Source organism: Monodelphis domestica, chromosome 1, assembly GCF_027887165.1.
Source record: "Monodelphis domestica isolate mMonDom1 chromosome 1, mMonDom1.pri, whole genome shotgun sequence".
NCBI lineage: Eukaryota > Metazoa > Chordata > Mammalia > Didelphimorphia > Didelphidae > Monodelphis > Monodelphis domestica.
Genome location: NC_077227.1, coordinates 647,396,782 through 647,973,497, shown reverse-complemented (window position 1 = coordinate 647,973,497; position 576,716 = coordinate 647,396,782). Strand labels below are relative to the sequence as shown.

Genomic DNA, 576,716 nt, shown 5'->3' with positions numbered 1-576,716 from the left:
AAGCTAACATGAGATGAACCAGCACTCTCCATCATATCTCGATTCTCAGATTACTAGAGACTTATGGGAATTTCCCTTTGCTGAAATCTGGGACTCTTTCTCTTGGTTGAGGCTAATAGGAGAGCTCCTTAACTTGTATTGTCTGGTACATGTTCTTCTATATAAATATTCTCTGATTTCTCTTTCATTATTGTCTTGGATAAATTGATTTCATGGAGACTTGCTATATATATGTTTATTATGGAATTTCTATTTAGTGTCAAGGGAGTTGAGTCTTGAATATAAAGCTTGATCCTCCTTCCCAAATTAATGAACAATGATCAGGAGTTTACATTACCTGAAAACCATATGTCCTTTATTAACAATAATTAAGTGAACATACAGATATAATTCTAGTTTCGTACACCTTCTCTCTGAGGAGAGCAGTGGTCAAGTTTCTGGTCCAGGAAGTAAAATCTTCCTTGGAGATGGGTTGAGAGAGAAGAGGTTAGAGAGGTCTATTTTGCTTTCCTTCAAGCTACAGTGATACCTCCTTATGGTACATATGGGGGACAATGGCATTATAATTAAATCATTCAAGTGAGGTATGCTCATCTAAGTGGTAGTCTAGGTGCCTGGTAAATGGAACTTCTCTTGTGAATGTAGAATGCTGGCTCCAAGCCTCGTTTCTCCTAGTAGAGAATTTGGAAGATGGACAGAATTTGTAAAAATTATAACATACTTATGTATTTATATGTGTGCATATATATTTGTAAAACTGAAATTTCAGAGATAGCTATCTCAAATATGATTCTTGCTTCTATTCATATAACCCCTTGGAAAAAATAAATTTTGACAAAAATAGGAGAAGCAAAGAGATAAATGTGATTTGGATCTTGTCTACAAGCCCATCTATGACCCATGTTGCAGATAAGAAAGGTTTCATGAAGCAATCTAAAATGAAGAAAAAATAAATTATTCAGCTCTGACTTTCACTCATTTTCTATCTTTTTCACTGTTTTTCTCCCCCTCTCTGTCTCTCCAATTTTTTCCAATATCTCCCTGTCTCTGTCTTTCTCTTAGACTATTAATACTCAGAGTGAATTGATTCTGAGGTATTTAAGGTCACAGACTTGGGCTTAGAAGGCTGGGATGCTAGAATGGACTGCAGAAATGATCTAGTTCAACACTGAGAAATGAAGTGACAATATCATACACAAGTAGTAACCATCTGAGTCAGGATTTAAACCAAAGTCTTCTGATTCCCAATCCAGTGTGCTTTCCACTAAGACATATCATCAAGAATTAAAGGCAATTAGGTGTTTAGAAATAAAACAATAGCAATAACCACGATCCTGGCAATGGGATAAAAGAGAATGTATGCAGGGTATTCTCTGGGATAGATTCCCCTTAGCTCCTCAACTCTATTGCTTTCCATTGACTTCATCACACTCTTTTTGGGTTCCTATGGGAATAAGTTTGTGAGATCTTGTACCCTGTTCCTGCAGGGGCATGACAGACTTTGTGTAACATGAAAAAAAACATTCAGCATAATTACTGTTTCAGTTATATTAGTCTATAACTACCCATCCAAGCTGTATCCCCAACAAGGGTGTCAAAGTCCAGAAAAGTGGGAAGGATGTGAAATAGTCACTACTTATAATATCATCCTGCTTTGCTGAATGCACAACCAGCTTCTATTCTTGCGATGAGACCTAGGGAAAGGTTATTTACCTGAATTTATTGCTTAGCAACCAAGACCCTACCTCCAGAGAATGCTATTCCATGGATTACCAAGTAACTGAGTGTGACAATTACCAAACAGCTGGCCTACTAATCTACATACCCTTTAACCCTCCTCTGCTGAAAGATGGGCTGCTGACAGCTAACAAACAATAGAAACACACCCTAATATTTTATTTAAGAGCTGAGGGAAGCCACAGCTGTATGGATCCTACAGCCAGTTGGATTTAACTGTTTCAACTTGGTTGCTCTGCTCTCAAGAAACTGTTATTTAGAGCAGCTACTTGAATGGATGCCAAATCACAGGAGACATTGGTATCTATTTCTATTGGAAGCCTGTCCCACGAAGTTTTGGGATAGTTTTTCTATGTCACTGAACCCAATGAAGAAAGTGTGATTCTTTACTTTCTCTTGATATCCTTTAGCAAACAGTACACTTTGGTAAATTTGATCCTCTTTAACTGAAATATATGTTTACTTTTGCCTGATATAAATCATTAGAGGTCTCGTAGTGTAATGGGTTGATAATGAATCTCAGAGCCAGGAAGACCTGGTTCAAGTTCCATTTCTGACATATACTGGCCATATGATCCATAGATGTTGTTTAAATTATTTAATATTCTAGTCGACTCTCTAAAACCAAAGAATTGTACCAAAGGTGCCTCACCTGCATTAGTAGAGAGAGTTTCCACATTCAATAATTCTTTACATGAATGAAATAACAAATCACATCTTTGTCCTTATCTGTGTAGTATGCAAAATATATGAAACATATAATTATATGATTTGTCTAGTATCCATCCAGTTCATGGTATATCTTCTCATCTTAGATTCCATCCAAACACACATATGTATGTGTGTGTATATATATATACATACATATTCTAAAATGTCCTCACTATGCTACAGGTTCACTTATGGAGTGATCCCACAGCATGGCTACTCAGAATAAATTCCAGTAAAATTTTGTAGGTGCATATTGATCACACGATCTGAATATGAGAAGTTTTGTAGCATAGTAGATACAGGGCCAGAATTAGAAGCAGGAAAGCCTAAGCTCAAGTCCTTTCCTGATCCCCTACACCTAAATCTGCTAGTGTCTTCCCTCTAAATCATCTTGTACCTATTTTTACTCTATCCTGTGTACACACATATGCACGTTATTTTTTCCAGCTAGTAAAAGAAAAGCTTCTCCTTGAGGGCAAGGATTGGTTTCATTTTCGTCTTCAGTGAAGGAACTGTTTTCACTTTTGTTTTTGTGTCTCGAGCACCTGATCAGTGGCTACAGTACAATGCAAATGTCTGTGATTAATTGACAGAAGAGATTCATGGAGAAAAGGTGGCCAGAGTTTAGTGGAAGGATAAGTCAATTCTGACTGTCAGAAGATAGGAGAGTCTTAGAGACTCATCAAATGTTAGAGCCCAGAGCCCAACCCCACAAGTCCAAATCAATTCCTTAGAAATTATCTCCTTCTATTTCTTTACTTTATAAATGAGAAAATTGAAGTCCAAAGAAGAGGAATGGCAATTCTAAAGTCTCATATAACCAGGACTCAAACTCAGGTTTCATGACTATCAAATCGTTGTTTTGGCCATTGTAACTAAGTGCTTCAAAGAGGAAATACTATTAGAACCAGATGTTAATGGATGAATAGTCAGTCCTTCAACAGGTGAAGATGAAATAGAGGTCATTTTAGGTAGAGAAAATTTAAAGAAAAATCAGGCAGAAAAATATAGTCTGTATAGAGGAAATAGTACTCTAGTCTGGCTGAATTATAGAGCAAGTAAAAGGGAATAAGATGAAATGGGTACAAAAATTGGCTGAAACTAGATTTTGGAGGGCTCTGAATGACAGTAAAAAGAATCTGGACTTTATTTGCTAGATAATGAGTAGCCACTAGAGGTTTTTGAACAAAGGAGTGGCATGATCATTACTGGGCTTTAGTTAATTAATCTGGCAGATGGATGTAGGGTAGGTTACAATAATGAGAGATTGGAGCCAGGGAGAATTATTGAGTTACTATACAAGCAAGAAGGAATGAGGTCCTGAACTAAAGGTGGTAGGTAGTAGTGGGAATCAAAAAGAGAACAGATTTGAGAAATACAGAGGTAGAAAAAATCAGCTGTTCTTAGTTACTAGTTATAAGAAGATAAGGAAAGATAATTTGCCCTATCCTTAAAGATGATTTAAAGATTCAGAACATAGTTATCTGAAAAAATAGCAGCGCCATTAATGGAATTGGAAAGACAGAAGTAAGCTTCAATGGAAAAGTGACACATTTGTCTTTTGATATTTTGGCCAAATTTTTAGGTAACTACTTACATATCAAGCACATGTCTACAAAGAAATTTTTATTAAACAATGAAGCAGCTTTTTAGCAAATAATCTTTTAATTACAAACCTGTCCATAACATTAAAAGCTCTTCTCACACCAACATTGTGAGGAAAATAGTACAAGTAATTTTATTCCTATTTTATAGCCTTTAGAAACTGTGGTGTAAAAAATTGTGTTTTCAGATTACACAGCTGTTAAAAGGTGGAACTAGGATTTGAGTCTATATCTTTGGATTACATCAGCACTACTCTTTATGCCCAAGTAACTGTTGTAATTCAAGTGTTTAAACTAAGAGGAAATTCCAGTGATATCTCAGATGAAGACTTTTAGAACTATTCATTTAGATTTGCTTATAGTCAATGTCTGAGCTATATATGAAAATGAGTTTCCTTACTTTACAGTCATACCTTGTTTTTGATGACATTAGACATAATGTATTAGTTACTACGATCCCTTCCTATTCTCATTCGAAAACTTGTATTTGAATCACCAATCTTTGAAAATTCCCTTTTTTTTGGTCTTGGTGTCTTCAAGTGTAAAATAAAGGTGTTTGATTAGATCTCATGAGTTATCATTCTAATATTTTATCATATGAAGAACTGTCACTGTTGAATATATTCAAAAGTATAAAATGGGGTTTAGCAGACATGTAAAAAGGACTACTTCCAAAATGTTTTCAGCCATGGAAATATTATTGAAATAGTTTGATTTCCTCCTAAGGTGATAATTTGAAGGGCCACAAATTTAATTTTGATGAATATGCTTTGGTATATTTACTTAAAAAACTGTCAAATCTTTATTTACATACAGAATCTATCTTTCTTGATCCTTACTCTACAATTTTTCTCTATTTCCATCCAATTATTAGTGCATTCCCCTCCCCTCAAATTAACTTTTTTGGGGCTATATGTACATTTTACATCCACCTGTTACATACATTTTTAATCCCCCAAAAGAATGCAAGCTATGCCAAATCAGAAACTGTTTTGTTTGCTTACATATATAAGTGCTTAACAAATGCTTAGTGAATTGAATTACATATTTCCTATTAATGAAAATGTTGGTATTCATTACAAATTTTAATATTAGATTATCCATTCTGAGTTGGCAGGTATTCTCTGAGCTTTTCAGTACATGGTAGTGTGTGGTATCACAGTATATGGCTTTTTGTTGATGATTGAATTATAATAGAAAATATATATAATAATAATTGTTCATAATTATAGAGTGCAAAGCAATTTCCTCATATTTATCCCATGTGATAATGCAGATATTGTTACCATTTCTTGGAAGGGAAACTGAGACTCAAAGATTAATTGTCATATCTATGACCACATGGTAGGTTATAAGGGGTGTATGGGGTGCTCAGGGAGGGGAAGTATCTCTGGTATGGAGGGCTTGTCATGCCCTCCTAGGGCAGCTCTCCAGCCTCTGACCCCCACCTGACACCCAGCTCTCACTTGTGGCTCCCAGTAGCTGCTAGCATGTGGCAGCGGCCACACCCCGGGCAACAGCTTCGACAGGCTGGCTAAACCTCGTGAGGGTAGCCATTGGGTCATCGACCCCTGGTGAACCAGGGCTTTGCTCGCCCAGCATGTGAAGACTGCTTTGGCGGAACAGGCGGAAGAAACCAATAGGAAGGTTCAATGGCTGAGAGGGCGATGCAGCAAAGCACTGTGGAGTGCTTAGGGCATGTTGGAGCACAAAAGACAACACGGCCATCCAATGCAGCTGAGGAAGTCTCCAGATGTAATGACTTTTTGTGCCACTAGACCCAGGCTTCCAACGCCGAGAGAGTGGGACTGTCTCTGTGCATTGACTTTTCCATTTAAATCTCTTTCACGCACAAGTGTCTTTGTGCACACTCATCTATCCTAACCCTGCCTACCTTCTTCAAGACCTGCGGTGATGGGGGAGTGGCGACGCAACAGGTGGAGGTGACCACTGGCAGTTGTAGTCACGATCCTGCACATAGGTGGCCCACGGACCAGTGGTCGCTCGGCCCTGTGGGCAGCAGGGACGTTCGGCAGCATCCTGGGCGACTGAGCAGCCTCTCTAGGACAGCACTGCTCACCCTAATCAAGGGAGGGGACTAGAAAAGGTGTCCCAATCATTGCCTGCCCTACAAACACCTGGTCAGCACACCATGGCTGGCGGGTCATCCCTTTAAGTGGTCGAAACCAAAGAAAACCTAATACAAAGAAACTCCTACTAGGAGCATGGAACATCAGGACATTACTTGATAGAGAGAATATACCAAGACCTGAGAGAAGAACAGCTCTAATTGGTAAAGAACTGGCGTGATATAACATCGACATCGCAGCCTTAAGTGAAACACGCTTACCAGAAGAGGGATCACTCAGCGAACGCACCACAGGATACACCTTCTTCTGGAAAGGTAGAGACACAAATGATGACAGAATCCACGGTGTTGGGCTGGCCATCAAGACCAGTTTGCTCAAACAGCTGCCAGACTGTGGGCATTAGCGAGAGGCTCATGGAGATCCATTTACCTCTCAGGAAAGACCGGTATGCCACAGTCCTCAGCGCATATGCCCCAACACTGACCAGCACAGAGGAGACCATCGAGCAGTTCTACTCTGACCTGAGTGCCGTCCTGCACTCAGTGCCCACAAATGACAAGCTGATACTACTGGGAGACTTCAACGCCCGTGTTGGCCAGGACCATGAAAGATGGAAAGGAGTGCTCTGCAAACACAGCATGGGCAAAATGAACAACAACGGCCTACTGCTACTCAGCAAATGCTTAGAGTTTGAACTCACCATCACAAACACTGTGTTCAGAATGGTGAACACATATAAAACAACATTGATGTACCCATGATCAAAACAGTGGCATCTCATTGACTACATCATTGTATGCCAGCGAGACATCCAGGATGTAAAGATCACCAGAGCCATGAGAGGAGTTGAATGCTGGACAGACCACAGATTGGTTAGAGAGACTCTTCAAATGCGCATTGCGCTTCACCATCCAAAACAAGCCCAGACAGTTCACGCATTTTACAACATGAGTTGTCTTAGAGATCCATCTTATTTGCAAACATTCCAGTCCTGCCTGGATGACAAACTGTCTGCCAAGGGACCACTCACTGGAAGCTCAACCAAGAAATGGAACCAGTTCAGAGACGCAGTGAAGGAAACATCAAAGGCAGTCCTAGGCCCCAAACAACACAACCACCAGGACTGGTTCGACAAGAACAACACTGCTATTGAAGACCTATTGAGCAAAAAGAACAAAGCCTTTATGGAGTGGCAAAATAACTCAAACTTTGCTCCTAAAAAGGACAATTCAAGTCTCTCCAAGCCACGGCGCAGCATGAGATCAGGAAGATGCAAGACCGATGGTGGGGAAAAAAAGGCAGAAGAAATCCAGCATTTTGCTGATACGAAAAACTACAAACAATTTTTTAGTGCCCTCAAGACTGTCTATGGGCCATTCAAACCCACCACCACTCCCTTGCTATCCTTTGACGATGACACTCTCATAAAAGATAAAAAAGGCATCAGAAACAGGTGGAAAGAACACTTCAGTCAGCTTCTCAAAAGACCCTCTTCAGTCGACCAAAGCGCCCTTGACCAGATCCCCCAAAACTGCACCATTGAACAACTTGATGTCCCTCCTTCAATAGAGGAAGTCCCAAAAGCCATTAAACAAATGAGTGCAGACAAGGCACCCGGTAAAGACGGGATCCCAACCGAGGTATACAAGGCCTTAAATGGAAAGGCGCTCCAGGCATTCCACATAGTGCTGACCAGCATATGGGAAGAGGAAGACATGCCCCCAGAACTTAGAGATGCCTCCATCGTAGCCCTATACAAGAACAAAGGCTCACGAGCAGCCTGTGACAACTACAGAGGCATCTCACTACTCTCCACTGCTGTTAAGATCCTCGCCCGTGTTATACTCAACAGACTCCTGTCATCTGTTTCTGAGCAGAACTTGCCTGAATCACAATGCAGCTTCCGACCAGATTGCAGCACCATCGACATGGTCTTCACGGTGAGGCAAATGCAGGAAAAATGCCTTGAGCAGAACCTGAGTCTCTACATTGTCTTCATAGACCTGACAAAGGTGTTCGACACAGTGAACAGGGATGCATTGTGGGTCATCCTCAGCAAGCTCGGTTGCCCAGCAATATTCGTTAAACTGATCCAGCTCTTTCATGTTGACATGACAGGGGAAGTCCTATCTGTTGGAGAGACTTCTGATCTCTTCAACATCTCCAATGGCGTGAAACAAAGCTGTGTTCTCACTCTGGTACTCTTCAACCTATTTTTCACCCAAGTATTATGACATGCTGTGATAGATCTAGACTTGGGCGTCTACATCAAATACCGACTGGATGGCTCACTATTCGACCTTCGCTGCCTGACTGCAAAAACAAAGACAACAGAGAGACTCATCCTGGAAGCTCTCTTCACAGATGACTGTGCTCTCATGGCCCTCCAAGAAAATCATCTTCAAACCATTGTGGATAGGTTCTCCACCGCAACAAAACTGTTTGGCCTGACTATCAGTCTCAGCAAAACAGAGGTGCTGTTCCAACCTGCACCAGGGAGGCCAACGAACCAGCCGTGCATTACAATCGATGGCACGCAGCTTTCTAATGTCAACACTTTCAAGGACCTGGGCAGCACCATCGCCAACAATGGGTCCCTAGACCATGAGATTAATGCCAGGATCCAAAAGGCCAGCGAGGCACTTGGGCGGCTGCACTGCAAAGTCCTCCAACACAGCGGTGTAAGCACTGCGACGAAGCTCAAAGTGTATAATGCAGTGGTCCTCAGCTCGCTCCTGTACGGTTGTGAGACATGGACACTGTACCAGAAGCACATGAAGCAGTTGGAGCAATTCCACCAACGCTCCCTCCGGTCAATCATGAGGATCCGATGGCAGGACCGAATCACCAAATAGGAAGTCCTCGACAGAGCCAACTCCACCAGCATGGAAGTCATGGTCCTCAAAACCCAGCTACGATGGTCTGGACACATCATCCGCATGGACCCACAGCGAATACCAAGACAGGTATTCTATGGTGAACTGTCAGCTGGATTCAGGAAACAAGGCCGACCAAAGAAAAGATTCAAGGATCAGCTAAAGTCCAACTTGAAGTGGGCTGGCATCACACCAAGGCAACTAGAACTCGCTGCCTCTGACAGAATCAGCTGGCGAACCCACATTAACCATGCCGCCACCACCTTTGAAGATGAACGATATCGACGTCTTGCCTCTGCACATGAACGCCGACACCAGGCCACAACTGCATGTCCTGTAACAACTGGTCTCCCATGCCCCATGTGCCACAAACTCTGCATCTCAGCCTGTGGACTCCAAAGCCACATGAGGGTACACCGTAGATGAAACTGCACAAAGACAATAGTCATTCTCGGTCACCGAGAGACTACCACTAACTAACTAGGTTATAAGGGGAGGAGTTCTTTTCACTCTAGGACACTTTGTGATCTACTCTTACTTGATATAATGATAATAATAATGAATGATAGCATTTATTAAACAATTGAAGATTTACAAAGTGCTCTATAAATATTGCCTCATTTTTATCTTCTTGGAAACCCTGGTTTCAATCAGATAGGAAGGAAACACCTGAATAACAACAAAATCAATGTGAATACTTTAGCAAAACAAACCTCCACATTTGTCATGCCCCAAAGACATCTCATTGTGCATCCAAAGTCCCTTACCTTTGTAAAGATTAAAATTTAGGGGATACTGATAGAGGTATAAATTAGTTTCTCTCTGCAAGGAGTATTATATTTTGTGAGGTTTATTGAAGATTAAAATATAAAGAAAACACAAGTAAGAAAAGCATATGTCTAGGCCCAGAGAGCCTATTCACGACCACGCACATCTTGCCTGCTAGGTGGAGAGCTGCGTGTGCTCCTAAGAGGAAGTAAAAAAGAGCGCAGAGCCTATTCACAACCAGGTTAAATACTCCATCTCGCTCTCGGCCCAGGTAAGGTTTCAGTGAGATTAGAGGGCATTCTGGCGAAGTGGAGGACTTCTGGGATTGAAGTCCTGGATTCAAGTCCATTTTTACACCTTCCTGTCATAAGGTCCATAGCAGACTTCATGACTAGTTCTCTAGAATTGTGATTAATTATTTTATTGATCAGAGTTCTTGAGCTATTTAAAGTTATTTGTCCTTACAATACTATTGTGTAATTAATTTTCCTCACTCCGTTGCATCAGTTCATACAAGTGATCGTCCTTTATGTGAGAAAAATTTCTCCATTCTACTTCTCCATTTCCTCTTTTCCCAGTGCATCCCTTTTTTCAACTCTATTCTTTTTTTTGGAGATCATCCCAGCATGATCAACTCATATCTCTGCCTTCTATCTATGCATATTCCTTCTAACTGCTCTTATAATAATAAAGTTCTTAGGAGTTGCATGTATCATCTTACCACATCGGAATATAACAATTTAATTTCATCATGCACCTTATAATTAATCTTCCATATTTACCTTTTTATGTTTCTCATCAGTCTTCTGTTTGAATGCCAAATTTCTATTTAGCTCTGGTCTTTTCATCAGGAATGCATGGAAGTCCTCTATTTCACTAAATAATCATTTCCCCCCATGAAAGAATATACTCAATTTAGCTGGCTGGTTATTCTTGATTATAATCCTATCTCCTTGGTCCTCCAGAATGTAATATTCCAAGTCTAATCTTTTAATGGGAAAGTTGACGAATCTCATGTGATTCTGACAGTGGCACCATGATATTTGCATTGTTTCTCTCTGGTTGCTTATTATCATTAACCTGGGAGCTCTGAAATTTGGCTATATTATTCCTGGGAGTTCGTTTTGGCATCTCTTTCAGGAGATGATTTGTAGATTTTTTGCAACTTTCATTTTACTTTCTAGATTTCAGATATTTGGATAGTTTTCCTTGATAATTCCTTGAAATATGATGTGTTTGGAGTAAATTATTTAGGGGATTTAGCTCTCATGCACCCTACTGGTGGGACAAAAGAATCAGTCATGTGGCAGTCTGATGTCTGGACATTTTTGCTGCCTGTCAGCATGCGTTTCCTGAGTGCATCAATGTGCCAAAGTCAGTGTAATGTTACCATAAAGGGAGGAGTTAGTGGTGTTTAAAAAGTGCACAAGGGAAGGAGAATGGTCTTTTTTGCTTCTTCCTTTGAACAAATAGTCTCTGTAGCTGCTCCCTCTGTCCTTTATCTTATCTGGCTATCTCTGGCAAGCCATGGCCCGAGTCAGCTAAATGGAGAACCAGATCTATCTCTAAAGTTAGAAAGGCTGAGACCTATATTGCTTTCCCTCTCACTTTATTAATAAATGCTCATAAATCTGATAATAAGTCTCCAGATTAACTGTTATTGTCTAGGTTTTTATTTCAATCATGACTTTTAGGTAATTCAACAAGTCTTGAATTAGCTCTCGTTGATCTATTTTTCCAGGTCAGTTATTTTTCCAGTGGGTTATTTAATACTTTCTTCATTTTTTTTCATTCTTTTGACTTTGTTTTGTTGTTTTTTGAAGTCCCATGAAATCATTGGCTTCCATTAACCAAATTTTCATTTTTAGAATATAATTTTCTTCAGTGAGCTTTTGTGCCTCTTTTTTCATTTAATCAATTTTGCTTTTTTTGGAAGTTCTTTTCTTGAGTGAAATTTTGTGCTTCTTTTAAATTTGGTCAATTCTGCCTTTTAAACTGATATTTTCTTCAGCATTTTTTCCATGCCTATTTTACAATAATTTCCTCCACTACTCCCATTTCTTTTCCCAGTTTTTCCTTTACCATTTTATCTCTTTATTAAACTCTTCTGATAATTCTTGCTGGCTTTGAACCCAATTAAATTTTTTTCTTGAAGTTTAGCTTTTAACTGTTTTCTTATTGTTTTCTTCTAAGTTAATGTCTTGGTCTTCTTTGGCACCATATTATCTTTTTACGGTCAAATTATTTTGTTGTTCTTTTTCCCAGCCAATTTCTTCACTTTGAACCTTATATTAAAGTTGGACCCTGCTCTTGGGCTGGGGAATCACTATGCCAACCATCAGTCTTTTTCATGCTGCTGTTTTCAAAGCTAGTTCTGTGAGTCTGTGAATTTTTGATGATTCCAAGTTGATATTATCTTTAGAAGACTTGTGGTTATTGCCCAGGAAGGGTCCCTTTTTTTCTGTAGCCACAAATACTAGTCCCCCTCTTGACTCTGGAACTGGGAATAATGACATATCACAAGTGCTACTCTCTGTCATGGATCTGTAACCCAGAACTTCTTATGGCCAATAGATTAACAAGTCAATACCAGCTGCACCCAGGTCCAGCAAAGGATCCCTTATCATTTCTTTTTGATCAGTTGTCCTACCCTTTTTCCATTTCTAAGCTGAGAGCTCTTGAAGATGCTGCAGCTGTTGAGGCCACCTTCAAGCCTCATTGCCATTGTTGTGATGCACCAGGCCTGCACACACCCTAGCATTCTAGACCTTTTTTGTGGACCTCCTAAATTGTCTTAGTCTAGAAAAATGTCTCCCTGTGAACATCTTTTGGCTCTCCCATTACAAAATTTGATTTTAGGCATATTTTAAAGTTGTTTGGAAGGAAATGTTTGGAGTGTTCTACAGGGTCTGGCCTCTACTCCACAAACTTGTGTCTACCAAATAACCATATTTTAGAAAATGAAATTGAACAAGCTATCAATGAGCTCCCTAAGTAAAAATCTCCACAACCAAATGGATTTACAAGTGAATTATGCCATACATTTAAGGTATAATTAATACCAATACTGTGCCAAAAAGGGCATGCAGAGCCCTCTATGTGGGCACCCTTAGTGTGTCCCCCAATAAGGTTCATAGTCCAGAGGGACTCAGGGTAGAGCTGTTCCCCTCCCTCTCTCCATACACCAAAGAAATTCCTCACATCATCTGCCCCTCTGCCCAGCAGCCTACTGGGAACACTTCCTTTATCCCCTGTCTGGATAAGGTGCTGAGGTGTGGTGCAGATGGAAGATGGCATCCTGTTGAGTCTGTGGTAAAGATGATCCCCATGGTGGAGTTGGAAAAGAGCTAGATTTGAGGGGAGTATAGCTCACAGAGTCATGTAGCTGGAGGGAAGCAGAGCTGGAGGGGACCAGAGCACTTGGGCCACCCTCTTCTCCACGTTTGCCTCTCATCACCCCCTCCCCACCCCCACTCCCCCACCCAGCACCCTAATAGGAGTGCTTCCTCCCTTCCCTGTCTGGGGTAAGGGGGTAGTGGTGAGGGGAGGTGTGGGGCATGGCACTCAGACTCTGGGAGTGTGTGGCATGGCACTTGGTCTCTGGGACATGGCACAGCACTCAGTTTGGCAGGTGGAGTAAGACTTGACACTGTCTCCAAAAGGTTCACCATTACTATTCTAGGCATATCCAGCATAATAGGCAATATTTACCTATTTACCTGCCTCTTTTATCTTGAAAAGGCTCTTTTGTTTTTCATGATTCAATTTGTACTTAGTTTCATTCAGAACTGATTACTGTCGGAAAAGAACTCAAGAGAAAATCTGGTTTAAACTCTTGCTTTGAAAGTATTTTATAACTATTTATAGGGTCAGCACCCTGGACAGGGTAAAGGGGAAAGCTGACAACTGTGGACTATTATTCTGGCCTAATGGATTCCTTCTGTAAATTTCTTTTTAAAATATAAATTCTCACTGTATCCACCTTAGTCTCTTCCAACAACCTCGCAACACATTTCCCCCTCCTCTTTCTTTGGAATTGCTTCTCTTTCTGGCTTCTTCAGAATTTCATTCCTGAGAGTTTCCTGATATTTTGGAAAGAACCCTAGATTTGGTGTCATAAACCTGGGTTCACATCAGTTCTAATACTAATTATATGTATGACTTTGGGTGAGTCATCTCTCCCTACTGGGCTTTGGATTCTCATCTTTAAAATGAAGATGTTGGACTACATGACCTGTGATATTCCTAAGAGCTTTTATTCTATGATATAATTTCTGTCTTTGTGGCCAATTTCTTTTGTAGATTAGCACATGAGATAGTCTATATCCTTATGATTTCTTTGAAATTCCTCTCCCAAAATCAATGGTTCATATTAAATAACTTTCTTCTCTTTCTTTATCAGAAACTGTTCAGGGAAAAAGTCACTTCCCTGGAAGTTTCTCATTTTTCTACCCTAGCAACAACTTAATATAGTCATACATACTCACACATATATAAAATAAACAATATATGTTTATATATGTCAGATATATTTAAACTCTTAACTTCAGTCTTAGAAGTATTGGCTCTAAGGCAGAAGAGTAGTAAGGTTTAGGCAATCAGGATTATGTGACTTGCTCAGGGTCACATTTCAAGGAAGTATCTGAGGCTAGATTTGAATTTAGGAGCTCCCATCTCTAGGCTTGACTTTCTATCCACTTAGTCACCTATCTGACCATCAACCAGTTATTACTGATATGAATCATAATTAGAATTGAATTTTCTCTTGTTTATTTCTCTAAATTTAAAAATATAAAAGTATCATTAACACAAGTCCAGAAATTATGAATTGTTTTTGTTCTTTGATTTCATTTTCAATTCTCATGTCTCAATTAATTTCCTTAGATCTCCTAGTCCAGGAATGTACTTTCTATTCATTTCTATCTATTGAAATCCTTCTCTTCTTTCAAAGTTCAGCTCAGAGGCCACCTCTCTTGTGAAGCCTTCCCTAAAATTCCAACTTCCATCTCCAGCTGACAATCTCCCTCATCTCAAATTTTTATAGAGTACATTGTTAGAAGCTCTCCTTTGCTCCTATAATAATTGGACACATAGGCAAAAATAATCTTTTATATATATATATATATATATGTATGCATGTATGTATTTGTTGAGCTAGCCCTCAGAATTCAAATTCCTAAAAGAATTTACTTTCAATATTATTTTGTATATATACAGATATGTATATCCTCAGTGCTTAGTTAAGGGTCTCTAGCACACATTTGGTTCTAAATCTTTGTCTTATCAGTGCTAATAATAACAATAGATAGTGCTTTTATAATGCTTTCAGGCTTATGGAGTGCTTCATATTTCATTTTCTTTGTTTTTTTCCATCTACCTTATGAGGCACTATTATTACACTTATTTTATAGATGAGAAAACTGAGCCTGAGAAAGGATAAGTATATCACCTTGGGTCATAGAGCTAGTTACTATCTGAAGCAGTTGAACTTAGACCTTCCTGATTTCAAGTTCAGTCCTCTTTCCACTGAACCACCTTATTTCCTACAAAGGAAGTCCCACAGTTGAAATTCTTTTCTCCAATCCAAAGCATAAACTTAAAGTATAATCTACAGTTTTTGAAAGTTGCCTGGGGTGCAAGAGTTTGAATGACTTGTTGGAGTGATAGAACTAGTTTGTTTCAAAGGTTACACTTGAACTCAGGTCTTCCCTGTGTGCAAAGACAGCTGTCTGTCCACTATACTATGCTACCTCTAATTTTTGTGCACAGGGTTTAACCAATGTTTTTGAATTCAGCGGAATTTATTTCAGATTTGGTACTTTTTTCTTTTCTTTTTTTTTGGTGGGTCTGGAGGCAGGGGAGTGACTCCTGGTCTTGACATATACTCCTTATTAAATGGACTTGTACTTGTGGAAGACTTTTTTTCATCCTTTACTTTCTATCTTAGTTATTAATCTTGTAATAGAATTGTTACAAGAGCTAGGCAATCAGGGTTAAGTGACTTTCCCAGAGTCACATAGCTAGGAAGTGTCAGAGGACACATTTTAACCCATTTTGTCCCAACTCCAGGCCTGGCACTTTATCCCCTGTGCCACCTAACTGCTACAGGCAGCACACTCTTAATGGGACAGTAAATTGAGTCATTCTTTCTGGGGAAGAGATTGCCTAAAATGACAACTAATAGCCAGCATTTATATAGTGCTTTAAGGTTGACAAAATGCTTGACAACAATTTTTATACTACAGACTTAGGAGATAGGTTCTATTAATAACCCCGTTTTACAAATGAGAAAACTGAGTCTAAAAGAGGTTAAATGATTTGTCCAGGTGAAGTAGCACTGGAATTCTGATTTTGCCATCTCCAAGTCTGGCACTAGCCACTGTGCCAGTGATGGTGAACCATTTAGAAAGGAAGTGTCCAAACTGTAACCCTCACACTGCATGGGAGCCCCCTGCCTTACCAGAGATAGGAGAAGTAGAAAGCTCCCCCATTGAGCTGTGGGACAGAGGGGTGGGTGATGAGAGAAATGTCCTCAGGAGGGGTCAGGAGGTGTAGGGGAGCAGTCTCTTCTGGCACACATGCCATAGATTCGTCAACACAGCACCATACTATTTAGACTCCATCATCTGAAGTACTGAACTTTAAAAGAAATTTAAATTTGTTTGTTACATTGAAATTCCTAGGTATCTCCTTCCTTCCCTTTCCTGCAGTAGAGAAGGCATGCTTTGATTATATATATATATATATATATATATATATATATGTGTGTGTGTGTGTGTATACATACATATATATTGTATCTTACTTGTTTTTATTTATTAATCCTTTCTCTGGAGGTGGATATACACAAGTTAATATTCAAACCATATTTATGATGCTCTATACAATGTTCTCTTGGTTCTGCTCATTTCACTTCAGAATTTCATGGAAGTCTTTCCATGTTTTACAAAAATTAACCAGCTTGTCATTTCTTACAGCCCAGTAGGATTCCATCAAAATCATACATGCAATTTATCCCACTGTGCCTGTTACACCTGCAATACACACATTGATTATACACTGTCTTAGTTTTCTATAAGACACTTTGATCATTTTACCCCAGAACCCTAATTTTTGTAGTATATTATAGAAGTACCAAAGTGGGGTAATGCCTAGAGTTCCAGTCCTCAAATCAGGAAGATATTAGTTCAAATCTTACCTCAGATAAAGGTATGACTGTGAACAATTAATTTAAATCTCTCTGCTTCTGTTTTCTCACATGTAAAATGAGCTCCTACTTTTCTGGGTTATTGTAAAAATAGAATTAGATAATATTTATAAAGTGCTTTGCAAACATGAAAGTGATAGATGCTAGATATTACTAATATTTAAAAGCTATTTTCTTATTCCTTTCCTTCCAGTGAACAAGTGATCACTTTTGTTTTTCTAGGGCAGGAATTAATTTTATCCTCTTAGAGACCCAATGAAATAAATGATCAGTGGCTTGTCCTGAGATTCACTAAATGAGAAGTAACCCAGGTAGACACAAGCAAACAGTGAAGAAAAGGTTCTCTTTCTGTTTCCTTCAACAAATGTCATGGCTTCACCATGCCTGCAGAGAGCCAGTTTTTTTTTTTTGTTTGTTTGTTTTTGATGCTGACTGCTTTTGAAAACCCATGCTGAGGAGCTGTTTGCCCAGAGTTTAGCTTTCCCACAGACCCTGACATTTGTATGTTGTTGCATTTTCCTTGATCCTCCCACGTTTCCCTCTTGTGACACTTATTTTCTTGAATGAAGAGGAATATTGTATATTTTAAGTGGGTTGTGTGTGCATGTATACATAGAACTATACAGAGATTGTGTCTGAGTTGAACATTAGTCTCCTACATCTATAAAAGCATCTGGCACCAATATGGTAGCATTTGTATGGTGAACTGTTTTATTGGGGTTATATGGATAGAATATAAAAGCCAGAGAAGTGTTTTTAAGTTCTTTTTGCATTTTTTCCTTAATAGGAAGTCTATTAAATAGATCAGGTCTTAAATAAAGAAGGGGCATTACAATGGATATAAAGTAAGGCCATGGATGCTGTGAGATAGTGGAATATTGAATTAAGCTAAAAAGTCATCATAAGCAACCTCCCAGAGGCAGAACTTTTTAGATGTTATCCATAGTATTGTTAACCCACTGAGAAAAAAGGAAAAATCCAAGCATCCAGGTCACAAGAAATAACTGGAGAAGAAAAAATAAATGTTAAAAAAGACAAATCATTTAATGGTAAAATAAGGTATGTATATGTATATATATATACACACATATATCTATATCTATGTCCATATATATGACAGTGAACTTAAGACAGTGCCCTGTAAATTCTATGAAAATTAACCAAATAAAACACATCATTATCACTCTTTTTTAATCACCCCAAAATTTTAAAATACTTTCTGTTATGAAGTGTTAATCAAGATGTTTGGGATAAAATGACAAAAATGAAAGTTCCTGCCCTCAAGGATCTTACATTCTATTAAGGTAAACAATATATACATATTTAAGCAAATTTAAAATATATCTAATATAAATATAGAGTTATTCAGAGGAGTATTTTGTTCAGACCACAGAGATCCCATTGCTGGACATATACCTTCAGGAAGTTAGTAACAGAAAGAAATTTCTCATATGTCCAAAAATATTTTCAGTGGCACTTTTCATCATGTGTAGTAGATATGAAAAGCAGGTAGGAGGTACAACCAGCCTGAATAAGAAAAACATGAGAAGTACCTACTAGGTGGGAATGATGACAGATGCTTTAATTATTATAAAATGCCAGTTGTTATTGTTGTTCTTGATAATTATAATTATCCTAAAGGCAAAGGGAAACTATTGGAGCTTTTTGAATAAGGGACCAGTATGGGCCAAACCTATGCTTTAGGAATATCAGCTGCATGGAGGATAATTATGTTTGGCCACAATTTACCAGAGCTATTGAAGACCATTCAGTAAGAAATAAGATAGGGAATTTCTATTTCCTGGTAGGATTGAATACAAGCACATTTTCTTATCACAATTGAGATGTGACATCCCACCTCCCCTAAGGAGATGCTTTTAACCTGAAAAAAAAAATCCCTTCATTATTTTCTTTTCATTGTGCATGCCTTCCAGAGCTCTCCCATTCAAAACCATATACCATATCACTATGAACAGATTAGCCATCCTAGGAACATTTGGCAAAGCAAAGTTGGACTTTCCCCAAATTAGCCTCTATGTGTACCAACAAATATTTCTTGAGTGTCTATTGTGCCTGTGTGTTAGAGAATATAGAAGAAACAGTGTTAAATTCCATGAACACCAAATCAAGAGAGACAAACTCAGGAGTTACGATATTTAGCTTCAATCGTTCTCTGTTGGAATTTGGCACTGCACAACCTTGACCTTCTCTCTTTACAGTCCCCCTTTTGAATCCTCTCCTCCTCATCCTACTTTACAAAAGAATAATATTCTTGGAAAAGTCAATCTCCATTAGGAAATGATTTTGTGGTTTCTTACAATAGTTTCATTTTTAAGGGACTCATTTAGACAATCAGAATTGGTTTCATGGCTGTGCCTTACATTGTTTTGAATACTTTGATTTTTTCCCCTATTATCATGACTTAGAAAGAATACTCGATTTGGAGTCTGAAGACTTCAGTTTGAGTTCGGGCTAGAGAAGATAGCTGCAGATTCAATATTGCTGGAGAGTGGAGGAGAGGACTAGTATGGAGGGCTAATAAATATGAGTGTGAGAGAAATAGAATCCAAGATTAAGGGAAGTTTTTTCATATGGAATAGGAATTCCAGAGGAAATAGAAATGGTAGAAAGGGTTGGAATGGGACATGTGCAGAATAGGGTTAAGAACAACAGAAATCATATAAAAGGAGATTGGGTTTAGGGATAGTGTCCTAAATGAATTATGATTGATTAAAAAGGGCAAATCTCTGAGCTTGTTTCCTCATCAGGAAAATGAGGAAAAGAACATTTATGGTATCTATATTGATGGTAACATGGTAGTGGACAGAAGACCAACTTTAAGGACTTTGGTTCAAGTCTTGCTATTGACATATATTCACTAAGTTACCTAGAAGAGGTAAGTTACTCAACCTCCCAATGTCCCAGACAACTCTCTCAGTGTGGCATAGTGAAAAGCATGCTAGAGTGGGAGATCTGTATTCAAACCCTGACACATGTTACCAAGGTCACTGTGTGGCCTTGGGTAAATCCCACTTCACTTTTTTTGGTTCACAGTTTCCTGTATGTGGGACAAGATGACCTCTCCAGTTGTTCTATTTATAACTCTAGAAATTATTATATGTTTTAAGTGAGCTGTGACATTTATTTGTAGAAGTTCCCACATCAAAAACTCCACACAGATGAAATAATTGGTCTAGAAAAAAGGGGGGTAGTTTATTGAAAGACAAAATTTAAAAAATGAATTCAAATCACTGTCAAATCCTAAAAGCAATAAATGAATATCAGTTTTTAAAAAAAAACCACCCATTTCCTTAATGATCTCCTTTATGTCACTTTTTGAGCCAACTCATCAGTAGACATGTATTGCTGTCTGCTTGTGTCCATCATTCATTTCTTCATTGCCCTATGGGTAATTCACAAATTAGATTTCTGCAAAGTATGATTTGTAGAAAATGTTCAAAAGATGGGCTTTGGTGCAGAGAATATCTTGGGGATTTCTAAGAGCTCAACACTTTCTTAAATGTCATCCAATTTATTCCCTCATTCCTTTTTAATTCTTGGCTTAATTCAATGTCCAACTTCAGTACTTGACCTAGATATCAGTATGTGTATATCAGTTTAATGGATTGATTCTCAACCAGAATGTTAACATATCATAATTTGGACTATTGACATTTTTCTTTTTTAATTAAATATTTATTTTTTATTGTTATGAACTTGTCAAACGTAGTAGGTATTCTCATTAATTTAGCTTTTAATGTATGAATTATTGAATTGATCCCTCTTGAAAAATTATGCATTTGATTGAGCAAGTCTGGTAATATTCTGGGCATGAATACAGTTGATACAATATAATTCTCAAAACAAGCTTTTGGAAGACCTCATAATCTAGAGGGAATCTTTCAATTTGGAATCAGCAGTGGACCTCTTTCCATATCATCATCAAACACTTTTGTTGAGTATACATTTAGGGCAGAGTTTCCTAATCTTTTGGGGTCAAGATGGTATGGACTATGGTCCCTTTCTCTGAATAGTTTTTAAATAAATAAAATAATCTATAGGATTACAAGTAAAACTGATATTATTGGAATGTATCCAAAATATTTTTTAGAAACCAAGTTCAAGACCTCAGATTAAAAACTAGATTAACTTTTTAATGTAAATAATAAGAAGGAATTTGATCAAATTATCTCTGGAACTGCATTTATGAAGTGGTTTTAAAAGATTTTAGTATAAGTCATGACTATTTTTTTTCTCTAGCTAGTATGGTGCTTTTAAAAAAAACAATGAGTTCTTGTATTATCAATACCTTTCAATCAATTGAATATTTTTTGCAAAAATCTGCCTTAAAGAAGGTATTCTCATGCTGAGAATACTCAAAAATACACATGGGTCATTCTAATAAGGATTTTATGAAGATGAGAGAGTAATTAATAACATAATAGCTAACAGTTCTTTAAAGTTTGTGGAATGCTTTACATACATTAGCCCATTTGGTTCGATAGTTATACATATTCTCTCAGCCACCATTTTGGGATATTAATGTCTTTTCACATCCTTTAACTTCCCCTAGCCTGATATATATTTTTTGTATTATAATACCTAAATTCTTTCAAGGTTTTGTTGTTTCAAGAATAATTTTTTGGTATGTAATTGGTCTGTCCTGGAAAGTCTTCCCAACATTGTTTTCCTAAATGCTATTTCTAATTCTTTATTATATAGGGAAATTTATTGTTGGGACCTAAAAATGGGACTTATATATTGCTACTGATGAAAATAGATCATTATAGAAATACTGGCAAATTTTTCCAATCTTACCTCTATTTATAGTTCTCTTGCCCCTTTCCTCCATTAATGTCCTGAGGATGATGTGATTCATTTGTATCTCATACTAAACTTTCTGTTGACTTGATTTTACTTCAATTTTCTCTTTTCAAAGGTGATGTTATTCAAAATCTTACTACATCTTCTTCATAGTGCTTTGCCAATGAGTTAGTAATGCATACTATCCTTATTTTTAGCTGCCAACTTTCTGCTTAGGATGACATCAGGTATTTGCTGGTGCCAGTGGTTTTGTGCTCTTTGGACCTTCCCTTTATAGAAAATGTTTTACCGTAGTTAATTTTGACAGGAAATAGTGATATTTAAGATCAATATCTTTGCCTTTTTTCCATTTTCCAATTTTCATAATCAATGGCTCATTTGAATAGGTCAGATTGAAAAAAAGTTGTATGGTTTTTTTCCCTTATTAGCTAGATTTTCTTTTTCACTTTGATGTTGATTTTTAATCATTAGTATGCACAAATGCACATTATTCTAATATAAATCCCATATCAAATAGAAAGTTTTTCCTACATGATATAATATAGTCAATTTTAATTTGGAGACTGTTGCTTGGTGCTCATCACCTTTAGTGCCTTCTGAACATCTTCTTGAATAAAGTAATCATGATGATGTGTGTGTATGTTTATACACACATATATGTATGTAGGCATGCATATATATACCTGTATACATGTATCTATTAGTATGAAGTTTTTTAGTACTATACAAATTTCTTGTCTCTTTTCTCAAAATTAACCTGCATTTTCCATTTTTTGTAACTCATTCTTATTCCAGTTTCTTGTGGAAAGTCAAAGTATGTATAGACTTAGTTTGGAGGATTTTTAAAAGTCCTTCTTAGCCTTTTCATGCTTCTTATCTTCCATAATAAATGGTGGCATGTAAGCTGAATTATCTTCAAGGCATTCCTTCCCATTTTGGATATTCACTGCAAAACAAGATGACAAAATGTTAAACAAAGTGAAAGTTTTTGTGACCTCTGGGTGCACAATAAAACCAATAACATCAGTCCTCATACTTGCCTTTTCAGGGATGACTTGGGAATCATTCATTCATTATATTGTAACAATAACAATAATGGAAGACATTTAAATAGACATTTAAAGTTAACAAATCACTTGCCATACAATATTTCATTTAATCTCCAGGAAGTGTGAAGTTATGTGTTCTAGGCATTTTATCCTTATTTAATACATGAGAAAACTGAATCTCAGAGAGAGCAAGCAATTTTTTTTTGGTAGTAACATAATTAGTAAATGTCTGATGCTCATTGAGAGCAGGGACTTGTGAAGATTTGGTTTTTCTCTTTTCCATCTTTGTATTTCCAGAATTGATACACAATGGTCTGCATATTGCATCTGCTTAAAATTTTTTTTGGGATCTGAATGGACTCATATGAGCTCAGATAGTGGGTAAGGTTGTTATGTATGAGGCTACCATTTTTTCCTTCCTGTGTAATTTATCTCGCAAATTCTTTCTTATAGCTTTATTGGAATGATTTTGATGACTTTAAGATTTGAAGAAGGCTCTACTAATTCTCATCCATGTTTCATATCAGTGATTTGAAGGAAATAGTGCTTTTTTATAGGATGATTTGTCTTAATTTGGATAATTACATTGCTGACACTCATGTTAGATGAATGAATACAATGAATTCATTAAGCATCTACTTTGTGCTAAGTCTTGGGGACACAAAAACATGCCTTCACTTAAAGAACTTACATTCTAATAGGGGAAGACAACACATAGAGTAGTATTGGCTAACAAGAAAGGTTTTGGAGAGGAAAGTGTAAAGAAGAGTGATTGGAATCATAGATTAACTGATTGAAATATCTTTATCAGGAATGGGGCTTTTGTTTTGATTATTGCTATAAACTAGAATTGAATGGTTCTGAGATTGAAGGTAGAGAATGGCACAGAGATTTCTGGGCAATAATGAGTTAGGTAAGGTGAATGTTCACCATTCAGAGACAAAGTTTGTAGGGGTGAACCTTTCAGTTCCATTGGCATAGAAAGAACTCGACCTGAAGTCAGAAAGGCCGGAGGTTAAATTTAACTTCAGACATTTGTGTACAAGTTACCTAACCATTCTGCCTCATTTTCTTAATTTGTAAATTAGGGATAATAACAGTACTTACCTCACAGGGTCATTGTGAAGACATAATGATAATTATGCAAGTGTTAAAGCGATATATAATTGCTATCTATTGCTGTTGCTGTTTTTGTTGCTACAAAGTTGACAACAATTAATCAGGGCTTTGTTAGCCCTCCAAGACTAAAGAAAAGACTTTGTGTGTGCGTGCGTGCGTGTGTGTGTGTGTGTGTGTGTGTGTGTGTATGTGTGTGTATTGATTGTATAGCCATTCTCACACTTATTGAGAATGATATTTTCTGATCTAGAGTATTGCAAAAGACATCTTCAATGTAGGCTTTTGGAATAAGATGAAAATAGGGTGAAAGAATACTGTGAGAGAATCCAACAAAGATAGATATGAAACTTAATGAATCCCTTGATTTCCTTTCTAATTTAACGAGGAAACATTTTTTACCCCGTTATGATTTATTGTTCCATTGGATGACAAATGAGAAAGCTACATATTCACAAAAGGCAATATTTCTATAATGCATGGCTAGAAGTTAATCAATATTTCATTTTTATTTTATAGGTACTGAATGAGTTCTATGGTGGTTCTTTAGTGTTCTGTTACATTAATTAAATAGAATATAGTGATGGAAAATTTTTACTCTAAGAACCATGATTACTAGCAAGATATGTGTATCCCAATAGTTCTAGCTACTGGAAGATGACATTGCTAATGAATTACATTGGGTTTCATTACACTATAAAGCTACTGTGAAATTGACATTTATGCAAAATAGATTGGTCTTAGTATCTACAATGGAAACACAATAAAAACATTAAATTGATGTTGCCTAGATTATAACATTTTGTTAAATGGGAAGGTCATTGAGTTATATAGGACAGATGTAGCAATGCTATAATAAGCTTTGCCAAGAATTGAAAAAGAAGAGCTCATATTGGATAGCGTTTGGGAAGATGCAGAATTTTGCATAAATAGCCCTCTATCTCCTGTCTCTGTGCCTTTGCACTGGCTACTTCTCATTACTTGAATGGTATTACCATCTCACTTTATGTTGGGATCACATATTTTCCTTCAGTACTCAGATAATCTCTTTGTTTTCCCAGTGGTGCTATACATTTCTGAATCGTGGAATGCCACAATCTCCAAAAGATTATAAATAATTTGAAGTATAAGGGAAAGATGCAACGTTTGTAAACAGGCTACTACATTTCTTCAATGATAAACTATGCATAGAAAGGGGGGAAAAATATTTTAAAATGAGTGACTAGAAAAATAAATTGGCCAATCATGTAGACACAGGCCACAGATAGGCATTGTGAAAGCTCTGTTGCTAACCCACAAATATTCAAAATAAAAGTGGAACATTTCCACCATATTGGGTGAATCTTATTTGATGATTATACGAAAGGAAATAGGTACGGTTCTAACAGGATGAGAAGGTTTAGAGAGGTTTCAGCTTTCACCCATGCAATGAGTATCCACACCAATGAGATCACAGATATTGTTCTTTTACTCTAGTTCTATCTGTCATTTACAGTGACAATAGTAACCTAAAAACACAAGGTATCAGTCCATGATATTTATTTGAATGTAGCTTTTTCACATTATTCTACTGTCTATGATTGGGATCTATTTTAACAGTGTTTACTAATTCCCCAACAGGTGGACTATAGAACTGAGGAGATCATCAGTTATTAAGGGGGTTCTATGAACCCATACAATCACCAAGGACTCTAAATTCGTTATGTATTTTTTTTTTGTTTGTATCCCCATTGATGGGTCCTGGGACTGGCAGACTGGTGAGTCAGAGGGAAGGTACCAATGAAGATTGGTGGTATTGCCACAGGAACATGGTTTGGTTTTCTTTGAAGGTTGGTATATTACACACGTTCTTGAGGTTACCTCTGGCTATATGACTTGGGATGTCTGAACAGGAAGTCAAAGATTCAGGAATCCTGGCAAAAAAACAAAACAAAACTAGGCACAACTTCCATCTGCTCCAATGCAACTTCCATTTCCCTCTGCAGTGAGACTTCCACCTCTTGCAGTGTCCATCTGCCCTCCAGGCTCGAGTGAACAGTGACCTCCTATCTAACCTAGCATCTTCCAGCTCCCTGAGGGAGGGCAGCAAACCCCCTATGGGAAGGCAGCAAAAGCAGAGCATAACATATGTACCAACTTCTATCTCTCTTTGTAAGGGGGATTTCCATCTTCTGCTTTGTATGTATAATCTCTAGGTTCAAGTGAGAAGAGGAGTGACCTTCAAAGTAACCATCTGCCTTCTGCCACTCTTTCCTCCTTCCCCTCATCTCAGTCAAAGAGATGGCTCTACTCTTTACCAAAGTAAACCCTGTTACCTGCATAAGCCATCCCATTCCATCCTGTTTCCTTTAAAAGATTGTCCCCTCTCTCATCATTTTAGATTTCTCTCTGTTTACTGATTCCTCTACTGCCTCCAAACATGCCTGTCTCTCACAACCTCAAAAAAACTCTCCTTTGATCCTTCTATCCTTGTTAACTATAATTTTCTGTCCTTTGTAGTTAAACTCCTGAAAAGGCCATCTACAATAGGTAGCACTACTTCCTCTCCTTTTATTAACCCCTTACAATATATCTTCTGACCTCTTCATTCCATGAAAATGCTAGCAATAATTTTTTAATTGCCAAATCAAATGATTTTCCCTCAATCCTCATTCTTCTTAATGTTTCTGTAGCCTTTGACACTATTGATCATCCTCTTCTTGATACGTTCTTCTTTCTAAATTTTTGGGACTTCACTTTCTCCTGGATCCTTTATTACCTTTTTGATTACTTCTTTTCTTTGCTAAATCCTCATCTAGGTCAAGCCCTCTAATTGTAAGTGTCTCACAGGGATTTGTTCTGGGCCCTTTTTTTTTTTCTTCTATACTGATGATTTGCCAATCTCCCTATCTTCAGTTCTACTAACCTCTCTGCTGCCTTCCAATCTCACATCTCCAACTGCTTTCAGACATCTCAAAATAGATATCTGGTTTGAATTAAATATATCTAAAACTCAATATATCTAAAATAAACTCATTATCTTTCTTCTTAAACCCTCCCACCTTCCAAACATTTCATTATTGTTGAGAGTACAGCTATACTGTTGCTCCTCCAGGTTCACAGTGTAGATATCACCTTTAATGACTCATTATCTCTCTCTTTGATCCAGTGACATTGACCTCTTTGTTGTTCCATGAACAAGAGACTCTGTCTCTTAGACCTGGGCATTTTCTCTGACTGTTCTCCATGACCTGAAATGCTATCCCTCCTCATCTCTGCCTCCTGAATTCCCTCAAATTCCAGTTAAGATCCCATTTTCCATAATCTCAAGCCCTCTTAATTTTACTGCCTTCCTTCTGACACTAGATTTATTTTAATTATAATTATTATTCTATTTATCTTGTATAGGGCTTCCTTTGTACATCTTTGCTTTTGTGTTGTCTCTCTATCAGATTGTAAATTTCTAGGGGGTGGGGACTGCATTTGGCTTCTTTTTGTATCCCCTTTGCTTAGCAGAATGCCTAGCAGATAGATGTGTTTTCCCCTTTAAAATTCATGAATCCTTCTTAATGAATCTAGGTTCTGAAGTCTCTGGGTTAAGAACCCTTTATCTAGAGAATCTTTTTCTTGCAAAACCTTTGGCTGTCTACTAAGCTAAGTTTAATTCTTGGGACTAATGTCTTTTATCTGTCATGACCCCTTGCTAAGAATCCTATCCATTACTGCTAAGATATTTTGGTCTATGATCCTGATCTGTTTTTATTCTTACAATTTGCTTATCTGACCATTTCTTATCATATTACCTGACCTCCTATCGACCTCATTCTTGTTTCTTATCTTCCTTGACTCCTTTTCTTTACACATCCATAACACTCGAGTACTTGAGTATGATCTGGCATTAAGGATCTTAAATTAAAAAAAAAAATCTCTGTCTCTGTCTCTGTTTCTGTCTCTGTCTCTGTCTCTGTCTCTCTGTCTCTCTGTCTCTGTCTCTGTCTCTCTCTCTGTCTCTGTCTCTCTCTCTCCCTCTGTCTCTCTCTCTCTCTCTCCCTCTGTCTCTCTCTCTCTCTCTCTCTCTGTCTCTCTCTCTCTCTCTCTCTCTCTCTCTCTCTCTCTCTCTCTCTATCTATCTCTCTTTCTCTGTCTCTCTCATTTATCTCTTAATATCCTTTCTTACTAGAAAGAGTACTATGCAACCTCTACTGAAATATCTCAAGTGACAGAAAACTCATTCCCTTACAAGACAGCACATTTCATTGCTGGATAGTACTAGCTGAAAAAGTGTTGGGTTTTTTTTCTTAATTTAGATTTGATATTTGCCTTCTATAACCTCCATCCATTTCTCCTGGTTCCATTATAGTGAGTTTTGCAAAATGGTATGATCTTTCTCCTACATGACTGCTCTTCAAATACATAGAAATAGCTATTATGTCTTTGTTGTCTTCTCCAAGCTGAAATAGCCCTTGTTTCTTCAATCAATTCTCAAATATCATGGTTTCTAGATCCATTCCTAGCTTTTATTTAATCCAGCTTTTCTATATTCAACTTAAAATGGGGAAACTAGAATTAAGTATAACACTCCATGTGACTGAACACCTGACGGCTCATAGTTTTGTTGTTCTCTGTGATGTGGACACTGATTTCAAAATGTTAAAGCTCCATGATTTTGTCATTATTAGCCCTTTTTCTACCCAGGAAGAGTGTAACTTATCTACATCTTAGTAGTCAGGCTTCGTGAATTATTGTGGCTAAAAAATTCATCATCACATAGCCTCTCTGGCGATGAGCCTCTTCAAATGAACTCAGGTTTCTCTTTGGATACAAATATACCGGATCCATAGTTTATGTTTTCTAGATTGGTAGGAACTGCCAAGAGTTGTGTTCTGTAGGCATAGCCTTGGGTCAGGCTATCCTATCATAATGAAATATTAGTCAGGCAACAAATGTTTATTAGAATTTTATTCTATGACAGGGAATATGGTAAGTATATAAATCTCTCTATATATTTATATACATATGTAGAGAGAGATATAAAGAAAGCCAAAAATATAATCCCTTCAAGAAGTCCATATTCTAAAGAAAGAAATAATATGCAAATGAGTCTGTGCTTTCAGACTTATAGAACACAGAGTTGTGTTCTGCAGGCATAGCCTTGGGTCAGGTTATCTTATAATAATGAAATATTAGTCAGGCAACAAATGTTTACTAAAACTTTATTCTATGCCAGGGAATATGGTAAGTAGATATAGATATAAAAAAAGCAAAAATATAATTCCTGCCTTCAAGAAGTTCACATTCTAAAGAAAGAAATAATATGCAAATAAGTCTGTGCTTACATGATATGTACAGTATATGTGGAAGGTAGAAAGGGAAAGCACTCACAAAGAGGGAAAGCATTTAGGGTTGAAAAAGGTCTCCTGCAGAGGGCAAGATTTGAAATGCCTCGAAACTTCTGTGGATTTTACTATAAATATGATTTAATAAATGTATTGGCACACTGACTTATAATAGTTATATATGGATGTAAGATTCCATGAGAAAATTATATTTTCTCCTAAGATAAATATTAAATATTTGGTTATATATATGTAGCTAAGGTTGCAATGTTCCCTCCCTTTGTGCAATAGTAGGAGATGTTTATACTTTCTCCTTACCTACCAGTTCATTCTCTTGTCCTGGGTATTACAAGAAGTAGTCTCTGATGATTTTAATTATAAATGTTTATAATTCAATTTAATAATAATTTAATAAATTTTCGGGTCCAGGTGACTCAAAGAGTCAGCTAGAGAGAAACCATGGTGTTTTATCAAGCTTTTATTTGGTGGTTAAGTACATAAGAAATATGTTTGAAACACCACCTAAGAGCTAGGAGGAAGAGAATGTTACCCTTGAAATTTAATGTAGATCTAGTTCAGGGTCTATGATGGAGACCTGGATCAAGGTGAAAGGGATGTTGTCTGATTTTGAATGCTTGACAAAGTCTTATGTGAAGGCAGAAGTGTGTGGGAAGCACGAAGTCTGTAGAATGGAGGCACTCCAGTCTGCCCTCCACATTTGAACTGAGATACTGTCACAAAAGAGAAAATCCATCCTTCTCCAACTCCCTGGAGCTTGTGACAGAAGAAAGTTTTTTTTTTCCTTCTGGAAAAGAAACTAGCAATGCCCACTGCTGGGGACTGTAAAGAATCACAGGAGGATTTACTGTCATTGACAATGGCTGGAAGCTATGGGGAGTAGTCAAGGAAGAGAATAACATGTGGCAGTTGGTGAGAGGGATGGAAGACTTCAGGGAGGTAGGTGACCAGCAGTGCCAGAGGGGAGCTGAAGAGGAACAATGAGAACAGGCTACCTGCTGAAAGTTGCGAGGATTAGCAATCTGCCCTGGCCGGGGGGAGCTCTAAGAGGCTGGCAAGTCTAATTGGGAGCCCTATCTAGTGCCTGACTCTTAAGTAATTGGGGCTGTAAGGTTTTTCTTGGAAGTATTGCTCATTGTCAGGTGCTGATATTTTCCATGGGCTCTGATAAGAGTTGTTTGTTTTCTTTATCCTGTAAATAAACCTTTCTTCTTTTTGCTTTATGAACCATGCGCTTTGAAGGGAAGTTGATGGCAGTGCACTAAAGGGTGCCATATAATGTAAAAGTCCCAGATTTTTAAAAAAAGGGAATAAACCAGAAATCCCTGGACCTTTCACCTCATGTGAGAGCTTCCAACCCAAGGGTGATGTAGGCAGTAAAACCACTTATCACTTGAAATAATTTGGTGGCATGAAAATAGCCTTTGCTTTTTCTATTTTAGTCAAAATTTTTTCTTTTTATCCTGAGTATTCCATGCACTTAGACTCCCCAAACCAGTGCTTATGTGGTACCCATATTTCAAACTTAAAAGTATTTCATGGCCAAATAAATTTGGGAAATCCATTCTAGATACTACTGATTTCCTAGCTCCAAGTGCTCTCTTTCCATTTTTATTATGATAACCCCAGAGGTTCCTCTACTCCTAGGAAGGTCTAGAATCAGATGGCTTAAGAATATGGAGGATGTCCTATACTTTCAATAAAACATTTTTAAAAGTTTTTGACTTTAATTGTGTTCTAAATTATACTGAAAAGTCTTATAAAAGACTGCATATGTTTATCCCCACTGATGAATATATTTTCTTTTAGTTGTTTAGAAAAGATTTTATTTCAGCTCAAACTTAGATACTATTTTCCAAAATACTCTCAGTATTCAAATAGCTCCTGATTTACTTTCAAAATGATTTTAATAAGTACATTCAATTACAGTCATGGGATGATCCTATAAAAACTTATCTATATAAACAACTTTTTTTATATAGATATATCTGAGCAGGGAATGAGATCGACTTGTCATATATAGACTTAGAATGCTTGATTCATTGAGCATCACTTTTTCCCCCATTAAGAAAAGAAGCTAGAAATTGCTGACAATTTAAAGGTCCAATTGTCAGATTCTGTGAATCTTTTCCATATTTGAAGTAACATCACTTCTATCAATGGCTCTCTTGATTTAGCAAGTGATAAGCACCAAGCTTTGAAGGGCTGACAAGAAATGTGCTAAGAAATAAATGCAGTGTTAAGTCTTCTTTAGGAGAACACAACACATTTAGGAAAGGTTATCAGGCTCAATTTTCTACCTTTTCTAATGTATCAATTCAAACCAATAACAAGTGAATTAGTAAGAAAATCATGCTGCTGTAGGCAGCCCCACTATTAGCAAATGTCCAAATACTTATGATTTCATAGGTGTGGGAACACTGGACATAGAGCCAGGAAGATCAGCTCTAAATAAAATCAGAAATTTTGAACTTCTTAATAGGGAAAAAAGTGATCCTGTCTAAATCAAGCTATATATCACCATATATTTTTACTCATGACAGTCCTGCTTTAAAAACTACTCAAATGTCCTAGGTGTCTGACCCTTTGAAACTCATTTAACCTCTCCTGTGTCTCATTTTCCTCATCTGTAAAAGGAGAAAGTTGGCCTCAGCCTCAAGGTCCCTTCCAGCTCTAACACTATGGTCCTATGTACTGTCTATTAATTTGTTTCTTACACAATTGTCTGACATTTAGACAAAAATGGCAAAGGCAAGAATTTTTCCTAATTCTAGCTTGAAAACTATCCCTGGTGTGTCCCATGATCCACTGACACTGGCTTCCTTGTTGTTCCTTGAAAAGAACAATTTGGCTTACGACTTTGGACATATTTACTGACTATCCTAGAACTTTTCCTCCTCATCTTCTTTTCCTTTGGGCTTATTTGACATGATGTCTTAGTTAAAATCCCATTCTCTACAAGAAACATTTCCTGATTCCCACCTCCCACCCCTTAATTCTAATGCTTTCCTTCTCTTATTTCCTGTTTATTCTTGAATATAGTTGTTTTCATGACAGTAGAGACTTTTTACCTTTCTTTATATTTCTAGTATTTAGCACAGTGCCTGGCACTTAGTAGGCATTGAATAAATGCTTATTAACTGACTAACTCTGCTCATCCATTTTGCTACTCATAGTATCCTCAGAGTTGCTAGCCATATAACACTATGCTATTTACAAATACTTTATAAATATACATATATCTTATTTGATCTCATTAAGACTGGTTAATTTCCAAAACTCACATTTTATACTTCCTCCTGAGTGTTCTCTCTGAGACAGAGCACATGAAAATACTTTTAGATGTTTTTGTGCTCTCTTCTATTATTATAAATGATAAAGGGCTTTTATAGCAAACATGATAGAATGGGGCTTGCAAATTCAAGAAACTTACCATAGCTTAATATGGAAAAAAATGTTGCTGGGGTAGCAGATACTGGTTGCTTTATTGATCTCGGGCTTTTAGAACAAGTGAGAAGCAAGCCAATTATTCAGGTAAATTTGAATGATAACTATTGCAGAAATTTCTGCATTTCAAATTTCAAAGAAATTTCAAATTATCATGGTAACTATTCATAGTATGAGTTTATCAGAAATCTTATTATAAATTCTTATTTTTTTGGAAAAAATATGTGATGGTACAAAATTGATATACTTCAATGAATCTTGCTTCCAGGAGTTAGCTCATATATGCATCTCCTCATTTTTCACCCAATTGTATTCCTCTGGGACTTCACTCACTTCTCCACCATACCCCAAGAAGCTCATTATTGGGAAAATCTCATCATCCTGCAATAACTCATCAGCCTTGGTATTCCACTTCATCACTACTCACCACCCTCTGTCTCTATGAATGGAGAGTGTAGCCCTGAATTCTAAAGACTCCATTCAAGGAGAGAGATAAGCACAGAATATCTTCTCATTTTCCCATCTGGCTCTATAATCCTGGGACTTCTATGGTTTTTGTATCATATTCCATGAAAGTAAAGTCATGAAATTTAGAACTTCTGTGTAAGAGGGTGCTTAGCTTATTCCTCATTTCTCTGGCTATGCTATTTTGGGACTTCTCTGACTTCACCATGCCCCATGAATCTGGTATCTTCTCACATACCTGCCTCCTTTTTTTTCCTTGAGGAGGGAAGTCAGAATGGTGACACAAGACCATGCCACACAAAGAATAGATAGATGGAGAGACAGATAGATAAAATAGAGATGATAGATGCTAGAGATAGATGATAGAAAGAGATGATAGAATGATAGATGATTGGTAACTAGGTAGATAGATACATGATAGAACATTTATTAACACTTGGTATGAATAAGCATTGTGCTAAGTCTCACATATACAAATATAAGCAAAAAGAAAAACAGTCCCTGCCTCAAGGAGCTTGCATTTAGATGGGAAAGTAAACATATATATGAAAACTGAAAGGACAGAGAAAGAAGGGAAAGAAGGTACTGCTGTGGGGACATGATGAAGTCCAGAGAAATGCAATCTGGTGAGAAATGGGAAGGCTGACCTACGTGTTCTCTGTAAATGGAGATTCTGAGAGAAACCATGCAATCAGAAGGAGGGACTAAGGGATGGAGGGATTTTTGAGGTTTTAATTCTTGGGCTGGGTTTAATTCTTGGATCTTCATAATTGAAGAGATTTTGGGACATTTTAGATATGCATGGGGTGCAATCTATTTAATGCATTGATTGACAGTCAAGATTAAAAAATATTTCAATATTGGGAGAAATGTAATCAAATGAAATTGAATGGGAATAAATGTAAAACAAATCCAGGTTCAAAAATATCAATGTTATAAGTACAAGACAGAGGAAAGCAATTTATCTGAAAAGTCCTAAGACTAAAAACTCAATTGCCCAAAGCTACAATTACTCTTTCTTTTTATGTCACATTTCCCATTGGAATGCAGGAATTAATTTTTGTATTTGAATACCTAGCACTTAGCCCAGTGTCTAGTATATAGTAAATCTCCTCCCTCCCTTCTTCTCTCTTCTCTCTCTTCATTTCCTTCCTTCCTTCCACTTCCTTCCTTCCACTTCCTTCCTTCCTTCCTTCCTTCCTTTTTTCTTTCTCTCCCTGCCTTTCATATGAATATATAGTGTGATATGAAAACCAGAAACCTAATGCAAACTGTTTACTTTTAGGAATGTGATTATCTCCCCTGTTACATTGGTTTGGTCTGTTATGGAGTGTTGTATAAAATTCTATGAGGCACATTTTGGGAAGGAATTTTTTGATAAGCTGAATTATATTCAAAGAATGGTAACCAGGAATGTTAATAGCCTTAGTTCTTGATATTTTAGGACTGGTTGAAGGAATTAGGGGCATTTATCTTGTAGAATAAAAGGCAGGATACAGGACAAGAGAGGAAATAATAGTTGTTTTTATATAGCAAGAGAAAGGGGCCCATCTGTGGCAAGAGGCTGCCCTTATGTGACTTGAAGAGAGGCAGAATAACATCTCTAGTCTCTTTTCCCTCCACATTTTTCCAAGGGGAACTTTTGTTACTGTGGAGAAAGGAAGCAGAAGATTGGAGTCAGAGGTCTCTCTGCTTACCTCAAAGAGAGAGAGGAACAAGATAGAATTATATCTATCTGCCTCCTTAAGTATTGTTCATCTATGGAATACAATCAGATTCCATATAATTTTTGATAACTTTGTCATTTTAGGGGAAAAGGAGACTTTAAGCTCTCTACCCAAGGCTTGAATCCTTTCCAATCTAATACATGGTTCCACAATGAACACATTTAGAGAATAGCAAAGAAGCCTGTTGAGAAAAATCATAGCAAAACTGAAATCAGAGAAGATATGCATAGGACAATATATATATATATATATATATATATATATATATATATATATATATATATATATATATATCAGACAAACAGAGTGAAGCTCCTTTTGGAAGTATAACCAAGAGATAGTATCCTAGATCTCATTGAAAGGGGAATCCCCCAAGTCTCTAGAGTAGCAACCTGGGAATACGGACACGTTAGAGCTATCTTCCCAGTGTCTTTGCTTTCAGCAATCTGAAGTGGAGTTTTCCATCTTGCTTGAAGCCGGAGGCTGACTAGGCTCAAGGGAAGAAGGAGGCTGACTATGCTCAAGGGAAGAAGGCTTTCACTTGGAGTGTCTTGAAGAGGGACTACTACTTGAAGAGTCCTCCAGGAGAACTGACTGAGAACCAAACCTCTTACCTCTCACCAACTCCTTCCAGTCCTTTACACACAATAGGGTCCTCATCTCCATCAATAAGGAGAGAGATGCAGAACAATAGACTTTGGACAGGTTGACATTTATACATATATGAAGGGTTGCCCCTTGAAAAGAGGCTTAGACTTACTCTGTTTAACCCAGAGGACACAACTAGAAACCATAGGTAGAAGTTGCAAAGGGATTATAAATATAAAGAAAAACTTCCTGATATTAAATGCTTGTTGATTGATGAACAATGAGAACAATTGGACTGGGGCTATCTTGAAAGCAATTAAATCCTCCTCACTGGAGGCTTTCAAGCAGAAGTGGGGTGGTAGAGATTTTCACTTAGATATGGATTGGACTAGGTGTACTAGATGTTGGTCTCTTCCAACCCTCAATTTCTATGATTCTGTGAATAAATCTCTAATGGTAAAATTCAGTCACTGTGCCACCTGGGAAACTAGATATGTTTTGAGGCTAGAATAGTTTCATTTCCCCCTTAACTCATAGATTCTCCCCTACTACTTCCAATATACAATGTAGATAATGGGCACAGGTGGCCTATAGGAACTCAAAGAATATTGATTGGTTGATTGCCTGATTAATTGATAAGGTAGAAATAGAACCAAGTTTCCCAATCCACAACCTCTCTCCTGGGTTAGGACTTGAGCCCCAAAGTATTTTTAAAAAAATAACAATCCTTACCCTCCATCTTGGAGTCAATGCTGTGTATTGGCTCCAAGGCAGAAGAGTGGTAAGGGCTAGGCAATGGGAGTTAAGTGACTTGCCCAGGGTCACACAGCTGGGAAGTGTCTGAGGCCCTATTTGAAGCTAGAATCACCTGTCTCTAGGCCTGGCTCTCAATTCACTGAGCTACTCAGCTGCCCCCAAAAGCATTTGTATAAAGGTACAATTTACCTGATGGCATGTTGGGCTTAGAGACTGAAAACCTTTATTTAAAACTCAGATCTGAATCTTGCTATCTCTATGACTTAACTACATTTCTTCCTCCTTAAAAGACCATAATAATATATCAAATACCTGCCTCACTGAACTGTTGTAAAGAACGTACTGTATTTACTTTGAAGAACTATGATATGAGGTTTTTTTAGATGGCCCAGGTATAATTTGTGTGAATCATACAGGGAAGCATAGATATTCTCAAGGAACATATGGTCCAAAAACTTTATTAGCACCAATAATGCCAACCATTTTCTCCATTAAATCTTTCTGCCAGAGATACTAATAAGAAAATAAATTGGACTAATTAGTGTTTTATCTTCTTTTATTTACTTCTCCCAGACAATAAGCAGCTAGCATTAAGAGAAATGGCCAAAATGCAGAGAGAAAGCTAAGCAGCAAAGAACTAGGAATAGGCTGAGTTTATGATGTAAGAATAATGGTACTTTCTCTAAAGTTAAAAAAAAAACTGGGCAAACTGGGTTAAAAAAAGCTGGCTATTAGGAAAGCTATCCTTCATAATTATCCTAGTTCCCAATCTATCATTTTCCTTTCTCCCACAAAGTCTTCAGTTATTATTTCTATGAATGACAATGAAACACTCATCCATTGAAGTGTACACCACTGAGTCAGAACAATAAAGGAACAAGTCCCCTTTCGAAAAATGGAAGTGAATCTTTTTTTAAATTTTATTTTAACTCTTTAAATCCAGCTGCTCCACTGAGAACAGAGGTAGTCCTTCCTGATGGCTTTACATCAGCAGCTCAAAGTGTAACACCAGATGCTTGAATAAGGGTTGAAGAAATAAAGTGGGCTCAGCAATCCTCACACTTTTCTAGCTCTCCCACTACATTTGTCCACCTTTCCCCAGAGCCCTCTGCAAGACTAACCCCCACAAATACAGCTCGACCAGTGTGTTAGCAAGTAAAGTGCAGAGCAGGTCACAGTATTTCTAATTCAGATTAATGACCCCATTCAGCCCTGTCTTCTTAGCAGGAAATTAGAAAGTGCTAGGAAGGAGAAAATAGTGATTCATAATGGGTGATTCGGAGTATTGGCAGTTGTGCTCGTTAAAAGCTAAGCTATTGTTTTGATATAAAATAATTGAGCCTGACTTATTTATAGGATGAAGTGTTCTCCATAGATGGTGGTCCCTTAAAAACCCGATGCTTATTCCCCTGGATTCCTGAGGAAAAGAGGAATCTACCCTTGTCCATTTTATGGGCCATGACTGTACCACAAAACAGTGATTCAAACAGAATGATTTTTTGAGAGACTGTATTTTCTTGGTTCCGTACTGGTTGCTCTTTTTTTCTCTCCTTCACCAAGTCCTTTCATTCAGTGCCTCTCAGAGGTTTACTCTTTGGTCCTGCTCTATGCCTTCAGGATACTAATTTCCTTTTAAGCTTAAACTATTACCTCTATGCCAATGACTTACCATTTAAGACCTTTGGCCCTGACCTTTCACCCATCCCACCTCCTGATGCCTACAGGAAATCTTTGCCTCCCCATGAACTTAACATGGTTAAAGCTGAACTTATGCCTTCATACTACCCTCATATTTCAAATTAGATCCTTTATTAAGCATCTCCACTTGTTTCCATGGTACCATGATTTCAAGCTTCTTCACCTCTTTTCCTATATCCAATTGTCCACCAAGTGCTCTCAGTTTTCCTCAGTGTTTCTTGATTTTGAACTCTTCTGTATTTTTGCTACCATGACTTTACTTCAGACATATGTGTGTTGAAAAAGCATATACTTTTGGAAAAGCAATTATAAAAGTCGGTGTTTTTATTTCTTTGTCTTCTTTTGGATTCTAATTATAGCCTAGGTCATATTCTGTAAAAGAGAACAAGGAATGTCTATTCCACATCTCCTATTCTGAAGATCATCAACCATGGATTTATTGAAATTCTAGAACAAGTCATCTAATTCCTCTGAGCTTCACCTTCCTCATTAGGAAAATAATTCAGTTGGACTAGATGCCTTTTAAGTTTCCTTGAATCTCTAGACTGATAGTCTTATGATCTTTTCCTGATCTCTGTGGTACTCTGGAATAGTGAGTTTCTTAAATTTATCATTCACTTTGCAAAACACAAGAAACCCAACAGCAACTCATATTTTAATGACCCTGAATTGACCTATTAAAAATTCTCTTTAGTTCTAGCCTGAGAATAAGTGAACAAGTCTGTGTCTACCATATTCATTACTTTCTTTTCTAAACTCTAGAGACCTGATCTTTGAGTCTGTCTTCATATTACAATCCTCTCATTTTAGAATTATGGAAACACTAACAAAGCTACATAAGGATGGGGCATGTCTGGCATTCCACTGCCATAAAACTATAGCAACAGCAACAACAAAAACCCAAAGCATTTTCTTTGGTAGAGAATCATAGGAATATGGGAGCATAGAATTAGAGCTTGATGAGACAGAAGAGATCACCAAGTCCAACCTTTTTATTTTGCAAACGAGAAAAATGAGGCATGGAGAGGTTATGGGGTTTTCCCAGAGCCTCACAGTGAGTAAAAGTGTCCACTCCAGATTTTAATTTAGTCTTCCTAACACCAAGACCAGACTCTATCCACAGTACCATATGCACTTTTTCATAGAAGAGATTTCTTGAGGCAAGTCTGTTTGTCAGTCAGAGTGCATAAGAGTGTTGAGGGAGGACTAGCACCTCTGATATGAGGGCTCACTTATCAGGCAGGATTGCTTTTCTCCTTTTATGTCCACTTGTCACTCAGCTCTCGCTTGTGGTTCTAAGAAGCTTGTAGCATACACAGTGGCCATAATCACATAAAACTGTAGGACTTACCCAGGCTGAAGGTAATAGATAGGCCTTAAACCCACCATTGGATTAGGAAGATATCTACTCTAAACATGTGAAGACATTCCTTCAAAGAAGGGCCAAATAAAAATAATTTGTTCCAACAGCCATGAATTCTTGGTCTGACATTGAAGACACCAAGGTCATTCATGTCACCCCAGGCCATTGTCTGAAGAGACAGTGAAACTGACACAACAGTGATGCCATTTTGATCCTCTCCAAGTACAAGGACAACAACCAACCATTTGCCAATCAGTTAACTAGGAACTGATTAAACATTTACTAGGTGCCAACTAGTGAGTTTAGGATACAGATAGGAAGAAAGATAATCCCTGCTCTCAAGAAGCTTACATTCTAATTGAGGAAGTCAATACATAAAAGGAAACTGAAGAGGGGAGGAGTACCTGACCCAAAGGAAGGATGGAGTTTAGCCTGGAAAAAAAATGAGCTATGAATGGTTTGAATGCCCTCCTTAAATTTAGGTTGTGAGAGGAGCAGTCTACCAGAGCGAAAGAGGTCTCTCTGGGTTCCAATTTGTGAATTCCAGGGCTAGAGTGAGGTTAGGGCATGGTGAATCTTTAGTGTGGGAGAGGAAGTCCCAGGAGCAGTCTGGAGAGGAAGCCAATTTGAAATCTCTTGACCCATTTATCCTAACTGCTCTGATTTTCTTGTCTTGGGACCCTGTATATGATCAACTTTTCCCATTTCTTGTCTAGCCCCAGGACACAAAATACCCAGGGACTCTGGTATCTTCTTTACTCTCTGTGGAAGAGGCATGAAGGAAGAGAGAACTTCATGCATGCAAGACAGAAATCTGGGCACCTCATCTGTCAATCAAGGTGAAGATTCCAAATAGAATGTTCCCAGGAAAGTCAGTTGGAGTCAAGCCAGGCTGAAGAGGGAAGAAGCAGGGACAGATCCATGTTAGCTTCTGTCCTAAGCTGAAGGACCCTTGGGGGCTGGGATTCTGGAATTAGGCTGAGAAGAAATTAACTTTTGTTGGTGGATTTGTGTGATTGGAAGAAGAAAGAAGATTAAATGGTTGTCCTCCATTTCCTTGACAGACTTGTGTCACAGCTGTGACAGGACTGACATTTCCCAAAATCCTTCTAACCCTCATTATAGATTAGGGAAACCCTCATACCTCTCACCTCATCTTACCTCAGTTCTCCATCCTAATAGTATCTCTCCATCTCTCAGAAGTATTTCTATCTCCATTATAACTAGGCACCCTCAGGTTCCCTTAGTATCTCTCTGGTCCCAAGCCAGAGTATATCATTCACTGCAACTAGAAAGTTCCACAGATTATCTCTTTATTGCATCTCTCAGAAAATACCTTAGTCCATGCATTGCTTTCTTAGGAGGATTCCTTCAAGAATCATTCATTAATCTGGCGCACTTACAAAAAGTCAGCTTCACCTTGTCCTTAGGGGTTGGAGATGTGATACTGGCCCCCTAGATAATTTTGTATATCCTTCTTTGGATATTATAATCAAGACTGCCTTTTTTAATTTCATTGGGTAAATGAAGGAAAAAATGAAAAAAAAAAACCATTTATTAAGGATTTATTATTTGCCAAGTGCTAGGGCAGCTAGGTGGTATAGTAGATAGAGTACAAGACCAAGAGTTAGGAAGATCTCAATTCAAATCTGGCCTCAGACACTTACTAGCTGTGTGATCCTGGGCAAGTCACTTAACCCTGTTTGCCCAAGTTTCTTCATCTGCAGAATGAACTGGAAAAGGAAATGGCAAACCATTCCTGTATCTTTGCCAAGAAAATTCCTATATGGGGTCATGAAGAATCAGTCAAAACTAAAGAGACTCAACAAGAACAACAAGCAGCACCTGCTGGGGATACAAATAGAAAAAAGCAAGACAGTCTCTGCTTTAAAGGATTGTATATTTTAACTGAATGGAGGTAACACATTAAGGAAAGTTGCAGGTAGATCAAAAGGCCTAGAAATCTTAAGGCTCAGTAGCAGGCATGATGACAAGGGCCACACTGGGTCCTTATGATCAGCTTATCATAGATTTAGAGCTTGAAGGTAACAGAAGCTATCTAGAGTCCATCCTCCTTACTTACAGATTAGGAAACTGAGGTCCAGAGAAGTTAAGTGACTTCCTCCAAGGTCTTGGATCCAAGATGGAATTTGAAGGTATCACGCTTCTAGACTGATTTGGGAGTAGAAACAGATTCACAAAAAGATTATCTCTGGGAAATGCATGGTTCTCCTAGGAATTGCAGGGTCATAGATTTAGAGCTGGAAGGGATCTCAGAGGTCTTTGAGTTTAACCATCTCATTTAGAAATGATATTTTTGACCTGAAAGAGGCCTTTGAATTCATTTATTCCAGCCTCCACATTTTACCTATGAGGAAACTAAAGCCAAGAAAGGTTACATACTATTAATTTCCCACTAGGATATACTATTTCAAAGCAGAATGAAGTCTAGAACACAGATCTCTTGACTCCTAAATGGTGTTCATCACTCTAATTTTTTTATACCAGGTCAAACTATATTGACCTCTAGTAATTAGATTTGAAAAAAATTTTTTTTATTTACTGTATTACCAGCCAGACTAAAGCTACATGTCTCTAGTCAATAGTGTTAGAGAATACTTAAGGTTCTAAATTGGAGGAAAGTCACCTTCCAAAAGAGGGTGACTTTATATGATTTTTTAATATCTATATCTAGACAGATATAGATATATACACATAAATATATACATATACTTGTGTGTTTATTTGCATGTTTAATATTTATTTCTTCAAAGATAATCTTACTAGTACATGCACATAGAATTCCTACTACAATATTTTTTCTAGGGGCAGCTGGGTAGCTCAGTGGATTGAGAGCCAAGCCTAGAGATGGCAGGTCCTAGGTTCAAATCTGGCCTCAGACACTTTCCAGCTGTGTGACCCTGGGCAAGTCACTTAACACCCATTGCCTAGCCCTTACCACTCTTCTGCCTTGGAACCAATACATAGTATTGATTCAAAGACAGAAGGGATGGATTTTATTTTTAAAAATGAATAAAAATATTTTTCTAAATCCACTAGTTCTCACTATATTGTGTAATTACTTCCATAACTTCTAGAATTGTCTTTATACTTAGCTGAAATAAGGTGCTAGATTTAGAGTTGTCTAAAGAAAGAGATGGGGCAAGCCTTCACTGAGGGGAGATCACCAGTTTGTCTCCCTTAAGTAATTCAGGGAGAAAAGATAATTCAACTCTACTCAGTTCATACCTCTATAGCCTTGGAGGTGAGCTGTTACTGATTTTGTTCTAGTTTAGTAAGGTCATGGTGTACTCTGCAGACAATTGTCCTATAACCTGATGGTCCTAGGTTAGATGCATTTTTTATTGTACCATATAGCCTCCATTTGTCGGAACTCAGACTTTGCAGTGAGAAGACCTGGGGTTAGGTGCCAATCCTGATACTTTTTAGTTGTTTGATCATAGAGCAATCATTTAATCTTTATAATGCCCAGTTTTATCATCTACAAAATCCATAGTAATACTTGCATTAATAATAATAATGAAGGTAACATTTATATAAATTTATTTTAAAATAAATGATAACTTTATATAAAGCTAACTATGAGCCTGTTATTATGCTAAGTACTTTACAGTTATTTTTCATTAGTTCCTCACAACAAATCTGGAAGGTAAGTACAATTATTATCCCTATTTTGCAGATGGGGAAAGTGAGGCAAACAGAGGTCAAGTGACTTGCCCAAGTTTGCAAAGCTAGTAAGTTCCAGGAACAAATTTTAACTTAGATCTTCCTGATGCCATGTCTAAAGCTCTATCCATTGAGCCAACTAATTGCCCCAGGGAAGTACTTTGCAAAATCACTATGTAAATATGAATTATTACTGTTATTTCATTCTCAGAAAGTGGAGATTTGTTGAATGATTTTAGCATCAGTATTCTTTTTTTACTTGATCTATGATTCATTTGTTGCAGGGAGCTCTGAATGAAGTTTTGTCATGGATGCAAGCTGCCATCTTGTCTTTAATTTCACCTCTTAGAAAGGTGCCTGGGGCCCTGAGAGTTTCAATGGCTTGCTGAGGGCTACACAGCCAGACTCAGAGGCAGAATTGGAATTCAGGTCTTTCTGATTGTGAGGCCTATTTCAGCATGTTGCCTTGTCTCCTGTGGCGGTCAATACATTTTAAAATACCATCCCAAACCCCTTGGTACGGTTTTTGTTTTGGATGAGAATGTGGACTGAATTGGGGTGGTGAGCATCACCAGGAAAAACATTGATCTTTGGGTCTGAGAAACTGAAATTCAGAAAATATACCCCATAGACATTAGTTTTAAACCTCCCTCTATGGTCTCATTTTTTTGACAATTCTGTGAAAAATGAGCTCTTCTGAACAGGCTGCTCCCTTCCTATTTTTTTTTTCCTGTCCTGCAGCAATTAAACAGCTGGGCAAGAAAGGAGATGAGAAGTTCTGTTAACCCCTCCAAGCCCAAGGGCTCAGGGGCATTTCTCCTGATGGAGGAGGCTTTCTCCAGGCTCCCTCCCTCTCCCAACCCACCACAAAGAAAAAGGCACCTCCTAAAGAGGTATGTTCTTGAACGGCACTGGTGTCCGCATGATTGAAGCAGTCAGGTCAGAGGCCAGCACGGGGGAAAGGTCATTGTAAACTAAATGCAGCTGCTGAATCTCCTTGTGCTTCTCCTTGGTGTCATGAAGACAAATGGCATTAAAAAAAATTCTCCCAATGAGCCAGTGCTCATTTTCTCCTTTCTCATCATCCTCCAAGCGTTTCATAATGAACTACAGCTCCATCATGTGTAGACCTAATGGCTTTAAACCTGTACTGATCCCAATGAGAAGAAATTGGAATTTAGAGGATGAAGTCAACCTTCTGAAGGAAATCATTCGTATGTTACTAAATCTTGGGTGATCACCAACTATACACTGTTTTTTAGTAGCCCCCCCCCCAAATAATAAAATAAAAAAGAATGCCTTAGTAATCTCTGCTTCCAGGTCTTCTCTCCTAGCCAAGATTTAAGAGGGCGACTTTCTAAGCTACAAAACCAATGCTAATACACAGGAACATTTTCTAACGTTGTCAGTATCCCTGATATCTGTTTTATATGGATTATAATCATGATTGTCCATGTGATTTCCCTCAATTTAAAATTTCTTTAATAAGACGCTGCTTTCTTAGTGAATGTGAGTTGAATTTAATATTAATCTAAGCAAAACACAAATAAGATGGTGCATTTGCTCACATAAAAAACCTTTGAAAAGCAGCTTATTAGAAATATAGTATATGATTTGCTGCTCTGAGACAGAAGCACTTTGTTCCATTTCTTAAAATACACCCAACTCAAAACCAAAGAAACTATTAGCTCATTACAGGTCAAGCAAATTATATCCAGCCTTCTGGTTTCTAAGAAGGTGAGAGCTGTAATAAATTTGGAGAAAGGAATCAATCCTCAAGAAATAAAATTAATTTGTCTTTAATGACTGAGAACACAATGTAGTCAAAATCCAAGGCAACTCGAGATTGGAGCAATAAAAAGCATAAGGCCTTCAGCTGCACAAAACAAAAGGAGTTGTTTTAGGGAAAGAACATTATTCTAGAGTCAGCAGTCTTGCACCCTGAGTAGATTTTCCTGGGAGATTGTAGAAAGGGAAGTAGGCCCTTTCCTTTTCACTCAGCTAATTCTAAGGCTTACAAACTAGTTATTCCCCTTACTCCATATCGATTGCATTTTTGTTCTGATCTTTGCTAAATCAGGTTTAACTCCACTCTGATCTATAGAGATATAACTAGCAAGATACCAATGGAGTTTTGCTCTAGGTCATCACTGTAGGGTTATTGAAGTGGTTCCACATATCCTGCCTGTAGCTATCACTCTTTGGCACCTCATCCTATGGTCCTTTAGAGCCTTTCAGTTCAATTGTCCCTGTGGGACTTCTTTGGTGCCTATTTACTAGTGTGTTACCTTTCCATATCCTCTTAACTAAATTCACTTTAAGAAGAGTTATGGCTCTACCAAACTATCAAATTCTATGTTCCATGTTCTTGTTTACCATCACCAATCATGGAGGAATAATTGTTAGTGTCATCCTTGACCTATAGAAACTAAAGTATTATTTTCAGTACCAATTGGACTGACGGAGATTTGGGTTTAAGGGACCATCAATGTGGCTGAATACAAAAAGTATTGGTTTTGGAGTAAGAATTAATAGAGGACCCAATGAAGAGATATGAGAAGGCATCTCCCCACCATTTTTTGGAGAATGAGAGATTGATGGGTAAATGATTCTGCATATGTCAGAGAATTTTATAGTTGGTGCTATAGGTAACAGGGTGCTGCTAGAGTTTATTGAATAGGAAGAATGGCATGGTCAGACCTATACCTTAGAAAGATCATTTTGATAGCTGGAAGAAGGCTGGACTGGTATGATCCAAGTGTCACGTGATGAACTTCTATACCAGAGTGGTGGCTGTGTCAGAGGAAAGAAAACAGCATATATTCTAGAGATGTTATGAAGATAGGCCTGGTAGACTAGGCAATAGATTGGATATTGTGAAGATTGGATTTGGCTCTCCCCAGCTTGTAACAATGAAGGTACTTAGCTCTTCCTGTCTATTTTTAGATTTTAATCCCCCAAAATGTAAGCACAGTACTTAAAGTTGAGTATGGAGATCTACCTATTTTGGATTTTAACCACAAAAAGGTGTGAACACCCATTTCATACATTGAGTGGGAGGTCTGTGACCCACATGTGAAAGAATGGGCAGTCTTAGAGTGGAGCATTGGCTGTGATTGGTAGATGTAAAAATTTAGGGGAAGTGACATAAGAGGAAAGGGTCTTTAAAAGTGGAAACAGAGACACTTGGAGTGAAGAGAGTCACTTGGACTGAAGAGAGACTTGGAGTGAAGAGGGACACTTGGAGTTTGAAAGAGACACTCTTGGAGTGAAGCCTGCTGGAGTTGAGGCTGATAAGGAATCTGCTGATCGAACTGAGGTGGCGAATGTAAAGGCTGACTTCCTTTCCTTGGCTTCCGGAAAAGTCCCATCATCTCCAGACTACTTTTCCCTGACTGGGAAGAGAGTGGTACTCTCCATATTAATTGGAACATTAGGAAGAGAGGAGGGATTGGGGGAAAGATAATGAGTTCAGCTTTGGACATGTTGAGTTTAAGATGCCTGTGGGATATCCAGTTTGAGATGCCCAATAGGTAGCTGGAGTTTCAAGGCTTGAGGTTAGGAGAGAGGAGAGGGCAGAATAAGGAGGTCTGAAAATCATCAGCATAGAGATGATAATTGAATCCACTGGGAGCTAATGCAATCATCAATCTGGTCTAGTAAGAGAAGAGAGCCTAGGACAATGGTGACAATGTGAAGTACATTGTAAATTGTGAAGTGCCATAGAAATGCTGGCAATTATTTTTATTTCAAAAAATAGTCTTTCTGTTTTGATTTACAGGTTACTCCAAACATTCCAGACTTTTTAGACTTTCTATTTAAAATTCCTGATATTCCAGTAATATTTTTCAAACATTGCAGTTTCTGCTAATTCCAAAGGCAAATGGAAAGAATTTTTTTTTCATTGCCCACAGTTGGACTCTATGCACATAACCGCCTGCCTTTATCAGTGCAGATAACAACAGCTTGATTGAATCTGAATTTTTCCATCAGATATGTGTCATATGATTAATTGTGGAAAGGGGTCATGATATTGGAAAAGAGAAATTTGTATCTTCCCTTATAGATATTCTCCAAAAGAAAAGGGATACTAGCAAGGCTGTGAATATATCTTTAAGTCCTTTCCAAGGAAAAGATTGAACTGTGAGGATCCATATGTCTTATATACTCCTGAGAGTGACTTATACAGTTGCCATTCTGTGTCAGCCTCATGATCTATCCAATTCAGGAGACTATGAGAGAGACAAAGGTGATGCAAAACAAATGATGGGGAATGGTAGATGGCTATTTATATTCACATTTGTAGGGAATTGGTTTCCTATCTTTGTTCTGGTCAGAACAAGGTCTATTCTGGTCAGAATTGTTTTAAAATGAACTTGGAATGAGTAACTTTGTTGAAAAAAGGACCTAGCAACAGAATTTTAGTAGGATAACTGTAGGGTCTGAGGCAATAGTTCCCCTTGGTTTCATCCATAACATCAGCATACTAGAGAAGGGAGGAAGAAGAAGAAAAGTTGTGTGTTGAAGGCACATCTGGGAGAGCATAACACTTAACCAAGGAGAGAAGAATAGATGTGTAGAACTAGATGCATGATGTTTCATACTAGGGAAGTGATGTTTTTGTTTTTATTTCCATCAGTGTATTTGACTGACTTGACAGCCAAGACTGGCTTTCAAGGGGGCAGTTGGGTAGTTCAGTGGATTGAGAGCCAGGCCTAGAGATGGGAGATCCTGGGTTCAAATATGGCCTCAGACACTTCCCAGCTGTGTGACCCTGGGCAAGTCACTTAACACCTATTGCCTAGCCCTTACCACTCTTCTGCCTTGGAACCAATGCACAGTATTGATTCCAAGGCAGAAGATAAGGGTTTAAAAAAAAGTGACTTTCATAGGATCATATCTATTTTAAATTTGAATTCATCTTAGCGGTCATCTAGTCCGACTCCCATTTTACAAAATTTTACAAAAAAGTTCCAGGGAAGATGACTTGCCCAAAGTCACAGAGGGTAAATGGTAAAAGTAGAATTTGAATACAGATTTCTTACCCCAAATCTATTGTTATTCCAGTGGATAGACTACACATGCTTTAAAGAATTAAAAAACAGTTTTTCCTGATATTCTGGTTTGAAAAAACTGTGACTGTGAAGAGGAGCATGGCAATTTGAGGTTGTAGCTCACCCTTGGGCTACCTCTTAACCCACACTCACAACTTGGATCCCTCATGGGATTTCAAAATACTCCCTAGGTCTACACTTCTAAAACTATAGTGTATGAGCCACAAGAATGTGATTATCTTGATTCTAGTAAGCCAGGGGACATATTTAACTTAAAGTAAAGAAATTTGCTGAAACATCAGTCAGAATAGTAGCCAAAATGTCTCCCCATGAACCTAGGATGCACTCTTTTCTCACACACACACACACACACACACACACACCCCAACTGTGAGTAGAAAGAGTTCACAAGATTAGAGATATATACATAGAGAATCCAAGTGGTCAAGGTACATGCAAAGAAGAGGGCAACATAGAACTCTAATACCTATGGAGCTTATGATGTCTCTCTCCAGAGAAAGAACTGTTAGAATTAAATAGAAATAAGTAAGGTATAGTTTTATTTTTTTTAAATGTATTTATTCTGGTATGTTAACATGCCCAATCCATCTCCTCCCTCTTTCTCTTCCTCTCATTAGAGAAGGCATCATTTGACCAAAATGATACATGTATATATAAAACTGTCTTACTTAGCATTTCTGTTTATCAGTTCTTTGAAGGGTGCATACATTCTTTAAACAACATTTCAGTTGCTATATGTAATGCTCTCTTAGTTCTGCTCATTTTGCTCTTCATAATTTTCATGTAGGTCTTCCCATGTTTTTCCAAAATTAATTTCCTACTTGTTATTTCATATAGTGCAATAGTATTATATCACAATCATATGCCACAACTTGTTTAGCCATTTCCTAATTGATGGGCATCCCCTTAATTTCCAGTTCTTTGCTACCATAAAGAGAGTTGCTATAAATATTTTAGTATAGATTCTTTTCCATTTTTCCTGGTGACCTTAGGAAGTAAACCTAACAGTGGTATTGCTGGGTCAAAAGCTCTACAAAGTTTTAAAAAATTGTATTTAGAATATTTTCCCATGACTACATGATTCATAATCCCCCTTCACCCACTATCTCCCCCCTCCCAAAGCCGACAAGCAGTTCCACTGGGTTATACATGTATCATTGGTCAAGACATATTTGCAGTAGAGTGATCCTTTAACATCAAAACCCTAATCACATCCCTATCGCACAACATGGTTGAGCATATATTTTTCTAATGCATTTCTGGTTCCACAGTTCTTTTCTCTGGATGTGGATAGTGTTCTTTCTCACAACTTCCTCTGGATTGTCTTGGATCATTGTATTGCTGCTGGTAGAAAAGTCTATTACATTCGATTGTGCCATAATGTATCCATCTCTGTGTACAATGTTCTCCTGGTTCTGCTCTTTTCACTCTGCATCAGTTCCTGGAAGTTGTTTCAGTTCATGTGGAATTCCTCCATTTCTTTATTCCTTTCAGCACAATAATATTCCATCACCAACAGATACCACAATTTATTCAGTCATTCTCCAATTGATGGACACTCATTCATTTTCCAATTATTTTTGCTACCACAAAGAGCACAGCTACAAATATTTTTGTACAATTCTTTTTCCTTATTATCTTTTTGGTACAGTTTTGTAACTCTTTGAGCGTAATTCCAGGTTACTCTCCAAAATGATTGGATCAGTTCACAGTTTCACCAACAGTGTATTAGTGTCCCCATTTTTATACATCTATTCAACATTTGCCATTTTGCCTTTTCATCATTTTAGACAATTTCATAAGTGTTAGATGATATCTGAGACTTATTTTGATTTTTATTGCTCTAATCAATAATGATTTAGAGTATTTTTTTCATGTGGTTATATATAGATTTGATTTCTTCATCTAAAAACTATTAATATCTTTTGGTAATTTTTCAATTGTGGAATGACTTCTATTCTTACATATTTGACAAAGTCCTTTATATATTTTAGATATGAGACCTCTAATCTGAGAAACTGTAATTTTATATATCATATAATTTTATAGTTTAATTCTTTTGCCAAATGATGCCTTCTTTAATACAGAGAGGAGAGGAAGGGAGGGAGACACCTGGGAACTTAATGCACCATTCCAACTAACCTCAATATGAAAGTAATTATTAGATGCTTCTGAGTATGGCCCCCATTTGGACTCTGTTGGTTGTTGTCTGATAGATGCTGCTTTACTGTTTGGCTATAGTCATCACTGCCTCTAGCTTTGGGTTTTACTGACATCTTAGCCTAGAATCCAGATATGTTCTGTTGGAGAGAACTAGCACTCCTAAACTAGGACCAGCAGGAACATCAGCTCAAGGAATAGCCATTTCCCAAGCAGGATTTCAGGCCAAAATTCTATACTCCCAAATCCTCTTGACTTGACTCAGCTCTGCAACTAAATCTTCCTCCGGTGGACATTGCCATGCACTTCTGCTGCAAGAAGTCTACACATGCCAGGATTGCCAAGGGAGATGGAAATCTGTGAGTGGGAGAAGAAAAGCACAAGAAGAAATATCAGCGTTGTTGGTAATCTCATTGGTAATTCTTAGCAGGAATTTACCAGCCCTTTCTTACACATGCTCTACAATCTGTGAATAGGTCAAAATATCTAGAAACAAGTCTCACCACCTGCAAATTCTTTCACCCAGAGTCTGAAAGGGGAAGCACCCTTATATCTTACCAACTCTGATACCTGCCCCTATACCATGTAATTTTATCAGAAGACTGGAATCTTAATTGTTTACCCCTTTCAACAACCCTAAATGATAAAATAAGCTGGGGAAGCTAGAAATGTCTATTCAGTGCTTTTGGAGAAAATGGAAGTCTGAGAGTTGAAGAATCTCCTTAAAGTAATTACTTTTTTCTTTTTTCTTTTCTTCTTTTTTTAAAAAAGTGCTTTCTCTTTAGCTGAGTCAGCAGTGTTTAAATGATTGTAAGAAATTCTCCAGAGAAACTGTTGTTTATGGAGATGGTTCCATCTAGCTGTAAGATAAGGGAGTTGAGGCTTTTCTCAGGAAAACATATCTTGTTAAGTATGTTTGATGGGAAAAATTAATTAGGTAAAGTAGCAAAACTCTGATTTAGAAAAACATTGTGACATGGTTACTATAGTGTAGGATTTGGAATTAGGAAGAGCTGGGTTCAAACTCTGAATCTAACATATTTGTGAGATTCTGGGCAAGTCACAACCTTTCTGAGCCTTAGTTTTCTCATCTTTAAGATGAAGGGGTTGGACTAGATGATTAACTGACTTCTCAAGTCTCTTCTAGTTCTAAATCTATGATCCTATGATTTAATAATCCAGGAGTAACATACAAGACTACATAGGGAGTATTCAGGGTAATTCAAAGGCTGTTGCAGGGCACCATGATGCTAACTATGATACTTTGCAATCATCCCTACCAGATCTAACTTTTGACCCTACAGTCTTTATAACACCCTACAGGTGTTATACCTGGGACAGAATGTGACTAGAGCTAGCAATTCAGGTTGATAACCCAAAGTTTAGAGGTAGAGAGCTAGCCTTGGAGCCAAGGCATACCTCTGATACAGCAATGGACAAGTCCCATGACTTCTCAAGGGTACCAAGCTACTTTCTAAAACCAAAATTTATAGATAAATTGCCGATCTGCATTAGTGGAAAAGTTTGCATATCATGAGTTCCTCATCCTGATAAAATCATAGGACTTTTTAAAAATCCTTTTCAAAAATGAAATCCTAAAGCTGAGAAGAAAGAAGATCTGAAAGGGCATGACAAGAAAGATACTGAAATCCAAGAAAAGAGATTAATCAGATCAAGGTACCAACAATCAGAGGACCATACATACTGTTCCATCAGGCACTGTTTTCCAAAGTGTGACAGTCTTGAGCATGTAGGAAATGACTGTTCCTGACTGTGAAGAGAATAAATAGAGTTCTTTCTTTTAAAAGGCTCGCTCAAGAGGTTCAGAGGTTCCATAGCTTCTTTGAAGGCTGAGGCTAAAAATTGGGGAGGTCTGGAGCAGCTTCGAGGTCCAGTGGATAGAGTATCAGATCTGAAGTTAGGAAGACCCGAGTTCACTTCTGGCTTCAGACACTTTCTAGAATGTGTCATCCTGGGCAAGTCACATAATCTGCATTTCCTTCAATTTCCTCATTTGTTAAATGGGGAAATAACAGCATCTCCCTTCCAGAGTTGTTGTGAAGATTGAATTAGATAATAATTGTAAGTGCTCAGCCCAATGCCTGGCATATAATGGGTGCTATATAAATGCTAGTTATTATTATTCTCTATTTCACATAATGGCCAAATGGCATTTGTATGATATTGTAGAGACACCACTGTCTTAGGTATCTTGCTATCACCATCTTGAGAGCCCCAAATAGAAAGAAGGCATCTTGGTACAGTGAAAAGATTTAGAATCAATGAACGTGGATTTAAAGCCTACCTTGACCACTTACTACCTGTGTGACCTTAGACAATGCAGTCCTTCTTTGTGCCTTAGTTCCTTCCCACACCCCCCACTACAACATACCTTTGGTATCCTGAGGTTTTAATAAAATAATCCATAGAGGTCAATCCTAGGCGCAGACCAGGAGCACTGTAGCAAGCATTTATTTCTATCTGTCTTTGCTCTAAGATTGGAAATGTGTACAGCCAACTGAGCTTCCACTGGGGCTGTTGTTGGTGTCTCTGCTAAGTGTCTGGCTGGAAAATCTGTCAGGTTGCCTGTAGGCAGATCCATTTCAGGCTAGAATGTATTCCTAATGATCCAATGACCTCATTTATTAAAATTTCCCACTTCCCTCTTTCCTTGTTGGAAGATTCAGCTAAACTGCTTCTGGATGGGTATGGAGATAGTGAGCAAGGCCATTCCATTTGTTGGCTTTGTTTCTTAACAATGGTTCATAAGGATTAAAAAAAAAAAGGTTTATTGATTTTTTTACATTCCTGACATTTCTCAATGTCCCTCCCTCTAAAACCTACTTGTGTAACTGGATTATAAACTTAGAGATGGAAGAGACTTCAGAGATCATTTAGTTGATATAGATGAAGAAACTGAGGTCTAGGAAGGCTAAGTAATTTATCTTAGGTCATGAAGGTAGGAAGGTCTTCTGACTTCAATGACAATTTTTTTTTCATATTGTACCATATTTGAATAGTACCAACTATTTGAACCTCAAATTTTCTGGATATTTTAATGAGAAGCTTCCTGTAACTTTGGATGCAATTTGGTAAATAATACTTTACATCAAAACAAAATGCCCCCCTCAAGAACATAGTTAAGGAAAACAAAGCAACATCAAGCAGGATGAAATATGCCTCATTCTCCTAGTATGGGTCACTACCTTGACAGAGTTATCACAGGCTTTTCTCACATGTGGTCTCATAATTCCCAGGGCTGAGACTAGGGAACAAGGTGCAAAAGGAGGCTGTGGATGCTGGAACTAAAACGGTCTTCTCCCCTAGACATCTGGGAAATTGGAAATGGCTTTTAGAGTCTCCATTATGGCAAAATAAATACAACTTTAGGATTGGTCTCCTGCACTGGCAATCTAACCCATGCAGAGAATCAGCCCAGGTGGTAACAGGCAGAGGAGACAGTCCAAAGGCCAGCTCTTTCAAAGGTTCTGAGTGAGAGTGATGATGCCCAGGCTGCAAGCTAGAAACCGTATTTCCTATGCATGATCACCCAGATGCTCCTGAATCGATGCTCCTGCAGTAATGGTGGGGTGCACTGGAGCATAGATCATCTGAACAATGGGCCATGGACATTTGGGCTTGCAGCCGGCTATACACCACAGCTATCTGTTATGTCCCTGGCTTTCTGTGGCAGCTTTAATAAGATTTCAGGAAGGATAGCTGGCTGATAAATGCATGTGCAGAGGTAAAAAATACAAATGTAAATGTTCTGCGTCACCTGCATTTGAACAGAGGGTAAATGTAAAGCTAGTCACTCATTGCTTTACATGTCACCTGACTATTTAGTCACAGAACAATAATGCGGGTGTTGGGAACTATTGTCATAGGCCTCCTACAGTAATTTTCACTTGCTTTCCCCAAAGCTGGGTTTGTGAAGCACCAAAAAAAAAAAAAAATCTTAGCATAAATCATTTCTTTCCCAGCTTTTGACAGCTCCTGTCTCAAACTCAATTAGTCATCTGGCACAAGGAAAGCAGAGATCATCACAAATTCACAAGTGCTTAATGGATAAAGCAAGGCTGGGGAGTGATTTCCTCTGTTTAATCTCTGCTGTTCAATGTTCATTAGTAGCTGACAGGGGTTATTAAAATAAATAGTGCATCCGAAGATTTTTTTTCAAGGTTAAGCAGGTGTGTGTGCTTGAGCATGTGTATGTGTGTATGTGTGTGTGTGTGTGTGTGTGTGTGTGTGTGTGTGCATGTGTGTGTGTGTATTTCATTTTAAGGAACTGAATGAATTACAAAGCTTGAGATGCACACCCAGGGAAATAATCACCTGAGTACCTAAGGTTTGGTTTAGGATTGGTGATTTGAGGCACTATATTGAGGAGCTGGATCAGGTCCTGTGGGAGGTTCCTGGTCTTTTGGGATCTGCCATATTGTGCTGGGGGCAGATTTTTTTCAGGCTAAATTATGAAACAACAGATATAAACATTCAGTTATACCAGGAGGTTGGAGCTTATGGTTAACTTCTTTCTCTTCCTTTCCTTCCTTCCTTCCTTCCTTCCTTCCTTCCTTCCTTCCTTCCTTCCTTCCTTCCTTCCTTCCTTCCTTCCTTCCTTCCTTCCTTCCTTCTTTTCTTCTTCTTTCTTTCTTCTTTCTTTCTTTCTTTCTTTCTTTCTTTCTTTCTTTCTTTCTTTCTTTCTTTCTTTCTTTCTTTCTTTCTTTCTTTCTTTCTTTCTTTCTTTCTTTCTTTCTTTCTTTCTTTCTTTCTTTCTTTCTTTCTTTCTTTCTTTCTTTCTTTCTTTCTTTCTTTCTTTCTTTCTTTCTTTCTTTCTTTCTTTCTTTCTTTCTTTCTTTCTTTCTTTCCTTCCTTCCTTCCTTCCTTCCTTCCTTCCTTCCTTCCTTCCTTCCTTCCTTCCTTCCTTCCTTCCTTCCTTCCTTCCTTCCTTCCTTCCTTCCTTCCTTCCTTCCTTCCTTCCTTCCTTCCTTCCTTCCTTCCTTCCTTCCTTTCTCTCTTTTTCTTTTTTCTTTCTTACAATTTTTAACATTTTAATGAAAAATGTTGAGTTCCAAATTCTCGCTCTCTTTCCCTTCCTCCCCTCCCCCCATTGAGAAGCCACACATTTTGATATAGATAATACACGTGTATTCATGCAAAACATATTTCCATATTATTCATGTTATAAATGAAAACGCAACCCCCCCAACTCACCCAGCAGAATAGAGTTTTAAAGAGTCATATAGTTAATTTCTATTAACTTGTCAGAGAAAATTTTAAAGTAGTAAAACCTCCCATACCCACTTTTCCTTTCTTGACATCAAAATTATTATATTTATAATACAATGCCTCTCCAAGGTCATAAGTTGTAGCACAAGTGCCACCTTGAATCCATTGAAGAACTAATGAAATTATAGGTCTTGTCTGAGCCACTTAACGCTGTTTGCCTCAGTTTCCTTATCTGTCAAATGACCTGGAGAAAGAAATGGCAAAACACTCTAGTATCTCTGCTGAGAAAACACAAAATGGTGTTACAGAGTCAGATGTGACTGAAGAATGACTGAACAACAACCTAAATCAAATGATCAGGAAATACAGTGGTCTTAGCCTTTAGGCCTCTGAGCCAATCAAGTCTCCAAAATGAATTTTTACAGAAAAAAAAAACTAGCCTGATTCAGATGCGCTGGGGAGTTGGATTACTAATCTCAAGGAGCTCACAGTCTAATAGAGAGACAATTTGCAAACAACTATGTACAAACAAGATATATGTTGGAAGAACTAGGGACAACCTCAGAAGAAAGGAACTAAGATCAAGGAGGACTAGGAAAGACTTCTTGTAGAAGGTGGGATTTTAGCTGAGACTTGAAGGCTATCAGAGAAGCCAGGATATGGAGAAGAGGAAGTATTCTAGGCATGGGGAAAGGAGGGTACTGTGACAAGGAAATCACTTTAAAAGACTGATATATATTAATTTAAGGTCGCCAAGGAATTCAGCTATGTAATTCCTAAATGAAAACTCAAGTCAGCAGTCAACCTTTTATGGAGTTTAATTACAAACAGGAGGAAGAAAGGTATTAGAGATAGAGAGAGAGAGGGAGAGAGAAAGGGGAGAGAAGGGAATAGGGCTTAAATACCCCTTCTGTTTAGGCTGGGCCAAAAGGCCCAAGCCCTCAGATAGCTGAGGCAAAGAAAAGAGATCAGTCCCTATCACTCACATGACCAAAATGGAGAAACAGTCTCAGGGGCTTCCACCTCCAGCTTCCTTCAGAGCCAGCTTCTCAGAGCACAACCTCTCCAACCAACCACCTCCCTAGTCCTCAGACCCCGCTATCTTTAAGGAAAACATCCAAGTTCTCTCCCCTCAGTTCTCACATCTACCAATCACTGTCCATGTCTTCCCTGTGCCAATGGTGGCTCTACCTTAACCCAGGACTGCCCAGAGGTCTGTGGCTTTGCACATGTCTGTTGAAGGTCATATTCTCAAATAATTAAATCTTGATCCTTTGCTACATCCCTTCCTAAATCCTGTTACCCTGAGTAGGGTGGAGATTGGAATAATTAAATTTTGATCTATGCTGCAGCCCTTTCCATTGTTCAGCAAAAGGTTTCTGTCCTAAAGTAATCTTAAGAAGGGAGGAGGAGGAACCTCCCTTGCCAATGGGGTTCACATTCCAATAGAGTTCCCACTATCAGTATGAAATTTTCCAAGTATGAAATTTCCCAATGGTGAAATTTCCAACATTTATAAGTCTAAGAAATTTTAAGGTTTACAGTACAAAGGCATGAAGATGGGGAACAGCATGTTCCATGGGGAGTAGCAATGTAACTAGTTCATAATGGATGGGACTACAGCATAAAAAGAAGGATGGAAAGGTAAGAAATGATCAGGTCATGGATAGCTCTTGTCAAACAAAGGACTTTAAAATTGATCCTACTATGTGCCAGGTGTAATTGCAGTAAACAGCTCTGCTGGGCTTTGTTGCATAACCAGGTAACATAAGTTAGACCTAAGCTTTAAAAAAATCATTTTGAGAGCTGAGTGGAATAAGGAATTATTTGAATCAAGGGCACCAATTACATGGTTATTGCAATAGTTTAGCTCAGAGGTGTGGGAAGGGAATTTCCCTCCATTCCGTTGCTCTGTTTGAAGTCAAAAATCAGGGACCCACAGATCAAAGACCACTGACATGTGCAGGTATAGACAGACTCTCAGAGAAAGGAAGCTGAAACCAATGAGACAGGAAGCTGATCCCATATAAGTACTGCCCTCCTGGACAGTGCCAGGCAAATTAAGGAACTATGATTGGTTCCTGAGACATGATGTGGGGGAGCTAGTGGGTGGAGAAAACTGCTTATAAGGCTGGACCAGGAGTCTACTCCCTCTCTTCTGTCTTGAGCTTGGAACCTGAAGGAACCCCTGCTGGTGGTGAGCTTCAATCCATCAAACTGCAAATAAGGCAGTAAGCTAAGCTACTCTCTACCTCTTTCCTACATTTTCCTCTCTTTACTATCACTACTTTGATGTAATAAAGTCATTAAAGCTACTAACAGTCACGTTTTTTAATTTTAACTATTATAGACTTAATGAGGAACAGAACCAGCATGGTGGCTGTGTGAGTGGAGAGAAGGGGATGCATGTGTTGAAAGATGTTATTGAGAAAAAAATGAAGAGATCTGGCATAAGCCCAAGAAGATCTTCACCAAGTACTATAAGAAATGGCAGGATGATGATGGCAAGAAGCAGTTGAAGAAAGACTTTAACATCATGAAGAAATATTTCCAGGTCATCCGAGTCATTGCTCACATCCAGACGCGCCTGTTCCTTTTGAGGCAGAAGAAGTCTCACTTGATGGAGATCCAGGTGAATGGTAGAAATGTGTCTGAGAAACTGGCCTGATCCTACAAGAAGCTGGAAGAGCAGGTGCCTGTGTCTACTGTGTTTGGAAAAAATGAGATGTTTGGAATCATTGGTGTGAGCTGCTGGCCCATGAAGAAAATGCCTCCCAAAACTCACTGAGGCCTGAGTAAAGTGACATGTGTTGGAGCTTAGCATCCTGCCTGTGTGGCCTTCTCTGTAGCTCAAGCTGGTCAGAAGGACTACCACCATCACACTGAGATTAACAAAAAGATTTATAAGATTGGTTAGGGTTACCAGATCAAGGACAGCAAGTTGATCAAAAGGAACACATCCACTGATTATGACCTGTCTGACAAGAAGTTTTCAGACTAAGAGCTGGTGGATTTTTAATAAATTGAAATTATTTTTTAAAAAATAGAGGAGTTAAGGATGATCCATATTTGCCAATTTAGGTGATGGTGAGAATGGTGGTAGCTTCAATAGTAAATAGTAAATTTTTAGAGAGAAATCTGGAGTTATACTCAAAGAGTTATATATGTGTATATACCTTTTGATCCAGAAATACCACTATTAGGATTTTACCTAAGGTGATCAAGGAAAAAGGAAAAGAAACTCTCAGATGTTCTACAATATTTCTAGCTGCTCTTTTTGTGGTGGTAAAGAAGTAGAAACTGAAGGGATGTCCATTAATTGGGGAATGACTGAACAAGTTGTAGTAAATGAGAATACTATTGTGTCATAAGAAAGGACAAACAAGATGATCACAGAAATACCCTGGAAAGTCTTATATGAAGTAATGCAAAATGAAATGAGCAGAATCATGAGAATGTTGTACATAGTGTAATGATGGGGAGTAGAACAAAAGAACCATTAGGGGAAATGGAAATATTGAGAACTCTACAGTGCATGAGATAGGAAAGGGCAGTTGGAAACTGGACAAGGACTTCTGGGAAATTCACCTGAGGAGGAGGTCTTGGGTGCTGAGACACAGAAGGGAGTAGAAAGAGAAGCTATTTCTCAGGCCATTCAAGTCACCTTTGGGGATTTCTGACACTGACAGAAATCTTAACATTGTAGGTTCCTGTTTAAAACATCACTGGTTCCTGTCAAAAACCCTAATTTCTTCAAAGACTTTCATTTCCATGAACTATTGAGTTACTGAACTTAAATCAATGAGCAGCACTCTCTTTCCTTTTTTCTACCTCTCCCCTGTCTACAAGAAAACCTAGTACTTCCATAATTAGTTTTATTTATTTATTTATTTATTTTAAATTTGAGCAGATATATTTATCATCACGGCCATCACTGAGACTCAGTGTTATATGACTTATAAGAGGTTACATCAGTAAAAGGGGCTTATTTGTTTGAAATGAATAGATATACCTAAAAGAGAATAACAAAGACATGGGTGATCTCCAGAAAATATATTCCACTTGTGTTTCAGTCAGTGCCAGGTAATCACCATGTATGAACAGAGATATCAGAGCGTAAGAGAAAACTTCTCTACTCCCCAGGATTGTAGGGAGAATTAAATAGGTATAGATATAGATATAGATATAGATATAGATATAGATATAGATATAGACATAGACATAGACATAGACATAGATATAGACAAAGATATATAAAGTGCAAAAGTTTGTTGATTTTTTTCCTCTTCTATATGCCTGGCACAAAAAAAGCATTTAATAAATGTTTATTAATTGATTCATAATTTTTTGTTATAATAGTAGTTAACATTTATATAGCTCTTCCTATGTGTAGGCACTGTTCTAAGTGTTTTATAATCATCTAATTTGATCCTCACAACTGTAAATCTTGAAATTTCTCAGACTTGTGAATGTTAAAAATTTCCACATTGAGGAATCCTCCATTGGAACAAATTCCCTACTGGGAAAACATTCCCCATTTTGATGTGAGAACTTGGCAGGATCAGAAATGGGAGGACCTCTACTCCACCCGTACTTAAGACTGCTTTAGGGGAGAAAACTCCTTGCTAAACAATGAAAATACTTGGACCCATGCTTATAATAAGGCAAGGAGTTCTTTGAGCCATGCCTGTTTTTTAGAATTGATACAATGAGATGCTAGGTACCTAAAAGGGTCGGGCAGGTTTTCGCTTAATGAGATTAGTTGACTCAGTGGTGTTTTCACTGGTTCAGAGTTACTGAGGAGATTTGTCGACTTAGCAGGAATTCAGATGGGCTGTCTTTTAGAAGACAACTACAGTGATTGGTAGATGGAAGAACTTAGGGGAGGTAACATAGGAGAAAAACCCCTATATAAGAAAAAGCAGAATCTCTTGAAAGAAAAATCCTTTTGGAGGATCTCTGATGAAGATCGCTTGGGAAGAATCTCTTGAGAGAGGCTCTGGAGAAGGGAAGCTCTTGGAGGACAATCTCTAAGGAGGTCTCACTGGAGCTCCTCTGAGGGGACTCTGTCCCTCTGGAGGCTCTGGAGAGAGGCCCTTTGGAACAGTCTCTGGCTGGAAGGCTCTTTAAGGAGGACTCTGGCTGGAATGCTCTCTGGTGAAGTCATCTGAGATGGAGCTGGCCTGGTGTCACTAGAATCCTTGCTTAGACAGACCTTGTGGTGAGTGATAAAAGACTAACTGACTCGTCTCTCTCTTCAGACTCAGGTCTAGGCCTTGTTGGCATAAGGCCCTTCATACTTATTTCCTTTTTTTCTCTCTCTCTCTTTCTTTGATTACTCATTGTATTATTAATTAAATTCTCTATAAAACCCAGTTGACTTGGGTATATTGAATAATTGGGAATATTTCCCTGGTGACCACCTTATATTTGATTTAAAAACCAAAACACTGTAGTGAAACATATTTTCTGCGGTCACAATTTTCTCACCCTCTTATATCTATCACAATTTACATCTTCCACTATTTTAATCACTACAGTTTAAGCCCTCAACCATTTTAAATCTAACACAACAACCTCTGAGGTAGATGCTATTATTATCCCTATTTTACAAATGAAGGATATGAGGCAAATAGAGGTTATGTGACCCAGGGTTACACAGGTAGGATGTGTCTGAGGCAGAATTTTAACTTGGCTCTTCATAATTTATTCTCAGGGCTCAATCCACTTCTTCAGAGGGACGGGAGGAAAACTAGGTGATAAAAATATAGAACAATAAATATCTATGCAAAAGTAAATGATGAATATGAAAAATTCAGAGAAACATAGAAAGATGTTCCAACTGATACAGTATATAAGCAGATGCAGGAAAATAATATCCAGCATTTTAGTAATATGAATGGAGAAAATACCATCAAATTAAACTAAATGATCTGTCATTGTAATGACCAAGAAACTTAGCCCTGGAGAAAAGTCAAGAAAGAAAAAAAATTTCTTCTCCAAGATGGAAGAGTACGCTTGTGGGATGTTTCATGACTGTCAAACTGGATTGATAAATTATTTGGTTTTCCTTTATGGTCTTTTCTTTTCTCTTAAAAAATCTTTGTTACAAAGGATGACTCAGTGGAGAACATATTAGGAAATAAGTATGATATCAAAATAAATATATCAATGAAATAAGATTAAAAATTTAAAAAAAGGCAGAAGTGTTTAAAAAAGAAAATAAATAGCAGTCACTACTAAAATTATTAAGTAACTTGTCTTTCCATGACACTGAACTGAGTCCTGAGATTTTTAAAGAAAGTTTCAGTAGGAAGAGGTGTCTAATCTCAAGGAATCTACTTTCTACTGGAGGGCTAATTCAATTCAACAAATATTTGTTGAATTCTCAGTTCAAGAACTTCTTTTTCCTTTTTTGAGTTTGTGATTTTGTTAGCACTGGGAACTTAATTCATTAGGGAGGAATCTACTATCCATTTAATAACTACCTCTCTACCATCAGTTTACTAATTACCTGAGGTTTAGAGAAGACTAGTATCTCTGATGTGAGAGCATGCTGAGCCTTTCTCTTCATGCCCATCGCCCAACTAGTTCTCACCTCTGGCTCCAAGAAGCCATAGTATAAATGCAGTAGTCTCACCCCTATAAACCATTTTGGCTAGGGGGTGTGTGTAAATAAGGTTGGGGATAATTGGCAGACCTCAAACTCCTTGGTGAGTTAGAGGGATGTCTACCCCAGCCATAGAAAAAATTCCCATGGTGGAAAGGTTGGATGAGAACAATTTGTTCCAATGGCCATGAAAGTAGCAGGAGGAAGCATTGTAGAGCTTGACTAAACATCTAAGAAATCAAGGTCACCTACTGTATATGGAGGGGGTCATCACTAGTAGTTTTGACTTTTGCCTTCCTTTTTGACTTTAATGACTTTTGTGCAACTCTGCCTCACTTAAATTTAATTTATGCTTGAGCCAAGAGATAATATCTGATGTCATTTTGGTCGTCTTCAAGTATGAAAGACAAGAACCAATCACATTAACATCTTATCAACTAAGTTTGAAGTTGAAGTGGGGGAGAATCATACCATCTCATATTCATATTTGTAATCTAAATTTTTGCAGTATGATGTAAAGAGTAGGTTTTGTAATCTGAAACTGGGGTTAAATCTTCAGTTCTGCAGCTTGTGAACTTGGACAAACTATTTCACCCTGGTGACTTTTATGTTTTTCAGCCATAACATAAAATGCACATCCTGATATATATGGTTTTTGTGCAGCTTGATGGAGGTAGTGAGCATGAAGTGCTTTGCATATAAGAAGTATCAGTTATTATTAAAATTTGAACCATCTTCTGCTTTTATTCATTTATTCATTGCATTATTTAGAGAGTTCCTAGAGTGTGCCTCTCTGAATGTATGCAACTTGTAGTCTTAGAGAGTTGCCTAAGGACTTCTAGTCAACTTTCAAATATTTCTTAACAGATTTCTTAACAGATTTTCTTAAGTAAAAAAAAAAACTTGTTTGAGTTAAATAGATGTTAAAAATGTAATAAACAATGGACAGCTGAAAATATTTCCATTATGAAAAAGGCATTAAAATTTTTTTGTTTATATAGGATGAAGGTTTAATCCTATTGCTTTTTCTAGTCTATAGATTTGTTTTAAAAATGTTTTAGTTGATTTTTTTTAATTTGGATAAATCATTTAATTTTTCTGGACCTCAGCTTCCATATCTGCAAAATGGACCAACACTATATAGGATTTTAAAAGAGTCATTGCTTAATTTTTTCCCTACATTAATTTTAATAAATTTTAATGATTTCTTTTGATTTTTATATCATCACAGTTTCCCCCAGTATCCCTCCTCCTCCCTAAGAGTCAACTTAAATATCAAGTACTGTTTTTTAAATTAATTTATTTAGTCAATTTAGAACATTATTCCTTGGTTACAAGATTCATATTATTTCCTTCCCTCCCTTTCCCCCCCCCCACTTCCCACAGCTGATATGCAATTTCATTGGGTATTACATGTGTCCTTGATCAGAACCTATTTCCATGTTGTTGGTGTTTGCATTAGGATGTTTCTTTAGAGTCTACATCCCCAGCCATATCCGCTTGAGCCATATATTCAAGCAGTTGTTTTTCTTCTGTGTTTCTATTCCCATAGTTTTTCCTCTGAATGTGGATAATGTTTTTTTCTGATAGATTTCTCCAAGTTGTTCAGGATCACCACGTTGCCACTAATGAAAAGTCCATTATGTTCAATTGTAACACAGTGTAACACAGTGTATTGGTCTCTGTGTACAATGTTCTCCTGGTTCTTCTCCTTTCGCTCTGCATTAATTCCTGGAGGTCATTCCAGTTCCTATGGAGTTCCTCCTCTTTATTATTTCTTTTGATGATTCTCTTGAGTTCTGTGCTTGGACATCAAATTTTCTGCTCAGGTCTGGCCTTTTCTTTGCAAATTCTTGGAATTCTTCTATTTTTTTGAATGACCATACTTTCCCCTGTAAGAATATAGTCAGTTTTGCTGGGTAGTTGATGCTTGGTTGTAGACCTAGTTCCCTTTCTTTCTGGAATATCATATTCCATGCCTTTCGGTCCTTCAGTGTGGATGCAGCCAGATCCTGCATTATCCTCACTGTGGTTCCATGGTATCTGAATGACTTCTTAGCAGCTTGTAATATTTTTTCCTTGGTCTGATAGTTCTTGAATTTGGCTATAACATTCCTGGGTGTTGTCAGTTGGGGATTAAGTACAGGAGGTGATCTGTGGATTCTTTCAATCTCCACTTTTCCCTCTTGTTCTATAAGGACTATATTTCTTTTTTCTTTTTCTGTTGATTGCTCATATTTATCCCTTCTTTACTCCATGCTGTTGCCTGAGCTCTTGCTCCTCTCATTTTTTTTTGGTGGTTTTAGGCTTTTCTTTCCACCTTCACCCTTGGAGTTTTGTCAGTAAATCTCTCAGTGCCTTCTGTGGGGGAGAGGTGTTGGAGCTTGAGCTTCTCTGCCCTCTGGAAGTTTTGATGGGATTAAGTCTAGCAGTCTGTGGAGGAGGGGTTTTGGAGTTTGAGCTTCCCTGTCCTCTCGAGGTTGTGATGGGATTAAGTCTGGCTGGGTTGCTGGATGTGCCTTGGGGGCAAAACCTCAAGAAGGGGGAGCAATAGGGAGTGTCTCCACTGCTGCAACTATGCTTCCTGCTCTGTGCTCTGTGTTTCTCCTCTATCTGCTTCCCCACTGCCTGTGTTGAATGCTCTGAGCCTGCCACAGCTTTGACCCCCAGATACTCCCTCCAGACCAGCACCTTTGCCTGCCCAGAGTTTCCAACTGCTGCTGAAAGCTTAGCACTCTAGGTGGAGGAGCAGTCCAGGGACCTTCCTTCTTCCTTCCCCTTAAACTGGAGTCTTCTTGAATTCCGGCTTTTAGGAGTGTACCTTTTAAGCTGAGTCCAGCAAGAGGGTTCCTTGGCTCTGTCTTGTTGTTAGGTTTGATTTTCAGTCCCCTAGGAGCACTCAGTTTGCAATTGGTAAGGAAGGGTTTCCAGAGGTCTGAATATTTGCTGCCTCTACACCACCATCTTGACTCTGCCTCAATTAGTTTTATTACGAAAGAGATGTAGAGTGACCCACAACCCCTCTAACCTCTACCCTTTGCCCCAATCAACAATTAAATCAAAGCAGTCAGATAGCAAATTCAATCTTGTTTATTTACAACTAGAGAGTAAGCCCATTGACAGCCTCCATCTTGTTGCCAGTTTTCAAGAAGACAGGAGGGGGAGGCTTGTGAATACCCCAAAGCAGCACATCCAGATTGAGGTCCCTCATACCTCTCCTTCTAGAGAAGACTTCCACACTGCCCTTGAGGGTCAGCATGGCCATCAAGGGGCATGCCTTCACCGAGGGGAGATCACCATTTTGTCTCCCTCAAGTAATTCAGGGACTCTGGGAGGGAGTAGTGAGGGAAGTCATTTTCATAAATCCTTTCCTCACTGCCTTCAACCCTCATTTCTCCATCTAAGGAGTGTGAGTCCCCCCAAATTACAATAGAAAAAGGAATAATGTATGATTATCAACTATGAATGACTTTTACTATTATCAATAAGGCAAGGATCCAGGACAACTCCAAGGAACTCATGATGAAAAATCCTATCTACTACCATAGAAGGAACAGATGGAGTCTGAATGTAGATGAAAACATACTATGTTTCACTTTATTTCCTCCATGAAGTTTTCTCTAGTGTAAGCAATATTTCCTGTTTCACATTACAATGAATAGGGAAATATGTATTATATGCTAATATATGTATAACCAATATCCTATTACTTGACTACTTAGGGAGGAAGGAGGTGTGGGAAAGAGGGAGAGAATATGAATTACAAAATGTCAGAAAGCAAATATTTAACATTGTATTAACATGTAACCTGGAAAAAATTATAATAAAAACATAGTAAATAGGGAAAGTTCTGAAGAATGGCAGATTTGGGGTGCAGGTATAGAAATGAATTCTCTTTTGGACACATGTTGACTTTCAGATACCTGAGAGGTACAAAATTCAAACTGTCCAATGGTCAGTTGATGCTGCTGCATCTGAACTCAGGAGAGATATTAGGAGTGGATAAATAGATATGGGAATTGTGTCTGTCTGTCTGTGTGTTTGTCTATCTGTCTAAAACCAAAACAACATACAGAGATGGTATAGGTTGGATTATATTTCCTTTAGGCTCCCTTCCAGTACTGAGTTTGATGGTCAGAATGAAACTCAGCTCTGGGGTATTTAGAAAGAAAAGGGGACCTGCTTTTTATAGATTCCAGGCAGATATCTATCTCTCTTATATTCTGTTTTCTCTTACTGTATTCTTCAATCCTTTTGCAATTTATTGTGGGTCATTGACCAGCTTTTTTGTCTCTTTTTAATAAATATTAAGTTCTTTAAACAAATGACAAACACACAGCTTGATGGCTCAATGGGCAAGAATGCTAAATTTAGTCAGAGAAACCTGAGTTCAAATCCTGCCTTAAATATTTGCTAGCTGCACTGTCCTGGGCAATCTTAAAAGCCCCTTAATCTCTCTCAGATTCAAATGTCAACATTCAGAATCATTCTGACCCCTTGTTACTAGCCTAAGGGTTGCAAACACACAATCATGAATGAACGGGACAGGTAAGCTATGCATTCAACTTTGTAGAACCTTTGTAGAAGTTGTACCAGACTGTGCTTGCTACACTAGAGACAGGACAGAACTTCCACTTAGGTGAGATCTGAGACTTTTTTGTTGTTGTTGAGTTGAGTTATCTCACTCCCAATGGGAGAGCTCCTTCCTTCTGTATTGTATGGAATATATTCTCTTATGTATATTTTCTCTTATTTTTGTTTTGCTATTAACTTGGATAAATATTTTTTTTTGCTATTTATTATATCTATGTTCACTGCAGAACTGTCATCAGGTGGGAAGAGGGGTCAAGTCCTGGTTTTGAGTTTGAGAGTTTGGAACACTCCTTCCCCATTAAAAAACAACAATCAGGAGTTTAGTTTGAACTTAAAAACTACTTCTCCTACACTAATACTATTTAAGGAGACAGATAAGTATAATTCTAGCCCTTCTTTCTGGGGAGAGCAGAATGCCCAGCTTCTGGTTCCAACCTCCTGTTTCTCTCTTGGCAGAGATCGAAATCTTCCTTGGTAAAAGGTGGGAAAAGGAGATGTTAGAGATGTTTTTTCTTGCCTCACTTTGAGCCCCATCTGGACTGATCTAAGTGGGCAAAAAACATAACCTATATAGACAAAACACAAAAACAGCACCCACCACACCCCTTCTATGTCAAACAAAGATCCTGGACTTCATCATTTATAAAGTCCTCCTTTATCTTATGAATAGATTTTTCAGAGCCAGCCCAGGAAAAAAAAAGAAAAAGAAAAAAAGATGGAGCCTTTTAGGTTGAAAAGAAAAGGAAGACAGTATTATGTTTCTCCATCAAATCACTGTTTTTTCTGGTTTTCACTCCAGTTCCTGGTCTCCCAAAACAATGAATTCCCCAAGATCTCTGAATTCAACCTTTCTCTTGCATGTCAGTTTTTGCTAGTGAATATCCATCCCCGCTTATCCCTGCCGCTTTAGAATCACTGTAACTTAGCTCATTTCCTCCCACTTACTTTAGCATCACTAATCTTCCCCCAAGTGTCTATGTGCTTATTTCAAATCTTTTTTTTTTAATATATTTTATTTGATCATTTCCAAGCATTATTCGTTAAAGACATAGATCATTTTCTTTTCCTCCCCCCCACCCCCCATAGCCGACGCGTAAGTCCACTGGGCATTAGATGTTTTCTTGATTTGAACCCATTGCTTTGTTGATAGTATTTGCATTAGAGTGATCATTTAAAGTCTATCCTCTGTCATGTCCCCTCAACCTCTGTATTCAGGCAGTTGCTTTTTCTCGGTGTTTCCACTCCCATAGTTTATCCTTTGCTTATGAATGGTGTTTTTTTTCTCCTGGATCCCTGAAAGTTGTTCAGGGACATTACACCGCCCCTAATGAAGAAGTCCATTACGTTCGATTATACCACAGTGTATTAGTCTCTGTGTACAATGTTCTCCTGGTTCTGCTCCTCTCGCTCTGCATCACTTCCTGGAGGTTGTTCCAGTCTCCATGGAACTTCTCCACTTTATTATTCCTTTGAGCACAATAGTATTCCATCACCAACATATACCACAGTTTGTTCAGCCATTCCCCAATTGATGGGCATCCCCTCATTTTCCAGTTTTGGGCCACCACAAAGAGCGCAGCTATGAATATTTTTGTACAAGTCTTTGTGTCCATTATCTCTTTGGGGTACAGACCCAGCAGTGCTATGGCTGGGTCAAAGGGTAGATATTCTTTTGTCGCCCTTTGGGCATAGTTCCAAATTGCCCTCCAGAATGGTTGGATCAGTTCACAGCTCCACCAGCAATGAATTAATGTCCCTACTTTGCCACATCCCCTCCAGCATTCATTACTTTCCTTTGCTGTTATGTTAGCCAATCTGCTAGGTGTGAGGTGATACCTCAGAGTTGTTTTGATTTGCATCTCTCTGATTATAAGAGATGTAGAACACTTCTTCATGTGCTTGTTAATAGTTTTGATTTCTTTATCTGAGAACTGCCTATCCATTTCCCTTGCCCATTTATCAATTGGAGAATGGCTTGATTTTTTGTACAATTGATTTAGCTCATTATAAATATGAGTAATTAAACCTTTGTCAGAGGTTTCTATGAAGATTTTTTCCCAATTTGTTGTTTCCCTTCTGATTTTAGTTATATTGGTTTTGTTTGTACAAAAGCTTTTTAGTTTGATGTAGTCAAAATTATTTATTTTACATTTTGTGATTCTTTCTATATCTTGCTTGGTTTTAAAGCCTTTCCCCTCCCAAAGGTCTGACATGTATACTATTCTGTGTTTACCCAATTTACTTATGGTTTCCTTCTTTATGTTTAAGTCACTCACCCATTTTGAATTTATCTTGGTGTAGGGTGTGAGGTGTTGATCTATTCCTAGTCTCTCCCACACTGTCTTCCAATTTTCCCAGCAGTTTTTATCGAATAGTGGATTTTTGTCCCAAAAGCTGGGATCTTTGGGTTTATCGTATACTGTCTTGCTGAGGTCGTTTTCCCCCAGTCTATTCCACTGATCTTCCTTTCTGTTTCTTAGCCAGTACCAAATTGTTTTGATGACTGCTGCTTTGTAATATAGTTTGAGGTCTGGGACTGCAAGGCCCCCATCATATGTGTTTTTTTTCATGATTTCCCTGGATATCCTTGATCTTTTGTTCTTCCAAATGAACTTTGTTATGGTTTTTTCTAAATCAGTGAAGAAGTATTTTGGTAGTTCAATGGGTATGGCACTAAATAGATAAATAAGTTTGGGTAGGATGGTCATTTTTATTATATTGGCTCGTCCTATCCATGAGCAGTTAATGTTTTTCCAATTGTTCAAGTCTAGTTTTAGTTGTGTGGCGAGTGTTTTGTAGTTGTGTTCATATAGTTCCTGTGTTTGTCTTGGGAGATAGATTCCTAGGTATTTTATTTTGTCTAAGGTGATTTTGAATGGGATTTCTCTTTCTAGTTCTTGCTGCTGAGCTGTGTTGGAGATATATAGAAAAGCTGATGATTTATGTGGGTTTATTTTGTATCCTGCAACTTTGCTAAAGTTGTTGATTATTTCAATTAGCTTTTTGGTTGAATCTCTAGGATTCTTTAAGTAGACCATCATGTCATCCGCAAAGAGTGATAACTTGGTCTCCTCCTTGCCTATTCTGATGCCTTCAATTTCTTTATCTTTTCTAATTGCTACTGCTAGTGTTTCTAGTACAATGTCAAATAGTAGAGGTGATAATGGGCATCCTTGTTTCACTCCTGATCTTATTGGGAATGCATCTAGTTTATCCCCATTGCAGATGATATTAGCTGTTGGTTTTAGATATATACTGTTTATTATTTTTAGGAATGACCCTTCTATTCCTATGCTTTCTAGTGTTTTTAATAGGAATGGGTGTTGTATTTTATCAAAGGCTTTTTCTGCATCTATTGAGATAATCATGTGGTTCTTGCTAGTTTGCTTGTTGATGTGGTCAATTATGTGGATGGTTTTCCTAATGTTGAACCAGCCCTGCATCCCTGGTATGAATCCTACTTGATCATGGTGAATGATCCTTCTGATCACTTGCTGGAGTCTTTTTGCTAGTATCCTATTTAAAATTTTTGCATCTATATTCATTAGGGAGATTGGTCTATAGTTTTCTTTCTCTGTTTTTGACCTGCCTGGTTTTGGAATCAGTACCATGTTTGTGTCGTAAAAGGAGTTTGGTAGAACTCCCTCTTTGCTTATTATGTCAAATAGTTTGTATAGTATTGGGGTTAATTGTTCTCTGAATGTTTGATAGAATTCACAGGTGAATCCATCAGGCCCTGGGGATTTTTTCTTAGGAAGTTCTTTGATGGCTTGATGGATTTCAATTTCTGATATGGGATTATTTAAGAATTCTATTTCCTCTTCTGTTAGTCTAGGCAGTTTGTATTTTTGTATATATTCATCCATTTCTCCTAAATTGGTGTATTTATTGCCATATAATTGGGCAAAGTAATTTCTAATGATTGCCTTAATTTCCTCCTCATTGGAGGTGCTGTCCCCCTTTTCATCTTTAATGCTGTGAATTTGCTTTTCTTCCTTCCTTTTTTTAATTAGATTGACCAGTACTTTGTCTATTTTGTTTGTTTTTTCAAAGTACCAGCTTCTTGTCTTATTTATTAAATCAATAGTTCTATCACTTTCGATTTTATTAATTTCTCCCTTAATTTTTAGGATTTCTAATTTGGTTTTCTGCTGGGGGTTTTTAATTTGATCGCTTTCGAGTTTTTTCAATTGCATTTCCAATTGATTGATCTCTGCTCTCCCTTGTTTGTTAATATGAGCTTTCAGGGATATGAATTTGCCTCTGATTACCGCTTTGGCTGCATCCCAAAAGGTTTGAAAGGATGTTTCGCCATTGTCATTTTCCTTGATGAAATTATTAATTGTTTCTATGATTTCTTCTTTAGCTAAACGGTTTTGGAGTATTATATTGTTTAATTTCCAATTGGTTTTAGATTTGGTTTTCCATGTACCATTACTAATCATTATTTTTATTGCCTTGTGATCTGAGAAGGCTGCATTCATTATTTCTGCTTTTTTGCATTTGTGTGCTATGTTTCTGTGACCTAATGTATGGTCAATTTTTGTGAATGTGCCATGTGGTGCTGAGAAGAAGGTGTATTCCTTTTTATCCCTATTTATTTTTCTCCATATGTCTATTAATTCTAATTTTTCTAAGATTTCATTCACTTCTTTTACCTCTTTCTTATTTATTTTTTGATTTGATTTATCTAAATTTGATAATGGTTGGTTTAAGTCTCCCACTAGTATGGTTTTATTGTCTATTTCTTCCTTCAATTCTCCTAGTTTCTCCATTAGAAATTTGGGTGCTATATTATTTGGTGCATACATGTTGATTAATGATATTTCCTCATTGTCTAGAGTCCCTTTTAACAAAATATAATTACCTTCCCTATCCCTTTTGATCAGGTCTATTTTTGCATTGGCTTTATCAGATATCATGATTACCACTCCTGCCTTCTTTCTATCAGTTGAGGCCCAGAAGGTCTTACTCCATCCTTTAATTCTGACCTTGTGGGTGTCAACCCGCCTCATGTGTGTTTCTTGAAGACAACATATGGTAGGGTTTTGGATTCTAATCCATTCAGCTATTCGTCTACGTTTTATGGGTGAGTTCATCCCATTCACGTTCAAAGTTATGATTGTCATTTGTGGACTCCCTGGCATTTTGATTGCCTTCCCTAATTCTAACCTTTTCTTCTTCGGCTCTACCTTTTAGTCCAGTGATTTACTTTGAATCAGTCCCCCTTGTCCCCTCCCTTGATGTTTCCCTTTTTAGTCCCTCCCTTTTTGTTCCCTCCCCCTCCCCCCTCTCTTTCCCTCCCTTTTTGTTCTCCCTCTCCCCCTCCCCCCCTTGGTTTTCCCTTCTCCTTACCCTTGTTGGGTAAGATAGAATTCAAGATCCCAATGGATCTGGATGTTTTTCCCTCTCAGAGTTGATTTCCCTGAGATTGAGGTTTAAGTAAACCCCCCCCCCCCTCTCTTCCTCTCCTTCTTATAGGAGTTTTCTTCCCCTCCCCTTCCCCTGTGAATCTTTGTGTGAGAACCATTGTTCTATTTGGTCTTTCTTTACCCCCTATTTATACATTACATTTTCCCCACATATTAGTATACATAGGTTGGTATAAATGTAGTCCTTATAGAAGAGAGTTTGAGTAAAAGAAGATAACATTTTTCCCCTTTTCTTAATATTTACCTTTTCAGGTATTCCTTGCTCTTTGATTTTCGGTATCAAACTTTCCACAGAGCTCTGGTCTTTTCTTTGCAAAAAGTTGGAAGTCTTCTATTTTGTTGAATGCCCATACTTTCCCTTGGAAGTATATAGTCAGTTTTGCTGGGTAGCTGATTCTTGGTTGGAGACCCAGCTCTCTTGCCTTTCTGAAGATCATGTTCCATGCCTTACGATCATTCAGCGTAGAACTTGCAAGGTCTTGTGTGACCCTGATTGGCATTCCTTTATATCTAAATTGTCTTTTTCTGGCTTCCTGTAGGATTTTTTCTTTTGTTTGATAGCTTTGGAATTTGGCAATTACATTCCTGGGAGTTGTCTTTTGGGGGTTTAGTGTAGAAGGTGTTCTGTGAGCTCTGTCAGTGGATGTATTGCCCCCTTGTTCTAGAATCTCTGGGCAATTTTCTTTGATTATATCTTGTATCACCATGTCCAGTTTGGTGTTTATTTCTGGCTTTTCTGGGAGTCCAATTATTCTTAAATTTTCTCTTCTCCCCCTGTTTTCCAGATCTATCACCTTGTCGGTGAGATATTTTATGTTCTCTTCTAATTTCTTGGTGTTTTGGCTTTGCTTTATTAGTTCTTGCTTTAAAGCCTGGTTTTCTTTTACAGTTTGGTCAAACTGGTTTTGTAGATGCGTGAATTTCTTTTGCATCATTTCCCACTTTTCCTCCCAGAGGGCTTCCATCTTTTTGGTCCTTTCTGATTCAAATTCTTCATGGGTTTGTGGAGAGTTTCTATTTCCTTTGGAAGATTTTGGAGAATTTTCTTGTATATCTTCTTCTATCTGCTCTGTATTTTGTATTTTGGCTCCATAGAATGTGTCCAGAGTCGCCCCTTTCTTCTTATTTTTCTTGGTATTTTGGGGCTTCTGTGCTTCTGTGGAGTTTGTCATCTCTGAACGTGGAGGATTGGCTTTTCTTGTCTTTGTCTGGTGATCAGAGGCTTTAGTCCTGGGCAGATGTTGGTTCTATGAGCGTTCCCTGGGTTAAACTGAATATGCCTCACTGGAACTGGAATGGAAGGGTCGGACCACGAGGCCACACTCTCCCCCTGGCTCGATTTCCAGAAGTTGCCTTCAGAATCCCTGGCCGTGAGGCTGTTTCGTCGGCCTTCGGGGGGGATGGGCTGCCGCTTCCCCAAGCTCCGAGAGCACAGACTTTCACTGAGACTTGGATAGCAGGATCCAGCCCGTGAGGCTGTCTTGCCCTCCCTGAGGGTTGCTGTTGTTTTGACCAGCTCTCTGCAGCGGAAGCCCCAGGCAGTAACTTTCACCCGGACCGACGGGCTCTCTGCAGCGGAAGCCCCAGGCAGTAACTTTCACCCGGACCGACCGGCTCTCTGCAGCGGAAGCCCCAGGCAGTAACTTTCACCCGGACCGACCAGCTCTTTGACCAACCGGCTCTCTGCAGTGGAAGCCCCAGGCAGTAACTTTCACCCGGACTGGGACTTGGGTAGAAGACCCTGAGGGTTGTTGTTCCTCAGACCCTGCTCTCTGAGCCCGGCGCTTCCGGGAGCCTTGGACTCTGCGCTCCTACCCCTGAGGTCCGAGGGATCTCGGGTTCTGGCTTTTAAGGGGAGCCGTACCTTTTGAACCGGGTCCAGGTCCAGGAGGAGGGTTCCCAGGGTCTGTGCTGTTGATCGTTTTGAATTTCGGCGCCTTAGGAGCTTCTAGTTTGAGATCGGTCGGGAAGGGTTTTCCGGAGATCTGAACTTCAGCTTTCTCTAAGCCGCCATCTTAACCGGAAGTCCCCCGCTTATTTCAAATCTAAAAAGACAGTATATCACGCTAGATTGTGAGGCACCTTGTGCCAAGAAGGCCTAGGATCTAATCCTGCCTGTGATGTACATTAGCTGTGTCATCCTGAGCGAGCCTTTCCCTCCCCCATTTCCCTCTCCAAATGTAAGGATTTGGCAGCATTGAGGCAACATTTTAAAATGTGATGTAGGCTCCTGACACTTACCATATGTTTTCCCTACACATGCTGTCTCTGCGTTGGTTGTCTTTGCTAAGAATATGTGTGCAGAACTCCCCAATTTGCAGCAACATTTATTCTTGAGCCTTTGCAAATGTGTACCAATTTGTCCATCTGTAGGAGTGGAAGGAACTATGGCGGATTTCATACAGTAACAAAATCACAGGTTCTTTCCCCAAAGCCTAACTCGGGTACAAAACCCCAGCAGCACTGCCCTCTTGGGATGTTCCATTACCTGGCTGACACACTGTCATTTCTTTTGTAGAAATTAAAATTATCTTGTGAGACTGGTTTTTCTTAAATTAAAAATAATTTATTATTTGACTGGTCAAGACATCTTAATTGTGGTGTGGTCAAATGAATGTCTCCAACCATTGTAAGACAAACAGAAACTCAGGGCTCAGGTATCTCCATACATTTTTTTTGAGTTCATTATTCAGCTCCTCCCTTGAGCATTCCAAGACATCTGTAATTGGCAATCAGCTAATTAGGAGGCGGTCCATCCTCCTATTGGTCTCCTCCTCATCCCCACAGATAGACAATTCACTAAGCCAGAAAAGTATCATTGTAGAACTTCTACAGTTAGCTAGTCTCTGAAAGAACAACATTCCTCAGGACAAAGAGAACACAAAAATCCAAAGACTGAATGGGGCCAGGTCTGAGACTGAAGCATGACTAAGGAATTCTCTCTAATATATAGGAACAGATTTTGGATCCTTATAATCCAAGATCCTGATATAAAAATAACATAGTATATGAAAAATAAATTCTCACACTATGCAGGGCTTTCTTGGCCCCTCCATTCAGAACACCTGCCCAGATTTTTTTTTTTTCCTGGAGCTTCTGTGGCACTCTACTGCAGAGAAACAGGAAGAAATATTTTGTAACTTACATCCTCTTAGTACTTTACTGATTACACATGTACATAACGTTTCCTTTTCATTATATAAGGACCTCTTTCAAAGTGTGCTGACATTTTAGTGGGTTTTCAATAGCCCTTAATGTTTTCTTGGCATTTGGAGAACACTGATTGCCTGTTTGAAGACAGCTGGTGATATCTTCCCAGTTTCTCCTCCATATCCTCTATCCCCCATCAGGCCCTAACGTGATTTTTCTAACCCTCAGGTGTGCTCTGATTCAGTGACACTGGCCTCCTTAAAGCATTTCCTCTGGCTGTCCCACTTGCTTGGAATATTCTCCTTCTTCAGCTCTGCATGCTGGCTTCCTTTAAATCCTAACTAAAATCCCTTCCTCTTCTATAGGAAAACTTTCCCCAGATCTCTTAATTTGACTGCCCTCCCTCTGTTAATTATTTCCTATTTATCCTGTATTTAGTAAGTTTTGCTTGTGTTTGTTTATTTGTTGCCTCTCCCTTGGATTGTGAGCTCCCTGCAGGCTTGTCTTTTGCTTCTTTTTATATCTCCAGCTCTTAGCAGAGTCTCTGGTATATAGTAGGTAATTAATGCTTACTTATTGATTCCTCAAATGAGTTTCTATTTATTTCTGCTTATTTTCTTTTAATCATTATCTTATTTCACTAATAGGGTAGGCTAAAAGGTTGACACAATTAAGTTCCTGAAGCAGAGATCTGACCATGTTAAAACCTGCTCAAAAAGATTCAGTTGAATGTTGCCTCTCAGATTAATAAAAATCCATCAGATTGACATTTAAAGCCCTTCACAGACTGGATCCAGCCTATCTTCTCAGATTTCGTTCATATTACTCCAGTGTAAGCATTTGTCTTCCAAACCAGCCTATTCCTTATTCTCTAACTTGACATCCTGTCTTCCACTTCCCTGCCCATCTGCCCACAATTCCTGATATACTCCCTCTGCAACTCTACATACTATAATCCTTAATTTGGTTTTCAAGGCTCAATTTCAGGTGTGACCAGATGGGGGAAATCTTTATTGATTTTTTTAAATTTGGGGATTCTTGCTTCTGGAATTTATGAATTGATTTTGATAATTTTATTTCAATATAATTAGTTTCCTTTGTAATTGTATGTGTTTTAATGGGTGCATTTAAAAATAGCGATCATAGAAGAGGCCCATAGACTTCATTAGATTGCCAAAAGGGTCTGTGACACTCAAAAATGTTAAGAATTTCTGCCCTGGTTTTATTATTAGATTTTTCCTCAAATTTTATTGTATTTTTCCATTTGTTAGAAGATTCTATCTATTGTAGAAAATTTGATAGTAGAGATTATTTTCTGTTTTATATTTTGTGTTTAGCATATAGCCTTGAAGTGGTGCAGTGGATAGAGCTCTGGACCTGGAGTCAAGAAGACCTAAGTTCAAATGTGACTTCAGACTTCCTAGCTGTGTGACCCTGGGCAAGTCACTTCACTCTGTTTGCCTTACTTTCCTCTTTTGTCATATAAGCTGAAAAGGAAATGGCAAACCACTCTGGTACTTTTGCCAACAAAATCCCAAATGGAATCAGGGAGAGCTAGACACAACTGAATTAACTGAACAACAACAATCCATCAATTCATGCTTAATTGAATTGAATAGAATGGAGCGGCAAGATAAGCAGCACATGTTTGCATAGGTTCAATAATAACTGTGGCTACTATTTAGAGAATTCTACACACATATGCTATGGCAAAAGCAGCCAGCACAGAGAAGATGCATATAGGAAAAACATATGGTAGGTGTAAGTAGCTTGCATCGCATTTTAAAGCATATGTCTCGGTATTCTGAAGTTTTCATATTATGAGGGCAGATAAAAATTTGAAAATAGACAAAAATCATTCAGTCAAATATGGTGAATAATGTAAAGTATCAAGCTGGCTCCCCACTAGGTCCAAACCAAGATGTTCCTATAAAGTTGGGAGACTAATTTCTTCAGTGATTCAGAAACTGATCCTGAAGGCAATTCCCCCTAAAAGCAATTTTGAAATATTTTGAGCAATGGCAGCATCTTTGTAATCCATGCAAGGATCTACATAAGGTAAGTATTTTGAAGGATAATATCCATTTGGGTGTCTAAATTCTTATACTTAGAAGGCAGGAAGATAGGGTGGGAAAATGATCATTTTTGTAGCTGGACTTGGATCCAGATTCAAGTTTCAGGTCCAACCCCAGGCAAGGCACTTGACCACTCTTACTCAGTTTTTTCATCTGTAAAAGGAGAGGTTTGGAGTAGATGATCTTAAAGGAGTCTTCCTGCTAGAAATCTAAGATACTTTGATGGATCCGTATTCTTGTACATTTGGACACACTCCCTCCAATGGTACAGAGGACATCTCAATTGTGTGTTCTCATCGAGAGGGATTCTTGTCTGTAGCCTTCAATAAGTGAACTCTCAATGTGCTGGATGCAGGCTGTTTGCTAAGTACCCGGGCTCTATGGAACACAAAGCATTGGTGAATACTCAGGCAGGAGCCTCTCTCAGCAAGAACATCCATGTCCTCTCTACCAGGGCTAAACCAGTAGTGAATATTTTGCATGGAGGTGCAATTTACATATTTCCTTACTTATTTGAAAACCAATGTCGTCTCCAACCTCTCAGTCTCCTCATATTATCATCAATTAACTGGTGAGATCCTTAGAGCCAATTACTTTGTTGGAGGTAGATGCATCCTAAAGTTGTGCTACATTGCCACCTACTGGCAATAAGGAAACCATCAGTTGTAGAAGTTTTCTTGCTGGGAGTTGAATGCCTTGGAAATGGCCCCTGGAAAGGGAAAAAAATGGGGGGAAGGGGGATTTGGTAAATAAAAAGTAAAGAGAATATGGAAGAGTAGGGGCTATTTGAAGGGAAGAGATAATTAGTAAATATTTATAGTTTGAATCCTGGAGTGTTTCTTTTGTAACAAAAGTTTTCTTTGGAATTAGATTGGTTGACACCTGAAATAGAAATACAATCTGTGTGACACTATTTCTGTTGTTGCAATGGTACTCTGATAGACTAGAGAGAGCTGATACTAAGTATGGGGACACACTTGCCTATTTGCAATGGAGATAGAAGTACTTTGAGAGACACTAAGAGATACAGATATAGGGATGCTGCCACAGGGGATTGCTCTAGATAGATACCGGGGAATGCTCTGGGGTTTACCTACTGATCCCTACTGATGACTAGTGGATCAATATACTTCCTAACCTACACATCCCTCTTCCTCCCTTACTCCCTCCCTTAACCGCCCACTTCTGGAAGTCTTTTGGCTTCCTCCCTCTCCCCTGAGTGGACTATAAATACTCTAGTTTTATTTTTCAGGTAAGGGGTTTATTGTGATAACAGGATGGGAAACTGAGGTAAGAGGGATGAGGGTTTCCCTAAACTATAAGGAGAATTTAAGAGGGTTATGGAAATAGTCAGTCTTGTCACAGCCAGGTCCCCAGCCTTGGTTCTTGCATCTTGGCTTGTCCTGCAAAACCTCTCTCTCTCTTTCCATGTCTCTACCACTACTGAACTTGATCTTTGGCCATTCCTGCCCTTTCTCCCTAACTCTAGACTTACATTGTATTCTCTCTCTCTCTCTCTCTCTCTCTCTCTCTCTCTCTCTCTCTCTCTCTCTCTCTCTCTCTGTCTGTCTCTCTGGGGTCTCTGTCTCTCTCTCTATCTGTCTCTCTGGGTTTCTGTCTCTGCCTGTCTTTCTCCCTTCCTCATTCTCTTTCTTTCCTCTCCCTGCAATGCAAAGAATCTTTATTGGGCAATATGATATAAATGAATTGCCAGCTAGATGGTACATGGGAAAGACACTTAACCTCTCTCTTCCTCAGTTTCCTTAATGGTAAAATGGGGAGAACAATAACACCTATCTGATAGGTTCATTATAAGAATCATATGAAATGAAGTTTGTAAAGTACCAGTCTTCATAAATGCTTGTTTCCACCTCCTCCTTCCCTTCCTTCCTCTATTGTCTTTAACTCTGGAGATTGCTTACTATATATCCTGCATCAGCTACTTACTACCTACCTCTGTGACTTTGGGGAAATCACTTTGCTCTTCTAGATTTCAGTTTCTTCATCTAGAAATTGAAGGGGTCAGACTAGATGACTACTAATGTCTATGTCTCTTATAGCTCCAAATCTCTGATCTTATGTTTGTTTTATTAACTCTCTTGCTTTTTCATACCTTCAGATTTCTTGGTGTGTAAGGTGTCTTTGCTAATGTGCTACAGGCTAAGTATTTCAGTCTTTCTCTTTTCCATTACCTCTTGGTTGCTCATAATTTTGATTCTTTAGAGATGGTGTTCCATGATTTGTAGTCATATACCATCCAAGCCAGAATACCGGCATTAAAAAGTTAGGGATTTTTTTTCCATCAAGGAACAGCTTACAATCATTGAAAGCACTGGGAAATTTCCCAAATTCAAGCTAGCCTATTGCCTTTTTCCTAGGATTCCTCTATGCCTGTCTGTCCTAGGAATACATACTGATGGAATAATTCCTTTTCCATCTATCATCACCAGGAAATGGGCCAGTCTAGATGTCTTCCATAATGACATTTACTAGGGGGTCTTAGAATATATCAAATATAAGTAGATAACCACTTTTATGAAAAAAATTGAGATTTTAGTAGATTTCAATATAAGGTAATGATGAATCATGGCAGCCTAACCCCAACAAATAGTATGATCTTCAGCTATATTAATAGAAGCATAATATCCAGAATCAGATAGGTGATAGCCTTACCGTATTTCAACCTGGTCCCATGATATGTAGAGCATTATGTTAAATTCTGAGAGCCACCTTTTGGGAAGTACATTAACAAACTGGAATAAGTCCATAGAAAGATGTCAAGAATGGTGAGGGGACTAAAGACTGAATCACTTGAAGGAACTAGGTAATTTAGCCTAAAAGGTCATAAGGCAGGTAGGGCATAAAGTGTCAGCTAGTACTTGAAGATGTGTGTGGGCTTGGGGTCAGAGAGATGAGTTCAAATATGGCCTCAAACACTTAATAGATGTGTGATCCTGGGTAAGTCTCTTAAACTCTGTTTGTCTAATCCCCTGGAGAAGAAAATGGCAAACACCGAAGTGTCTTTGTTATGAAAACCTTATATCAGGTCATGAAGTTTTGGGCAAGACTGAATGACTGAATAGCAAGAATAATATTAAGAAGGAATAAGCTTGTTCTTGTTTTAATGTTCCCATTTAATAGAACTTGAAACAGTAGGTGGGAGTTTCAGAAAGGAAAATTTAGGCTTTGTGTAGGGTAAAAAACCAAACTTCCTAACAAAACCATCCTAAAGTGGAATTGACTGTCTTGAGTAAAGAAGAAATTTTCACATCACTGATCTAGCAGAAGCTGGATGATCACTTATAAAAGACTTTATAGAGGGGACTCTTGTTCACATTGCACCATATGATATTTAATGTCTCTTCCAAAATTGAAAATCGGTGATGTTGTGAGAGGACCCTAACCTTTCTTTCCAATTAGAAGAAAGTAATGCTCCTCTTTGCTGTGATCCAGGCAAGTTGCTTTGTACCATTCTCTGAAATGATCCTGTCTTTTCCTTGTTTGTGCTTTGGCTTATTTTCCACCCACCACCTCCGCCATCATGGATATTGCTTCCTACATCCTTAACTGTTAAAATTCTAACCATTCATTTTAAGGCACTTGCTGCCTTATGTTGTGATTATGGGTATATATAATTATATTAAAGAATTATAAACTCTACCAGAGCAGAATCAAAGTCATATTTATCTTTGTATTTCCTACAATGCCCAACAAAATTTCATAACACAGGTGATATCCAATAAGCATTGTTGAATTAATAAATGAACTAGGATGGGGACAAAAATAAAAGATAAGACCATCTCCAAAGAAGGCTTTGGCTATCACTGGCATGATGGCTAAGTTATAAAGGCTAAGTTATAAAGTTACATATAAATATAAATATATATATTCCTACATATATAGGAATGCCTTGTGTCCCATTTAACTAAGTTGCTAAATGATATCGATTGCAATTCATGTCTGCATAGCAGTCTAAGGCTATTTACACTCCAGGAAAATGAAGGTTATGATCAATAAAATTAGCAGAGAATTAAATCCTTGAATGATAATAAGGAAGTTAGAAACTCTTAGATACTGATAGAAAGACTAAATAAGATCTGACATTTGTTAGAAATTCTTCCCCCGGCCCCAAATCATGTCTCAATTTATCCAGGGCAAAAGAGCCTAATGACAAATAGCTGAAATCCTATAGTTTGTTGTTATTGTATGATTGCTGTAGATTGTATCATGATACCTTGCACATAGAAGGTAATGGCTGATACATTTTTGTTGGGCAAAGGGAGACCTTTTCTTTAAAACTATTTTAGAAGATGTGATTAGATTTAAATGTTCTTAACATACACACAATATTTTGTTGTCTAGTCTGTTGATTTTAAAAAATCAGCAAACAACAAAAATTATTATATACTTTGTAACTTTCCATTATTCTAAAAAAATACTCTGCTATAGAGAATCTTCTGTAAGAGACTAACTGCTCCCTTCACTTGTTGAGAATACCTTGAAGTACATGTAGATTGTTCTCATAAAAATGTATAAATATGAGGTAGAAAGTTAATAGTTAGGCACGTTCTATCAGGTACTTTTTAGGGGTAGTAAGATTTTCTCTATTCCTTTTGTCATCTATCCTGAGATCTCTTGTAAAATTATTCCTCCTGGCTTCCAAGATCATATTGGCTTGTTTATGTACATTATTTCCTCAATTTGATCTGACCTGATCATTTGGCCAATTTTATCTTCTTAAGCTCTCTTTCTAAATCATATGGCATATGAGGAGATAAAGTATTGAGTCCAAAGGTAGGGATTTCTTTGTTGCTGATGATAATCAATAATTGTAAAATTGCTGATGCACTTATTCCGTTTTACATATATTTGTTGTCCTCATGATAGTTTCACCTATGAATGCTATCAGGATCATGTTGTTCATTGCACCCCCCACCAAGCACTACATAGATGTGTTTTTGACTTCACAATTTTGCTGTTTCAAAAAAGGGGTCATAAACATTTCTTTGATAAATGAAAAAAGGATAACTATTTAATCACCTTCTGATTGTTAAATTTAGAGTTGACCTTAGATGTAAGCAATGAAAGTCATCTGAAAATGGATGAGATGCTTCAGAAAGTAGTGAGATCCCCCATACAAGAGGTCTTCAATAAAGGAACAAGTATTTATTAAGCACCTACTATGTGCTTAATAAATAAATAAATAAAATAAAAAGACACTGTGTTAAGTGCTTTACAAATACTATCATATTTGATCCTTACAATAATCTGTGAAGTGTGTGCTATTTATTTATCTTCATTTTACAGTTAAGGAAAAGGAGGAAGATTGGCAAAGTGACTTGGTCAGGGTCAGATAGTTAGTAAGTTTTGAGAGTAGATTTCAACTCAGATTGTCCTAATCCCAGGACTGGCATTTAGTCATTATGCTACCTAGCTGTCTTAATAGAATCCTAAGCGACAAGTTTAGGAGTATGTTGTGGACATCCTGATTAGGGAATGGGCTAAATGAGGTGGCTTCTGAGGTTTATTCTAACTCTGAGATACTATGATTCTGTGAACTGAACCAATGTCATTGCTAATCAAATTGATCCTAAAGATTAGATGAAGCCCATTAAGAAGGGCCCACTTTGGTTGTTGTGTATCGGTGTGCCCTATAGATACTGTAAACCTTGAAGTAGTTTTAGGTCTTCTCATTAAGCTTAGAAGTAATTTGATGTAGTGGAAAGAGGACGGAGCTTAGAATCAGGATATTAAGGTTTTAATCTTGAATGTACTTATAATATGATCTTGGATAAATCATTTAACCTCTCTGGGCCTAACTGATTCATGTTCAATTAAATATCTGTTACATTAAGTTAAACCTGGATAATCTCCCAAGTCCCTTTAAGCCCCACAGCTCTCTGAGATTATTTGTACTTTAAGATTTTATTTGGCATTTATAACATGGGAGTCTGTTCAACTAGTTATTAAACACATCACAAAAGATTCTTCCATGTGATCTGAAAAGTGACAATTTCATGAAAATCCCCAGATCTTAAATGCAGCTTTCTCTATAAGTGAAACAAATGGTAAGTTTGAGGATACTGTAAAGGAATGGGAATTACAAATTAATTAATTTATTTTGTTTAGAGAATTGCAAATTAAAGAAAATGTAGAGTTTTAAAATGCAGAGTTTCATTGCATACTTTTTAAAAAATTCTCCCCTTCCCAACCTCAATGGTAAAAAAAAAATGATTGTGTGGTTAGTAGATAGAATGGACAGTATGAAGCTGGCCTCAACATTATAGCAAATCTTTTGGGGATGAGGAGAGACCAGATGGTATAGATAAAAAAGAAGGTGGTTGAAGATGTAGGTCTGAATCATGGTTTAGCACCTCATCTCTTGTATGAACTTGGTTAAATCATTTAACCTCTCTCTGGACATCATTCCCATCTTCTGTAAAATATAGAATGGACTAGATGATTCCTAGGATCTCTTTCTACTCTAAATTCTTCTAACTTGGGGTGGGTGGGGACCTTAGTGACTGAATCTCTTTTTGAAAGTAAATTTAAGCATGCCTGCTTTTGCAGTGTAATCATTTGACCCTTTCATTTTATTTGTGGTGACTTTGCCTCTTACTACTTGAGACCTGAAAAAGAATGCATTTTTGACTTTACATGTAACCCCAATCCTAATCTGTTCTGGATGCAAAGGGCTTATGATTTATTCAACTATGTATTATATCAATAATGCAAGAGCTGCAGGGCACTGTACTCCTTATTGAATTTTCAATGCACAATCTAAAAATGTATCTTGTGAATATCACTGGTAATATTTTGCCTTGCAAATTCCAGGATACATCATCTGCAATTCATCTTTAAATACAAGGCAAATAGGGAAAGAATGGGTTACTTTGTAAATGAAGAGATCCAAAAAGGTAATTAATATTTGTTAGTATTAATTAACATTTTCTCTGTGCATTGATTTTGAATGCTATTTGGAACATGAGGTGTAATTATGGCTTCCCTAGCAAAACTGGATAATATGGTTTGCAAATTAATGGGAGTATGACTATCTCTTTTGGCCCAAGAAGTCAGACACTAATGGGCTATTATTAGTACTACTAGAATTTGCCATGCTTGTTCTAGGAAAAAAGACTCATTCCACAAAAGAATAAGAATTTGAATTTTGAAATAAGTTACAAGATTATGAGAGAGCTATGAATTGTGACTTGAAATAACCTTGGAATAGTTAATAAGACTTAAAACAAGTTCTGGTATGTGGTTATGATAGAATACTACTGTACAGTAAGGAATACTGAGCAGGTTAAATTCTTTTAAAATGGGAAAAACCTAATAAAATTATTAGTGAAATGAGCAGAACCAAGAGAAAATTATATGCAGCAACAGGAATATTGTTTGAAGAATAACTTGTGTATATCCACCTCCAGAGAAAGAACTGATGAATAGAAATAAGCAAGACATACTTTTATATATACATATATATATATATAATTTTGACAAATGATGTCTTCTCTAGTTCATGGGGGGAGAAAGAGAGGAAATATCTGGGAATTTTAATGTATCAAACACACGAATAAATACATTTTTAAAATTAGAAGTTCTAGGATTGAGTACTTACTCTCCAACTTTCCTAGCTGTCTGACCTTGGAAAAATCACTTGGCTTCTCTGAGACTCATTTTCCTCTTCTGTAAAATGGTGATAATAACCTTTTATACTGCATAATGTTATTGTAATTATAAACTGTATAATATATGTTAAGTTATTTGAAATGATAAGCACAATATTAATAAGAGTTGTTATAACGATTTACCTTCACCTTCTGAAAGTGAATGAACCTTTCAAATAAGAATTAATAAATAAATTACTTCCCTTGATGCATTGAGTGTTATGTAATCATCCAAGATTTAATGTATCTCTCAATAGAGAGCCATATGATTTTTTTCATTGATAGGCTCTTGTCCAAGCAATCAGATGTTTGAAGGTGAGAAATGTTATCTGAAAGATATTTTTTAAATTATTTGAACTGTTTCAGGTAATTAATGATTCATCCATCAGGAGAACTGGAGTTGTGGCTGATGGCATTTAGAGTGAGTGTCTTCAGGTATCATTGAAAGAAAACTATAGTCAAAGGTCCTGGGTTAGTGTTCTACCTAGAGTCATACTAGTTATATGATCCCCTGGCATAGAAATTCATCTTTCTAAGCCTCTGCCTTCTCATTTATAAAATAGTCATAATCATTCTTATTTGCCAGTGTCACAGAATTACTGTGCCTTGTGTACAGTGCTATAGAAATGTGAGCTATCATAGTAGCTTGGAAATATCTTATATATTCCAAAAGATCTGGACCATTATTCCAAGATTCCACTGTAGATGAACTACTCATGAAGCAAAAATGTCACTTCATCCGCATTCTGGAAATCTGTAGTATAGTAAAGAGGATCTTGGTTCTTCCTTTCCTACAACTTCATACATGAGACTGGCTGGATGTCCTTTATTTGTTATTAGTTACCCCTTTTAAACAGTTTTATTGAATTGCAAAGGATCATTTTTTGTCCAGTTGTGACCACAATATTACAAGTAAAAATAAATTCAAGTCAAGAAGCACTTATTAAGTACTGTGTATCAGGCACTATGCTAAGCCTAGGGATACAAAGAGAGGCAAAAAGCAGCCCCTGCCCTCAAGTAGCAGACAACAAGAAAATGACTATGAAAAGACAAGAGAAATATAGAATAACCTGAAGAGTTAAGAGAGTGAAGGCACTAAAATTAAGGGTGATAGGGTGGTTTTGTTTTCTGAGACTTCAAGAAAATTGAGGAAGTCAGAAGGCAGAGAAGAGGAGGGGGACCATTTCTGGAATGGGGACAGCTGTTGAAAGTACCTAGAATTGGGAAACAGAATGTCTTAAGGGAGGAACAGAAAGGAGGCCAATGTTACTCTATTGTAGAGTAGGTGGAGGGGAATAAGGTATTGGAATACTGGAAAAGGAGGTAGGGCTCAGGGTCATTAAGAGTTCTAACCGTTAAACAACAGATTTTGTATTTGAGTTTGGAGGTAATAATGAGTCATTGGAGTTTACTGAATAGGTTGCATGCATGCATGCATGTGTATGTGTGCATGTGTGCGTGTGTGTGTGTGTGTGTGTGTGTGTGTGTGTGTGTGTGTGTGACATGATCAGGCCTATGCTTTAGTAAAATCATCTTTTTAGCTGAGTGTAGGATGGATTGGAGTAGGAAGAGACTTTAGCTAGGGAGGTCAACCAAAAGGATATTACAATAGTTGGATCAATGAAAACCTGCACCAAGGAGATGGCAGTGTTAGAGGAGAGACAGAGATATTATGAAAGTGGAATCAATAGGACTTGGCAATAGTTTAGATGAATATGGGGGGCTCTGTAATAAATTTAATCTGTTGGAACTATATTTCTTGTTGCTGTGAATGGATATACTCTGGCTTGTGACTAGAGAGATGCTAGGGAAACCTGAGGATGCCTATTTATGAATGGAGATAGATGAGAGATAATGAGAGATGTAGAGGTGCTGCTAGAGGGGTTACTCTGGGGTTTGCCTATTGATCCCCACTGATGGCTAATAAGTCAAGATATTTCCTACCCTTCTTCTACCCTTCTCTTCCTTTCACCTCCCAGTTTCCATACATGCCCTTTCTGCCTCCCTTTTCCCTCTCCTGATCTTAGTCAGTCACCTTCTAAATAACTCAGGGGAACTATGAGATTTCAGAGAAATATTCTTTACTCTTCTTTTCCCAAGTAAAGGGGTTTATTGGTAACAATAGGATGGGGATTGAGGTGAGAGGGATGAGGTTTGTCCCTAATCTATAAGGAAGGGTTATGAAGGTTTTAGGAAATGTCAGTCTTGTCACAACTATGACTCAGGGACAGTAAGAAAGATGGAGGACAATTGTTAAGTCTTCTTTCTTCTTCCAATTACACAAAGCCACCAACAAAAGTAAATTTCTTTTCAGATTAATTCAAGAAGTTCCCCCCACCCCAAGGTCCTTCAACCTAGGACAGACGAAGTCAGTCTCTCCCTTGGTCAGACACCCCCCCCAGAGAAGAAGGTTTTTTTCAGTTCATCTCCTGTGGCCAGGCTCCCAACTGCCTTTCCTGGGAACATTCCATTTGGAATGTTCACCTTGATTCACAGATCAGGTCCTTTACTTTGGTTTCCATGCTTGTCTTGTCTTGTAAATCCTCTCTTTCTTCATGCCTCTTCCACAGCTCAGAGAGTCAGGAGTTGAGAATGATACCTAAATTGAAAGCCTTGGTGATTGGAGGATATTGATAATCTTGACAGTAACAGAAAAATTAGGAAAAAGGCATGATTTTAGGAGAAAAATAATGAATTCTGTGGTTTCATTGGTATGGGTTGCTCAATGACTTAGGTAGATAAGATTTTAAACATTTCTATGGTAAACAATCTCATGGCCACTTTGGTGTTGAAATTCCTTGATTTAAAAAACATTGTATTTAGGTAACAGATACTTAGTCTATAATTGGGATCATACTCACATCCTTTCAATTTCCTAGAATCTTTCAGGATTTGGGATCAATTGGCATAACCATTAGGAAAGAATTCATATTATATGCTACAATGTGGCACTGGAGAATGATTTTAAGTCAACTGCAGTAAATAATTATGTCAGCAAAATGCAAAGAACAGAATTTGTTGATAATCATCAGTCGTTGAAGTCCTTCTCCAAAACTTCATCATGGCGATGAAGTGATCCTATATTCTTAAAAGCTTTTCCCCTGAAATCCAAATGCTGGCCAACTCTACCAAGTTGATAGACTATCATCTGAGGACTAATCAAACTAAGTCTGCAGGACTTCATCCCCAAGTTGACTAGTTGTTTAGTTTTTTCTGTCGCGTCTGATTCTTTGTGACCCTATTTGGGATTTTCTTAGCAAAGATACTGGAGTGGTTTGTCATTTCCTTCTCCAGCTCATTTTATAGAAGAGGAAAATGAAGCAAACAAGAACAGGTGAACTGCTCAGGGTCACACAGCTAGTAAATGTTGTCTGTGGTCAGATTTGAACTCAGGCCTTCCTAACTTCATGCCTGCAACTGTATCTACCACACCAATTAGCTGCACAGGTTGGCTAGAGGAGAATGAATATTTTGTCTATTACATTTCACCAAGGCTGTCTACTACACTATAAAGAGATTACAACTGGAATTAGTCTGAGAAACTGGAAATGTTTATCTTGAAGAAATGAATACTTAGGGAGAACATGATAGCTGTCTGCAAATATTTAAAGGTCTGTCATGTAGCAGAATGAAGACTTATTTTTTTATTAATTAATTAATTAATTAATTACATTCTTAAAAATATTTTTCCATGTTTATATGATTCATTTTCTTTCTCTCCCCTCTTCACTCCCCCTTCCTGGAGCCAACAAGTAATTCCACTGGGTTATACAAATGTTATCACTTAATACCTATTTCCCTATTATTCATTTTTATAATAAGCAATCTTTTAAAAGCAATATACCAAATAATGTACTCATATAAACAAGTGATATCATAAGTTTTTCTTCTGTATTTCTACTCCCACTATTCTTTCTCTCAGGGCAGATAGTATTCTTTCTCATAAGTCCCTTGAGATTATCCTGGATCATTGCATTGCTACTAGTAGCAAAGTGCATTATATTCAATCATTCCACAATGTTTCACTTTCTGTGTACAAAGTTCTCTTGGTTCTGCTCATTTCACTCTGCATCAGTTCATGGAGATTCTTCCAGCTCATAAAAATCCTCCAGTTCATCATTCCTTACAGCAAATAGACTTATTATTGGAGGCAACAAGGTGATGCAGTGGATAGAGCACTGGACTCAGAGACCAGAAATCAGTCAGTAAAACATTTCTTAAGTACTTAATATGTGCCAGGTATTGTGCTAGGCACTGAAGATACAAAGACAGATGAAAGCCAGACCCTTCTCCCAAGGAACTTGGGATTTGATAAGGACACAATATGTAAACAAGTATGTATAAATAAGATATACACAGGATAAGTTGGAAATAATCAATAGAGAGAAGGTGCTATAATAAAGGAGAATCAGAAAAGGTTTCCAGAATGGGATTTTAGCAGGAAATTGAAGGAAACTAGGAAAGTCAGAAAGCAGAGATGAACAGAAAGGGCATTCCAGATATGGGAGATAACCAGTGAAAATCTTTGGAGTTGTGGAACACCAAGAAGGTCTGTGTTACTAGATCACAGAGTAAAGCAGAGAGGAAGTATGAGAAGACTGGAAAAGTAGTGGGATTGGGACCAAGCTAAAAGCTATTCTCCAACAGTTCTACCTGTATGACCTTAGGCAAGTCATTTAACCTCTCAGCCTCAGTTTCTTTATTAGTAAAACAGGGATAATAGTATCTATCTCCCACAGTTGTGAGATAAAATGAGATAATTTTTGCAAATATGCTAATTATTATTATTGGTATTCTAAGGTCCCCAGAGAGAAGAGATAAGAATAGGGAGGGCAAATTTAGGCTTGATTTAAGCAAAAACTTCCTAACAATTAAAGTTATCAAAAAAGTGATGGATTGCTTTAGGTCCTAAAGTTTAGGAGATAGTGAGTTTTCCCCAGATCTTCAGACCAGAGGTTTTCAAGTAGATGATGATTTGGAAGGAAAGCTATAGAGAAAATTTCTTTTGCCAGTACAGGTTAAACTCAAGGACTTCTGAAATCACCATTCCAAGATTCTATGATCTGCAAATTCTCTCCCATCAATCACCTCTGAGATTCCATTCAGATTTAAAGAAATACAACTTATTAATCTCTCTTATGTATCTATCAATAAATTAAGCTACTTAAATATATTTCCTAATGAACTCTTAATTAGTTAATGAATATTCCTCTACAATATGATGTTCTTTTGTTTCTACTCATTTTACTCTTCATTATTTCAGGTCTTTCCAAGTTAAAAAATATCCTGCTCATTATTTCTTAATATCTAGCATTTATAGTGTTTAAACATTTTAAAAAATTAGTTCCATGTTATCTCATTTAATTTTCACAAGTCTGGAAAATGGGTACTAATGTTATTCCCATTTTTCAGAAGTGAAAACCGAGTTAGACATGCTAGGTGACTTGCCTATGATTACTCAGTTAGTTGAGTGCTAAAATGATACATTTTCGCTAATTTTGGTTGTCAGATAGTTTTCCCTTGAATCAAAACTAAATCTGCAACTTCCATATACTGTTAAGAACTTTTCTCTGTGGACTCTAGAGCAATAATAATAATCATTACTATAACAATAATGATCACATAGTAAATATCTGAGACTAGATTTGAACTCCAGTCTTCCTCACATCAAATCCAACATTCTCAACTGCGCCACTTCTATGTGAATATATCTTAAGGTTTACAAAGCTCTTTCTTCATGAGAAGCTAACATGGACATAACTCTTGCCTGAATATTAAACAGTTTCATAGTGAAGAAATCTGTGGGCTCAAAGAAAAATATATAATACAAAATGTCACATAATGCCCAAATATAGTTAGTAAATAGCAGAACCCTCCCTTAGAATCACAGATTTGGGATCTCTTCTGCTAAAGAGACCTCAGAAGTTATATTGTCCAACTCCCTCATTTTACAGATTAGGAGACTGAGGCAGTGACAAGTGACTTGTTGTTGGTTGTCCTTTGTACTCAAAGAGGACCAAAATGGCATGATATGGTGATATTTTTTGACTCTCACAGGTAGCAATGAAATCTAACTTTTCTAAATTCAAACCCAGCCCTTTACTCACTGTACTACACTGCCTACTTAGGGAAACTATCGCAGTTTTAGACTTTTGTCAAAAAAAAAAAAGCAGTCCTGGAGCTTTTCTTTCTATTTCTGTGGGTTGGTGCTTGAATCCAACATACCAAAGGGAACCTTCTAAAGCAAAACCTCAAGGTTTCTAATCGTCTTCTCTGAATGGCTCGGATGGAAGCTGGGGTGTTAAATCATTCCATGCCTCTTGAGGACCTGGGGGAAATCTCTGTATTAAGCCAGATCTATTAACCGCCTGTGGTGAGGGTGGGTGTAGCTTACTCAAGGAACCTGGCCTACCCTTTTGGCCAACATGGATAATTCAGGCAAAAGCCTCCCAGGGAGGCTGTTAAACAAAAACCCTGGAGAAATGGAGAGAATTGGCAGAAAAGATTTCTGGAGCATATGTTAAATTTTCCTTTTAGCTCTCTGAGATAATCTTTCCCTCCTCTGAATTCCTACAAATACTTACTGTAGATATTGCTCATTAGTTCTGATATTATGAGTTATCTTTTCATGTGTTACTGGAGAGCTAGTCTTACATCATATTCATCATTATTTCCCTCTTCAGATGAGCATTTAACCCAATCCCTCACACAGAATAGACCTTCAATAAAGTGAGAGGCACTTTTTTTTCTATAGTGCAAAGTGTGTTTGACTTGGCATGAGGAAGACTTGAGTTCCAATCCTGTCTCTAACATTTAACAGCTGTGTGATCAATCATAGGTAAATCTCGTAATTTCTATAGTTTTCATCTTTCTCATTTGGAGAAAGGAGACAATAATGCTTTTTTTGTTGTGCAGTCATGTCTACTTCTTTATAACCCTATCTGAGGGTTTCTTGGCAACGATGCTGGAGTAGTTTGACATTTCCTTCTCAGATCATTTTATGGATGAGGAAACTGAGGCAAACAAGGTAATGTGACTTGCCCAGGATTTTATGACTAGTAAGTGTCTGAGGCCAGATTTGAACTCAGAAAGATGAATCTTCCTACCTTTAGGCTTGACATTCCATCCATTCTATCACCTAGTTGCCCATGCTTTTAGCTACTATCTTAACCAAGCGAGCATTTATTAAGCACCTGTGTGGCAGGTGAGATGCTGAGGATACAAAGAAAATGAAATAGGAAACATGTCTAAAACATGTAAAGCAGATACAGGCTGATCTAGAAGGTGAAAGCCCCAGTATTTACATAACTGAGAATAGCCTCATGCAGAAGGAGACAATTTAGCTGGATTTCCCTTTTCCCCCTTAAGTTGTTTTTTTTTTTTGAAGCTGCTTATTTTCTGCTTTAGAATCAATACTAAGTATTGGTGTGTTGTGTATTAAGTTAAGTTAAGAGTGAGTTAAGGGCTAGGCTTGTCCAGGTTCATACAACTAGAAAGTGTCTGAAGCCACACTTGAACCCAAGACCTCCTGGCTCTATCCATTGAGCTACCAAGCTGCCCTCCCCATTCTCCTTAAGGTTTGAGCTTGGGTTTCCCTATCTTATTCAGGCTGGGAGTAGGGAGGGTCACTTGTGGGTTTGGATCAGCAGAAGCTTTGACTTGGTCCCTTTCTGACCTGGACCAGTTTGGCCCTCCTTAGATAATTTGGTGTAGCTCCCCACAATGAGGTTAGATTTAGGGATGCTGATCAGTTCAAACCCTGCATCTCAGAATTCCCAACCAAGATCCACCAATTTCAAGCTGCCTGGAAGCAGGAATTACCAACCTGTGCCATCACACTCAGATGACTGAATCTTGAAGGAGAGCAGGAATTTCAGGAAGACATAAAGATACAGAAATTAGAGCTAACAATACTAATAACTAGTGTTTGCATAATATTTTAAGATGTGCAAAGTGTTCTACAAATATTTGATTTTCACAGCAATCTTGTGAGGTAATTGCTATTATTGACCCCATTTTACAGATTAGAAAACCAAAGATCACACAACTAGTAAAGGACTAAGGCAGTATTTGAACTCAATTCTCCTTGATTTTAGGTCTACTTCTGTTTCTGGAGTGTCATGTGTAAGAAACTGAAAAAAAGAGCATGGCTGGAATGTAGAATGCATAGAGGGGAGTGATTTGTGTTAGGTCTGGAAAGGTAGGGTGAGATTGAGTTGTAAATGGCTTTATAGAGGGCAGCTGGGTGGTTCAGTGGATTGAGAGCCAGGCTCAAAGATGGGAGGTCCTGGGTTCAAATTGGCCTCAGAGGCTCCCAAGCTGTGTGACCCTGGGCAAGTCACTTAACCCCTATTGCCTAGCCCTTATGAATCTTCTGCCTTGGAATCAATATACAATGTTGATTCCAAGATGTGCAAGCTTAAAAATCAATTATATAATAACTACAAGTATCATATTTAATAAGATTTATTAATAATAACTTGAAGTAAAATGAATAAAAGGATAAAAGTAAAAGCCTGAGTAAAACCAGCTTTCCCAGCCACACACAAGGAACAAAGAGAGTAAGAGGTGGGATTACAGCAAACTTATTTACAATACTTAAGGATGCTACACTATGTGGACAAAGAAAAAAGGAGTTTGGGGCTTAGAAAAAGAATTCTGGGAGATGGAATTCAAGGGTTCAAGAATTTCTAATTATATAGATGGAAGGCAAGGATTTAAAAAATAAAAAAGGACTTTATAAATGGAAAATGGAAGTTACATTTGATTCTGGAGATAACAGGGAGCGATTGGAGTTTATTGCCGTAGGAGAGAAAGGCCAGACCAGAGCTTTAGGAAATTCGTTTTCAAACAATGTAGATAATGGAAGATAGTGGAAGAGAGAATTGAAGAGGAAGACCATTTAGGAAGCTAGAGTGATAGCTTAGGTGACAATAATAACTAGTATTTATACAGAATTTTAAGCTTTGTTAGAGTGCTTTCTCATATGATTCTCACAATAGTCCTATAAGGTAAATGCTATCATTATCCTCCTTTTATAGAAGAGAAAACTGAGGCTCAGAGCAGAAAAACAATTTGCCTAGGTTCACATAGTCAGGTCAGGATTAGAACTCAGATCTTAAACCCATTTGCCTCAGTTTCCTCACCTACAAAATTAGCTGGAGTAGGAAATGGCAAACCACTGCTATATCTTTGCCAAGAGAACTCCAAATGGGATTATGAAGAATTGGACATGACTTTAAAAGACAGAACAACAAAAATGTAGGGTGATAGGGTAAGGGATGAAAGCCTAGGCTAGAGGCAATAAGAGTAAAGGGGACATATGGGGGAGATGTTATGGGAATCTAAAATAAGATTCGTCCATTATGTGAGGTGAGGGAAAACAAGGAGCTGAAATTAACAGCAAGATTATGAAGCAGGGTGCCTGGAAAGCCGGTGGTACGCTCAACAACATTCTGGAAGAGGAGTGTGTTTGGGGGGAAAGATAAGAAGTTCTGTTTTGGACAAGTGTTTGAAATACCTCACAGGATTGTTATGAGGCCCAAATGAGATAATATATGTAAAATGCTTTGGGTGGGGATGGAGGCACAGGACCTGTGATTTCATTGGTATAGGCAACGCCTAGTGAGAAAATTCCCTCTACAAAGCACTATATAAATGTCCGTTATGATTATCAAATACTTGTGGATTTATAGTCATGCTTGGCAAAATTTCACAGTCAAATTGAGAAGGGAGTAAATGTTTGCTTTGCAGATAACCAAAAAAGAGACAAGTGAAATGTTTTATTGCAACCACTTAAATGACTTTTCCTCTTGAGAAAGAAACTCCTACGAGGATTCGAGTCAAAATAAAGTTCAATTAATCATTCAATCAACCAACCAACTAACCAATCAAGTAAAAAAGGGCGTTTTCTAAGCTTTCTGTCAAACACAAGCCTGACCAGGTTAAAGAGAGGTGGCTTCTGCTTTGGAAAAGTTGACAGCATGAGACAGACAACACTAATGCCAAAAGACACAGGATGTATAGAAGATGAGGGGGAAAAATGAACAAATAAAGAAAATTAAAGCATGAACATGAGAGAAAAGGGATATGGGCATCACTTGAGACAGCAGTTGGGAAGTGGCTGGGCTACAGTGGCTCTGGGTTTAGAAAGATTATGATTTTTTAAAAGTTACCCCAAACAACTTTACCATAAAGCTGTGACTTTTTCTGGTGTGATTGCTGCTTTCTCATTAATCCAGGCAAGCAATCTCAGCAGGATGGCTTGTTTAACTTGATGGGTCTAGAAGGTCTATAGTTCAATAACTGCTTATTGAAATCATTCGGCTTGGAGGCCAAGTTTTCAGGATCAAAGGAAGTTTAAGTCTTGCATCAGTCCTGATTTAATGTAATTTTTGTTAGCCACTGAAGGATCATAACGCCTCCTTTTTTTCCCCCTTTTCTCTGACTCGGCTGAACTTCAGTGCTCCCAAGTTAATGCTGAAAAAGCTTGCTTGCTTTTTAATCAGCAGAATATTGAATAAACCCCTTAGTTAAGGCCTGCCCATCTCTGGCAATTAGAAAGAATTTATTTGCTTATCCATGTTTTCACTCCTAAGTGACTTTATTTTAAATGATTAACTTGGGAAGGACACAGTGGTTTAAGGAGATGCAATAAAATAACATGGAGAAGTGGTCAAAATATAGGAATTTTATAGGATTTTAAGACCTTTGGAGAAGAGCATAGAATTTTATGGGTCATCATGAAAGCCACCCTTTCTTTTCCCCTGGACTAAAATTTAGGGCGATATCTTGGCTTGCAAGTCTTTTATGTTTGAAGCTTTTATAGTTAAACTTTCAGTCAGCTGGGCCTCAAGGCCTCATTTCTAGAACCTCTAGGGTTTTTAGCTATAATAGCTATTTAGGGGATATATGCAAATGGTGCTCTGAGGGGCTCTCTCTGCAGGCATACATAAAGAATGAGATCTGGGATCATTTTAGGCTGCCAAATGCTGTTGCCATATTGCTCCCCAAAGTGGTCCATTAGTAAATTCAATGGAGGAAAAAAACAGTTTATTTTTGATATTGTATAGAAGGAAAACTTATTGTTCAACTGAATGCTTCACTTTTTAACTGGTTCTTTGGAACTACACTGAGCCTAAGGCAAGATTGGCCCCAGGAAACATTCAAAGCTTTCTCTTTCCTTTCAGAATCTCCTTTTTTATGCTTCCTTCCCTCCTATCTTATAGGTATTACCTAGATGTCTCCTGGTATTTAGAACTGAGAGAAATATTAAGGATTATCTAGTTCAGGAGGAGACAAAGTAAGCTAAGAGGTAAAATTGAAGATATATAGATATATGGCAAGAGAGAAAACAAATGTATACATTGTTGTTTATGAAATTAAGAATATAACAATAAGAATAAATAATAATTGAATACACATTTTGTTGTACAGGCCTACTAATGGAAAGTATGGAATTCTTTTTTGGAGGGGAGGGTGGAATAACATTTTGCTTAATTGTGGCTCATACTTTGTGTTCCATATCACTGAAAGGATAAAGTGATTGCAATTGTTCATTTGTTAGTGCTTATCTATGATGAAAATGTACATATTTTATTTTTGAAAATTCCTTTTCACAGAGAAAAATTATTACCAAATAATGGTATCAATCCACAAGCTTCTGATTTCAATTGAGTACATTCTTCACCTGAAAGATATTTATAACAATCTAGTAGATTCTCTTGATGTTTGCCTTTTAGCGTGTCATTACCTGGCATTTCTCATTTCTAATAGAAGATTATATGGAAGCACCTTAAATGTATAGCTAAAAGGATTTGAAATATGGGCATTTCTTTTTCATTTTATTTAAGGTCCAAAAAAATGCTTTTAAAACTGTAGTTTGAGCTCAAAAAATATATCTGTTGCAAATTTGTGAGGGAATGGAGATCATATTCTTTGTCAACATTTGACAGCATGGAAAGTATATGAAGTGTAAAAAACTAATTTAAAAAGTCATTCAGTATTCAGTTTTAGTGGTTGAGGGCAGTTCTTATTGAGAAAAATTTCAGTCTTGATGTCTTTTTGATAAAACATTTTTTTCTCTTCTTTTCTTGTTTTGATATAATGGATGTGCACTATTACTAAAATGAAATAAATATTGTATTAGAGTTAGATCCATGGAACTCAAAGTATTATGAAATTATAACCATAGCATTACAATTTGTAGTACACTGAGCAGCAATGTGAAGTGATGAGAAAGGGCCTTGTATGGTCTCTGTAGCAACTACTCGTCTCTGTCTTTGCATCAGGAAAGCAGCGAGAGATAATAGGTAAACAAAGATGCAAGGTTGCATCTAATAAAACTTTATTTTGTGGACAAATATTTGAATTTCAAATATTTTTGATGTATCACAAAATAATATTCTTTTGATTTTTTTTCAATTAATTAAACCATAAAACATTCTTAAATTTAAGGTTATTTAAACTGGCCTTAGGTTGATCTAGTTCAACCACTTTTCATTTCAAGGATGAGGGGAGTTAAGGAGAGGTGAGAGGTAACTTGCTGAAGGCCACACAGATGGGTAGAAGTAGAACTGAGATTCAAAGATAGGTTTTCTAAGTCTAGAATGAATGTTCTATCCAATTTAATGTTTTGTACACTATTCTTGCCTTTAGGATAGATATTAAATAATCTCTGCTAAAATATTAATAATGACTAACATTTATAATCTACTTAAAAGTGAGCTTGCAATGCCTTTTACATATATTATATCAAAGTCTCAGAATGATTTAAGAAGGTTTATAGATATTAATTCCACTTTACAAATGAGGAAACAGGCTCAAGAAAATTAAGGGACTTGCCCACAATCAGGCAGTTTTTATTGCCAGAGGTGGTGGGATTTGGACTCAGTCAAAGTCCAGAACTCTATCTCCTCCTTCAAACTACATTTCCCAATTATTAACTGAAAACTAAGGTGTTAAACTAAGCTATGACCCCCAGAAGAACATATATGTTTTTAAAGGTCTGAGGACCAAAGAATGAAATTATACTTGTGGAAAGACAGGCAATGGAATTGATGTTTCTGAGTCCTACTTAGGCTCTCTGAAATCACACCATATAAAGATGGCCCTAGAGGCTGAGTATTCCTAGAGGCATTAATTTATTTAAATTGAAATTTTATTTTTTCAAGCAAAAAATAAAATCTGCCTTCTCCAACTCCAGACTTCTCTTCCCTCCTCCAATGAGAAAAAGAAAAACAAAAAACCCTCATTACAAATGTGTAGTGAAGTGAAACAAAGTCTTGCATTGGCCATGTCAAAAAAAAAAAAAGGCTCAATCTGAATTCTGGGTAGAATGTTTCATTTAGAAGGTTCTGGAATTTGATTAGTCATTGGGCTGATTCAGAGTTCCCAAGTCTTCCAAAGTTGATTGTCCTTACAGTATTGTTGTAATACCATAAATTGTTCTTCTGCTTCTTCTCACATCAATGCATCATTGCGCATAAGTCTTCCCATGTTGAGCCATTACTTTTCTCCTAATATTTATGCCTCCTTCAATAACTGTATCCTTAGCTTTTCTCAGGGATCAATTCAAGTGCCAACCTTTCTTGATTCCCTTAGCAGTTAATACCCTTTCCCTCTCCATAAGATTTACAACATTTAAACAGATAAGAGTCGGTTATCTTAGTTATCTGATTAGACGTTGTAATCCTTCCTTTTGCTTCATCACCAGTAGAATGCAAGTATCTAAAGCCCAGAAATTTTTTCCAGTCTGTCATGCTATTCATAGCACTTAGCTTAGGCCTTATATAGAGTAGGTGATTAATAATAAATGCTTGTTAAATTGAATAGGAGACCTAGAAACAAAAGAATGATGAGTCTCCTACTGTCTAATCTAGTCCTTCTCTAAGCCAATTCCTCTTTTTCAATGGTACTTATTATTGTAGCATCCTTTTAATTGGCCTCTTTGATTCAAATATCTCTCTTCTTCAACCTCTCCGTCTCCCAGGACCAAAGTGATATTACTAAAGCACAAATCTGATGATGTTGCTTTTCTGTACTGTTATAGTCAATGACTCCTTTGCTCTGTTTGCCATGAAAAGCCCTGGCTTCGATTCACTTGTCCAGCCTTATTATAAATTATTTAAAAAATTATAAATGTTTGTTTATGGAGCATCGTGAAGTATTGGCACATATTAGTTAAACCTCCACTAATATTGATTCATCCAATATGAAGCACAGAGTTTATGAGTCATGACAGTATTTCACAAGACAACTTATGATGTAGAAGAGTGTTAACAATAAATTATAAAGATCAAAATCAAACATAGAGTGTCAAGTTAAGAAATACAGTTCCTAAGCAACAATAGGAAAAATGTGAAGCTGATTTTCTAAAGGAAGCTATGACATCAACATCTCACAAGGTCCTTTAAATATAGTGCCAAATTTAGTTTAGTTTAGTTTTTATTCTCAAAGAAACCAATGAAAGTATAACCTGGCCCACTTTCCCTTCCCAGTAGCCCTGTAGTTTAGTCAGAACTAGACTTTCTGTCCTGAAGAACTAGTGTATCTCCAAGCACTAAAAAGAAGAGTGGGGGAACCACCAACCAGATGGAGGACCTTCCTGGCCTTGTCATCTGTCCTGCCACAAAGATGCTCTGGGCCTTAACCATCTGCCCTGCTTCTAGATCTCCAGACCTGCTAGATACCCCCTGACTGGAGCATGTGCTCTAAGGACCCCAGTGCCTTACCTTGTGCCCTGCTGCTGAGCCTTGAAGACTTTCAGTCCTTTCTATTTGCCCTGAAGCTAAAAGAACTTACTGGGTCTGTCTCCTCACATCACAGTGTGACATCTTTGAAAGCAGGGATTGTTTCACTTTTGAATTGTATCTCTAGCACTTACCAGGGTGTTTGGTACTCCATAAGTGCTTAATGAATTCATTTTTCCCTTCATTTCCTTCATTAATTCAAATAAAACAAACAAACAAATTGTTACCTTTGTGCCTGTGATGAATTCTGCATTGTTCTAGAATGTAATCTAGTTAAATATTACTAGAATTGCCAAAAATGCCTGCCATGGCTCTGGGTATACTGGGTCGGATGGCACAGCAGACTATTTAGAGCTGCATTTCATTTAGACAATTGAGCTCAATTCAATTGACCAGATATTTATTAACTATCGTGTATGAAAAGGTCACTCCTTGGAGCTGGAGGAGATGGAAAATTTGGATTAGACAGAAACTATGAGGGCTCTCGCTCTCCCAGAGTATGCATTATAGAAAGGGGGTCAGACACAAATTCATGCCACTCAGATGTCCAGTTAGCCACAAGAGATGTACTAGAGAGATTTACACAAAATAATGCAGAACATCAGAGCTGGAAGGGGTCTCAATGGAAATATTTATCCACAAAATATTACAATTTTAGAATAAAATATTGCATTTAGTCATTTTTCAGTTGTGTCCAACTTTCTGTGACCCCTCTGTGGGGATTTCTTGGCAAAAATACTGGAGTGTTTTGTCATTTCCTTCTCTAGCTCTACAGATGAGAAAACTGAGGCAAAGTTAAGTGATTTGCCTAGGATCATGCAGCTAGAAAGTGGCTGAGGACAGATTTGAATTTAGGGAGATGAATCTTTCTGACTACAGGTCTGACACTATCCCTTGCACTATCTACCTGCCCAATCAAATATTAATATTAATTAAATGTGAAAAGTCAAGGAGGCTTGGTTTCAAGTTCTGCCTCTGACAGAAACCGGCTGTATTACTGTGAGAAAGCCAATTAGTCTCTCAGTGCCCTAGTCACTGCTCTTAATGCTGTAAATTGTTGCTGAGTTCCCCATATATATTATCTAATTATGTCTTCTCTTTATTTTAAACACAATTATCATTTGTATTCATATAAATGAAATCTCTAGCTCCCTTACAAAGTCACCAATCCCCACAGTTATTAATGCTCTCAACAGTTAGTACTCTAGAAAACTACATGGCATGGTGAATGGAGGGATGGACTTGGAGGCAGGAAGACTTGAGTTCTATTCTGGCTTCAGACACTTACTAGTTATATGACCTTGGGTGAGTCCTTTAACTTCTGTTTACCTCAGTTTCCTCAGCTGCAAAATGAGGATCATGATAGTATCCACCTCCCAGGGTGATCTTGGGGATCAAAAGAGAGAATATTTGTAAAACACTCAGCACAGTGCTTAGCACATAGTAGCTGCTTAATAATCTTTGTTTGTTTCCCAACCCCCAAATGACTATAGAAAGAAAAGATATGGAAAAAAAAATCACAAAGGATGAAGAGGGGAAATCTGGGATTTGATACCCTCATGATTGTAATTAAATACTGCAGCAAATCTGAGTTCCTTTTTCTTTTTCAGCTTCATTCATTGGCCAATCAATAAAATGGATCCTTTTCATACCAGTATGTACTTTTTATGACAGTCCTTTCTTCTCAGAAGTCGTTATGTACCGTGATCATTACATGAATATTTCCCTTGAAATGTGGGGGTTGTTCTCATTTTTTCAGGAGGAGGACAAAGGCACACTACCTCTTTCTTTCTCTGATACCACCCCCATATCAACACTCTACAGGTGACATATCTCCCATTCCTAATTGTTACAAATCTGCAGATTTTGACAGTGTTCTGTTGGCTGTTTCTGAGCAGCGATCTGTCTCTTGTGCTGTAGTTTTTCACGAAATGTCACTTCTAGGACTTGGCACTCATCTGATGTTTTGTCTGTCGTTATCACTTTGTGTTCTCCCCATCCGTTTATCTGCCCCCTTACGCAGAGTCTCACTTGTTTGTTTGATTTCTGCCATTTTGCCGCTATTTGATTTCTATTCTGCCCTTTTCTTTCTTTGTCCCACAGTGATGACAAATTGAATTAATTGCCAGAGACCTGCCAGACCAAGAGAGAGTCTCTCTACTCATTGAAATAAAAGGTTCAGTAATTGCTCATCAGTCCTCCTTCCTCCTCCAACTGTGCACCAGCAAGAATTCAGGCTGAAATGCAGAGGCTATTAATGGTAACTTAGCCTAGCTTGTCTCTCTCTGGGAATCAGTCCCTCTACTGGGAAGTTCTGAAGTTAACTCACCTACATTTTCCAAGGAGATTACCTCATCCATTGTGATGGACCTAGGCAAAGAAAACCACTGAAACAGTAATATTTAATAAGGATATTAATGAGTATTAAGGTAATAAACAAGCATCAACCGTTTCCCTCAGTGAGTACAGTGTCTTTTTACTCCATTAATTCCCCCATGGGCGTTTGGGGCTAAAGTTTCTCCAAATGCACAATGGAAATTTAAGAATTGAATGTTGCTTTGCAGACAGAGGGCTTTACTGGAAGGGCTCAAGCTGAAGACTTCAGTGTTGGACTGATTCTTTTCCTCTGTCTTCATACAGGTTTGCAACTTGTTCAGATCATTTTCCAGTTCCATTGTCTCCATGTATGCTCCTGGCCCATCTCTTCATGTTAATTACTCCTCCATTTCTAAAAGGATCTCAGTAGATTCCAAGAACCACTCAAAGAAGCACCCAGGAAGTTTCATCACCCCTGAAGTAAGGCTCATGGTAACAGTCAAAAGCTTTTTTTTCTCATCTGGAAGAAGTTTGGGTATCAACTAGCTATGAATTATACAGCCTTCTCCCTCTACCCCAAAATGAATCAACACTAGATCCCAAACCTTGACCAGCATACTGTGTCCAGGCTCTCACTTCCTCCGGTTCTGTTTAAGAAAGATAAGAACCCCATAACCCACCTCTGGACTTTACTGGCTTGGGTTGCAGCTTCCAATCATGGGCCTTCAGCAAAACTATTTCCATTTTTACCAATTTCCCCATTCTTTTTGTGTTTCTCCTCAATAAAGCTAGTTTACTTTACATTCTCTCTGTTGACTCCCATCTCCCACTATGTCTGTCTCATGGCAGCCTATCCTTTCTTGGGTTGTGCCTTGGAATCCCAAACCTCATTGAAACTACATTAAGGCAGTCATTTAGTAGGAAAATGATGAGGTTGAAATGGAAGGGAAAAAACAGAGGAACTTGTTCCCTAGCTGTTTCTAGGCTTTGGGCATTTTCTTTGACTATCCCCTATGCCTGGAATAGTCTCCATCTTCATTTCTGTCTCCTGGCATCCCTGGCTTCCTTCAAGTCCCAATTAAAGGTTCTCCTGCTCCCAGAACCTTTTCCCAGCCTATCTTAATTTTAGTGCTTTCCACTCGTGAATCATTTCCTATTTGTTCTATATATATAGTTTTATGTTTATTTATATTTATTCTACATATAACGTGTTTGTACATATTTGTTTGCTCATTCATTGTCTTGTTTAGATTTTGTTCTCCTTCAGGGTAATTTTTGCCAATTTTTGAATTACCAGTATTGAGTGCAAGACCTGGTACATGGGCACTTAAATGCTTATTCACTGGCTGATTTTCACTTAGAGAAGGACCAGAGCACTCCTCAACCACTGGTGGAAAAAGAATTCATTATTCCCTCAACACACTGAATTCATTTAGGCACAGATTTGTACACAGGTTAGCCTTCTACTCCAAGGAGGTGCTAGCTAAGCTGAGATGTAGTCTGAAGCACAAATTGTGTGTCTATGGAGCCACTGCACAGCTGAAAGAAAGTGGTTGTGTCCTAGAAGTTTGAAATGGCAATGGTTAACTAACCCCAGGGGTACAGATTAGATTCAATCTCTATACTCTCTCAGGGAAGAATGGATTGAAGAACATATGAAGACTCAAAACCCACATTGCCACTGAGAGTGTAGAGCATCAAAATTGCTTAGGATTTGATGATAGTTATAGGGTCCAGGTTGGAGAAGGAAAAGGCAAATTGCCCCCAATATCTTTGCCAAGAAAATCTCAAATGGGGTCATGAAGAGTCATACTGTTAAAATCATTGAACAGCAACAAATAGGGTTCAGGGGTCTGACCTGATAAACCTCATAGCTTCAGCTTCTTCTTTTTTTTCCTTCAGATTCCTATTTTTCTAGTTCCTTTGCTAAACTGAGGAAAGATCTTCAGAATATTGTTGCCCTGTGCCAACAGAGGTGTTTGTGGGGTGTGTGTGTGTGTGTGTGTGTGTGTGTGTGTGTGTGTGTGTCTGGTGGTAGCAAAATCTAGAAAGAAGAATTGGGAGTCTATAAGATAATAAGATTTTGCATTTATATAAGACTTCATAATTTTCAAGATACTTCTACATTCATTATCTGCATTTTTCTTTGAGGCTTTGCTTGTAGATGTTTTCAAGTCATTGCCTTTTATGGTTCTTGGCTTTGGATTTAATGTTGGTGCTGGGCTTTGCTCATTTCATGGCAGGATGTTGGGCTTGAGCTTCTGTTGCTATATATCTTTTGCAGCTTTTGCAGCTCAGGCTGGGAGCCTGTAAGCTTGTGATACTTCCAAAGTGGTACAATCCCAGATGAGGTCTGTTCAGTACCCTGCTGGTGTGAACTCTGCAAGTTCCTGATGTAAGTTTGACTCTGTTGGCTTGTTCCTGTTTGAGAATTTCAGTATATCAATGCTAGGCTCAGCCACTAAAGAGTATGTTATGAGGCTCTTCAGTTTCAGAGAAACTGAACTGCTGGTTCCCCTTTGACCCAGGTTGCTGTGCTCTGCTTAGAGGTCAGAGCCATAAAGCTACCATTTGCTTAGAATGTGTTTGTGTTAGGGCCAATGCTCATGTCTGCTCCCTTTCTCCCTTCCTGCTAGGTGCTGCTAGAGCTGTCAGATGGAACCTATTCTTGCACCTAGCACTTGTTCAGGGATCACCTGCAGTCTCTCTCTGCCTTAGTGCTTCCTACCCTGGTGCCTCCCTTCCGTCCCAGAGCACTAGAATGCTTTGTGAGCATACTTCTGATCAGTCCTCATCCCAAGTGTCTGCAACCTCTTTGCCTCCTTAAGCCATCCTGAGTTGGAAAGATGGCTCACTGTGACTTTTTATTTGCTTCTCTGATCAGGATTTCATCTGGTGGATTTTCTAGATCGTTGTCAAGGTAATAAAGTGGGTGAACTTGACTCTAAACCTCTTCACTCTACCATCTTGACTCTGCCATCTTGATTCTGCCTCCTTTCACACTCATAATCTTTCCTCATCCTCACAAAATCCCTTCTAGGACAGGCATGATTATATGTATTCTATTGAAAAGGAAATTAAGATCTAGAGAGGTTGACTCGGGCAAGATCACTTGTAGCTGATTGCAGCTATTATCTATTAATTTCAAAATCAGAAATTATTGGTAGGGGATGCAAGATAGTAACAATATAATAATTGAATATATTAGCTTCAGGTGTGACCTGAAGGTCGGTGCCATGACTTGTGGTCAGTCTGGGAAGTCCAAATGCCCCTCAGATAGGTTTAATGGCATGTCACACCAATTTGTGCCCTTTCCTCATAGGTGCTTTAAGCGGTGTACATAAATAGATCCCCATCTGTTCCTTTAGGCTAAGATAGCATTATTTAACCCATTTGTATGGTTATATGGCATGGTACATGTGTCAGCTGGCTTCCCAGGCAGGCATCCCACATATAATCTGCTCATCACATTTTATCTTGAGAACCATCACCTCTATGGACTGAATATTAAGTAATTACAGATTTTTACAATCACTTTCCAATTCCTGGTAATATATCCTTTGGTGACTAGAGGTAAATGATCTGTCTACACCAACAGAGGAGATGAAGACTAGGAAACGGGAATTCGACAGTGACTGGAATCTCTCTTTGGAGTTATTAGACATGTTGCTATCAAAATAAAAAAAAATAATAATGGGACAGCAATGGTGATATATTTAGAGTAGAAAGGGGATTTGTAGTTCACTGAGCTCAATCCCCTCATTTTAGGTGAGAAACTGAGGCTTTGGTGTGAAATGACTTGCCCAAGGTCATTTGGTTAATAAGAATCTGAGATAGGATTGGATTCTAGCTGTTTCTGACTATAAATCTATCCCTTTATCCTCTACTTTTTACTATGATGGTGATATGTCAGCAGCAAGATAATGATGTAGTCAAGAATATTGGCTAAAGGAGGAGCAAAATCATATTTAATTGAAGGCAATTATCTAAAGCAGGTCACACATAGATTTTTTAGACTTTTCTTTAACTTTCTTTAATCTTGTTCATCAAAAATCCCATTCCATTCAATAAGCATTTATTGAATGCATTTAATGTGCCCAGAGTTGGACTAGGAACAGGAAAAAAAACATATCATCTTTGCCTTGTAAGAGTTTATAGTCTTTTTGGGAAGATAAGATATTTCAGAAGACTTAGAGCTACAACTCTTTTATAGCTAAGAAAACTGAGGTACTGAGAAATCTAATGACTTTCTGAAAGTGAGACAAATTTTGCCAGTTTTGTGTCATTGAGCAAATCACTTAAAATTTCTCTGAGCCTCACTTGTCACATTTGCAAAATGAGGATTGTGATTCTTACTTCCCTGGGGTAAAGTAAGGATTTAATGAAATAAAATACAAATGAAAACACTTCCAGGTGGTACAGTGGATTAAGAGTCAGTCTGACAGGTAGGAAGACCTGAGTTCAGATACATTCTAGCTATGTGATCTTGGGCAAGTCACTTAACTCTGTCTCAGTTTCCTCAACAATAAAATGAGCTGGAGAAGGAAATTGCAAACCTTCCAGGATCTTTAGTAAGAAAATTCCAGATGGGGTCATGAGAAGTCAGACATGGCTGAGCAACAACAATTGTAAAATGCTTTGTAAATATTCTTTCTCTCTTTATAAGAACACACACACATATATGTATAGCTATAAACACATATGTAAATAACACACATATAATAATAGTAATTATTATTGTTGTTGTTTTTATTAAGCAGTAAAGCCAAGATTTAAACCTAAGCCTTCTAACTCCAATTCTAGGTCTTTCCCCATAATACCACATATATTTATCAGGACATATATATATATATATATATATATATATATATATATATGTCCTGATGACAAACATGAAATAGAGAACAACAAAAGACTGTATGCATAATCAGTCAACTAGCATATATGAAGTGCCTACTATGTGCCAGGCTAGAGATTCAAAGAAAGGTAAAAAACAGTCTCTGCTCTTAAGGATCTTACAGTCTAATAGGAGGAGACACTAGTACAAACAAAATGCAAACTAGAGGTGGTCTCAGGGGGACTAAAAAAGTTTTTTTGCAGAAGGTGAGACTTGAATTTGAACTTGAAGGAATCTGGGAAAACTAGAGGACAGATATGAGAAGAGAGAGCATTCTAGGAATAGGGGCTAGGGAGTGAGAATGTGCAGATTGGGGAGATGGAGTGTTGGTCCTATTTGAGGGACAGCAAGGAGGTAAGCAAACAAGTACAAGGATGTGGGACATACATAAGGCTTTGCCAGAAGTCCAGAATTCTGCAGTTGGCGCTTGCTGTCTTCCAACTTTTCAGTCTCCTGCTATAGAATGGCATAACCTAGTTTTGAGAACACCAGTGACTTCCCACTCCACTGATAGTTCAAGGGGAGGTATTTGTTGCCCTCCTAGGAATGGGAAGGCTTAGTTCTGCTTCCCAGAGTGGCATCTGCAGCCCACAAAGGCAGCCCTGGAGACTAATGACAAATATGGAAATAAAGCTTATCACATTTCTTGCTATCTTAGGGAGTGGGGAGGAAAGAGAATTTGATTGAAAAATTTTAGAAAATGAATGTTAAAAATTGTTTTTATATGTAATTGGGAAAATATAATAATAAGGAAAAATATAGAATGATTCTCTCTGCTGATGGAACATTCCATCAGAAGTCAGAAAGAGAGATATCAATGTGGGCTAAGAGTAACTGGGGAAAGTCTTTCCTAGAGGAGGTTGGACTTAAGCTAGGTTTGGAAGGATGGAAAGGACCTAGATAGGAAGATTGGGCTGGGTGGCTGGGTTCAACATTCTATTTTCACTCAACAGACAGTCTGCTTTTCAATCAGTTAATAAGTCTTTGAGCAACCATAAGCTATCAGTATGTGATATTCTTGAACTACACATTTAAAAATAAACACAAACTATTTTCTTTAAAAAGTTCGATGCTAGGAGAAAAAAACACTATCCTAGGAGAAAAAAACACCATTCATAAGCAAAGGATAAACTATGGGAGTGGAAACACCGAGGAAAAGCAACTGCCTGAATACAGCGGTTGAGGGGACATGACAGAGGAGAGACTCTAAATGAACACTCTAATGCAAATATTATCAACAAAGCAATGGGTTCAAATCAAGAAAACATGTAATGCCCAGTGGATTTACGCGTCGGCTATGGGGGGTGGGGGGGAGGAAAAGAAAATGATCTATGTCTTTAACGAATAATGCTTGGAAATGATCAAATAAAATATAATTAAATAAAAAGAAAAAAAAAGTTCGACGAACTGTGATATAAGACAATTATCAGTATGAATGCATACAGACATAGCATGTCTTCATGTATTACAGTGTGAAATCTAGAGTTGGGAAGACCCAGGTTCAAATTCTTCTCCAGGAACTAGCTTTGTGACTCGGGGTAAAAAATTAATCTCTCTCTCTAACTCGGTTTCTCTCACTGTTAAAAGAGGTGATAATAAACAAGTATTTGTTAAGTACCTATTATGTTGCAGGAACTGTGCTAAGTGTTGAGAACACAAGTATAAAGGATGAAATAATGTCTACTCCCAATGACCTTTCATCCGAATAGGGAAGCAAATACCAGTGGTATCTACAGGGGTAGCTAGGTGACTTAATGGATAGAGTAGCTGGACTGAAGTCAGGAAGACTCATCTTCCTGAATTCAAATCTGGCCTCAGTTTCTTACTAGCTGTATGACCCTGGAAAAGTCACTTCACCCTGTTTGCCTTAGTTTTCTTATCTGTAAAATGATCTGGAGAAGGAGATGACAAACCACTATAGTATATTTGGGAAGAAAACTCCAAATTGAGCCATGTCTGACTCTTGGTGACTCCTTTTGGAGTTTCCTTGGCAAAGGTACTGGAGTGGTTTGCTTCTCCAGCTCATTTTATAGATGAGGAAGCTGAGAAAACAGGGGTAAGTGACTTGCTCAGAGGCACATAGCTAGTAAGGTCTGAGGCAAGGGAGATGAGTGTTCCTGACTCCAGGTCTGGCGCTCTATCCACTGTGCCACCTAGCTGCCTCATACTGAAGGCTTTAGCTAACTTCAAAGAACAGAAAGGGACTTTTACTAGAACCCCCTTCCGTGTGCTTTTCTGGGTGCCAGAATTTCGTCTGTCTCCCAATTCCTGCTTGTTCTTTACTTCCATTTTCTTCTGTGCTGTGTTTGCCATGTCAAGCAGCCTGGAGTATTTCTTTCAAATGAATGCTCAGCATTGGCAAATCACCCCTTGTATCTACAGTGAGTTCCATTGTGCAAGAAAACAGTCATTTAGGTCTGATGGAGTCCTAGACATTTTTGTTCTTTACTTAGTTATCATTCTTAAAAGCTCATTTCAGTCCCATTGGTTACTCTGTTTGCTCTCCCAGGGTTTGGGTAACCTTGTTCTAATTTCATAACCAGATATGCTATTGTTCCATGGAATCCCCTCCAGTTCATGTTCAAGAACATTCCTCATTCTGGGTTACTCTGTTTTGTACTTGAAGAGCCCATCATAAGCCTTCTAAGCTTGTCATCCTAAAATACTGAGGCCGTTTAGATAACCAGAATTTATTTCCTCAGTTAAGATGCCTTTTACTATGCTGTATTGTTTCTGATGTTGCCTAGGAGCCTTTTTTCTTTGTCCTTCCCACCCCCATCTGTCACTGATACCAATAGCTTTCCTTTCCCTGAGTTTTTACAGTTACCATTTATATTTATGGGCTATCACACTGATCATGTTTGACATTCATTTGGCTAATGTCATGACCTAGCTTGACCATGACACGGAAAAATAATGTAAGGTGGTAGTCAGAAAGTCTTGGGTTTGAATCCTACCTCATCAGCTAGTTGTGTGACACTGGGTCAGTCCCTTAACTTTTCTCAGCCTTACCTATAAAATGGGCAAGATAATAGTATGTATATTGTGAGGGTGTTGGATGATCAAATGAGAGAATGCATAGAAAGTGCTTTATAAATCTTAAACAGGAGAGTGAAAGAATGTATGAACAATCATTTGCTTTGTGCTTATAACAATGCATTTTGCTAAGTACTGGGGTTGCACATTTAAAAATTAGATAGCCTTTGCTCTCATGGACATCTCTTCCTAATAGCAAGAGAACACATGTATGAGGATTCAGATGAAAGGTAGATAGAGAATAAGGTCTGTGGGTCCAAATACTGCAGGGCAGATAATACTGATAATTATGGCATTGTTAAGGGCAGTTAGGTTGCTCAGTGAATAGAGCTGTAGACATTCAATTCTGGCCTCAGACACTTACTAGCAGTGTGAACCAGGGCAAGCTACTTCATCCTTTTTGCCTTTGTTTCCTCATCTGTAAAATGAGCTGGAGAAAAAAATGGCAATCCACTCCCGTATCTTTGCCAAGAGACTCCAAATGAGTCACGAGGAGTTGGACTCAACTGAAATGATAGAACAACAACAACAACAATAACATAGATTGTTGCTATGTATTTGGAGGAATTCCAAGAAGTTTTCTCTGACCCAGTTCCCCCCCCCCCCCCATCAGGCTGCTATTTACTGATAACTAAAATCCTGCAATAAAAAATTCATTATTTTGGGCTATCTCTTCTTAAAATTTATTCCCCATCAAAGCCTATTAAAATTACAAATATTCTGAATGATATTTTGTAGCTTTGTATATGGATGATGTCTTGTATCCAGAAGTAGGGAGTGAGGAATAGTACATGGCAAAGTTGAGGAACTCCCAGACTTGGGATCAGGAGAGACCTGAGTTAGGAATCTTGCTTCACACACAACCCTATGACTCATCTAATTTCTCAGACTATTTTTTCAGCAATCACAGCATGATAATAATACTTCTAGTACCTATCTCACAGGTCATTGTGAAACTCATATAAAATGTTCATAAAGTGTGTCTCATATAAAATGTTCATAAAGTGTGTTGTATATCGTGAAACAGAAATTCTCAGCCTCTTTATGTCAGGAACTCATCCTGCAGGCTGGTGAAACTAATAGATCTATTCTCATAATGTATATTTTTTTATTTGGTCAATTTTAAACATTATTCCTTGGTTACAAAAACCATATTCTATTCCTCCCTCTCCTGCCTCTGTCCTTCCTATAGCTGACATGCAATTCCACTGGGTTTTACATATGTCCTTGATCAGAACCTATTTCCATATTGTTGATGTTTGCACTAGGATGATCATTTAGAGTCCACATTCCCAGTCATATACCCTCAACCCATGTATTCTAGCAATTGTTTTTCTTCGGTGTTTTTACTCCCACAGTTTTTCCTCTGGATGTGGATAGTGTTCTTTCTTGTAGATCCCTCCAAGTTGTTCAGGATCACTGCATTGCCACTAATGGAGAAGTCCATTACATTCGATTGTACCACAGTGTATCAGTCTCTGTACATTGTTCTCCTGGTTCTGCTCCTTTCGCTCTGCATCAAATTCCTGGAGATCATTCCAGTTCCCATGGAATTCCTCCAGTTCATTATTCCTTTGAGCACAATAATATTCCATTACCAACATATACCACAATTTGTTCAGCCATTTCCCCAATTGAAGGGCATCCCCTTCTCATAATGTATATTTTTTAAAATTTATAATTGAATGAAAATCTATTGTTTAATTAGAGGTTAGTGAAAATAAAGCTCTTCCTGTCCAAGTTCATGGACCCACTGAAATGTATCCATGACTCCCATTCTATGGAATTCGGGTTAAGAACCTCTGCCTTAATGTGATCAGTGTCAGCTATTATTAGAAGGAAATTGGGCTAGATAGAATTTGGAAAATTGCTCAGAGTCTTCAATGATCCCAAGCTGCTTACTGTCTCAAAAACTTGGTGGTTTGACACTAATATTTTTCCTTATATTGTTTTATAGTGGTGAATTATAGACTGCACCTTTATCTCAGAAAAATTATAATGGAAAGTTGCTCAAAGGGCAATGGAAAGATTCATATTGAATATAAGAAGGCTCCTGAAAGGGCAATGGAAAGATGCATATTGAATATAAGAAGGCTCCTGATTCAAACATGAAATATGGCATAAAAACTTTAGGGATGACGTTAGAAAGAGAGCTGTACCCTACTCACATATTGAACATGAGATGCTAGCCACATTAGTGGTCATCTCAAATGGTATACTAGTATTCTTAAAATACTAAAAGAACAAAAGGAAAGTTTTCATAATTTGGAGTAGGTTTCCTATAGTGGATTAGTGGGAAAAACATGGATATCAGTCTCAGAGGATGAGATATGTACATGCGGCATTGTTATTAAGTTTGAAAACTATAGGTAGCTAGAGACTATGCTAGGTGCTTTACAAATATTTGCATTTCATAGCTGCAACAACCCTTGAGGTAGGTGTTATTGTTATGCCCATTTTACACATGGGTAAACTGAGGCAAGTTGAGGTTGAGTAACTTGTCCAGGAACATACAAGTATCTGAGAGTGGATTTGAACACAGGTCTTCTTGAACTGAGGTCCAGTGCTCAGTCCTCTTTGCCATATAACTTTTTATATTGGTTTACCTATATTATATTATTCAAATTTCTACAATTTTGTGAGGTAGGCCCCAGGGACATTGTTCTCCCAATTTATACAGATATGGAAATAAGTTTAAGAAGTGATTTCTCTGTGGTTATTAGGCTAGTTAACAACCAAGGCTAAGCTCAAGCTCATGTGTCTCCCAATTCCAGGTCCAACACTTGCCACAAACACATCATGTTGCCTTGGAGTCATGTATGACTCCAAGCTGGTAGAAATAGCCAACACTCTGGATGATGGGATGAGGATCCAAAAAAAAAGGTTATATTGGCTTAGAGTGATAAGACAAATCTATAACTTCATACATCAATGAATCTATGAGCTCAGGAATAGCAGTACCTTTTCTAACCACAGAGATGGCAGCTCATCACTGCTGTCTCCTCTTGTGTAATCCTTGTCCATGTCCTTTCATATGTCCTTCAAAGATGGTCTATCCTAGGTGTTGAAGGCTTTCCTATAAGAGGTCTTGTCATATTTTATAGGTTTCAGAGCAACACCTCCACTGTTCAGCTTTTATCTCTTGTTCTTTCTTTATTACCAGCCCACCCATTTTTTAATTATACATTTCCTGAATATCACCTGAATATTTCTTGTGCACAAGTCATCCCTAGTGAAATGCTGCAGTCTGTTTTTGTCCACCATTAGTCTTCCAATTGCTTTATTTCTACCTTCTCTTATAGCACATCAGAGACTGAAGAGTTAATGCTAAAATGTGGCGCTTTGACTATAGGCTAAGGAAAATAAATGATACAACATTTGGATGATTTATTCTCTTTTTGTATCTTTGGTATCTTCCTAGTTTCATCTTTAAATGCACTTGGCTTAGTTAGGTCTTACACCAGCCTTACACAGGATCATAGACTCTAAGTAGGAAGGACCTAAGAGACCATCAAGTATAACCTATATATGAATTCTCTCCTTAGTATTCTGGCACAGTGGTCATCTATCCTTTATTGACGAAGTGTCTGACTACTCTTACTCAAGGCAGTTCATTTCCACTTTGAGATCACTCTCTAGTTAGGGAGTTTTTCCTTATGTTAACCAAAATTTGCTTCTGTATTCTCTCTTAATTCTGTCTTGAGGCCAAGTAGAAAAAAAAATCTACTTCTTTTTATGTAGTATAGTTCTGCAAATGTCTCCTACCCTGTCTTTCCTGTATCTTCTCCTCTTTTAGCTAATTATCACTAATTCCTTCAACTACTCTTCATGCAATATGCTCTCAATGTCCTTTATCATTCTGGTCACATGTCCTTTGTACATCCTACAGTTTATTAATGTCTTTCCTAAAATGTGACAACTAAAATTCAATATTATATTCCTTATGTATTAAAGTAAGGCAGAATATAATGGAATCATCACTTCCCTATTCTTGGATACTAAAGACCTTACTGCAGCCTAAAGTTGTTAATTTTTTATGTTATTACATCAATTCCTATGTATCCTTTAAGTCCCAGGTCAAATGTGGTGTGGAACAGGTATTAGAAAACTGGGGTTAGAGTCAAAGGACCTGCATTTGGGATACCCTGGATAAGTTAACTAATATCTCTGGGCCTCTATTTCTTTATCAGTAAAATGAAGAGTTTGAATTTTAAACAAGATGATTTTTGTGGTTCATTATATATATATATATATATATATTTAAATATAACTTTAAATACTGTGTTTGTATAAATGTTACTTTCTTATGTTCTCATTATAGTTCATTTAACAATATAGTGATTGATATTTAGTGTCTCATATTTGTGTATTTGGGGTACATAAAGGTAAGGATGTGTTCGGATTACCTTTGTATCTTTCCCAATCCCCGTAACAGTGCTTTGGACTCAGTGATTGATTAATAAATGGCAAGATATGACTCTTTAAATGACAGGGACCACATGTAGAAGAGATAAGACAGGGTTACATCTAAGGAGCCTTCAAAGAATGAATTCTGAAATTGGTAGGTAACAATTAGTAGTCTCCTCTATCACTAGGCAAAATTCCATCCAGTGCCAAAATTTTATTATCTGTGATAGAGTGATTTTTTTTTACTAGGATCTCCACCTTCACTAAAACTCCTCATATGGCACAATCTCAGTTTTGAAATGATTGAGATTGACTTTTAAGCTATCTGAAAGTTCCTAGACATCACCAAGTCCTCTTTCAGATTTATGCCCTGAAATTAATTAAGCTCATAGAGTTCAGAGGTAGAAGGTACTTTAGAAATAATTTATTCCAACTCCTTAATTTTACTGATGAGATAACTAAGGACCAAAATGTTTAAGTGATTGGCTTTAAGTTAATTATGTAGCTAGTAGCAGAGGCAGGGTTTAAAGTCAATTATTCAACAAGCATCTGTTAAGCATTTATTACATTATTTCAGCATAAAGATATAAAGATAAGGGAACTTACATCTAACTCCAAATCCAGCATTCTAGCATCCTCTTCATTCAATATTGGTAGGTACAGCAGGGCTCTGTATCTACACTTTTACTTTCTGGATTTCAGTTATCTGCAGTCAATCCTGAAGTGCCTGAAGTCAACTCCTGGTAGCCAGCCTGGAGATGGTCTCTCTTAGCATAAGGTCTTCTATTTTCATTTTTACTTTTTTTAAAGTTTTTTTTTAATTAGGGTGATGGAGTAGGAGGCCTCAGAGCCCTGAGGCAAGGGATAAGGGTGGGGAGAGCATATATATGAAGTTTTCTTAAATCTGTAGCTTCAGCCATCCATGGTAGGTCTTGAACTATATAGCCCATGGATATCCATGGAGCCCTCCTGTATGCATATGGCACTTGTATTTGCCACATGGTCTATTCTGGACTGGTGAGATCCTCTTAACAATTGTCAAGTTTGGTCTTTTGCTCAGTGAGCCAAATGGCTGACAGAATAGCCATTTATTTAGCAATCACTCAAAAATATTCATTAAATTGAAATGAAAGCATACCACGGCCCACCATTAATACTTTTTTTGCACCTAGGGGAGGTATGGGTGAACCAATTTGAATTATTGTGCCTTTGACTCATTCAGGAAGGCATCCTCAAGCTTGGAAGGTAGAGCCAGTAGTACAGACAAAGAGAAGGGACTTCATGTTGAAGCCTGATTTTCCATAGTTTGGTTATATTTTGACTATATTGCTGGTTGAACAGTGTCTAAATGGCCTCCCTAGTTTAGGTTGAAGACCTCCCTAGATTGAGTTCAAGAGCCCCTCTTGGTTGATTAGTGACAGTTCATTCCAACTTGGGTTTTGGGCACATAGGCAAAAAGCACCGTGTAGCCAATCATGAACAGGAAGCCCTGCTTTAAGTGCTGAATCTAGTGGTTGATATCTTTTTGGTGAGTATAGTGAAGACTTGGACTCCCTCCATAAAATTTCCAAAGGAGTCTAGTATGGAACCATGGCCAGTCAAATGTTAGCCAGAACCTTCATTAGGCTTATGACAGAGCATACATGGGCATGGTATTTTAGAAAGTTCATTGAACACAGATCTATGTGCAGCTGGATTTTGACAAAGAAGCTAGATAACCATACAGAAGCTTCAATAACTTTCTTCTTATCATTGACTGGACACTTGGTTCTCAGTAAAGCAATACAAAAATCCCTAGGGGTTACTTATCATTCCTATAGTTACAGCAATGATGACAGGTGGTACCAGAAGATAGGATGGCATTGGTCTCTTCCAATAGAGATCCTAATCCTACAGTCTTTATATCCACAGTGGGGCAAAGTGCTTTGTGGGTCAAAAACGAAATACCCTGATTTTGGTGGCACATCTCACAGGTTCAGGGATATCGTTATTTGAGTCGTAACAGGCAGAAGCTAGACACAAGATATGGTCAAGTTGGTAAAACCTGTCACTTAACAAACTGGTCCAATTAAGGTATTATACACCTGGAAGAGGAGCTTGAAATGAGTTCAAGGACCTGAGATCTGTATCTTGACAAGCTGGCAGGGAAAGCTTCAACAAGTGTGTTCCATGCTTCGCCAGGAAACTTCCAATTTCAATCTGAACTCACATTCCACTATGTTTGTACTTGTTTTTCTGAACTCTGAAACAACAAATTATTTGAATGACATGCCAATTAAGAAACCTTGCCAGATGGCAGGTTTTAAATCTGTGGCAGATGTTACTTATATGGTTTTGAAGAGCCTGTTTTCACTGGGCCCTCTCCTTCAAATGGAATTTGTTGTTTCATCACTGTTAGGTGATGATAAATTGTAGTTGCTTTGAAACAGTAGGCTTCACTTTAGTAATATTGGTCAGAAGTTGAGAATCAGGTGTAAAAGTGGAGACACACAGCTGCTTAACTGATATTCCTAAAACACAGATCAAGTTTGATCAATCCCCTGTCTTTAGTTGCTTCTCATTATCTCTAGGATAAAATCCCAGATTTTGAACCTGACATTTAATGCTTTTGGCAATGTGGCTCCCTTTATTGTTGCATTTCATATTATTCTGCTTCATACACTCTATTTATCCCAGTTAAACTGGCCTGCTAGAGAGTTGCTACACATTACATTCTATATATAATCTTGGAATGAATCTTTTCATATGGGCATCTTGTAGAATCCTTAGCTTTCTTCAAAACTCTTTTTAGGTGCCTCTTTCTCCACAATGACTGTCCTAAGCTCCTAGTTCTCATGTATGAGTATATTCTGCCTCTTTGCTTATATTATATGTATCTACCTTCATCCATCCATCCATCCATCCATCCATCTATCTCTCTTTTTCTATCAATCCATCAATATCTATCTATCAAACTATCTCTGTCTCTCTCTCTCTCTCTCTCTCTCTCTTTCTCACTGTCACTATCTCTTTCTCTCTGTCTGTTTGTCAGTCTGTCTTTCTGTGGCATCTCCCCAATGAAGTGTAAACTCATCCAGAGCAAAAAATTTAACTCTTTCCCCTTCATAACCCCATCTCTATGTCTGGCATATAGTAGGGACAATGAGATAGCACTGGGCCTGGAGTCAGGAAGACCTGGGTTCTGTGGAAAGGAAAACTGAAGCAAGTTTTGGACTTTCTGCCACTCAGTTAGAACAAACAGCAGCTGAAATGTTAGAGAAGATATTGACCAGAAGGACAGTTGGTAGGGAGAGGGTCTACTTGGAGTGACATTTGGTCTCAGGACTCTCTTTTCTGGCCCTCTGACTATAAGGAGCCTCTCTCCCTGTCTCTGGATAGAATTTCCTCTATTCCTGGACTTTTCCCAACTGTGTTCTCTACCTGGATTCCTGTGATCATGTCATTGCACAAAAGGATTTAAGGGGAGCGGTTTGAACTGTAAGGTCAATCTGTAGGGGCCTCAGCCCGAAGAGACAGGCCCAACCAGCTCTGAAAGTTAGAACCTTTTCTTCCTCTTGCTGTTTATTGGTAAAGACTTTGGACTAAAGAAAACTAGCATAGATATAGCATAGACAGGAATAAAATAAACCCTAAACTAGCCTGCAAGGCCTGGCCTCAGTTTGAAAACTAGAGAGAGACTCAAACCCCATCTAGGGAAATCCTGATTCCCTCTTCCCTGATATCTTCCCAATCCAAACTTATTAAAATTCATCTTTATTTAAGTGACTGCAGTCAGATAAGGGGACTGTCATTTCAGGGAACATAGAGGGAGCTGAACCTAAGGTCAGCCATTCAACCATAAATGATGGACCTTGGTCTGGGGAAGGCTTGTCCCTCAGGAGGGTGCATGTTCTGGGGTATCTTCAACATCAATCAATAGAGAAGACATTCCCTCAGGCTATCATAGGTGGCCCATTTCTCAGAAACCCCAATTTTCAAAGATAGCCTTTCAGCAGGGGGTATCTCCTTCCTTTTACCCCACTGGCAGCCATATTCCCTCTGTCCCTTCAACTCCTCTATTCCCTGTTACAAAACCTTCCTTATCCCCAGTACCCCTTTCAATCCTCTACAATCCCTTTAACTATCACAGTTCCATTCAGCCTCAGATATTTAATAGTTTTGTGCCTGAGCAAGTCACAATCTCTTTTTTCTTCATTTTCCCCATTGTAAGATAGAGATAATAATAGTACCTACATTCAGGGTTTGTTGTAAGGATAAAAATGATATTATAACTATAAAATGCTTAGCACAATGACTGGCATATGTTGTAATTCGTCATGTGACCCCATGAGGTTATTTTGGCAAGGACACTGGAGTGGTTTGCTATTTTCTTCTTCAGTGGATTGAGGCAAACAGAGGTTAAGCAGCTTGCCCAAGATCACACAGCTAGAAAGTGTCTAAGACCTAATTTAAACTCAGGATTTCCTGATTCTAGGTTTAGTGCTCTATCTTCTGAGCTAATTAATTGCCTCTAATATGTGAATGTTAGCTATTATTATTATTAAATATTTGTCATTGAATTAAATCAATGTATTTTAAATGGCATAGCCAAAATTAAACGGCTGTAGGTATAGAAAATCCATTTTATTTATTAGTATAACAATGTTCATTTGCCAGAAAATGAGGTATTTCTCATTAGTTAATCTTCCAGATAACCAAAGCTTACCTTTTCAAACAACAAAATTTCTTTAAAAATTTGAAAAACCATTTAAGATGACAATCCCAGTATGTTTCCCAAAACTGTGAAAAGGGTATTTCTAAAGCCCAGGTCTGACCACATGATTCTCCTGCTTTAAAAAAAAAAATGCTCCAATGTTTCCCCATTGCCTCCCTGAGGCAATGCTCTTTTCTTTGCCATGTAAAGTTCCGGCTTCATTCTACTTTTCCAGATTTATTGCACATTACTTTCTTTTACACAATCTACATTCCAGCCAGACTGGACTTGTTTGTTGTTTCTTCTGTATAACATTCCATTTCCCACTCTGCGCCTTTGGCAGGCTGACTGGCCCCCATGCCTGGAATGCACTTTCTTTTCACCTTTTCAATGCAGAATCTCTGTCTTCTTTCAAAGCTTGGCTTCAGCACCACCTTCTAAATGAAGCTTTTCAGGCTAAGCAGATAGGTGGGAAAGAGAGCTGGACCTGAAGACCTGAGTTCAAGTCCAGTCTGGCTTCAGATGCATATTAGCTGTGTGACTTTGGGTAAGTCATTTTACTTCAGTTTCTTCAACTGCAAAATGGTGATAATAATAGCACATGCCAGTCACAGATGTTGTGTGGATCAAAAAAGGAAATATTTGTAAAGTGCAGTGCCTGGTACTTGGTGAGAGCTATGTAAATGTTACCTATTATGGTTATTTTTTTCTCTCCACTCTCAGCTGCTAGTATCTCCTCCTTCCAAATGTTTTCTTTGAATATCTTTTGTATTTATTTTTGTAGTGTTACAATTTCTGTTTTCAGCCCCCTACTCAGCGGCTATAATCCCAGAAAACAAGAGATCAAGAGATAATGAAGTGTTAATGTGCTAATGATGTGTATACTTTATTTTATTAATTTTTAGGAAAATAGGGTTAAATGACTTTCCCAAGGTCACACCACTAGCAAGTGTTTGAGGTCAGATTTGAACTCAGAAAGATTAGTTTTACTGACTCCACTCTGTCTACCATGTAACCTAGATGCCCACTTTATTATTTTATAAAGTAAGAAAAAGGTTCTCTGAATTGGGATAGGTTGAGATACCAAATACCTGGTAGCTTTTAAAATGCTAGGCTTACCAGGTCCTGGAGGCAAAAGAACATTTTTAAGGCAGGAAAGAGCTTTGTAGAGTGTTGTCTATACTTCTTCTAGAGGGAATTGTCCATTGTTTCCTTTTTTCCTCATTATCACTCCCCATTGGTCTTATTATTTGCTCAGTGGGAGACCATCCAGCAGGAAACAGAGGCACCTCTTCCTTAGACTGACATAGACACGGAGAGGCAATATTCAAGGCAAGGGCCAGCTTCAGGAAACATAACCCCAGGCATGAGAAAAGAGGACCAAGCATGGATAAAGGGAGAAATTAGCCTGGGCAGTTGGAAGCTGATCCATAGAGTAGTAGATCCAAGGAGACCAGTTGAGTGGCCTTTCCGATAGAGATGTTATATCCAGTAGTGAGGATACACTGAAAAGAGAAAGCACATTGGGACCCTGAAACATTAGGCATGCATGTCGCCTTTGTTGTTCAGGACCACACAACTCTTCATCACCCCATTGACTACATGGTCCATGGGATATTTTTGGCAAGGATACTGTAGTAGTTTGTTGTTTCCTTCTCTAGTGGGCAAAGGGCAAATGTAGGTTAAGTGATTTGCCCATGGCCACCCCTAAAGTAAGTGTCTGAGGTCAGATTTGAACTCAGGTCTTTCTGACTCCATGCATTGCCTTGGCCATATGTATTCCCTATATGTGTGCCTCACTATCAGTCTACACAATTTGTGCCCTTTCTGATTACTGATGCTGTATGAGTGTATTTGTAGGAGAGAATGCTCCAAGTTTATGGGGGGATATTATGGTAAAAACTAATATGGTGGTAAGACCACTGTCTTAACAAATGCATTTGCTTTGAGTTAATGGAATCTACTGGACCATCAAAGATGACTTTACTGTTGGTTCATGAGCTGTAGTTTTAGGAGGTCTGCCCCACATGGTACCCTTTAAACCTTTGAAACTGAGGAAAACTTTTAGTGCTGAGTTGGGAAGAGAGACCAGAAGGGGGTGCTACATTTATATTTGTACATTTTGTCTTTCCTCATTGAAAGCAAGCTCCTAGAGATCAAGGGCTGTTTAATTTTGTCTTCATATCCCTCGTGCCTCACACATAGTAGGCAATTAATTTCCTTGTGTGTCTATGTTCTTAAATGAATTATACTGATCATAATTTCATCTTTTCTTGATGACTCAGGGCATCACTAGAAAAACAATTTTAGGTTAGATGGTGATAGAGTGATTCTGTCAGATGCTACCGAGGTACACAGGATCATAGATCCCTTGCTTCTAAGGGACCTCAGAGGTCAACCTGTCCATTCCCTCATTTTACATAAAAATAAATTTACTTAAATGACATATTAAAGATACATGAGAGGAGAACAAAAAGATGAGAAGAAATCATAGACAAGTGGGACAGCTTTGAAAGTTGAATTATATACTTAAAGAGGAAAGCAAGATTTACAGTTTCATATACAATTCTCTCCTGCTCTACCATGTATATGAAATGTTCATTTTAATTTAAAAATGAAGAACTGGAAAAATAAGGTTAAGTAAGGAAATATATTGTGTGAGATAGTTATTTAGGGGACTTGGATCCCACACACCCTAGTGGTGGGACATAGAAGTCATCCTTTCTGATGACCTGACAGCCTGATGCTGGTGCCCCCTGGCATCAGCATGATGTTTGAAAGCCATTGGCTAACGAGAGGAGTGATAGGGCTTGAAAATCAAGGGCAGGAAGCAATTAGTATTCTTTGACAGCTATACCTGGCTCTCTGGGCTGGCATTTCTCTCTGAGCTGCTCCTTATCTCATTTGGCCATCTTTGGCAAGGGTCAGGGTGGGGGCAAAGTGCTTCAGCCTTCCAGCTGAAACAGGGGACTTTCCCTAATGTTAGAGAGACTGAAAACCCTCCTCTATTTCTCTCTTTACTAATAAATGCTTTTAAATCTGGCAATAAGCCTCCAGCTTAGTTTTAATTTATTAAATTAGTATTTACATTCTTTCTCACATACACATATATGTATGTGTGTATGTAGTCTTAGATTTCTCCTAGTCTTCAATCTTTAATCTACTTTTTCCCTTTAATCTACTTTTTCCAAGCTTCCATTCTCTTAAGGGGTATAATATTCCTTTAAGTCATTTAGATTGGGCTCATCTTTGTACCTTTTATTACCTTCATTTCCTATATCTAACCTGTTATCAAATCTTGTTGATTCTGCCCCTAAAACAGCTTTGGCATTTTCCCTTGGTGCTTTACTCATAGGGCCACCAGCTTACTTTAGGCTATCTTTCCCATTGCAGTAGTCTTTTAACTGGTCTCCCTTTTCCCCAGTTTCCCCCATTTCTAATTGATTCCTCACACAGCTGCTAAAATAATATTCCTGATCATATCTCAATAAGCTTCAATAAGCTTCAGTTTCCTGATTGATTCTAAGATTGAAAAAAATCCAAAGACTTCTTTCTCAAGTCCGTAACAAGTTTGCTTCAGTATAACTTTTCAGGTTCTTATCACATGCTTCCACAAACTATGCTCCAAAGAAATTGGCCTTTTTGATGCTTCCCAGATTCAACATCCTATTTACTGCTTCCATGTCCTCTCCTACTCTCTATGCCTCGAATGCTTCTTCTCCTCATTTCTAACTCTTGTTATTGAGTCACATCTTACTCTTTGTTGATCCCATTTGAGGTTTTCTTGGCAAAGAGACTGGAGTGTTTTGCCATTTCTTTCTTCAGCTCTTTTTACAGATGAAGAAACTGAGGTAAATAGGGTTAAGTGACTTGCCCTGAGTCACACTGCTAGTAAGTGTCTGAGGTCAGATTTGAACTCATGAAGATGAGTCTGCCTTATTCCAAGCCTAGTATTCTATCCACTTTGCCGCCTAGATGCAGCTCAGATGTCATGATATACTTGTAACTTTTCTTGATTTCCCAATTTGGAAGTACTCTTTCTTTTCTCAAATTGTATTTACTTATTATTTTTTTCTGTTTAACTGCTGGAATGTAAAGTTCTTGAGGGTAGAAACAATGTTAAAATTTTTTCTTTGTACACTTGACACCTTTCTACTTGACAATGCTTTCCAGCTAGTGGGTGCTTAAATGTTTGTTGAATAATTGGATAGAATGCTGAAGTGTTCTAGAAAGGGGGTGCTTTTCAGTTTTCATTTAAGTTTTACCTAGAATACTAACCCCATCTTTCCAGGCATTAAGAAATGCTGCTATTCTAAGGGGAGAAGACATTCAAACAAATGATTTCTCTTCTGGTCAGGGGAAAGAGCATTTTTTTCTTCTGACCTAAGATGATCCCAATTTTAGACTAGAGAAGACTTGGGATCAGAAAATTTTTATTCTCATGATTTTACAGACAGATTAGGTTGACTATAGGCTAGAGAGCCTAAGGTAAAATCCAAAGGTTTAGTTCTTAATATCAGGAAATTAATATTTTTTAAAAGTTCCATTAAATTTTGGGCTGCTTTGAGCACAAAGGAAAAGAGAAGACCTCATTCCTGTGTCTAAGGATGCTTGGCAGAAGCTCTGCTCTTCTTGTTGTAGATGTGTTGGCTTAATTAAAGATCTATGTCTGGAAATGTAAGAAATGAATCTCTTCCCTCTCCATCCCAAGACAGTGATGTTTGAGATGGATCCCCTTTCCTAGGTTACAACCTTCCCCTGCAGCAACCTCACAAAGGTAGCAAATTTCTCTTAAAAAGACAAAGGCCTATGGGTTTGCCCCAGACTGATGCTCTCACGCCTTTCTCTCTTTCCTCAGTTTTAAGTTTTATCTGAAAACTCCTTCCTTTTTACCTTTCTTTCTTGTCTTCTCAAATGCAAAGCGCAGCTTTTGCTCTCGGCTACTGCACCCCAAACCCCAACAAACAGAAATCTCCCCTGATTTCTACCCTTGACTTGGCTTCACTGAAAGCTGAAGTTGGGCTTAACAAGGGCGTGGAGCCGGCACTTTAGCCACAGGGTGGCGCGCGAGAATTTCCTAGGTCCAGACTGGCCACAGCTGCTTCTGATCTCCTTTGCTCTTCTTCCCTCCCCATCCCCCTCGACCCCCCGCAGACAAGTCCACCTCTCTGGGGTCCCTAACCCCCAATGCAGCCAAGAAGGGATTGTGGATTGAACAGCTCTTTCCCTCAGGAGACTGCATAGGACAGCAGCCACGCCTAGTCCATGTGTCTGGGGGCTGCTGCATGCCGCGGGCGGTTCCCTAAACTCGGCTCCACCTTCTCCTGGTCCAGCCTCCTCCTCCTCTTCTCCTCTCCTCCTCCTCCCCCGCGCTCCAAGTCTAATGCATCCCCATTGCAGCAGCGGAGCAGAGCAGCAGCGCCGGGGCGGCTGGATGCTGAGCGCGCCAGCGGCCGCGGCAGCGGGGAGGGACACCAGCAGCCCCAGCAGGGTCTTCAGCAGCCGCAGCCGCAGCCGCCACGGGCTCCAGCCGGGCTCGCCCAGCTCTTTGCAAGCTTAAGAGAGGAGAGAAGGCGGGGGGAGGAGGGAAGGAGCGCGGGGCTTCACTCCATAAAAAAAGGGGGTAGAAGGAAAGTGCGTGGCGTGTTTGTCTGTAGGAGGCGGAGGGGCATACTTGGATTAGGGCGTGGGAGAGGGGAAGAAAAAGGCAGTTGCCTTTGAACCCCGCTGCGGGCGCACTCTCGGACTCCTCCAAACATGTACTTGCGCAGAGTTGGGACTGGTCCCCGCGGGAGCACGGCGGTCGTCGCCCCGGCTGGGGTGTGTGAAGGCGCGTGTCCAGGGATGGAGATGGAGAGATAGGATGGGCGCACCACTCGACCCCCGAAGCCCCAGCCCAGCAACGCCCACGCGGCCCCGGTGACTTGCTGAAGCCCTGTGGCTGAAGCCGCGGAGTGGGGTGGGCTGGTGGGGGTGGGCACGTTGTCCAGCGGCCCTCCTGCCTTCCTGCACCTCCTCCTTGTGTCACTCCTTCTCCACTTTCCATCTGTCCCCCACTTTCCACAAGGGGAACATCATGTCCAAGGCTACGGGGGGCGCGGCGGCGGCAGCAGCAGCAGCAGGGGCTGAAAGTTCCTCCAGTCCGGCTGCCTCTGCCGGGGTCGAGGACCTGTCCAAAGTGTCAGACGAGGAGCTGCTCCAGTGGAGCAAGGAAGAGCTGATTCGCAGCCTCCGCCGCGCCGAGGCGGAGAAGGTGAGCGCGATGCTGGACCACAGCAATCTCATCCGAGAGGTGAACCGTCGCCTTCAGCTGCACCTCGGCGAGATTCGCGGCCTCAAGGTAACAACCCAGAGCGCTCGAAGGGCGCTGGGGTGGGAACTAAGACATTGTGTCTCTGTATCCCAGCCTCTTTCTGTGTGCCTCTCCTCCCTGCCTCTTCCCTTAGTCCCTTCTTTTCATCTTTTCCTTTCTTCCCTCTCCTTATCTACTCCCGGCTTTGTGTGACTATCTCTCTCCTCCTCTTTCTTTAACCCCTTTCTTCACTTTCCTTTAAAAAAATTCTCTCTTCCTTTCTCCCTCCTTTCTCTTTTCTTTTTCAATTTCACTTTCTTCGGATGATATGATGAGAAATCATGAGCAAAATAGGGAGGGAAGAGTGAAAGTTTTTCGTAGTTAAAACACAAGTGACCTTTTTCTTATCCTTAACCACCCCCTTTTGGTAACTTCTCCAAACTTTGTTGGCAGTTGGTTTTCCCTCACCTTCTAAACTAGCAGGCCTTTGGAGCCCTGGCCTAAACTGGCTTTCCTATCACTAGAAGGGGTGTGGGAAAATGGAATGGGTGATGGCCTGAAGCTGAGTCTAGTCTCTTCCTCTACCCGAATTTTTAAGACTTGGACAGAACAACACCCAGGGAGATCTTGAGCTCTCTCTCAGAATAAAGAGGATGTGTGCTTCAGAAGACTACTTACCCTTGAGAAAGTACACTGGCAGTGTATGTACTATCCTGTACATGAGAAAAGGAAAGCCTGAGATAGAGGTAAAACACTAGGAAGCAGACACAAACAGATAACTAGCAAAAATAGTTTTGAAGAGAAGGATGAGACAGAAAGGACTTAAACCTCTCATCTGAATACCCTGTTAGCATAGCTGACTTTCCCCAATACTATCTTTTCCTCCAGAGATATCTGATAAGATTATAAATGAACTAGAAGAGTCATCACTACCTTCCCTTTCTAGTCAAATGTTTTGTCTCTTGTTGAGTTTGGAAGTAAGCACTTTCTGGAGTAGGTTGTTCCTTTCCTTAATCTGCTTGATATTCTAATCCAATTCTCAGGTGCACCTGGTGGGTAACAGCTGAACCAGGTGTCAGATTGTGATGCCTCCATTTTGGACCAGGATTCCTTTTGACTGAGAAGGGACTGACGAAGTTTTTATTTTATTTTGTTTTTAATAGAAAGTGCCAAGTAAATATAAAAACCTCCTTGCTTTCCTGACTGCATATGAGTTGCTGGGAAGGTTTCTGATTTGAGCTAACAAACTTCCTTTCTACATAAATTTGTGTATGGTGACTCCTTTTATTCCTTCCTCTAATTGTTTTGACTTTGTTTATAGGAAGCCAAATAACAGATGAAATAACTTCAGGACTAACTTGGAGTAAAATCATACACACAGATATTGTTTTCTTCTCCTTCCCAGCCTTCTCCCTTATGATACCTTCTTACTCCAGATCACTCATTTGAAGAAAAAATTCTAGTTGAAAAAAAGAGGAAGGACAGAGAAGGCATATCAGAAATCATTTGGACTTGGTTGGTGTGTCATGTTAGAATGCTGCAGTGATGTGGCAATCCTAATGGAGAGGGGGATTTGATATATATCAGAGTTGTCATGTGGTCTCTAAAGGAGGCATTCTGAGAAAATCCTGGAGAGTGTCTTTCTGTTTGTTCCATTCATTCAAATATACATCTATTTATTGAGCACCTGCTGTGTGTAACTGCTAGAGATACAAAGAAATACAAGCCAGGGAAGTCTGATTTGTTAGAGACCTAGTCAAGGAGAAAAATGGTTGATAATCACCCCACCCTACATTTAATCATCTTTTGTATTTATTGTATATTATATGCATAATATACAATAGAACTGAGAATTTGCTCTTTTAATGATGCATCCCCTTCTTTCCTTTAAACTAAGCATTGACATAGATGCTTCCAAATATGCATCTAGACAAGTTTTGAAATATCAGGTTACATTGTTAGATGGAATGATCTTGAATCATTCCCAGACTCTTAGGGAAACAGTGGTTAAAGTTAGTTATCACCACTATTTCTAATATTCTTACTTAGGGAAGCAGTGGTTAAAGTTAATCAGCTTTACTGGAAGCAAGGTAATATTAGTTCAGTGAAGCCCAGGTTCATAGCCTCTGAAATCTTACTAGAATAAAAATACTACCTGTCAGTGCTGGCTGTACCTTCATAGGTTGGAGTCCAGATAATTAGATTCAGAATGGTATAGTGGAAAGTGTGCTGTGGAATCAGAGGATCTCGGTTCAAATCTCAGTTCTGCTCCTTTGTGACTGGGTGAATCATCAAACCTTTCTGGGCCTCATCTAAGAAAGGAGGTTCTAAGGTTTCTTCCACCTCTAAGTCTATGAATCTATCATAATAACAGGCAATTAGTCATACATTGGAACAGATTCCCTTTCCCCAAGGCAGCATATGATGGGGCATAACTATATAGGTGAAAGAGGTATAGTACTGGATGGGACTTGGCTCCATTTCCTTCTTTCTCAATAATATATGTCCTTCCATGAGGGTCAGAACCAAAATTTCTCTTGCATTTGATTCCTTCTGTTATTGGTATGTACAGGTACCCATGTGCTTTCTTATTGAAAGTGATGAGCTCTAACCTAAATCAAATTTAGACTGGACAATGATTTCTGGGAAATATGTGGATGTTAAAAATGAGATGGAAAAGGAGAATAAGATCATTAAACTAGCGTACTTACTAAAGCTGTAAGAAAATGAATAATTTGAGAATAATTGCTGCTAAGATGATGATTGTTCTCTTCTAATTCTGAGGCTATAGTCACCAATAGTCATCATATAAGGAATCATTTAGAAGCACAGAAATAGTACAATCTCCAAAATCTATTTCTTTTCATTTATATTTCCATCACTCAAATTAACTAAGGATCTCATTATCTCTTTTAGTTAGCCTCTTCATCTTCTTTCCTTCAATACTACTGGCCTTTCCCCTCACATTATGACCAGATTAATCTTCCTAAATCATGTCTCCTCTTGTTTAAGAATTTTTGTTGCCTAATTAAAGTTCATACTCCTCTGCCTGGTATATACACAGCTGTGAAAGACATAGCTTCACTCTGCCTTTCCAACTTCATCTCTCACAATTCACATTAATATATCTTACTTTCCAAAATTGTTATTGTATACATTTTTCTCCTGATTCTGCTCACTTTCAACATATATCAGTTCATACAAGTTTTCCCAGGTTTCTCTGAAACCACCTTCTTCAGTTCCATGTTTCTTATTTATTTTTCTTGGAATAAGCCTTAGCTCTTCTCCACATCTACCCCTTTGCTGATCCTAGTCCTACTTCACAGAAGAGCTCCCCTTTCTCATCTCCTTCCTGTAGGAAGTTGCCAAAATACCACCTACTTGTTTAGACTTATATAAAGTGAGGCCTCCTGAAACAATATTTCTTGGTCTCCCTCAAACAAATCGAGGACTATTTTTCACTCATCACTATATTCCTAGGAGTTTCTGCCACATATAGTGGGTAAAGTATTCATTATTGTGAATGAATTGTACATTTTCCATTGCTTTGAAATAACCAATGCTCAGAAAAAGGAACCAAATGCCTGGGAATTAAAATTGATCTTTTTTTTAAACCCCTACCTTCTGCCTCAGAATCAATATTATCTATTGATTCCAAGGCAATAGAGTGGTAAGGACTAGGCAGTGGGTATCAAGTGACTTGCCCAAGGTCACACAGCTGGAAAGTGTCTGAGGTCAGATTTGAACCCAGGACCTCCCATCTCTAGGCCTGGCTCTCAATCCACTTAGCTACCCAGCTGCCCCCAAACTGATCTTTTAAAACATAAATGTTAGATGGAATTCTGTTGGGATACATAATGGCCATTTGTTGTTAGATGATAGGAAAGGCAGTTAGTAAATAGAGAATTGAACCTTGTGTTGAGAGCAGCTAGGTCTGGATCCTAACTTGAAAATGTTATCTATGTATGTATGCATGCATGTATCTGTCTATCTGTCCTATTTTAAACCCTTACCTTCCGTCTTGGAGTCAATACTGTGTATTGGCTCCAAGGCAGAAGAGTGGTAAGGGCTAGGCAATGGGGGTTAAGTGACTTGCTCAGGGTCACACAGCTGGGAAGTGTCTGAGGCCAGATTTGAACCTAGGACCTCCCATCTCTAGGCCTGACTCTCAATCCACTGAGCTACCCAGCTGCCCCCTTGGATACAGATGTCATAATGTACAAGTCACTCAACTAATTTTCCTCATCTGCAAAATGGAGACAATAATGGTATTTTACTTATTGCATTGGGTTTTGATAAAGCTGAAAAGAGAAATGTTAAGTTCTTTGTGAATCTTAAATGCTGTTTATCATAGGAGGTAGAACTTAAACCTTTTTATCTGTTTAGGCATTTCAGTAGCAGAATTTCCACTTTCTGGCAGAAACACTAAAGGGACAATCAGTGCCTTTTAAAAAGAAAATGCAGCCATTAACAAAGGGCTTAAAGAAGCTTGCTTAGATGCTGGATCAATAAATCAATCAATGAGCACTTAAGTGCCTGCTCTGTTTTAGGCACTAAAATATAGATATAGATCCAGATAATTTTAGTGTTAAACATTCTAAACTCTGCATCACCTTCCCCTCAAATGACTGCCTTATTTTTTCTAATCCACAGTGTTATTCCATTAGCTATTCTATGCTGGAAGTTACATGATAATGATAGAGTACCACTGGCATTAAGGGCAGACTGACTCTGGAAAATCCACTGGTAATTTAGGTTTGGTTTTGGAACAAGATGATCATTCAGTAGTTAACAATAAGAAATTTACTTACTTGTCACAAGGAGAAGGATATTGAAGGATGATAGCATTAAAGATCCCTTGGGTTATTTTGACAGATTAAAACTCTCCTGTCTGAGTTACCCATTGTGATCCAAAAGCCAAACATGCTAGATTGAGCTTGACTAGAAAGCCTTGTGTACTTAGGTGATAAGGAAGTGATGTTAACAGTGACCTCTTTGGGCCCCTGGGCCAATTAGTCTTTTTTTTTCTTCCTTTTTCTTTTTTAAACCCTCACCTTCCATCTTAGAATCACTATTGGTTCTAAAACTGAGGAGTGGTAAAAGCTAGGCAATGGGGGTTAAGTGACTTGCCCAGAGTCACATAACTAGGAAGTCTCTGAATCCAGATTTGAACCCAGGACCTCCTATCTCTAGTCCTGGCTTTCATTAATTAAGTCTTTAATATGCTTTTAATACTTTTTCAGGGAAAAACTAGCTTAAATTGCATGGGGGTGTTGAAGTGGAGCAGGTTAAAATACTTCTACTACAAATGGTATTGTTTTTAGGTGAAGATTAATTTGGATAAAAGAATATGATTGGAATTTACACTAGAATGTTGGGGTTGACAAAATCCTGAAAGATTTTCTTTCCTCATTAAAAGTTCTTAATTTTATTTAAAATTATTTTTCAAATTATCTATAATTGCTGTTTGTCCAAAAATTATCCATAACATTAGAGATTCTATTCTTTATGGATTACTCCAGTATAGATTGGATTATATTACTCTGATATAGAGGAAACATCCTAAAAGTGACTTAAAAAAAACTACCTGCTCTTGTATTTTTTTTTTCAGCTGGACTAGTTCAATGTTTGAGCCATCCATCAGTGGCCACATTTGCATCAGGGAATATAGTCTAAAAATTAGACTTGTCTCCATATCACTAAAATGAACTATCAAATATTTAATGAATCCTTGCTGGACATTAAAATCCTTTGGAGAATGTAAAGAGTTCTGGGAAGTTGGGAGTATGGTAAACCAGCCTTACAGGAGTTTACAGTGTAGCCAAGTAAATGTCCTGTGTGTCATGAAAGAAGACTAACAATTTAAGTAAGCAAATGAAAAGTGTCATAAATAGTACACAGCTGTTCAGAAGATGGGGAGAACACTTCAAGTTGGGATTTTTAGGGAAACTTTGCAAAAGAAGTAGCATTTAAGCTGGTCTTTGGAGAGTGGATAAGATATAGTATACTAGAATTTAAGAGCTGAAAGGACCTTAGAATATCTGATGCAACCCTTTCCTTTTACAATTTAGAAAACTGAATCTAAGAGAGGACACTCGATTTGTCCATGGTCATCATCATTTGTCCATATCATCGTCATCAATGGCAGACAGGATTCACATCCAGATCTTTTGACTCCCAAACCACTATTTTTTTCTTTCAGTACAATTTTAGATAAGAAGGGGCAATCTACTTGGGGAGAAATGGCATGAGCAGAATTGTAGAGGGAGGAAAATACAAGGCATGCTGGAGGAAATAGGAATTGACCCATTTGGTTAGAGCACAGAAGGTTCATAGTAAAGACGAATAAAGCTAGCAATATAAGTTGTGGTCATATAATCAAAAGTCCCTGAAGAAACTGAGGTCCAAATTGCTACAGATATTTGACCCAGAGTTATAGAGAGAGCAAGTGGCAGAACCAGGATTCCAACCTGGGTTCTCTAACACTGTTTCTTTGGCTTTAAGTGTGTTCCTTTTATTATAGGCAAAGGAAAATTGTTGGATATTTTTCATCAGGAATGTGTCATAATGAGAAAATTGTTTTAAGAAAATTAATCTAATAGTTTTATGTAAAGGGAATTAGATAAGGCAAGTGCCTGGGAGTTAGGGAAATCAATTAGAAGGGAGTTAGGGAAATCAATTAGAAGGCTATTGTCCAATTAAGAGGTACTTGTCCAGTCCTGAAATGATAAAGACTTGATTTAGGTAATGGCCATAGGAATAACCATCAAAGAACAAAGGATGACAAAGAACCTAGTATTTCTTGTACTCAAGTTTACATGAATGAAAGACTAGATCACTTAAAAAGCATTTATTAAGTGCCTATTATATGCCAGGGGAAGCAGCTGAGTGTGCTGGCCCTGGAATCAGGAAGAACTGAGTTCAAATGTAACCTCAGATATTTGCTAGTTGTGTGACCCTGGGCAAGTCAGTTAACCTCTCAAGATGGAAATGGAAAAATACTATAATATCCTTGCCAAGAAAACCCCATGGACTAAACTGTTGGTTGGACATGATTGAACAGTGATATGCCAGTCATGGTGCCAAATTCTGGGGATACAAGGATAGTCGTTGTTTTATATTCTAATAGGGCAAGACAACATCCAAAAGGGAAAAGGGAATGGTAAAAAGGGAGTAGTGTTTTGATCAGAGAATTCACAGGGGTGCTAAGTGGAATCATGGAGCAATAATCAACTTGTCCTTTCCAGGAACAAACATGTTGATTTGATTATTGTTTCCAGAGGCAAAGGTGGAAGGGAGGAGAGTAGGTTGTGAAGATGGTCAGGGAACCATAGTGTGGTCAGTCTGGATGAGGCTAGACATGGCCAAGTCTAGCCATCAATTATTTCTATAGAACTCGGCTTACAAAGTCCTTTCCTCACCTCAACTCTTCTAAGCCTTTTTATTTTCCACTCTATATTATTTCATATTATATGGCTTTGAAAATACTCTGCCACTATTCACCCCATTGTAGTAAAGTGAAGGTTGTAGGTCCATGGATGGTTTTGAACTAATTTTTTCTAGGCTGGGTAAGAGTGTAGATTGAAGTCATTCTGGGTTTATGTGAATGAAAAGTAATTCCTTTTGGATCTGCAACTGGATTATTGGATAATTCTACACCATACACTGTGTCTGCTTTGTTCTTGACCTATTTCCCTACTGTTTAGAAGGGAGATGCAATTGAAGAATAAATGAGAGTCTCAGAGGGATTATGTAAAGAATAAAATCTCTTCTGGAGAGCATTTGGTCATTTCCTTAGCTGGTAGTATGTTAGATGAATTGGGAGTGATGAACAACTCTCATTTCATGTGTACAAGGAATGAAGGGATGGGATAGAGGGCAAGCCACTTAATTTCTCTAATTCTCTCAGGCTCATCCAACCATACTGTTGTTCTCTGCCCATCTTTCAATTCACTCTCTCCATTTCTTCCTCTGCTTCTGCGAACAATAACCAAATAAACAATTTTATTCCTGGAAGGGATGTGTCAGTCATTGCTTTTTCACCATCCCAGTGACTTCTTTTCTGAAAAATGAGGGACCTGGACTCTAAAACCTATGATCAACCAATTAGTCAATCAGCAAACATTTATTAAGAGTCTACTGTATGCCAGGGGCTGTGCTAGGTGCTGGGAGTAGAAAGACAAAAAATAAAATAATCTCTGCTCCCACAGAGCTACCCATGATTAATTGTTCCATTGTGTATCCACCTAATGACATTGTTATTGAACCCATCATCCCTGTTAACCTGTGTCTGGCCATTTACATATTGTATAACTTATGTAATAGTCATACCTTTTGGCTTGTGTGTGTGTGTGTGTGTGTGTGTCCTTTTGAGTGTTCTCATAAGGGATTGATCGATATTTACCAAGTTTCAGTTTCCCTTATCCTTAATCACTTTCTAGTAATGTCACAGTCATTCTGCCCGCCCCAAGAATACCTGGTCCCCACGGAAGATGCTCCCAGTGGTCTGGCACATGAGATTTGCCTCCTCTTGGGAAGGGGGAACAGCCTGACGTTATTAATGGGAGAATGAGAAAACCTTTGAAAAACTGATTTCACGAATGGCTTTCCCTCCCTCTCTCTTTGCAGGACATTAACCAGAAGCTTCAAGAAGACAACCAAGAGCTGAGAGATCTTTGTTGTTTCCTGGATGACGATAGGCAGAAGGGGAAAAAGGTGTCACGCGAGTGGCAGAGACTGGGCAGATATACGGCGGGGGTGATGCACAAGGAAGTGGCCTTATATCTGCAGAAACTGAAGGAACTAGAAGTGAAGCAGGAGGAGGTTGTCAAGGAGAACATGGAGCTCAAAGAGCTCTGCGTGATGCTGGATGAAGAGAAAGGTGGCTGTGCTGGCAGCCGGAGCTCCATTGACAGCCAGATCAGCCTGTGCCAGCTCACAGCCTCCACGGCCCCCTACGTGCGGGACGTCGGGGATGGCAGCAGCACCTCCAGCACAGGGAGCACCGACAGCCCTGACCACCACAAACATCACGCGGGCAGCAGCCCCGAACATCTCCAGAAACCGAGAGCGGAGGGCAGTCCGGAACACTCAAAGCACAGGAGTGGGAGCCCAGAACACCTGGCCAAACCGAGGGTTTCTGGGAGCCCCGATCACCAGAAACAGCTCAAAGGACCCAGTCCAGAGCATCACAAAAGCATAGTCAAGGGCAGCCCCGAGCAGCAGAAGCACGCAGGGGGTAGCCCGGAGACCCTGCCCAAGCATGTGATAAGCAGCAGCCCCGAACATTTTCAGAAGCACAGGCCTGGCGGGAGCCCGGAACACCCAAAGCACGGCAGCGGCAGCCCTGAGCACCTTCAGAAGCACATCCTGAGTGGCAGCATGGAGCACCTCCCGAGGGCGAGGGGGACCAGCCCGGAGCATCTCAAACAGCATTACGGGGGAAGCCCAGATCATCACAAGCACATGGGCGGAGGAGGCAGCAGGGAAGGCACCCTCCGGAGGCAGACCCCTGACGACTTGTCGCCTCATCACAGGAGTGTATACAGTGGAATGAATGGTGGGTCAGTACGCGCTATGGGCACCTCTTTTGCTGGAACTGCAAACTAGGACCAATAAATAGCATGCCGGTTCCCTTTTTGAAATGAGCGGTCGTTCTGGGAGGTGGGAAGGATGAAGGATTTATCTGGTTATGATCTTATGGAGGCTATTTTTGAATACCACAGACCTGAGTAGCTCTTTAGGTCCAGAGAAGGGAGATGAGAAATCGCGTTGTGGGATGAGGTGGCCAGCGGGGAATGTGTGGGTGTTCTGGGTAGTCTGGACATTTGAGGTAAAAGAAATGTGTCTTAAATTTGGCCATGCTCCTATTTACCTGCTTTGTTTTGTTGCTGAATAGGAGTGGGCAAAGCCTATTGTTTTAATACTACTCTTAAAGCATATTTGGATAATGACGTTATCTACGCAAATAGAAAGAAAGAATGGGATTAAAATGGTATAGTTTTGATACTTATTTGCCTAAAAAGCAAGTGTGTTCTCTATGACGATGGAGGTCGTATACTAAATTTGAAGTTTTCGGTGCATTCAGTAGCTTCTAAAATGCATTTTAAGTCACCCTCTTCCGCATTACATTCAGACAATCAAACTTTATTTAAAGGGTTTCAGAAGCGCGTACTCATGGAGTACATACTCATTGTGTTATTAGATGCAGAAGGATTCTTTTTTTTCCCCAAAGGGGAGGGGTTTAATTTTATCCCTGGAAATATAGCATGATGTGCTAGAAAATCAATGAATTTGGAGTTAGAGACCCTGAGTTTAAATCCTCTCTCTTTAATTTACTACCTTGATGACCTCAAGGAAAGTCACTGTACCTTACTGGACCTCGATTTTCTCATCTGTAAAATGAGAAGATTGCAGTAGATGCCCCCTAAGTTCTCTTCAGACTCTACTCTGGAGTCCATGATCTTTTTAAAGTGAACTCAGAGCAGTTGGGTAGCTCAGTGGATAGAGAACCAGGCCCAGAGACAGGAAGTTCTGGGTTCAAATTTGGCCTCAGATACTTCTTAGCTTTGTGACCCTGGGAAATATCCCTTAATCACTTTTCTGCTTTGGAACCTATATACAGTATTGATTCCAAAAGAGAAGGTAAGGGTTTAAATAAATAAAGTGAACACGCACATACTCTGGTTTCTAAGGGCATAATACAATTTGAATTTTCAGAGAAGGCAACAAACTGGAGCTTACTGCCATTTCCCCCATGAATCAGCTTCATTTTTGTTTTGTTTTGTTTTGTTTTGTTTTTTGCATCTTGGGTTTTGGAACCACACTGAACTTGAGAGAGAAACTACTTGAGAGAATAACATTTAAAAAATAATTCTTTTATGCAACCTATGGTCAAGTTCGAATAGAAGTGATCATTAAGAAAACTATGTGTTGGCTGGAGGTTCAACTCCTCTTCCCCCAAACGCCCTTCAAAATATCAGTGGTTATTCGCTTCATTTAAATGCTGCTTCAGAAACTGCACGAAGTAGGCTCTGATCAGTGTAGAAGGAGACTGCCAATTTTAGTGGTGACACAAACGGGTAAATTTTCAATATTTTCTTTGGGGATTTAGCTGTTGGATTCCATTTCATCTTAATCCTCCTCTCATGGTGCTGAAAATTGACTCCTGAAGCTTGTGGCTTCTAATGAGTCCAGTGTTCTTTGAAAAGCATTAGTAAATGGAAGGAGAAAGGGCAGCAGAATAACAAGAAGACATTCACTGGGAAGTCTATGTTTGGAGATGGAGGCTGTGTCCAAGGCCAGATCATTTGTCAGACTGTACCTTCAGGTTTGTCCCATTGTCCCAATAGCAGATTGATTGAAATTTCAGTTACTCCTTGTTTCTCTTGGTCTTTGTGACCAAGAACTTTGGGTTCCTTTTTCCCACAAGAGTTCAAATATTTTAATTTCAATGTTATTGTGATGGGAACAGTTGCCTAGAACGTTTGGTTTTAAGAGGGAATGGATGAGGTTAGCACAGTGGATAGAGAAGTAGGTCATAGAGTCAGGAGGACCTGCATTCAAATTTGGTCCTAGACACTTCTTAGCACTTAACCCCAATTGTCTAGTCCTTGCTGCTCTTTTGTCTTAGAATTGATACTAAGACAGAAACTAAAGATTAAAAAAAAGGAGGAATAGATGAACTGGATGGGAAATTAATAGTACCATATTTTTCATTGTTTTATGTGTGAGTTGTTAAGTATGAATGAGCCCTGCTTAAACAACAATAGCATCTAAAAAAGACACGTTAAAATGACTACATTTAGAGTTGTCAGTTCATTTCACAACAGGGCTCTTCTAAATATCAAGCTCCCTTAGTCCAATTAAATGATAATTTTATGATAGTCATAAAAATCTATTTTATAGCCATCCCTTCAAGAATACATCTTGTGCAGTGCATAAAGCAAGGTAAATTTGTTTGGAAGAGAAGCATTAGAAAAAGACTCAGGATTCATAATTATATAGATTCAGGTTTACTTTGGAGTTCAGATCATATCCCCCTTTCACCCTCCAACAACCAACATGCCAAGGATACATTTAGAACCATTGGTTTGTTTCACAATAGAATTCTTCTAAACTTCATGTCCTATACAATAAATTCTTGATATAACATAATTAACCTCTAGCATGTGTGGCTTGTTCTATCTAACACAGCATTCCCATGACTTGCCCTATTTTGCAAATATTTCAGGCAATTTTAAGTTTGTATTTAAGCCTATCTCTGATGTTGCCCTCTCAGAACATTATGAATTTAGTTTCTAGGCTTTCCACATATTCACATATAATAAGTGTTGGGGAGAGTTAGGGTTGGCATTTAACTTGGCAATCTATACCTTCTATTGAAATTCCACAGTGCGTTGATTGCATTACACTCTGGAGAATGAAAGAGAATACCATGTTCAGAGGTTAGCTCTAGAACAGTGGCATCCAACTCAAACAGAAACAGGGCTACTAAACCATACACAGTGATCCCCGTGGGCCACAGATTGACATAGAAACCCTCATATTAACAGCATCTGAGCTCTCCTGTGTTTTTATTTATTTTGTTAAATATTTCCCATTTGCAATTTACTATATTTCAGCCAGCACTCAGGAGTATTGTGTTCTGTGTTTGATTCTTCTCTTCTGGAATGCCAAATATGGCTATTTAAAACATGATAATTTTGGACAGATATATCTTTTTCATGACACATACCCATCAACTGATAACTCGGGGGAAGCAACCATATTTTGTTGTAGATAGGAAGAAATGAGACTGAGATGAGATGATTCATCAAGTAGGGAATGGACAAGATGTTATTTTTTCTGGAATCAAATACAAGAAACAAGTGAACATCAGTGGGAAGATTGTGTTGGTATATTACAAAATTATGTTTAGCTTTGAGCATCTTCAAATTATGTTGAGCTTTTCAGCTAGGAAGTTAGGGGGCAAGGCAGCTGATACATGCACTCTTCAAGATACTCCTTTTGTTAAAGCAGCAGGTCTAGACTCTAAGGGATATGCAAAGTGGATGCTAGGGTTTTCCTCTTCCCTCCTTATCCATGTCTGTCTGGCAGTTGCTCATTTAGTCCTTGTGAAAAACAAACAAACATTCCTAACACACCATGAAAGCATTTTTTAAGAAGATATTTTACTCTACTCTCTCTAGGCGAAACTACAATTTGGGAAAGGGCCATTTTGCAAATAGGAAGTTGATGCATCACTCTTGCTGTTTGTACATGAAAGCATTTTGGCTGTAGCTTATTTCATTTTACATTTGAAAACAAAGCTATTAGCCCCCACATAGGCTGCACAATCTTAGTATGAGCGAGGCAGACTTAGTTCCTCAGAATGGAATTTTCACTCACCTATCTCCATGGGGAGCTGGGATTATGTTTAGCCCTCTTAAGGTTAAAGTGTTCATCCTCATAAAGCCAGTGAACCTTTCCCTCAGGAAGCCAGCTGGCAGATCTAAGGGCCTTTAATAAGGAACTTTCTTGCATAAGGGGAAGCTCTGTAGTTCTCTTTGTTAGAGGCTCCTTATCTTGCTTAAGGTGTGGATGACTCAGGTTCTCTAGCAGCTGCTTTGTCTGGGGGATGATTCCAGGTAGGGATCATTCTGCTGATCAGCCTGCCCCAAAAAAGGAATTTCCCACCTGGAGATTTTGAACATCTGGGTGCTTTTGCCAGGTGGAAAGATGGCAACATTTTGGATTTTAATCCTTGGAACAAACCTGCTGATTTTAGGCAAATAAATTGGGATGAATGCAGAAGCCTTAGGACTTGTCTTAATGTTTCTCTTCCATCTTCTGAAAGTGATTATTTCAATCCCCTTAGCCTATACTATAGAATAAAATATAGTCTAAACTCCTTAGGCTTTGATTGAAGGCCTTCCATAGTTTGTCCCCAGACTCCTTTGTAGCCTATTTCTTAAATTACTCTCCACACCCTCTGTTCTAGTCAATTTATATTGCTAGCTATTGCCTAAATTCAGTCTGCCATCCTTTGCCACCCTTTGGAACATATTCCCATCTCCTCTTCTCCTATTAAAATTCCCCTTCTCCACCAAGGCTCAGTTTCTGAAGCTTTCCCTAATCCCCACTATAGCTCAAAGTGTTCTTTACCTTCCTCAGATTTGTATTATGATTATCTGTGTACCTGTTAAATTCCCTGTAAATAGATTGTAAGCTCCTTGAGGGCAGGGACTATGGTTTTTTTAAATTTCCATTTGTGTACCACCAGCACCAAACACATCACCGTGCACATAGCAAGTGTTTAATAAACATGTATTAAATCAAAATCTCTTGGTTTTAATTCACTTTCTTATGTGTATTATAAAAAATTACTTCTGTTTTGATTTCATTTGCTAGAGCTTTTTCTGTTGAATTAAGTGCATTCAAAACCCATCAAAGGTTTTGCCTTCTAACAAATGCACTGTCCAGGTAATAAGCTCTCTCTTCTTTAATCATTTAAGCTACTCCCTTGCCATGGCATATTCAGTTTGGTTTTTTAAGTCAATGGTGCTAATTAAGGGGTAGGAAAGAATGTCCAAGAAGTGAGATGGGAAGGCAGAGGTCTCTTTGTCTAGCCTTCTGTCTCCTCCAATTCCTGAGTGATCCATCCCCAGAAAAGGAAATATGGATGAACAATAGAAGATCTCATGATGCCAGTAAAAGGTCCCTTTGTCATGCTCCTGCTTAAAAAATTTTAAGTGGATCTCTAATGCACAATGAGTAAATTTCTTTCTCCTTTGCCTTGCAGTCCAGACTTTATACAGTCTGGTGCCATTTTGTTGCTCAAGACTTACTGCCTACTAGTTTTCATGCATGCTACTTCCTAATTGAATCAGACTTTGCTCACATGCATTTTTCTGCCTCCATACTTTTGTATGCTACACTGTTTCATGTACTTGGAATGTTCAACAGGGCACTGAAGTTCCATTCATCCTTTAGAGCCCAGCTAAAATGCCAACTCTTTAGCAAAATCTTCCCTAGTCACTGTTGGTTGGCAATGACCTTTACCTATAATCTCACATAGCTATTTGTTTTACACCTTTATAATGCATTAAGCTGTGACAATTTAGTTTTAGTTGGCTATGTACCTACCTTAATTCATGCCTAGGCAACCAGTTCCATAGGGATAGCAACCGTCTTTTAGTTAAGCTTTTTATCTTCTCCCCAGTGCCTAGTATAATCCTCTGCATGCAGTAGATGTTCAATAAGTGTTTGTTGAATGTTTTAGTGAACAACACTCAATATACTTCCTTCTAGGAAGGTAAGTGCATGATGAACTTCTTCCTTTCCAACTGCCTAATTCATCGTTCAGAGGAGAATGTTTTAGTTAGGACTATTGTTTCTGAAGTAAGTCTGCCTGATAAAGGCACACTATTAAAGATTTGGTTAAGGATGTATATTGTTTAAGTTATATCTGGAAAACCCTTATGCAGAGTTAACTTAAAACTTATTTTCTCTATGGAAGGGAAACTGTGTGCATCTATTTCTGAGCCGTCTACAAAAGTGTGGCAAGGGTATGTTGGAACCAGCTCTTACTAGCTAACTGATTGCTAAATATTCAGTTGGAACATTTACACCTTAGCAAACATCAAATACCCCAAATCAGAGCTTAGTTTAATGTTTGTTGACTCCTTAGACTTAGAAAAGTGATGGAAATATGTTAATGAGAATAATTTAATTTAAAAGTATCTTGTGTGTATTTTTTTTCTCTGAGAACTTGTTAAAAATTTCCCAGCACACACCTAGGTACCAGAAACATGTCATGGTGCTGGGAGCCTTAGAGTTAGAGTTGGAGTTGGAAGGGATGAGTCTGAATCTCAGATCTTACCCTTTTTTGTGGCACCTGGGGCCAATCACATTGTCTTTTGGAGGCTTTATTTTCCTTGTTTGAAAACCAAGAGTTGAACTAGATCACAGGATAATAGGCTGTTATCTAGTTCAACCACCTTATTTTTTTAAAAAACTCTTTATCTTAATTATCTTAATTAATATCTTAATTAGTATTATAGTTGATAATAGAATCTATCTTAAAATTGATGCTGTGTCGAGTCTCAGACCGAAGAGCAGTGAAGACTAGGCAGTTGGGCTTAAGTGACTTGATTAGGATCACAGAGGGAAGAAGTATCCGAGGCCAGATTAGAAGCCAGGATCTCCCAACTCCAGGGCTGATATTCCATCCATGGTGTCACCTAGCTGCACCCAACCATCTTATTTTATAATGAAGAAACCAAGGCTCAGAGAAGCTAAATGATTTGTTCAAAGTCTCACAGGCATTTCATCACATAGATTTTGAACATAATTTCTCTAACTTCAAATTTAGCACACTTTCTACTGTATCATGTTACATATGAAGTATAGTATATTACCAAGATCCCTTCCAGCTCTAAATCTCATAAAATAATTCATGTACATTTATAAATTTTGCATTGGGAATACAATATTTATGCTTATGTAGATGAAGGCAGAATGTGCAGATTTTCCTGTGTAGATGAATGCTTGTTGATTTCTCCCCTCAAGTTGAGTTTTCTGAAGTGCTATACTATATTTTACTGTTGTAGTACCAAAGTAGTGTTAGGAGACCTAGCGGAGCACTCATGCCACATGAGGGATACATCCCTTATGGAATATTTATGGGAGGACATAGACAACAAGAGCCATAGAAAATGAGAAAGTGTTGAGTTTCAAATGTACCACTGAAGGGAAGTGTGAATATTGATGGAATTCCAGATTTACTGTGTGCTAAAATGTTCTATATGATAAATTTCCCATTTTATAGGTCTTTTTTTGATTATTCTGAGCTTTCTGGCCTTCTGCTTGCTTTCTATGTTTGTGTTATTAATGAGCAAAAAGCAACTTTTTACTAACATGGAAAGGGCCAGTTGATTGGAGGTTTGACAACTCATATGTGGAAAAATGCTCAGTGACACTTTTCTGCTACAAAGGTCCCTGGGAAATAAACAAAGATGCAGTGCCTAATGAACAATTACTCTTATGAATCTGTCACTTTTTAAGAAAAATGTGGTGTCAGTATATCTCTGGTGTGTGAATATGAAGAGTAGAAATCACTTTTCTCTTGGGGAAATATGCCAGCAGTTACAATTATAGAATACCATAGTTGATTTTAAGTGAGGTCTCCTGAGAATGTTTTCTGTTTTGTGTGCCAGCTTATTTGATGGTTGAGAAACTAGGTAATAGTTTATGTTCTCCAAGCTTAGCTGAAGTACATTTGTGAGCAGTGTGTTCAATTTTAACCTCAGTTTAGACATTTAGGAAAAAGTGAAGTCAATTGTTGATTTGTGTTGGTTGTGTGGACTATGATAAATAAATCATAACAATATTAACAAAGAATATAATTTAACAGGCTAGATGAATGATTGGATATATAGTTCATTGTAGGAAATATCTGAGATATTGCGTATTGGAAAACCTAAGCTACTTCTGAAAAAAACATAGTGGAACAAGAAGAGTTATTAACAGCATTAACAAAAATGCCACTGCCTTTAAGCATTTTTATATTTGGATTTGTATGCTTCCATCCGTTTCTCTTCTATGACTTTTTTTTGAGTCTTTTACTAAATGGAAATATTTTCACATTTATTTAAAAGTGGTTGTGTCTACCCAGTTAAAATAACCAGTTGATTGGTTCAATATAGTCAAACAGTAGTTTAGTTCAGTTAATCAGGCAAACTTCTATTTATTTTTTATTTTTTTTAGCATTTTGTAGATTATAAACTGACCTTCTCGATGGGCTTTTTTTCTGTTCAATAAATTGTCTTGTCATGCTAATCCAGTTTATTTCAGTTTACATGGTTAAAATTGCTGGCTCATCTCTACTTTAATTACAATGGTTTTCTATAAGATAAAATAGGGGAAATAAGATAATTGAATTAGAAATGCCTTGATCTTTCAAACTAAAATAATTTAGAATGGAGCATATGGAAGAGGAAATAATTTCATTTAATCAAATAACAACCTTTCTTCAGTGTTAGTTTTATTTTTTTTAATTGTTTCACTCATGTTTGACTCTTCGTGATCTCATTTGGGGTTTTCTTGGCAAGGGTACTGCGATGGTTTTCTTCTCCAGTTACACCAAGGCAAATGGGGTGAAGTGACTTGGCCAGGGTCTCTGGCCTCTAGTAACACCTCTAGTAAGTGTTTGAAGCCAGATTTGAACTCAGAAAGATGAATCTTCTTGATTCCTGATCTGGTGCTTTGTCCATTGTACCATCTAGCTGCCCCTGACTTCTTTACTCAGTTTGCAATTCCTTTCTTCAAAGTTACTGATGATTTCTCAAACAACAATTTCTTTTCTCCATATTCCTCCCTTTTGACCTTTCTGTAGCATTTATCACTGTTGATTGCCCTCTCCTCATGTCTTCTCATGTCTTAGTTTTTATAACACTTCTATCTCCTGGTTCTTTTCCTACTTTCCTGACTGTTCCTTTACAATCTCCCTTAATGGATCATCTTTTTCAGACCCTTAACTGTGTGTACACCATGTCTTTGTCTATCTCTGGGAAAACATTTAACTTTTATGTTATTGCCTTAAGACATATAAAAATCACTCAGGATTTTTATATTGTCTTGGTAGAAGAAGGTGCCACATGTGATGTTCTCCATGGTGGCAAGATGGCATCATGGATTTAGATTTTGAACTAATCATCAAAGGTGGAATTTCTCCATCAAATTTACTCTCACCCCCAGTCCAGTTAGTTGTAGCATTCCTTTGATTCTCTCTCCACTTTGTTCACATCTATCTTCTTCTGACCATTCAGCATGAAGACCCTAGGTGTGCTTCTAGCGCTCCTTACCTGGACTATTGCAATAGCCTTATAATTGATCCCCTTACCTCATGTCTCTCTACTCCCATCCATTTCCCTAACTTAACATTTCTAATGCTCAGGTTTGATTCAAATTCATCAGCTTAGATTTATTTCATATTATATACTTCATATACTCTATGTTTAGGCCAAGCTGGTCTATCAGCTGCTCTCTGGATCCCCAGCTATCACTTCTTGTGAATTTATTCAAGCAAATTTTTGTCTTTGCATTCCTACTGCCTATCATCAGAACTTATACATAGGCATTAAATAAACATTTGTTGAACTGGATTTAATTTAGTCCTGTGTTTCTGTCTGCTAGACATATACTCTCTCCCTCCTCTTTCCTCCCCTCCCTCCCTCTTCCCTTCCCCTCCTTCCTCCCTCTATCCCCCCTCTGTCCCCTCCCTCTCCCTCCTCTCTCTCTTCCTTCTCCCTCCCTTCCTTCCTCTGTTTCATTGTGTATTCCTAAGCACTCTGACTTAGTACAATGTGTCCTTTTAGTGGTCTGTTATAAACTTCTTGATCTACCAGTTGGCCTTTATAGGGGGGCCTTCTTAAATGTCAGTAATCAGAGGGGTTCCGGAATTGGGTCCTGCCACAGTGGTTTGTGTACACAGCACTCAACTGCCTGTTCTTTCCTATTCAGAAATCACAAAGCATGAATCCTTTCTCTGGTTGCCTTACCATAGTCCTTCATGGGCCATGTAAATTTGGGCATCTATCTTTAATTTAAAAAGCCTATTTCAGAGAAAAAGAGTCTGAGTTACAAAGCAGACTGGGGCAACACTGGGCTGGGAACTCAAGACTTCCAGGAAACATGCCCCGACACAAAGCTATTGACCTTACCCTACATTATTTTTTACAGACAGGTGAATTTTGGAATTATTTTCATAAGAAACATTCTGAGATAAAGACCAAGGCCATTAAAAAAGTCTGATTCTGCTTAGCATAGGGCTCTTCACATAAGAGATACATAATAATGATAATGAGGATGATGATGATGATAGCTAGAATGTCTATAGTGCTTTAAGGTTTGCCAAGTGCTTTATACATAGAATCTCATTTTTTCAATCAATTAATCAACAAACATTTGTTAATGTACCTGACACAGTGCTACATACTGGGTATACAAATACAATTATAAATTGAAATGTGTTGAATTAATTTGGATGTTCCTTGGGAGGAACAGTTTATATTAGATGTTAAGGCAACATTGACAAATTTATTGTTTCTTAATTCCTATCAGATATCCTGGGGTAGCTCATCTCTGTACTCACTCTCCCAATATGCACTGGACTAACAGGCTGGATCCCTAGATGGTGGCTTCTGGGTCTTCCCTTGGGGTTCTAGGTAGTAACCCTGAGGGGCTGGAGGTGGTTAATACTCTTACTCATAAGCACCCGTACAGTGTTTCCTAATATCATTTAGTCAATTAATACTTATCCAGGATCAGTTACTGTTGAACATCACTTAGCTTTTGCAAAGGAATATTTACATAATAAGGATGGCCATGCAACATTCCTCCAAAAATCATAGGGGATGCATTGATTAAGTAAATTGAGCTTAGGGAGCATGTGTGGCAAAGGGGTGATTTATAGTCTCTGGTTGTCTTTTAGGAACTGTCATGAAATTCCCTTAAAGTACAATCTTTTTTTGGGGCTTTGAGAGTTGGGGGTTGTTGTAGAGTTCTGAAGTTGCATTTCCTCAGTGTGCCTAGTTGATCCTTGTCTCCCATTAACTACTGCTATTCTGTCTACACTTTTACTGTTAATTACTACAAATGAGAAGTCCAGATCTTCTAAGGTTTTGAAGTTTTCCAGGTCTTCCTCAGGCCAACATGATAAGGGGAAGAGTAGTTGCCAAGCAGTTGCTTTTAGGGGGGCTTGATTGAAGCTTCCAGGTTGGCTTGATTTTAGAATACTAGATTCTACACTGGGTTGCTATTTTATCTAAGCCCACCAGGTCATGACTAATTCCCTTTGATCTTAGTTAATAAACGTCTATTAAGTGACTACTGGACATCACTGAGGATGCAAAAAAAAAAAAAACAAAAACAACAAAAAAAACCAAACCAAACAGTCTTTGCTATATAGCAGAGATGGTGAACCTTTTAGAGGGGTGGGTGATGTGAGAAATGCCCTCAGGTGCCTGTGGAGAAGGGAAGGGGAGCACTGGGGTCCTGTGTCCCTCTGGCTTTCTAGTAATGTATTCTGGTGAACTCTGTGTTGGAGCAATGGTGCGTACCCACAGAGAGAGCTATGAGTGCCTGCTCTGGCATGCATGCCATAAGTTCATCACCACAGCTATATAGTGCCATTTCATTCCATTCAATGGCTCTAAGTACTCTTTTCAAGCTGATTCATGACTTTTCCTTCCTTATTTTATAACTTTGATTGATTCAAAAGAGGTATCTAGGAATTTACACCTATTTTATATCTTTGATTGGTTGATTCTATAACTCAGTGAAAGATAATTTCATCTGATAAAATATTAAGAAATAGAGAATATTGTTAATTACATTATTTGGGGTAGGAGTATAGGATTCCATTGAGAAGTCTTGACCTTCTGTACTTGGAGGAGGTAGGCCTTCACTCTTACATTTGTTTGTTTTAAAATAGGCTGTTTTAAGCATTTTATAACTCTGATTTTCAATATCATGATTAGACTATATGATACTTGAAGAAGAGGAGAGGACATGAAAACTCTGGTCTAATTTTTAAAAGGGCTTTGGTCAAGTTACTGCCTTTAAAAAAGACATAAATTGTCTTCTCTTTAGAGTGCCATTCAAGTGCTTCTGGCAGAAATAACAGCCTGCTCTTTCCGGTACATTTGATACTTACCCAGCAAAGAATAATGGAAGAGGTAGAGAAGGGATAATAGCAGAGGAAGAATGTACAGCTTATAATACAGTACTTGTAGAGGCAATAGTTTGGCCTTACTAAGAGAGACTGAATACTCAGCAAGATGCACAGAAAAAAAGGATCATTTTTAATCATGTCAACAAATATTTATAGAGACTGCTTGGTACAGGGTGGAGACAAGTAAATACAAGACACTTCTCTCATTGGTTGAAACAAAGTATAGGATTATAGGATCATAGGATTTACATCTGGAAAGAATCTTAGGGAATCTCTAGTCCAACCCCCTCATTTTGTAGCTTTGGAAACTGAGGCTCAGAGGGGGAAAGTGTTTTGCCTAAGGTCATGCAGGAAATAAATAGCAGAACTGGGATTTGAACCCTGGGTCTGTGACTCCAAATCCAGCACTCTTGCTTTTTACACTACAACTTCTTGTGTCTTAAATGAAAACATTTCAAAATAAACCATATATTCTGGGCAATGTGTTTTCTTTTTAAACTTTTGCTTTTAAATCATCTCTCCCTTCCCCCCCCCCTCTTCTTTTGGGCAGGGGAAGACTGGTGAGGAGGGAATTAAGGTATCTTAAGAAAAAAAAAAACCGAGTCCAGTTTACATCAAAACTAATTTTCCATTTGTTGAGTCTGCAGGCATTTAAAATTTTGGTTTTTAATTTTAAATACATTTTCAAGAAATAGAAATAAATTATGGTCTTTGCTTGGAAGAGAAGGTGGGCAAACAATATTGCCATCAAATACACCCGTGTCATCTAGCAACAATTCCTTACTAAAAACACTGTTTTCCACACTGATAGCTAAAACAACTTTTAGTCTCAAATTTCAATTTCTTCCTAGATTTGTTCCTCTTTTGAGTACATCTAAGCTTTATGAATGATTATCTTCATCTCCTCATTGAATACTTAGCCTTTAGCTGCAAGAAGCCTTTCTCTGGAGGTGGCAGCTAGGTGGAAGAAAATCTGGAGGCAGGATGACCTGAATTTAAATTTAGCCTCAGACACTTAATAGCTGTATGAATTTGAACAAGTCACTTAGCTTGTATCTGCTTCGATTTCCTCAGCTACAAAATGGAGATCATCATAGCACCTGCTTCCTAGAATTATTGTGAGGATTAACATAAGATGATATTTGTAAAGCCCTGAGTGAAGTATCTGGCAACATAGTAGGTGCTTAATAAATGCTTGCTTCTTTTCCTTCTGTTCATGGTTTTTAGTGCCCTCCCTCTGAGACTACCCTAAGTTTTTCATGTTCATAACTTGTTTATACAAATTTAATTGCTCATTGCAACCCCCACTCCCTTATTTTACTATGAGCTCCTTGAGGGTAGGGACTTTTTTTTTCTTTTTAACCCTGCTTAAAAAGGTTTTTTTTTTTTTTAAACCTAATACTACTTGCTTGCTTGCTTGCATAATTGTATCATTGTCAAAGGAGGGTTTTCCCTTCTCTTTGCATTCTTTTCTTACCTGAGTCAGGCAAGCTTCTGCTTCTGTTGCAGCTTCTTTTTGCATAATACATTAACTGCATCCATCTTTGTCTTTCTTAAACTGCCTTCTACCAAGATGAGTTTCAAGACATTATTGATGATCATTGAGGAGTTTTTCCCATTTAGATTCTTTATGAGAAACTCAAATATCTTTAGTTGCACATTCCCAGTGGGGATTTGCTGAACTCGATTAAAGGGGAAGTAGTTCTTCATCAATTTGGCCCATTGATCCTATCAGTTATTGTCGATTTTTACTACATACCTAGCTGAAATGGTCAATAGCCACAGCCTCTGGCTTTTTGTCAACAAGTTCTCCTTTCTCTTTTCCCATCTCATGTTTCTTTCTCTTCACCCTTCTGTGCTTGACTTCTATCTCTAATTTGGCTTTTTCTGCTGAGGGTTATTAGCACAATTAAAAGGGAAGTAGATCTCTATCAATTTAGCTGATTGACCCCATCATTTGTTGTGGACTTTTTCTATGAACCCAACTGAAATGGCCAATAGCCCTAGCTATTGGCGTTTTTGTCAAAAGTTTTTCCTTTCTCTTTTCCCTTCTCTTGTTCTCTTTCTCTTAACCCTTCTGTGCTTGACTTCTATCTCTAATTTGGCCTTTTCCACTGAGGGTTATGCCCTCTTTCCTAGTGACCTTTCCAGCAATACTTTCTTTCACCTCTTTCAGTTCTTTCTGAATCTCCTCCAGGGCTGGTACTGTAGTTTGCTGCCATTTCTAGGGGGTAATGAAAGGCCAAGCTGTTCCTTTACAAAGGGGAGGAGTTTCAATGCATTTTTATAAGTATACTAGGTAGAATGAATTTAAAGACCCAAAGTGATTCTGGCAAAAACAAAATAAATATTGAACCTTTCCTTTCATATTGAATCTTTCCTTTCAGTCATCTGGAGAAAATAAAATTCCTGTATTTAAAAATTCAGTATGAGGGATAGTTGTACCAAGTTTTCTTTTACTACATTTTTCTGGTTATTCTGATATGATCTTGCCTATTAAGATTACTTGAGAGGCAGACTTCCTAGTTTGGCTTCATTAATCATGTATTCCCACCTTTGCCTAAATATATGTATTTATCTTCTTGAATTTTACCTAAATGACTACCTGAAAAAGCATAGGATGAATGAAGTTGGTTCTTCTCAGTTTGTTGTACCTTCTAGTTACAACAGAAAACCTTTCTCTTATAATTGTATAGAATGGATCCAAGATTAGGGATAGGCATTAATTCATTTCATTATTTCACTTCATTTCATTCATTCAGCAAACATTTATCAAGTACCCACTTCTTACAATGCATTATGATTCCTCTTCAAGGAGGAGTGTATTAATATTTTCTACTTGCCTTTTAAAAAATAAGTTTACATGTTTTTAATGCCAGAAAATTTGCCCTGTTGGTATGTATAAGTATTTATTTAGTGATAGGTTAAGTTGCATATGATAAGTTAAGTTGTATTGAATGCTAAATGCCTCTAATAGAAAGTGAAACCCAGGGGAGATAATTATCAGAAGCAGTGAGGGCTCTATTGATAAATATTGCTTTAGGTGATCAAATCCTCACTGGCATTTGCATTTATGTGCACTAGCACATGTAGTGTGTGTGTGTGTGTGTTTATGAGAGTTGAATTTAGGATTAGATGATGGTTCAAAAATACTAAACCTGAATTGTGGGTGAAGTTTGAATTTCAGAGATATATATTTCTTAATAAGTCAGTTCAATTGATGAGAATTTATTAACTACCTTCTGTGTATTGACATTATGATAGGCCCTAGAGATGTAAAAGCAAAAAATAAAGCACTCCCTACTCTTAAGGAACATATATTCAACCAAGGAAAACTCTGTGCCCATATATAAGAATATACAAATTGTGTAAGAAGTCAATACAAAGTAATTTAAAGTATGAGACATTCTGTTTTTGTGCATCAAAGACCTAGTATAAGAGATGACAGTTCAGGTGAGCTTTGAAAGAACAGAGAGACTCCAAGAGGCAACAGAATAGAGCAATGATGGTAAACCTATGGCACAGGTGCCAAAGATGGCATGCACAGTGATGTCTGTGGGCACCTGACCACCCTCCTCCCCAATCTTTCTGCCCTGAGTTCATTACTAGAAAGGCAGAGGGACTTGGGTGGAGCTGCACCCTCCCATGATGACATTTTTCACATTCCTTGCCCCTCTACCCAGCAACCCAATGGGAGTGCACAGAGGGTAGGGTGGGCAGCTCACAAGCCGAAGAACTGGAGGGGAGCAGAGTGCTCAGGCCACTCCCTTCCCCCTCTCCACATGTGCGTCTCATCACCTACTCCTCTGCTCAGCAGCCCAAAGGGAGTGCTTCCTCCCTACCCTATCTGGGGTAAGGAGTGGGGTCGGGGCAAGACCTGGAACTCTGTCTCTAAAAGATTCGCCATCACTGGTATAGAAGAAGAACCTTTCAAAATTGGGAGAGAGAGCATAGAGATAAAAGATGGATTGTCACATGTGAGGAATAGCAAGATGTAGGTTTTACTAGCCTGAAGAACACTTGGAGAAGGGGCAGAGTAAGACCAGAAAGGTAACTTAAGTTCACTTATGAATGGCTCTAGATTGCAAATATATTATTGTTATTAGTAGCAGCAGCAGCTAGCATTTACATACCACATTAAAGACTACAAAGAGCTATAAAAATAATTTATCTTTACTATAACTCTAGGAGATATATGCTATGCTTATCTATTATTTTGAAGTTAAGGAAACTGAAAAGATTTAGGTTAAGTGGCTTGCCTAGGGTTGCACAACCAGTGAATGTCTGAGACTGAATTTGACCTTAAGACTTACTGACCTTTGGTCCAGAGCCCTCTACCCTGCATCAAGGTCATTTCCAGAGGAGCTTATGGAGTTTATTTGGCAGGGGTGTGACTTGGTCAGGCCTGTACTTTAATAATATCACATTTTCAGGATGTAATTCAGTCCAATATACTCAGTAGTTCATTACCCTAAATTTATCAAAGGTCAATTATTTGCAAAACTTTTAGCTAGAGACTGAGGGAGCTAGTGTATAGATAATAGAATTATGAAGTGAAAGGGGCCTTAAAGATTGCTGGGCTTAATCTTCTCATTTTGCAGATAAAAAAAAGTCACGAAACATTAAATTTGGTAGAGAATTTGTCATATGTCTGAGCAATTCCAATACAGGATATGGAATAAGTACCTTCTAGAAGTATAAAGCAGTGCTAAATGCATATGAAAGGTTTCCTTTAGATTATAGTGAAGTAAATTGAATTTTTTTTCTTTTCAATAAAATTTACAAAAAAATTGAGACACCATAGATAAATTTAGCCTGGTGATTATAAAATTGATGAATTTTGTAGAGATGGAAGGAACTTTGGAGATCATCTAATCCAGATTACAGTGATGAAGGATATAGTTTGCATGAACTGCCCAAAGTCATATAGCTAGTTAAAGGGACCCAGAACTAGAATCCATGTCTCCTCATTTCTAGAGTCTCCAATCTCTTTGTAAGGAGGAGTCCATTTTCATTTCTGTGAAATTAGTTAGGAGTAAATCAAGAAGAGGTGTTGACATTAAAGAAATTGAAAAATGCCTTCTCCTATCCCAGCTGGTACCTTAAACTACTAAAACTACAGAAAATGTAGAGTGGTGATATTCTATTTGAAAATTAAATTAAACTGAGAGACAATGATCTCAGTATGATCAATTTATTAGTTAGGCTAGCAGTGACCAATAAATTAGGGCTATGGCCTCTCACTAACCAAAGACTTGGAGGTAGGGCTTGTTGTTGAGTTATTCAGTCTTTTCAGTGGTGTCTGCCTCTTTATGAACGCATTTGGGGTTCTCCATTTTCCAAATGAGGAAACTTAGGTAAATAGGGTCAAATGACTTGTTCAATGTCACACTGCTAGTAAGTGTCTGAGATCACATTTGAATTCAGGTTGTTCTTATTTTAGGGCCAGCGCTCTATTTACTGCATCACCTAGCTGCCCTTACTTGTCTTCATGTAGGCTTTATATAGAGATAGGGTTTACCAGCCTTCATTTAGTTTTAGAAAGTACAAAGTTGGGTAGGTGGGGAAGATAGTACAGTTAGTTACAGGATGGACAACATCATGGGGTTGAGGACGACATGATTTGTTACATCAAAGAAAGCAGGCTATTGTCCACACTGGGCTAGTAACCACCTCTCTCCCATGAGTAAGTAATGTTAATTGTTTTATGCAACCCATCTACATCTTGTAATCTTTGCTAAGGAATCAAAATTGCCAAACTTACTGTCTCCTTGGGAGAGATAAAAACTGTCCTAACTTAACAAATATAGACAAGGAAATACAATATATCTTTTGGGGATAATATCAAGTTAATGTGTGAGGCTAAAAGATAACAGGTACATGTACTGGAAGTATCCCAAGGACTATCTGTATGAGAGATGACAATTTTTCCTTTAATTATAACTTTAAAATAACTCAGAGGGAAAGCTAAATTCCTGAGCTCAATTCAAGTATATAGAATAGTGGTTTTAGATAGATGTAGACTCAATTACAAAATTAATACAACATAAAATCAATTACATTGTAGAACCAATATGCTAGAATTTTGAGGTAATATTAATTTTGATCTTTTCAATGGACAAGAGCATGGCAACTGAGACCAATTTGGAGAGTCATCAGATAAAGGTTTGATCACAAAATGGAAGAGTATCATTGTGGCAGAAGATTTTATCTATCTGAGTATTTGTTAGTGCTTTCTCTCTGCAAAAAAAGAGTAGATGATAACTTCATGACATATCTTAATTCATCCATCAAAATATAAAGAATGCAAAAAGTAAACCTGATTCTCTACAATAAGGAAGAACTAGTTGGTGGAAGTAGAATTGACTAGTGCCTTGGTATCAAGTGACCACTCTATCAAGGAGTTCATGATAGCAGAGGAGAGATGAACTATTCATAGTTTGACTTGCAGTTTAAAATTGGGGAAACATATTTCAAGGGGTTCAGAAAAAGATATGTAAGATCCAATTGCCTAATATTTTAAAGGGGGAGCCAACTCATGAGAGATGGTAATCTTATGAAAAAGGAATAGGAAAACTGTCTTCAGAGACAGATGTGTATTCACAAGGAACTCTGTGAAAAGTTAATATATAAAGAAGATGGGAGAAAAGGCAAGTAATTGAGGAAGATGTAAATGGCTGGTATGTCATATAAGAACTGTGTCAAAAGTGCTAAAGTTAAGGATGAACTGAAACTGGCAACAAATGCTCAAACTAACAAAAATATCGGTTGGTTAGCTGACTTTTAATTGTATTAGAGGTGAGAAAATTAAGGATAAGATAATGCTATTGTCTGGAATATAGGAGAAGACAATAGCAGAATAGGCTGGACTGCTTAATTTTTACTTTGTTGCCCTTTTCTCTAATATGGAAAATAATCTTTGTAATGGGAAGGAAGGAGTAAAAGCCAAAATAAAAGGGAAACTGAGCAGTCAGCATTTTTCTATACTTAGTGAATTCAAGTCAACAATCCTGGCTGAATTACAATCATGAAGTAATTATAAAATTGACATTTGTGATTATTCAGCTTTCATCTTGTCTTGGAAAGACTTGAAAAGTAGAATAAGACTGAAGAAGGACTGATGTCCTAATGTGCAAAATTGGAAGTAATGACAATAGCTAGATTTAACACGATAAACACAATAAAATAAAACACAATGTGTTTTAAGGTTAGTAAGCATTTTGCATATGTTAACTCACTTTAAGCTTCACAGAAACCCTGGTAGGTAGGTGCTATTATACTTCATTTTATAGATTAGAAAACTGAGGTTGAGTGACAAGTGATTTGCCATGGATCACACAGCCAGTCTGATTTGAACTTGTGTCTTCTTGACCATACAAAGTCCTGCCTGGCACATAAAGATGCTTAATAAAATGATTCGTTCATTCATTCGTTTGCTCGTTTTTTTCCTTTCTTCCTTCTGACCACTGTTCTTATGGACAAGATGGATATATGTGCATTAGATGCCAGTTCAATTAAGTAGATTTTGAGCTTGTTGAATGACTGGGCCAAAATGAAGTCATTAATAAGTTGATGTCAATTTGGATGGTTTCTGAGTTGGTTTTAGTCACCATTTTAATCAGTCAATTATAAGAAAGCACAGATGACAAACTTATCGACCTTTTATATTCTATAAAACTCATAGAGATAGATAATATGGACAATAGAGTCTACATATAAAGATTTTGACAGCCTAGAATTTTCATCAAATCTAGTAAGATGGAATTTATTTGGGCTATTATAAAAATGAAAATGACTAAAAGTGGTGTTTTCATTTCTCATGTTCAATACAACCCTATAATACTCTCAGTCTCACAATGTGTCTCTCTTCCCATTCCTTCCTTTCAACTTGCATTAATACTTGTAGGTTGGGTTCCACAAAGGGTTTTCTACTACTCCAGATTCAAGGTAATTTGTGGGTTCACATTATTAAAACTTAAGTCCATAGGTCCCCACCAGTTAATGTATTATCCTACAGAATACTAAAATCATTTTTTTTTTGTTGTTTTTGTCTTTTAGTAGAATTGTTAGGCACATCTCCACCATCCTGTATTCTAGTTATGGCTTGACTAAGGCAGAATATGCATGTATTTATATATGTTTTAATACAAAATATATTGTATAATTTAGAATTCATTGTATCACCATGAACATGTTATAGGAGAATTAATTTTATGATGCAAATTATATGTGTGAGCTATCATCTCATCTCATATTATATATACATACAATCATAAACATGCATGCACAGTCTTCCATTGTCAGACTATATCTAGAATACTCTGCTAAATTCTGGGTGCCATATTTTAGGAAAGACAAAGTGGAATATTGCAAAAAATGGAATGGGATCAAACTGATTAAAGTTCTGGAAATAATGCCTTATTATCATTGATTGAAAGAATAGAGGTTTTCTAGTCAGGAGAAGAGAAATTAAAGGAATGGTAGGATAGCCCTCTTCCAGTTTTTCTAGGGTTGCCATTGGGAAATCTTTTTTCTGTTTGACTTCAGTTTATTAAACTAGGAGCAACACTTCTTGTTATAAGGCCATCATTATGCCAATTAAGAGTCCTTATATAAGATTAATTATACTATGTCCAGTCTTCAGTCCACATACCCATATAATCCTCTAAACTGAGATGAAGTGGAGTTTGAGCATTCTGTTTGTGTGCTCCAAAAAACAGAAGGGGTAGAGACTAGCAACCAGGGGACCAGGCAGATGGTTCTACCAACTGCTACCAAGGAGTAGTATTTTTTAATAACTCAGCTTATTGGAAGCTTTACTAATTAAGCCTGTTATACTGATTTATGCTACTACAGGCAGAAGTAGAGAGTGCCTTCATTATAATCATGGTGGTATTTAAAAGGTTGGAATGTCTGATTTAAGAGTTTCTCAGCATTAACTACTATTTACTTATATTCATAGACTTCCCCATGAGCATTTCACTTTGTTTTGTTTTGTGTAAGCATTTTGGTCTGTTAGAATTTTCAATGCTTATTTCTTCAGGGTCTCTTTGATTTCCATAGATAGCACCTGCTGATGTTTCCATCTGACAAAGCAAAAGAATGGCCATATGTCATTAATCATATCTGCAGGTGCTTAAACAGTTGGGTCTACCTGACAACTGTCTAATTGAAAGAATGAAAAAAATGGAATATTGACTCTTCATTTTCAAAAAAGGGTAATGTGTAGGTACCTATTTCTGGTGTGGTGTGGTGAAGTTGAGAGTTCCAAAGGATGTGTACATATATTAGGGAAGTGTTGTACACCTGTGTATTTTTTATTTGGCACAATGAAGTTGTTCATTGATTCAAGAGTTAATGGGCACTGCCTTGATTACAGAGTCAGTGGAGAACTTGGATGAATTTAGTTCCTTATTTTACATAGGAGGACACTTTGGAGGACAGAACATCTACCATTATGATCAATTAGTGAGCTAGCTATAAACATTATCCAGGTGGTGCCCTATGAATGATATCATGTCAGAGTGATGACCATGAGAAACTAAATTCAGCTTTCTTATAGCTAAAGTTTGCAGCTTGATTTGCTTTGCAATTGCAGACATCTTGGAAGGTGTATATTTTCGTAATCTATATTTAGCAATACATTATGCCTAAATTCTTTTTTTAATCTTTATGACCCAAAGCTTAGCTTAAAAAACTTAAAACTCCACAGCTTAAAATAGTGTCTGGCTCATCCTGTTTTATAAATGTTTATTGGTTATTGACTATTGGATAAAACTAGTTGTGAATAACCTTTTTTCCTTTACCTTTTAATTTTCTTGTTCTACTGAAGGAACCTCAGATATTTCTGAGATTTTGAGTTTTATATCCACCAGGAGAATGGAACTATTTATTTCATTACTTGTTTCCTATTGCCATCACATGACACTTTTCATCTGATTTGTATTTTTCTCACAAGTTATGATTTTTTTTTCTTCCCCTTAAAAAAGTAAGATTTTTGAGGATAGGAAATGATTTTGGTTTTTCTTTTTATTTCCTGGACTTTGTCAGTACCTGATGGATTGTAAATATTTAATACAGACTGGTTGATAGAGTGATATTTGAAGTATTCTGGTTAGCCAATGCCCATGATGTCTAAACAGTCATGTTTGCCATAGTGTCTCTCTTACTTGCTGCTCACTCTATCTCTTCCTGGATCTTTCTCTCTGTTTCTCTCTTTTTCTTTCTCAAAAATGTACTCAGTAGACTGTAACATTGTGGGACAATCAAATGTGCTTGAATTTGCTACTAAAAGCCATGTAATGATCCAGGACAATCCAGAGGAACTTATGAGAAAGAACACTATCCACGTCTAGAGAAAGAACTGTGGGAGTAGAAATCCAGAAGAAAACATACATTTGTATGGGTATAAATGATTTAGGGTTTTGATTTTAAAGGATTGCTCTCTTACAAAAATGAATAATATGGAAATGGGTTTGAGAGATTTTACATATACATATATATGTATAAGCCAGTGGAAATGTATAATAATCGTCCAGCGATTGCTATATAAATTTTGTTGTGGGTTATAACTTGAGAAGGAGAAGGGAGCCGGAGGAAAATGGATGATAAATGAGGACTCAAAGACAAGTTAAAAGTTATGGGGAGCAGCGCTAGCTCCTTATAATGTTTTCCCTTGAAGATTAATTAAAGGAAAACATGAGAAATAAGAAAACATGTGGAAGTAAGAATTCCAAGATAGAAAGCATGTGGGTGACAGTGTCCCTAGGAAAGATAAGGAGAGACAGGAGGAAGAACTCTGAGGATTCAGGAATCAAGAGGAAGAATAGTGCCTTCTCCTCCTTATTTATTGAGGGATGTGGATTGGGAGGCATTCAATGAATAGGTAACATAGCATAGGTCTTAACATTGGTTGAATAGACAATGACAAGATCAGAGGAGGTGGAGATTCCCCTGACATGTGCTTTTCAAAGGAATGTGGTTTGACCAGATGAGAGCTAAGCATCTGTGGCTTAAGCTCAGGAATTCTCCTGCCCTTTGAACTGTCTATACATTGATCATTAACTGATCTGATCAAGTATCTAATGAATCAACCATACTTCCCAGATGCCAACATGCCTGGTATGCTACAAAATGCTTGTCTAATCCTGGAGGGGGGAGGGATGAGGGGAGAGCGAAAACAAGAATCATGTAATGATGAAAAAAATTAAGAATAAAAAATATACTCAATAAAATATTATTTTATGGAAAAGTTTATCATAAAATTTTGAATCTATCTGTGCTAATATGATAAGACATTTCTATAAGTACATATGCACATCCTGATCTTTTTGCAAATAAGTGTATCCATAGTGATGTGGCTTTTGGGACTCAGAAAAAATCTGAGGAAAATTTTTATTACAGTTTAAAAACCATGAATTTCTTAACCATTCCTTCAGCTAAATACATTTTGTCAATGTTGAAGAAATGCCCAACTCAGAAACATGTTTTTTTAAACATTGTTATTTAAATGAATAAATTTCTTAACATTGTGAGTTAAAATTGATGAGACTGATCTATTAAGTCCATCATTTTAAAAAGTCTCCCTTAAGGTATAGTGTCTTGAACAGAACTGTCTAGTCCCAGCTCTGCTACCAACCAACTGCATGATTTTGGGCAAATGATTTTACCTTCTTGGGACTCAATTTCCTAACTTGCTAAATGAGGGGAGATTTGTTACTTGTAAAATGAGGGTTTTGGTTAAGATGATTTCAGCTTCATAGATTCATAGAATCTGTTTTCTATGCATGTCAACCAGTCTTAAATGCTTTTTGGAAGATTGCATGGCCCATTTGTAGAATATTGGTTTCCATATGTGTGCTTTAACATATACTGTATTGGTTAGTATATAGGTATCATTTCCCCTCCTACATATAATTTGTATATGAATGTTTTTTTCTGAGTGTGTTCTTAGCATATTACTAATCAAAAATGAAAATGAAAAGATGGGGGGAGCACCTGGGTGGGTCAGTGGATTGAGAGCCAGACTCAGAGATGGGAGGTCCTGGGTTCAAATATGACCTCAGACTCCCAGCTGTGTGACCCTGGGCAAGTCACTTAACCCTCATTGCCTAGCCCTTACCACTCTTCTGCCTTAGAACCAAAACACAGTATTGATTCCAAGATGGAAGGTAAGGGTTTTTAAAAAAAAGAAAATGGAAAGATGGAAAAAAGTAGTGTTGATAAAAAGAAAGAATTTTTATTAAGTAGAAATAAACATTAAAAATCTTTTTGTATTAAAGTATTTTAGTACACATTTTCTTTTCTTTTCTTTTCTTTCCATTTTCTTTTTTTTAAAAACCCTTACCTTCCATCTTGGAATCAATACTGTGTTTTGGTTCTAAGGCAGAAGAGTGGTAAGGGCTAGGCAATGGGAGGCAAGTGACTTGTCCAGGGTCACACAGCTGGGAAGTGTCTGAGGCAAGATTTGAAACTAGGATCTCGCTGGAAATACAAATATATGCAGAAAGGAACACATATCCTGTCCTCTAGGAATCTATATTCAAATTGGGGGAAAGAATACATACTAGGGAGCAGAAAATGGGAGGATATAGAGAGCCATGAATTGTACTGTTCATTCTAGATACACGTATTATACAAACTCTTTCAGGTGTCCATCCAAATCCATGTTGAAATCTAGGCAATAGACATTCTTTACCCTCTTGCTTTTTCCTTTGTGGAAAAGCATTTGGATGTTTCCCTTCTCACTTCAATGGCAACCTTTTGAAGAAGATTATCAACAGTTATACAAGGTGGGCAAGCAAAGAGATGTTGTATTTCCCAGTAGATGAGATCACAGATCTCTGGGTTTTTGATGATTACATGTATAGAAGATTAAAAAAAAACTTAGTTTACCAACTGTAGTTCTAAGAGAGTAAACCAATAACCAGCAGTTGTTAAGTAAGAATTGGATTCTATTGTTTAGTTTTTCTCATTTGATTCTCTGGCTTAGTCATCTTAATTTCTCTTGGTCTTTCCTGTGTAGAGAAGCATGTCTGGGTGCTCTTTCCTGAAGGCAGAGGGGAGAGTGCTTTTTTTTCTTTATGGTTATCATGGTTAAAACAATGAATTCCCTCTTTTCTCTGATGCCCTGATATTTCAAAGTGATAGTTGTACAGGTGGAATTTACAGAATGTTGGATTGAGGCTCATAAATGAAAATGAGACAGGAGAATTTAATGTATCAAAGCAGTTTCATTGGGAATCATTGCTTGGGCTAATCAAGCAGACACACTCTCAAAGTAATGTCAGGGATAATAGAGATTTATTACAACAAATTAAAGGCTAATCAGAGTGAAGCCTGAGATAAAGAACACAGTAAAACAAACAAATGAGAATAACAAGGAAACAGGATCTGGTGATATACTTGCAATGTGTTAAAGAGCTGTGTTTATTGAATTTGCTTTGTAGTTATTAATCAATCAACTAGCATTTATTAGGCACCTTCTGTATTCCACTGATAAATTCTGGGATTAAGAAGAAACAGGAATATCAAAATGTGTCTTATATTGTTTCCTCATATACTCCTTGGACAGCTGCCTATCATACCTTGCCCTTGTTCTGCTTCTGCTTAGATTTACTGCTTTTGGCTCCCCCTTCTCCTTTGTTGCAAATTCAATTTCTCAGTCTTCTGATTTTTATTGGACATCTTCTATTCTTCTACTCAAGGGTCCTTCGATTGGGAGGTTTTCTGTGATCAGTGTGTTTGGTTCTTATGAATATAGATTTACATCCCATTTAATCTTCTTCCTTGGTTAATTTTTTTAAAGCAAAGGTTGTGCTGATTTAATAGTTTCCTTTGGTGGGCAGTTTTAAAGTAAAGGATTCATCATTTAGAAAAATTCATCTTCTGACAAGTGCGCTTCTTGATCAGTAATGAAGATGTTACAAGGTTTCCAGGGCAGTACCATATATTGCCTGGGAGGCAGAAAAATATCACTAAGTGAAAATCAATAAAACTAATTCTGTTCAAACAATAAAAGCAGAAAAAACAACCTTAGAACAGACTGACCCTTTTGTTGCCCCAATGTAGCTGAGTTAACCTAATTTAGCTATTAGTTTGATACACTGATGTGTTTTTCTCTTAGCAGTATTTTAACTTTAGTTTTTTACTGCACTAGAGATACAGAAAATACCTCTCTTTATGTTGATTTTGTTGGTTAGTTGATTTTTTTTTACTTAAAGCAAAATTCAGTCTTTCCTTCAACAAGGTAACTTCTATGTGTATACAATCACACAAGATTTCTTTCTCTCCCTTCCTCCTTCTCTCCCTTTCTCTCTCCCTTTCCCTTTTCATCTTTCTTCTCACTTCCCCCTTTTTTCTTTTCCTTTAATTAAAAAAATGGTAAAGTTGGGCTCTGTGACTGTGGTGAAGGGAGCATTGTTCCATGCTTCAGGTTCTTGAGAGCTTGCACTGAGGATCTATCTGCTTTCAGTTCTTCCAAGATGGTATGATGTAAGGAGAGATGTGTTAAATATATTAACAGCCTGTACCCTGGACTGTGAGGAACTCTAAGCACTCTTTTACGCCTTGAAACTGTGATGGAGTCCCTTGCTCCCCTGTGGCTACAAGTGCTAGTGTCTGCTAGTGCTCCTTCTCATTCTGAGATCATGCTCCTGCATTGGGACCTGGTAATACCTTACAAGAGTTTTGCACCCAAAGCCAGCAAAGGGACTTCTGTAATCTCCTGAGTGGTCCTCTGACTCCTCTCTGGCTGAGAGTTCTTGTAGCCTTTACTGCTGTTTTAACTGCACCCAAGGCCTGTTGTTTGCCATAGAGCACTGAGCTCCATCTCTATCCTTTTGCACCAGATTCCTTGTGCTGGCCTTCCAAGTTGTTTTGGGTGGAAAATATACTTCATCTTATATTTTTGTGGGGTTATGCTGCTTTAGGATTCCTTTTCTAAGCATTATATCATAGCTTTTTTGAAGGTAATTATAGAGATCAGATGGGTTTGTATACTTTCTCCTCCATCTTCCACAAGATTTCTTAAAAGATGTAACTACAGAAATAGATATGCTCAATGAACTTGTCACTGTCAACTGAGGTGGAAAACAGGGTGCTTTATGCTTAATGAAGGCAAATGCCACTGGCTTAGAAAGTCCCCCAAGCAGTGAAATGGAAGAATTTAGTTGGTGAGGTTTTCTAGAAGCTAGTTGTAGATTATATGTTGATCATATTTAGCTATAGATTCCTCTCTGAGACCCACTACCACTGAAAAAAAAAAGACCTAATAATCTATAAAAGAAAAGCCAAATGGGTAAAAGAATACTGCTGTTTAGACTATGAAATGCAATTGGAAGGGTAGTCCATTGTGTTTGTCTGTCAGTATATGTATATGGGCAGACATAGCAGATGGACAGTGAGCTGGGCCTGAACTGGATTAGAGGAAAGGAGGATAGGTAGCTTTGAGGACATTGGACAGTGCTTTCAACCTGCTGAAGCTGTCCCCTGACCCAAACTTATCTTTTTGATTCAGTATTTTGGTGACGCTATATCACAGCAAATCATAGGATTCATGATTGTTGTAGAGTCACAATTGTAGGTGACCCAAAGTGAAATGGACAGATCCATGAGAGGCATAAGAAGACCAGCATATGATTAAAGCTGACTTGAAAAAGGAAGTGTGCTGGTTATGTAATAAAGACAAGCAATCATAATATTAAACTAACCACCAGATATACACTAGAAGATCCTTGAGACTTCTGAGTAAACATGGCGGCAGTCTAGACACAGGACATTTCTTCTCCTCCATGCCTACCAATATAGACTACCTCAAAAGGCCAAAAATCCTGAATTCATTTGAATGAAGGGACTCCACAGTAGGGTTCAGCATTGAAGATAAGTGGGATTTGGGCATTTCACACTATAAGGGGGTAAAATAGCTTCCTCAAAAATGCAAGTTGATCTACCCTCCCCCACCCCACCTACAGAGCCAGTGCACTAGAATCAGAGTCAGTGCACAATAGAATCAGTGAGCCAATAAGGGGCACCTCTAGGTCCTTGGCAGCTGACTAAGACCACCAGAGACCTACCCTAGAGAGCAGCTAGACTTGAGACCCCAACAGGAGGTAGAACTCAAACCTCAGGGCCCATGCAGAAAGAGTTCAGAGAGGGGCTTCAAACAGTAGAAGCTCCAGAGACTGGAGAGGTGGCCTCAGGCAAAAACCTTGCTCTTTAGCTTCATAGACAGGGAGCCTGCCCTCCTCTCTCAGACTTCTGACTGGAAAGGGAAGGAAAAACCACCATAGTGATGGCAAAAAATGCCCAGGAAAAACAACTTCCCAACAGCAAGAAAGACAAGAAGACAATGACCCTGGATAATTTTTTTGGAGGAAAAATCCAGACTGTTATGGGAGGGAAAGGATACCCTTAGGGTTTGGGAAGGATACCTTTTGCAAGCATGCAAGACTCCAAAACTTAGCTTAAAAACAAAAAAGAGATTTATTAATTTAGAAAGTAATGTTGAGAGTGGCCAGGAGGATAGCAAGGTGGAACAGCAAGATGGGGAGCAGTTCTTTGGGAGGACAGCATGAAAGGCAAGGTTATTCCCCCGAACGACATCAGTTCTGAGGTTTTTATGCCTTTTCACAATAGATTCTATGCCTTGGAGGGGACATGAGCCTTTTCTCCCTTACATATTAGGAGAGGGGGGAGATGACATGGGCACTGTACCCCAGAAACCCAGGTGAACTATTATTAGGGAAACTCCCTTGCTTTGCCTCCTTCTGACTCTGAACTTAGAAACACCCAATGACCCCACCTAGGGCCCTGAGATGTTTATCTTCTTTTGTCCTCTAGATTTAAGATGGACAAAGAGATGAATCCTTATGCCTTCAGGCAGACCCCAGTTAGATGACCACCTCACCCCACCAAATGCCTGAGGGCTTACCACTCTAAGTCACGTCCCCACCAGGGCATAGAATCTGTTGTTAAAAGGCATAAAAACCTCAGAACTGATGTCATTTGGGGGAACAGCCTTGCCTTTCATGCTGTCCTTCCAAGGAACTGCTCCCCATCTTGCTGTTCCACCTTGCTATCCTCCTGGCCACTCTCAACAATACTTTCTAAATTAATAAATCTCTTTTTTGCTTTTAAGCTAAGTTTTGGAGTCTTGCATACTTGCAAAAGGTATCCTTTCTGAACCCCAAGGGTATCCTTCCCGCCCATAACATTTTGGCACCCAGAAGAAAGAGGGAAACCCCTGGGGTACACATTGACCCCTATAACAAAACTACAGAGGAAATAGCAGAAGACATACAAATAAATGCATCCAAACCTTCCAAAAAATGGAAATTGGCTATAAGCTCTTGAAGAATTTAAATTGGTGCTTATCAAAAAGATCGAGGAACATTGGCAAAAAAAGTGGGAAACAGTTCAAAAAGAAAATAACAGTTTAAAAGACAGGAACTTCCAATTGGAGAAAGAAGCCCAGAAATCAAATGAAATGATAAATAAATTAGAGACCAAAATTAAACAGCTGGAAGCCATAAAAAGCAGGATAGACAAAACTGTAATTTTTTTTGGGAAAGGAAATGGGGAATTGGAAAACAGGGATAATAGGAGGTTTGTATGGGGTATGAAGAAGTTTAAGGGGAGAGAGGGGAATATTGCTTGGTGAGGCAAAGGAGAGAGATGCCCCTTGCTGAGAGGAAGCAGCAGGGGTCCGATAAGGACTGTTTGTCTTTGAATGAACTGAAGTTCAGCTCCCTCTATGACCAGAAAAGATAGTCCACTTATCTGACTACAAATTCAAATAATATAAAGTTTAATAACCAGTTGGGATTGGAGTTTTTTCCTTAGCTTCAGAGTATAAGGCCAGGCCCCACTGGCTAGTTGGGACTGGAGTTTTTTCCTTAGCTTCAGAGTATAAGGCCAGGCCCCACTGGCTAGCAGAGGGTTCTCCCAGTCCCGTCTACTCTATATCAGTCCTGCTTAGTCTAATTCAAAATCTTAGCAGTAGACAGAAAGCAAACAAGAACACTTCTGACCTTCAGAAGTAATTGGGCCAAAATCTTGGGGCTGAACCAAGAAGAGCCACACCATACGAGACTGGGCTGAACAAGCTCCTCTCTCCTCCAACACCAGGCAGCCAATCCACCCCAGCAGGAAGGAAGTACTAGTCACAAGACCCAACTGCTACACCCAGTTGCCCCTTCCCCCACCAACTGTCTTATTTCCTTTCCACAAAACCCAAAGGAAAATCAAAAGATTATAGTGGAAAATCAAAAGATTATAGCAGAAGATCCTTGAATTACATACTTCCTAATTTTTCTGGCTTGGCCATGACTCAGGTCAATCCCATGGTAGTTTAGGTCCAATTTTGGAAGAAAATGAGACACTCATAGTTAATTCAAGAATTAAATAAAGGAGGTTTACTTAGCTATAGTAGAGGGTTGTCAAACAAAGATAGGCACTGAGAAACCCTTGTAATGATTCCCCTCAGCCAAACTCCCTTTGTAATTCACCAGCCAAGCATTTTAAAGTCCTTTATCAAAGCTTGGATGCTTTGAATTCAGGTAGTAAGGCATTGGCATCAACAGTCTAAGCCTTTAGTCCCCTGAGCCAATCAGTTTTCAAGAAATGTCTCATTACCTTTTAAGGAAAAATTAGTCCAACTTACAGGGGGGCAGGGGTTAGGTTATTTCTCCTAACATTATGCCACTTATTTTTAACTTTTGAGATGTTAAGAAAAAAAAATGAAATTCACGAATTACTGAGATTTAGTTCATTCCATCATGAAGGATATCTCCAGTACTACACTCCATTCCATACTCTTCTATCCTCATATTTTGTTCCCTCATTTCATGATTAGATCTGGAGATGACAAGGATCCAAAAGGTTAATTGTTTAAAGAAAATAGTTCTACTTTGTAGTGTGGTGTATGGGGAGGATGCTGGATCTGTGGTCAGGGCACCTTGGTTTGAACCCCACCTCTGCATTTGCTGTATATATATTCTTGGGGAAGTTGCTTTAACTCAGTTTCCTTATTCAAAGTGAGAAGTTGGGGTATATAACCTCTGAAGTCCTTTGTGATGCTAAATCTGTGTCTCTCTAGCTTCTTTACTAAATTACTGTAGGAAAATAAAATAATTTTCTCACTTTAGATGTTGCTGTGAATTCTTGGGGTAGGGGAGATGGTGTTCTGAGGAAAGTAGATTTATTAGGAGCTAAGAAGGCAATATGTTAAACTGCCTGTTCATCAAAGATTCAGAATTTTAATACAATGAGGAATTTTTGCTTGATGGTAAAGTGGCTGACACAGTATATTTGATGAAGCTGGACCAGGATGGAGATGATGTTTGCATTTCTATATAAAGCAGTTTATACATAGAAGATTTTAGAACTTAAGTGTCCATAGTAGATTCAATAAGACTAAACAACTCCATTGCCAAATATTGATAATAGTTGGGAAATTTTTCATTAGGTTTATTCAGGTTGGAGATTTGGTGGCAAAAATTTCCTAAAATTTTTCCCCTTATCACTTTTTGTTTGAATCTGCTAGCTCTGGTCCATCTATAAAATGGTTTTGTTTGTATTAATGACCCTTTGGGTTTCTACAGATTCATTTTACTTTTAGTTAGTGACATTTCTGAGAACTTGCTGTGATACTTGTACATATGTAAATAGTCAACCCATCAAAATTAATTTTTTTTGCCATTCTGGCATCTGCTAGTTCAGCCATCTTTTTATGCATCCCATCAACACCAAGTTATCATATCAATTCCATCACAGGATGTGAATATGGTATAGTAGGAAAATAATTTGACTGGGAATCAAGAAATCTGAAATTTAGTCCTGGTTATAATTAAATGAACCTGGGCAATTTACTGAACCTCTCTAGGTCTCAATTGTCCGTTGACTGTAAAAAAGCATCATCAGAACAGTCCCCAAATCTGTCAATGACTTAGGGGGTTGTCTACTCCAAGCATGTGAAGATTTCCCCCAGAGACAGGGTGGATGAGAATAGTTTGTTCCAACAGCTACAAAGGTGTCTGCAGTAGGTGCTGTGGACCTAGAGATTGCACAGACAAGGAAGATGCCAACCAAGGTCATCCACTGCATCCTAGGCTATCATCAGTCATCCTGACTTTTATCTTGCCACCAGACTTTAGTGATTTTGGAAGAGTGAGTCTGATCACTTTGTGCAACTCTACCTCACTTAAACCTAATTCATGTGGGAGTTAAGATATCACCCCATGATGCCATTGGTCCTCTTTGAAATGAAGGATGAACAACAACAAAAAAGTATCAGAATAGATATTTGCAACAATAGTAGTCATTCTTATGACCTTTTATCCTTGACAAAATTGATCTAATGATAATAGTTGACACATACACAGTGGTTTAAGTTTTGCAAGGTACTTTACATATATAATCTCATAACAACCCTATCTGTGGAATGACTAGTGTTATTATCCCTATTTTATAGCTAGGGAAACTGAAAATCAGAGATGTTGTGACGATCTCCCAATAAATGTCAGAGGTGGGCCTCAAACTATATGTTTCTATTTCGTAATCTAGTGCTCTTTCTGCAAAAGAGTAACACAATCCAGACATAATAACCTATTATTATAATAACTATACAAAGATATACTCCCTGTCTCACAGAGTTGCTGTGGGGGAAGCACATTGATTTTTCTAAAGTACTATTATTAAGATTATAGCTTTTTAGGGCAACAAAAAATGTCCTAGTGCACTGCTTGGGAATCAGCGGATGGCTTGTGGCTGATTGGTCCCACTGGAAGTTGTGTTTGGAATAGTTCAGGAAGAGAGAGTACAGATACAGTCCAACTTGGAAGTTTACTGACTCTGCTCTTGGAAGCAGAAAGTTAATTTGAAGGATGTTATTTGCTGGTTGTAACCTATTTATACCATGCCTGTGTTGCCTGAGTCTCAAGTGACTTACATTCCCTTCCCCCCAAAAAGAAGCAAAAAAAAATTCTTGCTTGCAATGATATTGATTCAGGACTGAATGGTTTTTGGAAAAATCCATAGGGATATATATGTAAAGTCTATTTTTTCCCTGCAGATCTAAATGTTAGGTTGTATGGGTTGTTCCCTGCCAAGCAATGCATAGAAATGAAACCTTTGCCTCATTGGTTTTTTTTTTTAGTGTAATTAGCTTTGGGGGAAAAGAAAGTTTAGTCTGGATGAATCACAGGGAAATGGAAGTATTAAATCACAGGAAAATGCAAGTATTGCTTGAGGCCTCATTTGATGGTGAGATTTGGGGTAGAATTGTCATTTTGGGATTAGAATTTTTAGATGAGTACTCAATCCAAAGGGAACTAATTAGTTCACACATTTTGGATTTGTAAAGTGGCAAAGATTCATATCAGGAAAAGTGTAAACAATAATGGACTCTAGTTTGTTGAAAATCTAATTTGGTGATTTGTTATGACATACTGGCAGGAATATGGTCCCAACCATATATGAGGGCATAAGGACCAAAGTGATGAGAAGACTTTGAGTGATCTTTTCACATTTGGAAAAGTTCAGAAATAGGTGAGGGTTGATAAAGACCAGAGACTCAGACTTTGGACTGAAGACTGGCAGAAACAGTTGACTTAGTCCTGGATATAGATAGCCTGGAGAGGGAAAGAACCATGAAGAGATTTTGTTTGTTATTCTTGTTCCTGGAAAAAAAAGAGAGCTTGCCACCTGGAATAGGGATGCTGCTGATACTCAAAGGCAAGTAGTATCAAACTAAAATAGAGAGGAAGTGTGGGATCTCTAATCTATATAAAGGGATCACCAGAGGCTATATATCACTTTAGTTTTAATATGTTATCTGTTTTGTTGTATTTTAATTTTTGTCAAATATTTCTCAATTATGTTTTAATATAGTTCATGAGATATTGGAATATTGAGGGTCCTTTTGATTGTTTAGCATTTGACACTTTTGTTCTAAAGGAGTGGAGACGGGGAGGTTTCCCACCTATTATAAGGTAGGGTTCTAGTTCTCTTAGGAAGAACCTGGCATTACTTATAGCCAAGGACTTTAGCTGAGTCAGATATTGGAGTCAAGGAACACTGTGGCCAAGCATCAGAGCCAATATGGAAGCAACAGGGACTATGGCCAAGCATCAGAGCCAAGATGGAGGCAATGGAGATTATAATCAAACAGTGTAGCCTCAAACTAAGCTTAGTAGACTAATCCTAGGGAGTCCAGGGGATATGTATGATTATATATTATATGTATGTGTGCATGTATATATACACACATATGCTATTGTACCCCATGGGATATACACATATGTATATGTACACATACATACCTAGGAGGAACATCAGAACACCAGAAGCCATAAGAAGCCCAACCCTGATGGAGATATAAATTGTTGTTCTACATGTATTTCCATGCATATATGGGGAAGGGGGAGTTCTTATGAAATCTCTCTGTATTTGCTTGTTCTCTCCATTGATGATTAATGCTTGCTGGAGAATGTGCCCTAGGTTATAGAGAGAGTGCTCTAATATCAGTGCTTTTTATGCATTGCTAATAAATGCCTTTGCTCTAAGCTAAATGTGTTCTCTGGCTGACTATTGAAAAATAAACACATCATTGGAGTCTCATAAGCTATAATTTTAGGAGTGTGGGTACATAGAATACCTCATATTTCAAGGAGATTGTAATAGAGCAGGGGAAGATAACATATAAAAGGAAACTAAAGAGGTGTGTGTGGCAGAAGAAGGTTACTTGGACAGGAGAAATAAATACAGATAGTCAAGAGTAGAACTCAGTGAGGACTGGAATGCACAAGACTGACTCAGGCATTTTCTCACTTCTGCTTCCTAAGGCAAACTTCTCTATGGAGAGCTAACCATTGGGAATTATTTTTCATATATCAAGTCTGAATCTTATACCCTTCATAATTAATCCATTGTTCCCAGTTGTCCTCCCCAGGCAGGGCTAAGCAGAACAAGTCTAATATTTCTCCCATGTGAGAGTTTTTCAGATACTTATATTTCCTTCAAGTCTTCTCTTCTTTAAGCTAAACATTCTCCATTCCTTTGACTTATCTTCCTGTGACATGGTCCCTTTTAGTGGTGACAAGAGACAAGAAATTTAAACACAGCATCAAACATTTTGTAGGAATATTTGTCCCCTATTTTATCATGGATAATCTATTGCTCCTTTCTCAAAGTTCCTCTCCCTGGTTGTTATTCTGGATCCTGCCCTGTACAATGTCCACATAATGGGGCAGATCATCTCATTCTAACCACAGACCTGACAAGGGAATGGGTGACAAAAACAACAAAGGGGATAAACAGCAAGAAGAGAAAATACCAAATTCTCCTATTCATTGTCATCAATTGTCTTGTCAATTTCTCTGTCATACTCTTGTATTCATGGATTTTGAGATCATTGGGAGAGTATCTACTCTAGGACCATTTCTGACTTGTTTGTCAAAAACTATATTAGTAGAGGAGTAAAGAAAAGAGAGATATATGCAAACACAGATGAGGCATTTATTAAGCAATTGCTAAGTGCCAAGTAAAAACAAGAAAATAAGATGGACCCTACTCTCAAGTAGCTTATATTCAAATTGGGACTGATCAAACACAAAGAAGAGTTGTAGTAAAGTGGGGAGGGAAGCCAGGCAGCTGGTGGGGAAATTGGAGCAATCAGGAGAGAGATCTAAGAATGTATTCAACTTCCTTGTATTGTTTTTATGTTTGAAACTGATGCTGGAATCTTTTCCTTTGTCCATCTCATCTTTATGCTTAGGAAAACATTTGGGGCTGCGTGAAGATATTTTCCCTATCCCTTTTATATATAGCAAAGGGGGAACAAAATATATTTGCCCCTAGATAAAAGTATTGTTGATAGATGGACTAGTAACTGAGAGGAACTTAAAGAAGATAGAGATGAGGAAGGAGCTATGGGGTAGAGTGACAGCAAGCAGGCAGAAGTGAACTTGGAAGAGTTTTGTTCTTTTCTTGTTTGGTAGCCATGAGGCAGTGATGAAATTTGCCTTGTGTCAGAATTTGATGGACTGGCAAAGCTTTGGAGCTGGGACTGCCACTAGGAGTAAGGGTGGGGCAGGAAGTAGCTTGGCCAAGAAAGGATTTGTTGGGGAGAGAGCCTTTGCTAGAGGACCCATCAAACTCCAGCCTGTGATTCCAGGAATTTACATATGCCTTTAGGAGTAATGGTTCAAGGATTTCTGATTTGTTTTCCTTCTTTTAATAAAACTTTCTTCTGTAATAATATGACCTACCTGCTTGCAAGTAAGGGATTAGTCTCAGTATACTGGGGAGAGCCAGATATGCATATCTCCAGGTTTCTTGGATGGCTGGGATGAGCCAAGGAAAAAAATCACCTAAAGTATACTCTGGTCATTGTGTCATGAGAGTCTTTTACATAAGGATTACTCTGTAATATCACAGGATTTAGAGGTTGATGAATTTCATTTCAGAATTTACCAGTCGAATAACAGAGGAGTGGTCTATTTATTCTTAACTGGCATTAAACTACATGCCATTTAGGCAGCAGTTATTAAGTACCTGTGATGCACCTAACACTGTGCTAGCTACCAGAGAGAGACAAAAACTGGACAGGCCTTCCTTGGTCTTGAGACATTTACTGTGGAAATAAATTGTACCTGGATTGCTACAAAATAAATACAATGAAGTAATTGGTGGGAGGATCAGCAATGACTAGGGGAATCAGAAATACATGGGACCTGTGGTCTAGCATTTCCAAATCTGATTTTATAATGATTGCACTCAAAGTTGGAGGGGGCTATTCAAAACATATTTCTTTGGCCCTATAGAGCTATGTAATTGTTAGTTATTATTATTAATATTATTAAGCTTCTCCTTGGAGTGTGGGAGGAAGGAGTAGGTGATTGTAGTCTGAAGAATGGGTTACAGCATCCAGGCTCAACAGAGATGTCAATCTTTTAAATGTTTTATTTATGTATTAAAGATTCATAATTTAACATACTCAAGGAACCCTCTTAAGAGAGAATAAAGTGCTTTCTAAAGAGATAATAGTAAAGAATAGTTATTTCAAACACATTGCCTTGAAGTGATTCCTCCCTCACCTCTTCCACCTAGCCTCCAACTTTTTAATACCAAAAAAACAAAAACCCAAACCAGTTAGCTGCCATTAATGAAATCCGATTGTCAAATAGTTGGTCACTGTAGAACAAAAACTAAGAGAAATCTTTAGCAGTTCAGATGAAATGATTTTCTAGATGAGAAAGCCTTTGGGTAGAAATTAGTGGTCTCAAAAACTATAGTTCACACAGCAATTCCTCAGTGACTCATTATCTGTGTCTTCCCCTCCTACATTTCTTTCTTCCTTCCTCTGATCTCTTAATTCAGCACTTCTGAAGCAAGCAGAAAGATCTGGTTGACTTTTTGGCTTGTGTTTATTTTGTGATTTGCCTTGGTTTTTTGCCTCTGTTATATCAGCATCAACATTATATAGAAAGAATATCCCCATAGTTAAGATTAGACTTTGTTTAAAGTCAAGATCTTGATCTCTGTTATAATAAGTACATTTTGGTTAAATGTATGTAAATACCTCCTTCTTCTAGTCTTACACTAAAGTTCAAAATGAGGATGGAGTCAATCAGAAAGAAGACCTGTATAGACTTTGATGAGATCTCTTTTTCCTCATCTGTAAAGTGGATATAATAGGCAGCTTGCCAGATGACATAGTGGATAAAATGCTGCACAGGAAGGGTTAAGTTAAATTCTGGCCCAATTGCTTACTAATTATTCAGCCTGGGCAAGTCACTTAGTTTTTGTCTGCCTCAGTTTCCTCATCTATAAAATGGAGACAATGACAGTACTTACCTCATTGTGAGGATCAAATAAGATATTTCTATAGCACTCTAGAAATCTTAAAGTGCTACATAAATGTAAGATACTGACATTTTTTCTTTGTAGGATTTTTGTGCTATTAAAATGATATAAGTAAATAATTTTACAAATTTTAGATTATATTGCTGTTGTTGTTCAGTCTTCTGACTCTGTGACCCATTTGGGGTTTTCTTGGCAAAGATACTGGAGTACCTCACCATTTTCTTCTCCAGTTCCTTTCACAGATGAGTAAACTGAGGCAAATGGGGTTAAGTGACTTGCCCAGTGTCACATGGGCTTGTAAATGCATATATTGACAAATTTACATTTTACAGATGAGTAAACTGAGGCAAATGGGGTTAAGTGACTTGCCCAGTGTCACATGGGCTTGTAAATGCATATATTTACAAAATTTACAAATTTACAATACAGGCTAGATTTGAACTCAGGAAGAAAAGTTTTCCTAACTCCAGGCCCAGGGCTGTATCCACTATGCTACTTAGCTGCCCCAGAAAATGTGCAATTGCAATCTATTATTACTGTGTTCAGTCATAATAAGACCCATTTGAAGAACGATGATCTATTCTAGATACCACATTATAAGAAAGACTTTGACAAAGCTGGAGAGATTACAGAGGAAAAGGCAGCCAGTATGGTCAAGTGCTCAGAATATATTCTGTATAAGGATATTTAGATGGAAATTAGATTGTTTAAAGGGAATATTATAGCCATCTTTCAAATATTTGAAGGAAAACCCAAATGCAAAAAGGAAGAGACTTGTTCCCCAGAGGATAAAACTGGGAGTAACCAGTGGAGAAAATAAAGAGGCAAATGCAGGGCTGATGTTTGGGACAATTTCTTAACAACTGAGGCTTTCCTTAGGTGCCCTGGGCTCTCTCAGGATGGAACAGGTTCTCCTCTGGCTATCTTTTAACTGGAGCTGAATGTGCACTTGAGGAGAACTAGGTGGTCTTTGAGGTGGCTTTGAGCTTGGAAATCCTGTGATTCTCATTTGTATGATGCTAGTATCATAGTTCTAGAGCTGCGGAGAAGCCATAGGTCTAACCCCCTTGTTTTTAATCATGAGGAAACTTAGATGTAGGCAGGTTAAGTGACTTAACTGAGGGGGGCATAGGCAGTGTCAGGGTTGTAAATGGAATGGAAGTAAGCCTTTTATGTCTGGTAGACATAACCTTTGAAAAGAGGGAATTATTTCTAGTGTCCCAAAAATCTAGGACAAGAGGAAAAAATGTGTTTCTCAAAACAAATGTTTTAGCAGTGCTTAAAGGGGTCATTTCTCACTTAAAGTAAGAATATACTCAAGTTTAGTCTAATGTATCACATGTCAGAATTATCTGAGAATTCTAGCAGATGTGGTGGTGTTATAGTAACTGTATGTGAAAATTATAGAAAGCATCAGACTGTGCCTCTCAGAGTGCAGTTTGCCAACCCTTTTGTTAGTAATAATTATCTTTTTCTTAATTAGGTTTGTCTGATTATTGATTTCTTAAAATATGTGCATATTTTAAGGATCAGAGAGAAGTCAATTTTTGGAAAAGCTTCATTAAATTTGGTTTTACAGTCCCTGTGTTGTGCATGCTGAAGTGTGGGGACATATGGTATCACTTCTGATATAACATCTTGTGTAAAAAAAAAAACAGCTTCACTTAAGGAAAAACATATCTAGCAATAAAATGAAATTTCCTCAGTAAAAATTACTTAAAAAATTTTTAACAATAATGCCACATGTGACTCAGATCAACTGCCAAATTTTTGCTTCCTTCACTATGAGAAAGGGATTTAAAAATAATAACTTGAAAATGAGAATGACAGACAACCCAGTAAAATTAATAACATTACTGAGCATAAACATACTTGGAAAAGAAGTAACTTAAAATAATTCTGATTAGTGATTCCTCATGAATTTTTTGAATTAATTTTTTTTTCTGGGGCAGCATGTGCATTCCTGAATAATTTGAAATTGTCTTTCTATGTATTTAAGGCTGGTAAGAAAAGAAGCTGCAAAAAAAAGAAAGAAAGAAAGAAAGAAAGAAAGAATGGCTCATACATTTCATGCAGTAAAAAATTAGAGAAAGGCCACAAGAAAGGCCTATTGGAGAAGGAGGCACTTGAAGCTGAGCCTTGAAAAACAATAACAACAATAAAACAATTAGATTTTAGGTATTTAGTGCTTTATAATTTTCAAAGGGCTTTATAGAAGTTGTCTTAAGAGGCAATAAAGAAGAAAAAGTATTCCAGTTATGGGGAGCACCTTCTGAATAGGGAAAGCAGATTTTATGGGGAGCAGCAAGGAGGCCAGCTTGACTTAAATGTAGAGTGTATGAGGTGGAGTCATGAATAATCTGTCTGGAAATATGGTTTGGAGACAGATTTTGAAGGATGTTAAATGCCAAACAAGAGTTTGTCTTTTATTCTAGAGAAAAAAGCTTAGTTGTTAGAATGACCCACAGGCCCACTCTCATGTCTAGATCTAGTAGACATTGGCTTCTCCATTGCTTTTTTCCTTTCCATCTGTTAGGAACTCAAATGTTCCTTTGGATGTGATTAGATAAATCAATGTTTGCTGTCATCTCTGGTTTCCTTGTTGCCACTAAAGAACTGTAGTCCAGCCTCAGGGCTCTCCGGTGTTAGGCCAATGGAACTGCCCAGGTCTACATTGTCAGTATCAACATTCAGTTATGGAGACCACCAGCTCACTTAGAAAAATGACGAATCTGATACCCATGAGAATTATTGACCCTAAATAGTCCAGGATTGTGATATTAGTTGGGAATTTGGGCTAATGGGGCTTATATTCAGTTTTGAATAAGTTATTCTGCTCACACAGGTTGATTTCTTAGACAGAAAGCAAATAGATAAAATAAAAATTCTGATTACTTGAGTGTCAATATCACTTTAAAAAATCCCCTTATCTTCCATCTTAGAATCAATATTGTGTATTGGTTCCAAGACAAAAGAATGGTAAAGGTTAGGCAATGGGGGTTAAATAACTTGCACAGGGTCACAGAACAGGGAAGTGTCTGAGGTGACATTTGAACCCAAGACTTCCTTGTCTTTCTGCCTGTCTTTCAATCCACTGGGTCATCTAGCTGCCCTCTTAATTTCACTTTCATGGAATGTCCACTTGAATACTGGTATAAACATAAAGAACTTCTAACAATGAGACTTCTTCTGTTTCAGGAAATCAGTAAGCATTTATTAAGCCCCCAGGATGTCTACCCCAAGCACGTGAAGACCTTCCTTTGCTAGTTTCACTTGGAGATGGCATAATTCCTGGTGATAATGAGTTTAGTGGATAGCCATGACTTTGAAGCAAATGGAAGCAGTGGAGCAGAGTTGGAGGTGATTAGAATTAAGGAGGCTGAAGAACTTGAAGCTGGGGTTTTGGGTGACAGAAGCTGCTATTGGGTTCTGAAATAAATTTTGATTTTAGGGTGTTCAGAGACCTGCATTGGAAACCTGTTCCTGATAGTAGTTGTGTGAACATGGGCAAATCACTCAAAAACAAAGAATAGAAACAAGTGTTTCCATGGTAATTTCTAGGAGGAAATCTCAAAGGACTGGAGTTTATCTTCATTCCTGCGTAATGAAAAAATGACTACAAAAGAATGTGTTCAAGTGACCAAAGGACTTGGTAGATAGTATTCAAAGTTTCTTTCTTAGGAAAATAATGGTTTTTTTTTCCTTTTGCTTTCTCCTTTCCCCTCCTGAGTGTATCACCATGGCATCCTGGAAGAGCACTGGCTTTGAGGTCACAGGAGGATCTTGGATTGACTTCTAACTGATATGTTCTATCTTTGTGATCTTGGGCTAGTCACTTAAGTTTTTCCAAGACTTTTATTTTAACTGCAAAAGAGAGAGAGACTAGTATTTGATCTTAAAAATTTTTTTCATATTTTTTCCCAATTACATGTCAAAACAATGCTTAATAAATGTTTTCTGACATTTTGTGATCCCTGTTCTCCCCCTCCCTCCTTCCCCTCCCTGAGGTGGCAGGTAATATGATATAGATTACACATGTACAATCACATAATACATATTTCCATATTTTTCATGTGGAAGAAGCATATCATTTGTACAAGAAAAAGCTCATGAAGGAAATAAAATGAAGAACAGGGATGGGCTTTTTTCTTTATTTGTATTCCTAGTGTTTAACACAGTGTTTGACACATAATCAGCACTTATTAAATAATTATTTGCTGCCTGATAGATTCTTAATTAATGTGAATAAATTCATACTTTGATAGAATCTATTTATTGATTTGAGTATTGTGAGTATTGATGTGAGTATTGAAGGAGTCTATTAAATTTAAGACCTATGTGATAATGCCATTCCCCATTTCCCCTTTTATTTGGTAAATAAGGTAAATTATCAAGTTGGCTGCTCCCATTTGGGAAAAAAATTTTTAAAAAAAATACGTGGATTGCAAAATTATGAAATTGCCTCTTCAGTTTTGAAACTATTTGCAAAAGAGGAGCTACAAAAAAAAATTTAACCATTGCAGCAAAATTAAAATTCTCAAATTTCTACAATGGACACTTTGAAGGACAGCATCCATGGTAGATGAGTGAGATTTGTTGTATTCATCAAAATTTGTCTCCTGAATCTGTGTGTTTTTTTAAATTATACTAATGTACTGATTATGTTCATTATGTATCTCAAGAAGGCAAAGGTCTGTTGAAGATCATATTTCATGAAATAAGACCTGAAAATATGACTAAAGATGAATTCAGTTATTAGTCTTGTGTTCTTAATAGCAGAAACCATAGATTTTCTTATTTAAATATGTCTGCAACCATCTTTTCTAAGAGAGAAGTATCCTAGCCTTAGAGATGCCTTTCCTTGAATGACCAGTCATGAGGAGAGCAAGTCTTTCTATGTAGGTTGCCTATTGTCTAATGAGAATGTTTACTATCTAACGAGAATTAACTATTATTGGTATATGTGTATGCATCAGTTTCATGATCAGCCAAAGTATTTAAGATCAAGCCTGTAGTATTTAGAATTGTATTTTCATTGGCTAATATTTTAAGATTATCTAGTCTAGGTGTCTGTCACATTTTATAAATGAGGAAACTGAGTCCCAAAGAGGTGGAGTGATTTGTGTAAAGCCCCACAGTTGGGTAGCAGAACCAAGATTTCTGCCTGGCTACTTATTACAAATCTAGTGACTTTTCCCATTGTATCACATGGCCTTGATTTGAAAATTTCAGGATATAGAGTCAAATCATCTAAGAACTATGGTCTCCCTGGGGGATTCTTACAATTAAAAAATCCATAAATCTAGATCTGGAAGGGACTTCAAGGGCCATTTTTACAAGTGAAAAAAACCTCAGGACATGGCAGGCAGCATGGTATAGTGGAAAGAACACTGACCTTGGAGTTCATAAACCCAAGTTAAAATATTGACTTCCACTTACTACCTGTGTGACTTTGGTTCTCTTAACCTTTGAGGTCTCAGCTTCTTCCAGGATCAAATGAGGGATTTGTATTAGATGTCCATATAGTTCCTCAGAGATCTGTGATCCCAGGAAATGAGTCCCCCAAGGACATACAAATAGTAAATGGCAGAACCAGGATGAGAAGCCAAACCTTCCAATTTGAAATCGAATGTTCTTTCATTCATACCACATGGCCCATGATGTATCCTTCCAATTTGCAGCCATCCTAACAGATGAGTTCTGTCTTATTTTCCAACAATGAGGAATATCTCAATTAAGATGCTTCTCTAAAGTAATCTGGACCTTATTTACTTTTCAGAAACCATTACCTATTATTGCTAAGCCAAGAATCACATAAAATGTCATCTTATTGGTGTTTACTGTAGGAGAATCAGGGCTATGAATAGAAAGTCATTAGCTGAAACAACTAGGTGTTGCAATGGATAGGGCAGCTGGACCGGTGTTGGAAAGACTCCTCTTCCTGAGTTCAAATCTGGTCTCAGATTCTGTGACTCTGGGCAAGTCATTTAACCCTGTTTCCTTCAGTTCTGTATTTCTAAGATGAACTGGAGTGGGAAATGGTGAGCCATTTCAGTATCTTTGCCAAGAAATCGCCAAATGGAGTCATGGAAAGTTGGATATGACTGAAAAACTGCTAAACAACAGCAATAACAATCTGGGGTCTAGGGCAAGGAATAGGTCCTAGTACTGTGATTCTGACAAAGTAGGGAGTAGAAGACTCATAGAAACACAATTAGACTGTTTCTACTCCTTGGTCAAAGGTTTATAAGATTTGGAGTCCAAAGAGACCTTGGAGATGTCTCCTCTAGGGATTCAGGGTCACACTGGAATCTTTTGGAAGTCTGGTGAAGGCTATGGAGCCCTTCTCAGAATAATGTTTTGAAATTCATTAAATAAGGCGCATAAGATTGTAAAGGAATCTAAGAAACAGTTACAAAATTATTAAAAAAAAAACAATTAGTAGACCCCAGATGAAGAATTCCTGAACTAGTCCAATTGCTTCATTTTACCAATGAGGAAAGAGGCCCCAAGAAAACATGATCCCTCAAATCACAGGGAGCAAGGCTGGGATTAAATCCAAAATGGAGGTGTATAGCATGCTCTGTGCTGTGTCATTCTCAGTTGCCATGAGACAGTGAAGAAGAGGTTAATCTCAGCATTGAACAGCCCTGCTTCTGAAGAAGGGATTAACCTCTGTTGCTATTTTGCTCAGAGTCTTTGGCCTTCCTTGGCTTTTAGCACAATCCATTTGTGGCTCTGTAGCAGCATTAGACACACTGACACTTCTGGAGCCTTGTCTTCTGGAATGATGCTTAGCTACTAAGAAATGATGGAGTACCACCTGCCTTCCTCGAACTGCCTGACCTGTAAAACTGCCTGCAATGAAAAGCATATTAAGAGGAAAAGTTTCTTTAAAGCAGTGAGCTGCATACTGTCCGTGCTGCTCTAGGCTGTTTTTTTTTCCCTTTGAGAGGGTATTTGCCTTTCTTCATATTCAACCCCACAAATGTAAAATATGTTTTTGAACATTTGTTGATGGCTTATTGCATTCTTGCAAATAATTGACAGCCAATCTTTCTCTGAAGAAGGCATCTGACCATTGCTTATGGGAGCTGAACCTCACACATTGTTGTTCCTCTTTGTACACCAAAATTTTTGATTTATTATCTGAATTTTTCAGTCATCTAAATGTTTTTTTGGTAATTCATCCAATTTATTTTTAAATAATTATTTTGTCATCGATCAATGAGGAACTTAAGAAAACAGGAATAAAGTGTTTTGTTTTTTTTTAAGGAAAATACCTGATCAGAAGAGATAGGATAGTCATGTTGTAAAGGTCAGGTATAAAAGGAAGATGACTTGAATTCTTTACTTCTAATCTCACAATGATATGAGATAGCTATTGATAGATCTATATTAGCTAATCCTTTTTTTATTAAGCACCTACTATGTGCCACACACTAGTATTACCAGAAAAACAGTTCCTGCCCTGAAGAAGCTTACTTTGGAAGGGGTAAAGGAGAAGAAGGAAGTAGAGAAAGGAGGTAGTGAAATATAAGGAAAAGTCTGGAGTGTTAGGAGCTGAGCCAAGTTAGAAGTGAGCATGAGCAGGCACACAGGTCTATCACCACCTTTGTTTCTCTTCTTCAGAATGATGAATTTCTCCTCCATTTGAGGAAATGTGTAGGAATGATGTTATATGCTAAGAAACATATAAAAACAAGCAGGACAGCCCATAGTCTCAAAGAACTTACATTCCAATGAAGGAAGAAAGAAAAGAAGTGCTTATGTTGTTCCAGGCACAAAGGAATGGGAAGGGTCCCCACATAGGAGAATAGCGAGTAGATAAGAAGTGTCAGGAAAAAATCTTGGTTGCAAAGAGATAAGACAAAGGACTCATCAAGTAGGGATGGGGAGATCTGGGAGTAGAGACCTACTTTTCACTGATGTGAAGATTATCAGAGAGTGGAAAATGAGGACATGATGGAGAGACTGCAGAAAGTTAAGAAATCAAGGAAGATCTCCTTCATTTTAGGTGGTCTTGGTCAAGAATTGTACAGAATGGGCAGTCATGGATTGATTGTGCTTTGAATCATTAAAGGAACATGCAGATTGATGAGACCAAAAGTCTATTTCAGTATTTGAGTTGAAAGTCCTTAATGGTGACCTGCTATTTCTTTTGGCTTTCAGTACAGCTAAAATATCAACAAATACAGAAAACAGTGCAATGGTAGGGGGAAGGGAGATGTAACTTGCTATCCATTAAAGGGGCAAGAAGTTTTACAATACTGCAGCAATGGCTATCACACATAGGATTAATTAGATAATGTTATTTCCTAGGATATAAATATTTTAAAACTTTGCATTAATTCATTTCAGTTTCCATCCAGGCAGCCTCTGATGACTGCTATTATTGTTTCCACCTGACATCCTTGTTAAATGGAAGATTAGCAAGGGTCAGAGAGCTGTTAAAAACAGATTAGCCTCAAATTGAGGCAGGGCTATAAAGAATAAATTTAGCACCTGGGGTGAGACCTAGAAAATATACTCAAATTCAGTTGTATTGTTTTGGGGTGGATGGGGAAGACAGAGAGTACAATACAGATAGAAATCCAGGAAATTTGGAAATTCACACTGAAGAATAAGTCTCTGCAGCAATCAGGGTGCTGGTCTCAGCCTTGCCAGCAGCTTAATTTGCTCATGCTTTTTGCTGTGACTTATGGGCTTTAAGCTTGGTCCTTCCATTCCAGCTTCTCTTCTCACCCTGCATACCTGTCCTGGCACTGGGACCAGGAAACTTTGAGCACACTGTTTCAATATGTCTTAAGTATTTTAAAATCTTAAATTTGTCATTCTACCTGTTGGCTACTTATGTCATCTTTGTACCATCTGTAGATTTGAGAAGCATGCCTTTTCTGTCTTCCCTTTTCTGGGAGAGGGGGCAATTTCTAGAACCTATTGCTTGCAAGTTGGGATGGCATCCTTTCTATAAAAAATTCTTAATAGATTCACAAGTGTCCCACTCCTTCTTCCTCCCTTCATCACAGAAGTTATCTGGGAGACAGACATCTTCAGACAAATTAAATCATTTTTGTCTTTACTTTTTATTAGTTCACTCTCTGGAGGTAACACTCACAGTCTATTCTTCCAATATTAATTCTGTAGCTATGTATGATGTTCTCTTGGTTCTACTCATTTTGCTGTTTATTGTCTTGTGTAGCTCTTTCCATTTTTTTTTAATTAGCCTGCTCATTGTGTCTTTGGTACAGTAGTTTTCTACCACAACATACCACAATTTATTTATCCATTCCCTGATTGATGCTGCATCTGTTCAATTTCCAATTCTTTGCCATCACAAAGAGAGGTGCTATGAATATTTTGGAACAGATGGGTTTATTTCCTTCTTCCCTGATTTCATTGGGAAACAGACCCAGCAATAGGTGTAAGGATATACACAGTTTTATAACTCTCTAGGTATAATTCCAAATTATTCTCCAAATGGTTGGATCAGTTCATAGCTCAACAGTGTATGTGTCCTCATTTTCCCACATGGGATAGTATCCTGTATCTGGTTTTCTTACCTTGTTGGGTGACTGTGATGAGAGAAATTGCTCTGGCATCTTTTGAGTACAGTAGAGTGACCTGCACCACATTGATTCTGATGCCATTGCTAAGAGGTCACAATCCCAGATAATCACAGATCTAGAGCTTGTAGGGACTGCAGAATCCATATACTTCAACTCTCTCATTCTACAGATGAGGAAACTGAGATCCACAGAGGTGGAATGATTTGTCCAATGTCACATGGGTAGCAAACATCCTGGATAAGATAGGAACCTGAGATCTTTAATTGAAGAATAAATTTTCTTTCCACCTAACTATGCTAATGTGTTTTAGCTTTTTCTTGATTTTGGAAATACTAAGATACCTTCTGGTCAGTTTCAGTAGGAAAACCTTTAGTAGTCAGAGATGGTGCGGAGTATGAGAAAAAGCACTGGATTTGGAGTCATTGACCTGGAGTTTGAAATCCTGGGTCTTAATTTCCTCATTAGTAAAACAGGGCTATTGGACTATATGGTTTCTAGGATCTGCTCCAGCTCCAAATCCCATTGGGTAGTCTAAAGGAGGCATAAGCTAAAGAAGACAGAATAGTTATTGAAAATGTCATGAGCAGTGGATACTACATAAGAATATGAATATCCTCAGGTACTTACATGGAATTATTACCCTTTCTTTCTCCCACCCCCAATTATGTATAGTGAGTTCTAAGAAATTCTTCAAGCACTGCTTGCCATTTTTATATGAGAATCTCAAATGATTGGTTTTAAGTCCTGTTTCTAATTCTTCCTCCCCACCTCTCACCCCTCATCAGACTACCTTGTCTCTCTATTCTCTTCAGGCTATTCAGGAATGGTAAGCCCACCCTCAGACAGTAGCACAAGTGAAGTGTGTGTTGCCTGGCAACCCAAGGAAAAGCTTTAAGGTTTTTAGATTTTTAATAATTCAGGGTTTTACTATTCATTTGCTTTATAAAAGTGAATTTGGTATTTGCAAAAGAATAGCCCTGGAGGGAGAGAAAACTGGACAGCACAATTACAATCCATTCCATATTTCTTTCTCAAGGTTCATGAGAGAAAAAAAGTGAGGAGATCTTGTCTCCAGGGAAGTTTTGATTAATATCAATGATGAATCCCCTGAAATAATCACATATGTTTAAATTTGCACTATTTGAAGTTCTAATTATGTAAAACATGGTAATTGGTTCCAGTCCACCCAATGGAAATATTCAGTTTGAATTCAAATGCTACTGTCACTTTAGGGGATTCATTATTTGTGCTAATTGGACACCTATTATATTAGAGTTATCCTGTAGAAACACGGCACTCTGTAGCAGTGCCTCATTATGATTCTAAAGGCTCTGCTCTAACTTTATCCAGTACAGTATATATGGGAGGGTCAGGGGGACAAGAAATCTTTCTTTTATATGGAATTCCTCACTTCTTTAAAAGATTAAATTGTGGGAATCTATATAACATTTGAAGGTTTACAGAGGACGGATGTCTCATTTGATGCTCACAATCATTTTACTGGTCATAATATATGATTTGCCACTGATGAAGTTGACCCTAGTATGGGTTTCTCCCTGTTGTAGATTGGCAGTTTCTCTGTAATTTATGGTCTCAGAGAGTTGCCTGGATGGAGGGATGGACAGGAAAAGTGAATCCAAAGTGGTTAGTCAATTATGCCAGAGGCAGGACCTGAACCCAGTTCTTAGAGTAAAGAAATTATACTGGACTCAAAATTAGGAAGACCTGAGTTTGAATCTTGTCTCAGGCACTTATTCTCTATGTGACCTTTGAGTAAATGATTTAATCTCTTTCAGTCTCACTTCCCTCATTTTTGAAATGGAGGTAGTAATAGGTATCTACCATACAGGTTTACTGTGAAGATTAAATGAGGTCACATATGCTAAATGACTTGTAAACTTTAAAGAGTTATTCTTGATCTGATGGTCACCCTTATATTGACCACAATGCAGCAATTTTTATCTCCATTTCATGGAGGAGACTGAGGCTTAGAGGTACTAAGTAAACTGGACATGATTACACATTTAGAGTCAGAGGCAGGATTTGAACCTTGATATCTCTTGACTTTATGCCTCTTCTTACTTAACATCCGAGTCATCAGAGGTTAATGCTCACATTGATGAGATTACATAGCCATTAAAAGTGTTGAAGTATGCATTTCTACCCTGGTTTCCAAGTTAGAGTTAGATTCTTGAGAATGGGGGTCATGCCTCTTTTGTGGTATCTTCTCAAGTGCCTGGTTTAATGCAATGTGCCTATTTACTATTCTTGAGAAAATTTTTGATCTACAAGGTAGCCTTTATGTCTTCTTAAATGTCTGTAATTACAGGGAGATTCCAGGATGTGGACAGCCATAGTGGTTTGTATTCAACTACTTATTCTATTCTAGTCAGAAAATCACTCAACACATATCATTTCTCTGATTGCCATTATAGCCCCTTACAATAACATATAAAGCTAGATGCCTGTATTTAATTTAAAAAGCATATTTCCAAGAAAAATAGATTGAGTTACAAAGTAATGAGGGAGGTACTAACTTCCCCAGAGACTAGGGGTCTAATATATAGTAAATCTCCTCACTCCCTTCCTTTCTCTTCTCTCTCTTCCCTTCGTTCCTTCCTTCGTTCCTTCGTTCCTTTGTTCCTTTGTTCCTTCCTTCCTTCCTTCCTTCCTTCCTTCCTTCCTTCCTTCCTTCCTTCCTTCCTTCCTTCCTTCCTTCCTTCCTTCCTTCCTTCCTTCCTTCCTTCCTTCCTTCCTTCCTTCCTTCCTTCCTTTTCCTTCCTCCTTCTCTTTTCCCTTCCTCCCCTCCTTCTTATTTTCTTTCCTTCCTCATTCCACCTACCAACGGGATTGAAGGAAAGGCAAATATTTGCCCCAAGCATTCTTTGCTATAGACCCTTTCAACAGGTTGATGTTAAGGCTCCATTAGATTTATGTTGAATCTCAGGAATTTAGCTCAGGTGAGGATTTTCCCATATCTTTCCAAAAGTGTGATTTTACTGGAGAATTTTCAGTCTGAAAGTGCTGTGTACTTTTTTTTCCCTTTTTTTGGAAGTGAGTTATTGTGGAGCTTCTGAGTGAGGAAACTCTACTATTATAGATTGGCAACAATTCTGAAACTTAAAGTCTTTGAGTAGGTGCTTAACTTAATATTTGTTTGTTGATTTCTCTAAGTGATATCTTCCTCACATATTGAAGTTATAGCAAAAAAATGTTCCTTCCATCCAATTTTCTTAAAACATTTCATAAGGATCTTTTCTTGATGTGGACCCATTAATTTATGTTCAAATCTCCACTTGTCACTAATTATGTTCACACCTGAATCCTGGGCTATTGACTTCTTTGAAGTACTCTCTTTTCCTGTGCAGAAAATATGGCTCAGATTGGAAAGGCTTTGTCATGAGAGCCCCCAAAGTGCTCACATTATTCCATGGGAATTCACTGAAAAATTTGAGACTATTTGAGATTATTGTGGGCCTTGCCACCAGAATTCTGGAAATTTTGTCCTTCAAATCTATATTTTTCTTAAAGCTTCAGACATATTCTCATGACTATGTATTCCCCAACAGTTATTTTACTCTCTCTCATGTACACAGGAGATTAAATTGTATGTGTAAACAATTTCCTTCCACTTTATTTCCTTTTCCTAGTTGGCTGAGTTCAGTGAGCATGAGATATTTTCAATAAATTGCTTTAGGGAATTAAAAAATTAAAAACATATATTTTTCAACTAACAATAAATGATTTCCTTCACTTCTGTTCTTTTTTGACAAGAAAACTAAGCAAAAAAGTATAACCAAACAAAACTCATTTTTTCATTGACCATATCCAAAAATATATATATATCTCAATCTCCATCTTGAGACCATTACCTCCCTGTTAAGAGATGGGTAGCATGTTTCATTATAGGTCCTTAGTGTAAAAAATGGAGGCTGTAACAACCCCTAATCTGTGTATTCTATTTCTGCTTTTCATTTCCCTCCATTCCTACATTAGGACTCCTTGTTTTCCATTGTGTTAAATCAGAGTTGTGTCAGGGAACTTTAAAGAAAGAATCTATTTTTTTGCAAAGTATTTTCAGGATTTTCTAATGCTACAGGAAAGTTTATATCATGATACCAACATCAACAACAACAAAAATTATAGTTAAAATTTATATCATACTGTACAGCTTGTAAGCATTGTTCAAATTTATCTTATTTGATTCTCACCATTACTGTTCAAGGTGTAATTGCTATAGTAATTGTTATCCACCCTTTTTTGTCCAGATGCAGGAAGGGAGTGTTAGAGATTAAGTAACTTGCTAATGGTCACATAACCAACAAGCGTTAGAAGCAGAAATTGGAATTATAGAATTAGAAGAGGACTCATGAACTAACTCATTCCTGAATAAAAATCCTCTCTACAACATACCAGAGAAATTATTCCTCAGTCCTGACTTGAAGATTTAAGGAGCTCTGGGAGATCAGGGATTGGCTTCTGCCTTTCTTTGTAACCCCAGTACTTTAGCACAATTACTGGCATTTATTATGAAATTAATATTGACTTGACTTGACAACAAGCCAGTGTATGTTGTATTTTTTTTTTAAATCAGCCAGTGGATTTGGATGACTTTTGGCAACGTAGCCTTCTTTTTAGTCATGTGAGCATCATCAACCTTCTCTTTTTTCAGTATTTGGTTTTAAGTTTCACATACCTTTACTACCACTTGATTGAACACCTTCAGTTGGATGGATGGCATTTCCTTAATGAAAATAGATAGGATGAATTCCTTCCTGCATGAAAACACTTGTAAACAAAGATGGTTCATTAGGCAACAATGATGAATAATTAGGAAACTGGTCAGAACTCTGAGACACAGGGTCTTAGTCTAGTAATATATTTATAATGTATATGAGACTCTGGCAGAAAGGGAATAAGGAGTTATCATTCTATGTTCCTAATCCCCTAATAATTAGATCTTGGAAACAGCATAAAAACATGAAATGACTCATTCCTTTTTATACATGGTCCCAGAAGTTCATATTTATTTTCCTGTATTTGTATCCTGTTGGACTCCAGAGCGTATGGCGTATGGTTATTTTCCAATGGATTTTTGTGAAACGAGAGTTCAATATGGGAAATGACTTTGTAATATTATAGATTTAATAAGGACAGAGAAGATAATGAAGATTTGGTGGGGCCATATGATGTATTCTTTGTTTTTTTTTTCTTACTAATGGGCCACTTATGGTACCTGAAATGTACAGGAAAACATCATCCAAGTGATACATCAAGCTAGTGACAGTGTGCATCTCTTAAGTCAAAAATAACTTATAAAATCCATTATTCTCATTTTTAATATATTATGATCACTTTAAAATGCATTAAAGCGTATCATGTACATCTGCTCTCTTTGCCTTGCATTGAAGGATAAATGCCAATTGAATACTAGATTTAATATTAGGCTGAAAGTGTAATTATATCTCACATTTACACAGTTCTTTAAGGTCTTCAAAGTGTTTTTCTTATGACAGTAGTGTGAATTAGGAAGTTCAAGTGTTACCGACCCCATTTTATGGTTGAAGAAACTGAGACTCAGAGGGATCAAGTGATTTGTCAAAGGTTGCACACAGATGAACTATCAGAGCTGAGATGTCAGCCCAACTCTCTCAAGATTCACTGCTCTTTGCACTATGCCTCCTTGCTTTTTCTCTTTCCTTGGATGCTAGTTCTGGCTCTTTGAACTTTTAATGTATTGCTTTTTCTGCTGATCCAATCAGGAGTTCTGATCCAACAATTTGTGTGTAGGCAGTGATGGCTATAAGAAGACTGGAAAAGTAGGATGGGAAGGGCTTTAAAAGCCAAATAGAGGATGTTATATTTGATCCTGTATTTGATGGGTGCCAGTGAAGTCTATTGACTAGAGGGTGACATTATCGGACCTACATTTCAGGAAGACCATGTTGGCAGCTATATGGAAGATAGACCAGAGTAGAGAGAAAGTTGAGGGAGGGAGACCAAGTAGCAGACTATTGGCATATGGAAAACTCAGGAGGGGCATGATACACTATATTCAAGTATTTGAAGTACAGGGTTGTGGATAAAGAGTTTAACTTGTTCTCTTTGGCCCTGTAGGGCAGAACTATCAGTAATGAGTAGAGGTTGCAAAGAAGTACATTTGGGTTTGATATATTTTTAAAATGGGGGCCAGGTATCACAGTGGATAGAATAAGTGGAATCAGGATGATTCATTTTCTTGAGTTCAAATCTGGCCTCAGACACTTACTATGTGACCCTGGATAAATCACTTATCCCGGTTTTCCTCAGTTTCCTCATCTGTAAATTGAGCTGGAGAAGGAAATGACAAACCATTCTAGTATCTTTGCAAACAAACAAACAAGTAAGCAAACCCAGAATGGGGTCATGAAGAGTCAGACATGACTGCAACTACTCAACAGGAACAAAAATACTTCTTAATAATTAGAGCTATTGCAAAGTGGTATGGGTTCCCTTGGGAAGTAGTGACTTTTTTCACTTGAGCTACTCAAGAAAGACTTGAATGACTGTTCTCTTGGGCATTTTGTAGATCAATTGTATTCTAATTATGGATTGAACTAGATGACCACTGAGGTGCCTTCCACTCTATAATTCTGTAAAATCCATCTTAACTATATTCTTGGTAAGAAACCAATGGAGGTATAGAAGATAGAGGTGACTGAGTGGACTGACAACCAGACCATGAGGCAGGAAGTCCTGGGTTCATATATGGCCTCAGATACTTCTAGATGTGTGACCCTGGGCAAGTCACTTAACCCCCATTGTCTACCTTTTACCACTTTTCTGCTTTGGAACCAATACCTGGCATTGGTTCTAAGATGGAAGATAAGGGTTTAAAAAAAAAGAAATGGGAGTACGATCAATATCAATATCAATATCAATAGACAGAGTTCCTGAATAGCCTTCTTGACTAATTACAACATTACATAATTACAACCAGGGTTAGGTATTGATAACAGAACAAGTGGTTTGAAGCCTCTGATAATAGATGTTTTAGAAAGCCTTTGGTTATCCTACATATACTGTAACATCTCTTTTATAGAAATTATCACAACATTTGAACTTTATCTGCCCTTACTTGCCATAATAAATTTCCACACTTTGACAGTGACATCAGTTGGCTCCATTCTGTGGGGAATGGCCACATGAAGGAAAGCTTTTCTCTTGCAAGGATGGAAATCTATTACTAACTGGGATTTGCCTGATGCTGTTTGACATCAAAAGAAAAATAAGCCATTTAGATGAAAAACAGTTAGTGAAAAGTTAGCTATAAAGACAAAAATACTTCCTGTTACTTAATGCTCTGTAGAAAAAAGTCATAGAAATATGTCTCAGAAAATCTTTTTGATAAGTTAAAAAAATTTAACCAGCTTCCTAACCCAACTATCTCTGGACAATAATGTTTGAATTTATTTTTCTAGTATGTTCATGTCTATGTTCAAGAAGAGCATCTTTGTTTTGTTTCTTGAAAACTCGGAAAATTAGCACTATGGATGTTTTAACCAGATATTTTTCTTTAGAGCTCACATTTATATAGCTACATATATATTTAATAGAGCACTTTATGGTCAAAGTATATTATTTTATGTTATTGTAATATACCTTATTTTTATTGAATCCTATTTTTATTTATTTATTATTTATTAAGCTCTCACAATGTGCCAGGCAATGCATATACTGAGAATGAAACAATCCTTTCTTGTGATAAACTTACATTACAGTGTGCCTCTATGTTTAAACACCAGGTAGTTAGGTAAGGAGGGAGAGGAACTCCAGGAGGTTGAGGTGAAAGGGAGAGCAGACCAGGGTTAGGGGTTGCCTCTTTTGCTGATTGCCTTCTGTCTGCTGTTGTAATTAGTCAAGAAGGCTATTCAGGAACTCTGTCTTCTCCAGGCTCAGTGTTTGGACCTCTGGAAGCCAACTCTTGATCAAGCTTACAAGATGGCAGCCTACTTTGATACTCCTTCACCTAAGAATGGCAATGGATAGACACAACAGAGAGAGGAGAAGGGCCATGTACTCACAGGCCATGTGGCAGCATCCTTGAAGGTGATAGAGCTCAGAGAACTTTCTCCTCACCTTGAGACTCAGAATATATCTAGCCTCCACCCTTGAATGCTGCAAAGATTAGTGTCATCTGCATTCTCAGCCCTGCATTAGCAGCCAGTCAAAAAGATTTCTCCTTTTTACCTGATCAACAGACCATAAGCAATACATGGACATGCTGTAAAGTCTCTTAGTTACTATCATAAGGATTGGGCTTTCATTAGCTGGCTTCATTTCCTTGTTATAAAAAACAAAGCCATGTCACAGTTTTATGAGTTATCAGGAGTCCTAGGGCTCAGGATGACCTGAATCTGGCAGGAAAAGAGAAGGGTAGTAAACAATTGGGTTTTTTTTAAAAAGCTGAATTGGATCAAAGGAAGAAGAAAGTCAGAGAAGGGTTAGCAGTACTATTCAGATGGGTGAAGCAATGATAGTAGATGGCTGAGAGAAGGCTGAGCTGTTCAGCCCTGATTTTTGCTTCTGTTTTCTCTGCCAAGCACAATGGTCTTTGAACAACAAAGGAGGGAACAGAAGCGGTTAAAAAAAAAAGCTGATTCCTAAGATAAGAAAGGAAATAGGAAGAAAATATTTAGTAACCCTTAAATGAATGACAGTTTTCTGGTTTAGATGAACTATACTTTAGATTATTGAAAATTTCACAAGTATGGAATTGGGGCAAGACCTGTCAGTTTATCCGGAATGGATCTCAATATAAGTCAGTGTTCTGATATGGTAGCCAGGAAATCTAGGACAATTTTAGGGGCAAGAAGTAATATGGTAACTAGGGTTAAGATATTCCCTCTGCGTTCTGTCCTGCTCAGACACTCTAGAGCTTATGGGTGCCAGAGTTTAGAAAGGACAGTGCTAAGCTGGAGAGATCTGGAGTAAGACACCATGATGAAGGACCTCATGCTCATGCCACATGAAGACTGGTTGATTGAACTGGGGACATTTAGCCTGGAGAACAGAAAACTTAGAGGGCAGAAGGCTGTTTTCAGGTATTTAAAGGATTGTCATGTGAACAAAGTATTATATTTTTTTTGTTTGGCTCCAAGGGACAGACCAAGATCAAAGAGAAGAGAATATGAAAAGGATGTTTTAGACCTAAGGAATATTTTCTGACAATTCAGTGGGAAATGGATTCCCCTTCACTATAGGCCTTTAATACAAAGCTGGATGTCTCCTTATTGGTTATGGTGTAGAGGTGATTCTGTTCAGGCATGAATGTCCTCTAAGGTCCTTCTTGACTCAAGTGATTCTGTGAATTCTATGGTGAAGCTCAAGGGTCAAGTCTTGTCTTTTTTTCCCCATGAGCAGACATTTATTTTTATTAATTACAGATAATCATCCTTAAGGCAGAATGAATGGTGTAGTACAAAGAGCATTTGACTTGTAGTTGAAAGCCTTGGGTTCAAATCCTTCCTCAATCACTTGCTGCAAATATTAGTGTCATCTGCACTAGCTGTTTGCTTCAGTAACTTGCACATCAGTTTATTCCTCATCTGTAAAAGAGGATAAGACTTGATGGCCTCTAAGTTCCCTTACAGCTCTAAATCTTTAATAGTGATTGCTAATACTCTAAATATTCAAGTGTTAGATAGCTTTAAGTCTTGCAAAATATTTTATTTTTTAGAATCAACAATGGTCTTTAATGGAAGCAAGGGAATTACAATTTGCGGTTATGACATAGCAGCAGAGTGCAAAACTGCCCCAAGTTCGGTCAGGTCTCATCTTGAATTCATTTTATTTACTCAGTCTCTTCCTGCCCATCTGAGGAATATTTATTTCCTAAATTCTGTACATCATTCCAAAATTTCCTGAACAACATACATTATTTTCACTCATGAGAATTGTTTCTGGTTTGCTTATCTCCTATTTCAGCTAGAAATATCCAGCACCTGCCACCAACCCTCTTATTGGCCCTCCACTTCCATCTTCTGTAACCACTTCAAAATGTCACAGCTAGAATAATTGTCCTAGCTGTCTTTCTGTGACAGTTTCCCATTAACTTCTCTATTCCTGTTGCATTAAATCTAAACTTGTTCTTATTCTCCAGATTGTTCTCTCTTCAGACTCACTGTGGTGTTCCCAAATTCACTCTTACTTTCAGTCATATAGATTATCTTCCATTTTTACTTTCTTTTTTCCCTTATTGATTCTTGTGTTATAGGAATTCTCTATTTCACCTTTCTTCAGATTTCCCTTTGTAGTACAAGTATCCCTTCCACATCTTAAACTTTCCTCATCGAGGTGTCAAAATATCGGGTTGGCAGAAGAGATTAAATAAGAATTTTGGGGGAGTTTTCTAGAAGTTAGAGACAACACAGAAAATCTTTAGAAACCCCCAAATGTATAAAATCTTTGTATAGTATTATATAGTATAAACATATTTTATCTTTTAATGCCATAACTATGCACAATTTCTTTTTTAAAATAAAAAGTTAAAATAAGGAATTTCAAAAGTTATTTTCACAATATTTTTGTTTATAATGTTTACCATTATTTTCATTAAATTTGTTTCATTAACATTTTAAAATTTGTTTTATATTTTGAAATTTAATTTTCATATAGTATTTTTACTTAACATTGACTTTTATATAGTCCATGACCAAATATTTAAAATCCAAATTTTATAATTAGATACTCTAAACACCCAACAAAAAAAAAAAGAAAAAAAATTGACTTCTCTGGTACAAAGGGAGGGACAAAAAGCTTTACTTGTATTTTTCAGCTAGTTGGGGCACCTCACCTGTAACCTCTGGGAGGTGGTTAATGCCCAGAGCTCTACTGTACTTTTTCTGTTGCCAGCTAGTTATGACCTAACTTTTAAAATACCAGTATATGTCCTCTTTATAACTTTAATCCCATTGGTGAGATATCATATTTTGGGGATAGATATAGGGACTGTGTGCTGTATCTATGATTTTATTAGCATAGGATATTCCCAGATGAAGAAACTCCCTCTAAAAAAGCAGGCCATCACCTTCTTTGCAACTTATATTCTTAGAGAGTTGTGTAGAGCACTGAGAAATAAAGTGATTTGCCCAGGGTCCAATATGTGTCAGAGGTGGGATTGAACTTGTGTCTTTCTTCAAGCCTAGCTCTCTACCCACTCCTCCATGATGTATCTCATCACATTTTAAATAGTGATAAATGTTGACAATAACTATGTCTTTATACATAGTTTAAAACCTTTGTTCTATTTCAATGGTGGAAAGATGATTATAAGTAAGTTTGATTATATATATATATATATATATTTATGTAAGATGATTATAAGAAAGTTCTAAATCAACTACAAGTTGGGAAATAAATCAATTTCCAAATCCATAAATACAGAATCTATTTCTTTGATCCAATAACCCTTCATCTTTCTTCCCACTGCATCTACCAGCAGAACTCATAAGTAATTCCCCATGATTATTGTAATCGTCTTCCAATAAGCCTTCCAATAGCCACTTGATCTCTAATCCCTTCTTTGTTATGAATAATTTTGCTAATGTTATTCTCATGCTCTGAATTTTTCTGCAGCTCTCTGTTACCTATTAGACTTAAACTTCTTTTTTAAAAAATCAGTTTAAAATTTTTCAGTTACATGTAGAAACAATTTTAACAATCAGTCTCTGACATTTTGCAATACAGATTCTCTCCCTCCTTCTGCTCCCTCCTCAGCATGATAAATAATCTGATATAGTTTCTGTCATGCAATACATATTTCCATATTCTTTATGCCATGAAAGAATATATATTGCACATGCAAGAAAAAAACTCATGAGAGAAATAAAGTAAAAAATGGAATACTTTAATCTGCATTCAGACTTTGACTTTTCCTCTATGGCTATGGCTAGTGTTTTCCATCTTGAATCCCTTGGAGTCATTCTATATCATTGTATCACTGATTATAGTTTAGTCCTTCACAATTGATCATCATACATTATTTCAGTTACTGTATACAGTGTTTTCTTGGTTCTTCTCACTTCACTTTGCATTGTTCATATAAATCTTTACAGGTTTTTTGAAATCATCCTGCTCAGCTATTCCTCATGGCAGAGTAGTATTCCATGAAGCCCTTTATCACAATTTGTTCAGCCATTCCCCAATTGACAAACATCCCCTCAGTTCCCAATTCTTTTCCACTATAAAAAGAGCTGTTATAAATGTTTTTGTACTTATACATCCTTTTCTTTTTTCTTTGATCTCTTTGGAATACAGACCTAGTAGTGGTATTGCAGGGTCAAAGGATGCATTAAGTGTAAACTTCTTTACCCATTTTAGATCTTCCACAGTCAGCAGGGAGGTGACAATCAAAGTGATGCTATATTAAGATTAATCTGAAGGCAGATTGAGTGATATTTTGGGAAGAGAATAAACTAGAATCAACTGACTAATCCAGATTGATGTAATAAGGGCCTGAAGAAGGGTGGTTTCAGTAGGGATATGAAAATAACAGAAGAAAAGAAGCCATGAACAAAGAGATTCTTCTAAGGAAGAATATACATGACATGGCAGTTAATTACATGTAGTAGATGAGGGCAAGGGAGGAGTCAAAAATAACATCTTTTGATTTTGTATAACTGAAAGAATTATGCTACATTTTAATGTTGGGAGAAATAAGGAAGTTGAGGGCAGAGCAGATGAGTTTGGTTTTAGACACAGTTTGACATCTCAGCTCTCAGGTGAACATTTTCAACAGAAATTTAGAAACTTGGGAGAGAGGTCATGACTAGTGATTTGGGAAATGAGAAAAGACTGCTATACTCATAATTAAGAAACTTCTACCCCCAACACTTATTATATAGCACAATAGTTGATAAATAAGAAGCACTTAATAAAATCATTTTCATTTTTCCCTTTTTCATTTGGTCTAAAAAAATGTGGTGATAGATTAAATCAAAGAAGAAAACTATTTAGAAAGAAGAAAAAAGTGGCAAGAGCAGACCAGGCTTTTGGGGATACTATATAGTCTCTCTTTAGGTAATATCATATATTGAGACATTGTTCACCTCAAACTCTTTGGACTTGGATCTTATTAACCCTTCTTTTTGAGAAACATTCATTTTTTTGGTTAATGTTAATGGAAGAATTTTAAACTTTCCAGTTCAGTTTTTTAATGTATATGCAGGGTATTAGGGATAGCTATGCTTATTCCTGATTTCCTGGAGAAAAGATGTACTAGACTTTTAAAATCCATTTTGTATAATGAAAAATTCAGAAAAATCCCAGCCTTTCTATTCCGAGATGATCAGAATTTTTTACAATGGCAATATGCTCACCCTAGAATTTCAATTTCACAATGGTACTGAGAATACTAAGTGGCAGAAGGATCCTCACAATGTTGCAATCCTTATCCCTGTCATCATGATCATCCTATTCATGTACACATCTTGAGTACCCAAAGAGCCAGAGTGTGGCTTTAGAGAACAGATGATCCCAACCCTCCAGGAGCTCAGTTCTGTGCATTTCTGTGTACTTTTACAGTTCTTACTCACGTGTCTCATCAAAACGTGTTTTAATTTGCTCAGCTGTTCAAAATGCTGATTTGAGGCAATGAGGCATTTCCATATGATGCTGACACCAGTATTTGTAGTATGCTTACATCATCACTTGGGATAGGGTTAGAAACAGGTTGAATCGAGTAACATTTCCAAGCAGACAACCCAGGCTGGAAAAAGCTGTACCTAGCTTCTATCTAGAGCACAAGGAATCAAGATTTACTTTGCATTACCTTCCACTTTTGAGAAAATACACATTTTGCATCTCTATTTTCTTCAAATTTGTTGTTATCTTCATGATGATGAAAAGCATCACGGAACTGATAAGGTCAGTCAAACTCATCGGGCTGAAACCAGAGAAGTGACAAACCCTAATTCAATCTGATGAGGTACAAGGACACTTGACAGTTGAAGGGAATAGAAGATGTTTTAGGTACTATTTAGAAACTGTTTTACTATCAACCTGGGGGAGATTCAAGTTAATTTTCCTTGAAAAAAGGTTTTGGGATAGGAGAACTCATTTAAAAATATAGGCAGCCAGTAGAATAAAAGTTACAACAAAGCTGACCTTGATAGAACATTGATTCATACATGAAAATGATATAATAATATAACAGAGCTGTAAAGGATCTTAGAGCTCATCTAGTTTAAATCCCCTCATTATAGAGATTAGGAAACTGAGTTCCAAGGAAAAACTTTGACTAGCTCAAGGTCAAATGTGAGTATAAACTTTTTGAGTCTAAGGATCCCTTTATTTTTGTCTGGGTGGCCATAGCTTTTAGCGTAGTGTCTTCTATTCCAAAAGTTCTTAATCAATGTTTGTTGAAGGAAGGAAATAAGAATTTACTGATCACCTACTTTGTGATTGGGTAAGCGCTTTAACCAGGATATTTCATTGATTCTCACAAGAACACTGGGAAGTAGGTGGTATTATAATCCCCATTTTCTGGTTCAGAAAACTGAAACAGGTCAAGTTACTTGTTTAGGGTCACACATGTCCATGGTTTAATAAAAACCTGAGGTTGGATTTGAACTCAGGTCTTCCTTACTCTAAGTCTAACATTTGTCCACTTTACCTCATAGCTAAATTGAAGTGATATAGTTTGGACTTGGCTCCAGATCTTACTTCAAGTTCTAGCCTCTTTTCATTACATCTCACTTTATTTATGCTAATTAGTGTGGAGTTTACTTGCCCAGTTCATTTTTGCTAGGATTCATTCTAGTAGTCTGTTAAATTTCCCTTAGAGAAAACACTGTAAACATTTTATTTTTAAAGAAAGAAATGGGAAACACTATAAGAATGCTATCAGAGAGACTACTTTTGGGGAGAACTACCAAGTTGTTTTGACTAAACTGAATAGTCAAATCTTTCCTCCCTCTAGCCACCCCCGAATCAAATTTAGAACTGATAGTTTCTCTTGGCAATATTTCTTCTAACAGAGAACTTTTTTCATTAGTCATCCCATAGCATTTCCCAGTGGGGCATAATAGAGAGAGTGTTGGTCCTACAATCTTAAAAACCTGGATTCAAGTTTTGCCTTTAATACATACTATCTGTATACCTCATAGGCAAATTCCCTAAATGTCTCAGTATCCAAGGCAACTTACTAAGACTTTTCAGTTCCTTGAAAATTGCTGATCTACGTCAAGGGAGGGATTTTCGGTATCAGGAATTCTCCTTACCAACAAAATCACTTATATAGAACCAAAGGCATTTCTCATAATTATTATGGACAATCAAGGTCACTAAATCTCAACTTTGATCTTATTGCTGCCTCCACTAGGATTTCCTTTTCTATCCATCTCTCCCTATAAAAATCAACTCAAATACCCTTCCTTTATGAATATATTTTATTTATTATTAGAATTTATTTCTAAGTATCTCAGCCTCTCCTTCCCACACAACAAAGAAGGCTTCATCTGGCAAAAATATATGTATGTATAAATTATATCTTTCATGTTTCCATTTTCTAGTCTATTCTCTGGAGGTGAATGATTTCACAAGTTATTCATCAAGTATTAAATCTGTAGCTATATATAATGTTCTTGTGGTTCTACTTGTTTCACTCTTCATTGTCTCATATAAATCTTTCTAAGTTTAAAAAAATGATCTGCTTATTATGTCTTATATCACAATGGTATTCCACAATGATCATATTCCACAATTTGCTTAGTTATTCCCCAATTGATGGATATTCCCTTGATTTCTAGTTCTTTTCCACCACAAAGGGAGCTGCTATAAATATTTTGAAATATGTAAGTTCTTTTCCTTTTCCCCTGATTTCCTTAGGAAACAATCCCAGCAATTCTGTCTGCTTGTAATTCCAAATTGCTCTCCAAAATAATTGGATCAATTCACAGTTCCACCAGTAGTGTATTAGCATCCCCATTTTTCTACATCTCCTCCAACATTTATCATTTTGCCCTTTTGTCATTTTAGCCAATCTCATGGGTGTGAGATGATACCACAGAATTATTTTGGTTTGTTTTATCTAAATAAGTAGTGATTTAGAGCATTTTTTCATATATCTGTATGTGGCTTTGATCTCTTCATCTGAAAACTGTGTATTCATGTCTTTTGCCCAGTTATCGGTTGGGGCATGGTTCCTTCATGAAGTCTTCTGAGATTCCTTGATTCCCTACAACTGGATGTGATTCATATTTTAGATACCTATAAGACTCTGTTAAATCTCTCTCAAGAAACTCCTTTGTATATGTGTCTTATCTCTCCCCTTTCCCCTACCCAGCAACTTGTAAGTTCTCTGATATTAGGGCCCACATCTTTTTAGTCATTAATCATCCTGTGTTTTGTACATATAGTATTAATTGCTCATTAAATATTTGCTGAATGAATGTATAATTTATTGTTTTTAAAATAAGGGCCATGACTGCCCAACAATAGACAATTTGGGTTCTTTTGTTATACTAAATTTGTTAGGTGATATCATGTGTGAATTAAACCTTAGTTTCAAGCATGGATCAAACTTAGTCTCATGGGTTGGATAATTGGTGGCCTGCTAATGATTATTTTAACACATACCTTAATTTCTTCTTTTTTTAGCCCTTTACTCATAGAAGGCAACCACATGTTGTTTTGCTCGGTACATAAAAAAAAAATCATCAATCATTCCTTGTAATTAAGGTTTTCCTCAGCAGCTTAAAATAAGTGTGAGGAAAACATTAAAAGAAAGAGCTTTCCTTTGCAGAAAAATGGAGATTGTTGAGTTAAGGAGACTGACTCCTTTGCTTCCATTTGGACACATTTCCTGATCCTTTTTATTGATCTAAAGATCATACTTGCTGAATGACTATAGACCCCCAACATAGCTAAAAAGAAGGGAAAATTAAATGCCCTGGAAGTGGAGGTACATAGTATTGCAGGCCATTTGCTTCAGGATAGGCAGTAAATAGAATATCATTTTAAGATGATGAAGCGCAAAAGAAAAATGAGAGAGATGAGATGCTCCTGATGTCCCCTTGACAAATAATCTATATTTTCTAACAAATTACTCCTTGGTAGATTTAATTCAATGTAGACATATTTCTTCATGGTATGGTAGCATAGGAAAGCCAGTTAGAAGATATGGAATCACTGTAGTGTCTTTTGTGTTGAGATATCTTTTGGGTTAATGGTGGGTAGCTTATGACATAATTCCAAATTAGTTATAAGCAAAGCACGTGGTTTCTATTTATAAATAGTTCTTCTGGAATGTTATGGATTTAGATTAATGATTTCTTTGTGGATGAAATTTTGTTAGGAAAGGAAGTTCTATTGGACAATAGAGAATTTCATTTATGTGAGTAGGAAAATGAGCAAGTCTGTGCTTAGGTCATTATGATGGCATGGTCAATCATCAGTAAGTGAACTTAGCATTATAACCTATCAAAGACAATTATGGAAAATCTGATAAACTGACAAGCAGAAGGATCCTCATCAGAAATGATTGTGAGAGGATCATACTTATTCCTACCACACCTAAGAAACCACCCTTTTGCTTTATATTGACTATATCTGTTTATTCTTTGATATCTCTCAACAGTTTAAAAAACAACTAAACTATGTCATTATTAAGAAAGTACAATTTGTCATTCGGTTGGTCATATTGAAACTGTCACATAGGAACACATTTCAAATGAACATACATTTTGGGATTTTGGAGAGATTTTAGTGAAACTTTAGTCTGTGGATGGAGGTTATGGAGTTTTGTGATTTTGCTGAATGGGAGTTATCATGAACGGAACTAATTGTCAAATTATTAGCAAGCATGATTTTATTTCTCTCACAGGCTTTTTTTATTGTTTTGGTATTAAGGCTAGGTCTTTCTTAGAAGAAAACATCAATAATCCTAAAAGTTCCTTTGGTTTTCCTTTGTTCTTTATCCATCTTTCCCCTTTCCCAATCCTCTCTCAAACAGCCTATAAATCAAGAAACCCATTGGTGACATTTAGCTTGCCTTGGAAAAGAAACAAGTTAATAATGATACCCCGACAGCTTGAGAAGATGGTAGGATTGGTGGCAGTGGTATAGAAGGATGGAAATGAGGAATCTTAGGAGGAAAAGAAGAACTAGGCATTAAAAAAATAACTTGATTTATAAAATTTACCAGCACTGGAGCAAGTCATTGAAGGAGCTGACAAAGCTTCCTTCCTTAAAGGTTTAACCCTCCCCTTCCTCCTCCTGGAAAACAATCAACATCTGTGAAAGCAATCCTGATATTTTGGATAGTTTAAGAGTTTCCCTTCAGCAAATGGAAAAGGAGCTGGTTTGATAAAATAAGATCCTTTCCTATTGCATAATAATAGCCCTCATTTATAGAGTATATATTATGTGAGATATACAAAGCTCTTTCCTCCCAATAAACCTGTGAAATAGATAATAATAATGCTATATCACTTTAAAATGTATAAATCAGCTTTATAATTATTATTTCCATTTAAAGAGGAGGGAACTGAGGTTAGGAGGGATAATAAGTTGCTTAAGGTAATAGTGAAGTAAAAGTCCAAACTGGGACTTGAATCCATATTTCCTGGGGTCTAAATCCAGGAAGTATTCCACTATACCATACTGCCTTTCACAATATGTAGATATTGAAAAGGAGCAAGAGTAATGTAATGTAATTGCCCTAATTGCAATTACAATTACAATTGCAATACAATTTGTTATTACATAGAATCATGTATGATAGAGTTTAAATCACATACTTCAAATAATAACTTATTATTAAAGGCTGTCCTGGAGCCTAGATCCTGCCCATTAACTATGATGAGATTTCCTCAATTTTAAAATGTCTACCTGTTCCTATATGTTGCCATTATCTTGGGCTTGATGACTGGAATGTTTTCCAATTTGGTCCTTTTTGTGGACTCCTGTTAATGCAATGATGTCACCTAGAAATGGATTAGTTTATCAGATTTCACATATATTGTAGGGGTTTGACTGTAACCAGTGGGAAGAGTGAAGGACCTAAGTATCAGAATGTAGTCTGGAGGAACAGGTTCCAAGGAAGGCAGTGTTGAAGACAACAATGATAAATTTCATTTTCTTTCTCCTGGAAAGAAGTAACAGACTCTATTTACTATGTTTGTTAAAATGTTGGAGCACTGGCCTGTCTTCTCCTATTATCCCCTTCTCCCCCCATCAAGAACAAAAATGTAGGACAGATATTAGGATCTACTTACATGGCTAGTTATACCCCCCTCAAAATAGGGTAGAGTTTTACTTTTTTACTGGGTGCTAACAGTGGCCTCTTCAGTGCTTGGATAAAAATGAGATCAATGACAAAACTAAACCAAGAATGCAGGCAGCTAGGTGGCTCAGTGGATTGAGAGTCATACTTAAAGATGGGATGTTCTTGGTTCAAATGTGGATTCAGACACTGTTTAGCTATATGACCCTGGGAAGACACTTAACCCCATTTGCCTAGCCCTTACCACTCTTCTGCCTTGGAACCAATACTTAGTGCTGATTCATACTGGGTAAGGATTATGAATAAAACAAAAAGAGCAAGTCAAGAAATTCTTCTAGCAGCCATTTATTATTTAGTTTTGGGAAAACACATACTTTTCTCTATAATGCAAGCAATTTTGAGAAGAGGAATATGTAGAAAAGGCAGAACATATATTTATCCTTCTCATTTTACCACCTTAAATGCCATTTCCTGTTTGATTGGCCCTTTTAAATATCCCTTGGGATGGAGAGAAGAAGAATAAACTGTAAACAAGTGGAAGGCTAGGAAGTGTTAGATACAGGAAAGGTATTAAAGGATGTCCTTTTCTTAATTCTGGAAACCACATATATCCAGATGGAATTTTTAGGAAGAAAAGCTTGAATGTCTGAATTTAAGTCATTCACTGGAGAACAAGGAGGTAGCATTGGGAATAGTTATGCTTTACCTGCAATGCAGAAAGTTACAACAACTTTATCTTTACTTCTCCCTAGATCATTTCAGAAAGTGACAGGGGATATAAGTGATATTACTCAGATGACTGTTTCTAGATGTCTCAATTTCTGAAAGCCAGGATATGTCATTTTGATGAATGTTTCTGTTTTCTAACATACCTCAGAAATAATAAGCTGTGGAAGGAAAAAAGAAAGAAAAAAATTGTGTCAGATGGTAGAAGAATTAATAGGCTTTGGATTTAGGACTGAATGTATTCTGGGCACAGAATGGGCCCTTCTCCCTTGGGGTGCCAGCCCTGGACTGAGGCCCATCTCAGGGGAAGTCATAATAACAGAGTGACAAGGATGGATATCAGATACTAAAGTTATATAATTGTGTAATTAGTTGGGTAGAACCAAGTGATGTAATATAAGAGAAAGTACTTTGAAAAAGTTAAAGATGTTCAGCATTAGTGATAGTTGATCTCAGAGTCAAAAACTCAAATGCATACTAATTCTGTGGCCATAGTTAAATCATGGAACTTCTCAGGGCTCCTACCATTTCTTAAAAGACTAAGCAAGCATTACAGACTGGTTATTGATCTGCTTTTATACATAAAGGGTTTTCATATCCGGAATGGAAGTAAGGATGAATCACTCACTGGCTTTGATGAAAAAATAAAACAAGGATCATTAATGTTTTGGAAACTGTGATACCTTATTGTCTGATTTTATTCTTCCTTCTCTAATGCCTTCTTTCAATCTAGGAACTTCGATATGTACAATGGCTCTTCCTCAAACATCCTTACCATACAGTTCCTCAACCTACTCACTTTTTTATAGTTGACTCTCCTCAGTCACATTCAAAGATGGTCATGCCATCACCCACAAATCCATCACCTCAGTGTTCAAGAATCTGGAAATCCCTTTTCTGACCACAGTCTATTGAATTTTCACCCTTCTCTTTGCCTTTCTTCACCAAACCCCTACTCTTTATCTACAATGGGACCTCCAATCTCTAGATGCCTCCGTTTCCAGGTCATAGCCCCTGCACTAGTTACTCTCTTGTAGTAATCTATCTAGACCTATTGGTGATCTAATTCAATTCTACACTGCTCTCTTCTTTTGAGTCTCTGAACCACTTCTCATAGTAACAGCTATTCTGTGCCAGTCCTCAGTCTTGGATCATTCCTATAATCCAACATCTTTGCTTCTACACCCATAGAGAAACTTATGTAACTATTCTTCCTGGCTCTACTATAAATTTATATCATACAACCTCAACTGGACCCTCCTTGCTGGTTGACAGTCCTTCTATGTCTTCCTTATCAACTCACTATCTTACTCTTCACAAGTGGATCTTTCCCCCTCTTAAAAATATCTTAGGGATACAGACCTAGTAGTGATATTACAGGAACAAAGGGTATGCACAGTTTTATAGCCCTTTGGGCATAGTTCCAAATTGCCTTGCAGAATGGTGGGATCAATTCACAATTCCACCTGCAATGAAATAATGTCCCAATTTCACCATATTCTCTGCAACATTTATCATTTTCCTTTATTGTCATATTGGCTAATCTGAGAGGTGTGAGGTGATACCTCAGAGTTGTTTTAATTTACATTTCTCTAAACAAGAGAAATTTAGAATATTTTTAAATATGATTATTGATAGCTTTAATTTCTTCATCTGAAAACTGCTTCTTTATATCCTTTGGCCATTTTATCAATTGGGGAATGACTTGTATTCTTATAAATTTGGCTTAATTATTTATATATTTGAGAAATGAGACTTATCAGAGAAATTTGTTATATAACTTTTCCCCCAGTTTATTGTTTCTCTTCTAATCTTAATTACATAGGGTTTGTTTGTACAACAGCATTTTAATTTAATATAATAATCATTATTCATTTTATATCTCATAATGCATTCTGTCTCTTGTTTTGTCATAAATTATTCCCTTCTCATAGCTCTGGCAGGTAAACTATTCTGTGCTCCCCTAATTTGCTCATGGGATCACCCTTTATGTCTAGATCATATACTCAGTTTTGACTCCAATCTGATATGTAGTATGGGGTATTGGTCTATACCTAGTTTCTGAAATTCTGTTTTCTAGTTTTTCTGGTGGTTTTTGTGAATAGTAAGTTCTTATTCTAAAAACTGGACTCTTTGGGTTTATCAAACATTAGATTGCTGAGGTCATTTACCCTTGTATATCTAATCTATTCCCCACTATTTTATTTCTTAGCCAGATTTTTTTGATCATTACTGATTTATAGTACAATTTGAGATCTGATATTGCTTGGGTCACCTTCCTTTACATTTTAATAATTAATTATATTCATGTTCTTGACTTTGGTTCTTCCAGATGAATTTTGTTATTATTTTTCTAGTACTATAAAATACTTTTTGATAGTTTGATTGGTATGGCACTGAATAAAATTAATATTTTTTCAATTGTGGACATCTGATTTTATTTGTTTATAAAGTATTTTGTAATTGTGTTCATATAATTCCATGTATATTTCCAGGTATTTTATATAGTCAAGTTATTTTAAGTGCAATTTATCTATGCTGATGATTTATATGGATTTATTTTGCATCCTGTAACTTTGCTAAAGTTATTATTTATTTTAACTGTTTTCTTAGTTGATGCTTTAGGGCTCTCTTAACTATATCATCCTATCACCTTCAAAGATTGATAGTTTCCTTTCCTTATTGCCTACTTTAATTCTTTTAATTTCTTCCTTTTATTGCTAAAGCTATAATAGTGGTGATAATGGGCATCCTTTCTTTATCCCTGATCTTACTGGGAAAGCTTCTAGTTTATCCTCATTGCAGATGATACCTGCTGATGGTTTAGATAAATGATACTTATCATTTTAATGAAAGATCCATTTATTCCTGTGCTTTCTAGCATTTTAAATAGGTATGGGTGTTGTATTTTGTCAAACACTTTTTCTGGATCTATTGAGATAATCACATAGTTTCTGTTAGTTTTGTTATTGACAGGGTCAATTATACTGATAGCATCTCTTTTGATAGGGTGCTTACTTTCAGCTTTTCACCTCTGACTCTTCTTGTGGCCATATCGTCCTAGGGCAGTGATGAGGAAACTTTTAGAGATGGAGTGGAGTGCTAGGCACTTCCTACCCCATCCCCTAAACTGAGTGCCATCCCAATCCCTCCCACCAGATGCTGAGTATGCCCCACACCCCTCTTACCCCACACAAGGGAGAGAGAAAGGGCTCCCATTGGGCTGCTGGGCAGAGGGGCAGGGGATGTGAAAAAATGTCATCAGGCATGGTGGAAATTGGAAAGGGAGCAGCTTTGCCCAAGGCACTCTGCCTTTCAAGTAATGAATTCTGGGTCTGGGAGTGGGGAGGGAAGGTGGCCAAGTGCCCACAGAGACTGCTCTGTGGCCCACCTTTGGCATCCATGCCATAGGTTCGCCATCACTGTCCTAGGGGCGTAGAAACTTAAATGCAAACACAGTCCCTTTTTGCCCAAAGATATATATCTTTGGCTTTCAGTGAGACAGCCAGAACTCTCCAATAATTAAATTCCTTCTATTAACTCATAGAATCATAAGAGTATAGATTTAGAACTAGAAGGGACCTTAGAGACCAGATCCAATTCCTTCATTTTCTTGATGAAGTATTTGAGACACAAAGGGTTTTATATGACTTCTTCTCTGTTAAAGTAGTTAGTATCTGAGGCATAATTCCTGGTTCAAAGTCCAGAAGTCTATCCATTGTGCCATGCTAACTTGATGACTCCCACCCAGGCAAAGGCTACACATTCCTTTTGTGCACCAAAAGTCACCATTCCCACTAAAGTTATTTTGTTGTTGTAGTGTTCCTGTTGTTTTTGTACATGTTGTTTTTAGATTCCTAGTCATTTGAAAGGATAGAAATAAACCCACCATAGGAGTTGTACATGTGATTGATTGCTTCCACTGTCAAAACAAAAGGAAAGAAGGGAAAGTATATTTGAGTATGCTTCATTTGATCAGCTATAAATGAAAGCATCTAAGTGCTTTGGGCTCTTTAGTAGGAGCATTGTGATAATGGATAAAAGTTTGGGTTTGAAATCACGATTATGTGCTGATAAAAATCTGTATCCAGATAATTTTTTTTAGTTTAATTTTTTTTTGCTGGGGAAAGGTCTAGACCTGTTATTTCATCAGTGTAGGGAATACGTAGTGAGGAAGCTCCTTCTACTACAGTACACAGGCAACTATTCTAGTTTGTCTTCTGGAGAGCTGCTTGGGACATTAGGCATTTGAGTGATTTGCATATAGTCACATAACCCAGGGTTTGTCAGACTTCTGAATTCAAGAAGTCCTATGCATTATGTCACACTGTTTCCCTCAATGTAAATGACCTCCACAAAAGGAAAAAAATACAGGGGGATGGGAGAGCACGAAGGGTCAGGTATTCACAGGTTTAGGAGGTGGCACTTGAGTTGAAACTAATGAGCATTAAGGATTCCAAGAGGCATGCAACCTTGACCTTTAAAATGAGCATTTTTTGTTCTGAGTCTGTAATGGGAAGTCTAAGTCAACTGCCCTGCCCCCAGAGTGAATGCTAGTATGTTTTCCGAGGACTTGTCTCTAACATCTGTCTACATGGCATACCTTGCACATTCTGGGACTGTAATAACCCCACCTGACCTGTCACTGTCCCGTTGGGGTTACACCTGGGTTTGCTTTGCTTCATTGGCCTTCAGCTGTCTCTCTTCTGGCTCACTATTTCAGTACAGAGTATTTCTATGTGTCTCATTACAATTTCATTTGCCATAATATTGTCAGGTGCAGGCATCAGTATGTTTGTGCAGTTTAGTTGCCTCTTCCTTTGTAGCTTCTCTGTACTTTAGCTTCCTAAAACATTAAAAGGCTTTCATTTGCCTGCAGTTATGACAGGCATGCTAGAGGTTTCAAGTCAAGATGGGTGCTTTCCTAGGTTTTTCTGCTTCCAAAAATTAATGCACGGGCAATAGAATTATTTTTTGGTTATATAAAATGTATTAACATACACTCATGGATGGGCTTAAAGGAGTTCTGAAAACCAGCTTCCCTTTTCCCCCACCAATGCAACATGGTATGCAGAGCATATTGTAATAGCTGGAAAGGACAAAGGAACCCCTTCTGGTCTCCCTTCTCCATTTCAAGATGAGTAGATGGAGCCTATGGGAGGTTGTGACTTGTTCATAGTTGCCTAGCTAGTCAATATCAGTGGCTGGAGAAATTTGGACCCATTTCCTCTGATTAAAAGGCCAGTTCTTTCCCCATTCTACCAAATGGCTCCGTGTTTAATTGTAAGTATATAAGAGGGCTATTCGCTTGACTTCATGAATTCTTAAAAGCTATCACCAGCCTGAATGTTAAAAAAAAAATCATGTTCAAATTCAACTTTAATCAGTCACAATCACTTACTCCCACCTTTCCTTTTCTTGGTTTTCCTCTTCTTTCTCCAACTGAGTTGAAATTTGCACAAACCCCACCAAGGGTTTAATAGTGTTACACAATCTGGACTGTGTTTGCTAGTCTTTGTGTACAAATTGCTGCTTTTCAGTCACTCTTGAAAAATCCTGAGGGTTAGAAATCAGAAGTAAACAGTAGCAACAATAAGTCAGTATGTCAGAGATCCATGATTTTCAAAGAAGTGGGATACTTCTTGCTCTTCTTCTCTTTTCCACACAAAGCTAACTGCAAATTCCCCACCCCTAAGTAGAGGGTTTCATGTACTAGTGAGCTTTTCTCTGTATTGTTAAGAAATCTAAAACACAGCTGACAAATTCATTTATGTCAGGTTAAACTAAATGAAGTAAGAAAGACTTGGACCAAATAGTAGCATAAGTGAAAAAATAGTACTAAAGTCAGAGAAGGGATTAAGGGAAAATAAAAATAAATGGAGGTTTGGGGTAGGGATGGTGAGGAAATTGATGTGCAGGAGTAGGTCTCAATGGAGAGAAAAACAAACAACCACATTACCTAAGTACAAGCATATAGTTGTGTCTCCTGCTGGCTTTGGACCATGCAGTGGGAAGATCCTAACAACTTAAGTACATCATAATAAAATATAATATAACTGCTTTTGCCATTATTAACTGTGTTGATTTAGAAATCAGGTAGCCAACTGTCTGTGCTAGTGAAAGAGATGATCTGTTGCATAGCAGATGACAAGGATTTTGGAAGCAAATTGAAGTAATCTGACTGTCAGTGTGGAACAAAACCGTTAGAGTGGCTTGATAAATACTAAATATGTTATTTTGTTGCCAACATTTTCTTTCTAGCAGTAACAGAGGTAGATGTTAGGGGCTTCTGGATTTAAATGTAGCCTTTTGGTTGTACTTATTTCTCTTAGGCACTCTAATTCTTCTTCTGCCATTACTTCTCTCATAGGTTTTCCTGTCTGCTCCTGAATTATCCCTGTTTGGGTGTAGAATTTTCTGTTTTCTTTCAAACTTACTGGGCTTTAAAAAATCTCTCACGTTTTTGTGCCACTCTCTTTGATTTTTTTCTTGTGTCTTCCTTCTCACATCCTTTGAGACTTTTGCAACCAAACAGAAGACTGTGTGTAGAAGAATGTTATTAGGGAGGATGAGAGTATGTCAGGTATGACCTATGGTGACTTTATCTCCATCAATGGATGGCTCTTTCTGTACTTGGCTTTTGGAACTACTTTGCTTTTTCTCTGGGCAGCCTGAGGGCCACTAATGGCAGATTTTGTTTTTATTTTAACACTTTCTTTACCTTATTTATTATAAGTCTTTCCTGTTTTAACTGCTTTTGTTTTTCTCCATATTGGGTTTCGCATTCAGTAAAAAAGCATTTATTAAGCAGTTGCTACACATCAGGGACTGCAAAGTACTTGGGATACAGAGAAAGGCAAAAAAAAAAAAGTCCCAGCACTCAAAGATCTGAGTCATATGGGGGGGGGGCTATGATCAAACAATTCTGTATATATAAGACATGTACAAGGTAAGTTGGAAGCAAACTCAGAGAGAAGGAACTGAATTTAAGGAGAACAAAGAATGGTAGGGCTTATTTCTTTTTCTCCCTCTTTTCAATTTGCAATTGTTTCTTTTCTTTTGTTTGTATAATTTAATGGTTTCCTCTTCATTTGAGCAACTGCATTTGTCCTATTGTTTTTGTATGTCTGTTCTTTACTCCCTTCAAAGTTTTTCTTTCTCTGAATCCAATATCCGAGATTCTCCCTCTCCTCTTGCTGTTTCTATGGCATCTCTTTCTTATTCTCAGTACTGTTCCAGGATTTCTTTCTTAAGACTGTATTTTTTCTTCCACCTTCTTGAGAAATGGTCATCTTTAGTTCTCTTAGCATATCTCTATCTTACCACCTTTGACCTGTGAGTTAGGGTCAGAAGCAAGACTTTATGATGTGACTCAGAGTATCCAAAGCTTCTCTTACATGGCAAGAGACAGGGAAGTAAGCAGTGTAGTCTTTCTCTTTTGAATGTAGTAGGAAGATATGTGTTGGAGTTGGTTATTGGAGAAAGATAAGAGATATCTTCTCCAGAACTTGTTCTTTTCTGTGAGACTTTCACATTAACTAGCAGTTGTCTGCAGAATGTGGTTTTTATCTAGAAATGACTTAAGACGAGCCATGTTTGATTGGCTGTATGCTTATTTGAGTTGGATAGGTTGTGGTTTTCCCATTATTCAAGGCCTTGATGCAAAGATAGGATGACTGTTTATTGGGTGTCATAGAGGAGGTTCTTGGTTACATATAGTTTGAACTAAATGGCTTGTGATCCCTTCTAAAGCTATGATTCTGTTAAATGGTAGTTGATGATTGATTGTTTTAACTTTGGTCATGACTACATTTTAAGTGAAAAAATTATATTTACACAGATATCTTTCCCTCTCCTTCACATATTTCCAATATCCCATTTTTAAAGAAGTTCAAGATGAATCCTTTACCCTTTCCTTTTTTCCCATTTAGTATAATTTCCATTATGTGTTTGTAAATATAGTTTTTTCTAAGGCTATATTAAAATTATTCAGATTTAACTTAATGTTTTTAGGACTTAATAGTACTTTAATAATTTATCAAGGGTCCTGGACCTTAAGAGAAAAACTCATGACTGAAGCTATAGATTTGGGAAGCAATAATTGGAGCTAGAGGGAAAGCTAGGTAGAGCAGTGCCAGGCCTGGAGTCAAGAAGACTCATCTTCCTGAGTTTGAAGCTTGCCTCAAACACTTCCTAGCTGTGTGACTATGGGCAACCTACTTAACCTTGTTTGCCTCATCTGTAAAACAATCTGCAAAAAGAAATGTCAGAATTTTCCAGTATTTTTGCCATGAAAACCCCAAAAGAGGTTACAAAGTATAAAACATGCCTGAACAAATTGTAGTTTCAGGAACAGAAAATATTGATGAAGAAATGAGTATAGACAGAAAAGGGAGTGGGGAGGAAAAAACCTTGGAAGATTATCTTCACCTAGGGAACATGAGGAAAAAAAATAGAGAATAAAAATCACATTAATTCCATGTGATAGCATCAAAGGAGGAAAATGTTTCAAGGAAAAGAAATGGTTAATAGTGATATATGTGATAGAGGTTAAAGATGAGCAGTGAGAGAGAAAAATATAATTATGATATTTGGCAGTTGGAAGTTTATTTTTGAAAGCACAATTTCAGTCTAGTAAATGAAGCAAAAACCCAGTTGCCTGGGTGAAGATCTCATTAATTATATTGGAAAGACCCTAAATCAAGAGCACATGGATATAGATTATATCTTTGTTACTCATTAACTGCCTTTGTGATCTTGAGAAGATAATTTCTCATAAGATCAGAGATGTAGTGCTGGATAGGACCTCAGAGGCCATGTAGTTCAACCTTCTCATTTTATAGATGAGGAAACTAAGTCCCAGACTCACCAGAGGTCAAATGGTTGGTATTAATGAGCTCTCTGTTTCTATTTACTTGTAAAACAAAGAAATTGAAAGAGATCATTAAGGTATCATTTGGCTCTGAATTATTTTTTTAAAGAGCAAAGTTTTAACTAATAGGATTTTTACCTGGGTCTGGTAGGTGATGTTTTCTGGGCTTCTACCTGAGAAGGAAGTTCATCCTTGGACATCTTGAGGTTTCTCTCTTAAAGTTCATTACCACTGCTTGAGCTACAATTGAGTTAGGGAGGAAGTACTCCCAGAACTGTGCTTTGAGGCCACCTCTGAATGTCCTGCTCTGGACCAAAGATCTGTTGCTCTTTTCATAAGTGCCAGCTGTTAAGAAATTAATGAGAGATGAGTAAGTGTACACTACTTTTTTTCAAATAATTTAGCAAAAAATGGAGAGTGGGGATGCTAACCCAAGAGGTTAGTAAAGGAAAGGTTTGTCTTTATTTCCTTTTTAGAATAGGGGAGACCTAATCATGTTGAAAATCCAAAGAGCCAATTAGACAATGGAAAAGGAAGAGTTTAAAATAAGAAGGAAGGATTAATTGATTGAGTGATCCCCTGAAGGGATTAGGAGAGAATGGGATCCAAAGAATAGGTTGAGAAGATAACCTTTGAAAGGAGACAGCCATTTCCTCTGGGAGAAGGAAGGATTAGAGAATTGGTGAAGATAAAGAGAAAGGTATATAGTGACAGGTATTGGAGAACAGAGATAAGCAAATGTTTTTATTAAAATCAAGACTCAGGAAAGGTTAACTATTTATTCATTGTTTTTAATCTGTATGGGACAATACATGAACATACATTTATAAAAGCCAGAATTCAAATGTAACTTGATTATGTGCTGAATTACTTCGAAACCCCAGATAAGGTATCTTATTAAAAAATTCTGGAAAGGAGTAAATAGAAATCTCAATAATATTTGCATTTCTTAGTTTGCTATTTCCGTAGGAACACTCCTGGGCAGAACTAACAACAAAACTTTCCAAAGAGTTGATGATAGTATCATGTTGGAAAGAGACAAGAATTGGTCTTTAAATTATGAAAACTGAAAGAGACTTCTGACTCAGGAAGAACAAAGTTCAAGTCCCACTTCAAACAAATATTGGCCAAGTAATTCTATAAAAGTCACTTAGATCCTAAACTCTCCCATTTGATTGTGAGCTTTTTGAAGTGTGAAAGGAAATTCTTGGTTCTTTTTGCCTATTCTGAGTTTACACCTGTGAAAAGGGAATCCTTTATGCTCTTTGCCTAGTTGGAGTTAACACTTTGGTTAACAATAATTTAAGTACCTCTACTCAATACCTCACCAGATTGGGAAGATAGGATTAACTTTCCTTTGTCTACTTTTGATTTGAATCAACAAAAGCTTGAATACCCTACTTTGCACTAGGTAAAGGAGCCCTCCACCCTTTCTACTCAATCTGCTGGAAAATGAGAATGCACACCTCAATCAGCCAGGAATCTGTGAACACATTTGATGAGTATTCATCTCTCCAGAAGGTGAGAAGTGTTACCTACGAACAATGCTGGGCAATTTGGAAGCTGTGACCAACCCTTATGAAGAGGAGAAGGGACAAGAAGCCACTATAAAAAGATCCTTAATTTCTCCCCCAAGGGAAGTCAACTTCAAGAAGGAATTCAGCTTAAAGAAGGTTGGCTCAAGGAAAAAAGTCAGCCTCAGGAGTCACCCTCAGCTTGAGTCATCATCTTGACCTGTTTTTTTTTTAAAATTTTATAATATTTTATTTGATCATTTCCAAGCATTATTCATTAAAGACAAAGATCATTTTCTTTCCCCCCCCACCCCCCCGCCACACCACCCATAGCTGACGCGTGATTCCACTGGGTATCACATGTGTTCTTGATTCGAACCCATTGCCATGTTGTTAGTACTTGCATTAGAGTGTTCATTTAGAGTCTCTCCTCTGTCATGTCCCCTCAACCACTGTAGTCAGGCAATTGCTTTTTCTCGGTGTTTCTACTCCCACACTTTGTCCTCTGTTTATGAATAGTGTTTTTTCTCCTAGATCCCTGCAGATTGTTCAGGGACATTACACCGCCACTAATGGAGAAGTCCATTACGTTCGATTATACCACAGTGTATTAGTCTATGTGTACAATGTTCTCCTGGTTCTGCTCCTCTCGCTCTGCATCACTTCCTGGAGGTTGTTCCAGTCTCCATGGAATTCCTCCACTTTATTATTCCTTTTTGCACAATAGTAGTCCATCACCAACATATACCACAATTTGTTCAGCCATTCCCCAATTGATGGGCATCCCCTCGTTTTCCAATTTTTGGCCACAACAAAGAGTGCAGCTATGAATATTCTTGTACAAGTCTTTTTGTCCATTATCTCTTTGGGGTACACACCCAGCAGTGCTATGGCTGGATCAAAGGGCAGACAGTCTTTTGGGCATAGTTCCAAATTGCCCTCCAGAATGATTGGATCAATTCACAACTCCACCAGCAATGAATTAATGTCCCTACTTTGCCACATCCCCTCCAGCATTCATTACTTTCCTTTGCTATCATGTTAGCCAATCTGCTAGGTGTGAGATGATACCTCAGAGTTGTTTTGATTTGCATCTCTCTGATTCTAAGAGATTTAGAGCACTTCTTCATGTGCTTATTAAGAGTTTTGATATCTTTATCTGAAAACTGCCTATCCATGTCCCTTGCCCATTTATCAATTGGAGAATGCCTTGGATTTTTGTACAATTGATTTAGCTCTTTATAAATTTGAGTAATTAAACCTTTGTCAGAGGTTTCTATGAAGATTTTTTCCCAATTTATTGTTTCCCTTCTGATTTTAGTTACATTGGTTTTGTTTGTACAAAAGCTTTTTAATTTGATGTAGTCGAAATAATTTATTTTACATTTTGTGACTCTTTCTAGGTCTTGCTTGGTATTAAAGTCTTTCCCCTCCCAAAGGTATGACATGTATACTATTCTGTATTTACCCAATTTACTTATAGTTTCCTTCTTTATATTTAAGTCATTCTACCATTTTGAATTTATCTTGGTGTAGGGTGTGAGGTGTTGATCAATTCCTAATCTCTCCCACACTGTCTTCCAATTTTCCCAGCAGTTTTTATCGAATAGTGGATTTTTGTCCCAAAAGCTGGGATCTTTGGGTTTATTGTATACTGTCTTGCTGAGGTCGCTTGCCCCCAGTCTATTCCACTGATCCTCCTTTCTGTCTCTTATCCAGTACCAAATTGTTTTGATGACTGCTGCTTTGTAATATAGTTTAAGGTCTGGGACTGCAAGGCTCCCATCATTTGTGTTTTTTTTTCCATTATTTCCCTGGATATCCTTGATCTTTTGTTTTTCCAAATGAATTTTGTTATGGTTTTTTCTAAATAAGTTTGGGTAGAATGGTCATTTTTATTATATTGGCTCATCCTATCCATGAGCAGTTAATGTTTTTCCAGTTGCTCAAGTCTAGTTTTAATTGTGTGGAGAGTGTTTTATAGTTGTGTTCATATAGTTCCTGTGTTTGTCTTGGGAGATAGATTCCTAGGTATTTTATTTTGTCTAAGGTGATTTTGAATGGGATTTCTCTTTCTTGTTTTTGCTGAGCTGTGTTGGAGATCTATAGAAATGCTGATGACTTATATGGGTTTATTTTGTATCCTGCAACTTTGCTAAAGTTGTTGATTATTTCAATTAGCTTTTTGGTTGAATCTCTAGGATTCTTTAAGTAGACCATCATGTCATCTGCAAAGAGTGATAACTTGGTCTCCTATTTTGATGCCTTCAATTTCTTTTTCTTCTCTAATTGCTACGGCTAGTGTTTCTAGTACAATGTCAAATAGTAGAGGTGATAATGGGCATCCTTGTTTCACTCCTAATCTTATTGGGAATGCATCTAGTTTATCCCCATTGCAGATGATATTAGCTGTTGGTTTTAGATATATACTGTTTATTATTTTTAGGAATGACCCTTCTATTCCTATGCTTTCCAGTGTTTTTAATAGGAATGGGTGTTGTATTTTATCAAAGGCTTTTTTCTACATCTATTGAGATAATCATGTGGTTCTTGTTGGTTTGCTTGTTGATGTGGTCAATTATGTGGATGGTTTTCCTAATGTTGAACCAGCCCTGCATCCCTGGTATAAATCCTACTTGATCATGGTGGATGATCCTTCTGATCACTTGCTGGAGTCTCTTTGCTAGTATCCTATTTAAGATTTTTGCATCTATATTCATTAGGGAGATTGGTCTATAGTTTTCTTTCTCTGTTTTTGACCTGCCTGGTTTTGGAATCAGTACCATGTTTGTGTCATAAAAGGAGTTTGGTAGAACTCCCTCTTTGCTTATTATGTCAAATAGTTTGTATAGTATTGGGGTTAACTGTTCTCTGAATGTTTGATAGAATTCACTGGTGAATCCATCAGGCTCTGGGGAATTTTTCTTAGGAAGTTCTTTGATGGCTTGTTGGATTTCATTTTCTGATATGGGATTATTTAAGAATTCTATTTCTTCTTCTGTTAGTCTAGGCAGTTTGTATTTTTGTATATATTCATCCATATCCCCTAAATTGGTGTATTTATTGCCATATAATTGGGCAAAGTAATTTTTAATGATTGCCTTAATTTCCTCTTAATTGGAGGTGATGTCCCCCTTTTCATCTTTGATGCTGTTAATTTGCTTTTCTTCTTTCATTTTTTTAATTAGATTTACCAGTACTTTGTCTATTTTGTTTGTTTTTTCAAAGTACCAGCTTTTTGTCTTATTTATTAAATCAATAGTTCTATCACTTTCGATTTTATTAATTTCTCCCTTAATTTTTAGGATTTCTAGTTTGGTTTTCTGTTGGGGTTTTTTAATTTGATCGCTTTTGAGTTTTTTTTATTTGCATTTCCAAATGATTGATCTCTGCTCTCCCTAGTTTGTTAATATATGCACTCAGGGATATGAATTTACCTCTGATTACTGCTTTGGCTGCATCCCAAAAGGTTTGAAAGGATGTCTCGCCATTGTTATTTTCCTCGGTGAAATTATTAATTGTTTCTATGATTTCTTCTCTACCTAAATGATTTTGGAGTATCATATTGTTTAATTTCCAATTAGTTTTTGATTTGGTTTTCCATGTACCATTACTGATCATTATTTTTATTGCCTTGTGATCTGAAAAGGCTGCATTTATTATTTCTGCTTTTTCTGCATTTGTGTGCCATATTTCTGTTACCTAATGTATGGTCAATCTTTGTGAATGTGCCATGTGGTGCTGAGAAGAAGGTGTATTCCTTTATATCCCTATTTATTTTTCTCCATATGTCTATTAATTCTAATTTTTCTAAGATTTCATTCACTTCTTTCACCTCTTTCTTATTTATTTTTTGATTTGATTTATCTAAATTTGATAATGGTTGGTTCAAGTCTCCCACTAATATGGTTTTACTGTCTCTTTCTTCCTTCAATTCTCCTAGTCTCCATTATTAATTTGGGTGCTATATTATTTGGTGCATACATGTTGATTAGTAATATTTCCTCATTATCTAAAGTCCGTTTTAACAAAATATAATTACCTTCCCTAACCCTTTTGATCAGGTCTATTTTTGCTTTGGCTTTATCAGATATCATGATTGCCACTCCTGCCTTCTTTCTGTCAGTTGAGGCTCAGAAGGTCTTACTCCATCCTTTAATTCTGACCTTGTGGGTGTCTACCCACCTCATGTGTGTTTCATATGGTAGGGTTTTGGGTTCTAATCCATTCTGCTATTTGTCTATGTTTTATGGGTGAGTTCATTTCATTCACGTTCAGAGTTATGACTGTCACTTGTGGACTCCCTGGCATTTTGATATCCTTCCCTAATTCTAACCTTTCTTCTTCAGCTCTACCTTTTAGTCCAGTGATTTACTTTAAATCAGTCCCCCTTGTCCCCTCCCTTGATATGTTTACCTTTCTAGTCCCTCCCTTTTTGTTCCCTCCACCCTCTTCTTCCCTCCCTTTTTTGTGTTCCCTTCCCCCTACCCCCCTTGGTTTTCCCTTCTCCCTTCCCTTGTTGGGTAAGAAAGAATTCAAGATCCCAATGGATCTGGATGTTCTTCCCTCTCAGAGTTGATTTCCCTGAGAGTAAGGTTTAAGTAAAAACTCTCTTCCTCTCCTTCTTATAGGAGTTTTCTTCCCCTCCCCTTCCCGTGTGGATCTTTGTCTGAGAAAGATTATTCTGTTTGGTTTTTCTTTTCCCCCTATTTACACATCATGTTCTCCCCACATGTTAATATACATAGATTGATATAAATATAGTCCTTATAGAAGAGAGTTTGAGTGAAAGAAAAAGATAACATTTTTCTCCTTTTCCCTTTCCTTCATATTTACCTTTTCAGGTATTCCATACTCTTTGTTTTTCGATATCGAACTTTCCACAGAGCTCTGGTCTTTTCTTTGCAAAGACTTGGAAATCTTCTATTTTGTTGAATGCCCATATTTTCCCTTGGAAGTATATAGTCAGTTTTGATGGAGAGCTGATTCTTGGTTGAAAGCCCAGCTCTCTTGCCTTTCTGAAAATCATGTTCCATGCCTTACTGTCATTCAGAGTGGAACTTGCAAGGTCTTGTGTGACCCTGATTGGCATTCCTTTATATCTAAATTGTCTTTTTCTGCCTTCTTGTAAGATTTTTTTCTTTTGCTTGAAAGCTTTGGAATTTGGCAATTACATTCCTGGGAGTTGTCTTTTGGTGATTATGGTAGAGTGTGTTCTGTGAACTCTTTCAGTGCCTGTATTGCCCTCTTGTCTAGGATCTCTGGGCAATTTTCTTTGATTATATCTTGTATTACAATGTCGAGTTTGTTGTTTATTTCTGGCTTTTCTGGAAGTCCAATTATTCTTAAATTTTCTGTTTTCCCTCTATTTTCCAAGTCTATCACCTTGTCAGTGAGATATTTTATGTTCTCTTCTAATTTCTTGGTCTTTTGGCTTTGCTTTATTAATTCTTGCTCATTGTCTTCGAGTTGTCTAATTCTGACCTTTAAAGCCTGGTTTTCCTTTTCACTTTGGTTAAACTGGTTTTGTAGATGCGTGAATTTCTTTTGCATTATTTCCCGCTTTTCCTCCCAGGGGCTTCCATCTTTTTGATCATTTCCGATTCATATTCTTTGTGGGTTTGTGGAGAGTTTCCATTTCCTTTGCGAGGTTTTGAAGCATTTGCTTGTGTTTACTCTTCTATCTCCTCTGTATTTTGTATTTTTGCTCCAAAAAATGTGTCCAAAGTAGCCCCCTTCTTCTTGTTTTTCTTGGAATTTTGAGGCTTTTGTGCTTCTGTGGAGTTTGCCATCTCTATCTGAGTGGGGAGGACTAGCTTTTCTTATCTCTGTCTGATGTTCAGAGGTTTTAGCCCTAGGCAAATTGTCCTTTCTCCTCAGCTGTTCTGTCTTCCTGCGGAGGCCAGGAATTGCTGGTGTTTCCATGTTACTGCCCTCTTCAGTTCCCTCCCAGTGCTTCTACTTTGCCTTACTTCCACGCTCTGAGCCTGGCTTGGCCCTTTCCGCGTGGTGTTTGTTTCTGTGCCTTAGCCGGCTAGAAGAGCCAGCACTCTGAGGGGGGAGGGGCCGCGGCTTCCTGGACCTCCAAGGGCTCCTGATAGGATTAACTTTCTCTGGTTGAACTGAGTATGCCTTGAGGCAGGGACCTTATGTGAGACTAGGATGGAAGGATCCAGCCAGGGGGCTGCAGGCTTCCCTGTCTCTCTCTGTTTCCCTGCTGTCTGCGTCCCCCCGCGACTGGGTCAGGTTGTTTTCAGGGTGCGGCCTTCAGAATAGCCAGCTCCCGAGGCCCTTTTGCCAGCCCTGAGGGTTAATGTTTTTTCAGATGACCTTGCACTCTGAGGGGGGTGGTGCCATGGCTTCCAGGAGCTCTGAGGGCTGATGATAGGATTAAACTGGTACTGAGTATGCCCTGAGGCAGGGACCTTTGGTGAGACCGAGATGGAAGGATCTGGTCAGGGAGCTACAAGCTCCCCCCATCTCTTTCTGTTTCCCTGCTGTCTGGGTGCCCCCACAACTGGGTCAGGTTGTTTTCAGGAAGTGGCCTTCCAGATAGCCGGCTCTGAGGCTCTGAGGTTCCCTCTGCTGCCTCAGACTCAGCGCTCTGGGTTGGGGGGATGGGTCCTGGGACCTTCCTTCTGCTTACCCCTTAGGTCCAAGTGATCTTGGGTTCTGGCTTTTGGGGGGGCATATTTTTTGATCCAGATCCAGGTCCAGGGGGAGGATTCCCGGGGTCTATGCTGTTGTTCGTTTTGAATTTCGGTACCCTAGGAGCATATAGTTTGAGTTCGGTAGGGAAGGGTTTTTGGAGATCTGAACTTTAGTTTTCTCTAAGCCACCATCTTGACCAGAAGTTCCTTGACCTGCTTCTTGGAGGGAACTTGGGTGAGTGGATAGCTGTCTTTCCCTTCCTGACGTCTGGTGAGAATTTAATTCTGGTTGAAGGTCAACAAGTCCTGGCTGAATGGAGTACAGGAGCAATATTTAGTTAGATAGACTAATGTCTTCTCTACTCTTTTATTTCTCTGCTTTCACTCTTTCTACCTCTTTTGTAAATAAAAGCTATTAAAAGTCATTTCAACTTTGAGCAATAATACTTTACACCAACAAATACCATGTTATTTATAATTTTCATATTATTCATAAATTTCAGATTTCATTCATATATAATTTTCATATATTTTAGTCAAACCATTAAAATTTAATTCTTACAGAGGTCAGGGAATGTCTTTTGCTTCTTTTTTTATATTCCTAGAGCTCAACACAATGCCTGGCACATAGTGGTGCTTAATAAATGAAGAAGAGCCAGGTTGTTAGAAATGAACAAGAAAGCAGGATATTTGGGGTGAGTGCACATGTTTGATGAAGTCCATGAAAAACTGTCTTCCAGATACTCCTATTATAGATGAATTCAAAGTGCTCTTCTTCATGGCTCAGTGAATAATTGATTGACATCTTTTTAATTAAAAATAAAATTTTCAGAGTAGTCCTAATCTGAAACAGTAGAAGGAATTTCCTTGTGGGGAGTTCAGCATAAAGTTGAAATAAAAAAATCTGTCCCAAAAAATATTGGTCACAGTATGTGTGGACTTGGTGTAAAAGCTACATTCCATGCCATTTGCCTGAGGTAGATTGATTATCAAATGGTTGACTGGAAGTTTTTGTGCATTCAGTGAGGATGAATAACCAACCAGAATTCATTCAGCAACCATCAGTGACAATATAATCCATGCTTTGAGGACATTCTGCAGGCAAATTTTATCAGTGTTCATTTTAAGGATCCAAAAATAGGGCAGACACCCAGGATCCTATTTTAGGAACCTTAAAGATACCAGGTAACCATGTTCAGTTCTTTTTTTAGCTTGACTTAAGTATCTTGGCTGGTGAGAGTTTTGATAAATACAGGGCTTTGATCATTATTCTGAGGCTTTTTATAAGTGTCTGTCACTTACATTTGGTAAGCTTCTTGTGACTTTGGACATTGTGAAAGGAATGAGTTACAGTATAGCTTTATCCAAAAGGATTAAAAAAAGAAATAAGTAGCCAATTTTTAAGCCCTTTCGGTTGAATGCCATTTATTTTGACTTATTTGCTGGAGAGTTATAAAAATTACTGGTAGCAATCTATGAAGACAAGTCAGCCTTCTAGCAATGAATAAGAGAGCATGACACATGGAACGAGTACACATGTTTGATAAAGTCCATGAACAACTATCTTCCACGTACTCCTGTTATAGATGAACTCAAAATGCTCTTCTCCATGGCTCGATGAACAAACACATCTCCCAAATACTTCCAAAATGAGTATCTGACTTACTTTTCAAGAATGTGATCAGGTACACCAAGATATATCAACAATCTGCTTTTCTTTCCCAGCCCTTTTCCCTGCTTATATTTCTAGGGACAAAAGTGTCAGTAATAAGGACTGTGCATGTACACTGGTGGAGAAACATTAAGAAAGAGCTAGGAGCAAAGAAAGCAGAAATAAATTGGAAATACCACACTTCCTCATGCAGATCCAAAAAGACACCTGCTTCCTGAATGATAGATATCATTAAATCCACAACTTTTAGATTTTTTAGTTTTTTCAGAGATCCAAACTTCATATCACATAATTGGAAACCAGTCAGTAGACACATGCATTCAAACATAATACCCTTTTAAACTAATCCTAAGAGAACATGAACACTACTCAGACCAGGGATATTTGACAGTACTCTTTCCATCTCTCACATTCAACCTTAAGACCAAAAAGATAGAAGTCTTAGAGGGACCAGTGAGAGGGATATTCCTGGCATTAATCTTTTTTAGAGAATGGATGGAGGTGGGGAGTGAATGAGAGATATACTTATCCTCTCCCCCTTTTAACTTTTCTGGAAAAACCAAGTATTTGGAAAAGTACTCTTTTTTCTTAACTATCCATGGCACTCTTTCTACTCCCAATCTTCATCTCTAGTTCCAGGATTGAATTCTCCTTCTATATGTAAAAAAGATCTTTAGGACCTAGGTATGCTCCTAGTTCTAAACTGTCAAGTTAGGGGATGAGTGAGTTTTGCAGTCCTCCTTCTTCCTACATTTATGAAAAGAAAAGATCAGCAAACACACTCAAGATTGTCCAGGTTTTTGGTTGCCTCTGGATTGGCAACAAAGCAGCCAATCAAGAGTTCAGAGGCATGTAGAAACTGAAAGTTAGTGCAAAGCAGAAATAAAGCAGGTTAATATGAGTCAGATTAAATAGAAAAATTAGAACTGAAGAGACTAACACAAATATGTACAGAAGAACAGATGGAAGAGATCAGAGTCCAGGAGTCTGATTATGAAGTGAATTTTAGTCCTAAGAAAAGTACATCGAGTGATAGAATTTCAGGGTTGGAAGAAACCTCAGTGGCCAACTCACTCCTGAAAAGGAGTTCTCTCTCAATGGCCAGCTAAAACCTGAGAAACAGTCCTTTTTTAAGGCACATTTAACAAAAGATAAATAAGCTTTTTTTTTTGAAGATCTACCATAAGAACACAGAATTATTAATCAGTCCTCCCTTCTTTGCTACAGTAGTAATTGTAGGAAGTTTTTTATTATATCAAATTTAAATCTATTTTTCCCCCAATTGCTAGCTATTGCTCTTAATTCTGACCCCTGGAAACAAGCAACAAAGTTAAAATCCCTTCTCCATTGCAACAATACATAAATTTTGGAAAATAAGTATCATGTGCCCCGTAAGTCTTCTCTTCTTCAGGCTAAACATCCCTAATTCACTCAACTGAGCCTTATGGAAATAAATTTTAGACTCTTTTAGTATCCTGCTTTCTCTGCTCTGGGCATTATTCATGTCTTTCCTAGTATTTCACATCTAGACCTGATTTGGTTTGACCAAGATAGAGAACTACAAGATTATCATTATACCTTCTTATACTTAGATATGCACCTCTCTTAAAGTAGTTCAAGATGACAATCAGGTAGTTGGCTGCCAAATCCCATTGATGATTCAAATTTAATTTGCATTTCTCTGATGCCCTAAGTTTTTTACAAACTACTTAGCCCTGTTTCTTCCTTCTTATATTTGTGAAGTTAATTTCTTATGATTTAGAAATTCTTCTTATGTGTTTTGGTAGGGTGACTACCATTTTGAGAGCTGAACCTTCATAAGACCACATGAAGAATCTTGCCCTTGGCCCTAAACCTTGCTATTTTGTTGGCTTCTTAATTATTCTAGTGTCTTCTTGGTGCTGCTGCAGGGGACCTTTCACCTTGAATCCAAGGCTTTTTCCTCCTTTAATTTAACCCCAACTGAATATATCAAGTCTCCTGATCAATCTTGATATCCAAATCACCAGAATCAGAGAATTCTAGAGCTAGAGGACCTTCAAAAGTTCTGGAAGAGGTCATGTGGCCACTTGGAGATCTTTAGTAAAGAGGAGCCTAAAACTTCCTGAGGCAATCTCTTATTTTGGCAGTTGAAAGGAAGTATGTTGATAGAATGTAAACTCCTTAAAGGCAGGGGCTTCTTCACTTTAGTTTTCATATCCCTAGAGCCTAACACAGTGTCTGGACACATAGCAGGACTATCATAAAGGACTTAAGACCAAACCTTCCTCATGATAGTCCATTTTATATTTTGGGGTTATTTGATTTCCCCTGGATGCTGAGTCCTGGAGAGATAGCAGATTAAAATGTGTTTCCTATCTGATATTATGATGTGTTGATGTATTAATAAAAAGTAAAATTATAAACATGTGTGGTTTTCCAAGTCAGTATGTGACTTCTAGGAATCCTTATGTACAGTTTAGTGGCCTCTGTTTGTATTTGTTTGACATTGGATCTAGAATACATTTTCTAGGTTTATTTATGACTACTAAGAGTATTGTGAAATGGACAGAAAGCTATCATAGCACTAAGGAAGTTGTGAGTTCAAGTTTTACTTTTGGTATATATTGACTACATTATCCTTAGCAAATCACTGGACCTTTCAGTGATTCTAAACAACTTTATGAAAAAAAAATTTCAGAATTCTTAATAATCTACTCTGATAGACTAGAATTCCATCCATCCATGCAAACACAGATCTGTCAAATCTCCCTTTTAAAAATGGAGCATAAGCAAAAGGGATTATATAAATTTGGAAATAATAACCAGAGGAGGGCAATTAGAAGAGTTTATAAAAGAAAACTAATTCTGGTGGATAGGATCTGACCTCCCAAACTATTTTCCCCCACTGTTCCCCAGACCCATTGTATTCTAGAGAATTGGAACACACTGCTCCCTGGTGGTCCCAAAAGAGAATGTCTTCTTTGCCTCCAACTATCACTACATAAATCTTCAACATTCTGTATTGTGCTCATTAAAACATTTTACTGACTGAAGCAGTCAAGAAAGCCCTGAATGACTGGCAAGCTTCTAATATTCTATTCCTTTAGAAAAAATGTGTGTGTGTAGAAGGCATGGGGATGAAGGGTATGGTGGGTGAGTGGAAGAGATAAATAGAATTAGCTTATTTCATTTAAGGTTACTCTATTAGTTCAAGAATAAAATATAACTCCCATGTACATAGTAGGTGCTTACCAAATGTTTAATTGAACTGAAAGCAAACAAACCCATCTGTCATGATTTATAAATGGAAATAGGGACTGGTCTGAATGAAAAAGAAGACATAAAGAATCTTAAGGAAATTGTTGCTAACACTTAGAGTTTACAAATTTTAGTGGTTTATTTTTCTTTGAAGTGGAGAGTATGTTTATTATCATGCCCATTTTATGGATAGGGTAAATATCTCACCCAAGTTCACACATTTAGTGAGCAACAGATCTGACATTGGATCCCAGATAATCTAGCTCCAAATCTAATGCTATTTCTACTCAGCCACAGTGCTTTGTTCATGTACTACAATTTATTTTGTCTCCATCCCACTGTTGTGCATCCACCTTATTTCTAGAGTTGTATTTATGTGTGTGTGTGTGTGTGTGTGTGTGTGTGTGTGTGTGTGTGTGTGTGTGGCTATCAAAAGGTACTGCTATGAATATTTTGGTACATATGGGGCCTTTCTTTGAAATAGTTCAGACAACAAATTCATTTATACTCCACTTCCCTGAAAATGATAAATTTGCCCAAATTAGCTTGAACTTCAGCAGCGTTAAGGTGGCTTACCTGTCAACTGTAATGGTAATTTGATTCGGCTTCATATATCATCCTAATGATCAGGAGAAAGGACTCTGGAGTAATCTCATTATCTGGACAACTGGTCCATTTGTTGCTGACATTAGGAAGTATTTTTTGAGGGGGGAATGGGGAAAGGGTAGTGGTAATGGAATATGATATTCACTTTCACCTAGTGACAAGGAGGGAGAGATAACTTCAGATCCCTGATCTAGTTTGTTTCAGGGGATAAAAGAAATGTTTTTTTTTTCCAATCAACAAATATTTGTTGAACACCTATCCACTCATATCCAGTTAAAGCCAATACTGTACTAAGTATTGTGAAGAATACAGACATTGGCCTCTGCTCTAGAAGAGCTTGTACTGAAAGAAACAAATAGCTAAGGAGTGTTGATCTTTAACTCTTTCCATTGAGGCAAGATACTAGTCTGATGTTTAATTTGTGACTGTTAGTTGGTCTCATGAACTGTGTTTGGCCAAGTGCCCCTTGATCTTTAACATTCTATTTCTCAGCATCTTTGCCCTTGAATAACTGCTCTTCTGAAGTTCTTTAAAAATTCTTCTTGGTCTTAAAAAGATCAGCTCATGGGAAATCTAACTCTAGTAGGTCCCACATAGACTTCTTTTGAAAAATACTTAAAACTTTTTTTTTGCTGTGAAATAGAAAGAATCTAGAACTAGAAGTCAAGAAAGCTTGGTTCTCAGGTCACTTGTTTATTGACTGTGATCTTTGGTAAGTTCTTTCCTTCCTGGAGTCATTTTTTAAATCTATAAAATTGAGATAATGCCTACCATATAAGATTGTTTTGAGGCTTCATTTAGATAATGGATGTTTTGAAAGCACTTTGAAGGATAAAGAATGATGCACAAATATAACCCATTAAATTCTGTATAGTTCCTATGCAGAAGGATGAAGCCTCAAAGACTTGCAGCTTTCAAACCTTAGGGCTAATAAATCAATACCCATGTAATTTTAGCTGTCTGGAAAAATAAATCAACAAACATTTTTCAAGCATCTATGTCCAACACTCTGCTAAGTTCTGGGGGTTCAAAGAAAAAAAAAACATGAAAACACTTCTTACCCTTGAGGAGCTTTCCCTCTAATGAGTATTCCAATTTATGCTATGAATGTTGTGTATTTTTTATATATGTCTTCAATTTATCTATCCTGCATATATCTTTTCTTTGTACATAATTGTTTGCATGTCATCTCGAGCTCCTTGAGATTAGGGATCATCTTTTGCCTTTCTTTGCACTGATCACAATGCTTGGGTGCATAGTAGGTATTTCATAGTTTCCTGAAAGTTTGACTTACTGATTTGACTTTCTGTCCATGAAGGGTAACCCATTTAGTCACATAGATACAACACAACAAAACTGAACTTGAGTCCATGAGCTAGTTGGCATTTTTGATCATTTATCTGAACCGATTAAGATCTATCCACCTGCCTCAGTTAAGACCATATCGGACAATGCATATGGTAATCTTATTTTCGGTTATATTCATTCATTTCTGTAAAATAGGAAAAATGCTGATCATCAGGGATGTTCTTAGGCAAAACGGAAAGGTAATTTGTCTTTGCAACTCTTTTCACTCTCTTTTCAATATCTCCCTTTCATCTTATGAATATCCTCTTTTCTTAATTCCCTAGTGACCCCAAGCTTCCAGTGACTTCCATCTTTCTTAGCACTTCACTATCATCCCAGCTAGTTAGTGTTGCAGATCTTGTAATTTCTGCCTTCATGACATCTCTCATACATCCTCTTTTCTTTACTCACCCAGCTGCCACCCTAGTTTAGGCCACTATACATCTCTTTATTGGATGTTGATTTTTCTTCTAATTTATCTCTCTGCCCTGTGGTCTCTTCACAACAATCCATTTTTTATTCAGCTGCCAAGATTATTCTTCTAAAGTATACTCACATCAAGGCCTCACTTCAAAAGCTCCTGTGGCTCCCTATTACCTCCAGAATAAAAAATAATGTACTCTGTCATTTAAAGCACTTTATACCCTAGACACTTACCATAATTCTAGTCTCTTTAAATGTTACTCCCCTCCACACTTTCTATGCTTCAACTACACTGGCTTACTTGCTATTCTTTGAACACAATACTCCATCTCCCAGTTCCATGACTGGATACTGGCTGTTCCACATACTTGGAATGTCCTCCTTTTTTACCTGTCTTTTGGATTCCCTAGCTTCCTCCAATACCAGTTCTAACTTCACCTTTCTGGACCTATCTCAGCTGACAGTGCCTTCTCTCCCAATATCTTTCCATCATCTTCTTTGTAAAATTGTATATGTAGTTATCAATATGTAACTATATATACTTTACAATGTAGAGAGATGGCAGTAATAAAGACGACCTGAAGTCAAGACCATGCTAAGTTGAGTGACTCTAGGAAATAACATAAATACAGCACTCAGTAGTCCAGGCAGCTCTGTAAGGTTATATAAGTTGTTGTGCAGGTAGATACCAGTTAAATTGGAAGAGGGAATTTCCTTACCAAGAATTGTATTATGTTAATCCAAATCACACTTTTTAAATCTCTATCCTACTCACCAAAAACAAACAATACTTATCTATATTCAACATTCCCTACTTGGTCAGTTTCTCTGAAAAATTCACTTTCCCAAACATTTTTTAATACTAGTCAGAATAAAATTCAGAGTAGCAGTTGCCCTCAGTGTTTTCTTAACTTTCTGAAAATGATAACGACTAGAAATTTGTATAAAGGTGTTTTTTTTTTAACCCATACCTTCTGTCTTGGAACCAATACTGTGTATTGGTTCCAAGGCAGAAAAGTGGTAAGGGCTAGGCAATGGGGGTTAAGTGACTTGCCTAGAGTCACACAGCTGGGAAGTATATGATAAAAGTTTTTTTTTCATGTGTTCTCCTTTTAGGGAGAATGAGACATAGTCAGGGGATGCCTAGATAACTGAAGTCTCTCAACAACCACCAACATATCAGCCTTTGTGTCATTTTTCTAACCATCATTAGAAAACTAGCATCCACATATTCTATCTACTTCTTTCTCCTTTTTTGTTCTTGCCCATATGTTCATCATTGAGCTTCTATCTGTAGATGTATGGATTTCCAGATATAGCTTATTATTATATAGTATTCTTATCAGATTTTTTTTTTCACCTCTAGGAAACTGCAAAGCTTCTTTAATGACTTCAGCTTTCTCTTCTCATTATACTCTGGATAAAAGGCTCTGATTTTGGTCCATTTCATTTGTCCTTTTCAGCTCTAGTTGCAAGGATTAGAGTTCTGGACTCAAGTCATAGAGATCTGGAAATCTTGATTCCAAGACGAATGTTTCAACTTGACTTTCATGGAAACTCTGAGATAGGAAAGTTTTGACTTGTACATGTAGGGTGAAGACTTTGAACTTGGAACTTGGTGCGACATATATCATATAGGGACTGAGTTAAGTTGTGAATGCAATCTACCTCCCTTTGCCAGAAACTGAGTAGCTTTACAGGGGTTATGTTACCAAGTGTTGGGGGGGGGGTGAGGTTTGTTTGTTCTTGCTAATATCTTTGAAGTAAATATGCCTTTGTAGAAGCCAGTCTGATAAGTGGTTAAATGGAACTGAGGGACTTCCATGCATAAAGTTAGGGGAACACAATTGATCAGGGCTTGAGTCAATGGTGGGGACTGGATATACTTCAGTACCTCTAGAGTTTGGAACCTTTAGCCTGAACGTTTAGGGTTTAGAAATGTAATTTACCCAACCACTAGGCAGCAGAGGCCAGGGTAATTACTGTTACACCTATAAAGTGACAGATTCCTCTTCTAGCTGGGTGTTCCACATTCACTGTAGAAATAGGAAGGCAGCCTAAAACACATAAGCTCAGACAAGCAGCCTAATTCTCTTCATTTGGTTCCAGTTCTCAAAAATAACAGTTTTTGGCAACGCGACCAATTAGATCAGTTCTTTATCTCTACTTCTTAAAAGCCACATATGAGTGAATTTCTCCCTTTCTCACTTCATCAGTATCTTTGCTTCCAAGTATATAAGGCCTTAATATGTCTCATTTGTGCCATTGCCTGATATTCATCCTGAGGAAGACATTCCTATAACAATGCTGCATTCAAGAAGGAGTTCCGTCTACTGAGGGAATAGAATACCTCAGGGGATGATGTTCTAAAGCAGTGGCTTCACTGTAAAATTTCCCACAGATGCCTTTCTCCAATAACCTTTCTGGAAACCATGAATGAGGGTCAGGAAGTGAAATTACCAGCTTTGGAGTCATTCCTGATGCTAACTGAAACAGCCCAAGTTTGTTTCCAAATGGGAGTGGTAGCAAATAGATAGAACAGAGTCAGCATGTAATATTATCTCTTGGCTGCCTGTTGCTTGTCCTCTTGCTTTTCTGATAGGTCTCAGCTACAACTGACAGACATCTTGATATTTGCTAATGAGTGTAGATGACTGTAGCCAAGGGAATTTCGAAGTTTATACTGTGCCCTGGGCTATGCTCGAGCCCCAGGCTGCCTCCATGCTAGAGCTACGGTCCCTGAAATGCTGACGTGCACTTTTGGTACTTCGGCATTTTTTTCCTTTCTGTTTTTTTTTTGGTTTCCATTTGCCAACCTACTCAAATACCCTCTACCTCCTTGCCTCTCCCTCCCACCTCCCCTCATACCTCCTCAGGATCATTTTTTCTTCATGACTTCCTTTATTTCTTCTATCTTGTCGAGAATTTCTTATTTAAAAACGAGCCTAGAGAAGCATTTCCATGAGAAGTTTCTATATTCTTGAATCAGAAAAGGATCTTGAAGCCCGATTCCAACTCTGTTCATACAATAGGAATGATTTGCCACCATATACCTTACAGCCAGCCTTCTGTTGGAAAAATAAATCAGTGATCCATGGTAGCTTTCTTCTCCTTGTATAGACATCTCAGATAGGCATGACTGGAAATACCCTTGCCCATGATCCTTTGGATAATGCTGTGTCACAGCTTGTGAACTTATATGTCCCTACATCTGCAAAACATGGATTAAATTGTAACATGGATTGAATTGTATATTATGGAGTTGGGCAAGGGAGAGTCTGTGTGTGTAGCATCTTCATTTGGTGTTCAGCTATAATGGTAAAAGCCATGGATGATTAGCAAGACATTGAATCGATTTGAACCAACTTAATGGTAGACATTGTGGTTGTTCAGTTCAGAAGGTTACAGTGTGAGAATAGCTTCATTGACTCAAAGAACTATTTTGATAAAGAGGAAACAAATTATTCCCATCAAGAGAATTGTAGCTTTGATTTAAAAAGGTTACTAAGAAAGATAATCAGAAATTCTAGAGACTGAGATGAGTCTGTTTCCCTTGCCTGTTCCTATGCTGAGCTAAAAACTGTAAATAGATAAGGAGTTATGGCATGATCAGAAAGGTACTGGGAGCTCAGTCCTTGGGCACTGCCAGAGTTGCTGGTTCTTATAGCCTGGTGGTGATCTAAGAATCCAGATGAATGGAAGAATCCAAGATACTCAGTAAATGAGGCTTATTTTCTTCCTATGCTCTCATGCTGAAGTGTGTGGGACATTATAAGGTAAATGGAGTGCTCAGGGAAGACTAGTATCTCTGGTATCATAGATTGCCAAGCTGTTTTTTTTCTTTTCTTTCTTTTTTTTTCAAACCCCTACCTTCCATCTTGGAATCAATACTATGTATTGGTTCCAAGGCAGAAGAGTGGTAAGGGCTAGGCAATGGGGATCAAGTGACTTTCCCAGGGTCACACAGCTGGGAAGTTTCTGAGGCCAGATTTGAGCCCTGGACCTCCCATCTCTGGGCCTGGTTCTCAATCCACTGAGTAACCCAGCCACCCAGCTGCCCCCAACAATATGTTTTTTTTTTATTGCTTTCCTCCTTTTCTGTCCACCTGTCCCCTGATTCTTAACTGTGGCTCCAAGAACCTGTAACACATCCAGTGAACATTCCCCCGTAAACTGCATCAGTAGACAGACTAAATGATAGGTCCCAAGCCTGTTGATGAGTTCGGGGGATGTCTATTCCATGCATGTGATGAATTCCTCTAGCAGAAGGGGTCGAAGAGACTTAATTGATTTTTCAGTGGTCACAAAGGCACTGGAAGCAGGCACTGTGGAGTGCTTAGAGCTTGGTCAGACTTCAGAGAAGCCAAAATCTTCCATTGCATCCTGGAATTTCATTAGTTGTCTTGAATTTATCTTATCATTGGAGTTCAATGACTTTTGAAGAGAGAATGAGGCTAATAAATTCATGTAACTCTGCCTCACTTAAATCCAATTTATGCATGAATCAAAAGACATCACAACTGATGCCCCTTTGGTCCTTTTTAAGCAAAAGGACAACAACCAACCACCCATGCCAATTCGAGAATCAAGGTTATCATGTTCATATTAATGATCTTTACCAAATTTAATTTTTAATGAACCAACATTTCTTTTATTTCTTTTATTTTTAAAATTAATTTTATTTTAAAATATTTTTATGTTTATATAATTCATTTTCTTTCCCTCACCTCTTCCCACATTCTTCCCAGAGCCGACAAGTAATTTCACTGGGTTGTACAGATGTTATCACTTGATACCTATGTCCATATTATTCATTTTTTTTTGTATAGTGCAATCTTTTAAAAACTAAACCCCAAATCACGTACCCATATATACATGTGATGAGTGATGTAATGATTTTCTTTTGCATTTCTACTACTTTAGTTCTTTCTTTCAATGTGGATAGCATTCTTTCCCATAAGTCCTTCAGGAGTGTCCTGGCTTGTTGCATTGCTGCTAGTAGCATTACATTGGATTGCTTCACAATGTTTCACTTTCTGTGTACAATGTTCCCTTGATTCTGCTCATTTCACTTGGCATCAGTTCATTGAGGTTCTCCTAGTTCATAAAGAAATACTCTAGATCATCAATCCTTACAGCACAATAGTATTCCATCACCATCATATACCACAATTTGTTTAGTCATTCCCCAATTGAGGGACAACCCTTCATTTTCCTTTACCAAATTTTAGAGAAGATAGCATGGACCCTTTTGTTAGTCTGCTGCAGCCTTCTTAGAATAATTTTTTATATACTTAAAATGGAATACCTAGCCACCTTCAGAGAGAACTGATAAAGAGAAATAAGTAAGTCAGTTTTTATATATTCATATATCTTTTTGTCAAATGATGCCATTTCCTAATAAGGGAGAAAGTTAACTGGTTATTTTAATGTAATAGCAATTTAATTTAATAGCAAATAAATAAAATTTAAAAATGCAACACCTGGGATTATAAAGGAAACCGATTTTATTGAAATAAAGTTAAATATTAAAAAAATAATTTTCCCATCCTAGCTTAAGAACCTTTGTTCAAATAACTGATGAAAGCAACCAGTGGACTAAATATTGCTCATGAATGCTGATGAGTATTATGGGCCAGCCCATAACCTTAATTAAGAATTAGGTATGGAAAAGGCAAAGAGGAAGGGTCAGAGGAGGAGATGAGAAGGAGAAGGAAGGAAAAAGGACATATAGTGAATGGAGACTAAAGAGTGCCATCAATAATGAATCCTGATGCCACTTGCTGCCATCTGTGCCACACATTGCTTATCCTGCCATTATTGTAATGCCTTTTGTTGGGATTACCATGGTCCTTATAAAGATAACAGAGATTTATGACAAATAAGTATAGAACACTATTTAGATTTGAGGAATTAGGAGTATAATATTGACTAAACTCTTTCATGTTTCCTGGTACCTTTTCAACTTTGTCATTATCCTTTTTTATCTCCATTTATTCCTTCTTCCATCTGCTCCCCAAAAAAGTCAAGTTGCAACTGGACACCCAACAGAGAATCTGACACATAGTGGCATTTAATAAATACTTCTCAATTGATTGATTGATCAGAATATTGTTTTTCTTCATCCAAAGGAATATTAATAAACATTCAATTGAGCTGTTAAAGGTGTATTAGAATCTTATTGAAACTTTCTTCTTGGCATACCCAAAAGATAGTAAAAGCATAGAAAGAAAAAGGGAGAACATAGAATAGACAACATGAATTTTCTGTTGGGAACAAATATGCTCATATTTCTCTCTGAGGGGACACATAGAATCTATGGGTAGGGGACTCTGTGTATCAAGTACTAGAAACTATTGTTTATTTATATGTTATAAATATGCTTTATATTCTATATTTAAACAATGTAATATTGTGATGTAACCTAAATATTCTATGATTAATATTATAAAATTATTTTATATTTTATGTATATTATGTACATTTATTTATATACATATGCTCACATATGAGACTTTTATGTTTTATTATTCATAATGGATCAATCAATTAATAGGAATTTATTAAGCTCTGCCCTGTACCAAATACAGAGTGAGAAAACATGTAGAATACATAATGATGGACAGTATGAATTTGGGACATTTCTTCTGTCCTGACTTGTGATTTTTCTGATTTGTATTCAGAGGTTGTGCTTTTAAAATTGAACAGTTCTTCTCTACTGCTAAAAATAACGATAAAAAAATCCCCCAAACTTGCCAGTTCTCTGGTTCTAACTGTTCCTGGCCCAGGCCAGGAATGGGTTGCAAGCCAGCTCACTGGGCAGAACTCTTTAACAACCTGCACTGCTATTTCTGACTCTTGAAAAAAGCAAGGACCCAAATTTGCATCTGCTTTGATTAAACCTGTGGAGAACAATAGTTCATCCTATACTAAATGCCTTTTGCACATGCCTTGTTCTATACTGTCCCACCTAAGACATATATTTATTATATTACTATATGTGTATCTATACATACATACATATATGTGTACATATACATATATGTTTTAATTTTGTTGTTCTCATTTCCTCAATGTGTAATTGGCTTGTTAAACTGGGTCCAAGAACATGCTGCTAGCATCCTGACTGGTACCAGATGGAAGGAATTTGAAGCTCCACTGTGGCTAAAGCATGCTAGTTGCCAGTTTGAACACAGGAAGGCTTTAAATGCAGAAGATTCTCTTAGAGTTTCATAGCCCTGTGAAATTGCCTACGATTTAGCATATTAACCTCAGAGGGAGAACCAAATATGCCATAACTTCATTCCAGTGTGGAATTTAGTGAGTTGCACCCCATCCAAGAAATTTGTTGAAGTACCATATGAGGCAACTCCTGGAAGCATAGCCTGGAAAATATGATACTGAGATTCCAGGGTAGGACAAAAAAACATAAGGAAATATATGAAGTCAACAAACACATTCTAGAGCACCCTCCTGCTTGACCACAGTGATTTTTACAGGTTGTACTAAACATTGTGCTGGATCCTTTTTGTGTGTGAGGGATAACAGCTAACCAAACAACTGAGTATACCTTCTTTTTATACTTTATTCTTCTGTTTGTTTTTTTAATCTAGTGACACTGGCTTCCTTGCTATTCCTTGCTCTCAAATCTTCCAACTCTTTAGCCATCTTCTCTGGCTGTCCCCCATGCCTCCCTCCTCATCTCTACTTCCTGACTTCCTTGACTTTCAAGTCCAAGCTAAAGTCCTTCTTTCTTATGGAAGCCTTTCCCAATTCCTCCCCAATGTTACAGTTTACCTTTGAAATGATTTCCAGTAGAGCCTGTATATATCTATTTTTGTATATAATTGTTTGCATGTGAGTTCCTTGAGAGCAGCAGGGATGATCTTTTGTCTTTCTTTGTATTCCAATACCTTACTTAGCACAGTAATTGGCACATAGTTGGTGCTTGATAAATGCTTGCTGATTTAACTATTAGATCTTATGTTATTTCGGCTAAAATTATAAAGAACATTATTTAATATGAAATTTATTTATTCAGCTTATATGTGAAAAATATAAAAGAAGTCAGTCAACAATGACTTATTGGGGTCTAGTATAGGCCAATCCTTTTGCTAAGCCCTGGGCATAAAAAAAAAGAAAGAATATACTTACTCCTGAAGAACTCATATTCTGCTGAAATAAACAAAGTATTAATTTGATAATATTAAAATAAACAAAACTTGCCTGTTGCATATTTGTACTAACCACAATTCATATCAGCTGTTAAACTTGCACAAATCTTCCAACTCTCCCATGGTGTTGCCAAATTAAATTATCAGGGTGCCATGATTACTTATGGCAAATAATAATACTGTATTATGAGAAAAAAATGTTCAAGAACCATTGCTTTATACATCCTAATATGAGCTGTAGCTATTCATACTGTGAATTATCAACACATGACAAAATTTATTTTTATTTATATATTTTAAAATTTTATTTATTTAGAATATTTTTCCATGATTCCATGATTCATGTTCTTTCCCACCTCTATTTCCTCCCCTCCCAGAGCTGATGGGCAATTCCATGGTGTTATACATGTATCATTGTTTAAAGCTCATTTCCACATTATTCATATTTGCAATGGAGTGATCATTTAAAGTCAAAATCCCCAATCACATACCCATTGAACCATGTGATCAATATATGATTTTCTTCTGTATTTCTACTGTGGCAGTTATTTATTTGAATGTGGATAGCATTCTTTCTCATAAGTCCCTCTACTGGTAAAGAAGTCCATTACATTTGTTTCACTTACTGTATACAATGTTCTCCTGGTTCTGTTCCTTTCACTCTGCATCACTTCCTGGAGGTTGTTACAGTTCACATGGAATTCCTCTGGTTCATTGTTCCTTTGAGCACAATAGTATTCCATCACCATCAGATACCACGATTTGTTTAGCCATTCCCCAATTGGAGGGCACCCCCTCATTTTCTAATTTTTTGCCACTATAAAAACATGACAAACTTTAAAATCTCACATTCATACATATTTAACTAGCCAGTTTTAAGGTTTTATTACAAAAAATAATTTTTAGGGTGTTTCCTGGAATCAGTTAAGCTTCTGTACAGTTTCTTATACTTTCTGCAAATACAGTTATAAATGACTTGATTGGATGGTAGAGATCATTTGGACATATCCTTCATTTTTGCAAAGGATGACATTAAGACTTCTGAAGACAAAAATGATTTTCCCAAGTTATATATGTATTAAGTTTTAGATCCAGTATTGAAACCCAATTCTCATGACCCCACATATTAAATTATGGGAAATTCATTTAAACAAACATTAAGTATGTTTTGGGGAGGAGAGAGGAGTCATTGCCTTCATAGGTTAATGTATATATATATATGTATACATACATACATCATATACATTATATCTATCTATCTATATCTATATAAAACAATGCAGCATGCATCTCCTAGCTCTTCATTCTTTAATTTTCTTGTTTGTAGTCATTCTTGGCTCATTGGTGCTTCCTTCAGTTTAAGAGTTGGCAATCCCTTCCCTTGATTTTTTGTATTCCCTCATGGCAGTTAGCTCTATGGAATGAAGATGACATTTTCTTCTCTCAGATATTTGCTCATCCCTCAGGCTTGTGTTTAAGAAGGATTTAATTTTTGAAAAACTACAGTTAAGAGTCCCTGTCAGTTCATTTTGGACTATATAGAAACATATGTAGAGCTAGGTCTTGTTGCTGTCTGAGTCATTGCATCTTGGTGTAGTAGTGGATGAAAATATCTCTTTGTCAGACATGGACTTAAGAGTCAGGAAAATTGAAGTTGCTATTTTGTCTCAGATACAGACTTGCAATATGACCCCAGGAGAGTCATTCAATCTTCCAGAGTTTCATTTTCCTCATCTGTAAAATGGGAATAATAAACCTTATATTTCCTATTTCATAGGATTGTTATATATAAATGTATAACAATAATTAAAAATAATAGCTAACATTTAATAGCACTTACTGTGAACCAGGCCTGTCCTAAGAACTTTGCAATTATCTCATTTGATCCTTATAATTACTCTGGCAGGTAGATGCTATTATTATTCCCATTTTATGGAGTAGGAAACAGACAAGGAGGGATTAAGTGACACACAGGCTCATCCAGTTAGTAAGTGTCTGAGGCCAATATTGGCCAGTCTTCCTGATTCCAGGCTCTATCCAGATTCTGTCTACTGGGTCACCTAGCTGCCCCATTTATGTATCTCTCTAAGGTTTATAAAGCAAGTGCTTCACATATGCTGCCTTAGTTGATTTTTCCCTGTTTTGTTTGATTCTTCATTTCCTCCATATGACACAAATACAGGAATCTTTAGTACAAAGTAGAGCATGAAAAGTATATTAGAACCATACAAAAATGTTTGATGTCTCTGGCAGGCAAGTTTGCTTCTGAAAGGAGCAATCACGGGAAGGCTTCACGATCCAAATGATGACCTTGAGGCATCGTGAGACAGCACATTGTCTGGCATCATTAGATTTTGTATGCTCTATTTCCTAAAGCTGAAAAGGGGGAACTTTCATCATAAAGCTAGGTCTTGATTCGGGAGAATAATGAATCCTATGAAGTGGTTGCATGTATCCAAATTTGCACTATTTAAAGTTATGATTATGTAAAATATGGTCATTGGTTCCAGCCTACTGGAAACATGCAATATGATTTGAATTTTGAGCTGGAAGAGACCTTAGAGAAAGTCATCTAGTTCAGCCCTCATATTTTATGGATGAGGGAATTGCAACCCTAAATGTTTACTTATGTAATTAGTAAATAGCAGAGGCAGGATTTGAATCTAGTGCATTTGGATTTCAAATTTAACATTGTTTTCCCTGAATCATGCTAATATCTATCAATCATTTAAATGATTTTCAATTTTGAGAGTCAAAAATTAAGAAAAAATACTTGTTCCTGCTTAATTCTAGTTAAGAAGAAAACTAAATTAAACAGAATACCCCATTTCCATGGTTCTCTAATTAAACTAGGTTTTATTTCATGATAGATTTTTGATCTGGTAATGCTAACACACTTATAAGTGGCATTTTGTAGAATCTTAGAGCTCTAAGGAATGAAGAAGATGATGGAGATGGCTTACATTTATCTAGGAATTTAAGATTTTGCAGAGATCTTTATTCATCTTCATGACAATCCAGTTACTATTGAAGTCCTCATTTTACAGATAAGGAAACTGAGGCACAGAAAGGTCAAGCTATTTTTACAGGGTCACCCAATTACCTCCCTCAGAGACCGTCTAGTCAAATACCTGGAAAGAAGCCCCTCTACAGCACAATTCTTATATCAAGGCTTAGTTCACCTCTGCACATCTCCTCTCCACTGCTCTTTGTTCTGTCCTCTGGGGTCAAACCAAGGATAATTCCTAGGTGACAGCTTCTCATCTACTTGAAGCCAATACCCTATGTTTTCTTTTCTCAGGCTTCACATCATGGGTACCTTAGATGAATCCTCACATTCCTCTAGCCAGGTATTTGGATTGATTTGGACAGGAGAAATGGAGAGGGCTGAGAAAAAGTCACAAACATAACTATGAATTCTGAGGGTTGTGGTCCACTTCAGACAAACGTTCTCTCGTCTTAGGACACGTGTCACAAAGGCAGCAGGGGTTTCTTTATCCATTTCTGTGCCTGCCATTGCTTCCTACCTTCCTGCTGCTGCCCCCAATCACTTTGCCCTTAGCTGCCATATGTTCCCTTCTCTTGCCTTGATCTCATTCAAAAATTCCTGACTTAGAGGGAAATCTATCCTTTGTTCAGAGCTCCCATAGTTTCAGTCACTCGTAAGACAGAAAAAGAGCACTGTCTGTTTTGAGATTACAATTCCCAGAATTCACAGGTAGGTTTTAGACCTTTTTTCCCTGTCTGCAGGAGAAAGCAGCCTAAACACCTGGATACATTCATATCAATTCCAAGCCTTGCACACTTATTCCTAGCGGTGTGGTTTTCCCAGAGTACTCCTTTCAGGAATGATAGCCTGCTGGTTCTTGGCTGGGCTAGGAATAAATTAACTGAACTACTGATGACTTTTCATGTACCTCTTTGATAGTGGATTATAAGAAGAAGTGGTCTTACAAAGAAAGGGAGTCCAATTCATTGTTTCTCTCACTGGGTGTTCTAGGCATTGGCTTAGGAGATTTGTGAAGCCCTTTCCATTTGAGCATATTCTTTCTAATCATTGTTGCTGAATGAGAGCAAACCTAGAGATCACTGTGAAAGGAAAGCATTTTTTAAGAAACATGTAAGAAAATGTGATTGTTAGCTTGTTTGGGTCACCCCACTGACTTGCATTTTCCCTTGAAGTTCTTATGGATTGTCTATTAGTAGTAAAGGCATAATTCTGTTTCAACATTAGCATTGTTTGTGCTTTTTTGCCACCCAGCATGGGACACACGTGTCTGTCAGTTTGGCTGCCTTGAAGAGTCATTTCTGCTAAATGCTTTCCCACAGTAGTGACTTTGTCAGCCTAAGTAAATGTTAGATTCAAATTGAGCAAAGGCAGCCTGTCAAGTCCACCACCTGTCTTCATTCCACAGACGCCCCCACTACAGTGTCTGTGGGTGAGTGTGTATACATGTTTACATCAATATGTAATAGTTAACTGCCACCTTTCTTTTATGGTAATTAGTGGACTCCTTGTTTGGTGGTGATTTCTTGTGGTTACTGGGGAAGGACAAAATTTCAGGAGTTCTGACAGAGACAGGCTTGCATTGTGAAAGAAATATCAATTCTAAGTATTTTTATGATTTTGCACTGCCTTAGGAAAAATGAAGAACACTTAAGAGAACATATTAAAGCAGCTAGATAGATCTCTGTTAGTCCCATGAATGATTATAAAAGTTGATTAAAAATGCCTCATGTAATTGGATATACAATTACCACAATATAACCCGTGAGGGAAATGAAGAAAACCTCACATTTCTTAAGAGTGCAGTGCTGAACAAGGAGATCATATAATTATGGAAAGCAAACATAAGTTCCAGAGAATTATTGTCTTAATGCTTTTCATTTAAAGAAATAGGAAGAAAAATAATGGAAATGGGGTGATGTCTGGCATCTGGTGATGTGCTGTGTACTATGACATACTGGTTGCTCATTGTAAAGATTAAAATTTAGGGGAGACTGAGGCAGGTAGAAATTAGTTTCTCTCAGCAAGGAGTATTATATTTTTTAGAGATGTATTAAAGGTTAAAGATGAAAGAAAATACAGAATAAGAAAAAACATGTGCCTAGGCCAGAAGCCTAGACAAGACCTCACCTACATTATGGAAAGAGCCAGGTCTGCTCCAAAATGGAAGTCCAAGAGCCACCCAAAAGCCTTTGCAATCAGCTTAAATCCCTTCTCGATCTCGGCCCTGGTGAGATTACAAAGCATTCTGGGGAAGTGGAGCAAAGGCTTGTGGGGGTTGAAGTCCAGAGTTCAAGTCCAATTTTACATCGTCCATTTAAGTCTGCACCCAGCAAAACTAGAAAAGATCATTAGCTATAATTACTCCTCAAAATGTAAATTGATTTTAATAGCCTACCAATGCTTTTGACTTTCTAACATTTTACACATTGAAACATGTAATGACTATAGAGAGTTGGCTTTGGTTTTAAAATCTGAGTGGTAGGTTATTGTAAGAGATTTCCTCCATTGAGTCAGGGAGTGGAAGTTGTATTGGGTTCTTGAAAAATAAGCTGTCAACAATCTATTTGGAAAAAATGCTCTAAATCTCTAATCATTAGAGAAATGCAACTTAACTTAAAGTAACTTTAAGGCCCTACTTTATAACAATCAGATTGGCCAAGATGGCAAAGGAGGAGAATAACAATTGTCACACACACTTAGTACATGTTTGGTGAAGCTGCAAATTGATTTGGCTCTTGTGGAAAGTAATTTGGATCTGTGCCCAGAAAGTTATCAAATTATGTATACCTTTTAACAAAGCTATATCACTACTAAGCCTATACTTCACAGAAACTGGAAACTGATAGAATAGGCAGATGAGAACAGTTTGTTGTAATAGCCAGGATGGCAAGTGAAATGGGTGTTGTAGAGTGCTTAGAGCTTGGTCAAACATTGAAGAACTAAAGTCATCCACTGCATCCTGGGCCATTGCCAGGTATCTTGACTACTGTGGAACAGCTCAACAAATTGTGTTATATGAATATAACCAGATATTATTGTTCCATACAGGGAAAACCTTTATGAACTGATAAACATTGACATAAATAGAACTAGGAGAATGGCAACTAGGATGTTGAAATTCAGATGTCAAATTTGTGCCATGAGAAAAAAAGAGATGCTCATTTTAGAATAGGGAACACTTGGAGTTATGTGATACTTGTCTTCAAGTATTTATAGGTCTGTTAAATAGAAGAAGGATCAGATTTGTTCATCTCAATTCAAGAGGGCAGTACTAAGAGCAATGGATAAAAGTTAGATAGTATAGGAGGTATATATGTTATGTTGATGTAGATTTAGGTAATTAAACTTACACAGAAGAATGAATTGATATTCATGGAATTTTGCTTACATTTTTCCAAGAGAGATTTTGATTCTTTCCAGGTGAAGAACAAGAGATTAAGTTCTTCTTTGTTCTTCTTACAGAGAGGATTTCAGTCTAGAATCATATAATTCTGCTCTAATTCACTCCCTAAATACTTTTAATATAGAGGAAACAATTTTTAGGTTCATGCTGATTTTCCTGACTGTGGGTCTTTTAATTGGAAAAAGTGCCCCAAAGCTATATTGGAAAGTTTGACTCCTTTTCCACCAAATGCTATTTACACAAACACCATTCAGGGTAGTGAATAATGAATAAAACCATTTATCCAATTACAAAGAGAAATAAGAGAATTTATATAGATTAGCCCAAGTTGGACAATATAAGGAGTAAATGAACTCTTCCACTGGGAATGTAATACTGAGAGACAATATCTATTTTATCTAAGGAGAAATTTCCTAAAATATCTACTGCTGTTATTCTTCCTACTTTATAGCTATATTTTATGATATCTAAGCTGATCCATATACACAAGCATTTTTCTTCTTTTTCATTCACATTCAGTTTAAAATTCATTTAATTAAATTTCCAGGAATCCAGACAAATTCATTTTACCATTCTTTTAGGGATGCAATATCTCTGTCAAAGGCCCACTATTCCTCTAGTTTAAGCTGAGGTCTAGTTATTCAAATCCCACTGTTAGGTACCATCTTCCCCATCAACTACTTAGTTCCCAAGTCTGCTTTTCTCCCCTTAAGCTTTTGCCATTAATCAGCAATTATAATAAAAACATGACCTACATGTCTACAGTCTTCTGTTTCTGAGTTTTCTATCCATATGCTATTTCCCTCCACTATATTATTAATCCTTTGACCTTAGCCTTTGGAGTCTCCTTATGGACATGTTAGACTTCACTCTTGCCTTTTAAATTTATAGGTAAATATACTTTGCAAGTCTTAACGGGCTATTTAACTGAGACATTGCTAATTATCATTATTTTCTCCTCACTCTAGTCCCTATTTTCCCAGTGATCATACTGTCCCATATGACCAAACATCATCTTCACATCAGCATATTTAATCCTTTCTGACACATACTATTAACCTGCCACTGTGCAGAGGTGAGATGACCTTATTGTAATAGCCAGTGAAATACTACTGCAGTGTTATATGAGCTACCAATAGATTTGAGTCCCCATGGATTTGACTGACAGTTTCAATTAATCAATAAGCCTTAATTACCTACCTGCATTCACTATGCTAGGCACTTTAGACAATGGGGATACAAAGACAATAAAACTAAGCATTTCCTTCCCTTAAGCAGGTTACCTTCAATCAAGGAAACAACATATACATATAAATAAGCACATTTTTACATGTGTATATATATGTGTTTATATATGTAATCTTTTCATCTGTGTGTAGGTGTATATCTATATCATATACATATATGTATATATATGTAAATTTGGGGGAATTTTAAGAAAGGTCTTAATGATGGAAGTGTTACTTAAGTTGAACCTTAATGGGATCTAGGGAGTATATGAGGTGGAAGCAAAGAAAGAATGCATTCTGGGCATTGGAAACAGAACATCATATATGAGCAAAGGCACTAGGACAGTTTAGCTAAAATTAAAAGTGCATGAAGGAAAGTAGAAGTAGGTTGAAGTAAGATTTTTGAATAGTTTAATAGAGGAATTTGTATTTGATCCAGAGGTAGCACAGAGTTTTAGAAAGGGAATGGAACGGCAAGTGGAAGACTTGAACAATAACCCTTTGCCAGCTATACGGAAAATGAATTGAAGAAAGGAGAGAGTTGTGATAGGAAGAAGGCAATTGCAATAGCCCAGTAGGGAGATGATTATGTTTGAAATAGAGTGGTGGCTGTGTGAGTAGGGAGAAGACTATGAATATGAGAGATGGTGGAGAAGCAGACTTAATAAGCTTTAGCAACGCATTGACTTGGGCAAGTGGAAAGTTAGAAGGAAGGATTGAAGGTGTCTGTGAAATTGGAAACCTGAGTGATTAGTCAAAAAAACATAAATCTAATGTCTGTAATGTGCCAGGTACTATGCTTAGAGTTAAGAATATGAAAAAAATGAAAAAGAATTTCAATGCCTTTAAGAAATTTGCAGTTTCCTGAGGGAAACCACACAGAAAGAAACTACAAAGGAGGAGAGGTAACTGAGGTGTATGTATGTGGGGGCAGTTATGGCAAAGTCTAGAAGAGAGCAGCGATGTCGGAAATGAAGAAATGGTTGGTGTGGTGGCCTTCTTTAAATCGAGATTCTAGGAGGAGCTCCTCCAAATCTAATTTCTCCAATCAGATGAATGGGCTCCAGGAACAGCCTGTAGAGGTGAGTGCAAATTCCAGGGTTGAAGTGATCTTTCAAGATGATGAGGTTCCTGGGGAAGGGTAATAAAGACCAGAGGAATACAGCTGGATAAGACATAAGGAGATGACTTGCCTCATACCCTCCTTAAATTGAGGTTCTGGAAAGAGCTATCTGTCTCCATTCCTTTCAGTCAAAGGTGGTGTTATCTTTGACAGAAATAAGTAAGTTAGGAAGAGGGGAGGTTTTGTTAGGGTGTGGGGAATATAGTAATGGCATTGAAAGTATTGGGTATGTTTATAGGAAATTTAGTGAGAAATAGCTAATATCTAAATCATTCAAAGAACATGTGAATCTTCTGGAAATTCATTAGAATAAGGCAGTAATTCAGAGTGGTTATTTGTTTTAATATAGACTATATGCATGAGTCCTTGCCTGCATGGGAACTTGTGAGCCAGCCTGTGATATAGCCCATCCTTCCTCCAACCCTCAGTGGTGATAAATTACTAAGTGTATCTTTAAATCAGGCCCTTGGGCTGGATCTGATAGGAAACTTAAACCATGAAAATATTCACTTAATAAATTTAATCAATTTGAGAGTAATGAGTGGGATTTGCCATATTTGAAACAAAATTAGGGCAGTTCTTCCCTCCCCTATCCTTTATTCTCCTATTTGATAAATTTAGAAACTCATTACTTTTTTTCCTACTGGAACTAGTGTGGCTTAGATAGCTATAGTCTTCTTCCTCACAAAGTGTCTGGATTTCTTGACAAGGTTATTCACATAGGAACATTTTTCCTTAATACTTTTCAATTTGCTTACTGATGATTAGTATTCTTATTATGAAGTACTAAAGAAAGAATGTGAGTAACTGGGTGTGACAATTTAAAAACCTAGTGAATATTTTTTTAATTCAGAGAACAAAATATATTTGGATAATAAATGCATATTATCATCCTGAACCATCAGTTGAGCAAATGAATCAAAACCAAAGACAATTTCTGCCCCTCCTCAAGGAGCTTTTATTCTAATAGGGGAGATAGTAAAAACAGAAGAATGATAACCAGGGAAGGATATTTCAGCTTGGAAAATTACCAGGATGGCGATTGTTGTCATGAGGTATAGAATGTCACACCTTTGCTAGTGGCAATTAGAGTATTGATTTTGTTATGGACCTGGAATTAGGACAGTTGATGCAGAGGTGGTCAGGGAGAAGATGACCATGGAGGTGAAGCATGGTTAGAGCTGGCTGGTCCTGGTAGCTCATTCTCATGTGTACTTTGATTCAGTGATGAATACTCTTGAATTTATTTCATTAGGAAGCCTGGCCTTATGGTGAGGTGATTATTTTGTAGCAAATGCCATAGGAAATAGCTGCCAAGAACAGTTAGGAAGGACCAGTGGTCTTATTAAAAATATTCAGTGAAAAAGGAAATAACTGAGTCATAGGTGATTTCTAGATTCTTGAAGCCTAGTTATTCTCTTCCCTGGTTACTATTCTTCTTTTCAAGGTTTATTTAAACTATTTCCCTGAAATTCAGCATTCTGGGTTATTCAATTTAAAAAATTCAACAGATCTTCATGTAAGTTGTATGCAGAGAATCTGTTAAGAGATATAGGAAAAACAAAGGTAAATGTGGAAAGATCCTTGCTTTTTAGAAACTATCCTCCAAGATAGAGCTTTGTATTAAATGAAGAGATGCTTACAATCAGAAAATTATACTTTGTGTTCTGTTAGTAGAAATATTTTATTTGATTCCTCTGAGTCACTCAGTGTTCATATAGATTCTGCCCCAAACTAGGTCTTCACTAGATGCATCCCATCCTTCCCCAGGTATTTTCTATCCTCAAGACTGACGTGATCCAATCCAAACCAATAAATAATGAATAAATGCCTACTATGTACAAGGCCTGGATTTTGAGGATACGAAGACAAAGTCTCTCCACTATAGATCAAGATAGATGGTTAAAGCACTGGGAAAATAAATGTCACATTTGTAGCCTGTACTCTGGACTTACTTTCCCAGAATACAACTGACTGTACCTCCCTTTCAGGATACAAGAGGTATTCCTGAAGGAGTGGAGAGGTTTCACCTCTAATGTCATTAGCTCAAGGCCCCTTTCCAGTATATTCTTCCCAATGTTACCCACCAATGATTATTACGCCATTTGACGTTAACCACCGATTAACTTTAAAAAAAAGGATATTCACTATGAAGAGAGAGCAAGAAAAAATTACAAAGTATTTTTTTCCTACTCGCACTTCCATCCCTAAGTCAGGAGGAGGTCACACTCTCCCAGTCCTTAGACTTTGGACAAGCATTTGCTACAAAATAATTGCCCCACCATATTCACATCCAAATGTAACATAGCTAATGGATAAATGGATCTGCATCTTTGCTACCTCTGGGCTGGGTCATGCTGATCATTCTTCTGCAGTCTCATTTGTGCTTGATCTCTTGCACATCCCAGCATGGATTTCAGCTCCTGGACTTCTGGTGCTTGCAATTCTGACCTTTAGAATTTGATAAGGTCATAGCCAGCTTCACTATTTCTTTACCCAAAGCAGGATAGGAAAAAACACACACACACACACACACAACACATCAGAGAATAAAGATCCCCATTTATAAGCCACATTTTAGCTTCAGATCGGGTGGGGCTATGATCTTTTCTCATAGAGAGACTTATAGCATATCTATGTTACCTGAACAGGAGCCAAGTAGTAATAAAAAGAATAAAAGATTTGTTATGTTTAGTTAATGCCTATTTAAAAAAAAAAACAAAACCCTTACCTTCCATCTTAGAATCAATATTGTGTCTTGGTTCTAAGGAAGAAGAGTGGTAAGAACTAGGCAATGGTGGTTAAATGACTTGCCCAGGGTCACACAGCTAGGAAGGGCATGATATCAAATCTGAACCCAGTACTTCCCCTCTCCCCCATTTCTAGTTCCTACTCTCAATCCACTGAGCCACCCAGCTGCCCCCTAGTTAATATCTTTTGATTGGAGCTCAGTTTCAGTTCTGCAGTTAGTGAATAGCTTTATCTCTTTACCACATTGTTAGCAGACCAGAACCAGTTACAGAACATCTTTCCATATCCTTCAAATATCTGATGTCATGCCTTTCTGATAATCTCATCCTCTTCCACAAGGGTAGGCACCAGACTAAGCACAATACATATGTTCTAAGAATGGAGTTCTATTGCTCAGACTCACCTATATTACCCATCTTCCTCCATTTGTCCACTGGACTCTCTCCCACTTTAATTCAATATCATTTTCTTCCCTCTCTTTCAGAGGAAGAAATGTTACTCTTTACTAGGCCACAGAATTTTATAACCTAAAGATCCTTAAAGGTTATCCAGCCCACAACCTTGGTTTTAAATTTGATGAAGAGATTCAGATAGGCTTCAGTGATTTGTCTAAGGCCATGCAGTTCATTTCTGGTCTTGGCAAGCCTAGGTTTTAGGTCTTCTGACTCTCAGTTCAGTTTCTTCTATACCATACTGTGATGCCCTCTTCTTGTCAAAGCTGATTCCAGTGTTCATCACTTGGGTGGAGCAATACACTAATTGTTGGACTTTGAGTCAGGAATACTTGAGTTTGAATTTTGTACTAGACACATTTTCTTTATGATTCTGGGTAAGTGAATTAACCTTTTTTGTTTTATTTCGTTGTCTGTAAAAGGGGATAATAATACTACACATGCATGGGATTGTTTTTGAGCATCAGTTGAGGAGATATAGAAAGAGTGTATATTTGCTCTGCTAACCTTAAAGGACTATATAAAAGGTAGCTATTACCATCCATCCAACCTTCTTAGGGTACTGACTATATCAGCAGTCTTCTTGCTCTATTACTCTTCTCTCTCTCTCTCTCTCTCTCTCTCTCTCTCTCTCTCTCTCTCTCTCTCTCTCTCTCTCTTTCTCTCTCTCTCTCATCAGCATAACTCAGTAATAAGCATTTATTAACTGCCTGCTATATGTAAACCATTTTGCTAGGTCCTAGGCAAAAAGACTCTGCCTCAAGAAACTTATATTCTCCACGGGAGATAAGACATTGTCACAGATAAGTATATACAAGATTAATTTGCAGGATGAGAGAACAGACACCTGGGGGTAAGGTGAGAAGCTAAGGATTTTTTTTCCTTTCCTTTATTCCCCCTTAATTTGTTTGTTTTTTACATTGAAGTTCAATGGAATCTCCCTTCTCTCCCTACCTCCCCTAAACTAGAGAAAGCATCATTGGATAAAAATAAGGACATATAAAACTATATCTTTCTTGCTTTTTTTTTTTTATCAGTTACTTCCTCTGGAAGTAGATATATGCAAGTTATTTTTTCAAACCATATTTCTGTTGCTATATAAAATGTTCTCTTACTTCTACTTGTTCATTCTTTGTAATTTCATATAGGTCTTTCCAATATCAATATCATGATAGCAGTACAATTTACAACTTATACTTACCTTCCGAGGGTCATTAGAGGCAGCTACGATTAGAGTGCTGGGCCTGCAGTTGAGAAGAGCTGAGTGCCAATCTAGCCTCAGACATTTACTGTGTGACCTTTAGCAAGTCATTTGACCTCTGTTTTTTTCAGTTTCTCCTACTATAAAATAGGGATAATAATAACACTAACATCCCAAGGTAACTGTAAGGATCAAATGAGATAATCTTTGTGTGGTACTTAGTACAGTGTTTGAAATATACTAAGTGCCTAATAAATGCTTTTTTCCTTCCTTGTTCCTTATCATCTTTCTTCTTTCTGCCATACCAATCAATAGGAAGTTCACATCTAGTATTTATACCATGTTTCATTGGCAATTCCAAGAATAGCCTTTGCAAACTTGTCTTCTCCTATTGGATTACCCTGTTTCCATGTTGTGACTGACTAGAGTAAATTGCTAAAGGGCAAGGCTGTATTGATTGCCCTGGTCCTGCCTAACAATTAACACAGAACTATCTGGACAAAGTGCATAATGCTTTTGGATATGAGATTCTCTCCTTTTAAAACAAGTCCAGAAAGCCAATAACTTCCTATACTTTCTCATTTGCTATTAGTTGTCTTCAGTCTCTCTGTCAACCTGGAGAGCTGCTAGAGGTTATTTTGGGTTATAGCAAAAACTAGCAGGAAATGGAGTTTTGGGGTTCACATGCCTTTCTTTCAGACATATTCTGCCCTAATGATAATTAGAAGGCATCTGAAGGAAGTGATTTTAGGACAGATTGACAAGCTTACTACCCATCTTTTAGTGAGAACTCTAATGTCATGGAAATTATTCATTACATGGGGGTGGGGTGGGATGAATAACAGAAGACAAGGTCTTTATACACCTGTGATTAGTAGTTTTTATACCTGGTCTCCCATCTCAGCACTTCTATTTGCAGCACACTCATGACTCACCCATTTTTATCTTCACCCGCCACCTATCCTTTCTTCATTTCTTTCTTTGCATCCTTTTAGCAGGGATATAATCAGATGCTTAAATATTTCTAAGGTATGAATCTAGTCATGACTAATCTTAATACCATAGCTGGGTGCATTTAAAGGGTGTCTTCTATGCTTTCCTGACTTAATTAACTGGTAGGAAACAAACCATTTAATATTAATTACATTAAACTTTGACATTTAACATTATTTGATTTATATAGCCCTGGTTGGTTGTTAAATATTTACCAGTACACTACTGTATATTGCTGTAGAAATATTACTTGAGCTCAGTATGAGTGCAGTAGAACTCTTAAGGCATGAAATCATTATCTCATTGGAGGCTAATGACTGCAGGATGATGATGATGATGATTATGGTGGTGGTGGTGGTGGTACTGGTGCTGGTGCTGGTGCTGATGATGATATGATGATGTTGATAATACATTTATATAGCTCTTTAAAGTGTGCAAAATATTTTACATCCATTATCTCTTTTGGACCTCGTAACACCATTGCCAATAGGCATCTCAAACTCATCAATTCTAAATCAGAAATTGTTATCTTTTCTCCTCAACCCATATTGTTATCTGGTTTAACACCATTTTATTCTTCCTCCAAGTTTTCAGCTCTCGATTAAATCTTCTTTCTCCTTCAACATCCTTTCCAAATAATTTGCTAAAAACTGCCTATTCTACCTTCTTAGAATCTATCGCATTTGGCCCTTCTTTCTATTCATAGTTTCCACCCTAATTCAGGTCCTTTTCCCCACTTACCTATTACAATAACCTTTTAATAGGGATCTCATGCCCCTCCTCAATCCAAACCATCATTTACACAGTAGTCAAAATTATAGTAACAAGCTGAATATGGTTCTCCCCTATGCAGTAAACCTCAATGGCTACCTATTGGCGTCAGGATCAAATAAAAACTCTGCTGCCTGGCACTTAGAGCTTTTTACAACCTATCTCCATATTTTCTTTCTGGTCTTATTTCACATTACAGCTCTTATATGTGCCATATCCCATCCCAAACTGGCCTTATACTATTATTCCTATATAGTGTTCCATATACCATTTCCAGGTATGTCCCTGACAGTCCTTCATGCTTTTAGTGTATTCCCTCCTTATCTCTACCTCTTAAAATCCTTAGCTTCCTTCAAGGCTCAGAGGCTCAATCACTGCCTTCTATATGAAGCCTTTCCTTAGCAAGTCATTTCACTTTTCTCAGCCTCAATTTCCTTGTCTAGTAGATTGAGAGGTTTGGACAAGATGATTTCTAAGGTGTAAGGGCCAGGGGACACCAATACAAACTTGTAGACATTCTCTGCCTTTGAGCTTATATCTAATAGGTGTTATGAGTAGTATGGTATAGAAACAAATGGTAGTCAGAGATACACATTTTGGTTTGAAAAGAATGGTGAAAGGAGTCATAGGGGAGTAGATGAAGTGAAGCATCATTTTCAATTAGGGGGGAATTTATTTTCCATATACTATATTAATTCCTATATCAGCATATTAGACAGAATTCTAATGCCAGGGTTTTGAATCACAGACACCATTCAGACCACAAATTTTTACATTTTCTTTGTTCTTGGGAATCCTAAGAAATGTGTTCCTTTCACAAAATCTGGCTCACAGGAATGTTGTACAGTGATTCTTTTCCTGTCTCCATGACAACCATTTCCTGTCACTTTGGGGAAGGATTGAGAGGTTGATGGGACTCCTCCTAATTAGCTATTTATCAATTAGGAATGTCTTGGAATATTTGAGGGAAGGGTTGAATAAGGAGCTCCTTAAACTATACTGATAGATATGCCTAAGGGGCATTTAGGGTCTTTGGCCATTTGAGGGGGCCTTTGGCCTATCACTTTATTGATTATAATACTAGCCTACTCAATAACTTAATATACTTATCCAAAATCAGTCTCTGGAAATAATTTTACTAGAAACAATAGCAATGATGGAACTGATTTGTTTATGGAATGGAGAAGCACAGAACAATAGGGATGAATGATAGCAAGTTGGATTGTAAGAAGATACTCAGGAAGTAAAGTAAAACATCTTGAGAACCAGCTTAGGTGTGTGAAGAAATCACCAGTCAGGATGATGGGGCCTCAGGGATTGTGGTCTGGAGATTGTAGGCCAAGTATGTTGTCCAACAATGTGAATCAGTCAGGAGAGTGAGTCTCTGGGGTTGGAGTTCTATAGTGTAAAAAATAGACTCGATTACAGGACTACAATTCCCACAAGCCTTTGCTCCACTTCCCCAAAATGCTTTGTAATCTCAAGGGAATTCTGAGGTGGGCTGAGATCGAGGAAGGATTTAAGCTGGTGGCAAAGGTTTTTGGGGTTTCTTTTGGACTTCCGTTTTGGAGCAGATCCATCTCTTCTGTGATGTGAGGTTATCTGGCCTAGGCCTCTGGCCTAGGCACGTGTTTTTTCTTATTCTGTATTTTCTTTAATCTTTAATAAGCCTCTAAAAATATAATACTCCTTGCAGAGAGAAACTAATTTCCGCCTGCCTCAGTCTCCCCATATTCCTAAATTTTAATCTTTACAATAGGTAAGGTCTGATGGACCAAGCATGGGTTCTGATAAAGGGAGGCAGTCATCAGTCGGGATTTAGTTATCAGTTAGTAAAAAGTATTATGAAATCATACATCATTAACATTGTTAGGGATCTCTTATGTAATCTGGCTTAAATTCCTCATATTAGTTCATAACTAATTATTCTAATTATCAGGCCCTAAATTATCATGATTTTTTCTATATTGTTACTATTGATAATAATGGTAATAACATTGATTGTAACAACTTTGTCAGGGTTTGTGTATGCTTAAATCATTCAATTATATCCATTGTCTCGAGCATAACAAAATTCAGAACTTGGGACATCAGTGATGCTTAAGTTGAAGAGGAAGTTTGCAGTCCCAACTCTGCACAATATAGGCTATTTTGACTGAAATTACTGCCCATTTGTGGTGTTTTGCAGAATTCAACAATAAGCATTAACTGAAACATCAATAGATTGGCAGGCAGCCTATGCAGGTAAAAACTTATTTCAGGGCTTAAATAGCAAGTAATCAATTTGAAAAGCCTTTTTATTAGGTGCACAAATATTTTAATTCAAAACCAATTATGTTAGTAATGTTTAATCATTTCACTTTTTTATAATGGTAAAAATTCTAAAATAGTTTTACTTTAACATTGAGAATGTTAACTCAATGAAGATTATTGTTTTGGTTAAAAGTTGTTAATGAACATGTTGCTTGCCAACTGAACAAAAAAAGGGTCTGTTTAAATTACTTTTATCTCCTTTGGTAAGGGTTGGAAAAAAGCTTTTGTCTCCATTTGGTTGTCTAACCTGGAGATTTACAAAGGAACCGTTTTACAGGTAAGGGCTATAATGCATATTTAACTCTAATGAAATAACCTCTAAATTGTTCCTTATGTGCAGACATAAAATCCAAGTTTATCATAAAATAAACTCCAGTTTTACTTGACTAATGCAAATGATCACTTTTTAATCTAAAAAGTCTTTTTATTAATCAACTCCAGAAGAAGAGAGATTTTCAGTTTCACTCTTTTCAGTGATATACATTTTGCATCCATCACCAAAGTGGGTCCAATTATCTTTTTTTTTTCTAAATTAGGTAGATTAGATTGTTTCAGTGCAGTGTCATCTCTCTTAAAGACTTTTTTTTTTAACATAACTAAGAATACCCAGAAACTGAGAGGGGAGACAAGAAAATTGTAACACAGAAAGCATACATTTGTATCCTACTTAAAGCAGAGATAAGATTACTTATCAATAAATCAATAAATATTTATTAAATTCCTATGATGTGCTAGATAATTTCCTAGGTACTGGGGACTGAGTCATAAAAGAGATATAGTCCCTACTAACAAGGAGTTTACATTATTTTAGGGGAGACAACATGCACATATATAAGCCTATGCAAAATATATTCAAAATAAGTATGAGAATGTTTTTTTAGAATCTAAAGAGATCACAAAAGATTTCACACTGAAGGTACTATTTGAGCTGAGTCTTAAAGGAAACAACAGTCAAAGAAGTGGAGGTGAGGTGGGTGGGGAGTGCATTCCAGGCATGGGAAATAGCTGATGCAGAGATGGAAGATTTAGTGTTTTGTCTGAGGAAAGGTAAGAAGGAAAGCTTTATTGAACCATAGTGTATCTTTTTTTTTAAATTAAAAAAAAAATTTTTATAAACCCTTACCTTCTGTCTTGGAGTCAATACTGTGTATTGGCTCCAAGGCAGAAGAGTGGTAAGGGCTAGGCAATGGGGGTCAAGTGACTTGCCCAGGGTCACACAGCTAGGCAGTGGCCGAGGCTGGATTTGAACCTAGGACCTCCCATCTCTAGGCCTAGTTCTCAATCCACTGAGCTACCCAGCTGCCCCCCATAGTGTATCTTAAAGGTAGTAATGGTGTGTAAGAATTGGAAATAATATTTCTACCCAGATATATATTTTATAAAGTTTATTGGAAATGGTAGACAATTACTCCTCTAAGTAACCTGACCACATGGTGCCTAGCCTTCATGTCCCTTCCTCTTTCCCTCTTGGTTGCCTCCTCTGTATCCTGACTTTTTCCTTCTTCCTTCTCTTCTCACTTCCCCCCAATTCTTTCTCGATTCTCCCCCACAGAAGCCCAAAGCCTTGACTTTTATTGACATACTGAACGTAAGCAGACATGAACCTGGTGCAACTGTGCTATGTCAGGAATGTTTGATGGACAGGTAAAGTTTCTCAGGAAGGCAAAGGGATGAACTTAATTGATAAAATTTCCTCTGTGATCCTTTGGGAGACCCGTCTCCCCAATGGATCATTTAAATATTGTAACTCTAAATACCTTCTAGCTAAAAGTACATACAATATTGCATTTTTCTAAGAGGGAGTTACATAGTTATAGATGAGAGTAAAATACAAAAACTGATTGATAGATGCAGTGACAAAATGCCAATTAGGGGGCAATCCCCTTTGGCATAAGAGTTTACATTCAGAAAATGTATGTTCAACCCCTTCAATTCAGCTCATTATATGCCAAAGTTCAGTCTGGATCTTTTGATGCAATGAGTGGCCTTTTCAGGCATCTTAACAGCACCTTCTCCAAAAAAGGATCCACTTTTTTGATTCAGGATTTTGGCACGTTTCTTTTCCTGAAATTTCTCCAAAATTTTTTTAAACCTTTAATTTTAGGATAATTGCACAATCTGCCCCTGAGGAGCGTATTGACAAGCACCAGAATTACACTGGGATACATGACTGAGTTATGAGGTATATGAAACAATTGTCAAAAGAAAAAATGAAAACAAACACAAACCACCCAAAAAATACCAAATAAAAGGGTAAAAATTAAGTTCTGTATAAAAATAATAAGAAATACAGAAATGATCAAAAACAAAATAAAATCTTATGTGTATAAAAATTCTTAGTAAAAAAATAACCTGTAACAGGTTCTTGAATCACAGTAAGGCTCTATTAAAGTGACTTATGTCCCACAAGCCTGCAGGACAATAGCAACCATATAGCTCTTTACCCATTTGCAGTGAGGACTACAGAAAATTGTGAAACTATAAGAGAGAAAGGACTAAGTTTCAGCAGCAAATGGGAAAAATAATTCCCTGGTTTGATTTTATGGGCCCTGTCAGAGATAAGGGGAGCCAGAATGATAGCCATCCTGAGATACTTAACTCAAAGTAGTGCACATGGAGTGTGGTTCAAGGAAGTCCTGCATCTTAACATATGTCAAGTGCCATAATCTCAATTCACACATTAGTTTTAAGTCCTTTTGATTTGGCATAGAAGTTCAACAATGCTCCCTGGATTGGATTTGGTCTGTTTTGACCTCGTGCTACTTGGCACTGTATAGTGGCTCTTTTGTTCCCTTCTCCTGGAATCAGACACAATCATTTAACAAAGTCCCATAACATTTATCAATAACTGGCAGGTTTCCATACTTGAAAGCCTTTGGGTATGCATATTACTAAGGCTAATAGATACTGTAAACTTATACTGTAAACTCTATCCTTCAAGTAACAAAAACAGTAATGCTAATTTCATGTACTTCAAGTATCACCAAGGTTAGGAAAAAAGAAAGAGAAAAAATCAAATATATTTAAAAATCATAATTTCAGAGTTCATATTCCATGTGACAATGTGTTAGCCAAGCTGAGGCACAACACCAAAGGTGCTCATTCAAAAATAAAATTTATATCACTCTTAACTTGTTCAGGATCCATAGTGTGAGTGTACATACTTTTTTTCACCAGTTAAAAACCTTTTAAAAGCAGTAGTACAACAACTAATACAGATTCTAAAAAGTACCAAAATCCCCCAAATTATAAGAGCCCATTTAAGGATAACTGCAAACAAACCCGTTCTTTGAAGCTATCAGAGGTTCCACCAGCTATCATTAGAATTCACATGAGTTGCTGTATGACATTTAAAAAACCTTTGAAATCATTAATATTTGTCACAATTTCTACAGATTTGGCCAATCTTTCAACCTTGGCAAAGATAATTTTTAACAAAGTCTATTATTACCATCATTCCAAAATTTTGTGGGAGAGAAACCAAGAAAAAACCTCTATACAGTTCATGAAGAGACAGGTGATAAGGTTCAAAAGACTGTGGCCAGGTTGTGAAGAACTTTAAATGCTGAAGAGAGGAATTTATTTATGATGGAATTGGAAGTAGGGAGCCATTAGGGTTCATTGAATTGGAGAGAGAGATGGTATGACAAATGGTGATTTCATTTGTCCCTTTACAAAGTCTTCTACTTTGTTGTTAGAGAGCTGTAAAAAGAGCATTTTGCACAACTGAATAATTTTTTATACTCACCAAATAATAAACAATTTTCTTCCATCCATAGTCAAAATTATGCAGCATTACTTAATTGAAAGATGTAATAACAGAGACAACTTTATTTGGCAACCTTTTGATCATTAACATCAGACAAATGGTAAAACAGGAGATGCATGCTCCCCACAACTGTTTAATGCTTCAGGGAAAAATCCAGCATAAACTCCAAATAAATGAAGAATTCCCTATAGATCATGAGATCTTCCTAAAACTTCTATTTTTACGAGTATGCTGGTTGTGTCATGTCATAATACTGAATGGTTTCTTGGAGAAGTTCTGGCCTAAGCATTCACATAAAAAAGTCAAAGTAGATGACTTATATTTACAATCTCAGTTATGTGACAGAATTTATCAGTGTGTGACTGATTACATACATATTCTATCTAATCTACCATATCTATCAAACTATCATCTCTATCAGCATCCTTTTCTCTATCATCTGTCATATTTATCATGTCTATTTTCATCTATCAAATCTTTCTATATATTTCCATTTCCATTATTATCATCATCATCATGATGTTGATTATCTCTCTATCTGACCTGTTTAATATATCATGTCTCATGATCATCATCTTTAACATCTCTATCTGCTTTTCTATCATATCTATCATTATCATCTATCATCATCTCTGATTTGTCTGTCTAATCTGTAATATCTTTTGTGGTCATCATTGTCATCGTTAACATCTCTAACTACTTATCTATCTGTCTATCTATCTGTCTGTCACACTGTCTGTTTGTCTATATATCAATCATAATGGAGAGATAATAAATAGACTACAAGTTGGACCAATAATTAAACAGGAGGAGAGAAGTTTCAATTGTCTTCAAGAAATTGTAAAGCACCTTTCATGAGCCCTGACTTTTCCCAGAAACAAAAATCCATATTTTTAAAATCCCTTCCATCTTCCATCTTAGAATAAATACTGTGTATTAGTTCCAAGGCAGAGGTGTGGGAAGGGCTAGACAATGGGGGTTAAGTGATTTGCCAAGAGTGACACAGGTAGGAAGTATAATGTCAGGTTTGAACTCAGAGCCTCCTATGTCTTCACTAAGCTTGACTCTCAATCCACTGAGCCACCTATCTGCTTCTCCCTGCCCCCATCATCCATCTTTTTAAGATTAATTATCAGTGTTGTTGTATTGTTGCAATGAAGTATCATGCCATGGAGTATCAAACCTTTTAGAAATTTTAAGAAAAAGCAGAGAACTTTTGAGAGTCACATAGTGGGTGTGAGCAAGTTGCAACTCATAAAAAGCAAGAAACTATGAAGGTTTGGAGTAAAAAGATCCCACAAAGGAAGTTATGGTTGAAAAATGAGATGGAATAGTCACATGGCAAGAATTAGCTGATCTACACACTATGTCCCCAGTGGAAGTCTATGATATAAAAAAAGCCTCCCTTATAGTTGGTGAACTTTCTGTGGTGAACTTATTTATGGGGGGATATGAACAAGAATCACACAGGCATGAATAGGTTGCCAGTTGTACCATTGGAGACAACATTTACATCTTTGAGCTCACAAATTCATTTGGTTATTGTCAAAGTTCTAAAAATCATTGTCAGGACATTGGAGGACTATATTCAAGTGATTGAATGTTGGTCATATGAAAGAACAATTAAGCTTATTCAGCTTGACCCCAGAAGGCAAAACTCGAAATTATGGGAGGAAGTAGCAAAGGGACACCTTTAGCTTTTTATATATAGAAAGGTTTATTTACAATGACCTCTATTAGAAAGTAAAATTGACTGCCTTAGGAAGAAGTGAATTTTGCCCCACCTGCAGTGTTCAAGCAAAGGTTAAATTATCTTTCAGTGGGCAAGTCTGAGAAGTATATATTGTAGAGGGAAAGCATGAAAAGCTTGGAAATATCTGAGTGGCTTAGTGGTATTGAAAGATGGGAAGAATGGAATTAAAATCTCTCTCTGGGGCTTCTTATATGTGTGATCCTGGACATGTCATTTAGACTCTCTCAACCTCAAGTTTTCTCATGGGTAAAATGAAGGAATTGAATTTGATGGCTTCTAAGATTCTTTGAAGTTCTGAATCTATGATTCTAGAATGTTATGAATCAGAAGAGACCTAGCTAGACCAGCAACTCTGGTTCTTGTTAGCTGAATGGCTATGGACAAGTCATCTCATCCTTCTGGGTTACTGGTACTTTATCCAGCTCTATCTATAAGGATGAGAGGAAACAGTAATCTGATAAAGTTTTTATGAGAATCAAATGGGATAATACATTGAAAACCACATAAATATTAGGCTCTTTAGAACAAGATCTAGGAAGATGAGACAACTAAGGTCCAGGGAGATCATGATTTTCACAAGGGCCATACATATAATGAATCTCATGGATAGGATCTAACCCAGGGTCCTCCAGTTCTTGCCCTTACTCTTTCACTTGTTGATGTAGCCTCTAGAATTGTTGTATTAAACAGTAGATTCTTTTTCTGGTAAAATTGGACTAGACTGTCCCTGAGGTCCATTCACTTAACCACTCAGACTCAGCTTCCTCATCTGTAAAATTAGGATAATAATAACACTTACTTTCTAGGGTTACTGTGAAGATCAAATGAGATAAAAATTGTAATATGAACATTAGGTCATTATTCCATATTTTTTTCCATGCTAATTTAGTTGTTTACAAAGATTAGTCTTTTTTACCTCTACTAAAAGTTGTTTTTTCTTTTTTAAAGATCAGGGTTTTTTTCAATAACCGATGTACTGACAAAAGTTTTCCCCTTTATATAGAAATAGCATCAGGAGATTTAGTAATTAAGCAGGATCTCAGCAGTATAGCTATGGAAAGATTGACTTTTCTCCTGAATGGTTTCCTCCCAGAGAAGACTCATAATATGTGCTTAAAGGCTTTGTTAGACATTCAGTACTGCAATATTATCTATATTAAACTGGACTACTTGGGTGATTGAACCAGCATTTTGTGTCTAGGTGTAGGGAACAAGAATGTGTGTGTGTGTGTGTGTGTGTGTGTGTGTGTGTGTGTGTGTGTGTGTGAGAGAGAGAGAGAGAGAGAGAGAGAGAGAGAGAGAGAGAGAGAGAGAGAGAGAGAGAGAGAGATTAGTTGGTCATTAACAGATTAGAGAGGCTCTTTGGACATGGAACAGTAGTACATGGTGCCAGTACAAACCAATTTGCAAGAGACTGAATCAAGAGGACCAGTGAATTCCAAAGCTATAGGTTCAAGTCTAGGAAAAGGGATGTGCTTAGAGAGGAAAATTAGAAAACATAGAAAGAAGAATAGGCAATGCTGAGGTGTTGATATCACTTTATATAGCACATTTGGCTAGCCAATTCTTGTCATTCCCCTTTCCTTCCTACCTATTTATCTTTGGATTTTTAATCAGCCACACCTTATTACAAATGTTAGCTCATATATTTTTTAAGTGTGGGGTAATAAATATAATGATTCGTAAGGGCAATATGGCCTTCCTTTCTGTTACTTAATGGACTTTATACTAAATAAAAAGTTAGGAGTATAATTGCAAAAGTGCAAAATCTTTAGCTGAGAAACTTTGTAACATTTAGGTAGAAATTTTAATCCTCTCAACCTCTCTTGTAGATTGTGTGAGTTTCTTTTTCTTTCTTTCTTTTTACTTAAATATTTAATTTAATTTATTTTTTTAAATTAAAAAAAGTTTTATTATATATGTATATATAATTTTTATTTTTTTAAATTTATGTAATTAATTAATTTAGAATATTTTTCCATGGTTACACGATTCATGTTCTTTCTCTCCCTTCCTCCAAACCCCCTCCCATAGCCAATGAGCAGTTCTACTGGGTTTTGCATGTGTCATTGATCAAGACCTTTTTCCATATTATTGATATTTGTACTAGAGTGCTCCTTTAGAGTCTATATCCCTAATCATATCCCCGATGACCCATGTGATCAAACAGTTGTTTTTCTTTTGCGTTTCTACACCCATAGTTCTTTATCTGGATCTGGATAGTGTTCTTTCTCATAAGTGTCTCAGAATTGTCCTGGATCATTGCATTGCTACTAGTAGAGAAGTCCATTACATTCATTTGTCACAGTATATCCATCTCTGTGTATGAGGTTCTCCTGGTTCTGCTCTTTTCACTCTGCATCAATTCCTGGAGGTCATTCCAGTTCACATGGAATTCCTACAGTTTATGATTTCTTTTAACGCAATAGTATTCCATTACCAACAGATACCACAATTTGTTTAGCTATTCCTCAATTGAAGGACATTCCCTCATTTTCCAGTTTTTTGCCACCATGAAGAGTGTGACTATAAATATTTTTGTATAAGTCTTTTTCCTTATTATCTCTTTGGGGTAAAAACCCAGCAATGCTGTGGCTAGATCAAAGGGTAGACAGTCTTTTAAAGCCCTTTGGGCATAGTTCCAAATTAGCATCCAGAATGGTTGGATCAATTCATAATTCCACCAGCAAAATGCATTAATGTCCCAATTTTGCCATATCCCGTCCAACATTTATTACTTTCCTTTGCTGTCATGTTAGCTAATCTGCTAGGTGTGAGGTGGTACCTCAGAGTTGTTTTGATTTGCATTTCTCTAATTACAAGAGATTTAGAACACTTTTTCATGTGCTTATTGATAGTTTTGATTTCTTTATCTGAAAACTACCTATTCATGCCCCTTGCCCATTTTTCAATTGGGGAATTTCTTGATTTTTTGTACAACTGATGAAGCTCCTTATAAATTTGAGTAAACAGATCTTTGTGAGAGGTTTTTGTTATAAATTTTTTTCCCAATTTGTTTCTTCCCTTCTAATTTTGATTGCATTGATTTTGTTTCTACAAAAACTTTTTAATTCAATATAATAAAAATTATTTATTTTATATTTTGTAATATATTCTAACTCTTGCTTGGTCTTAAAATCTTTCCTTTCCCATAGATCTGACAGGTATACTATTCTATATTAACTAAATTACTTATAGTTTCCTTCTTTATATTTAACTCATTCCCCCATTCTGAATTTATCTTGGTGTAGAGTGTGAGATGTTGATCTAAACCTTATCTGTCTCATACTGTTTTCCAAGTATGAATTTCTTTAAGAACTCTGGAACAGGTTTCAGTTCTCATTTCTAGTTCAAATTACTTTCAGGACTGAAGGGAATACTTGTCCTTCTGAACTGCAGATCTCTAGATGCCAGTCAGTTCTCAACCCCCTATTACACAGATGATTTGTTTTATGCAAAGAATCACCTTGGGACATGCTTACCTGCCTATCTTTTGTCCCTTCTATGGGAAGTTTCATTCAGTTAGTGTACCAAAGGGAAGGAAAAGATTTGCTGGTGTCATTAGATTTAAGGCACAGAACCCTTTTGTTTGGAAGTATTTATGTATAAGGAGAGATGGAAGTGAGAGCAGAAGCTCAGGTAAAAAAAACCAACAAAACAAACAACAAACACACACAGTGTCTTGTGGGAGAATATGGCTTCAGTTATCTTTATCTTGTTGGCCTAAGTCATTTATTCTTTATGGTCTTTGGATGCTTTTGTGGATCCACTCAGATGGATTTCTTTTTGTGGTCTGTGTGTTTCTCATTCTCCTAAAAAAAACTGGTTCTTTGTGACTATGCTTGGCATGTCAGTTGAATTGAACATAACTACACCACAGGAGCATGACACAATTCAATTTCAGCATCAGCCAACCTATTTTATTAAACATTCTAAGTTATCTGAGTGGTGGTTGGAGTCAGAGCACCTGGGTTCAAATCTTGTCTTACCACTGTTATGTGAATGATTTCTCTAGATCTAAGTTTCTTTATCTACAAAGTGAGGAAAGTGACCAAGATGATTTCCAAGGTCCTTTATCTAATCCTATGATTTCTCTTCCACCTTAAGTGTGTGACTGATAGGAATTATTTATATTACAAGCATGTAGCAAAGTGAAGTGTGGGGAGGGGAAATAAAAGAATTTAGGAAGATCCTTATACTCTGATTGGAGAGAGTATTAGGACAATTTAACTTTAATGGTCATGCTCTTTAAAATGGGGTCTACTGCCTCAGGCCAAGACCAGCCAAATTTTTTTCTAGATTTTGAAGTTCCCTCATCTTTCAAAATAGGGCTTAGAATTATTGCAAGATGAGAGCAGGGGGTAAGGGAATTTTTGAGTATTTTGCTATTAATTTACTAGCATAGAAATCACATACAAAATTCTTTTGCAATGGGGGCATGGGATCATTTTTGTTATAGGTCTGTGGTTGGAATAGATGATCCGGGAAACTTACCTCCAATGTAAAAAACAGTAAATATTTTTGTGGCAGAAAAGATTCTATTCTCCCTCAGGCTGGAGCAAAACACATCTAATAATAACAAAAAGAGTTTGTAATTTAAACAATTTCCCAAGAAAATTAGTAACACAATGATAATGCAATCTGCTTATTTAAAGTGGGCCAGGAACTACTACATTTTCATCAAGGATAATTCCATTGCAGGCACCAAAATAGGATAATACCACATAGGAATGCAGTAAATATGAAATAAGGCTATTGAAAACATATTAATATATAAAATATTTATCGTACTGACTTCCCAGTGTTTGCATTTAATCATTTTTATTGTGTATCAAGGGTTAGCCAATTTGGTCTGAATTCTGAAAAATGAACATGGGATGTTTTGCAAGCATAGCCTTTTTCTGGAGTGGGATCTCGGTGGGAATTACTGAGGAAATGCTTATTTGTTGTGAGGTGGGGGCACACGGCTGTAAAATTGTAATGAATGTGTCTCATAGTGGCACTAAAATGATCAGGGGACATGAGCAGCAATAAATGTAAGACTGTTTCAATCAAGTGAATTAGTGTTGGAGTGTTAAGTGGAGCAGGGCTAATTGGAAGAACTTAGAGAAATATGTAGATATCTGCAACTATCTTAGTTCCGTTATGATACAGAACACTTCTTAATATTTTGTGTCTTTTTTGGATAATTATCTCTGATGTTCTCCTTTGCTTTCCTCTTGCCACCTGCATTTTGATTTTGAAAATATATCTAAGTCTGTTATCTATTATTCCTAACAGTTCCTTTCAATTTGTCATTGGTGTCAATAGCACAGTGCCTTGAGAAAACTCACCATGCCATGTAAAGGTTTGAAGATTTGCTCTGTGCTTGTGTTTGCAAGCAGAAGCTCTATACCCTTTGAGGGGCAGCCCCTTTGAGAATCTCTGCTCCACAATCAAAGGTTCAAGAAGAGTTAAAGCTTTTGAGATGGAGGGTCCATCATAAACAGTAAATAAGTGCTCGTTGATTTATTGATTATTTAAAGGGTAGACACAGGGCAGGGAAGTGTGAAGTTTTTCAGTGACATTTCATTTTATTGGAGTGTGAGAGTTCTAGGGGAGGACCAGGAGTTATGTCTGTTCTTGTCTTAAGAAAATTTAGCACAGGGCTTTGTGGATGATAATTGCTCAGTAAATTAGAGAGTTTTGGGCTTCTGGGGATATGGTTACCTGCTGGAGGTGAATATAGATTTAGAGGAGCAAGACACAAACAGGAGACCTCCCTTATGCAGATCATAGGATAAAATTAAACCTTAAAGGAAATTTAGGAATTATTTAGTTCAGCCCTCTCATTTTAGAGAAGAAGAAACTGAGGCTCACAGTGCTGTAGTGATTATCCATATACATAGGAAGTAAAAGAGCCTGCCTTGGGCTTTGATGCTGGGCCAAGCATTCCCTTCTTCTGTATCAATTTATCAGGTTATCATCAATCACTATCTATTATTTTGTCTACTACCCTGATTACTAGGGGTTTTGTTCTGTTAAAAAGAAGCTTTAAAGGCATATATGTGAGCTGGCTCTGAGTTTTTTAGGGCTCCAACATGTAATCATTCAAATAACACTTTAAGATTGGCAAAATCCATTTTTTGGAGCAACCCTGGGAGGCAGCTGCCTTGGTGAAGCAGCCCCATGTTATGCTACTCCCTCTATGGGCCTCAGGGAATGGAGAGGGTTAAATACGAACAAAGGACAAACTAACTATGGATGGAAGTTGCAGAATCAGTCTTATCTTGATATTAGGAATAGTTTTCCTAAGTGGCCTGGAAAATTTGTCTAAAAGTATATTTGGTTGCCTTAGGAACTAGATATTTTCCCCCTCCCTGAAGGTTTTCTAAGCAAAGGATTGATGGCTATAACAACATCTAGTATTTATAGAATGTTATTGTTTTCAAGGCACCTTATAGTATTATATCATTTTTTCTTCACAACAACCACGGGGATCGAGCGCTATTCTTATTAACCCATTTTACAGATGAAGAAACTGAGACAAAATGAGGCTAAATGATTTTCCTAGGCTATTTAGTTCAGAGACAGGATTTGAACTCAAATCTTTTTGATTTCAGGCCCAGCACTCTATTCACTACAATTCATAGTTGTCTATATTGTATAAAAATTTATTGTTTAGGCACTAGTTGGATTAGTTATCCTCTAAGGTTCCTTCCAATTATAGGTTCCCCTGATTCTGTGACCTCATTCTTTTTCAAGTCAATTGTTCACACCAGGCAACATCCAGGAGACATTAAGTGGGAGCTGGCACCAGCAAGCCACAGAGCTCAGCTTTATGAAAAGGACTATGAAATGGTAACCCCAGTTAAGCCCCTCTGTGGTTGGAACACCTGTGACCTGTGACCAAGAGCATATTCAGATCCTGGAAGTGTTTCAGGGCTAATACACTCATGTGCCTTCTCTTAAGGTTATTGGCAGGTTCCAGAGGCACCCGGGAAGGCTTTGTAAGCCACTTCTCTCTACATCGCTCAAAACCGTATGCATCCCAATGGATCTTCTAGCTGATGTGCTAAAAAATGATGTCCCGTTGGCTGATTTATGTCTTCAGGAGATGGCAATGCTACACAGGAAGATGTCTTCAGCATAGCTTGCAATCATATATGCCTAGTAATGCTGAATAACAGTGAGAAGAATATGGTGGAGTGAAATCATTGGAGATGAGTTGACTACAATTCCAGTAGAACACAAAAAGAAATGGAGAGAAGCAGTGTGAAAGATGGCATCAAAGAAGTTGAGAAGCACAGAAGCAGGTGTATTGGCCACATTGTGTGTTTGGAGACCCGGATTGTGAGATGGGTAACTTGTGGACCGAGCAGGTAAACTTGACCAATTAAAGGAGCCGCAGGAAGGCTCCCAAGACACTGAATGGACTCCCTCTTTCCCAGCCACATGATTGTAGAACATGTGCAGGAATTGCAAGTATGGATGGGCATGGGTATATTAAAACCTGCAGGACTGGAAAGGACATCCACAGAGATGAGATCATATACTGAAGCATTGGAGTGGTAGGAGGGAGATGTGTTTTAGTACTGTTTGCTCCTCTGGCCTTTGAAATGCCAAATGGCCTCCTTAACCAGTTTCATCAATGTCAGAGGGAGTGGGTGATTTAGGGGAAAAGCCTGTAGTGTTAGTGGAGTGAAGAGAAGACAAGGATAAGACCACTGATGCTACTTGTATAATTGGCTGCATTGCTGTTATAATTACTGTTCTGATGCAGTAAGACCAGGGGCAAAAAAATGGAACAGCCAGACATTGGGCACATATTAGCATTTGTAAGCATGAGGAATACTCTGAGCACCTGTATTTCTCCATGGGCCCTCAGTTCCTAGTGCTTTTATGAATGCCCTCAGTTCTTAGATGAGTAGAGAATGTGTTGGAAATGTTCAATTCCTGCTTTCTTGCACTTATTAGAATGTAGTGTACCAATCTGGGGACTGTGATAATTGCAGCAATAATCTTGGGCAGTTTGTGTTTAGGGCATCTTTAATGAGAGCAGGGGATATTGGCTTATTAGGTAAGCCTGTTCTAAGTTTAGAGTGCTTTCAGTGATCCTTGGTGGGGGTCTCCCTGCTGATGTCTGCCTTGATTAGATCTTTCTAATGCTTTGCCTGGATGCCACCGACCTGCAGAGGAAACTTAAAAATATATATGCACAGATTTGTATACTAGAAATAGGATTTTGTTTTGGATTTAAACCTTTTGACTTGTGAATTCACTTTTCTAGTGAATTCTAGCATTTACTGCTCATGGGATGAATATCTGATGAACTGGACTGATCCCAAGCACTTGATTTAAATTATTAGAGAGATTCAGCATTTCTAATAATAAAAGAATTGGCATCAGCTATATTCAATGAGTATCCATTTTCACGCATGAAGATAGATAAATCAAAGGTGAGACCACTGTAGGGGAAGCTTAAATAAATTATCTGTATAATACTGGTTCAAACTCATATCCCACTTGACCTATTGAAAATAAGCTGGTCTTCTTCACCCTCAATCAATATCTACCATTACATTAAAAACAACTGGACAGAAGATCCAAATTGGAAAAATTTGAGTTCTTATGAAATTGCTCACCAAACACTTATAGTGACTGACTTGGTACAAGTTGTGGGTCAAAGAAGGAGGATTCTTAGGTCAGAATAGGCTAGGAGGCAAGCCAGGGCTGATTGCTAGAGTTTAGGTGGGGATCCCTAACTAGTCTTTGAGCTAGTCTCTAGGAAGCTTTCATTTCCTATTCCCTTCGGGAAGAGTGCTCTTCTCAAGTATGGTTGCAGTTATTAACTTTTGCTGATCTGAAGGTAGGCATTTTTTGATGTAAATATACTTTAAAAAATTGCACCTGCCTGTAATTTCATTGGTGAAGGGAGTTCCTGTTGATAAACTGCTTCTATCTATCAATGCAGAATGGCACTTTCTCTTCAATCTGTAGCTAAGAGTAGAACTGTAGCAGAGAGTTGCCTGGAGCACTGAAAAGTTACATGACTTACTCATTGCGAGTATGTGTCAAAAATACTGAATTCTCAGTCAGAAACTTGAACCCCTTTCTTCTTGATTCCAAGATCACTGCCTCATTGGCTTTCACTGCCTCAATTTTCTTACCTGTAAAAGGGTGTTAATAATATACTCCCCAGGGTTGTTGTGAGGGTTAAATGAGAACATATTTATAAAGCATTTTGTGAACTTTAAATCACTATGTATGTGGAGACTGTTATTATTATTGCTAACCTCATGATCATCATTATCATAATTTCTAACAAACTTTGAGAAATTATTAGAAGGCATACTGAAACTTTTTGTTCCTAGGAAAAATGTATGACTTTAGCTGAAACCTTAAAGAAGCCAGTGAAACCAGGAGGTAGAGATGAAGAGGGAGGGAATTTCAGGGAAGGGGGACAGTCTGTAAAAGTTTGGAGGGTCACACAAGAGAAATAACAATGAGGCTAGGAAGACTTAAGCATGTAATAAGTGGAGATGAATAAGATGTAGGACGATTAGAAAGACAGAAAGTGATCAGGTAATAAAAGACTTTAAAAGCTAAACAGCGGATTTAATATTTGATCCTGGAGGTAATAGGGAGCCACTGGAATGACATGATTAGATCTGCACTTATGTAATATTGATTTTACAACTCTGTGGAGGATGACCTGGGAGAGATTTGAGGCAGGCAGATCAACTGGTAGAGTATTTAAATCTTCCAAGCCTAAGATGATAAAGGCCTGTACCAAGGTGATGGGAATGTTAGAGAAAAAGGTGAAACCTGAAAGATATATTAAAAAGGTAGAATGAGAGAACTTGGTGACTGAGTGGATATGGGTTATCTGAGAGAGGAGTTGAGGATGACATCCATGTTGTGAGTTTAAATAACTGGGAGGATGGAAGTGCCCTTGATGGTAATAGGGAAGTTAGGAAGAGAGGAGCATCTTAAGGGAAAATGATGAGTTTACTTTAGGATATATTGAGTTTTAAGTGTCTGTGAGACACCCGGTTCAAGATGACCAGTAGATATTTGGAGATGAAACTGGAGGCCAATAAAGAGATTGGGACCAAACAAACTTTAGCAGAAGATGAAGTGCGTTATTTTTTATAAAAGTAAAAGTATTGGATAATGTTTTTTCCCCCACTACAACTAGACTATCAATATACTGTCTTTCAAATTACACTTTCAGTTTTCATTCTCTGGACCTCTCTTCAATCTCACCAAGGAAACATTTCTCCCCTCTCTTCAGACTGGTGAATCCCTGACCCAGACCACCATTTTAGGAGGTGCCCAGGCCATATTCACTTCACTTCACTACCTGCTGTACTCTTTACTTTCTGAATTTATCTACCTCTTCACAGGTCATTTGGACCCTCATAAATAGTTTTTTTTTTTAACTCTACCTCCCACCCTTGTAACTTTCTAGCTCTTCTTTATTATCTTTCTAAATTAGAATGTAAATCATTTGGGACCAAGGACAGTCTGTTTTTAAACTTTTATTTGTATCATTTTCACTTACCACAGTGCTATACACACACACACACACACACACACACACACTCTATACTATACTGTTATATAGTAAATTTTCAACAAATTATCTACTGTTGGAAGCAAATTTCTCTTTCTCCAGTGTCACTTTTTAAAATGTCATCTCTCAGTGACCTGGAGGTCAAATACCACTGAGTAAATTCAGGTATAGAGTCTCAAAAGAGGAAGTTAAAGAATCAAGAAACCAAGGAGATGGGAAACTGATTCCATAGACATTGTTCCCCTGGGCCTTCCAAGCAAATTAAGAAACTATGGTTGGTTCCTGAGATGTGATGTGTGAGAGTTGATGAGTGGAGAAAAAAGCTTATAAATTCAGACCAGGAACGAGTCTTGGTCCTTGGCATGCGAGTGGAGGAGAGAGGGGACCCTTGCTGGGTTTCAGATATAGGCCCATTATGGCATCTGCAGATTAGAAAGGTTCAGTACCTTTCTACCTCTCTCCTATTTTTCCCTCTCTTTACTACTACTACCATTTTTGATTTAATAAAATTATTAAGCTACAAACAACCTCATAATTTTAAATATTATACTACTTATAATCTATGATCAATTTTTCTATCTATCAGTCTGTCTATCTGGATACTTTTGCTTTTAAAAGTATTCTAGAATGATTACAGTTATTTATTCTACTGGTTTTACAATTTTCAATAGAAAACATATCTTTTATAATGTCTGAGTCAGATTAAGGTTTGCTAAAATCTCTATTAGGTAAAATAATGGACTGTCCTTAAGAGTCTTAATGTATTAGGATGCTATTCACTGAACCTGTGGTGATGAGTGGCTCTGAAATTTAAACTTTGAAAGAACTTTATAATCTCATTTTAAAGTATAGTTTTACCCATCTGCTATCAGTACTTCAGATATCCATTCTTTTGTCAGCAATCCAGGTTACATCTTCTCTTTGCCTTGATGGTTGCTATCAAAAGCTGCTGTGGCTAAAAAAATTCACTATCTTGTAGCCAACCTTTGGAAAAGTCTTTTTGACCTCTATTTGTGCTGGTCCTTGGATAATAGTCACTGTGCCCTTTTCTAGCTAGGTAGAATTTTCCAGAGCTTATGCTCCACTGGTATAAAATTTAGGTCATCTCTATGTCAGGTTGAAGCATCAGAACAGGATATTAGTGAAGGATTACTGCTTGAGGGTGAATTATATTTTAAATTACTGGAAATTTTTAATATTTTTATTCTTAGAATTGTTCTCATTGTTTTTATTTTGTTCTATATGGAAAAGAAAGAGAATGAGATTTATATCACACCTACTATACGTTAGACACTGTGCTGAATATTTATTTACAAGTATAATATCATTAAATCCATAACAGCAACTCTACAATGTAGATAGTATTATTGTGTCTATTTTATAGTAAGAGAAACTGAAGCATAGGTTTAGTGACTTCCCCAGGGTCACATAATGTCTGAATTGGATTTGAATTCAGATTTTACTGGTTTTCAGGCACAGGCTATATTCATAATACTTCTCTCTCTCAATATTCAATAAAAATAAAAATTCAACACAACATAGATAATGTTAATTTGTGTTTTTGTAAGTCAATGTAAAAATCAAAGTGATCCATTTGTGTTTGAGTTTGATACCACTATTCTAAGGTAATAAATTTTGGTGTGATTCCATAGTCATGCTATAATTCAGATCACACTAACCTTTTTACTAACTCCATGGCTAGCACATAGTATGTGTTTAAATTGTTTATTGACTGATTGATTAATTAATTGTATTTCTAGAAAATAAAGATAATATCCTTCCTGAGGAATTGCCTTTAAAAGCTATGATGGTCTCTACTGAGTGTGATAGTAATAAAATTTGGCCCTCTGACACTGACTTTAAAACAATTGTGATATTTATAGGCATGAAATCTCAGAGTAAGTTGCTTCCAGAATGTACTTGATTTGGTGACAGAGGGCTTATCTTCAAAATTTAATCCTGCTACTTATAAACTATATGATTTTAAGAAAGTCTATTTCCCTTTCTAAATCTCCTCTTGTAATATAAGGGGATGAAATGGACTACCTTGAAACGTAGTAAGTTCTCTTTCAATGGAGCTTTTCAAGTGGAGGCTAGATGACCATTTCTTGGGTATGCTGTGGTGGATTTTCCTTTGGAGTATGAATTAAGCTGAATCCCTGCTGAATTTCTCCTTCCAACTTTCAAATACTATAATTCTGCAACTAAGTAGTTAGTAAGGTCTCTTTTGGCTCTTAATCCATATATGTGACATATGGGAAACAGAGAACAATTCATAGCAGGATTTAATTAAGTAGGAAATATTTAAATATTATGGACTCTTGAATGTAATTACTATCTAGAGGATCCTAGGATCAGTGAAGGCTGACAGACCAAGATGGCTTCATTAAAGAAGTGGGACTTGAGTGAGCCCTTGAAGGATGAGTAGGAATTGCCTAGGAAGAGGAGAAAAGGGAATCTATTTAGATAAGGATCAATGTTGATATAGTGTCAGGAATTAGCATCACATGGGTGTAAGACAGTGAGGAGACAAGCCTGGCCAGAGTTGAACATTTTTTCTCACCAATAGATTGATGAGGATAAGAAGGATTGAGTTATAATGCAGATGAAAAAAGAACAAAAGCTGTTTTTGATTGGAGGAAAGTAAATTATGTGACATTCTTCTGTATTTCAAAATGGAGCTGTCTTTGGAGAATGATGACTGGGAAGTAGGACTAGATTAGTGAATGTTTTTTCAATCATTCATTTATTCATTCATTCTCCTGTTAGAAGCAAAACTAAAAATTGAGAGCATTTATTACAGGAAGAAGAAAGTTAGCAGAGTTGTGAATAGAGACAAGGTTCAAGAAATGTTTGAGGCAAAACCAAAGATATTTAACTGAAATTTAAAAAAATTACCTAAAAAAGGACAGTTTAAGTAATGGATATGTGTCATCATGTTTTCTATAAATAAGACCTATATTCTAAGTAATTTCTGCCAAGAAAAAAAAAAAAACAAACCTGCCAGCCCTTTTTTTCCATTGTTGAATTCTTCCAGGAACCTTTATTTTGAGAAAATGCCAGATTAGCCATCCTTTTTTCTCAGGACCTTGCAATGAAGCACCCATGAGGGGTATCTCCCCTCTCCTTACCCATTTTCCAGCTCCCTTTTATATGTTGTCTTTTCCCATTAGAAAGTAAACTCCTCGAGGGTAGGGAGTGGCATTTTTTTAATTTTTGAGGTTTTATTTATTTAGAATATTTTTTCATGGTTACATGATTCCAGGGAGTATCTTTTGGCTTCTATTTTTTACCCCAGAATTTAGCTAGTGCCTGGCACATCATAAATGCTTGATAAATACTTGTTGCCTGAGTTGTAATAGACCTATTTCTTTGCTAAAATTCATAGTATTCAGACTAAGACTGATTCTCGTTTCCAAGCATGACTCTCTGTTACCTGTAATCTTATTTCAGCTCATAACTGATACTGCTATATGATAAAGTTCATCTTTGATTCAACATTTTTAATTAAATATAGCACCTGTTATTCAGTCCTTCTGGGAATGGTGACAATTTTACAGTTTGACATTTCAAACAAATATCCCTCTTTGGGGGTAGGCTCCTTATGTCCATATTCATCTATGGCACTGAAAATATAGACAGTCTGGAATTTTAAAGCCAGGAAATAAGATATGCATGAAGTTTTGACTTTTGTGTGATGGCAACAGTAATTTCTTCTAGGGCTGCTGATACCATAATAGGAAGAAGGTTCACAAGGCCAAAAAGACTTAATTAGGAGGTAAAATAATACTCCATGATTCTATTTGCATTCAACCTAGTAGTGGAATACCAAATTCCAATTATAGATGAAACTCTTATGCAATCTGCAGTAACATTATGAAGAAGTTTAAATGTAGACTTATTGAAGTAGTGGGTATACTAAAAATAAGACTTCATAATTTCTCTAGAAACCTTTCAGTGTGATTTGGAGGATAATAATAACATCAGTGCCTTATTTTTGCATAGTGTTTTGTATAATCCCATTTGACCATAATCTCATATAACAGCTCTATGAGGTAAGAAGAGAATATATTATTAGCATTATATAGATGAGGAAACCAAAGCTCTCTGAGGTTGATTTGTTTGAGATGTCAAGGGCAGGTAGGTAGCATCATTGATAGAATATCAGGCTTTGAGTCAGGAAGACATGAGTTCAAATCTTACCCCAGACACTTACTATTTGTGTGATCCTGGGGCAAATCATTTAACTACTGTCTGTCTCGGTATCCTTATGTATTAAAAGAGGGATAATAAGAGCACCCAATTCCCTGGGCTATTGTGAGGCTCAGATGAGATAGTAATTGTAGACTGCTTAGCAGAGTGACTGGCATGTAGTAAGTGCTATATAAATGTTAGTTGTTATAAATATTAGCACTAGTAAGTGGGAGAGCTATCACTTGAGCCCAGTCTTCTGTTTCCTAGGTCTCTTTCTACTATATAATGTTGCCTTTCTAAATATTACTGGAAAATCTTTCTGGAGTTAGATCGCTTTAAGATGAAAGAAAATGAAATAAAATACATTTGTAATTATCAGGAAAATAAAAAGGAAATATGAAGTAGGAATTAATCATATGTACATTGAGGACTTATGGGTAGAGAATACAAATCTCTAACAAATGGTAATATGTTCCTTTTTTGTCTATACATCCACATGGCTTAGGGTTGAGAGGATGCTACTTGAAAATCATTGACTTCTATTGCCAGATTTATTCTAGAGACAAGGGCACAACCCACAGACTGAAAGGTTTCCAGAAGATTATAGAATTCCTGTGTCTACCTCCAAGATAGCAAAATCAGGCTGCAACAGCACTTAAACCAATCTTACTCTTCCATGTAGTTCAGCAAATTGTATTTCAGCATTAGCTGATTAAAGTCATGGCCTGTGTTTTAATTGATTGGGTTGTTTAGCTGCTTAAAATTCAATATTGATATTTAGAAGAAGATGCATTAGATTTGATTAGAGGGAAATTTAATTCAGCATATATAGCCTTGAATTTTGTAATCAGAGTTGCTGATTTAATAATGGAGTATTCCTGGTTTCATAGGGGACAATAGGTATCATGAGTAACAATTTGAAACGTGTCACATTTTCTTCAGTGCAGAAAATAATCTTTCCCAAGAGGACCAAACCCTGACAGTATGTCTCTCACACAATATATTGTATTTTCACACTCAGCTCTCTGTTTTGAGATCAATGAAAACGTGTTCACTTACATATTTTAAAAATCTGATGTGATAGCAATTAACATGAAACTAGACATCATTAACTAATTTGACTTGTGTGTGGATATGAGTAGGGTTAGAGTTAGTTGCTGATCTGATTTAAGAATTAAAGACTCTTCTAAAAGAAATGAAATGTTACTATTTTCAAGTACATAAACCAACAGCCCCAAAGTAAAAAATCTTTAGTAGGTGATGGAGTTATATCAGACCTACTTTAGTGACTTAAAGAGGACTGTGATATAGTAGAAAAAAATGATGGACCTGGAAGCAGGATACCAGGGTTCAAATCTTATCCCACCTTCTAATTGTAAATCATTTAAACCCTTATCTCTCTAGTTCCCTTTTATATAAAACAATGATATGATGATAATAATTGCTCCAGTCATCTTCATTGGTTTTTGTAAGTAAACCCCTTTTTACACTCCAGGAGGTTATTGAAATAAGACTTATTAAGAACTAAATGAAAAGCAAATTGACATGAGCATCACTTGCTGATAAAGTAGGTTCTGTTTAATAGTTTAAAAATTTCAGACACCCCCTGAAAATTTTGTTTACTTTGTTGCTTATTCAGCAAGGTACCCCTCTTTTCTCCTTCAGATTATGACAACATAAACTTTAGCCTCATTCAGATTACAAATTCAGATTTAATGGAGTCCAAGTTATTGAGGTCTTACTATATCCATGTGTCCTATGTTTTTAATTCTTACACCTTCATCCCCACTATGCATTCTGTGATCCAGTGATACTCTTTGTACAGGACACTGTATTTCCTGACTCTAGGCAATTTTACCATTTGTCCCTTTTGTCCAGAGCTCTCTCCCTCCTCATCTCTGACTCCTGGTTTTCCATGTTTTCTTCAGGTTCCAGCTAAAGTCAGACCTTCTACATGAAACCCAGTTTTCCTTAATTTTAGGTCTGGGGTTCTGAGATTTTCTCCAGTTTATCCTTTGTTGTTTTTACATGCTCATTCCATGTTGTCTGTCTCATTAGACTGCAAGCTTCTTGAGAGCAGGAGCTATTTTTTGCTGGTCTAAGTATCCCCAGTGCTTAGTATTGTGCCTTGGGCATCAGAAGTACATGATAAATGCTTGCTGACTGAGACTTGCATGTGTTTATGTAAATATGTTACCTTCCAGCTACTCTGTATATATCTTGTTTATAAATAGTTACAAGTGATTCCTGTATTCCTCTTTAGAATGGGAGTTTGCTGAGGGCAAGGACTGTTTTTATCTCTTTGTATCCCTAGTATTTACTACAAAGTCTGGTACATAAATACTAATAAATGATTGTTGATTGAGTGATTGTCCAATTTGGAGAACTGAGAAGGTATTTGGCTAGCCCCCTCCAATCTTCGCAGTGGTCTTAAACCTTATATTGCATATGTGATGCTGGCCTCCCAGCTGTTCTATGAACAAGATGCTCCATCTCTGCACCTGGGCATTTTGGCTGGCTATCCTTCAAGCCTAGATCTCTCCCCTATCTCATCCCTCATTCCTTTGAGTCCCATCAAAAAATCTCCTTTTCTACAGAAAACCATTTCTGTAGCCACTCTTTAATTGTAGTGCATTTTCTCTCTTAGTTCTTTTTTGTTTATCCTGTATATAATTTGTTTGGGGAAGCTAGGTGGTACAGCTGGTAAAGTGAAGAACCTGGAATCAGGACCTAGCCTCAGATACTTGCTAGCTATGGCAAGTCACTTCCCTCTATTTACCTCAGCTTCCTTATCTGTAAAATGACCTGGAGAAGGAAATGGCAAACCATTCCAGTATCTTTGCCAAGAAAATCCCAAATGGGGTCACTAAGAGTCAGAAGCCATTGAACAACAACAGTAAAGTCTGTATACATTCATTTCCTTGTCTCCTCTGTCAGATTGTGAACTAGCTGAGGGAAAAGATTTTTTTCCTTCTTTTTGTACACTCAGTGTTTAACATAGTAAGTAAGTAAACTGATAAATGTTTATTGACTATTGACTATATTTTATAGCATTCCTGGGTGTCAAATATAAAGGTATTTCTAGAAAAGAAGAAACCTGACCCATTTTTTCTTACCTCTTCTAGAAAAAGACCTGATATAATATTACCTGCTGAGCTAGTTGCCTACTTTCAAAATATATAGAGTAATATAGACACGCAGCTAAAAACCTATTTTTCCCCAGTGATTGAAATGTAGAATAGGTGTGTGGTTTCTTTTCTTTGGTTGAAATAGAGAAATGGAATAAAGATGGTTCCCTCTGTCAGACATGACAACAGCAAGGGGATTCTATCATTTTCTCCTTCCCCTACTGATATGACTGTCCCCTTTATGTCTGTTAGACATCACCCACAGTGCTCTGAGCAGACAGGAGGGAGTGACTATACCATATCCCGTTTTACCCTTGTTCCCTTGGAACCCAGCAGCCATTTCAGACTGTGCCCCTAGAATGTAGAAGGTGACCCACCCCAAGCATCATATTTTCCTAGCAGTTCCAGGAAACCCCTGACCCATTTACCTGATTTGGGGTAAATTAACACCCGATAAAAGTTCTTCCACCTTACCTGGGGCTAGTCTGTGAGCTTTTACAATAATAAAGCTTCCCTTTTCCAACTTGTGTTGGAAATCAGCCTGTATTACAAATAATTTTTGATTAAAAAAGAAAAAGAGAAAAATATTGGTGTAACTAACAAATGCAAGGAAAAAGAATCTGAAAATATATGCAATGGTCTTCCACCTTTACAAGGACTACAAGTTGCCTTTTTATTATCTCCTTCTATGCAGTCATATTTGTTCCTTATAATTTTACAGCATTCATTTTCATTTACCTTTTGGTTGTTCTTTCCATTAACTTTACTTTGCATCAGTTCAGGTAGGTCTTACTACACATTTCTGTATAAATTATCTTCAGTTCCTACAGCACAGTTTCCATACAGAATTCTTTAATCTCTGTCTCAGTCTCTTTCCCTTAGTGGATGCTTTGTTTTCAGTTGGGTGTAAAAATACTTTGACTGATTTGGTATGTGGGTGGAGAAATCATCTGCTCCCTTTTCTGTGTCAGAAGTGCAAAGGTCATATCCTCCATAAAGCTGTTCTCTTCCTCAACTGTGCCTTTATTCTCCCCAAGATTCAGGGCTAACAGGTTTAACTTTTGCTAAGTGGTTCAGTAGATATAGTACTGGACTTGGAGTCAGGAAGACACAATAAATATATGAATTTTGTTGTTGTTGTTGTTATACTAGAAGCATGGTCAAACTTAAGCAGACAAGGGCTAGCCAACCTTTGAATTCTATTATAGAAACTTTGAGACAATTAATAAAAGCTAAAGTGCAGGAACCCATCTTTGAACTTAATTCTAGCTGACACTTTTTCTCTCTGTTACCTTCTTCCTGTGATTTCATCAACCCGACCTGGGAAGAGTCAATAGGTCAGGGACCTCCCCAAAACATACAATACAAAGCAAAACAATATATAAATATCCTGGAGACATGCAAAACAATTTGAGTTCAATCTCAGTATTTTTTTAAACCCTCACCTTCTGTCTTAGAATCTCTGCTGTGTTTTGGCAGAAGAGCGTAAGGACTAGGCAATGGGTGTCAAGTGATTTGCCCAGGGTCACACAACTAGGAAGTGTCTGAGGTAAAATTTGAACCCAGGACCTCCCATCTCTAAGTCTAGCTCTCAATCCACTGAGCCTTCCAGCTGCCCCCTTGGAATCTCAGTATTGATTGGCATGTGAAGGCAGCATTCCTGGAGGAGATGACTTCTGAGTTGGGTTTTAAAGGAAATGTAGACATTCAGTAGGCCAAGAATTTGAAGGTTATTTAAAATACAATTCCATATTAAAGTTAATTTTTCTGAAGATTAGTCCCACTTTTATTATTACAGCACAACCATATCACTTACAAAGTAGTCTGTTAACCCAACGTGAACAAATTATATCTAGGTGATTGACAGCTGGATGGCCAAAACCATCTCTGAGCATCCTCATCACTTTTCAGAACTGTGTGAGGAGCTATAGCATGTTGTCAACTTCCATTTTAAGTAGTTGATATTCATTCAGGTAATGCAAATGTTTTAGGTACTCTATCCTTTGAGTCCTTCTCTCTGGATTCTCTTTTCTTAGATCTTCAGATCAGTGACCTTCCCCTCCCTTTACCTCCCCCAACCCCCAATGTTTTAGACTAAAACAATTGGAAAAGGTTAGAAAGTTTCAGGACCAGTTCTGTGATGGATATTCCAGGTAGGGAAGGGGGGAGGGAATGGAATAAGCATTTATTAACTACTACCAATATGCCATGTGCCATACTTTACAGATATCACCTCATTTGATCCTCACAATAACTCTTTGAGGTAGATTCTATTATTATTCCCATTTTACAGTGGAAGAAACTAAGACAAACAGAGATTAAGTGATTAAAGAGATTTGGCTGAGGTTATGTAGCTAACAAGAGTCTGAGGCTGGATTTGAATTTAGGTCTTCCTTCTTCAGACTCTGTTCTGGCTGTCATCAGTTCATTTGGCATTTTAGTTGGAAGATTTATCTGTGATGTGATTCAAAGAGTATTGGACTTGGACTCAGAAGAGATATGGATTACAATCCCATCTCTGCTGAATTTGTGGATCTGTCCATCGGCAAAGACTTAACCATCTGTAAAATGGAGAAAATAACACGTTAGTACCTACTTCACAAAGGCTGTTGTGAAACTCAAGTGAAGTAATGTTTGCTATCTGCTGCAGAAACCGTATCATGTGCTATATCAATGTCAACTCTCACTATTGTCAGGGCAGGTTTCAAGCCATTAATCACCATTATAACATTTTGTACAAACTCACAGCACTAGGGCAGGTGCTCTGCTCTTCCTCTCTGGTCCTACACTGACTGCTTCATCACAATGTTCACCTGTCATTGTTGCTGCTCTGGGGAAAGGCAAGAAGAAGAAAATATTTTTTATTACAGATAGTACAATCTAGGAAGGAGGTTCTTTATAGCTTCCATTGTGTTGTAACTCCACTGTGTTGAGAGGAAGGAAAAGAAAAAAATTATTTGCCCATGCTAGAGAACAGAAGTTGTAAAAGATAAAATTAAATCTCAATAATAATATTATATTTTAAGGGATTTATTAAAGATAATTAAAAATCAAGGAATAAAGAAGATACAAAATAAAGACCATGTGCCCATGGCTGGTTAGCCATTTTTAGTCAACCTTACTCATCACCATCAATGCTGATTCTACATCAGAGAGAGGGAGCCTCCAAAGCCCATGCCCTTTATTCTCTGTCTACAGAAAGTATGTAATGACAGGAAGTCAGTGGGCTCTTGGGATATGTATTTCTTTTTAAGGGTAACAGATTTTCAATCATACAAAGTGGAAGAGAAGAGAGAAAAGCAGCTGTTTGGTACACTGGATAGAGAGCTGGGTTTGGAGTCAAGAAGACCTATGCTTAAATCTAGGCATAGATACTTACTTGGCTATGTGACCCTGGTCAAGTTCATTCATTTCAGCCTCAATGTCCTCATTCAGAAAATGGCTTTGGTTGTTGTGAGGATCAAATAAGATAATATTATATATAAAACTTTTTTTCAAATCCTAAACATCTATATAAATGCTAGTTTCCACTATTATTATTAGAAGAGTAAAAGACATCTTTTGCCCCTCTGTAGAGAAGCAGCTAGATGGCTTATTAGGATAGAGCACTGAGCCTGGAGTCAGGAAGATCTGAATTCTAATGTGACCTTAGACACTTACTAGTTGAGTGGCTGGGCAAATCACTCAACCTTTATTCGCCTTAATCCACTGGACAGGGAAATGACAAACTACTCCAGGTTCTTTCCAAAGAAAATTCCACAGATAGTATTGGTGTGCTGTGGCTTGGGGGTCACGAATATTGCGATGTGACTGAACATGAAGAAGAAAGAGAGGGGGAAAAGGACAAATCTCGTTTCCCCCTAGGAACATTAGAGGACTGGATAGAGAATGAATTTTAAAGGCCAAGTGAAGTACCTGTGTGTTCTCCAGCTTCCTGTTTTCCCAGTGATGGGAATGATGGAAAACTTTATGACCATTCATACCATACCTCAGCTGCATTATAAATAAGCTTCTGCCAACCAGCCTGGGCACCTGTCCAGTGCTTATGGCATAGTTTCTGTGTGGAATTGTGTTTCATTTTCCAAACACATGAACCCTCCTAACTTGAACCTATTTGTAAGTTGCAGATCAGGCTTCCTGTTGAGGCACATGTCCGATTATTATTTTTTGTAATTGAAATTCTCAGAAGTGAGAAAAATTATAGGAATATTTAAAGGTGAGATGTGTGGGCACTAGTTAGAGCTATCAAGATTTCTTGACATCAGACTGCAGCACTTAAACCTAATGGGCAGCTTTTCCAATCATAATCAGGTTTGTAAATGTGTTTTATATACTTCAGCTTGCAACCCATTAAGCGACATTGCCAGCTTAATAACCATAAAAGCTTCCCAGACCAGAGTTGGCATCATTGACTAGGTTGCTAAAATGCTTTATTGCCTAATGACAGCATTTATAATGTGATTGGTTGAAATATTTCTTGGAGAATAACATGGTATAGTAGTTTATGAGAAGTGACAAGCCATTTCTTTTCTCTGATTAACTATCATGGATAGCCCTGACAAATAATTTGGCCAGTAACTTGAGTCACTTCATTACCACGTACACTCCTTATGGGTAATAGGCTTGGTTTCTTTTTTTTTGTCTGTTTTTGTATATGTAGGGTTTAACATAGTGCTGGGTCTATAGTAAATGCTCAGTTAATGTTTGATGATTGACTGCCTGACTGTGCCCCCGGGATAAGTATCCTGTTTCTCCTCATCAGAACCCTTGATCTAGCAAAAGATGGAAAATAGCTTTTGGAAAAACTTCAGTGAACTGGGAAGGGACAAGGCATCACTAGCTAAGGGATCTTCAAGCCTAGATGATTGTTCAGGTGGGGAACTGTGTTGCAAGTACATTACTTTGCAAACCTAAGATGTTTCACTAGTGTTTGGTGATTTGATTTGAATTTGAATTGAATTAAAGGATCTGATGCTTCAAATGGAGGATTGTCTGTGACTGATTTTGAGGTTCAAACACTATACAGCATATTTGGAGGAAAATCAATTCTGTTCCTAGAATTTATGGTTCGTTCATAACTGGTCATAACATAAAGAGAAATTTGTTCAGTAAAACAAAGGAAATGATAAAGTAAAGATCTTTGCCCCAAGTAAAATGGTATTTTTTCTCCTTTTCCCTTGTAAAACGTGTCATAAAAATTCATCAGCCTTCCATGGCCACAAATTTCTTTCATGCATTTTTCAGAAGTGATCATAACTTATACCTTCATTCATTTTGTAGAGTCCAAGTGTCTATTAACTCTGCTTCTCACTTCAGGGCTGGGGACACAATGCTCCTGAGATCTGGAAAATCTGAGTAAAATATTTTGGCCCACCCTTTGTATCAGAGAAGAAGTCTGATTTTTTTTTCTTTTTCTTTTATGGGTTATTTACAGTGCTTTATAGTAAAATCTGGGTTAAGCATTTGATCATAGGCTGTATATAGGTCAACTAAGTGAAAATATTTAAATACCTGAAAGAGAAATATAAAAATACAAAATAAACAATTAAAACTAAAAAATTGAAATTTGAGAATAATCCTGAACATTCTTATAAGTAATATTAAACATAAGAGTACATACATTTTATACATTTGTGAGTTACTAAACTCTAAGAAATCTCCACATTCTTAGCCTTGTCTATTGTCTACTGGCTTTCACATTCTTTTCATAAGTGTAAACTTTTTACTTACTTTATCTTTAAAAAAGAAATGTATCTATTTATAGTATTAAAAGGTAAAATATGTTGATGTTATACAATACTATAATAAACTGTATGCATTTCTGAGTTTCTAAACTTTTTCTGTCATCTGCTGGCCTTTGAGTGTCATCTGTTACTTCCACAAAATTCTCCCCAAATTCCTATTTAATTTTTTATGCTGACCTGAGATTGACTGAAACTGTGATGGGAGAGTCAAGATGTAGAAGGCATACCTGTACATATAGAAGTCAAAAGGAAAATTACATTGCAATGACTAGTATGTTCATGTATGTATGTTGAGTCATAAGCAAATCTGTTCCTTCTTGCCACCTAGCAGGCTCTTAATAAATGCTTGTTAACTTATTGAATAACAAGGTTTAGAACAAACCACCTTGGGGTTGGGAAGGAAGATGACAGTGGAAGTCTGTTAAAGATGGCATGCACACGAAACTTGTTTTTAAGAACTGAGTTCTGTGTTCTTGGCCATTGTATCCCATTTGGTCATCTATTAGGTGGTCTCTAAAACCCAGGATCTGAGAAACATCCTGGAATCATAAAACTCTAGAGATGGTTTTGCCTTTGGGTTTAATAAAGGAATCTTGAAGCTTTAAGCTATTAAAAATAAGACATCAGGGGGCAGCTAGTTGGCTCAGTGGATTGAGAGCCAACCTAGAAATGGGAGGTCCTGCATTCAATTCTGGTCTCAGGCACTTCCTAGCTACATGACCCAGGGAAAGTCACTTAACCCCAATTGTCTCTGTATTATGACTCTTCTGCCTTTGAAATAATCCTTATTCTAAGACAGAAAGTAAGGGTTTAAAAAAATAAGACTTATAGGGACACCTTTAAGTGTCCTAAAGCTTTTGGATCATCTTTTGTGTTTAATTTTATCAACAAATATATGAATGACAGAAACGAGTTATGTTATGTATGTGTGTACGTACACACATACACATGTGTATGTGTCACATTATATAGGTATATATGTCAAATATATTTTCATATACAAACATATGTGTGTAAATATACATAAATATTTCCCTTTTCTTTGTATCCCCTGTGCTTAGGAGACTAAGTGACACTTTCACAGTTTCAAAGAACATTATGACATCACTTAATTGAATCTTTTCTATAACTTTGATGAGACATCTGCAGATAAATAAACCTAAATGATTTGCCTAGGGATGATGCATGGGAGAGCTGAGGCTTAAGCATGGATCTTCTGACGCAGGTCCAATGCCCTTTCTATATTATGTCACATCACCTCTACATAAATCTATAAATAAAACATGAAGTTGTGTATAAGGGATGAACAATTTGTTACTCTTTTAAAATATGAATTTCTAAACATAATGCATTTTTATCCCTCTGGATAACTTCCTATTTGATTCCTCAGTATGTGATATTTTGCTTCATCTAATAAACTCCTTCCTATTCTATTGTTTCATTTTGATGTGAAAGTAATTCTGAGTCCCTGAATGACCATGACAATGACATGCTAGTTCTCTCGAAGGTCTTACATCCTGAAGAAGGCTTTGGGTTTCATAAAAAACAGTTTCATAAAGTGAAAGAACATATTAATCTAGTGTAACAGTTTATATGCATTGTACCCCACATACTTAGTTTTCTAACTTCCCAATAAAATAAGAGATTCATTTTCTCATCCCTTCCTCAAGCCTCAAACTTTGGCATTATGAGGCTATGTTGAATTTCATTTACATTGGTATAGTCACTACATGCTTTACTTTCTTGATCGTACTTCTTCTCCTATCAGTTAATCTTATCCTGATGAGAAAACAGTGTGCCCTTGGTCTGAGGATCAGCCTAAGACACACTTGGAGAGAATGATTATCAGGTTGACTTTAGAGAGATGAATTTCTTGGCCATAGCAAATCCTGAATATAATTTATCAAGTCACAGTAAGATTGCAATCTGTATCAGTGAAGGAAATACTCACCAACAAAAATCATGAATCCTTGATGTAGTGATTCAAGTCACCTATTACTTTTCCTAGTCAAGTTTTGTAGATGGTAGAACACATTTTTCACGGGTGGCAGTAGTAGAATTGGGAAAAGCTGTTGGCAACATGTCCTCAGTTATAGTCACTCAATCACATTGGTTGAATGTCTGTTGATTTTTTAGCACAAACTGCTACAATAAATGCTGAGGAGAGATGCAAAAGACAGGATATTATCCTTACTCAAAAGCACCCTAATGAAGGGAAAAAACATAAACATGAAATAATTGAAGATAATTTTTTTATCAAACCTTAGTTTTTACATTGTCATTATTCTCAAATATATTCTTCACTGTCTCTTTATCTAGGGAACCATCCTTTGTCACCCTTTAAAGACTAAGAAGGAAGAAAAAAATTTCATAAAACTCAACAACCCATTAATAGAGTATAACAGATTGTGCCTTGTACCACATCCATAGCCCTCCAATGCTCCAATGAAATGAGGCTCATTTTCCCATATCTTCTTCAAACCCCACACTTTGTACTTAAAACTGGACTAAGTTGGTTTTCAACTTTTACCTTATTTATATTGGTATAGTCAATGTGTATTTTGTTTTCTTGATTTTACTTCATTTCATATCAGTTCATATGTCTTCCCTTGTTTCCATCTATTCTTTTTATTTGCTGTTTCTTATGGAGCAGTAAATTCCATTCCATTCATATCCCACATGGATTTTCAAAATGTGACCCAGGGAACTTTGTGGGTTTGAGACCTTTTAGGGGATCTACAAAGTCAAAATCATTCTGATAATAGTACATACACATTGAGAGTTATAACCCATATTAAAAAAAAAAACCTCAGTTATAGTCTTTGGTAATTTTTGAGAGTCCAGAGACCACAAAGTTTGAGAACTATTGATATTGCATGATTTATTTAAAATTTTAAAAAATGAATATTTTAAATGTAGCAGTCACTTTTCAATGAATACCTCTCATCTTATCATAAAAAATTTAACTAATATGATTGCAACTAACAGTAAAGTTAGCTTTCTACTGTTGTAAGTTAACCAATTGTTAGTAGAAAGAGATGTGAATTTTTCACATTTAAAAATATTTTAAAAATTAACTTAGAATATTTTTCCATGGTTACAGGATTCGTATTCCTTCCTCTCCTTCCATCCCTCCTCCCATAGCCAATGAGCAATTCAGCTGGGTTTCACATGCTTCATTGATCAAGACCTATTTCCATATTATTAATATTTGCACTAAGGTGATCAGTTAGAGTCTACAGCCCCAATCATATCATCATCAATCCATGTGATCAAGCAGTTGTTTTTTTCCCCTGTGTTTCTACCCCCACAGACCTTCCTCTGGATGTGGATTGCATTCTTTCTCATAAGTTCTTCAGAATTGTCCTGAATTTGTTGCACTGCTGCTAGTAGAGAATTCCATTATGTTTGATAGTGCCACTGTGCATCTTTTTCTGTGTATAAGGTTCTCCTGGTTCTGTGCCTCTCACTCTGCTTCAGTTCCCAGAGGTTGTTCTAGTTCACATTGAATTTTTCCACTTCATTATTCCTTTCAGCACAATAGTAAGATGTGCATTATAATGTGTAGTCTAGAACAAACATTTTAAACCCTTACTTTCCATCTTCAAATCAATACTGTGTATTGGTTCTAAGGCAGAAGAATAGTAAGGACTAGGCAGTGGAGGTTAAGTGACTTGCCCAGGGTCACACAGCTAGGAAGTGTCTGAAGCAAGACACAAATCCAGGACCTTTTATCTCTAGGCCTGGCTGTCAGTCCACTAGGTACTTAGCTGCCACCTAGAACCAACATTTTTGCTCCTAGGTTACCATCATTCTATTTTCTTTTGGTATTTTTTCATTTAGAGTAGTTCAGTTATTGTTTATGTTGTAATTTTGGTATTGCTTTCAGTTCATAACAAATGAAAAAACATTTTAATAGATCAGCAGCCTGACCAGAGTTATTTAGCATAGAACAGAATGATAACTCTGAGCCTGAGGAGTTGCTTAGTGAGAATGGAAAGAGGGCGATCAGGTAATCAAATATAGTTAATAATAATTATAATAATAAATATAATCATAGCTTAATATTTCATATTTCTGCAGTGTTTGTTTTCCAGAGGGCTTTCACATCCTTGATATCATAAAATAATAACTTGCTTTTCTATGTCTATTTATTTATATTTCTATATATTTTCAAAATACTTTCCTCACAACTGCAAGGTGTGGTGGGGAGTGAAAGTGCTATCATACCCATTTTATAGATGAAGGAAGGCATGTCTCTAATGGGGGTTAAAATTCCCATTTAGATTAATGTTATCAATTCTACTCTACTCCCTTCCCCAATAATAGTACTTATTACTCTCTTGTCATCTAGGTGCTACAGACTGATTTCATAATATTTCCTCCCAGGTATCCTGTATTCCAGACAATTTGACCTACTTGTTCTTCCCTGTATCTCACATCTCCCAACTTTGTGGAATGTTCTGCTTCCTTGATTCTAGATACACAGATTCCCCCAATTCCCTTAAGGCTGAGTGCAGATGCCATTTCTTGCCTGGAGGCTTTTCCTAATTTTTTACCTTCCCCCACAACCCTCAATTATTAGTATTCTTCAAGAACTTCATATTAATTTTACATATATATTGTATTTGCTTCTCCGTGTACATATTTAATCTCCCTAGCATAATTCATTCATTTAACTCATTAAAAAAACATTTTAAAGCACATGATAGAAGTCATGTAAAGTGTCAGAGATACAAGGACAAAGAAAAGAATTAGGTAGTCCATTCCCTCAAGGAGTTTATATTCTGCAAAGGAAAAAATAACATGCCCCTGATGTATTATTTTACAATAAATATATTGAAAGTCAGCAGTAAGTTATTGTGAAGTGGAAAGCTGAAACACCTTGGGAGATCTGGAAAAGCTTCAGGAAGGAGATAATAGTTGAAATGAATCTTGAAAGAAACTCAAGATTCAAAGAAACCTAGATGAGGTAGGCACTGGGGCAATACATGCAAAGACACAGAAATGGGGTTAGATCCTCCGGGGTTCAAGGTGCAACTGGTGGACCAGTCTGGCTGGACCATAGGGTATGTTTCAATCTAGAAATATTGGAAAGGGTCTGATGCTTTGGGATTTAAAGGCCAAGCACAGAGTTTGATTTTATATTAGGAGGCACTGAAACCTTTGGGAAGTGGGACTGGTTCAAACTTTTGTCTTGGGAAACTCTGTTCCTAAGAACAGGCTTTGGTAATTAATGGATCATTGGCCACTCTGGAGACTAGAACTTCAGTACAAAATGAAGAGTTTCCCATGATTTTTGGATTTTTGGTGAGAATTTTGGATTAATGGTGAGAATAGAAGCTAGACAGGAATGAATAGAGAAGTTAGTGGAAAAGAGAGAAAGGGAATGTTGGAAGTTTAGATCTCATTTCCTTAAATTTGTCTTTGAAAGAATTCAGTTAAGTAGCGGTTGTTTAATTTCTTTTCTTTTTCTTTTTTGGTTCTCGTTTTGGTCTTCTATCTCCTGTAGTTAGTTAGCATAGAGCTCCTGTACATTGCAAATGCTTAATAATGCTTCTTGGGTGAATGACTTATGTATGATTTTGTCTTGGGGAGCTCTGTTTTATAAGTTGAAACTGTGACTTCATTGGTGTGGGAACCCCAACAAAGAAACTCCTTCCAAGAAAGATCAGATCCTTCTTTACACACCAGAGTTGTAGAAGTGATTGGGGTTGGGGATAAGGGTTAAGTGAAATCCTCAGGATCATGTCGTAGTTATGTATTAGATTATGAGGTAGATTATGTGTTAGAACTCAGATCTTCCTGGAAGCCACCTCTCTATCTACTCTGCCAAGGCCAGCTCTCTCAATGAATAGTTAACAATAATCATTATAATATATTATTATTGATATTTGTGTAGGGTTTTAGGGTTCACCAAGGGCTTTATATATATTATCTCTTTCATTGATGCCTATGTACCTAGGAAACAGTCATAAATTGTATCTTCCTTTGGGATATAAAGTAGATAAAATGATACTGCTTTTAAGATGACCACAACTAATGAGATGAAATTTATTTATTGTTAATGTATTATTTCCACCCACCTTTGTTTTCCTGTATCTTTTTTTTGAGGAAAATTCTAATAATGTTTCATTTTCCTCAGGTTGGATAACTGGGTTAGTAACTTCCATTATCAAATTATATATATGTGTGTGTCTGTGTGTGTGTATTTTTGTGGGATACCCTTTCAAAGCAGCTCTGTGTAGGTGGGTTCACAACATAGTTAGAAACTTGTACAAGAAGCCGTGGAAGGAAATCTTGTGTTTGCTTTTCCTGGGCACCTTTATTGGAACGTCTATCCCCAACTCTGTAAATATGAATAACTTCCTATATAGCTTTTGTAAACTATCTAGTTTAATAAAAGGTCAGGAATACTCCCAGGAAACCAAACTGGAAGTAAGGCTATACAGGGTCTCTAGAACATAACTACCTGGGAAGCAAACAGAAGTAGCTGTGCGTTGGAATGCTGGGCCCGGAGTCAAGAAGACCCAAGTTCAAATCCAACTTCAGATATTTACGAGAGTGTGACCCTGGACAAGTCACTCAACTTAAGTCACTCTATATTTATTTCCTCAATGGTAAAATGGGGATAATAATAATAGCACCTAATTCACAGGATTTTTGTGAGGATCAAATGACATAATATTTATAAAAAGTGCTTAGCATGGTGTCTGGTCCATTATAGACATTATATAAATGTTGGTTATTATTATTATTTACTCTGCAAATATTTTGGGCAGATAGGTGGTGCAGTAGATAGAACACCAGGCTTAGAGTCAGAAAATATTTGAGTCCAAATCTAGTCTCAGATATTTACCAGCTTTGTGACTATGGATAAATTACTTAGCCTCAGTTTCCTCAAGTGTAAAATGGGGATGATAATAGCACCTACTTCACAGGGTTGTTAAGAGGACAAAATGAGATAATATTTGTAAAAAGTACTTATATTAGTGCCTGGAATGTTATAGATGCTATATAAATGTAAGCTGCTATTGTTATTGACTATAGAACTCTTTGGGGCGGCTAGATGGTGCAGTGGATAGTCAGGAAGATCTGAGTTTCAATCCCTTTAGATACTTTGTAGCTGTGTGATCCTGGGCAAGTCACTCAACCCCTTTGCTCATCTGTAAAATGGGAATAAACTGGAGAAGAAAGTGGCAAACCAATCTAGAGCAATCTACAGTTAGACATGACTGAATGACTGAATAATAAACAATATAAATGCTTACTCCTTTTCCTCTCTTCCCTCTAGGCTTCTCTTTCTCCCTATGGAAGAGATAGAATGTAGTGGGAAGAACCTATTGAGTTTGATTTATAGCTCTGTACTCCTGTCTGAATTTTAGTTTCCCTTTTTATAAATTTAGACACCCAGACTAGATGATCTCTTGGGTAACATCTGGATTTAAATGTAGGATTCTTATCACAACATGGCCACGATATCCCCCAGACAAAACAATTATTATCCTATTTTGGCTACAATTTAAAATCCTTTTCTGAGAGGCTGACAGAGAAAATTAAGTGCATCCTGACTTAGTGATCAAGCAGGGCTGGCCCCATTTTAGCTCTTTCACATTTCACTGCCTTGTTCATTCATGCTACAGAACTGGCGCAAAGACCTTGGTTCTTCCCTGTTTTCTGTGGCAAGTAGATAGTCATTATGTGATGTGTCAAGTCATATGCCATCTATTTGGGAGTTCTTTCAATGTCCATCTATAGGACACCACTGCATGCCTGTCCTTAATAATCTATGGGAGATGCTTTGAAATAGTCTTTGAAAATAAATCCATTCTAATGACCTTGAATTTGCCTCAATGGTTTTTCTATTGAAGTGTGAATTCCAGTGATAGCTTGTCAGCAAAGTGTCAGCAAGACCTTGTAGCAGAGAAATAGGACAACACCACTACTTTTCATTTATTGATGATGCTACTTTTGTCTGATAAGGAATATCTGCTCTGGTAGTTTGAAATACAATATGGTGGCATACAGAATAAAAACAAGTCATCTATGTATACCAGACACTGTCTAAAAAGTATATCTCCTCTACTTTATGGGCTCTCAGAAGTGGTCTTGGCTTTGAGGGAATAATTGAGGTCATGAAGCTCTCTTGCTCAGTCCCTAAGCTTTAGCAGCAAATGCCTGATGACATCACTAAAAAAGAAAATGATCACATTCATAACTCAGCTATTCTTCAATTGATGGACATCCCCCCCTCATTTCCGCTTTTTTATTTCCATCACAAAAGAGCTGCTATAAATATTTTTGTACATAAAAGACCTTTCCCTCTTTCTTTGTACTCCTTTGGAGTACTATTGTGCGGCAAGAAATGAGGAAATAGATGATTTCAAAGAGACATAGAAAAACATGCTGAGTGAAGTGAGCAGAATCAGAAGAACAATGTATGCTATAATATTAACATTAGGGAAATAAGTGATTTTGAGGATTTTAAAAAACTGACAAAGATCAATTTCTGTAGTAACAAAACACCACAAAACAACAAAAAACTTTGAAAGCTGTAAAAACTATGATCAATGGAATGACCATTGATGATTCCCAAGGACTGAAGATGAAACATGAATCCATTGATGATGGATTTAAGGTGAAGAATGGACAAATTCTTTATTTCTCAGTGTCCTCTTCTGTAAAATGGGAGCACTAACATGTACTTCCTCTTAGGCTTGTTGAAATGATAAAATGAGAAATTATTTTTAAAGTGTTTTGAAAACTTTAACATGCTATATAAATAATAGCTATTGTTTATAAAGCAGCTCTAGTTGAGAGAGTATTGCATATGGAAACAGGAAGATATGGTTCAAATCCTGTCTCTGACATATTAAGAAGTAATGTGATTCTCAATCTGTCTTGGCCTCAGTTTTCTCAAATGAAAAATGGGAATAATAATTAAATCTACTTCTTAGAGTTTTTGGGATGACAAAATGAAGTAATATTTATGAAGTGCTTTACAAATCTAAAAGTGGAAAATAAATGCTATAGGGAATGTCAAAATGGGGACTGTTGTATTGGATACAGTATATAATAAATAATGATTGGAGCTAATCAGGAACCTAGCCCACATGTTAATCTTCCATTGTTGAAGTAGGGTGAGATTTTTTTTCTCTAGCATAATTGATTTAACAGTACGGGAGATAAGAAAATAAAAAATGTTTTGCAGATATTTTATAGGTAACACAATAAGTACTCAACTCCATGTCATTAGCATTACATCTATGCCCACATTTGATGACTTTAGGAGAGGGAATCTGCCTTAGTAGGATGAGCACTGGACTGTTATGGGATACCTATCTATGTTCAAATCTCACTTTTGAAGTTAACTAGCTATGTGACTTTGGTCAAGTCACTTAGCTTTTGTTAGCCTCACTTTTCCCATCTGTAAAGTGGGAATTATAATAGCTCTGGTACTTATCTCACAGGGTTGTCTGATAATCAAGTGAGGTGACATAATGAAACTGATTTAAGGGGTTATATAAATTATAGCTGTGTATAGGCCTTTGTTGTTCAGTTGCATCTGACTTCTTGACTCCATTTGGCAAAAATACATTGGTGGTTTGCCATTTCCTTCTCCAGCTCATTTTATAGATGAAGACTAATGCAAACAAGTAAAGTTACTTGCCCAGGGTCACACAATTAATAAGTATGCGAGGCCAGATTTGAACTCAGGAAGATGGGTCTTTCTGACCCCAGGTCTGGCACTCCATGCACTCTTCTGCTTAGCTGCCCAATCATTCAACTTGCCTCTGATCACTAGTAACTTTGGTGACTCTATGTAGTTAAGTCACTTAAGTTCATGACCTCCAATGGGTTTAATTATTATATCAATATGGAGAATTAGTGGATCTCTAGATAGAGTTCTACTCTCTCACTGCACCTTTAGTCACACATCACCTAGAGACATATTAAAATCAACATGTCCCAAAATAAAATCATTCTTTTTCTTTCTTTCTAAAGTTTCCCATTTTCCATACTTCCTTATTTCTGAAGGGAATTTCCTGAGTCTTCCTGGTTCAAGGTGATCCCTATACTCTTTCTTACCTCATTCATGCAGTCATGTTACTACATGTTACCCTTTCTACCTCCACACCAACTTTCATATCCAAAGCTTTCTTTCTGTTCATCCAGCTTAGCTCAGGTCCTCTTTGTCTCATGCTTAGATGGTTTCAATGATCTCTTAATTGATCTTCTGGCATTAGTCCTACACACTGATACCAAAGTGATTTTTTCTTAAATACCCATAGGACTAGGTAATTCCCCTATTCAGTAAACTCCAGTGGCTCCCTAGTTTATCCCTGGAGAAAATTATAAACTTTTCCTCTTATTTAAAACATGAGCTGGAGAAGGAAATGGCAAACCACTTCACTATCTTTGCCAAGAAAACTCCAAATGGGCTTATGAAGGATCAGACATGACTGAAATGACTGAACAACAGCATCAATTTATGTACTGAGCCCAGTTATAGGCTTTGTATTGTATCAAAAGATGTTCTAGTCTTTGCTATCAATTAGATAGATAGATAGATGGATAGATGGATAGACAGATAGAATAGAGCACTTATTAAATGCTCAGTATTTACCAGGGAATTAGTTTATTAAAAACTATAGAAATGAGATTAAAGGAATCACAGAAGGTTATGGTTAGGAGGAAGGATCATAGGGATTTTGTAATTTATCTTTCCTTTAAAAATGTAATAAATTATGAGACCAAGGCTCAGAGGGATAAGAAATATTAGAATCTGATTTTTAGCGTATCAGTTCTGTGATTTTTCCACTGTGATCCCATTGCTTTTAATGCAACAAGTAGAGAATGATTGGGCACCTAGCTATATGGCATTATCTGTAAGAACAAAAGAAATTCTGAGAAGGCAGAGATCATAGTGCAAGTGGAACTTGAGCATAGCCTAGAAGGATTAACAAAGAGCTAGGGAAGGTGCATTCTGGGTATGGTGAATAGCATGATCAGTAGCCTGTATTTTCAAATCAAAACAGCAGTTATTTACTGAGAATCTGCTATGAGTGTTTCAACAGTTCCCAAACCATGTTGCAAGGAAGCTTGGAGGTCTATGTAATGTGCATAGGAGAAATCTCTGACAAAATTTTAGTGCTACCAATGTTTTCTCCTCTTAACTACTAAATTATGTATTTTTAGTGTGAGGAATAAGCTTTCTTTTTTTCTTTCCAATAGCTCTGCTTACCTAGGAGAATTGTAGCCACCTGACAGCATGAATGTTGGAGGGATGATAAAGGAGAGTTGAGTACCAGGGATGTGGGAGGAGATGGAGATGCCGATCACTGCTTTCTTCTTATGCTGGGAAATCCTTGGGAATGATGGAGAATGAAAAAATGTCAAGAGTTTCCTCATCTTCAGAATCTGAATGAAAGAGACTAAAATGAGATGGAAGAACAGTGGGAAATAGGAACCGTAGTCAGGAATTTCCTTCCCTTCACCCAACTCACTCCACTTAATCTCAACTAGTTGAAAGTAGGTAAAAGAACTTGATGTATATGTATGGGGTGGGGGATCAGTTGCCTTCATGGGACTCTTTAGATGTTCAGAGTATTTACATTGATCTTGAGGACTAAAGGTTGCTCATTTCAGAGTTTGTTTTTGCTTCTCTATGATTTGCAATAAAACTTTCCTCCACAATATTGTGAGTAGAATTCTTGTAAATGAAGAGTTGGATCCAGTATAATGGTAGACAGACATTGTCCAGAGATTTCTCCAGATGTCCTAGACAGAATGGAATCCCAGAGAAATGAAAAAAAAATTCTTCTGAAGCATTTTTGGACCTTTCATTTTATGAAAACAAGTCTCTGTTAAAAAGGTTATATGTCTATCAAAACTATTTCTTAGGTGTGGTAATTTATTTTGTAGTAGTAGTAGTAGTAGTAGTAGTAGTAGTAGTAGTAGTAGTAGTAGTAGTAGTAGTAGAAGCAGCAGCAGTAATAGTAGTAGTAGTGTAAGGGATAGAGTCCTGGGTCTAGAGTTAGGAAGATTTAAATTGTCTAGTTCAAATCTAGTCTCAGATACTAGCTTTGTGACCCTGGGCAGTCACTTAACCCTTTTTGCCTCAGTCTCTACATCTATAAAATAAGCTGGAAAAGGAAATGGAAAACCATTTCAGTATCTTTGCCAAGAAATCCCCCAAATGGGGTCATAAAGAGTTGGAGACAACTGAACAACAACAAAGAAATATTAGCAGTTATCTGGCACTTTAAGATTTTTGAAGTGCTTTACAAATTTTACAATTATCATTTCATTGGAGCAGCTCAGTGGATAGAGAGTCAGCCCTGGAGATAGGAGGTCTTGAATTCAAATCTGTCCTCAGACATTTCTACCTGTGTGACCCTAGACAAATCATTAAACTCCAATTGCCCAGCCCTTACCACTCTTCTGCTTTGGAACAATACTTGTATTAATTCTAAGATGGAAGATAAGGGTTAAAAAAACCCAAATACAATTTCATTTGGTCTTCAAACAACATTGAGAATTAGTTGCTTTATTACATTCATTTTACTGATCTAGAAAACTGAGACAGATAGGAGTTAAATGACTTGCTGGGGGTCATATAGCTAGGAAGTGTGTGAGGCTACATTTAAACCTAACTCTTCCTGATTCCATGCCCAGCACTCTATTGAGTCAATTAACTGCCTTAAGTTAAATGAAAATAGGCTTCCTTTCCTGTGTTTAGTGGTTCATTTTTCTGAACTCCTGCTTTGACTTTAGGGTATTTCATAAAGCTAAACTTCTTGCATAGTCTTTATGATATTTTTTTCTAGTATATTTTAAGGCCCAAAGTAGTCTTTTGCCAAAAGTTAGAAAAATCAGAATAACACACATTTTCTGTAGAAAATGATGAGAAGTAGGAAGATGTGTGTTGACCTAGGACTAATCACCCGACTCTTGATTGTCATATTTATATTTACTTTCTCTACCTTCCAGAAATGTTTTGAAGATGAAAGTACCTTGTTAATGAGAGAGGGCCCTATTTAAATACATCAATTTTTTTAAAAATTTGGATATAGAGATAAATTAGAAGAAAATCTTTTTCTGGTAGTTTTTCACCAGTCAGCAAAAATTCAAGTTTTTTTTTTTCTTTGCATCAATTAAACAGAACTTATAAAATAGAAAGACTTAAAGTTCTTTCATTTACATTTACCCAAATATCTTAATATTTTATGATATGCACTGTAAAACACTTAGTACAGTGCTCTGCATATAATAGTCACTTAATAAATGCTGTTCTGTTTCCCTTCTCTTCCCTATTCATGCTCCCTACCTTAAAAAAGCATTCCTGGGTTAGAATTTTCATCTTTTTTTTTTATTCTTCTGTGAATTCTTCTATTTCAAAGGACAAAATTTAGCCATTGTTTAAATATTAAGTAGTTTAGACTACATTAGTCTAATAGATGCACATAGTGTGATAAAATAATTTTTCTTGTTTAAGAAAACAAGTTCTTATTTCTGGAAACAAAGCCAACCCAGTTAGGATTTTGGAAACCAATTATTCAATCTTGTTCTTTCAAGTCAATACATTTTAAGCAAAATTGAAAACTATCCTGGTTTCTTTGTCATCCATTCCAGCCATTTATTAAGATACTTTTACAAAATAAAATCCAGATTAATTGGGGCTTTAGTTTTGTATATTAAGTAATCCAGATACTCTAATATGGAGCACCTGAAATCTTCTATGGAACTGGATCCAATAGATTTAACATTTTTCCAAATATTATTCTCTCAAAATGAAATATTATATTTTCCCTTTATAAATATTAATGTACAAACTAAGGCTGTCGATTTTCACAGTGAAGGTAAAATGAAAAATTGAGTAATTAGAGAGTCAGTCTAGATTATTTGGGCTCCAGACCCCTTTCTTTTCTTAGTAGGAAAGTTTATTTTCTTCTGAAATGTAGCTCATAGCTGCTACCTGAATGTTTGTTACATTAAATTGAAATTTTGGGATAGTCCTTCATTATGATGAAATAAGTAATTTTATTAGTAAATGATTTTTTTTGGTAATCAACTAAAATATCAGGTTTGCTTTGTTTGCACCAGGCTAACAGTAATTTTCCAGGCTAACAGTTTGGTAATGCCCTATCTCATGTGGCCAGTGAAATCTGAAATAACTGTGGAAACAAAAATTTGAGCTTCAGAGTTCATCGATTTATTAAGCAATGATGCTAATTACATAACTAATTGGGACCAAGCCTCCTTGGCTTGGCACAAGACCAGGAATAAAGAGGTAGACAGATTTTTATGCATTAAAAGAAAATAAGTAATAGGATGTAAACCAGGACACAAGATTAGGTAATCTGATTTCTAATTTGGAGGACAGATTAGGGATTTTCCAAGTTGGGAGAAGAGTGAAATTCCCTGAAATCAGAAAACAAAATGTGTTTCACCCTCTGCCAAATATCTGTATTCAATGAAAAGAACAGGAAACAGTAACTGATTCACTACTATGGGATGAGTTTTCAGTTGGGTTGCTTGAGAAATATGATTGTGAGCAAACTCCTTGTGTCAATCCTAGGATTTGCCTGGGTTTCTGGTCAGCCTAACTTGGGTTATTACTTAAGGGTCTTTAAAGCAACAGGTAGAGAAGTTTCCAGCCATGCAGGATTAGGTTTAAACATTGCAAAACATTTTTCGCACAATTCCCCAAATTGAATAAAATTTTCTTACAAGACAGGAATTCATATTTGAATAAAAATCTAACTAAAGTATTTGCAGAATTGAGTCACAAGCTGGAGTATGCATGGTTCCTTCAATTCCCACAATTTCCTAACCCATATGGCTGGGGGGGGGGGTTAGTTCCAAAGGTAAAGGAGCCATTAGCTTGCTTCCAGGACAGTGATTAAAGTTGTAGCAGGAAAGGTGGTGGAGAACATAACTGAGGGAATCGCCAATGTCTTAAAAAGAGTCTATAAGATAAACATAGTTGTAGGTCAGTACTAGGCAACTAGTATGGGGCTTTGTCAGTTTTGCTTCAAAGCTAGCTAGAGTCCAAAAAGAGGCAAAAACATATGGAATAGAGGAATGACCAGATTGCAATCATATCACATGAATTGGAATCTTGATTCTATTTCTCCTTTGCCAGGTACCTTTGTGATTTTTCCCTTCTGGGCTTCATTTTCCTCATCTGTGGAATGGAACTAATAATGTTTGTTCCATATGCCTCACAAGATCATTGGGAGAAAAATACTTTTAAAATTAAAATATAATAGAAATCTGAATTGTTATTTTTATTCAGCCTTTTTCACTGTTTTTTAAAATGTGTTTTCTATCCCTTTCTCTACCTTAGCTTTCAACTGCTTCATGTTCACTCATCCTCAAATCCTTCTGTCATTTAAATATGAAGCTTTGGGATCAATTTTACCAACTCCATTTTCTACTTTGAACAGTAAAACCTATATAAATATATATACATATATATATATATATACATAATATGTATTACAAATTCTCTAAAACCTCCTTCATAATATTAATTTTTCCAAAGATGTGATCAAATGAGATAATTATTATAAATCATGTAATTACCTAGTACACAGTGACATATAAATTTTAGCTATTAATTTTTATTATTATGTACTGATCTATGTTTTAGTTTTTAATCTCAACTATTCGAGCCTGTGCCAAGTGAGTTCACTGCAGATATAAACTAGCTACTCTCTCATCTCTAACTGCAGCAAAATAGTCCCACCACTCTTAGTGAAACAATCAACAAACATTTATTAAGTATTTTCTATGCTCCAGACATCATGTTCAGCATTAGAGATACAAACGCAATAATGACTATTCTCATCCTCACTGCCTATAGGTTAAATATTTTTTATTTCACTCTTCCCCACAAAGTACTCTTAAGGGGATTGGAATGTGTCTTGTGTCAGTCATTGTCTCAAGTACCCATCAATTGTGTTTCCTCAATTTTAGGGTTTCCTTAGTATCCCAGTTTCATTAACTACTTAACAATAAGCTCACTTTTACAAAGAAGTATTTACTTTGAAGGCATAACAAAATGAAACATGCTTCCCCCTCAAAAACCTAGAAGACACATACCTCCCTTTCCCATAGGTTACAGTTCACAGTTTAAATCCATTCCTAAATAGCATCAGTTCCACTGAGTTCCAAGTCCAAAACTTCCCTGGGATAGCATCCCAGCATGCTGACTTCTAAGGTCTTCCCTACTGAGCTGGCAGCCATATCCAAAGTGGAATGCTGGCTTCAAGGTCCCCATGGCTAGAGCCATTTTGTCAGTTACAGAGTTTCATGGATTTGGAGAGCTCACAAAGGATTTGCACTTACAAAATCAGCTGAACCAGTTAAAGACCCCAGGTAGGGATTGTCTTCTTTCCCTTTTTAGATGGCTAAAATGAGAAGCTCTGCATACTTGGACTAGGGACTGAGTTCCTCTCAAAGATAACTTCCCTTTGCAGTTGGTTATCCAGGGGGATCAGCAAAGAAGGGGATAAAATTCATTAAAAGAAATGGGTTTAGTAGATTGGATTTATGCTCTCTTTCTATGACTTCACTCTCTTTTCTCCATTCTCCTTGACCAGTCACTTTTGGATATGATTAATTCCTACCAGAGTGGCATTAGACTTTAGTTATTGGTCCTCCCTATCTGACAAATGTGACTAAATCAATTTATAAAGTTTAAGCAGGAGATATGGGGAAATTCCAGTAGCTATTTCAGAAAATAGGGCTGTCTTGTACAGAGTACATGAGATGCCTCATAGTTATTCTTGATACATAGAGTATTCAAGATACTCTATGATACATAGAGTATTCAAGATACTCTATGTCTGTTATCATTAGATGACTATAAGCTATTGGGGGTAAAAATATCTTTTGATGTAGTTGAATTTTACTTTTTATATGAGAATTTTCTAGAAATATTAGTAGCATAACTTTTTGAAATATAAAATCACCACAAGACTTAAAAACAAACTTATGATCCTGACCTTTAGGATTATATAATAGTTGGGGGGTATACCACTTTCCCCTTTGACTCCCCCTTACTAATCTTGAGTTCAAATATTCTTTCATGGCTTTGCATGTAAACCTTAAAATTTCTTAGACTTATGAATGTTGGAAATTTCCCCATTGGGAAATTTCATACTTGAAAAAATTTCCTACTGATAGTAAGAACTCTATTGGAATGTGAAACTCCTTGGCATGGGAGGGTCCTTCTCCTCCCTACTTAAGACTACTTTAGGACAGAAACCTTTTGCTAAACAATGGAAAGGGCTTTGACCTATGCTTAAGCATAGAACAGGAAGTTCTTTGAGTAATGATTGATTTTAGAATTGATACAATAGAGATACTTGGAATGACAGAACCAGGTCTTGGAACTTACAATCTCCACCCTACACAGAGTAACAGGAAGGGCTGCAGCAAATATCAAGATTTAATTATTTGAGAATATGACCTTCAACAGACATGTGCAAAGGGGGCAGACCTCTGGGCGGTCCTGGGTTAAGCTAGAGCCACCATTGGCACAGGGGAGACATCGACAGTGATTGGTAGATGTGAGAACTGAGGGGAGGGAACTTAGATTGTTTGCTTAAAGATAGCGGGGTCTGAGGACTGAGGGAGAAGAGGAGGTTGATGCTCTGAAGGAGGTCTGAGAGGAGAGAGGTCCTGGAGGGAGAGCTGCTGGAGAGGTCTTGAAGGAGGCAGTGGAAGGAGAACTCAGGAGGAGTCAGGAGGAGAATTCTCTGGAAACATTGCTTGAAAGGAGGCTCTCTTGAAAGTGGAGCCTGAGGTTGGCATGAGAAGGCCTTACCTAGAGAGATCTTGGGTGAGTGATAAAACCAACTGACTGATTTATCTCTTAGGACTGAGGTCTAGGCCTTATTGGCTTGTGGCCCTTCATTCTTATTCCTTTCTTACTTTCTCTCTCTTTTCTATTGATTAATCAGTGTATTATAAATTAAAATTCTCTATAAAACCCAGTTGGCTTGGGCATATTCATAAATTGGGAATATATTCCCTGGCAACCATCTTATATTTATATAAAACCAAGACACAGTAGAAAACATATTTCAGCGGTCATAATTGTTATATATTTCCCTTGCTCCCAAACATTTTAATTATCACAGTTTATGGATCCCACTCTCTTATCTACAACTATTTAACACTCAAAACTAATTTAAATCTAACATGCCCTACTTCTTTCTCCTGGGCCTGGTGACCCCCATACACTGTTTCCTCCTGCAAAGAGAGTATGAATATCTTGACAGCAAGGGTTGTCTAGATTTCCTATTTATTTCCCCAGTTATTAGCAAAAGTCTACTCATATCTTTGAAGACTGATATGATATCCCCCAGCCTTCTCTTGTCCAGGCTAAATGTTTCCAGTTCTTTCCTTTTACCCTCATATGGCATGATCTTACCATCTTTATTATTTTCCTTTGGCTTTACTCCAATTTGTCCCTAATGTTTTCCCTAACATATTACCTAAAATCTAATATAAGACTGATATTTTCTCACCTAATAGAGTGCAGTGGTCTTTTCAGTTCCTTCATTCTGGAAACAATACCTCTCCTAACATAAATCAAGTTTGATAATTTTTTTTGGTGGGGGAGATGCCCTGTCATACTTGTGGTATACTGCTTTCTTTTCAATATTTTTTACATAAAACCTTGTAAAGTCATGTTTTTTTTTCCATATTTTATTTTTGAGGTTGATTATTTTTGTTGCCTGTTGAATTCTTATATGCATCCCTATTAAATATTGCTGAGGCTTTTCTGGGTCCTGACTCTGTCATATAGTATCTGAGTTTTACCTTCTAGATTGGTGTAATCTGAAAATTGAATAAGCATGCCATCTAGGCTTTTATCCAAGCCCCCGATAAAATGATGATTAGTCCTTGTCACTGTTGGTTAGAATGGTCCTAGTCTCATAAGGGAGATCAGTGTCATAAAGGTAATGCAATTGGATCTGGAGAACCAAGCTGAACAAGTCAGGAGTAGAAGTGAGAAACTTAAGCCAGAAAAAAATATATATGTGTGTGTGTGTGTGTGTGTGTGTGTGTGTTAGAACCCCTCCAAAGGCATAACAGAGTACACCTTGCTATTGAGGAATAAAACTAGGCATACAAGTAACAATTCCCCAAATACCATCTCCAAGATGTGATCAAAGGAAATATTTGTGAAGCACTCAGCACAATTTGTTGTCCCTTCCCTCTACCTTCTCTACACTCCCCTGCCGCCACCCAAAGATGAGTAATGTTACAAAGCTTTACCCTTAAACGTGCCAGCTAGGAACTCCTCATATACTGCATACTGTAATGAGGATTATTCTATGAGAAAACCTGTTCCACAGACTGTGTAGATAAATCCGTACCTACCAAAGGAGTGTTTTCTATAGTGATAGAGAACCAGGTAATTGCTGATATGGAATGTTTGAAAATATTCTGTTTGGCTCTCCTTTAAGACCGTTGTTAAATCCTTCCTCTTTTGACCAATCTTCCCTGAGCCCCAGTATAGAGAATTCAATTTTTTTTGTTTCTAATGCTATTTCTCTCGTCTGAATGCTTGTTAAGATTCTGATGTTAACATAACTGATGAAAATAATGGTTCTGGTGGTCATGATCAATAGGTGACACTTTGTGGGCATCTAGGTGCACATGGGAATATGAAGATCTGGATTCAAATACAGTCTGAAACACAAAATTGTAAAGTACTATATAAACACTAGCATTTGTTATTGTTATCATTTATATTTTTGTTCTTCATATTCTTTTTAGGTGACTGGAAACCTATTGACATTTAGTAACATATAAATGTGCATTTCAACAATATGGCCTCCCTAAATATACTATGTCCACCTGAAAGAAACTTTATAGGTTTCCAGAAGCCAGCATCTCCCATTACTGACTTGACTCAACAGCTTAGTCCCTTTGCAAAAGGCAAATGAAAAATAAATTCTGTTTTCAGACTCAGAAGAGTCTATGAATAGACCCTTTCAAGTTGTAAATATATAAATAACAACCAGATATGAGAAGCTATATGGCTTCACACATATAAAAAAATAGACTTTGTTCCTTTTGTTATAACCTAGTGTTGGAGGATTATTTGAAATGCAATCTAGTGGAATGTAGTTAAACTCCTTGAAGGCAAGACCTATTTGCTTTCTGTTTTTATATCTCCAGTGCCTGGCATTTTGGCTGACACATCATATACACTTAAATGCTTGTTGAATTGAATATAAAAATTAAGATACTTCTTGCCACATTTAAAGCTCAGATTTAATGATTTAACGAGTGATATCTCCTATGGATATGTTTAGCTGATAACTTTAGCAAAAGACAGAAATGATTCTTCAGGACTGACGGCAGAAAACTGGACTGTCTGCAAAAAAGGAGAGTGATTTATTTAGAGGGCATTGAGCTGGTTGATCACTTTCTTTTGTGTCTTATGAAAAAACTTTGAAAAGTTTCTATATGTTATAGGGAAAGTGGCCTTAGAAAGTGACAATATTCCATAGAGCACTGTTCCACTAGATATCCAGAACTGAATAATTGTAATTATTAATTAAAGGAGTAGAGAAGAGAAATTGACTTTTTTACTTGTCTCTATCTCTCTAAGGACTTCCAAAAATTATTTTTTTTAATTGGCAATGCATTTGAGACCTTATAGACTCTTATTTTTTTAATGTAGTCTAAAGGGAAGTTTTATCTTCTTTGCTATTCCACTTATTTTATTCCCAGTTTGTTTGTTCATCAATTAAGGTAATACTAACTTGCTATTTTCTCCAAGATTTGAATATTATAAATTTTTTACTTTGGAAAGGATAAAAATCTTACTATTTTGAAGAAAGAAGGTATCTTAAGTTATTTTTCTGCCTCTTTTATTTCTGGAAGTATAGACTTTTCACTAAGCACTTATATGAAAATGAACACATCTTGTGAAGAGGTACTGAAGTGACAAGTTATAGATTTTCATTTCACAGTGTGCTGAAAGTTAAATAAATATTGGTGTCCTTTATGAGGTAAATAAAAGTCACTGAATTGCTCTTTAAATGTTTAATTCATTTATAAATCTGTTTGCTACTGGAGCTTCTTTAGGAGGTCACGTACTCATTTCTCATTTTCTCCTTTTTGAGACTGGTTTATTTAAGATATTTATTTCCTATTTTGTTAATTGGATATTTTATATTTTAGCAAGCATTCATCTCTTACCTTTAAATTTTAAGTTTTATTGGCTTATAATGTGGTAAAATATTTTTGAGTAATTGTCTTTATTTTAACCAATCAATCATCAGATATTTATTAAATGCTTATTATATGTGAAGCACTGTTGTAGCCTCTAGAGATACAAGAACAGTGATGGACATTCCTTCTCCCAAAGAGTTTGTATTCTAATAGGGAAGATACACACACATACACCCTCCCCACATATGTGTGTGTGTGTGGAGAGAGAGAGAGAGAGAGAGAGAGAGAGAGAGAGAGAGAGAGAGAGAGAGAGAGAGAGAGAGAGAGAGAGAGAGAGAGAGATAGAGAGAGAGAGAAGAGTAGAGAGAGAAGGGGGTGGGGGAGGGAGGGAGGGAGGCTTGTGTAAAGCCTGTTTTAGACATAGATTTCCTAACTTTCATGTTGGAAATTGCACCATTGGTATCCTATGTGTAATTAGATGAATTGGGCTTAGTAATCAGTCCCTCTTCACACTTGTCTTTTTTAATTATTTTTTAGAGAGTTGTAGTTCTGTTTTTCCCCTTTGCTTTAATTTTTTAAATGAGTTCTTAAGTCATGCAGAAGGTTTTTGTGTTTTTTTTTTCTGTTATAGTTTCTGGAGGTTTATTATTGTTACACATTAGCCCTATCTTCTGGAGACATTTGTCTTTCTTTTAGTTTGTGACACTTATTTTTGTTAATTGGGGCTTCTTTTGCTGTTCACTTATTATTTTGAGTTTCTCTGCTTTTTTCCTATGCTCTTTGTAGCTAATAATTTTATTTTTTCTTATTTTATTTAATTTCCTGCATATCTTACTGTTCTGATACGATATGAGTTTTGCTTAGATCTGATTTTTCTATTCAAATGGAGGTGTTCCAAAATCATTGACTTAAGAGTAAAAAGTACATTTTTTCATATGGTAGAATTTTTCTAAAATAACCCTTATCATCTTGAAGGTAATTTTTAAAATAATAAATTTTAAATAGAATGGATGGTAAAATTAATTATTAGGCTTAAATTAATTCAGATTATATTATGTAACCCCAATTTATAATTATATACTACAAATAAGTAATCTATAGAAATGTTTGAATACAAAAAATCCATCATTTAAAGATTATCATACTTTGTACATAGAATTTTATATACATAATGCAGCTTTTCAAGGACCATATGTGTATGCATATACATACAGAAATGGTAAGGTATTATAACAAGAATTTTGATGAATAAAAAATCAAATCAGATGGTTTATTTTGTGAAACATGACTTCTCTCTAATTTAATTTGGTTATTTCTAATAGGTGATACATAACTGAATTGTACTTTTAAGTAACTCTAGAGGAATGAGAACAACATTAGTTCTTGTAACATTAAATTAAACATATTGCATGTTTCAGTGGGTTAACCAATTGCCAAGAAGCAAAGTCAGGACGGATTAATGGATTTGCTGCTTTGATAATTGAAATTGCATGCATAAAAGCCAGAAGAAACTTTCAGGGCATGATTTTTGGTAGACTTGGAGGAAATGTGACTGAAATCTTGATATGTCTCTGAATATTTCCAGTGTTTGACATAATAAAAAAATTATAGAGATCAGGGTGGGAGAAGTGTTGCTCTCTGTCTATTTCAGCTTTCTGAATAAGCTCTTTAGCTATCATCTCCATCAATGAGATTTAGAATATTAAAATACTTTACAAAAACTGACATGATTAAAAACTTTTATTTTATAATTTGACACATATTTTGCAAGGTAACGGAAAATACAAAGCAGAGCTAAGGTTAAGGTAATTGTTTGGCTAATTTAGGAGGAAAATGTATTAATGAGAAAAGATGGACTAGTGATTTGAGTTGTACAGTTTTGGATACTAGAAATCTATACTAATTGAATCATCTTTGACTTCATTTCACTGCTTCATCAGTGTAACTTGTTACCACTTTGACTGAATTTGATCCACTTCAATCCAGAAAAAAAAAAATACATTTGTTAAGTGCTCCACTATGGATTCTAAAGCAAAGTGAAACAAAATGGTCTCTTCTCTCTGGTGGCCCACATTTCTACTGGAAGGATACAGAAGGTTCACAAAATTCTTTCAGGTGGGAGAGAGTGCTTAGTAACAGTGGTGGGGGATGTTCTAAAATAGTCTCATGTAGAAAGTCTCAAATGAACTATGTTTTTACCACTTGGGCTTGACAAAGTCAAAATGAATGAATTATCTCTACATAGTCAAAGCTTTCAATGTGATCTTTGAAGTTTTTTGGACAGGTTGTGAAATTAAGTTCAAAGCACCCATAGAATTGGATAGGTAATATTTATTCATTTGCGAAGGGGTTGGTGGCCTTAAGGGAGATATAAAGTTATTTTGTTACTGTCCTTGGTGCTGAGGAAGGAGTGGCAAGTGAATGAAATCAAGTCCCTCCCCTCCAGAGCCATAAAATGATAATGCAAGTACTCACATCAATATAATACAAATTCGAATATGGAGAGTGCTTAAGATTAATCAATCTTGGAGAGTAGAAAAGGGAAAAATCACTACTACTTGATGCCTCCCTCTCCCTGACTTCCTGATATTTAAGGTATAGAGCTCTGTATCTTTAAGGCCCTCTCTGACATTTAAGGACTAATTGCTAGGGACTTTGGAACCTTTCACAGAGGAAGCCGCATTTGAGTTTTGATAGGTTGTCAATAGGTAGAGTGGTAGGTGGGAGTGAAGGAATTTTGGGAAATGTGAGATTAAATTTTCATTTATAGGAAAATGTAAAATAAATTTTAAGTCATTTAATTTGGCTACAGTGGAGACTGTGACAAGGAACTGATTGAGGTTAATATTGGAAAATGAGGTTGGAACAATATTGGAGAAGTCCTTAAATACTTAGCTAAAGAATTTAGAATTTATTTAAGAGGCAGTAGGGAACCTTTTCATTTTGGGGGGCAGTGAAGTGATATAATGAAAGCAAGTACATTAGGAAGATTAATTTAGGATCTGTCTAAAGAGAGTTTAGAAAGAGAGAGACCAGAGGTGGATTGACTATTTAGAAGTCTATTGTAATAGTCCACTTGAGAGACTGTCACATCATAGATTTAGAGGACACTGAGGTCATCTCCCTTATCTTACAGATAATGTGTCTGAAACCCAGAGAACTAAAGCAACTTAGGAAAAGTCACCTGACTATTAAAGAACTGAGGTGGATTTCAAACTCAGGTCTAACTAACTCTAAGTACATTGACCTATTCAATGCCTCATAATACTGGAGGGGAAAGAATGAGTGAACATAATCCTCCTTTTCTTCCTACTACTAGTACTATTACTACGACCACTACTCTTACTCTACTCCTAGTACAAGTTAGTATTTATATAGTCTTTTAAGGTTTTCAAATCTCTGTATATATGTTAACTCATTTTACTTTCACAGAAACCCTGTGAAGGAGGTGCTATTATTATTACTATTTTTACAGAGGTTTAGTGTCTGAGGTGGGATCTAAACTTATCTTTTTCACTCCAAATCCTAATGCTGCACAATGTGCTCATTGACACAAAAAATAAACTTTTTTACAATTAGAAAGGAAAATTAGTAAAATAGCAAAAATACCCACAGCAAGTGAAATGCCTAAATTAACTAAACTTTTTATCTTCTGCTTTGTTACTTTAACTCACCTAGATTTGCTATGAGACAATTTTTCTACCAAGCAAACTGCTAATGATTTCATTTTTGCTTCCTTTTCAAAAGGCTGAATATGATTTATTCCTGATAAAAGAGCCAGTTCTCATTTTTTTACAGTAGATTCAGTACTTTGTGCTCAATGATGATATCTTCTTCCAGCTCATTATCTGAGATCTAAGTTGAAAGACATTTTCTTATGTGAAAACTGGTAACTTATAAGGAAGGAACTGATCAAAAGCTGTAGTCTAGGGTAGAAAGCACATGAGATGATGCTAAAGAATAGTCTTTCTGTCATCAATATCAGCTAAACACCTCTAACTGATATGCTCAGAACTGATATAATTCTATCACAGGGCCACTCCCCCCAAAACCTACATATGAAAAAATTTCCAGGTCTTATTAGATGTACTTATGGCATGATGATGAAGACACTATAGTATTTTTTAGCAGATAAATCATTAGTAAATACAATTGTAAAACATAATAAAGGTGATAACAGAATCATAGAAATAGGATGTTTGGATGAAACCCACTCTCATGGAACCTGAACTGAATTTACAGATGAGGAAACTAAATTCCAGGGTGGCTAAATAGCCAATTATATAATGGCCGAGTTGGGACAAGAACTCGAGATATCCTAAATACCTGCCCTAAATTCTTGAATTACGCACTATTGATAAACACTTTATTTCCCCTGGTTTAAAAGTACATTACATTTCATTGGCTGTTAAAATAGCTTAGCCAACTACAAAATTCCAGTAATATATTCTTTGGATTCATTTGCTCAAGGTCAGTTATTTGCAATGGTGACCACTTACAAATTGAAAGATTATAAGATTTATTTCATGTCCCTCATATGATGCCAAGCCATCCATGAATACTATCATCATCTACTGTTACTTTTCTTCTTTCCTAATTCTCCTCCTTGTCCTCCTTTTCCATCTCATTATTAAAAAAAAAATCTTGTACTTTAGCCACCCCCACCCTTCTGCTTGTCAAGTGAGGCAGCAGGCATTATAAGTATAATCCATTCGCTTATTTTACTTAAATATTTCCCATATCATTTTTCCCTCTTACTTAAAGAGGTTATATTTTATCTGAAGATAACTTTTCATGAATATTAGGACTATCAGAGTTAGTTATATTCAGAGCTAAAGGAAAGTAAATGGTAGAAGTTGGGGAAAGCTGTAAAAGTCTACAGAGAATGAAATTTAAAGGAAGCCAGGGAAACTAAATGGTTGAGGTGATGACATAATTTGGCACAGAGGGTACAAAGGCAAGAACATTGGATAGTGGAGATGGAATGTGATGAACAGTAAATTGCCCTGTTTAGCTTGATCTTAAGAGTATGAATGGGTGGGTTGGGGAGGTCATGTATTAAAAGACTGGAAAGGTACGAAAGAGCCAGGTTATAAAGAACTTAAATGCCCAAAACAAAGACTTTGCATTTGATTCTGTAAATAAGAAGAAATTAAGGAGTTTATTGAATAAGGAGATCACATGACATACATAAGCTCCATGAAAATCATTTTGTCAGTTGAGCAGAGGATGGATTAAGTTGGTGATGTGAAGCAAAGAGACCTATTACTAGACTTTTTGTCATTATCTAAGTGTGAAGTGAGATGGAAGTACATTAAGGTGGTAGCTCTGAGGGAGAGATGGGGGATATAAACAAGAGATACTGTGAAATTTGGTAATAAACTGGAGTTGTAAGATGAATTTGAGTGAGAAGTCATGGATGACACCCTGATTATGAGTTTGGGTGACTGGGTGGATGGTCATGCCTCACCTATCCATAGGGGAGTTTAATGACTCATTCAAGATCATGCAGGTAGTAAATATCAGCATTGGAACTAGAACCCAGTTTTCTGAGTAGAGCAAATGCATTTTCTATTTTACAGGCTCCTTTATGACTGAATTTTGCTGAATAGTTTTTCATATCCATTCTTTTTTAACCAAATAGATTTAAAACTCTGTAAGTAAGCACTTTTTATTGTTTATATTAAGATGGTTCTTCAAGATCAGTTTGTTCTTAAATAGGCCAACTATCCTCTACTTTTTTCATACTACTTGCTTAGTAACTTCTTTTTTTAAATTTTTAAACAATATTTTATTTGATCATTTCCAAACATTATTCATTAGAGACAAAGACCATTTTCTTCCCTCCACCCTCACCGATGCGCGATTCCACTGGGTATCACATGTGTTCTTGATTCGAACCCATTTCCATGTTATTGGTATTTGCATTAGAGTGTTCATTTAGAGTCTCTCCACAGACATGTCCCCTCAACCCCTTTAGTCAAGCAGTTGCTTTTCCTTGGTGTTTTTACTCCCACAGTTTGTCCTCGGCTTGTGGATAGTTTAGTAACTTCTTTATACTACCCTCCCCATAGATCCTCAGTTTCCTCATCAACAAAGACTTGTTTACCTATTCTAAAGGGTTGTTGAGAGGTTTAAATGTTATTCTTCTTCTGTCAGCTTGAGTGCCATACAAATACAATGTAATATTTCCTCATCTAGTACATAATTTATATTCTCATGTATTTATCCCCTTTTATTTATTTGTGTAAATATATTACTAGATTTTACATTCCTTGAGGATAGAAACCATGTCTTATTTATCTTTATGGATCTTTTAGCACCTTCTGATTTTGATTAATAAATGTTTGTCAATTAAGTAGTGACAAGGGAAGCTGCAGCTCAGACTAAAGTGAATTTTATTTTTGTTGAGTGCAAATTAATTACATTTATTAGTGATTTTAAAATAAGTTGTTGCTGAAATAATATGATTGTAGCAAAAAATGGAGGAATAAATATCAAACATGAACATCTAAAATATGTAAAAAGAGACACCCTCCATCCAAGTGGACAATCACACTATTGTAGTTTTTACTTTCTTAAAAAATATGTACTGATTTCCTTCATTGTTCATTCATATATAATAGGACAAAATGCACTCACAAGGGCCACCATAAGAAGGAAATTGTGACATTTGTTTAAATGACATCTACTTCTTCCTCTGACTTTTGAAAAAGGATGGTAATTTCCTTGAAAATATCAACAACAAAGCCAATAAAAAGAAGACCGATTTTAGCCCTGAAATAGATTTTAAAACACATACTCATGCTGAATGATTCTTTAGAGTTTTATTTATATTTTCATTTATACACTGATTTTTTTCTGCTCAATTCAGAGGTACCTACAGGCTGAGGTAAATTTTTTCAAGGGAATATGGAGAGATTAAGAAGAAATAGTACCAGAGATACACTTCAGCTCTTTTGCCCCTGTGGTTCAGAGACGGTGATTTACCTTCATTTTCTGTTTGCCACTTCAAAGTGTTCCCTTAGCACAAGGCTGCAATGCTTACTTTTGTTATGATGAAGTAAGGAGGTCAGGAACTGGAGAGCAAGTAGCATTTTGAATCTCAGCATTGATTCATCCATTCATTCAAAAAACTGGTATTGAAAACTGTTTAAAGCACAACCCTATGTATGAAATAACCAAAAAGATTTTGCCTTGAAGGAATTGGAAAAAGGCATGCAACAACTGGAGAATAATTTTAAAGTTCATCATGAGCAAGTATACATAAAATAGCAGAGTTTCTGATATTTCTAAGTCCACTAGTGACAAACATCACTTGTTTCTCTTTGAGGCTTATGTCTCTTTACAATGAAGTAAAGAAAATAGTTGGAAAATTCTCTATTTAAAAAAGGAGAGGGATTGGCATCTGAGTTTTTCAGGCTGTCTCTCTTCATAATATTGACTGGGAAGCATCTAGACTAAAGCTATAAGTTTATTATAAATGTTATAATTTTTAAATATTATATATAAAAGATATAAGTAAATACAATAAATATTTTAAATAACTATCAATTTCCTTTGCTACGCCTTTAAGATAATGATTCTTCATACAGGTTTCTGAGCTCTTCTGGTACTCCATTTAAAGCAGTGGAATTTCTTTGCAAATATGTTATAAAGTAAGGTGGGCATTAATTTTCAAAATCTTCCTTATGTAGATGAAGGAGCAATTTGCATTATATTCAAGAGGATGGCCCTTTTTAAAGCAAGTCTTAAAGTGAAATAATGAATTTTTATAAATCCTTCATTGCTAGAAAATTATTTAGTTCTTCCAGCTTTTATTAATAAAAGGAAACAATGTAGCACATTATAGTACCTTTGTTAAATAATTTTTGGTTCTGTAAAACATATCAAAAAAGTTTCTTTGCTTTGCTAATAATACTCTGTTCATAATCAACTACTTAGTGCCCTGATGCCCCTGAGTGCTCCAAAACACCCATTGTAGTACCTCAGTCTAGACCTGCTCAACTGAGAAGTGCATAGTGCCTTAAAATTATTTCTCTCCTTCCTATTAAACATCATTTTTAAGTGCAGAATTTTCAACTAGTTATGAGAAGCAAAGTAATCTAAATATATATATATATGTATATATATATGTGTATATATATATATATATATATATATATATATATATATATATATATATATATATATATATATAACTCTGGGTTCCAGTTGTCATATTTGGGTAAAACTTGGCCCTCTATACCAGGTCTTTTCTCTATTTTACCGGAATTGGTCCTGAGGAAAGTCTGGATCCAACAACAATAAAGAGAATTTTCTTTCCTCTCCAAATCTTTTCTGCCAGTACTTTTCTTCAGAGGAGTACATCTTTCAGTCCATGAATGAGGAGAGTCTTATGCAAATACACCAAGTTTAATACCCAGATTACATTCAATAAAACTAGTTCATACTATGGTATGAGTGATAGGCTTAGCCATCATAGGAAGTATTTCTTTTGTGGAATAATTTGGTCACCCAAACTAACCTGTGAAGCATAAGCAAGTATTGGAAAATAATTATGAGAAATGTATGGCTTTCTGATTTCCTAGTTTATACTATGAGAACTGGGTTCAGAAATTTGCATTCCACTTATGAAAACCTGTTTTAGCAAGTCTGGTAAAGAGATGATGCTTTTCTTCAACCTATCCCTCGTTCCTTCTACTTAGGGCCAATCCCCTTCATACCATTTCATTATCATCAAAAAAAATTATAGAGAAGGGACCATAGATGTTGCTAAAGTATAGGTTCAACTACAGCACATACACTATCCCTCATTCAATAAACTGGTGGTTTTCTGTTTCCTCCAGGATCAACTATTAAATGCTCATTTTGGTATTCAAAGTCTTTTATAATTTACTTTCCTAACCTACTCCCCTCCCGCCTTTACAGGCTTCTTACACTTTATTTGCCTTGAGCTATTCTTCACTCTATTGAAACTAGCCTCCTGGCTATTTCATGAAGAAGATACTACACTGCTATCTGGGAATTTTTGCTGTTCTCCATGCCTAGAATGCTCTCCCCCATCCATTCTACCTATTGACTTCTCTGGTTCCCTTTAAGTCCCAACTTAAATCATACCTCCCACATGAGATTTCCTTAATCTATCTTAATTCTACTGCCTTTCCCCTGCTAATGATTTCTTATTTATCCTGTATATAAGTTTGGTTTCTATAGATTTATTTGCATGTTGTCTGCCTCAACCCCAATTAGATTGTAAGCTGCTTGAGGACAGTGACTTTTCTTCTTTTTGGATCCCCAGCATTTAGCACATAGTAATATGTGCCTGGCACATAGTAAACCCTTAAGAAATGTTTATTGATTAATTAGTAAAATATGCCCATGAATGAAATAAATTATCCCTTCTTCAACCAGGGGAATGGATTGGAATGGTGGGTATATCATATCTATTGCAGTTTTGTCTATTATTCAGAAAAAGAAAAATCTAATCTAGCATCCAATTTGCTCCCCAGATTCACAAAAGACACTTCATCCTTCACTGTGACTTTAAGCTATTATGTTCTGATCCTTCCTTTAATAAACACCAATGTCTCTCATCATTTTCTTTCCTCTCTTAACTTGAAACATTACAGTCGAGTACAATTATTTTAAAGAGTAAGAACTAAGGGTCAGAAATGACTTAGCTCATCCTCTTACTTATTTGTGAGATAGAATGGGCAGGGGTTATTGACATTTTTCAGTTCTGGTAGTACAAAAAAGTAATGTATAAGTCATTTAACATCAGGAAATGAGTGGAAGTTCTGAGATTATAAACATGATTGAGAGTTAAAATTGCATCATTTCCTAGAAATGTCAGAACTAAAGGTGATTTTATCATTTTATATATATATATGGGTTCAAGATATCATCATTCTTATGGGGAGCAGTATGAACCTTAAGTGATCCTCCTAGGATTGCTATAAAGTATATAGGGTTAATTTTTTATCCATTTTGTACTATCTCAAAGTCAAATTTCTAAGAACTTGGAGAGGCTTGCACTAGGAAATTAATTTTATAGCCAATAACTATTTATTGAGTGCCCAATGTGCATAACAATGAACTAGGGGAATATAAAAGAACATTTTAGTTTTAATAGTAAAGTTTTAATGGCAAAAACAATCTAGTGTTTTTCTTTCTCCCTTAACTCATATAAATATAGCCATTCATATTTCTTATTGCTTTTTTTTTTTACTTCTGCAAGTATTCTGAAGTTCTGGCCCTGAAGTCTTTTAAAAATCTGTACCATTGGGAAAACTGATTGTATCAAAATTTCATGTGTACTTCCATACAATAACCTAATTTATTAGGAGCTCCATTGGAATACCAAGATGGCTTTGCTCAATCAAAATTTCTCAGTTGCAGTCATATGATGTAGGTAATGTTTGGATTCCCATTTTCATTTATCAGATGAGAAAACTAAACCATCATGGCATAGTGGATAGAACACTAGATTTGTAGTTTAAGTTCAGATCCTCCCTTAGAGACTCATACTGGCACTATGACTCTTCAGTCATTAAATTAATCATTAAGTACTCATTGCCCTTTTTTGTGTCAGGCACTGTGCTAGGTCCTAAGACTACAAAGTGAATTGAATGAAAATTCATGAGGGAAATTAATGAATTAAATGAGTGAAAAATTCATTAATAGCAGGAACTTACTTTTTAAGAGGGGAGACAATAAGTACATATATAAACAAATATGGCATAAATGTAAAATATTAGTTAAATTTTAGATAATTGGGAGGGTAATAGCAGTTGAGGGGATGGACCTCACATTCTTCATCTAAAAAATGATAGGTTTGGACTTGATAACCTCCACGGTTCTCTCTAGATAAGGGTCTCTTTCTCTCTCTCTCTTTTTTTAAAGTCTTACTTTCCATCTTGGAATCAATACTTTGGATTGGTTCTAAGAGAGGAGAGTGATAAGGGCTAGGCAATGGGGGTTAAGTAACTTGCCAAGGATCACAAAACTAGAAAGTGTCTGAGGTCATATTTGAACCCAAGACCTCCCGTCTCTAGGTCTGCCTGTCAATCCACTGAGCCACTAACTGTTCCTCAATTTCCTGATATGTTAACAAAGTTAAATAAATGGTAAATGATGAAGCTGCAATTATAATAGAGGATTTTTTTTCTCTAAGTCTCATTCTTTACATTCCATAAATCTACTTTGAAATAATTTTTTGCAACTCCATGACTCTCTCTCTCTAGAATATATGTATGCATATATATATACATGTATGTATATACACACATACACACACTATTATTAAAATCATATGTCCAGGCCACAAAGGCTACTATGTTTATAGGGTTGGGTAGAATGGACAATAGCTGAATTAAATATGAATCTCAATAGCTAAAGCAATATGTACAGTTATGTGGTGAATTCAGTTGGTGTTGACAACAAATATGGCTGTCTCACACTCCTCTCATTTATTTGTTTGTTTTTCCTATATTTTATACTCCACCTGGATTTACTTGTAGAACATTTTTTCCACTTTTAGGAGCCTTTTATGGGTCTTCCCAAAGTACTTGTAACCTAGAGAAATGAATTTTCTAGTGAAACTGGCTGTTAAATAAATCAGAGAAACTGGGGTATCATGATTCTGGATGTGGTTTGGCAGATGTCTGGAAAAGATGAAAAACATTTCGTTGGTTTTCTGTTTCTCAATAACTGGATATCTGGTGCAGTGTCAACAGCGTGATTAATTTTTTTGGCTTTTTTCCATATGTGATTATAGTTGATATAAAAAGGTACCTTCATAATTAAGTGCTGATAGAGGTGAAGAGACAATTAAGAATCTGCTTAGATATTTATTAATCATGGAGTGCCTTGAATAAAGCACTCCAAATCCATGATCAAATCTTGAAAATATGAAATTTTTAAAGTTAGTGGAAGGGTATTACAGAGAAAGATAAAAGGAACCTTTAAATATCAAAATAATTCGACAAATATTTATTGAGGTTTTTGCAGCAGACACTGGGTTAGTTAAGCACAGTGCAGTGTGAGACACAAACCCTCATCTCCAGAGATTTGTAATTCTGTTCCAAAGATGACAAGCCCTCAAGAAACTTTAAATAATAAAGAAGAAATCTTAGGAAATATATGTCACATCCTTGGCAATAAATGTTATAATTTCAAAAGATATATTTTGAGTTGGATTCACATAATCAGAATTTTAAGGTTGGAAGGAATCTTTACAACCAATTTTAGTTCAACTCATACCTAAATAAACTAATCACAACCCTCCTTGACAAGTGGTCCTTTAGATTCTACTTGAAGATTTTGGATGAGAGGGAAACCATAATAACTCATTCAGCTATTGGGATGATGTCTTGGTGTAGGAGGAAATGTTTGATCCTTGGAGAATAAATTTTAATATGTCCAGGTGAAGACAAGAGGAAAATAGTGGGGTCTAATAAAGACAGAAATTTGGAAAATGCAAGGCATGTTTGGGAATTGTGAGGTTACTTTGATTAGAGCAAATGATAGTATGGATAATAGGAAGTAAAGGCCAATAAAATAAACATCTTAGGTTACTTTTTTGATCGGTACAGAAAGATGTGGGAAAAGGGTTTATTAATAAGAATTCATAGTATCTGAGCACCTATCTATATAGCATTTATCTATCTATTGATCTATCAGTCAATCTATCTCTATCTTTCTGTCATATCATTAAGGCTGAGATAAGAGAAATATGGAATAATGGATAGACAGCTGATCTTAGAATAAAAAAAAATGAGTTCTTGTTTCTGACACCACTGTGTGATGAAGTGTAAGCCACTTAATCCCCTGTGATTTAGACAATTTTCTGACTATAAGTTATAAATTGTTAGCCAATTACCATAAATGAACTGGAAAATTTCCCTGCTCTGGAGATCACAAGTCTAGGACTTCCTTTTCAAACAAACAAACAAAACACCAAAAGTCCAATTAAAAATTCAATCTCTACTAATGTAGAAGTTTGTAATTAAGGGTCAAACAAATAAGAAAATTTTTATTTCCAAGGAGTTTTTCATAAGAAAAATGTCAAATTATATTGAGAGGTAAAATCACAAATGTTTCTAGAGCTAATGTGTGTTTTGAATGGGAAGCTGACCTCTGCTTGCCTGAGGAAGAAAAAAAAAATTGGTCCAAAGAAAAATAATCTCAGCAATATTTTTCTGAAGTAATTTCCTCTGGAATGTATAAAAGCCTGTGCATGGTAGGATCTAATTTTGAAACAATCAGAGCTATGTCCTTGGAGGCTGAGTTTATGGGGAAGAATTATTGGGAATTGAGCATCCCATGACTCCATGGTACGGCTCTTTGCAGATGCAGGTATTATGGAATCTTTAGTGAAAACATTTGTACACAACATCAGAAAAGGAAGTGTTTGTACATGAGTTGTCAGTTGTTTCTAATGAACAATTCCCGGCTCCAGCCTTAACTGAATGCTCTTGTGGTTAAGGGCATATTACATGCAAATTTTACCTTTTGCTAAGGTTCTTCATTGGCTGGAGTGCATTTTCCTTAAGTGTTGCTACTTATAAATTTGACAGCTTCAGTTGTCCATGGTGAAACAATTATATATAATACTTAAAGTAATTCATGGATGATTTCATGGATGAGGGCCAACCAAAAGAAAATAATGTATTGCCTTAGAAAAGCCACAGTTAATGGGTTAAATGTAATGTAATGCTAAGATTTTCAAATTGGTAGTGGAAACAGCAGAAATCAGTGTACCTGATAGTATAAGAAACAATTAGAAGTAAATTGAAGTAAGGGCAAATCAAGGACAATCTCTTATGAAGGCATCAGTCTCTGATACAATTTAGAATCCATCAAAAGTTTATGCTGACATGTTGAAGGAAGAGGAAAATCTTTGGAATATACTCAAAATATGTTGATGCTAATATCAGTATTTCATATTTGATAATACTCATATCCATGTATCACTTTCCAATAACAAGTCTACGATGTAGCTAGATAAGTATTATTAAGTTCATTTTACAGATGATCAATAGACTCCAAGTTTAATAGGGAATTAAAAACAAAGGCTAATAATAATTCAATGCTAAAGACTCCAGTGAACTTCAATGAGTTTAATAAATGAAAAATAGTTTTAGATTGGGGCACTAGAAACTGAGGAAATAAGATAATACCTCAGTAAGAGATTTGAAGGAAGGTAGGGATCTAAGAGGCAGAGCTAAGGAGGGGATAAATTTCAGACATGGGGGACATCCTGTGGACCAGGAATGGGAGATGGATAGCCCCAAGGAATGGCATGTAGGCCAGTTTGGTTGGAGTACAGGAACAAGAGTAATGAATGTATAGAAAGTTTTATACTTCATACTAGTGGCAAAGAGTGAACCACTGGAAATTCTTGTGCAAGGGGATGGTGTGGTTAGACCAGTGGAAAATGGAATAGAACAAAGAGAAACCAAGGGAGAAAGACTAATTAGTTGGCTCTTATAAAAAAGTGGTTTACTTATTCCAGTGGTAGAGTGGCAGATGTGTAAATGAAGGGAAGTGTATTTATGCATAAAATATGGCAGTGATATTGCTAAGCTTTGGCAACTGATTAGCTATGGAGGGGAGTGAGGAATTGAAGATGACTCCAAAGTTAGTAATTTGTCTGAATGGAAGGATGGTGGAGCCTTAGAAAGAAAAAGAAGTTTAGAAAGAAGGATAGATATTTAGATAAGAAGGATAGCAAAGTTAGTGAGCTCATATTGATTTTCAACTATCTCTGGCATATCCAGTTGTAAATAACCAATAAGCTATTGGTGATTTGGAATTGGAGCTCAAGAGAACAACTGAGGCTAGAGTTATTTAGAGAGATGATAATTAAACCCATGGAAGCTGATGCAGTTAATTAAAATATCAAAGATAATACATAGGGGCTATATGCACAACAGTTAAGGCATCAAAAAAAGGACACTGGAAGGAACAATTATGTAGCTAGAAAATAATGATCACTGTCATGAAAATCCTACAGAGAAGTCAAAAAGGATGAAGACTGAGACAACACTGTTAGATATGATTATTGAAAATATCAGTACATTTCTTGACAGTTCACTTTGACCCAGTTTGTGTATCTCTAACATTCCTTTGTCCTTTAAATTATGGAATGGTCAAGGTTCCTTATTTTCTCCCACCAATATTTCAGCTTCTACTCAGAGCAAGAGGTGAGTGGTTATACTCTAATTAAATGAGAGAATATCCTCATTATGTGGAAGCTAGAAGGATTGATGGAAGGGAGATTTTTTTTATCATTATACTTGACTGTCAAGTACTGGTACCCTCCATTTGATGTCATATTAAATTTTTTCAAACCCTTACCTTCTATCTTAGACTCAAGGGCAAAGAGTTGTGATTTGCCTGGAGCCCTGCAGCTAGAAAGTGTCTGAGGCTAGATTTGAACCCAAGACCTGCTAACTCTAGATCTGACTCTATCTGTCTCCTAACTGCCCTATCACCTTAAGTTGTAGGGAGTTTCCTTTTTTTTTCCTTTAAATAGTGCTATATTGACATCCTTGTTTATTTGTTTCTGTAGTCATGATGGAAAGACATTTGAGCCTCTTTCTAAATAAACAATGTGTAGATAAAAGTGATAATGTAATATTTACATAATCCATTTTAGATCTTGATATAAAATCAATTTAATATTTTTATCTTCTATAACTTAAGGGCTTTTAGCATTTGCCTCTCAAATATCCTGGCATCTTACTTATACCAAAATGTATTTTTTTCTTTTACTCCTGAAGTTGAACAGTGTAATGAAACTACCTCTTTAGTTATTCTTTTTAGATAAAAAGGGTCATATGAGAAATATGTGAAAATGGACTTTTGTTTTTTTTTTGTGTGTGTGTGTTATCCTTGACTGTCACAAAAATTTAAATGCATTTGTTCTTAGATGGCACTATGTAGTGATTGGACATACTATACCTATGTTGACTTCTATACCTGAGGTTGACTTCTACATAGTTTAGAAGGACTTCAATTTGTTTTTTTTTAAATAAAAGAATTGAAATTTTCAGATGATCATTATTTTCCTTTTCCTAAATGTATGACCATTTAAGAGAATAGGGGTTGACCTCTTTTTTAAAAAACCAAGGAAAAAATTAAACATCAAAATGAAGAATGTTCTGATTTTAAAACTACCAAAAATTTTTTACTGAATAAAAAAATCTTAAAATAAAGTTCCTTTGGAAGAACAAAAGATCAAGAATATCAACTGAACTAATGAAAAAAATGTGAAAGATTAGAGCCTCACAGTACTGTACAATAAAGTAGTGGTCATCAAAGCAATATGGTACAGGCTAAGAGACAGAAGGGAGGATCAATGGAATAGACTTGAAGTAAATGACCTTAGCAAGATGGTGTATGATAAACCCAAAGATCCCAGCTTTGGGGATGAACACCCACTATTTCACAATAGTGGGAAAATTGAAAAAAGTATGGGAGAGATTAGGCTTAGATCAACATCCCACACCCTACAATAAGATAAATTCAGAATGAGTGAATGACAAATATAAAGAAGGAAACTATAATTAAATTAGGTGAACATAGAATAGCATACCTGTCTGACTTATGGGAAAGGAAAGATTTTAAGACCAAGAAGGAATAGAAAATATTACAAAATGTAAAATGAATAATTTTGATTACATTAAATTAAAAAAATTAATACAAACAAAACCAATGCAACCAAAATTAGAAGGGAAGCAACAAATTGGGAAAAATCTTTATAACAAAAACCTCTGACAAAGGTCTAATTACTCATATTTTCAGGGTGCTAAATCATTTGTACAAAAAATCAAGCAATGCCCCAATTGATAAATGGCCAAGGGACATGAATAGGCAGTTTTCAGATAAAGAAACCAAAACTATCAATAAGTGCATGAAAAAGTGCTCTAAATCTTTATAATAACAGAAATGCAAATAAAAACAACTCGGAGGTACCACCTCATACCTAGCAGATCAGCTAATATGACAGCACAGGAAAGTAATAAATGTTGGAGGGGATATGACAAAATTGTGATGCTGATGCATTGATGGTGGAGTTGTGAATTGATCCAAGTATTCTGGATGCTGATTTGGAACTATGTCCAAAGGGCTTTCAAAGACTACCTGCCCTTTTATCCAGCCATACTACTGCTAGATTTGCACCCCAAAGAGATAAAAAGGAAAATATGTGTACAAAATATTTATAGCTGCACTTTTTGTGGTAGCAAAAAATTGGAAAATGAGAGGATGCCCTTGATTGGGGAATAGCTGAACAAGTCATGGTATATGTTGGTGAAGGAATATTATTGTGTTAAAAGGAATAATGAACTGAAGGAATTCCATGTCAACTGGAATGACCTCTAGGAATTGATGCAGAGTGAAAGGAGCAGAAGTAGGAGAACATTGTGGCACAATTGAATGTAATGGATTTCTCTACCTAATGGAATAGCAGCAACGCAATGATCCAGGACAATTCTGAGGAACTTAGGAGAAAGAACTCTATCCACACTCAGAGAAAGAACTGTAGGAGTAGAAATACAGAAGAAAGACAACTGCTTGATCTCATGGTTCGATGGGGATATGATTGGGGATGTAGATGCTAAATGATCACTCTATTGCAAATATTAATAATATGGAAGTAGATCTCGATCAATAATGCATGTAAAACTCAGCAGAATTGCTCATTGACTATGGGGATATTGGAAGGAGGGGAGGTAAAGAACATGAATCATATAACCATGGAAAAATATTTTAAATGAATTAATTGAATGCATCAACTTTAATTAAAAAAAGAACCATATGCATACTCACATACACAAACATGGAGTAAGAAAAATGGCCAGGTATGTGATTCTATCTGGTTTAAATATGACAAGGAAGAGAAAGGAATGTGATGTGATCAGTTTGAAAGGAAACAATTGATCTACTTTTCTTCTTAATATGATCATGATCTACTCCAGCCTCCTTATTCTCTATTTTTGTTATGGTTTCATAAAGGTCTTTCCAAAAGTTCTTTGTATTTCTGACCACTGACAATGTTCTATTATTGAATTATTTTAATATTTAACCATCCCTCTATTTAGGGGCATACCCTGCAAGAATTAAAAAGTATTAAATTCTTCTGGCTCTTGATTTCTTAGTCCTGAGATTCCATTTATATGTAGATATGCATTTTTTTTCTATCTGTCCCTCCCTTTCTCTTCTCCTTGATTTTTTTATCCCTTGTTTTTCTTTCTGTCTCTTTGTCAGTCTGTCTTTCTCTTTCTCTCTCTCCTTTTCTTCCTTCCCCATTAGAATATAAGTACCTTGTGAGTAAGGATTGTCTCACTTATTATTATACTTCTTGTTGAGTTTGAGGGTCATGGAATGGGATAAGAGAAATGAGGTTGGGATCGGGGGTGGGGTGTGAGGGATGTCACAGACAGACTCAAGCCCTCTTGCTGATCAGGGGAAAAGTTTAATGATTTCAGGAAGGTACTTATAAAGAACATAGGCTAAGGGATTTTGCAAGACTTTTGCAGGGACAGTGGTTAGTAATGATTTACAAAATGGAGACATTGGATTTAGATAACCTCAGTGCCTCTAAACAGAGTTTTCTATAGGTGATAATTCAATGTCAATGTGTAATCATCTAACTGAAATTCTCACAGAACTCCTGCATCAGTAATTTCTTGGAGGAACATACAGTTTTTGGGGAGGGGTTGGATTGAATTCTCATGCTGAGGAGGCAAGCTATGTGTCTGGCTATTTCTAAGCTATGACTGATTTTACTGGAGCCAACTCTCACTACTGGAGTCTACAACTTCTAGATATAGTACCTTGCCCAAATGCCTGTCACATGGTAAAGGCTTGATACAGGCTATTGATTGATTAATCTGTACATTCATGGATAGGATGATAGGCTGGTAGGTGATGGGAATGGGAGATTTGAATATTTCTTTCATAATTAGAATATCAATGTATCTTAGTATAAGACTGTTTTTCTTGACTCTTGACATTTTGCAAAGTGATCATGCAGCTTGCCATTTGCTGAGTTTGTTTTAAGCCATGTCTACTACAATTTATTGCAAATTCAGAAGGCACAGGGTTAGGCAATGAGTAGGAGCTAATAAGCACTATCTGTCTACAAGATTTTTACATGTGAAAGGCTGGCTGGAGTCCAGGAATCTGGAAGCTAAACCCTTCAAAATTGGACTAATTCTTCAAAACATTATACAACGGTCTAAATTTATTTGTACTACCAGCAGTTTCTGTTATTTTCCTGGGGAGAAACAGACCCGTTGGGAGGTTTGTTTATTTGTTTTTAGTTAGACATCAAGTCACTATCTCTTCTGAATAAATCAAGTCAAAAATATCCTGACAGTGCGCAAAACAAGACCTGTATGTATAATGTAAGTTCTTTCTTTTTAATTTTAGAATCAACCTTGTCCTATGTTAGGCAGCTGGAGGCAAGAGTAAGACAGCTGGAGGAGGAGAATCGCATGCTGCCCCAGGTGGGTGACTTATAGAAGCTCATAGTTAGATAGTATCATTTGAGTTATAGCATTTTATTTTTAATTTAAAACCTCAATTACGTTTTCCCCTTTTACAAGCTAGAAGTAATTTTGCAAATTGTTTCTCACTAAAGAATGTATTAGATTGTGGATATTGCCATTTATGTTGGTCAGCCTATTATTATCCAACCTCTTGTGTCTTATGGGACATACTAGAAAAATTGAGATTTCTTAAATCAAGAGGGTAAGACAATCTGAAAGGATTACCAACGGAAAGCAGGAGAAATTAAGAATAAATAGGAAATATGGAAGTTTTAATTTTTTTCACTTACCCATATGTAAGCCAACATTATTCAGTATAAATAGGGATGAGGTTATTTACGTTAAAAATCTGATTTGTATTGTAAGCTAGAACAAACTGCAGGGAGTTCAGAGGTTTACTAGATTAATTATATCAGTATCCAATGAAATGTGTTAGTGTTATCGATGAATCTTTATTGTAGCAGAGGTGTAGCTATAATCACTTGGGGTCTTCAAATTTCATCACAAGAAAAATAAAGTACTGTTTATTTTAGTATGTTTAAATCCATGATAAATTTAATTACATTTTTAAGAGTTACCAAATTGATGAGTGTTTTTGGTTTCTGTTAGGGGTTGGTGTATGAAAAATGTTGGCTTGGTATTTGGTTGAAGACCCCAAATGGGCAAAATTATTGATTTTACATGGACTTTCCATTGTATTCTTGAAGTAAGAAATTATAACAATTTCATTGTTTTCCTACACTAGTAGCAATTGATTATTTCTTTTAAATTTGGTGATAAATAATAGTTCAGATCAAGATTGTTTATGGCATAAAATTGATTATAGTAAAATTTACTATTGATGAAAAAACTCTTGAAAAACATTTTTAGAACTTTTTACAGTAGTCAATTTTGAATTATTTTTGATTCCTTCCCATCATGTATGTAAGAACATTTCCCCTGCTTTTCTGCTGGCCAGCCTTCTGAATGTTGATAAAGTTGCAAAATGAAATGATTCTTTCTTTTCCTCTAGTTTTGGGTTAATACTTATTTGTACCAAAATTTTAAAAATGCATTTTTCTTTGTTCTCTACTATCTTTTTGGGTCCTTTTTTTCCCCTTTAAATTTTCCTTTTATTCAGGCCATCCACAGAATAATATTTTTTCCTTAAATAATTTTCCCATGTGTAAAAGGAATATCAACTATGATTTAGTATATGTATTCATGTTATTGTTTTCATGCCATTTCTCAGGAGACGTAAAGGGAAGGAAATTAATTTTTTGCACTGAGAAATGGGGCTTGTATTAATGACAAAATATATCTCTTCATTCAGGATAGTGGAGGAAGGCTTAAAAACATAGATATTATATTCATTCTAAGAAATAATTAAATAAATGTGAGCAAAACATGAGCTTAATATCCTAAATAATAATCAGTTAACTTCATCTGTACTCAAAGTGTGCATGAGGGGTGTGTGTGTGTGTGTGTGTGTGTGTGTGTGTGTGTTTTGTGTGTGCATCAATCTTTCATCTTTCCATAGTATTTTTCAAGTTGGGAAAGGATAATATGATTATCTTACAGAGTTAAATGGCTCTAATCACTTGCTTTTGAAATGTATTTTCATCTTATGAAAGAAGGGTATAAAGGACTAATTTTTTCTCAAAATATTATGACAGAGGATCTGCTCTTAACAGATGTCACTGTAAAGGAAACTCCCAAAATTTGAACATATGGTGACAGATGTGTGTTCTGTTCAGGAAATCTGTAGATCTGGTATAATTCAAAATTCATAAACCTCAGTTGGGTCAGTCTTAGTTGAAAATATCATATTCATTTATAGTTATGTTATAGTTATAGTTAGTCTGGAAATATAAATAAAACAAAATGACAGTCCCTGCCCTCAAGAAATGTACATTCTAATTCTGGAAGACAACACAAAAAATGCAACTAAGAAGAGGAGTTGGGGCAATAAGGTCCCATTTTAAGGGCACATGGTAAAATTGGTTAGTGCCAATGCTTCTCAAAGCACAGATTTATTTATTTCTCAGACTGGATGAGAATCATATAAGTTTGGTAATATGAGGAGACTAAAAATAATTGTACACATCTCAGAAGTTTCTAGAATAAATGTGAATCCACTCATTGATGTATTTCCATAATGTTTTTTTTTTCAATTTAAATTTACTTAGTTTGGGTGGTAGAGGAGTCAGAAAAAGGGGAGATGAAAAAGAAATATCTTAGATTATGATACATTATCTTGGCATGGGTATAATATAAAGTGATCTCATGCAATTGGGAAAATAAAACTTGGATTGTGATTACACAAACATCCAATCATGTTTTATTATTTTCTAAGAGGAGAGGAAAAAAACAACAACCACCCTGTTTTAAGCTTCTATTGAATATTTTCAGTCACAAAGAGCAATGATTGTAAATAAAGTGAATGCAATTCTGTCCTGAATTTTCCCTGAGGAAGATATTCTGTCCTGTATCATTTTAACCTATTTACAAGGTCAATTCCTTGTGAAGAGCTAGCATTTTTAAGTAATTCAGCCTTAACACTTGATTTTTCAAGTATAAATCTTGTGATGTCTTGACTAAGTGTTTTTTTCCTGTTAAGTTCATAAGTTTTCATTTATCTTTTAAATAAAAATTTAAAAAAAGATGAGGATATATTTGAACATTGGAAAGCAGAGCATCTTTCCTGATTGTTCTGATTTTGTCAGTTTTTCAGCTTACTTAAGGAAGACAACTTCCTAGAAAAGCAAAACTGGATTTCCTAATACTATTATTTTCAGTGTTACATAACTATGAGATTAAAAAGTGTTATGCATGACATAAGACATGACTTTTTTTGTATCCTTAAATAGCTATTAGGGAAAACGTAGATAGACATATATCTACATCTTAGGTACTTGTAAGGACAGTGGATAGAGTGCCAGGCTGGTATCAGGGAGACTCATTTTCCCAAGTTCAAATCTGACCTCACACACTAGCATGTGACCTTAGGCAAGTCACTTAACCCTATTTACCTCAGTTTCCTTATCTGTAAAATCAGTTGGGAAAAGCCTATCTGGGGAGTGTGTGGGAGGGGGAATGGACCAATTTATAAAGGGCTTTAAAATGACTAGCAGAGGATTTTATAATTGATTATAAATGTGAAAAAGAACCACTGGAATTTATTTGGTAGGAATTGACATTGACAGGATGATTGCTTTGACAGCTGAATGGAGAATGGACTAGAATAGGGAGAGGCCAGCATACCCAAGAGCAAGCTATTTCAATAAATCAGGCATGAAGTGGTGGACATGCAGTATTTGTCTGATTGACTATCGAACACTGGATAACCCTTGGTTGTTCACTTACAAAATTTAAACTTTAGCCTTAGGACAATGACATTGACCATCCAGCTAAAATCTAAAGCTAGGTCAGAGGACTTAACATCATAAATACTCTAAAATTTTATGTAACAGTATTTTTTTTTTAAATTTAGGCAAAGGAAGATATTTAGGAAGGCAGAAAGAATTTACCTGGTTAAGAGACAGGAGGCTTCCCCTGTGGCTCCTTCATCTTCTAAGCAGTTATGGGACCTTGGAAAAGTATCTTAGTTTTCTTAGTCTTAAATTTCTTCCTCTTTACTATAAGAAGATTTATATAAATGGATATTAAGGGCCCTTTCACTGCTGAACTTACATGATGACACAAGTTTCATTATTTTAGAAGAACATGCTTTTTTTTGAAAACAAACAAACCCAACAACCCTTCTCTTCCCTCTGAGTATTGGTTTCAAGGCAGAAAAGCGATAAGGTCTAGGCAATGAGGGTTAAAGGATTTGTGCAGGGTCACACAGCTAGGAAATGTCTGAGGCTCGTCCATTCTTTAGGGTTGGCTTTAAATCTACTGAGCCACTTAGCTGACCCTCAATGCCTTTTGAAAGATGCACAAATAGACAAAATTAAACTGTTTGGATTTTAGAATATTGTTCTAGATGAATATACAGACTAGCCTGGGGACATTTATTTTATAAGGAGTCCATGAACAATACTTTTAAAGGGGGGCAGCTACCTGGCTCAGTGGATGGGGAGCCAAGTGTATGGAGAGCAATAAAGAAGAGGGACCCTGGATTTGAGTCTGGCCTCTGGCACTCCCTAGCTGTATGACCCTGGACAAGTCACTTAATCCCCATTGCCTAGTCCTTACCAGTATACTACCTTGGAACCATTATGCAGTATTGATTCTAAAATACTTTTAAAGGACCAGTCCAAGGACATGAATCCATATATAGTTATGAAAATAATCAAGCTCATCATGTTTTTTAAAATATTCTTTCATATTTACTCCATGAAATACTATCTTCCTCCAAAGTAAACACAGTACAGAAGTCATATTTTTCAATCCACAAAATAGAAGGTCCTATTAGATAAGGGAAAGAGAGATCTACAGATTTAAAAATGATAATATAGTACCCTGTTACACTTGTTAGGAAATTTCTCTCCTAGTGTCTTGATTTTATCCATACACCTTATTTCTCTCTTACTGGAGATTCACATTCACAGATAACATTCACAATATTGAAGAATAACAAGAGAAGTATTGAACAAGGACCCTATATTTGGGCTGAGACTAAGGATAGCCAAGGCAGATCACAGTCTAGAAAACAACGGGTAAAGGATCACGTGAAGAGAAATCTTTTAATTTAGTGAATTGTGCATTTTTGATTACAGAAAACTATTCTGTCCATTGTAGTTTGTAGGGCATTGTAAGGCAGTTTGTATGGTCAATCAAACCAGTATTATATTGGATTTATGTTTTATGACATGTTTTGGAGTGCAGATTCTACAGTTTACCATCAGTTTGATCTTGAATAAGTCTCTTAATCTTTGTACACCTCAGTTTCCTTCTCTGTAAAAAGAAGAGGGGTGGAATAGATGGGGATTTTTCCCACATCTATGATGATGTAACCTAGGTTACCTAATTTCTCCAGGTTTCCATTTCTTCATCTGTGAAAAGAGAATATTGAAGTCATTGATCTTCACCACCCTTCCAGCTCTAAATTTGATGATTCCAGGACTCTTAAGTTGTTTGCATTGCTGAGAGATCTCAAAGCCACCAGCAGACAACAATGGGCACACTTTTCAAATACTGAAAATCCCAGTTTCAAACTTTGCCAAATGGAAACAAATGCTTTAATTTGATCTCATTTTGATATGACCAAAACTGAAATTTTGGTTTAAGCAGGGTTATGTGGTCTGTTCAAGGCTACTATTGTTCATGAGTGAATGAAGAAGTGTTTGAAACTATACAAATATGTTTGAATTTTTGCTGCAATCCAGGCTTAATGAACACTTTTATCTGTAATCATACTATAACTTTTAGCTAATATATTAGTATATTTGCAGTGAAATTATAATGGAAATTTTGGATTCATTTTTTTAAATAGTTATCTCTTACCTGCAGATTGAGATTCACTCTTTATTTTTTTTAAATCTCCCTTCTAGGCTTATTTCCATTTCTGGTGAATATTGAAGTTACTAGCACCCCAAAGGCATGATAGCTAGAGACACAAAGTATACAATTGTCTGCAGTTCCAAAGTCAATTAAACAGACTTGTTTAAATTTTATTGGGAAATATGTTCTTTCTGATCCAATATTCTGCATTTCTAGTAGACTTGACATCTGCATGGGTAGAATAAACTACCTGCATTCTCTCTCTAGGGCCCTCCCACTAAATAAACTGTCTACCTCTAGAGATCCTTTTCAAGAACAAAGGTTCTGAAGCTAGCTTCCAGGATTGCTAAGGGTATCCTTCCTTTTTCCCATCATGCATCTGTACATTGGCTGTAAATTCAGTTGATATATTTGAAAGGCTTAGCCTTCAGAACACCACTGGGTGCCCCCTTTCAGAAAAATGATTCTATTTTTATACTGATTTTGCATATATGTAAAAATCTAATTTTGACACTGGAAATGAAATGTCTCCCTCTCATATAATTTGGTTACAATGAAGCTTTACAATACTGCTTTTCAGTGCTGGGGGAATGTGATGAGGGCTGCTACCAGAACAGTTTCTAGACAAAGGAAAAGAACCTGTCACTGTTGCCAGAAGTGTAGATGAGAACACGCTAAGGGAATTGAGCTCTCACTTCCATGGCAACGCAGCAGAAGTCCAGCATCACTGCTCTGACGAGCCTAATGTACTTATGCAGAGGTCATTTAATGTGTTGGTTATAGACACAGGAGAGCGTATTACCTAACATTTAGATGTTATTCATGTCCTAATTTATTTCTTTGAATTGCCCAAGTTTTTTTTTTTCATTTTTGGATTTTTCTTTAAGCTCCATTGTGTCTTGAATCTTTTTCTCTAATGTTTAGAAAATATTTTCATGGGCTAGAAGAACATATTTAGCTATCTTCTTGGGGCTGATGTTACTCAGAAAAATTAGTAACTAGTACCCAGATGAAAACCACAAATTGGCTTTTGTAGATGCCAATAGCAAAGTGGTGTTGTTTTCATCTTTTGCACGGAAATTACTAGTCATCTACTACTTTGCAAAATTACTTTTCCCTGAATAGAAACCCTAATTATATTGAAGAAACAGAGTCTAATATGAAGGCTTCCAATAGGCAAAAATACTCTTACTTTATTATATCATTGTATTGTTGGAGCAATATAATATAATGGGGTTAATGATCTCAACCAGTTTTAATGTTGCTTGTTGATTTCCCTTCTCTCTTAATTTATCTGCTTGAGAATACTTGAAACAACATAGGATCATATATTTAGATAAGAAAGGGACTTTTGAGTTCATCTAGTCCTCTTTTTACAAGTAATGAATCTGAAGCCCAAAGGGTTAATTCTTGCCCCAATTCCCACAGACCCCTAGTTTAAGTCCTATCTAAATAGGACTCTATGAGAACAGGTGTGTATTATAAAAATGACATGGGCAATAGAAGTATGATTTGACTTAAGTAGAAGTATGGTTTAATCCATGTGAATATTGTCCTTCACCAATGAAGGCAGAAAAGCCTTAATGGTTTAGCAGTCTGAAGAGATGTTATAGCCAAAAATAATTCATCTTCTGGTGAACCATTTTTTGAAAGATGATCTTCTCTGATATTAGTGAGACAGGTTCTTATTTGACTAAAAACCCATGATTCCATTGAGACTTTTGATATTTCCCAGCTTAGTAGGAATGTTGAATATTGTATTGCATTGGCATGCTTTAGTGCTTACCACAATGCCTGGCATATAGTGGGTGCTTAAGAGATGCCTATTGACTATCCGCCTAGAGTAACTTACAAATATCTAAGTCACTCAATGCTGTGATGAGGCAGGGATGTGTGTTTCTGTGATATATTGAGTTTGGTGCTTAGATGGTTTTGGGAGCTTTTCCGATTGGAGAGAGAATTTTTATCAATCAAGTTGCAACTCCCTCAAAATACCAAAATAAATCCTCCACCAAAGTATAACCCAGTGCTGCAATATGGCAATATGGTGACCGTGACTTCTTGGTTATGGCAGAATACAGTCTCTAAAAATTCTTTTGAAGTTAGAAATCAATCCTTAAAATCTTAGTCTCAAAGATATTTCATAGAGGATCAACCCCAACTTATTGAAGACCTTTTCTAAGTTAAAAATCAGCAAGTTGTTTAGTCATTTTCAGTTGTGTCCAACTCTTTCTGACCCCATTTGGGATTTTCATGGCAAAGATATTGGAGTGGTATCCATTTCTCCAGCTCGTTTTACAGATGAGGAACTGAGGCAAACATGGTGAAAATTTGCCCAGGGTCACAAAGCTAGTAAAGGTGTCTGAGGCAGGATTTGAACTTAAGTCCTCCTGACTCCAGATCGAGTGCTCTATTCATTGAACATGCCTCAAGCTGCCTCACGCAAACAACTAAGAAAAGTCCATAATATCCCCAAAGTCTTACAATTTGAAGATATTAAAACTTCCAACTACACTAAGATTTTGAGGACACTCCTTATATCAGCATATCACAAGGGCTATCTGTTTCTCATTCATGTCTTGAGGTAGTTTACCTATCTTCTTAGATAATCAGTCATATTCTGGATGATGCCATTTACACTATTTCCTATATGCAGTATAGTTTAGAGGATAAAGTACCTGTCTCAGAGACAGGAACACCTGAATTCAGTTTCTGCCTCTGAGACTTTCTGGCCTAGAAAGTTAGAAAAAAAAATTTATCTGCTGGAAGAACATATTTACCTGTCTTCTTGGGGCTGATGTTACTCAGAAAAATTAGTAACTAGTACCCCAAAAACTTAACTTCTCAGTACTCTAGGCAGCTTTCTATGAATACAAATTGAAGAGAAGGTTTTCTCTGGCATTTAAAAGATATCATAAGTCTGGTCTCTAACCTCTTCCTTCTTGCATGCAAATCTAGGTAATATTCCATTATCTATTAAATTCCATTGTATGTCTTTTCACTGTAACTTCCCAAAACAGTTTCCTATTTGATCCCCCCCCCCCAATTGGTATGTAAGGTCCATAAGGGCAGGGACTGTCTTTGCTTTTCCACATGTATCCACAATTCTTCATATTGTGTTTGAGATATAGTAACACAATAAATATTTTAAAATCACTCACATATTAATTTTGCATTCTAAACTTATAATTTTGTTTCTTCTTGAAATAGAGAAGGTAAACTGAGGGGAACTGTTTCTTTTGCAATGACTGTTGTCCTCTGGCTTATGACTAGAGTGAGCTGCTAAGGGATCCTGAAACTGCTCATTTGTAATGGAGGTGGGAATGAGAAATGCTGAGGGATGCTAGTACAGGGATGCTGCCACACACGGGAATTGCTCTGGGGAATGTTCTGGGGTTTGCCTCCTGATCCCTACTGATGGCTGATGGATCAGCATATCTTTATAATCTCCTCCCCCCTTCACTCCCTCTCTTCTCCAACCCTCTCCTCCCTTGCCTCCTTCACCTCCAAATTCTTCTTGAAGCTTTTAGTTTCTTCCCTCCCCACATTGAGTAAACTATAAAGATATTCTTTTCCTTTCCTTTTTCAAGTCAAGGGGTTTATTGGGATAACATGGTGGGAAACTGAGGTGAGAGGGATGAAGATGTCCCTAATCTAAATGAGGGAGAATTGAGGATTTGAGAAAATAGTCCAGTCACACTGTGACTCTAAGACAGCTGGAGAGATGGAGACAACTTCTGTTTAAAATCTTCTTTCTTCTTCACAAAGTCAGCAAGGTCTCTCAGCTTAACCTCAGAGAGAAAACAAAGTCCAAAGTCTTTCCTTCAGCCTGGCTTTCCTCCAATTCTTGATCAGTCAAATTTCAGAGAAAACAGAGATTTCCCCTTGACCAGAGAACCCCCAAACCAAGTCAGCCCCACAAGGGTCTTTGAGCCAGGTTCAATCTCCAGAGTGAGAGTGACTCCCAGTCAAGTCCCATCCCCCTGGTCAGCTCAACTGCCAACTCATGGTAACATTCCATTTGGAACCTTCTTGATTGACAGGCAGATTAGGTCCCCAACTTGTTTCTTGCATCTTGGCCCTCGCTCTCTCTCCATGCTTCTACCACATTCTGAGATTTGGCATCCCATAATATGTAATCCATTAGACATTACTATGAGAATTTTAGTATTTGTGAAATGGACTTTAGTGACAGTGAGTAATTTGAGATGATTGAAATTATTTTGTAATTTTCCACGTCTGATCTATCTTGATAATCCCCTCCAATTTAATTTAGTTTAATTGTTGATTCTACCTGTAGTGCCTGGGCCATATTTTGGGCATTATACTTTTCATTTACCTTATTTTTCATTGTCATTTAGATCAATTTCTTTGGCACCAAATTAGATTTCAGGGAGAAAGGGAATACTACAATTAATGAAATGCTATCTGGAAATATACTAATACTACATTTTTGCCTCAGTCACAAAATCTCAAATGATTTCAAACTGAAAAGGATACAAAGGAAATTTGGAGACATCTCTGAAGTTAATTAAGGTTTTCAATGTACTCTATTGTTGCTATCTAACATTACTGAGGCAAAAACATTTATAATATCAAGAATACTTCAATATAATAAAGATCTATAATTTTTGTTGGCTTGATTTATGCTTCCACCAAAACAAATAATCTATCTCTTACTTACTTAGTAAATGATCTTCAAGAATAGCGTGGGTGGAAAAATCCATCAAATTATAGTCAATCTGGAATGGACTTCTTCAAGCCTAGTTAGGCTGGTCCTCAGATAGCAGACATATAGTCTGTCACCAAGTTCATACTTGAAGGTATCTAGCTTGATAGGATTTTCCATAACTTGTTTCCAATTATATAACCAATGAGACTGTTTTCTATAGTGAGTCATCAAAGAAGCACAGGTAGGACTTTAAAGAAAAATGTGAGAATGAGGTAGAAAAAGAAAAACATGGAAAGGAAATATTTGATATTGAACATAGTAGGATAATGAAAATTGAAAAGGAATCAACTATTAGATCTATTTGCTGATTAAGAGTTACTGATCTTACATGTTCTTATCTGTACTTCAACATTAACATAATAAATAATTGAAATAAATGTGAAATTCTATCATTAGGACACTATGATTTGAGGTGACCACAAAAATAGTAGGGGAGCGTTGATCCAACATAACTATCTATTCCATTATTTTTCTGCCTGATGCTTTAATAAAATCTGCACAATGCAAACTGGGAGTTCTATTAGCAGCAATATATATTGATAGCAATGCTAGGCAGGATCAAGAAACTTAAGTGATATCTGGGATTAGCTTAAGAATTTGATTTTGAGTCTCAGAAAGTTGTAATTGTGAAAGACTTAGGAAAATAGTACAATTATCGATAGTGATCAACTATCATTACTGAAGAAAATTGATAAAGAATTCTGTCCACCATATGATATGGAAGGGATAGACTAGGTATGCATTTTGGTACATGGCCAATGCAAGAGTTCATTTTGCATGGCTCTACTTATTTGTCACAAAAGTTTTATATATTTTTAAATTTTTTTTCTCTTTGGGGATATAGAAGAGAAAATGGCAACTAAATAAATATATGTATGTATATATGAATATATTTATGTTTCTATATGTATATGTTGTATTTTTATTTTTTAGAAAAGTAATAACTACATTTGGAGCATCAATCTGAGCTTCAAAGAGGTAAACTATTGAGGATTAGAATTCAAAAACAAGAAACAGTGGAAACAGTGTGTCATAATTGAAAGAATACTAAATTTGAAGTCTTATTATTTCTCTGATCTTTAAGCTTTGGCTTCCTCATCAATAAAATCAGAGAGTTAGTCCAAGTGAATTGTAAGGATCTTTCCAGTTTTAAATGTTATACATAGCTGGAGACAGAGAGAAAGAGAGAGATAGAGAGACAGATAGACAGGCAGAGAGAGATAGAGAGACAGAGATAAAAACAAAGACAGAGATGGAATATGAGAACTAAAACTGTAATTGGATTGGGGTATATTTTCTTCCCAAAAAAAGCTAAACAAATACAATGATGAAATATATCTTTCCCTTTTTGTCCAGGGCAATGGGAACATGATCTAAAATAGTGGTAAAAATAATGTAATTTAACTTTGGCTTGTGTTTTTGTGTCTGTATCCTACATATATGTGTTCATTGCAATTGAGGAATTCACTTTCATACAAATAAGCCATATTATGAAAATTTGACTTATGAGGACATGGAAAATCTTCCTAGCTTCCTTCTACTTAATCATAACTTGGTCATCTTCCTGTGACAAGATTGATTTTATCACCTGACAGATATAGACAAAGTACCAGAATTCAAACAATATTGCTCTCTCTCTCTGTTTCTAAGAATATAATTTTTGAATCTCAGACTTTTTATGGAGTTAAGATGTTTGGTTTATTTTAAGTTTTTAGCTTTTTGGATTAAAAGGCCATCTATTCTTGGTCTTTCCTATACTACAATTTATAAATATTATAATGGATTTGTGATATAACCAATATGAATATTTTCTAATTGTCACACTCACAATTCATCCATGCCCACTTGTCTCATGTAATTCTTTTTTAGGGCCTCCAATAAATTGATCAAAGATGATTAACTCAACCTACATAACATATAAAAAATCACATTAATAATGTTGATTTCAAAGAACAGTAGTTTTGAAGAAATCACCTTCAGAACTGTAAAATGACCTATAACATTAGTTATTAATAACACAGATTTATAATAAACAAAACTTGAATCCCAGTCCTGCCATTTTGCTACCTGTGTTAAACTGGGTAAATCACTTAACTTCTTGGGGTCTCAGTTTCCATAGCTTTAAAATGAGATGGTTGCATTATGTGATGTCTGAGGTCCCTTTTAATTCAAAGTCTATGATTTTATTAATCTAGGCAGAAATACCAATCAATTGTTGAAACTGTAAATTGCTACTATGCCTCTGAATAATTGAAAGTTGGCTGTATCCAGCAAATGTAAAATAGGAAAAAACCACTACCTGATAGCAATGACATTTACAACTTACATCTTTTCATGAATTAACATGGGCTAAATACAAGGGGTAATTTCAGGCAATATATGTATGCCTATGTGATTTGAAACTTTTCTCATATGTAAAAGGAAAGAACTAAAATTAACTGAATCATACAATAGAGTTGGTTAAAAATCTAAAGCATTATCAGAAGTGACCTTTGGGCTTGAATGATTCAGGCTATATTAATAATCAAGTGAGGCAGCAACGAAGCCTAATGAAGATGTTGGATTTCCATAAAGGGACTTTTTGAAGACCCTCTGAAATGTAAATTAGAAGTGAGAAGAGACAATATAGAGAAAATCTAGATATAAAAATGGTAGTTAATTAACCTTTAAATACTTCTTACATATCCAAATATCATGATTTTGTCTTGCAATAAATATGTGCACTTTTCTGGGTTTCATTAAACTAAAATCATAGGTCCATAGGTCACAGATTTAGAATTAGATAATGTGTCCTTCTCTCCCCCTGCCCAAGAAATAACTCACAAAAAAAGGGAGGCTGAAGGCAGATCACATATCATCACTCATTTCAGAAAGTATTATGGGACATATGAGGATAACAAAAGCATGAATGTGTATGTATCAACGTCAAATATATTTATGAGAGACATAAAAACAGTGTCTAGGGAGGAAAAACAATTCCTTTCTATAACAGCTGATTCAGTAAATTTACCACAAATAGTGACATATATACATACCCACAGGTCAGCAAAGAGAACTTGACCATTTCTTTGTTTTGTTGCCTCTTTAGGGTATTAAAAGAATATAGAAAAGCAAATGATTCAGCAGGGTTTCCTTCAGATGATTCTACAGTGTTTCTTTTGTATAAATGAAACCAAGTAATCCTATAGTGGAATGGCAACTATAGATAGGAAAGAATTTTATATATATATATATATATATATATATATATAAATATATATATATATATATATAACTAATTAAATGATTAAATAGCAGGTATAGAAATTCTGAGTTAGATATAGAATATATGCTTCTTCTTTTTTTAATTTTTTAGCCAGTATGTATATAATAGAGTGTTTGATTTGGAGTAAGGAAGATCTAAATTCATATTCCTCTTAGATTTTCACTAGCTGTGTGACCCTAGGTAAATCCTTTAACTTCTCTCAGGCTCATTTTCTTCATCTGTAAAATGAGATAATATACTTTTTTTTTTAATTTGAAAAGTTTTATTTTATTAATTAACTTAGAATATTTTTCCATGGTTACATGATTCATGTTATTTCCCTCCCCTCTTCCTACCCCCCTCCAGTAGCCAATGAACAAATCTTCATGTGTCTTTGATCAAGACCTATTTCCATATTATTGATATTTGCACTAGGATGATCATTTAGAGTATACATCCCCAATCATATCCCCATAGACCCATGTGATCAAGCAGTTGTTTTTCTTCTGTATTTCTGCTCCCATGGTTCTTTCTCTGGATGTGGATAGCTTTTTTCTCATAAGTCCCCCAGAATTGTCATTGATCATTATATTGCTGCGAGTAGAGAAGTCTATTACATTCGATTGTGCCACAGTATATCTGTCTCTGTGTATAAGGTTCTCCAAGCAGAATGATTTTGATTGAACTTACTTTTGTATTTTGGTGAGACTGATTCTGTTTCATTTGGAGTTTGGGTGATCCTTGCTTTCCCAGACCAACAGCCACTGCAATGTCTTTAGTAGTCATTGAAGCATTCTCTTTAAGGGGTACAGTTTTTGCAAGTGGTCTTAGAGAAATGACCATTCTTAAACACCACAAAATTACTGTAACAAAGTAAAAAAAATCCAGTGCAATCTGTTATCATCTGATTAAGGATGAGCATTCTTAGTCAGCCTCATGTCAGTAGAAGCCAATATCCTACCACCATAACAAAATGAAACCAAATCAAAATTATTGCCTGTTCCAAATAATGCATGCCACTATAGTAATAAATATTTCCCAACTCTAGATTTTATGGGAAAACAAAAGCATAAGGAAATCACAACCTGATTTAGTTGATGACTTACATTGTTGTTTGAGGTACATAGAGACAATGGGAGTTATCATTACCAATAATTATCAGAGACAGGATTTGGAACTATCTTCCTGATTCTTCTTAACCCCTTACAGGTTTCCAATCTTATCCTTCCACTGAAACTGCTCTTTCCCAAGTTACTAATGATCTCTTGGTTGCCAAAGCCAATGGCCTTTTCTCCTCAGTCTCCTTGCCCTCTCTGTAGCTTTTTATACTGCTGATCCCTCTCTCCTCTTTGACATTCTCTTCTCTCTGGGTTTTCAGGACATTCCCTTCTCCTGGTCTCCTCCTACCTCTCTGACTACTTCTTTTCTTTCTCTTTTGCTGGATCCTCCTCTGGATTATACCTTCTAATCTAGGTGTCCCTTGGGGTTCTTCTGCCCTGGGCCATCTTCTTTTCTCTATATTATCTCCCTAACTTATGGAATTGTAGTTGGACAGAGTTCAAAGGTCTTTCCAAAGGTGGTTTTGAAATAATGTTGTCCTTGTAGACATTGTTCTCCAGGTGCGAATTACTTCACCCTGAATCATCAATTCAAACTATCAAAATTCTTTGGATCATCTCTTTTTATAATTTCCTTTCTTGATTTAAATTTTATTGCTTATCCTGAAATTTAACACTAAAAAGAGAATTTCCATAGGCATGGAAGTACACAAAAAAGAGAATTGCATATGAAACCTTAATTCTCCATTTTGTACTGTTTGCTTAAAGAAAAAAAAGACATGCAATAAAATGTAATCCATTATTTTCAAAACTGAATTACTTGTCTTTGCTTCCTTCCTAACTTTCTATACCATATTTTAAAAAAAAATTTCAGTGACTTTTTTCCATCACTGTTGCTCACTTTCCTTCCCTTATTGCCCCTGCCCAACTTAAAAATGAAGAGGAAAAAATCTTTAAAAAATAAGCAGCCTAGTTATATGAACCTATACAGTAGTCATGTTCAAAATTGTATCTTTCTTCCAAATCTGCTCCAGTCATCCAGTTTTCTGGTAGCAGCTTCCTATTGTCTCTCATGTAGATGTCACTATTTTAAACAAATTGATAGTGTACTTACATGTGCCAAACTCCCCACTATACTCTCCCCTCATTTGAAAATTTTGTTGCCCTCTACATATAGGCAGGTATTCATCTTGAATGCACGCACTGTTCATGCTTCCAGCTCAGAACAGTTCTCTGGAGTTTCAGAGGAGGAATAAACATCAACTTTTTCACTTGCTTCTTCAGTCTTATGCAGGAAAGAGCCTCAAAACAGTTGATGAATCATAATCTTTTCATGTTTCTCTTGCTTTCTGTGATTGGATATCAAATTTTCCACTAAGTTCTGGTCTTTTCTTAGCAAATGCTTGGAAATCTTCTATTTTGTTGAATGCCCATACTTTCCCCTGGAAGTATTGTCAGTTTTGCTGGGTAGTTGATTCTTGGTTGGAGACCCAGCTCTCTTGCCTTTCTAAATATCCTGTTCCATGCTTTGCGGTCTCTTAGTGTGTTAGCTGCTAAGTTGTGTGTGATCCTTATGGGAGCCCCCTTATATCTGAAGCTCTTCTTCTTGGCTTCTTGTAGGATTTTCTCCTTTTCTTGGAAGCTCTTGAATTTGGCAATTATATTCCTAGGGGTTGTCTTTTGGGGATTTAGTATAGAGGGTGTTCTATGAACCCTTTCTATTTCTATTTTGTCCCCTTGCTCCAGAATGTGTAGGCAATTTTCTTTTATAATCTCCTGTAGAATAATATCGAGTTTATTGTTTATCTCTGGTTTTTCTGGGAGACCGATAATTCGGAGGTTGTCTCTTCTTCCTCTGTTTTCCCAATCTGTGACCTTTTCAGTGAGATATTTTATGTTTTCTTCTAATGCATTAATTTTTTGGGTTTGCTTTATTGATTCTTGCTGTTTTATGATCTCACTTTCTTCGAGTTGCTTAATTCTGGTCTTTAGGGACTGGTTTTGCTTTTCAGCTTTGTCTGCCCTTCTATTGGATGCTTCGACCTCTTTTTCCAATTGAGTAGTCTTATCTGTCAGACTGCTGATCTCTTTCTCCCATTTTTCTTTCCAGGTTTCCATCTTTTGGATATGTTCCAGTTTGAGATCTTCCAGAGCTTATTGATAGTTTCCATTTTGGGAGGCATGTTCTGATTTTTTTTGGATTTCATCCCCATTCTCTTCTTTTCCTTGGGTACTTCCACCATAAAAGTTTTCAATAGGCACCATTTTCTCTTTCTTCCTGGAGGCTTGATTTTGGGCCATGTGAGCCATCCCTTTGGTGGTTTTATTCCCCTTTCCTTTTTGGTCTGGGGTCTGGGTTATATGGGCGGTTTTTCTGTGAATTTAGGTTGCTCCAGACTAGTTCTTCCCAGCCTCCGAGGTTTCTTAGAGCTCTGGGCCCCTGATCACGGCCAAACTGCCCAGGTGTTCAGCTCCACCCAGATAATCAGCACATGATCCGCCCCTAGTGTTTAGCTCAGCCCAGATGCTCAGCGCAAAGCTCCCTGGGCTCCCTGTGCTCAGCTCAGGATTCTCCTGTGAAACCGCCCTGAGATGTGTTTTTCCTGGCAGTCCCCAGATACCAAAGACCCTGGAGTTCTACGGCCCCCCGCCCCCAAGACAGAGACGTTCCCCACTCACTCGCTGTCCCAGTGAGTGCTCCAGTAGCTCACTCTGGTTTGGTGGGGGAGGTGGGGGGTGGGAAGGGTGGCTCAGTTCACGTTTCTGTGCAAGCTTTTCCTCCTTCTTATTATAGTATGGAAATGTTCAAACTCCACATACCTTCGCCTCTGTGGTGTACTGGGGAGTACTGGGGAGTCGTTCTGTTCCTCCAAAGGTGATTTTTATGCCCCTTTGATGTAGTCTATTTCTTTCGGTGCCGGGGAGAGGAAGTGTGTGGCGTCTAGATTGCAGCCATGATTACCCAGAAGTTGAGATAATATACTTAAAGAGCTCTGTAAATATTAAAGTGCTATCTAAATATTTGCATTATGAAATGACAGTGATTGAATCTATGATTTCCTAATGAAATGCCCAGATGAGGAAAATCTTCACCAACACAAGTCAATATTATCTCTGAAACTTGGAAGTTGTAAAAATATCATTAGTGCACCAACAGATTAAATGACTTGCCCAAGACCACATAGGCACTATATGTAAGAGACAAAGTATTGAATCCAGGTCTTTCCTGGCTTGGGGACCAATGTTTTATTTATTAAAAAAAAACGTGCTACAGCTTGAAAACTAATTCTAATCTTTGAATCATGTCACCCCTATATTTTAGGCTCTTATTTCCCCTGACCTGGATTATTGTAACATTTTTCTTTTTAAGCTTATATGTATTTTTAAATTACTTATTTCATTAGATATTTCCTAATTATATGTAAAAAATTTTAATGAATAATTTAAAAAAATTAAGTTCCAAATTCTCTCTTTCATTCTTATACCTTTTTAGTCCTTAAGAAGTCAAGCAATTTTATTTCATTTATGAACAGGAGGTAGTGCAAAATGTATATCCATATTACCTATATTAACAAAAGAAAATGCAAACAAAATAAAATGATAAAAATAAAGATAGTAAAAAAAAGTATGCTTGAATATGGCCACAGTGTAGAAGGAACTTCACAACTCTCTCTACTATAGATCACAACAAAGTGTCTCAAAAGGACAAAAATCAAAATCAGATGAGAGAATGGGCTCTGCCACAGAGTTCATCCTTGAAAATAGGCAGGAGTTGGGCATTTACACAATATAAGGGAGGTAAAATTATACCTAACAAAGCGGGAGTTGATCACCCCTCCCCCACACCATCTACTGAGGCAGAATTAGAGCAAGGGACAGGCAATCTCTAAATTCTTTGGTGGGCTGGCTAAAGACACAGAAATCTTACCCCTGAGGGCAGTGCAAAGCCTTGGCAAAGAAATTTAGGACCCCAGGCTGAGGGACTGGGAGCTTGGGCTCAAAGATAGGACAGAGAGGCACTGCCCGCAACAGACACAGGGGAGACTGGAAAAATAGCCTCAGCAAAAACCACTCTTTAGCTTCCTACACCAAGAACTGCCTGCCCTCCTCACTCAGACTTCTGGGATAAGAAGGAAAGATAAAACTAACACAGCAATGGCCACCAACACCCAAGAACTACAATCCACAAGTCCAAAAAAACCCAAAAACGATACAACAGAAATAGCCTTTGACATTGGATAACTGCTGTGGAGAAAAGGAGCAGAGAACAGAGGCAACAGCAAAGAGTGACAAACAAGGAAACACACCCAAACTTTCCAAACAATGCAAATTGGTCACAAGCGCTCAAAGAATTCAAAATGGAGTTCAAAAACAAACTAAGAAAGATAGAAAAAACTTGGGAAGAAAGGTGGGAAATAGAAATGCAAGTAATTAAAAACAGTTTAAAAGACAGAATCTCCCACTTGGAAAAAGAAACACAGAAATCACATGAAGTAATAAGCAAATTGGAGACCACAATTGACCTGCTGGAAGTCATGAAAAGCAGGTTAGACCAAACCAAAAAGGAAAATCAAAAGATCATAGCTGGAAACCAGTCTTTAAAGATTAGAATTGGTCAAGTAGAAGCTAATGATATTACAAGACAGCAAGAATTAATAAAGCAAAATCAAAAGAATGAAAAGAAAATAGAAGGAAACATGAAATATCTCATTAAAAAAAACAATGACCTGGAAAACAGGTCCAAGAGAGACAATTTGAGAATCATTGGTCTACCTGAAAACCTAGGAAAAAAAACCCAGAAACTTGTCATCATACTACAAGAAATTATACAAGAAAACTGCCCTGATTCTTGAACAAGTGGGAAAACTAGACATTGAAAGATTCCATAGATTACCTCTACATTCAATCCTCAAATGACAACCTTCAGGAATGTAATTGCCAAGTTCAAGAGCTTCTAATCCAAGGAGAAAATATTGCAAAAAAACAACCCCCTCAATAAAAAAAAACAGAAAAAAAGCAATTCAGATATCAAGGAGCCTCAGTCAGGATTACACATGATCTGGCAGTTTCCACACTAAAGGATCACAAAGCTTGCAATATAATATTCAGAAAGGTAAGATGAATGGATCTACAACCATGGATCATCTACCCATCAAAACTGACTATATACTGTAACATTTAAAAGATTGGGAGCCATAAACTGTAATATTTAAAATAGTTAGAGACATAAACTGTGGCAGTTAAAAGAGTTAATGCTATAAACTGTAGTGAGTAAAATAGTGGAAGATATAAATTATAGTAGATATAAGAGTGGGTGAGTAAATTTGTGACCACAGAATATATGTTTCACTGCAGTGTCTTGGTTTTAAATCAAATATAAGGTGGTCGCCATGGAAATATTCCCAATTATGAATATACCCAAGTCAACTGGGTTTTATAGAGAATTTAACTACTAATACAATGAGGAATTAAAGAAAAGAGAGAAAGAGAGAAAAAGGAAATAAGTATAAAGGGCCTTAAGCCAACATGGCCTAGACCTGAGTCTTAAGAGAGAGAGATCAGTCAGTCAGTCTTTTATCACTCACCACAAGATCTGTCTAAGCAAGGATTCTAGTGATACCAGGCCAGCTCCATCTCAGCTGACTTCACCAGAGAGAGTTCCAGCCAGAGTCCTCCTCAAAGAGCCTTCCAGCCAGAGACTGTTTCAAAGGGCCTCTTTCTTTTTTTTATTATTTTTTTAAAATATATTTTATTTGATCATTTCCAAGCATTATTCGTTAAAGACATAGATCATTTTCTTTTCCTCCCCCCCACCCCCCATAGCCGATGTGTAAGTCCACTGGGCATTAGATGTTTTCTTGATTTGAACCCATTGCTTTGTTGATAGTATTTGCATTAGAGTGTTCATTTAGAGTCTCTCCTCTGTCATGTCCCCTCAACCTCTGTATTCAGGCAGTTGCTTTTCCTCGATGTTTCCACTCCCATAGTTTATCCTTTGCTTATGAATGGTGTTTTTTTCTCCTGGATCCCTGCAAATTGTTCAGGTATCAAAGAGCCCCTTTCAAGAGTCTCCAGAGGGACAGAGTCCCCTCAGAGGAGCTCCAGCAAGACCTCCTTAGAGATTGTCCTCCAAGAGCTTCCCTTCTTCAGAGCCTCTCTCCTCAAGAGATTCTCCAAAAGGATTCACTTTCAAGAGATTCTGCTTTTTCTTATATAGAGGGTTTTCTCCTATGTCACCTCCCCTAAGTTCTTCTATCTACCAATCACAGTAGACGTTTTCCAAAGGACAGCCCATTCTGAAAACACTGCTGGGTCGACTAATCCCTTTAGTAAGTTTGAACTAGAAAAAACTTCTGAATAAGTTTTCACCTCTTTGCTCCTGGCAAGTTTACAAGTTGCCTGACCTTTAATAGGTACTTAGCACCCCATTGTATTAATTCTAAAAATAGGCATGGCCTAAAGAACTTTTTGCCTCATTCTAAGTATGGGTTTAAGTACTTTCATTGTTTAGCAAGGAGTTTTCTCCCCTAAAGCAGTCTTAAGTACAGGTGGAGTAGAGTTCTCACATTTTAGATGGGGAATGGTCCCTAATAGGGAATTGTTCCAATGGAGAATTCCCCAATGTGGACATTTTTAACATTCACAAGTCAGAGAAATTTCAAGATTCACAATACTTCCAAGGGAAAGTATGAGCATTTAACAAAATAGAAGATTTCCAAGTATTTGTAAAGAAAAGACCAAAACTCCATGGAAACTTTGATGTCCAAATACAAAATTGAAGAGAAACATGAAAAGGTGAACAAGAAAGTGGGAAAAAAATTTAAGGTCTTCAATAAGTTCAAATTCTTTAGATTCCTATATGGAAAAATGATATTTGTAATTCACAAAAAATGTTTTCACTATCATAGTCAATAGAAAAAGAAGTATGGCTCATCATTTTCTTATAGCATAATTGCATTCTATCACAAGCATATACTATAACTTGCTCAGACATTTCTAAGTTGATGAACATACCCTCAATTTCCAATTCTTTGCCACCACAAAAAGAGCTGTTTTCTTTTTATCTTTTTGGGATATCGGCCCAATACAGGTATTCCTGTATCAAAGGGTATGTATGGTTTTATAATCTTTTCAGTGGATTCTAGATTAATCTCCAGAATAGCTGCTTTAGATCACAATTCCACCAACAGTTCATTAATGTCCTAGTTTTTCTATATCCCCACCAATATTTGTCATCTTCCTTCTCTGCCATGTTAGTTAATCTGACAGGTGCGGGGTGGCATCTCACAAATGTTTTATTTTTCATGTTTTCAATGACTGGTGACTTACATCATTTTTTCATGTGATCATTGAGGACTTTGATTTCTTCTTCTGAAAATTGCCTGTTCTTATCCTTTGTGCAATTATTAACTAGAGAATGGCTTTTCTGACATACTTCCTCCTATATGTGAGAAATTAGGCCTTTATCAGAGAAACTTTTTGCATTTTTTCCCCAGTTATCTTTTTTCTATCTAAGTTTTGGCTACATTAGTTTTGTTTGTGTAAAAGCTTATAAATTTTATATAATCAAAATTATTCATTTTACTTCTTACAATCTCTTCTAATCTCTTGTTATAAATGCTTTCCATATCCATGTGCCTTGACTGGTGCATTTTACACATTCCTCTAATTTTCTTATGATATCACCCTTTATGTCTAAATTGTTTATTCATTTTGACCTTATGAGGATAAGTGTATAGTGTGCAGTGCTGGCCTATGCCTACTTTCTGTCAAACTGTTTTTCAGTTTTCCCAACAATCTTTATAAATGTTGAGTTCTTACTACAGAAGCTTGGATTTTTGGATATAGCAAACACTGATAATTGTGGTCATTTACTGTTATTTACTGTATATCCAAGCTATTCTACTCATCTAGCACTGTTTCTTAATCAATATGAAAGTGTTTGGATGATTACCACTTTATTATATAGTATGAAATTTGTTCAATTTTTAGATCTGTGTTTGTATGAAAAGTGTTCTATAATTGTGTTCAAACTATTTCTGGATTTGTATTGGCAGGTCCTTACTAGTTTTTTATTTAAAATTTTCTTGTAGCCATGTTCTTTAAGAAAATTGGCCTTTCATTATCTCTCTCTCTTTTTTGCTCTCCCTGTTTAAATTTTCAAACCCTATTTGTGTCAGTAAAGGAATTTGTGAGGACTCTTTTCTTACTTTTTTCAAGTAGTTTCTTTAAATGTTTGGTAGAATTCCCTTGTGCATCTAACTATTCCAGGAGATTTTTTCTTAGGGAGCTCACTGATGGCTTATTTAACTTTTTTCCAAAATAGATTATTTAAGTTACGTAATTTACTAAGGATTCCATTTCTTCTTCTGCTAATCTGAGCAATTATATTTTTTGAAAATATTCACCCATTTTACTTAGATTGTCAGTTTTACTAACATATAATTGGCCAAAATAACTCCTAATAATTGCTTTAATTTCATCTTATATAGTATATTCACTCTTTTCATTTTATATACTAGTAATTTGGTTTTCTTCTTTCAAATTAACCAGTGGTTTATCTATTTTATTGGTTTATAAGAGCTTTTTACTTTTACTTTCTGCTCCAAGTCCATTCCACTCTATTCCTTTCCATCATTTACATAATAGCCAAAGTGATTTTTCCTGAAGAGTAGGCCTGACCATTCCATACTTTTGCCTCCAGAATTTTTAATTTTTAATAGCTTACAACTTCATTGAATCTTTTTAGACATTTTAAACTCCACAATTTGCCTCCTTCTTCTCTTTCACATATAATTTTATTCCCCTGTATATGTATTGGCCTACTTTCTGTTCCTCACATGCCAGCCATGTACTGCTTTATAAGAAATGGGTGTAGTAGATAGAGCCAGCTCTAACCAGCTAAGCTCATTGGTAAATTTTGAGTTTTTGTACCTTAGAAATTGGCAATTGCCATAAAACAGAACTTGATCTAATATTTTGATGATCATATAGATTTAAAAAATTAATAAAGCAAATTAAACTTAAAAGTGTGTGGGTGTGCATACATTTTTAATTTTTTTGGAGGGCCAGGTTGTTAAACATTTACTGGCATGCTCTTGTATTACTCTATAAACATTACTCTACCTCAGGGAATGACGAAATCACCGGACTCTGAGTCTGATCACAATAGGCTAATTACAACAAAAACAACATTTAGCATTTTTATAGCACATTGATGTTTGCAAAATGCTTTACATCTATTTTCTCATTGGCCTCATAATACCAAAGCCCATGCCAAGGATACTGATCCTCACCTCTGCCTCTGAGAATTCTTGGCTTCCTTCAAGATGCAGTTGTAGTCCCACTTTCTGCAGAAGTCCTTTCATAATTCTCTCATTAACTAATAGTTTCCCTTTAAGCTATTCTATTTCTACTCTATATGAATGCATGGAGGTATTTGTTGTTATTTGCATTAGAACATAAAGACCTCTAGGGCAGGAACTGTTTTTGCTTTTTCCTTGTATCCTTAGCGATTAACCTAGGGAATAGCAAGTGGTAAGCACTTAATAAACATTGTTGAATTTTTGATAGAAAGAACTATCCTCATTGGAGTTTTTATAATTAGCATGTTTATATGTTGATAATACGGATGTGTCTTTTTCATTTTATTACTTTATTATTTAATTACTCTTGATAATAAGAACAAGACATTTGAATGTGAAATAAATATTATTCTCAACATGCCTCCTCCTTTTTGCTGATACTTTAACTGAAGTAACAGTATTAGGGGGAAAAATAAAGTAATATTAAATAAACAATGGAATAAAGTGTGACCACAAAAATATGGTTTTCAAGACTGTGAATTGCCAAAACTGTAAAGATAATTTTGGTGTCTTGATTTTAATCAAAAATAAGTGGTCGCCATGGGAAAAATTCCCAAATATGAAAATACCTAAGTCAGCTGGGTTTTATGGAGATTTTAATTAATACAAATGAAGGAATTAAGGAAAGGGAGAGAGAGAGAGAGAGTAGAGAGTAAGAGAAAATAGTAGGACATGGCCTAGGCCAAATGGTCTAGGCCTGAGCCTTAAGGGACTAATCAGTCTTTAATCACTCACCACAAGGTCATTCCAAGCATCCTTGACTGCAAACTTCTGAACTGAGTTCAGACAACTCCTTTTAAAGAGAAATTTCTCTAGTGTCACCTCCCCTAAATTTTCACATCTACCAATCACAGTAGATGTTTTCCATAGGACTGTCCATTCTTAATTCACATCTTCTTTTGTTATCATCTTCCCTGAGTAGACTAAAACTTCATGCCTCTTGCTAAGCTTGCCCTTTGTAAGTTGCTTGACCTTTTAGTGATTAATTTGACCTTCATAGGTACTTAGAACTCTTTTGTATTAGATCTAAAAATAGACCTAGCTTAAGGGTTTTTGCTTCACTATAAGTATGAGTTGGGGACTTTTCATTGTTCAGTAAGGATTTTACAATTTTATCTTCCCCTAAAGTACGCCTAAGTATGGGTGGAGTAATGTTAAAATTCCCAATACATTCCTGATCAAGTACCTTTATTGTTACAATAGGGGAATAGCTTAACCAAATCTTCTAAGGTACAGTCTGAGCAGTTTTAAGATTCACAAAAGGCAGATATGACTATGTTGCAGTTTGGCAAGTAATTATGGGCTTGAAGCTTTTGATTGGGGAATGGCTGAACAAACTGTGGTATCTGTTGGTGATGGAATACTAACTAAGATCCATCTTAATATTTTGTGAAATTGGAAGAGAAAAGTGGAATTGTTTTTAATAATCAGATATATATTATTTACCCTCAAGATACAAGGCAGGTGAACTTTGGTGGATAAAGGATGACATATATAGATATACAGTTTTATATAAACATTATATGTGTTTGAAATTTTAGTCTCTAACAATAGCACTCTCACAAAAGGAAATTATAAAATACATCATAAATCCTTTAAATTTTGAGCACAAATAAATCATGTAAGGATATTTGATCTTTATAATTTTTAGTAGCTGATGTTTATTGTGTTCTAAAAGGTAAATGGAAACTGCAGAAATTTTCACAAATACAGGCTTTAGACAAAGAGAAATGCAGAGACTTTGAATTGGATTTTTCCTCTTTGATTTGGGGCATATTCCTTCATTACTCTCCACCATGCTTCTCATCTGAGTTGAGGTTAGATAAGTGTTTGTATTAACCATCATCATTCTTCTCTAAAGGACACATTTCTTGTCACAGTTGCTACAAATAACATGGAGATAAGTGCCTGTGGTAAGACACTCTTCTTTTAAAAGGCAATCACTGCCCTATTTAACACAGGATCTGCCTTTCAATTTTATCCAGTAAACATTGCCAGTGCTAATTTTAAGGCCCTTGTCTAGAGTTTAGGTATAAAAAGAGAACACTACACTCAAAGAGCTCACAGTTCAATGGGAGGGGTTGGGGTTGAGAAGGAGGAGATAATATCTATGGGAAAATTAGATCTATCCAAAAGTGAAATGGCCTACAATGGGAAGTCTCTAAGCAAAGGCTGGATGGCCACTTGATGGCTCTTCATTTAGTCATCCTTCATTTAACAAGCATCTACTAAGTGTAAAGCAATACATTAGCAGTGCAGAGGTAAAGACAAAATGATGCCATTCTTGTATTTGACGAGCTTATATATAGGACAGAAAGAACATGATGTCACTATCATCTAAATGGGCAAGAGACATGAATAGGCAATTTTCAGATAAAGAAATCAAAATTATCAATAAACACATGAAAAAGTGTTCTAAATCTCTTGTAATCAGAGAAATGCAAATCAAAATAACATTGAGGTATCACCTCACACCTAGCAGATTGGCTTACATGATAGCAAAGGAAAGTAATGAATGCTGGAGGGGATGTGGCAAAATTGGGACATTAATGCAGTGCTGGTAGAATTGTGAATTGATCCAATCATTCTTGAGGGCAATTTGGAACTATGCCCAAAGGGCACTAAAAGATTGTCTGCCCTTTGATCCAGCCATAGCATTGCTGGGTTTATGCCCCAGAGAGATAATAAGGAAAAAAAATACTTGTACAAAAATATTTATAACTCCGCTCTTTGTGGTAGCAAAAAATTGGAAAATGAGGGGGTGTCCATTGATTTGGGAATTGCTGAAAAAATTCTGGTATATGTTGGTGATGCAATACTATTGTGCAAAAAGGAATAATAAACTGGAGGAATTCCATTGGAACCAGAAGAACTTCCAGGAATTGATGCAGAGTAAAAGGAGAAGAACCAGGAGAGTGTTTTACACAGAGACTGATACACTGTGGTACAATCAAATGTAATGGACTTCTCTATTAGCAGTAATGCAATGATCCAGGACAATTCTGAGGGACGTATGAGAAAAAAAAAAACACTATCCACATCCAGAGGAAGAACTGTGGGAGTAGAAACACAAAAGAAAAACAATTACTTGATCACGTGGTTAGATGGGGATATGATTGGGGGTGGAGACTCTAAAAGATCACCCTAGTGCAATCGATGACACATGTAAAACCCAGTGGAATTGCTCGTTGGCTACAGAATAAGGGTTGGGGCAGGGAAGGGAAATAACATGATTCATGTGACCACAGAAAAATATTCTAAATTAATTAATTAAATAAAATTTAAAAATAAAGAATAAACACCAAAAAATTGCTATCATAATCATAGCGAGTATGTAAATAGTGCTTTTTAATTTACAAAGTAATATATATATATATGTACATATATGTATGTTATCTCATTTAAACCTTATAGTAATTGTGCAAGGTTGGTGCTATTATTATCCCCATGTTACAGATGATGAAACTGAAGCTTAAAGACTTTTAAGTGACTTGCATAGAATTCCATAGCCAATAAGTATGTCTTAGGCAGGATTTGAACTCTGGTCTTCCTAGTTCAAGGTCCAGTACTCTTACTCTGTCCTAACTAGTTGCCATTATGCTTATAGGTAGGTCAATAAAAATGTGTGTGAAATAAATACAGAATAATTTAAGGAAAATGGCACTAATAACTTGGGGAATCAGGTCAAGCCTCATGTAAAAGATGGTGACACCATAACTGAGATTTGATTGGAGCTAAGATTTTAAGAGGCATAGGTGAGGAATGAGTACTTTCTTGGCATTGAGGGGAGCCTTTGCAAAGGCACTGAATTGGGAGATTTAATATCATTCACTGAGAATAGCAATTTAACTGCCAGTCTGACTAGATTATATAGTGTGAGAGGGGGAGAAATATGATCTTGTTTTGGAAGTACTGGTTGGAGTCTGACTGATATAAGCTTTGAATTCCTTAAAGAGGAGTTTGTATTTTATCTTAGGGGCAATAGTGAGCCACTGAAACTTCTTAAAAGAATGCCACAGTCATTTTGGTGTTTTTAGGCATAATAGTTGCATAAAAAGGGAATCCAATTAGGATACTTTGCCACAGGTTGAGGTACGGGGCAATGAGAGCTTAAGTGGAATGATCATCTAGTGAGTGGAGAGACTGAAACAGATATAAAAGAAATGGAGTTAAAATCTACAAGATTTATCAATTGATTAGGTAGGAAAAGTGAAGGAGAATAAATGATGATCTTGAGGGAGTGGACCTGAATGAGTAGAAAGATAGTGGGGGCCTCAAGAGAAATAGCAAAGTCAGAAAGAGGAAGGGTAGACGTATGGAATGTGAAGAGGTTAGCAGTTCTCAACCTCTCAATTTGTAGCAATGAGAATACATAATGCATATCAGGTATTTACCTTCCGAATCATAACTGTAGCAAAATTACAGTTTTGAAGTAGCCACCAAAATAATTTTTTGGTTTGGGGTCACTGCAACATGAGGAACTGTATTGCGGGGTCACGGCATTAGAAAGGTTGAGAACCACTGGAAGGAATCAAAGACACTTGAAAAGGCAGCTGTGAAATAGCTAATCATGAAATCAGGACTGAGAATGAATTCAATGTGTCCCAAATGATGTTAGTGGTCTGAGGAGAGTTGGTTTCTGTATATTGTCTTCTAATGTTCATGAAATTTGTTATATCGATTAGTGAAGAGAAATAAAATTTGGTGCAATTGGCTTTCAGACTGTAATGATTATTAATTTATTTGCTGGGCCAAAGGCAGAACTAAACAATAATTATTTCATTCCTTTGGTGAAAGAATCTTCAAAAGCTTCATTTTTTTGTTCTTCAATAAAATTCAAAGAAGATATTCGTTCACAACATGCTGTATGTTGTACTGGGAATTCCTATTGAGATATAGTTTGGATGACATGGGCTCTGAGGCACTTTCCAGTCTATGATCTGAAAACACCCAACAATACATAGAAGCAAGCAAGTACCCTGAAGAAGGTAGAAGAAGGGATAAAGTGTTTTGTATAGCAAGGTCACTTACAGTGTGGGATGGTCAGGGAAGAATTCATAAATGAGCCAATAGCTGAGCTATGCTTTGATGGAAAAGAAAGATTTAAGAGTTTAAGTGAGGAATGAGTGTGTTCTAGTACCAATGGATGTAAATGACTGGAGATGGGAGGTGGCAAGACAAGATAATGGAATGATCTTAGTAGTACAGTTTCATTGGAACATAGAGAACATAAAAGAGAGTCATGGAAAGATAAAACTGGAGACAGAATTGAGTCAGTTGAGAGAAATAAATGTTCATTTAAGAATATTGTGGGGTTTTCCCTTAATGGACTTCCCTGACTAGCAGGGTCCCACAAGGGAAGGGGCTCACTTTTGTGATGGGACTAGAGGAGAGGTAGGAACCGAGAACCAGGGTGGAAATGAAAGACACGGACAAGTCAGTGTTTGAATAGGGCAGGCAACCCCTATGATACTCCCTTTGATAGGAAAGTGTGAGTACAAAGGAACACCAGGTGGAGGAGGAGATTAAGATAGGGAATGCAGGCCTAGATGGTTACAGCCTCGGGGAAGGAGAAGGTTAAGAGGAGAGAGAGAGAGAGTCATTGAGGAGCCCAGTGGAGCTCCATGAAGGGGAGAAAAGCCAAGAGGAAGTTCATGGGTTTGCCTCTGAATTTAATCCTGTCCTGCCTGGGCGGTACTCCCAAGGATGTAGTAACCACATCACAAAGTATAGACAATTAAGATTGGGTGGCAAGGTAGAGGGAACACCTTTGGGCGTGTAAATTGCAAACCGTGCTTTCCGGGAATTGAGTCCGAGCATGTTAATGAGTTTGTCTTAGCCAAGGGCCGCATGGCCAGTTGAAGGTTACATTCACAAGCCTCATTGGTACAACCTTATGTTTGGAGACACAGTAATCATACAGTCATTTATATTTCATAGATGTAAATATGCTTGGGATGCTACAAATATGCATGTCATCCTATAATCTGTAGAGAGAGCCAGTGAAGGTTTTTGAGTAAAAGATTGTAATGTCTACACCGACAGTGTATTAGAACCATTATTTTGCTTGCTTGTGTGAAGAAGAATGGTTTGGAAAAGGAAGAAGTTGGAGTCAGGAAGACTAGTAAGGAGGTTATCATAATAGTCTTCAGAAAAGGTAACAAAAATTTATACTAGCCATTCGGTCAGGAAAAAGGTAGAGACAGAAGATGCTGTGGAGATAGAATCAATAGGACTTGACATCTGATAACATGGTGGAAGGTTGTGAAAGAGAGAAACAACATTAGCCCTTCATGTTTCAAGTCTGCCTGATTGGGGGAACAGTTCAGAGGGTATCGTTAGAGTTGGAAGGAAATATAGATTTAAGGGAAAAGATGATGATTTCTGTTTGATATCACAAAGACTGAGTATTGAGAGAAGGTCTAGATGAGAGTCCGGTCAGCCTTATGTGGTATCCTTTGGGCATAATTCCAAATTGCCTTCCAGAATGGTTAAACCAATTCACAACTCCACCAGCAATGCACCAGTGTCCCAATTTTGCCATATCTCCTCCAACATTTATTACTTTCCTTTGCTGCTAGGTGTGAGGTGGTACCTCAGAGTTTTTTTGATTTTGCATTTCTCTAATTATAAGAGATTTAGAGGAAGAAGTGACAAATGAGTCATGCTTCTGCATGGCAGGTAGAAGAAGAAATAGGAAAGGGGCTTCATAGAAATACATTGAGGAGTTTCCAGAAAGAAATGGTGGGCCATAGTTTCCAACAACTCATAAAGATCAAGGAGGATAAGGACTGAGAAATGTTCATTGGATTTATCATTTGAGAGATCACATGCAAGGTATAGTTTTAGTAGTTCTTGGGATAGATTGCACCCTGCTAACGAAGCCATTGTTTTAAACTGCCAATATCTATCTACATCACTGGCTTACTTTATTTTTAATTAAAGACTGTAGCTCACAGAGCAATCGTTGTTATTGATTCCTAGGAGTTACAGAAATAGAGAACATTTTACTAGGCTTTTGACTCCTAGAGAGTGGGTTAGGGTGAGGGCAATTGAATGTTGCCCTCTAAATGGGAACTTATTTAAATGATAGAAATTACAAAATTAAGACCATTGCAACTAGTTCTGGCTGACATACAATGGACTGAGAATAGCATTGGGAACATCTCCTCTATTAAGTGTTTAGGTAATTTTTTCCATATATGATCTGTCATAATTAAGAGAGGCAGCCTGAAGAAAGCACTGAATATTTACCTTATAGGATCATGGATTTAAAGCTGAAAAGAATATTAGAGACTCTTTAGGCCAACACCCCCTTTTTAAAGAGAAAATAAACTGAGGCCCTGAGATGTTAAGTAACCTTCCAAAACTTAAACACTATTTAGTTTCTAAGACAGGATTTGAACTCATATCTTCTTGACTCCAGTTTAGCATTCTATTTGCTGTGCTACTTTTTAGAAGGCCTACTTGAGTTTAAATCTTGGTCTTGCCAACTGTTTTTATGACCTCAGGCAATGCCTTTAATTTCCCTGGATACCAATTTCCTCATATGTAAAATTAGGAAATTGGACTAAATGGCCTTTAGCATCCCTTTTAGTTCTAAGTCCCATTATTTGCAGTCCTATAACATCCTTTGAGAAGCTTTAGGAGTTTGCTATTCCCTGCAGCTTTCATTGGTCTTAAAAGCAATGCAGATTGCTCAAATATGATATCAGATTGCTTTTTCATTTTTCTGTCTACTGTCTTCTGAGTCTTTGATTTGTATTTAAGACATATGGTTCATGCTCCTTATTTTGTCAAGAGACAACAAGCCAAACCTTGTTTGATTCTCTCCTTGCTGTCATTGTTCATTGCCTCATTTCACTGTAGATTAGCCCTTGAATCCCCAAGAGAGACATTGTAGGTTGTGAAAAAAAAGAGCTGGTTCTTGTTTATTTTCAGATGAACTCTTTTATGAACATCACCAAAATGTGATGAGACTGCACAGAAAATAGCTTTTTACTCTCTCTCTGAACTAGGAACTGGCAGGATGAACGAGACAAAGAAAGATTGGCATCAAAACCTACACACACACACACACACACACACACACACACACACACACACACACACACAAACACACACATTAAATTATTAGGGAAAGTAAATTGAGGAGGGATCAGAGATGCTGAAGAGCAGAACAGTGACATTATGGTGATCAGGAAAGCTTTATACAATGAGTAAGCAAAACAAAAAGTGCTCACTGCAACTGCACAGGAAGTCTCTCCAAGAGCCTACAGTCTAAAAAACATACAGGCAAGAGATGAAAATCAGAGAAGGTAACAGAAGATAGGGAGAAAAGAGGCAAGGTTATATCATACCATCATGGAAGTCGGTCTAATTTGAGCTGAAACTTAAACTAAACTAAACCAAAAAGATTCTTTCCTCTATGGTTTTGAATTTGATGTTGGGAACAAAAGGAAGATAAAAAAAGAGTAGAAATCCTATTGATGGAAAGGAGAAGATGATAATCGATTACAAAAAATTAGAAGTGTTGAACTCCTACTTTGATTCTCCTTTTCCTCCCAAGGGAAATGACTTTCAGAATAGGAAGAGTAAAATAGAAAATAGCAAGAAATGGAAAACCAAGGTCTAATTGCCCTTGAAACTTAATCTGTGTGACCTTTTTTTTTTTCCTGGAATATGTATGTTAATTAGATACTCTCACTTTCTCTCCAACATCATAGGACAGAACTCCTTTCTCTCTCTAATGTCTTCCCCTTTAGAATGTATGCACTTTGAAGTCAGGGACTTTTTATGTTATATATTTTTGTCCTCAACAGTGCCTACGAAAAAATTAAGTGCTTAACAAATATAATTTTCCTCCATTCCTCCCTCCCTATCTTCCTTTCTTCTTCCATCACTTCCTTCTTTTCTTCTTCCATCCCTTCCTTTCTTTCTTCCTTCCTTCTTTCTTACAGATGAGTACATAAATGATTACAATTCAGTAAAATCATCTTGCCTGAATGAGCTATATACAGATAGTCCAAAATTTGTAAATATCATAGCTAAGTCAATTGACCAAGCAACAAATATTTATTAAGCATCTTCTATGTACCAGACACTGTCAGGTGCTGACATACAGATATAAAAGTGAGATGGTTTCTGCTCAAGGAACCTAATTCTAACCAGAGGATAAAACTTTGTTGTAGATAACTAACTATTTGGCTTTTACAATATATAGTAATTTAAGGGGTGACATTAGACAATGGGGAAATCTAGTACCCCTTGTGAAAGTGGAGGCACTTGAGCCAAGCCATATAGGGAACTAGGTATTCTAAGGTGGTGGGGTGGGAGGTGGAGAGGGATGTTGAGGATTGAAAATATCTCGGCAAAGGCAGGAGATGGAATGTAGAGTACAGGAAACAACAAATAGGTCATTTTATGGCTAAAGCATAGAGTTCACATAACGTAATATATAATCCTTCTGGAAAAACATGTTGAAGTCAAATTGTAAAGGGCTTTAAAATTGCCAAAATGGTTTTTGTACTTTATCCAGGGAGCACTGAGGAACCACATAAATTTATTGAACTGACGTGTGATCTGGTCATACCTGGGCTTTGGGATTATTATGGAGTTTTGATTGGGGAGAGAGAGAGAGACTAATGTAAAAGTACACCATCACTAGTCAAGGGGGTGCTGATGAGAGATGTCAAAGGTCTGTATATAAACAAACATCCAGATTTTTTTTGAAAGGTGATTTAGATTGATTCCAGGCAAACTTTTAGAATGGATTACTAAAACTGATAGTCATCTCTTAAAAAATGGAAGAAGTGATCATTATGAGTGAACAATTTATATTAAGTTACATTAAGAATGAGTTGTGTTATATTTAATCTGCTAAATTCATTTCTTTCTTTTGGAAGAGTTGATAACCTGGTACATCAGGGGAATAGTGTAGATACAGTCTGTATTGAAGTTAGTGAGTCTGACAGTCTCTCATGATAGGCTTACAGAAAAGATGTGAATCAGGCAATAGTATCAATAGGTGATTCAAATTTGTATCATTTTCCAGACAAATACAGATACAAGGAATGTTGATTAATAGAGTGATGTCAACTTGGAGTCATCTTAAGTGAAGTGCCAAAGGACTCTCTGGAGTCTAGTTTTTTTTTTTTTTAAATAGTATTAATTATTGCATAAAAGCAAAAATAGGATCTCATATTTATAGATGATATGAATCTGGGATGGGTGAAAGCCCTGCAGTATCTTGCCCTATTCAGACAATATCTAGAATATTTTGTCAGTTCTGGGTGCCGTATTTTAGGAGGGACATTTAATAAACTACAAAGTATCCAAATAAGGGCAGCATATATAATGAAGGGCCTTGTGTTTATATAATATGAAGATAAATTGAGACAACTCTCCATCAATAAGCATTTGTTAAGTATCTACTATATCTCTGAAGAAGAGAAGAATCCTAAGGAACGATATGATACCTGTTTTCAAGTATTTGAAAGTTTGTGATGTCAGAAAGTGGATCACCTAGGTAAGCATGTCCTGTAGAGAGTTGCAAACATGGTCTGGAAATTGGTAGACTTGAACCATATTCAGCAGTCCCATGCATAGAAGTGATAATGGAAGCAGTAGGAGTGTAAGAGCAGGATCCATGCAAAAGCAAAACCTTGCATTGCTGAAAAGGTAAGAACTTCATCTGTCAGGTATACAATTACTGTAGTACCCAGTGGGGAGGAAAATTGTATTTTCTCTGAAGCATGCCTTTGTGCTGAGTGCTCACTTTCCTTTGGGGAGTGATTGACTGTATAACTTCTGTGTTTGAGTTATTCTTGTATGTCATGGAGAGAATGCTAGGGAGATAGCAAACAGCAAGCTTTACTTTAAACTCTACAACAGTGTGGCTGTCTTGAAAAGAACATGAACTCCTGAAATGCTAAAAGCTCCTCCAAGTCACATTGGAAATTCCTTCCCGGGAAGGTTTATGAACAAAATAGTGAATGAAAGTATTTGAGATTGGCAAAAAATAAAAAAATAAATAAATTCCTCTTTTCCTTATGCCCAAGACCAACTATTTTCTTTCTTTTTTAAAACTTTTATCTTCTGTCTTCAAATTAATACTATTTATTGGTTCCAAGGCAGAAGAGCAATAAAAGATAGGCAAAAGAAAGGCAATGGGGGTTGTGACTTGCCCAGGGTCACATAGCTAGGAAGTGTCTGAGTCCAGGTTTGAACCCAGGACCTCCCATCTCTAGGTCTGGCTCTCAATCCTCTGAACCGCCCAGCTTCCCCCAAGACCAACAATTTTCTAAAAAGAATGAGACAATGGTTTGGAATTAAGTTAATTCCATATGAAGTGTATATTTCCATCCATTAGTATTTGATTTTCATTTGGCCCTTGTCATAAGTCTATATTTTGTGAGGGTCTATTTGCAAAAAGGAAAATGCTTCCATCATTTTTTGGCTGATTCATAGTTCACCCTCTATCTGTGGAGTACTTTGAGAAAAACAGAGATGATTCCACATTCTTCTAGTATATTTCCTGGAGATGTAGGACCAGCTTGAAAATAATGTATAACTGGAACTAAATGATAACACTGGAGCCAAGGTAGGAGGAGTAGAACAGCAGGGTTTCATGTGTGCCAAATTTGTTTTTAATGCTTTGGATGTTGACTGATAGAAACCTTATCATTATCAAACATTTTATATAGCCCTTAATGCTTTCAAAGTACTTCGTTATAATTTTTATTAGTCATTCTCCTTCACTACCACCACATGAGACAAGTTGAAAGCTTATAATTTTGAAGATGAAGACAAGTAATTTTCGAGGGCTGGGCATCAAAGTATGAACACAGTTGGTCAATTTCTGATTTTTTTTCCCCCACTAACTTAAGCTGGAAAAAGAAAACATTTTTTGCAGATAACAACAGCTGTCATTTAGATACTTTAAGGTTTGCAATGCATTTTTCAAATATCTAATTTTATCTTTACAACAACCCTGTGATCTCAGTCTTATGATTATCATCTCTATTAGGCAATTGAAGAAACTGAGGCAGCCAGGTTATTTGTTCAGAATTGCATAGCTAGTTAGTGCCTGAAGCCAAATTTGAACTCCTGACATGAGGTTCAGAACTCTATCCACTGTACCACCACTACCTTTCAAGATAATGACTCTAACAGATCCCAGTAGACCTGTTAACTTATTGGGACTCATCACTTCCCTGTTGGCTTAGAAAAAAGATGGTTAAAAACTTTTAAAATTCAAAGTATCTGGTATACATGTTTAGTTGCTCAGATGTTCCTAGTATGTGGTGGTGCTTCATAAATATGTTTTGGTTGATTGATGAATTTCAGTGTAATTTCAGATTAATTTAGGACCAGTTGCTGAGTCCGTGTTTTCCAGCCCTTTTTTTCTTCAGAGAGGCATTGTGGTATATAGAATGTTGAACTTAGAGTTGGGAAATTTAAGACTGAATCTTCAGATAATTTCTAGCTGAGTGACCCATTACAGGCCACTTCACTCCCCAAGACCTTAGTTTTCTCACAGGTAACATGGGATTATATTTTTATCATTTACCTCTCTAAGTTATTGTGGAAATGGTCCTATACACTTTACATGCTATATAATGTGAGTTCTTATTACTGAATTACTCTTGTTTCCAGAGCATATTAAGTTTCAAAAATAGTCTTTTTGACCATTTTGGCAGGAGAAATTAAAGAAGTTATTTCCCAACCAAACTAGTCCTTTGCTAATATTTTTGATAGACAGCTAATGGAGGAATAGGGTAAAACTATTGTTTTTTGCTATTTCCAATGCTACCTCTCATTCCCTCCAACTGACACTTTGGATATCCAGTGGGCCTAGATGATTTTCAAGATAGCTTCCAACTTCAGTATTCTATGGCCTGATATCAGAAGATCATCTTTCTCTTTGGAATGAGAAGGTCTGACATGGAGATTTGTACTCATGCAGCACTAAGGCTATCACTGCTTAGCCAAGAAGAACCAAACCATCCTATGCATTCTAAACTTATTTCTGTAGACCCCTAAAGGCTAATATCTTACCTTGGCAAGTTTGGCTTTGTTTAGGCAAATGTGATTGATTTCTAAAGCAGAATGCATGATTTTTAATCTTGCTTTGAAGGCAAATTATCTTTTGCAACCTCTGCTAATTTCTAGACATGATTAACTTCTCAGTCTAATCACTTTACCTGAGCACCTGTATACTTAGAATTCAAAATAGGATATTTTGTCTTCTGACTTGAGTTAACTTGAAGGTCTTGTAGAAGTCAGGTAAATGACTCCTTTGAGATCTCTTTTCTTCCATTTGTCTTTTAAGTTGTAATATTAGTAGCCAACATTGATATAACGCTACAGTGTTTTATAATGCACTTCCCCTTTGTTATCTCATTTGGTCCTTATAACAACCCCATGAGATAGATGCTATCATCACTTGCATTTTACAAATGAGGGAGTTGAAGTTGGGATAGATTAAGTGACTTGCCTGGGACCACACAGTCAGTAAATTTCTGAGGCAAGATTTTGCTTGTTTGTTTGTTTGTTTTTTTTTTTTAAAGCCCAGTACTCCAATCTACGATACTATATAGATGCCCAAAGTTGAGGGCGTGAGGTCTCCCTTTCAGTTCTGATTCTTTGTAGAAGACTTAACTTAGGCTATGAAGACAGCCATTGTTTATATCTTCATTATTGTTGGCATAATTAACAATCCAGCTCCCCGGAATGAGTTCTGTATTTATCTATCATTTCCTTTATTTGGCTTATGCTTTAAGCATGTCCCACAAGTATGGTGGTGGTGTTAATGGAAGAAAAGACCTTTTTATCAGATTGATTTTATAAACTCAAAGTTTCTCATTTAGCAGGATTTGTGTATAGATAGAACCCAATGGGGAATCTGAGCCTATGTTAATTCAACTTTTCCTGACTCATCATGTGAGCCAATAAATGTTGATTACCCAACTGTTTTGTATGTCCCAAATGGACCAAACTAGATGGAAATGACTTAAACTGCATAATGAGAAATATTTATTGGGTGTACCAACAATTTCATTCAGGATGAAATACTGACTTGGAAGTCAGTGTGGACTTAGTTTGTGGGGCTTTCTTGTCTGGAAGTTATCATCTAAGATAATCTAGGAATCCAAAGGCATCAAATGTCCTTCCGTGGTTAAAAAGTTGGTGAAAATCTAGTTCTGTGCCCAGGGCAGATGCTAGCATATTTTTTGAGTGAATGAATTAAATGATAACCAAGCATTTGGCCAGGAGTTTTAAACTAACGACATTTTTGTACTGGGGGGGAAGGGAAGGGAAAAGATTGAAGAACAGGAGTCATGGATTGTTATCTTTGGAAAAATTTACCTTTTGGCCACCCTGTTTGGAAAAAATCATCCACTTTTTTCCCTTTAAGCCTTAGGGTCTTATGAAAGATGGCATATGGAAGATCATATAGTGGTTTTCTTGTTTTCGGTATCTGAGACATTTGAATGATTTGAAGTGTTGGCTAAATCCCTGTTGGAGACAAGTTTACCTATGTTGTTAGGAGCTAAGGAAGTCAATGTCAGTATTGCACTGTGTTCCCCAAATTAATAGAGTTTCTGTTGTGTTCCCATCTTTCTGATTCTGCCCACATTTTCTATCACTCTTGGTAGTGAGTTGAATCATGTGTTGTTCATTCATTTCAATCATGACTGACACTTTGTGACCCAGTTTGGAATTTTCTTAGTAAATATCCTGGAGTGATTTGTCATTGAAATATCATACTCCCTTTCTTTATAGGTCATTGTCACTTAACATTTTTGCCCCTATATTTTCTATTTGGGTAACAGATTCCCTTGAGATAGGATAGACATGAATATCCCCAAATTTTCTCTCCTTTGTTCAATATATTTTATTTACATTATTACATTATTACATATTACATAATGTATTACATTACATTACATATAATTACAAGGTATTTTTATTGTCCTCATTATTTTTTTCTTATTCTTGCTATAAATGGACAAACTAGTGCTTGAGCCTTTACAAATTACAAATTTCATTCATCTGCCCTTTTCAATTATTTGATTATTATTCTAATTTTTATCTTTTGGTATCATTCATCTGTTCTTTTTTAATGGTTGTGTCCATTAAAAAAAAAACCCTTACCTTCTGTTTTAGGATCCATAGTATGTATTGGCTCTAAGTCAGAAGAGAAGTAAGGGCTAGGCAGTGGGAGTTAAGTGACTTGCCCAGAATCACTCACCTAGAATGTGTCTCAGGCCATATTTGAAGCCAGAACTTCCTTTCTCTGGACCTGGCTCTTAGACCGTTGAGACTCCTAGCTTCCCACTTTCTCTATCTTTTCCAAGTTTCATTTTGAGTCATAGATTGTAGTTTTTCCCTGTCTTCTTTTCTAAACAATTAAAGGCAAATTATTTCATTTTATTAACTATTTTCATCATGGAAATAAAGATGTTTGCAATTCACAGGCATTGAAACTCCAAATGGAATTTCTTAATCCTTACTACACCAAGAAAAAAGGTCATTTTAAGAAGGTTGGTCAGATAAGATATAGCTTGATATAAAAATTCTAGTCATCTCTTAGCTGCTCGTGTGAAGACAAAATCTCTATGAAGCAATTCCATTGAATTCCACATACTGTGGTCATTTTGTTGAATAGCTGTCAAAGGTCATAATTCATAATGGTATATTCAAAATGTCTAGAAAACATCCCTATTCTCAGGATTTTTAGTTTAGTGTATTCACTAGAAGTCACTTAGTATTTTATTCATAAATTTCCAATGGAGGTCCTTTGCATCCATTCCTGTGCATGAACTGCTTTCCCATGCCTTAAAAGCATTCAACCCCCATCTCTGCCTATTAGAATCCCTAGGTTCCATCAAGCAATTAAGAATGCCAAGGAAATGCCAAAGAAAGAAATGAGAATTCATGAAGTGCCAGTTTAATACATTTATTTAAGTACTATTTATTTATCCTTATTTATTAAGTGATAGTCTCAGTGCTAAGTGCTTCCAGAATGGTATATCATTTGATTCTCACATTAGTGCTGAGAGATAGGCACTATTATTATCCCAATTTTACAGTTTAGGAAATTGAGGCAAGCAAAGGTTAAATGACTTGCCCAGGGGCACACAACTAATGCCAGAGGCCAGATTTGAATTTAGGTCTTCCTGACTCCAATATAGGTGTTTGCAGTGCCTCCCTAGATGGCTCCATGATCATGTGTATATATTATTTTCCTTCGAAGAATGTAAGTTTCTTGAACTTAGGGATATTTTTCTTTCATATTTGTATAGTCAGTACCTAGCATATAATAGGATACTTCATAAATACTAGTTGGATTGGCTTGATTTGTGTTGGCTTATAAATAATTCATTAACTTATCCCTAGAGAGGAACTTTGTAGCAGTTGCATACCTTTTTGGTTGATAATACCCTACCACTAGGTGGGGCAGCTAGATGGTGCAGTGGATAGAGCAGGAGTACTGAAGTTAGGAAGATTCCTCAGTTCAAATCCAGTCTCAGCCACTTACTAACTGTGTGACTCTGGGTAAGTCACTGAACCCTGTTTGCCTCAGCTTCTTCATTTGCAAACTGAGCTGTAGAAGGAAATGTCAAATAGCTTTCTTATCTTCCCAAGAAAACCCCAAATGTGTCATGAAGAGTTAGACACAACTGAGAGAATTGTACAACAGCAACGTCCTCCTCCTGTGTCTCCATATGGAAGGGTCTCAGTATAGCAAGAATAGCCAAGTATTTCAAGAAGACTTTCAGGGTAGAGGTAAAAGGGAGTGTTTGTGTTTTTAATGGATGATTAACTGTCAAAGTGATTAAATCTGATTCAGAACCATGGAAAGAAAAAGCAGCACTTAGTAGATGCTATATAAATGCTATTCTTCTTCTTCTTCACCTCAGGCTTTATAAATTCCAGGTAGGTGTTATTTATAGTTTTAGCATATATGAAATACATTGAACTACTCAATTTTTGGTGTTCAATTCTATTGTGGTTTAGAGAAATGAGCTCAAGTTTCTGAGTTTCCATTACTAAACACTTAAATTTTCTATAAAAATCCTTTGTGTAGATCATAGATATTATTCAGGAAATATACTTATATGAGTGTCTCCATACATAAAAAAGGTTTGAAGAAGCAGCAAGATAAGAAGCAAGGATTCTATCATTTATTCATTTTTTCTCTTGAGCATCATTTTTCTTCCCATGCAGAATTTCATCATGCTGAATTGTGGTCTGAACGCAAATGTTTGTTTTCTAAATACATATTCCCTTCTCTGAATAATGAACAGTTAACTACAGATTAATAGGCTAAAACATTTTTTTTCTTGAAAGTCCAAACACAATGTAATGATAGCAATTATATTGGTAGAATAGTTAATTTTTTTCCATTATGTACCTATCAAAATACATATTTCTAGAGCTAAGAAAATGTTCAAATTCTTCACAAGAATATTTTAATTTGGTAGATATGGAGTTTCTTATTATAAATCAAGAACATCTTAGAATTCTTTAAATCCGTGTCCAGTAATCTTATGATCAAGTTCTTATTCAAGTGGGGTTTTATAACATAAAAAAATAAAGATGGCGTTAAAATAACACAATGCTTTTTGAAAAAAAATTAAACTTGCCTAAAATATTTTTGCCAATAAATAAAAGATAATACTTTTTCTTGGCCTCTGATGAAGGGAAAAAAATACTAAATCTCTGTACTTCCTCATCCTAGGCATATGACTGCATCATGAAATAGAACAGACTATACCTCACTTTTGACCAAGTTTCAGGACTTATAAAATATTAAGCATCCTTAAGTAACAGGAAACCACTTCAGTGGATCGATGTCCTGGTTTCCAAAGTTGACCTCGTGTAATTGAAGATGGGCTTGGGTTTCTGAATTTTTGCTACAAGTGCATTAGTATTTTGATTTTGTATCTAAGTGGTAAATCTGTGTATTATTAGATCCTTTATGCTAATCTCACAAATTTAAAGGGTCTTTTCTGTATAGCATGTGGGAAGTTCAATACAGTGATCTTTCCTTCTAGGGTAAAACTTATGGATAGTTTGAGAGAACATTTTATTTGTTAATAGCCTGGCCATTAATGAGGAATTCTTTGGCCATAACAATTTGAAATTTGTATAAAGCAAGTTTATAGTCTTGTGAAGCTCACTTCTGCTTTTGTATAATTGGTAGCATAACAGTAGAAAAGAAGCAGATAGTATGAAGAATATCATCATTTGCAAAGTTTGTATAGACATTAACTATACTTGTGAGGTCCTTTTGTGGTAACAACTAATGGGCACTCACTCTATTAACACAGGATCTAAGGACTTGTCTTTAAAAAACTGAATATTTTTAAGACAATTGACTTCCTTCGTATTCCTATGTATTTAATTTTATGCATTTAGAAATATTATTTGGGGAAGGGCTCTATAGGCTTGAGCACAGGGTCCCATGGGTCCCTAACACAAAATGGGTTAGAATCCATATACTAGAGGAGCTGAATTGGTAGATAACCTTGTGGGAATGTTACTAGATGAGCTGAATAATATCAGTTGTGACATTTGTCTCTATGAGTGAAACCAAAAGAGAAAAGAAATTGCAGATAATAGAAGAATGGTTCACAGGTTTCCTTGTAAAGGCAAGTAAAGGTGCCTTTATCAAAGGCTGGTTTACAAGAGGAGACATCTGGGGATGATGCAGATATGTTCCAAGGTATAGGGGAGAAGAAGGAGCTTCTATTTTCTCAGTAACAGAGGTGACTTCTTCTACTGAGTAGGAGGGTAGGAGGGAATATACACCCTAGCACCTACTGTGTGCCACAGGTAGTGCACTAAATGCTTTTTACAAATATTACCTCATTTGTCGTTTGCAACAATCCTGTCTGGCAGTTGCTATTATTAATGTCATTTTACATTTGAGGAAATTGAGGCAGCAGAGGTTAAGCAACTTACCTAGGGACACACCATAAGTCTCTAAGGCCAGATTTTAACTCAGATCTTCCAGACTCCAGGCTTGGTGCTTCATCTATTTGTAACCCCAGTGAGGGGGCAACATGCTGGTTAGTGGCTAGAATGGGTCATCATCCTTCTTATGAACTTATTTGTGAAATCAGGAACTCCATTTTTGAGAAAGCTACTTCATAATCACAGGTTGTACCATTAATCTTGCCTGAAGTTTTACAACAAATGTTCTTAATTAAATACAGAGAATTGGATGACTAGATGAGCAAAAATCAATATTCCTTATCAGAATTCCTTACAGCATATTCAAAATTGACAACATAATTTTATGAATGGCAGCAAATATGAAACATCATGGGCATGGCTATAGGGACCTTTTACTATTTAATCCAACCCCCTTTTCCCCCTCAGATTGAGAAAAATTGACACCCAGAGAGATTAAGTTACTTTATTCAAGAAAAAAATGTAGCAACATAGATTCAAGACCTTGTTCTTTGACTGAGTTCACTCACCTTTCCTTAGTGTACTATTTGGCTTCAATAGTCTGAAATAGTAACAGTATTTTTCTTTTTAAGTCCATAAACAAAGTCTGATCATGCTAGTAAGAAAATCTATACTATAAAAAAAAAAACCAACTTACCTTCCATCTTAAAATCAATACTTCGTATTGATTCCAAGGCAGAAGAGCATTCAGGTCTAGGGAATGGGGATTAAATGACCTGCCCAGGATTATACAGCTTGGAAGTATCTGTGGCCAGATTTGAACACAGGACCTCCTATTTCTAGGCCTGGATCTAAATCTACCCAGCTACCTTGTTGCTCCAGAAAATCCATACTTTTTAAATGGTGGTAGAAATTCTCTTCACCTAAAATTATCATTAAAATTATTTTAATGATCCATAAAATCTAATTCTTTTAAAGCTTCATATTGTGGCATTTAAAAGAGTGGGAGCCATAAACTGCAATAGTTAAAATGGTTGAAGGCCTTAAACTGTAGTGATTAAAATAGTGGAAGACTTAAATTGTGATAGATATAAGTAGTAGATATAAGAGTAGGTGAGTAAATTGTGACTGCAGGAAATATGTTTTCACCACAGTGTCTTGTTTTAAATCAAATATAAGGTGGTCGCCAGGGAAATATTCCCAATTATGAATATACCCAAGTCAACTGGGTTTTATAGAGAATTTTAATTAATTAATACAATGAGGAATTAAGAGAGAGAGAAAGAGTAAGAAAGGAATAAGTATGAAGGGCCTTAAGCCAACATGGCCTAGACCTGCGTCTTAAGAGAGAGAGATCAGTCAGTCTTTTATCACTCACCACAAGATCTGTCTAAGCAAGGATATAGACAAGTTCAGCTAGCCATCCTTCTCCAGAGAGAGATTCTTCTGACTGTCCTCAAGAGCCTCTCCCAAGAGACTCCTTAGAGACTGTTTCTTCAGAGCCTCCTCCTTAGAGCACTCTCCTTCTAACAGCCTCCTTAGAGACTGTTTTTTAAGAGACTCTTCTCTTCAACAGACTGTCCTTTTCTTATATAGGGGGTTTTCTCCTATGTCACCTCCCCTAAGTTCTTCCATCTACCAGTCACAGTAGATGTTTTCCAAAGGACAGCCCATTCTGAATTCACACCTGAGTAGACTAATCCTTTTAGTAATCCACACCTGAGTAGGCTAGAATCTCTGAGTAAGTTTCTCACCTCTTTGTCCCATGTAAGTTTACAAGTTGCCTGACCTTTATAGGTACTTAGCACCCCTTTGTATTAATTCAAAAATTAGGCATGGCTTAAGTATGGGTTTAAGTATTTTTCATTGTTCAGCAAGGAGTTTTCTCCCCTAAAATAGGCTTAAGTACATGTGGAGTAGAGGTCTTCACATTTTTGATCTAAGTAGAGTTCTTACTGTCCAAATGGGGAATAGTCCCAATAGGGAATTGTCCCAATGGAGAATTCCCCAATGGGGAATTTTTTAACATTCACAAGTCTGAGAAATTTCAAGAATCACAATATCTTCAACCTGCCTCCCAAAATGCATTTGTAGAAAAGCAGTGGCAGAAATTTATAATGATTTTAATTTATAGAAATATTAAAAAAACTTTATAATTAGGATTGTTCTGAAAAATTTATCATACTAATTAATAATGACTAGGAAGAACTATGAATAAAAATTTAATGCCAATAATATTTACAGATTTTTGTTATATTTTTCTATAACAAATATATCCATAAATATTTTGTATCTACTGTATTCAAACCATTTCCTTCTTATCACTTATATATTTTTAAGTTTTTAAATAAAAATTTTATATTATAATTCCTAAATATCTCTTTCCCTTCCTCCCCTCCCCACACTAGAAAATGTGGTTTGATAAAACCACTTACATTATAATGGAATAATTTCATAGAATCATAGGTTGGAATGGGAAGGAAATGTAGGCACTGTTATGTTCAACTGTCTCATTTGACAGATGAGGAAACTGAGATAGAGAAGTTAAATGCCTTACTTAAAATAACGTGGGTAGTAAGTGACAGAGGCAGGATTTAAAAATTGAAATCCTTTGACTCCAGATTCCCATATTTCACTTGGTAAATCAGAAATGTCCTAATGTTAGTCCAACTGGTTCATTCTTATTTTAAAATTTAATTGCTTAGTTGTTTTATACTAAAGGAGAAATCATAAAAGGCAGAAACTGAAAATCTACCAACTTATGATTTTCACAGCTAGAAATCTTCATCAGCTAATGTGAAAGACTTAGAAATGCCTATAAGTTTTATTTTCTTCTGATAATGTAAAGTGATATATTTTAATGATAGAATTAACTGTGTGTCTTCAGACAACTTGATGATTATTTATAACAATGGCTGAAATGACCACACTGACCAAAAATATAAAGGAGCTTAAATCAGTTTGTCATATTAACATGGCAAAGGTAGCTAGTGACTTATACATTTCTGTATTCTTATATCAATATTATGTCTTCCTTTTTACAATTCAATGGAGGTTAGTACTAATTTTATTTTCTTTTTTTAAGGACTTATTTGTAACTGCAGTTTAGTATGAACACCTTAGAACACTGCCCACATCCTTTGTACTCCACTGTTGGTATTGATTAGCTTACCCATAGAGGTTATAAAATGGTCAGTGCTATTTACAAAATAAATAATATTTTTAAAGAAACCAAAACAATAAGGAAGATAATAATATTCTGAACTTTTCAAAGTGCTTTTGAAAAATATTTCCAGGTCTCATATATAAGCTCATCTTCTTGCTGTTGATTATTCATAACCCGTTTGTATGTTTTGTAGTCATGATTCCCGTGTCTCAAGGATCTGTGTCTCTTGCTCTCTACTTGCTCTCTATTGTGCCTCCACTGTAGAGTGGGTGGAAGGAAATTGTGTATAAATTAGTCCATTTGGCTGGCTAGATCATAGTAGAGGAGAAATATGAAAGTCTAGACCAAAAGTTATATTTTTGGATTTTCTTTCCATTTTTGTTAAATATGATCACTCCAGCACCAAATCCATCCAGAAAGATGGAAATTTGATTGCTGCATAGACATTTTGCATGTCTTCTGTATGAAACAGGAATTTAAAAATAGAATGACATCTCTGTCCCTAATTGTGCCACTAGAAAAGAGAAGGACATAAGAAAGAATATTATTTTATTTTCATTGTTATAGATATTAAAAATATCACTGAAAACTTTACCTAATCATTACAAAAATAATTCTACTTAAAGTCTAGCTAATGTACTTATTAAAACTTCTGAAATTAAGTAGATTTGATTATTTTCAAGTATTTGCTATAACTACCTATAACATGCACACCTCATAATATATTAATTTTATAAATTGGCCTTCAATATCTTTTTCATTTTTAATCCTATACTTTAAAATCTTCAGATGGTTTAGCAGTACCTTTAACTAAAAGCATACAACATAGAGGACTTCAGTGCTTTCAATTTTTTCTGTTCAAGGTGCGTGTTATAGGCTTGTCTTTGTATGGTGACTGTGGTGCTCTTTATCAATATATTTGTTCTAATGATCTATTAAAGTCTGGGAAACAGTGTATTTCTGAGTGATTGTACCATATTGTTCCAAATATAAGGAAACCCAGAATAGAAGGCAACCTCCAACTAGAAACAGCTCAAATATGGAAAAAGGCTGGGGGTCCAGAGCCCGGCGGGTCTGGCTGTGGTGGCAGGGGTGCCGAGGAATAGGAAGATGCCTGCCCACTTTCCCGGTGAGTGAAGAGGGTTTTTTGGCTGCAGGTGCTTTTGCCTATTTAGATTGCTACTGCTGCTGCTGCTGCTGCTGCCGCCATTGCTGGAGGCAGAGTTATGTTGGGGGGTGGAGAGAATTTCCATGCAAACCGAATGGATGATATTGGATCTCACTCATGGATACAAAGGCTAGAGGTTAAGGAGAGACAGACTTTTCATCTTTTCAGAGAGATATTACACTTTATGGATTTTTTAAAAGTTTGAAGATGAAGGTTGCTAATTTCAGTTGCTCAAGAAAATCGCCATTTGTAAATGCACTCTAAAAGTAGTTAAATGTATATGAATATGGATTCCAAAGTTTTATAAGTAGCTCTTAATGATTTCCATATTTTCCCCATATAATCTTTATTGATACCTCTTATAGAGGGAATAAATTCTTCAGTGATCACATGTATCATGAAAACATTCACAACTAGAATTGTGAATAGGCTGTTTGATTTGATTGAAATCTGCTTGATGATCAAATTCCTGATTTTTCTTTTCTTCTTTTTTTCTGTTAGTTTGCATAGAAGAACTTAACACACAAATAAATACATTTGAGCTTTTTACAAAAAATTAAAGGGACTATGAAGTGCTTTTTTTTTAAAGTAGTGATTTCACTGTATTAACATATGTCATCCATTGAGGCTCAGAAATTTAATAATACAAAGATTTTGTTGTAATCAGATTGGCCTTGACTAGTTCTACAAATGCCAGTCTGCATCTACCAAGCATATAGACTGATATCTATTTTTTTAAGCCTCACCTTCTATCTTAGCTTTGATACTGTAAGTTCCAAGGCAGATGAACAGTAAGGATGAGGCAATTGGGGTTAAGTGACTTGCCCAGGGTCAAACAGGTAGTAAGTGTCTTGGGCCAGATTTGAATCTAGTACTTCCCATCCCTAGAGCTGACTCTCAATCCACTGACCTACCTAGCTGTTCCCAGACTGCTATCTTTTAGCAACAAATCAGTAAGGGCTAACATAAAATGTCACTGGCATATACAATAACTAGAATTACTCTAGATAGTTCAGTAGATAGAATACAGAGCTTGTAGTCAGGAAGGACTCAGTTTAAATCCAGGCTCAAAATGCATGACCCTGGACAAGTAACTTAACATTTATTTGACTATTCCACTGGAAAAGGAAATGGCAAACTACCCTAATGTCTTTCTGGAGAAAACTACATATCCTACAGAGTTGGACATGACTGAACAACAACTGCAACAGAGAAATTTACAACTTTTGCAATCTCTTAAATATTTTGGAAAGCTCCTAAAATTAAATCTTCTATTAAATTTGGTAATTAATGATTAGAAATATCAGACATTTTTGAGATAAATCTGGAATTTATAGTCACCTCTTAATTATATTTCCCTCACTATAAATTCTAAAACATAATTTCTCTCTAATTTTTATTTTGAAAAGAAATAGAAAAGGAAAAAACAAGGTGAACAGATTTAAGCAATCCTGCTACTTTTATTTTTCAAAATGCTCAAGCTTTTGGAAATGTAATCTATGTAGTTTGGTGTAAGAAACATTCAATTTAAAGTCAGAAAATTTGAATTTACATACCTGCTCTGACATTTCTGATACATATTTGATATATTAAGTGACTTGCTTGAATATATTATATACATATATATAATTAATCTTAATAATAATAATAATAATAATAAACTTAATCTCTTGATTTTGTTTTTGTATCTATTGCATTAGAGAATCAGGCTAGCTGACATATGGAAGATACTATCAGATGAAATGTTTGTAAAGAATTTACTATAGTTCTTGGCATACAGTAAACACTATATGGATGTTCATTCGATTTCTCTTCTTTGCCACCTCTAAAGTTGATGAATTTGTGACTGAATTTTAATATCTCCTTAACCACCATTCATTTAGAAGACTAAGGATCAATGCCCATTTAGAGTCTATAAAAACTAACATGTCCTATGACTATTATTATTAGATTTTTAAATTTGAGAGTGAATCTCTCTATTTCACCCAAGCTGAAAGAGTAGTGGCCACTCATGGACTTGATGATTGGCTTGGAAACTTTGATTTGCTCTATCTGATGTGGGCCACTTTATTCCTCCTTCTGCTCAAGTTACTTTCTATATATCCTAGATATAGTGTGAATGTCGAATTAGTTTTAATTCTATTGTAGCTAAGGAGATCCATGAAGCTTCAGCTTCTCCAGAAGCAATTCCTTAATAGCAGGAATTACAGTGAGATCAGATAGAATAAGGAAAAGGTGTGTGATGCAAAAATTACTGGGTAAGTATGAGAATTATAGAGCTATACAGATGTAAGATTTTGGGATGTTGTTCCATTATCAATAAGACCTTATGGAGACTGTAGTAGTCTTGGAAACAAGGTTAGGCACAAATTATGTATCATATCTGTAATATTTATTGGGAAAGGATGGGAATATCTGAAATGAGTCAAGTTTTAGTAGGCTGAATCCTCAGGAGGTCCTGGACTTTGAGAAAGGAAACAAAAAATTCTCTCAAGGGCCCAACTTTTGTTTTGACTTTTTGATATTTTGGGGTCATAACCAATTTTCTTTCATGCCCTTTATGGCTAAGTTCTTGGGTACATCATTAACTAGACTCGGTGGGAGGAATATTCAACACAGCACATGCACCATAATAACTAAATAGAACCTCAGGATCATATGGGCATCACTGCACTGCCACAGAGCCTGGTTATGCCCAGGTTGCCTTCCTCCTCCCTCCAGACTCTACATGGTTTTGTACATGATATGATCAGTGTTTATTTCCAAACTTCAGTGGTTAAAATCTAATTTCTCTGTGTCCAATATAGATGTGGACCTTAAATATTTTCCTCCCTTCACCCCAGAACATTTCTATGTGTAAAATGCATGATGGTGCTAGCATACTTTCAGGGTATGGGCATTTTATTGCACTCAAGAAAAGAGAATTGGATCTGGTCTCAGAGAACATGCACTAACGTCTCTTAATTTCTCTGTATCTCACTTTCTTTATCATAAAATGGAGAGGGGTTTGGGCTACTAAATAGGTACCCTTTAGGATTTTTCCACCTCTAAGTCAGTAGTCTTCTAAGGTTGAGGTTCTTAACTTTTTTGTGTGTGTCATGGACTCCTTTGGGCAGTTTGGTGAATCTTATGGACCCCTTTACAGAATAATGTTTTTAAATGCAGAAAATAAAATACATAGGATTACATTATACCTATCACAATAAAAAAGAAACACAAGAAGAAATGCATGGACTCCAGGTTAATAACCCCTGCTCTAGTTGGTGTTTGCAGGGGAGCTACCATCACAGAATCAATTTGAAAGAAACAGTTGTTTATTAGTCTTATCCTAGGATTTGGAAGAATCATGGACTCATTGATTGAAATGAAAGTGAGCTTGAGTCTTTCCTGGGGGAATGATGACTTCTATAATAGAGAATAAAAAAATTTCCACTAGACACTAGTTCCAGAGGTGGCAGACCATTCCTTCTCTTATTCCCATCTTATTGTTTCTTTTTAAAATAAGGGAATTGGGATTCAGAGGTGTCACACTTGTGGTTCATGGGCTGCTAGCTGTGGCTAAACTCCCAAGTGTACCTGAATCTGAGTAAAATGTAATTGGGAAATATTTAACAAAATAGACATGCATCACTGATAAATTTGGGGAGGTATATCTGACTGATAGGGATCTGTTTCAATGTGAGTTTAACAAACTGGACCAGATATCTCTTAAGGTCTTTTCTAACTCTAAATGCAGTGATCCCATGAGCCAGCCTGTCTTCCAATTCTTTGTAGAAGTACAAGCCTCTAGAAAAAAATGATTCCTTGCTATCTAGCTTCGTAAGATCCTGGCCATCATGGGGAAAACAAATAGAGTCCCAGCTCCAATTATTAAGCTGCAAGCACACACCCAAACACATGTTCACAAGCTCCTTTGTCTTTGTTTCTTTTCTTTTTTAAGGAGGGTTTTTCTCAAATGAAATAGTGTGATGATTAGTTAAATCTGAAGTGGGGAGGGGGAAATAAACCATTAAATATTTTTCCCTCCTAAGTAATGCTTTATAACCGACCCAGTTCCTTCAATACAAAAATGTGGTGTGTGTGCATTTTCTTGAAATGTGTATAATATTGCATTTGACTTGCTGACTTAGCAGTTTCAGCTGAGCTGTGGAGCACCTCATGAATTTCCTGTTTTAGAGAGTCACTTTAATTTTTAAAAAATCCTCCTTGAAATGTTCTTAATGGTCATTCCTTGGGTGGGGGGGCAGCTGTACTCTTTGGTAAATCAGAGATAATATTCAGAAAGTGTACAAAGATCACTTGTTGGCTTAGTTTTCTTGGTGGTCATGCAAGAAGCAAGTATATTTAATAAGAATAGATATTATTTAGAAACAAGTCAGAAGTGTGTGCTTTTTTTTTAAACCTTTCTCAAATGAAACAACTCATCTCATTTGTCAGCAAAACTGAATATGACAATGACATCTGCTTAATTAGTTCTAAACGACTTTGGTTTAATAACAAAGTTGTTGATTTTTTACTAAGGGTCCTTTTAGGTTGCCATCAGGGGCTGATGGGAATAACAGTTCACCCACCTCTCCAGCTAGCTTCAGCGGACATACCACACCTTCTCAGCAACCCGAACCAGTGGTACATACTCTTAAGGTAAACAACAACACAACCATGCATCTAGAATTTCAGTTGTGTTTGCCTTCTTCCCACAGTGTGGTTTTCTCTCACAGTCTTGCTGTTTCCATAGATGTTTTCCCCTGATATTTTTTATTTTAATTTTTAATTTTTAATTAACATTTTAATTTTTAAAAATTGCTTTTAACAGATGAATGTTTTGTGGAATGAGAAATTTTGACTTTGGGGAGTTAATGTGGAATCCTTATTGTTTTCTCTGTGTTACAAATAATCCTATCCATATCTACATCAAAGTTGGTCCAATGTGCATATATATATGTATGTGTAAAATACTGTTATTTATATGTGCAATGTATGTAGCATGGATGTCTTTGGATATTGAATTTAAGGTTTATCAAAATGTGACAAGATGTTATATTTTCCTTCCCTCGTGCCCTTTAACAACTTGTTCCTCAATCCTGCCCCCACATGACAAAGATTAAAAAAAATAACCAAACAAACAAAAAAGAAAGCAAAGGCCTTCTTTAGATGGAGACACCAAAACCATAAATGTGAATTAAAATGGCATTTATCTGGATATCATTACAACAATAAATTGCATTTAACTATAGAATCAGATTTCATAAATTTTCAGTGAAGAGTACATGACAACTTGGATGTTAACTTTTGTTGTATTTGGGGCTGTGCGGGAGAGGTCACAGCTACTAAGCAAATTAAGAGTTAAACTATCACGTTTAATGTAATGTTCATGCAAACGCAGTGCTTTAGGAGAGTGGTAGAATTCAATTAAGCAAATATTTCTTAAATAATTGCTTTGTCCAAAGCACTGTATCAGGTAGTAGGGCTATAGAGACCAAAAATCCCCTGAAATTGGACCCTGTACTCATAGAATAGCATCTATTTAAAGCCAATGAAATTACAAGCTTAGAATAGACCAGTAGTAGAGATGACTGATGTTCTGATATGACAATTACAGAATTATTCTTATCTGTTCTTTGAAAGGCATGCACTTAACATTGCAAGAATCTGGGATTCCTTTGGGACAGTGCTCTTTCCAGTGATGTAGACTGGAAGCCTTTTATAACTTAGAGAGCTGCAATGCCCTCAAATTCAGATGCTGGCAACCAGCCTGGTGATAAGCTTCTGTGAATTTAGCTAAGTTCTTCATTCATGGGCACACTCATTTACTGGCTCCAGCCTGATAAGGCTTTCAGACCTTACTTTTTGCTGGCATGGCTCTTAAGAGGTTAGGACCACTTCTGTGCTCATGAAGGCAGGACTTTAATTGCATGTTCATTTGTGGTATGCACTTGAAAGTAATGAAACATCATCACAATTATATCATCATTCAGAATTAGGGAATTTGTTCTCTAATGGCATATATTATGCAAAGATATTAATATTTTTGGAATCTTAGCAAATTTAATAGGTACCAATTGAATAGGATAAAATTCTATCTCTCAACTACGTTATGGTTTCTTACTCTGACTATTCTATTGAATTTTAGTGTGGCCTAGAGCAAATCAGTCTTTCTCTCTGCTTTACTTTCCTTAGCCATGGAAAAGGAAGAACTAGCCTTTCCTTTGCTTTAAGGGTTTTGCAAGGAGTAAGAAATTTATTAGTTTTTGAAAGAATGAAAATTCTCCTAAATTCTTCACCATCATTCTAGTTGTTCTTATCAGAATTAAATCTACCATAATGGAAAATGGAAGCATCACCTATGGCACAGAGACTACAGAGCAATTAATGATTCCCCAAGAATTTAGTTTGTTTTGTACTGCATTGTGTGATTTCTATTTGGCAAAGATTTGCCTTCCTAATTAAATTTTCCTTTAACTAACATGAAATTCCTAAAGTCCATAGCTGCTAATACCAGAATTATGCTGGGTCATATTTAGAGTTTGCTTTTTATACCATAGATAATTTGCAAAGTGGTTAAAACTACATATAGGTAATTAAGAGGATTCTGATGTTCTTTGAGATGGTTCAAGAGATCTTTTTGAAGGCAGAGGTGGAATTATAATACACAGTGGAGAAGTAGTCATGGCACCAAGAAAGACACTACCCTAGGCATTAAGATTCTACATTACAAAGGGAGTTACAGATCAAACCAGGGAGTTTCTACAACATGATTTCTCTCTGATGCTGATGAAACCATGGGTCCAGAATTCTCCCTTCCCCTCACCCCAACTGCCCACTAAAAATGCACCTATCTAGACGCTTAGAATATATTTGTTCACTAACTGCCCAAGACATCATGCTAAGTGCATTACCATTTGGCTACAAATGTGAAGGTTGAAAATAAGAGCAATTGGAAATACAAAATATAACAGAGCATCAATTTTGGAGGGTTGTGTTCACATACCCTTAAAAAAAGCAATGGGTATTTCTCCCTCATTTCAAGGTAGTTGAGTCATTTGACCCTGTAGTTTCAAATGGCCAAAAGTCACAATTTTGTGAAGAGCAGCATTTTTGGTATTATAATTTTTAACAGTTTCCTCATCCTTCTGCTATGATTGGAGACTGTAGTGTGTCCTAATTTGAGGGTTAGGAAAGAAAAAAAAATGGTCTCCTTTATTTTCTCTAGAATTAGTCCACTAATTATCATATAAAATTTTACCTCAAGAGAGTGCTTAATTTAGGGAACCACATTTGAGTATGCTATATAATGATGTGTTATGATTACATAGAATACAAAATCTATCCTGAGAAATGAATTGTTTTTATTGAATAACTGAAAGGTCTTGAATATGGAGTTTATTTTTTTTGAAAGCTGCTGGGAATCAGAAATGTGCATCAGTATATCTTAAAGAAAATGTTTTTGATCAAGTATTTCAGAAATTAGAAATGTACCCTTAAATAGATGTGTTGTACATTAAAAAATGTAGCCATTTGGCAATTTTTCCTTTCAGAATTCATCCACACTAGAGCTGATCTGTCATGACATTATAGATCTTAGGTCCTCATCTTCCTCCATATCCCTATGGATTTTTTTTTCCTAATTGACCTCAGAGGGATCTCTGTGCCTGAATGAACATGATGGTGGGGGTGTGGAGCTGAATGAGAAATTAAACCCCTCATAATGATGCTATAGTCATCTCTTGTTTATTAAATGCATACTAACCTTTAATCAGGGCTTCAATTCATTTAGTAGAAGTTAACTGATTTGAAGTACACTTCTCTGGGGTGTATTACAAATCAAATAGGTAGAAAAGGAATCTCATATTCTGTGCCCTTCAGGTTTTCTATGAATATTCATTGGGCAAAAACAATAATTTTCTATAAAGCTAAAAAGAATATGAGCAACATTTATCCAATTTGAATACAGGTGTCAGATTTTCCTTTATTTCTTTGATTTTTTCCTGAATTAAAGAGGGAAATGCACATAGGAAAATGACTATTTCTGATTCCCAAGCAAATATGTTATAATCAGATTGCTAATTATGAGGCTAGTTTTAGAAAGAGCAACACAGTGACAGACTTTGTGCACTTGAAATGAATGGACTACTTCATGACTGTGCATTTATTTCAGCTTTCCTATTAGTGTAGATTAGCTGGTTGTAGATTTGGCTGTGGGGATATCCTGGGAGAAGAATTTAGTGCATACATGTATGTTCATGTACTTTCTCTCTCTCTCTCTCTCTCTCTCTCTCTCTCTCTCTCTCTCTCTCTCTCTCTCTCTCTCTCTCTCTCTCTCGCGCGCGCTCTCCCTCTCTCTGTCTCTGTATCTCTTTCTGTCTCTCTGTCTCTCTGTCTCTCTCTGTCTCTGTCTCTGTCTCTCTCTCTCTCTCTCTCTCTCTCACAAACACACACACACACACACAGAAGACTAACATGTATCTCACTAGAGCTCCTAATTATACCTTCCTTGGTTGCAACCATGCAGAATGGTCCCTATTAGGAGTAAATTCCCATCCATTCTAGCCAACCCTTATGTTGCCAGTGTCCACATAACATACAAATCAAACAATCATGGGGTAAAATTAGTTGTGCTGCTCATTATGTCAATGGAATGTACAATAATAGATACTTCCAAATGATTAATGCCATTAAGTTGTCTTTTTGATCAAGGTAATTTGATGTATTTTAGTTATTTTGAACATTAGTGGAATATAGTCACTGACTTTGTGTCATCCAAAAAATTGTGGAAATCAACTTATGAGTGATTGATTTAGAGAATTATACAGGTATGGACTCAAAGTATGTGGGTTTCAGAATGCTGATTTAGACTACTTTGCCATGAACACAATTTATGTATAAAAGGTCAGAAATTTTACAAGGTGGATTTCCGTATTGCTTTTACTTATAGCTAACAAATCGGTTCTTTTTTATATGAAATTTATTTTTCTTTCTCAACAAATCCAGGTCTTGGATGTTCAGGAAAATATAGATCGTCAACAGGGTAAAGAGTATGACCAAGACCTTAGTGAGACAGAAAAAGCTATAGTCAGAGAAATGTGCAATGTAAGTTTTATGTGCTTAATTCTGTATTCTGTATTGAAGCTTCATCATAGCTAAGTTATTGCTCCATGAATACCTATTTTTTAAAAATGCTGACAGAATGACTTTTAAAATTTTATATGAAAATAAAACCAGTTACCCTATGTTTCATCTGCCATTTGATTCTGGAGCATTTATGAAAATAGTAATCCTATCATAAAACATTTAGGTCAGAAATAATTTGCAAGGTCTGTATGCTAGAACAATCTATGAAACTTTCTCAGTAATTCTTAGATTTACTATCCAAAATGGTAATATGCCATGGGATAATCATTTTATTTCCTTGAACAAAAATTTAAATAGCATCTTTATTTTGTAATTGTCCTCAGTTTCTTGCTTAGTGATGAACACATGATTTTTTAAGCTTGTATTTTTTGATACACTCTTGTTTAATATTATACTAGGAACATGATCATCATCTTTATAAAATTATTTTCTAGGTTCCCTCATATAAGAGATAATATATTTGTATTCAAAGTCTTTGTATTTACTCTACAGGAGTTGACACACTAACTCAGAAAGCACTGCTATGAATCTATATGTAGATGTAAAGGTAATTAAATATATGAAAATAATTATGTAAATTATACAAAAAGAAAAACACAGTAAGAACCAGTGTTTTATTCTCAAGATATATGTTCTATGTAGTTATTGATGTAGTAGGGATTTTTTTTCAAATCTCAAGCAACAGCTTAATGCTAATATGCTAATTCTGGGTGAAAAACACATTATAATTCAAAGAAGGAATAAAGGGATAAAGGAATTTATGAAAGTGGTACAGAGAATTTGGTAGAAGATTATTTGTATTAGAGAGAGGAAAACATGGCAGTTTTTTTATGAAATATTGGTTTATGCTTTCTAGAGATTGCTTTTCTCTTTACATATTTTCATTCCTTTTGAGTTCCAATTTTCTTAGAAGTACAATGCAAACACTAAATTTGTTGTGGTCAAAGTCTGCCAGCCCTTCTTATCTGGTAAATAAACAAATGTGTGGCAATTCTACTGAATTAAATGAGAATTGTATCTTTTCTTTTGAAGAGAATTGGAAATTATTATCTGATTCTCCTGTGAACTGTGGTCTGTCATTGGCTATTGTGCTGTTGTGTTTGCTTTTTCTTTTTCAATGCTTCCCAAGTCATTTGCTTGCATTTCCTAGCTTTATTTTGTTATGTTAAAAAAATTGTACATATTTCCCGTCCCTTCCCTTCCCTTCCCTTCCCTTCCCTTCCCTTCCCTTCCCTTCCCTTCCCTTCCCTTCCCTTCCCTTCCCGTCCCTTCCCTTCCCTTCCCTTCCCGTCCCTTCCCTTCCCGTCCCTTCCCTTCCCTTCCCTTCCCTTCCCTTCCCTTCCCTTCCCTTCCCTTCCCTTCCCTTCCCTTCCCTTCCCTTCCCTTCCCTTCCCTTCCCTTCCCTTCCCTTCCCTTCCCTTCCCTTCCCTTCCCTTCCCGTCCCTTCCCGTCCCTTCTCTTCCCTTCCCTTCCCTTCCCTTCCCTTCCCTTCCCTTCCCTTCCCTTCCCTTCCCTTCCCTTCCCTTCCCTTCCCGTCCCTTCCCGTCCCTTCCCTTCCCTTCCCTTCCCTTCCCTTCCCTTCCCTTCCCTTCCCTTCCCTTCCCTTCCCTTCCCTTCCCTTCCCTTCCCTTCCCTTCCCTTCCCTTCCCTTCCCTTCCCTTCCCTTCCCTTCCCTTCCCTTCCCTTCCCTTCCCTTCCCTTCCCTTCCTTTCCCTTTCCTTTCCTTCCCTTCCCTTCCCTTCCCTTCCCTTCCCTTCCCTTCCCTTCCCTTCCCTTCCCTTCCCTTCCCTTCCCTTCCCTTCTTTTTCCTTTCTTTTTCCCTTCTTTTTCCCTTCTTTTTCCCTTCTTTCTTCTTTTCTTTTCCTCAAGACTGGGTTTTTCTATCCCTACCAGGCTAGAAGTGCAGCAGCTAGTCATAGGCCCAATCCCACTACTGATAAGCACAGAAAAGTTGACTTGTTCCATTTCTAACATGGCCAGGCTTACCTTTCCTTATGTATCTAATGACTTTCCACTCTTGGGGCTTACCATATTGGTTCCAGATTTAGAGTGGACATCTGATCAGATTTAGTCCTACTGTAGCTCAGAACTTCAGAACTCAGTTAATCCACTAAATGCAACCTCTTGGTAGCAGACATTATAGACATGTGCCAACACTCCACCATTTTTTCTTATATTCTTCTAGGCACTCCAGTGTTGCCTCCTATAAATAATTTCAAGTGACCTTTTCCTTTTTTCAAGTGAACAATACTTCTCACCTAATAATGATGATGCTTCACTTTGATTAATAAACTAATCTGAAATAAGTAATAATAATGAAAGAATATTAAAGCTAGAAGGGGTTTGAGATATCTAGTCCAGTTTTCTCATTTAATAAGTAAAAAAAAAATTGATACCTGCTGAGTTAAATTGTAGCGACTTGCCTAAGGCCCAAGTGAGCTAGTGACAGAGCCAGTCCTGAGATCATGTTTTCATTCATATTGCCATACTCTTTTTACCATTCCAAGGCTTAGAATTATGATTCCTTTCCCTAGAGAATTCAAAGTAGTTTCCTTCAGAGGGCTGCTCTCCATTACACCTACTCCTACCATTTCTAGAAAAATGAAATATGACAAAACACTTATTGGCTTAAATATAGGGTTTTCAGACATTTTCCTATTTACTGATGAAATTTGTTAAATTCTGAACTGGGTTAGATGAATCAGTTTGAAGTTTTACTTTGTGATACTTTTTGGATGTCTTAAAATCCAGTTCATTAGTATTTACCTTAAAAAGAAAGATCTATTCTAAGTGAGAGTTTCTTTTTACTACTTATGATATGTGCTTTTCTGCATTAACTCTGTTGTCATTCCTTTTTTCTCTTTCAGCTTTTTTTTAAAATGTCCTGATTTTAATGAGGCAGACCAAGGATTTACTCTGACATTTTTTGAAACTAGATCACATTTATAGGTCATATTGACAGAGAACAATTGATTAAAACCAAAATAAAATAGGCATCATTGGACTTAATTGTATGCGTGCTTAGGAAACTTAATAAAGCTCAGGGAATAGTCCGAGGACTCAACACTCAACCCAGTAACATCATTCATTAGTCTTAGAGTGACATTTGGATTCAGTTTTAGCAGTTCCTCTCTGAATAAATCACCTAGTCTTTGTATACTTTCATCTTCCTATTTGTAAAATTGGCAAAAATATTATTCATGATCTTATTCATTAACTTAGTGATTATATGATGATATGAGAACCCCCCTGAAGAGCACTACATAAAGGTATCATTGCTACCTAAGAAACAGAAAGCTGACTTTTAGTGGTAATCTTAGATCTTCACAAATGTCAAATAGGCCTTATCAGGCTGCTAATTCCATGTCAATGGAATGTGTTCAGTGGATAACCTCAGTGGCAATCTCAAAGAACTGAATAACTACAAGTGCATTGTTACATGAGTCCAAAGTCTTGAGATTTTCTGCTCATCTTGAAATTTCTTCTTTTTGTCCTCTTACTTATTATTTGGGGGCCCTTGGTTCTAATGTAGAAGACATGTTCAGCTCAGTTCTAGTCTTTGAGAGTCTCCTTAAATCATACAGTTCTGTCCAAACTGGGGACCATTAGTTTGTAACTTTAGAAAAAGTAATATCCCTGGTGGATGGAGAGAAGACCTTAGGGATGAAGATGTCAATTTATGTTGTATTCTCTCCTATAATTATACTCATGTATCTCAGCAGTATCATATAGGATTGTTCCTAAAAGATGAGAATCTTTCCTTTGATTAAAAATCTAGAGAAAGAGACTGTGGCTTCTTACAGTCATTTGTTAAAGTGACTTTCCCCCTTTATTTTCAAATTAGATAACAAGGAGACTATCCTAACCCACTGAGATAGTAGATTGAAATGATTATTCCAATGTATAATTCCCCTTCAAATATTAAAAATGAAAAATTATAATACTCTGTCAAATATTCTAGTATGTCTAAAGAGCCATCATGACTACTAAAAACAGGAGTTACAATTTGCCTTAATTTTTTCAGAATTATTCAATGCTTTTGACATATGTGAAAGCAAATAAGTAAATAAATTATTAACTTGTTTTATACTTTTTTTTCTAGAATAATTTTTGCTTTAATTGAATTAAACCATTAGAATAGTATCTTCATAGTAAAACTCTCTTGAAGATAGAAAGGATTGTTGATGTTACCACATATGTTTTATATGTGTGTGTATATATATACACACACACACACACACACACACACACACCTTCAATGATGGTAGATTATTATATTGAGCACTCATTTTACTGGTGTTCTCAGTCTATATGTCTGCTTTCCAAAATTCCAGCTTCTCCAGTTGTCTCACTAAAAGCCTTTTCTCCTCCCCCCTCTCTCTTTCACCATTATATATTTTTTCAAGGCTATCATGCGTCCTTTTCATTTTGGTAATCTGAGTAATCTTTGTGTTTAACTACTAAGATGAACAAAAACAGGTGACATTAACTCTGGGTTGGAGTACCAGAAAGGCAGGATGATGGAGGGAGGAAAAGAGGACAACATTACTTACAGAATGTTCAAGACAAGATCATGATTTGAAGTTAGAAAAAAAGCCAAGTCTTGAACCAAAACACTCATTTCTTTTTTTGAACAAATGGATTATTTTGATTTCCTTTATTAAATATGACATTTTGTTAATATAGTAATATTATGGTAGTTTTGAAAAAAAGTTGCCACGTTAACTTTTATCTTATTTTCTACCAAAGTATATGACCTCACATAACAAAGAATCTTGGTTTGGTTATTTAAATGCTTCTCAGAATATTTCACTTTGTAGCCACTCAAAATCATTTTTAAAAAGAAACATATTATGTCCTCAGACCTTCAACTTGAATGTCTAACATTTACTTTAATGCCTTGGGAAATTGCCACTGACATATTTGTTCTCTTCTTTTAGGTTGTGTGGCGGAAACTTGGAGATGCTGCAGGTTCCTGTCCTGGAATTAGGCAACATCTGTCTGGGAACCAGTACAAAGGACCAATGTGAGAGGACTCCTGAATACAAAGAGATTAGCACTGGTGGTGGGAGAAAAAAGAAGACATAATTTCCACACACCTGGACTCAGAGGGGTTATGATAGGGTGGCTGTATACCACATCCATGTCTTCTTCGGAAACTTCAGAACAGGTCCCCCATCCTACTGGCATTTTGTGTTTCTTGCTTCTCTATAGTCAAGTGCAGTCTCTGAATCATGATGTCACTAATTTGTTATCTTACATATTTGATAACTAAAATGTGTTTGTTCTTCAAAATCTTATGATAATAGGATTTTTTCATGAATTAAGGATGTTCTGGTAGAGCTCTAGTAATTTTAACTGATGTAACCCAATGGGAACTTCCTACCATGTTATGTAGAAGCTAAGAAATGGTGCCTTCCAGCTTCCAAAGGCCCCTTGTCACTTGTATTTGAGTGTATAAAATTCTAGTTGCTGTTGCTTAATTTGAAAGAAATAGCTGAGTTTTCTCCCCCTGAAACATTCAATATTTGTATAGAGGTGCTAAAATTATTCTATGAATTCACTTTTCCAAACAGTAGTATAGAAAATCCCTGATAGAACTTGTCTCAAAACACAGTTTCTGGCCAACTGGACAAGTAAGCACTTTTGACCCCTAATTTTTAGGACACAGCCTGGAGGAGACCAGTCTGTTGGCCCACTCTCCCATCAGCATTAATACTGACAATTTGCAACATCAACAATCATGAGCTTACTTTAAGGGTTTCAAGCTGTGAGAAGATGTTAATTTTGACAATATTGTTTCCAGACAAGCTGTTATATTTAACAAACTCTAAGTAGACTTTAAAAGATTGCACTGCATTTTTGAAAAAAAAATTAAAAAAAAAAAGCTTTCCTTGCCTACTGCAGCTTTCTTTAAAAGAATTGTTTGGTGATACTCAACGCATGTCTTTGATTATTTTAAAACTAAAAACTCTTGTTCAGATTGCTTGAAGTTTGACCAAGAGACATGCTAACTATGCTTAGTTTATTTCATTTATTATTTGGGGGGAGGGGGAAATGTGTATAACATTAGACTGTGTGTAATGGAAATGCTATGATAGATATTTTGTGTTTATCCAAATAAATGCAATGAGTTTCTTGTATGAATATGCAAGAAGCCTGTGACAGAATGCTATTGCTTAAGTTTTTACTGTAGCTTAGGATAAAAGAGATAGGAATGCAACAATTGCCAGTTTTAAGGTTTATTCTGAAATACTAAGGGTTTAACTTCATAGCAAAAATTTTCTCTTTTTTGTGAGTTTGTTACATGTTGTATTAATTGACCATTTGCTAGTAGAATGTAAGAAATTGTTGTATACTTTAAAAAAATTATGATACTATAACGTAGGACCAGCCTACTGTTGTCTGAAAATCCTTGTGATTTAATTTTCATTGGAATTTTCTCTCTAATTACCTTTATTTGGTTAGATTTTAAACCAATCTTCCATTTAAGATGTTATATTTTAAAATCATTACTCTCCATTAAAAAATCTGCTTGCTATCTTTACATTTTCACAGTTTTCATCTATAAACTTAGATTGTTGTATTCCTATATAATTAAAAACATTTTAAACAAGTTTTTGTGCCTGCAGTAGACCCTGCAGTAGCTCTTCAAGGGACATTAGTCTTTTGACAAAACTCGTGTAAATTTTATACTGTATTAAAACTATTTTTTTAAAGTTCTGCATAAAATTGAGTATCAAGTATATGTGTTCATCTTAGAAATGGTAATAAATTATTTAATCTCACAGTGTTGTTTTTTTCTTTTCAAAAATATGCTTTCTCATAACTGTTAAAAGTCATTGAACATTATGCATCATTCCATGCCACATATATAGAAGCACTATAAATATTTGATGATGAAGGCTGCTATAATACTACAGAAGAATAATTACTTTTATATAAACCCTTAAGGAGTTTACTATTTACTTGTTCCTAAACTCATGACATTACCCACTGTAATAAAGGATATTCAATTCATTTTGCTAAACACTTATTTTTGACTATGGTCCAAACTCTGTGTTAGGCACTAGAGATAAAAAGACCAAACCAAAATGGTCCCTACCCTTGAAGACCTTATGTTAGATGTTCAAAAACATTTTGGGAACAATATTTTTCAACCTTGGAAATTTGCACTCATCCTTGGAGCCTTCTAATATCAATTGCCTTTCATTTAAATAGTGACACCTTGCTGTTAATCACTTAAAATATTTTATTTCATTTGATCTAACCTCTGTATATCATTCTATCAAACAACTATAGTGGCCATTCATACCCATATAGATAAAGAAATGGGAAAAATGGTTCTTATTCTTCTTCAAGATCTTGCAAATGAATAAGAAATATAAGAATAGGGATTCAACAAATCATAAGAATGAGTTCAATATTTAGAATTATCTAGCATAGATTTTTTCAGGAAGATTTATATATCCATATCTATATATCTATATCTATATCTATCTATCTAATTCTGAAACTGGCCTCGCTACAACATCTATCAATTATTCCTTCTACAATACTCGAATATTCCTTGCAAATGGCAGTCTTTCATATGTCTGATGATGGTTATCATGTCACTGAGAGGTTAAGAGACTCTGACAAGTTACACAATAAATACATGTGAAGACTTCCGGTCCAGATGGTGGCTTAGAGAAAGCTAAAGTCCAGATCTCCTGAAACCCTTCCTTACCAATCTCAAACCGAATGCTCCTAGGGCACCGAAATCCAAAACGATCAACAACATAGACCCCGGGAGTTTTCCCCCTGGACCTGGACCTGAATCAAAAGGTACGCCCCCCCCCCCAAAAGCCAGAACCCGAGACCACTCGGACCTAAGGGGTAGGCAGAAGGAAGGTCCTAGGACCCATCCCCCCCAACTCAGAGCACCGAGTCCAAGTCCGAGGCAGCAGAGGCAACCTCAGAGCCCCACGGCCTGTTATTCTGAAGGCCACTTCCTGAAAACAACCTGACTCAGTCGAGGGGGCACTCAGACAGCAGGGAAACAGAGAGAGAGAGAGACGGGGGAGCTCTTAACCCCCTGGGAGGAGCCCTTGGAGCTCCAGGAAGCCAAGGCCCCTCCCCCTCAGAGAGCAGGGTCATCTGGAACAACAGCAACCCTCAGGGCTGGCAAAAGGGCCTTGGGAGCCAGCTATTCTAAAGGCCATATCCTTAAAACAACCTGACCCAGTCGAGGGGGCACCCAGACAGCAGGGAAACAGAGAGAGAGATGGGAACTTGTAACCCCCTGGCTGGATCCTTCCATTGGAGTCTCACAAAAAAAGTCCCTGCCTCAAGGCATACTAAATTCAACCCAGGGAAAGCTAATCTCATTAGGAGCCCTCCAAGCTCTGGGAAGCCACAGCCCCTCCCCCCGCAGAGTGCTGGTGCTGGCTGGCTAAGGCACAGGAACAAGGGCCAAGCCAGGCTTAGAGCGTGGAAGTAAGGCAATGGAGAAGCATCAGGAGGGTGCCGAGGAGAGGAGGGCAGTAACAGGGACACACCAGCAATTCCTGGCTCCCAGGGATGACAGAATAACAACTGCATAGAACAATCTGCCTAGGGCTAAAACCTCTGAGCACCAGACAGAGATAAGAAAAGCTAATTCTCCCCACTCAGATAGAGATGGCAAACTCCACAGAAGCACAAAAGTCCCAAAATTAAAAAAAAAAAACAAGAAGGGGGCAACTTTGGACACATTTTATGGAGCAAAAATACAAAATATAGAGGAGATAGAAGAGGAAACACAAGCAAATGCTCAGATACCTTCCAAAGGAAATGGAAACCCTCCACAAACCCATGAAGAATTTGAATCTGAAATGATCAAAAAGATGGAAGCCTTCTGGGAGGAAAAGTGGGAAATAATGCAAAAGAAATTCACGCATCTACAAAAACAGTTTGACCAAACTGTAAAAGAAAACCAGGCTTTAAAGCAAGAACTAATAAAGCAAAGCCAAAAGACCAAGAGAACATAAAATATCTCACTGACAAAGTGACAGATTTGGAAAAAGAGGGAGAAGAGATAATTTAAGAATAATTGGACTTCCAGAAAAGCCAGAAATAAACAGCAAACTCGACATCGTAATACAAGATATAATCAAAGAAAAATGCCCAGAGATTCTAGAACAAGGGGAAAATACAGCTACTGAAAGAGCTCACAGAATACTCTCTACACTAAATCCCCAAAAGACAAGTCCCAGGAATGTAATAGCCAAATTCCAAAACTCTCAAACAAAAGAAAAAGTCCTACAAGAAGCCAGAAAAAGACAATTTAGATATAAAGGAATGCCAATCAGGGTCACACAAGACCTTGCAAGTTCTACTCTGAATAATCGTAAGGCATGGAACATGATCTTCAGAAAGGCAAGAGATCTGGGTCTTCAACCAAGAATCAGCTATCCAGCAAAACTGACTATATACTTCTAAGGGTAAGTATGGGCATTCAACAAAATAGAAGATTTCCAACTTTTTGCAATGAAAAGACCAGAACTCTGTGGAAAGTTTGATATCGAAAATCAAAGAGCATGGGATACCCGAAAAGGTAAATATAAAGGAATGGGAAAAGGAAAAAAATGTTATCTTCTTCTTTTACTTAAACTCTCTTCTATAAGGACTACATTTATATCAATCTATGTATACTAACATGTGGGGGAAATGTAATGTGTAAATAGGGGGAAAAGAAAGACCAAATAGAATAATCTTTCTCACACAAAGATTCACATGGGAAGGGGAGGGGAAGAAAACTCCTATAAGAAGGAGAGGAAGAGAATTTTTACTTAAACCTTACTCTCAGGGAAATCAACTCTGAGAGGGAAAAACATCCAGATCCATTGGGATCTTGAATTCTATCTTACCCAACAAGGGTAGGGAGAAGGGAAAACCAAGGAGTGGAGGGGGAGAGGGAAAACAAAAGGGGAGGGGAAAAGAGGGGGGGAAGGGGAGGGAACAAAAAGGAGGGAATAAAAAGGGAAACATATCAAGGGAGGGGACAAGGGGGACCAATTTAAAGTAAATCACTGGACTAAAAGTTAGAGCCGAAGAAGAAAAGGTTAGAACTAGGGAAGGATATCAAAATTCCAGGGAGTCCACAAATGACAGTCATAACTTTGAATGTGAATGGGATGAACTCACACATAAAACGTAGACAAATAGCAGAATGGATTAGAATCCAAAACCCTACCATATGTTGTCTTCAAGAAACACACATGAGGCAGGTAGACACCCACAAGGTCAGAATTAAAGGATGGAGTAAGACCTTCTGGGCCTCAACTGACAGAAAGAAGGCAGGAGTGGTAATCATGATATCTGATAAAGCCAAAGCAAAAATAGACCTGATCAAAAGGGATAGGGAAGGTAATTATATTTTGTTAAAAGGGACTTTAGATAATGAGGAAATATCACTAATCAACATGTATGCACCAAATAATATAGCACCCAAATTTATAATGGAGAAACTAGGAGAATTGAAGGGAGAAATAGACAGTAAAACCATATTAGTGGGAGACTTAAACCAACCATTACCAAATTTAGATAAATCAAACCAAAAAATAAATAAGAAAGAGGTGAAAGAAGTGAATGAAATCTTAGAAAAATTAGAACTAATAGACATATGGAGAAAAATAAATTGGGATAAAAAGGAATAAACCTTCTCAGCACCACATGGCACATTCACAAAAATTGACCATACATTAGGTCACAGAAACATAGCACACAAATGCAGAAAAGCAGAAATAATAAATGCAGCCTTCTCAGATCACAAGGTGATAAAAATAATGATCAGTGAACGTACATGGAAAACCAAATAAAAAACTAATTGGAAATTAAACAATATGATACTCCAAAATCATTTAATTAAAGAAGAAATCATAGAAACAATTAATAATTTTATCGAGGAAAATGACAATGGCAAGACATCCTTTCAAACCTTTTGGGATGTAGCCAAAGCGGTAATCAGAGGTAAATTCATATCCCTGAGTGCATATATCAACAAACTAGGGAGAGCAGAGATCAGTCAATTGGAAATGCAAATAAAAAAACTCGAAAACGATCAAATAAAATCCAGCAGAAAACCAAACTAGAAATCCTAGAAATTAAGGGAGAAATTAATAAAATCGAAAGTGATAGAACTATTGATTTAATAAATAAGACAAGAAGCTGGTACTTTGAAAAAACAAACAAAATAGACAAAGTACTGGTCAATCTAATTAAAAAAAAGGAAATAAGAAAAGCAAATTAACAGCATCAAGGATGAAAAGGGGGACAGCACCTCCGATGAAGAGGAAATTAAGGCAATCATTAGAAATTACTTTGCCCAATTATATGGCAATAAATACACCAACTTAGGTGATATGTATGAATATATACATAAATACAAACTGCCTGGACTAATAGAAGAGGAAATAGAATTCTTAAATAATCCCATATCAGAAAATGAAATCCAACAAGCCATCAAAGAACTTCCTAAGAAAAAATCCCCAGGGCCTGATGGATTCACCAGTGAATTCTATCAAACATTCAGAGAACAGTTAATCCCAATACTATACAAATTATTTGACATAATAAGCAAAAAGGGAGTTCTAACAAACTCCTTTTATGACACAAACATGGTACTGATTCCAAAACCAGGCAGGTCAAAAACAGAGAAAGAGAACTATAGACCAATCTCCCTAATGAATATAGATGCAAAAATCTTAAATAGGATACTAGCAAAAAGACTCCAGCAAGTGATCAGAAGGGTCATCCATCATGATCAAGTAGGATTTATACCAGGGATGCAGGGCTGGTTCAATATTAGGAAAACCATCCACATAATTGACCACATCAACAAGCAAACCAACAAGAATCACATGATTATCTCAATAGACGCAGAAAAAGCATTTGATAATATACAACACCCATTCCTATTAAAAACACTAGAAAGCATAGGAATAGAAGGGAAGTTCCTAAAAATAATAAATAGTATACATCTAAAACCATCAGTTAATATCATCTGCAATGGGGATAAACTAGATGCATTCCCAATAAGATCAGGAGTGAAACAAGGGTGCCCATTATCACCTCTAGTATTTGACATTGTACTAGAAACACTAGCAGTAGCAATTAGAGAAGAAAAAGAAATTGAAGGCATCAAAATAGGCAAGGAGGAGACCAAGTTATCACTCTTTGCGGATGACATGATGGTCTACTTAAAGAATCCTAGAGATTCAACCAAAAAGCTAATTGAAATAATCAACAACTTTAGCAAAGTTGCAGGATACAAAATAAACCCATATAAGTCATCAGCTTTTCTATATATCTTCACCAACACAGCTCAGCAGCAAAAACTAGAAAGAGAAATCCCATTCAAAATCACCTTAGACAAAATAAAATACCTAGGAATCTATCTCCCGAGACAAACACAGGAACTATATGAACACAACTACAAAACACTTTCCACACAGCTAAAACTAGATTTGAGCAATTGGAAAAACATTAACTGCTCATGGATAGGACGAGCCAATATAATAAAAATGACCATCCTACCCAAACTTATTTATCTATTTAGTGCCATACCCATTGAACTCCCAAAAAATTTTCTTTACTGATTTAGAAAAAAACCATAACAAAATTCATTTGGAATAACAAAAGATCAAGGATATCCAGGGAAATAATGAAAAAAAAAACAACACATATGATGGGGGCCTTGCAGTCCCAGACCTTAAACTATATTACAAAGCAGCAGTCATCAAAACAATTTGGTACTGGCTAAGAAACAGAAAGGAAGATCAGTGGAATAGACTGGGGGCAAGCGACCTCAGCAAGACAGTATAAGATAAACCCAAAGATCCCAGCTTTTGGGACAAAAATCCACTATTCGATAAAAACTGCTGGGAAAATTGGAAGACAGTATGGGAGAGATTAGGAATATATCAACACCTCACACCCTACACCAAGATAAATTCAAAATGGGTGAATGACTTAAACATAAAGAAGGAAATCATCAGTAAATTGGGTAAACACAGAATAGTATACATGTCAGAATTTTGGGAGGGGAAAGACTTTAAAATCAAGCAAGACATAGAAAGAGTCACAAAATGTAAAATAAATAATTTCAACTACTTCAAATTAAAACACTTTTGTACAAACAAAACCAATGTAACTGAAATCAGAAGGGAAACAACAAATTGGGAAAAAATCTTCATAGAAACCTCTGACAAAGGTTTAATTACTCAAATTTATAAAGAGCTAAATCAATTGTACAAAAAATCAAGCCATTCTCCAATTGGTAAATGGGCAAGGGACATGGATAGGCAGTTCTCAGATAAAAAATCAAAACTATTAATAAACACATGAAGAAGTGTTCTAAATCTCTTATAAGCAGAGAGATGCAAATCAAAACAACTCTGAGGTATCACCTCACACCAAGCAGACTGGCTAGCATGATAGCAAAGGAAAGTAATGAATGCTGGAGGGGATGTGGCAAAGTAGGGACATTAATTCATTGCTGGTGGAGTTGTGAACTGATCCAAAAATTCTGGAGGGCAATTTGGAACTATGCCCAAAGGGCGACAAAAGAATGTCTACCCTTTGATCCAGCCATAGCACTGCTGGGTCTGTACCCCAAAGAGATAATGGACAAAAAGACTTGTACAAAAAGATTCATAGCTGAGCTCTTTGTGGTGGCCCCAAACTGGAAAACGAGGGGATGCCCATCAATTGGGGAATGGCTGAGCAAATTGTGGTATATGTTGGTGATGGAATACTATTGTGCTAAAAGGAATAATAAAGTGGAGGAATTCCATGGAGACTGGAACGACCTCCAGGAAGTGATGCAGAGCGAGAGGAGCAGAACCAGGAGAACATTGTACACAGAGACTAATACACTGTGGTATAATCGAACGTAATGGACTTCTCCATTAGTAGTGGTGTAATATCCCTAAACAATCTGCAGGGATTTAGGAGAAAAAACACTATTCATAAGCAAAGGATAAACTATGGGAATAGAAACACCGAGGAAAAGCAACTGCCTGACTACAGAGGTTGAGGGGACATGACAGAGGAGAGACTCTAAACGAAACTCTAATGCAAATATTAACAATATGGAAATGGGTTCGAATCAAGAACACATGTGACACCCAGTGGAACCATGCGTCGGGTATGGCGGGTGGGGGGGAGGAAAAGAAAATGATCTTTGTCTTTAATGAATAATGCTTGGAAATGATCAAATAAAATATTATTAAAAAATAAATAAATACATGTGAGGGGTAGGACTTTGAATCTAAATCTCCCTGAGTTCATGATACCTGTAGATGAGGAAATTGTGTGATATGGGCTTTGTAGGATTATTTCCTACCATCTTCCTTATTATCACTCTACTCATCAATGTCCAGCAGAAATCTACTTTCTTTTATCTCAAGCAAAATTTTTTTAGCTCCCAAGGGAGAAGATGGTTCAAGTCAGAACCATACCTTCTTTGTATTGAAAATTTATTAGAAAAATTTCTGACAATCTATTTTTAGATTGTGGGTTACAATTCAATCTTCCCAATAAAGAAAGAGTTAAGTACCTTCATTGTTACAATCAGGGGATTACAATTTAATCTTCACAATAAAGAAGAGCTAAGTATCTTCATTGTTACAATCAGGAGATAGCTAAATCCAATCTTCACATTTCCCATGCCCAGTGGACAGTTGGTTTTTTTTTCCCTTCCAGCTACAACCTTAAGTTAGAAAATAAATTGAAGAGCATGTATTCAGATCACAGGAAGAAATGAAAGTGATTTTTAAAAGAAGGAATACAGTAGAGATGGGTCAAATTTGGTAATTGAAATTCTAAGCAGGTCAATCATAGAGAACAAGCCTGTGCTCACCTCTCTCTTTCTCTATCTCAGTCTCTGTCTTTCTGTTTCTCTGTCTCTCTCTGTCTGTTTTTCCCCTCCCCTGTCTCTCTCACATACGTATATATGTATACTTATATGTTCCATATGTATACACATACAGACATATAACCACACAAACATCAATATATGTTCTATATATGGGATATTTATGTTTTGAAGATCTCAGACTGCTTCCCTTTGGACTGACATGTGGTGAGTGAAAGGCTGACTCCTTTCCTGGATTTTCTGAAGGGATTAGCCTCAGGAGAGACCTACCCTCTTGAGAGAGACTCCCTGCATACTCAGGTCCTCAGCTCAAGGCTGGGGCCCCTTTGGCTAAGGACTAACTAGCTCTGCCTGGGTTGAACCAGGACCAGAACAAAATACTTAGTGTGTAACATAAATATCTTACCCTATCCTATCTATGATTTTTCTTACTTTCACTCTTTCCATATTTCATAAATAAATTGTTAAAATAAATCTCCTTGGAATTAATTATATTCCTGGTGACCCTACGCTTGAATAATCCAGTCCAGCCCCTCACATTTCTATCCCTTACAGTATACACATGTATATCCACATGCATATTTATAAACACATGCATGCATGTATGTATATATCATATATAATTTCCCCTTAAATTAATTTAGAAAATTTGTCAGAACAAATTAACAATGAATGAATCAATTTCATCTCCCCTCTTCTTTAAAAATTTTTTTTCTTAATGCTTGCAGTGTCCTGCAGGTTTAATAGCTTATAGGAAATTAAATCATGTTTTCTGACTCTAAGGCTAGCCTCTTGCCTATTATACAACAGTGCTTTTCAAGCCTTGTAGATTGACCATATATAAATATATATCATAGAAATTGACTGATAATACTATGGGGATAATGATTCCTTCCTTCCTTCCTTCTTTCCTTCCTTCCTCCTTCTTTTCTCCTTTTCCCTCCCTCCTTCCTTCATTCCTTCTTTTAAAATAGTTAATCATTTCTATTTTTTGCCCATTTAGACTTAACTTTCCAATTAGTCTAAGTTAGAGAGGCCTTATTTATTAAATGAGAAAGAAATATTGTTCATTTTCCCACATACAATCCTTTAAGCTAGCCTTAAGTACTAAGAGATGATGTGATGAAGATGAGATTAAACCTGACCCTGAGGATCCTAGGGTCTGACTTTTAATTAGAGGTGCCTGTTCACATCATGGAAGATGGCTACAGAGCACTTAAGCTCTCTCAGATCTTTCTTTTTTTGAACTGAAATCGAGATATTCATACCTTGCTGTCTTCCTGCCTCACTAAGATCCTATAAGACTTGAGGAAATCATGTCTTAAGAATGCTTTGGGCTTCTGGGAAGAAAGGTGTTAAATTGATTTTCATCTGCAGCATTACTAGCATATGGATTTTTTAAAAAATGAAGCTTTAGAAATATGGATGTTTTGCCAATTGTGACAACCTCTCTTGTTTTTAAAAAACAAGTGGATCCAAAGGATGGAAAAGGTAAAATATGTTCATCTATTGTTATCTTCTCTCGCACACACAAAAATAATATTTTATTAAATTCAGGCAAGAAAAAAAAATCTTGACCATACTAATATTGCCAAATAGTAGGCAACTAGGGGCAGTTTAAATCATTTCTGTTCTGACAGCTCAAACATCATTCTGGGCATTTACAGTGTTAGTTGAAGGGTGAGGTTAAGAAGCTCAAGAGGCATAGAATTAAATAAAGTCCTTCAATATTTCTAAATGAGAAAAAAAGAAATCATCTGGCAGTGTTGCCCAGGTGATTTATCATAGCAGTTATCAATTTCAGAATAAAAATGTACTATACAAAAAAAAACCCATTATTTCCATGGTAACAATTCCCAATCTCCGTCTAATGAAATAAACTCAGAGTGGAAGTGGAAACTCAGGGGTGGAAGAAGAGAGAGAGAGAGATAGACAGACAGACAGATAGACAGAGACAGAGAGACAAAGAGACAGAGACAGAGAGGTAGACAGAGAGATAGACAGAGAGTGGAAGACAAAGAGAGAGACACAGAGAGACAGGGAGACAGAAAGACACACACACAGAGAAATCTCTTGCATCTGAAACACATGAAAATTATAGACATGTGAAGAAAATAAGAATATCATAATGAATTCTAATGATAGCTAGCATTAAATGAGTACTTTAAGGTTTGAAAGGTGCCTTACATATTTGATCCTCATAATGACCCTATAAGCTAGGTACTATTATTTCGTCTCCATTTTGCAAATGAGGAAATCAGCTGAGAAAGACAGATTTTTGAACTCAGGTCTTTCTGTCTTGAAGCTGTGTAGGGTTCCATGTAATATATAAAGCTGTCTCGTGACAGGCAAAATGTTTAAATATCCCACTTGTTAAAATCAGTTAATCAAAAAGAATGTTCTTCCTTAATGTTCTTCACTCATTGTGATGTGGAGGTAACCTTGACTTCCCATAGGCTATATATATATATATATATATATATATATATACATATATATGTATATATATATAGGGAAGCTCCTCACCTGACACCCAGCTCTCACTTGTGGCTCCCAGTAGCTGCTAGCATGCGGCAGCGGCCACACCCTGGGCAATGGCTTCGACAGGCCGGCTAAACCTTGTGAGGGTAGCCATCAGGTCGCCGACCCCTGGTGAACCAGGGCTTTGCTCACCCAGCATGTGAAGACTGCTTCGGCTGAACAGATGGAAGAAACCAATAAGAAGGTTCAACGGCTGAGATGGCGACACAGCAAAGCACTGTGGGGTGCTTAGGGTGTGTTGGAGCACAAAAGACAACACGGCCATCCAATGCAGCTGAGGAAGTCTCCAGGTGTAACGATTTTTCGTGCCAATGGACCCAGGCTTCCAATGCCGAGAGAGTGGGACTGTCTCTGTGCATCGACTTGTCCACTTAAATCTTCAAGTACAGGTGTCTTTGTGCACAAAAACGCACAAAGACAATCGTCTTCGTCGGTTCGAGAGACAACCAACCCATAGGCTATGCCAATAAAGGAAAGACCCTCCTATGACACTGAAAGTCTTCCAGTATTGCCCTAGAACTCCTTTGAAAGAATGCCTTTTATCTGAGAAGTTCCTAGCTCAGTTGAAAGAAGTTTATCACCAGGTTGGTATAGGATGATGAATGTTTTTAGCCACAATAATTCCTAAAGAGAGCCAGTATGACATGATAGATAAGCCTGGATTCAAGCCCTGCCTCTGATGCATTTTGCTCTGTGTCCTCAAGCAATTCTTTTAGCCTCTCAGTGCTTTAGGGCAGTCTATAAGTTTTGGAAAAGGTGCTGATTTACATGGATAGAGAGAGTTTTCTCATCTGAAAGTGAATTAATTCCAATGAAATCAGAGGCCCTGTCCCTGATCTATATCCTTTGGAGGCATATTAAGACCAAGGCCAAAGCACCTGAGGAGAGCTGGCATCCCAACATATTTGGGTATGCAGAAACCTCAATAACAGGTTCAGGATCAACATTTCTCCCAAATCCCTCTGGTCCACTTTCCAATTTGGATATCACTCATGGATGAAATCATACAACCTTGATATGGAAATACAGAAAAATCTACCCATGACTCCAGGAACACCAATGGAAGTTAAATAGAGCCTGCAAACATATTTCTTATACATAATTGGTAACACATGTCTACTTCGATTTCTTACAGAATGACTGCAATCCAGAGTGAAAGATCAATGGCCATCTGCTGGGATTCTTGTTAATTACCTCTTCTTATGGAGTCTAAAGGGACTTTTCAGACTAGAGGAACAATTAACACTTTATTCTGGCAGTTATTTGAGACAAAGTAAATAACGGTTGGTCCATCTACTACCTCACAGTACTTTTGTGAAATGGGTTTGTGAGGTGGATTTCATAGAATAGCAGGAGTAAGTGAGGTTGGTTCTTCAGAGAAAGGAAATGAAAATTAATATGAAATGTTATTTCTCAAGAAACTTTCATTTCTTAGAACAGAGAGAGGACTCTATACCTTTTCAAGTGTCAATTCTCCTACCACACTGTACTTCCCCTTCCCCTTTCCTATCTATGTTCCCCAATTGCTTCAAAAACTTTGGTAAAACACATCTCACCTAGGCAGGTTTCCTTGGTTAGTCCTTACAGTCTGATCATTCATTTAGTCTAGATCTCCTTAGCACTCCATGTACAAAGTGTTCATGGAATTTGTATGAGTAGCAGGTGTTTATATAGTATTTGAATGTTTGCAAAGTATATTACATATTATCTTATTTGATTCTTACAATAACCCCATGAGGGACAGGTTATTATTATCATCCTCATTTTATAGATGAAAAGACTGAGGCAAAGGGAAATTAAATGACTTGCCTAGGGGTTGTGATATGTTGCTACTAATTAGAGAAATGTGAAGCAAAGTCATTCAGTGATTTCATCTCATATCTACTAGATTGACAAAGATGAATAAAAAGGAAAATGAATATTTTAGAGACTATGAGAAAATGGGAACATCAGTGAACTATTGGGAGACTAGTGAATGAGTACAACCACTCTGGTATCATACACAAAAAGATACTAAATGATGTATGTCCTTTGACTCATCTCTATCAGTATTTGGTCTGTACCCAAAAGAAGTCAAAATAAGAATGCAAAAATATTTATAGCAGTCATATTTTGAAGTCTTAAAATTTGCATATAAAAGAATTTTGAAAGTGATGAGGCATTGGTGTAGGGCAGTGATGGTGAAATGTTTAGAGACCAAGTGCCCAAATTACATCCCTCATGCCCTCCACCTTACTCTAGACAGGGGAGGGAAGAAGTGCTCCCATTGGGCTGCTAGGTAGAGAGGTGAATTATGAGAGAAATGTCCTCAGGCATGAGTGGATAGAGGGAGGGGAGGAGCCCCCTTCTGCACAAGTACCATAGTTTCACCACTCTGGAATGCACATTCATTCAGCTGTGTAGTTGAAATCTTTCTTTATCAAATGTTAAACAACCTCCATGCCAATGACAATTAATATCACAGATCAATTGCAGAATTTCAGCAAGACACTTGGAAGTCTTGATTAGTGTGCAATGAGCCTTTTTCAAGGAAATTTAATTTCTGAGAGACCCTGCTGATGTGACACACCCAATTGCAGCCTCTCCTATTACACCTTTGTTTTCTACATTTGCTAAATCTATCCTTCTAGAGGTCTAAGTCCCCTGTCTTCATCTCTTTTTCTTTCTGATAGGAGTGAGTGGATGTTGAGGATGTGAATGTAAAACTGATGAACTGCCTACCTGTTCTCCTTGATTCTGTCTGATTTACTTGCCACAGGTTACCGCTATATTTCCCAAGTAATTCATACATAATGGTCGATTTCCCCTCTTTACATTTACCATTTCAGAATAGTAGAAATGAAGGATCCAAATAAAATCAGATATTGGCTAACCTAAGGTTTAGTTTGGAGAATAATGATATTCCTTTTTTTTTTCCTGGTTCAGTGGATTTCAACATTTCGAGCTTTGGTTCTTGTCTATGAAGATTTTTTATCTTCCCTCAAAGATTTCTCTTTTGGTTCATGGTTCAGTAAAATTATTAGCATTTGAATTGGCTTCAGTTCTTGGATCAGAGTTCAATTTAGCTGAAATCTGTGTGTTGTATGTTAACAAACAGCAGTATTTGTAATATTGACCCAAGGCAGCATGTGTGTCAATCCTTCACTTCTCTCTGGCCTGCACCTAGATCCTATAGCTACACAAAGACTAGAGTACACATGCTTTTATCCAGTTTGGCAGTTGATACCCTTTTAAGCTGTACTGGAGTCAAGTGGCTAGACTGTCCACTGTCATTACTACCCTTTTACCGCCCCAGAGTTCGTCATATTCTCACTCTGCAAAACATCAGTTTGTGATTTTTTTTGATAATAGAAATGAGAAGATGTTTGAGCTGCCCCTTCCCTAAAGTCAGTTATCTTTCATTCTTAATGAATTCAGTCTTCTCTGCAGTTACATGTTGCAAAGGTGGCAGAATTCCCTCAAGAAGCAATGAAGTGAATATACATGGCACAGAGCTGCAGACTTCAGAATGTCACTCTCTAAGAGAGTAAGAGAGAGAAGAATCTCAGTATTTTGGCATGGAATTGGACCTTGGTATTTGACCTTTGAACACTGTCAGGTGTTTCTGTTGGCCAGGAATATAGGCATCAAGCAGTAAAGTGAGAGGTGACTGGGAAGCTGTTAATGAAGTTCATATATAGAAAGAGCCAATATTCAATATCAACAGACAGGTCGAGTCAAGCTTCCTTGATGATTCTTCTGACCTCTTCACATGTGTTTTGCATAAGGAGCAATGGAATACCTATGGAATACTATAGTTCAATACTTGAGATAAAAGTCAGAACTCAGAAAACAAAAGGAGCAGGACCAGATTTCTTTTTCTTTTCTTAACCTTCTCTATATTATCATTCATGTTTTGTTAATTTCTTTGGAGACCATGTCTCCCTAATTTTTCTAAAGCTAGAAGTACAGTTGATACTCATGGGCTAGTCCCATTACTTATAAGTATGACAATTTTAACTTGTTCTATTTTCACCCTGTCTTTACATAACCTGGTCCCCAGTCTCTGGGGACTCACCATAATGGGACTGGATTTAATCTGACCATCTGATTAGCTTAGCCTACTGTAGCTTGGAACTCTCAAGCTCAAGCAATCCATTAACTTAGCCTCCCCTGTGGCAAGGATCAGAGGTATCCACAATCATATCTAGTCTGTATTTTGTGTTTTTGTGTCAATGAAGAAGCATTTATTAAAAGCCTACTATGTACCATACACTGTGAAAAGCTACAAAGACAAAAATAGGAAAAAAGAAATAAATTCTGTCCTCAAAGTGCTTACATTCCACCAGGGTAGAAAACATATATTTTCATTTACTTTATTTTATATGAATATATATGCATATGTTATATATGGTTTTTATATTTATAATATATAAAATATTTATAAAACTTATAAAATAAAGTATATGAAAATATATAGTTAATAAATATAAAATAATTAGAGAAAGAAGTAATAGACCTGTAAAATACTAAGTTAATGAAGTTCATATATCTATCTATCATATTCCAGAGTACTTGGATTTGTAACAACAGCAACAATAATAGTTTGGCAAAACCATCTGATAATGTGATTGTGCCTGATATAGCATGCAGCATTTCACACAAATAGTCCACCAGTTCTTGATTCTGAGGAAGGGTTTTACAACATTAGACATCCAGAACCAGTACTGACCATTGGAGCTGACCTGAGTTTCATTGCAAATCAACTCTTATTTTGTATTACTTTAAGTGTTGTGCATTTTGTTATTTTGGTACTGCTTTCTTCTCTCTGTGTAACTTCATAAAATTTTTCCACTCTTCATGTGAAGAAGACTAGGATCTTATTTTTTTTTTATTTTGTTCCTTCTAAATTTTTTAGAATGGAATTTTGTATTTAATTTATGTACACCTTGAAGCTGACCAACAACTTTATATGCATTAAGCTAACGACTTATTAGAGAAACTAGACCCAGAGAATTTAGTTCATATTAGGAATATTCCCCAAGCACTAAGAGGATTATTATTTAATAATTATTATTTTATTGTATTTATAATTTACAATATTTATATGTATCATAATATAACATAATAATTTATAATTATTATTAAATTTAATAAAATATTAGACTCTTCATATTCTAGAATTTTAGTGAGAGCTCAGGCAAAGTGTCTCCTTTACACTGGCAGGGTAGATTGTAAGGTATGCAACCTCAGAAATATCCAAGGAAATACCAGTGATCATATGATCTGTTTTTAGACTACCTGAATAACCATATAATCCATATAATCTTGCCTACTTGACACAACCCAGGCCAGGATAGGACCAAAAGCATTAATGACTGAGGATATTTTCCAACTAATTTTGTCTAAAACATATTTGAAAGTTAATAAGGACTTATGGAAAAAAAATCTCAATCAATCAAATCTGTACTGATGAGGGCGTGGTTGCTGAGGGAAGATTTTAAAGAAATATTCATATATCTATACGCACACATACATATATACACATAAATATGTTATTCAATATATACATACATTCCAATTTATACATATGTATGTCTATATGTGCACATGCATGCATTTATATTTAATGTATATGTCTCTATATCAATCTCTCACTATCTATCTCATTATCTCACTATTTGTCTGTCTATCTGTCTGTCTATCCATCTGTCTGTCTATCTATATCTGTCTATCTATCTATATCTTTATAATGCAACTACTATCTCTAGAGAGCTCACACATTCAGTGAGGAGACTACATAAAGATATCAAAAGTAAAATGACTCTATGAAACAATGGTCCAAGAGATGTCATAGCCTGGAAGAGAATGAATAATTGGAATATGAGTAGGACAGATGAATGGGAAGCTAAGTGGCACAGTGGATAGAATGCTAGACCTGGAGTCAGGAAGACAAATCTTCTTGACGTCAAATGTGGCCTCAGACACTTACTTGTGACACTTGGTAAGTAACCTAACCTCATTTGCCTCAGTGTCCTAATCTGCACATTGATAAAGTGAGCTGGAGAAGAAAGTGGCAAATTATTCCATTATCTTTTCTCAGAAAATTCTAAAAGTAGGTCTTGAAAAAATTGGACACAACTGAATAACAATTGAACAACAACAAAAATAGGACAAATGAAAAGTGGATTCAGAAGATAGTGATATGGGAAGACTTCATGAAGTTAGAGACATTTGAACTGGATCTTAAGAATTGGGTAAGATATGATTAAGTGGAGAAGAGGGAGGAAAGTATTTCAGGGGACAGATACATGAAAATTACCCTTTCCTGTTACTGATAGATAGTTCTAGAAAAAAAATAGAGCAATGAAGTGTTTTCAAGTTCCTCTTTCTAAATGCTTTAAATTCATGATTTAAGTGAAAAAAAGTATTTGATTAGCAGCCAGAAAATCTGGACTCCAATCTTGATTATGAAATTGGTCATAATTGGCAAATTGCTTTATTTCTATGTATCTCAATTTCCTCATTTGTGAAAAATTGGATTTTGGGAGTACAGTCTGGCTCCAGGCTCTCAGATACTATGTTACAATCACACTTCAGTAAGTAGATAGGACTTTAGAATTCTTTTCTGGCTTCATATTACTATTAGTATCACTAAATATGTAAACAAAGGATAACAAAGGGACTCCCAGAAGAAAGTAATGAATGAGGAAGAAGCTGTTTTTTAATTTTAAGTTAGCAAATTGACTTCATCTATCTGATCTCTTCTCCCCAACTCGCGGATTTACACAATTCTGATTAGAATTCATTCACCCATTATTCTTTTACCCTTGAAATGCAATGTGTTTTCATGGATTGCAGGAGAATTTAGAAGTTTGAATAATGGGAATTCAAGTCCTGACTTTGACAGATATTAGATATGTGACACAGAGCACTCACTTAATCTCTTTGTACCCAAGATTATAAATTAAAAACAATCATTGATCTACAAGGAATTTCTGATTTCCATTTGTAGAGGGAACTTCTAGGCTAGGAGTTGCATATACTGATAAAATCACAAGTCTGGACAAAATAACAGAAAGGAAGGAAGGAAAGAAAGTAGAATAAAGGGATTGATGGAGGGAAAGAGAGGAAGAAGGAAAGAAGGATAGAAGGAAGAATGTAGGAAAGAAAAAATAATTGAAGGAAGGAAGAAGGGGAACATAAAAAAGAAAGAGGAAAAAGGAAGAAAGAAAGGGAGAAAGAAAGAAAAGGAAAAAATTCCAAATCTTTGACCAGAGTGTTATGCTCATATGCCATGTGTCTTGTATATGTTCTTAGAAAATATAAACGTGTTGGCTGAAGAATGTTCCTAGTAAGACAACTATACTTTTTGCTGTCCCTTTGACCTTTGTTTTTCCTCTAGGTAGGGATGCTATGGAAGTGAACCTTTCAATATGCAGGCATGCTTAGAGCACTTGGACTGGAGGTTCTCTGAGGGGAAGGGGAAGAACCAATAATAATATTTACCTCATGGTTTTCTTATGCATACACATGGCCATTTTGGCTAAATCAAAGGATTTGCAGTTTTAGGGACTTTCCTAAGGCATTTTGATGTCCAGAGCCTATATTACTATATTAATGATTGCTATGTTCTACAAAATGTAACTTCATTCTGCTGATACTGGTGCTGATGCTACATCAAGGTAATCCATAAAGAGAATTGAATCTAGGAAGAGAGTGTAGTCTAGAGTGAAACTAATGCTCTCCTCTAAGAGAGGGTTATGAATTTGGTAGAGGTGATGGGGAAGAGAGGCTAATATGAAGGGAGTTCCATGCCTCTTCATTGGTTATTGGTCTTCGAGTCCAAATCTGGGCAAAAACCAATTGCAATAGCATGATTAGGTCCTGGAGGATCTTACCTTGTAAAAAAGCAGCAGAATGGCTTTAGACAGCCCTTAGCCTGGGGGGATGCTCTGTTTCCAGCAGTTGGCCTCATCATGCTATAATTCTGAACAACTTTCCAGCTGGTACTTTATTCTGAGTGAACAAGGCACACAGCAGGGAGTTTGCAGGGGGTATGGGAGAAGGCATTTCTGAGAAAGTCTGTTTGCAAGTACTCACCTTCAAGCTGAACAGTCTAACTTTCCAGTATCTTGAGGGAATCACCAAAGAAAATATAGGGGTTCAAATTTCAGAGAGCACAGCTGGGGGCTAGCAAGCTCAAGATACACTATGAAGTCATAGAGGCCAGGATACTCTTATACCTAGATTGATGGGGGCGGCTACCTACATCATGCTTAATGATAAAAGTATTCTACCCTCCAAATATCTCCTCCATTGTTCTTGGAGTATTATAATGCTCATCCATTTTGATTACACATGGAAGTGAATAAAGTACAGAACTTGGAATCAGGAAATCTGAGTTTAAATCCCATGTTGCTTACTAGTTGTAGGGTCTTGGGCAAGTCATGTAAACTCTCTCAGCCTCAGTTTCTTAATTTATAAAATGGCGATAACAGCATCTATGTTACAGTGATGTTATAAGGATCAAATGAAAATAATATTTGTAAAGCATTTTGCAAACTTTAAGGTACTGTATAAATGTTATTTATTGTTATTGTTATATTATTCATTATTCTAATTATATTTTAATATTATATATTAATTATATTATAATAATTTTAATAATTTTAAATATTCTATTCAAATTCAAATGGTTTTGGGTAATTAAAGGAAGAATAGACACACAGAGTTAACACATCTATATATTGCTTTAAGGTTTATAAAGCACTTTACACTGTGAGTGGGTGATAACATTATTCCTTTTTCAAAATTGAAGAAACTGGGGCTGGGAGCTGCTAAGTAGTTTGCCCTGGGCTACACATCTAATAAATGTCAAAGATAGGATATGAAGTCGGTCTTTTTGACACCAAGCTCAAGGTTCTATCCACTTACATTAACTAGTTAAATATGAGTATACTAACAGTCATCATGGAGTAATGGACAGGGAGCTGGCTTTGGAGTCAGGTATGCCTGGGATAAAATCTTGGTTCTTATGTTTCTAGTGGTATGGGTAAATAACTTAAACTCTTAATATTACTGGGAAATTCTCTTTTTTAAGTTAAAGATTAAGTTTATTTTTATTATAATATTTAAAATTTTTCTGGATTACATATCAATATAATTTTTCAATATTAGTTTTCTGATACTTTGCAATTCATATTCTCCTTTTCTCTCCCACTCCTTTCTCCTCTCCTAGAAGGCAGGTATTGTGTTATTGGTTGTACATATATTCCCATGTTCATCGTATTGTGAAACAAAACACATCTTGCATTCAGTAGAGGAAACTCATGGAGAAAATAAAGAATGGTATGTTTCCATTTTCATTCAGACTCATCTGTTTCTCCTCATGGTAGTGGATATCCTTTTTTTTTTTGTCATGAGTCTTTTGGAGTTGCCCTGGATTATTGCCTTGTTGATAAGAGTTAAACCATTCACAGTTGAACATAATACATAATTGTTTTTGTTATATAATGTTCTCGTGGTTCTCCTGACTTCATTTTGTATCATGTCACAAACTTTCCAGGTTTTTTTTTTTTTGTGATCATCTTTTTTGTCATTTCTTATGGCACAGTCGTTACAAGCCTATACCACATTACAAGCCTATACCACAATTTGTTTAGCCATTTTCAACTATCACCCAGTTGATGGACATCCCTTCAGTTTCCAATTTTGGGTCACCAGAAGAAAAAGTTGTCATTAGTATTTTTGTATAGGTAGGTCCTTTTCCCCTAAATTTAATCATTTTGGGATGCATACCTAGTAATGGCATTTCTGGGTCAAAGGGTACACAGTTTTATGTTCCCTTGGACATGGTTCCAGATTGCTCTCCAGAATGGTTGCATCAGTTCATAGCTTCACCAGTCATATATTAGTGTCCTGATTTTTCCACACCCTTTCCAACATTATCATTTTCCATTTTTTGTCACATTAACCAGTCAGTCTGATGAGTGTAAAGTAATACCCTGAAGGTTATTTTAATTTGCATTTATATAATCAGTGGTAATTTGGAACTTTTTTCATGTGACTAAAGATAGTTTTAGTTTCTTCACCTGAGAATTATCTGTTCATATCTTATAATAATTTGTAAATTGACAAATCTTTGCAAGCTTATAAATTTGCCTTTGTCAGAGAGAGTTACTATAACCCCGCCCCCCCCACACACAGTTTGTTGTTTGCTTTTACTCTTGGTTACATTGCTTTTGTTTTTGTAGAAACTTCCAAGTTTAATGTAGTCAGTTATCTATTTTATATCTTATAATGTTCTCTATGTTTTGTTTTTCATAAAATCTTCCCTTTTCCATAGGTCTGATAGGTCAATTATTTTATGCTTCCCTAATTTGTTTTTGGTATCACATTTTATTTCTAAATGCATCCATTTTGACTTTCCCTTATATATGGTATGAGGTATTGGTCTCTGCTTAATTTCTGTCATGTTGTATTCCTTTTCCCAACAGCTTTTGTGAAATACAGAGTTCTTCCAAAATGGAATCTTGGATCTTTGGATTTGTCAAACACTAGGTTACTATGGTCATTTATCATTGCATATTGAGTGCCTAATCTATTCCATTGGTCCTCCATTTTATTTCTTATTCAATATCAGATTGTTTTGATGGGTGCCACTTTACAATAGAGTTTGAGATCCAATATAGGTGAGTGTGATAGAGGCTGCCACTAGAGAAAAAGTGCCAGGCTGAAGAGTATGTGAAATTGATCACCTCGACAGGGGAGGGGCCCCAGGTGTGGGATCCTGAGGAGAGAAGACTCTGGTGAGGAGAGCAGTGAGGGTCTCTCTGTCTTGAGATGTCAAAAAGAGAAGGTAGATAAAGACTTTCTCCTGAGGGTTACTCATTTTTCTTGCTGGTAACTGGAAATCTTTCCCCCCAACATTTCCCAATTGAAGGGAATTTCTGAAGAGAAACCTGAGCAGACTTTACCTCAACTCCTATTGCCCAGGGGTGAGTCACACCTGATTTTCTCTCAGGGGGCTCAGGCTGCCAAGGCCTGAGTTCCCCTCAAACTTGAGGAGGGAGGAAAAGGGTTTAGATAGAGACAGGGACCCCTTTTCCCACTTTCCTTTTCCCATTCTTCCCTGCCCATTATTCCTTTTGTATTACCTGATTGAGTTAACGTTAAAAGTTATCTGGTCCCCAAGATGAGTGTGAGTGAATGGATCAAGGGGAGATCTTTTGGTCTCGAGTAGTGGAGGGGGGCAAGAGGGACAAGAGTGAATTGGAGAGAGCAGCTTTAGCTAAGGAGGGAAGGCATAAGGGGGAAAATCTTCCAACCCCCTCTCCTCTTTCTGAGCCAACCCATTATATCTGCTATCTCCCTTGAACCCCATTTTGTGGAGTAGGGAGTTCTCCTCTCCTTCCCCCTCTCCATACCTTGGGGTCCAAGCCCCCCAGGGGTACATCCCTTCCTTCTTTTTTTCTAATACAGTTGGCACCCCAGATTTAAAAGGACCCCATTTATTAAAAAAAATCTTTAGTGACCAAGTGTCACCAACTGCCATCAATTGTCATGTGCCAATTACAACTCTTAGGCGAGCAGCCTTTGTCACTGACTCTGCCAAGCAGTTTCCACACAGGATCAAAAACATCTTGATTCCTGGTGGGCAGGGAGGAGAACAAGTCAGTTACCAACTGCCACTCTGGTCATTTATAATACTGAGGAAGAGAGGCTTTTGTAAAAGGGAGGCTATACTAGGGCTATCAGCAATAGGATTGAGCCATCTTGGATCCTATTTAGCTAGAAGCAAAGCTTGTGGGGACTACAACCATTTTCTAACTGTTAACTCCTGTCAGTTAGAGCCTAGAAAAGATCTAATGGGAAACATGTTACAACTAATACTATGGTCCACTGTGCTAGGAATAATTTCCATTTATTGGGGCTACTGTATCATTTATAATACAGTGGCAGGGATGACAGGCAATGTTCTGGGGACATTAACCAATATGACTATGGAATGGACACAGTTACCAATGAATTATCTAGATGTAAATTACTTCTGGCTAATCATAGCCCAAGTCTATTTTGTGTTCATGGTAGTAACTAACATTTTAAAGAATATCAAAGCTGGTGCCAACCTGATCTTCCAAAAGAAAACTGTATGTGCTCTAGTCATTGATAATAGATTGGAGACATTGTTTGGTCAGATCCCTCTTATAACTGATATGTACCAGGATTACATGCAGAGAAAACAAGGCATGGGGAAGGGAACAGACAAGGAGATTGGGGATGTGACAGGACAGACTAATAAGAATGATGTAGTTACTAATACTAATACTGGGACACCATTAGGTGCAGTAGGGGGAAATGACCTTGCCAATAATGTACAGGCACCAATTAATGCATCTGCTAAGAATCTTGCAAATGCATCAAAGACTCAAAAGATTATGCCTTTGTGTGATGTAGCTAAGGTCACTGATCACTCTGGTATTTTACATGCAAAGGTTCATAAGTCTTTCACCACCCATGACTTAGAGTCTTTACCTAAATGTATGCCTAAATTTTTATTAGAACCTCATCTCGCAATTAAAGAACTGAAAAGAGTATTTCACCTATATGAACCAGATTTTGAGGATGTAGAAATTCTTTATCTGAACTTTTTACACCCCAGGAACATAAAAATTTTATTGAGCAAACTAGAAAAGATTCTTTACTCACAAGCTGGCCAGAAGTTTTTGAAGATCTGGATTTTTCTAATCCAAGATCAATGGCTTATCTAAGAAAATGCCATGAGGATCTATTACAGGGAATGATGCAATTGTCAGAAAGACCCAATGCATGGGGAAAATTTGACAGATTTTCCCAAGAAAGAAATGAACATCCAAGCTCATTTATTGATCACCTTATTGAAAAAACTGAGGGACTGTTAGGTTTTAGCCCTGATTCAAAAGATGCAGAAGTACATGTGAGGAGACAATTTCTCAAGGGATGTGTTAAGCACTTGAGGGATTTCTTCAGGAATTATTACCCTAAGTTTCACATCATCTCATTTAATGAACTTAGAGATATTGCCACCTATCTTCATGATAATGAGGTAGATCAAGAAAGAGAAAAGAGTGATCTAAAGAAAAAGCTCCCAGAGACCTCTGAAATATTAAGGCATAAAGAATTAGAGGAGGTTAAGAACCTGGCTACAATTAAGACATTTAACAGATGAACCACACAGTATAGACAGACACCCCAAAGTCAACAGAGGGTGCAAAGAGATACCAAGACTTGCTTTTTGTGTTCTCATCAAGGAGACATAGTAAGAAACTGCCTGATGAAACATTGCTATGAACAGGTCCAAAATAAGAGAAGAAAGGTCAAAATGCATATTATCAGGGAAAAGTATATAATAACAAAAACTATGAGAGATAGGACTCTAATAGCAAGCAGTGTTGCTCTCACTGCAGACTTGGAGAACAAGAGACCCCAGACCTGAAATCCATGGAAGCAGCAATAGCTTCTGGAGCAAAACCCCAGTATTCAGAAGTTGTAGTGAGAAATAAACATTATACCACATGATGCCAGGCCCTAGGATTATCTAGTAAAACAGAGATGAATTTGGAAGGCACCCCAAGGAGGAAACATGAGGGCATAAGCATAAAGGGAAAAAAGGTATATGGTTAGAAAGGAAAATGAAAACTTTAAAATTTTAGTGGTGGAGAAACAGAGAGTTGGGCAAGATGCCAAGGGAAGCAACTTAAGTACAAAACAAAAAGCTATAATTGTGGTGGAAAATGAAATTGCTCATATAATAGCAGACATGAAACACGGCATTTATGGTTCACAATACATGGGCACACAAAACTGCATGGAGAAAAGCAAGGAAAAAATTAAATTATTTTTGGAAAAATTTTTAGCTTGCAGAATGGGTCTAGGCAGTGGAAAAATCAAATGGGGCTAAAAAATCTTTCAAACAGCAACTGACATATGCAGACCATTCTGAGAAGATAGCTAAAGGAGACATTGTTTCAAGAGACTTTGGAGCTGAAAAAATTATACATCTAAGAGGGGAAAGAAAGGAAAATGAGGGGAGAACTAACTTAAATACAAAAACCAAAGACTTTTGCCCAGGAAATCCTATAACACTCAAAGATACCAGTCCTGGGGATGGGTTTAGCCCAGATCAATATCAAACTTCCAATGACTTTATATTCCCTGAACCAGAGACTGCAAAACAATTTAGGGAGTGGGAATAGAAGAGTCTTTGATAGTGAAACCTCATGCAAGCAGTTCTCAAACTGAAATTAATACAAACACAAACCTTTCCTCTGAGCAAGCTGTTAGCTCACAGACAGCAGTGGTCCAAAGTGATAGAAATGTATTACAAACCCTGGGGCAAGAAAGTAAAGATGATAATGGGAAGCCTGTACATGCAAACAACACAATAGCTAGTTTGCAATATGAGGCAGAGATACAAGAACCCTATGTATGAATCAAAGTGGGAGATCAAAATTGCAAGACTCCCATTGATACGAGGCAGTCAAATCTGTATTAAAGTCATTCCCAGGGGACACCACGATAGAGGGTATGGTTTCAGTGGCAGGTGCTATGGGACAGATAGAATGAGTCCCTCAATTGAAATCTAAGATGGTAATGCTATGTCCACTGTCCATTGATCATACATTCCTTCTAATCCAGAGTGTCTAGACAATCTTTTGGGACATGATTTTCTTTGTAAAATTGGGGCAACTTTACAATGTAAGCAATCAGGGAACATTTACCTCCATTTACCAAAACAATCCCTGAAACATTATCCTCTATGATTTTGGGGGCAGCTTGATGAGACCACTGATCAGCAGCAGGCTATTACCTCTCTTTATGACATTCCTACAGACATTCCACAGGGTGTATGGGCAGCACATAAGAATGATGTGGGAATGATTAAATTGGTACAACCAGTAAAGATAGAAGTCAAAGACTGTATACCTCCCAAGATCTCTCAGTATAAGCTCAGCAGAGAAGCTGAAGAGGGCATAACACCTATTATCAACAGCTTGCTGGAGCAGGGCATATCGAGACACACAGTGTCAGAATATAATAGCCCAATACTAGCTATTAAAAAGAGCAAGCCAAATTCTAATGGTACAGTAAATTAGCGATTTGTGCAGGATCTCAGAGCAATCAATAATATAATCAAGAAAACCCATACCATCATGCCATCTCCAAATGACATTATTTCTGAGATTCCTAGCAATTCATTATGGTATACTGTAATTGACTTAAGCAATGCATATTTTATGGTTCCTCTCCATCCCAATAGTCAAAATATGTTTACATTCTCATGGAAGAAAAATGAGCTCTGCTGGACTTGTTTAGTGCAGGGCTGTTTTCGGCCAGCTGCTGAAAAAAAACCTGGAAAATATAAAATTCAGACACAGCAAGCTAGTTCATTATGTGGATGATCTGCTTCTGGCATCCCCTGATGCAAAAACATGCCTAGAAGACTCAAAGAGGCTGTTAATAGAATTGTACAATATAGGACATAAGGTCTCAAAAACAAAGTTGCAATGGGTTCTCCCAAAAGTTGAGTACCTAGGTTTTATCCTGGAAAAGGGCACCAGGAAAAGATCCAGTAAGAGAAAGCGGATATACAGAAACTCGGTATTCCATATACAAAAAGACAACATAGGGCATTCCTGGGCACTATTGGGTTCTCAAGTCATTATATCTCCAGATATTCATATATTTCCAAGTGTCTCACAGATCTGATGAAAGATGAGGTTGAGGAGCCATTGAAGCTCACAAAAGAACATTTACATGCTCTGTCCACTTTAAAACAAGCTATCCTAACAGCTCCAGCCCTTAGCATTCCAAATTATAACAAAGATTTTCATTTATATATCCATGAGGCTAAAGGTATAGCTTCTGGAGTGCTTGCCCAATATCTAGGATTGACTTTGAGACCTATTGCTTATTACAGTGCAATTTTGGACCCAGTGGAAAAAGGCTTAGTGCATTGTCTGTGCAGCATTGCTACTGCAACCATCATGGTTAAAAAAGCTAATGAATTATTGCTGGGATGCAAGCTCCATGTTTACTCTGCACACCAGCTAGAAAAATTTGCTAAAATCCCAGAGTAGGCATGCATTTACATCTGCAAGGCTATCTCAGTACGAAATCATTTTGCTGGCAAATGACAATCTATTTTTACATAGATGTGTACCATTAAATCCAGCCACATTAATCCCTGACTTACCATTGGGAGAAAAGCCCCTACATGATTGCATACAGACTGTAGAAACAGTACATAGAACCAGCGAAGATCTGAAGGACACACCACTCAATGATCCAGACCTTCAGATATATTCAGATGGTTCTTCATATGTTTTCAAAGGCAAAAGAATCACAGGGGCTGCAGTTGTGATGGGGGACAGGACCCTCTGGCATGCATCATGACTGAGTCATGTCAGTGCTCAAGTTGCTGAGCTCAGAGCCCTCCTAGAAGTGCTGGTGCAATCCAAAGGCAAAAGGGTGAATATATATACTGATTCAGCTTATGCCTTTGGCATTTTATTTGCCACAGGACAAACTTGGAAGAATAGGGGATTTTTGACAACATCTGGAAAAAGGATAGCATATGAGAACCTCATAAACGAACTCTTAGAAGCAGTGAACTTGCCAAAGGAAGTGGCAGTGACCCTGTGCAAGGCTCACTCCTCTGGCAAGGACGAGTTATCCCTAGGAAATCACAGGGCAGATATAAAGGCAAGATTCGTGGCCAGATTTGGTCCTATCTGTGTTCTGAATTTCTCTCTGGTAGATAAGCATGATCTCAAACAAGAATACTGCCAAGAGGAGATTCAGTCATGGCAAGAACATCTAGGAGACAGATTAGTCAGAGGAATCTGGTTATCAAAAGGAGAGAAGCCCATCTTGCCCAAAAGACAGTGCCAACATCTATGCAATATGATTCGCTCCAGAGGTCATTACGGAGTGCAATCCATACTGGATGAGATCCTCCAGTTTTGGGAAGCTCCAGGGATATCAACAACTGCTATAAGAGTGTGTCAGACATGTGACATCTGTAGAAAGTTTAATCAAGGTCACTTCAAATGCAAGGCATTGGGAGGACAACCCTTAGTTTATACGCCTTTTCAGTGTCTACAGATAGATTTTATTAACATGCCTGGGGACCAAGGATATAAATATGTTTTAGTTTTAGTGGACAGACTCACTCGATGGACAGAAGCATATCCATCAAAGAAAAACAACATTGGCGTGGTAATGAAAACATTGCTTAAAGAAATAGTTCCTAGATATGGCATTCCAAACACCATAGACTCAGACAGGGGAAGTTACTTTACATCTAGCATTTTACAAGTGTAAATCTCTGGGAATAAAGGGTAAGTTCCATAATGCGTATAGACCAGAAAGTTCAGGACAGGTGGAAAGAATTAATAAGGAATTAAAAACCATGATAACCAAACTCTGTGCCCAAACTTCTTAAATGGACAGAAGTTCTTCCACTTGTACTGTTCTATCTGAGGGCGAAACCCAGAGGAGACTTACATATTTCCCCATATGGGATGTTGTATGGACAGCCAGTATGAATAGGAATGACTGCTAAACTATCTTATCTTTCCATGCTGAGAAGGGAATGCCAGTTACATACCTATCTGACACAGATACAAAATAGGCTGGAGGAACTGAGGAGGTGTGAATTTCAAAACTACTCCACCCTGTTCAGACCATTCTTTGGAGGATGGGATTTAGCTATTTCCTGATCAATGACAATGAAGATACTTGGAGTAACAGAGTCAGGTCTTGGAAACTGCAGTCTCCACCCTACTCAGGAAGAGATTAGGAAGGGCTGCAGCAAAACTCAAGATTTAATTATTTGAGAATATGGCCCTCAACAGACATGTGCAAAAAAAGGACAGACCTCTGGGCAGTCCTAGGTCAAGCTAGAGCCACCATTGGGACTTGTGAGGCACAGGAAGTGAGGTAGAGAACAGCCTCTGGAATTCGCTCACTTCCTGGGGACAGAACGAGATGGGAGTTCATGCTAGGAGCTGGAGCAGGGAGGAGGCCCGCAGACAGCTTCCCTTGAGATCGATCATGTGAGTCAAGGACTGATTCTTCTTCTTTACCTTGGCCCCTTTGGGCCTAATCTCCCTCTGCCTTGGCCAGAGGTTGAGTAACCCCTTTCCCTTTTTTCCTCTCTCCTTCTCTCCCTCTCCCTTTCTTACTCCCATTGTGATTAAACCACCACAAACTCCATTCTGACTTGAGTGTTTCATTTTTAGGAATTTCACAAGTAAATTCCTTGGTGGCCATAAATTAATATTAAAACAATCTTTAAAGGTGATATTTTCACCCATTACAGAGGCTGGGACTACTAGTACAAAGTGTCCCACTAGATTTCTCAATACATACCATAAGACCAGGGGACAAAGTATATGTAAAAATTTTTTGCCAAAGACAAACCCACAGAGCTCAGATGGATTGGTCCATATGACGTAGCTCTCACCACTCCTACATTGATCAAAGTACTGGGAAAAGATTCTTGGTTTCACGCATCTCACTTTAAACATCACTATGCCAATGATAACACACCAAAAGACAACTTAATGGGAGCCCAAGAATCCATTCAAACACAGATGCCCTAAGAACAACCCTTGATAAATAAACATAGAGCCCATGAATCCAACAAAATATCACAAGAAGAAATAGAGACACTATACAGAGATAGTGAAACTGAAATAAAATAATGCCTGAGACACATAGTATAAATTTGGGTTACTTAGATCAGGGAGGATTAGAGTAGCCTGTGAAACACAGGAGAAGTGGTTCCTTGCGGAACCTGGAAGTTTATTTGAGTGGATTTAGAATCCCTTTGAATTATTGAATGTATATACGAATTTCAATCTCAAGCCTGGAATAAAATATCATTAACCTCTACAATCAACCACATAGGAATTGAATAATCACCTTACTATCACACATTAAGGAAGATACCTACATTCATTACATGAAAAAAATCTCACTTGCACACATGAGGATGGCACAAACATCCAATATAAAGTTTCATTCACATGCATCAAACGATTCCCTCTTACATGCATGCACATGTTAATCTTACACACATGCATGATCCTGCAGTTCCAGATACCTGAGATCATCTTTCAAGGTAAGATGACAGGCAAGTAGGTATCCTGTAAAGGAGAAGGCACTCAGGACCTGTGACAAACTTCAAGCAACACCAAAGGATGAAAGATACAGACAACTGGAAGCAACTTTATCAACTGGAATCAAAAACTTTATGGGAAATGAACTTTGGGAAAATAGGTCATGTAATATTAATCGATGATCATATTAACTTCATATATAGGGAAGTATATCCACATATACATTGGAATAAATATGCATCCACCATGACATATTGAGAACATGAACAAATTTCACATTGACATAAAGGGCTGTGCCATAAATAAGGACAGCCCATAAATTGTATGTCTGTCAATAAATCTCTACTACCAGGATATATATATATATATATATATATATATATATATATGTATATATATGTATATATACACACATATAAATAACATGTGAAATATGTGCATGTGTAAAATAGCAGACATATATATGTGTATAAGTATATATATGTATATATATGTGTGTATATATATATATATATACATAGCATTATAATGATCTATTCCTGTTATAGAAAGGAGAGTTAAATTTTAACCGTTAATAGACAGGGACAGAGTAGTTTAGGGTGGAAAAGGGAATATTGTAACTAAAGAGGTAACATAGGGACAGAATAAATCAGATGTCATTAAACACAAGTAATACATATATATATACACATATATATATAAATGTTATCAAATTTTACATTGGAATTAGCATTATAAAAGGCATAGGATAGTTCAATTTTATTTAAGATTTGAATTTTATATTGATTGCAATAGGAATGACCTTTGTATTAAGAAATTGTTATATTGAAAAAAAATTTTGTTGGTACATAATCCTAACCATCTTCCCACACCTCAGTCTTAGCATAAGATAGGAATTTAGATTAGCCAATAGAAAGATTAGGATAAGATTTATTATTTTGGGAAGGGGCAGGTTAGATGGTAACAATAAGTAGCATAGTTAGATTAGAATAGACATAGAAGATGAGTAACTGGCTTGGGCCAAGGTGGCACCACGCAAACAACAGGAAATGGAGGATTTGTGATAAAGGATGGCACTAGAGAAAAAGTGCCAAAAGAGTATGTGAAATTGATCACCTTGACGGGGAAGGGGCCCCAGGAATGGAATCCTGAGGTGGAGAAGACTCTGGTGAGGAGAGCAGTGAGGGTCTCTCTGTCTTGAGATGTTGAAGAGAGAAGATGGATAAAGACTTTCTCCTGAGGGTTACTCATTTTTCCTGCTGGTGACTGGAAATCTTTCCCCCCAACACTTCCCAATTGAAGGAAATTTCTGAAGAGAAACCTGAGCAGACTTTACCTCAGCTCCTGTTGCCCAGGGGTGAGTCACACCTGACTTTCTCTCAGGGGGCTCAGGCTGCCAAGGCCTGAGTTCCCCTCAAACTTGAGGAGGGAGGAAAAGTTTTTAGATAGAGACAGGGACCCCTTTTCCCACTTTCCTTTTCCCATTCTTCCCTGCCCATTATTCCTTTTGTATTACCTGATTGATTTAATGTTAAAAGTTATCTGGTCCCCAAGATGAGTGTGAGTGAATGGATCAAGGGGAGATCTTTTGGTCTCGAGTAGTGGAGGGGGGGCAAGAGGGACAAGAGTGAATTGGAGAGAGCAGCTTTAGCTAAGGAGGGAAGGCATAAGGGGGAAAATCTTCCAACCCCCTCTCCTCTCTCTGCGCCAACCCATTATATCTGCTATCTCCCTTGAACTCCATTTTGTGGAGTAGGGAGTTCTCCTCTCCTTCCCCCTCTCCATACCTTGGGGTCCAAGCCTCCCTGGGGGGGTACATCCCTTCTTTCTTTTTTCATTTTTTAAAAACATTAGCCACCTTCATCCTATATTTTTCCATTAATATCCTTAATATTCTAGGTCTTTTGTTCTTCCAGATTGATGTTGTTATGGATTTTCTATCTCTCTGTGATAATTTTGGGTTTCATTTGTATGGTCCTGAATAAGTAAGTTAATTTAGGAGAAATTGTCATTTTTTATTATATTAGTTTGGTCTACTCAGGAGCAATTAATGTTTTTCTGTTTTGATCTGACTTTATTTGTATAAAAAGGATTTTGTATCTAGACAATTTTCAAAGATTTATCAATTATAGATAGGTTTTCTACTTTATTGGCATAGAGAGAATCTACCCTGGAAGTTCACTGCACTGATAAAATCAAAGGTCTAGATTCAGTAAACAAATATCACCAATGAATCATCATTGTAACAATTCATAGAATGTGATGAAATCACAAGCCTAAATTCAGTAAACATATACTATTATTGGATCAGTAGAATAACAATTCATAAAAGGTGTGAAGGTTTATGAAACACTTTCTGTGTAACCACTGACTGATAAAAGCCCCCACAGCAAAAGAACTCTTTCAAGATAGTGAGCAGGACAAAGTAAAGGGGATAATGAAGGAATCAGTCAGTTACCACCTTAGGTCTTCATCCTGTCTAAGTATGTATATTCTAACTTAGTGCTTATTACCAAAAATTAACTTTATGCAGAAATGCCACTGCTCAGTATAGGGAGGAGTCTCTAATAAACTGAAAACAACACAGATTACTAGAGACATGTACTGCCTATTGGCAGAAAAGGAAAGCAGTAAGACGTAACTCGCTCCAGGGGCCAGAGCCAATATAGGATAAAGCAAGGAATAATCAATCTCGAATTATAGTCCAAATTGAATCCCAAATTCTGCTTTTATGCTATGAGCTCCAGAATCCATTGTCTCAAGAGTTTAAGCATTAGCCTCTGATGGCCGATCATATTAGAAGTGGGAATTTAATATTCTTGGAAAACTCTTATCAAGTATTCCTTTATCTACTTGGTTTAGAGGTGAGGTATAATTGTGGGAAAGTTGAAAAAAAACATCAAATTGTATATATCTTAGAACTCCTGGGTATAGATCAAGTTCTGTCTGGGGGATATCTAGGGTAGGAGACTAGTGGACTCCCTGTATTTTGATTTTGGCATTTTAATTTACTTTGAATTCTTGTTCTTGCTGCCTTTTTTGCATAGTAATTAATCCCATGTTAAGAGTAAAAAAACAAAGTGTACACAGTATTCAAGCAAAGTGTGTTTATTTTCTTGGAGAGATCTCTATTACAGCAAAACCTTATGGCTTAGCATTGTCAATGAATCACACCTACCTTCAAAGAAGGATGACAGGTAAGGTTACTATTAGGTGGGTCCTTGGAGTCATGTTCAAATGAGAAGTAAAACAAATACACAGAAAATAAGTTGATTCCACTCTCTAAACACAAATAAAATATATAAAATAGTCATGTTTGTTAATTCTCTGATTATAAAAGGCAATCTGGATGGGTTCAACCAGATGTCTAGAGTGTATATTAGGACTTTGCAGAAAATGGTTATTAGTCCCACTTAGTAGTTGAATCTATCTATCTATCTTTTATTTAGTAGTCTATGATCTATTTATATGTCTATCTTCTATTAGTCTGTCAATCATCAATTAGTCTATCATCTATCAATCTACTTATCTTTCTATCATACATCTCTTGTGGCAGTTCAAAGATGAAACGATGGAGGAAACTGTTTTGAACTTACAAGCATATTGACTTATTAAGCAATGCATGCCAATTGTCCAAAAATTGGGAGCAGTAGTCTTCCTCAGCTTTGGCATTTGACCTTAAATATAGGAAGAGACAGAATTTTTATATACTGAAAAACAATAAAATAAGTCCAATTCATTAAAAGGAAATAATTAACCAAGATACAACATTAAATAATTTGATTTCTAATTGGAGGAAAGATTAGGGACTTTCTGAGTTAAGAGGGGGAGAATGAACAGGTAAATTTCTCTGAATTCAGAAAAGAATGGGGTTTCATTTCTCCCCAAGTATCTGTGAATAATCTAATGTCATAGAAATAATATCTAATTAATCAATATGGAGTCAGTTTTAAGATAAGACATGTGGGTTACCTGAGGTGTATAATTGTGAGAAAACTCCTTGCATCAATCTTTGGACCTGTCTAGATTTCTGATCAACATAACCTGGGTCTTTAGTTAAAGATCTCTAAGCAGCAGGTAGAGGTGGTCCAGCTTCCCAGTCATGTAGAACTAGGTTCAAACAAAGCAACAAAATCATCTCAACATTCCTATAATTGGATAAGATTTTGTCCCAGAATGGAATTGGACTAGATCTGTAATTAAATAAAAAGGGAACTGAGCTAGCCCCAGTATTGAATCACAAAATGAAGTCTATAGTTCACTCAATTCCCATCAGCTCTTGCTGTTCCAATTGCCTTCGATTCCCTCACTACTATTCTATTATCTATTAATCTCTCTGGCATTTATTAATCCATCCATCTGTCTATCCGCATGCCTATTTATCTTCCTGTCTTATTTATATCAGAAAGAGCCTTCTGAAGAGACTCTATTAATCCAAAGAAATTACTATTGTGCTGTGATGGGCCAATGGGGAAATTTCATTTCAATTTAATATGCATTTGTTAAGTATCAACTATGTGCTAGGCATTAAGCTAAACAACTGGGATACAAAGACAAGCAAAAAAAAATCCCTACTCTGCAAGAGCTTTAAATATAAAGGAGGTAGAAACATGTAAACAACTAAGAACATACAAGATATATACAGGATAAATTAAAGAGAAAAAGGAAGGCACTAATTCTAAAACTAGGGGAAGGTATTTGGACTAGAAAAGATATCGTGAAGAAAATAGGATTTTAATTAAGATTTGAAAGACACCAGGAAATTGAGGATACAGTTCTAGAAATGGGATATCAAGTCAATAAGCATTTAAGTGCTTCCTTTATGTCAAGCACTGGGCTAAGTGCTGGATAGCCAGTAAAAAGATGCCCAAAGTCAAAAGATGAAGTGTCTTGGATAAGTAAAAAGGCACTAAGGGTCACTGGATAGCAGCCTATATGGAAAGGAATAAGATTTAAGAAGACTAGAAAGGTAGGAGGAGGCCAGGTTATAGAATGTTTTTAAATCTAAACAAAATATTTTATATTTAATCTATAAACTGGTGGAGGTGATGGGGAGTCACTGGGATCCCTGAATAGGTAGATGTTAGTGTCTCACCTATACTTGGAGAAGGCCATTTTGAGAGTTGAATGGACAATATATTAAGAGAGATGCTTAAATTCTCTTTCTTAAACCTTTTGATTATAGATGATGCTCTGTTTCTTTTATTTTAGGTAGGTGGAAAATGATGAGTGTATTGGAGGCAAAGATAATGCTAATTTTATGGCTCCCCTATATCCACTGGGTATTAAACCAAAGGAATATAGATTGTCATTTTAACCTAAAATTTGTCCACTATGCACTAACTCTGTAATTTGGGAGAGTAATCCTCAGAGCAGGCAATACTAGCTCCATGATAGTAACAATGTTTCAGGAAATTATCAAGAATATCATTGGGAAAAGTACAGCCCCATACCTCTACATTCTAGAAGAAACCGTCCCCAGTTATTAGTTGCATGGATTAACTGGCAAGAAGACAAATGAGCATGCCTTCTGTAGAGGCTGTTGCCAAGTACATAATAGCCTGATACAGCAGCTTTGGGATAAGCAAACACTTACTGCTGGGTAAATGTTTCACAACACGTGAAGACACTGATGAGAATGACAATGTATTTTGCAATAGCAATTATTGCAGAAAAACAAAAAAACAAAAAACATTGAATTGGAAAGCATCATGTTTCAAACATCTCTAATGTCCTGTAGCTGTCTTTTTCGCAGCCCAGTGATATTACAGAGAAAGGACTGGATACCTGTTCCCCACTCCTCAGAATGCCTTCGAGTGTTAAACTCTCAGCTTGTGCAAAGAAACAGAAGATTTTTATTTGAAAACTGTGAATAAAAGAGGAAAATTTCAATTTGGTCATCTCTGATTATACTGATTGGTATCTATCCTTATAGTCAACATAATTCATTTTGTTACTGAAATTGCAGTTGAAGTATGATTTCTAAGCAGTGGGTTGATTTTCTCTGTTCTAAGGAGAGAGGTTTGTAGATCACTTTGTATTTAGGAGAACATGATCTGGCCTGATAAGCAAACCCACAAAAGACTTCAAAGTGCTGAAGTGAAGGTTGTGTTTTTTTTTTTGTCATTTTGGTAGCTAAGATTTTCTTTTGTGAGGATACCTTTAAGCTGTAAGTCAGTCCAAATGTTTGAGCCGTACTTTATCAATATAGCAGAGATTCTGTATGGCTTTGAATTCTGACATACCACACTTTTGAAACAATCAAAATGCAAACAAACTGAAAAGTAATGGAAAAACATGTAGAAGGGTTGGCATCCAGCTGAATTCTCTCAACATTTTCATCCAAACAACTTTAAAATAGTGTTTCAAATTAAATTTTGTGGTGCTAGTGTCAACAAGAGGTCAGAGAGAGAAGTTATCCAACCTAAGACAACTTGAGAAGTTTTCAGGAGATATCTATAACACTGGGATGGGAACAGGCCCAGAGTTTGGCAATAGCACCAGAAATGAGCCTTAGAGGCAGCTAAGACCATCACTAGCAACATCTTCCTGGAGATTTCAGCCCAGAGACTATAAGGGGGTCAGGCCACTGGCCAGAAAGATATTAAATTAGACCCTTTACTGGCATTGATTGTCAATTCTATTACTCAGAAATAGTTCTATGTTACAATTCCAAGATAGAGAGGACTGCTAGTATTATGACTATAGAAGATCAGGGGACTTGTTCACAGTTTCTGGATCAAGGGAAACACAGGCAATTATTTGACTATAGGGAAACAGGGGCCTTTTCTGGGTAAAGACCAGAGTACAGACCAGGAGACCAGACACCACACTTCTCCCAAGATAGCACCATTTTAGAAGCATTGAAAACTTGCATTCATGTAGAACTAGCTTTGAAAACAAGAGCACAGAAAAACGTGTAGATTGGGACAGTACTTCCCTATCCCAAGGAGAGCAGAACCCAACATTAACATAAAGTTCAAAGTGAAGAAATAAGTTGGGAAAATGAACAAAAAACAAAAAAGAACTTGACCATAAAAACAACAACAACAACAACAACAACAAACTATGGTGGTGGTAAGGCAGAATAAGACATAGGCTAAGAGGAAGATAAAAATGTGAAAAAAATAAGAGTCTCAACAAATACTAATTGGGCACAAGGCCAGTAAGAATTTAAGTCTAGTTAAACAGACAAGAGTGGTAGAGTGAAAATTCAGAAAATAAATTTAAATAATGCAAAAAAAGTTATGAAAAAAGGAATGAATAGCTTGGTAAAAGAGCCCCAAAAATATGTGAGTTGAAACACCTTAAAAAACAGAATTGTTTGAATATTTAAAAAGGCACAAGAATCCCTTGAGGAAAAGAACCTTTTAAAAAGCAGAATTGCCTAAATAGAAAAAGAGATACAAAAGTTCATTGAAGAAAATAATTCTTCAAAAATGAGAACTGGACTAGTGGAAGCTAATAACTCCATGAGACTTTGAGAAACAATCACATCAAATCAAGAGAATGAAAAAAAATAGAATAAAATGCCAAATATTTCATTGGAAATACAACTTACCTGTAAAATAGATTGAGGAGAGATGATTTTAAAATTATTGGATTATCTGAAAACATGATCCAAAAAAAGAGCCTAGACATTATATTTCAAGAAATTATAAAATAAAAATTCCCTAATATCTTAGATTCAGAGGGTAAAAGAGAAACTAAAACAAACCACTGATCCTGAGAGATATCCCAAAATAAAAATTTGTAAGAATATTATAGTCAAATTCCAGTGGTCCTGGATCAATGAAAAATTGTTGCAAATAGCCCAAAACAAACATTTCAAATATTGTGGATCTATAGTCAGTTTAACAAAAAAAAAAATCTTCCAGTTTCCACATTAAATAGCTGGAGTACATGGAATGTGATGAACTGAAGAAAAAAAAATAAGATAATAGCCAAGAGTAACATTCCAAGCAAAACTGAGCACAATCCTTTGGGGAGGGGGATAGATATTTAATTAAATAGAGGCCAAGTTTTCCTGATAAAAGAACAGCACTGAATAGAAAATTTGGTAGTCAAACACAAGATTTAAGATAAGTCTAAAAAGATAAACATGAGTGTAATCATAATCAAAATTTTAAAAATCACAAAATCAAATGAAGTTAAATTATTCACATTCCTATATGGCAAGATGATACATGTAAGTTATAAGAGAACTTTATCATTATTAGAGCAGTTAGAAGGAGTCTACATAGATAGAAGGCATGAGTATAAGTCAATTATATTGAGTTGATTTAAAAAAATATATATTTGTGAAAGAAGGATACTGGAAGAAAGGGGATGGGAGAAATATAATAGGGGAAATTTTCTCACTTAAAAGAGCTACACAAAGAAAAGCTTTTACAGAGGGGGAAATGGGTTATGGTAGCAGGCAGTGCTTGAATCTCACTTAGACATTTATCTTAATAATTAGGGAATTAGCAAAGGAAGAAAACAAGACACATGGGGGCAGGGGTGTGATAAAAGGGAAAGTTGATTAAGGGAGGAAGGAAAACAGACTTTTGGTAGATTCATGGAAAGACCATCAAAAATATGTAGAATGAAAAATTGAGAAGAGTTTGTGATGTGTATCAGTAAAGCATCCACGTGGGTGAGAATTATTAGATGAAAAAACTCTACAATAATTTTGATGGTGGTGGAAAAGGATAATAGAAATGTTGCAAACAAGGGACTTGCTTCACTGGGGATCCTGGACACATAAGCAAGAAGTATCATTGTTCCAGTAATCTCTTTCACCAGAAGGAGGACAAGAGAGAAAATGATAGTGACCTCTGCTGGCTTCACTGAATAGCCAAGGGTTGGCCTCAACAATGACAACAAAGTAATTAGTCTGTCTGCACAGAAGTCACAGTAAGGCAAAATGAAAAGACCATTTTTGATAAACTAAAGTATTAAAATAGTGTTTTGAGTTTAGGCTCTTTAATCAACAAATATTTAAAGGAAGTTCAATACTCAAACATTGTTGACAATATTCCATGAAATAAACAAAAATTGGTCCTTGGTCCTGTGTGATCTGCTGCTGCTAATGAAATAATGATGACAAAGTAGTGGAAAGGGGTATAAGGGGTGCTGGCAGTCACCCAGCTTCTAGATCACACATAAATATTAGTGAAAATTGAAACATTTAATATGAGATTTTGGTGTAATGCGCAATGAGTAGATATATTACTTGAGTAATTGAATCATAGAATTTCAAATTTTAAGAGTGGGAAGGGACTTCAGTGGTCACAGAATCTAGTCAACACACAAAAAGAATCTCTTCTATAATATACCCAAGAAGTGGTCATGCAGCCTTTGTCTGAGGAACTTGAAGAAAGTGAAACTTTCTCATTACAGTCCATTCTCCTGGAATTGTAAGGAAGTTTTTCTTGACATCAAACCTAACTTGCATATATGAAGCATGCATGATTTGCTTCAGGTTTTGATTTCTGGGGCTAGTCTCTCTGTCACATTACAAGTTTACCTGAAGACAAGCAAGCTATTACATTTCTCATGATTCTTTTCTTCTCTAGACTAAAATGCCCAGTTCTTTCAACTACTATTTATTTGACATGGAATCAAGGACCTTTATATCTGTAGTTGCCTTTCTCTGGACATTCTTCAGTTTTATCATCATCCTTTTTAAAAATGATACTCAGAATGGAATACAGTACTATGGTACATGAGGTTTTATGAGGTCAGAATACAGTAGGATTAGCACCTCCCTCTTTCTGGAATTAATATCCTCACAAATAAAGCTATCTCCTTCCCAAGATCACATTAGCATTTTTGACTTACATTGCACTAATAACCCATATAAAATAACTATAGTCTATTACTCCCCCAGTATTTTTTCCAGAATTGTGTTATAATCATGCCTCCCTCATTTAATACTTGTGAATTTGATTTATTTTTTACCTAGGTGTGAGACTACTTTTTTTCATCATGGAAATTTGTCTCTTTAGATTCAGATCAATGCTTTAGCTTGCCATGATCCTTTTAGATCTAATGTGTTAGCTATCCTTCCGAGCTTTGTGACATCTGCAAATATTATAAGCATATCATCTGTGTATTTATCCAAGTCATAGATAAAAAAGTTAAATATTATCCAGCCAAGCACATATCCCTAGAGTACTTACTCCCTTTATGATTTCTCACTATGTTCACACTGAATTCTTTGCGACGAGCTATTCAGTCAGATCTCAATCCAAATGAATATATTGGTCATCTATTCCACATCTCTCCATTTTCTCCACACTAAGAATATAAGATAAGGCCTTAAAAGTTTGCTAAAATTTATATAAATTGTATGGTGGGTTTTTTTCTAAAGTCATTAACTAGTCTTAGCTTATTCTGATGTTTAGAATTCCTGACCCTATTTGTACAGGATGTACCTTGCTATTATATCCATTTCTCATTACTTTGTTTTTCCAAAATCTTGTATTCACATCCAGCTATGCCCAGATTTTTTGCACCTTTTTCACACAAATTTTCAGAAGGAATGGTTACTTTATTCCAAATTTCTCATAATTTTCATCCCTGAAACCAGTTTAGAACAGATTCAGTTTAATATTTTCTTTGTTGCTTCATCTTGATTTTGAAGGATGAAGCTTACACTAAAGTAAATAAAAAATATATATAATCTGCTTTACTTTGGGAAAAAGAGAGAGGATATTCCAGCAGATATCTTGATATAATCAAAGCCACCAAGCTATTATATCATGCTTCTATTCCAGACTTATTATCTGTGTCCTAAACTTCTCATTTATTCCCTATTTCTACCCAGGTGGTCTATAGCATACTCTAATGATAAAAATCATTTTTTCCTTATTTTGATCACTCAAATACTTTCTTCTTTTCCCTGCTGAGTCTAGGATTGCCTCAGATGAATATATGCCTTTAAAAAATTTAACTCCTACCTTCTGGCTTAGAATCAGCACCAAATATTAGTTCCAAGGCAGAGGAGTGTTAAAGAATAGGCAAATACCCTTAAATGACTTGCCCAAGATCTAGAAAGTATCTAAGGCCTAACTATCTATTCACTGAACCACTTAGCTGCCCCAAATTATACTTTCTTAATATACAATGCTACTCCTCTTTTTTACCCTTTTCTATTGAATAAAATGAACCAATCTAGAGCTAAAGTACACGGATGGATTTCATTTCCCAAAGTCTCAGTGATACCTACTTATCTCTTTATGAACTAGGAATTCAGAATCATATTGTTTGTTGCTTTGACTTTGGGATTTTAAACATAGCACTTGAGAGCATTGGTTTTACAACTGGTTCTTTCTTGAATTTTTTTTTTGTCTCATGAATTTGTTAACATCCTAGTTGCTATTCTTCTTACTTTGCAAATACTTCCTATAGTACTTTACCTGGGGACATAATAGTTAATCCCTCTCCCTTATCCTTTTTAAAAAACCTAAAACTCCTTTAAATAGGTTTGCAAAATACCTGGCAGATTAATTTTACCAGCATTTATTAAGTATATTTCATCCTGATCAGGATTATGTTAGCCCTATATTATAAGCTCTGAAAAACACTTGGAACACAGGTAACAATCATTCAACTGTAGCAGAAATATAAACATCTACTTGATTCAAGTCACTCTATAGTTTTCTCTGATATTCATACAATTTAGGATTTTTTCCAGACTTCTTTCATGAAATTATTTGTGAATATATATATATATATGTGTATATATATATACACACACACACACACACACACACTTCAACCTTGCTAAAACTGTTTACAGTCAATTGCTAATTTTCAAAAGTTAAATATTTTCAATAATTTGCCCCTTTAATCAAATCAATTAATTTGCTTTTCCTTTTACTTATCCTTTTATTTTTTCCTTTTATTTTTCTTTTCCTTGTCTAACTTAAAGTAAGTCTCCCTCAGTCTACTTCACTAACTTTCTTTCTTTCTTTTTTTACAGTCTTTTTTTTTTAATTTATTTTTTTAAACTTTTATTTGGTCGTTTCCAAACATTATTCATTGGAAACAAAGATCATTTTCTTTTCTTCCCTCCCTCCCCCTCCCACCACCTCTCCCATAGCCCTCGCGCGATTCCACTGGGTATCACATGTATTCTTGATTCAAACCCATTTCCATGTTGTTGGTACTTGCACTAGAGTGTTCATTTAGAGTCTCTCCTCAGTCATATCCCCTCCACCCCTGTAGTCAAGCAGTTGCTTTTCATCGGTGATTTACTCCCACAGTTTGTCCTCTGCTTGCGGATAGTGTTTTTTAGATCCCTGCAGATTTTTCAGGGACATTGCATTGCCACTAATGGAGAAGTCCATTACCTTTGATTGTACCACAATGTATCAGTCTCTGTGTACAATGTTTTCCTGGTTCTGCTCCTTTCACTCTGCATCACTTCCTGTTCCAGTCTCCATGGAATTCCTCCACTTTACTATTCCTTTTAGCACAATAGTATTCCATCACCAACATAGACCACAATTTGTTCAGCCATTCCCCAATTGATGGGCATCCCCTCGTTTTCCAATTTTTGGCCATCACAAAGAGTGCAGCTATGAATATTCTTGTACAAGTCTTTTTCCTCATTATCTCTTTGGGGTACAAGCCCAGCAGTGCTATGGCTGGATCAAAGGGCAGACAGTATTTTATTGCCCTTTGGGCATAGTTCCAAATTGCCCTCCAGAATGGTTGGATCAATTCACAACTCTACCAGCAATGAATTAGTGTCCCTACATTGCCACATCCCCTCCAGCATTCATTACTTTCCATAGCTGTTATGTTAGCCAATCTGCTAGGTGTGAGGTGATACCTCAGAGTTGTTTTGATTTGCATCACTCTGATTATAAGAGATTTAGAACACTTTTTCATGTGCTTATTAATAGTTTTGATTTCTTTGGCTGAGAACTGCCAGTTCATGTCCCTTGCCCATTTATCAATTGGAGAATGGCTTGATTTTTTGTACAATTGATTTAGCTCTTTGTAAATTTGAGTAATTAAACCTTTGTCAGAGGTTTTTTATGAAGATTATTTCTCAATTTGTTTCTACCCTTCTGATTTTAGTTACATTGGTTTTGTTTGTACAAAAACTTTTTAATTTGATGTAGTCAAAATTATTTAATTTACATTTTGTGACTCTTTCTAAGTCTTGCTTGGTTTTAAAATCTTTCCCTTCCCAAAGATCTGACATGAATACTATTCTGTGTTCACCTAATTTACTTATAGTTTCCTTCTTTATGTTCAAGTCATTCACCCATTCTGAGTTTATCTTGGTGTAGGGTGTAATGTATAGATCCAAACCTAATCTCTCCCACACTGTCTTCCAATTTTCCTAGCAGTTTTTTTTCATCAAATAATGGATTTTTATCCCAAAAGCTGGGTTCTCTGGGTTTGTCATAAACTGTCTTGCTGAGATCATTTACGCCAAGTCTATTCCACTGATCCTCCTTTCTGTCTCTTAGCCAGTACCAAATTATTTTGATAACCACTGCTTTATAGTATAGTTTGAGATCTGGGACTGCAAGTCCTCCTTCCTTTGCATTTTTTTTTCATGATTTCCCTGTATATCCTTGATCTTTTGTTCTTCCAAATGAACTTAGTTATGTTTTTTTCTAATTCAGTAAAGAAATTTTTTGGTAGTTCAATGGGTATAGCACTAAATAAGTTAATTAATTTGGGTAGGATTGTCATTTTTATTATGTTAGCTCATCCCACCCATGAGCAATCAATGTTTTCCCAGTTGTTTAGATCTAGTTTTAGCTGTGTGGAAAGTGTTTTGTAGTTGTGTTCATATAGTCGCTGTGTTTGTCTTGGCAGATAGAATCCTAAGTATTTTATTTTGTCTAGGGTGATTTTAAATGGTATTTCGCTTTCTAATTCTTGCTGCTGAAATGGGTTAGAGATATATAGAAATGCTGATGACTTAGGCAGGTTTATTTTGTATCCTGCAACTTTGCTAAAGTTGTTGATTATTTCCAGTAACTTTTTGGTTGATTCTCTAGGATTCCTTAAGTAAACCATCATATCATCTGCAAAGAGTGATAGCTTGGTCTCCTCAATGCCAGTTTTGATACCTTCAATTTCGTTTTCTTCTCTAATTGCTACTGCTAGTGTTTCTAGTACAATGTTAAACAATAGAGGTGATAATGGGCATCCTTGTTTTACTCCTGATCTTATTGGAAAGACTTCGAATTTATCCCCATTGCAGATGATATTGGCTGATGGTTTTAGATATATACTGTTTATTATTTTTAGGAAAGGCCCTTCTATTCCTATACTTTCTAGTGTTTTTAATAGGAATGGATGTTGTATTTTATCAAAGGCTTTTTCTGCATCTATTGAGATAATCATATGATTTTTGTCAGTTTGCTTGTTAATATGGTCAATTATGTGGATGGTTTTCCTAATATTGAACCATCCTTGCATTCCTGGTATGAATCCTGCCTGGTCATAGTGGATGACCCTTGTGATGACTTGCTGGAGTCTTTTTGCTAGTATCCTATTTAAGATTTTTGCATCTATATTCATTAGGGAGATTGGTCTATAGTTTTCTTTTTCTGTTTTTTACCTGCCTGGTTTTGGGATCAGTACCATGTTTGTGTCGTAGAATGAATTTGGTAGAACTCCTTCTTGGCCTGTTCTGTCAAATAGTGTGTTTAATATTGGGATTAGTTGTTCTTTGAATGTTTGATAGAATTCATTTGTGAATCCATCTGGACCTGGAGGTTTTTTCTTAGGGAGTTCTTTGATGGCTTGTTAAATTTCTTTTTCTGAAATGGGGTTGTTAAGGTAATTTATTTCTTCCTCTTTTAGTCTAGGCAATTTATATTTTTGTAAGTATTCATCCATATCACCTAGATTGCCTTATTTGTTGCCATATAATTGGGCACAGTAGTTTTTAATGATTGCCTTAATTTCCTCTTCATTAGAGGTGAGGTCTCCTTTTTCATCTTGGATACTGTCAATTTGGTTTATTTCTTTCCTTTTTTTAATTAGACTGACTAGTACTTTGTTTATTTTATTTGTTTTTTCAAAGTACCAGCTTCTAGTCTTATTTATTAAATTAAGTTCTTTGACTTTCAATTTTATTAATTTCTCCTTTGAGTTTTAGGATCTCTAATTTAGTCTTCATCTGAGCATTTTTAATTTGTTCACTTTCTAGTTTTTTAATTTGCATGCCCAATTCATTGAACTCTGCCCTTCTTAATTTGTTAATATATGAACTCAAGGATATAAATTTCCCCCTGAGTACTGCTTTGGCTGCATTCCATAAGTTTTGAAAGGATGTCTCACCATTGTCATTTTCTTCAATGAAGTTATTGTTTCTACGATTTTTTCTTTCACTAACTGGTTTTGGAGAATCATATTGTTTAATTTGCAATTAATTTTCTATTTACCTCTCCATGTTCCCTTACTAATTATTATTTTCATTGCATTGTGATCTGAGATGTAGCATCCCAAGCATATTCTCATCTATGAAATATAGATGACTGTATTATTACTGTGTCTCCAAGCATGAGGCTTTATCGATAAGGTTTGTGAAGGTAACCTTGACCTGATCACGAGACCTATTGCCCAACACAAGTCCATTAACATGTTCGGAGACTTGCCTGGGAAAGCGTGGTTATGTCTTACACGCCCAAAAGGTGTTCCCTCCATTGTACCACCCAATCATGATTGTCTAAGATATGTGATGTAATTGTTACGTGATTAGAGGCATCCCTCTGCCTCCTCATCAATAAAAGCAAGGCAACCCCTGGAATTCTCTCTTTTTAGGAAGGTTCTTTCCCTAGATAGGATTACCGTTTCTCTCTCTCTTTCTCCTCCAAGTCCTTTCCTTCCCCGAGGCTGTGACCATCTTGGCCTGCATTCTCTATCTTAATCTCCTCAACCACCTTGTGTTCCATTATCCTCATTTTCCGCCTTAAGGAAAATCATAGGGGTTGCCTGCCCTATCCAATCACTGATTTGTCGGTGTCTTTCATTTCCACCCTGGTTCTAGGTTCCTACCTCTCCTCGGGTCCCATCACAAAGGTGAGCCCCTTCTCTTGTGGGACCCTGCTGGTCAGGGAAGTCCATTAAGGAAAACCCCACATGAGAAAGTTGCATTTATTATTTCTGCTCTTTTGCACTTGTTTGTAATGTTTTTATGCCCTAATACATGGTCAAATTTTGTGAATGTACCATGTTCTGCAGAAAAGAAGGTATATTCCTTTTTGTCCCTATTTATTTTTCTCCACATGTCTACTAACTTATTTTTCTAAGATTTCATTAACTTCTCTTACCTCTTTCTTATTTTTGTTTTGGTTTCATTTATCTAGTTCAGATAGAGGAAGGTTCAGGTCTCCCACTATATAGTTTTTTCTTTCTATTTCGTCCTTGAGTTCCTCTAGTTTCTCCTTTAGAAATTTGGATGCTATGCCATTTGGTGCATACATGTTGAGTACAGATATTTCCTCACTATCTATACTGCCTTTTATCAGGATGTAATTACCTTCCTTATCTCTTTTAACTAGATTTATTTTTACTTTGGCTTTGTCGGATATCATGATTGCGACTCCTGCCTTCTTTTTGTCAGTTGATGCCCAATAGATTTGGCTCCACCCTCTTACTTTCACCCTATGTGTATCTACCTTTCTCATATGTGTTTCTTGTAGACAGCATAGGGTAGGGTTTTAGACTCTAATCCACTCTGCTATTCGCTTGCATTTTATGGGTGAGTTCATTCCATTCACATTCAGAGTTATGATTACTAGCTGTGTATTTCCCAGCATTTTGATTTCTGCTCCTTTTCCTGCCTTTTCTTCTTTCACTATTTCCTTCTACACCAATGTTTGCTTTTGAACAGTCCCCCTTGTTCCCACTCTTATTTTACTTCCCTTTCTATCCCCCTCCCTATTTATCCCCCCCTTATTTTCCCTGTAGTCTTTCTAAAATTAACCCCTGTTCCCTCCCTCTCTTGTACTGCTTCCCTCCCCACTAGAAGGTTTGTTACCCTTCTACTTCCCTATAGGGTGCAAATCTATTCTCTGCCCTCAATGGATTGGATTGTTTTTCCATCCTTGAGTCTCTTTCAAAGCACGTAAAAGTTGAGTATTTCCTGTCTCCGACCTCTTTACCCTTCCAGTGTATTGATGTTCTCCCCCCTCCCACAATGAGCTTCTTTATGACATATAAATTTACCCCCATTTGTTTCTTTTCCCATTTCTTTTAATATTAACCTATTTTAAGCTCTAGTTTTATAAGCATATGTATTTTTGCATGCATATATCTATATACCTATTTATGTCTTGTCCTTTCATCCTATACAGTTTGTTGCAGTTCCCTCTAAGTATACTTCTTTTTGCTGCCCAGCTAATAACAGCAGTTTTTAAGAGTTACCAATGACCTCTTTTCTTATAGGGATACATATCATTTTAACTTATTGAGTCTCTTAAATTTTTTTTTGTTTTTCTTTCCCCCCCTCTTTTTTAATTACCTTTTGCTGATTCTTTTGAGTTCTCTGCTTGGACATCAAATTTTCTCTTCAGGTCTGGTCTTTTCTTTATGAATTCTTGAAATTCTTCTATTTTGTTGAATGACCATACTTTCCCCTGTAAGAATGTAGTCAGTTTTGCTGGGTAGTTGATTCTTGGTTGTAGACCTAGTTCCCTTGCTTTCCAGAATATTGTATTCCATGCCTTTCTTTTTTTCAGTGTGGATGCAGCCAGATCCTGAGTTATCCTCACTGTGGTTCCTTGGTATCTGAATGACTTCTTCTTGGCAGCTTGTAATATCTTTTCTTTGGTCTGATAGTTCTTGAATTTGGCTATAACATTCCTAGGTGTTGTCAGTTGGGGATTAAGTACAGGAGGTGATTTGTGGATTCTATCAATCTCCACTTTTCCCTCTTTTTCAAGGATTTCGGGGCAGTTTTCTTTAATAATTTCCTGTGATATAATGTCCAGGCTTTTTCTTTTGTCATGGTCTTCTGGTAGGCCAATAATTCTTAAATTGTCTCTCCTTGAATGATTTTCTAAATCCTCTGTTTTGTGAATGAGATGCTTCATATTTTCCTCAATTTTTTCATTCTTTTGGTTTTGTTTTATAGTGTCCTGCTGCCTTGTGAGGTCATTTGATTCTAGTTGTTGTATTCTGGTTCTTAGAGACTGGATTTCGTCCTTAGTTTTTTGGTTGTCCTTTTCCTTTTGGTTTGATTTTCTTTGGAGGTCATCTTTCATTTTCTTCACCTCATCTTTCATCTCATTACCTCATCTTTCATTGCCTTTGCCTCATTTTCCAGCTGCTTAATTTTGTCTTTCAAGACACTATTTTCTGTTTCCAGATGACTTATCTTAGTTTTTAAGTTCTTTTCCCAATTGTCTTCAGCCTCTCTTAATTGTGTTTTGAATTGCATTTTGAGTTCTTCCAAAGCCTGTATCCAATTCGCTGGGATTTCTGATTTTTCCTTTGCTGATCCCTCCCCCTCTGTTTCATTTGCTCTTTGCTCATTACCTGTGCAGAAGCTGTCTATTGTAATTTCTTTCTTCTTTTTCTGCTGTTTGCTCAAGCTCACCCCTTTTTTGCTCCCCATACTTGCCTGTGCTCTTGCTCCTCTCATCTTGTTTCAGCTTTGGGGCTGTCAGTCTCCCCTCTTGGAGCTTTGTCAGATCTCTTGGTACAGTCTCTAGGGGAGGAATGTTAGCTTCCCTGTCCTCTGGAGGCTTTTGATTGGATTGAATTCAACTGGGTTGGGCTGTATGTGGTATGAAGCTCTGAGGCTCTGAAGACTCCTGAAGGCTGGGCTGTCCAGGCTCTCTCCAGTTCTCTCCAGCTGCTTCTCCTCTGTCTTCAAGTGCCTTTGTCCACCTCCCTAAACTCTGAGGAGTTCTGATGGGATTATGTTCAACTGGATTGGTCTGGATGTGACCTGAGGCAATGGTGAGACTGGAGCCCGATGGAGGGACCCAGCCACTGTCCTGTCTCTCCCTGGCTTCCTCCCTGCTGTCCAAGCTGGATTCTCCGAGCCCGGCACCCCGTTGCTCTCAAGGTAGATCCTCCAAACCAGCACCTTTGCTGGCTCAGAGGTTCCTGCTGCTGCTGGTAGCTCAGACCTCTGGGTTGTGGGGGAGGGGTCCTGGGACCTTTCCTCTGTCATCCCCTTAACCCTGAGTATTCTCAGATTCCGGCTTTTGGGGGGCTTACCTTTTGATCTGAGTCCAAAAGGAGAGTTCCCCACTTCTGTCCTGTTGTTCAGCTTGAATTTCGGTGCCCTAGGAGCATTCAGTCTGTATTGGTTAAGGAAGGGTCTTCCACGAGGTCTGAACTTGTGCTGCTTGCTAAGCCGCCATCTTGACTCCACCCCTTTCACTAACTTTCTTAACCCTGTATTTCCCCCTTAACTTTTCTCATTTACTTTTCCTTCCATTGCCAAGTACCTTCTTTTCTCCCTCTTTAGCCTATTTCTTCAGCTCCCATTCTCTAACCTTCCTTTATCTGCCTTAATCCTTTCATATCCACACTTATTGTCTTTGATCTTATTTCCTTCATAGCTCTGCAGTAAAATCTGGAGTAGTATTCAAATCTGAAAATTTTTCTTCATTTTCTATCAAAGTTTTTGAACATTTTCCTCCTGAAGTTCATCATATGACCTGCATCTCTAGTCCAAATATTTTCAAGGAACCTACATGATTTCCTTTTTCTTATTTGGTTCAAATATTTTTTCTTTGCTATCACCATTAACATCTCTTTTATGAATGAAACCAAAAAATATAAGAAGCTTAAAAGGAAATGGAAAATGGCTCACAGATTCTCTTTAATGGGAAAAATTTAAATGGAAGAGTTTGTTTTATCATGTTCCCATAGGCTATAAGAAGCAGGATTTCCTGGGACCCTTGATCATCTCATATTGCAGTACTCATGACAAGTATTTTTAAAAATTGCCATCAAAATAAGTGTAGCTTAATTGCCAACATCTGTTGCAGAGAATGAGGAAGTAGAGAAATTCAATGAGAAACTTAGATCATCTAAATTAAATTAATGTACTTTAATACTTGGTAATTTTTATGCATCAGTGTACATAAAGGAGAATAAAAAAAATATTAGAAAATACGACTCTCTAATATGAAGAGACAGAGACCCAAGTTTTTTACATTAGTCAGAAGACTCACCACTATCTAAAATGAATATCACTAAAAATCAAACTCTCTTAATGGAAAGAAAATATTTGGTTGTCAATGTGGAAGTGATTTCTCAATCAGTTGTTTGCTTATAGGTGAGCCATTAGAATTTAATAGCAGGTATTAAAATCAAGAAATAATAAAGTGAAATTATAAAATGTGTAACAAAAGTAGCTTAAGTGGGCTTTTTGAAATGAATTTATTACACCAAAATGGCAAATATGCAAAGGAAAAGACATTAATACACTTTAGCATCATTTCCTATGAAATCCCATACTCATTTAAAATACAAACTTACTTTGAAAATCTTATAGATGAGGAGAGAAGATTATAACTAACACTGGCTAAAAAGAAAACAGCAAAACTTGTGGAGAAGGAAAAAGTTCCCAAAGAATGTGGCATAAAATTCCATTAAGCCAAATCATAACAGAACCCTAGAGGGGTTCAACTGGTAGGATGAAAATTAATTAAAACATTAAAAATATGTAAAGATTTCAAAAACCACTGATATTTCAGTGTGTGATGTTCTACAAGAGGTGATGGAAATGGTATCTTTTTATTAATATTACATTTAATAATTTTACTTTCTTTATTACAAACCTTTATTCATCTCTTATTTTTTTCCAAGAATATTTACTCCCCTATCATCTCACCCTCTTTAATCTTCATTATCTTTCTATTTACTGGTTTTCCTCCTACTACTGCCAGTTATAGTCATTCCCATATCTTTCCTTTTCCTTAAAGAATTCTCATTTGATCTAACTCTCCTTACTTGCTACCATCCTTTTATCTCTCCTCTTCGTAGCTAGTTTCTGTGAGAAAGTTATTCTTTATTTCCTCTATTTTTACTCCCTTTTTAGCCCCTAACAACAGGTTTCTGAATCATGATTCAATTCTGACATCATCAATTCAAAGTTAACAATTGTCTTTTGTAAGATTAAACTTTATATCCAATATATCCAATAACTCCAAGTATTATATTTTATAAGGTTTATTAATAATCACTTGAAGTAAAAGAAATGAAAGGACAAAAGTAAAAGCCTGAGTAAAGCCAGCTTTCTCACCAAGTTTATGGGAAAAGAGAGAGAGGGGTGGGGTCACATACAAACTTTATTTCCAAAATGTAAAGATGTAATGTGAGAAGGAACAGGGGAAGCTAGAATTTATAGTCCTGGAGAGCAAATCCTAATTACACATTTTTAATTGCCAAATTTTAATGACAAAATTTAATGATTATCTATCTTGTCTTCTCTGTAGCATTTTATACTGCTAACCCTATTCTATGTCCTCTTTAGACTTTCATGAGGCTACTTCCTCCAGGTTCTCTTATTTGTCTGACAACTGTTTCTTGTTTGCTGTTTCTTTATTAATGTCACATCAACTGTGTGTGGGCTTTCCTGAAAACTCTGTCCTGAGTCCTCTTGCATTTTCTCTTTCTACTGCCTCACTTGGTGATCACACCAGTTCCCATGGGTTTAATTATCATCTTTATGCATATGATTCCCAGATCTCTATATAAAGTCTCATTGTATTTCCTGAGCCACAGTCTTGTACAACCAGTTGTCCTTTAGATATATCATGTCATCTAAAACTCACCATGTCCAAAACAGAATTCATTATCTACCTCCACCAAATCCTGTCTTCTTTTGAATATTCCTATTATTTTCAAGTCTGAGTCTTCCAATAACTAAGACTCACAAACTTTGTGTTATCTTTGAATCTTTACCCTTAATCACCCTAATATCCAATCCCTCAACAAATCTTGTCTTTTCTATTTAAAAAAAAATATTCATGTAAGTCTTTTCCACTCCACTCACACATCTCCCTCCAATTCCCCTCTACCCCTGTGGAGACCCTTATTAAATCTCATCTGGGCAGTTACAATAGCCTCCCAATTGGTTTTCCTGCACCAAGTCTTTCCAAACCATTTTCCACTCAGTTGCTAGTGCAATTTTTAAAGTATAGGTCTTACCATGTTACTCCACAACTCGATGAGTTCCAGTTATTCCTAATTACATCTTTGACTAAAAATAAAGTCATATATATATATATATATATATATATATATATATATATATATATATATTGGTCTCTACTTCCAGCCTACTAACCACAGACATCATTCGTGGTATCAAGTCCATGTAGAATTGGGTTCAGTCAATTTCTACCATCTCATTCAGTCATTTACCAATTGATGGGCACTCTCTTAATTCACAGTTCTTTGCCAATACAAAAAGAGTTACCATTTGCTATCAGAATAGGCAAGTCAACCTATCTGAAATAAACAAGGCACCTTTAAGGTAAGGTGGGAGGAGAAAGTGCCAGGAAAACTAGACTACAATTACCATCTTCACCATTACCTCCAATCAGTTCTCATAAAAGATAGCCCTGAGACCTGTAAAATGTTGGTATCTGGGGATGGTATTGAATTGGGCCAGTGTTAGTAGGTTGATTGTGGGTTGAAAGACTAAGAGACACTCTGATCATGGCAGAGCCTGGTCTGAGATTACACACAAACACTCAGTAAATTGGGAAAGTAGGTTTAATTAAAGAGAATAGGTTAGAAAGGTAAGGGATAACCCTAAAGCTAATTTTCTAAGTAATGCCCCAGGGATCTAATATCTCTTCACAGAGAGTCTTCTCAGAGTGGCTGTTCTACACTAATCCTCTCTTCACTTCCTAGAAAATCCCCCATCCCTGTTCTTGCTAAGCTACAACTAACCCCCCTCCCCCTTAAGTGGTATTTAGGTACTAGTCTATGTAAGCTTGATAAGGCCCAGGAAAGGTCCTGGGTCCAAAAAGGACCCAGACCTGGTCTCACAGTCACTACAGACAATTGGTCAAGATCACCAGGTTCTTCTCTGATGAAATACATCACACAAGACAGCCAAGAACTCAAGAATAAGGATAGGATCAGCCTCTAAGGAAAAGCAGCGACACTCTCCAGATACATCCAGAGAGACCACTAAACCCTTTCAGTTCCAGTCTAACCCTTCCTTCAAAATCCCAGTATCTTTTCCTGCTGGTCTCATGCCACGTTCCTTTGCAAAGTTACATGCTTTTATACTTAACTTTTCTTTATTAACAGTCCACATTCCCCAGAAATTGAAAAATGCCCTGGAATACTGGTCTTGTTTCTAACTCATCTTGGAAATCAGTCTTTGTAGAGATGTTACCTGCCAACTGCTTTTATTTTATTTTTTGCTTTTAATTTATTTCCATACAAGTTTTAAAAAATAATATTTTATTCCCTCTCACATTAAACAAATTAACAAAGAAGCCCCCTAACAAATCCTTTAATATGTATCCAAATAAGACAGTAAAACAAATTCCCACATTAGCTATGTCTGGAAATTTGTCTTTTTTGTATTTTAAGTTCATCATTATCAGGGAGTATGCCACATTTCATCTTCATTCTTTGGGCTTATGATTTATCATTGCATTGATTATAGTTCTAAAATCTTTCAATGGTATTTTCTTCTATTATGTTGTTATCATTATATAAATTGTTCTCCTATCTATCGGATCATAAAATAATTTCCACTTTTGTTTGAAATCATCCATTTCAAAAGTTCATGTGGTACAGTAATTCCATTTCATTTATATGCTACAATTTCTTTTTTCTGTTTCCTCAATAGAATACTCCTTAATTTCCAATTTTGGACTGTCACAAAAAAAGCAGCTATTAATTCTCTTTTCTAGATTTCCATGGTGGATAGGCCTACCTTTCTGGTTTTCTGATACTTTATTGCCCTACATGTCCCCTATGATCTGGCTATACCAGCCACTTGTTGACATGTATACAATACTCCATCTCCTTTGAATTTATACTAGCCACCTCCACTAATTAGCATCTTCTCACTTCTCTCTTCAGTACTAACTTAAATCTCACTACTATCAAGTGTACTCTCCTGTTCCTATCAGCTACTAATGCCTTTCCCTCTGAGACTACCTTCCATCTATTCTGTATATATCAGTGATGATGAGTTTTTCCCCTCCCAGACCTTACATTGTATTTAAGGAAAGGGGAAAGACAACATTTACATATATGTTTATATAAAATATACCCAAAGTCTTTTGAAGGGGATATTCTCTCTACATAAAGGTTGGTCTTTCTTTTTGCATATATCTTCTGGGTCCTAAGCTTCCTATCATGTATTTTTAAATCACCAGTTTTAATTTCTTTTTATGATAGAGTCCTTTGCCAGTGTCACAGAGGATTACATTTTGGACTATCTTTAAATATAGTACAGAATTTTGAACTGAACTCTTCATTTAAAAATGCAAAGTATCTTGATGGCTGCATTGATGATATTATTATGGAATCAGAATGTAAATTCCTTGTGGATCATCTACTGGCCATATGGCCTTGGACAAATCTTTGGACCTGGGGCAATACTCTAGGCCACTAATAAGCCTGTTTACCCAAGGTACACATCCTAACTGGTATAGAAAGATTCTTACCAGGAATGCCCTAACTGCATTGGTAAAATCATTGAACGGATTAAAAAATTTGGAAGTGAAAGAATTGATCTAGGTGATCCCTAAGGGTCTCATTGAATTCACTGGTTCTATGAACTTTGCTTTGAAGTATCTTAGAAACATCCATTTTTCTATTCAAACTGATTTTTGCAATTCCCTTTAATGCTCTTGGTGTTAGGTAAAGTTGACTTTACTAATCCAGTACATTGTACATATAACAAGTTCTGCTAGAAATGTTGCCACTTCAGAGGCTTATGCTACCAAATATTTTTAATTAGATTTGAACATTTGTGCTTATAACATTGTTTTCTTTTTAAAGTTATTGTTTTCTTTAAGAATAATTTTATTTGAACTACAGAGAAAAAAGTAACAACTAAATAAAGCAAACAGTTTTGCACTTTGGTTTGTATTTTGTAGCAACTGAAGACTCTGTATTTGGAACAAATTCAATTGTATCATTGTATATATTTACTGTTACAAAATCTTAACATAGCTTTTGGTGCTTTTTAAAAAACAGTTTTTAAAAAACGTCCCATTTTAGTAAGGGAAGTCTCTGACGTCATAGAAATCGTGGGCACAAGCATTACCATTGATGAAGAAAAGACAAAGAATCAGATAAGGCAGATATCCATCAATTTCCTTATGGTAAGAAGAATGGGATACTAGAGAAAAATTAATATAAGATAGATAGATGTGAATGATAGAAGAATAGAGGGCTTTGTGCCTTGCCTATTGGGATGCAGACTTGATGAATTTGAATGGAAACTTTTCTGTGGGAGGGACAGATTTCCTATAATAAATTTGAGAAGTATTAGACAATTCTTAGTGTTGCCTTTGACAAAGTTTTGTATGACTATTTCTGTTCTCTTTTTTACAATCCAAAACTTCTTTTGCATTTTGAGCAGAGAACAGTATATGGAATGCAAACCTTTCACCTTGGTTATCTGGGGCACCCTTAAATGATGTTGTCTTCTCAGGCATTGGGTATGTTAGGCTAGGTTGATTATTCACTATAAGGATCTTGGTGTCTAAGCTTGTTAACTTGTCCCTCCCCCTCCAGGAATTATTCTTTTCAACTTTAAAATTGTTTTGCCCATGACTTTTCTTTCCTCTGTTGTAGTCAAGAACAAGAGCCTGACCACCATCAGTCTCTTCCTTACTTATTTGTAAGGCCTTGTCCAAATGGATTTATGTATTAAATTCAGGTTAGGTAATCTTAGGGATTCCATCTTGGATGTAGATTAATCTGCCCTTGGGAGTCTCATCAGACTCGATGTTCCTGTGGAGTGTTTTGATAAATTCCTAAGGCCAGTTGTAGATGAAGAACATCCATTGGATATTCATGTCCTTCTTACTATCCTCAGGGTCGTTTGCCCATATTCGCTTCCATTTTTGGATCCTTTGGGTTACTTGGGTACCTCATTGCCATTATTAGATTTATTGGCCTGCTCTTCACATTTTACCCATTTCTTCCTGAAGGTACTACTGCTTTAGATGGGAGTGATTCTCTTCTTGCTTGGCATAATGCCAGCTTTAAAAGCTAAGGTAGCCACTTTCTTCACAAGGAAAAGTGGATTTCTTTTTTTTTTCCAGTTCTTTTTTTTTTAACTGAAAGATTTTATTTAATTAATTATTTTAGAGTATTTTCCCATGGTTACATGATTCATGTCCCCCAACCCACCCCACCCGAAGCACAATTCTACTGGGTTTTACATGTATCATTGATCAAGACCTATTTCCTTATTATTAATAATTGTATCAGGGTGATCAAGCAGTTGTTTTTCTTCTGTTTCTGCTCCCTCAGCTCTTCTTCTGGATGTGGATAGCATTCTTTCTCTAAGATTTCATTCACTTCTCTTACCTCTTTCTTATTTATTTTTTGGTTTTTCTGGTTCTGATAGAGGAAGGTTCAGGTCTCCCACTTTTTTAGTTTTTCTATCTATTTCACCCTTGAGCTCCACTAGTTTCTCCTTTAGAAATTTGGATGCTATGCCATTTGGTGCATACATGTTGAGTAGTGATATTTCCTCATTGTCTATACTTCCTTTTATCAGGATGTAATTACCTTTCTTATCTCTTTTAACTAGATCTGTTATGACTGAGACTTGTACCTTCTTTTTATCAGTTGATGCCCAATATATTTGGCTTCATCCTCTTACTTTTAACCTATGCATGTCTACCTTCCTCATCTGTGTTTCTTATAGATAGCATATGGTAGGGTTTTTGTTTCTAATCCACCCTGCTATTTGCTTGCATTTTATGGGTGAGTTCATTCCATTCACATTCAGAGATATGATTACCAGCTGTGTATTTCCTATCATTTTGATTTCTACTCCTAGTCCTGCCTTTTCTTCTTTCACTATTTCCTTCTACACCAATGTTTTGCTTTTAATCAGTCCCCCTAATTCCCACCCCTATTTTACTCCCCTTTCTACCCCACCACCCTTCTTATCCCCCTCTTATTTTCTTTACAGTCTTTTAAAACTACCCCCAACCCTCTTCCTCCCTTTCATGGCTTCCTTCCCCACCAGTCTGTTTATTACCCTTCTACTTCCCTATAGGGCACAAATCAATTCTCTGCCCCAATGCATCTGATTGTTCTTCCCTCTTTGAGTCAATTTCAATGCACATAAGAATTGAGTATTTCCTATCTCCAACCTCTTTACCCTTCCAGTGTATTGATGTTCTCCTCCCCTTCTGCCATGTGCTTCTTTGTAACATATAAATTTACCCCATTTTGTTTCTTTTGCCATTTCTTTTAGTATTAACTTCCTTTTTTAGCTCTAGTTGTATATACATATATATGTACATATATTCATATATATATTTATGGATAAATTTGTCTACATATATATTTATGTCTTGGCATTTCATCCTATACAGTTTGTCATTGTTCCCTCTAAGTATAATTCTTCTAGCTATCCAAGTGATACTAACAATTTTTTAGAGTTACCAATGTCATATTTTCTTATATTAATACATATCATTTTAACTTACTGGGTCTCTTAAAAAAGTTTTTTTTTTCTTTTCCCCTAGCTTTCTTAATTACCTTTTGATGATTCTCTTGAGTTCTGTGTTTGGGCATCAAATTTTCTGTTCAGGTCTGGTCTTTTCTTTACAAATGCTTGGAATTCTATTTTGTTAAATGACCATACTTTCCCCTATAAGAATATAGTCAGTTTTACTGGGTAGTTGATTCTTGGTTGTAGACCTAGTTCCCTTGCTTTTCAGAATATCATATTCCATGCCTTTTGGTCCTTCAGTTTAGATTCAGCCAGATCCTGTGTTATCCTCACTGTAGTTCTTTGGTATCTGTATGACTTCTTCTTAGTAGCTTGTAATATCTTTCCTTAGTCTAATAGTTCTTGAATTTGGCTATAGCAATCCTGAGTGTTGTCAGTTGGGGGTTAAGTATAGGAGGTGATCTGTGGATTCTTTCGATCTCTACTTTTCCCTCTTGTTCTAGAATATTGGGGCAGTTTTTTTGGACAATTTTCTGTAGGATATTGTCCAGGCTTTTTCTTTTGTCATGGCCTTCTGGTAGACTAATGATTCTTAAGTTGTCTCTCCTGGAACAATTTTCTAAATCTTCTGTTTTGTGTATGAAGTGCTTCATATTTTCCTCAATTTTTTCATTCTTTTGATTTTGTTTTAGAGTTTCCTGCTGCCTTGCAAAGTCGCTTGCTTCTAATTGTTGTATTCTGGTTTTTAAGACTAGATTTCATCTCTGGATTTTTGGTTATCCTTCTCATTCTGGTCTCATTTTCTTTGGAGGTCATCTTTCATCTTCTTTGTCTCATTTTTCATTTTCTTTGCCTCATCTTTCATCTCCTTTGCCTCATTTTTAAGTTGATTCATTTTTAGTTCAAGTGCCTCTGTTTCCAGATGACTTATCTTGCTTTTTAAGTTCTTTTCCCAGTTGTCGTCAGCCTCTCTTTATTGTGTTTTGAATTATATTTTGAGTTCTTCCAGAGCCTATATCTAATTCAATGTGTTTTCTGTTTTTTTTTTTTTTTTGGCTTGGTGTTCCTTCATCCTTCTCTGTTGCATTTGCTCTTTTTTCATTGCCTGGGTAGAAGCTGTCGATTCTAATTTCTTTTTTTTTCTTTTTCTGTTGTTTGCTCATATTTTCTCCTTATTTCCCCACTGTAGTTGCCTGCAGTCTTGCTCCTCTCAGTGTATGTTGGATCTGTGGTTTTGTGCTTTTCTGATATCCTTCTCCCTTGGAGCTTAGTCAGCAAATCTCTCAGCATAGTCTGGGGGGTGGGGGAGGGTTGTTGGAGTTTGAGCTTCCTGCCCTCTGAAGGATTTGATGAGATTAAGCCCATCTGAGTTGAACTTGCAGAGTTGGATGTGCCCTAAAGCCAAAACCTCCTGAAGGACCTAAGTGTTCTTGAATTCAGGCTTTTGGGCAGCTTGGCTCTGTCCTATTGTTAGGTTTGTTTTTCAGTCCCCTAGGAGCATTTAGTTTGTAATCAGTAAGGAAGGGTTTTCAAAGGTCTGAACTTTCACTGCTTCTATGCTGCCATCTTTACTCTGCCTCTAGCTGATGGTGAAATTTTTACAGTGCTTGGCCCTACCTGCTAGAGACCAAGTGCCATGCCTTTCCCCAACACTGAGTGCTGGGTGTGCCCCCCTCCTTACCCCATCCCAAGAAGGGAAGAAGCACTTCCATTGGGCTGCTGGGCAGAGGGGAGATGAAGTAAGTAATGTCCTCAGTGAGTGCAGAGAGGGGGAAGGGAGTGATCCAAGCACTCCACTTCCTTCTAGCTCTGCCAACTGTGAGGCACCCACCTTATCCCCTGTGGGCTCCAATTGGGCTTCTGGGCAGAGAGGTGAGTGTTATGAAAAAAATATCAGGCATGGTGGAGGAGGGGAAGAGAACAACTCTGCCTGAGTCCCTCTGACTTTCTTGCAATAAATTCTGGGGTGGGGGATGGTGGCCATGTGCCTGGAGAGAGTGCTTTGCATGCCATTTTTGGCACCTGTGCCATAGGTTTGTCATCACTGGTATATGTTTAGTTTGTGTGCCCTATTACAGGATTCAACTATTGAGAGCAAGAATAGTGATTATCCCTTTTTTCTGTCCCTAGCACTTAACATAGTGCCTAGGACATACTAAGCACTAATTAAATACTAGTTACTGATCAACTGAGATGACTTACTATTATGAAAATAAAGGAGATAAGTAAGAGATAGCAAATAACTATAGACAATATGAGCTTATCTTTTAATGACTATAAAACCTTTATGTAATAAAGTTTGAAAGTTTGAGAATATCTTTGATGAAAATACATGAAAAGAAGAGGAAAGTTTTCACAAAGAATTTTATTAAGATTATATAACATTTCTCAATATATATTAAAATATGGCCTTGTTTCATACTTCTTTGATTATTAATGTAAAATATCTAAATCAAAGAGACATTGCAAAATATTTGCTACTGCTATAAAGAATATCCTGTTCAGAATCCATATACATGATGAATTCCATGTAAACAATGCCTCTAGAAAATCCTTTTTCTGAAATACATTATGCTCAGTCTAACTAGTTCAATACCATGGCCAGCCTTCCTAAATGATATCTGCAATCTCTCAAAATAAGTTGGCTTTACTATTTACACAGAAAAAACTGAATGGATGAAGAATATTCATTATGTAGCCTATGACATGAAGCTGGACAGACAACCCACAGAATTAGTCTACAAATACAGATAGAACACACTTGGCATTGCAAAAGGAAAATTGGTCTGACCATGTAATGGATAGGGAAAGACTTTGATAAGGAAGTTTTTCCCATCCTAAGAGATTGGAGTAGGTAAAGAGGAGTAATGGAGTAGTTACAGGAATTTGAAATTGGAAGGGCATGCAGAATCCAAAAGATCTAAAGAGGGAAAAGCACATTAAAGTCATTTGCCCCAAGACTCCAGCACTTCCCAATGCAGTGATTCTTCCTTTTCCATCTCCCCTAGGGCTCCTTTCACTTGTCTCTCCAGAATACAAGAAACTAATCCCTTTCCACCTTTGCCCTGAGAGAGTGAGTTTCTTACAAGTTTGTTGACTTTTTTGTTTATCTCTTAAGCTGGCAATTGTAATAAATGTTTTTAACTACACACATTTACTAATCTGAGTATATTAATTGGGAATGCTGCTGGGAAGAGGAGATTAAGAACCTGTAGCCCAATATGGGAAGGGTGATATAGAGTTTGAAGCTGTGGTATTTTTGCAAGTAATTTGCTAGTTGGGGGTTCAGTCCTGCAAAATAGATTTATTGATTCATTTTTATTACTTCCCATGTCATAGAAGGAATATTTCATTGGGATCTTTCTAGGACAGGGGTTCTTAACTTTTTTTATGTCATTGGCCTCTAGGCAGTCAAGGGAAGCCTATTGACTCCTTGTAACATTTTTTTTAATTCATAAAACATATAAGATTAAAAAAGGAAACAAAATATGTGGAAATGCACTTATTCATTTCTCTCTCTCTATCTAACCATCTAACCATCTATCTAACTATCTAAATATAAAGTGTTCACAGATCCCAGGTTAAGAACACTTGCCTAGGCAATGAGGGAATAACCAGTGGCTAGGGAGCTATTACTGTTCAGGCTGGTATTGAAATGGAATCCCTATCATTTTACCCCAGTTTATTTAAGAAGAAAATCCACCTAGGGGAGAGGATTTGAAAGGTCACCTGGGAAAAGAGTCAAGTACAGAGGGATCCTCAAAAAAAGTAGAGATATAAGTAAGGGTTGTTATTAACTCTATTCACAACTCTACTCACGCTATTATTAGAAATATTTTTTTTTTTGTTTAGACAATGTTAATGGAAAAGGAATTGGGCCCAGAATTGAATAGGAGGAAAAGAATAATAATCAGGGGCATTTGTGGGAAATTTCATCCTGCTCTATATGGCCCCAAAGATTCCTTCTAAAACAAAATCCCATTATCATAAAACAATAGTCTTTTGGTGATGCTCTGTGGCTGTCATTCATGAAATATCACACAGTGCAAAGAATCAAAATTGCCCAAAGGGCCACAAAGAAACATATGATGAACATAAATAGACTGCAACATAATGAGTTATGAAAAAGAAATAGAATAAAAGATATTCTCAAATATTTATGCCTGAAACTTTCCATGTATTATTTCTTCCACTAAAATTTGAGCTCCTTGAGAGCAGGTATTGTATTGTTTTTCTATTTATATCCCCAGAAGAGTACTTTTATATAGTAAGTACCTAATAAAAGTATAATTCATTCATATACAATCCATAAAAGGAGTTGGGCTAGCAAAGTAAAGATTATAAGTGATAACATCTGGATACTGTGTGCTTGCTGCACTGGTATTCAAATATGTAAGGATGTCAAAAGAAATTCCCAAAGGATTTTGGGTGGCCCTCTGATGGAATGTTTACTAAAAGTTAAGGACCAGAGTTACATGGCATGAGCAAAAAATTGAAAACTTGAAATCTGTAATGTCGCGTGAAATACCCACATTGGTGAAAGTAACAGATAACCAAAAAGTTGGCCTATTGAAGAAATGTAAGCTGCTATTCTAGGAGCTGGGTTCTAAAGGATGGATAAAATTTAACTAGTTAGATAGGGCATTTGATGATGGGGAAACAGTGTTAACTCTATAGTATAGGTCACGGAATTTGGAAGTGATTGTAAATAAACTATTTTGAAGCATAAGGTTCTCTTGTAGGACACAATTGAAATCATGAGAGTTGATGAGCTATGAATGAAAAAGTATATGGAAATAATAATAGAGGACTTGAAGAATGTCTGTATTTAAAGGCAGGAGGGAGATGAATGTAAGATACATATAAAATAATAGTTTTAAAGGCAATAAAATCACTAGTATAGTATATAGCAGTAGCTAAGGAGATAACCAGCAGCAGGGGGTAGATGACATATCAGTACTGTAGAATTTAAGAAGAATGAGGAAAGAAAAGGTCATTGAGTGCCATGATTAAGAGGTTATTGGCGACCTTTGAGAGTAGAGATTTAGTACAGTTGGGGAGGAAAAGCTGCATTATCTACATTCGAGGGAAAGTGGATAGTGAGTAATGGAGGGCAATGAGGAAAATCCACTAGTATAAAAAGCTTAGATGTGAAAGGATGGAGGGATATAAGATTAGAACTGGAAAGGATTGAAGTGCATGGTTGAATGAAGGCTTTGTTTGCTTTTTTTGATACAAAAGGAGATTCCAAGCTGTATCTGAAGGCAGAATGGAAATTGGTAGTGAAAAGAAAGAGGTTTTATTGTTGAGATTAGAGGCTTGGAATGGAGGAAGAAATTTAGTTTTGGATATCAGGAAGAAAGAAAGGTAGAATGTAGATGCATGTTCATAGGTAAAGAAGAGGAAAGTCAATAAGTCAGTCTACTATCATTTATTAAGCTCAAAGTATATGTCAAGCACAGTGATGATCACTATTAGGAAAAGGTATGAGATAAAAAAAATCCTAACACAACTTAAGGTGATATCATTTGCCTAGAGCAGTTGTCTCAATAGTAGGGGCTATATACCTGGAGAGGAGAGAATAGGAATGATTTGATCCCCAAAGGGATATTTCATGACCCCAAGGTGTGTGTGTGTGTGTGTGTGTGTGTGTGTGTGTGTGTGTGTGCATGAGCACTTGTGTATGTGAGTGACGGAGGGGGGTGGGAAGAGAGGGAGGAAGATAGACACAGAGACAGAGAATCAAACAATCCCACAACTAACCTACCCCACAATCCTAGCCAATCCTGTATTCTTGTAATACCCAATTACTAGTCTTTTTTGATGAAATGACATTTGTCTTTTACCTATTATACCACAATATTTCCCCATTCTTCCCCTTACCTCCTTTGTACAAACTGCTAATCTCCCTACTTTCTTATTGTTAACATTTAATAGCTGGTTTCTGTATTAACATAACTGTTAACTGGCATCCACAGCAGCAGTTGCCCATTTGCCATTTGGAAAATTTTTCTACTAATGGCTATGTGCTATCAAAAAGTCTGAAGACCACTGGCCTAAGGTATCTGAGTGTTGTGACAAGGAATCACTTTAAAAGGCTGATATATATTAATTTAAGGTCGCCAAGGAATTCAGCTATGTAATTCCTAAATGAAAACTCAAGTCAGCCATCAACCTTTTATAGAGTTTAATTACAAACAGGAGGAAGAAAGGAATTAGAGATATATATATATAGAGAGAGAGAAAGGGGAGAGAAGGGAATAGGGCTTAAATACCCCCTCTGTTTAGGCTGGGCCAAAAGGCCCAAGCCCTTAGATAGCTGGGGCAAAGAAAGGAGATCAGTCCCTATTACTCACGTGACCAAAATGGAGAAACCGTCTCAAGGGCCTCCACCTCCAGCTTCCTTCAGAGCAAGCTTCTCAGAGCACCTCTCCAACCACTCAGAGCCAAAACTCTCCAACCAAACCCCCAGTTCTCAGACCCCTCTATCTTTAAGGAAACCATCCAAGTTCCCTCCCCTCAGTTCTCACATCTACCAATCACTGTCCATCATTTTCCCTGTGCCAATGGTGGCTCTAGCTTAACCCAGGACCACCCAGAGGTCTGTGGCTTTGCACATGTCTGTTGAAGGTCATATTCTCAAATAATTAAATCTTGATCTTTTGCTACAGCCCTTCCTAAATCCTGTTACCCTGAGTAGGGTAGAGATTGGAATAATTAAATTTTGATCTATGCTGCAGCCCTTCCTAAATCCTGTTAGGACTGAGTAGGGTGGAGATTGCAATTTCCAAGACCTGATTCTGTCATTCCAAGTATCTCCATTGTATCAATTCTAAAATCAATCATGACTAAAAGAAATTCCTGTTCTATGCTTAAGCATAGGTCAAAGCCCTTTCCATTGTTCAGAAAAAGGTTTCTGTCCTAAAGTAATCTTAAGAAGGGAGGAGGAGGAACCTCCCATGCCAATGGGGTTCACATTCCAATAGACTATCACTAAGAAATTTTCCAAGTATGAAATTTCCCAATGGTGAAATTTCCAACATTTATAAGTCTAAGAAATTTTAAGGTTTACAGTGTGGAGAGAGAGGAATGACTCTTTTCAAAAATCATTGATAAACTCTCATTGTCTACCAAACTCAATACAATAAATCGCTCATCCTGGTATTCACAATAATAGTCCATCTTCATTTCCATGCTTATTTCATATGACATACTTTCACATATTACACCATATTATCAGACTAGATTGCTCTATTTCTTCTAGCCTTTCAAAGACTTATTGGCTCTCTGATTTTTTTCACATTGTCCATAAAATCTAAAAGATTTTTTGTAATGGACTTTTCCTCAAACTCTGTTGAAATAACCTCCTTTCTACAAAGGCCAACTTAGGAATTCCCTTTTCCATTGTATTTGAGAAGTTGTTTAATTGTAGCAGAGGGATTCAGTCTTTCAGTACAGAGAGGGGGGAAAGAGTGGAGACACCCTCTTCTCAAAGCAGGGTTCAGGGGAGACAGCTGATGTTTAAAGTTGACTCAGAGAGAGGAGACAAGGTTTGAAGATTTTCCCTCTTCAGCCTTCCCTCCTTGGCTAAGGCTGCTCTCCCAGATTCTTCTGTTCCTCTTGTCCCCCCTCCACTACCCAAGACCAAAGGATCTCCCCTTGATGTGTTCACTCACACTTGTCCACAACTTGGGAAACAGATAATATTTAATATCAACTCAATCAGGATAATACAAAGGAATAACTAGCAGAGGAAAAATGGGAGAGGAAAGTGGGGAAAAAGGGGTCCCTGTCTCTATCTAAACCTTTTCCCTTCCCTCCTCAAGTTTAGGGGGAACTCAGGCCTTGGCAGCCTGAGCTCCCTGAGAAAAAGTCAGGTTAACTCACCCTGGATTTGGCCCCTTGGCTACAGTTCAAACTCAGGGCAACAGGAGCTGAAGTAAAGTAGGATCAAGATTTAAAATGTCTTTCTCAGGTTACCTTTTCAATAGTCTTTTCAGTTGGGAAATGTTAGGGGGAAAGATTTCCAGTCACAGACAGGAAAAAGTGAGTAACCCTCAGGAGAAATTCTTTTTCAAACTTCTTTCTTTGGCTTCTCCTGACTGATAGAACAACTCCTCTCCCAGGCAGAATCTTCTCCTCCTCCAGATTCCAAACTTCTGGGGTCCCTCCCCCATCAAGGTGATCAGTTCCACACACTCTTCAGCCTGGCACTTTTCTTATGTGCCAGCCTCTGTCACACCATCAAGATTTCTCTGATAACAACAGTTGTAGAGGTCCCTCTTCTGTAATTTTCTTAGTTTTGCCTTATTTCTCCTTTCTGGTTATCAAATCCCCATTGATATAATTTTCATTTCTATATATGCATTTCTCCTAATATGATTTTTCACATTTTGTTATTTTTTTTTTACTTTCTGGGTGAGATGAAATCTCAGGTTGTTTAATTTATATTTATCTTTTAAAATATTACTGATTTAGATCATGTTATCAAAAAATCATTTATATATTAAAATTCTTTTTAAAATGATAATTGTGTCCTCTCACTGTTGCCCTTTTGGGGAATGGTTATTGATACAAGATATTTCTGTCAGGTCCTTATACCCACATATTATATATAAGATATGAGACTTCTATTGGTGATACTTGAGGCAATTTACTTAAACCAGTTTATAATTTCTCTTTATATTCTCTTTTATTATTTTCATTCATGCAAAAGCTTTTAAATTTTATATAATTTAAATAGACTATTGTGTTTTTAATGACCTCTTTTAATCCCTGTTTGGTTAAGGATTGTCTTTTTATAATAAACCATTTATTTCAAACAAAATTAGTGCAACAAAATTTGACCACAGACCCTTGGAGCTTGTTGGTATAGGATTTAGTTCAGAAAGGATATTTAGGGTTCTCAGTGCCAACACAGATTGGCTTGGTTTAATAGATGTGATTGTTCATTATTGCTAGGAATACAAAAAATATATATTTTCTTAAAGGAAACTTAAAATTCATACCCTTATGATGCCATATCTGGGCTCCCCATCTAAGTCCAACTGTCTTTTGGACTTTACATCACACCATTTACTACTAGTTAAGTAGTTGGCAAAATTTGTCAACTCCTTTTTCTCCTTTGCAAAAGAAAAGTAAAGCTATGTTACCTTCTTTTGCACTTTGATAATAGTTTCTGTCTTCACTGAAAGGTTATCTGAATACATATTCCTACCATTTTTCATGAATTTCCTTTTCATGTGATACAGAGACCCAGTAATGGTTTTCTGAATTCCTGATAGACCCATGCAAATGTCTGATATGGAAAATACTAGAGTCAGAGAGAAAACTAATATGACCACAGAAGGCAAAAGTAAGACTTTTGCTGAAGCACTAGTGTGTCTATATTCCTTCTTATTGTGACCATAGAACTGAAAATGGCCTTAGAAGTAATAATTCAACCTTGTCATTTCAGAGAGGAGGGAGCTGAGAACTTATTAAAGTCATAGAGACAGTAGATAGCTGAATTAACATCAAGTCTTAAAGCTAGGGCAAATTATAAGTGCACTCTGCTCTAGTTAACTAGACAATGTCTGGAATATTGTGTTTAGTTTCTGGTGCCACATTTTTTTAGTAAGGGTATGGATAAGCATCCCAAATGGTGAAGATTATGCTCAAGATTATGCCATATGAAGACTCTGTTAGGTAACGACTTGTTTAGTTTGGAGAATAGAGGACAATGGAATTAGCTATGGGAAATGTAATGGCTGTTTTCAAATATTTGAAGTCCTTTCAATTAAAAAAGTGACTGGTAAAGTATTTATAGCTTCTTAAAGGCAGAACTAGCAATAATAGACAAGAAGAGCAGAAATATATACTTCATCTTGATACAAGGAAATTTTCCTAATAATTAGAATTATAACAAAGTGAATGGTATTCCTTGGGAATGCCCAATTGGTGGTCTCTCAGTAGATGTCTTCAAGTAAAGGTGACTCCATTGTAAAATGGAGATTTGAAGACCAGACTTCAATTCCCAGAAGTCCTTGGTAGTTCCCAGAATTCCCTATAATATCACCCCGAGTCCTCACCTGAGTGAGAGAACACAATTTGTATTTAAACTGACTCTCCACCTACTTCAGCACTATCTCTCTCTGCTTCTGCTTCTAGGCACACCCAACTCTCTATCTAGCAGGCAAGATGTAGGTTGCACATGCTTTCTTATTTTGTATTTTCTTTATTTCTTAATCTCTAATAAACCTCTAAAAATATAATACTTTAGCAGAGAAACTAATTTTAACTATTACACCATATAATGTTTGTTGGAGTGAGGATTCTGAGTCAGGTAAAAGTTGGACCATTAAAATGTTAGCTCCTTTGAATCAGATATTATGTTTTTATCTTTCTTTGTATCTCCAACATTTAGCATAGTGCCTGTCACATAGAAAATACTTCATAATTTATTGACTAAAATCTGAGTTAGTCTCTAACTCTGAAATCCTATGATAATTCACAGGGTTGTATCAGGTAAAGTGCTTTTTGAACCTTATAACACTATTTTCATGTGAATTCTTACTATTATCATAACTATAGTGTAAATCTCTTGTGGTTGTTCAGTTGTTCTGTCATGTCCAACTCTTCATGACCCCATGGACCATACTGTCCATAGAGTTTTCTTAGCAAAGATAATGAAATAGTTTCTCATTTCCTTCTCCAGTTTATTTTACAGATGAGGAAACTGAGACAAACAAGGTAAACTGACTTGCCCAGGATCACACAGCTAGTTAAGTGTTTGAGGCCAGATTTGAACTCAGGAAAATGATGTTTGCTGACTCAAGCTGAGAACTCATCACCAAGGTGTCTTCCTCATAGTTTTATACTGGACATATTATCCTAGATACCCCTAAAAATTATACTATTATGAATGCTTAAATCTATTCTTCCTTTGTTCCCCCAAAAGAACTTTTGAGCATCTTGAACTGGATATCTCATAGACATCTTAAACTCAACATGTTCAAAACCAAACTCATTAATTTTCACTGTTACCTTGCCAGAAGAACTGGTCCTAATTTTCCTGTTACTGTTGAGGTTACTATCATCCTCCCAGTTACCTAAATGTGAAAATTTAGTGTCATAATCACCTCCTCACTCTAGCTCCCCATTTCTATTTAGTTACCAAGTCCTGTAATTTCTTCATTTGTGACATTTCTAGTTTATGCCCCTTTATCTCTCCTGATACTGAAATAATTCTGGTACATGCCCTCATTACCTCACACCTTGACTACTGAAATAGCCTCCTGGGTGGTTTCCCTGGCTAAGGACTCACCCCTCTTCAGTCAGTTAATCAAGCAATATTTATTTTAGCACATACTATGGTCTGACTAACTAAAAAACTATCAGAATTAATTTTCCTGATGTGTATGGCTGAGTATGCCATCCCCTTACTCAACAAATGTTAATGTTTCCCTATAACTTCTAGGATCAAATATAAGATGTTCTATCTGGATTTAAAAACCTTTGATAACCTCCTTCCTTTCTACCTTTCAAGTTCTCTTAAAATTTACTCCCTTCCATTCCACACATTCTGTAATCTGTTGACACTAGCCTCTTTGTTTTTCCTCACACTATGAATTCTGACCCAATGCATTTTTGCTAGATGGCTCCATGCCTTGAATGTTCTCCCTTTTCACTTCCATCTGCTGGCTTTCCAAATTTTTTCAAAGTCAGCTAAATTTCTATCTTCTACAAGAAGATTTTCTGAGTTTTCTTTAATCTTAGCCTTTTCCATCAGAGATTATCACCAGTTTATCATAGAAATATCATATTTATATGTAGTTATTTATATATCATTTTGATTAGACTGTAAGATCCTTAAAATAAAGGGATTTTTTTGTTTGTTTGCTTGTGTCTTTTTTGTATCCTCAGAATGTTGGCACACGGTGGGCAATTAATAAATGCTTATTGATTTGACTTGATGGAAGAATTGGAGTGAACCTGAGGTAGTAGGAGAGCCTAATACCCCTTGACATTTAAATGTATTAAGTGTTTCCAGAAGCGGAAAAGTAAGATCCTGTTTTGTTAAAATATGTACATAAAACCTTATTATCATAGCCTTCCAGGGGTTACCTATGTCCAAATTCTTTAATTACATACCATTTTATCAAGTAATATGAAATAAATAAATGGGTTCTTGTATAGGGCAAGAGAACATTTTTATTATCTTGAATTTATACAATCTGTGAGATACAATATTTTTTATTCCCATCTGGCAACTGGTGCGTTTTTCCTAAGTGATTATAGTTCTTCATCTTTCATTCATTGCACACCTCTATCAGAGGCTCTCTCAAAGGATGGATGTATTTGGGGGAATCCTAGCTTATAAACCTTTAAGTCAGAAGAGATCTCTCTTCTCTCTAAAACTCACCAACTTTCACCTTCATAGGTAGAAAGCACTCATTAATCAATCTCTACCAAGAAGAATCTCATACTAATGGACCTTGAGACTGGATTTATTGGTGCTTGCTTTTGTAATTTCTTAGTGTGTGATGCATTTTGCAAGTCTTCATATTACCTATAAAGTACTATTACAGTTCCATGAAGACTTTTGGCTGCCATCAACACTTTTGTACTTCTTAGCAGCAAGCAAAATGTACACTTCAAGGAAAAGCTCTTTGTTTTGGTCTTTGATCTCGGTATATCATGGGGTAGGGTGGGAGACAGGGGAAAGAGGGAGCAGAGGTTATTTCAGAGTTTGTTCTTTCTTCCTTCTCTTTAAAAATAATAAGAGATATACATTCTTTCTATGTTATAGTTCAAGCATAATACCAGGCCAGGATTCTCCTTTCTCCATTCTGAATTAAGCCTTTGTGTTTCTATTGACCTCTGTCCTCACACAAAAGTTCATCTAGAAGTCAGGAATACATATCACCATTTTCTCATTTCTGAACTAAGTTTATCATTGGCACTGGATGGAGTTATTTATTTAAAGCTATTTCCCCCTTAGCTTCTTGGACTGTATGAGTTCCACTCATTCATATTAGAATTTTCCTGTAGGTTCCGGCTCTTAAAAATGTAATAATTTCTTCCCATTTGCCTTGACAGAAATTTCTGAACACAAGTAGAAGAGTTTATTCAAATTACCCAGACCTACTTCCTGCCTGAGCTAGGAGATCCAAGTACTCCTTGACATTTCAAAGTACTGAGTATATGGAAAAGGGGGAAAATAAGTCTTTGTTATGTTAAAATATGTACTTTCAATGTTATTATCATAACCTTCCAGGGTTACCTATGTCCAAAGTCTTTAATTAGAGTCCACATTATCAAGTCATATAGGAGATTAATAAGTGGGCCATTACAAGGGTCAAAGGAATATTTGTATTATCTCAAGATTTTCATTTGTGATGATATTTGTTACGACAAATTTGACATGTATATCTATTTCAGGTGTCAGCAACCTCCTTAGCTGAACATGAAAGATACTATGATTAAGTTTCATTATTTGTCAAATGTGGATTATGACATCTAATCTATCTATCTCACAGGATTTATTAAGGTCAATTAAAAATAGACACAAAATGCTTGTAAAGTTAATATTATCAGATGCAAAGCATAAGTAATTAAAAAAAGGGATGGACTAGGAGAATAATGTAGGTAAAACCAAGGGAGTGAGAAAGGGGGGAAAAGAAATGTAGTTGAAATGAAGGTGAGAAAACAACCTCTCCCAGCTGCTGATTTCTCACTCTTCATTTATTTTTTATTCATTCACTGCATTTCTTTGGTCTTTTCCCCCACAAAAGTTTCTTTTGATTGTAGGATAATTGTGGGCAACTTCTATGTGGTCTCTGTTCTTGGGAGTGGAGCTACTCAGAGTGCACATGAACAAATTGTGATCCATGATAAATCATGAAAATTTCTTGCCACTGACAGCTTTTAGACCCTTACTTTTAAAAATGAACTTCTCCCAAAAGGCTTCTTTTAGAAATGAGAGTGTATATGGGATTTAATTATATGGATGGCCTAACTCTAAAGAGGAAACTTAACTGTCAGAAAGCCAGTGTGGTATAGTAGGAATTATCCTGCCCTTGGAATCAGATGATCCAAGTTCAAATTCAGCTTTTGTATGCTAATTATACATGCACTGATAATTCTTTTGGAAATGTCATGACCTCCCCAAGCATCAGTGTACTCATCTATAAAATGGAACATGAATTAACTCAGAAGATTGCATTATAGTGGATACACACACATACACACTCACACATAGACACAAGTTATTATTTTTATTAAGAAGTTCAAAGTCCAAAGTCCCACAGCTTGTATAACATGCTCACAAAACATAAACACCAACTTCACAATTACAAAACGAAAGAAAGGCTAGACATTAGTTCTTGTGAAAAGTCTGTTGGTTTTCATCAATTATTCAATCACCAAACATTTATTAAACATCTACATTGTGTTATGCACTAGGCACTATACTAAGCACTGAATTTTAATTTGATTGGACTAAAAGTTCAGTATGAATGAACTACCAATATACTATGGTATCCCAAAAAGCTAATATTATTCAAGGCTGAATTTAGAGAGGCACGGTGTGTGCAAGGAACATGATGACAGTTTTAACATTCTTTCCACTCGCCAGATATCTTCTGAAACACTGAATTTAATACTGAAGTCACACTCTAGCACAAACAATGATTAAGTTCAAAAGCACTCAGAAAGAGTGAGAGGGATGGTAAGGGACCTGGAAAATATGCTCCAAGAAGATCAGTTGAGTGGCCTAATCATGAGAACAGATTGAGAGGACATGTGATACCTATCTTCCAGTATTTGAAGGGACTATCCTGTGGAAGAGAGATGAAAACTTTGACTTCTTGGTCCCAGAGTGTAGAGGTAGGAACAATGGATAGGAATTACAGAGAAACATATTAAGCTTAATGAATAGGAGTGAAAAACTTCCTAACAGTTAGAACTATTATTACAATCAATATTTTCATGCAGAATTTGGATAGTCACTTATTTGATGTTATGGAGAGGATTCTTTAAAAAAAAATATTCCTTTCTTTTTTTTACATCATCTATTTTTCCTATATCTTTCCCTCTCCCCCAGAAAGTTATCTCTTAAAAATGACATAAAACAAATGAAATAGGAAGAAATAAAAATAAAATCAGCAAAGCATAAATACATAAAAAATCCTAACATTTTGGTCAATATTCCAAACCATGGACTTCCATCACCATCTCTGCAAGTGATTAGGGGAAGGTGCCTTTTCAGATCCCTCCTTTGGAACCAACCTTCTTCTCTATATTTTCACATGGTTCTCTCTTGATTATTTTTCCTGGGTAAGAGGTAATACAGCACAAGCAGCAAAGGAAAGAGTATAGCTACACTGGTCCAGCCTCAGCAGAGTAAAAGTGGCAACCAATAAGCAGTAGTGGGGTGAAAGTAGCCCAGCAATGTGCAGTCAGAACAGAGGCCAGGTATGACCCAGGGCAGGTAGTAGTGGGAAGAATTCAGTTCATCAGCCCATTCTTGAAGTGATTAGGCAGAACCCAGTTCAAAACAGCTCAACTGAACAAATACAAACCACCATACAGCAGGCCAACCAGGCAAGCTTCTACAGAGTGCTCACTCTGGGAGTGAGACAGCTGTGAAAATCCCTGACTCAGTAAAGTCCTCCATCTCAGGAATGAAGCGAAACTTCAGCATATAGACAAAATCAAAGGAAAAAAATAACCCCCAAATGAGCAAAAGACATAGAAAAATATCAATACTAGAAAAATATTTCAGTAAGAGAGAATAAAATAAAAAACTCAGAAGAGGATAGCTATACAAAAATGAAAATATAGGAAGCTTTAAAGGAAAATATATAATCTCTCTCCTGGGTTCAAATCTTGCCTCAAACTCACTTTGCTGTGTTACCATAGACAATTCACTTAACCCCCATTACCTAGTCCTTACTACTCTTCTGCCTTGGAAACATTCTAAGATGGAAGGTAAGAGTTGTTTTTTTCTTTAATGGAACTGTGGTTGCATACAGACTTAGGATGCCTATACTAACCAGATTAAGCACATATTGAAGTTTCCTTTTAGTTCCAACACTGATTATACAATAAAAATCCACCCCCCCCCGAAAATGTATAATCTCTCTTCCACAGAATAGTCCCTTTAAATACTAAAAGAACCAAAAGGAACTCCTGAAAGAATTCCAAAGAAATATAGAAAAATAATTATAAACTTAGAAGAAAAATTAAAAAGAAAATGATTTAAAAAAATCAGTAGATTAGAATAAAATCTTACTGAAAAAACAGTTTCCTTAAAAGGAAATACAATACCAAAAACAGGAAAATGACTCCCTAAAAAAGTAAATACAAAACCAGAAAGAAGAAAATAGTTCTCTAGAAGTTAGACTTGACAAGTGGAAGCTAATGAAAAAAAATTAACTTGGAAACTAGATCTAAGAGAGATATTCAAAGAATCGTTAGATTGCCTGAAAACCAAGATTTAAAAAAAAATCTGGGCACCATATTGAAAGAAATTATCAAGGAAAACTTTCTTGATGTTCTTAAACAAGCAGGGAAAAGGAAATTAAAAGAATCAACCAATCACTTTCTGAAAGAAACCCCAAATTTAAAATTCCCAGGGCTCTAATAGCCAAATATCAAAACACTTGAATCATGGAGAAATTCTTACAGTCAGGGGGAAAAAAAATTCAAATATTCTGAAAACATAATCAGAATTACACAGGACTTAGTAGCTTTTACATTAAAGGATTAAAAGGCATGGAATGTATTCTTCAATGAAAAGGATATAGTCCTACAATAAAAACCACCTAACCAGTGAGACTGAGAATAATATTCCAGGGGAAGAAATGGACATTTAATAAAATAGAAGATTTCTGGGTATTCCTGACCAAATGACCAGAGCTAAAAAGAAAATTCAGTGGTCAAATTTGAACACTTTAAGGAAAAATAATAAGACAAACAGAAAAACTCAAGGGATCAAACTAATTACATTTCTTCATCAAAAGTGGTAACTAAGATACTTATGGAAAAAAAAAAGAAATATTTGAGATCTTAATATATTTTAAAGCAATTGAGGGAAACAATGGGTTTAAATTTATAGAGACCCAGAATGGGAGGTATAGAGACTCCCCACATGAGTCCTATAACATCTATCTGTGGGAATAACCTGAGATGGAAAGAGGGGGCAAAGGAAATGGGAGAATAATAATGACTCAAAGACAACATGGGGAGTAACAGGAACTCTGAGGAAGTAGTAGAAACAAGAGGACAGGTGAGGAGTATCAACCCCTTGATACTCCTATAGACAATAGAGTCTGAACAACAATGGGAAGCTTGGGGGTGTGTGACTGCAATGCTGGAAAAGGTGGGAGTCAACTCCTTTTATCTATTACTAACAGAGTCCTGCAAGGAGAGATAGAAAGAGATACTCCATTTAAAATAACTGCAGTTAAAATAAAATGCATGGGAGTATACCTGCCAAAACAAACCCAAGAACTATATGAATATAATTATAAAACACACTTTTTATACAAATAAAGTCATATGTAAATAATTGGACAAATATTAAGTTTATATGAATGGGCAGAGCCAATATAATTAAATTGACAATCCTACCTAAACTAATCTACCTATTCAATGCAAAATCAATTAAATTACCAAAATATATTTGATTGAGCTAGAAAAAATTATTTAGAAGAATGAAAGATGAAGAATATCAAAAGGATTAATGAAAAATGCTTAGGAAAGAAATCTAGTAGTACCAGATTTTAAATTGAATTATAAAGGAGTAATTATCAAAACCATTTGGTACTGGCTAAGAAATAGAAAGGTAGACCAATAGAACAGAACAGACATACAACAAAGAGATGTAAAAGATTATAGTAATTTGGTATTTGATAAAACTGTATGTCCAGGATTATCATCAATGCCATTCCTTCTAAGTTGAGGTATAATCAAGGCTCAGTGCAGAGAATTTTTTTTTCCTTTTTATCAAGCTCATGTACTTTCATGGACCTCAGACCTTCATCATAAACTGTTACATATTTTAATTGGCTGTCTAGAAAGCATTTCAGCATCATGTTTAAAACAAGGGGTAGTAAAGGAGTCAAACTAAAACCCACTTAAGTAATTGAGTAAGTCAGCCATGAGTTTCTGAGTTAGGTTTAGATAATTATATATGTACATATATATTTATTCATATATATAAAATATGCACATACATTAATGACTTAGGAACTATACATTAGATTCCACTGCTAAGGGTATTTCTAGGTGAAGAAACTCTTTATACCAGTGTAGGTCAGTATAATCTCTCCAACTGATATTATTCAGTAGTTTCCTAAACCACTGAGAAATTAAATGCTTTACCCAGGATTGCTTAGCCATCCAGTAAGGGTCAGGGCAGGACTTGAACCTCTATCTTTTTCACTTCTTTTCTATTCTTCCATGCAATCTTATATGTGTCTATGCTTAAACATGGATACATGTGTTACATGCATATTCATTTATGCATTATATATAGAAATAAATATGTCTGTAAATTGGCACATATACATTTACCTGATAAAAGGAGTTTCCTCATCTAAGGATTTCCTATTAACTATCAAGTCTAGTCCTTAACCCTATGTTGGGGGGGAGGGGAGATATGTAAGTATAAGGAAATTTCAAGTAAAGGTATTTCTATTAAACAGCATAACTGGTTGTTAAATGTATTTAAGTTTAATAGCTATTTTTTCTTTTGGAAGTCTGTTGTAACCTCTCAACTTTTTTGCTTATTAAAAGTTCCATTTTTTCTTTCTACTTATGAAATGACTGAGTTCTGTGATAGTTCTATTATATTGTATAAGCCTCCTACTCTAAAATAACATTACGTGCAAGGTCTTTCCTGCAACACTTGATAAGAGGCTTTGGGCTTGAGATAAAAAGCTGTCTCCCAAGTTTGCTGAATGTGTGCCAAAAGCAGAGTAGCTAAAAAGATCAATCATGAGTTTAAAAAGCCTGTCCATGTTCCCAGACACCCACTGGGCAATCAATGTCCTCCTAATGTCGGTACTAGATTTTTTTTTAAATTGCTGATAACCAAATTAGAAATGAATTTTTCCCCATGTAAACAAGGATAACCCAGTCCCAAACTGTGCTGCCTGTCCTCCACAGATGTAGAAATTTATTATTTAAAAGAGACATAAAGGCTCATCAAAAGCTTTGGAGGAACATCAGAGGCTATGCTTTCCAATACCTTTCTCCAACATCTTGGGACCTTTTAAATTCTTTTTTTTTATTCTTTAGTAGATCCTACTTGGATGCATGGGTTATATGTTGGGTTCTGCTTTTAATTTTCCAATACACAGAATAATTCAGTTAGAGAGCAATCATTATTTTAAAAAAAAGGAAAATGGATGGGAGATACTGATCACCTCATTTGCCTCTGAAATTAACCAATTAAGCCCATGATGCATATGTTAAAACTATTTGTTTTTGTGACAAAGCTCTTGGAAAAAAAGTTATACACATTCACTCAGATTCCTTTTCATCTACTAAGTCCTCTTTTTTTAATGTTATCTGGCTACTGTACTCACTGTACTGATAGTACTCAACAATGACCTACTAATCATCAAATAATATTTCCTTATTTTAAAAAATTGCATTCTTCTTGACCCTTCTGTAGCAGGTGAAACTGATGGCTCTCCCCTCCTGGGTTATGAACATGCTTATTTTGTAGGTTCATTTCCCATCTCCCTCAGTTCCCCAATTTAAGATCATTGTCCCTTTCCTTATTGCTGACATTTTTAGTAGTGACCAAGGTGCTGCTATTGTGCCTCCTCATCTCTTTTTACATACTTTCCTTTAGTGACTGTATATGTAAATATATCCATGGCTTCAATGAACATATCTATGCAAATAATTCAAAAACCACTAGAGATATAAAGAACCACCTTTTCACCCAGAAATAGCACATGTAGGTGTTTTTGTTTGTTTGTTTGTTTGTTTGTTTTTTCCCCTAATGTGATTAAAGAAAATGTTAAAGAACCTACAACTCTCTTTGGCCTGGCAAAGACTTAGAAATTGAAGGGATGTCCATCAATTTAGGAATGACTAAACAAGTTGTGGTATCTGAATGTGATGGAATCTAGTGTTCTGTAAGAAGTGAGGGACCATATTATTAATTAAAAAAAACATAGAAAGACCTATATGAAAGTGTGAAGAGTGAAAAGAACAGAACCAAGAACATATACAACAGCAGAAATACAGTTTGAAGAATGACTTATGTATGTCCACTTCTAGAGAAAGAACCAATAACTAGAAATAACTAAGATATAGTTTAAATACCTTCTCTAATGGAGAGGGAGTTGAGGGAAAGTGTTAACTGGGTATTTTAATGTAACAAACAAATTTAAAGACAAAGAAAAAGAGATACAAGGAACATTAGGGGAGAAAACCTGTTCCTCTCTTTGTGGAGTTAACATTATAATGTGAGAGAAAACATAATCCCCCTTAAAAGATACATACCAGATACAAAAAGAATAGATAAAAGATACTCTTACAAGGTAATACATTTATTACCTGTTCAATAATACAATGTTAATACTGCTGCCTCCATTTTTTCTTCTTTAATATCCAAGCTTCATAAAGCTACCAAAATAATCTTCCTCATAAACTTATCAGCCCATGTCACTCCCTGAAACTTTTACTATTGATTCTGGGATGAAGTCTAAATTCCTCCATAACTTTAAATCCCACCACCCCAATTACACTTCCATTTACATTTTTTGTCTTATTATTTACTACTTCCTTCAACATAAACTACTTTTCAGACAAAATAAGGAGAGAATCATGGAATTAAAAAACAAACAAACAAACAAACAAACACCTTTAGCTAAGCATGGAACTTGAAGATCTAGTTTATTTTTCATGGTGACCATGTGGGAAAACCTATGAGGCCCTTCTCAGAATATTGTTTTTGAATTCATAAAATAAAAATTCTGGCATTACAAATATATATATGTATATATATATATGTGCAATTATCAAAATGAAAACAATAACAACATGAATTTCAACTTGAGAATCTCTGATAGTCCAATGGTCCCATTTTATTGATGATGAAATAGAGACCAAATGTCCCACAGCTAGCTGAAAGAAGAGCTAAAATGAAAACAATAGATCTCTCCTGTCTCAGCCTGGTGTTTGTCAAATAGTGTTCACTGATTATTCACCCACACTCAGAGCTGCAGCTCACATATGATTTCAGAATAAAAAAGCTCAGACAAAGGAAACATAGGCCAGCAGCTAGCTTCTGGTGTCGCTTCATGTGATTATTTCAGTTTTGTCACTTATGTTGCAATAAAACTGTTTGCTGATTTACTCTGGTCCCTGGCTCCTCTCTCATACAGGCAGCTTCATAATTCTTACCAGCATTTATCTTCTATTTGATGAATGCCATCGATCATTAAAAATGACAGCCATAATTTTGCTGCTGAAGAAGACGATCTTTTAAAACTGTCTGCAAAACAAAGGGTTTCTAAGAGATGCTGATGAGATCTAATTCAATCTTTAGAATTTTGAGAATATGAAAAGTTCCCTTTTAAAATCCTCAGGCTGAATTTTGTGCTAACTTATTGTTGAACAGTCAGATATATATGGTGAAAGTATAAGTGAACACGAGAAGTCCTTTTAGACTTCACCATTAGCCCAATAAATGACCTGAGGACAAAGCAATTAGTGGGGGCTAAGAGCATGAAAGATGAAGGACAGGAGAGAGGGGAGAGTACTGCACAGTGTCAAGAGCCAAAAGAAGACAGGAGGAAAGGTATCAGTAGAAGTAAAGAGAGACGTGAGCCTTGGAAAAGCAAGAAACTGGTCCTCATGGTCATTTCTAAAAAGAGAGCTGTCCATTTTTCTCAGACTCTCAGAATTTTCAATGTTAGCAGGAGCCAAAGTCATCCTAATGAAGGCTCTTGTTTCCTCTTTCCCTTTCCTCGACTAAATCCTCTAAGAGAGTACAATTGCTGACATGACAGGATGTTGATTTCCACCACTCTGCATAAAAAAATAGAATCTTGTCCATTAATAAAAAATTAAAATGAACTTCAGTCTCATGTCCTCTTCTCACTAGAGACAGAAAACTAATTAAATGAAATAGGCAAATGCTCAGGGTACCAAGACTAATGAACAGGCCTGCTCTCTCCAAGTGGAAGGCAGTGATCCTGCAAACAGTTGTTATTAGAGAAGAGCTGATGCTGAGATGGTGGTGGATAGAGGTGGATTTGCCCAAGGTCAACTGTATCTGAGGGAGAGATCTCTGCTAAAATGAATGCTTGAAAGTATTTGGGTGACCTGCTTTAGATGAGCTTAAATCTAGGAACCCTTATATGGCCTGTAAGTTACCAACTCCAAATTTTGTGACTTTTTTAAAAAACAGAAAAATTTCCCTCCCAAATAATAATTCATTCCAGAAAGTTGTCAGGCCAGAAAGATGACCAACATTTATTCAGCTGAATTCTGTCTTTTTTAAAAAAAATAAACCCTTACCTTCCACCATAGAATCAATACTGTGTATTTGTTCTAAGGCAGAAGAGTGGTAAGGGTTAGTGACTTGCCCAAGGTCACACAGTTAGGAAGTGTATGAGGCCAGATTTGAACCTAGGACCTCCCATCTCTGGGACTGACTCTCAATCCATTAAGCCACCCAGCTGTCCCAAGAATTCTGCCTTTGTGTAAATCTTTAATGGTTTTATTCCCTGACTTACTTTCTTCTTTTTGCTTTTCTTGATCTGGAATTATGAACCCTAAGGCAGCCCTAGATAGTGGATCAAGATGTTGACTTGGAGTGAGAAGTCTGGGTTTGCAACTCAGTATTACCATTTACTAAAAGACAGAATTATGGACAAGATTATTAAATAAACTGAGGATCAGTTTCTTTACCTGAAAGATGAGGTTAATAACATTTGTACCTTTCAGCTCTAAGGATGGTTTCAAGGAAAGTACAATGGATAGTGATAGCCTTGGAGTTAGAAAGGCTTTAATTTGAATCCTACTTCAGATGCATATTAGTTGTTTGTCCATAGGAACTCATTTAAAGCCTCTTAGACTCAGTTTTCTCACCTGCAAAGTGCTGATATAAGAGTTATATTTATTGCACAGATTTGCTGTGAATATCAAATGAGATTATATCAGCTTTTAAACTTAAAAAAATTAGATGAATGAGAGCAATTATAGATTTATATCTCCACGTTATCCTTCTCTTTGAAGAGAGATGCCTTTTAATGGTGTCAGAGACTTTGAAGATGAAGATGGCAGAAGGAGTAATTGTAGTATTCTGGGTCATTGCAAAGACTTGGCATTGTGTATAAATACTTCTCAATTTAAAATACAAAACATGGGACTTTCAGGTAAACATTGCTGCAGGTTAGATGCAGGAATCTACCTTTCCTCAATAACTACCTAAAAAGGACAAAAAAACAAAAAACAAATTCATATGAATGAAGGGACTCCACAAGGGGTGCAGCATTAAAGGTATGTGGGATTTGGGCATTTCCACACTATAAGGGGGTGAAATAGCTTCCACCAAAACACAAGCTGATCTATTCCCCCCCAACCCACCTAAAGAGCCAGTGCACTGGACTCAGTGAATGGACCAGGGGTACCTCTAGGTCTTTGGAAGCTGACTAAGACCACCAAAGACCTACCCCTGAGAACAGATAGACTTGAGACCCCAACAGGCAGAAGAGCACAGATCTCAGGCATGGAGTTAGCTCAGAGGAGGGCTGCAAACAGTAGAAGCTACAGAGACTTAAGAGGTGGCCTCAGGCAAACACCACTCCTTACTTCCATACACACAGAGAGTATGCCCTCCTCACTCAGGCTTTTGACTGGAAAGGGAAGGAAAAACCAGCATGGTGATGTCAAAAAACCAACTTCCAGCACCAAGAAGAACAAGAAGAAGGCTTTGACCCTGGATAATTTTCATGGAGGAAAAATCCAGACTACAGAGGAAATAGCAGAAGAGGACATTCAAATAAATGCATCAAACCTTCCAAAAATGATAGAAATTGGCCACAAGGACTTTAAGAATTTAAATTAGAGCTTATCAAAAAGATGGAAGAATATTGACAAGAAAAATGGGAAATAGTTAAAAAAGAAAACAGTTCAAAAGACAGGAACTCCTAATTGGAGAAAACAGCCCAGAAATAAAATGGAATGATTAATAAATTAGAGAGCAAAATTAAACAGCTAGAAGCCACTAAAACAGGATATACCGCACCAAAAGGAAAATCAAAAGATTATAGTGGAAAGTCAAAAGATTATGGCAGAAAACCGGTCTTTAAAGACCAAAATTGGGCAATTAGAACCCAGAGATCTCTCAAAACAGCAAAAATGAATAAAGCAAAATCAAAAGATTGACAAAATAGAAGGAAACATGAAATATCTCATTGAGAAGATGACTGACCAAGAAAACAGGTAGGTCAAGAAGAGACAATTTGAGAATCATTAGTCTACCTGAAAACTCAGAAATAAACAGAAACCTTGGCATCATACTACAAGAAACTATCCAAGAAAACTGCCCTGATGTGCTTGAACGAGAGGGAAAAATAGACATTGAAAGAGTTCAGAGAATACCCTCTACACTAAATTCTCAAAAACCAACCCCAGGAATGTAATTTCCAAATTTAAGAGCTTCCAAGCTAAGGAAAAAATTTTACAAGAAGCCAAAAAGAGAAAATTCAGATATCAAGGAGCACCAATCAGGATCACACAACATCTGGTAGCTTCCATACTAAAGGACCACAAGGCTTGGAATATGATATTCAGAAAGATAAGAGAATTGGGTCTTCAACCAAGGATCACCTACCCATCAAAATGGACTATATACTTCCAGGGGAAAGTTTGTGCATTCAACAAAATAGAATATTTCCAAGTATTTTTAAAGAAAAGACCAGAACTAAGTGGAAAGTTTGATATCCAAAGAGAAAGATCAAGAGAAACATGAAAAGGTAAATAAGAGAGAGCAAACAGGGAAAATATGTTTTTCTTTATTTAAATTTTCTTCTTTAGGAGTTCAACAAGATCAAATTGTTTATATTAACATATGGAAAATGTTATTTGTAACTCCCCAAAATTATATTCACTATTTTCATAATTAGAAGACTCATCCACAGTTAAAGATTGTGGTAATAAGTGGTCTATGATGATATGCAAAAAAAAAAAAAGAAAAAGAAAAAGAAAAAGAAAAAGGGAGGGGGGGGGGAAGAAGTTGGAACCAAGAGAAACTTAAAGGAATAAGATAAACAGAATAATCTTTATCATACCAAGAGGCTCATGGGAAGGGGAGGGGAAGAATACTATTATAAGGAGAAGAAGAGAGTGCTAATAGGAAATATTTAAACTTTACACTCAGTGAAATAAATTCTGAGAAGGAAGATAATCTAGATCCATTGGGGCATTGAATTCTAACTTACCATGCAGGGGAAGTGATAAGGGAAAAACTAAGGGGGAGTGGGGAGGGCAGTACAAAAAAAGGAGTAAAGGGGGGGAAGGAACTTAATAGTCACTAAAAAAATAAGAGGAAGGGAACAAAAAGGGAGGGGGTGTAAAGGGAAGTATAATAAGGGTTGTTACAGATAAAAGAGTGGTTGCTTTAAACTGTGACCATGAAAATATGGTTTCAAATCAAAAACATAGTGGTCGCCATGGGAAAATTCCAAAATATGAAATATACCCTAGTCAGCTGGGTTTTATAGAGATTTTAATTAATACACATTAAGGAATTAAGAAAAGGGAGAGAGAGAGAGTAAGAGGAAATAATGATAAAAGGGCTAGGCCAGCCTAGACTTAAGCCTTAAGAGAGAGATCAGTCAGTCTTTAATCCACTCACCACAAGATTTGTCCCAAGCAAGATTCTAGTGTTCAGAGAGACCCACCAGTCCAGCTCCTCAGTTCAACTAAGTTCAGCCACCAAGCCCTCCAATTCAGCTTTGGCAAGCTGACTCAGAGGCCTTTCTGACCTCCCTTTAAAGAGAATTTTCTCCTATGTCACCTCCCCTAAGTTCTCACATCTACCAATCACAGTAGATGTTTTCTGAAGGACAGACCATTCTTAATTCACACCTTCTTTAGTTCTCAACTTCTCTGGGTAGACTAAAGTTCACACCTCATTTTCCCTTGCAAGGTTGCAAGTTGCCTGACCTTTACAGGGACTTAGCACCTTTTTGTATTAGATCTAAAAATAGACTTAGCTTAAGGCTTTTGCCTCACTATAAGTATGAGTTAAGTACTTTTTCATTGTTCAGTAAGGAGTTTTACAATGTTATCCTCCCCTAAAGTATGCTTAAGTATGGGTGGTGTAATGTTAGAGTTCTCACATTGCTGATCAAGTACCTTCATTGTTTTAAATGGGTAATAGTCTTAACCAAATGTTCCAAGGTAGAGTCTGAGAATTTTTAACATTCACAAGTCTGAGAAATTTTAAGATTCACAATCCCCCCTGATGATCATTGGGAGACTAGTCTCCCCATTGATCATTTAACATAATCATTTTATAGTCCTAAAAGCACTTCTAACTACAGATTCATACAATATTCAATTTTCTTAAGAGGAAATTAAAGTAGTGAGGGAGGAAATAGAAAAAAAGGAAAGGAAAACCAATGTTTTGCTAGGTGCATTGACAGAAAGCCAAATTAGGGGCAGTCCCTTTTGGCATAAATGTGTACATTTACAATAAATGTTCAATCAGACTTCAGTTCAATCACCACACCCAAAGTTCATTCTTGAACTTCTTGATTTAGTGTGGATTTTCCAGCATCTTTCTGCAACAATTCATTCTCTGGATTTAGGAGTTATCAAGCTTCTTCATTGAAGATCTTTTCTTGAACAAAATTAAAATCTTGGATTTTTATAAAAATACAATCTCAAACAAAAAATCAAAAATCTTGGATTTTAAATTAAAATACAGGGTGGAGATTAGGGGGACTGATTAAAAGAAAGCCACTAGTTTAAAAAGATATAGTGAAAGAAGAAAGTTCAGAACTAGGAGAGGTTATCAAAATGTTGGGGAATACAAAAGTGGTTATCATAACTCTGAATGTCAATGGAATGAACTCATCCATGAGAAAAAAAAGCAAATAGTAGAGTGGATTAGAAACTAGAATCCTACCATATGTTGTCTACAAGAAACACATATTAGGCAGGTAGACACTCACAGAATAAAGATCAAAGGCTGGAGCAAGTTCTATTGGGCCTCAACTGAGAAAAAGAAGGCAAGAGTCTCAGTCATGGTATCCGACAAAGCCAAAGTAAAACTAGATCTGATCAGAATAGACAGGGAAGGTAATTATATCCTGATAAAAGGCAGTATAGAAAGTGAGGAAATATCAGTACCCACAATGTATGCACCAAATGGTATAGCATCCATATTTCTAAAGAGAAACTAGTGGAGTTGAAGGAGGAAATAGAGAATAAAACTACACTAGTGGGAGACCTTAACCTTCTTCTATCTGTTGGAGATAAATCAAACAAAAAAATAAATAAGAAAGAGGTAAGAGACATGAAATGAAATCTTAGAAAAATTAGAGTTAATAGGCATGTGGAGAAAAATAAATAGGGACAAAAAGGAATACACATTTTCAGCAACACATGGTACATTCACAAAGACTGACCATGTACTAGGGCATAAAAACATGGCAAACAAATGCAAAAAAGCAGAAATAACAAATGTAACCTTTTAGACCATAATGCAATGAAAATAATAATTATTAAGGGTACATGGAGAGGCAAATGAAAAATTAATTGGAAATTTAATAATATGATTCTCCAAAAATGATTAAGGAACAAATCATAGAAACAATTAATGATTTCCTTGAAGACAATGACAATGATGAGACATTCTTTTAAAATCTATGGGATGTAGCCAAAACAGTCCTCAGGGGGAACTTATATTCTTGAGTTCATATATTAACAACTTAGGGAGGGCAGTGGTCAAAGAATTGGGCATGCAAATCAAAAAACTTGAAAGGGAACAAATTAAAAATTCCCAGATGAAAACTAAATTAGAGATCCTAAAAATTAAAGGAGAAATTAATAAAACTGAATGTGAAAGAACTATCGAATTAATAAATAAGACTAGAAGCTGGTACTTTGAAAAAACAAATAAAATAGACAAATTACTTGTCAATCTAATAAAAGAAGGAAAGAAGAAAACCAAATTAACAGTATCCAAGATAAAAAGAGAGAACTCACTTATAATGAAGAGGAAATTAAGGCAATAATTAAAAAAATCTATTTTGCCCAATTATATGGCAATAAATATATTAATCTAGGTGATATGGATGAAGATTTACAAAAATATAAATTACCTAGATTAACAGAAGAAATAGAATACTCATATAACCTCATATCAGAAAAAAGAATTTGATTATGTCATCAAAGAACTCACTAAGAAAAAATCCCCAGAGCCTGATGGATTCATAAGTGAATTCTATCAAACATTGAAATAACAACTAATCTCAAAATTATGCAAACTATTTGACATAATTTTCAAAGAAGGAGTTCTACAAAATTCCTTTTATGACACAAATATGGTACTGATTCCAAAGCCAAACAGGTCAAAAATAGAGAAAGAAAACAATAGACCAATCTCCTTAATGAGCATAGATGCAAAAATTTTAAATAGAATATTAGCAAAAAGACTCCAGCAGGTGATCACAATAGTCTTTCATTATATCGGATTTATACCAGGAATGCAAGAATGGTTTGATATTAGGGAAAGCATTCACATAATTGACCCTATCAACAAGGAAACCAACAAAAATCACATCATTATCTCAATAGATGCAGAAAAAGCCTTTGATAAAATACAATATTCATTCCTATTGAAAACACTAGAAAGTATAGGAGTGGAAGAGACTTTCCTAAGAATAATAAACAGTATATATCTAGAAACATCAGCAAATATCATCTGTAATGGGGATAAATTAGAAGCATTTCCAATAAGATCAGGAGTGAAATAAGGATGCCCATTATCATCTCTATTATTTAACATTGTACTAGAAACACTAGCAGTAGCTATTAGAGAAGAAAAAGAAATTGAAGGTATTAAAATAGGTAATGAGTAGACCAAATTGTCACTCTTTGCAGATGATATGATGCTCTACCTAAAGAATACTAGAGAATCCACCAAAAAACTAAAGGAAATAATCACGAACTTTAGCAAAGTTGCAGGTTACAAAATAAACCCACACAAGTCATGAGCATTTCTTTATATTTCCAACACATTTCAGCAGCAAGAGTTAGAAAGAGAAATTCTATTTAAAATCACCATAGACAATATAAAATGCTTAGTAATCTACCTAACAAGACAAACAAAAGAACCATTTGTACACAAGTAGAAAGTACTATCCACACAATTAAAACTAGGTCTAAATGATTGGAAAAACATTAATTTCTCATGGGTAGGATGAGCTAACATAATGAAAATGACAATCCCACCCAAACTAATTTACTTATGTAGTGCCATGCCCATTAAACTGCCAAGACACTTTTTTACTGAATTAGAAAAAAATAGTTCATTTGGAAGAAAAAATATCAGGAATTTCATGGGAAATATTGAAAAAAATGTGAAGGAAGGTGGCCTAGGAATACCAGACCTCAAATTATACTATAAAACAGAGGTTATCAAAACAATATGGTACTGGCTAAGAGACAGAATGGAGGATCAGAGGAATAGACTTGGGGTAGGTGACCTTAGCAAGACAGTCTATGATAAACCCAAGATCCCAGCTTTGGGGACAAAAATCCACTCTTTGACAAAAACTGCTGGGAAAAGTGGAAGTCAATATGGGAGAGATTAGGTTTGAATTAATACCTCACACCCTACACTAAGATAAACTCAGAATGGGTGAATGACTTGAATATAAAGAATGAAACAATAAGTAAATTAGGTGAACACAAAATAGTATACTTGTCAAAGGTTTTAAGACCAACCAAGATTTGGAAAAAAATTACAAAATGTAAAATAAATCATTTTGATTACATTAAATTAAAAATGTTTTGTACCAACAAAATCAATGCAACTAAAATTAGAAGGAAAACAACAAATTGGGGAAAATATTCCTAACAAAAATCTCTGACAAAGGTCTAATTACTCAAATCTATAAAGAGCTAAATCAATTGTACAAAAAATCAAGCCATTCTCTAACTGATAAATGGACAAGGGACATGAATAGGCAATTTTTCAGATAAAGAAATCAAAACTATCAATAAATACATGAAAAAATGTTCTAAATCTCTTTAATCAGAGAAATGCAAATCAAAACAACTCTAGGTACACCTCACACCTAGCAGATTGGTTAACATGACAGTAGAGGAAAGTAATAAATGTTGGAGGGAATGTGGCAATGTGGGGACATTAATGCATTGCTAGTGGATTTGGGAATTGATTCAACCATTCTGGAAGGTAATTTGGAACTATGCCCAAAGGGCACTAAAAGACTGCCTACCCTTTGATTTAGCCATAGCACTACTGGGTTTGGACCCCAAAGTGATAATAAGGAAAAAGACTTGTACAAGGATATGCATAGCTGTGCTCTTTGTAGTGGCAAAAAATTGGAAAAAGAGGGGATGTCCTCCAATTGGGGAATGGCTGAACAAATTGTGGTATATGTTGGTGATGGAATACTATTATTCTCAAAGAAATAATGAACTGGAGGAATTCCATGTGAACTGGAATGACCTCCAGGAGCCAGGAGAACATTGTACACAGGGACGGATACACTGTGGTACAATTGAATGTAATGGACTTCACCATTAGTGGCAATGCAGTGATCCTGAACAACTTGGAGGAATCTACGAGAAAAAACAAAACAAAACACTATCCACATTCAGAGGAAAAACTATGAGAGTAGAAACATAGAAGAAAAACAACTGCTTCATTACGTATGTCAATGGGGATATGATTGGAGTTTTAAACCCTAAATGATCATTCTATTGCAAATATCAATAATATGGAAACAGGTCTTGACCAAAGACACATGTAAACCCAGTGTAATTGTGTGTTGGATAAGGGAGAGGGTTAGGGGGAGGGTTGGGAAAGAAAATGATTTTTGTAAATCTAGAAAAATGCTCTAAATTATTCAATTAAATAAAATTTAAAAAAAAGAGACAATAAAGCAAAACAAATTCATCGTTGCCATATTTAATGTCACCTACATTTTCCCAGTGTCTACATATTTCCCCTGGAATCATTACTTATAATAAAATAGAAAGAAAAAAAAATTAGCAAAACTACCCAACATGTTGAAATATCCTGATATTATACAAAATGCTCTTTAGCCATGTTCTATTCCCTCCTGCCACAAAAAGTGGGAGAAGAATATTTCCTTCTTTTATGACCTATATTCCTTGGTTACCAAATATTATATCACTTTTAAAATGATCGCCAGCAATACGTAACTAGAGGCCATAGAGATAGAATTTCTTTTCTAATTATAAAGTTCCATGTGATAGCACCAACTACTCCTCTCTATGCCAGTTATTACTGACACTTAATAAGAAGTGAAAGCGATAAGACCATTCCTGCTCTAAAAAAAACATGGTGCAACAGAGCAACGTGATGAAATATCCCAGTATGTAAGGAAGCAGCATTTTCTGTAGGTACAGCATAATAAAGCATACCTTTATTGTGAATAGAATGCTGATAATTATTGTTATCCCATTTCCATAAATTTCTCCTTGGAGATGAGTTTAGGAGGATCTATTTTCCACTCTACCTTGTATTTTAAGACAATGCTCTTCAACATAAATGTGGATTAAAAACTGATGTACACTGAGCAGTCCCTGGTACTCTTTTCAAATTCAATTCATTTAAATTCAACACATATTTATTACACAAATGTCAGAGCTGTCTTTTGACTTGCAGTGTTTATAGGATTGATGACTAGGTTTTTACACTAATAGACAACAAATAGCCCTGGTTTTGAAAGAAGACTTTTCCATAGCCACTATTTCTTTTCCTTCCATATATATGTCTGTCCTCACCATTTCCCAGCTGCCTACAATTGTAATTGGAGTGAATTTTAAGGTTTCTTTAGAATATGTCCTCTGGACACTTTATTTGAGTTCATTCTATTTAAGCTTCTCCCTTGTCAACTGCTAACAGCCCACAGTGATATAGGGGAAAGAATACTAGATTTGGAGTCAGGTGACCTAGATTCATATCCAAGCGCTACCTTCTGTAAGTCTTTAGACAAATCATTGAACCTCTCTGTGCCTCAGTTTCTTTACCTACAAAATGTAGGCATGAGACTCAATAATCTCTAAATTCTCTTCTCATTCAATATCTATGATCCTATGATCTTTTTGACATTACAGTCCACTCCATGCAGAAAACTAAAATGCTTCAAATGAATAAAAATGAAAAAAATGAGAACAGTACAAGGAATTATTTGGTATGACTACATCACAACCAAATTAAAGAATTGGAATTAAGGAGTTTACTTAGGATATTTTCATCTTCCCTTTCACAATATTTCTCTTTTATTGCTGCTTCCTATTCTTCTGGGTTCCTACTACCTTAATAGTGCCTCTGGCTTCCTAATATGCTCCTATATAGCCAGAGATTCTTAACTGGGCATCCATTTAAATATTTGACAACTATTTTAATATAATTGGTTTACTTTATAATCCTATGTTTTTATTTTATGCACTTTATTCTGTAAAAGGCTCCAGAGGCTTCATTAGACTGTCCCTTAAAGGGTTTCATGACATACAAAAAGTTAGGATAACTATCTCCCCCAACCTCTTTTTCTCAGGGAAAAAGTCATATTTTGTACCTGACCCTCTTCTGATTATTTATAGAATATTGGATTTGAAATCAGGAAGACATGAGTTAAAATGTTGCCTTAGATATTTAAAAAGTTATTTGTCTCTGGGCAAGTCACTTAATCTCTTTCTTCATCAGTTTCTTCATCTGTAAAATGAGGATAATAGTAGTATCTATATTACTGAGTATAAGGACTAAATGAGCTACTATTTATAAATTGTTTTATAAATCTCAAAATTCTCTGTTATCTTCCACATCTTCATCAACTTTTCCATGTCTCTTCCTCACAAAGTCTTATTCTTTGGTGGCTATCTGGTAGAAAAGGATCTAAAAACTAATTTTTACTAAAGTGCTAATGATCATTTACATTTCAACAGATGAAAACAATGCTATTTTCTTCTACCCACTACTCTTTCAAAAGAAAGAGTCCTAATTTCAGATACTGAAGCAGGTTTAGTTGTTGGTTTTTTGGAATGTGGAGGGTCATGAACCCTCATGGTCATGGACAACAAACTTCTCATCATACCTCACTGGTCTCAGAATACTTTAAATTACAGTATTTTAGGATTTTTGTCTAATGGGGTTATTTATAAAGCAACCTCTGAATCTTTTCATGGAGACTCAAAAGATATTCTCACCCCATGTCTTTTAGTCTTAAATCTCACTGCCACTGAGCTTTGTGGTCAAAGATGAGGAGGAAAAAAACACCAAGAAGTTGGAACCTATATTCCCAGTGGTCTGATGCAGATGGTCTTGAATTTGCCTTGTATTCTATTTTGTTACTCTTATTTTTTGCCTTTTCTGAAATTTCTCTCTGCCAGGGACCACATTGTCTTTCTGTTTTCAACAAAATGATGTACTCAGGGTACAGAATGAGACATTATTTAGACATGGTCAATATAGGGTCTTCTTTTGTTTGACTAAGCATATTTGTTATAATTTGCTTTTCTTTCTTTTCCTTTTTTCTTTTCCTTTTCTTTATTTTTCAGTGGGGGAATTGATCGTGAGAGAACATAGATTTTAAGAAATTACAAAATTGCCATGTTCTTTGTGGTGGCAAAAATTGGAAAATTTGGGGGTGTCCCTCGATAAGGGAATGGCTGAAAAAATTGTGGTATATGTTGATGATGGAATACTACTGTGGAGTAAGGAATGATGAACTGGGGGATTTCCATATCAACTGCAAGATCCTCCAGAAACTGATGTAGAGTGAAATGAGCAGAACCAAGAGAACATTATATACAGAAAGTGAAACATTGTGGAATAATACAATGTAATGAACTTTGCTAATATAAGACAACCGAAAGGACTTATGAGAAAGAATGCTATCCATATCAAGAGAAAGAACTGTGGGAATAGAAATGCAAAAGGAAAACAAATTACACCATTTGTTTTTATGGATATAGGATTTGGGGTTTTGGTTTTAAAAGTTTGCTTTATTGCAAAAATGAATAATATGGGAATAGGTATGTGATAATATTTGTATAACCCAGTGGAAGTACTTATTGGGTCTGAGAGGCGGGAGGGAAAATAGAAGGGAAAGAAAACAAATTATGCAAATGTGGAAAAATATTTTAAAAATTAAAAAAATAAAAAACAAATTAAATTTGAAATTAAAACAAAAAGAAAGGAATGTGACACAAATACTAAATATTAACTGCATTAGTATAGGAGCTTTTGTTTGCTTTAATCTTCAGATACTTCCCTGGTTCTAGGATGTCATCAATATGAGTATTTTTTCCATATTTTCAGTCTGCTCATCCATGCTTTCTCAGTTTGTGAAATTCTTGTCCATGTACTCACTTAAATTTTCCATAGAATCAGGGGTGGTGGCTTATGATGGTAATATTTGTAACTGGGTACTGAGCTATAGTAAGGCCAATCATATTAAGGTCTCATATTAAGTCTAGCACCTACATGGTAAGCCACCAAGAGCAGGAGCCCACCAGGTTTTCTGCAGAGGCACAGGTTGGAAATGGAAGAATTCCAGTTTCTGTGCTGATTGTTAGTGGGATTAGGCCAGTGAGTGATTTCTGTACTTCCAGTCTGGGTGAGATGATAATGATGATGATGATCTTCTATGACCATACATTGCCTATATCAAATCTTTACATTACCATTCACAAATCATTGTTGGTAATATTTGGCAGTCTATCTATGCTCCAAATGTGTCTCATCATTGAGACTGGGATCACCCACACCTTTGATTATTAAGCAATTGTTTTCTATGATCACCAGTTTTATAGCATTAGCAGAATCTGTTGGAATTCAAAGAAATTTTGTTTTGAGTGACCTTTAAATGATGTTTCTATTCATTAATTTTTCAACATCCTGTTTGAAAAAACCAAAACTCTATTTGGCTTATTTGAGAACTTTTTTTTTTATCATTTCAGCAAAGGACAAGTCCCTGGGAAATATCCATATTGCCACTATGATAAATTGTGTAAGACTAGTACTCAACCCAATTAGCCACATGAGTTCACTAGCCATGAATATCAAAGGTCACAGAAAATAATATTGAATGCATATCATTAAAAATGTATGCCGAGTCATAGTTAAATTGGCTGTGATAGAAAACATTTTCAGACTTTAGAAAAGAGAACCGAACCAATCTAGTTAATGAATCAGAATAGTTGGTAAAATGGTAGTGTAATTAGTCTAACTATTCTATACAATTGAATACTTTCCATTTGAAATAGAGGAAAGAAGAGAAAGAAGGTATTTGACTACATGGCTAAATTGAGTTCTTTCTGAAATGCAATCTTAACTTTCATCAAACATTGCATCTGCAATCATAGAATCATAGAATTTAACTTCTGAAGGATTTTCAGTGGCCATCCAGCCCAAGCTATACACAAAAGAATCCTAATTATCACGTAACCAAGTGGCAGAAAAAAGAAAGATTAAGGTTAATCCAAAGAACATAAAATGTGAAACAATTTTATTATATAAGTTTTTAATTCACCAAGGTAGAACTTGAAAGACAATTAAAAAGAAAAAAACACATAGATTTAATGTTTGAAGAATACTTGTGCATGTTTACTTCTACAGAATGAACTGAGAAATGAAGACACAAAAGACATAATCTAAATATTTTTAAGATGATGGCTTCTATGTTTGGGGGAATTGAGGGAGGAGCTGAATAAAAAATAAATATCAAAGAAAAATACAATGAAGGAGAGTAAATTGATCTATAGATAAATTGATGAAAGAATAAAGGTATTTTGGGTGAATTCCTGTGACACATAACTGTTGCAAGATAAAGTAACGCAGTGCCTCCAACTATCCTCTTGACTCCTCTATTTGACTTTCCATTGTCATCAAATATGTCCAAAATTGAATTAATCATTCTCTCCAGTTATCCAGATTCAAAATCTCCAAGTAATCTTTGACCTTTTCTTCTCCTTTACCTTTAATATTCAATCACATGTCAAATTTTATAATTTCTATCTGTGTAACATCTCTTGTGTCTGCACTTTCCCCTGCACTGCTATAGACACAACCAGGGTTCAAGCTTTCTTTATCCCTGGACTGGTCTTTTGTAACCATCTCTTGTTTAGTTCCTTTCTCTATGAGTCTTTCTCATTCATTTTCACATAGCTGTTATAATTATCTTCCTTTGACATGGGCATAAGCATGCCACAAAAATCTTTGATGACTCCATATTCTCTCTAGGGTTGTCCAAACTCCTTAGTTAGGCACATAAGGACTTCCAGAATCTGGCTCTTACCCACCTTTCCAGCTTAATTGTCTTTCCCTCCTCTTCCTGTATTTGTGTTCCAGCCAAAGGAGAGTCAAACAGTTTGTCAGATGTTGAGGATGTTGGCAGAGGGGTTTAGGTGTGTGCCAAATGCTGAAGGAGCATGCAGTTACTTGTATCTGCCAGTAATTCTCTTTAAGCAGAATCTGGATACATACTTAGCACTAGCCTAAAGGTATGGTTGGGGGAACTAGCTCCTGGATGTGTGAAAGGAGTCTTAGCATGGGGATTGCTGATAGGGGAGTTCACCCTGGGATTCAATTCATGATAAATTCATGAGGAAAGAATGAAGAGAATGTGAAATAAGAGAACTGAGTCTGTATACAAGAGAAAGAGAATAGTTGTGAATGAATCAATATGGGCTAAGGTTGGGGTCTACAGTTAATGGAGATTTGGAGTAAGTATGCATTTTGCTATGTTCTGGGTTCCAGGGCTCTAAATGCTATTTGACCCCCCCCCCATTGTTATAGTTAGGGGAACTCTAATAGGAAGACTAGTCAGATTTTGTATTATGTAACTCAGAGGTGTCAAACATGGACCATTTCCTCATGTAACCTTAAACCATATAAAAATGTAAGAGGAAAATATTCAGAAGAATAAATTAAAACAATTCTAGAGTATAGATAATTTTAATATATTGTTTTTTAAATCAAATTTTTCCCAGGTTACATGTTGATACATTTTTCAACATTTTCTGACATTTTGACATCCATATTCTTCATCTCCTTCCCATTGTCTCTCCACCTCCTTCCTTTCCTCAGACAGCAGGTAGTTTCATATAATTTGTACATGTGTTATTCAATATGTATTTCCATGTACATTCTGTGAAAGAAGACATGTATCAGTTACATTAGAGAAAATTCATGGAAGAAATAAAGTGAAAAATGGCATACTTCAATTGATATTCAGACTCCATCAGTTCCTTCTATGGTGGTGGATAGCATTTTTTTGTCATGAGTCCGTTGGGATTGTTCTGGATCCTTGCATTACTAATAATAGTTAAGCAATTCACAGTTCATCATCATTCTTTATTGCTGTTCCTGTGTACAATGTTCTTCTGGTTCTGCTTACTTCATTTGGTATCACTTCATATAAGTCTTTCCAGGCTTTAAAATTTTTTTGTGGTCATCTTGCTTCTAGTTTCTTATGGTACAATAATGTTCTATTCCATTCTATTACAATGGCTGAACAACTTGCATTCATATTTGATTTTCTAAGTTAATATGTGTCCTGCAAGGTACCTTTATGTTTGGCTTGGTGGTCCCTTTTCTATTTAAGCTTGACACCACTGGTCTAGAACACCTGAATAAAACATTCTAAGCTCTCTCTCTGTAGTCTCTGCCAGAATAAAAGAATGTTAATGGACCCACAAATTGGATTAGAGATTTTACTCAGAATATTTTTCTCCCATTCATTTAAAAAATTGTATTATCTGTATGCTACATTAAAATACTCAGTTAAGAAAAAATCCCCAGGGCCTGATGGATTCACCTGTGAATTCTATCAAACATTCAGAGAACAGTTAACCCCAATACTATACAAACTATTTGACATAATAAGCAAAGAGGGAGTTCTACCAAACTCCTTTTACGACACAAACATGGTACTGATTCCAAAACCAGGCAGGTCAAAAACAGAGAAAGAAAACTATAGACCAATCTCCCTAATGAATATAGATGCAAAAATTTTAAATAGGATACTAGCAAAAAGACTCCAGCAAGTGATCAGAAGGATCATTCACCATGACCAAGTAGGATTCATACCAGGGATGCAGGGCTGGTTCAACATTAGGAAAACCATCCACATAATTGACCACATCAACAAGCAAACTAGCAAGAACCACATGATTATCTCAATAGATGCAGAAAAAGCCTTTGATAAAATACAACACCCATTCCTATTAAAAACACTAGAAAGCATAGGAATAGAAGGGTCATTCCTAAAAATAATAAACAGTATATATCTAAAACCAACAGCTAATATCATCTGCAATGGGGATAAACTAGATGCATTCCCAATAAGATCAGGAGTGAAACAAGGATGCCCATTATCACCTCTACTATTTGACATTGTACTAGAAACACTAGCAGTAGCAATTAGAGAAGATAAAGAAATTGAAGGCATCAGAATAGGCAAGGAGGAGACCAAGTTATCACTCTTTGCGGATGACATGATGGTCTACTTAAAGAATCCTAGAGATTCAACCAAAAAGCTAATTGAAATAATCAACAACTTTAGCAAAGTTGCAGGATACAAAATAAACCCACATAAATCATCAGCTTTTCTATATATCTCCAACACAGCTCAGCAGCAAGAACTAGAAAGAGAAATCCCATTCAAAATCACCTTAGACAAAATAAAATACCTAGGAATCTATCTCCCAAGACAAACACAGGAACTATATGAACACAACTACAAAACACTCGCCACACAACTAAAACTAGACTTGAACAATTGGAAAAACATTAACTGCTCATGGATAGGACGAGCCAATATAATAAAAATGACCATCCTACCCAAACTTATTTATCTATTTAGTGCCATACCCATTGAACTACCAAAATACTTCTTCACTGATTTAGAAAAAACCATAACAAAGTTCATTTGGAAGAACAAAAGATCAAGGATATCCAGGGAAATAATGAAAAAAAACACATATGATGGGGGCCTTGCAGTCCCAGACCTCAAACTATATTACAAAGCAGCAGTCATCAAAACAATTTGGTACTGGCTAAGAAACAGAAAGGAAGATCAGTGGAATAGACTGGGGGAAAACGACCTCAGCAAGACAGTATACGATAAACCCAAAGATCCCAGCTTTTGGGACAAAAATCCACTATTCGATAAAAACTGCTGGGAAAATTGGAAGACAGTGTGGGAGAGACTAGGAATAGATCAACACCTCACACCCTACACCAAGATAAATTCAAAATGGGTGAGTGACTTAAACATAAAGAAGGAAACCATAAGTAAATTGGGTAAACACAGAATAGTATACATGTCAGACCTTTGGGAGGGGAAAGGCTTTAAAACCAAGCAAGATATAGAAAGAATCACAAAATGTAAAATAAATAATTTTGACTACATCAAACTAAAAAGCTTTTGTACAAACAAAACCAATATAACTAAAATCAGAAGGGAAACAACAAATTGGGAAAAAATCTTCATAGAAACATCTGACAAAGGTTTAATTACTCATATTTATAATGAGCTAAATCAATTGTACAAAAAATCAAGCCATTCTCCAATTGATAAATGGGCAAGGGAAATGGATAGGCAGTTCTCAGATAAAGAAATCAAAACTATTAACAAGCACATGAAGAAGTGTTCTACATCTCTTATAATCAGAGAGATGCAAATCAAAACAACTCTGAGGTATCACCTCACACCTAGCAGATTGGCTAACATAACAGCAAAGGAAAGTAATGAATGCTGGAGGGGATGTGGCAAAGTAGGGACATTAATTCATTGCTGGTGGAGTTGTGAACTGATCCAACCATTCTGGAGGGCAATTTGGAACTATGCCCAAAGGGCGACAAAAGAATATCTACCCTTTGACCCAGCCATAGCACTGCTGGGTCTGTACCCCAAAGAGATAATGGACACAAAGGCTTGTACAAAAATATTCATAGCTGCGCTCTTTGTGGTGGCCCAAAACTGGAAAACGAGGGGATGCCCATCAATTGGGGAATGGCTGAACAAACTGTGGTATATGTTGGTGATGGAATACTATTGTGCTCAAAGGAATAATAAAGTGGAGAAGTTCCATGGAGACTGGAACAACCTCCAGGAAGTGATGCAGAGCGAGAGGAGCAGAACCAGGAGAACATTGTACACAGAGACTAATACACTGTGGTATAATCGAACGTAATGGACTTCTCCATTAGGGGAGGTGTAATGTCCCTGAACAACTTTCAGGGATCCAGGAGAAAAAAAAACACCATTCATAAGCAAAGGATAAACTATGGGAGTGGAAACACCGAGAAAAAGCAACTGCCTGAATACAGAGGTTGAGGGGACATGACAGAGGACAGACTTTAAATGAACACTCTAATGCAAATACTATCAACAAAGCAATGGGTTCAAATCAAGAAAACATCTAATGCCCAGTGGACTTACGCGTCGGCTATGGGGGGTGGGGGGGAGGAAAAGAAAATGATCTATGTCTTTAACGAATAATGCTTGGAAATGATCAAATAAAATATATTAAAATAATAAAAAAAAAACAATAAAAAAAATACTCAGTTAACACTTTCCTTTCTTTCCCTCCCCTATTATGAAGGCATTATTTGACAAAAAGTTATATGTATAAATAAAATTATGTCTTATTTCATTAATCAGTTCTTTCTTTGGAGATGGACATACCCACGTCATTCTTCAAACAATATTTTTGTTGCTGCATATAATGTTCTCTTGATTCTGTTCATTTCACCCTTCATAATATTATGTAGGTCTTTGCATGTTTTTTAAAAATAATTAACCTGCTGGTCCTTTCTCATGACAAAGTAGTCTTCTATCACAATATTATGCCACAACTTGTTTAGCCAGTCCCCAGTTGTTGGGCAACCCTTCAATTCTTAGTTCTTTTCCATCACAAAGAGAACTGACAATATTATTTTAAAACATATAGGTTCCTTTCTTTTTTCCCTGTCCATTTTAGGAAATAAGCTATTGAGATAGTGCAGTGGTCCCAAAATCAGGAGATGGGGTTTCCTAAGAAAGCCATGGAATGAGCAGAGTGGGGCAGTAGCTTAATTTCAAGAAGTGTGTAAACAACTAAATGACAAGCAAGAAGACAGAACATATACCAGTCTCCCCTTCATTAAATCAAACTGAATTTGTCTCCAAAATCCTATCACCTTCTACAATAATCCACTCCCATCCTCACCCCCACTCCCTTGATGGCTATACCAAATCAAGCTATTTTAAAGATTTTATAATCTAACTTTGACAGAGGCTCCTGTGAAAACTGTGTAGACAAAATTCTCTGCCCTTATCCCCAATATCCCCAAAGCCTCAAAATCCTAATCACTTTATGGCTGCTACAGGTGCCCTTAAACAGTGACTCTGCCCCACAGGGTAGTGACTGGAAATTTCTCCCTCTTTTCAGATGTATTCACAGTTTTATTTTTAGTAGGAAAGAGTCAGTAACATAGGATGACCAAGCATGGGTGGTTCTGAATGTGCTAGCTTTGCACAGCTCCTCAACTCAAAACTTTCTTCTTTCTTTCAAAGGTGTCAAGATCCTTGCAGTTTCCCATCTTCTCCAGATCTTAATTATCTTTGACTCCTAACTAAATAACTTTCCTCTTCAAAGTTGTCCTTGATCTCTTAATCTGATGATTTTTCTCAGATGATCTCAGAGATTTTTTTGATTTTTTTATCTCTCCATAACAACTGATTCTGATGACCATCTTTGCTTCTAGTTACTTATTCTCTCTTCAATCCTGGATTATTGTGACACTGCTCTTTTTTGGTTCTCCTCATGCCTGCCTGCCTACTTTTTCTCAATGTCCTTTGCTAGGTCCTTAACAACATCATATTCCTTAACTGTCCTTAGCTCTCTACCCAAATGCTGAACTAGAGGTGGTTAAGAAAAGAATATCTAGCCTGTGGGCTCACTGGCCCTAGGACCTTAATGCCCATTGTTGTACTGTGAAGCTGTTATTACTACCCACCAAGGGAAACCAGGAATGAAGGAAAACTTACCCACATCTTTTCTGCACAGAGACAATTCTTATAAAACCAAATGCCTGTTACTGCACTAAATTCCTGGGGAAGATTCCACCTCAGGTCAATTCTCAATAATGGTTTGGATGTTAATTTTATTATCTTAAAAGATGAACTGAATCATACTGTAACAAACAAATTAAATGTTTTATTTTTTTGATCAACTCATAAAAAAACAAACCCTGGTTTAGATTGTTTGTATTCAAATATCAGTCTTCTCTATGCAAATTTAGCACTTTCTTCCCTCCTCCCAAATGTACCTATTGTCTTAGAATCAACACAAAATTTTGATTCCAAGGCAGAAGAGTGGTAAGGGCTGAGCAACTGAGATTAAGTGACTTTCCCAGGATCATACAACTAGGAGGTAAGCTGAGACCAGATTTCAACACATCTCTAGGCCTGGCTCTCCATCCACTGAACCACCTAGCTGTCCCTAACACTTTATTTCTTAAGATTTGCTGTGCAATTAGTATTATAGACACCTCAAAAGGAGATCTTGGCAGTGCCCCACCCTTATACTTGTTCCCTTACTTTCACTAGGATGGCAGCATCCTCAACTCACCACACCAGAGAAGATGCCTTAATATCAGCTTCAGTGACTTATAATGTCAATATTCCAGTCTTCTTTATAGGAAATAAACACCGCAAAGTCAGCAAATGGACAGAAACCTTCAGTTACAACCTTTACCCTTACTGAAAAAAAATAATAATAATACCAAATAAAACTCTGTATGTGTGAAATGAGGCAATTCTTCTCTGAGGCTGGAGTGGTTTTTTTTCTCCCTCTCTTCTCCTTAGGCAAGAGAAAAGATGATATCAGGCAGTGAGCATTCTGGCAGAAGTCCACTTTGCTTTGAGGGCACACAACTATTTGCAGTTACCAGTTAGTTACACACTGGGTTAATGAAAGTAGTATAGGAATGTACTTTTGACACTCATATTAAGTCTGTGGAAAAAAACTAGACTTTATGTATATGGTAGAAAATTTAGTGCATAAATTCTTAATGTTTACTGTCATGGACCCCCTACAACATTTTAGTAAAACTTACGGATCTCTTCTTAGAATATTGTTATTAAAATAAAAATCATAATAGAAAGAAATACTACATTTCAATTACAGGTGAATGAAAATAAATCCATAATTTTCCCATCCAACTTTATAGATGCCCTGAAGTCTTTCTGTAGATAATGGACATCAGGCAAAAACCCAAACTAAAAACAAAAACAAAAACAAAACCCTGCTTTGGTACATATGTTCTTGACTTATTAGTAGGAATTTTATGGAGGGTGTCAATGTGTGTTCCCTGGGGAAAAAAGTAGTGTGTGGAATGCGAGGAAAGAGTCTATGTATAGTAGAAAGAAATTGTAGCAAAGAGACTCAGTGTATGTTTAGACTGGGATGTGCAAGCCAATGGAATTCCAGGAAGACTCAGGGTAAGGGGCATGAGGAGTCAGAGGATTCAATTTCTGCCTCAAATGTTTGTACCTTTGTAGCTTTATTACCTATCTAATTTCCCAGAACCTCAGCCTCCTCAGCTGCACAATGAAAGGGTTGGATTAAAGCTTTTGAAGTCTCTTCTAAATCTCCATCTCTCATTCTGTGACTGAGTAATCTCTCCAATCTCAACCTGCCATTTCCTGCTTCTTTGTATCTGCGAAGGTCATCCCTTCCTACCATACCTGCAATGCATTCCCTTCATCTCACTCTTTCAATGTCCTTTGATTTCTAAGAGATCCATTTTAGGGATCCTTTTTTCCACCCCTTTTGTTGCTTTTCCTAATTCCCAGATTTTGAAATTCTCTCTCATCAAATAGTTCTAGAACCCTTTAATCTCTTCTTTGTTCTCATAACACCCTAAGTGTAATTATATTCATCTGTGTGCATGTCACATCACATCTTGGGGAATACACACTTTTAAAATTGATCAGGAATTGTTTCAATTTTTTCTTAGCATCCCCAGGAACTCATTACATTGCACACAGTAGGCAGTTAATTAATGTTTCTTTAACTAAAATGCCTACTGGCTTCTACCTTTCAAACACAACACACAGTTTTGTCATCTAGACAAATGCAATCCTAGATAGTACCTTGGTCCTTGGCAAAATGAGGTGAAAACACACTCAGTAGAGTTGAGGGACTTGTGACAGAGTCTGAGCTTCAGTGGAAGGGAAAAGCCCCCAAACTGTCATCTGTATTGTCTCAATCCTCTTCATGTCTCTCTTCACCAGAAGCTCAGCTCTTTGACTCTAATAGTTGAGGATTTTGCCTTATCTTGCCCAGACTGTCAAGCTACTTCCTGGATATTTCCAAGCCATGTCATTGCACAAGTAACTCCCATCCTCACCTTTGAGCTGCCCTTCATGTTTTAGTTTAATTATGTTTACATATTTTATATTACATTAGAATGAAACTCAGTGAGGGAAGGGGCTGTATTTATAGCCCAACAACTTAGAATAATGGTAACTGGTCTTTAGTAAATACTTCATAATTTAACAAATTTCACAAATTCTTTTTAATTCTTTCATTTGTTCATACACTTATTAATTCATTCACACTTGGTCTCTGAAGGACAGAGGCAAAAAAAAAAAAAAAGATTCTGAGGAGTCATGGATTCTAGTGCCATATACTTAAGCACTATCAATTGTACACAACTCATTTTCTTTTTTTTCCTCCATCCTTCCCTCCCTTTCTCACTTCTCTGCCATTATATTTCATTCCTCTCCCCCACCAGCTCAATTCATCTGCTTTCCAAGCAAAAGCATTAACCACAGCAAAAGAATATAACAAAATGACAAAACACCAAGAAAATACTGACGACCTTGGAAAATATTCTTAGAGTAAATAAATAATTTAAAATTAAATAAATAACAATTTGTTATTTCATTATTAACTAATTAAGTGAATGAGATTGTTTTGAATGTGAGTGGTATGCAATTAAAGTATGAAGAATTAAGGCCTTAGAGTTGAAGTTGTATTGAAGAAAGAATGAAAAATATTACATACTATGTGCTAAACTTATATTATATTTCCTCTATGTTTTTTTTCTGACTTTGCTCTCAATACTCCTCCTACTTGTCTGAACACTCCACAGTATTTTTTGCTGGTTCTTTGTCCAGCTAGCCATACCAGGTTTTTCTTCTCTTCCCTTAAATAGTATTTCACATATTGATCTCATCAGTTTCCATGGATTCAGTTATCATTTTTATCAAATGATTCTCAGATCTATTTTTCCCATTCTAACCTCTCTTGACCTCCAGCCTCACGTATCTGCTTGTCTATTGGTCTTTTGAAACTAGATGTCCCATAGAAATCTTAAACTTAACATATCCCAAACTGAACTCAGCTTTCGTTCCAAACTCTTACCTTCTTTTCCCATTCTCCTATTACTTTGAAGGGTCCTACCATCTTCCTAGGCACCCTGTCTCTAAGACTAAATATTATCTTTGACTCTTCATTCTTTCTCACAACTCATATCCAATCAGTTGCTACATTTGGTTGAATTTACCTTCATAATATTTATCAGTTGTCTCCAATCCTCTGACACTGCTGGCACTCAGTGTGGGTCATTCATTATCTCATGCCTAGACTATTGACATGCCCTGCTGGTTGGTTTCTCTGCCTCAAGTCCCTCCCTACTCCATTCTTTCTTTCATTCATCAGGCAAATTATCTTCTTTAAGAGTAGACTATGTCATCCTGTTACCTTCTCCATTATTCCCATTCAATAGATTCTAGTGATTCGCTCTTACCTCCAGGTAGTATAGAATCTTTGTTGTATACATATACAGGTGTTTATGATTAAAATTATTTTGAAAGCCTGGTTTTGGGCAAAATATGTTTATTTATTAAGCTTGCATTATAACCAATCATATGATGTCAGAGGTCCCTTCCACTAATCAAAGATCTTGATCACCACTTAGGCTGATGTATAACTAGTTTTAAGGGCTCATTAATTTCAGCCCCTAACTTGGACATCCCAAGACATCTCTAATTGGTAAATAGATAATTAGGAAGTAGTCCATTAAACTTTCAGTCCTTCCCCATACTAACAGGTAATAATTATTATGTGAACAGGAAAAGAATCAGTGTAAACATTCTAGTTAATTCCAGATTATGTGAATGGAACACATTACTTGGGATTCCTAAGAACAAGGAAAATGTAAAAAATCTGTAGAATGAATGGTTCCTGGCACAAGATGCTCTCTAATTTTCAGAAACTGATTTGAAACTTTCTAGTCCAGGACTCTACTGGAGTAATTAATAGAGTATATGAAAATTAATTCACACACAGGTTTCTATATTACATATAATAAATATAATATTGAATATGTATTATGTATGTAAAATATAGATATATTCCTCTGTAAAACATATTATCACATATAATATATGATATAAAATTCTGTTTTTGACTTTTAAAGCCTTTCATAACTTGTCCCCTTCTGTACTTTCCAGGCTTTTTATTCCTTATTTCCACAACATTCTCTGTTATCCAGTAACACTAGCCTCCTTGCTGTTGCTTTCACAATATACTTCATTTACTAGACTTCTGGCTTTTTCACTGTCTGTCCTTAATGCTTGTAACTTTCTCTCTCCTCCCTTCTCTATCTTCCCCTTTCTGGCTTCTTTCAAGTCTTAGAAAAGTGCCCCTTTCTGCAAGAAGTCATTTCTAGTCCTCCTTAATGTTAAAGCCTTCCCTCTGAGGTTATCTCCTATTTATCCAGTATTTATCTTGTTTGCACATAGCTATGCATGTTGTCTTTGCCATTGGCCTGTGAGCTTCTTGAGTTCAGAGATTATCTTCCTCTTTTGTTCCTATTTCCAGGATTTAGTACAGTGCCTGGCATATAGTTGGTGTTTAATAAATTGTTGTAGACTGACTGTGTTCTAATTTGACAGAGAGGGGAAGGCTGTGGAGAGTATAGAAGATACCACAGCAAAATAGCTGACAAGAAGACCAGGGGGATAAATTGAAGCATGGTTGAGGGTTCCCCTATGATGATGGACCAGGTGAGTCACTCATTCTTCAGGAGAGAAGGTGTCTCAGGGTGGAATCTAGACTTGTCCACCAAGTACCTAAGATGATGGGAGTCTGCATTGTGTTATAAAACTCCCTTTTCAATGAAATAAATGATCTGTTCAAGTAGGGCTAATATTGAGAAACAAAAATGTGATTGCATTTTTGGTCATTTGAGACAATATAATAGTGATACATTTTTCTCCTTAGAAATAGACTATCTAGAAAACAATAGCCACAGGCCTATCAGCTCAGTGTGTATCAGACAGAACAGGGAGTTCATTTTGTGCTAAGGTAGCCTTCAACCTAGTTGATGACTGGGCTGAATTTCAAGCAGCCACAGGACTGACCTAGGGCTACTGATCAGTGAACAGATTGCATATATTTACAATGTGGCAAAGACACTCATTCATCAGATGGGGTAGATCCAGTTTGGCAAGTCAAGCTAAATTCCATGATACATTAGTAGAGGATGGGTATTACCTGAAAACGGGGGGCAGTCAGTTGGGGAGAGGTGATTTGGCAGTTTGGAGGAAGCACATGGCAGGGAAAAGAGTATGGCTTACCTTTTGGGGAGTCCTGTCAGGTGATTGAGCTCCATTCCTCTAGCAAGACATCGGAATGCTAATAGTCACAGAGAAAAAGCTCCACTTTAGCATAACCCATTCTAGAGATTGGGTTAATGATACATTAGACAGGAACTCCCTAGCGGTTTTGGTAGAGCAGGAATAGATACCAGGGCCCCTCCAGATTCACAAATAATAGTATATTTGTTCTGGGCTCAAATTCTGCTTTGGGCATTTACTGGTTGTGTGACCTTGGGCAAGTCATTTAACTTTTGTAGACTTGTTGGTCATTGGCGAAAGGAGGAATTTGAGCTTGATGATCTCTAAATTCCTCTACAGTTTTAATCTGTAGTCCTATTGAGAGCATACGTGCTCACTTTGCCCTTTGCAGAGAGTGGCTGATGGTGAAGTTATTGCTGATTTGTGAGAATAATTTTTCTTTCTGCTCACTCTGACATTTTTTGCTGCTTTCCAAAGGGAGAGAATGAGGGTACTTCCTCTTTTATTCTCCAAAAAAAATTGCACTCTTTGACATGGAAGGAAAGAATTGAAATCAGTGATATTCTGGGGAAAAGAAAGCCCTTGGGTTTCCTGTGCATAATTCACATATTTTTTTCAGGTAGCAGGCATTGTGGTTCTGTGTTCATTTTGAAAATGGTGACTTTTCACTGCCTTTGTTTTTTAGCCTTGAGCCCAATCAATAAAACTGCCTACATGCCTTTGTTCCCTTAAGACAGAAAATCATTAAAAACTATTCCATGGCTACATCATATTGCGAAATCTGTTCATTTTTTTGAGGCTGGGTGGGGCATGGCATAGTGGGAGGAACAAGTAGAGGAGACAGTTTTAGAATGACTTTCTTCCCTAAATAGGGGAACTCATTATCTATGGTAATCTTCTTTGATAAATAATTTTTAAAAAAGCAATATCCCCCCACACTTGGATAGTCAGGTTAATGAGAATTTATTGTCATTGTATTATCTCTCACATATGCCCCCTTCTCTCCTTTGACATAGTTACTACCTTTTTTGCTGTGAGTGTCCCTATTAATTCCGGGATCAAATATAAAACCCTCTGTTTGGTTTTGAAGTCTTTCATATTCTGGACCTTTCCTACCTTGACAGGCTCCAGTGACATTTGACTTCCTTTCTGTTCCTCACACACAACACTCTATCTTCCATATGTTCATCTTCACTGGCTCTCCTCTATGCCTGGAATTCACCTCCTCCTCACCTTGACCTCCTGAATTTCAAGTTTCAGTTAAAATATCACCTTCAATGAGATGCCTTTCCTGATCACTCTTATGCTAGTCCATCCCACTGAGGTTATTTCTAATTTGTTGGCATGTTGTCTTGCCCATCAGACTCTGAGCTAAAAATGTGAACCTTTGAGAGCAGTAACTGTGTGTTTCTTGCTTTCCTTACTTTCCCCAGTGTTTAGCACAGTACCAGGCACATAGTAGAATAGAATAATTAGGTGGCAGTAATTTACATGTTGGAAAAATAGGTACATATTAGCCAGCAATATCCTTGCTTCTTCCTTGTGTATATATGTCAGTGCTGGTTAGAGTAATATTCGCTGTCTTATTTCAGCACCATTTCAACCATTTTCTTTGTTAGATTTGCTAAGTATAGCCCTCATTCCACAGGAAGGACATTATTTATATTTTAAATGTATCTTTCAAAATAGCTGCCAGAGGATTAAAGAAATGCTCAAATTATCTAAGACAGAATAGCAACATCATGCATTTGGATATACTGTATACTTCTCAGAGGGTTTTCACATGTAATATTTCAGTTGAGCCCTGAAGGTATTATATCTGGGGCTCTCCTGCACATCCCTGAAATGATGGGATGGAATTTCAGAAAAATTGCCATCTCAGATAAATAGCCAGGACTATTTCTGGGATGATATCATAGGTATGCCTTTCCATTAAATAGATACTCCTTATTTCTGGGTAGGATGATTGGGTAGAGAGAAGGCAGGATGACTACCAAGTACAAGACTCTAGTGAGACCAAAAGACAGACATCATAATACTTCTACCCTCTTCCCACCCCTATCCTCCAGGCACTTAACAAAAGGACACAGTGGGAAAGCATATAGGAAAATATCAATGTAAGAGAAGATCTTCATGATATTCATCTCCTATTGTCATTTCCTTCTCTTGTGCTGGAAAATTCAAGCTTGTGCTTGGATCTGATCTGATCAAAAGGCAAAGAGTATTATAGGAAGTTGCACCATTACCGGCTATGACAACCATTCATGCTTCACTGAAATGGCCCAAGTAAATTTCATTTTTAAGAATGGTAATACAATATGACTTATTTGCTCCCTGTGGCACCACTGGCTTAAAATAGAGTGCTAAGAATTTACCTTAAGATACATCCTCTTCCTCTCTCTGAGAAGCAAGTTGTCACCTGATTTCCCTATTTGCTAAATTTGAAGATGACACTATGCTTGGAATGATAGCTTACCCACTGAGATGAAAAAGTCAGGATCTAAAAAAAATTTACTATGCCAGAACAATAGATAAAATGGAAGAAGATGAGATTGAATATGGGTAATAAAATTTTTCTACAATGAAATTTCAGGGGTATGACAACAAGAAGCTAATATCATCCTATGGCTTTGATAATAGAAGCATATTGACCAAAACAGGGAGGGATTTAATCTCTCAGTCCTATTCCTTCAGTAGATCATACCTTTATCAGTTGAAGAAATAACAGCGTCAATGAGATAATGAATTCTTGGTGTATTAAAATTGATTATTTAAAAATATATATGTTTAAAAGCCCTCCTCAAACTACCAAATTAAAAATTCCTGAGTCATCATATTATATTTCAATCTTCCATAGCATGATAAACTCCATTTCTATTGTATTTCCCCAGTTCTTCCACTTAACATCCTGCAGACTCTTGTTTCATGTTCCAATGCATTGTACAAGCTTATTTTCAATTATATTTTGTACAAGTTTGAATAGATTAATGAATTTATTAGCTTCCTTTAAATTCTTTCTCCATCTCTTCAGCTCTGTGATACTCCCCATCTTTATTATTTCTGTTTGTTTTCTATCTTGGAGCATTTGACACCAGACTTCTTTTTCTCTTTTCCCATTCCATTTCTTAACTTTTTAAACATGTTCCTTTTTCTCACTTTTCCCTGTTTCTTTGTGGATCCCAAACAGACCATTTTCTTTGAAGCACAACTGCCCTTTCTTAGGAAAACAATCTACTTTTACCTGTAACTCATTCTTAGTTCTTTTTTTTTATTTGCCTTGTGTTTTTTCCCAGTCTGAAATCCATCTTCTTTATTTCCTTCTATTTCTTTTTGAAGGCTCCATTTTGCTGCTTGTCCTTTCTTTTTACAGGCACAGGTAGGTTCTTTATATTTTGGGGGGCAGATATTTAAGCTCTTGTTTCATTTCTCCTCATAGGGACTCTGGGTCCCTTAAGGCTCTCCTGTTGTACTGTATTTTATTTTATTGTGACAATCTTGGGCAGTTAATATAAATATGTCTTTCAGTACAGAGATTACATAGCAGGTTCTTTATGCAGAAAAATCTTTTCTGTCCTCACCTTCTATATCTGAAACTTCCAACTTCCAATTCTGAGCTGAGATTTTTTTTAATCACATCACATCTATAGTATTTTTTCTACTTTTCTAAGACATCTTCTCTTACATAAACAGCAACTGACAGGTGTTTAACCTTATTCTCCCCTGAACACCAGTGTGTATTTCACACATACTATTCAATCCAAAACTGAAGCCAGTCTGCCCTTTTACTGAGGTTGTTAATAACTCCAAATATCTGCTTAACTTGTAAAGAGAGCAAAGAGTCTACATTGAGCTCTGCTTCTGTGAGGAAGTAGGCCAGAAGCCACCACATTTTTCAAGGGTTTTCATACATTGTCTGATGACCTTAGCCTTATTTATTTGCCTAGAACAGAGGAATATGATGGGATTTGTTAAAAACAGGTTTTATTTACTGGAGTTTATTTGGTCTTTTTGAGGAAAGAGAGCACTGGGAATATTTGTCTAGCCATGAGATTGAGAGGAACTATGAATAAAATGGATTTCTGATCATGCTAGATGATAGTTGAATTGAAAGTGTCAGGATATGGAAGAAGAAAAAGTAGTTTAAAGGGGATACATGAGCCAGTGGAACCCAGAGAGTAGTAGGCAACCCTGAAGACAGTGCTTTGGATAAAGACTATGGTTGAAGTCAGAATTGTAAACATTTATTAAGTGCCTACTATGTGCTTGGAACTCTACTAAGCACTGAAGATACCCTGAAAGGGATAAGATATTCCCTGCCCTCAGAGATCTCTCAGTCCAATGTTGGGGACAACACATAAAAAGTAACCTGAGAGAAATAAAAGGGGAGGAGAATTTCCCTGAGTGCAGGTAGAAAAATTCTCAGAAAATATGAGAGTTTCAGAGTTGATTTCATCTTGTAGAATAACAAAAGATAGTCTAAAGATAATGAAGTCTAAGAAAGGAACTTCATGGAAAATGATAAGTAGCATTCCCTCTTAAATCCTCTCATCCTTAAATGGTGGAAGATAATAGATGAACCCCCAGATATCCATCCCCCATCCTCTCCAACCAGAGGGAGGGAGAGACTTCAAAGATTTCCTGCTAAGTAGAAATGAATTTAAGAGTTGATTTTATCTTTCAGAATGATGAGTTTCTGGACATGATGAAGTCCATGAAAGTAACTGGGTGAGAAATGATAAGATAAAAGACTAAGAGTAGAATGAAACAATTTTAGTCCTTTTCTATAGTAGAAAACTTTATTAACTACAGCATCCCTACTAGGTGATAGATATGATAATAGTCATAATGATAATAATTATATAAAACTTTTAAGTTTTGGAAATTTCTTTTTTGGATAACCCATATGATCCTTAAAACAGCACTCTGAGGTAGATGCTGTTTTATTCCCATTTTTAGATAAGTCAAATGAGACCAAAGAGGTTAAGTGACTTTTCCAGTTGCTCCATCCCCTAGATATCCCGAGGATAGCTGGAGAGCTGAATACTAGCTACAATGGAGACACTATACTTGGTGAAGAGAAGAAATGTTATGTCCATTGAGAACCAACTGAGATGTGATGGTTTGTAAGAAAAAGCAGAGACCAAAATTGGTTGAGAGCTGGTATAGAAGAGAATAGCAAGTTAATATTTCCATGTTCCCTGGCCACACATGTTCCTTGTGACTGTTCCCTTCATGTAGGTTCATTGGCCCCACATATTTCCCATGTGTGAATGCCTCAAAGATAGTTCCTATGCTTTCTCATTTTTCCTATGAAGAGTGTATAAATTTAGAGGATGGGTGCGATGATCTGTTGTTATTTTTTAACTGCTATCTCATTCAATGCTTCTAGTTTAGATTTTGAACTCTGGGTGAGTATAAAAGGAGACACTTTATTTTGATTTTAAAGGGGTTTTGATCCATAAAGTATTTATTAACTAAGGTAGCTAGCTTTCTTTGGACTCTATGTGCTAAAAATCTATTCATAAAATTATCTACATCAATTGTTTCATTTGGAAAGGGAATGAAGAGAGACATTAACCTTGGCTTGCTCAATGGACCCACCATATTATTCTCTCAGTGATGCTGGCCACCCTTTACATTGTTTAGTGACCTCAAATAAGTTCAATTTCTTTTATAACATGAAATTCATATCAAAGTCCTGGTTACCAGGTTCTTAAAATAGTGATTATGTATCTTTTTCTAAGAAAGGCAGCTAAGTGGAGTGCAATGAATAAAATACTAGTCCTGGAATCAGGAAGACCTAAATTTAAATTTCGTCTCTGACACTTACTGACTGTGTGACCCCGGGCAATTCACTTATGTTTGCCTCAGTATTCTTATCTGTATAGTGGAGGCAACAATAGTATCTTCCTCATAGCATTGCCATGAAAATCAAATAAGTTAACTGTAAAACATTTAGTATTTTACCTGGCACATGATAGATGCCATATAAATATTTGCTGTTCTCTTGGATCTATGACATTCCCTCTTATTAACTGATATTTTGGGACCTTGGGGCATCACGACAGATCTTGACTCTCATGACTCTTACTGTCTTTTTTTTCCCTCACCAAATACCAGTAGGCTCTCTTGTCTATTCTCTTTCTTCTTCCTTCCCCTAAAAAAAGTTAAAATACTCAGATGAATCTGTGATCTCATCAAGTTGACTATTTTTATTTAATTCATTAAATCGATAAATATCTATGATGAAAATATTGTGTGCCAGACACTCTGCTATTTTCTCCAAAAATATAGATCTTAGCACATTCTGCTCCATCTATCATTCACAACTTTTACCAAAGTCTTCCTTGAAGTTTACTACAAGGGGTACACCCTTCAGTTCACATCACGAAGATAACAGTAAAGCATGAAGTGTTCTAATTATCTCTTGCTCCTGCCATGTGGCTAACCTAGCATTGTTGTGGTTGTTGCTAAATATGTATTTCTTTGATCACTGCTTTTTCAACACTTTCATAATTTTTGGATGGTAATGTATTACAACCTGCTTAAGTCCAACACATACTTCTCCATGCCCTTTGGGTGAAATTCAATTTATATTCTTTAAGACTGCAGTGGTTCATGATTTATTAGCTACAGAACAACATTGGTAAAATACCGAGGTTAAATTATGTGCCTTTATTTCAGGAAGAGTTTGGAGAAAATCATTAAAAGGGAATCACAATATTTTAGTCTCCCTTTATGTGTCACTGGGTTCACTTCGTTGTCCGATGTATAGTTGGAAATTCTTGAACCCCTTAAAACCACATTACCCAAAATTCCTTTCTTTATTACCTAGAATCCTTTTCCCTTTTCCTGCGTCTTCTCTTCCCTCTCTCTCCTCTCCTGAGTGGTCTGGGTTGTTTAGGTAGATTTTACTCTAGTTGTATTAACTGTTATTAATACAAGTTTTAAAATATAATAGTTATTGAATATTAATTTTAAAACCCACACCACTTTTAGTGTTTGTCTATTCTTGGTGATAGTGAAGAGAGTTTTCTTTCTAGAAATGGGGAACTAGCTGAATAAAATATAGAAGCAAGATAGGAAATGTTTTATAAGGGAAACAGATAGCAGGCCAATTTGACAATACTGGAGAATGTGTGAAGTTCTAGGTACATCTAGGAGGGCTAAGAAGAAATAGGCAATATATTCAGATGTGATATAGTGACCATTCTATAATATACATGTAGGCAATTGGTTTACTATGCATCTTCCAAGTAAGCCAACTAAAAATAGAGAATGAAAAATAATAGATTAAGCCTTTTTTTTCCTGGATATCTGTAGTCTAGTCCCAAAATGCTTTTGGGTTTGATTGAACCTATAATAAATGCATCTTATATTAAGCATTATGGTCGGACAAAAATCTTCAACTTGCAATCCTAACTTGAAGTTATTTAAAGATCCCAATCTACCTTTCCATTTGTGTAAATTCAGTGTATTCTGACTATTTTGTCACTCATGCTCATCTTAGGACTGATAGCCAATCCAGTTTGTGCTTCACTCCACAGAAGTAATCCTCAAACTGAAATCTGTCTCTCTACATTTGTTTACTCAAAGTAGTTTGGCTGTTTCTTGGGCAAATCGTAGCAGGAAAGATTGTAATGATGTTTAATGCTATTAACTACATGCTTTATCATATAATTTGATTCAATTTAGGGACATTTGTGAAATGTCTACATATATATCACTTGGGGACATGGTTCAATTCACAGTTTTGTCTCTCAAGGAGCAGGTCCCCATGCTAAAGCTGCTTTGTGAGCAAGGGACTCCATGAGTCCATACTCTTTCTGCATAACTCACGAGTCCCCATTAATGTGTTTACCTTTAACAGTTATCCAGAGAACAAAGGTATTTCATGAAATGGCATAGAATAAACAGTGTCAACAAAACCTCCACAAGCTTTGGAAAAATTCTCAATAAATACGCAGCCTCATTGTAGAGAGTGGACACCCACCAAGAACATAAGTGGAGAAACACATATGTGAGGTTCGGGTGTAGCCAACACACATTCATAAGAAAATGTCTGGCTGGGACATATGTTGCAGGGATGATTGATTTCATTGTGCTGCTATTGCTGACACTGGTCACATAATTTCCTTTGGATATTGTTTTGCTGGATGCTGAATGCTTTGCTGCTGGCTTCCTAGGAATGCTTCTCTCTTGGATAATGCCAGACATTGCTTTACTGTTTTCCTACTCTGGCTGAAATCCTTAGCTATAGTGCTGTTATGCTCTTTTTATCTATCTTTTAGAAAAGAAAAGCAGTAAAACATTTCTCCTAGAACCATAAGAAATTTCCTTTGTTTTGTTCCCTAGGAGCCTGGGATCTGAAGGCTTTCTTCTCCTGGGGAGGAGGCTTTCAGTACATGGTGCCAAATTCTTTAGACCAAAGAACAGGGTCATTTCTGCTAGCTGATGCCCTTAGGCTTTATCATTTATTATGACTGCTCTTTCTAGAGAGGGACTTGGTGACCTAGGTCAGAGAGCTAGGCTATGACAAGTATTCAATAAGCTGTATAATTTTCATGTTCTGGAAAGGTAGGCCAGGTGATAAACAAAAGAATGTTTATTTGCCTAATAATTACCAAACAGATCTGGGGAATTGAAGTTTCACAGCTTTTAAATTTCAAGTCTCTTATTTGTGCATATGGATGGGTAGGTAGAGAAAAGCTAAGATGAAAATCCAAGGTCAGAAGGCAAGGTCATTATCTCTGCTACTTGATAAGTAGCACTCCTGGTCTCTTCATATATAGCTAGGGCCACTAATACTCTGAGACAAGAAGTGCCTCAAACTTGTAATTATATCTATCTATCTATCTATCTATCTATCTATCTATCTATCTATCTATCTATCTAATATAGAGAAATAAAGATTTAAGGAAAATATAAATATATGGTAATCATGTGTGTAGGTGAATTTATGTTATCGGTAGGGACCGTTTTATAAGGGGAGGTTAATTTGTAACCAAGGGGTTCAGACTTTCAGTATAGAGAGGGGAAAAGAGTGGAGACCCCACCTTCTCAAAGTGGGGTTCAGGGAAGTCAGCTGATGTTTAGGGTTGGCTCAGAGAGATGAGAGGGGGTTTGAAGATTTTCCCCCTTCTGCCTTCCCTCCTTAGCTAAAGCTGCTCTCCCAGATTCACTCTTATCCCTCTTGTCCCCCCTCCACTACTCAAGACCAAAGGGTCTCCCCTTGATCTGTTCACTCACATTGTTCACAGCTTGGGGAACAGATAACTATTTTAATGCCCACTCAATCAGGATAATATGAAGGAATACCTGGCAGTAAAGAATGGGAAAAGGAACATGGAGAAAGGGGGGATCCCTGACTCTATCTGAAACCATTTTCCTCCCTTCTCAAGTTTAGGGGGAACTCAGGGCTTGGCATCCCAAGACCCCTGAGAGAAAATCAGGTTGACTCACCCCTGGGCAACAGGAGCTGAGGTAAAGTCTGCTCAGGTTTCTCTTCAAAAAGTCCCTTCAATCGAGAAGTGTTGGGGGGAAAGATTTCCAGTCACCAGCAGGAAAAGTGGGTAACCTTCAGGAGAAAGTCTTTTCCTGCCTTATGTCTTCAGCTTCTCAAGACTGAGAGACCAACTTCTCTGCAAGTCAGTCTTCTCCTCCTTAAGATTCCAAACCCTTGGGGTCCCTCCCCTGTCAAGGTGGTCAGTTTCACACACTCTTCAGCCTGACACTTTTTCTTTAGTGCCAGCCTCTGTCATAGGACAATGTAATATTTTAATGATTTGTCTGACAGTCTCTAAATTTAAGTTAGGAAATCCCTTTTGAAATTAAATATATTTTGCATATTGGTCAAATGTGTGTTTTTAACCCATGAATAATTCAATCAATTAATCAACTTTTATTAAGCACTATATACCAGGTATCATGCTAAGTGCTAGGGTCATAAAATGTAAAACGTAAGTAGTCTGTATCCTCAAGTATCTTCCACTCAATTGGTGCACTTATAAGTATATACAATATACATATATGAATACACATGTGTATATATGGGTATATATATATGTAAATAAAATATGAAAGGTAATTTGGGAGCACTAGAAGCTGGAGATATTAGGATAGGTTTCATTTAGATGGTAGTAATTGCAATGAGCTGTGGAGGGACTTTGAAGGGAAGTAAACCAGGGAATCTAAGAGGCAATAGTGAAGAAAGAATGAATTCTAGGCATGGTGGTCAGCTTGTACAAAGGCATGGAATGAATTAGCTTAAATGATAGAGAATATTGGAAGAGAGGTGAAAAAAATCCTTTTTAAAATTGAACTTTCTTCCATAAGATAGATTAAAACTGGGAGCAATGAATGGATGAATCATGATGCTATTTTGTACAATAACGATTTCATCTGCTACAAATAAAGGTCATGGATTGTCAAAGGGGAAAGTGGGCTTACAATTCAGTCAGATAAAGATGAGGTATGTACACAAATAATTAAAACAAATTAGACTATGACTAAATACATAGGCAAGGTGGAAGAGAATGGAACTAGGGATTTAAAAAAAAGGCAAATTTTCTTTTTTTCTGGGAGATAAGAAAAGGTATGACAGAGTTGTACTGACCTGAACTTTAAAGTGGAAGGATGATGTCAATTAGTTGGAGTTGGGGAGGAGGGTATTGAATTCTAAGTCTATAAAATAACATATAAAAATGAGGAAAGGAGTTAGGACAAGAATAAAGACATGAAAGCAGTTCAATTTAATTGAAGCAAAGATTATGTGAAAAGGAGTAATTTTAAACAAGGCCATAAATGGAGAAGAAAGTGGAGACAGTGACTGTAGACAGCTTTCTCCAGGAGTTTTATTGAAAAAAAGTGGGAGTTTTAATATGATCGCTTGAAGAAAAGAGTGTCTAGGTCAAGTTTTTCTAAGATAGGGAAGAATTGAGCATGTAAGTATGTAAGAAAAGACTGAATTTTAGGCAAGAATAAATAGGCATGATTGATGAGGTAATCTTTAAAACGATATAGGAGAATATAGGGTAAAGGCTAAAGGGATGCCCTTGAAAAGTGGAAGGATCACCTGTGTGTGTGTGTGTGTGTTTGTGTGTGTGTGTGTGTGTGTGTGTGTGTGTGTGATGGTAAGGGTTTGTGAGATGTAGATGAGGTATATCTTAGCAAATGACATTTATTTTATCATTAAAATATTAGAAAAGGTCTTCAGAATGGAGGAAAGGGTGTTATGGAATGACTGAGAACAGAATAGAAGCCAAATTTGGGCTATGTTGAGAGGCACAATATCTAGAACATAGGAAATTTTGAGGGTCCCAATGTAACTTGTTTAATCAGAGAATATCCATAGTGGTCTCTACCGATTTTAAATATGTTGAGTTTAAGGTATCAGTGAGAGAACCACTTTGATATATAGTAGTTTGTGGGAATTGGGGAACCAGAGATATAGATTGGGGAGCCATTTTTATCATTTGATGAAGACATGGGAGTGACTGAGAATTATTCTGATGGTTTTGAAAAAATAACATCTGGGTAGGTAAATAGCCCCTGCATAGACTTTCATAGTAACTACTTTCACAGTAAACAACCTCTTTGATGTAATTATCATATTTTTTACATTATAGGTGTAATAAAGAATTATTTGACTGATAAATGATAACTAAGATCAGATCTGCCAATCTCTTCCCTTCCTCCCTTTTTCCTCCCTTTACCCTCTCTGGTTTACCTCCCTCCTTGTCCCTCCTTCCTTCTTCCCTGCCCATCCAGTTGCTTCTTCTGTTGGTCTCTCTAAATCAACTCAGGGTGAGTTTTATGATGTCTCAGATAAATACTCTTTCTCTTTTCTAAGACTGAGTAAGGGGCTTATTTGGGAAGAAGGGAAAGATAAGGAAATGGGAGGAAAGAGGGGTTTTAGGTTTCCCTAAACACTAGAATAATTCCCAAGTTGGAGGATGGTGAAATATAGTTCAGATTGAGAAAATGGGTTAACAGGCCTGGAAATTCAGGCACTGTAACACAGCAGAGAAATCAGAGAGAGCTGGACTTTGTCCTTCTTTCTTTCTTTCTGTCCCCAAGCCAAGAAACTCCTTCTCCTTTCTGTCTCAAGGGCAAAGAGACCCAGATTTCAATTTGTTCTGATCCTTCTCAATCGTCTTTTCTGGTCCCCATTCTAATTAGAATGTTCTCCTTGAGTGACAGCTCTGGTGTCTTTGCTTTTCCAGCCTTTTCAAACTTCTTTTTTCTCTCCTCCACATAGGTTCTGTATAAGAGTATGAGCTTTTTGTGGGCACATGCTGTTTTATTAATCCCTTTCATACTTTCGAGCTTAGCAATCATGGACTAGTTGATTAATCTCTTTGAGTTTCAGTTCCTTCATATATAAAATGGGAATATAAAAGCTGCAGGAGCTACATCAAAGGTTTTTTTTTGGAAGACTTACATGAGATAATATGTGCAATGTGCTTTGCAAACATTGAGACAATACATAAGGCCAATATCTTCAGAATCTTATCAACTCTGCCAGTATAGGAACATTTATTTAGAGTTATAAGGAGGTTTAAAAGTCATTCTGTTCCAACTACTTCATTTTATAGATGAAGAAAAAAATTCCAAATTTAAATGTATTGCAAAGTTAGATGATTTGCTCAATAATACATAAATAGCAAATAATACTGCTAATATTTGAATTCAGGACCTCTGACTCCAAATCTAGGGGTCTAATATTTGATTTTTTAATATTAATAATTGTTAATTTGTTATATTGTTGTTGTTTTTATTGATACAACTTTTATTAAAGACTCATGGAAACTCATAAATGACAAGAGTTTCAAAAGTTGGGATAGTGACAAAGAGTTAGATTTTGTCATGCAAAACACTGAAATGACTCATCAAAATAAATTTATTTTGTTGATCTCTTAACTGAAGATAACACTGTGTCCTTTTAAGTTCAGAGTAGTTTTTTAATCCTCAGAGATGTCTTTAGACTACAGCAACAGTTAGCAATCTGCCTGAAGACCCTTTACCTCAAAGTCATTGGTGTCTTCTAAAATTTCACAGAGAAAGTATATATATTCAGTTGCAGTTTTAAGAATGGCAACTTTGTTGGGCTTCCTGTCTTTGGGAAGGAGTGCCATAATGGTCTTAAATTTAGGAAATCCATGATTTGGATATTTTATCTTCTCCTACTCCTTGGCATTGGCCACCTGTCACCTCTCCAGAACCTCCTTCAAGATCTCCATGGAGGTGTAGGAACCTAAAACTGCCTCTTCATCTGACTGATGGTTATCTGGCTTATTGCTGTTTGTGTCATTGAAAATTTAGCTTACATTAGACTGTTATTACTATTTTTAAACCCTTGCCTTCTATCTTATAATTGTTACTAAATATTGGTTTCAAGGCAGAGTCATATGGGCTAGGCAAATAAGCTTCAGTAACATGCCCAGGATCACACAGCTAGGAAGTAACTGAGATCAAATTTGAACCCATGACCTCCTGTGTCCAAGCCTGGTTATCTATTACTGAGTCACCTAGATAACCTACTTTAGATTCTTAATAAGTACTTTTGAATGAATAAATATACCTGAGTAAAAGAGTTAAGTGACTCCAACATCTAAATTTCTTTCCCAAGAGCACTCCAGTTATGAGAGATCAGCCAAAAGTTATGTCAACCAGAAAATTGAGAACCTTTAAGTTGTGTCAGTGTCACCTCTAACAAAAATACAAAATTGAAATGATATTTGTTCAAATGAACACAATGATACAGAACAGTGTCACCCTTCCAGTGTACTTAAACAGAGTGGTCCATTGCGAGTTCTGATTTCATGGTTCCCTGTGAATCCCTAGTGTTTCTGAATATTAAGTGGAAAACAAAAATCATTCTCGCAATTTCTGCAACCACAGTTTGTGGCTGAAATGAAAGGCAGCACAATAGCCCATGACACTGAATTTTGATGGACAAAGTAATTTCTGTTTAACATCTCCTGTCTAGTCAGACATAACAATGACCTTGCTCCTTCTTCTGCTTCTGATGGAATGAATAGGGCCCAACCCTTGAGCTATCAGTGGGAAACTCATTTGTATCCCTCACAGGCTAGGTAAGAAGCTTTTTTGCTGTGATGAGACACAGGTTTGGGTGAAAAGTTGCTCATTGCCTTTTATCACTGTCCCAGATGTCCATGACATCTCTTCCGCCTTTCTCTCCACTCCTCTTTTCTATGTACCACCTCCCATGACAAGGAATGCCATGACTTCCTTGGGGTTGAGGATTAATAGTTTAGCTTGCAATTTTTCCACTGGGAGAAGAATACATACTCCCTCCCTCATTTGTATCATTTCCCCACCTAAACATAATTTTCTAAAGCCCCCATTTCCTTGTCCTCTTAAAAAGTAATCAGTATACTTGAAATAGGAAGCACCAATGGTGCTATGCTAACCAGGGTACACATAGCTGGTTCCCAGAAAGTATCAGTAACTTGAGTTTAAATCCCAGCTCTGACTGCTGCATAACTTTGAGCAAATTTCCAAATGCCTTTTATTCAGTGTCTATAAATGCCTACAATGCTCCCCTCTTTACTCTTCTAGGTTGCTTTGTTATGTCTTTGGAATAACATTGGTAAAGATAAATGGACCTCCTTGTATTCATTAAATAGTCATTGACTAGATTTTAGTCCTTTGCTCAGTGATTCCTTTTGTCACAGGGCTCCTCTCTGACACCGACAGTAATATGACATAGATGTAAAAAAATATATGGTCCATTCAAACTCCATAAAGCAGCAGTGCCAATCTTCACCCCAGAACAGAATTTGTAGTTAGTTATATTTTTCCATATTTTTGTGTCCATCAGTTGACTCTTTTATGTATTCTCTTAGTGAAGGAAATGGAATTTATTCATTTTAATGGAATCCTTCACCCACATCTACCCCCAACAACTTTCTGGGTTTCTGAACTTCCTTTTCTCAGTGTAGGTTGTTAAGTATGGTAGAGAGTTATTTTGTGTGACTATAACAGAAGATAAAGAGCTCACTTTTTGGCATTGACTAAAATCTCCCACTTTGCATAGCTTTACTTTAAAGTAAAAATTATGTTTTAAGACTTTTGCTTAAACAATTAGAACAAAACTCAGATGAAAAAAAAATTTCCCATTTTATATGTCTGCTTATTTCAGGTGAAATTAACCTCATATCCCTTTTCCCATTCCCTGATCTTTATACTGAAAACAGACTTATTTTTCTTTTAGTTAAGTTTCCATGTATGGGTGTATGAATGAATTAATATGTTGTATGTCTCCAACTTGATTGATCAGTGGCAAAGGAGACTGGAACTCAAATGAGCCTGCTAGCTTCCTGGCTCACCTCTATCTCTTTCTAGTTCATCCTTAGTGAATGAAGAGTGACACATACCTTGAACTATTTAAAGGGGTTCCTATGTCTCCATTCACATTGATAAACATGGTAAGAAGTTTGTAATAGACTGAAAAGAGCTACATTGATGGGATCTTCTAAGATTTTTTCCCCCCACTTCTATCTCTATGCATTCAATCTTGGCAATTTCATTAACTCCCAATGTTTTGATTCAAAATAATTATTAGGTGTACTGCTTTTGGCAAAGAGAGAGCACTAGCAAAACTTCTGGATTGGCTTGTGATTTATTTTGTGAATTTTATTTTGTTTCATCTTTTTGTCCAAGTGGTCTTTTAACATACACTGATGATAAAAATGGACTCATTTCTCTTTTGATGCTTAATCTTCAACAAAATATTCATCACCATTGCTCCTCCTCCATTGATTATATCTTTTTAATTGTACAATTTAAATTTTTTAAGTTTTACAGTGTCCCCCCCCCTTTTCCTTTTTATCTATTCTGCTCCTTTTCTTAACTGTACCATACAGAACCATATTCTAATAATGGGTTTCCTTGGGTAAATCACAGTGGTATCTAGGAGGTAAAATTCCCACTTAATATTAGGAACATATATAGCTTCTCTTGCTTGCTGACAAAATTTCAGGAATTTGTGCCTTTAAATCCACAAATTTAGTTCTGTCTCAGATTTTTGTCTCATGAATTTCTAGGTATTTCAACTGTTATTACTCATTGTTGTTTCTCAGTGACTCAATAGCCACATGTCATTCTTTCCTTTTTCTCAATAAGAAGCTTATAACTCCACTCTTCCTTCTTTCCTTTTTCTTATAAATCTCTTATTCTTCCATCAAATTGCTTTACTAATTTTTTCTTATTTACCTTGCCTTACCAAAAAGCTTTTGCTTTTCCTTTGCCATATGCCCTTCTCTTTAGGTCTGTATTCTTTAATTGTGTTCATTGAGTCTGCCAGATTTAGCTTTTCCTTATTCAGCTCAACTTATTTTTCTTCATTCAAATTCTTCTAAAATTCTCCTCTCCTTAAATCAATCTTAAATCAAAATCTTAAATCTCCTTAAATCAAACCTTATTCATGAGTATAAACCCACCCCAATTGCCTTCAGATTTTCCTCATATTCAGCATAAATATTTCTCTACCCTTCTGCTCCTTCTCCTGAGACTTTCTCATACAAAACACATAGATATAATTAATTTGACCACCATCATGTGCATTACTCACAAAGATATACAGTCATTCTTTGAGTTCAAATCCCTTGTTTTAAATTGTTTGATGGACATCTTTTGGATGTTCTATGAAATTGCAGAACTCACCATATCCAAAAGAGAAGTTTGTTGCCCCACAATCAATTCTTGTCAAGATTACCATCATCCTTCTTACCAGCCTCTTTATAATCTAGGAGTCATCTTGCGTTCTTTATTCTTACTCTCTCCCTGATTCCATATACAATCATCATTTCTCTAATTCATCACCTTGACTCTAGTCATATGGCTATTACTATAATTTAGGCATTTATTTCTTTCCTTGGCTTATTACAGTATCCTATTTATTACTGGTCTTCCTATTTCTCGCAGCTTCACCCATCTTCAATTTATCCTCCATATAGTCTACAAATAGATATTTCTAAAGAATGAATCTAATTACATCACTCCTTTCTTTATAAGACTTCAATAGTTACCTCTTTATCTAAAGTATAAAAGATAAGCTTCTCATTCAGGTATTTTAAATCCTTATAATCAGACTTTAACCTCCCTTTCCAGGATGATTACATGTAACCATTAATACTCTATATTCTAGCCAAATAGTCCATTTGCTCTTCCTCACAAATGATATTCCATTTTCCACCTCACCAGGCTGAACTTCAGCTCTCCATAGGATTTCTCTATAATGTCACAGAAACCTTTTCATACTGGAAACTCTCTCCACTATCATCTGAGATATATCCTTTGATGTACTCTCTTTCTGATTGTCCAATTCCTTCCAGAAATCCCCATTTTAAGGAGAAGTCTCTACTAAACAAAACTCTCTGGATTTAGCCATTCTGCTAAGCTCAGGGGTAAGCTACAGGCAGCTCATTAGTTTGATAGAGATGATTGTTATATTTTCGGTGATAGTATTTACACTTGGAAATCATCAGATACTACAATTCACAGCTTAGTTCATTGTTTTATTGATTGTCTAGACTTAATAAATTAGTAGAGGAAATGGTAATAATTACAATGAAGGATAAAAGTGTGTTGAACACACATTTATTCAGAGAGTTGATTGAGAAATATTAACCACTACGTTCCTGCTCAATTCTGTTATCATCATTTCCTCCAATTTCCCCATGTTTTCAGCTTCCTTTTATGTTTTATCCCTAAGAAGATAAGCTCTTTGCAGTATTTTTAGTCCTTAGCACAGAACTTGGCAAATAATTAGCACTTAATAAATGCTTATTGATTTATTGGTATCTCTGTGCCTTTTTTATAAGCACAGAACATCTTCATGTCTGGAATGGTCTTTTTCTTCACTTCTACCTCTAAGTACCTTGTGCTTAAGAAGCAGCAGCATAAGCACCACTAATCCCTCCAATAGGCTTGCCTTGAATTTTTTTTAAATTTATTGTATCTACTTATTTGTATAGATGTTGTTTCCCCCAGGAGAATGTGCATACTTTGAAGGAAGTAACTTATTTTTCCTATGCATAAGTAGTAAAAATAGCTAACATTTATATAACACTTTCTGTCTATCAGTCACTGGGCTAAGAGCTTCATGATGATCTCATTTCATCCTCACAACAATCGTGGGAAGTACATGCTTTTATTGTCATTTTTACAGATGAGGGAATAAACAAACAGGTTGTAACTTGGCCAACATCCCAAAGCTAGTAAGAGTCTGAGACCAGATTTGAACTCAAACCTTCCTGACCCCAGGCTTGGCACTCTATTACACTGAGTCACTTATCTGCCCAACAATTCTAAGTCCTAACAATTGTTTGTTCTTTTTTAATTAAATGTACATGGAAGCAGAGTCAAGTTGGTGGCTTCGAAACAGTGAAAGTTGAGCCCTCTGAAAACCCTTCCACATCAATCAAAACAAAGCATTTTGAGGGAACACAAAACCAAATTTAATAACAGGACAGAGCCGGGGGACCATCCTGTATGATTCAACTTAAAAAGTATTCAGAGAAGGTTGAATTCTTGGGATTAAGAAAAAAGAAAGAAGGAAGGTCCCAGGACCTGTGGGGAGGAAAACTGAAGCAAGTTTTGTACTTTCTGCCAATCAGGTGGAACAAATAGCAGTTGGAATGTTAGAGAGAAGATATTGACAAGAATCACAATTCGTGGGGGAAGGAGCAACTGGGAATAGCATTTGGTCTCCTGACTCTTTCGCTTCCTGGCCCTCGAAACTAGAAGGAACCTCTCTCCCTGTCCCTGGAGAGAAGTGCCTCTATTCCTGATTTTCCCAACTATATGCTTTACCTAGATTCCTGTGATCATGTCATTAAACAAAAGGACTTGAGGGAAGCAGTTTGAGCTGTAAGGTCGATGTTTAGGGGCATCAGCCCAAAGAGATAGGCCCAACCAGCTCTGAAGGTCAGTACTTTTCTTCATCTTGCTGTCTATTGTAATATTTATTGGGAAAATGGGTGGGATATTGAAGAACAGGTGATATGAACAAGGGATCCAGAAGGTTTTGTAGCAGGGAATGGAGGAGTTGAAGGGATAGAGGGAATATGACTGCTGGCAAGGTAAAAGGAGAGAGATGCCCCCTGCTGAGAGGCTATATTTTGAAAAATGGGGTTCCTGAGAAATGGTCCACTTATGATAGCCTGAGGGGACATCTTCTCTATAGAATGATATTACAGATACCCCAGAGCAGGTAAGCACGGACCCTCTGGAGGGACAAGCCTCCCTCCAGACTTAGTTGCCCAGCAGGTGTCCAATAAGAACTGTTTATAGTTGACTGGCTGTCCTGAGATTCAGCTCCCTCTATGTCCCCTGAAATGTTAGTCCTCTTATCTGACTGCAATATTCAAATAAAGATAAATTTTAATATGTTTGGATTGGGCAGCTATCAGGGAAGAGGGATTTCCTTAGATGAGGTTTGAGTCTCTCTCAGCTGTTGAGCTGAGGCCAGGCCTCACAGGCTGGTGGAGGGTTTCTGTTAATCCTGTCTATGCTAATCTGTGCTGGCTTTCTTAATTTCAAAGTCTTAGCAGTAGACAGAAAGATGGAGAAAAGTTTGGACTTTCAGAGCTGGTTGGGCCTATCTCTTTGGGCTGACACCCCAAAGACTGGTCTTACAGTCCAAACTGCTTCCCTTAAGTTCTTTTGTTCACTGAACATTATCACAGGGATCCAAGTAGAGCACACAGTTGGGAAATTCAGGAATAGAGCTATCTCTATCCAGAGACAGGGAGAAAGGCCACTTGTAGTTCTAGGGCCAAGAAGGAAGGTCACAAGAAGGCCAAGGTCACAAGACCAACTACCATTCCCAATTGGCCCTTCCCTCACCAACTGTAAATTTTGTCAATATCTTCTCTCTAACATTCCAACTGCTGTTGGTTCCAACTCAGTGGCAGAAAGTCCAGAACTTGCTTTAGTTTTCCTTTCCACAATTGTCCCCTTTTTTGTTGTGACCTTCCCAAGATTACTTATTTTTATTAAAGTTACCAATCTACTAGATCTAATTTCTAACTACTTCTCCCAAAATTTAAAAAAAAAAACAAAACTTCCATCAATTACTCTATCACTAGTCTATGCTAACTTTATCTACACTAAGGAATTCTATGCAGGAAAGTTTGGGTAAGGGTAGTTTTAGGGTTTTACAACAAATCCAGTACAATAAATATTTGAACAAAACCATTACAAAGAAATTTGAATCTTAGTGCTAATACTACTTACTCTTGCTAAGTTAAACGAAAACAGTTTTCCTATTTTATATATATATATATATATATATATATTTTATTATTTTCAAACTATTTTATCTATATATATTTCCATTAAACACAATTTTGGCATCAGTTTTACAATAAACAATTAAAAGTTGACTATCTGCAAATGCAGCTTAAGTCTATTCCTATTTATAATTAATTGTCTATGCTATGTTTAACTTAATCTACTCCTAATTTATTCTCTATTTATTTTTACTATTATCTAAGTCCCTAATCTAATCTATAACCTAATCTTATGTGCAAGTTATATACCTGCTATGCTAAATATTTGTAGACTCTATCACTATGTTACTAACCTAATTATAGTATATACATTATTTATAGAGATTATTTATATATAATACAATAATATACATTATTCCATATCCTGATGTCAGCCAAATAGAAATATCTATTGATCTTTCTATTTGCCTAAGACCTTATGGAACTAACTAACCATATATATATATATATATTTACATTTTGCATAAATACAATTTCAGACAGTTGTTTATTTAAACAACATATCCCAATATGTCAGTTTGTGATTTTGTGTTTTGTGTTTAATAGTGTTATATTGAATTAATACTTATCAAGTTTCTTCAGATTTCCACTTCTTATGTTGACTGATGAATCTCTTCTTTCTTACAAGTTATATAGTGATGCATGCTATTTCCCCAATATATGAAATTACATTTGTTTTATTATTTCAACACATTCAATCTTATATATAAGTCTTGTTTTCTGTCTGTCCTCTTCTTGTATAAACAAATTTACAAAGTTCAAAGTCTTAGCTGTCCATTTCAGCTTTTCCTCTTTGTTTCTTCTCTCTAACAGCTTTTCTTGATGCATTTCCTCTGGGATGCTTTAAAATCTTTCCCTTTTGATCCGGTCAAGATGGCGGCTTAGAGAAAGCTAAAGTTCAGATCTCCAGAAAACCCTTCCCGACCGATCTCAAACTATAAGCTCCTAAGGCGCTGAAATTCAAGACGATCAACAGCACAGACCCTGGGAACCCTCCTCCTGGACCTGGACCCGGATCAAAAGGTACGGCCCCACTCAAAAGCCAGAACCCGAGATCACTTGGACCTAAGGGGTAGGAGCGCAGAGTCCAAGGCTCTGGGAAGCACCAGCCCCGCCCCGCTCAGAGAGCAGGGACTTCAAAACAACAACCCTCAGGGCCTTCTATCCGAGTCCCAGTGAAAGTCACTGCCCTCGGGGCTCCCCCCGGAAGAGAGCAGGGTCGAAACAACAGCAACCCTCAGGGCGGGCAAGACAGCCTCATGGGCTGGATCCTGCTATCCAAGTCTCAGTGAAAGTCCCTGCCCTCGGAGCTCCAGGAGGCCGCAGCCCATCCCCCCACAGGCCGATGAAACAGCCTCACGGCCAGCTATTCTAAAGGCAACTTCCAGGAAAGCAACCCAGAGAGCCGGGGAAGAGTGTGACCTCTTGGTCCGACCCTTCCATTCCAGTTCCAGTGAGGCATACTCAATTTAACCCAGGGAAAGCTCATAGAATGGACAATCTGCCCAGGACTAAAGCCTCTGAACACAAGACAGAGATAAGAAAAGCTAATCCTCCACATTCAGAGATGGCAAACTCCACAGAAGCACAGAAGCCCCAAAATTCCAAGAAAAATAAGAAGAAAGGGGCGACTTTGGACACATTCTATGGAGCCAAAATACAAAATACAGAGCAGATAGAAGATGATATACAAGGAAATGCTCCAAAACCTTCCAAAGGAAATGGAAACTCTCCACAAACCTAAGAAGAATTTGAATCAGAAATGACCAAAAAGATGGAAGCCTTCTGGGAGGAAAAGTTGGAAATAATGCAAAAGAAATTCATGCATCTACAAAACCGGTATGATGAAACTGAAAAGGAAAACCAGACTTTAAAGGCCAGAATCAGGCAGCTGGAAGACAACGATCATGTAAAAGAGCAAGAATTAATAAAGCAAAGCCAAAATACCAAGAAATTGGAAGAGAACATAAAATATCTCACCAACAAGATGACAGATCTGGAAAATAGAGGGAGAAGAGATAATTTAAGAATAATTGGACTCCCAGAAAAGCCAGAAATAAACAACAAACTGGACATGGTGATACAAGATATAATCAAAGAAAATTGCCCAGAGATTCTAGAACAAGGGGGCAATACAGCCACTGACAGAGCTCACAGAACAGCTTCTACACTAAACCCCCAAAAGACAACTCCCAGGAATGTAATTGCCAAATTGCAAAGCTATGAAACAAAAGAAAAAATCCTACAGGAAGCCAGAAAAAGACAATTTAGATATAAATGAATGCCAATCAGGTTTACACAAGACCTTGCAAGTTCTACTCTGAATGATCGTAAGGCATGGAACATGATCTTCAGAAAGGCAAGAGAGCTGGGTCTTCAACCAAGAATCAACTACCCAGCAAAACTGACTATATACTTCCAAGGGAAAGTATGGGCATTCAACAAAATAGAAGACTTCCAACTTTTTGCAAAGAAAAGACCAGAGCTCTGTGGAAAGTTTGATACCGAAAATCAAAGAGCAAGAAATACCTGAAAAGGTAAATGTTAAGGAAAGGGGAAAAATGTTATCTTCTTCTTTTACTCAAACTCTCTTCTATAAGGACTACATTTATATCAATCTATGTATACTATTATGTGGGGAAAATGTAATGTATAAATAGGAGGTAAAGAAAGACCAAATAGAATAATCGTTCTCACACAAAGATCCACATGGGAAGGGGAGGGGAAGAAAACTCCTATAAGAAGGAGAGGAAGAGAGGGTTTTTTTTTTTTTACTTAAACCTCAATCTCAGGGAAATCAACTCTGAGAGGGAAAAACATCCAGATCCATTGGGATCTTAAATTCTATCTTACCCAACAAGGGTAGGGAGAAGGGAAGACCAAGGGGGGGAGGGGGAGAGGGAGAACAAAAAGGGAGGGAAAGAGAGGGGGAAGTGGGAGGGAACAAAAAGGGAGGGACTAAAAAGGGAAATATCAAGGGAGGGGAAAAGGGGGACTGATTCAAAGTAAATCACTGGACTAAAAGGTAGAGCCGAAGAAGAAAAGGTTAGAATTAGGGAAGGCTATCAAAATGCCAGGGAGTCCACAAATGACAATCATAACTTTGAATGTGAATAGGATGAACTCACCCATAAAACATAGACGAATAGCAGAATGGATTAGAATCCAAAACCCTACCATATGTTGTCTTCAAGAAACACACATGAGGCGGGTTGACACCCACAAGGTCAGAATTAATGGATGGAGTAAGACCTTCTGGGCCTCAACTGATAGAAAGAAGGCAGGAGTGGTAATCATGATATCTGATAAAGCCAATGCAAAAATAGACCTGATCAAAAGGGATAGGGAAGGTAATTATATTTTGTTAAAAGGGACTCTAGACAATGAGGAAATATCATTAACCAACATGTATGCACCAAATAATATAGCACCCAAATTTCTAATGGAGAAACTAGGAGAATTGAAGGAAGAAATAGACAATAAAACCATACTAGTGGGAGACTTAAACCAACCATTATCAAATTTAGATAAATCAAATCAAAAAATAAATAAGAAAGAGATAAAAGAAGTGAATGAAATCTTAGAAAAATTAGAATTAATAGACATATGGAGAAAAATAAATAGGGATAAAAAGGAATACACCTTCTTCTCAGCACCACATGGCACATTCACAAAAATTGACCATACATTAGGTCACAGAAACATAGCACACAAATGCAGAAAAGCAGAAATAATGAATGCAGCCTTCTCAGATCACAAGGCAATAAAAATAATGATTAGTAATGGTACATGGAAAACCAAATCTAAAACCAATTGGAAATTAAACAATATGATACTCCAAAACCGTTTAGTTAAAGAAGAAATCATAGAAACAATTAATAATTTCATCGAGGAAAATGACAATGGCGAAACATCCTTTCAAACCTTTTGGGATGCAGCCAAAGCTGTAATCAGAGGTAAATTCATATCCCTGAATGCTTATATTAACAAACAAGGGAGAGCTGAGATCAATCAATTGGAAATGCAAATGAAAAAACTCGAAAGCGATCAAATTAAAACCCCCCAGCAGAAAACTAAACTAGAAATCCTAAAAATTAAGGGAGAAATTAATAAAATCGAAAGTGATAGAACTATTGATTTAATAAATGAGACAAGAAGCTGGTACTTTGAAAAAACAAACAAAATAGACAAAGTTCTGGTCAATCTAATTAAAAAAAGGAAGGAAGAAAAGCAAATTCACAGCATTAAAGATGAAAAGGGGGACAGTACCTCCGATGAAGATGAAATTAAGGCAATCATTAGAAATTACTTTGCCCAATTATATGGCAATAAATACACCAATTTAGGAGAAATGGATGAATATATACAAAAATACAAACTGCCTAGACTAACAGAAGAGGAAATAGAATTCTTAAATAATCCAATATCAGAAATTGAAATCCAACAAGCCATCAAAGAACTTCCTAAGAAAAAATCCCCAGGGCCTGATGGATTCACCTGTGAATTCTATCAAACATTCAGAGAACAGTTAATCCCAATACTATACAAACTATTTGACACAATAAGCAAAGAGGGAGTTCTACCAAATTCCTTTTATGACACAATCATGGTACTGATTCCAAAACCAGGCAGGTCAAAAACAGAGAAAGAAAACTATAGGCCAATCTCCCTAATGAATATAGATGCAAAAATCTTAAATAGGATACTAGTAAAAAGACTCCAGCAAGTGATCAGAAGGATCATTCATCATGATCAAGTAGGATTCATTCCAGGGATGCAGGGCTGGTTCAACATTAGGAAAACCATCCACATAATTGACCACATCAACAAGTAAACTAGCAAGAACCACATGATTATCTCAATAGATGCAGAAAAAGCCTTTGATAAAATACAACACCCATTCCTATTAAAAACACTAGAAAGCATAGGAATAGAAGGGTCATTCCTAAAAATAATAAACAGTATATATCTAAAACCATCAGCTAATATCATCTGCAATGGGGATAAACTAGATGCATTCCCAGTAAGGTCAGGAGTGAAACAAGGATGCCCATTATCACCTCTACTATTTGACATTGTACTAGATACACTAGCAGTAGCAATTAGAGAAGATAAAGGAATTGAAGGCATCAGAATAGGCAAGGAGGAGACCAAGTTATCACTCTTTGCAGATGACATGATGGTCTACTTAAAGAATCCTAGAGATTCAACCAAAAAGCTAATTGAAATAATCAACAACTTTATCAAAGTTGCAGGATACAAAATAAACCCACATAAATCATCAGCTTTTCTATATATCTCCAACACAGCTCAGCAGCAAGAACTAGAAAGAGAAATCCCATTCAAAATCACCTTAGACAAAATAAAATACCTAGGAATCTACCTCCCAAGACAAACACAGGAACTATATGAACACAACTACAAAACACTCTCCACACAACTAAAACTAGACTTGAGCAAATGGAAAAACATTAACTGCTCATGGATAGGACGAGCCAATATAATAAAAATGACCATCCTACCCAAACTTATTTATCTATTTAGTGCCATACCCATTGAACTACCAAAATACTTCTTCACTGATTTAGAAAAAACCATAACAAAGTTCATTTGGAAGAACAAAAGATCAAGGATATCCAGGGAAATAATGAAAAAAACACATATGATGGGGGCCTTGCAGTCCCTGACCTAAAACTATATTACAAAGCAGCAGTCATCAAAAGAATTTGGTACTGGCTAAGAAACAGAAAGGAAGATCAGTGGAATAGCCTGGGGGAAAGAGACCTCAGCAAGACAGTATACAATAAGCCCAAAGATCCCAGCTTTGGGGACCAAAATCCACTATTCGATAAAAACTGCTGGGAAAATTGGAAGACAGTGTGGGAGAGCCTAGGAATAGATCAACACCTCACACCCTACACCAAGATAAATTCAAAATTGGTGAGTGACTTAAACATAAAGAAGGAAACCATAAGTAAATTGGGTAAACACAGAATAGTATACATGTCAGACATTTGGGAGGGGAAAGGCTTTAAAACCAAGCAAGATATAGAAAGAATCACAAAATGTAAAATAAATAATTTTGACTACATCAAACTAAAAAGCTTTTGTACAAACAAAACCAATGTAACTAAAATCAGAAGGGAAACAACAAATAGGGAAAAAATCTTCATAGAAACCTCTGACAAAGGTTTAATTACTCATATTTATAATGAGCTAAATCAATTGTACAAAAAATCAAGCCATTCTCCAATTGATAAATGGGCAAGGGAAATGGATAGGCAGTTCTCAGATAAAGAAATCAAAACTATTAACAAGCACATGAAGAAGTGTTCTAAATCTCTTATAATCAGAGAGATGCAAATCAAAACAACTCTGAGGTATCACCTCACACCTAGCAGATTGGCTAACATAACAGCAAAGGAATGTAATGAATGCTGGAGGGGATGTGGCAAAGTGGGGACATTAATTCATTGCTGGTGGAGTTGTGAACTGATCCAACCATTCTGGAGGGCAATTTGGAACTATGCCCAAAGGGCGACAAAAGAATATCTACCCTTTGACCCAGCCATAGCACTGCTGGGTCTGTACCCCAAAGAGATAATGGACAAAAAGACTTGTACAAAAATATTCATAGCTGTGCTCTTTGTGGTGGCCAAAAACTGGAAAATGAGGGGATGTCCATCAATTGGGGAATGGCTGAACAAACTGTGGTATATGTTGGTGATGGAATACTATTGTGCTAAAAGGAATAATAAAGTGGAGGAGTTCCATGGAGACTGGAACAACCTCCAGGAAGTGATGCAGAGCGAGAGGAGCAGAACCAGGAGAACATTGTACACAGAAACTAATACACTGTGGTATAATCGAATGTAATGGACTTCTCCATAAATGGTGGTGTAATGTCCCTGAACAATTTGCAGGGATCCAGGAGGAAAAAAACACTATTCATAAGCAAGGGATAAACTATGGGAGTGGAAACACCGAGGAAAAGCAACTGCCTGACTACAGCGGTTGAGGGGACATGACAGAGGAGAGACTCTAAATCAACACTCTAATGCAAATACTATCAACAAAGCAATGGGTTCAAATCAAGAAAACATCTAATGCCCAGTGGACTTACGTGTCGGCTATGGGGGGTCGGGGGGGGGGGGGGAGGAAAAGAAAATGATCTATGTCTTTAACAAATAATGCTTGGAAATGATCAAATAAAATATATTAAAAAAATCTTTTCCTTTTGGCTGGTTTAAAATCTTTTCCTCAGGTATGTTTTTCCTCTGGGATGCTTTTTCTCTGGGTTGCTTTTTTACTGGGCTGGAAAGTTATCTACGTGCTGTTGCATGCTTGACTCCTGGGATCTTGTTGTCTTGAGCATTATGTGTCACTATTGTTTCTTTGTGGTGTGCTTTTTGATGTTAATCAGTTTTTGTTTTCATTTATCAGCACTATCTTTTGTATAATTATCTTCTATGTCTGTTACAATGATGTTGAATTTTTCTGGTTTTACATAGGAACAGTGGAACAATGAATCTTTCCCTGCAATTTTTTATAGCTGTTGGGGTAGTAGGCAATACATCATGTGGTCCAGTCCATTTTATGTCAGTAGCCAATTTTCTATTAAACATTTTTAACTATACTTTGTCTCCTGGTCTGATGTTGTGCAAATTGTAATCCAGGGGTACTGTTGTATAACGCCCATTATGTGCAACTCTGCTATTCTTGTTTGTAAAACTCATGTATATATATATATTTTTTGTTAATTGAAAGTCTAGTTTGTGAGAAGTTCTAAGTCAGAGAAAGGAAGGTGTAATAGGATGATTACATTACATTGTTTTCTTCTTCTTCTGTTTGTTTTATATCAGGTATATAATTTTGTTCTACTTTTAATTCAGTGTCTTCTTCCTCAAACTCATACTCTTCATAAAGTTCTTGACTCCCAATGCTGCCAGAATTTTTTTCTAATGAGTTTGTGTATTCTATGTCCTGAACTAACTTTTCTGACAGGATTGTTTGTTCTTGATTTGAGTTGTTAATGTAATCATCTGTCTCCCACTCTTGTAAAGCTTTGTGATCTTGGTTGTAAAGTTTGATATATTCATAAGTTCTTGGTCTTCCTCACTTTCTGAGTCAAATATCATTGTATATATTGGTTCTGTGTGATTCATATCTTGGACTGACTCTTGCTTGGTGATTTCTATATTCCCCAAGTCCATTTCCTAATAATAAACTAAGTGTTTTGCTTTAAGAAACTGCCTACTGGCTTTTTTCAAACACCTACCCCAAAATTTAACCCTTTACAGCCCGAAGAGCCAGCCCAAGCTTGATTAATCTATTGATCTTCTGTTGTTTCCAATATTAGGAAAAGGATAGCAGTATAAACATGTTGTTCAGTATCATGGTATGCATAGTGAAAGAGGTAATGCCTCTCTACCTTAGAGAACTCCCAATACCTGGGACTTTCATTGAGATATTAAATTTCACAGCTTTTGATTATCTCCAGTTAGTACCACTTATAGGAGTATTTGTTCTATATGCATTGTTACAAGGGTACTCTCTAAATCAAGTATTTAGTTTAATTCTTACTAAGAAAAAGAGGCAACTGAAAGAGAGATTAATGGAGACTAGATTTGTATATCTTGAGGAGGGCTTCTCGAATTTGATTAACACTATTGCCCTCCAAACTGAAACTATCTCCAAAGCTGAAGATAATATCTCTCAATTGACTAAAAGTATAAATCAATAAAATGGAACTATTTCCAAACTTGAAGATAGTATCTCTCAAAGCACTAAAGGAATAATGCATCCAAATGAAGCTATCTCCAAACAGAATGAGAGTTGTGCTCAGTCTACTAAACATGCCTCGCCTACTGTTTCTAATTCTGCCACTAAGGCACCTAAAATTAAAGTCAAAATAAAGAAGATACCAACCCTATCCTATTCCCTTTAAGAGAAGTACCAACCCTTAACCCTAAGAAGAACAAGTTAGTAACTATTAGGCATCACAAACCTTGTACCATTCAGGATATGGAAGGATTTAAGCACAATATACCTTCTTTTGAGGAGGATCCTATAGTTGTGATAAAAACAAACAAACAAACTAGAGAAGATATGCAAGCAATTAAATCCAACCAGGATTAAATTTTATTATCCTCTAGATGAGTTACTAACTAAAAGGGAAAAAATAAAATTATGAAGGCGTTTGAATAAAAGCTAGTGCACAGTTTCTTAAATGCTAAACACTTAGTTTATTATTAGGAAATATGGATAGGAAATAGGAAGGAGGAAAGTAAAAGTAATCTTACAATAACTTGTAACTATACCCCAGATCCCAATCCGAACTAAATTTCTCTAAAAACCCTAAGTCTACCTGCTTCAGAGGGCAGTATCTTTTTGCTAGGCTGAAGCACTCGCCTGCTTTCCTACTGTCACTATCTTAAATATAACCACTATCTAACTACTGTATCTACCCACATTAGTAATAATCAACAAGGCTACTAAGGCCTTAATTCTGTTCTCTGTCTCCAGAGAGTGCTAGCAGCATGATCTCTCCCCAGGAGATCCAGAGACAAAAACCCTTTCCCCCTCTCTGCAATTTATTCACTCCCCTAGGCCATACCCTTCTAACTTTCACCAATTGACAAGAGACATAGCAGGTCTCTTACTGAAAAATATTATTGCTCCATTTCCTCTTCAATATAAAAAGGAGAAATTAATAAAAAATCTCTTAACAGAACCATAGTAATAATCATTGAATATCTTCTTGGTTGGAGGCCTAAAGTAGAATGCCACAAAGACTTGTATTTGTTCTTGTACTATTTGACATTTTTATCACTGGTTTGTATAAAGAAATACATGATATTATTGTCTGCAAAAATTCCTTGATCAAGTAGAAGTTCGTACCAAAAATGATAACATATTTGATAGAAATAGATTCCTATGATAAGAATAAGTTCATCTGACTATGCCATTTTTTAAGTCTTAGAAGTAACAATATCCTCCAAAATAATGATCCTTGTTCTAGTTCAGTTGATCACTGAGGGAAAGAGTTGTTATTGAGGAATGTTTACCTTCCCCAATACCATAAATACCAAATATTGGACAATTGCCATGGATCTTCAGTTACCCCTAGAATATCTGGCCCTCTCCCCAGTGCTTACCATCCTTATTCTCCAAAGTGACCCTCATGGAGATGATGTTTAGCAACTGTTTTTCAGGTACTACAGTCACAATTACTGAAGACTTGGGAAAAATTGTTCTTACCACCAAAATCTTGGCTCTGAAAGATGTTTCAGTTTTAGACTCTCAGATGATGGGAATTACATTGAAAATAATGCATTACATTCTACTTTGCTACTGAACCCTAAGAATCATGAACAGTTCCATCTCTATTCAAATATTTTATTTGAAACCGAAAACTTCTAATATTGTTATTTTCACCATTAATAGGTTAGCTCCTTGAAAATAGAGGACCTACAGAATTTTTCTATTTTTATTTGTATCTGCATTGCTCAACCCAATAAACATAATGAGTACTTAATAAATGCTTTTTAATTTATATGTTTGTTTATCATTTATTCTACCTTGTACAAAGTTCAAGACTGTATTGTATATTCTTGTTGCCTCTTCCCATTTAGTTAAATATCTATTCTCAGGCTCATATATTTCAGCTTATGATTTACCCATGCAATTTCATTTACTTTCTTCAGGGACACAAATGATCTTTAATGGTTCAATCTAATGGATTTTTTTCCCCTCAGACCTCAATCTATTAAATTTCTTCACAGGTATTGACCACCTCCTCCTCCTTTGACTTATACAGCACTACCTTTTGGATACTCAAGGCTCTACTTTAGGCCTTCTTTTCTCCTCTTTGCATATACTTTCTAACTTGGATGTATCATAATTTTTCAAAAATTCAATTATCTCCTTGATGACATTTTTCATATGCAAAAGTCATACCTGAGTTCTTCTGAAATTTATTCTGCTAGCTAGAAATCTCTACTAAGATGTCTGTTGGGCATTTTACACTGAAAATATACAAAATAAAACTTATTTCACCCCCCCATAAAATTGATTCTTCTGTCAAACTTCAAACTTTCCTTATTTTTGCGGGAGCTACCATCCCTCAGGTCCAAAAGATTCTTGATCTTTGAGTCATTTGAGTTTCTTCCTTCATACCCATATCCTAGTACTTGGCAATTTTTGTTATTTCTACTTCCATAAAAATTTCCCACACCATTCTTCCCTTTACTTACATAGTATTCCCTAGTTTAAGATTTCATCTCTTCATGCCTGAATTGATACTCCCAGTGGGTCTTCTTGATCCCATTGTTTTCTCCTCAACTAAACAATGTTCCATGCAGTTGGTAAATTAATATTACTAGAATAAAGAATTCCCCAACTGCAATATCTCCAGTGTCTCCCTATTGTTTTTAGCATAAAATTTTTAAAAATCATCAATCTGATTTCAAAGAGTCTTCCACAAGCCAGGTCTCATACCAAACTTTCCTATCTTAGTTTATATTACTTCTTTATTATATTCAAATTGGCTTAACTGTTCCCTGTTCATCATATTCCATTTTCCACCTTCTGATCATTACAAAGGTTTTCATCTCTTGTATCAACTGAATCAATGCTTCAGTCCTTGCATGCCCAAAAGCCATTTAGAGAATGAGGAAGGTTGAAGTGTGAGAAAAAGGTACAGATCAATTTGAGCGACATTTATTTGATATGCACTATGTCAGAGGACTGAAGAATGGGAAAAATGAGATAAAAGAAGTCAGGTAGAGAGGCATTCTGAAACAATTGTCCTCTGCCACTCCTGATGAAAAATAATGCTAAAGGATGCATTGGGGTTCTCAGGTATTCTGTGGGGTTTTCCCTATGAAAAGAGGTATACTAAGGTAGGGATTGCTGCTAAGTAAATATGCCGTGTAGCCAGGAGCTTGGAAGCTAGTATAGAAGGGACAAGAGATGAAAACAGATTAGTGGTTTGAGTGGCCACCACAATCCACCCTCTTGGCCTAATTGGTACTCTAACCTGACCATCACTTCCTGCTTACTTCAAGAGGAAGGGTGCAAGTCTGTGTGGTGTCCCCAAAGTCCAAGTTCTGGATCTGTGAATGGTGCCTCTGCTTACTCCAATCACCAGTGGGAGTCCCATGAAGATGACTATTAGCCTCAGAGTTCCTCTAGTTCTCAAGCCCAAGCCAGGAGAAAAGGTCCCAACCCTTGTTTCTGCTTATGTCTTTAAGTTGTTGGACTAGTTTGTATAGTCTTGCTACCACTTCCTTCACCTCTCAACAGCTATTGATTGATGCCATTATCTTGAGAAGGTGTCAAGGAAATCCTAAAGTCATGAAGAATTTTAAAGATGAAGAAATTGAGACTGAGAGTGGTTAAATGACTTGCACAGCATCACACAGTTAATGGGCTGGACTCAGATTTTTACTCCAAGTAGGATGAACTGCCCTTGGGAGCTACTTGTCCACAACCATTGTTCCTCCACTCTAACCATCATTAGCATCAACTTTTCACTCCTGGAATATTATACTATGCCCTTAAGACCATGTTGACCTTTGATAAGTGAGATTTTGCCTTGTGTAGCCAGGATCTTTCTGGCTATCTGTGATAAAACTTTTGACCTTTTGTTGATTTCTAGCTCCACTTTATGCATTAAACATTTATTAGAATTTAAGTTGCTTGAGAGCAAGGAATATAACACTTGTTTTGTTTGTATCTCTAGGTATCTACAGTACCTGGAAAACAGAAAACAATATTCTATCTAGTGCAGGGGTTTTCAAACTATGGTCCATGGTTCCACAAACTTAGATGGGGGAAAATACACCCAAACCCACTTCTCTTCATCTGTTAGTTGAGTGAATGAGACAATGGAACTTGTAGAGTCTATCTGCATCTGTCTTCATATCTGCTATGCTTATAAAATGAAGAATATTTTATATATTTTCTTCTCATTTTGTGTAGGGAATCAGAAATTTTTCTTAATTCGACTTCTCTTCTTGAACCCTGCTCTCTATTTCTACAGCCATTGCTGCAGTAGAGACCTTCATTATCACCTACCTGGAATATTACACAACACTTTAATGAGTCCTTCCACTTTGATCCAATCCACCCTTTATATAATTGGAAGAAAAATCATTTCTGTGCATAGATTTGGCAACATTCTTCTTTACTTCTCAGAAATTTCAGTGACTCTTGTTTTGTCCAGCATTCCTTTCTAGCCTTACATGCTAAATAAACTCCTGTTAAAGTATACTACCCTATTCCTTCCCCTGAATATGCCCTATCAAATTTCACTTTTTAAATGTTTGTCTGCCTCTTATGTTTTCTTAGTATTCATATGTTTAAATTCTATCCACTTCTTAAAATCTCTCAGGTGGTACCTTTTCCAAGAAGCCTTCCCTAGGTCACCCAATGAGTAAAGACCCTTGGATCCCCCAGAGCAGTTTGTTTGGCAACTACCTAATTATCTTTTCACTTAATGTTGTAATACTAGCATTTAATGTTGTACTTTATAGTTATTTAGATTTGTGTTTTAATTCCCTCTCAAATAGGTTGTGAGCTTCATGAAAGAAGAGCCTGTGTTTAACTTAAATTTTGAATTTCTCAGAGCCTAGAACAGTGCTGAGAACAAACATAACTCTGCTATTTAGCTAAGTATTGATCCATACAGAGTGTGAATAAGACATGATACCTGTCCTGAAAGAGTTTTGGCTTTTTATAAACTTTATTCTGTGTCTTAGAATCAATACTGTGTATTGGTTCTATGGAAGAGGACTTGTAAAAATGGCTAGGCAATAGGGATTAAGTGACTTACCCAGGGTCACAGAGCTAGCAATGTCTGAGGTCATATTTGAAACCAAGATCTCCCATCTCTAAACCTAGTTCTCAATATACTGAGCACCTAGCTGCCTCTTGAGAGAGTTTTTAGTCTAGATGTTAAGGCAGTTAGGTAGGAAAGCAGATTCAATACTGGTCCTGGTGTCAGGAAGAGCCCAAGTTCAAATGTTACTGCAGACCCTGAACAAGTTAGTTAGTTTCCATCTGCCTCAGTTTCCTCATTATATTATCGTATCTGGATAAAATAGCACCTATTTCCCAGGTTTGTTGAGGAGATCAAATGTCATAATATTAACAAAGCATTTTGCAAACTTTAAAACATTATATCCATGGCCAGCTATTTACTCAAACACCCTGAGTGTAGATTTCCTGAGTTTTGTCGCTTAGCATTAGTTCTATTACCTTTATAGAATATGTGCTTTTATCTCTGTAAAATTATGTATAGTAATGGCATAATCAATATCATCATCAATAATAGGCTGATTGAAAGCATGTACTGAATTAGATACTATGCCAGGGAGGGACCAGGAATTCTTAATCTATTTTGTCATGGACCTCTCTGGCAATTTACTGATGCTTATGAGTCATTTCTCAGAATAATATATTTGAACATAAAACAAAAATATCATAGGATGATGAGCAAACAATGCAAATGATACAATTTATATTAAGTACCTCCCTGGTACTTAATGTATAAAGGTGCAGGTTGGAACAGCACCTCTGTTTTCCGGAGGCTGACAGTCAGGCCAAACAGTTTTGTTGCAGTAGAGAACCTGTCCACAATGGTTTGGAGATGATTTTCTTGGTGGGCCATGAGAGTACAGTCATCTGCAAAGAGAGCTTCCAGGATGAATTTCTCTGTTGTCTTTGTTTTTGCAGTCAGGTGGCGAAGGTTGAATAGTAGCCATCCAGCCTGTATTTGATGTAGACACCCAGGTCTAGATCCATCACAGCATTTCATAATTCCTGGGTGAAAAATAGTTTGAATAGTACCAGAGTAAGGACACAGCCTTGTTTCACGCCATTGGAGATGTTGAAGCGATTGGAAGTCTCTCCACCAGATAGGACTTCCCCTGTCATATCGACATGAAAGAGCTGGATCAGTTTGACGAATTTTGCTGGGCAACCGAGCTTGCTGAGGATCATCCACAATGCATCCCTGTTCACTGTGTCGAATGCCTTTGTCAGGTCTATGAAGACAATGTAGAGACTCAGGTTCTGCTCAAGGCATATTTCCTGCATTTGCCTCACCATGAAGACCATGTAGATGGTGCTGCAATCTGGTCGGAAGCCACATTGTGATTCAGGCAGGTTCTGCTCTGAAACAGATGACAGGAGTCTGTTGAGTATAACATGGGCGAGGATCTTACCAGCAGTGGAGAGCAGTGAGATGCCTCTGTAGTTGTCACAGGCTGCTCGTGAGCCTTTGTTCTTGTATAGGGCTTTGATGGAGGCATCTCTGAGTTCTGGGGGAATGTCTTCCTCTTCCCATATGCTGGTCAGCACTACGTGGAATGCCTGGAGCTCCTTTCCATTTAAGGCCTTGTACACCTCATTTGGGATCCTGTCTTTACTGGGTGCTTTGCCTGCAATCATTTGTTTAATGGCTTTTTGGACTTCCTCTATTGAAGGAGGGATGTCAAGTTGTTCAATGGTGTGGTTTTGGGGGATCTGGTCAAGGGCGCTTTGGTCGACTGAAGAGGGTCGGTTGAGAAGCTGACTGAAGTGTTCTTTCCATCTGTTGCAGATGCCTTTTTTATCTTTTATGAGAGTGTCACTGTCAGAGGTTAGCAAGGGAGTGGTGGTGGGTTTTAATGGCCCATAGACAGTCTTGAGGGCACTGAAAAATTGTTTTTAGTTTTTTGTATCAGCAAAATGCTGGATTTCTTCTGCCTTTTTTTCCCCACCATCGGTCTTCCATCTTCCTGATCTCACGCTGAGCCATGGCTTGGAGAGATTTGAATCTGTCCTTTTTAGGACCAGAGTTTGGGTTATTTTGCCACTCCATAAAGACTTTGTTCTTTTTGCCCAATAGGTCTTTAATAGCAGTGTTGTTCTCATCGAACCAGTCCTGGTGGTTGCGTTGTTTGGGGCCTAGGATTGCCTTTGATATTTCCTTCACTGCGTCTCTGAACTGGTTCCATTTCTCGGTTGAGCTTCCAGTGAGTGGTCCCTTGGCAGACAGCTTGTTGTCCAGACAGTACTGGAATGTTTGCAAATAAGATGGATCTCTAAGATGAGTCACATTGTCAAATGCGCGAACTGTCTGGGTGCGTTTTGGATGGTGAGGCCCAATGCGCATTTGAAGAGTCGCTCTAACCAATTGGTGGTCTGTCTAGCATTCAGCTCCTCTCATGGCTCTGGTGATCTGTACATCTTGGATGTCTCACCAGCATACAATGATGTAGTCAATGAGATGCCACTGTTTTGATTGTGGGTGCATCCATGTTGTTTTATATTTGTTCACCATTCTGAACACAGTGTTCATGATGGTGAGTTCGAACTCTGAGCATTTGCTGAGTAGCAGTAGGCCGTTGTTGTTCATTTTGCCCACGCCGTGTTTGCCGAGCACTCCTTTCCATCTTTCATGGTCCTGGCCAACGTGGGCACTGAAGTCTCCCAGTAGTACCAGCTTGTCATTTGTGGGCACTGAGTGCAGGACGGCACTCAGGTCAGAGTAGAACTGCTCGATGGTCTCCTCTGTGCTGGTCAGTGTAGGGGCATATGAGCTGATGATTGTGGCATCTTTGCTAAGAGGCAAAAGGATCTTCATGAGCCTCTCGCTGATGCCCACAGGCAAGTCTGGCAGCTGATTGAGCAAACTGGTCTTGATGGCCAGGCCAACACCATGAATTCTGTCTTCATTTGAGGCTCTGCCTTTCCAGAAGAAGGTGTATCCAGTGGTGGGTTCGCTGAGTGGTCCCTCTTCTGTTAAGTGTGTTTCGCTTAAGGCTGTGATGTCGATGATATATCACACCAGTTCTTTACCGATTAGAGCTGTTCTTCTCTCATGTCTTGGGGTATTCTCTCTATCAAGTAATGTTCTGATGTTCCATGCTCCTAGTAGGAGTTTCTTTGTATTTTTTCTTTGATTTCAATTGCTTAAAGGGATGACCCACCAGCCGCGGTGTGCTGACCGGGTGTTTGTAGGGCAGGCTATGTTTGGGACACCTTCTCTAGTGCCCTTCCTTGATTAGGGTGAAGAGTGCTGTCGTAGAGAGGGCTGCTTAGTTGCCCACGATGCTGCCGAACGGCCCTGTTGCCCTACAGGGCCGAGCAACCACTGGTCCGTGGGCTGCCTACGTGCAGGATTGTGACTACAACTGCCAGTGGTCACCTCCACCTGTTGCATCACCACTTCCCCATCGCTGCAGGCCTTGAAGAGGGTAGATTCTGTGTTAGGATAGATGAGTGTGCACAAAGATACTTGTGCGTGACAGAGATTTAAGTGGAAAATAGCACCTCTGCAATCTGGAAAATCCAAGTAAAATTTTTATTTTTGGCTTTTGTATTCTTTTCTTCACAAATTAACTTTTTTATTTATTTTACCTTGAAAAAGAAATTGTGCATATTTATGGTATTAAAAGGTAAAGTGTTTTGCTATTATCCCTAATTATACATACATTTTGTACATTTCTAAAAGTTTCTAAACTTTTTTCTAAACTGAGTTTCTGCAGCTATTGCAAAACTTCTCCCCCCAAATTCCCAATTATTTTCTTATGCCTACTGTGATATATTGAAACTGCAATGGGGTAAGTCAAGAACTAGATACAGGGATACCATTAGATACAGAAAGTTTTAGAATCAGAAAGAACCTCAGAATCCTACCATAGTGACAAATCTAAACAGGAATACAATTTCTGACATCTTTGTTAATTGGTCATCCAGCTTCTGATTGAAGACAAATTCATTCCATCTTGGAATGATTATCATTGTTGTAGCATCCCAAGCATATTCACATCTATGAAATATAAATGACTGTATGATTACTGTGTCTCCAAGCATAAGGTTATACCAATGAGGCTTGTGAATGTAACCTTGAACTGGCCATGCGGCCCTTGGCTAAGACAAACTCATTAACATGCTCGGACTCAATTCCCTGGGAAAGCACCACGGTTTGCAATCTACACGCCCAAAGGTGTTCCCTCTACCTTGCCACCCAATCTTAATTGTCTATACTTTGTGATGTGGTTACTACGTGCTTGGGAGTACCGCCCAAGCAGGACAGGAATAAAATCCAGAGGCAATCCCATGAACTTCCTCTTGCCTCTTGGCCTTTCTCCCTTCCGTGGAGCTCCACTGGGCTCCTCAATGACTCTCTCTCTCTCCTCTTGACCTTCTCCTTCCCAGAGGCTGTAATCATCTCGGCCTGCATTTCCTATCTTAATCTCCTCCTCCACCTCGTGTTCCTTTGTACTCATACTTTCCTTTCAAAGGGAGTATCATAGGGATTGCCTGCCCTATCCAACCACTGACTTGTCCGTGTCTTTCATTTCCACCCTGGTTCTCAGTTCCTACCTCTCCTCGGGTCCCATCACAAAGGTGAGCCCCTTCCCTTGTGGGACCCTGCTGGTCAGGGAAGTCCATTAAGGAAAACCCCACACTTGTTAGTAAGATTTTCTTTTCTATTAAGATATCTGGAGATAGCTAGAGGCTATTTCTTGTAACTTCCACCCAATCCGGTTCTTCCCACTGCAGCCAATCAAATTGCATATCTAACTAGTCTATCTTTCACATGATGGAGACTTCAGATAATTGAAGGCAATTTTATCAAGTGCCCTCAGGCTAAATATCCCTTATTCTTTCAATTGACCCTCATATTATTTCTCAGACTTGTAAACTTACAAGGAGCAAAGAGGAAAAGACTTACATGGGACTATTCCCCATTTTAAACAGTCAGCTGGGAAAGGCTGCCTTGAAGGGTCTCTCTCGAGACTCTCTCAGGGACATTCAGATTGAGGATTGAGCTGGTGAAGTCAGCTGAGATGGAGCTGGCCTGGTGTCACTAGAATCCTTGCTTGGACAGATCTTGTGGTGAGTGATGAAGGACTGATGGACCTCTCTCTCTTAAGACTCAGGTCTGGGGATACTTCCGGTCAAGATGGCGTCTTAAAGAAAGCTAAAGTCCAGATCTCCTGAAACCCTTCCTTACCGATCTCAAACCGAATGCTCCTAGGGAACTGACATTCAAAACGATCAACAGCATAGACCCCGGGAGTCCTCCTCCTGGACCTGGACCTGGATCAAAAGGTACACCCCCCCAAAGCCAGCACCTGAGACCACTCGGACCTAAGGGGTAGGCAGAAGGAAGGTCTTAGGACCCATCCCCCCCAACCCAGAGTGGCGAGTCCAAGTCCGAGGCAGCAGAGGCAACCTCAGAGCCCCACGGCCTGCTATACTGAAGGCCACATACTGAAAACAACCTGACCCAGTGGAGGGGGCACCCAGACAGCAGGGAAACAGAGAGAGATGGGGGAGCTCATAACCCCCTGGGAAGAGCCCTCAGAGATCCGGGAAGCCAAGGCCCCTCCCCCTCAGAGAGCAGGGTCTTCTGAAACAACAGCAACCCTCAGGGCTGGCAAAAGAAGCTCGGGAGCCGGCTATTCTGGAGGCCACATCCTGAAAACAAACTGACCCAGTCGAGGGGGCACCCAGACTGCAGGGAAACAGAGAGAGGGGGGAGCTTGTAACCCCTTGGCTGAATCCTTCCATTGGAGTCTCACGAAAAAAGTCCCTGTCTCAAGGCATACTAAATTCAACCCAGGGAAAGGTAATCTCATTAGGAGCCCTCCAAGCTCAGGGAAGCCGCAGCCCCTCCCCCCGCAGAGTGCTGGAGCTGGCTGGCTAAGGCACAGGAACAAGGGCCAAGCCAGGCTTAGAGTGTGGAAGTAAGGCAATGGAGAAGCATCAGGAGGGTGCCGAGGAGAGGAGGGCAGTGACAGGGACACACCAGCAATTCCTGGCTTCCCGGGAAGACAGAACAACTGCATAGAATGGACAATCTGCCTAGGGCTAAAACCTCTGAACACCACACAGAGATAAGAAAAGCTAGTCCCCCCCCAACTCAGATAGAGATTGCAAACTCCACAGAAGCACAAAAGTCCCAAAATTAAAAAAAAAGAAGAAGGGGGTGACTTTGGACACATTTTAGGAGCAAAAATACAAAACACAGAGGAGATAGAAGAGGAAACATAAGCAAATGCTCAGAAACCTTCCAAAGGAAATGGAAACTCTCCACAAACCCATGAAGAATTTGAATCTAAATTATCAAAAAGATGGAAGCCTTCTGGGAGGAAAAGTGGGAAATAATGCAAAAGAGATTCACGCATCTACAAAACCAGTTTGACCAAACTGTAAAAGAAAACCAGGCTTTAAAGCAAGAACTAATAAAACAAAGCCAAAAGAACAAGAAATTAGAAGAGAACATAAAATATCACACTGACAAAGTGACAGATTTGGAAAATAGAGGGAGAAGAGATAATTTAAGAATAATTGGACTTCCAGAAAAGCCAGAAATAAACACCAACCTTGACATCGTAATACAAGAAATAATCAAAGAAAATTGCCCAGAGATTCTAGAACAAGGGGGCAGTACAGCCACTGACAGAGCTCACAGGACACCCTCTACACTAAATCCCCAAAAGACAACTCCCAGGAATATAATTGCCAAATTCCAAAACTCTCAAACAAAAGAAAAAGTCCTACAAGAAGCCAGAAAAAGACAATTTAGATATAAAGGAATGCCAATCAGGGTCACACAAGACCTTGGAAGTTCTACTCTAAATGATCATAAGGCATGGAACATGATCTTCAGAAAGGCAAGAGATCTGGGTCTTCAACCAAGAATCAGCTATCCAGCAAAACTGACTATACAATTCCAAGGGAAAGTATGGGCATTCAACAAAATAGAAGATTTCAACTTTTTGCAATGAAAAGACCAGAGCTCTGTGGAAAGTTCAATATCGAAAATCAAAGAGTATGGAATACCTGAAAAAGTAAATATGAAGGAAAGGGAAAAGGAGAAAATTTTATCTTCTTCTTTTACTCAAACTCTCTTCTATAAGGACTACATTTATATTAATCTATGTATACTAACGTGTGGGGAAAATATAATGTGTAAATAGGGGGAAAAGAAAGACCAAATAGAATAATTGTTCTCACACAAAGATTCACATGGGAAGGGGAGGGGAAGAAAACTCCTATAAGAAGGAGAGGAAGAGAGGGTTTTTTACTTAAACCTTAATCTCAGGGAAATCAACTCTGAGAGGGAAAAACATCCAGATCCATTGGGATCTTGAATTCTATTGTACCCAACAAGGGAAGGGAGAAGGGAAAACCGGGGGATGAGGGGGAGAGGGAAAACAAAAGGGGAGGGAAAGAGATGGGGGAAGGGGAGGGAACAAAAAGGGAGGGACTAAAAAGGGAAACATATCAAGGTAGGGGACAAGGGGGACCAATTTAAAGTAAATCACTGGACTAAAATGTGGAGCTGAAGAAGAAAAGGTTAGAACCAGGGAAACATATCAAAATACCAGGGAGTCCACAAATGACAGTCATAACTTTGAATGTGAATGGGATGAACAAACCCATAAAACATGGATGAATAGAAGAATGCATTAGAATCCAAGACCCTACCATATGTTGTCTTCAAGAAACCAAAATGAGGCAGGTAGACACCCACAAGGTCAGAATTAAAGGATGGAGTAAGACCTTCTGGGCCTCAACTGACAGAAAGAAGGCAGGAGTGGTAATCATGATATCTGATAAAGCCAAAGCAAAAATTGACCTGATCAAAAGGGATAGGGAAGGTAATTATATTTTGTTAAAAGGGACTTTAGATAATGAGGAAATATCACTACTCAACATGTATGCACCAAATAATATAGCACTCAAATTTCTAATGGAGAAAATAGGAGAATTGAAGGAAGAAATAGACAGCAAAACCATATTAGTGGGAGACTTAAACCAACCATTATCAAATTTAGATAAATCAAACCAAAAAATAAATAAGAAAGAGGTGAAAGAAGTGAATGAAATCTTAGAAAAATTAGAAGTAATAGACATATGGAGAAAAATAAATAGGGATAAAAAGGAATACACCTTCTCAGCACCACATGGCATATTCACAAAAATTGACCATACATTAGGTCACAGAAACATTGCACACAAATGCAGAAAAGCAGAAATAATGAATGCAGCCTTCTCAGATCACAAGGCAATAAATATAATGATCAGTAAAGGTACATGGAAAACCAAATCAAAAACTAATTGGAAATTAAACAATATGATACTCCAAAATTGTTTGGTTAGAGAAGAAATCATAGAAACAATTAATAATTTCATCAAGGAAAATGACAATGGTGAGACATCCTTTCAAACCTTTTGGGATGCAGCCAAAGCAGTAATCAGAGGTAAATTCATATCACTGAGTGCATATATTAACAAACTAGGGAGGGCAGAGATCAATCAATTGGAAATGCAAATGAAAAAACTCAAAAGCAATGAAATTAAAACCCCCAGCAGAAAACCAAACTAGAAATCCTAAAAATAAGGGAGAAATTAATAAAATCAAAAGTGATAGAACTATTGATTTAATAAATAAGACAAGAAGCTGGTACTTTGAAAAAACAAACAAAATAGACAAAGTACTGGTCAATCTAATTTAAAAAAGGAAGGAAGAAAAGCAAATTCACAGCATCAAAGATGAAAAGGGGGACAGCACCTCTGATGAAGAGGAGATTAAGGCAATCATTAGAAATTACTTTGCCCTATTATATGGCTATAAATACACCAATTTAGGTGATATGGATGAATATATACAAAAATACAAACTGCCTAGACTAACAGAAGAAGAAATAGAACTCTTAAATAATCCCATATCAGAAAATGAAATCAACAAGCCATCAAAAAACTTCCTAAGAAAAAATCCCCAAGGCCTGATGGATTCACCAGTGAATTCTATCAAACATTCAGAGAACAGTTAATCCCAATACTATATAAATTATTTGACATAATAAGCAAAGAAGGAGTTCTACCAAACTCCTTTTATGACACAAACATGGTACTGATTCCAAAACCAGGCAGGACAAAAACAGAGAAAGAAAACTATAGACCAATCTCCCTAATGAATTTAAATGCAAAAATCTTAAATAGGATACTAGCAAAAAGACTCCAGCAAGTGATCAGAAGGGTCGTCCACCATGATCAAGTAGGATTTATATCAGGGATGAGGGGCTGGCTCAATATTAGGAAAACCATCCACATAATTGACCACATCAACAAGCAAACCAACAAGAATCACATGATTATCTCAATAGACGCAGAAAAAGCATTTGATAAAATACAACACCCATTCCTATTAAAAACACTAGAAAGCATAGGAATAGAAGGGAAGTTCCTAAAAATAATAAACAGTATATATCTAAAACCATCAGCCAATATCATCTGCAATGGGGATAAACTAGATGCATTCCCAATAAGATCAGGAGTGAAACAAGGATGCCCGTTATCACCTCAACTACTTGACATTATACTAGAAACACTAGCTGTAGCAATTAGAGAAGAAAAAGAAATTGAAGGCATCAAAATAGGCAAGGAGGAGACCAAGTTATCACTCTTTGCAGATGACATGATGGTCTACTTAAAGAATCCTAGAGATTCAACCAAAAAGCTAATTGAAATAATCAACAACTTTAGCAAAGTTGCAGGATACAAAATAAACCCACATAAGTCAACAGCTTTTCTATATATCTCCAACATAGCTCAGAAGCAAAAACTAGAAAGAGAAATCCCATTCAAAATCACCTTAGACAAAATAAAATACCTAGGAATCTATCTCCCGAGACAAACACAGGAACTATATGAACACAACTACAAAACACTCTCCACACAACTAAAACTAGACTTGAACAATTGGAAAAACATTAACTGCTCATGGATAGGACGAGCTAATATAATAAAAATGACCATCCTACCCAAACTTATTTATCTATTTAGTGCCATAACCATTGAACTCCCCAAAAATTTCTTTACTGATTTAGAAAAAAAACTATAACATTAGTCATTTGGAATAACAAAGGATCAAGGATAGCCAGGGAAATAATGAAAAAAAAAACATATGATGGGGGCCTTGCAGTCCCAGACCTTAAACTATATTACAAAGCAGCGGTCAGCAAAACAATTTGGTACTGGCTAAGAAACAGAAAGGAAGATCAGTGGAATAGATTGGGGAAAGAGACCTCCTCAAGACAGTATACGATAAACCCAAAGATCCCAGCTTTTGGGACAAAAATCCACTATTTGATAAAAACTGCTGGGAAAATTGGAAGACAGTATGGGAGAGATTAGGAATAGATCAACACCTCACACCCTACATCAAGATAAATTCAAAATGGATGAATGACTTAAACATAAAGAAGGAAACCATAAGTAAATTGAGTAAACACAGAATACTATACATGTCAGACCTTTGGGAGGGGAAAGACCAACCAGAAAAAAACCAAGCAAGACATAGAAAGAATCACAAAATGTAAAATAAATAATTTTGAGTACATCAAATTAAAAAACTTTTGTACAAACAAAACCAATGTAACTGAAATCAAAAGGGAAAAAACAAATTGGGAAATAATCTTCATAGAAACCTCTGACAAAGGTTCAATTACTCAAATTTATAAAGAGCTAAATCAATTGTACAAAAAATGAAGCCATTCTCCAATTGATAAATGGGCAAGGGGCATGGATAGGCAGTTCTCAGATAAAGAAATCAAAACTATTAATAAGCACATGAAGAAGTGTTCTAAATCTCTTATAATCAGAGAGATGCAAATCAAAACAACTCTGAGGTATCACCTCACATCAAGCAGACTGGCTAGCATGATAGCAAAGGAAAGTAATGAATGCTGGAGGGGATGTGGAAAAGTAGGGACATTAATTCATTGCTGGTGGAGTTGTGAACTGATCCAAGCAATTTGGAGGGCAATTTCGAACTATGCCCAAAGGGCAACAAAATAATATCTACCCTTTGATCCAGCCATAGCACTGCTGGTTCTGTACCCCAAAGAGATAATGGACAAAAAGACTTGTACAAAAATATTCATAGCTGAGCTCTTTGTAGTGGCCAAAAACTGGAAAACGAGGGGATGCCCATCAATTGGGGAATGGCTGCGCAAATTGTGGTATATGTTGGTGATGGAATACTATTGTGCTAATAGGAATAATAAAGTGGAGGAATTCCATGGAGACTGGAACAACCTTCAGGAAGTGATGCAGAGTGAGAGGAGCAGAACCAGGAGAACATTGTACACAGAGACTAATACACTGTGGTATAATCTAATGTAATGGACTTCTCCATTAGTAGTGGTGTAATGTCCCTGAACAATCTGCAGGGATCTAGGTGAAAAAACACTATACATAAGCAAAGGATAAATTATGGGAATAGAAACACCGAGGAAAATCAACTGCCTGACTACAGCGGTTGAGGGGACATGACAGAGGAGAGACTCTAAATGAAACTCTAATGCAAATATTAACAACATGGAAATGGGTTCGAATCAAGAACACATGTGACACCCACTGAAATCACACATCGGTTATGAGGGGTGGGGGGGAGGAAAAGAAAATTATCTTTGTCTTTAATGAATAATGCTTGGAAATGATCAAATAAAATATTATTAAAAAAAAAAAGACTCAGGTCTGGGCCATGTTGGCTTGGGGCCCTTTATGCTTATTCCTTTCTCTCTTTTTCTCTCTCTTTAATTCCTCATTGTATTATTAATTAAATTCTCTATAAAATCCAGTTGACTTGGGTATATTCATAATTGGGAATATTTCCCTGGCGACCACCTTATATTTTGATTTAAAACAAGACACTGTAGTAAAAACATATTTTCTGAGGTCACAAATTTACTCACCCACTCTTATATCTATCACAATTTATATCTTCCACTATTTTACTCACTACAGTTTACAACCTCAACCATTTCAACTCTTACTGTTTACACCCTTAACTCTTTTAACTGCCACAGTTTATGTCTCCCACTATTTTAATTATTACAGTTTATGGCTGACCACGAAATTGGTGAGAAAACCCTCAAAAAAAACTTCTGTGAAATCTTTTTCCTTTACCTCTTTGCTTTATTACTTGCTCTATCAGTCAGTTTTGTTTTCTTTTTTAACTTGGCTTCAAAAATACAGCTGCAAGAACAGGTGAGTAAAAAACCTTTCTGATTCACCTTAAATCAAGCTGTTTTAGATCTTAGCAACAGGGCCCTAAGGTCCTGGCTAGCAACTGCCTAAATTAGGACTAGAAAAACCCGGGAATGTTTTTTGGCCTTGTCCTGCTTTCCATGTGTTTACTTTAGAAATATGTTGTTATAGCCAGTTCACAACATACTTAACAACTGGCTATTCAGCTCCATGACCAACCTTGTAAAATTTGCATTCTTTTTCTCTCTAAAATTTCTCATACCATGGGATTTATGGCAAAATATAATCAACACAGTACTTCCCCTTGGGATTTTGATTATTATAGCTGTAATATTGTATTTTTTTAAAAAACCCACTTCTCAGTCAAACCAACCGAGTGTTCCTTCTACTACTCAAAAATATGCAGAACTAAATATTCGGCTTGAGCTTATAGAGGAAAGTCAGGGAGAGATTGTAGCTTTTATGAGAAGCATTAAAAGAAGAATAAGAACATTATCAGAAACTCTGGACACAGCTCCTCTTGCCAACTTGGCCTTAGAACCCCCTGCTTCTAACCAACCTACCCCTCCCCCTGCCCCCTTGGCCTCAGAAAACCCTAATTCTAATCAACCCACTCGGAGTACACACCCCACCCACTCTTCCGACCCAATACAATCAACTCTAAGTTCACACCCTACCCATACTTCTGACCTTAATCCCTCTACTTCACACCTTCCTGATTCCTCCAATCCAAATACCTCTGTATCCTTTCACACTTCTTCCTTGGCTCCTCCTTTTCACCCTACACAATCCACTTTAAGTTCATATTCCAACCTAAATTCACACCCTACCTATGATTTTTCTGTCACTATGGGACAACAACAAACCCTTCCCTTTAATGTGCGCAACTCTTCTATTTCTAATACTTACCCCCCTAAGAATGGAGCAAGAAGCCTAGAAACAGGAGTACCAAATAATTCAGATAGCTTATTTCCTTTAAGGGAAGTACCCACTTTTAATAAAAATGGAAACTTGGTATCTGTAAGACATCATGCACCTTTTAGCCCTGAGGATTTAAAAAAATTGAAGGAAGATATGCCATCATTTGAGGATGAACCAATATTAATTATAAAAAAAATCAGAGAGCATATTCAGAACTTTTGACTCCACTTGGTTGGATGTTGATAATTTATTTGAAGCGTTATTAACAAAGAGAGAGAAAATAATATCATCTCTCTGGCTAATGAAAAGCAAGGTAAAAAAGGAAGTTATTGGCCAACTGAAGATCCACATTGGAACCCCAATGTTGAACTAGATCACACAAAACTAAACCAGGTCAGAGAAGCGTTACTGACAGCCATGAAAGCTTGCTCTGATAGACCTGAAAAATGGTCAAAATTTGAAAGAACCCAACAAGATATTGATGAAACACCCTCCCAGTTTATGGACAGACTTATTGACGTAGGGAATACATATATGGACCTTGATTTATCCAGAGAAAGAGACATTAGACAAATACATAGGCAATTTGTTAAGAATTGTTGTTCAGTGGTAAAAGACTACTTTAGAACTAGCTGTCCTAATTGGGACTCTATGGACCTCAAAGAATTGAGGAGAGTAGCAACCTATGTTTACAGTAACCTGCCCCTTCTGTGAAAAGAAGGGCCACAAAATGATGGAATGTAGAACCTTTCTTAAGATGATTAGAAGAAATACACAATTTAATAATAACAATTTTAGAAATAATAACTATAGAAATGATGATAATGGTCATAGAAACCAGAACAACTATAGAAATGATGATAATGTTCATAGAAACCAGAATTTTAGAAACTTTAGAAATTATAATAATGATTATGGAAATAACTATAATGAATATAGAAATAAGAACTTTAGAAACCAGAATTATAGAAATAGGAATTGGGAAAATGATTACAATGCTCAAAATGAAGAAAATTATAATGATAATACCCAACAACAAAATATAAGAAATAGAGCTGGTCCAAAAAATAGTCAAGGTGCCCTTCAGGAGGGTGCCCAAGGAACTTCCCAAATATAATGAAGGTGGTTCTTATTAGATTGTATTGATTTTGTTGATATTAAATAACCTTTTTCAGTTTTGTCTCCACTCCAAATAGTAGAAAAGGATGAACAAAGAACTTAAGACTATGATTGGAAAACTATGCACTGACACACATTTAAATGGCCTAAAATTCTCCCTCTGGCCCTATTTTATTTTATTTTATTTAGGCCTAGAGGAGACCTACATATCTCACCATTTGAGATGCTTTTTGGACATCTGCCTATACAGGCTAAACCTTTTCCCCCTGCATATATCTCACCATTAGGGGGAGATACTACTATTGCTTCCTATATTCAGGAGTTACAGCACAAACTTTGTGAACTTCATGAATCCGGAGCTGCAGTACAAGCTGGACCACTAGACTTTTCTCTGCATGACCTGAACCCAGGAGATAAAGTTTATATTAAGAATTTCAAGCGAACTGGAGCAACTCAACCTTCGTGGGAAGGACCATTCCAAATATTGTTAACTACTCCAACATCCATAAAGATTGGAGAAAAAGACTCTTGGATTCACTGCTCACATGTGAAGAAAGCATCTTCTGCTGAGACTGATTGACTATACTCTATCATATGAATTAGAGATAATAATCCATAGACAAATGGATGCTGTTTTTTGAGAACACATTGAATTACTGATTTTTTCCTTAATTTCTATTATTTCTTTTCCTTATTTTTGATCAGAATATTTGATTTTTTCTCATTTTTGTACTGAAGGTATACATAATTAATATTATTTTTTCTGCAGTAATAGAAGTTTTATATATATATATATATATATATATGATTAATGTTAATGTATCTGATTCAAGAAAAAGGGATAAAAAGCATGGAGCACAGACTTAACCTGAATAGTGCCAAAAAGAGCACACAGGAAATACTAATGTGAGACTCGAGGTTGCGATGCTTGACATACGTTAAGTCATAGGACTTCCTGGTATCTACACTCTTTGCAAAGTACTCATACAAGTACAAAGTTTGACTATCATGCTGGCTCCCTATATCCCTAAGAATGACAAAAAAGTCAGACGAGGGAATGACACTTCCCCATCAAAATAGAATTCTATTTACTTTTCTTCTTATATTATGGCAACTTCCTGTAGTCTTGGCTGCAAATGGCTAAGTGAAATATTACTGCATTCTGTCCTACAGACTTGTGGGATAGAAATTACTTTAAATTGGATCTATACAAGGGCCTACTTTGAATTTTTTTTCTCCTTATGTTTTTGATTGTGCTTTTCTTTTGATAATTGACTCATACAGCCCCATAACTTAACATTGCATCCTGAACTGAACTGGATGGTTTTTAACACCTACTTCAGGGGGATTGTATTTTAATTTAAAATCTAAAAATTTTTGAATTTTTTTGTTTGAGATTGTATTGTTATAAAAATCCAAGACTTTGAATTTTGTTCGAGAAAATATCTTCAAGAAAGAAGCTTGAAACTCCTAAATCCAGAGAATGAATTGTTGCAGAAAGATACTGGAAAACCTACACTACATCAAGAAGATCAAGAATGAACTTTGGATATGATTGATTGAACTGAACTTTGATTGAACATTTATTGTAAATGTACACATTTATGCCAAAAGGGACTGCCCCTAATTTGGCTTTCTATAAATGCGCCTAGCAAAACATTGGTTTTGCTTTCTTTTCTTTTCTATTTCCTCCCTCACTATTCTAATTTCTCTTAGAAAATTGAATGTTGTGTATATCTATAGTTAGAAGTGCATTTAGAACTACAAATTGATTATGTTAAATGACCAATGGGGAGACTAGTCTCCCAATGATCATCAGGGTGGATTGTGAATCTTGAAATTTCTCAGACTTGTGAATGTTAAAAATTTCCCCATTGGAGAATTCTCCATTGGAACAATTTCCTACTGGGAACATTCTCCATTTAAATGTGAGAACTCTACTTGGATCAGAAATGGGAGGACCTCTACTCCACCCATACTTAAGACTGCTTTAGGGGAGAAAACTCCTTGCTAAACAATGAAAGTACTTAAACCCATACTTATAATGAGGCAAAAAGTTCTTTAAGCCGTCAACCATTTTAATTATTACAGTTTATGGCTTTTAACTATTTTAATTCTCACAATATGGTTTGTAGTCCTTTCATTAAACTGGATAAAAGCCACTGGGCATGGTATATCTTGCCAATGCCCTTTGTCATATGTAGAATCTACAAATGCATATCATATACCATATGTGGTCTAATCTGGACAGAGCATAGCAGGACTCTCACTAAATCACAGAATTTGAGATTTGGAGAGGTATTTAGTGACCAAATAGTCTAACTCATATGTAAAGATTTTCCCTCTGAAACATTACTTGACAAGTAATCATCTGACTTCCACCCCACCTCCCATCCAGATATTATTCTTCTTCATTTAAATGTCTTAGATCACATTTTTTTGGTGGGGGGAAAGAAGTGGTGCTGCCATGCCATACTGTTACACAGCTGAGAGAGAGAGAGAGAGAGAGAGAGAGAGAGAGAGAGAGACAGAGACAGAGACAGAGACAGAGACAGAGACAGAGACAGAGACACAGAGAGAGGCAGAGAGACAAAGAGATTTTCCTCCACTAAGCTGGGCAGCTAAAATGAAGTCAGTCCTGCCCAGATGGTAAGTCCCACAGCCTTCTTTTGATGAATTTGAAAATCCTCCCTCCTATTACATAGACTTTGATACAGTTTGCTATAATTTAAATTATCTAATTTATTTTCTTGAAAGGAAGGGAGAGAGGGTAAAGGGAAAATAGGGAGATCCCTGCTAACTATTTCCTATGGCCAGTTTTGATGGTGGGATCAAAAACTGTCTTCAAGGAATGTAGCTTTGAGTTCCCCTAAGGGAAACTGTAATCCAAAGTTGTCTTCAGTTTAGGGCAAAGAAACTTTTATTCAGCTCAGCCAGGCAAAAAAAAAAGGGGGAGGGTTGAGAAGAGTATCTCTCTCATCTAGCACTTTTCCAGAGTCTTAGATAAAAAGACTCTGACCAGAAAACTCTCTCTGGCCAACAGTTTTTTTTTTTCCTTTTGCACCTTCATGGAACTTTCCCATCCCCCCATAAGTTCTGAATGCTCCATTTGCCCCTCCAAAAACATTTTTTTTCAACTTGCTGATCTCCCTTATTTTTGGCAAATTCCTTGTTCACAGAAGTTCACTCAAATTTCCACATTGCTTTGTTTTCTCACATGAAATGTTGTCTAACCATACCTCTTACATAGTGTATTTTTACTCTTTGTGACTAAACTCTTTGAAAAAGTTGTTAGTAGGTGCCTCTATTTTCTCTTTTCACTTTCTTCTTATCTCTTTATAATCTTATTTCTGATTGTGTAATTTCACCTAAAATGCTCTCTCCAAAGTTATTAATGGCTTCTTAAATGCCAAATCTGATGACTTTTTTCTCTTAATTGCCAAATTAAATGACCTTTTCTCAGCCCTCATTCTCTTTGACTTTTCTGCAGCCTTTAACATTGTTCATCAGCCTTGATATTATCTACTCTAGGTTTTTGGGATGCCATTCTGTCTTGGTTCTCCTTCCACTTATCTATCCAGTCTTTCTCAGTCTCCTTTGTTGGCTCCTCACCCAGATCATATCCTTTAATTAGAGGTATCTCACAGACTTCTAAAGTGCTGGGCCCTCCTCTCTCCTCCTATGCTGCTTTACTTATTGATCATCACCTCTCCTAGTCTGACTTATCTCTGTGCTTATGGTTTTCAAATCTATCCTGCTTTAACCTCTCTGTTGACCTCTAATTTCACACTCTCAACTCTCTTTCAGATCTCTTAAACTAGATGTCTGGTAAATATCTTAAACTCAACATGTGCAAAACAGAATTTATTATCTTCCCTCTAGAGGCTTCCCCACTTCCTATTTTCCCCATTACCATAGAAGGTGACACCATCCTTCCAATCCCTCAGAAGTTCAACATAGGATTATTTCTGGGCTATCACTTATCCCTTCATCCAAAATGTTGCCAAGACCTTTGCAAAGCCTTTACTTTTATCTTTGTAATATCTCTCAAATATGATCCCTTACTTCCTATGACCTTGGCAACATTCTAGTGAGGGCTCATCACTTCATGCCTAAAGTATTGTGATATCCAGTGATGGTGAACCTTTTGGAACTTTTTATGGGCTCCATGCCATGCCCCACCCTCCCTTCTTTTGGGGGTGGGGTCAGGGGCAGGGCTGGGATGCAGGCTGACCAAGTCAGGGCTGAGCTCTGCAGTGTTTGGGGATGGGGGGCAGGTTCTGAGCCAGCCAAGCCAGGGGCCTGCTGTGCCCACAGAGAGGTCTCTGTGTGACATCTTTGGTTTGCCTGCCATAGGTTTGCCATAATGGCAGTAGTCTATTGATAGTTGCCTACCTTAAATTTTCCCACTCCAATACTTCCTTTTTTAAGCCCCTAAAGTTCAAGTTCAATCATGTCATTCCTCTATTTAATAAAATTCAGTGGCTCTCTATAGCCTCCAAGATCGAATAGAAATTTTTTTGTGTGGCATTCAAAGCCCTTCATAGCCTAACCTCCTCCTTTCTTTCTAGTCTTCTTATATCTTACTCATTGCTATATTCTCTTCAATCCAGTAGAATTGGCCTCTGGTATCCTATGAAAAAGACACTCTATCTCTAGATTCTTGGAATTGTCTCTGACTGTCTCATAACTCTGAAATGTCTTTCCTCCTCATCTCCCCTACTTGACTTGTCTTGTTTACTTTAAGTGCCCACTAAAACCTCATCTTCTATAGTTTGATTTTCTCATTTCCTCTTAACTATAGAACTTTCCATCTCTTATTATGACCTCCCATTTATCCTATATATAGCCCTATTTCTACACATGCTTGCTTGTCTCTCCAATTAGATTATGAGTTCTTTGAGGGCAGAAACTGTCTTTGGGCCTCTTTCCATATTCCCAACACTCGAGTCCTTGCAGCACAGCATCTGGCCAATAGTAGGTGCTTAATAAATGTTTATTGACTGATTTACTGACTTCAGCAAAGAATTTTTGATATCCAATAGTACGACTTTACATCTTCCTCCACTGTCCATATTAGGCTTCTGTTGTAAGTTTATAGATTTCCTTCACCCACTATCTTTTTCTATTTCAACACAAAATCTCACTAAACACCACAAATCCAAAAGTATTTTTCTTCACCCAAGTTATTAGAGGAAAGAGAAGAGTGGGATAGAGCATGCCCACTTTTATGAAACCTGCAATGAAAACCACAAGATTTTTTTCAAATAATTTAAAGCAGGTAAAAAGGCAAGTATACTTGTCATCGATTCTAAATCAAGAGTGCAGGATTAAATCATCCATCTGAACAAGTGATTTTGTAAGTATTAAGAAGAGAGTGAAATAAAAGTAATCAAAGTCCAGTCAACAATCCAACAAGTTAGCAAGCATGTATAGAGCACCTACTGTTTGCTAGGCAGGCAGTTAAATGGCATAGTGAATAGAGAACCAGGGGTGGAGTCAGGAAAATTGCTCTTCTTGAGTTCAAATATGATCTCAAACTCTTCCTAGCTGGGTGAGTCTGGACATATTATTTAACCCTGTGTGCCTCAGTTTCTCATCTGTAAAATAAGCTGGAGAAGGAAATGGCAAACCCCTTTAGGATCTTTGCCAAGGAAAAAAAAAACCCAAAATGGTAATAAAGAGTCAGGCACAACTGAAAATGATTCAATAACAAAAATGTGCTATGTGCTGGGATATAAAGAATGGTAAATACAGTTCCTTGGCTTTAAGGATCTCACAATCTAATTGGAGAAAGGAATGACTATTTGTTTTCAAAGAGATTTTTCAGTCATGTAGAGATGAACTCCCCAACTGTAGTTTTTAGAACTGAGGGGAAAGGAACCCGTCTGACTGCTCAGTGTGTATTTCTACCAAACACCTACTGGAAACAGCATCAGTGGCAGTGACATTTTCAAAGTTAGAGCCAAGTAAGCTGTAGTTACAGAGATAACTTCAAGTCTGTCTTGCTTTTTAAGCTTCAAAAGCTTGTAAAATAAGACTCATCTGTGATGAGGAACAGGGCTGCCATCCTTTTATCCTGTTAGAATCACCTGCTAATGTAGTAAATGATTTCAGTTTGTCAGAGAGACACCAGGTAGGCTGCTGACAGCCAAATGAACAAAGCGAACACACAATGCACACAAATACATATGGAAAACAAAACCAGAGGGAAGAAAACTTACTGTTCTATGTTTCTATTGATGGAAGCCAGGCAAATTGTTGCATCTATATGCCAAAAGACAAAGGGGACCAGACAGTTACAGGGCACCTTCACTGCAAAAATAATAATAAAACAACAACAAAAAAAAACAAAAACAGGAAATTGTCCTGGGTCATCAAAAAATCATTAGGTGCCTAAAGAACCTAGAGGATGGGCTACATTTACCTAGAAGTCCTAGCTCCTGACTTTTACAAGAGAGTCTCCCCTCTCAAGAAAGAGAATGGATGAAGCCTATTACCCATATTCTATCTGAGTTATGGGTATGATAAATTGGATTAATTTAATTGGATTAAATTAGATTGATTAATTATTTTCTCAATTATCCCATTGTATCAGATTCCTTAGCTGGACATACACGTATATATTTGTACCAATTTACAAAATAATACTTCATCATGGCATGAAGATGATACTAGTTTCTCAAAGGCTATACCAGTAGAGTCTGGTGTGTCCTGCTAGGATAAAAAAGCTGAGAATTTGGATTTAATAATAGACTCTTGTATGATAACATGAGGCTCAGCTTAGCTAAATTCATAAAAACCTTATCAGTAAAAGACTGGATATCAGGTAATTTTTTTTTTCTCTCAAAAGAACATTTTTTTTCTTAAAACATTCCCATAACAAACTTTTCTACTAAAGCAAGGAGAGACTGTTATCTGCCTCTGTCCAGGCAGTATCCACCCTAATGCAATCTCAGTTCTTTTGAGTTTTTGAGGAATTTAATTGAACTATGTGTATGACTACCCAAAAATGTATTGACCAACTTTTTGCCTTGCTGGCTTTTGGTTAAAAGAGTTATGAAAGGCTAATATTTGGAATGCCACTTCTTAGCATAATGCCTGGCACACATTGATTGATGGATCAGAATGCTATAACACAAAGCCTTCTTTTCAAATATTGAATCGTATATAGAAACATATTAACATAGAGAACCAGGAATAATACTACTAAGGAGTTGACACGCAGAAAATAAATAAAAATTGAATATTTCATCTTAGACATTAATTTCCAAAGGCCTGGGTATAATGATTGAAATAATTGTCAAACTATACAATCGAACTGTCATTTAGCAGCTCTGGGCTATTCCAAAAATGATCAAGATTATTAAAAAAGCACAATTAAACAGAAGTCAGTACTTAGTGCTGAATGAATTATTTATAGATGAAATTCTCCTGATGATAGTTTGATTTTACCCCATTAATATATGATGTCTTCATTTTATGTTGACTATGAGCCCTTTATACCAGACTTTGGACATCTCAGCCTTTAATGTCCCTTCTAGTATTCAATCTATGATCTTACTAGTGAAATAATAGGGTACACTGAGGTGTGTGAATGTTGAAATCCACTAAGGGATATCTTAGTCCCCTTTTAGTGCAATAAGGCAGTTAGACCTTACCACACTGGGCCAGAGTGCAACTCAGTCTTCCAAACTGTTGCTGATATAAAAAAAACCAAAAAACCAAAAAACATGTTTATTGGCAAAACAAAAGAAAGGAAGGGAGGATTTAGGACCAATTAAGGTTTCTCACTTCCCTCTTCCCTCTAAGTTTACCACAAAGTGAAGACTTCTTTTTCTTGATGTTCCCTTTTGCTCCCTGTTTCTTGCTAATATCCCCAAATCCCTCTTTATTCTTCCTGACCCTATAAATCCTCCCTTGTTGGTTTACCAAGATGTGGCAGGTTTCGAGATGAAAAAGTATGAATTCTAGATGTTTGAGTTCAACCCATCTGGGCCAGGCCTGAGGTTGACACCTCAGCCCTCACACCAACAACTGACTCAGGGTTGAGAGTATGTAAGATCTCCTTCAGGTATATTTCTTCTTGTGAGAAAAGATAATCCCAAAGGAAATCAAAAGATTTCCCTTCCCTCACCAACAGGCTTGGTAAAACAGGCTTAGCAGTGAGATCCACTCCTTCCTCTCTCAGCTCCCAGACAGATAGAGCACAGTTGGTTGTTGCTCCTTCAAAAATCTCTCCTCTCACATTCCAGAATCTTTTCTCTAGAGCTCCATGCGGGGTCATGCTAGCCTCTGCAAACCAACTTTAACTTTACTTAAATTCATTTCTATTGCTATTATTTACACCATAATACTAGCCTATAATAAAAATATATTTATTTGATATGCATCCTAATGGTGATGATGGTTCAGAGCAGTAGAAAGAAAGTCAAATTATATCTGGCATTCACTACTGTTATTGGCCAAGTGAATTATGAATAGAGATTCCTTTAGCTTCCATTTATTGGCCTCTAAAATGAGAGTATTAATACATGTCAAATTCTTTCAGATACTAGAAGTTATGATTTTTGAACATGTTGTGGCATCTATTTCTTTTCATGGATAGCAAAGGCAGAACAGACATGAGACCAACACCTTTCTGTGCAACCTAAGGCACTCAAGTGACAGAGTTCCTGAAGCAGCAGAGTCCAAAATAGTGTTGGCAGGGGCAGGAAAGCAGTAGAGAAAGAGAATCAGTCCTATTCATGAAACAACAGGGGAACTGGTAAAACAAAGATCTGAATTAAGATAGACAAAATAGCTTCAAGCCTCCCCATAGCAAGTCAGAAGGGCCACCCTCTCAATAGACAAACTGTATAACTAAGGCAGCTAGGCCTACTCTAGGTATCAGAGAAGAGTACGCTGCAAGCGTACAATTTATATATATAAATGCAATTTATATATATATAAATTTATCTAATTGTTATGAATTGTTACATAAAGCCTAGGATAGTTCAATTTTACTTAAGAGTTAAATTTTATATTGATTGCAGTAGGAATAGCCTTTGTATTAAGAAATTGTTATATTGTAAAACTTTGTTGGCACATAATCCTAACCCTCTTCCCGCAACTCAGTCTTAGTATAAGATTGGAATTTAGAATAGCAAATAGATAGATTAGGATAAGATTTATTATTTGGGGAGGGGAGAGGTTAGATGGGAACAATAATAACATAGATAGATTAGAATAGATATAGGATGTAAGTAACTGGTGTGGGCCAGGGTGGCACCATGTGAACAACAGGAAATGGAGGATTTGTGACAGAGGCTGGCACTAAAGCAAAAGTGCCAGACTGAAGAGTGGGTGAAATTAATCACCTTGATGGGGGAGGGGCCCTAGGAGATTGGAGGCTTGAGGAGGAGAAGACTTCGGCTGGTAGAGGAGTTGGTCTCTCTTTTTCTTGAGAAGCTGAAGAGAGAAGCTGGTAAAAGACTTTCTCCTGAGGGTTATCCACTTTTCCTGCTAGTGTCTGGAAATCTTTCCCCCCAACACTTCCCAATTGAAGGGACTTTCTGAAGAGAAACCTCAACAGACTTTACCTCAGCTCTTGTTGCCCAGGGGTGAGTCAACCTGACTTTCTCTCAGGGGGCTCAGGCTGTCAAGGCCTAAGTTCCCCCCAAACTTGAAGAGGGAGGGGAAAGGGTTTAGATAGAGACAGGAACCCCCTTTCCCCACTTTCCTGATCCTGTTCTTCTCTGCCCATTATTCCTTTCATATTACCTGATTAAGTTGACATTAAAAGTTATCTATTCCCCAAGCAGAGTGTGAGTGGACAGATCAAGAGGAGACCCTTTGAACTTGAGTAGTGGAGTGGGGACAAGAGGGACAAGATTGAATTGGGGAGAGCAGCTTTAGCTAAGGAGGGAAGACAGAATGGGAAAAATCTTCAAACCCCCTCTCCTCTCTCTGAGCCAACCCTAAACATCAGCTGTCTCCCCTGTACCCCACTTTGTGAAGGGAGGTTCTCCACTCTTTCCCCATCTCAATACTGAAAGTCTGAACCCCTCCGTTACAAATTAACCTCCATTTTTAATACACTGGGATCTAAAAATCTAGATTTTGGGACTAAATCTAGACTTACATACCAAATAAAACTGAGTATAATTTCCATGGGGAAAATAAAAGTTTAATGAAATAGAAGAATTTCAGACTTCCCTGAACAAAAACCAGAACTGCAAAGAAATTTTGATGAAAAAATTTAACACACAAGAGAAGTATAAAAAAGTAAAATGAAAATTTAAGGGTTCTAATAACATTGAATTGAGCACATTTATATTTGGGAAGGTGATAAAATAAGGAGCTGGTTTTGTTAATTTGATTAAAAAAGAAAAAAAATCCAATTAGGAGTATCAAAAACGAAAAAGGCAAAATCATGACTGATGAAGAGGAAATAGAAGCAATTATTAGAAGTAAGTTTGTCCAACTATATGTCAATAAATCTGAAAATCTAAGTGAAATAAAGAAAAATTCACAAAAAATATAAACTTCCTAGATTAGTAAAAGAACAAATAGAATGCTTAAAAATGTCCATCCTAGAAAAAGAAATTGAACAAGCCATCAAAGATTTCTCTAAGAAATAGGTCTCAGGGCCACATGAATTCACAAATGACTTCTATCAAAAATTCAAGTAACAATTAACTCCAATGCTATCTAAATATTTAGAAAAAAGAGTGGAAGAAGCTCTTTTTATAACACAAATTTGATACTAATACCTAAGCCAGGAAAGGATAAAAGAGAGGAAAAAATCTATAGATGGATCTCCCTGATGAATATTGATGCATCAATTTTAAATAAAATACTTCTAAGGAGATTAAAGCATTATATCACAAGGATCATACATCATCATGAGATGGATTTATACCAGGAATTCAGAGATGATTCAATATTAAGAATACCATCAGCATAATTGACCATATCAATAACAAAGCAAATAAAAAACATATAATTATTTCAATAGATTCAGAAAAAGCTTTTGCCAAAATATATCCATTCCTTAGAAAAAATTAGAAAACAGTGGAATGAATGGAAATTTCCTTAAAATGATAAATAGAATATATCTAAAATAATTAGCTATCATTAACTATAATGGGGATAACCTAAAATCCTTCCCAGTATGATGAGAGATGAAGAAAAAAAGATCATTATCACCACTACTATTTAATATTATGCTATTAGCAATAAGAGGAGAAAAAGAAATTGAAGGAAGAATAGACAATGAGGAGACAAAGTTATCACTTTTTGCAGATGATATGATGGTATACCTAGAGAACTGTAGAAAACAAACAAAAAAAAACTTATAGAGATAATTAACCACTTTAGAAAAGTCATAAAATATAAAATAAATACACATAAATTATCTGCATTTTTATTCACCATAAACAAAGTCTAATAACAAGTGATAGAAAATGAAATTCCAGTCAGAATACCTCTATACAATATAAGATATGTGGGAGTATTCTGTCTATACAAACCCAGCAACTATATGAACAGAATTACAAAACACACTTCATGCAAAAAAAGTGAAATTTAAGTGACTGGGATAAAACCCCCCATTAATTTCTTGTGAATAGGTGAAGCCAATATAATAAAATTGATAATTTCTACTTAAATTACCTAATTTAGTGCCATACCAATTAAACTACTCCCAAATTGTTTCATGGAGCTAGAAAAAATAATAAAATTCATTCAGATGAATAAAAGAAAATCAATTAAAAATATGAAAAAAGGAGGCCAAGTTGAACCAGATTTGAAACTGTAGTATAAAATAGAAATCATCAAAACAAGCTGTAACTGGCTAGTCAATCAAAGGAACAGATAAATTAATCAACACACAGAGGTTAATGTCTAAAGCAACCTAATATTTGTTGAACAGAAAGTTCTAAGTTTTAGGGGAAAGACCTCACTATTATACAAAACTTTTGGGAAAGTTGGAAAATCACATGGCAGAAACCAGACATAGACCAATATCTCACAGCATATAACAGAATAAAATCAAAATAGTCAATCTAAAAATAAAGGATGACATCATAAATAAATCAAGGGAATATAGAAAAGATCACCTCTCAGATTAATGGATAAGGGAAGAATTTATGACCAAATGATACAGAGAACATTATGAAAAAATGAAATGAACAATTTTTATTAAAAATAAAAATAATTCTTTAAAAAAAATCTTACCTTCCATCTTAGAATCAATATTCTATATTGGTTCCAAGGCAGAAAAATAGTAAGGACTAGGTAATGGGTATTAAGTGACTTGCCCAAGGTCACACAGCTAGGTCTTGTCTGAGGCCAAATTTGCACCCAGGACCTCCCATCTCTAGGCCTGACTCTCAATTCACTGAGCCACCCAGTTGAATCCTAAAAAATTTTCTATAAACACAACCAAAGCAACTAAAATTAGAAGGGAAACAACATATTTGGGGAAAAAAATTAAAGCAACTTTCTCTAACAAAGGTTTCATTTCTCATATAGAGATTTAAGTCAAATTTATAGGAATATAAAGTATTTCCCAATCAAAAATGGTCAAAAGATATGAGTAAACTGTCTTTAGAGGAAGAAATTAATACTATTTATAGTCACATGAAAAAGTACTACAAATAAATATTGATCAGAGAAGTGCAATTTAACATGACTCTAAGATACCTACCAGATTGACTAATATGATCCAAAAGGGAAAATGATAAATGTTGGAGGGGATATGGGAAAATTGAAACACTAATACAATGTTGGTAGAACTGTGAATTGATATAACCATTCTGGAAAGTAATATAGAACCATACTCAAGAGTTCATAAAACTATGTATATATCCTTTGATTTACCAATACCCCTAATGGGGCAGGGGGAGAGAGGGAAGGGAGGCACAAGTAGGTAGCACAGTGGATTGAGAGTCAGGCCCAGAGATGGGAGGTCCTAGTTTCAAATCTGGCCTCAGACACTTCCCAGTTGTGTGACCCTGGACATGTCACTCATCCTCCATTGCCTAGCCCTTACCACTCTTCTGCCTTGGAGCCAATATATAATATTGATTCTAAGACAGGCGGTAAGGGTTTAAAAATAGTTAGCTCTTCTGGGTCTGTACACCAAAGAGATCAGAGATCAAAGGAACTACCTGTACCAAAATATTTTTAGCAGCTCTTTTTTGTAATGGCAAAAAATTGGAAACTTAGTGGTTGTTTATCAGTTAGGGAATAGATGAACAAGCTGAGGTTCATGATCGTAATGGAATAGTATTACACCATAAGAAATGACAAAGAAAGGATGAGTTCATAAAAACCTAGAAAGATGTATATGACATGATTCAAAATGAAGTGAGCAGAACCAGAATTATGTATATAGTAACAAAATATTATACTATGATGTATTGTGAAAGACTAAACTATTATGAGTAAAGCAAAATCCCAAGAGATCCCCCAGGGAACCCCTATGAAAAATGCTCTCCACAGTCAAAGGAGGAACTGTTGTAGTCTGATTGCAGATGTAAGTATGCTGACTTCTACTGTATTTCCTTCATGTGTTTTTTATTGTATATGTGATATGTCTTATGCCATGGCATAAGCAATTTGAAAATGTGTATTACATGAATGTACAGGTATGATATATTTCAGACTGTCCCCTTGGGGAGAGGCGAGAAAGGGAGGGAGGGAGAAATTCTGAATCCTAAAATGTCAGAAAAAATGATCAAAAATTGTTTCTACTACTAAATGAAAAATTAAAAAATAAAAGAGGACTACATAATATAAAATAATTGTCTCTCAAACATAAAATTTGTACAGAAGATACATAGTAATATCTCAATAGTTGCAGCAGAGGAATATGGTTTTGGATTTGATTGCCTTGTGTTTCAGATAAAATACATGGTGATGGTCTGATGAAGTTCCCTGCATAGGAACCTAATCAGACCTCTTTTCCCTCTCCTTTTAAAAGAAACTCACCATTTAACTTGGCTTACTTTTAAAAGTGTGCTTATTGCTCTCTGTGGTGCTATTCACCCCAGGACACCAAAGGCCTAGATTTTTGTCTTGATTCAGTGGCTAGTCTGATTAGCTTCCCATTTTTTGCACACAAGTCCTAAGAAGGTGGCATAATTATATTCCTTTGTATAGTGGGCTAAGCTCAAAAGCCATGTGGATACCTTACCAGATTCAGCCTGCCTATATTAGGCAAAGGCAAAAACTAGCACAGGAAAAGCATTTGAGTCTAGAAAGCACAGGCAGAAATCTAGCCTCTGTGGAGAGTGTAAAATCATTTAGGGATATTTTGGGTCAGTATTATTTTCCAGTATCTATTTGTTTGCTAAAAATTATGTGGAAAACACAGGGATAAATATGTTTTATTTTCAGACTTCAAGGAATTAACATTATAGGATGAGAGAAGACATCAGTTATAGTAAGAGGAGTAAGAGATTACATCTGATTGGAGAGAGGTGGTCAGTGAAGGCTTTATAGAGAAGGAGGCAGCTAAGCTTTAAAAGGAATGTAGGCTTTAAACAGGTAGGTAGATGGATTTATGTACAGCTACTTCCACAAAGAATTTGAGAACACGTTTTATGTGGGCCCTAACACTTCTGAAATTCCCCATATGTTAACATACATTTCTATTTTATTAGCCTGGTCAGAAGAAAATTACATCATTTGTATAAAAATTGTAGGACATTGTTTTCAATTTCTTGGAACAGCATTTAAAAAAAATCAAATTAAACTGATGACTTTTGTTTTATATCACCTACATTTCCCAGTATGATCCTGGAAAAATAATTTCATTTCCCTCTGTCTCAATTTCCTAATCTGTAAAATGGGAATTTTTAGATCACATGGTTTACCTATATATAGCTACTTGCCCATTGAAATTCCCAAATCTTTCTATCTTTCTCTCTGGAAATATTATTTAGCTATATCCCTGTACCTTGTACTTGTGAAATTGAATAAAAAAGAATCCAAGTGCAGAGCTTTGAATTTATTCCAGTCTCCTTTTAATTTCCCCCTAATCTTACCTCCCTACAGTTTGACCCCATAATTAGCCATTTAACTAATTCATTATGTACCCTTTCTAGGAGGTAGCTTCTTTCACACTATTTCTTTCCAACTTTCTAATTATAGTTTACTCCAGGAAACTTGATGAACTTTTTGATCCCTGGATATGTACTACACTTCCTATCCTCTATGCTCTGTCTCTTCACCTGTGGGATAGCTCATGCTAATCATTACATTTGGAATGCCATCATCTCCATCCCACCTTTTTAAAAACAATTCTTTATGTTGAAACACTATGAAGATAAAGATATTGGACAGAAGATGGCATGGTAGAGAAAATACTATTAATTGAGCCCTTGCAACATTTCCTTTCCAACGATTTTAAACTAACACCTCAAAAAAATTGTGGAGTGGTAGATCCAACAGTTCTGGATGATACATTCCTCCTGGCCAAGACAATTTAGGAGATGTGAAAGAGATCTATGACATCATGGTGGAACTTGACTAGAATTCCATGTGAATGAAGCACCAGTTGTGCTTGGGACTAGGTGGTAGTGACAGGAGCAACAGCAACTTTAGGAACCCTCAAGCCAGAACCAGTAGGGCATTTAGAACCTGGTTGCTCACCAAGAAATTAGAGAGAACTTTTGTGCTAGCTTTGGTCTGAAGACCAAATGCTGTTTGGCAACTCTATTGCCTATACTCATTTCTGGGATATAGTTCAAGGGCAGATAGGATCCCTTTCAGTCAAGCGAGAGCAAAAAAGCTGAAGGGAAATAATACTTTTTGTCCAAAAAGGTCTGGGTTCTTGAAGAGCAGGATTAATTATGAGGGATCATGGACTCTTTCCAGTTAAGAAGAACGTAGACCAGGAAAGCAGTGACCACACTTCTTCTCAGTTCACATCACCTCAGAAACACTGAACACTTTAAAATCCTCAGAAACATCTCTGAAAAGAGCATTTTCAAAATACCTAACCCTTGACACCCCTGCCTTATGCCAGGAATAGAGCCTAATTTAAACAAAAAGTTCATAATCAAGAAACAAGATAGAAAAATAAACAAACAACAAAAAGAAACTGTTCATAAAAAGTTACTATGGTAACAGAGAAGATCAAGACACAAACCCAGAAGAAGTGAAATAAAAAAATGCTACAAGTAAAACCAGAAAGAAAAAAAAGTGAATTTGACACAAACTAAACAAGAATTGCTGGAAGAGGTAAACATTTCCAAAATCAAATAATGCTGTTAAAGGAAAATATGGGGGGGGGAGAAAATTAAGAAAGTTATTAAAAGAGAATTAACTGTTCAGTAAAGGGAGGTCAAAAATACTGAAGAAAATATCAAATTTAAAAACAGAACTGGGGGGTCAGAGTCAAAATGGCAATGTAGTAGCAGTGAATCCTTCTGAGAATCTGTGGAAGGAATTCTGAGAATTCTTATAAACCAATTTTTAAAAAATATCTCAAAATGACAGGAGTCAAAAACTTACAGCAAGACAGAGAAAGGGGAGTTTTCTGCAGAAACTAACTTGAAAGATAAGCAGAGATTCAATTTTCATGGGATAAGGAGAGGACAAGAAGTAAAAAATACACATGGAGGAGTGTTGGCTGACCACCCCCAACCTACTGTATAGGGTTCTGAGCCTGGGGATAAGCCAAGTTTGGGATCCTCGAACCCCGTCTACACCAACAAAAGAGTCCCCATACTCCACACCTACCTCTTGAAGTCCCAAGACATAGTAACTAACAGCAGCAAGGCCTGAAAGTCTTTAGTTTGACACTTCCAAACCTGCACTGTGGTGAAGCCCTAGGCCTAGAGCAAAATATCTCAGAGTGCGGAGTCTTGCAAGCCATCAATAGAGGACTCAGAATCAGCAGCTTTCCTAACTCTTATTCAACAGGTGAAAAAAGACTGGAAAAATGAGCAAACAGCATAAGAAACACCACAGAAAATTTCAATGGAGACAAAGAGCAACCAACAGAGTCAATAGGGGACTGTGAGATCCAAGCAACAACATGCAAAACTTCAAAGAAAATTGGGAATTGGGCTTAGGTGCTGAAAGAACTAAAAAAAAAAAACAAAAATAAATAAAACAGATCAGAGAAAATTAGGAAAAAGAACTTAAAGTAATGTAAAAAGAAAATAACAGTTTCACAAGTATGATCAGCTGAAAAAAAAGAAGCACAAAAGTCCAATGAATAAGAGTTCTATCAAAAACAGAATAGACCAAATGGAAAAAGAGGCAAAAAATGCCAAAGAAAAGAGTTCCATGAAAAGTAGAATGGACCAAATGGAAAATGAGGATTAAAAAGTCATTGAAGAAATTCATTCTTTAAAAATTAGAACTAGGCAAATAGAAACTAATGACATCATGGGATATCACGAAACAAAACAAAACCAAAAGAATGAAAAAATAGAAGAAAATATTAAATATAACATCAAAACAACTGACAGGTTATCCTTTAGAGAATAAAAAGGGGAATAAGAAGAGGGAGTCATAGGAAGGGGACTAATATAAGGAAGGTAGAAGTTGGGGGGGTTATCAAAAGACCCTATAGAGAAACAATAGGGGAATAAGAAGGGTGGCCATGGAAAGGGGAGTAATATAAGGGAGGGGAAATTGGAGTGGTTAAAAGCAAAACACTGGTATGGAGGGACAAAGTGAAAGGACAAAGGGCAAATTTAAAAGAGGAAAATAAGATGGAAGTGAATACACAGATGGTAATCATAACTATGAATATAAATGGGATGACTGCAACCATAAACCATAAAACAGAAGTGGATAACAGAGTCAATTAAAAAACAGAATGCTAACATATATTATTTACAAGAAACACAGATGATAAAAGTAGACACAAATGGAACAAAGGTAAGGGGATGAAGCATGTGAACCTTAAAAATTCTCAGACCCTGCTTCAGAACACTTGGTTAAGACCATTACCCACTTTAAACAATGAAGGAACTTAGATCAGGAATGTGAGACCTCTACTCCACCCCTACTTAAGCCTGCTTTAGGAGAAGAAACTCCTTGCTGAACAATGAAAAGTACTTAAACCCATACTTATAGTAAGGTAAAAGTTCTTAAGCTGTGCCTATTTTTAGATCTGATACAAAAGGGTGCTAAGTTTCTATAAAGGTCAGGCAACATGTGAATTTACAAGGAGCAAAGAGGTGGGAACTTATTCAGAGTTTTTTTTTCAGGTGTGAACTTAATCAAAAGTTTAAAGTCTACTCAGGTGTGAATTAAGAATGGTCTGTCCTTTGGAAAAACATCTACTGTGACTGATAGATGTGAGAATTTAGGGGAGGTGACATAGGAGAAAATTCCCTTTAAAAGGAGGCCTCAGGAGAGATAGAGGGACATTTCAGCTGGTGGAGTCAGCTGAGATGGAGCTGGCCTGGTGTCTCTCTGAACACTAGAATCTTGCTTGGGACAAATCTTGTGGTGAGTGGATAAAAAAACTGACTGATCTTTCTCTTAAGACTGGCCTAAGCTGGGTTAGTCCTTTTCCTATTATTTTCTCTTACTCTATCTTTCATTAATTCCTAATTTTGTATTAATTGAAATCTCTATAAAACCCAGCTGACTTGGGTATATTTTCATATTTGGGAATTTTCCCCTGGCAACCACTTAATATTTTTTTATTTAAAACAAGACATTGTCTTGAAACCATATTTTCTGCAGTCACAATTTTAACAACAGCTCTTATATCTGCCACAGTTTATGTCTTCCACTATTTTAATTATTACAGTTTATGGCAGACCACGAGGTTGGTGAGAAAACCCTCAAAAAGTTTCTGTGAAATCTCTTTCCTTTCTCTCTTTGCTCTATCAGTCAGTTTTGTTTTGTTTTTAAACATTGCTAATTTGGCTTGAAGAACACAGCTGCAAGAGCGGGTGAGTAAAAAACCTTTTTGATTCTCCTTAAATTAAGCTGTTTTAAATCTTAGCAACAGAACAACTGCCTAAATTAAGATAAAAAAAACCTGGGAAAAGCTTTTGGCCTTGTCCTGCTTCCCACGTGTTTACTTTAGAAATATGGAGTTACAGCCAGTTCAGAACTTAGTTAACAACTGGCATTTCAGCAAATACTTTGTTCTTTTATTAGTACAAGCATTGGTCTGCAACTTACTTAACAGTTGGCTCATCAGCTCCATGACCAATCTTATAAATACAGAATTTCTTGTCTCTCTGAAAGGGCTCATCCCATGAAACTTGTGGCAAAATCTAATTGACATACTACTTTCCCTTGAGTTTTTGATTGTTGTAATTGTAATATTGGATCTCCTTGAGGAACTCATTTCTCAGTCAAACCAACCAATTGCTCCCTCTAATATTCAACAAAATGCAGAACTAAATACTCAGCAGGAACTTAAAAACATTAAAAGAGAGTTAAGAACATTATCAGAATCTTTGTCCCAACTTGCTCTGGACAATAACCCTCCTAGTCAACTCACTGCTCCTCCTGCCATCTCTGCCTTGGAACCCCCTGCTCTTAACCAACCAACCCCTCCCCCTGCCCCACCGGCCTCAGAAAACCCTAGTTCTAAGCAACTCACTCCTCCCACTACTCATGCTTCCAACCCCACACCCTCAACTCTAAGTACACACCACACCCATGCTTCCAACCCTACAAAATCAACTCTAAGTACACACCACACCCATGCTTCTGATCCTAATGACTCCACTTCACACCTTACTGATTCCTCCAATACTAACACATATGTGTCCTTTCACATTTCTTTCTTTGCTCCTCCTTCCCACCCTGCTCAATTCAATTCTCAGAGACTTCCTACCTCTGATCTTTCTGGCACTACGGGACAACAACAAACCCTCTCCCTTAGTGTGCCCAACTCTTCTATTTCTTGTTCTTACCCCACCGAGAATGGAGCAAGAAGCCTAGAAACAGGAGTACCAAATGATTCAAATAGGTTATTTCCTTTAATGGAAGTACCCACTTTTAATAAAAATGGAAACTTGGTATCTGTAAGACATCATACACCTTTTAGCCCTAAGGATTTAAATAAATTTAAGGAAGATATGCCACCATTTGAGGAAGAACCAATATTAATTATAAAAAATTAGAGAATATATTCAGAACTTTTGACCCCACTTGGATGGATGTTGAGAATTTGTTAGAAATATTTTTGTCAAAGAGAGAGAAAAATAATATCGTCTCTCTGGCTAATAAAAAATGAGGAAGAAGAAGACATTATTGACCAACTGAAGATCCACATTGGAACCCCAATGTTGAACTAGATCACACAAAACAAAACCAGGCCAGAGAAGCATTATTGACAGCCATGAGAGCTTGCTCTGATAGACCTGAAAAATGGTCAAAATTTGAAATATGAAACACCCTCTCAGTTTATGGACAGATTTATTGACATAGGGAATACATATATAGACCTTGATTTATCCAGAGAAAGAGGCATTAGACAAGTACATAGGCAATACATTGAGAATTGTTGTTCAGTGGTAAAAGACTACTTTAAAACTAGCTGTCCTAATTGGGACTCTATGGATCTTGAAGAATTGAGGAGAGTAGCAACCTATGTTTATAAAGGTCATGTAAAAAGACCTGAGGAAGGCAATACTTTAGTGGAAGACTTAAAGAATGAAATTGAAATGTTAAAGAGACAATTGAAAAATAAGGGAGGGACCATAGCTCCTTTGCAGGAATTCACAAATAAATCAGTAACCTGCCACTTCTGTGAGAAGAAGGGCCACAAAATGATGGAATGTAGAACCTTTCTTAAGATGATTAGAAGAAATACACAATTTAATAATAACAATTTTAGAAATAATAACTATAGAAATGATGATAATGGTCATAGAAACCAGAATTTTAGAAATTATAATAATGATTATGGAAATAACTATAATAAATATAGAAATAAGAACTTTAGAAACCAGAATTTTAGAAATAGGAATTGGGAAAATAATGACAATGCTCCAAATGAAGAAAATGATAATATCCAACAACAATATATAAGAAATGGTGCTCGTCCAAAAAATAGCCGAGGTGTCCTTCAGGGGGGTGCCCAAGGAACATCCCAAACACAATGAAGGTGTCTGGGGGGAGCTGGGGCACAGAAATCAGAAGATACAACCTTTGATTTTCCAGACCCTGATGTCCTACAACTTATTGTCTCTAACCACTGCCCTCCCCATACTAATGAACCCCATGTTACCTTAAAGGTGGGTAACACTTATTATGATTGTCTCTTAGATACTGGAGCTACCAGGTCTATATTGAAGAATGTACCAGATTTAAATTGTTATTCTGTTGATTCACAAAGTGTAGTGGGAGTATCAGGAATACCTCAAAGAGTTAAAAAACTTGCCCCTAGAATGGTGTCTGTAGGATGCCTAGAGGTAAAATATTCCTTTCTTTTGATGCCTGACTCCCCTTTAAATTTACTGGGGAGAGACCTTCTATGCAAACTTAGAGCCACAATAACTTGCTCCCCAGATGGTTCCTTATCATTGGAAGTAAATTTACTCCCTGTACTTCTCTCAGAGAACCAGGAGGCAAAAGAGCCTCCCACTTTTGAAATACCTAAGGATATACCAGAGTCTCTTTGGGCCACATCTTATTCCGATGTAGGTTTACTTAAATCTGCTGTTCCTGTGCAGATAAAAACTAAATCTAGTCCACCTCCTTCCATTCTCCAGTATCCCCTCTCAAAAGAGGTAATTGAGGGTATTATACCAGTTATTAACTCATTAATAGAACAGGGAATAATAATCCCTTGCAAATCAGAATACAACACACCCATCCTGCCAGTTAAAAAACCAAAAAGAGGGCCTGATGGCAAGTACCTCTATAGATTCGTACAGGATCTGAGGGCAGTGAATAATCATGTTATAAAGAGACACTCTGTAGTTTCCAACATAAATACTATTATTTACTCTATTCCTAGCACAGCTACATACTTTACAGTAGTAGACTTGTGCTCAGCTTTCTTTTCCATACCTATACATGAGAACTCCAGGCATAAGGCACTGAGGTACCTTGGGGACAGTTCTGTGCCAGGCTCAGAGGGTGGAAGTAAGGCAGCGGAAAAGCAACTGGCAAGAACTGAGAGCAGTAACACCTGAAAAGCCTACAGGCAGGGGAGGGCAGACCCCTGGTTTCCCCGGGAACACAGTGCAGCTGTGGAGAATGGACAATTTGCCTGGGGCTAAAGCCTCGGACCATTAGACAGATACACTAAGATCCAGACCTCCTCACTCAGATAGAGATAGCAAACAGTACAGAAGTGCAGAAGCCTCCAAACACCAAGAAAAGCAAGAAGAAGGGGGTGACTTTGGACAAATTTTATGGATCAAAAATACAAAATACAGAGGAGATAGAAGAGGAAACACAAACAAATGTGCAAAATCTTCCAAAGGAAATGGAAATTCTTCACAAACTCTTGAAGAATTTAAATCAGAAATTATCAAAAAGATAGAAGCCTTCTGGCAGGAAAAATGGGAAACAGTGTAAAAGGAACTCAGCAATATGAGAGACCAAGATATGCAAATGCAGAAATATCTCGAAGCCTCAAAAAACAGGTCAGACCAAACTGAAAAGTAAAACCAATCTTTAAAGGTCAGAATCAGGCAACTGGAAGACAAAAATCTTGCATTCGAGCAAGAATTAATGAAGCAAAGTCAAAAGACTAAAGAATTAGAAGACAACATAAAATATCTCACTGACAAGGTGACAGACCTGGAAAACAGAGGAAGGAGAGACAACTTAAGAATCATTGGTCTGCCCGAAAAACCAGAGATAAACAGTAATCTTGATATCGTAATACATGATATCATCAAAGAAAACTGCCCAGAGATTCTAGAAAAAGGGGACAAAATATGCATTGAAAGAGTTCACAGAACACTCTCTACAATAAATCCCCAAAAGACAAATCCCAGAAATGTAATTGCCAAATCCTAAATCTTCCAAACAAAAGAAAAAATCTTACAAGAAGCCAGAAAAATACAATTTAGATATAAAGGCATACCAATCAGGGTCACACAGGACCTGGCAATTTCCACTCTGAACGACCGTAAGGCATGGAACATGATATTCAGAAAAGGAAGAGAGCTGGGTCTTCAACCATGAATCAGCTATCCATCAAAACTGACTATATACTTACAGGGGAAAGTATGGGCATTCAACAAATTGTAAGATTTCCAAGTGTTTGTAAAGAAAAGACCAGAGCTCTGTGGAAAGTTTGATATCCAAACACAAAGAGCAAGAGAAACATGAAAAGGCAAATATGAAGGAAAGGGAAAAGGAGAAAAATGTTATCTTTTTCTTTTATTCAAACTCTCTTCTATAAGGACTACATTTATATCAATTTATATATACTAATATGTGGGGAAAATGTAATGTGTAACTCTCAAAAATTATATGCATCATTAGAGAAGTAAGAAGAATTACGCATAAAGAAAGTTTGGGGCATCAAGATGATATGGAGAAAGAAAGGGGATAAAAAGAAAAAGGGAGGGGGTAATCATTGATGATACTAAGATATACTCCAAGAAATAGAAAAAAAAACCTAAATAGAATAATATTTCTCACACAAAGATACACATGGGAAGGGGAGGGGAAGAATTCTCCTATAAGAAGGCGAGGAAGAGAGTTTTTACTTAAACCTTACTATCAGTGAAATCAACTCTGAGAGGGAAGAACATCCAGATCCATTGGGATCTTGAATTTTATCTTATTGAACAGGGTAAAAGGAGAAGGGAAAACCAAGGGAGGTAGGGGGGAAGGGAATACAAAAAGGAAGAGAAGGAGAGGGGAAGGGGAAGGGAACAAAAAGGGAGGGGATAGAAAGGGAAACATATCAAGGGAAGGGACAAGGGGGACCAATTTAAAGTAAATCACTGGCTTAAAAGGTTATAGCTAAAGAAGAAAGGCCAGAATTAGGGGAGGATATCAAAATTCCAGGAAGTCCACAAATGACAATCATAACTTTAAACGTGAATGGGATGAACTCACCTATAAAACATAGACGAATAGCAGAATGGATTAGAATCCAAAACCCTACCATATGTTGTCTTCAAAGAACACACATGAGGCAGGTATACACTCACAAGGTCAGAATTAAATGATGGAGTAAGACCTTCTGGGCCTCATCTGATAGAAAGAAGGCAGGAGTTGCAATCATGATATCTGACAAAGCCAAAGCAAAAATAGACATTATTAAAAGGGATAGGGAAGGTAATTATATTTTGTTAAAAGGGAATTTAGATAATGAGGAAATATCACTAATCAACATGTATGCACCAAATAGTATAGCACCCAAATTTCAAATGGAGAAACTAGGAGAATTTAAGGAGGAAATAAACAGTAAAACCATATTAGTGGGAGATTTGAACCAACCTCTATCAAATTTAGATAAATCAAATCAAAAAATAAATAAGAAAGAGGTAAAAAAGTGAATGAAATCTTAGAAAAATTAGAGTTAATAGGCATATGGAGAAAAATAAATAGGGACAAAAAGGAATACACCTTCTTTTCAGCACCACATGGCACATTCACAAACATTGACCATACACTAGGTCACAGAAACATGGCATACAAATGCAGAGAAGCAGAAATAACAAATGCAACCTTTACAGATCATGAGGCAATAAAAATAATGATTAGTAATGGTACATGGAGAAGCAAATCAAAAATTAATTGGAAATTAAACAATATGATACTCCAAAATCGTTTAGTTAAAGAAGAAATCATAGAAACAATTAATAATTTCATTGAGGAAAATGACAATGGTGAGACATTCTTTCAAACCCTATGGGATGCAGCCAAAGCAGTAATCAGAGGAAAATTCATATCCCTGAGGGCATATATTAACAAACTAGGGAGGGCAGAGATCAATGAATTGGAAATGCAAATTAAAAAAAACTTGAAAGCAAACAAATTAAAACCCCCCCAGAAGAAAACCAAACTAGAGATCATAAAAACTAAGGGAGAAATTAATGAAATTGAAAGTGATAGAACTATTGAACTAATAAATAAGACTAAAAGCTGCTACTTTGATAATAGAAACAAAATAGACAAAGTACTGGTCAATCTAATTAAAAAAAGGAAATAAGAAAAGCAAATTAACAGCATCAAGGATGAAAAGGGGGACTTCACCTCCAATGAAAAGGAAATTAAGGCAATCATTAAAAATTACTTTGCCCAATTATATGGCAATAAATATAACAATCAAGGCAATATTGACGAATATATACAAAAACATAAACTGCCTAGATTAATAGAAGAAGAAATAGAATTCTTAAATAATCTGATATCAGAAAATGAAATCCAACATGCCATCAAAGAACTTCCTAAGAAAAATTCCCCAGGACCTGATGGATTCACAAGTGAATTCTATCAAACATTCAAAGAACAGCTAATCCCAATAGTATACAAACTATTTGTCATAATAAGCAATGAGGGAGCTCTACCAAATTCCTTTTATGACAAAACATAGTACTGATTCCAAAGCCAGGCAGGTCAAAAACAGAGAAAGAAAATTATAGACCAATCTCCCTAATGAATATAGATGCAAAAATCTTAAATAGGATACTAGCAAAAAGACTCCAGCAAGTGATCAGAAGGGTCATTCACCATGATCAAATAGGATTTATACCAGGGATGCAGGGCTGGTTCAATATTAGGAAAACCATCCACATAATTGACCATATCAACAAGCAAACCAACAAAAATCACATGATTATTTCAATAGATGCAGAAAAAGCCTTTGATAATATAGAAAATCCATTCATATTAAAAACACTAGAAAGCAAAGGAATAGAAGGGTTGTTCCTAAAAATAATAAACAGTATATATCTAAAACCATCAGCTAATATCATCTGCAATGGGGATAAACTAGATCCATTCCCAATAAGATCAGGAGTAAAACAAGGATGCCCATTATCACCTCTATTAATTGACATTGTACTAGAAACACTAGCAGTAGCAATGAGAGAAGAAAAAGAAATCAAAAGCATTAAAATAGGCAAGGAGGAGACCAAGTTATCGCTCTTTGCGGATGACATGATGGTCTACTTAAAGAATCCTAGAGATTCAACCAAAAAGCTAATCGAAATAGTCAACCTTAGCAAAGTTGCGGATAAAAAATAAACCCGCACAAGTCATCAGCATTTCTATATATTTCCAACACAGCTCAGTAGCAAGAACTAGAAAGAGAAATCCCATTCAAAATCACCTTAGACAAAATAAAATACCTAGGAATCTATCTGCTGAGACAAACACAGGAACTATATGAACACAACTACAAAACACTCTCCACACAGCAAAAACTAGACTTGAGCAATTGGAAAAACATTAACTGCTCATGGGTAGGACAAGCCAATATAATAAAAATGACCATCCTACCCAAACTTATTTATCTATTTAGTGTCATACCCATTGAACTTCCAAAAATTTTCTTTACTGGTTTAGAAACAAAGGATCAAGGATATCCATGGAAATAATGAAAAAAAAATACAAAGGAAGGGGGCCTTGCAGTCCCAGATCTCAAACTGTATTACAAAGCAGTGGTCATCAAAACAATTTGGTACTGGCTAAGAGACAGAAAATGGATCAGTGGAATAGACTTGGGGCAAGTGACCTCAGCAAGGCAGTACATGATAAACCCAAAGATCCCAGCTTTTGGGACAAAAATCCACTATTCTATAAAAACTGCTGGGATAATTGGAAGACAGTGTGGGAGAGATTAGGTTTGGATCAACACCTCTCACCCTACACCAAGATAAATTCAAAATGGGTGAATGACTTGAAAAGAAGGAAACTAAGTAAATTAGGCAAACACAGAATAGTATACATGTCAGGCCTTTGGGAAGGGAAAAACTTTAAAACCAAGCAAGACTTAGAAAGAGTCACAAAATGTAAAATAAATAATTTTGACTACATCAAATTAAAAAGCTTTTGTACAAACAAAACCAATGTAACTAAAATCATAAGGGAAGCAACAAATTGGGAAACAATCTGCATAAAAACCTCTGACAAAGGTTTAATTACTCAAATTTACAAAGAGCTAAATCAGAAAAAAAAACACATTGTACACAATAACAGCAATATTGTGGAACTATGTGATAGCCTTATCTACTAAAAGTATTTCAAAGATCCAGAACAATTCTTGGGGACTTATGAAAAAGAATGCTATCAATCTCCAGAGAAAGAACATTTGGAATAGAAATTTAGATGAATGCATTTGATTTAGTACTTGTGTATTTGGGTATATATCTTTGTTTTGGTTTTATAAGATTATTCATTTACAAAAATGAATAAAATAGAAATTAAAAAAACAGAAATGGTCAAATGAGGTAAAAAACTCACCAAAGAAAATAATTTCTTAGAAGTTAGTATTCAGAATGATTAAACATTGTACATATTAGAAATGCTAGCAATAGTAATAGGGGAGGGAAGAAATTAAAGGAATCAGAATGGACAAAGGTAATAAAACCATCTCTGTTTTGCAGACAGTATGGTGGTGGATGTGGAGAATCTCAAATGATGTAAAAAATGAAGGAGTAACAGTGATTTTTCTCAGACAAAGAGAAAGTAGACTTACTTAAAAGATATAAACATGGAAACTACACCTTTTATTTATTTTATTTGTTTTTTTATTAGTTTATTTAGTCAATTTAGAACATTATTCCTTTGTTACAATAATCACATTATTTCCCTCCCTATCCTCTACCAACCCTTCCCAAGTCCACACGCAATTTCATTAGGTATTGCATTTGTCCTTGATCAGAACCCATTTCCATGTAGTTGATGTTTGAACTAGGATGTTAATTTAGTCTATATCCCCAACCATGTCCCTTTGATTCATGCATTCAAGCAGTTGTTTAGTTCAGTGTTCTTACTCCCATAGTGTTTCCTCTGAATGCGGATAGTGGTTTTTCTCCTACATTCCTTCTAGTTGTTCAGGATTGTAAATCTTGAAATTTCTCAGACTTGTGAATGTTAAAAATTTCCACATTGAGGAATCCTCCATTGGAACAAATTCCCTACTGGAAAACATTCCCCATTTTGATGTGAGAACTTACCAGGATCAGAAATGGGAGGACCTCTACTCCACCCATACTTAAGACTGCTTTAGGGGAGAAAAATCCTTGCTATGGGAGGACCTCTACTTCACCCATACTTAAGACTGCTTCAGGGGAGAAAACTCCTTGCTAAACAATGAAAGTACTTGGACCCATGCTTATAATAAGGCAAGGAGTTCTTTGAGCCATGCCTGTTTTTTAGAATTTATACAATGCGATGCTAGGTACCTAAAAGGGTCGGGCAAGTTTTCTCTTAATGAGATTAGTTGACTCAGCTGTGTTTTCACTGGTTCAGATTTACTGAGGAGATTAGTCGACTTAGCAGGAATTCAGATGGGCAGTCCTTTGGAAAACGTCTACAGTGATTGGTAGATGTAAGGACTTAGGGGAGGTGACATATAAGAAAAACCCCTATATAAGAAAAAGCACAATCTCTTGAGAAAGAAATCCTTTTGGAGGATCTCTGATGAGGATCGCTTGGGAAGAATCTCTTGAGAGAGGCTCTGGAGAAGGGAAGCTCTTGGAGGACAATCCCTAAGGAGGTCTCACTGGAGCTCCTCTGAGGGGACTCGGTCCCTCTCGAGGCTCTGGGGAGAGGCCCTTTGGAACAGTCTCTGGCTGGAAGGCTCTTTAAGGAGGACTCTGGCTGGAACTCTCTCTGGTGAAGTCAGCTGAGATGGAGCTGGCCTGGTGTCACTAGAATCCTTGCTTAGACAGACCTTGTGGTGAGTGTTAAAAAACTGACTGACTGATCTCTCTCTCTTAAGACTCAGGTCTAGGCCATGTTGGCTTAAGGCCCTTCATACTTATTTCCTTTTTCTCTCTTTCTCTCTTTTCTTTAACTCCACATTTGTATTAATTAAAATCTCTATAAAACCCAGTTGACTTGGGTATTTGAATAATTGGGAATATTTCCCTGGTGACCACCGTATATTTGATTTAAAACCAAGACACTGTAGTGAAACATATTTTCTGCGGTCAAATACTCACCCTCTCTTATAGATATCACAATTTATATCTTCCACCATTTTAACTCACTACAGTTTACAATATCACTCTTTTAACTGTTACAGTTTAAGGCCTTCAACCATTTTAAATCTAACAGGATCACTGCATTGCCACTAATGGATAAATCCATTACATTCAACTGTACCACAGTGTATCAGTCTCTGTGTACAATGTTTTCCTGGTTCTGCTCCTCTTACTCTGCATCAATTCCTGGAGGTTGTTCCAGTACCATGGAATTCCTGCACTTTATTATTCCTTTGGGCACAATAGTATTCCATCACCAATATATACCACAATTTGTTCAGCCATTCCCCAAATGAAGGGCAACCCCTCATTTTCCAGTTTTTGGCCACCACAAAGAGCGCAGCTATGAATATTTTTGTACATGTCATTTTCCTTAATATCTCTTTGGGGTACAAACCCAGCAGTGCTAAGGCTATATCAAAGGGCAGACAATTTTTTATCACATTTTGGGCATAGTTCCAAATTGCCCTCCAGAATGGTTGGATCAATTAACAACTCCAGCAGCAGTGCATTAATGTCCCAACTTTGCCACATTCCCTCCAGCATTCATTACTTTCCTTTGCTGTCATGTTAGCCAAACTGCTAAGTGTGAGGTGATACCTCACAGTTGTTTTGATTTGCATTTCTCTGATTATAAGAGATTTAGAACACTTTTTCATAAGTTTTTAATAGTTTTGATTTTTTTAACTGAAAATTGCCTATTCATGTCCCTTGCCCATTTATCAATTAGAGAATGGCTTGATTTTTTGTACAATTGGTTTAACTCTTTAGAAATTTGAGTAGTTAGACCTCTGTCAGAGGTTTTTGTAATGAAGATTATTTCCCAATTTGTTTCTACCCTTCTGATTTTGGTTCCATTGGTTTTGTTTATACAAAAACATTTTCATTTGATGTAATCAAAATTATTGATTTTACATTTTGTGATTTTTTCTAGCTCTTGCTTGGTTTTAAAGTCTTTCCTTTCCCATAGATCTGACAAGTATACTATTCTGTGTTTGCCTAATTTGCTTATAGTTTCCTTCTTTATATTCAGGTCATTCACCCATTCTGAGTTTATCTTGGTGTAGGGTGTGAGATATTAATCCAAAACTAATCTCTCCCATACTGTCTTCCAATTTTCCCAGCAGTTTTTATCGAATAGTGGATTTTGGTCCCCAAAACTCGGATCTTTGGACTTATCATAGACTGTCTTGCTGAGGTCATTTACCCCAAGTCTATTCCACTGATCCTCCTTTCTGTCTCTTAGCCAGTTCCAAATTATTTTGATGACCACTACTTTCTAGTATAGTTTGAGATTTGGGACTGCAAGTCCTCCTTCCTTTGCATTTTTTCCCATGATTTCCTTGGAAATCCTTGATCTTTTGTTCTTCCAAATGAACTTTGTTATGTTTTTTTCTAATTCAGTAAAAATGTATTTTGGTAGTTCAATAGGTATGGCACTAAATACGTAAATTAATTTGGGTAGGATTGTCATTTTTATTATGTTATCTTGTCCCAACCATGAACAATCAATGTTTTTCCAATTGCTCAAGTCTAGTTTTAATTGTGTGGAGAGTGTTTTGTAGTTGTGTTCATATAGTTATTGTGTTTGTCTCGGCAGATAGATTCCTAAGTATTTTATTTTGTCTAGGGTGATTTTAAATGGTATTTCACTTTCTAATTCTTGCTGCTGAAATGGGTTAGAGATATATAGAAATGCTGATGACTTATGCCGATTAATTTTGTATCCTGCAACTTTGCTAAAGTTGTTGATTATTTTGACTAGCTTTTTGGTTGATTTTCTAGAATTCTTTAAGTAGACCATCATATCCATAGCTTGGTCTCCTCATTGCCAATTTTAATACCTTCAATTTCTTTTTCTTCCCTGATTTCTACTGCTAGTGTTTCTAGTACAATGTTAAATAATAGAAGTGATAATGGGCATCTGTGTTTCACTCCTGATCTTATTGGGAAGGCTTTTAGTTCATCCCCATTGCAGATGATGTTTGCTGATGGTCTTAGAATATACTGTTTATTATTTTTAGGAAAGGTCCTTCTATTCCTATACTTTCTATTGTTTTCAATAGTAATGGGTGTTGTATTTTATCAAAGGCTTTTTCTGCATGTTTTGAGATAATCATGTGATTTTTGTCAGTTTGCTTGTTAATATGGTCAATTATGTGGATGTTTTTCCTAATATTGAACCATCCTTGCATTCCTGGTATGAATCCTACCTGATCATGGTAAATAACCCTTGTGATGACTTGCTGGAGTCTTTTTGCTAGTATCCTATTTAGGATTTTTGCATCTATATTCATTAAGGAGATTGGTCTATAGTTTTCTTTCTCTGTTTTTGACCTGCCTGTCTTTGGGATCAGTACCATATTTGTGTCAAAAAATGAATTTGGTAGAACTCCTTCTTGACTCATTCTGTCAAATAGTTTGTATAGTATTGGAATTAGTTGTTCTTTAAATGTTTGATAGAATTCATTTGTGAATCTATCTGGACCTGGGGATTTTTTCTTAGGGAGTTCTTTGATGACTTGTTCAATTTCTTTTTCTGATATGGGGTTGTTTAGGTAATCTATTTCTTCCTCTGTTAGACTAGGCAATTTATATTTTTGTAAGTATTCATCTATATCACCTAGATTGCCATATTTGTTGCCATATAATTGGGCATAAAAGTTTTAATGATTGCCTTAATTTCCTCTTCATTAGAGGTGAGATCTCCCTTTTCATCTTGGATACTGTCAATTCGGTTTTCTTAATTCCATTTTTTAATTAGATTTACCAGTACTTTTTCTATTTTATTCATTTTTTCAAATGTATGAGCTTCTGGTCTTATTTATTAAATCAATAGTTCTTTGTCTTTCACTTTTATTAATTTCTCCTTTAGTTTTTAGGATCTCTAATTTAGTCTTCATCTGAGGATTTTTAATTTGTTCACTTTCTGGTTTTTTAATTTGCATGCCCAATTCATTGACCTCTCCCCTCCCTAATTTGGTAATATATGAACTCAAGGATATAAATTTCCCCCTGAGTACTGCTTTGACTGCATCCCACAGGTTTTGAAAGGATGTCTCATCATTGTCATATTCTTCAATTAAGTTATTAATTGTTTCTATTATTTGTTCTTTAACTGGTTTTGGAGAATCATATTGTTTAATTAATAATTATTTTTTATTTACATCTCCATATGCCCTTACTAATTATTATTTTCATTGCATTGTGATCTGAGAAGGTTGCCTTTATTATTTCTGCTCTTTTGCACTTGTTTGCAATGTTTTTATGCCCTAATACATTGTCAATTTTTATGAATGTACCATGTACTGCTGAAAAGAAGGTGTATTCCCTTTTGTCCCTGTTTATTTTTGTCCACATATTTACCAACTCTAATTTTTTCTAAGATTTCATTTACTTCTCTTACCTCTTTCTTATTTATTTTTAGTTTGATTTATCTAGCTCAGATAGAGGAAAGTTTAGGTCTCCCACTAGTATAGTTTTTCTATTTCATCCTTGAGCTCCCCTAGTTTCTCCTTTAGAAATTTGGATGTTATGCCATTTGGTGCATAAATGTTGAGTACTGATATTTTTTCATTATCTATACTGCCTTTTATCAGGATGTAATTACCTTCCCTATCTCTTTTAACTAGATTTATTTTTACTTTGGCTTTGTCAGATATCATGATTGCGACTCCTCCCTTCTTTTTGTCAGTTGATGCCCAACAGATTTGGCTCTATCCTCTTACTTTCACCCTATGAGTATATACCTTTCTCATGTGTGTTTCTTGTAAACAGCATATGGTAGGGTTTGGCATTCAAATCCACTCTGCTATTCGCTTGCGTTTTATGGGTGAGTTCATTCCATTCACATTCAGAGGTATGATTAGTAGTAGTCTCTCAGAAGCCGAGAATGACGATCAAAGATACTTGTGCATGCAAGAGATTTAAGTAGAAAAGTCAGTGCACAGAGACAGTCCCACTTTCTCAGCGTTGGAAGTCTGGGTCCATTGGCATGAAAAATCGTTATACCTGGAGACTTCCTCAGCTGCATTGGATGGCCATGTTGTCTTTTGTGCTCCAACACACCCTAAGCACTCCACAGTGCTTTGCTGTGTCGCCATCTCATCTGTTGAATCTTTTTGTTGGTTTCTTCCACCTGTTCTGCTGAAACAGTCTTCACATGCTGGGTGAGCAAAGCCCTAATTCAGCAGGGATCGATGATGACCCAATGGCTACCCTCACAAAGTTTAGCTGGCCTGTCGCAGCCATTGCCCTGGGTGTGGCCGCTGCCGCATGCTAGCAGCTACTGGGAGCCACAAGTGAGAGCTGGGTGTCAGGTGGGGGTCAGAGGCTGGAGAGCTGCCCTAAGAGGGCACGACAAGCCCTCCATAACAAGGTGCTACCCGTCCTGAACACCCCATACATGATTACTGGCTGTGTATTTCCCAGCATTTTAATTTCTACTCCTGGTCCTGCCTTTTCTTCTTTCACTATTTCTTTCTACACGAATATTTGTTTTTAGTCAATCCCCCTTGTTCCCACCCTTATTTTACTTCCCTTTCTACCCACTCCATTCTTATTTCCCTCTTATTTGCCTTGCAGTCTTTCTAAAACTACCCCCCACCCTCTCCCTTCCTTGTACTGCTTTCCTCCCCTCGAGTCCATTCGTTACCCTTCTACTCCCCTATAAGGCACAAATCTATTCCCCACCCCAGTGGATTGGGTTGTTCTTCCCTCTGTGAGTCATTTTTTATGCATGTAAGAGTTGAGTATTATTAAGATTAAAATTTAGAGGAAACTGAGGCAAGGTAGAAATTAGTTTCTCTGCTAGGAGTATTATATTTTTAGAGCTTTACTATGGATTAAGAATTTAAGAATATACAAGAAAATAAAAGCATGTGCGAAGGAGGGCCGAGTGGCCCATTCAGCCTTACCTACATCATGAAAGACCCATTTGCTTGCAAACGAAAACAGGAAGAGAACCCGCTGAAGGCGGAGACTCTTTAAATAATAATTTGCTCTAGGCCCAGGTGAGAATTTCAATGAAATTACAAAGCATTCAGGGATCCAGAGCAAGGACTTCTGGGTTTTGGAGTCCAGGGTTCAAGTCTCCATTTTTACATATCTCCGTGTGATCATTGGGGAAGAAGGACTTCCCCAAAGGATCATGAAAATATCATCAATTTAAAGATTACAATAATTTGAGAATAAGAGAAAAAAGAACAAAACCAGTAATTGCTGGACACATTGACAAAAAGCCAGTTAGGGGGCAGTCCCCTTTGGCATAAGAATGTACATTCAAAATAAATGTTAAATCAACTACATTCTTGATCTTCTTGTTCAGCTTGTGCTCTGGAGGCTTATTCATGGTGTCTTCTCCAAAAGTTCAGTTTCTGGATTCAGAGAGGTATCATCTTTCTTTACCTAAAATTCTTCTCAAAAGGAATTTAAACTTCGCAAAAAATATTATTTATAATATTTTATAGTATTCCCTATCTCCAAACTCTCTACCCTTCCAGTGTATTGAGGTTCTCCCCACTCATGACATGAGTTTCTTTGTGACATATAAAATTGCCCCCCTTTTTTCTTTTCCCATTTCTTTTAGTATTAACCTTCTTTTTTTAGCTCTCCTTGTATATATATATATATATATATATATATATACATTTGTATATGTATTTATGCATACATATGTCTATATACCTATTTATATCTTGTCATTTCATCCTATAGAGTTTGTCACTGTTCCCTTTAAGTGTAATTCTTCTAGCTGCTTAGGTGATAGCAACAGTTTTTAAGAGTTACTAATGACCTCTTTTCTTATAGAGATACATATCATTTTAACTTATTGAGTCTCTTAAAAATTTGTTTTATTTTGTTTTGTTCCCTTTTTCTACCCCCTTCCCTTTTTAATTACCTTTTGATGATTCTCTTGAATTCTGTGCTTGGGCATAGAATTTTCTGTTCAGGTCTGGTCTTTTCTTTACAAATTCTTGGAATTCTTCTATTTTGTTGAATGACCATACTTTCCCCTGTAAGAATATAGTCAGTTTTGCTGGGTAGTTGATTCTTGGTTGTAGACCTAGTTCCCTTGCTTTCTGGAATATCATATTCCATGCCTTTCGGTCCTTCAGTGTGGATGCAGCCAGATCCTGCATTATCCTCACTGTGGTTCCTTGGTATTTGAATGACTTCTTCTTGGCAGCTTGTAATAACTTTTCTTTGGTCTAATAGTTCTTGAATTTACCTATATCATTCCTGGGTTATGTCAGTTGGGGATTAAGTACATGAGGTGATGTGTGGATTCTTTCAATATCCACTTTTCCCTATTGTTCTAGACTATTGGGGAAGCTTTCTTGAATAATTTCCTGTGGTATTATGTCCAGGCTTTTTCTTTTGTCATGGTCTTCTGGTAGAAAAATGATTCTTAAATTGTCTCTTCTCGAGTGATTTTCTAAGTCCTCTGTTTTTTGAATGAGATGCTTCATATTTTCCTTATTTTTTTCATTCTTTTGGTTTTGTTTTATAGTGTCCTGCTGCCTTGTGAGGTCACTTGATTCTAGTTGTTGTATTCTGGTTCTTAAAGACTGGATTTCATCCTTGACTTTTTGGTTGTCCTTTTTATTCTGGTCTGATTTCCTTTGAAGGTCATCTTTCATTCTCTTTAACTCATCTCTAATCTCCTTTGCCTTCTCTTTTATCTTCTTTGCCTCATCTTTCATCTGCTTTGCCTCATTTTCAAGCTGGTTGATTTTGGCTTTCAAGACACTATTTTCTGTTTCCAGATGACTTATCTTAATTTTTAAATTATTTTCCCAATTGTCTTCAGCCTCTTTTAATTGTGTTTTGATTTGAATTTTGACTTCTTCCAAAGTCTGTATCCAATCTGCTGGGATTTCTGTTTTATTACTTACCTCCTCCTGTGTATTGTTTGTTTTTGGTTCAGTGTCTGTGCAGAAGATGTTAATTGTAATTTCTTTCTTCCTTTTCTGTTGTTTGCTCATATTTACCCCTTCTTTGCTCCCTGTATTTGTCTGTGCTCTTGCTACTCTAATTTTTTGGTTTTGGGACTTTTTGTCAGTCTGCCCTCTTGGAGCTTTGCCAGATCTCTCAGTTCAGTCTCTGGGGGAGGAGTGTTGGCACTTGAACTTTCCTGTCCTCTGGGGGCTTTTGATTGGATTAAAGTCCAGAGGTCAGTGAGGGAGTGGTGTTGGAGCTTGGGCTTCCCTGAGCTCTGAAGATTTTTGATGGGATTAAGCTCAGCTGGGTTGGGCTGGATATACCCTGAGGGCAAAAACTCCTGGAAGGCTGGAGCAGTATGGTTGGTTCAGGCTGCCACCTCTTTGTTCCCTCTCAGGCTGGTTTCCTACCACCTGTGTTTGATGCTCTGATCCTGGCACAGCCCTGTCCACAAGGTATACCCTCTAGACCAATGCCTTTGCCTACCCAGAGGTTGCTGCTGCTACTGGAGTCTTAGCACTCTGGGTGGGGGGGTTGGAGGGGTCCTGGCTTCCCTGAGCTCTGAAGACTTTTGATGTGATTAAGTTCAGCTGGGTTGGGTTGGATATGCTCTGAGGCCAAAACCTCCTAGAAGGCTAGAGCAATATGGATGCTGTCAGCCCTCTTGTTCAGGCTGCCAGTTCTTTGTTCCCTCTCCAGCTGCTTCCCCTCCAGCTGTGTTTGATGCTCTGAGTCTGGCACAGCCCTGCCCACAAGGTACACCCTCCAGACCAGTGCCTTTGCCTGCTCAAAGGTTCCCGCTGCCCCTGGAGGCTTTGCACTCTAGGTGGGGTGGGGATGAGTCCTGGGACCTTCCCTCTGCCTTCTCCCTAAGCCTGAGTGTTCTCAGATTTCAGCTTTGGTGGGGGGGGTGTACCTTTTTAATTGAGTACAGCAGGAGGGTTCCCTGGCTCTCTCTAGTTGTTAGGTTTGATTTTCAGTCCCCTAGAAGCATTTGGTTTGTGATTGGTAAGTAAGGGTTTTCAGAGGTCTGAGCTATTGCTGCTCCTAAGCCACCATCTTGACACTGCCTCCTTTTTTGTTTGAAACTATACCTTCTGAAAGGAATCATTGAAAATGAAATAATATCAATACCAAACATATATGGCAAATGGCATTGCATCCAGATTCTTAAGGGGAATATTAAATGAATTATAGTAGGAATTAATTATTAAAATTGTAGTTAGATGGGGTACTTCAATTTCTCTCTTATAGCTAGAGAAATCAAAGTAAAAAATAAATTAGAAAAAATCAAGGATATGACTAGAATCTTAAAAATGATGACATATACAGAAAATGGAAATAGAATGGGAATAGAAAGTATCCCCTTTTACTAGCTGCACATGGAACATTGGCCATAGCTGACCATGTATTAAGACATGAAACCTTTACAACTAAATTTACAAATGCATAAATATTGAATGAATATGGAACAGAGCCCATAATGCAATAAACATTTAATGAAAGGTTATGGAAACAAAGATAAAAAATTAATTGGAAATTAAGTAATCTAATCCTTAAAATAAACAGGTAAAAGAATAAACCACAAAAATAATCAATAATTTCATTAGAGAGAATGGAAATAATAAGACATCATTCCAATATTTTGGGAATGAAGCCAAAGCAATACTTAGGAGAAAATTTATATTTCTAAATACATGCAT

At 36.8% G+C, this 576,716-nt stretch overlaps 1 protein-coding gene and 1 pseudogene across 5 annotated transcripts; both read left to right on the top strand.

Moving 5' to 3' along the window:
• Positions 1–44,148: 44,148 nt before the first annotated feature.
• Positions 44,149–58,511, top strand: LOC130457319 (60S ribosomal protein L3-like; annotated as a pseudogene).
• Positions 58,512–125,215: 66,704 nt separating this feature from the next.
• On the top strand, positions 125,216–385,234 carry CCDC85A (coiled-coil domain containing 85A). 5 transcript variants are annotated; one of them, XM_007476800.2, is made up of 7 exons: positions 125,216–125,479; positions 134,060–134,990; positions 322,112–322,188; positions 369,144–369,278; positions 373,839–373,958; positions 378,306–378,404; positions 383,387–385,234. In XM_007476800.2, exons 1-7 carry the CDS (start codon positions 125,216–125,218, stop codon positions 383,474–383,476), a joined length of 1,716 nt encoding a protein of 571 aa, XP_007476862.1. In that variant the 3' UTR covers positions 383,477–385,234. The 5 variants fall into 5 exon arrangements, with proteins under 5 accessions (XP_007476862.1, XP_007476863.1, XP_001375112.1 ...); XM_007476801.2 differs by lacking the exon at positions 369,144–369,278; XM_001375075.3 differs by lacking the exon at positions 378,306–378,404.
• The last annotated feature ends 191,482 nt before the right edge of the window (positions 385,235–576,716 follow it).

Coding starts and splice junctions, on each gene's coding strand:
- CCDC85A (XM_007476800.2), top strand. CDS start 125,216: ATGTCCAAGGCTACGGGGGGCGCGGCGGCGGCAGCAGCAGCAGCAGGG. Junction 134,991..322,111: donor TGTATACAGTGGAATGAATG/GTGGGTCAGTAC, acceptor TTTTAATTTTAG/AATCAACCTTGTCCTATGTT. Junction 373,959..378,305: donor CAGTGGTACATACTCTTAAG/GTAAACAACAAC, acceptor CAACAAATCCAG/GTCTTGGATGTTCAGGAAAA.